At 40.1% G+C, this 576,716-nt stretch overlaps 2 protein-coding genes across 3 annotated transcripts; one reads left to right on the top strand and one right to left on the bottom strand.

Moving 5' to 3' along the window:
• Positions 1–310,064: 310,064 nt before the first annotated feature.
• On the top strand, positions 310,065–575,443 carry TRPC5 (transient receptor potential cation channel subfamily C member 5). The gene is made up of 12 exons (XM_015083806.3): positions 310,065–311,276; positions 424,101–424,240; positions 441,515–441,913; positions 474,237–474,758; positions 521,496–521,832; positions 523,477–523,616; positions 528,432–528,754; positions 542,062–542,257; positions 569,810–570,013; positions 570,265–570,306; positions 571,198–571,287; positions 573,301–575,443. Exons 3-12 carry the CDS (start codon positions 441,536–441,538, stop codon positions 573,991–573,993), a joined length of 2,925 nt encoding a protein of 974 aa, XP_014939292.2. The 5' UTR covers positions 310,065–311,276; positions 424,101–424,240; positions 441,515–441,535; the 3' UTR covers positions 573,994–575,443.
• On the bottom strand, positions 478,867–552,218 carry TRPC5OS (TRPC5 opposite strand). Of its 2 annotated transcripts, none has more exons than XM_053201576.1 (4): positions 552,079–552,218; positions 495,682–495,728; positions 485,955–486,043; positions 478,867–480,949 (listed from the first exon to the last, which is right to left on the bottom strand). In XM_053201576.1, exon 4 carries the CDS (start codon positions 480,839–480,841, stop codon positions 480,506–480,508), a length of 336 nt encoding a protein of 111 aa, XP_053057551.1. In that variant the 5' UTR covers positions 480,842–480,949; positions 485,955–486,043; positions 495,682–495,728; positions 552,079–552,218; the 3' UTR covers positions 478,867–480,505. The 2 variants fall into 2 exon arrangements, with proteins under 2 accessions (XP_053057551.1, XP_014939291.1); XM_015083805.3 differs by lacking the exon at positions 552,079–552,218 and adding an exon at positions 504,933–505,256.
• Positions 575,444–576,716: the final 1,273 nt, after the last annotated feature.

The following is a 576,716-nucleotide window of genomic DNA, read 5'->3' as shown; positions in this document are numbered from 1 at the left end:
GTAAATACCATCGTCCTCCAATATATGATGAAAATAAAGCATAGGAAAATTTAGTATTGTTTAAAGGAAATTCCATTTGGAGTGGAAGTAAAATTAGAATGCAGGTCTCCTTACTCTCAGCATTGCGGAGACTTGACTACATCACCTTGCTTGAATAGGCGTGGAAAGTTTGACTCCACTTCCCTAGACGCTTCAGTATTTGTATGCTATTTTTCTTTATCGCTTAAACGTCTATGAGGCTCCTAGAGTTCTGGATGAGAATCTGTAGCCACCTAGAACCAACTAGGCATTTGGAGAGGCTCCAGGAAGAGCGGTTCCAGGGGTTAGCATACACTTTCAGCGCTGTTGGGTTAAGTGTTGGTAAGGCTCTTCTGTGCCATACCGGCCAAGAACCCCTGGTACTTATTTATTGTTGACCATGTACCAGGCACAGTCATATAAGCTTTGAAGGGATTGCCTCTGTTTCTTCTCCTAACAACCCCATGTGCTATTTTGAATCTTTATTTTTCATGCTTTTAGCCACTCAAGTCTTAGGGACCTTCGAAGAGTCTGACAACGAACAGTACAACTGAGAAGTTAATTCATCGTGGGTTTTTCTCCCTAACTCTTGTCTGGTTTATATTTTGAACGGCTTTATTGATCCATACGTCATACCATATAATTCAGCCACTTAATGTGTACGAGTCAGTGTTTTTTAAAGTAAATCCAAAGATCTAGAGCAACGGTCACAAACTCAAAGGTTATAGGGAGCAAGAAGATAATATCAAAGGGTGACCCAGGAGGAGCCTGCCTTCCAAATGGGAGCAGCTGCAACGGAGTCATTTTGAAACGTGGACTCAAAAATAAGCCCGAAATATGGCATTTTGTGTAAAATTTTCTGACTTGTTTTTGCTTGACAGCAACAGAGATGAAAATTTAAAAAATCCTATGTGGGCAAAACAAAGAATATCTGTGGGTTGTATTCAAATCCTAAGTTACTGGTTTGCGATCTCTGCAATCTACCAAACTAGAATTAGAGTTCTCTGGTCTTAGGGCTTTGGTTTGGGTATGGTACTTGATAGCTGCTTGGGATGCCACAATAATAACCCTTCCTTCATACTGATCTATCTTAGATCTATGCTCATATCTCTCAAAAGAGACCTGAATGGTATATCCCTTGTGATATTAAAGAGATACTAACAAATTTACCTGACTGGGGATTCAGCCTTGGTGCCCAGACTCAAGATGTCCCCAGGAGTCATTCTGAAGCAAAGTGCTTCTAGCTCTTTCCTCTTCTGATTGTATCCCTAACATCAGGACAATTTGGTTTGCTACAGAGCGTCCAGCACTGACAGATGTCCTCCTCCTTTGGACCACACTGTCAAACAGGTGCTTTTGCCTCCTTTCACCATCAGAGCTAATTCTAAGGGCTGCACTTGTATGAATGTCTACTTAAAGGTTGTGTTAAGAATTACAAGTAATGTGCACAATATCCCTGGGACAGCGTGTGGCCCTTAGCAGGTGCTCATTAAAAAACACAAGTACTGATTACGATTCTGCTGGGGTTTGAGAGAAAACAGGGATTTCTGGAGAGAGGGAAAAAATAGCAGCTCTTGGCCAGCCTACCTTGCCAACAATAGAAATGCAAGCTTTCTTAGATGTTGGAGCCCAACTGCAGAAATAAATAAGTAGGCATAGCCTTTCCTCAGTGTGGGCCTCACCTTGACCCTACATCCCCTTTTCCTAGGGCAAACAAGAATACATGGCTCCAGTTATAATACTAGCTAGCGCTACAGATATTTGTTTGGGTTACTAAGTCCACCAGGTAAAAGGAACATTTGCCTGACACTGAACACAGCCCAGCCACAGCATCTATCCTCTTGGCAAGTCACATAGAAGTGCTGTTCCTGCAGGCGCACACCTCACAGGCATCAGCTTTACAGTAATAAACACTATAACTTTAAAAAACTACATCGCACCTTCTTACCCCCTATGTGCAATGCTGAATGGCTTGAAATAAAAGGTAAGAAGGTGTGGAGGGTTAAATTGTGTCCCCCCCCCAAAAAAAAAGATTGAAGTCTTAACCCCTGGTATCTGGGAATGCAACCTTATTTTGAAATAGGGTCTTGGCAGATGTAATCATAATTAATGTAAAATGAGGTCATACCCGAGTAGGGTGGGCCCGTAATCCAGTATGACTGGTACCCTTGTAAGAAAAGGAGAAAACACAGGGATGCCTGAGTGGTTTAGCCAGTTAAGTGTCCAGCGTCGGCTTAGGTCATGATCTCATGACTCCTGAGTTTGAGTCCCGTGTCGGACTCTGTGCTGACAGCTCGGAGCCTGGAGCCTGCTTCGGATCCTGTATCTCCCTCTCTCTCTGTCCCTCCCCCACTCACACTCTGTCTCACTCTCTCTTAAAAATCAATAAACATTAAAAAAAAAGATAGAAGGAGAAAAGACATAGAGACAGACAGACACAGAGAAGACACTGGCATTATGCAACTGCAAGCTAAGGAATGCCAAGGACTGCCAGTAACAGGTGGAAGCTGGGAGACAGAGCCTGGCCCTGCCAGCACCTTGATTTTGGACTTCTAACCTCTAGAACTGCAAGAGAATAAATTTCTATTGTTTAAGCCATGCAGTTTGTGATGCCTTGTAGGAAACTAACACAGGATGTATGGCAGAAGGAGCATGCCCTTGGAAGCCAGACAAATCTGAGTTGAAATCCCGGCTCTACCATTTTCTAAATGTGGCCTTGCACAGATTATTTAACATCTCTGTAAATAGTTCTGTTTACTTGTCAATAGAAAAGAATAACACTAACTACCCCATAGGGTTATTATGAGCAGTAAATAAAATATTTGAAGTCAGAAGTGACTATCACGTAAGAGTGGTGATTGTGGGGCATGTGGGTGGCTCATTTGGTTGGTTGAGCGTCCGATTTTGGCTCAGGTCATGATCTCACGGTTCGTGGGATCGAGCCCCACATCGGGCCCTGTGTTGGGCATGGAGCCTGCGTGAGATTGTTTCTCCCTCTGCCCCTCTCCCCAACTCATACTAGTTCTCTGTCTCTCAAATAAAAAATAAATTTAAAAAGTAAAGGGGCGCCTGCGTGGCTGAGTTGGCTAAGTGTCTGACTTTGGCTTAGGTCATGATCTTGCAGTTCATGGGTTCGAGTCCTGCATCAGGCTCTGTACTGACAGCTCAGAGCCTGTAGCCTGCTTCGGATTCTGTGTCTCCCTCCCTGTCTCTCTGCCCCTCCCCTGCTCACACTCTGCCTCTTTCTCTCTCTCTGTCTCTCAAAAATAAACATTTTTTTTAAAAAAGAGCGGTGATTGTTGTCCATAATTAGAAATATGTCTCTGCAAAGCAATTTTGTACAAAGATACATAAAAGCTTTACATGTGCATATCCTATGATCCACTAATTATAACAGTAATTTCTAAGGTATACACCTACACCTAAGTATATACCTGACAGAAATGCATACACTACAATGTTCATAGTAGCAGCATTCGTGATAGTAAAAAAGTCACATGCCCATTAAGAATAAAGTGAATAAATAGATTGTGGTATATTCATTCAATGAAATACTATATAGCAATTAAGAAGAATGTCCTATAATGATAAATACTGTAAACATAGTAAACAAGAGATGTCAAAAACAACATAACTATATACTCTATGATTCCAAATATATACAAACTTCAAAAATCTGGCAAAACTAATGTATATGTTAGAAATCCTGATAGTGCTTAGCCGTGGCAATTGTGATTGTATGAGGCAAGAGGGAGACTTCTGAGGTGCTGGTAACATCTTGTTTCCAAATATGTGTCGGTTATATAGGTGTGTTCACTTTGTGAAAATTTTTCAAGCTGTGCACTTACGATATGTGCATTTTTCTCCATGCACGGTATATTTTCAGAAAAAAAAACTTTAAAAAGTTCACACCATTTGACCTAATAATTCCACATTTAAAAAGATGTCTTGAAAGAAAACCAAATAAATGTCTGAGAATAGTCGGCATAGTAATATATGTATGGATAGTACAGAGAAATTTATGCAAATATCCAACAGGAAAGACATGGTTTAATTGTTTATGATATACTCATATAATAGAATATTAGGTGAAAAGGGGTTTTTTTATACCCATTCCTTCAAATAGGGAGTTTTTATTTTAAACAACACTAATCGACTGTTAGTTAAAGGGATCTCAAAGATTGGTGTAACCCCTTCATGCCTCTGTTTTGTTGTTTTCATTTATAAGAAGGGATGTGTCCGCCCAAGTCAACTTGTATTCATATCAAAACCAGAAGAAAATGAAAGGAATAAATTATGATTGGGCCACACACTGTTTCAATTTGAAGAACAATTCAACATCCAGTTATCTGGGAGAGCAAGGGTTTCAACTGACAGAATATTCAATATACAGTGCTGAAACAATGGGCTAGCCATTGGGAAGAGAAATAAAAGTAGACCACCATTTTATGTTTTATATAAGAATAAAGCCCAGATGGACAAAACAGAGTAACTGGAAAAGCAGCAGAAGAGAACATGGGAGAATTTTTAAAGAAAAAAATTTGGAATGTAGAAGGTTGTTCTAAGCAAAACTCAAACCTCTGAAGCCTTAAAGGCAAAAGACCGATAAATAAGACTGTAAAACATTCAAAATTTTTTCATGGGAAATTAATATTATGAGAAAAAATTCATAGAAAAAAATGAAAGCTGAGGATAAGAAAGGTTTCAAAATATGGTAAAGGAAAAATTTCCTTAATAGATAAGAAGCTTTCACAAATCAAAAAAACAAAACACAAAAAAACCAAAAAAACCCAAACCCTATAACTCAACAAAAAAAATGAGGAATGGAAATCAATGAGAAATTCACAGAAAAATACAAATGGCACATGAAAATCACTAAACTTTTTTATTTCTTAAATAGGCCAAGTACTATTCTAAATGATTTATACATTGTTTCTCTCAGCAACCCAAAAAGTAGATACTGACATGATTTTCATAGCCACAGAGAGGTTAAGTGACCTGCCAAAGGTCATAAAATTGATAAACAACAGTTCTGGGGTTTTAACTTGTATTTTATTGTATATATCCTTGTACTATTTGAATATTTTTACCATGTGCGTGCATGTATTATTTTTGAATTAAAAATAATGCCAACTCTTAAATATAGAGAACAAAGTAGGAATTGCCAGAGGGGAGGTGGGTGGTGGGATGGGTGAAATAGGTGAAGGGGATTAAGAGCACACATTATTGGGGCACCTGGGTGGCTCAGTCGTTGAGCGACCAGCTTGGGCTCAGATCATGATCTCACGGTCTGTGAGTTCAGGCCCCTTGTCGGGCTCTGTGCTGACAGCTCAGAGCTTGGAGCCTGCTTCGGATTCTGTGTCCCCCCCTCTCTCTCTGCCCCTCCCCCACTCATGCTCTGTCTCTGTCTCAGAAATAAATAAACGTTAAAGAAAAACTTTTTAAAAAAGAGCACACATTGTGAAGAGCACTGAGTAATGGATAGAAGTCCTGAATCACGATATTGTACACCTGAAACTAACATAACATATTTTTTAATTATACTTGAATGAAAAAAATTAAAAATTAAAAAAAATAGTGCCAACAACAAAAATACTTACGTGGAATACTGAAATATTCAGTATGGGCTAAATGAACGTGTCCAGAATCAGATTCAACTAATATTTATTAGGGCATAATATGAACCAGATGTTATTCTAAGTACTATCACCAACATCTCTTCTATGAACCCACTGGGTGAAGTGGGAAGGCAGAGACACAGTAAAGTGCAGTTTTCTGTCTTTTGCTTGAGAATTATAGGAGAAAGCCCACACTGACTTTCTTATTTGCTACTAGACTGCAGATGAGTGACACAGTTTTTGTTGTTGACACAACCCTCTATATCTTTATTTTCCCCTCAACAATTAGAACAACTACCATTTACTGATTTCCTATTATGTATCAAAGGCTGCTATTTATAATTCCTATTTCATACTAACAACCCTATGAGGTAGACATTATTCTAACCTTCATGCAAAAAGAGAGTTCTAAGCCTCAGAGAAATTAACTAACTTACTCAAGGTTAAGTAACTTAAGTAACTTACAGCCCAGGTCTGTTTGTTTATAAAGCCTTGATCATAACTAGTATATTAGTTTACCTTTCTAATTTTAGTAAAAATAAATAATAACCACCATTTCATGGGAGCTTACTATGTTCTTGGAATGGTACTAAACACTTTACATGAATTATTGCATTTAATGCCCACAACAACCCCATGAGGTAGCATAACAACTGTTGTTATTCCTTTTGAAAGATGAGTGAATGGACATAGAGGGGGTATATAACATGTGTAAGATTATTCAGCTGATAAGTGAAATAGTCAGGGTTTGAATGGGGTTATCTGTATGGCTTCAGAGCCTATGTTCTTTACTCCAAATCACACAGCCTAATAGGCTGGGTGAATAAAAAACTACAAGACCAACCTGTATGCTGCCTAAGGGATATTTCAACTTCAAGGACACACATAGGCTCAAAGTGAAGAGATGGAAAAAGATATTCCACACACATGGAAGGCAAGAGAGCAAAGGTATCTATACTCATTTTAGACAAAGTGGAATTTAAGTCAAAACCTCTAGCAAGAGACAAAGAAGATAATTAAATGATGATAAAATGGTCAATTCATCAAGAAGACGTAACAATTATAAATATATATGCATTCAGCATTGCAGAACCTAAATACATTCAGCATATAATAATAACAGATCTGCCAGGAGTAATAGACAATATAATAGTAGGGGACTTCAATACCCCACTTTCAACAATGGATAGATCATTTAGACAGAAGATTAATAAGAAACTAAAATTAGAACAAAAGGACCTAGCAGAGATAAAGAGAATATTCCATCCAAGAGTAGCAGAATATACATTTTTCTCAAGTGCACGTAGAACATTCTCCAAGATAGATGAAATGTTAGTTACAAAACAAATCTCAGCAACCTTAAGATATTTGAGATTATACCAATTATCTTTTCCAACCACAATGTTATAAAATTAAGAATCAATAAAGGGGGGGGCAATGGGAATATTCATAATTATGTGGGTATTAAATAACACACTCCTGAACAACCAATAGGTCGAAAAATAAACCAAAAGAGAAAATTTTTTAAATGTATTGTAACAAACAAAAATGTAAATGCAACATACCAAAACTCATCAATTGCAGCGAAAGCGGTGCTAAGAAGGAAGTTTATAACAATAAATGTTCTACATTAAAAAAAGAAAAAACAGGGGTGCCTGGTGGGTCAGTTGGTTAAGTGTCTGACTTCAGCTCAGGTCATGATCTCACGGTTCGTGAGTTCAAGCCCCACATCAGGCTCTGTACTGACAGCTCAGAGCCTGGACCCTGCTTCAGGGTCCTCTCTCTCTGGACCCTCTCTCTCTGCTCCTCCCCCACTCGCACTCTGCCTCTCCCTCTCTCTCAAAAATAAACAAACATTAAAAAAAAGAAAAAAAGAAAAATTTCAAATAAGTAACCTAACTTTACACCTCAAAAAACTAGCAAAATAAGAATAAACTTAGCCCACAGTTAGCAGAAGGAAGGAGGTAACCAACATCAGACCAGAAATAAATGAAATAGAAGATAGAAAAACAGTATAAAAGATAAACAAAACTAAGAGTTCGGGTTTTTTGAGAAGATAAACAAAATTGACAAATCTTTAATTAGACTGCCAATAAAAAGAGAGAGAGAGAGAGAGGACCCAAGTAAACTAATAAATTAAAGAAATTACAATTGATATCACAGAAATACAAAGGATCATAAGGGGCTACTATAAGCAACTGTATGTGAACTAACTGGACAACCTAAATGAAATGGGTACATTCCTAGAAACATACAATCTGCCAAGTGTGACTCATGAAGAAATAAGAAAATCTGAACAGACCAATAACAAGGAAGGAGATTGAATCAGTAATCAGAACAAAGAAAAAGATGAAGATCAGATGGCTTCATGGGTCAATTCTAACATTTAAAGAATTAATGTCAAGCCTTCTGAAACTCTTCCGAAACCATTGGAGAGGAGGGAATACTTGCAAATTCATTTTATGAGACTAGTATTACCCTGCTATCAAAGATAAAGATAGCCTAAGAAAATAAAACTACAAGTCAATATCCCTGATGAATATAGATGCGAAAATTCTCCACCAAATATCAGCAAACCACATTCAATGGCACATTAAAAGGGTCATGTACCATGATCAAGTAGAATTTATTCTCGGGATGCAAGGATGTTTCAACATATGTAAAGCAATAAATGTGATACATGACAATAGAATGGAAGACAAAAATCATATGGTTATCTCCATAGGTATGGACAGAGCATGTAAGAAAACTCAACATCCTTTCATGATAAAAATTCAACAAATATAGTATAAAAGTAACATACCTCAACATAATAAAAAAATATATATGACAAACCCATAGCTAACATTATACTCAACAGTAAAAAGTTGAAAGCTTTCCCTCTAAAATCAGGAACAAGAGAAGGGTGCCAATCTCACCAAAACTATTCAACATAGGACTGCAAGTCCTAACCAGAGCAATTACAAAGAAAAAGAAAAAGAAAAAGAAAGAAAGAAAGAAAGAGCCATCCAAATAAAAAAAAGAGGATGTAGAATTTTCTGTTTGCTGATTACATGATCTTATGTTTAAAAACTCCTACAGACTCCAGCAAAAAAAACTGTTAGACCTAATAAATGATTTCAGTAAAGTTTCAGGATACAAAATCAACTTACAAAAATCAGTTGCATTTCTATGCACTAACAATGAACTATCTGAAAAAGAAATAAAGTAATCCCATTTACAATAGCATCAAAAACAATAAAATAATTAGGAATAAATTGAACCAAAGAAGTGGAAGATTTATATACCAAAAATTGTAAGACATTGAAAAAGTAAATTGAAAGTCACACAAATAAATGGAAAGATATCTTGTGTTTATGGACCAGAAGAGTTAATACTGTTAATTAAAATGCTTATATTACCCAAAGTCATCTACAGATTTAATGCAATCCCTATCAAAATTCCAATGGCAGTTTTTACAGAAATAGAAAAAAAATCCTAAAATTTGTATGGAACTACAAAAGACCCTGAATAGCCAAAGCAATCTTAAGGAAGAACAAAGCTGCAATCATCATACTTCCTTATTTCAAACTATATTACAAAGCTATAGTAAGCAAAACAGTATGGTAATGACATAAAGCAGATAGACCAATGGAACAGAATCAATAATCCAGAAATAAATCCATGCATATATAGCCAACTAATATTCAACAAAGAAGCCAATTATACTCAATGGGGAAAGGATAGTGTCTTCAATCAGTGGATACCCAAATAAAAAGAATGACCCCTATTTTACACCACTCGTGAAAATTTACACAAAATGAATTAAGGACTTAAACACAAGACCTGACACCTTTAAACTCCTAGAAGAAAACATCGGGTAGAGAAGCTCTTTTGTATTTGTCTCGGCAATAAATTTTTGGATATGACACCTACATCACAAGCAACGAAAGCAAAAAATCAACAAGGGGACTACATTAAACTAAACAGTTTCTGCACAGCAAAAGCAACTATTAATACAATGAAAAGGCAACCTATGCAATGGAAGAAAATATTTGCAAACCACATATCTAATAAGTGGTTAGTATCTAAAATATATAAAGAACTCATACAACTGAATAGTAAAACAATAAAAAATCCAACTGAAAATGGGCAAAGGAGGTGAATAAACATTTTTCCAAAGAAGATATTCAAGTGGCCAACTGGTTCATGAAAAGGGGCTCCACATCACTAATCATGAGAGAAATGCAAATCAAAATCACAGTGAGTTATCACCTCACATCTGTTAGAATGGCTATTCCCCAAAAGAGAACAGATAACAGGTGTTGGCAAAAATGTGGGGAAAAGGGAACCCTCATGCAGTGTTGGTGGGAATATAAATTAATACAAACACTATGGAAAAAGTATGGAGTATCATCAAAAAATTAAAAATAGAAGTACCATATGCTCCAGCAATCCCACTTATGACTATATAGTCAAAGAATATTCAATCACTCTCTCAGAGTTATCTACACTCGCATGTTCCTTGTAGCATTATTCATAATAGCCAAGACATGGAAACTACCTAAGTGTTCATTGACGGATGAATGGATGAAGAAAATGTGATACACACACAGACATGTGTGTGTGTGTATCTACACATACACACATGCATGCACCCAATGGAATATTACTCAGCCATAAAATAGAAGAAAATCCCTGCCATTTGCAACAGCATGGATGGACCTTGAGGGCATTATGCTAATTGAAGTAAGTCAGACAGAAAAAGGAAAATACTGTATATGATCTCATATGTAAAATCTAAAAACACCCTACTCAGAAACAGAGAACAGAATAGTGTTTGCCAGGGGCTGAGTGGTGGGGGAAATGGGGAGATGTTATTCATAGGGTACAAATGTTCAGTTATAAGATGAATAAATTCCAGGGATCTAATGTACAAAATGTTGAGTATAGTTATCAATACTGTATTGTATACTGGAAAGTTGCTGTGAGAGTAGAACTTTACCATTCTCAACACAAAAGGTAATAAAGTGGTAATTATACACGTAAAGGATGTGTGAACGAACTTCTACTCGTAAGCATTTTGTGATACATACATTTAGCAAATTGTCGCACTGGACCTTAAACTTAGACAATGTCACATGTCACTTATATCTCAATAAAGCTGGAAAAAAATCATACGGGCTACAGTTCAAGAGGAGGACCTTTCAAACCAAACAGTAACTACTTTCCAACATCAAGATCTTTCCCGGCCCTGTGCTTGGACCTTTAGGAAACAAGAAAAGAATAATACCTTGACCAGGTAAGGTGGCAGGATAAACTCTCCAAAACAAGGGAATACTACACAGTGTGAACTGAATGCTTGATAGGACTTCAGGGAAGACAGAGAAGTGAGACCACCTGAAGCCTTATAGAGGAGGCTACGTTCAAGGAGGAATGGGATTTGGTAGGTGGAAGAGGGAAAGGGAAAGCATTATGATTGGCATGAGCAAAGACTGAAAGGTACGATAAGATAAGTGTTTAGGGCTCACATTATCCCTAAACTGGAGGAAATTATGTTCACCAATCCACAAAGATTCTAGAGAGGTAAGCAAGCTAATGCTGGCACTTTGCCTGTAGGCAAAAAGTGATGAGACTTATTCTTATTCTAGAAAAATGGAGCCAGGAAGAATTATTTGGAGGGGATTTTTTGAAAATACTGAGATTGCTAGATCACATTCTATGTCCAAGTCACAGCTTGTCTTGTGGTGAACTCCTGGTGCATCTGGCAAATCTGCCTCCAGTCTAATTGCCACAATCCACTCAAAAGCCATTGTGTATGGAGTTTTGGGTGATCCACTTCTGTAAGCATCTATAAACATATGAACTCTCCCCCCGCCCCCCCCACCCCCACACCTATACTGCTATTAACGTTAATACTTGAGTGAACTGGAGGGTTGCTGTTCAGGTCAAGTGATGCAATAAAGATTAAAGTGTTTTGTAAACCATATAGCCAAATATGAAGTATTGTTAACATAAATGACAAAGCTCCTAAAATGTTTGCATATAAGTCTTCAAGGTCACAGAGATATTTTATTTTATTTTATTTTATTTTATTTTATTTTATTTTTTTAATGTTTATTTTTAAGAGAGAGAGAGAGACAGAGTGCGAGCAGGGGAGGGGCAGAGAGAGAGGGAGACACAGAATCTGAAGCAGGATCCAGGTTCTGAGCTGTCAGCACAGAGCCCGATGCGGGGCTCGAACCCACAAACCGTGAGATCATGACCTGAGCCGAAGTCAGACGCTTAACCGACTGAGCCACTCAGGCACCCCCACAGAGATTTTTTTAGAAGAAGAAATCGTGCTGGCTATATCTTGAAAACATAACAAAACTAAAGTGCTTTTGCTTTTTCAAGAAAGGACTCTCTCACCCATTCTCTCACTTGATCCACAAAAGAACCCTGTAGGCTAAGTAGGTATTAACCTTTGGAAGTATCACTTCCAAAGTGTGTGTATTACTAATCACAAGGATTAGTAACTTGTCTGAGGGAACACATTGTATTGGAATCAGCCACAGATCTAAAACCCAGGACTCTAGACCCCTAAATCCAGCCACACTGAATTAGAATCTCTAGGCGTTTTGTACTACTTTCCTATTACCTCAATAACAAATTACCACAAACCCAGTAACTTAAACCAACACAAATTTGTTATCTTATATTTCTGAAGGTCAGAGTGTGAAATAGGTCTCAGTGGGCTAAAATCAAGGTGTCAGGAAGGGCTGTGTTCCTTTTGGAAGCACTAGGGGAGAATCCTTTTTCTTGCCTATTGCAGCTTAGAGAGACTACCTACATTTCTTGGCTCATGGCCCCTTCCTGCAACTTCAAAGCCAGAAATTGCATTACTCTGATCTCTGATTCCCTCATCACATATTCTGTGCTTTTAAGTCTCCTGCCTCCTTTTTTTACTTTAAAAGGACCCCTGTGATTACATTGGGCTCACTCGGATAATCCTTTTCTCAAATCTTTAATCATATATGCAAAGTCCCTTTTACCACATAAGGTAACATAGTCACAGGTTCTGGGGTTAGGATGTAGACATCTTTGAGTGGGGGGTACATCATTCTGCCTACCACAGATAGGTCCCAATCATCTGCAGTTTTAAAAATTTTTTCAGTGTCTATTTATTTTTGAGACAGAGAGAGAGGGAGAGAGGAGGACAGGCAGAGAGAGGGAGACACAGAATCTGAAGTAGGATCCAGGCTCTGAGCTGTCAGCATAGAGCCTGACACAAGGCTTGAACTTACAGACCACAAGATCATGACCTGAGCCGAAATCGGACGCTTAACCAACTGGAGCCACCCAGGCAGCCCTCAAGAATCTGCATTTTCACATTCTTCAGATGATTCTGGTGTAGGACCACAACTGTAGACCAGTAGTTGCTGAACTTCATGCATGATGTACGCATATCTATAAACCAATTTAGTACTTTTAACACTAAAATACATTTTACACACTAAAGACAAAAAGAGAAGTAACAAAAGGATGAAATGAAAGAAAATTAACAAGAGAAGTTCTAAACGTTCTTTCTCTATCCCAAATCATTGTCTTGTGTACTTCTTGGTTTGCCCACTGCTTTGGAAAATAGCGCTGTAGGTGAGGGTCAGCAAACTTTTCCTATAAAAAGCCATACCGTAAATATCTTGGACTTTGTATGCTGTACTGTCATATTGCAGATATGTAAGCCTGCCCTTTTAGTGCAAAAGCAGCCATGGATAATATGTAAACAAATGGGCATGGCTGCTATAATAAAGCTATTTATAAAACCAAGCAGCAGGCTGGTTTTGGCCTGGACCATAGTTTGCCACAGGCTATCAGCTGTGTTATTCTTTTGTGTCTTTCCTTTTGTGTACTGAGAATTCATTTCTGCTATGATACTTTACTATGGGGGTGCATGTTTTCCCAAGGCCATCTCCCCAGTCATGACTATGAGTCTGAAAAGGTGTCAATGGAGACTGGCAATTGTAGTCCAACTGCTGTCCTCACCCACTGCCCATCCTGTCCTAGATATTTGGATGCAAAGCCAGATAGACCTGAAAGCTGGTGTAGCCCCAGGAATTATTCTTTGAGTTTGAACTAAAGAGAAATAACCATTATTTTATCCTACCGAAAACAGTGCTTGCCCCCCCCCCGCCCCCACTTTTCAAAAGCTGCCTATTTTACTGTAGGTACAGATGTAACCACAGGATAAGAGTCAACAAACAAGAAAAATGAAAAGAATGATGGAGTGTGTAATCACCATTTGAGAGCTTAGGAACACGTATTATATAGAATATCAGTGAGATGCTATCCTCTTGTTTTCTGCTGAAGACTGTGTCTGCAATGGTTTCACACTTAAAGAAGAGAAATCTAACAGCAAGAAAGTACAACGGTAGGCTCTTTGTAAAAAATGGGATTATTTATGGTACATTGGTCTGGTAGGATCAAGAGACTCTTGCCTCAAAGTGGACTATCTTCTCAGAGTCAAAGAGATCTCAGACAGCTTCTTCCCCGTTGGAGAAATCTTTATGTCATCAGCCTTGACAGAGGTCTTTTACTATCTCCTGTGATGAGGGACTCAATACTTCATTGGGTATCCCATACTACTCTTCTTGCAAGATTTTTCTTGTTTACATTGAGCCAAAATATGCCTCCTGTAACCTCTTTACCCTCTGACAATTGACCCTCGTTGTTTCTTATGGAACCACACCGAATAAGCACAATTCCTCTTCTTCAAGGAAAAAATGTCTCCAAAAAATCGTACCATATCTTTCCTGTTTTCTCTCCTCTGGACTAAAGATTATGTTTCTGCAATCACTCTTCACATGAAATGGTTTCTAGTTCCTTTCCAATCCTGGTTGTGTTCACATTTGTTAGTGTCCCTCTTATGATTTGGTATGTAGAATTAGTTATTGTATTCCAGGTGGCATGAAATTACCAATAGCTGATATTGTTTTTAGTGTTACTATGTGTCTGATGCAGTGTTAAGCCCCATAAATGCATTATTTGACTTAATCTTCCAGCATTTCTATGTGATAGGTGCTGTTAGTACCTGACTTTACACATGAAGAAACTGAGGCACAGCAGAAAAGTGTTGGGGCACCTGGGTGGCTCAGTCAGTTAAGTGTCGAACTTCAGCTCAGGTCAATTCTCACAGTTCAGAGATTGAGCCCGGAATTCAGCTCTCTGCTGTCAGCACAGAGCCCACTTTGGATTCTCTGTCTCCCTTTCTCTCCACCCTTCCCCACTTGCGCTACCTCTGTCTCTCTCAAAATAAATAAACAAACAAAAAAAAGTGTCTGTGTAGGGTAGACTATGACATTGTCATGCATCTCTGGGCTGTTGTAAACACAACAGTCCATGGAATCATAAGCACTATAAAAAGATGTGCCGACAATGGGCCAAGGAGGACTCAAGAGAGTACAACCTGTGGCTATTTCAAATCACTCTGTCACTTACTTAGCTCTGAGAGCATAAACAAATCACTTAACTCTCCTGAACATTAGTATTTTCATCTTTAAAATGGAGATAAGAATACCCAGGGATCATTCTGTGTAATTTTTTAAAGTATTCTAAGATCCTTGCATCGTCTGCTAAAAATTAGAAGAGCTAATTAATATTAGACTTTGATAAGTCAAGGAAAAAATCTAACTTCTAGGTGAACCATTAAAAAATATAACAATAGAGCTAGAGGGGAAAAAGAAAGGAACACAACAGCTACAAAAAAAAAAAACACCTTGAAACAGATTAGACATAAGGACGAAAAATTGAAATAATAGATTTATACCCAAATAATTCACATTATTGTGCCAAATACAAATGGACTAAGTGATCCAACTAAAATAGAATGGTCAAATTGGATTTGAAGGAATACAAAACAAGTATAACTTTCTGACAAGAATCCCATCTAAATAATAATGATACAGAAATGTTCAAAGTTAAATGAGAGAACAAGCGATAGCTTGAAAACATTAGCCAAACAAAATTTGGTTAGCTAGAGTAATGTTACAGAAGTAAACTTCAAGGAAATGAAAATTGTTAGAGATACAGCTGCATTTCAAAATTATAAAAGGTTAATAAAAACCAATTGCACAATTAGAGTGACTTTTCACACACCTCTCATAAAAATGAGAGAACAAGCAGAAAATCAACAAAGATATAGAATATATATTAAAAATCAGCAAGAATGTGGAATATTTTAACAATACCATTAACCAAATAAATCTGACATCTATAGATGACTGCCGAACAACCGCAGAATACACATTCTTTTTCTTTTGACTTTTAAATATAATTTTGATGATCAATAGACACTCTATATTAGCCATGATTTGTGCATGTGGGTGTATAATTTTGAAATACATTTGAGATTAAATAAATACTGAATATTTTACATTGATTTTGAGATAATTACTAAGTTTTCATTCCAAAACTCTTAAAATACTTGAAAAGGATAACACATATAAAACTAAGTTAGAGATTTATCTTTATACATTTACATATACATATATATAAACATATAGTTTCATGCATTATACCTATACATAAAACTCTAAATAAAATCTTATGAAATTAATTTAACAGATAATTAACATATGTTCTACTCCTAATTCAGAGGCTCTATCTCAGAAAAAAATATTATTTCGGAACAAAGATAATATTAAATATAGCAGTTTATTTTATTTTTTAATGTAATTTTTATTTATTATTATCCACATAGACCATCTTTCAAAATCAACCATGTTTTGACCCCAAAATCAAGTCTCAAATGTTTCACTGTAAGAAATCATACACAATAGGTTCTAACCACACTAGAAATAAGTAATGAATAACAACAACAAAAAATAACTAGAATGTCCCCATATGGTTGAAAACTTAAAAATACACTTCTAAATAACCTGTGGGTCAAAGAAAACATAGCAATGAAAATTAGAAAATACTTTGAATTAAATGATATTGAAAATTCTACATATCATAACTTATGGATATCAGGAAATTCATTCTAATAGGAAAAATGTATAGTCTTAGTTGAGAATCAGTGACCTAATTATTCTTGTCAAGAAGGTATAAATGGAATAGTTAATTAGGCCAAAGAAAAAAGAATGAAATAATAAAAATAAGAGCAGAGATTAAGTGAATTTAAAATGTATAATTAGAAAGATTAACAAAGCCGAAAATTGATGATACATGTTGGTGATATTGATCAAGAAAAAAGAGAGAATCCACAAGTTACTATGGTGACCATTTATATCCTGGTTTAGCATGCCCTCTCATTTTAAAAATTATTTGGGTCTCTTTGATAAATTATGGCCATCCTGAAAATACTCAAAATCAGAAATCAAAAAGGTACATCACTATAGATCATCCTCTACAATGCCTTTCCCTCTCTCCCCACCTTTCACCAAGAGCTGTTTATTCTCATTATCCCCTTATCTGTCATCTATATTAGTGCAATCCAGCCTCCTAAAAGGTCTCTGTGTTCTCTAGTTGTAACCAAAGTGATCTTTTTAAATGACAAAACCAATTAGGTTGGTCCCAGGATAGGGTTGTTAAATTTAGTAAATAAAACTACAGAATTCCCAGTTAAATTTGGATTTCAGATGAACACTGAATAATGCTGTAGTATGTGGAGGCCCATGAAATATTTGGGACATGTTTGTATTAAAAATGTGTCATTTTCTTAAATTCAAATACAACTGGATGTGTTTTAATCTGGCAACCCTATCTTTTAACAGAAATTTATGTGCACAATAGTACATTTTTGACTTTAGGTATAATGTTGCACAGTAGATCTCTAAGGTTTATTCATCTAGCTTAACTTAAACTTTAGGGCCATTGATTAGTAATTCTCCACCTCCCCTCCCCCAATCCCCGACAACCACTCTTTGATTCCATGAATTTGATTGTTTAGATACCTAATATAAGTGGGATCATTTATTATTTGTCTTTCTGACAGGATAATTTCATTTAGCATAAAGTCTTCAAGGTCCATCCAAGTTGTTGCATATTATACAATTTCCTTCTTTTTTTAAAGCTAAAGAGTAGTCCATTTTATGTATATACCACATTTTCTTTATTCATTTATCTGTTTGATGGACATTCAGGTTGTTTCCAACATCTGTTTCAAGTTTTTATGTAAATTCCAGTTAGTTAATAGTGTAATATTAGTTTCAGGAGTAGAATTTAGTGATTTATCACTTACATACAACATCTGGTGCTCATCACAACAAGTGCCCTCCTTAATACCCATCACCCATTTAACCCATCCCCTCGCCTATTTCTCTTCTAGCAACCCTCAGTTTGTTCTCTGTAGTTAAGAGTCTGTTTTATGGTTTGCCTCTCTCTTTTTTCCTCCTAATTTCATCTGTTTTGTTTCTTAAATTCCACATATGGGTGAAGCCACATGGTATTTTTCATTCTCTGACTGAATTATTTCACCTAGCATAATACTCTCTAGCTCCACCCACGTCGTTGCAAATGGCAAGATTTCATTCTTTTTTATGGCTGAGTAATATTCCCTTGTGTCTATATAGCACGACTTTTTTATTCATTTATCAATCAATGAACATTTGGGCTCTTTCCATAATTTGGCTATTGTTGATAATGTTGCTATAAACATCAGGGTGCATGTATCCCTTTGAATCAGCATTTTTATATCCTTTGTGTAAATACTGAGTAGTGCAATTGCTGAATCATAGGATAGTTCTTTTTTTAAGTTTATTTTATTTATTGCGTGTGTGTGTGATATAGAGAGAGCATGGGAGGGGTAGAGAGAAGGAGCGAGAGAGAATCTCAGGCAGGCTCTGCACTATCAGCATAGAGCCCGATGTCGGGCTCGAACTCACAAACTATGAGATCATGACCTGAGCTGAAATCAAAGGTTGGATGCTTAACTGACTGAGCCACCCAGGTACCCCTGAATCATAGGGAAGTGCTATTTTTAACTTTTTGAGGAACCTCCATAATGTTTTCCAGAGGGTTGCACCAGTTTGCACTCCCACCAACAGTGTGCAAGCGTTCCAATTTCTCTACAGCCTTGTCAACACTTGTTGTCTTTCTTTTTATTTCTTTTTTCTTTCTTTTTCTTTTCTTTTCTTTCTTTTTTTTTTTTTTTTGTTTTGATCATGGCCATCCTGATAAGCGTAGGGTGATATCTCACTGTGGTTTTGAGTAACTCCTTTCCGCATTTTAAAATCAGACTACTGGTTTTGTTGCTATTGAGTTATATGAGTTCCTTAAACATCTTGGAGATTAATCTCTCATTAGATATATGGTTTGCAAATATTCTTCCCATTTTGTAGGGTACTTTTTTACTCTGCTGATTATTTTCTTTGCTGCACTGATTAGTTTCCTTTCCGTTTATTTGATTTGCTTTCTTTTTGCACAAGCTGCAAAATGCTTTTATTTTTATTTTTGTTACCTGTGTTTTTGATGTCACATGTATAAAATCATTACCAAGACCAATGTCATGAATATCTTTCCCTATGTTTTCTTCTAGGAGCTTTGCAGTTCTAGGTCTTACATTTAAGTCATCCTTTTGAGTTGATTTTTGTGTATGATGTAAGATAGTGGTCTACTTTCATTTTTTTTTTTGTATATGGATATTCAGTTTTCCTAACACCATTAGTTGAAGAAACTATCTTTTCTTCATTGTGTATTCTTGGAACTCTTGTCAAAGGCCAGTTGACAATATATGCATGTATTTATTTCTGGTCTCTGTATCTCAATTGGCCTATATATCTGTTTTTATGTCAGTACCATACTGTTCTTATTACTATAGCTTTGTAATACAGTTTGATATAAGGAAGTATGATGCCTCTAGCTTTGTTCTCTTTTCTTGGGATTGATTTGGCTATCCATGGTCTTGTGGCAGATTTAGGTGACTTCAAACAAACATTCTGCCTTCAAAGAATATCAGTATAGTACTTGCCTATTTTATTATGGAAGTTCAAAAAACTTCTACCTTGCTTTTTCTGTTGCAGATGCCCAACAAACTCCACCAACTCCTCTATGCAGAACATAGGGGCTTAAGAAGAAGGCACAAAGAGGAAAAGTAGAGGCTTCTGAGGTGAACACCCTTTGTGAATGAGGAATATATTGACAATATATTCAACTTCGAACAGGCCTTACAAACACAAAGACCAACAGAGGTCAGGAAGGTCAGTAAACCGGATGGGACAAATAAAACATTTGGCTCTTTTGGTTTGATATATTTTCTTACTTTTGATAGAGACACGGGTATAAACATTTACTATTTAATTCTGGTATAAGAACAAAAGCAGTGCAAATATGATGATAAAAGTAACTGACATTCACCTTCAGTGCTAAAGGACGTGGTGAGGTCTATAATAAACTGGGAGTCGATGCAGCACATAAAGAATGAACCAGCAACACAGGCATGATAACAAATGGCAACTACTCTTGACCTCAGTGCCAGGGAGACAGTGGGAAGAGGGAATGAGGCGGTGATAAAATGGAGAGCCCAGGCTAAAAGGGGGTGTCACTTTTTCATGCCAGCTATTGATCCCTTGTGGAAATGAGGATCTCTTGTTTCCCATTATTATGATATTTTTTAGAGAAGCTGGAAATCTGTATATTTATGTGAGATCTTGTGATTTTAAATATTGATAATTAATTTAATTTTTCAAAAACCAAGTTCAGAAAAAGAAAAGATAAATTAACCACTGTGCTGGTCAGACAGACATAATTAAAAGCAGGCTTGGGATGGGTATTGAGGAGGGCACCTGTTGGGATGAGCACTGGGTGTTGCATGGAAACCAATGTGACAATAAATTTCATAATAAAAAAAAAAGCAGGCTTGGGCCTTGAACTATTGGAGGCCTCCAAATCTAGTTACATTTAACATACTTCTAACTTTCACCCATCAAAAGTGATGGAACAAACAAACAAAAGATTCAGGAAAGAAAACCAAGGATTGGTCCAGGAGGTGAGCGAAGATATTTCTTGGAATTCAAGAATGGACAGAGAATCAGGGAAAAGACATATATCAGAAGCACTTATGCAACAGAGTAGTCACAAATATGTCAAACATCATCCCTGAATTGTATCTCAGAGTGTGTATAGTTTAACACTTTAATTTAACAGATGAGACACCTAAAACATAGAGGTTAAGTGGGTTGCTCAAAATCAAATGGCCAGTTTTTGCCTTGGTCTCATGATTCTACTACCAGCCCATGCTTTCTGTAGGGGCTTTCAGTGAACCTGTTAATAAAGCAGCCTTGGGAAATGATAAATGTTTCCCAGCAATTCACTTGGCAGGCTTTTGTTTGTTTTCCTCCTTGTATAGAGATGTGAAACACCTGATTGTGATGGAAATTTTGTGGTTCCTGTGCACAACAGACAGCTATATGGATTGTAGTCTATTTACTATAGCCAACTTGGTGGGGCAAGTAAACAACAAAGAAAGTCAGTAAGCGCTAAACTCTGTACATTTAATTCTGGCAGGGAAAAAGGTAGGGATTGCAAAGGGGTGGTATGCGTTTATTCCAACCACATATACATGAAACCAAGAAGCCAAGTTGCTCCCACTTCAGTACTTCAGAAGCTTAGGAATGAGCTCTGAGTTGAACAGGGCAAAGTGTGATTTCAGAAGCCTTAAAATACTGTTCATGCCGCATACTAAGTTACTCAAAACAAATTCAAGATGTTTGCTTCTGTGAAATTATTTCACAGCTCCCTGCTTCCTCTCCCTTATTTAGCACACTTTCATTTCCAAGAAAGTCTGCTTAGAAACTCTTTTTTTCCCCCACCCTTCCTTAAAGCTGTCTGATTCTTCAGGTCCTGGCCATTTTCTGATTGCTTATCCTAAAGGTACCATGACATAATCGTGTCATCTCCTTCCCCCCCTCCCAATATCAGATGTTTTTTTCTTGAGCCATCAAGGTCTAGAGCTTTGAGCTTTTCTCACCCTCTTTGTCACAATGATTCACTCACAGATTTCCCAAGAAAGAGCTGCCAAATTCACTAAGGAAGAGATGATATGATGCAAACACAGCTTCTGCCGTCCAGACAGATTTGCATTCCAAAGTCCCAGCTCAGAGTCACTAATCAAGGACTTGCTTCTGAAAACTTAAAGATGGACAGCGGTCAGAAAATACATGTAAATGTGAGTATAACATGGTTACACATGAGCTCAAACTGTCTTAGGAAACAGAACTTTTATACACACACACACACACACACACACACACACAAATGGTAACTCAGGAAGGAGATGAGCTAAACCTGAGTTGAATAGCTTTTAATCAATCAATGAAGATTTCTTGATAAATACCATATGCTTGGAAGATACCAAGAAAAGGAAAAATCTGGTTTGTCTCCAAGGACCTTAAGTTCTGTATGAGGAGAAAAAAATTACCAGGCATGAACTAATCAGATATTTGGCAGACTTTGAGGTGTGCTGAAGAAGTACAATAAGAAACATACAAAGTAAAGAGATCAATATGTTCTGAAGCAATAGTCAAAGGCTTTATGGAGTAAGAAGGGCTTGAGCTCGGTCTTGAGGGATAGTTAGGACTTGGATTGATGGAAAAGAGGGTACACCAAGCTAGAACAACTTTAGGCATGTGAGCAAGAACAGGAAGATGGAGAGTAGAGAAGAGATCACCCAGAATGAGGCTGAGAATTAATACTGGTGAATAGTGGGACATAAGAGCGTATAGAAGAGAAAGGATAAGTATTTTATAAGTCAAGCAGAAGAGTTGGTATTTAATGTGTTAGGAAACAGAGAGCTATTGCAAGTTCTTACACAAGGATATGAGTTGATCTAGCCATGATGTCCACCAGGGTTAGATGGAAGAAAGAAAGATTGTTTGGAGATTATGGCATTAATGCAGATATGAGGTGAAGGCAGCTAGCTTTCAGGAAAAGGGCAGGCATGATAATGGAAGTTTAATCGTTTTAACAGAGTTACCTAGAATAAAAAAATATTAAAACTAGAAAAGATGTTAGAAGTCATCTAATCAAGTTTCTTCACTTTATATAGGAGGAAATTGAACCTAAGAAAGTAGAAGTGATTTTTCTAAGGTTACCTAGTCAAGTAGTTAGTGACAAAGCAGGGACCTAATGCAGGTCTTTCAACACCTTAACAAGTGCATTTTATAAACACTAAGCTGTTGAATTTAAAATGAGAGCAAGATATCTAAGTCGGATTCCCTGGAGGGAGCAGTTGATATGGTACAGACAGTCAAGTGAATGAATACTTAAGATGTTATGGGAAGGGATAGTATCTGGACCCACAATCATGGATGAGCTCTGAGAGGCAGAATATAGAGACAAGAACAAAGATACCCACATTAAAAGGTGAGTGAAAGAAGAGTATTTACAAAAAAACTGGGGGATAATCAAGTGGAAGTCATATCACAGGAACCAAGAGAAAGGAGACTTTCAAAAATAAAGGATGGAAAACTCACTTGTGGCCAAGACGGACTAGCAAGGACTGGATTTACTCTCCTGACTGAAACAAGCAAAACAATGGACAAAGCATATGAAACAACAGTTCTCAAAATATCAGACATTAGGTAAGGAAACGTAGCAATCCCTGAGAGTCGGATCACAAACAAGGGGAACTCTATGATTGCCCCAGATTACTGCCTTTAGAGTGTTTCCAACCCACAGTACAAAGTGCAGGAACCCAGGAAAACTTGGTAGTCTTTCCTTGATTTGAAGAGACAGAGCTGTGGATCTGGGGACACCAAGGCAGCTTGGGTTTCCAGGGCAGAATACCAAAAAGGAGATCTGCGTGAAAAGAGAACCATGCTGGTCTGTAGAGGGTCTCCTTAAGTATTCAGCTGAGTACTGATCAATATATGTGTGTGCTGTACCATCTGAAGTGAATAGACATAAGAGTACTCAATGTTCACATAGTCTGGGAATCGTGCTTGTTCCCACTAGTCAGACTGCAAGAACTCAGTGTTCACAGATCACTGGGTAGAGTACCCAGAACAGTCTTACCTCAAAAAGAAAAATAATTAGTCCAGACTAATTATGGCTACAGTCCCACCTATCAAATCTTCTAAGCAAACCCAAAGGGATCATGATGTTTTAAAGTAGATGTCCCAGAAAAAAAAGCTCAAGGATATTTATAGGAATACGAATATATCTAGCACCCAGCAAAGTGAAATTCATAATGTCTGTCTTTCAAACAAAAATTACCAGGCATGCAAAGAAGTAGTTAAATATAACCCTTAATGAGGAGGGGGAAAATCAATTAATCAAAATTACCACAGAAAGAATACAGATAACAAAATTAGCAGACAAGGACATTTAAAGTTAACATAATTTTATTCCATATGTTCAAGAAACTTGAAGAAAAGTGGAACATGTTAAGAAGAGACATAAAAAATAAGAAAGAAAAAAATGAAGTTCTAGATACAAAAACTACAATGTCTAACAAAAAAATACTGGATAGGATTAATGGCAGAGTAGACATTACAAAGGAAAAGATTAGTGGACTTGAATACATAACAATAGAAAAAATAAAAGATGAAACATAAATAGAAAAAACTACTGGAAAATATAGACTATCAGAAACAGCTGTGGGACCAACTGCAAATAATCTGATATAAGTATAATTGGAGTCCTTGAAGGAGAAGAGAATGGGGATGAACAGAAATTATATTTGAAGAAATATTGGCCAAAATTCTTCTAAATTTGATGAAAACTATAAATTCGTAGCCCTAAGAAGCTCAAAATCCCCAAAAACAATAAGCGCAAAGACAACTATAGCAAGGCATATCAGAATTAACCTGCTTAAAGCAAATGATAAAGGTATAATTTTGCGAGCGGAAAAATCAGGAACACATCACCTACAGAAGAACAAAGATAAGAATGACAGCAGATATCTTCTCAAAACAAAAAAACAAAAACAAAAACAAAAAAGAACACAGTGGACTGAAATATCTTTAGTAATAGAAAAAAAAAAAAAACCCTGTCAAACTAAATTACCCAAAGAAAATGTCCTTTAAAAACAAAATAGAAATTGAGACTTTCTCAAATATGCAAAAGCTGAGATAATTAATATTTCAACAGACGCATACCACAAGAAACTTAAGTTAGTCTTTTGTGTAGCAGAAAATGATACTAAATGGACATGTAAATTTACACAAATCAATGAGGAACTCCAGGAATAGTAACAACATGAATAAATATAAAGACTTTTTTCTTACAATTTCAATCACTTTTAAGCATAGGCAACTGTTTGAAGCAAAAATAAAAACATGTGTTTTGTGGTTTATAACATATGTAGAAGTAAGACGCATGACAAAAATAGCACAAATATTGAGAAGGAAAAAATAAAAGGAAACGGTTTCTATACTATGTGTGAAGTGGTATAAAAGCATTTGAAGACAGACTAATAAGTTAAAATGTGTATTATAAACTCTAAACAACACAACAAAGGGCTATAGCTAGTAAGAAAAGAAAGATATGAAATGGAATCATCAAAAGTTATCCAATTCAAAAGAAAGCAGAAAAAGTGAAAAATAGATGGAGGAAATAGAAAATAAATAGATAATAGATTAAAGCTCAAATATATCAATAATCATATTAGATGTTGGTAGCCTGAAAACTCAAAGTAAGAGGCACATAAGGTGCACCTGGGTGGCTCAGTCGGGTAAGCGTCCAGCTTTGGCTCAGGTCATGATCTCGCGGTCCGTGGGTTCGAGCCCCGCGTCGGGCTCTGTGCTGACAGCTCCGAGCCTGGAGCCTGCTTCGGATTCTGTGTCTCCCTCTCTCTCTGCCCCTCCCCCGCTCATGCTCTGTCTCTCTCCCTCTCTCAAAAATGAATAAGCATTTTTTAAAAAGTTTTTAAAGGCATATATTATCAAATTTGATTTTAAAAGGCAAAATCCAACTGTATGTTGCCTCTGATAAACCAACATTAAGTATTATGACACAAAAATATGGAAATAGATGCAATATACAAGACTAATATAAAGAAAGCTGGAGTGTCTATATCAGGCAAAGCATATTTCAGTGCAAAGGATATAATCTGGGACAAAGAGTGTAATTTAACCATGATAAAGGGGTCAGTGCACCAACAGGACATAAGAATCTTAAATGTTTATGCCTCCAGTAACAGAGCTTCAGAATGCATAAATAAAAAAGTGATAGACCTGCGGTAGAGGAAAACAAATCCACAGTTATAGCCAGAGGTCTCAACACCTTTCATCAATAATTGATAGAACAAGTAGACAGAAAATCAGTAACTATATAGAACACTTGAATAATACTATTAACCAACTTGATGAAATTAGCATTTATAAAATACTTCACCCAACAACAGAATACACATCGTTCCTGAGTGCTCATGGAATATTTACCAGATAGACTATATTCTGGGCTATAAAACAGGCTTCAAACATTTTAAAGGACTGAAGCCATACAAAGTCACCATTCAACCATAATGGAATTAAACTGAAAACCAATGACAGAAAGATCTCTGGGAATCCGCAAATATCCGGAAACTAAATTTTAAAAATTCTAAAAAAAGTTATGGGTCAAATAGAAAGTCAAAATGTAAAGTATTCCGAGCTGAATGAAAATGAAGACACACTACATTATAATTTAGAGATGCAGCTAAAGTCATACCCAGAAAAAATTACAGTATTAAAATGCTTATATTAAAAAAGAAGGGATCATATAAATCACCTCAGCTTATACTATGTGATTTCACTTATATGTGGAATCTAGAAAACAAAGCAAGTGAATAAACAAACAAAAAGCAGAATCAGACCTATAAATACAGAGAACAAACTAATGGTTGCCAGAGGGGAAAGAGGTGGGGGAAGAGCAAAATGGGTAAAGGGGAATGGGAGATACAGGCTTCCAGTTATGGAATAAGCAAGTCAGAGAAATAGAAATAGAAAATAGAAAAGGCAATAATTTGTAAAGCCAGAAGCTGATTCATTGTAAATATAAATAAAATTGATAAACCATCAGTCAGACTCTTCAGAATTTTAGATAGAGAGAGAGAGGGAGGGGGAGAAGGAAGAAGTGAGGAAAGAAGGGAGGGAGGGAGGGACAGAGAGAAAGAGAGACAGAAAGAGAAAGAGAGAACATATGATCAATATCAAGAATGAGAGGTGACATCACTAAAGATTCTATAGATGTTAAAAAAATAATAAGGGAATAGAATTTACAATTAAAGCCAAGAAATTCAACAACTTAGGTAAAATGGGCAAATTCCTTGAAAGGCACAGACTGCTAAGGCTCAACCAAGAAGACAGAAACTCTGAATAGCCCTACATCATTTGAAGAAATTATAAAACCTTCTGTCAAAGAAATCGCCATGTCCGAATGACTTCAGTTGGGAATTCTGCCAGATATCTAAAGGAGAAATAATACCTATTTTACAAAAACTTCTGTAGAGATTTTAAGAAGAATCATTCTCTAATTAAAATAAAGCCATTGTTGGGGCGCCTGGGTGGCTCAGTCTGTTATCTTGGTTTGGGCTCAGGTCATGATCTCATAGTTCGTGAGTCTGAGCTCTGCATCAGGCTCTACGCTGACAGTGCAGAGGCCTGTTTGGGATTCTCTCTCTCTCCCTCTCTCTCTCCCCCTCCCCGTTCATGCTCTCTCTCTATCAAAATAAATAAATAAACTTAATTTAAAAAAAAAAACAAAAAAGTATTGTGAGAAAAAAAATACAGACAATACTCTCATGAACATAGATGTAAAAGATTATTAAAATTTTACCAAATCTGATACCACAATATATAAAAGGGATATACAATGTGACTAAAGAGGTTTGTCTCAGGAACAGAATATGTGTAAATATTCCAAAAGCACACAATGTAACTGATCATCTTATCAAATTAAAAAAAGCAAAACCACATGACCATCTGAATAGATATAGAAAAAGCATTTGAGGGGCGCCTGGGTGGCGCAGTCAGTTAAGAGTCCGACTTCAGCCAGGTCACGATCTCGCGGTCCATGAGTTCGAGCCCCGTGTCGGGCTCTGGGCTGATGGCTCAGAGCCTGGAGCCTGTTTCCGATTCTGTGTCTCCCTCTCTCTCTGCCCCTCCCCCGTGCATGCTCTGTCTCTCTCTGTCCCAAAAATAAATAAAAACGTTGAAAAAAAATTTAAAAAAAAGAAAAAAAAAAAGAAAAAGCATTTGATAAACTCCAACGTTGGCTTCTAATGAAAAGTTCTAAGCTAACTGGGAATTGAAGGAAATTTCCTCAACTTAAGAGAGCGTTTACAATAAAACTACAGCTCACATCATACTTTGGCAAAGAGTAAATGATTTCCCCCTAAGATTACCCTAACAAGGTAAGGATGTGGACTCTCACCACTCTTATTCAGCACCATATGGAAAGACCTAGCAATGCAACAGGGTAAAAAGAGAATACAAGGTACCTGGATTAGAAAGGAAGAAGTAAATCTGTTCTTATTAATAGACAATATGAGTTCCCATGTAAAAAATCCTAAAGAATCTTTTAAAACCTACTATACATAAATGAATTTAGCAAATTCATATAAAATATGGTCAGTATGACAAAATTCATGAAAGACTTAAGTGTAAACTTCCCCCAGTGCATGCAAGATCTGTGTGCTGAAAACTATAAAACACTGACAAAAGAATTCAATGAAGATTTAAATAAATGGAGACATACACTAGTGTTTTCATGGACTGGAAGACTGAGTACCTTTGAAGATGTCAACTATTCCCTAACTGATCCATAAATTCAACTTGGTCTGGATCAAATTTTGTTTTTATTCCCCTCCCACCCCCATCTCTCCGCCATGACTACCATATGTGGTCGCTTGTGTGAAAGGTCAAATCGGAATTAGACGAAATTTAAAAAAAAATACTCCATTACAAAATATTATGCTATATGGAAAGGCACAGGAACTACAATAGCCAAAACAATTTTGAAAAAGACTAAAGTGGAAGGAATCAGTCTATCCACTGCAAGACTTGTAATCTAGCTACAATAATCAAGACTGTGGTGGTATTGGTAGAATGGACACATAGATCAAATGGACACAATAGAGCCTGTAGGAATAGATCTACACACGTATAACCAATCAATTTTGACAAAAATCCAAAGACAAGTTAATGTAGAATGGATGGTCTTTTCAACAATTGTTACTGAAACTATTGAATTCAAGTCATACAAAATATGATTGCAAAACAAACAACTTTTTACCATAACTTGAACCTTATAGAATGATTCATTTCAATGGATCATACACCTAAATGTAAGATCTAAAACTATAAAAAGCTTCTGCAAGAACGCATACGATAAAATCCTGATGATCACGTATTAGACAAAGATTTCTTAGATACATACCAAGTACATGATTCTTAAAAAAAAAAAGATAAATTATACTTCATCAAAGTTGAAAATGTCTGCTCTGTGAAAGGCACTTTTAAAAATGAAAAGTTACAAACTGGGAGAAAATATTTGCAAAACACATGCCTGCATATCTGACAAAGGACCTGTTTCTGGAATAAATAAAAACTTTCAAAACTCAATAATAAGAGAACAAACAAACCAGTAAAAAAAAAAGTGGGGACAAAAGAATTGAATGAATACTTTACCAAAGGAGATATATGAATGTGAAATAATCACGTGAAAAGATAATCACATTGTTAGTCATTAGGGAAATGCAAATTAAGCCTATAATGAGATATTCCTACATATATTAGAATAACTAAAATTAAAAATACTGATAATACCAAGTGCTTACAAAGATATAGAGAAACTAGAACTCTCATACACTGATGGTAGGGATGTAAACTGTTTAAGCCATATTGAAATAGTTTGGATATTTCATATAAAGTTTATCACATCCTATCATATGATCCAGCAATCTCACTTCCAAGTATTCATGCCAGTGACATAAAAACTTATTATCTATATCCACACTTTGGCTATTGTTGATAGAGCCCAAATGTCCATCAATGGATGAATGGATAAAGAAGATGTGGTATATATATACAATGGAGTATTACTCGGCAATCAAAAAGAATGAAATCTTGCCATTTGCAACTATGTGGGTGGAACTGGAGGGTATTATGCTTAATGAAATTAGTCAGTCATAGAAAGACAAATATCATATGACTTCACTCATACGAGGACCTTAAGTCACAAAACAGAAGAACACAAGGGAAGGGAAGCAAAAATAATATAAAAACAGGGAGGGGACAAAACATAAGAGACTCTTAAACATGGAGACCAAGCAGAGGGTTAATGGAGGGGTTGTGGGAAGGGGGATGGGCTAAATGGATAAGGGGCATTAAGGAATCGAATCCTGAAATCATTGTTGCACTATATGCTAACTAACTTATGGGTGAATTTAAAAAAATAATAATAAATTAAAATTTAAAAAGGTCCATGCACCCCCAATGCTTATAGCAGCATTACCTATAATAGCAAAATATGGAGTGAGCCCAAATGTCCATAGACTGAATAATGGATAAAGAAGATGTGATATATATATTAAAACGAATAAAATATTGTCCTTTTCAATGATGTAAATGGAGGAATACAATATGATTTCACTCATATGTGTAATTAAGACCTAAAACAGATGGACATATGAGAAGGAGGGAGAGAGAGAGATAAACAAACCACAAAAGACTCTTTTTTAATATAATTTATTGTCAAATTGGCTAACATACACTGTGTACAGTGTGCTCTTGGTTTTGGGGTAGATTCCCATGGTTCATCGGTTCCATACAACACCCTGTGCTCATCCCAACAAGTGCCATCCTCAACGCCCATCACCCACTCTCTCTCTCAAATTAAAAAAAAAAAATCTTGGGAATGCAAGCTGGTGCAGCCACTCTGGAAAACAGTATGGAGGTTCCTCAAAAAACTAAAAATAGAACTACCCTATGACCCAGCAATTGCACCACTAGGCATTTATCCAAGGGATACAGGTGTGCTGTTTCAAAGGGACACATGCACCCCCATGTTTATAGCAGCAGTATCGACAGTAGCCAAAGTATGGAAAAAGCCCAAATGTCCATCGATGGATGAATGGATAAAGAAGATGTGGCATACATATACAATGGAGTATTACTCGGCAATCAAAAAGAATGAAATCTTGCCATTTGCAACTACGTGGATGGAACTGGAGGGTATTATGCTAAGCGAAATTTGTCAGTCAGAGAAAGACAAATATATGACTTCACTTATATGAGGAATTTAAGATACAAAATAGACGAACATAAGGGAAGCAAAAATAATATAAAAACAGGGAGAGGGACAAAACAGAAGAGACTCTTAAATATGGAACAAACAGAGGGTTACTGAAGGGGTTGTGGGAGAGGGGATGGGCTACATGGGTAAGGGGCATTAAGGAACCTACTCCTGAAATCATTGTTGCACTATATGCTAACTAATTTGGATGTAAATTTTAAAAAATAAAATTAAAAAAAATTTTAAATGAAAAGTTTGTATAGTTTAACTTAAAAAAAACTTATATCTACATCAAAACCCCATATAAAAATAATTATAGCAGTTGTATTAATAATCACCCCAAGCTGGAAATAATCCAAACTTCTTTCAGTGACTACCTGGATAAAAAAACTGTGGTTCATCCTTACAATGGAATACTACTCTGTAATAAAAAGCAAAAACTATCCACACAACATGGATGAATCTCAAATCCATTGTGCTTTGTGAAAGGAGTTATGTCCAAATGACTACATACTATATGATTCCATTTATATGACGTTCTAAAAAAGGCAAACATACAGAGACCAAGAACAGATCAATAATTGCCAGAGGTTGAGATTCAGTGAGGAGTTTAGTACAAAGACAAGCATGAGGAAATTTTTCCAGGTGATAGAATTGTTCTATATCTTGATTGATGATGATTACTGGACTGCATGCATTTGTCAAAAATTATAGAACTGTATTCCAAAAGAGTGAAATTTGCTGTATGTACATTAAAAACTAGAATAAAAATAAACATCTCTACTAAAAAATCAGTCGCATTAACAATGTGTATAAAGGGAAAAAATGTTATGATCATATCAACAGATGCATTAAAAGTGATAAAAGTCAACGTCTCAGAAACAAAAAGAATTGTTAGAAAACTGTAAGTAAAATGAAATATTCTTATTTTGATTAAAATACATGCAAATGTGATTGAAATATATGCAAAACATGTACAGCAAGTAACATACTGAATGGTTACATGTTATAGTTTTCCTTCTGAGAGTCAAAATAAGACAAAGATGTTTGCTATTATTACTTCTATTAAACATTATATTTGGATGTCCTATCCAGTGCAATTATGCAAGAAAAATATATAAGAAGCAGAAGAATTGAAAAGGAGAACATAAAAATGTCATTATTCATGAATGATATGATGGTATACATAGAAAGTCTGAAAAACCACAGCTCTGGAGAAACTGCTAAAATTAATAAGTGGATTTGGCAAGGCTGATAGATACAAAGTCGATACACAAAAGTGAAATGTGCTTATTTAAACCAGCAACAAATGTCTGTAAAATAAAAGAATTTATTTTTACATAATATCTTAGATTAGTTTCCCTGATCAGCTTTGATGAGTGGGACTTCATTCTATTTGGCTCCTGTCTCCATCTCCGCTACCTTGGATGTTTTACTTATGTTCTCATGTGCTAGCACTGGGGTTGTCCATGACAGAGGTTAGGCAATGTAAACTGGGCAAATAATTCCGTCTACTTTGTTGCAGTGCCTCTTCCATGGCAGATGATTCTGATAGGCTTTAACATGTGATTTAAAGACCTTCCTACCTGGTATCCCATCCTATAGGTCTATCCACATTCCCTAAGTCTATCATATGTCTCTTTCCCAGCCCTTCTGGTCCCTGATCTTTTGATCTTTCGATCTTCCACTGTCATAAGTTCTTAACTATTCATAATTTAGACCACTTATTTTTCCATAAAATTAAGTGACCAGGTATACCACCTGAAGATCTGCCTATTGGGAGAATTTCCCCTCAAGTCTCTCTTTCAGCGTGGATGACTCTGTGTTTAGGCTCAATGTCTTTCTGAGTGGGGCTGTAGTGCACCAGAAGTCCACTTTTGGCTTTGCACCTACATAGTGAATTGACATGATTGTGAACCACGTTTGGTCTTTTTCCTCATCCATAAACCAGTCAGAAGAGATACCCCTGCACCACCACCATCACCAGTATGGCCATAAGTGCAAGCTGAGGGAGAGGTACAAATACAACATTGATGGATGACATGAAAATCTGGTCCATCTACCCATACAACTTTCTTGTTTCCTCTGGCCTTGCTCATGACCAATCCCAAATTATACCCTTTCCATCATACAGCGAATTGCTGCTAGGTCCACTAAACCTTTTAACTCAGTCCACGATCTCTTACAGTCCAATTCTAGCCATATAGCCACTTGATGTTCCATGGTGAGGCACTCTACTATGCTTTAATAGCATGCCAGGGACTGGTTTTGAAATGGTATGTAACTTTCCATTGAAATTGGCATGGCTTTGCTCTAGAACACACTGGTCTACACTGTGATTCTCCTATTGAAACTTGTGATAAATTCCACATGGCATCTTTTTTTTTTTTTTTTTTTATCCCCAATACCTTCAATACCATAGGTTTGCTGGGTCATATGGCCCAAGCAACAGGGCTACTTACATGGCAGCCTGGACCTGCTGTAGAGCTTTTTCCCACTCTGGGCCCTACTCAAAGCTGGAAGCCTTTCATGTCATCAGGTAACAAAATGAAATAGTATTTCAAAATATGGAATATGCTACCTCCAGTGCCCCTACCAAGTGGTGTTCTCTCTTTTTAGTGATGAGAGGTATTATTAAATTAGTTATACTTTGCTTTGAGATGCCTGGGTGGTTCAGTTGGTTGAGCATCCAACTCTTGATTTTGGTTCAGATCATGATCCCAGGGTCATGGGATCAAGCCTTGCACTGGGCTCTTCGCTGAACATGGAGCCTGCTTAAGATTCTCTCTCTCTCCCTCTCCCCTGCATGCATGTTCTCTCTCTCTAAAATAAAAAAATAAAATGAAAACATACATTAGTTATCCTTTGCTTTGAAAGGATTATTATAGAACACCCCAGATCATCCTAATTTTTTGATAATGTCATGAACTTCTGAACCTTATAGGATGTATCTTCTACTTTTTGATGTTCGTATTTCTTACTAATGCCTTCAATTGCTTATTTTTCATCTTGTCTAATTCACATGACATCATTGATATAATGCACCAATGTGATGCTATGTAGAATGTTTAGAAAATTAAGAATTCTTGGAACTATTTACAGAGAATAGCTGAATTAACAGTGCTGACGGCAAAAATATACATGTAGTCTGTTATCTGTTCCAAGTAAATGCAAACTGCTTCTGATCCTCTTTCTTGATAGGGATAGAACAGAATTCATTTACTAGATCAATGACCATATACCAAGTATCTGGGGCCTTGTTAATCACCTCTAGCAAAGACAGAAATTCTGCTGCTGCAGCTGCTATGAAGGCTTATTTGCTTGAATCTATGGTTATCCTGGAGTAAATGTGTGGTTTTTTGAAGAACCAGACTGGTGAATTAAATGGAGATATGATGGGGACCACTACCCTTAAGATTTTTAAGGAGGGCACTAATCACTGCTATTTTACTTAAGTTGTAATACTACTTTTTATTTACAATCTGGGCCTTCTCTTATTATAATAGCTCTTATGCTATAGGCCAAATAACTAGAGCAGGGTCCTGTCAACTGCTAAATATTTACATTCCAATTAGATATTTGAGGAGTTGGGAAATAACTATGGATTTGGACGGTGGATTCCCTGTAAATTGGGAAATGGTTGGGACTCCATTTATCCCATACTTCCCCATTCAGAAGAGGTGGTCAGTGATGATGATTCCAGTCCTTGAATATTAACATCAACTCAGACTCAACAGTTCTTAAAATATTTGTGTATTCCCTTTTCACTAGTGTATAGCCATCTGAGTAAATGACCATGGGTAACCTTGGGGCAGGGTTTCTCAACCTTATACTAATTGAGATTTGGGGCTGGATAATTTTTTGTTGTGGGGGCTGTCCTGTACAGCATGAGATGTTTGGCAGCATTCTTGGCTTCTACTCACTAGATGACAGTAGTATCGCTCCAAACATGACAATCAAAAATATCTCCAAGCATCACCAAATATACCCTGAAAGGCAAAAATCATTCCTGGTTGAGTCAATGCTGTAAGAAAAGACAGAGGAAATACATACTGTATATATTTGCTGTGGTATTGCAAGTATTTGAGTCCTAAAAATTGATTCATGTCCAGTCTTGAAATTGAGCAACGGAATGTGATTTTTTTTTATGTTACTGTGCTTAGTCTCCTGATTATCCATCTTTAATTTCTCTTGATTATGTAGGTCTGAGTTTAGCAGATTTTTTATTCAAATAATTTACACTTGCTAGTCATTTGGTCTCTGTCACAACTACCCAGTTCTGTTAGTATAGTGTGAAAGCAACCATAGACAATATGAAAATAAATAGGCATGGCTGTATTCCAATAAAAACTCGATTTATGCAAATTAGACCGTTGGGGCGCCTGGGTGGCTGGTCACTTAAGCGTCCAACTCTTGATTTCAGCTCAGGCCATGACCTCACAGCTGTGGAATCCAGCCCCACATTTAGCTCTGCACAGAGAATGGAGCCTGCTTGGGATTCTCTCCCACCCTCACTCTGTCCCTCCCCTGCTCATGCTGTCTCTCTCTTAAAAATAAGTAAACTTTAAAAAAAAATTTGAAAAAATAGTTCATGGATTATAGTTTACTGACTCATGGCATAGATTGGGAAATACCCTTTTTTTTTTTTTACTACCAATTTGTTTTTCTTTTAGGGATGCTATGTGTTATTAACCGTGACTTGTTTCTGAAGGTAATGCACCATCAGCTGGCCTTCGTTATTTCAGAATTATCTCCTCTCTATGGCTATCAGTGAGCTTAACTTTGTAATAGCATTTTCAACCATCATCCCAAGCCCCCAAACAGCCCCTCCTAAGCTTTTTAACAAGGTAGTCCACCCCCTCAGAGCACATTCCTTACTGCTTTGAGTGCCTCTGAGTCCTCTCACAAAACATAATCAGCCAGTGAGTTTCCAAGCCTTATGAAGTATACCCACTCTAACATGCTCACTTCTCTGAGCCACGGATCTCTTATTTTTACGGTCTCTTATGACAGTTCTGGTATATCTACTTCACTTAGCATAACCCATCCCTTCCTCTAAGTTTGTAAGGGCCATCCTAGCAGCTTCCTAGCACCGCTTCTCAAGGTCCTTTTCAGGACGGTAAAGCCTGGATCAATGGACAAGGCTTCCATATCAATATACTCTCTGTTATCCAATCTTCAATTTCCCCTTCTCCTCCGCCTTGATCCAACACCATGACTCAGTCCTACACATACTTTCTGGCTCCTGTTTGCCAGGTCCTGTACCCGTTTTGTGATATAGTCGCTTTTGCTTCTTAGTAGCTTCAGTTTATGTTTTTACTTGGCACAAATTTCTGGTCTTGGGCCAGGAGGGGAGATAGGAGTAGTCTATGAAGGAATTATATGTTGCTTTTTAAGGCAGAGTCCTCTGCATCATCTTCAAGCAAAGGAGGATTGCTAGTCTTCAACAGGGAGAAGTAGACCACTTCCACAGGCCTAGAGGGTTCAAGGGAAACTGAAGTTCCAAGGATTTTTAGTTATCTGACCCTGTTGTCTCCATTACAAGTGCCAGGATTCCTACATAATTAGGGATCCAAATCTGGCATAGAAGATTTTCTGTGGCTGAGAAACCAACCTTCTTTGGAACCTTGCTATTCATATGATTAAGTCCTGAGTCTGACCCTCAGTTGTTTTTTTTTTTTTTCTTTCCTCTGCAGGAGATATTTTTATAGGCTGCCAAATATACCCTTTGACCTTCACACCTTATCTTCAATTGGTGGTTAATCACCCTCAGCCATTCATCATCTTTCTGCAATGCATTGACGGCATTCAGGAAGAGCCATCTGATTCCATTTTCTTTATAATTAGTATTTCTCTCAAAACTCTCAAAAGCCTGATATTATACCAACCAGTAACCAATGCATTCTCTTCAACTAGTATCCCATCCTGGTCCCCCACAGTTGAAAGTTTTAACAATTTCACCCGTAGAGCATGGCCAGGAGCTCTATCTACTACAAGTGATGGGGTTCTAATTGCCAGATGCCCAGTGGGTGATCCAGATCCAAAGGTCTATTTTTAGTCTGCATCCTCTGACCACTCCTGGTGCCAACTGGCTTTGATAACAGACTCTGAAACAAAGATCTCTATGCTTTAGATTATTGGAGAGTACCGTTAGGGTCAACACTGGTGGAGGAATGTAAGAAGTAGAATTATGCAAAGGAAGGAGTTGAAGTGCAATGCAAGTGCAACACAGGCTCATTCAAACCCAAAGGACTCTCTGAAGGTGGAATGGCACTTCACAGTTGTCTACCCTTGAGTATCATTGACAGAATTAGTTAACAACAAAACAAAACTAAAACAAAATGAAAAATAAGCTGCTGAGCTAAAGAGGGGAAAAATTCTTTAGTATACGTCTGTTTAAACATTAGTACAAGAATTCTTATTTATCTGAAATTCAGATTTAACTGGGTGTCTGTTATTTTATCTGACAATCCTACTACTTTTCTGAATCAATCAGTCAGTGGGAGGGGGGTGAGACTTATGGCTAGGAATTTCTTTTCAGCTGAGGGAAATTCTTGGGAAAAGACTCAGCCAAAAACCCTCAGTCCCCAGGACTCCCAGCAGCTAGGGGAATTATTTCCTTGGCTCTGAAGGAGAAGATATGGGTAGCACACACAGTTTTCACCTCACCTAGGGGTAAATCTAGCAGAAAATACGCAAGGCTTTTACACAGAAAACTTCAGAAAAATTTGGACATAAACTTCTAATGACCTAAAAAATGGAAAGATACTCCATGTTTGTGGATTGGAAGGCTCATTCTGTAAAAATGTCAGTCATTCCCAAATTGATCTACAAATCAATGAAAATTGCAGCAGATATTTTTGGTAGAAAAATGACAATCTAATTCTAAAACGTATATAGAAGTTCAAAGAATCAAGAACAACCAAGAAAATCTTAGAGAAGAACAAAATTGGATGACTTACACACCTGATTTCAAAATTTACTATACAACCATACTAATAAAGGCAGTGTGGTATTGACATAAAGATAGACAAATAGATTAATAGAAGTTTCCAGGTGCTTGTACAGAGATTGGAGGCCAGAGTAAGAGATTGAAAGAACTTCCATACCTTGATGGTACAGTATGTGATTAGCTGCTACTTGACAGATAAGAGTCTCAGTTGCTCCCTAGCATCCTTCCTTCCTACAAAGTAAGGGTTGAGCTGTTGTTTGCGGGGCAACGATTTTTTTTCCTTAAGACCCAGGCAAAAATCCATTGCTTTTGGGGAAGGAGTAGAAGAAATCTTCATTTGCCTCCAGGGGAGGAGTAAGAAATCCTCTTACTATCAAGACCCAAGTGTAGTAGCATTGTTTGTAATAGCTCCAAAGTGGAAACAGCTCTAATGTCCATCAATAGTAGAAATGATGAATAAATAAATGATGAATAAATTAAGAAATAACAGAATACATGATGATATGCTATTTCATACAGTAGAATATTATATAGCAATGGAAATAAATGGATACTGCCACACTAAACAACATGGATGGATCTCTCAAATATAATGTTGAATAAAAAGAAACAAGACACACTAGAATATATGCTGTCTAATTCAAATTAAATAAACAGTTAAGAAATCGATGCTGTTAGAAATCAGGAGAGTGTTTACCTATAGGGAATAAGAGTGACATAGAAAACTCAAGGGGCCTTCTGTAGTGCTGAAAATGTTTTTAACTTTGACTGATAACATGAATCTATTCACCTTGTGATAATTTATAAAGGTGTACATTTATTGTTTGTATACTTTCTGTATGTATTTTACGCATCAAAAAAGCAGTTTGCTTATAAAAATAATAAACATATTAGTTATATATGTAACTCCTTCACTTAGAGGCATGTTTTCTGTGCACCTAAATTTAGACAAAATTGGAGAAGAAAGACATACAATTTAAAAGTGTGCATATTATGTTTTTCTCCATAGGCTGTGGATTAGGATCTAAATATTTAACAATAAATTTCAATTTCTAACATAGATGGCTTCAAAGAGTCTTTAAACGGTGTGTCAGATGAATAGAGAGATGGACATTTGACAATTATTATACATAGATAGGTCAATAGTTTCATTTCATGGTTGAAAACAATTTGACAGAAATAGCCCATATTTGAGAGGGAAAAATTAACCCTAATGAAATGAAGCTGATATTCTAAGTTTCAAGTTATTACATACCAGATTGCACATTTGGGGAACATTTTGTCCTACTTGTATATATAAGTAGATGTTATGCTTTCAAGACTTCAGTTTAATGTACTTAGTGGAAATTAACAGCAAGAACTAGACAAGGTATTGGCTAATAGTAAATGCAGAACTTAAAAAAGGCGTTAATACCATGTTTCTCTCTTTATATTACTCTGACTAGGCCCTTGTGTCCAGAAAATTTCATTCTTTAGCAATAGTCAGAGGAGGGACTACATCATAGTAATTCTGGATGGGTGAGAGGTATGCCTTTCTCTATAGAGCAGGAGAAGGACTTTGAAAGAAGAGGTGCAAAGGAGAACTATCATGACAGTCGAATTACAGATCTATTTTTTTAATACGCATAAAAATTGAGAATTTGGCAATTGAGTTTCTTAAAACTGTGTTTTTCCACAGAAAGTCTTCATGCACCTGCAAGGGTACATACATCCTGTTACAAGACTGTTATTTTAGCATGTGTGCTTCTGTACCAAGAAACTTGCTGTGTGAATTATTGTCATCAGAGCCAAAAAATGTAGAAATCAAGATTGATTTGCTCTGATTATAATGTGAAATATCCATAAACAGTTTCAAGGGAATTAAGACCAATTCTGGATGCAGTCCTATCTGGGAGACAGAATAAGGAACACAGTGACCTTGGAACAATGATTCAGCCCAGTATTTACTGATTCTCTTTTTCCTGTTCTTTCCTTAGAAATCAAGGCTCTCATCACTGAGTTTGCACCCAAAGAGGAGTTAAGGGGAGCAAGGTGCCCTCAAAAGCAAAAGAAGTGTCTTTTAAAATGATGATAAATATGTACAACAGCTTTGGGAGTGGCTCTCCTACTTAAAGTAACACCTACTATATGAGACTTTCAGTCTGCAAACAACAAACTGAAGATATGTGGAGCAGAATTTGGGACAATGGTGGCTTTCCTTCCCTTTCATAAAGCAAACCGACAGGTGGCAGCTTGCATTTCAAACTACTTTTCAAACTATTTGCATATGAATTTATACAGAGAAAAAAATTTCCTCACCCTAGTAAGAATGGATTCTTATTCGGCTAGGATTAATAATCATTATATTAGCCTGCAGGGAAATGATAAATATTTATAACCAAGTAACCTCTTGAAGTTTAAATATCACATGGAAAATTTAGCTATAGTTGCCATGAGAGGAATACACAATGGGACATTGGCTAGAGACTTAAAGTTCTTAACTTTCCAAACCCTTTCTCAAGGCTGCTGGGAGGGGAGGTTGGCCATTGCAGTGCTCACGCCACAAAAAGCAGGCAGGCAGAATTAGTCCCCGGTCAAACTGTACAAGTCTATTAATATTGGATCCAGATCTTGTTTATTTTTTTCTCAATCTTTATTCCCTTCCTTGATAATCTCATCTAGTCTCATCGGTTTTATATCTTCACCCCATACCTCTCTCCAAACTTGATTTGTTATACAACCAGTTGCCTTCTTGACGCCATTACTTGGCTATCTAATATGCATCTCAAATTTACTAAGTCCAAAACTGAGTCTCAACCTATGCACAGTGTTCTTCATCACAGTGCCCCTGTGATGAGGGGGCACGTGCACCCCAATGTTTATAGCAAAACATGACAAAAAGTTATGACTTCAAAACTTTGGAGTCATACTTGAGTCCTCTCTTCTCTTACAGGCATGGCCAATTCATTAGGAAACCATGTTGGCTCTACATTGAAAATATATCCAGAATCCACATATTTCTTACTGCTGCCATGCTGATTTGACCACTGCTATTACTTGCTTCTGATTGCTGCAATAGACTTCTAGGTGGTCTTCCAGCTTCTAGCCAGAGGGATTGTATTACAGCATAAGTCAGTGTCTTAGTCTGTTTGAGCTGCTATGACATAAATAGCACAGACTAGCAACAAACATTTATTTCTCAGTTCTGAAGCCTTACAAGTCCAAGATAAAGGGTCCCACAGATTCAGTGTCTAGTGAAAGCCTACTTCTTGATTCACAGATAGTTGACTTTTTGTTGTGTCCTAACATGGTAGAAGGGGTTAGGGAGCTTTCTGAGGCTTCTTTAATAAGGGCACTAATCTCGCAATCCCTATCAAAATAACACCAGCATTCTTCACAGAGCTAGAACAAACAATCCTAAAATTTGTGTGAAACCAGAAAAGACCCTGAATAGCCAAAGCAATCTCGAAAAAGAAAATCAAAGCAGGAGGCATCACAATCCTGGATGTCAAGCAGTATTACAAAGCTGTAATCATTAAGACAGTATGGTACTGGCACAAAAACAGACTCAGATCAATAGAACCGAATAGAGAACCCAGAAATGGACCCACAAACGTATGGCCAGCTAATCTTTGACAAAGCAGGAAAGAATATCCAATGGAATAAAGACAGTGTCTTCAGCAAATGGTGCCAGGAAAACTGGACAGCAACATGAAGAAAAATGACCCTGGACCATTTTCTTACACCATACACAAAAATAAACTCAAGATGGATGAAAGACCTAAACGTAGAACAGGAAACCATCAAAATCCTAGATGAGAAAGCAGGGAAAAACCTCTTTGACCTCAGCTTCAGCAGCTTCTTACTCAACACATCTCTGGAGGCAAGGGAAGCAAAAGCAAAAGTGAACTATTGAGACCTCATCAAAATAAAAAGCTTCTGCACAGTGAAGGAACAATCAGCAAAACTAAAAGGCAACTGATGGAATGGGAGAAGATATTTGAAAATGACATATTGGATAAAGGGTTAGTATCCAAAATCTATAGAGAACTTATCAAACTCAACACCCAAAAGATAAATAATCCAGTGAAGAAATGGGCAAAAGACATGAATAGACACTTTTCCAAAGAAGACATTCAGATGGCCAACCGACACATGAAAAAATGCTCAGCATCACTCATCATCAGGGAAATACAAATCGAAACCACAATGAGATATCACCTCACACCTGTCAGAATGGCTAACATTAACACCTCAGGGAACAACAGATGTTGGTGAGGATGTGGAGAAAGAGAATCTCTTTTGCATTGTTGGTGGGAATGCAAGCTGGTGCATCCACTCTGGAAAACAGTATGGAGGTTCCTCAAAAGATTAAAAATAGAACTACCCTATGACTTAGCAATTGCACTACTAGGTATTTATCCAAGGGACACAGGTGTACTGTTTCACAGGGGCACATGCACCCCCATGTTTATAGCAGTGCTATCAGCAATAGCCAAAGTATGAAAAGGGCCCAAATGTCCATGGATGGATGAATACACAAAGAAGATATGGTGTATACACACACACACACACACACACACACACACACACACACACACACAATGGAGTATTACTCAGCAATCAAAAAGAATGAAATCTTGCCACTTGCAACTGTGTGGATGGAACTAGACGGTATTATGCTAACCTAAATTAGTTAGTCAGAGAAAAACAAATATCATATGAATTCACTTGTGTGAGGAATTTAAGATACAAAATAGATGAATATAAGGGAAGGGAAGCAAAAATAATATAAAAATGGGGGGGGCAAAACATAACAGACTCATAAATATGGAGAACAAACAGGGTTACTGGATGGGGTGTGGGAGGGGGGGATAGGCTAAATGGGTAAGGGGCACTAAGGAATCTATTCCTGAAATCATTGTTGCACTATATGGTAACTAATTTGGATGTAAATTTAAAAAATATAAAATAAACAGGGAGGGGGACAAAACATAAGAGACTCTTAAATGTAAAGAATAAACAGAGGGTTGCTGGAGGAGTTGTGGGAGGGAGGATGGGCTACATGGGTAAGGGGCATTAAGGAACCTACTCCTGAAATCATCGTTGCACTGTATGCTAACTAACTTGTAAATAAATAGGCACTAATCTCATTCATAAGGGCTCCATTCTCATGACCCAAGCATCTCCCAAAGGCCCCACCTCCTAATACCATCACATTGGGGATTAGGTTTCTACATATGAATTTATGTGTGGGGGTGGGAAGGGACACAAAAGTCAGTCTGTAGTAGTCAGATTCGAAAATCCCTAAGTACTTTAAACAGTGTTGCTACATAGTGGGTACTCAGTAAATATTTACTAATAAAAAGTAGACTTGTCTTTCTCCTTTTTCCCTTCCAAGGCACTTGAGAGGTCCTCTTTGATGCCCAAAATGTAAGGACCTTATTCATTCATTCATTCATTCATTCATTCATTCATTCATTCATACTTTCGATAAGTATTTATTTATTGAATGCCAAAGATGTACTGTGAAGGCCTGATGTAAGGACTCCTCTTCCTAGATGGCTGTGGAAGACTCTTGAGTGGGAGCCCCATAGCCTTACACAGATGGCCAGAGTTTCATTACCTTTCTATGAGAAGCCCCTGAATAGTCCAAGCCTGACAGTGGGAGACCCACCTTCAGGAAGGATGCCTCTTAATACAGAAGGGGGGGGGGTGTGCAGCTCTTGCTATCACAATTTAAGATATACCCTAAAGCCAAAACCTTATAAAATATCTTGGCCTGGGGTAGATACTCTGTGGGGGCTCTACGAGTGGTCCCATACGTGGAACCTAAAGCTTCACAAACAGGTTTTCTGGTGCCAAGGATAATTCTAAGAGACACACAGCTTAGGCAGGAGCTGTCACAACCCCATTATTTCTTTCTTGTTCCTTTAATCTAAAGTTCAAGTGGGCACACTGAATGTTGGACAAAAAGAACATGGACAACAGGCATTCTGGGTCTCTAAAAGATTAGAGTAAGTTTACAGATACACTCTAAATACCATGTGCACATATACTCTGAATACTTGCGGCACACATTTCACCCCCAAACTCTTGAAACTTGGCTTAGGTTATTGAGATCACATACACCAATGTCTGGTTATTAACAGTCCAATCATTCCAGTGATGGTTCATTTATCCAGCTGGTCCACAAAAGAGAGTCTTCCAGGTCATTAAAGCTGATCCCTTAAAGAGTCAAAATGTGCATAACCACTCTAGCTTGTAAACTCATAAGCTTTAAAGAGACCTCTGAGTGTAATCCAAGTCCTTTATATTGTCTAGCCCAGGGTGTCACAACTTTGGCATTATTGACTTTTTGAACCAGGTAAGTCTTTGTTGAGGAGAAAGGGCTCTCTTGTTCATTATAGGATCTTTAGCAGCATCTCTAGTTTCTACTCACTAAGTGCCAGTAATACCCCGTTTCCCTGGATGTGACTATTGAAATAGGTTCAGACACTTCCAAATGTACCCTGGGTAAGGGACAAAATCTCCCCTCTTGAGAACCAATGATCTAGTCCAAATTCCTCATTTTACAAACGAGGAAACTGAATTTGATTTCAAAGCTAGTGTGTGGCCAAGCAGGGACTACTAAAAAAAATGGCATAGCCACCATCTCTCCTGTTGTCCATGCCAGGAAATCGGGCATTATCCTTGATTCCTCTTTCTAGCTCACCAAACATTCACAATGTCCTATCAAGGCCATTTCTAAATCTCTATCAAATCCATCTTTTTTCCATTGATACAGCCACTGTCTTAGTGTAGGCTTTCATTTTCTTCCACCTGGGTCAGTAACACTGCCACCCGACTCTACTCCCTGTCTTCAGTCTTGCTTCCTTTGATCTAATAACCACACTGTAGCTAATGTAAACATTTAAAATTTTTAAAATTGATTCATGTCACTTGGTATCTTAAAACTCTTCAGTGGCTTCCCATTGTCTTCATGAAAAAGGTCAAACATCCGAATCTGTTATCTCGCATTCACACATCTTTCCCTCCCCACTAAACTACTTGTTTTTTTTTAACGTTTATTTATTTTTGAGAGACAGAGAGACAGAGCGTGAGTGGGGGAGGGGCAGAGAGAGAGGGAGACACAGAATCTGAAGCAGGCTCCAGGTTCTGAGCTGTCAGCTCAGAGCCCGACACGGGGCTTGAACTCACAAACTGGGAGATCATGACCTGAGCCGAAGTCAGACGCTTAACCAACTGAGCCACCCAGGCGCCCCTAAACTACTTGTTTCTTAATTACTATTTATTATTATATTATTATTATTATTATTATATAATTTAATGTTAAGTTAGCTAACATGCAGTGTGTATACAGTGTGCTCTTGATTTTGGGGGTAGATTCCCGTGATTCATCACTTGCATGAAACACCCAGTGCTCATCCCAACACATGCCCTCCTCAGTTCCCATCATCCATTTCCCCTCTCCCTTGCCCCCCCCATCAACCCTGAGTTTGTTCTCAGTATTTACGAGTCTCTTACTGTTTGCCTCCCTCTGTTTGAAATTATTTTTTCCCCTTCCCTTCCCCCATGGCCTTCTGTTAAGTTTCTCAAGTTCCACATATGAGTGAAAACATATGATATCTGTCTTTCTCTAACTGACTTATTTCACTTAGCATAATACCCCCCAGTTCCATCCACGTTGTTGCAAATGTCAGGATTTCATTCATTCTCATTATCAAGTACTATTCCATTGTATATATAAACTGCATCTTCTTTATCCATTCATCAGCTGATGGACATTTGGGCTCTTTCCATAATTTGGCTATTATTGAAAGCTCTGCTATAAACATTGAGGTACATGTGCCCCTATGAATCAGCACTCCTGTATCCTTTGCATAAATTCCTAGCAGTGCTATTGCTGGTTTGTTGGGTAGTTCTATTTTTATTCATTTATTTTTTGAGGAGCCTCCACACTGTTTTCCAGAGCAGCTGCACCAGTTTGCATTCCCACCAACAGTGCAAGAGGGTTCCCTTCTCTCCACATCCTCGCCAACATCTGTTGTTTCCTGAGTTGTTAATTTTAGCCACTCTGACCAGTGTGAGGTGGTATCTCATTGTGGTTTTGATTTGTATTTCCCTGATGATGAGTGCTGTTAAGATTCTTTTCATGTGTCCGTTGGCCATCTGGATGTCGTCTTTGGAAAAGTGTCTGTTCATGTCTTCTGCCCATTTCTTTACAGGATTATTTGTTTTTTTGGGTATTGAGTTTGGTAAGTTCTTTATAGATTTTTGATACTAACCCTTTATCCAATATGTCATTTTCAAATATCTTCTCCCATTCTGTTGGTTGCCTTTTAGTTTTGTTGATCGTTTCCTTTGCAGTGCAGAAGCTTTTTATCTTGATGAGGTCCCAATAGTTCATTTTTGCTTTTATTTCCCTTGCCTTTGGAGATATGTTGAGCAAGAAATTGCTGCAGGTGAGGTCAAAGAAGTTGTTGCCTGTTTTCTCCTCTGGGGATTTGATGGTTTCCTGTCTCACATTTAGGTCTTTCATTCATTTTGAGTTTATGCTTGTGTATGGTGTAAGAGAGTGGTCCAGTTTCATTCTTCTGCATGTTGCTGGCAAGTTCTCCCAGCACCATTTGCTAAAGAGACTGTCTTTTTCCATTGGGTACTCTTTCCTGCTTTGTCAAAGATCGGTTGGCTATACATTTGTGGGTCCAATTCTGAGTTCTCTGTTCTATTCCACTGGTCTATGTGTCTGTTCTTGTGCCAGTACCATACTGTCTTCATGATTGCAGCCTCATAGTAGAGGCTAAAGTCTAGGATTGTGATGCCTCCTTCTTCGGTTTTCTTTTTCAACATTACTTTGGCTATTCGGGGTCTTTTGTGGTTCAATACAAATTTTAGGATTGTTTGTTCTCGCTTTGAGAAGAATGTTGGTGCAATTTTTATTGGGATTGCATTGAAAGTATAGATTGATTTGGGTAGTACTGACATTTTAACAATATTTGTTCTTCCAATTCATGAGCATGGAATGTTTTTCCCTTTTTTGTGTCTTCTTCAATTTCCTTCATAAGTTTTCTATAGTTTTCAGCATACAGATCTTTTACATCTTTGGTTAGGTTTATTCCTAGGTATTTTATAGTTCTTGGTGCAATTGTGTATGTGATCAATTTCTTGATTTCTCTTTTTGTTGCTTCATTATTGGTATATAGAAATGCAACTGGTTTCTGTACATTGATATTGTATCCTGTGACTTTGCTGAATTCTTGTATCAGTTCTAGCAGCTTTTTGGTGGAGTCTTTTGGGTTTTCTGTGTAGACTATCATGTCATCTGTGAAAAGTGAAAGTTTCACTTCTTCTTTGCCACTTTGGATGCCTTTTCATTTTGGATGCATTTCATTTTGTTGTCTGATTGCTGAAGCTAGGACTTCCAACACTATGCTAAACAACAGGGATGAGAGTAGACATCCCTGCCATGTTCCTGATCTCAATGGGGAAGCTCTCAGTTTTTCCCCATTGAGATGATATTAGCTGTGGGCTTTTCATATATGGCTCTTATGATGTTAAGGTATGTTCCTTCTATCCTGACTTTCTTGAGGGTTTTTATTAATAAAGGATGCTGTATTTTGTCAAATTTTTTTTCTGCATCTATTGACAGGATCATATAGTTCTTATCCTTTCTTCTATTAATGTGATGGATCATAATGATTGATTTGCAAATATTGAACCAGCCCTGCAGCCCAGGAATGAATCCCACTTGATCACGGTGAATAATTCTTTTAATATACTGTTGAATTTGTTTTGCTAGTATCTTGTTGAGAATTTTTGCATTCATGTTCATCAGGGATATTGGCCTATAATTCTCCTTTTATGTGGGGTCTCTGTCTGGTTTGGGAATCAAGGTAATGTTGGCTTCATAGAATGAGTCTGAAAGCTTCCCTTCCATTTTTGTTTTTTGGAACAGATTGAGAAGGATGGGTATTAACTCTGCTTTATTTTTTTAATATTTTTTAATGTTTTTATTTATTTTTGAGACGCAGAGAGACAGAGCATGAGCAGGGGAGGGGCAGAGAGAGAGAGGGAGACACAGAATCTGAAGCAGGCTCCAGGCTCCGAGCTGTCAGCACAGAGTCCGACACGGGGCTTGAACTCACAGACCGTGAGACCATGACCTGAGCTAAAGTCAGACGCTCAACCGACTGAGCCACCCAGGCGCCCCTAACTCTGCTTTAAATGCCTGATAGAATTTCCCTGAGAAGCCATTTGACTCAGGACTCTTATTTGTTGGGAGATTTTTGATAATTGATTCAATTTTCTTGCTGGTTATGGGTCTGTTCAAATTTTCTATTTCTTCCCATTTGAGTTTTGGTACTGATATTTGGAAAGCCTCCAAATGCATGGAGGTTAAAGACGATCCTACTAAAGAATGAATGGGCACCTGGGTGGCTTAGTTGGTTAAGCATCTAAGCTTAGTTGGTTAAGCTGGTTAAGCAGCTCAGGTCATGATCTCACAGTTCATGGGTTCAAGCCCCATATTGGGCTCTGTGCTGAAAGCTCAGAGCCTGGAGCCTGCTTCAGATTCTGTTTCTCCCTCTCTCTCTCTCTGCCCCTCCCCCAGTCGTGGTCTGTCTCTGTCTCTCAAAAATAAACTTTTTAAAAAATTTAAAAAGAATGAATGGGTCAACCAGGCAGTTAAAGAATAAATTACATCCACGTTGCTACAAAGGGCCATATTTCATTCTTTCTCATTGCCACATAGTACTCCATTGTGTATATAAACCACAATTTCTTTATCCATTCATTAGTTGATGGACATTTAGGCTTTTTCCACAATTTGGCTATTGTTGAGAGTGCTGTTATAAACATTGGGGTACAAGTGCCCCTATGCATCAGTACTCTTGTATCCCTTAGGTAAATTCCTAGCAGTGCTACTGCTGGGTCATAGGGTAGGTCTATTTTTAATTTTTTGAGGAACCTCCACACTGTTTTCCAGAGCGGCTGCACCAGTTTGCATTCCCACTAACAGTGCAAGAGTGTTCCTGTTTTTCCACATCCTCTCCAGCATCTATCCTGGATGAGATAGATGCTATCTCTATCTATCCTGATTTGTTCATTTTGGCCACTCTGACTGGCATGAGGTGATATCTGAGTGTGGTTTTGATTTGTAGTTCTCTGATGAGGAGCAATGTTGAGCATCTTTTCATGTGCCTCTTGGCCATCCGAATGTCTGCTTTAGAGAAGTGTCTATTCATGTTTTCTGCCCATTTCTTCACTGGATTATTTGTTTTTTGGGTGTGGAGTTGATGCTAAGTGAAATAAGCCATACAGAGAAAGACAGATACCATATGTTTTCACTATTATGTGGATCCTGAGAAACTTAACAGAAACCCATGGGGGAGGGGAAGGAAAAAAAAAAGAGGTTAGAGTGGGAGAGAGCCAAAGCATAAGAGACTCTTAAAAACTGAGAACAAACTGAGGGTTGATGGGGGGTGCGAGGATGGGGAGGGTAGGTGATGGGCATTGAAGAGGGCATCTTTTGGGATGAGCACTGGGTGCTGTATGGAAACCAATTTGACAATAAATTTCATATATATATATAAAAGAATAAATTAAAAAAAATAAATGGAAGCAAATTAAAATGAAAACATGACAGTCCAAACCCTTTGGGATGCAGCAAGGGCAGTCCTATGAGGAAAATACATTGCAATCCAGGCCTATCTCTAGAAATAAGAAAAATCCCAAATACAAAATCTAAGAGTACAAAATACAAACTACAAAAATCCCAAATACAGAAGATAATGGCCTCTAAAGGAACTAGAGGCATAACAGCAAAGAAATCCCAAAGCCAGTAGAAGAAGAGAAATAATAAAGATTAGATCAGAAATAACAATATAGAATCCAAAAAAAACCTGTAGAACAGATCAATGAATGTGAGAGCTGGTTTTTGGAAAAAATTAACAAAATTGATAACCTAGCCAGACTTTTCAAAACGAAAAGAGAGAGGAGCCAAATAGATAAAATCACAAATGAAAGAGAACAGATCACAACCAACATCACAGAAATACAAACAATTACCATCAAATACTATGAAAAATTATATGCCAACAAATTGGACAACCTGGAGGAAATGGACAAATTCCTAGACACCCACACACTACCCACTGAACTACTTGTGTTTCCACAAATATGCCATATTCTTTCTCATTTTCGGTCTGTCACATATGATGTTCTTTCTACATAGAAATATTCATCTATACTTATTTTTGTCTGGCTAACTTATTAACTTAGACATCATATCCTCCAGGAAGCCTTCCCTGAATACTCATATTCAGTGTGATCTCTTAGTGCCCTGTTATTCCCCTTGTCACCCTGCATTTTAACCACTTGTTCCCTTGTCAGTTTCTCCCATTAGAACGTGATCTCCAAGGTGGCATGGGCTATGTATCGTTCACCATTCTATCCCCAGTGTCTGGCACATAGCAGAGTGGTCAATTGATATTTCGCAAGTGAAAGAATCAATGGAAGAAATGAGATTTTTGAGTTTCAGTGGGTTTTTTTTATTATGGCATTCTTTAAAATTATACACAGAGGGCTGTGCTTACTTAAAGATACCTAATATAATTTAGGTTTTTCTTCTTCACAATGAGTCATTAAGCATTATATGGTGATTTCATGTAATGATGCTTCTAGGGACTTTGAGGACAGTTATTATTTGTCATGGAATTCAAAGATCCCAAACAGCTAAGGTTTTCCATTCTTGGATCTTTTTAGTCATCAGTTTCCACTCGTGTGCCATTTCTTAAAGCTATCAATATGACCGACACTAATAACCTAGCGATAGGAATGGGGGAGTCCTATGCTTTGTTCCCTTTATATTTTGTTCTTTCTAATCTACTATAGACAGGGAAAGGAAATGGCCGCTTATGCTAGAACTGTACACAGAGTAAAGCTATATTGGTATAAGGTGAGGATGATGGGGTTTTCTTCCCGTGTAAAGGATATGAACTTTAGGACACGTAGTAGTTATTTTGACTATTAGCAGTCCTTTGTACGCTTCCTTGCTTCTCAGCTGTGCTCCAGGCAGAACAATTTGCCTAAAAGGCAACCATCTAATTGTCTCCATTACCCACATTGCTGGGAGCCTATACCCTGTTTCCTGGAGTCAGAATAGGCCTCTCAAGATTCCATTTCAGGGTCGGCCAAAGCTGCCTCAGACCAGCTCTCTAGGCTTGCCATTTGACACTGTGGGTCCTCAACTAAGAAAGAAAGAGTTGTCATCTTTATTCGGTCCCCATCAAGTACACACAGAAAAAAAAGCTTATAGTTATTTTTTGTGAACACTATGAATGCAAACACATTTGAAGTTTGCCCAAGTTTATGGATTGTGAATACAAAAAAGGGGGGAGCTGCCTTCAAAAGAAGAATTTGGCAGGCAGGGAGGGGCGTATGAAGAACGTGAGTCAGACAGCCTGGGAAGGCAGCCTAGCATATTAGTGAAATAAGCCCCTGAATAAACAGATACTTAATTCTGGAGAGCAGAATATCTGGATGGAGAAGCTTAATTACATTAGCACACATCCTGCCATAAACTCCAGACTCACACCTCATCTTTCCCTAGAGGCAGCTGCTGGGCAGGGAGGGGTGTGTGGTGTGTTTAGAGCTTGGGAAAAGTCACCTGTGTGGCATATGTCAGGTCTGCATAGGATGATGATGGTGGTGGTGATGGTGATTATACTAATTATTACCTTGCCTTTTTTGAATAGTCTATGTTTTAGAGCACTGTCACATCCATCATTACTTCTTGTCAAGAGGAAAACAAGTCACAGCAAAAAATAAGTGACGTACTCAAGATCCCACAGCCAGGGCAGAGTAGAACTGAATTAAAACTCAGGTCTGCTGATGCTTATTTACTTTTTATCTAATTACGCAGCCTCAACTGTCAAAATGTATTGGTATTGTCTAAAGGCCAAATGAGAGAAGCCTGTCTCTCTCCTTGAGGAAGTTGAAAATGCCTGTGGGTTACCGCAACCACAGCTCAAGCAGAATCTAAGTTTCCAGGAGGCCATCAGAGGTGAAGGAAAGAAGGAGCGTCTTCAATTCAGTAGGTGTTCTGCACTAGAGGAGATAGCAGCTTCCTGAACAACAAGAGGAGCTTAGCCAGGAGTGCAGGCTGGGCTCACAAGACATCTAGCTTGCAAAATCAGGGAAGGAGGACCTTAACTTCGATTCAGAGATAGCATGATGGAAAGGGCAGAGTAACACCTTTTCCCAAGTTGGATAAAGCTAGGCCTATTGTCTAGGTGGTTGTAGTTTCCTAATATCCTTCTACTTAAGCAGGTAGCATGGGCTTACAGAAAGAGAACAGAAGTGAAAGGCAGATTATCTGGGCCAAAAATCATGGACATTCAAGTCAGAAGGATATTAGAGGTCAAATACTCCTATCAGTGGGTCAGACAGATCTCTAACATCCACATTAAACTCCATGGGTAACTCTTTCTACCTTGAATCAGGAAACCTTCCCAGGGAGTCTATAAACTTCATATGAAGCAAGTTGAACAGGCACCAAAAAGTATTTCACATTGGTGATTTGAGGTCTTAATCTATGAAGACCAAACCCCTACAGAACTGAGTGTCTCCTAGCCAGAGGAATGAAAACCAGCATAAATAAATGGGAAGTATCTAACCTTGGTAGGGTAGCTTAAAAGTATTTTCCTCTGAGAAGCCTTACCTAGCCCTACCTAAAACTGGATTAAGCACCTCTTCCATGCTCATTTAAACACTGACCTGCTCACCATCTTCTATCCTATGCGCAGATTGCAATTACAGGTAATCTCTACCAGACCATAAGCTCCATAAGGGGCTCGATCATTTGTACACACCCATATCCAGCACAGTGTGTGACATACAGGAAGTATGCAGTAAATACTTTTTGAGTTGAATTAATATTAGCAATAGTTTGACCTCAGAAAATGCGTTGTTTCATAAAGCAATCGTGGCAGTATACCAGTCCATGCCAGTAAATCATCCGGAATTTGTTCAACCTACTTCGTTTCTTTTCCCCATCTGCTGCCATTTTATTATTTATATTTCTTCTTGCTCTTACCTCTCTTTATATAACTTTCTGCTCTGTACTGCTTCCCAATCTCTGGTCCGATAGCAGCTCAGAGATGCCCCCTGTTATTCTTCCTACCTTCCCCAGCTTGATCCATGCTCTGGGACCATTATTTACTCCTGTACTCCCACCAGCAACCCCCCCCCCCCATCAAAAAATATCCATCTTTTCTCCGAGATCTCAATGAGATATTATAGTGGGATGAAGTTCTAAGTTATAAAGTCATGCCAAGATGCTGATGCCCAGCCTAACAACTGCTTTAAGTCTTAGGATTTCCACAATTTATTTTTTATTTTTTTAAATTTACATCCAAGTGAGTTAGCATATAGTGCCATAATGATTTCAGGAGTAGAATCCAGTGATTCATCCTCTACGTATAATACCCAGTGCTCATCCCCACAAGTGTCCTCCTTAATGCCCCTTGCCCATTTAGCCCATCCCTCCACCCCAAATTATTACTTATCAACAGCCCCTTTATGAAACCCCAAGTGCTTTAAAACCAGAGAAACAAATCTGTGATATTGGAATTTCAGTTGGGAGACATGTTTGTGAATGGGTGCTGGTAGGGATTGTGTTGGGGAGGCTATGCCCTCCAAACCATACAATAGCCTAAGCCATAGCCTACACGGTCTCACTGTGATTTCAGTCTTGAGTTGAGGAAACCATGGAAGAGAAAATCCAAGTCAACATTTACTTCTTTTTGTTGCTGTTGTTTTGTTTTGAGAGAGAGCGAGAGTGTGAGCTGGGGAGGGGCAGAAGGAGAGGGAGAGAGAGAATTTTTTTAAGTTTTTTATTTTATTTTTGACAGAGACAGAGACAGAGTGCAAGCTGGGGAGGGGCAGAGAGAGAAGGAGACACAGAATCTGAAGCAGGCTCCAGGCTCTAAGCTGTCAGCACAGAGCCCGATGTGAGGCTCGAACCATGAGATCATGACCTGAGCTGAAGTTGGCTGCTTAACCGACTGAGCCACCCAGGGGCCCCAAGAATCCTTTTTTTAATGTTTTTACTTATTTTTGAAAGACACAGAGAGACAGAGTGTGAGCAGGGGAGGGGCAGAGAGAGAGGGAGACACAGAATCCGAAGTAGGCTCCAGACTCTGAGCTGTCAGCACGGAGCCCAAAGTGGGGCTAAAACTCAGGAATCACGAGATCATGACCTGAGCCGAAGTTGGACATTTAACTGACGGAGCCACCCAGGCATCCCAGAAGAGAGAGAATCTTAAGCAGGCTCCACAACCGTAAGATCATGACCTGGGCTGAAATCAAGAGTCAGACGCCCAACCGACTGAGCCACCCAGATGCCCATATGTATTTCTTTGGAAGGAGATTGGAACCTCTGTTAAAATTAACCTTGCAACTATTACATAAAATAGCTTGCTATTACCCAGGTTCTTCCTGTTCCCATTCAATTCAACAAATCCTACTGAATGCTTGCCTGTGATCTACATGGTACTGAGGGAATCAACACTAGTTTTTCCGAATCAAAAATTATTCATGGTTCTATAATGGTTAACTAAAGCAAAGCCCCTTAATCAAAAGAAAGAAATTATTTTGGTCCCCCTCCCTCCTCACCCATTTCCCCCCAGAATATCTTCCATTGGTGCCTCTGGCTTCCCAACTAGCTGTACATCCCACTGTGTTCACCTCCTGCATCTCCTGCTTATGGGCCAGTCCTCCAACTGCTGAACAGTTTGTGTTTAAGATGGAGACTGCGTCATATTTATGTCAATGGTGCTGAAGGCTAATGGTGCTTCAGATAATGAGCTTTTATTTTAAAAAATACAACAGCAAAAATAGGAACATCTGAAATTAAAGGGCATTTCACAAAGTGCAATTGAACAGGAGCAGGTGTCTATTTTTGCTGTGAAACTGTGATTCAAGTTCTAACTCTTATTTATCTACCAAATGGTTACACTTAGGATGCAAATATCAGGACCTTGTTACTGATTGGTCCTACTCTGGCATAAGTGTGCATATAGGGCTCCCTGAATCTGTGGCCAGTTGGCAAACTGCCGTGGACTCCTGGAGTTATACCACAATAAGCAGGTAGTTTATCTCACAGACGACCCCATCATTTCCCAATGCATTTCCTTCTTGCCCTTGATTTAAAAGCAGTTGTCCTCTTGGGTCTAATTTCAATGCAGATAGCACCTTCCCCTGGAGACCCTCCAAGCATTCAATAGGGAGAAATGATGATACATTTTTTGGTTTCCCTGCAGATAGGAAGGGCCACAGAACTTTGCAGAGCTAATCTATTTCCAAGTCATGGGCCTTTGCTGCCAACCTGCAAACCTTTCACTGTTTTCATTGACTTCCAAGTGTTCCCATCACAAAGTCTGTTTCAGAGCTGATCTCTCCTTAAGTCTCAAGCTCACTTCTTTCCCACCTCTACCCTTCCCTGAGCAGATAAGGTGACCCCTTGCTGGAGAAGAGAATAAGGGGAACTGAGGTTTGAGATAAAAGAAGGAAGGTAAAGTAGGTTGCAGAATAAATTCGTGCTTTTGCCATGCAATCTTGGGAGAGATGCACCTCAGGCCTTGGAATGGTATTTGTACATGTTAGAGACAAGGAATCTGAGAGCTTCCCCCATCCATCTCTATGATCTCATTTCTTACCACTCTCGCCTTTGCTCATTCTGATCCAGCTACACTGATCTTTCTGCTTTGAAAACACTCCAAACTGAGTCTATGCTGGATCTGTTCTATGTTCTGAGAACATCTTTTCTCTAGATCTTTCCTTGGCTTTTTCCTTCCCATCTTTTAGGTCTGGACTCAAATTTCACATCATCAAAGATACTCTACCTAACCGTTCACTATACAACAGGCCTCTATTTCTGCCTAGTCTCTTGCATATTATCCTCTTTTATTTTCTTCATTGTGCTTAGCAGTGCCACAAATGATTTTATCAGTATGCTCACTTTATTTATTACGTGTCTCTCAATGAAATGTGTCACTACATGAAAACCCCATCATGGCAAGAAACATGCCCTTTTTGTTCACTGCTCTATCACCAGCACCCAAAAGAGTAGCAAGAGCTCATTCTATCTGTTGAGTGAATAAACAAATCCAGGTGCCCATGCATTGCAAGGTGCACATCACTGATGGGGACGTTACAGAAGTACTCGCAGTACTAGCTAAGAGATTGCTTTAGTTTCAGGGTCATATCTGAGTAACTTCTTTGAGGGATGTTCATACAAAAGGGATCTAAGTGTGTATGTGTCTCACAAATGTTCTCTGGATCTTTGGTATAGACACTGAGGATAAAAAAGGTATCTATAGTTACTTGGGAGTGGCAAACATTATTGGTAGGACGTGGCTGTTAAAGTTGGGAAATAGACAAAGAGAACTTAGCATGCTTGGAGTAAATGACTCAGCAAAAAGACCAGCCAATTGGAATTAATAGTGGCCATGAAAGAGTGTAAATTCATCAAAATTAAGGTAGAGCCTTGGGGCGCCTGTGTGGTTCAGTCAGTTAAGCGTCTGACTTCGGCTCAGGTCATGATCCCACAGTTCAGTTCGTGGGCTCGAGCTGCGCATCGGGCTCTGTACTGACAGCTCAGAGCTTGGAGCTTGCTTCGGATTCTGTGTCTCCCTCTCTCTCTGCTCCTCCCCCACTCATGCTCTGTCTCTCTCTCTCTCAAAAATAAATAAACATTAAAAAAGTTAAGGTAGAGCCTTAACTTAGCTAAAGGAAAAAGAAGGAGGGAGAAGGAGAGGGAAAGCAAGGGAAAGGAAAGGAAGGGAAAGGGAGGGAGGGAAGGGAAGGTGGAAAAAAGAGAAGGGAAGGGAAAGGAAGGGGAAGGGGAAGTGGAGGGGGGAGGGTAGGGGAGAGAGATTAGGAACTTAACAGGAATATTAAATACATTTATGAGGCCAGAACTCTTCTCACAAAAGATATTAAAAGAGACTGCCCAGACTTAGCAGAGGAATCTCTCCCCTGGATGAAGAAGGTAGAGCATAAAGACTGGATTATGGGATAAAGTAAGGAGGAAGCAGAGGGCACTGTGAGGTTGCTTATAGAAAATTTCAGTTTTCTCTGAAGAGGGGAGCTATCTGATCAAAATCTTATATAATGCGGCCCAGAACACTCAGTCTTGAAATAAAAAGAATAAAAAGCAAATTATAAAGTTGTATTTTGAACTTCTTGGAGATCGAAGTCAGTAGGTAAGCTGTAAAAATTATCTATCCCCATGGGGAAATAGAGGGCAGGGGGCAGGGAGGGCCATGAGAGAGAAAGAAGCAGGGAATGGCTAAAACAGAGCCGCTAGGGACTAGAATAGGAGCATGAAGACTGTTAGTTGATCTTCTAAAGCTATACAGTAAAACAGTTGCTAATTTCTGGGTGCACATGTATGTGTATATGTGCGTGAGCACACACGTGTGTATTAGCATGTACATGTCCTATTTTTCCAGTTGGAATAGCAACTTATCTGGGGGAGAATGTTTTCCCTAAAGGAAGAAAACACTGAAAGAGGGAAAATAAGCTCTTGGAGTAATTTTGTGTGTGAGATTATGTGTGTACAGTTGACCCTAGAACAATGTGGGGGTTAGGGGCATTGACCCCTCCCCACTTTGCAGTCAAAATGCATATAACTTTTGACTCCCCCCAAACTTAACTACTAATAGCCTACTGTTGACTGGAAGCCTTACCAATAACATAAACAGTCAATTAACACATATACTCTATGTTATAAATACTATATACTGTATTTTTACAATAAAGTAAGCTAGAGGAAAAAAGAAGTGTTATTAAGAAAATCATAAGGAAGAGAAATACACATTTACAGTATTCTATTGTATTTACCGAAAAAATCCATGTATAAGTGCACCCAGGCAGTTCAAACCCATGTTGTTCAGTGGTCAACTGTATGTATTTAAGTGTCATGAATATTTTTTCCCTTGTTATGTGCTGGCTAATTCAAAGTTAATTTGATTTAGAACATCTAAAGGTTTTTTTTCCTTTATTTTTTTTCTCTGTTTCGTCTCTGGAATACAAAGAGTACTCTGCCTCCCTAGGCCATAAATAACTCCAGGGACATTGGAATAAGTCATACTATTATGAATTGGGTTTCGTAACTATATTAAATGACTCATTGTGCCTATCAGGTTTAATGAAATGCTTCTTCTCCATTTTTTAATAAGCACAGAGTAGGAAAAATGACACAAAATTACCAAGAGGAATGGAATGAGGAAACTCACTTACCATAATATTCTTGTGAACAAAAGGCCAGAGACAAATGTTGAAATGAGTTTAGGAAAGGGAGTGAAAGAACAGAAGGCAGACAAATACAGTAACATAGTATGAGGATGGAGGAAAGAGGACCAAAAGTTCAAAGACCTGACAAATTAATATATAAAAGTGTCAAAGTAAGCATTTAAACTGGGTATTTAATGCTCTGAAAGAGTTCCTCTTATCCCTATTTTGATTGACCTAGGTCTTTTGGTAAACAACTAAACAATGTTTGATTGGAATCTGTGTTGCTTTGAGGTTTCTAAAGTTTGTTCTCTATATACTATTATCTTACTCTTTAAAAACAATCCACAATTCGATTTAAAAAGAACCTGGAAGGGGGGGGGTGGAGTCAATATTAGAAGAGGCCCAAGGATAAAGAGGATCAGTATAAGAACTGTATCTGCCAAAAAATGAGCAGTGAGTGAGTACGGGATAGGAAATATGAAAGAGGACAGAATGAGGTCCAGGCAGTGAGGCTCAGACAGAATAGGCTTCATGTATACAACTCCTGTAAAAAAAAGGGATAAAACATGATGCTTACATAACAAATATGTTTTACTTTCAATTGCTGTCATTATGGTTATTTTCTGTTAACTGTGTAAGAACTTCTTCGGTCTTTCCATGTTCCTACAAGAACTTCACTCTGATTTAGTAAATTGCTGCCCCATTTGAAAAATTGTAGCTTTCAAAATGCGCATTAGTTCTGGTTATGGAGAGCTGATATTGCCTGCATTAGGAAACTATACTGTCGTGGCATCTAGAGAAGCAGCCTCAGAGAACTCAAAAAAACGCCTCATTGAAGAGCCTAGATTTCCATACCAGTCACAATGGCCATCAGTGTTAGCCAAGAGAGAATTGTCAGAAGCAGCAATTAAGTAAAAACAGACTCTTGCTTATTTTTTTTTTTCCTCTGTCCCAGTCAATAGGAGGATGAAAGAACAGGAGTATAAGAGCCATTAGGAATGAAGAAAGGTTACCCCATTTCCTGACTGTAGATCCTTGAACTAGAGAAGGGGGGAACACAGAAGACTGAAGTTTTGCTTTACACTAGCTAGATTTTTCAGTAACTAAAAAAGTCTTACTATTCGAGGTGAAACAATCCTTACAGATGACAATACCTGAAAAGCTACACACTCTTCCTAGGAGTCATTGTAGGGCCAGGAAAGAGGTCTCAATAGCATGATTTAAGATGATATGGGGTGAAAAAATAAAGCTATTTCCTGTTTAGACCTCTTCAAGTTCTGGTTATTATTTATTAAGTAACCGGTTATAGAATTATGGGTTATTACTACCGGTTATCTAATTATCTTCATAGAAAAATAAGGTATTTCTGATATTTAACTAAAGGGTATAGTTCTTTGGTTTGACATATTGTAGACCTATTATTTTCATCTAAACATTGACACTTGTTTGTCTCTCCAGCAGCCATATTCTATTCTTCTAGCAATGACATAGTGATTGTCGAGGAATCCATTCTTCCTTGGCTTTCAGTCATTATGGTTTGGATGTGATTGATTCCATCCCCTAAATCCAGGGATGGACACTGACTGGTGCAAACAAATCAGCAAATCTCATCCTCCTGGCCAAAGTGATTAGTTCAAGGATGAATATTAGACTGAATTTATGTTAATTATGGAGAATGAATAGGACTAGTGCAGAAACTAATGGAAGAAATTCTGTCTTCCCCTATGTGGGATAGGGATAGCGGGAAGTCTGGAATTGCAGCCATTGGTATCAGCCATTTTGTTACTAGGAGGTGGAAAATGTTAGAGCTGCCAAATATCTACCAAGTGGAATATGAGAATGAAGGCAGTACTGCAGAAGTTCAAGGAGAAAGATGTAGAGAGACTGGGTTGTCAGTGACATTGTTCGAGTTGCTGGATCAAGCTTTATTTATTTACCTCTAGAATTTTAAGTTATGTGGGTCTCCTCTACACATTCTTTTCATTATACAAATTACTTTGAGTTGGGTTTTTAGTCACTTAGAACATAAAGAATTCTAATGGATAAATTAGTTTTATCTTGGTTTCTTTCTACAAAATGGGCCAGTTGGCTTTGACCATGTTTTATCTGCCGCTTAAGTGTAAGTGTGATCAGCTGTTTCACAGATGCATCCCAGAATCGGTTGAAAGTGAGTTCGGATGATTCAGTGGAAACGATTTCCTATGACTACAAAGAAAAATTTAAAGCACAAAGCCCATGTTCAGGGCATATGAATAGTATTGATAGTATAACCAAAGGTCAAATTACTCTATTATTTTGGGACTCTTGACATGAGGATCAGTTCATATTTAAATGCTTATCTTGGAGTCTTCCAAGTGGTTACTCTCTGAGCACCTGAAGTTAAATTGTATGTCAGCGTTTGAAACGTCCTTGGCAAGCTTGTCTAGTGCAATCGCTTTAATTTGCACACAGGTAAGCTGAGGTTCAGAAGGAGGATGAACAGACCACAGAGTAGTAGCCAAACATGCCTTGATTATATCGGTGTTGGTTGTATTTGAACATACATCCTCAATATCACTGGTATGGCCACATATAACCTCCCTGCATATACAGATGGTTTACTAAGAAAGTTGCTATCAATGCAGCATGCTTGATGTTTTAATTGACCTACTGCCCTTAAAGCTAGGTGGTTATTGATTTGAGAAGAATACAGATGAGATTAAGGGCATTGTTTTAATCCTCTATGTGCCAGTGATGTGGGCATCAGTTATTTTTACTTGTCCAACATCCTCTTTTCTGGTTAAAGAGCCTACCTCTTCCTTTTGACTTAATCAATCTTTCCAGATCTAAAGATGAGCAAATAACCCTGGACTGGCCAATAAAAGGACAATATTGTCCTGGCTTGGGAGTGAGCAGATATCCAAACCAGTTGAATTAGAGAAAATCCTAAGACACTTATAGAAATTATTAGACATGAGGAGCTTGTGGGGTTTTTTGTTTTGCTTGTTTTTCTGCTGAGGTTATTACTCTAGTAGAATATAAGTTTAGAGATGCTGTCTTCTTCATTACTTCATTGGAGATAGCTTCCAGCACAAAAGAAAGCAGAGGTCAAGAGATTCCTAAAACATATCATTTGAATTCCCCACTTCAGTCAGCCTTATTCCTGAAACTTTCACATATGTGACCTGATATATTCCCTTGTCTTTAATAAACTAGTTTGAACTGTGCTTTCTGTCGCCCAAAGAGCCTTAACTAATGCAGACCTTTATTTCTCTGAAATCCACAAATGGCATATATAGTTGATATGAGTTGTCACCTAGCCAAAGCCTCCTTACTTGGAACTGTCCACATAGTTTCAGTCCCTGATGAAAGAATGGTCATGTTTTGAACTGGGGTGAACACCTGAACACCTTACCAATCTATAAGCTATGCAGAGGCCATTATTTGGGCACAGTAACTGAATGAATTAGCTATAAGGTCATCTCCAATTGGGTCAGAGTTGGTGCCATGGCAAGACAAAGTCACTTATAAGCCATAGTTCTGGGAAAGCAGAGAAACCATGAATAAATAGAGAAAGCTAATCTATAAAGAGAAAACAGTAGAAAAGAGCACATAGAAACAAACTGACCATGTACACAAAGAAAAAAAAAGGAATATATAGCTGCCTAATGATTTTCTATACAAAATATGGTGTTTCCTTCACTCCATTTCTTCCAGAGCCTTGCCCCAATTTCATCCTTCTAATGCAACTTCCCTTTGTAATTTAAACTAGCCTGAGTGGGCTTCTATTCTTTAACTGGCTTCCTTTTTCACCCACCGATCCCAGCACTATGTCAGAGGATGAGGAAAATTTATTACAAACCTACCTGGACTAGAGGAAATAGGGCTAAAAGCAGAAGACTGCGGGATGTCTGTGGCATGAATTTTGCACATAAAGAAGACCACCTGTTAAGCCTCAATTCCTTGACTCAATTTGAAGCCTAAAAATCTGTGGACTGGCTTCCTTGTGCATGGAAGCTAGGGAAGCTCTCCCCCACAAGTGTTTATAACAATGTTTAAATTATCATCTCAATTACTCTCTGTGTACACATCAATGAGCACTGTGCATATCAATAAATGAACTCTGTGTATTCTGAAGGCTACTGTGGTAACATCAACATCTAGATCCAGTTTGCATGTGATGGGCACCTTACCAGCTAGTTTTAAATGGTTAAGGGATTATGTCTGACATTTAAGGGAGAACAGATGATTCTCATTGTCCTACATGAGGTAAATTAAAGCAGTCTGAAAATGAATGCCTTAAAACATGGTATTATTCTGCTCCTGGTCTGTTCTATAGCCATACAGAAAAAAAAAAAAAAAAAAAACACAGGACAAAATGTTCCTGGGGAGAAAAAAGATCCACAGATGCCTGGCAGGATGGGATCACATGGCCAAAGCAAGCCAACACCTTCTATAGAATCCAGGTTCCCCCAACTAACGCAAGGTCATCTTCCAGACTGCCAATCAATCCTTAGGATGATCCCACTCCAGGGCAGAGAAAATGAAACATAATGTAGTCCTGGCTGTATCTTGCTTACTATCCCTCTTAAATTCTTTTCTGAAGTGACTCGTGGAGCCAGTGAGAGATTGTTTGCAAATGACGAAAGTGTTTCATGTGTATAGGACTCCCCAGAAGCTCAATTTCTGGAGAAGTAGCAAGAACCTTAAAATGGTGACTTTGGTTGGCATGAAAGGTCCTAGTCTTTCTCTTTGATTACAGAGCTTAAAGACTTTCTCTTTTACTCTCTCTCTCTTTTTTTCTAACTTAAAATGAGGGGGGCAGGAGAAGGAGAGGGACAGTGGGGAGGAGGGGGGGAAATGAGAGAGAGAAGGGGGGGAGAGAGAGAGAGAGACAGCAGATAGAGACAGAGAGAGAGGAGAGAATACATGTCCTAGATATTGGTGATGTTATTTTCTAGCCTGTGATTCAAATCATTTGGGAACAGAGTTGACTTCCCTTTCTTACCTCTCCTTCCTCCTTCCTTTTCTTTTTTTCCTCTCCCTCCTTTTCTTTAAGGAGGATACTTTTTTTTTTGTATCATTAAAATGAGCTTGTTGTCATTAAAATGCCTACTCTACCGTGGTTACATAAGGGATTAATAACCCAAAGCATTGTTAAAACAACTTAGAAGCAGAGAAGGGGGAAGTGAATATTCTCCCCCCATTGTCAGCAAAATTAAAACCAACTTGATTTCCTCTCTTGTGATGTCTTAGTTTTTTTTTTCCTCCTAGCTGAAGAATAAATAAACCAGTCCTCAGAGACTCAACAGCAGAAGCAGCAGCCCCAAACATCATTTTCATGGAATAATGCATGGGAAGCATTAGCACAGTTCTTGGTACATTGTGAGGACTCAGTAAGGGTTAATTATTCATGTTGTTGTTATTACTATTAGTCTCAAATATTCACATTTGTTGTTCAAGATACCCTTAAAAGCTGGCCATCCCAAAGATTCAATCTTAAAAAAGGCTTTCACACCGGAATTTCAGGGTTTCTTTAGGTTTTAAAGTGCTTTCACATCTCGGACCTCACTTTTGTTCTGATACAAGTTTGGATTTGTAACTGAAAGGTTTTTTTTTTTTTCTTTTAATGGCAGCGTTCTAGCTAGAACAGTTACCGGAGTAAAAAACCTACATCATTACCGTTGCATGAAGAAAATGCTGAGAAAGGGCAGGGGAGGCTTTGTCTTCATAAAGGCATGAAACAACTTCATGTGCAATGTTTGAGAGACACAAAGATTTTTTTCACTTTTATCAGCGCACAAAGACAACTCTTTGCCTATTGAGCAAAAATTGAGTAATAAACTGGTGTGAAAACCAACTTTACGGGGCTCTATGTATATTTTTATAAACACTCTCATGGTGCTAATTATCATGTGACAGTTTTACAAATATTAAGCTATTTATCTTCATAACATGCCAAACAGGTAAGTTAGATACTAGTATGTGGCCATCACCATTTTCTTTTTGAGAAATGCAGGGCTAAAAAGAGCTATGCAAATAGCCCACCATCATGCAGCCAGTATGTCCCAGAGTCTGGACTGGAACCTAAGCAGCCTGGCTCCAGTCTATGCTCCGTACCATAACGCTGTGCTGCCTCCCTCTGCAACTACACCTCCCCGAGAAGCTGATGCTTTCCCAGGTAGCTCCCCTCTCAGTGCCACCTTCTCACCATCTGCAGACTTCTTTGATTGAGGGGGGAATTACTTTCTTTGCTTGAATAAAAAAGATGGAGGGATGGAGCCCTTTCTTTCTAAAGGCTATATAACCTTCATCTTTAACTGGTTAGGCCACTTGAAAACAAACCCTGAAACCGAAAGAGGGCATCCCTGTGGAGTCAGAGCAAGGCAAGGATCATATCAGGTACACAGAACAGATGGAGTCACCCTCCTTCTCTAGAGAGGGAAAACGACAAGTTGATATCAGAACCCATTACGCGTCCTTTATGGTTCACTGTATATAAATATTTAAACTGAATGCAATTCCTTTTCTTGAAAATAGCATAGTATTTATACTCTGGATCCAGACGTCTTGTGCCGAAATCTAATTTCTTCAATTAGTTTCAGTGTTTTGACCTGTGCGCTGCCCAGCTATTGCCTTGGGCGAGTCACTAAACTAACTTGATGCCTCAGTCTCCTGATTTCTAAAATGGGGGTGACAACAGTATTTACTAATAGAATTGTTGTGAAGATTAAACAAGCAAATGCGTTTAAAGGTATTATAAAAGTGTCTGGTAAGCATTATACGTATCAGCCAGTGGTAGTAGTAGGTATGGAAAAATAATACAGGGAGTTCTCATCTCTCTTTGTATCCCCGATTTCTCTCCCATGCTATTTACTCAGGCCACTGACTTTGTTCCAATTCCAATTGTCTTTAACCACTTGTTCCTTGATTTCTGTCCATGATCAAACAGAAAAAAAAGGCAACAGCACACACAGTCAGGTTTTGGCACATGCGCAGACAGGAATTTGCCATATGGGACCTACTTTAAGACACATTCTCTAGGAACAGAGTACTGTACATTCAAATGCTGGGTCTGTCTGAAAAGTAGACAAGTGCCACTTTCTGATGGCAACAGTCCAGACATGTTAGGTTCATGTTACTATCAGGAGAGATACGGCTATGTGGTCTGTTCTTTCTCTGTGCCTTGTGGGTTGTCTGCTTATTTGTTTGTTTTGTGAGTTTTGCTTTTTATCTTGTATAAAGAGAGAGAGAGAGAGAGAGAGAGAGAGAGAGAGAGAGAGACTAAAAGAATAGCAAAGACGACCTAAAAAATCTGGAACAGTAAAAGCATAAACTAAATTTATCACTTTAATTAATTTTAAAAGTCAAAATACAGTGATTATATTACTCATCAAGGAGAGAGGAAAAAAGGCCCTAACTGCTTATAAAGGAATTGATCAAGAGGCAACCTAACAAAATCCTGGCACCTGAACTAATTCTAGGGCCATGTCCAATCAGGAATGGGGCATTTTAATAGAAACATAAGATTGGGTCTTAAAAATACTGCTTAATATCAACTAGTGAGATACATACCAAAGTGTCCCTAGGTGTTGATTATTTACACCTGCTCTGTAAGATTATATTTAGAATGCAGAAAAGTTATACCTTGTTGGAAAAGCAAAGATCTCAAAACATTTCCTGGTTCCTATCTGTATGTTATATAAAATATATGGCTTAGAATTCAGTTTACGAAACCATACAAATCAATGGACATACTGCGAAATTACTCTAACTATAGGCAAATAATTAGGCAAGAAGGAGCCTTGGATGTCAAACCTGTAAACTCAAAAGTGTAGTCATGACAGATAATACAGCCACAGTTTGCACTTGAGGAAATCGTTTGAAGATTGGTTAAGGGGCTGTCCCAAAAGTTCCACAGCTGGTCAGCAGCAAAGCTAGTAGTTAGACCAGCCCTGTCACCTCACCCCTCCATTACATTGGAAACATCTCAATGGAGGTTGGATACGTTGGTTTTTTATTTAGTAGGTAATGAGCCACTCCATCGTATAGCACAGAATTTTACTTTCAGTCCTGCCTAAATAGTCTAATTGGTCCTAGAGATAATTTCCAGTCAAAGGCATAGAAGGTCTCAGAGTTCCTGTTCCCCATCTAACCTCAGCTGCAGATGTGCCCAGGGTTTTTCCTTGACTGTATCTAGGTCTGTTAGGATAAATGGTCTGCTCTTCTCCAGACCTGGACCTTGGAACAATTAGGGAGTAGGTGAAGTTTTACGTCCTCACTGTCTTTGTGTATCTTCTCTTTTCCCTACCTTGCCAAACCTTTCTTACTTTTTCAAGGCCCGGGTCGAGTCGCATCTTCCTGGTGAAGAGTTTTTGACCATTCTGGAAAAAAGAAGTCATCACTCACCTCTTCCAACTCCTATAGCATATAATATATTTGCCACCCCTTCAGCAGTTATAATATGCCTTACTGATGATGGTGATAGTGGCAGTGGTTGTGGTAGCTAAAATTTGTGAAATGCATCTTTATGGTAGAAGTTTTTGATTAATTATGTCACTCTTCACCACCACCCTATGAGGTAGGTTCTCGGCATCTCTGCTTGAAGATGAAGCAACAGGCTCAGAGTGTTTAGGGGACTTGGCCATGGTCACATAGCTAGTAAATGCCAGGACCAGTATTCAAACAGGTTTTTTGTTTTCTGTCTCCATCTTCCAAGCTCTTAACCACTATATCACGGTTTTTCAGAGTGCGGTCCACAAGCATCAAAATCACCCAAACATAGGTTGCTTGGTTTTATCTTAAACTTGCTGAAGGATGATCCCTGAATGTTTTCTAGCCCCTTGGAGGTTTGGCTATCCACGGAAGTTTCTGAGAACCACTGCACTAAAAACTCTACTGGTAGCAACTCCCTTGAGTTTATATAGGTTTTCATGCTCCCAGAACTCCTTGATGTCCATTATTTCTTGCTAGCTCTTTCTCTATCTGACTCCTTATAAACGTTTATGTTTTGTGACTCCTGACTAGAGTATAAAGGACATGGTTTCTCTCTGCAGGGCCTGCTCACTTCATACCTCAGTATTTTCTACACATTCATAGTTGTTAGTGAGCCTACTCTTCGTGATTGCTAAATGGTCTCTGCTGCTTCAGAGAAGATACCATTCTGTGTTTCATACTAAAAAGGGCATTTTTAACTCACAGAAGTCACAAAGAGTGGCTTGAATTTCAAGCATTATTGTGTCATGTTCAGTCCATTAAAAAAGGGGGATAGACACCTAGGTGGCTCAGTTGGTTAAGCGTCTGACTTCACCTCAGGTCTGATCTCACTGTTTGTGAGTTCGAGCCCCGCATCGGGGCTCTGTGCTGACAGCTCAGAGCCTGGAGCCTGCTTCAGATTCTGTATCTCCCTCTCTCTCTGACCCTCCCCCACTCACACTCTGTCTCTCTCTCTCTCTCTCTCAAAAATAAATAAACATTAAAAAAATTAAAAAGGGGGGTAGGGAATCACAATGGTATGACCTTTCTGTCTTCACAGGGAGAATGGCATTTGAGTCCATTGCTGAGATTTCCCTTCCCTTCCTGGATGTCTTTCCCATGTCACTAGCTCCTTGCCATGACCTCCCAGGGAGAAATGTGCTTACAGAAGAAGTTGAAGATAGTGGGGGCCTAATGCATCTTGGGTCACGGAAGGAATACTCTATGATATTACCGATAGGAGGAGTCTGCCTTTGGCCACAGTGATCAAACACTAAGATGATAACCACATTTAAAAAATATTTTTTAATGTTTATTTTTGAGAGAGAGAGAGAGACAGGGGTCGAGCAGAGGAGAGGCAGAGACAGAGGGAGACATAGAAACCGAAGCAGGCTCCAGGCTCTGAACTGTCAGCACAGAGCCTGACGCGGGCTCATACCCACGAACCATGAGATCATGACCTGAGCTGAAGTCCAGGGTTTAACCGACTGAGCCACCCAGGTGTCCCAATAACCACATTTTTAACTCTTTTGTTAGAAAACTTATTTAAAAATAATGTATTTTTTCCAAGTACAAAAATATCAAATGCTCATTATAGATTACTTGAAAATGGAGAAAAAAAGCAAACAAAAAAATTCCTTGGTCACTCAATCATTTAAACAAAGCCACTGTCAACATTTTTATATACAGTCTTTCAGTCTTTTTTTCTATGCAAGTGTGTGTGTGTGTGTGTGTGTGTGTGTGTGTGTGTGTGTGTGTTTGTCACATATTTTTTTAATGGAACAATACTCTACACAAGATTTTGGATCTTGGCTTTTATATCAGTAATAAATGATGAACAGTTTTCCTATTTCACTAAATACCTTTGTACAAAATATGATGTTGGAAAAGTTTATAAAGTAGTTAAATTAAGTTCTTTTATTTTCTTTTAAAAAAAAGTCTATTGAGTACCATGTCTGTATCAATGATTATTGAAAAATAAGACAAGCAAAGAAGGACCAGAAATAGGAGCCAAGTTGGACCAGGGGGCCTATAGCTAATAGTCTAACTAAAGTCCCATTGGGACTTGGCTCAAACACCAAAGTAAGTCATAAGGATGAAGCTGAGAACAGTATCCAGGGAATCAGAAGAGACAGATCATAAGCAAAGCTCCAAATTATAGGATATGGTTTGAGAGTAATACTCAGAGAGGTCCAGATTAGTTGGAGGCCCAGCATGGGAAGAGTCAGAGGTCAGGGATCAATGCCCTGAAGGTTAAATGTAAGCAAGTGGGCAGTGTAGAGTCTGAGTGTACAAACATAAGTTCGGATTAAGTATTCAAGACAAAGATAAGCAAATAGTTAGGAAATATTGGAGAACGAAGCACAGGAACTCAGGATCTGAATCAGAAGCAGATCAGCACAATAATGTGACAAGCAGTCCTTGGAGAGCAACTATCTGGATATCAGCAGTCTTGGTGAAGGCACTTAAGAGTGCAATACGAACTCTACATAGTCCAGGGATTGCACTCAAGGAATTGGAGCCCAGTGTGCCATTATAGTTGTAACAGCGACCACCATAGAAACTCTACTTGTCGATTAAAGGCAAGAGGATTCAACTCATTGTTGGGACCATCAGCAATCACTAGCCAGCAATGAACATAAAAGAAGAGTGGGAGGCTGGGCTGAGGATACAGAATACCTTTGCATGGTAACGCTTTAAGAACCAAATGGAAATGGAAATTTCTATTTTTGTGGTCCAAAATGGTCACATGGTGCTTTTGTACAGTTCAAATCACACAAATCCTTGGTAAAAGAGGTGAGTGTCAGGTTGATAGAAGTAGGGTTAGTGGAGTGCTGGAATATGGATTGGGGAACTTGGCCAGGGCACTACAATGGCATATAGTTTTACTGTACAAAGAAAGCTAACTTTCAAGTCTGGGCTATAGCATGTGTTCAGTAAACATTTACTTAATTAAAAAGTTGTTCAGGCCAGCACTGGGGTAGTCACAGTGGGACATAGGAAAGAAGAATGGACCGCTGTGCCCTAAAAGAGCTTACTCCTTTTTGAAGAAAAACAAAACAATTAGAGAGGAAAAGATACTCATTTTCTCAGTGTGTGGAATTAGAGCACTACAACCAGTGAGCATGCAGGTGTTCAGAGAAGAGAAGCTGGAGATCACCATTGGCAAGAAACGCTGAAGAAGGTTTGCAGGTAGAGGGAAAGATAAAAAATAGGAATAAGCAAAGGGACAAGCTATCTCTTATCACCAAATTCCCTACCAATTCTGACCATGCTTTCCAAACTAGTGCTCCTCAATCTAGATTACAGTGATGACCAGTTCGTCCATCCTTTTTTTTAAATGAAATTTATTGTAAAATTGGTTTCCATACAACACCCAGTGCTCATCCTAACAGGTGCCCTCCTCATTGTCCATCCTAAAGAATGTTCTGCAATACACTAGTCCTGAAGATGCTTCATTTTAAAGATTTCCATAAAGTTGAGGAGTGCTGCAATTTGCTCTTGGAGATTCACAATGCATATTAGCAAAATAAACTCTCTTAAAAGTCCTGTAATAAATAAGTCAGTTCTAATGTGGTTTAATCCAACATTTCTGAAAACAATTTGACTATGGAAATTTCGTTTGAATAGATTTTGTTTGAATAAATGCTGCTAGTGTGCTAGAGAACATACTATTGAAGATACCACTACAGAAAAGTAAACAGTTTAAATTTTCTATCAAAATCTCCAAAAATGAGGGATAATAAGAAGAGAAAACAGGGTAAGGGTCTCTGGAATTAAGTACCAACTGCTGTCATTAAAGAGGGAAAGGGAGAAAGAATGGACACAAAGCATTTTAAAAGCTACAGAGTCATGGTTGGAAAACAGTTCTGAACCAGTACCCATTTCTAATTCCTTTAGCCCATGCTAAGCTGCATATGACATCTGAGTGTGTTAGGTTTGATGAACAAATAACCATTTCAGCTGAAGGGCAACAGTAAACAAACATCAAAGCACCTTTTCTTATTGGACCTCCTGATACTAAAGTGTTCTCTCTCACTTTCTTTTTCTCCTTCTCTCTCTCTCTCTCTCTCTCTCTCTCTCTCTCTCTCTCTCTCTCTCCTTTATGTCTATCTCTATTTATCTGATAACTGTACTCCTTTTTTAGTTTTAAACTTGTTTCAGTCCTGGTTACTGAGAATTGGGGTGGGTCATTGACCTTAGAAAGTAGAGACGTTCTCATAGTTTCTCTTGCTTCCCAGGAGAGTGTGTTGGCTGTAGCTGATGAGGAAATCATGTCCAAAGAAGGAGGGCTCCCTGGAGGCATCCTTTCCCTGGAGATGTGTAAGCAGAAGGTGGTAATCACTTGGCAAGATTGTCAAGAAGTAGAGATTGGTCTTTATGACTTCCAACCCTAAGAGTCTAGAATTCAGTTGATGGTTGTCAAATCTCTCTTCACATTAAAATCTCATGGGGAGCTTTTCAAAATGCAAATGCCTGGCTTTCCCTCCAGATGAATAAATTCAGAACCTGAGAATTGGGGACCTAGGTGGGTCCTAGGCGGGTCCTAGGCATCTTATTGTTTAAAGGCCCAAAAGTGATTCTAATATGCATCCAGAGTTGAAGAACAGCTGGCTTAGATATTTTTAATTCTTCACTAAAAATGCTGATGCTAGTATGGTAGATCCTGTGATTTATATTCCAGATTTATATTCCATCAGAGTAGGTGTCTGCCAACATGGGATGATCATGGAGGGCACTGGGTAGATTTACCCTTCTTAAGACCCTAGATTCTCTTTGGACTAACAACTGTGCTAGAAATTCTCCCTATTAGAGGTGTATTCTAATGTATCATGTTAGGCCTCCAGAGTCCCCTCTTAAAATGCAAATACCCTCTGGAGACAGAGTACATTAAAGCTATTGTTAAGTCACTGGCACCATGTCCTTTAATGGATCAGCCTGTCACCTAACAAGGCCAGAAAGGAGTAGGGAGAGTACATAGAGAGAAACATTACTTACTCAGACTTTATGCCAAGAATTGCATCAAAAGTTTACTGTCTTCCTTCTCTGTACTCCTCCATTGCCCTCTTCAGTTTTAAGATTACTCATCTGACCCCTCTACATTTGCTGCCTGTGAACTAACTGTGAGTCATTTTTATCTATTTTGTCCCTGTTGGTGATAGCATATTTGGTATCCTATAAAGAACTGGGATAAGGGAGCTATTTTTTGATGGTAACAATTTCTTCGAGTCTTCTCTTCTAAACAATAGAGTCAGAATAGCAAGTAATGCAGGCTGTGCCTATATAGGCCACCAAATTACCCAATTATCAAATTGCTTGCCAATTGGTCAGCCAACTTAATGAAATCAACCTAATAAATTTTAGCAAAAAAAAAAAAAAAGGCAAAATAGCAATTTGACCCCCCAGCCCCACTGGGGAACAGTTCTTTGAGAGACCTAACCAAAATGACCAGAAGTTCTGGAACCTTGTTGTCAATTTCATTGACATCTCCTCAATGCATCACTTGACCACTGATTAAACCACTGGATGGGGGTTTGACATTCTAACTTCTTAGTGACAGTTTTAGGTTTTCAATGGATACAGGCTGGGTAGAAATGATAATAAACCTCTTTTATTGCCAGAATCTACTGTATCACTCCTTATTCACCCCTAACTCTCTTAGCCACGCTTGGCTGTCATTGGACATGCATTTTTGTCCACACAGTCCCATTTCAATGATTGTATCTTTTTCTGCACTCTAAATACCTAAATTTGCCCTTATCAAATATTTCAAAAATCAGTGTGTTCTTTAGTTCAAGTCATATAACACAGCATACAATTAGTGCCACTTAAAATGCTCTTATTTTCTCTTTTTCTAATGACTTAAAAATTCCACCTCCCCCTAATGACATAGCATTACTATTCTCTTGGGTCTTTGTTTCAAAGGTGCTCTAGCTTCTCAGATATTTCATCCACCTTCTCTGGCTAAATTTTGATACTTGATATCCTCAACGTACGGGTTCATTTGGTTTGTAGTCATGTCTTCATCATCCTTACTGGATTCATAATTTAAGTTAGCGAAAATTTCAGTTAAACTGATTATATGGCATCTGTTTATGTGACTGAGTTAATTATTTGCTTTTATTCATTTTGATCCCTTTGGTATGTGTATAGGCACATCCTTTCTGAAGGCTAGGACTGTGTTCATGAACAGAAAGCAAAGGAAAGAACCGATCTGGATAATACAGGTAAAAATGCTTTGTCCTCCATTATTTGGATTTTTCAGATTGCTAAAGATGGATTTTGCCCAAATTATCCAGACCACTATAAACAGTTAATATTTTTTGAGATTTTATATAGGTAAATGTATGTATTTTGATCCCTTCTATTACAAACCTAGCTGAGACTAAGAGCCTGAAGTATTACAATTGCCATTTAACCGGTCTTTTCTACCTATGGTTTAAGGGTTGGCAAATTCTGGCTCACAGGCCAAATCCACCCTGCATTCTTTTTGTAAATGAAGTTTTATTGACACACAGTGACACCAATTTGTTTATATATCAACTAATGCTGATTTTAGACTACAATGGTGGGGTTGAATGTTGCAACAGAGACCATATGATCTAAAATATATACTACCTGGCCATTCACAACAACCTTTTGCTGGCCCTTGCTCTTATCTCTTCCTCATTGATCTTGTATGTCAGTGCCATATTCATTTTTCTAAAATACCAATTTCATCATGTCAGTCTCCTGCAGAAAAATTTTAAATGCATAAATGATATGCAGCTGGTAGGCACTGTTACAGCCTTACCCTTTTCATTGTTAGTACCCACACCATGCTGTTAAGTATTTTGAAAATCACCTTTGCTTAAATGGTTTTGATTTGTGTGGAATAAAATCAAGCTCCTTGGCCTAGCATTGAAGGCTCTTTCGAATTCCCTTCTTTTGAAATGCCCTGAACTCTCCTCTCGCCTTTTATAAATATGGAGATCATTTGTCCACATTTACTTCAGACAATCTCAGTTTATACTTGTTACCTTTATGTAACAAATGGTGCCTCCTTTCACTCTCAAACATGTCCTAGACTGGACAAGAAATTATATGGTTACCCTAGCTATAAACCATATTATTCCTTTGAGGATCATTTCCAACTCTATTGCTCCCATGAAATCTTTGATATCTTGAAACTACACAGCTCTTTCCTTCTTTCAAGTTTTCTTAGTATCTAGAACACTCATGTTAAGGTATGTAGTCTTAAACTAGATGTATTTTTACTTTTGTAATATTGACCCTCAGAATATAAGCTCTCTTTAGATAAGAACCATGCCATATTATTTTTCCGTTCGACACATGTGTATTGAGCACTTTCTATGTGCCCAGAAGTGGGAACTGCTTCCACTGAGAAGCAGGAATTGAATCCCATTTATGATAAGACCAGCCCTGCACCTATGAAGCTGGCATAAGGTGAGTACACATCCCCGCAGTTGATGGGGAAGGCAGTGTTAAGCCATGTGGGACAGTAGCAGATCTGTACTGCTTACTTCTAGTAGAGATAAATCAGAGACGGTCTCCTAGGGAAAGGGCCAGCTGGGCATCAATAAAGCCTCCTGGCCCCACCAATATTGTATCCCTTTGTCGCATTGTGGTAGGCTGCCTGGTGTTCATGTCATATATTTCATATCTGCTCAGCTCCTAGATTATCTCCCATATACATTAATTGCTTTAGGTATATGTATTGATTTATTGCTTCATTTATAGATAGATAATTATCTACAATCATGACATAGAAAACATCTTGGAAGAAGAGCTATATTCTTTAAAATCTAAAATGATACGAGCATCGACAATTCTATTAACCCATCTCTGCTATTACCAGGATGATTCTATTGACAAATCTTTAAGTTTTAAGTGATTTTTTTAGGCTCATCCATTCAGTTTGAGTGGCCTGACAGTTTTCATTCTCAGAGGGATGTAATAGAGTATTGCAATAGGAGCCATCGGATTGAGATTTCTATTCTTGGATCCGTCACAATCACTAAACAGTTTAGGTCTCATTTTTCCCATCTGCTAAAGAAATAAAGTTAGATTGGATGACGTCTTAGAGCTAATATTGTGTTCTATTCAAAAGTGAGTTAATCAACAGGTGATTTGCACAACATGGGTCAGGATAAGTAATATATTCCATAGAGCTACCTGAATTTATCCTCAATTAAGTTATCCACCTCAAATTGACTTTCTAATGGCCATGTTTAGTTTAATTATTCCAAACTGTGTTCTTGAGACAGAGAAAAAAATCATTTGGAGTGTGTGTGACTGTGTGTATAATAAACACATATGTTCTGATAAGGAACTGATCTGGTTAATTAAATATTAGGAGAGGAAGATTCTGGGAGCATGGTGAACTGAGTTAGGAACTCAACTCCTAACTACAAGCTCTTTGCTTCTCCTGAGCAAAATGGGGACTAGTCCTCATGGCATCTGGGTACAAATAAGACCTGGGGCTTTGTTAGATCCAAGTAAGAAAACTGAGACAGGGTTTTCTCCCTTCCTGTATACCGTGTAAGTGTACAAAAACCAGCAGCAGGTATCGTCTAAGGTAAAGCTTATAAGTTACTAGATCTTGACTTTTACAGACCTATGAATCTTTATGTAGACAGTTGATATTGGCCTTACATGCAATTTCCAGGTCACACTGCCTCCTAAAAAATCAAAGAAGAAATGTAAGAAGTGATTCAGGTTCTTCTTTCCTGAGTCAGAAAGAGTACGAGGGATATAAGAGAGCAAAGACACTGCTTCCAAGTGCCTTAGTAAGAGACTAGCACCCTACCTACTTCTATACTCTTGGCTTACAGAGATAGAGAGCACTTTGCATTTACCACAGGATTGTTGACACATATGATATGACACCTACCAGACCTGAATCCCAAAGAGATGACAGTAGAAGGTACTCCTCACCTAGAGAAAGATCAAGCAAAACAAACTCAGTACATGCTCAGTAAAAAAGAGCTGATGGAAGAAACAGATGAAAACTCTAATAAAAAATAAGAGCACTGAAGAAGTTTCAAGTGCAGTAAGGAAAACATTTTTCTGGAACAAGAAAGAATAATTTTCATCTATCCAACTCTATAAACAATTGAAACAGAAGACAGTCACAGTAAGATGTGAATTGGTATACACACATTAGGATAGGTGGACTGGGAATCTGTTTAAAATGTTTGGTGAGGACTTAACCAAAGAAGGGACCTACCTTAAGAGAAACTGTGTAACAGTCTAGAGCAAGGTCAGGCAAACTATAGCCCACAAGTCAGATCTGATTAGCCACCTATTTTTGTAAGGCCTGTGAGCTAAGAATGCTTTTTATATTCTTGAATTGTTGAATTTTTTAATTTTTTTAGATGAAATTTATTGTCAAATTGGTTTCCATACAACACCCAGTGCTCATCCCAACAGGTGCCCTCCTCAATGCCCATCACCCACTTTCCCCTCCCTCCCATCCCCCATCAATCCTCAGTTTGTTCTCAGTTTTTAAGAGTCTCTTATGGTTTGCCTCCCTCCCTCTCTAACCTCTTTTTTTGTTCCTTCCCCTCCCCCAGGGTCTTCTGTTAAGTTTCTCAGGACCCACATACAAGTGAAAACATATGGTATCTGTGTTTCTCTGTATGACTTATTTCACTTAGCATAACACTCTCCAGTTCCATCCACGTTGCTATAAAAAGCCAGATTTCATTCTTTCTCATTGCCACATAGTATTCCATTGTGTATATAAACCAAAATTTCTTTATCCATTCATCAGTTGATGGACATTTAGGCTCTTTCCATAATTTGGCTATTGCTGAAAGTGCTGCTATAAACATTGGGGTACAAGTGCCCCTATGCATCAGCACTCCTGTATCCCTTGGGTAAATTCCTAGCATTGCTGTTGCTAGGTCATAGGATAGATCTATTTTTAATTTTTTGAGGACCCTCCACACTGTTTTCCAGAGCGGCTGCACCAGTTTGCATTCCCACCAACAGGGCAAGAGGGTTCCCGTTTCTCCACATCCTCTCCAGCATCTATAGTCTCCTGATTTTTTTCAGAAAAATATTTTTAAAAAGAACATTTCAGGGGCACCTGGATGGCTCAGTCGGTTGAGTGTCCGACTTCAACTCAGGTCATGATCTTGCGGTTTGTGAGTTTGAGTCCCACACCCAGCTCTCACCTGTCAGCACAGAGCCTGCTTCACATCCTCTGTCCCCCTCTCTCTGCCCCTCCCTTGTTTGCAGTCTCCCCCCAAAAAATAAATATTAAAAAAAAGAATATCTCATGACATTTGCAACTTAGAGGAAATTAAAGTTTTAGTATCCATAAATAAAGTTTTATTGGAACACAACTATACTCATTCATTTATGTATTGTTCCTGACTTGTGCAAAACGCAGGAATGTGTAGCTGCAATAAAGACAGTAAAGCTTGCAAGCCTAACATGTAGCTACTAGGCATGTGTGCCTACTGAGCAGTTGATTTGTGACTAGAACAAATGAGTTACTGTAAGTTTATTTTTATTTACTTTTAGTTATGGTAAAGTTAAATAGTCACATGTAGTTTGTGGCTAGTGGCTGTGTCTTGGGCAACACAAGTTTGGAACAAAAAGTGCTAAATAATTTAAGCAAAATCTAGGCATTATGGTGGTAGTGACAGTAGTGAGAAAAGCGAAAAGCAAAACTGGAAATCATAATATCATATAAAGTGAATTTAAGGTTTAATGCATAACCCAGAGTAAGAGGGATATTAAAGTAATGGTAAAAATCACACATGTGTTTATACAAAACTACACAGAATAATAACTATTAGAAATAAAAGAAAAACTTTATAAAATAAAATCATAGTGGGATATCATACATATCATTTTCAGAGCAGGTTGACCTAGTAAACATAAAAAATTATGTAAAGGAATAGAAGGAAACAATCAACAAACTTGATTAAGTAACTACGTATAAGAACTTACATGCCTCAAAGAAAGAACACACATTCTTTGATATGACCATGGAACATTAACAAAATTGATCAGATATGTAGCCACAAGGAAAACCACAAAACAATGAGAAAATAATATGTTACTGGTTGAAGTCCTTGATCATAATCTAACAATATTAAAGATGAAAAGTTGGACATAAAAATATTAATGACTTGGAAACTAAATTAAGAAATATTTGTAGATAACTCTTGGATCAAAGAGGATATAAAAGAAAATTACAAAGTACCTAGATGGCATGGAAAGGAGACACATTATACTAAAATCTATAACATACTGAAAACTGTAGTCAGAGGAAAATATATAGTCCTAAATCTCTTCATCATAGAGGAAGAACAATAATAAAGAAGTTTGCTCATCTTCAAAAAGTAGAAAAATAACAAAATGAAGTTTAAAAAATTAGAGATAAAAGCTAAAAATTAATGAATTTTTTACAAACAACAAAAAAGAAAAGGCAAAGGAGTCCAAAGCTGGGTTTTTTTTTAGGAAAATAAACTTTTAATGTTCCTGTTTCAGAAAGAGAGTCAGACAGAGAGAGAGACAGAGTCAGAGATTGCCAAAAAAGATGTGTAGGAATAAGAAACAAACATGATCATGAAGAGAAATAATGAAACTCTGTGGTAACAACATTGAAAGTCTTTCCAAAATTGACCCCAAAAGAACTTAAAAACTTAAAAATATAATGCCTAGACCAAATATCAGAGAGGAAAATTGAAAAGGTAAATGCGTTACCACTGAAAAAGGCTTCATCTGGGACACAGTAGTTACCACCAAGTTTTATATGACATTTAAAGATTAAATGTCATGATATATAAATAATTCCAGTTCATAGAGAACAATGGAAGGCTCTCCAATCCATTTTATAATGTCAGCAAAACTTCCATTCTAAAATTTGATAAAAATAATGTTTGAAAAAATTTGGCATACAAGGTGACAATCCAAACAAGATTGTTATGAATTACAATATTAAATAGGGACCCTCTAAGAAAATAACTCAAAAACATACTGAAATAAATGACAAGGGAATTAAAATGATGTATTTGAAAATATCTATTGAACACAAAAGAGGGCATTCGTGGAGGAATGTAAGAACAAAAAAGACCTAAGTCATATAGAAAGCAAATAATAAAATGGCAAATGTAAATTCTGCATTATCACTAATTACATCAAATGTTAATGGTTAAACACTACAATTGGAGGCAGAAATTGGGAGAATAAATAACAATATTCTCCAACTGCATGCTATCACAAGAGACACTTTATTTTTTTTTATTATGAATATAATTTATTGCCTATTTGGCTTATATACAGCACCCAGTGATCATCCCAACAAGTGCCCTCCTTAATGCCCATCACTCATTTTCTCCTCTCCCCCACACCCCCATCCACCCTCAGTTGGTTCTCTGTATTTAAGAATCTCCACAAGAGACACTAATTCTAGGACACCAATAGTTTGCAAGTAAAAGGATGGAAAAAAAGATATACCATTGAAACAGTAACCAAAAGAGAGGGAAATAACTATACTAATATCAGAGAAATATACTCTAAGGCAAAATTTGTTACTACAGACAAGAAAGGACATTTAAAAATGATAACAGGATTCATCCATTGAAAATACATAGAAATTATAAATATATATGTGTCTAACCAAGCACCAAAATGAATGAAGCAAAACCTGACACACTTGAATGAAGAAATAAACAACTGAACCATAACAGGATTCTTCAATACCCCACTTTCAATAATAGAACAACTAGATGGAAGATCAACAAGAAAATAGAATATTGAACAGCACAATAAACTAACTAGAACTAACAGACATCTTTACAACACTCTTCCTAACAGCAGAATTTACCATCTTCTCAAGTGCACATGGAACATTCTCCAAGATAGACCAACCGTTAGACCATGAAACAAATCTTAATAATTTAAAAGGATTGAAATTACATAACGTATATTTTTTTACCCCAATAGTAGACGCCACAGAGAAAATTAGAAACTAATATGAGATGAATGAAAATGAAAACACAATATACCAAAACTTTTGGGATGGAACTAAAAGTGTTCAGAGGGAAATTTATAGCTATTAATGCCTATATTATAAAAAATAAGATCACAAATCAGTAACCTAATCCTCTACCTTCGAAAACTAAGAAAATAAGTGCAAATTAAATCCAAAGCAAGCAGAAAGAAGTAAATAAAAAAACAATAAACAAAGCATAAAAAAGAAATAGAAAATAGAAAAACAACAGAGGAAACTAACAAAACCAACAGTTGGCTCCTTAAAAAAAAATGAAAAATTGAAAAACTTTTAGATAAACTGACCACAACAAAATGAGAGAAGAATCAGGAATGAAATAGAAGACATTACTACCAACCTTGCAGAAATAAAAGAATTATAAAGAAATTCTATGAACAACTGTATGACAAAAATTAGATAACCTAGATGAAATTAACAAATACCTAGAAAGACACAAACCACTCAAACTGTCTAAAGAAGCAATGGAATATCCGAATATACCAATAATAATCGAAGAGATAAAATTAGTAATCAATAAATTTCCCACAAAGTAAAGCCCAGTACTGAATGGCTTTACTTTTAACTTTTGCCAAAATTTTAAAGAATTAAAACAAGCTCTTTTTTTTTTATATTCTTTTAATTCTCAAGCTAGTTAACATACAGTGTAGTCTTGGCTTCAGGAGTAGAATTCAGTGATTCATCACTTACATATAACACCCAGTGCTCATCCCAACATGTGCCCTCCTTAATGCCCATCACTTATTTTCCCCACCCCCATCAATCCTCAGTTTGTACTCTGTATTTAAGTCTCTTATGGCTTGCCTCCCTCTCTGTTTTTATCTTATTTTTCCTTCCCTTCCCCTAGGATCATCTGTTAAGTTTCTCAAACTCCACATATGAATGAAATCATGTGACATTTGTCTTTCTCTGACTGGCTTATTTCACTTAGCATAATACCCTCCAGTTCCATCCACGTTGTTGCAAATGTCAGGATTTCATTCTTTCTCATCGCCGAGTAGTATTCTATTGTATATATATGCCACATCTTCTTAATCCATTCATCAGTTGATGGACATTTGGGCTCCTTCCATAATTTGGCTATTGTTGATACCGCTGCTGTAAACATTGGAATGCACATGCCACTTTGAATCAGCATTTGTGTATCCTTTGGATAAATACCTAGTAGTGCAATTGCTAGGTCATAGTGTAGTTCTATTTTTAATTTTTTGAGGAACCTCCACACTGTTTTCCAGAGTGCACATTCTTCACAGAGGTAGAACAAACACTCCTAAAATTTGTATGGAACCACAAAAGACCCTGAATAGCCAAAGTAATGTTGAAAAAGAAAGCCAAAGCTGGAGGCATCACAATCCCAGACTTTAACAAGTATTACAAAGCTGTAATCATCAAGACAGTATGGTATTGACACAAAAACAGACACATAGATCGATGGACTAGAATAAAGAACCCAGAAATGGACGCCCAAATATATGGCCAATTAATCTTTGACAAAGCAGGGAAGAGTATCTAATGGAAAAAAGACAGTCTCTTTAGCAAATGGTGCTGGGAGAACTGGATAGCAACATGCAGAAGAATGAACCTGGACCACTTTTTTATACCATACACAAAAATAAATTCAAAATGGATGAAAGACCTAAATGTGAGACAGGAAACAATCAAAATCCTATAGGATAAAACAGGCAGCAACCTCTTTGACCTCAGCAGCAGCAACTTCTTACTTGACATGTTTCTGAAGGTAAGGGAAACAAAAGCAAAAATGAGCTATTGGGACCTCATCAAGATAAGAAAGAAAAAAACTTCTGCACAGCAAAGGAAACAGTTAAAAAAAGCTAAACGGCAATGAATGGAATGGGAGAAGATATTTGTAAATGACATATTGGATAAAGAGTTAGTATCAAAAATCTGTAAAGAAATTACCAAACGCAACACCCAAAACACAAATAATCCAGTGAAGAAATGGAAGAAGGCATGAATAGATACTTTTCCAAAGAAGACATCCAGATGGCAGACACATGAAAAGATGTTCAACATCACTCATCTTCAGGAAAATACAAATCAAAATCACAATGAGATACAGTCAGAGTGGCTAAAAAAAAGCTCTTTAAAAAAATAGAAGATAAAAAATAACACATTCCAACTTATTCTATGAAGCCAGCATTGCTCTGAAACACCATGATGAAGTAGGAATTATCTCAGGTATGCAAGCTCGATCCAACATATGAAAATCAACCCAATATACCTTATTAATACAATAAAGAAAATCAATGCAATATACCTTATTAATAAAGAAAAAACACAATCCTAGAAAAACATTTGAAAAAATCCAACATCTTTTCATGATAATAACACTCAACAAACTAAGAATAGAGGGGAAGTTCAATCTAAAAAAAAGGCCAACTACAAAAAACCCACAGCTAACATCATACTTAATGGTGAAAGACTGAAAACTTTCCCCCTAAGATCAGGACTAAGACAAGGATGTCCACATCCACCAATTCTATTCTACATTGTACCGGAGGTTCTAGTCAGGGTAATCAGACAAGTAAAAGATATAAAATGTATCCAGGTTGGAAAGAAGTGAAATTACTCCTATTTGCAGATGACATTATCTTATATATAGAAAACCCTCAGGAATCCACAAAAAATATTACAGCAAATAACAAGTTCAGCACAATTGTAAGATACAAGACCAACATACAAAAATCAATTGTCTTTTTGTACACTAGAAATAGATAACCCGGAAATGAAATTAAGAAAAATAATTCCATTTACAATGGTATCAAATGTTATTAAATACTTGGTAATAAATTTAACTAAAGAAGTGCAAGATTTGTACACTGAAAATTACAAAGCGTTGTTGAAAGAAATTTAAAAAGATATAAATAGATGGAAAGATATCCCATGTTGATGGCTTGGAAGACTTACTATTAACAAGATGGCAATACTGTTGTACCAAAATTTATCTACAGATTTAACTCAATCTCTTCCAAAGCCTTTTTGTTTATTCTTGCAGAAGTTGACAACCAATATTAAAATTCATATGGAACCCCAAATAGCCAACATAATCTTGAAAAAGGACAAAGTTGTAGGGCTCACTAGAAAGCTTTTTCTGTATTTTAAAACTTACTACAAAGCTACAGTGAGGGGAGCCTGGGTGGCTCAGTTGGTTACGCCACCGACTCTTGAGTTCGGCTTAGGTGGTGATCTCAAATTTCATGAGATCAAGTGCAGTATCAGGCTCTGTGCTGACAATGTGGAGCCTCCTTGGGATTTTCTGTCTGCCTCTCTCTCTGCCTGCATGTGTGTGCACTCTCTCTCCCTCTCTCTTTCTCAAAATAAATAAACTTTTAAAAAAGCTGCAGTGATTACAACTGCATGGTTTGGCATAGGATAGACATAGAGGTGAATGCAATATATTTGAAAGTCCAGAAATAAATCCTAACATTTATCATCAGTTGACTTTTGGCATGGATGATAACACTACTCAATGGGAGAAAGAGTAGTCTTTTCAACAAATGGTCCTGAGACAACTGGATATCCACATATAACACAATGAAGTTAAACTACTGTGCATCGTTTACTAAAATTAGCTGAAAATTATTTAAAGACTTGAATGCAAATGCTTAAATGATAAAAACTCTTAGAAGAAAACATAGTGCAGGGGCACCTGGGTGGCTCGGTTGAGCGTCCAACTTCGACTCAGGTCATGATCTTGAGGTTTAGTGAGTTCGAGCCCCACGTCAGGCTCTGTGCTGACGGCTTGGAGCCTGGAGCCTGCTTTTGATTCTGTGTCTCCCTCTCTCTGTCCCTCCCCTGCGTGCACTCTGTATTTCTCTCTCAAAAATAAATAAACATTAAAAAAAATTTTAAAGAAGAAAACAAAGTGTAAATCCTTGTGACTTTGGATTTGGCATTGGTTTCTTAGATACAACACTAAAGCAATCAGCAAAAGAAACAATAAATAAATTGGACTTCTTCAAAATAAAAGCTTGCACTCTGTATTTGTCTCTCAAAAATAAATAAACATTAAAAAATTTAAAGAAGAAAACATGGTGTAAATCCTTGTGACTCTGGATTTGGCATTGGTTTCTTAGATACAACACTAAAGCAATCAGCAAAAGAAACAAAAATAAATTGGACTTCATCAAAATAAAAATTTCTGAACTTCAAAGGATGCTGTCAAGAAAGTGAAAAGACAACTTATAGAATGGGAGAAGATATCTGCAAATCATATATCCAATAAGATTCTAGTATCCAGAATATACAAAGAACTCTTAAAACTCAATAACAGTGAGACATAAAAATGGCCAACAGGAATATGAAAAGGTACTCAACATCACTAATCATCAGGGAAATACAAATCAAAACCATGAGATATCACCTCTCACCTGTTAGAATGGCTATTATCAGAAAGAAAAGAGTCAACTAGCGCTGGTGAAGATGTGAAGAAGAGAAAGCCTTTTACACTGTTGGTGGGAGTGTAAATTGGTGCAGCCACTATGGAAAACAATATGGAGGTTTCTCAAGAAATTAAAAATAGAACTACCATATGATTCAGCAATTCCACTTCTGGGTATATTTCTTTAAAAATGAAAACAAGGGGCGCCTGGGTGGCGCAGTCGGTTAAGCGTCCGACTTCAGCCAGGTCACGATCTCGCGGTCCGTGGGTTCGAGCCCCGCGTCGGGCTCTGGGCTGACGGCTCAGAGCCTGGAGCCTGTTTCCGATTCTGTGTCTCCCTCTCTCTCTGCCCCTCCCCCGTTCATGCTCTGTCTCTCTCTGTCCCAAAAATAAATAAACGTTGATAAAAATGAAAACAAGATATCACAGAGATATCTGCGCTCATGTTCATTGCAGCCTTATTCACAATAGCCAAGATATTGGAAACAATGGCCATCAAAGGATGAATGGATAAAGAATATGTGGTATATTTATACGATGGTATATTATTCAGCCATGAGAAAGAAGAAAATTCTGCCATTTGTGACCCCATGAATGGACCTTGAAGACATTATATTAAGTGACATAAGCCAGATAAAGAAAGAAAAATACTGCATGGTTTCAATGATATGTAGAATCTGAAACAAAAAGGTCAAAGGTCAAGTTCACAGACACAGAGTATAAAAGTGGTTGCCAGCGGCTGGGGAGTGTCAGGGAATACAGCCCAAGAATAAAAAAAAAAAAAAAAAAAGAATTTTTAAAACGATCAAAGAATTTCAATAGACATTTATCAAAAAAAAATTAAAATGACTGATAAACACATCAATAGATGCTCAACATCATTTGTCACCAGGGAAATGAAAATGAAAATCACAAGGAGATACCGCTTTACAACCACTAAGTGTGCTTGTCAAAAAGACAAAAATAATAAGGGTTGGCAAGGATGTGGAAAAATTGGAACCCTCATATATTATTGGTAGGTGGTAATGTACAATAGTCCAGCTGCTTTGGAAAAGTTTTGCAGTTCCTCAAACTGTTAGCTATAGAGTTACCATATGACCCAGCAATTTCAGTTTTAGGTATATAATCAAAAGGGTTGAGAACATATGGTCACCGAGAAACTTGTATACATATATTCATAGGAGCATTGCTCATAATAGCCAAAAAGTAGAAATAACACAAATATCCACCAACTGAGGAACGGCTTAACAAATCCATGCTATGGAATATTAATTAAGCCATAAAAAGCGATGAAGTACTGATACATGCCACAACATGGAGGAATTTTGAAAACATTATGTATGTACAGTTTAAAGGAGAGGATTTTATAGTATGTGAATTATATCTCAATATAGTAATAGTAATAATATAATGAAAATCTTCTGAGAAATCTAGGGTACTACATGTTATAATGTAGAGAGTATATGGGAAATCTAGGAAAGCTAGAATCTTTAAATTAAAAGCTAGATATATTTGACCATTTAAAACTAAAAACTTCTATGTGGTAAAATGTCATACATAAAAATGCCATAAACAAAAATTCATAACGCTGATGAAAGATTGAGGATTACTATCTATAAACAAAGAGCTCTTTTAAACTGGAAGGAAAATAACAAACCACTTAATGGAAAAATGGGTAAAGGTAATAATAAATAATAGCTTCATAGAAGAGTAAAACAAAAAGATTGACTAGCAGTCAGGGAAATGCAAAGTAAAGTAAAAACGAGGTAACACTATAAATCCATCATACTGGTAAAGTTTAAAGACCAATACTGCCCATATATTGCTGATGGGAATGTGACATATTACAGCCATTTTGGAAAGCAATCTGGAAACCTCTATTAAAATAAAACATTAATTTGCTTCTTAACTCATCAGTCCCATTCCTTATAGTTTATTTCATTGTAATAAAGTCATATGTGCAAAGATGTTTATTGCAGCATTTCTTGCACTGATAAACCGACAAAAGCAAAAACAAATTAGAGAATACCCTATACTATAGGGAAGACAATCAATTATTATATATCTACTCCACAGAATATTATACAGTTAAAATTAATGCAGTGATGCTACTTCAGATGACTAGGAGAGATTTCCAAAACGTATCCTGGATTTAGAAAAACAATATGCAAAAAAGTATGTATAATATAACCCCACTAAATAATGACAAAATCCCATATATGTGAGTATATGAATGAGCATGAGAAAACATGGAAGGATGTATACTAAGAGTAACATGGGCTACTTAATATAAAGTAAAAATGAGGAAAAGGGAGAGCAAGCAAAAAGAAAGGGGGAAGTAAACTTGCAAATTATGATCACGTTTGTATAAAATTATATATGCATCTATATATTTTAAATGTTTATTTAGAATGAGAGAGAGAGAGAGAGAGAGAAAATCCCATGTAGGCTCCGTGCTGTCAGCATAGAGCCTGATGCAGGGCTTCAACCCATAAACTGTGACATCATGACCTGAGCAGAAATCCAATAGGTCACTTAAACAACTGAGCCACCCAGGCGCCCCTATATATTTTTGTTTTAAATATTTGTTAATGAAAATCTTACTAAAATGTTTAAATACAGCCTCCTGTCTTACTAAGCATTCAATATGCTTGGGTGCTATAATCAGGCGTCCTGGTTCCAAATCCAAGCATTGCCACTTATTTGCTCTGTGATCATAATTAAATTACCCATTCTTTCTGTGCGTTAGTTTGTATGTATAAAATAAGAAAGATGACAGTACCTCCCTTATGGAATTGTTTTGAGGGTTAAACCACATATAAATTACAGAAAAAAGTGCCAAGCATATAGTGAGCTCTCTATACACATTAGCTATCATCATCTGTAGGGTCTTCATTTTCATATATGGTAGCAGAACTATACCAAGAGAATGATAATCAGGAGACCTGACTGTTGTTACCTTGGACAAATCACCTATTTACCATAGCTGGCTTAAGGGTCAAGTAAGAAAGCGAATGCAAATTTACTATGCTTTGCGAACTGAAAAGATCATAAATTTTTTTAAAAAAATTATTATTGGGCTACCTGGATGGCCCAGTTGGTTGGGTGTCCGACTTCAGCTCAGGTCATGAGCTCATGATTCGTGAGTTCAAGCCCCATGTTGGGCTCTGTGCTGACAGCTCAGAGCCTGGAGCGTGCTTCAGATCTGTGTCTCCCTCCCCCTGTCCCTCCGTTGCTCATGCTCTGTCTCTTTCTCTCTCAAAAATAAACATTAAAAATTTTTAAAAATCATTATTATATAAGACTATTAGACTCTAGTAGTACAAAATGAGGAGACATATGTAATCATTCTAAGAAACCTCCTACAACAAAAAAACTGAAAACAGCTTAACTTCAAGCAAGTCATTGGTAAAAATGTCACACACTTATTTTACTTTGATATTATGATATTGGAATTGGTTGGGGGAAAATGATTTTGACTGAAGGGATTGTAGATACAATAAGAAGCTTCATATAGAACTTACCTAGAAAATTTATACTTGTTTAAGTAACTGCAAATGTCCCAAAGCTATTAGGTGGGAATAGCTACAACTTTCAAGATTTTGATTTCAAGTTACTCAGAATCCTGAATATTCTATAAAATTAAGGTTTGGAAGAAGTATTATACTTTAGCCTGGAAGAGAAACCATGGTTCAATTAAATTAGTCATTGATGATATAATGATGCGCTTTCTGATCGTGGCTTGGAGTTTTTATTCATGTAAATAATGTTTTAAATGTTCAATCTATCGAGATGTATTGCTTAACAGGAGAGTGTATAGGAAAGACAATGTGTGGGATTTAGACTCAAAATGCCTGGGTTCGCTTCCAATTCTGATATTACCTAGATGTTTGACTTTGGGCAAGTTACTAATCTCTCTGTCCATGAGTTTCCTCATCCAAGAGTGAATTTAATAGTATCTCGTAAGGTTATTGGAGAATTAACTTAAATGAGATGCCATATATAAAAGCAGCCCAATATCTTTGTCTTTGCAGGCATTCAGTAGGTGTAGTTTCATTTGGTATTTTAATAAAATGGAGGCAAGAGGTTCAGAAGTGTCAGATGAATGGCGAAGCATACTAATCATTTTTTTTTCCAACATGCATAGGGAAGCCTCCCTATTCAGTCTGTGAGTCCATATCCCCAGAAAATACCATCCAGCAAATGGTCACCATGGTATGTAGAGAGAAGCAAATAGCTCCTTGATAGTAGGTCTTACAAACCCAACACACTGGATTTGGACAATGCGGTGGGCATAGTTTTGACAGCAACGTCATTCTTCCTCTGTTATTTAATGACTCCGTAATAACCATTATCTTCCCTGTGTGGCACTCATGCCCCTGCTTCCCACCCTCTTTTGGAAACAAAGCTACACCATTTTCTACACAATTAAATACTTGGAGATGTTTCCGGACAAGCTGAGAAGATTCGACTTTTCGTTGATTCTAGGTTAGGAGGCAGGTCACTGGAGTTTAAAACAATTGTGTAAATGTGAATTTGATGTCATGCACTGAAGCTTACAGTTGATAAGCTTATTAGCTATAGTTAGAGTCACGAAGATATTACTTTGAACTCCAGATACATTCCAACTAACAGCTTTGGGTAGTTTCTGCCACTCTAATCATCTCACTCTTTCTTTTTCTTTACCTCCACCATTCATCACATACATCTACTTTGTCTAAGATATCATTTTGTTACTCACCCAACAAATTACTTAATGGTTTCCCTAAAGTTTTGTTGCCTAACCTTTATCACCATGGAGAATGTTCTATACACAGAGTAAAGGGCATAGTGTACAGGTACTTCAGTATGCCCATCAACCTTTTTCTATGCTGTTGAAAATGTGAATGGTCTTTCAACTGAAGAAGAAGAGAAGTAAACGGAAAAGAAGAAAGGTAGGGAAGGAAGAAGGGAATCTATTATCTGACTAAATAGCAGGTACTTGCACGTTGTATAGGACAGAACTAGACTTTACAAATTCTAAGACTTCATTATTTCTCGCTCTTCATGGGGCCAGAAGAGACATACAAAGATTAGGTATGTTTATCATAAGCTGTTAGTCTGCGAAGACTGGATCTGGCTGCAAAGGTCGATTTTTGGATCCTCGCCTTCACAAAAAAACCCACACAGAGGCCCCATGCACATGCCTAGCTCCATTCAAGCCTGCAGTAACTCTTTATTGAACTCTCATGTAGGAACTCGTGGTGTTGGTATATAGCGCTGACCTTTAGAAGAATGAAGAAGACTTTAAAATGTTCTCTCCCTCTCTCTTTGCTCTCACTTTTTGCTCTTGGGCTGATTATAGGCATATTAAGTTCATTCAGTTCCCTATTTATAGATTGTTATGAAATCTGGCTGTCAGTAATCAATAACTCTGGGCTTGAAACTTTCTGAAAGAAAAGTATCTTTTGTAGATATTAAAAGGTGTGCTTTTTATAAAGAGTAATTAAGGCACAGTGTCTGAATGGGGGGGGGTGATTATGAGATCACATCATCTATAATGAGTACACCATGTAATTCAAGTGTCTTACTTAGAGAAGCTGGTAACACAGAACCCATATAAAGAGTAAGAAGAAGCTGGAGTGTAAGTATTTCAGTAAGGAAAAAATAGCTCTTAACAAAAGCTACCTGACATTATTACTAATATTATATAATAACCCAATCACACATATTTTGTTTCACTCATCAAAATGATGATGGCACATGTAATCTCCTTCAACTGTGAAAACTATTTGCTCATTCATTCCACAAACATTGAACACCTATTATGTGCCAGGGATTGCTTCAGAAAGCTGGAAATACATGTTGAACAAAATAGACATTGTACAAATCTGACGGTGGTAAGTGCAATGGAGAAAAATAAAGAAGGGTAGAAGAGAGGGGGTGACAGAGACTTCTATATCAGATTGGGTGGTTAAGGAAGGCCTCTCTGGTGAGGTAACATTTGGCTTGAAGGGAAGAGTGTTCCGGAGACTGGAAGAGAAAGTTCCAAGTCTCGGATATAGAATTGAGGAAGATTGTGACAGGTCCTGGTATACACAGCAGAAAGCAACCCATGGGGGTGGGTAGGCAGGGCCGAAGTAAAACCCAAGTCAAAAAGGTAACTGTAAGTTAGGGTTGCTCGTACAAGTTTTTGTGGGTGGTGGTTTTTTTGGACACACATAGATGCTTAAGAAATATTCGTAAAATAAATGCTGTGCGTAATTACAATGGGCACCAAAAGTCAGCTCATTCCAGGTATAAGAGATCTCACCAATTAGCAACTTCCTATGTCGTTGTTGAAGCAATAGCCACAAATAAGGTTGTTAGAAATGATTGAAGACTGTGTTCAGAAGTGGAACACAGCATAAGAAAGAGCATAAACTTTAGTCAGACCAGTGAGTTTCAGTCCCAATTCTTTCAGCTACTTACTAGCTGTGCAACCATTAGCAAGTTATTTAATCTCTGCCCCAATGTCCTCATTTATCACATGAATATAAAAGTGACTTTCTCATGCATTTGCAAAGATTATAATAGATGGTGCATGTGAAATGCCAAGCACCACGTCTGACACATACTTAATAAATAGTAGCTCCCCTCGCATTCCTTGCACGTGTCTTGTGCTTTAAAACTGAAAAAACAAATTCACCTGACATCATCACATTTGAGTCACACAACAACCCAGGGTGGGGGGCAGTGCCACGGTGAGCAACATGGGCTGCAAACACTCAAAAATTTGCAAGGGAAGGGACAGCCCATGGCTAAGTGAGCTGGGGGAAGGATGGCTTGCTCTATTTAAGCCCTGCCTACTTGGCAAAGGGTATATGCCAGTCCTATTTGGAAAGGGTTGAGGGTAGCACCGATGAAATCATTGATAATGACTCCTTGGGGATTTTCAAAAGACTTTGATTATGCCACATCTACTAAGTTGAACCATATGAACGTTCTGATATTGCCTGGTTTTTACCTACAAAAATTGTGATTTCACATCGTTCAACCTACTACATCATTACTGATTTTTATGAGACTTCTAAAAGTTTTTTTTTCTTTCCTTAAGGGCTGAATCAGGGGAGGATTAGATTACTTGTTCTTCCCCATTCCCCTGCAAATAAAGGCATAAATAATGTTTATTTGGTGCCAAGAATGATGAGTACCATGTGACTGTCAGATGGTAATGTCATATTATTAGCCCTTTGTGCATTTCATATTTACAGCGGCATGTGGCTGAACTCAAGCTTATCTTTTATCTTCCTCTTGTTCTGACGGGGGGCAGCCAAGTTTGATAGGTCTGTAATTTGAGCAAATGCTGTGAGGGAGACTAAAGAACAGCAGGAACAAATTGGTGCCATTCTGTTCACATGCTAGAGAGAGAGTGTAAAAAGGCAGTTTACTTCCCTGGTTGGGAGAAGTGGGAGGGAAAGATATGGACTGGTAGCGGAGAGTAAATTGCTACTATATAGGAAAATGAACTGAATGGATTTTTTTTTTTTTTTGGCTGATGGACTGTTTAATATACAAGGGGTTAGCACAGTGTTTAATGGTTCAAGATGACATCACTGAGTCACAAAATTTTAGACCTTGGAGGGCTTTATGAGATTATCTAGTCCCATCTTCCATTAGAGAGGAGGAAATGGAGATCAGGAGAAGATAGCAATTTTCATAACATCACACAGCTAGTAACTGTGCTCCCCCAAATAGTATATGCCTAACCCAGGAAGCAGGTTCAGGTGTGTGAGGTGAACCAGGAACAACAAGATCAATTTGACTTTTGTTGACTCTTGGTGCATCAGCTTTACCATGGATTGGTCATTTAGTATAAACATGAATCATTCATAATCAGGACATGCAAGTTAAAATATTCACCGGACTATCACTTCACACCTCTCAAGCTGACAAAAACCAGAAATTTGGATATTGCTAAGGATAGGAAGGGATGAGGGTAAAAAGGAACGGACTCTCCTTCACTGCTGGTGGGGGTCAAAGATGATGAAGTCATTCTGGAGAACAATCTGGCACAACTTAATGTAATGATAAAAACACTTATTTTATAGCCCAGCAATTCTCTCCCTGGTATATACTCCACATGAATTTTCACAGGGGTCCATATGGGGACACGTACAAAGATGTTCCCTGCATCGATGCCCAGGGAGGCAGGGAACTGGCAGCTAAGTGTTCGTTCCTGGGAAAGTGGAGAGGTAACATGTGATGGATGTACATACTGCAGTGTAATGCCCCAGTGAGTAGCATCAGGTTAGATGCTCACAAAGAGCATGGATGGCTCTTACATCCATAATGTTGAGAGGGAAAAAAAAGTATAATAACTAAAAGAAGATACAAAATAAATATCATTTACATAAATTAAAATGCATGCATGTAAAACAATACATTTGGAAGAGTACATTCAAGTAAAAAGATACCCAAAAGCACATGAGCACGGTTACATATGTTGGGGAAAGAAAATGGGAAGGGGGGGAGGAGGCTAAAGGGGGAATAAAATTAAAATGAAATAAACAAGAGATAGAATGCCAGATTCACATACATTTTAAAAGAAAACAGATTTCAAATAAATGTTCTATTTGAGACGCACGTTGGACTTTGTCTCCAATCTTGTGGAGCATAATGGTGGGGTGGCACAGAAGATGTTATTTATTGGTTCTGCCCTTAGGGCCACTTTGGTGGAAGAATTTGAGAGGCCCTGAACCACCTTGGTGTCTTCATTAACAACCTTCTATTTAACACTCCCTGAAGAGATGTTGAAGCCCAAGAAGCCTGTTGGACCTGCTTCCTATCATTCCCACTTTCAGCTCCTTGTTATTTGGTTCCTGAAGGGAGAGTTCTTTGCCCTGATCACTTTTGTCCCCACCCTTGTTCAGACTTCTGGAGCTTTCTCTTCTCAGCAGAATGAAGGCTTCTTCTGCTTCCCGCTGGTTTCTCCCAGGCGAGTATGCTATAAGGACTGCCACTCTGTACTCACTTCCCAGGCAACAGGAAAATATTAATTACAACCAATGACAGTCCACAATTATTTTACAACTTCCCACTTTTACAATAAAAACGAATGTTGTTACAGCTGCAGAGCAAAGAATTTGGGCGCATGGAATTAAGCATCTGAAGTTGCACAAGGAAGACAGAAAAAACAGGGACTCCTCTCTTTTAAGATCACCCAAAGGAGCTTGGTCAGAAATGGAGTGCGCATGGAATAGGAGAACTTGGGCAGGCCTAAAAATTTGTAGACAAGTGTGAGAAAAGCTGGGCCACGGGGACACGTTCTTTAGTAACAATGTCCTATATTTATAAAGAGCACACTGATGAAGAAAACAAAAGAACAATTTGTGAGGCTCCAATGAAAGAGCAGATGTGGGAATAGTGTAAAGTTCCAAGCTAACCGTAGCATTTACGTATTTTCATATTTACAATCTGTCTAGTTGCCAAAGCTTATAAAATTTCCAACAGACATCGCCTACCATTTTCTCAATAACAACAATCTCAAAAATCCTTCATCTGGATCACCTTCCTCATCACTACTGAACCATCTACTTTCTCGCCCTTTTGTTCATTTGATAGGTATCAGCATCTCTGTCACTCTATAGTATCTATCCTAACCTCCAACAAAACAGTAAAGGGAGATGAGCTCCTGTCAACCGGGGCCAAAAAGTTTTCATCACGCGGATCACACATGGTTTTAGGGAGTTGCATGTAACTCCAGGAAAAGTAGCACCAGGAGTTGCTTGAACGGTTTTATCCTATTTTCTCAACTTTTAAACTTCAGTAGGTATTGGAAAGTAGGTTCTAGAACCAGTTAGACGTGGGTTCAAGCCTTGGCTCTGCCATAGAGTAGCATGAAATGTAACTCTTCTGAATCTCAGTTTCCTCACACTAGCCAGTGCTTGGCATAGAGCTGGCATTCGTATGTCTGAAGAACTAAAATCTGTAAAATGATAACGAACCTAGCTTTTTTAATAGGATTTCTGTGAGATAAGCAATATGTGGATAAGCTATTAGTATGGTCTAAGCATTACTTATACATATTATAGTGTTTGGTGTATGGAGGCATTCAAACCTTGACCACTTTCCTTTTGGTATTTCTTTCCCCTCTAAATTCCATGCTGACAATATTCATCTACTCTACCTCTCTGCCCATTCCCTTTGGTATGCTCAAATTTCCCATTGGCATCCGTCTCTCTCTCTCTCTCTCTCTCTCTCTCTCTCTCTCTCTCTCTCTCTTTTTCTTTTGGCAGGGAGGAATGATAAAAAGAAGCCAAATTCAGTACAGTGTTTATTCCTGAGATGGCAGCAGGGTTACACAGGGGCTTCAAATGTGTTGTTGTTTTATTTCTTACACTAGGTAATGTGTACATAAATGGTTGCTATGGAAGCATCCATCTTTATGAGTTTGTCATTTGGACAAATTTTGCTGGTTCTTATGCACCTTAATCACTCTCTTTCTCCTCCATTCTTTCCGGAGCAATGTTATCTGCAAGCTCTATAACCGTTTGGCCTTCATATTACCATACTTGTTTTCAGTCTACTCCTCTCAGATCAGAGATGGATTTTCTAAAGGGGGAGAGAAAGAGAAAGATAGGGAGGGAAGCAAGGGGTGAGGGAGGGGATGGGGGAAAAGAGAAGGGGAAGGAGAAAGGGGGAGGCAGAGAAGAGAAAGGGAGAGGGAAAGGGGGAGAAAGAGGGAGAGGGAGAAAAACTTTATGGACCAACTTTCCTTTATTCCTCTGGTCACTTTGGAGTAATACAGCTTTGGAACCAAGCTCCAACTTCATCCCTTCTAAGCTGATTGACATTAGGCAACAGACTTCATTTCCATACGTCTTAGTTTTCTCACCTGCATAATGGATAAATAATTACACCCACCTTATGGGGCATCATGAGGACTGAATGATATCATATGTAAGGTAGGAAGCACATGAGAGGTTTCCAAAATTTTACCATCTTACTACCTTCTTATAAAGCTCATCTTATTATATTCTCCAACCACTACAACTCTGGAACCTGAGTTTTGAGGGTTTTTTGTACTGAAATATATAAGGTAACTACACTTTTCTAAGAAACAAAATAGCTACCAATCAGAATAATTCCAAAGGTCAGTATTACATCTTTGAATTGCTAAATTTCCAGCCAAAAGAGGAAAAAAAGGTACTTTTTAGTCTGAGGAACCATGTCTTTAGTAAATGTCAAATTTCAATCGATTTAAATTGCTCCAAATCTAGAAGCCATTAAATGATAAGTGTTCACAATCTACCTCTCAAACTATGCTCCCCTCTGTGCTCCCCCACACACACTATGCTCCCCTCTGTGCTCCCCCTCCTCCCTAGCTGAGGTCAGGTCATCAAGAACATCTCATCAGCTCTCCTTTTTGATGTAGAAATGTAGGTAAAATAAAATACAAAATAAAGAACTGATCTAGGGAAGAGGGTTGGGGGAGGACAGAACGACAAGAGTCTCCATGGACTTCATTTGGGAGAAAGGCTTAGGGAGACACAGCTGGGGAGAAATGGGACCTGGGAGCAGCTGTGGTGTGTGGAAAATACTGACAGGGCAGGAAATGGCAAAGGGGATTTTGAAGAATTCTCTCTATTCCTTATGAATATACTCTGTCTTAGGCACTGCAACTTTAGAAAGAGCTTGCTGTGAAGATACCAGCTGCTCTTTGATTAGTTTTGATGGGGGACTTGTTTTCCTTTGATTGGAACACTGCGAGAGATGGGGCCATGATGAAACTGGGCTTTATTCAAACTATGCAGTAATATCTCTTAAACAAAGTCAAATTGTTTTCTAAACCCACTGCCTCATTCCATAAGGTAAAGAACACAGTCTTTAACTGTGTTCTCCCAGGAGTCCTGAGGTATTTTCCTCAAAATGCATAAACTTCTTCTACAGCTGGAAGTCAAATTCTGCTCTTTATTTGGCAGGATCTGTATCATTTACAATCCGAATCTTAGATTTTTAATGACGAGCTGTCATTTATCAAACACTTACTCTGTTAGCACTTTACAGATACCATCTTATTTACTAGTTAGAATAACTTTGTTACATGGGATTTATTGTCCCTGTTTTACAGGTAAAGAAACATCAAGAGTTGAAGTGACTTTTCCAAGGTCACCCAGCAGAGCCATAATTCAAACCCAAATCTATCCAATGCCATGACTTACTTGTGCCTTAAATTATTAAACTTTACTGCCTAGGAAGAAACTAATGGGTTATTTATCTTGAGAATATAAACATTTTAATTATGTACCGAAGGAATGACTCTGTCCCAAGTTAGCAACAGATAGATAGGTTTTTGAGTAGGGGACTATTTCCAGCAGAAACTGTGAGTAAATAAATCTCTTCTCTCTGAGCCTTGATTTCTTCAACATTAAAATGAGAATACTCATACCTGCCACACAAGGTTGTCTGAATGATTAAATGTGAAAAGAAATGTAACACTAAGGGTGCTCAATGAATGGTGGCTGTTGTTGCTATTGTTAATATTATTGCTAAGAGAGTGAATGGATTTTTAGAAAGGAAGCAGTTCATTCAAGTTAACTAAAGGAACGCTGGTTGTGGATAAGGTACTATATGTCTAGTATTAGTTATTTTTAGTGAATGAAATTTACAAAAAACTGGTTTGAGTTGGAAAGATCAGAGAAAAGAGTTGAGCAAGAAGTCTTCCAAAGTGCACAGGGGGTACTAAAGGGGAAGGTGTCTATGAAAGCACAGAAAGGGAATAAAGGGCCAGAATGGAAGTGAATGCAAAAACTTGGACAAATCAAGGAAGTTGGGTGAATTAGGAGACTGGCAAGATCACCTACAAGGAAGATTTTTAAAGCAAAATTCAGGAAATCTTGAATACACTAATGGGTGGAGAATACCTTTTAAGTTGTACTTAGTTGTGGTTAACGTGGTGTAAAGGAAGGAATGTGAGCTCATTAGATATTGCTTTCTAAATATGGAGGGGAGGAAGAAAAAAGTCTCAGTGGTGTTGACCACATGTGCCTTGTAGAAAGTTTAAATACGGTTATTGCATCACAATTCTTGTCCAGTGCTCCCCATTCCTCCTGTCAGAAATGAAACCTGTTCAGATCCCAGGATTCACCCATTTCCCTAGAACTCATCTGAGGACCCTCTTAGAAGTACAGCTAACAGTCTAGGAAATCATCAGGAAATCGTATGGGAAAGAGGTCACAGGAAGGCCAGTCCTCCCCTCAACAAACTGAAACTGAGGAAGAGAATAATCATGGGCCCCAGCTTCTCAGTTTTCACTTCTGGCCCTTCTTCTCCTTCAGTGCTCACTTGTTCTCAGCCTTATAACACCTATTTCCATTCATGGTCACCAGAGTTTCCTCTCAGATCTTTCATTCACATCCACATATAACCTACTCTTAACAGCTTCACAGACCTTAAGGCTTCTTCAGGACACAACTTCAAGTGGCTCCATTCATACTGGAGCAACTTATGCAGCCTTGACAGTCCTTCTTAAAACTCACTTTGAGCATCCCTAGGCAGGGGAGAAGGAAAAATAGCCCCCAGGGCAATGTCAGAGATATAGCCCAAAGTGCTTTGTCGCGTAAGACTGGAATCATTTTGCTATCTTCAGTTTTGTTGTAAAACAAAAGAAAATTTTTATGTGGATCCTGAGAAACTTAACAGAAGACCATGGGGGTGGGGAAGGAAAAAAAAAAAAAAAGGTAGAGAGGGAGGGAGCCAAACCATGAGAGACTCTTAAAAACTGAGAATAAACTGAGCGTTGATGGGGGGTGGGAGGGAGGGGAGGGTGGATGATGGGCATTGAGGAGGCACCTGTTGGGATGAGCACTGGGTGCTGTATGGAAACCAGTTTGACAATAAATTTCATATCAAAAAAAAATAAAGTTATATGAATCTCAATCAACTAGATATTGTTATAGACTGAACTGCAACCCCCATACAATTCATATTGTTGAAACCCTACCCCTCAGTGTGGTGGTATTCAGAGATGGATTGGAAAGGTACTGAAAGCAGGAGGAAGTTTTGTTTGGGGTTTATTAGAATCACCCTAAACCTCCTGCATTTCCATACCATGTGAAGTGTTTACTCAACCTAGGGTTTGAGTAATACTGGCTCCAACGAGTCCATGATAACAGCATAGGCTAGCACATTGAATGATTAATCCAGAACAAGCAATCAACACACAGCTACTGCCCAAATCCACTCATTCACCTAGATAACCATTGTTTACCAAACGTTTAACTACTATGTGCCAAGCAATAGTCCAGATATTGAATATTCAGGGAGAATTTAAACAGAATCTTAAACGGGGAAATCAGATCAGGAAGCTGTGAATGTATCCAGGAGAAAAGGAAAGATGCTCTTTTTCCCCTGTGCTCAACCTGTCCTCAAATTCCCTACTTAACTGGCCCTTTATCCAATCAGAGAACTAGAATTGCTACGTACAGAATATTGTGAAGCTAAGTGCTGAGAAAAAGTGGGGCCTTCTCCACAATAGCTCATTTTTCACAGTGCCAATTTGTGCACACTGTTAGCTATGTGTTTGCCTTCACTATTTGCATTCATTATGGTATCAGGAAGATCCAACCCAGGAATAAAAAGATCATTAAACCAAAGCTACCAAGTCTTATCCTGGCTTTGTCTCAGAGTAGCAGTTGATTTATTTTGCTATATTTGAACGATACTCCAAGTATCAAACTTATCTTCTCCCAGTTGAGTAGCGGTTGAGACCTCTTAGAGATCTCTAAACCAGCTTACTCCATTCTAATCCTGGTGCTTTAGCAAAAACACCCAGAATATGGTGCAATTTTAGTCAAAATTGTGTGTTCAAAGCCTCCACATATCTTAGGAATTCCCCACACCTACTTTTGTTTGTATGTAATAGTACTAGGGAAGACGTTCTAATTGGAGCAGAGACTGTGATTCCTTGCAAGTCAACTAAACTACCCGAGCTTCAGCTTTATCACCTCTCAAAGGTGGCCAATGTAAGTGGTGATGCCTGCGTCACAGGGAAAGTTTGGAGCAAGTGAGTCCACCTATGTGTAAGTGAAGATGAAGAAAAGGAGATGCCGGTAAGAGAATTCTGAGGGCAGATCCCAGGCAGTTCTTATTGAGAAGAACAAAGATGGAAAAGCAACAGAAAGAATATCAGGGCGAGATTAAGAGACTTTAACAGTCCTCAGAGTTCAAATTAACCAAGCTATGGCAAAGTTAAAATTAACTGAGGTATGGCACAGTGATGATCACATGTGAATGTAAACTGAGGAGGCAACAAGAAAAATGTGTGGAATTGGGGTGAGATGAATTGAAGGGAGAAATGGAAGGAAAATGAGAGAGAACTTAAAAAAAAAAAAAAAACCTTAAGGAATCTTCTCATGTGTATCCTCTAAGGCCCGTACAATAGCCCAAAGACATTGAAAAGGGATCATTTGCAGTGGGACGATTTGCCATGGAGTTAATTCCTCAGATGAGAAAGCAACATCCAACTAGGCAGACTGGAGATGTAGGGAATTGACATACTATTTCTGAGGTAGTATTGGACTAGTGGACATGGACATAAACATGGGTTTTGTGTTAGGAAAACCCGGGTGTGAGTTTTTCTCAGCAACTTATTGGCTGGGTGAACTTGAACAAGTTAAACCCTAAACTTCAGCATCCTCGACTACCAAGAGGCTACAGGCTTGTAAGAATTAAACGAGACAACTGCATGTAAGTGCTGAGAACAGAGCCTCACACATAGAAAATAATCAATACATGTCAGCTATTATTGTGGGGTTTTTTCCTATTACCACTTTAGTCAGCGATAGGAACAGGACCAGGAGATTTTAACTGTATGATGAGGATGGATAGGTCTGGAGCACTGGGAACTGTTGAGCAGGGCAGGTTGAGGTTTGGAGTGCCAGCATGAAGGGACCTGGGATCCCACAGGTGGCACATGCACACAAGGTTTCTAATAGGTGCTGGGCAGAGAGGGACAGGGACACTGAAAGAAGCACAGAAAAGTGCCAAGGACAAGCTCCTTATCTTTCAGGACTTAGCTCTTGGCCAGTCAGGTGTGCAGATAGCCCTGGGACAAGATTCCCGACGTGACCACTGCACAAGCTCTTCCTCCCTGCTCCCGCCTGCCAGGGAGTACATTTTCCAACAGAGGTGGCAGGGAGTGCCAGATGTTTTGGGGACACTCTGGTCTCCGCTGCATCCGATGCTTCTACATAAAGCCAGCATAAGACAGAAAACGGTTGCCAAACCCAGAGCTCGCCCAACCGGGGCAAGCGGTTCTGCTTCCCTGCTTCTGTCCCTCCCCTCTTCATAACTAATTGCTTTCCAGGACACTTGTTTCATCCGTGTCAAAGAAAACCATGCTGGTTAAGAGCTCTGAAGTCAGCCTGGCTATGTTTGAAAGCTGCTTCTCCAGTTACTTGTGTGACCTTGGACAAGTCATGGAATCTCTCCAAGGCTTGGATTTCTCACTTGTCAAATAAGAATATTGAGAACTTACCTTCCTTACAGGATTGTTGTGAGACTTGAGTGAGACAATACATGTTATGTTCTTCTCCTGGAGCCCTGCCTCTGTCTAAGTTCTAGATAAGTGATTGCTATGGTTATTCAATTGTCACACATTGTTCTCTTGACTTGCAGCACATCCTGGCTCCCTCCCAGAATGTCAATGAGAGCTGAACAAATGTGCTTCAAAGTCAAATATTCATTGAGCAGAACAATGCTGGAATTTGGGGGAGGGGGGGAAAGGTATCGAGATGGACACAAAAACACCCACCCGTAATCAGCTCTCACAAATCTGTCATTCTTTCTCTTCCTAATGACATTTGGCAAGGAGCTTTTGAAAACCAGCAAGAGGTTTTGAAGGGAAACATCTCCTCTGCGTCTCCCACCTCACCTCACTCCAAGCCACCACCAAGGGGGTAGCCATCTCGTCAGACCAATCATAGAATTTCAGACTGGGAAGGGAAGGACCACTCCAGGTCATCTAATGAAAACTTCTCTGAGGACCAGAGAGGCTAAGTGGCTTGCTCAAGTTCACACAGCAAATCCATGACTAAACTGGCAGTTGAAACCAATGTCCCTAATTCTTGTGCAGCTTTCCAAAGGAGGCAGCATGTGACAAAATCTGAGAATTGCACAATGTCCCTCTGAGAGTACAGCACTGGCTGTGCAATGGCATATATTATACAGGGAATAACAATTGCGTTTCTTCTCTCCCTGCTGAGCGGTATTTGGCAAGTTGTTGGTACCGAAAAAGGTGTAGCTGTAATTCACTATGACTACTCCCCATCCCTTCCATGAACATGCCATGTGTTCAGCCATTTGCTCACATGTAGATTATTTATGTTACCAAGAATCTGCATATCCACCCAGCCCAGATATAGAGCTACTAACAGCTCTTGGGGGCAGGGAGTATTTTTTTTTTCCACCTTTTGACAGCCCTTGGCGTTGTTCCTGATACAAAAGGGATTCTTGACATGCTTTCGGTGAAGGTCAGAGTCAGTGTATGTGGAAGGGAAGTAAGGAGAGATAGGGAAGGAGATGTGGAAGGGCAGGGTGGGAGAAGAGAAGCATGAGGAGAGAGGAGGTAGCCGGGAGTAAGAGGATAATGGGCGGGGAGGGAAGTTTACTAACAGTTATTATGTCTTATTCTAGAACAATCTACGAGAGTGTTTCTTGTAACGTGTGTTGTGGAATAGTGTTCAGTGGGCTACCACACAGGAAATATTTCTGTGGGTCAAAATAATGTGGGAAAACTCTGGTAAGCAAAGTGCAATCAGGTTTCTTTACGGCAGGACCCTTTGGGGTCTTTTATATGTTGACCACATCCCCACGAGATAATGTATACAGTGTTCCCCCACACTTCTTTGATTAGGGAACATGCCCTTGGTCCTTTCATCAGGAATAGGTCCTTTTAAAATATTTTTCATTAGTAGTAAAACTAGAATTCCAGTCTACATCTATCCATTCAGGTGCTTATCAATACCTTCCAAAACAACCACATACATTTGCAATACCCTAGGAGACAACATACTTACACACACACACACACACACACACACACACAGACACACACACCAGGCTGGTTGGTACCTTAGAGAAGGGCATCTTGGCCACCTACCGACGTGAAGCTTCCTTCCCCATTGCTAACACTCTTGGCTCTGGGCATTGCTGTATTCCTAGCATGGCCTCAGAGCCACAAAGAGATAGGACTGGAGTTGTGCCCTTTATCTTCAGGTGGCCTTCCTTGGCTATCAGCCACAACAAGGTCCAGATCCTTCACTTTGAGGACTAGGCTCTATACCCAACCACATGACCGTACTCAAAAAAGAGGAAGAGGGCAGCATTAGCATTTGTAAAGATCGTAAGTGAAATGCTGGTGTTAGTAGTTGGTAGAACTTAGCAGGTAACAGTTATTACTTTGTCAGTGCCACTTAGTGGGTGGAAATATTGCAGTAGTGATTGCAGTAACAGGCATCCCTGCATATCGAAATATAAAATATTATTCAGAACATGTTCTATAGTGAGTTAACTTAAAGTGCAACATTATATTTCATTGTTTTGACTGAGAAAAGAACAGCACATTCCCAATTCATCCCAAAGCCCCAACCAATATTGAATATCATTAAAACACTCCTAAATAGTACTTAAACACTCTTAAATAACTATATATCAATACACTAAGTATTTATCAATAATAAATTTATCGAATATCTAATTATCTAATTATTTAAAATCTATTCAATATCTATTTGACACTTTATAAACTCATCAATAGGTATTTTTTAAGCATATTTTATTTTGAGAGAAAGAGAGAGAGAGCACGAGCAGGGGATGGGCAGAGAAAAAGGGAAAGAGAGAGAGAATCCCAAGCAGGCTCCACACTGTGAACATAGCACTCAATGTGGGGCTTGATCTCATGAACTGTGAGATTGTAACCTGAACCAAATTCCAGAGTCAGCCGCTCAACCAATTGAGCCACCCAGGCTCCCCTCATCAATAGGTATTTTTATGTTTGGTATACAATAATTTACAATCTCAGAAACAAATTATATTTCCTTTTTTTAATGTTTATTTTTGAGAGAGAGAGAGAGAGACAGAACATGAGTGGGGGAGGGGCAGAGAGAAAGGGAGATACAGCATCTGAAGCAGGCTCCAGGCTCTGAGCAGTCAGTACAGAGCCCGATGTGGGACTTGAGCCCACGAACCGTGAGATCATGACCTGAGGTGAAGTCGGACACTTAACTGACTGAGCCACCCAGGGGCCCCTATTTCCTTTTTAAACTTCAGTGAACATATAGTGTAATTCAAATATACAATGAAATGATAGATTAGAGATTCTCAAGATACTGTCCACATGGACCCCGGTTGATAGTATCCCCAGGCACTGTAAATAAGCAAATACTGGAACTCATGGAGGGAGAAACTCCAAGGAAAAATGTGAGGGAGATGATAGTGATGTTTTTATTAAAATGTTTTCAATTGAAACCCAAGATGCCATCTTGTCCAGAGAGGGTTACATTCTATGTCCTTTGGATGGGACTTCCATACCACTCAAATGTGTCATTTGAGTGCTTTTGTTTTGAAAGGTGAATTTTGGGTAAACACTTTTGTAACTTGTTATAATGATTGTCCAGATAGGGAGAGTTCAGATAGCACGGGATATCTATATAGGAGTAGTAGCGGGGGTGGTGGTAGTTCTCATTTACTGAAAACGTTACTTAAGAGCAAGGTTCCTGTTTGTTTCACTCAGCAATGTATTGCCATTGTCTGAGCACAAAGCTCAGCACATTGTAAATGATCGACAAAGGTTTGTTCAATGAATTGAGCACAAGTTGAGTAGCAGACACTAACCAATTTATCTGTGTTATCTCATTGAATCTTAATACTAAAACCCCTATGAGGTAGATGGTGTCATTCTCATTTTTCAGATGAGGAAACTGAGGCCTAGAATTAAACAGGAAATTGGCCAACATTATACAGTACATGTGTCAGGGAAAGGGACTCGAACCTCTGTGTTCCTGAGTCCAAACCCAATGTTTTTAACTTCCATCCTATACATGCTTCTCTTCTTTCATTTAAAAATTCAGATACCTGTTTGGTTCTATAGGCTATAGAACTTTCTGACGCTTCATGTCAGAGACCTTGAAAAAAAGACAACATCTGCTTCTGAGAACTATGAATACCCTGCACATGATATCATTAATACTATTAGGCCAAGGCTTTAAATATTATGACATACTTTGTTTTCTTTATTAGCATCAATAATAATTACAGTTACCAAATGTTGAGCCTTCATTATGTGCCAATCAGGCACTGTGCTACGTAGTATTATATTGTTGAAAAGAAAACCACAGGCCCAAAATGGTGTCACTTAGGCCAAATCATCAAACTGGTGCTTAAAACCTAATTTAATTGCAGTTCCAACCTCCCTTCAGACATAGTCTTAACCAGTCAGTCAGGAATTTTCTGATCAGCGCCAACGAAATAATCTGCCACTTGGGCCCTTTCCATCCTCCAAGGGAAGAGGAAGTAATCTACATGATAAAAGACTTTCTGTTCTTCCTTCCAAGGGAAGTGATCTTGCCTGGAACAATCCTTTTCTTTTGCTAATAACTTTCTTACCCCACCCTCCTTCCTATAAAAAACCTTCCATTTGGTACAACTTGGAGCTCCCCTCTACTTGCGAGACGGGATGCTGCTTGATTCATGAACCAATTCACAAAGCCAATTAGATCTTCAAATTTCCTCAGCGGAATTTTGTTTTTTATCAACATCCATCATTGCAGTTAATCTTCACAGTAACCGAATGAAGTATGTACTGTTATGATTCCCATTTTATAGATAAGGAAACTGAGACCTGGAAAAGTTAACTAACTTTCCTAGGCAAATACCCAGTAAATGATAGAGCTGAAATTTGGACTCAGTGTGTCAGATTACAGAGTAAAGGATCTCAGTCACTTACCACACCACTGATGACTAGCTAATAAGCCAGCCCACATGACAAAATAGCAGATTTTACTACTGCTGCCTTATCAACTATTGTCAGGGCTTGAAGAAATCCCACCCTCCTCCTGTTGGCTTTTGTAAATCCTACCCTTCTTCCATACTCGACCCAATTTCCACTTCCTCCATGAAGCCTGCCCTAACTCTTGTTTTACTCCTTTGATTGCTCCCTGTGATAGGTCCCCTTCAGCACGGCATGTGTGAGCCTCAAAGAGTTGTCAATTTCTACTTCTCCTACACTGGCCTCTGGCTTCTCTGGTGTAGATGCCTTCAGCGCTCTCACTGGTTGGAGTGGGAGCTCACGTAGTGCAAGACCCAGATTCACCGGGAAGGGGGGCAAAATATGCCACCACCAAATATGCCTCTTTGGCATAAGGATTGTATTAAGCTAATTATTTTTAAGAAACAGCAGACGGAGGAAAAGCTCTGAAAACAAAGAAGTTGCTCTTTTCTAAGGGACATTTATAAAAAAAAAATTCATTTGTAAGGGTGCCTCTCTCTCTGTACCAGAAAGAGGAAGACGACCAAATCTCTACAAACTCTCACGATGGAGGAGGCAATGAGTTAAATATGCATAATGACCTTACCCTTGTTTAGTCTGCTTTTCCTGGTCACCTCCCATAACTATATCTCCCACTCCCTCCCTCAACATCTTTGTCTTTAGCTGGAGATGGTATTTAAAAGGTGGTGGCTTGGGTCATATGGGGGAGTTTTTCAGTTTTTCTAGGTCTCTCTCATGTATACAGGAGGTACACATGCTATTAAACTTCTGTTTGTTTTTCTCCTGTTCATCGTTTATTACAACAGAGTCGCAGTCAAGAACCTGGAAGCGTAGACGGAAAATTACCTTTCTTCCCCTACAGCTGGTTCTGATACCTATTTCTTCACCATTAAGTAGAATGCCACAAGTACAGTAAAGACAGGAGAGTGTGGCTGCAATGCCACATGGTGCAGGTGAATCTTTTGTTGTTGTTGTTGTTACTGAAGCAATATATATTTACTGTCAAGAACTTGGAAAATAGGCATAAGCAAAATGGAGAAAAATACTTAAAGCTCTGTCATCTAACTACCTAAAGAAAATTTTTGTTAAGAGTTTAACAGTTTTATGCATACATGCTCATAGATTTTACCCAGATTTTACCCATCAGAGCTCAACTATTCAAACTAACTTGTAACTTGCTGCTCCTATAAAAAGACATAGTGAACACTTTGCTATGGCACTGAATGTGCTTTTATATCATTTTTAAAAGACTACATCATAGAATAGCAGACAAGAGAGGTGATTTAATGTATTTTTAAAATATTGAACCTCTAGATTATTTCAAATTCTTTGCTATTCAGACAAACTGGAAGCAACCTAAATGTGATTGCTAGAGAAGTAATTAAATAAAAATGGTACAACCATTCAATAGAAAGCTATGCAGCTGTTACAAAGCTTCATGTAGAATGCTAAGTGATGATATGGATTGATTACCAAGATATGTCATTAAGTAAAAAGAGAAAGCTGCAAGATCACATGTGTAAAAATGGCCTGTACCTAATTTGAGTAGATGGTTTTACGTGCAGAGATTTTTCTGGAAAGACATATAGATATAAAAAAATACAACACTGTTATCAGTGGTTTCACCTGGAGAGGCATAGGACTAGAAATGGGCAGGAAGAGGCTTTTGTTTTCTTAATTTTATACCTTTCTAAAGGATTGAATATTTTGTCTTATGCAATACATACACATATATATAGTATGGTGATGAAAAACCTTGTCACTAAATATTTATACATATTTATGATAGGACATTTTCAACATGGTGGAGAAAGAAAGGCAGGGACAAGTTATACTGGCACTGAGTGCCCAAGAAGGTTGATAGAGGACACACTGTCAAGAAGAGTAAACATGTCCCCTGGGAAGGCCCAGGAGGCAACTCTGCTCCATGGATGAGTTGATGAAGGCTGGCTTTCCGGATCGACCCACTATTGCAGACCCTAGAGCCCAAGGGGGAGAGTGAGGCTTCCAATTCGTCCTCTAAATCAACGCTTTCTCAGCTGTGTTCCCTGAGGCCCTCAGAGGGTACTGAGAGAGATGCCAAGTTTCCACTGCCTGGCTGCCATTTTGCTCAAAGAAGATTCACTTTTTAAATAATTTTAAATTGTAACATACACGCAACATAAAATTTACCATCTCAAACATTGTTGAGCATGCAGTTCAGTGATATTAGGACAGCAGATTCACTTTTAACTTGACTCATATTTGAGGCTCCGTAGTTAAAAGGCGTGTGATAACTGATATTCGGAACACAATACTTCCTGATTTTCCCAGGCATGGAACAGGTGAAAAACGATAGAGTTTGCATGGCATATCAAAGCAGAATGGTTAAGTTTGCTTATGGCCAGAAGCAAAATCTGCCCAAGGACTCTGGATGCCTTAGTAACTAGCAGACCACCTAGAAGGATGACTAGCTCAGCACACCTGTAACTCACTAAGAAGGGCACATTGGTATGTCTCAATTTACCAGTTGGAAAGGAGTGTTTAAAGGACTAAAGCAACCAACTCTCAAAACTCAAAGTTAAAAAGCCAGTGTTGAGTGCCCTGTCTTGAATGTCCTGTGATTAACAGGTAAAGTCTGCAAAAAAGGAAAGGGCACAAAGGGTACTGAGAACTCAATGACTCAAAGACAGCTGAGCCCACTTACATGACTCAGAACAGAGTGTCATGGGCATCAGTCAGTATGTTTCACAGAGGGTTGGTTGATGCAGTCATTAGTTGGATTAAAGTTTAAAGAGCTTCTTCTGCCATTGGTACCATGAAGTAAAAGTTCACCTTGCTTCTGAGGTCTCGCACAGAAGAGGGTCCCTGAAGAACCCCACTTCTCATCAAGTTGGGGTTTGCACTCAGTCACTGGGGCTGCAACGGCTAGGCTCAACCAAGTCAGGCAAAGTCTGGGATCAAGAACACTAAATCAACCATCAAGTAGGGAAGCAATTAATGAGACCCAGACCATACATCTTTCTGCCCAAACATTGGTTCAAGTTCCTAGGGAATAAGTAATATAGGGAGATCCTATAGAAAGAAAAACCTCAAGAATAGGAACCTAAGACCTCAAAGAATGTTGCCCACATGATAAGGGATCCTAAGAAGAAGAGGCCTAACTTAGAACATTGGAGAGGTAGAGCTAGCCTGAACCTCTAAGGTCATTCAGGCTATGTTTTAGAGGTAGAACATCACAGCTATGCCTAGGTTGTCTTTCTTTCATAATAACTAACAGTTTTGAGGATTTATTATATGCTAGACTATCTACATTCTTTATTCCATTTAATTCTCATGGGGAGAATTATTCCCTTTAATTCTCATGGGGAGGATTAACCCATTTAATCCTCATGGGGAGGATTAATCCATTTAATCCTCATGGGGAAGATTAAATGAGTTAATCCATGTAATGCAGTGAATACAGTGTCTAGTATGTAATAGACACTCAATAAATGCAAGCTAGAACAAACAAAAAATACTCTGAGGTGTATTATATCCATGCTTAATGTTTGGGGCAACTCATGCCGAGAGAGATAAGATAACTTGCCTCAAATCACATTGAAAGTAAATGGCAAAGCTGGGATGCAGGCACTTTGATTCTAAAATACTAAACTATGTTATTTTATCCACCTAACCAGCCAACCAACTAACCAACACGTTTCTAGATGTGTGTATATGTATGTGTGTGCATTATACACACACACACTTCCCATATTCATTTCAAGGTTTCATATATATATATATATATATATATATATATATATATATATATATACAGATACATGTATATATACCTTTAACCTCTACCACAACCCTGTGAAGTAAGTAAGATGGGTACTATTAATCATCCCTATTTACAAGTGTGAAAGTTGAGGCATCTTGTAGCTTACCCAAGGTATAGAGCTAGTAAGTGGGACTTGACTTTTGAACTCAAGTAGCCTCATCCTGATCTTAGGGTCTGTACTCTTAATCACAATGCTATGCTGTGGGTAAGCATGGAACATGCAGACAACATTAAATAGTTAAGACTGTACATGGCATAAGTGGATATGTCACAGAGTAGGCTATGGAACTGGAAGTAGGTCCAGAAATATTGTGGAGTATTGGAGGTACCGCGATTATTAAAGTTATTGCCTTGGAATACAGAGAAGACTAAAAAAATGAAGGCTATTATTAATTGTAATGAGTGACTAGAAAATAACTTGAGAGTATTTATAAACAACTACTGTATTTCCTGAGAGAGATGAGGTTTGTAGGTCTTCAAAAAAGGAAGCTATCAATACAGAGCGACATCATGAGGGAAGTCTTCATGGAAGAGGTAGAACCTGAAGATTCAAACTTTTCAAGTAGAGAAGTGAGCCAGGGCATAGGATGTGAGGAGGTAATGACAGCGACAGATAGTGCTGACTGAAGAGGAAGAGTTGTCTTAAGAAATCATTATACAAACTACTCACACGGTAATAAAATAGGGACAGTGGCATTAATACTTTTTATGAGTGTTGCGCATTCCCGTTTGTACCATTTGGTAACGTGTTAGTAAGAGCGCTGGACGGAGAGTCTGTGCACCTCTGTCCATATGCCTCTGTTGTCACATACTAGCTGGATAACTTTGGGCACATAGCTGACCTATGAAGTAGGCACTGCCAGTTTCATTTTTGAGCCTTTTTTTTTTTGGAGAAAGAAATGAAAGTTTAGAGAAATGAAGTGATTTTCCACCAAATTACATGGCCATTAAGTGGTATAGGATCATTCTGACTTCTAGTCTAAAATGAGTTTCTTTGTCATCACATTTTCAGTAAGATAACTGGGTCACAGCATCATTTTGTGGGAATAGAACCGAAGATGGGGACATTTTACATGAGGAAGAGGGAGGCAGGACCAGCTCTTGAGTCAGTCCTTGCTTGGGACAAGGGTATTGGAAAAGGCCCCTAAATAGTCTAGAGGCAGCATGAGGGGCCTGGAGGTGGGACAGGTACCCAAATAGGTAGTAGGATGTAGAAAGTGTGGAGAGCACCATTGAGCAACATTTCTTTCCTCAGTTTGACCAGAACCAGTTTGACCAAGATGAGGGTTGGCTCAGTTTCTTACAGTGTGCATTTCGCAAAGAAGATTTGAGCCAAATTCATGAATATAGATATGTGTATATGTGCACACACACACACACACACACACATACACACACACACACACACATACACACACACACACACACACACACACACAAACACACAATGGTGGGGTGGTGGGGAGAAAAGGGCAGGAGTGATGTTTGGGATATTGTTTTCAAGAGAAACATTGGCATGTCAAAATGGGGTCCATAGATCATTACAAAACATCATAGAGCAAAAGCCAGAATAAACACCATTCACCAGAAAGGACTTGACCTAATTAGACACCTGCTAGTTTTACCAACCATCTCTCCCTATCTTTCCCTCCTGCCTTTCCCCCCTAGGAGCTGGACCTCCTCCTCCCCCTACTTCTCAAACTACACTCACCAGTTGCAGCAGGGTGATTTCTGGAGAAATTGAATTCATTAGGATTTTTATGGATAATTATAGTTGCAATATGCTTGGAGTCATTTTATTAAAGCAGTTATGAGGTAATTAATCTTGTCAATAACCTCTGGAATGAATGTGCATTTTCTGTATTCTCCACGCTTTTTGCCTCTGTTCAAGTCTCTGAAAATATCCAAATGTGTTTGCCACTTCTGATGCTCCCACCCCCCCCACCCCCCCCAGAGCTGAAAGTCAGCCAGGAGCCCAGACCATAATTATTTTCTTGGCCAAGGAGATATAAGACATAAGACCTTTAGTTGTCCTTTGCTTTTTTTCCTGTTCTTTGCTATTTGAGAATGAAAAACTACCTGTGGTCTTGTATCTCTCTGTGGCCCTTCTCCCCAAATTAGGGAAACTGACAATGCTTCTGGATAATGCCTAGCACAGCAAGGGCCTCTGAAGCCTATTCCCCACATTGAATACCATGTGGTATTTTGCTTATCCAAGAGCACCCAATAAGGCAAAATCTGAATATATGGTATTATGAAATGTGGGTGCTTAGCATCACAATTATCAAAAGATGATTCCCAGCCCAGAGGTTTCCTCTAAATAGACATTTCATATAGGATCTAGTGGACAAAACCAACTATGTGAAAATTCCATAAAATGAAAATTTTAGAAAATGCTAGTTTGTTCAATTCACAATCTAAGTACCTCTCAATATGTATTTTTGTTGGACTGTGAACCAACCTAAAGCTTTTACCCCTTGATGTATGGAGCAAAATAGCTCAATCCAGAATATATATATTCTGTTCAATAAGAAAAAACCTAAATATATGTTATATAATTTATATGTGTGTGTATAATTCATATATATAATTTTTCAAATAGGACCTTAGTAGAAAACAAAACATTCTTTTAACAGCACCAACTATTCGTTGACTCACTGATTTTCAGTCTTCAAGTTACATCTGACTTCCCAAGAACGCATCTACTGCGTAAAGAGGGCACCTTTGCTCTGCCTACTGTGCTTGTGAAAGCTTCTGTCCTAAGAATTGCTAATGGCGACACAGGCAGCCTGCAGAGAATCAAAGGACAAGCCAATCTGGACCTCCGACAGCTCTTTGATTTTCTTCTTATAACTCTTGTTTTCTGTAACTCAAAGGAAATGTCAGGGATGGTCATTATTGCCTATGTGGCTAAGATGGCTAAGGAGATAGATATGACAAGCTGTTCCTTCTGTTGGGAGTACTTTCATCTTCCTTCCGTAGCTGGCTGAGTCACAGAGGATCTCCATTAACGGCCCCCATCTATAGTCACATACCCAATTCTGAAAGCACGCACGCCACTAATAGACATGTTCCTCATCTTCCCCAACTTTTGCTTTATTCTTGTCCATTGGTTACCAGCTCTAAAGAATACGGCACACCTTATCCATTCAGTTTCTTAAAATGAATCGTATACTTCCAGTGAGATTTCAGGGATGATATGGTTACCTGCTAGTATTGCCTGAACATCATCTGCTCATAACTTTTACAATTTTAATCAATAAGAATGAGGTGACAGTCTCCATGTAGTCACCTGAATAGCAGGGCGTCTGGTGAGATTATGCCTTCCTTGGAATGGAACAAAGGGAATTAAAATGGTTCTTGATTAAAATTAATTTCCTTTCTGGAGTGCCTGGGTGGCTCAGTTGCTTAAGCATCTGACTCTTGAATTTGGCTCAGATCGTGATCTCAGGGCTGTGGGATCAAACCCTGCATCCAGCTCCACACTCAACATGGAACCTGCTTGGGATTCTCTCTCTCCTTCTCTCTCTGCCCCTTCCCCGCTTGTGTGTGTGTGTGTGTGTGTGTGTGTGTGCCTGTGCACATGCACGCATGTGCACGCGCTCTAGCCCTCTCTCTAAAAAAAATTAAACAAAAATTTCCTTTCTGGCACTGAAAGAAATCTTATTAACTAAAAGTACACTAGTCTCTACTCTGTATTTCCTGGTCACAAAACTGTCACTAAGGTTATATTGTCTATAAAACAGCCTCCCAGTGTTTGGACATGGAAATAGTACCCATAGGGACTTGGTGGTTGTTCAGAATATTAGGCAACAGGCTAAATTGTGACTTAGCCAAATTCCCTAACTCTATTAGTTTTGAGCAGAAACTCCAAACTCAGTTTCCATATGTGCTGTCCCATTGGCTAAGTGTCTAGAACTGATTGATAGGTATAAAATAGCAATTACTAATAGGAAACCTTCCTAAATAATATAAGTCTAGAAGTGGGTCTTCATTTTGGGGGGAGGAGGTCTTTGACCACTTTGGCAATGACCTAAAAGCTACTGATTCTCTCCAGAGAAATATCTATAGGCACACGTTTTGAAGATAATCATGGGGACTTACACAGATCTTGTAAGTGCCGCTTTAGATAATACGTTAGCCTAAGGAGGCTTGGGCCCACAATATAGGCAGAACCTGGGAAATGGGGGCAGTGGATCAACTGTTTTTAGTGTGTTCTGGGATTTATCGAAAATAGCAACCATTTGTTCCGCAGAACTTTTGTGAATCTGTTACATAGTTTGACATCTCACAATACATTTAACTTTAATACTTTAACTCAGTCTTAGTCTTCTGGGAATATACAGCATGTTCATCGTAGCTTCTCTGGTGTTTTTTTTTTTTACATGTTTAACATCACAGGAAGCTCATTTCATTAGTAATTAGCAAGCTCAATACCCGATTGGACTGCTGAATACTAGATGGGCCTCTTTTAACACTCTCGTGTATATTCTAGTAGATCCATTGCATACCAGCCAATCTCTGAGCAAGAAATGGTTTGTCCACTGTAATTATGTATTGCTACAAATACTTTTTTTACATATATAATTTAACTTTACAACATACTTTCTTTTTGTCTTCAAGGGCTACCCCCTAAAGCTAAGGGCATTTCAATCTCAGTATGCCCATGAGTTTCAGTAGAATATTTTATGGAAGCAACATGAGAGCTATTTGCTCCTCGAAAATGCCTTTATTACTTTTAAGAGCATCCAGAAGCAATCGTCCAAAAATCATCCAAGAATCCATGATTTTGAAGGCTCACAGAAGCCTTGAATTAAACATCTCCAGGCAAGAGCTGATGTTTTTCTTTTTCATCTCACTTCATAGTCTCTTGCCACTGAGAATCTCGGCTCTCCATTTGATATTGCCGCCTTCTTCATCCTCCTAACATCTCCCTGGCCATTATGCTTTTTGGTATTTCCCATGAAGTTTTACTTTCTTCATGCCCACTTGAAGCATAGACACTCAGCTTCTCTTCTCTTCACCTGTTGCTCTCATGTGATTTCAATAAGCCCTAATCCTCAAAGGGCCAAACCAAGAACATCACCGGCCCTTACTGCAGGAGCCTGCCTTCTGGGGGCAGGACACAGGAACATCAGGGGCCACAGGGACAGCCCACACATGCCAGTGACACATACCAGAGCCATACCCGTTTTCCTCCTGTCCCTTCTGCAACTTTGAGCCTCAGAGCCAAATTCACCACCTTGAGCTTCTGGGGCTTTATGGCCAATCATTTTCAGCTGTGGCTGATGGGCAGCATCCCAGAAAAAGTGAGCTTAATGGGTCTATTTCCATTCCTGCCTTCATCGTCTATAATGCCAACATCATCAAGCACTCCGAGTACAGCTCATTACGTTTGCATTCTTTTTTCCATTGGAATCACTGTGCAATTTGTCTAGAGTATTTTATATTAAAGTACATGAAGATTGTACCCAACTGCCCCAATTCCAAAATCAGGTGAGTGACAATAATCAGTTGTATTTTACATTGCTGAAGTATATTACCACAAAATGATGCTGAAATATATTCCTTTATACTGGAATGAACTGTGTGGCTATTTCCTTGCTTGTCCTTTACCACACTACAGAGGGGTGGAAGGACAAAGTGCTTTTTCTTCAGAGAAGCCAAAGCCCTGTGGGGGCAGCTGCCAAGGCCTGCCTTATAGTATATGACCCTTTATCTTACCCTTGGGCCTTCCTCTCTATCCAGTCTTATCTTCCTTCACTTCCCCTATGCACCCTAAAACTGGCCACACCACAGGACCTGAAGTTCACCAACACTATTATTCTCTGAGTTGCCTTACTGCCTTAATTCATGCTATTGGCCCATTTCCCCTTTACCTGGCTAATACCTATGTGTATTTTAAGACTCAGCTTCAACTTTGGTTCCACTCTAGAATTCCTGGGTGTATCTCAGGAGTTAAGGCAGAATCAAGCAAGGCCCTTTTAGCCTTACTCCATTCTATATTTCACTATCCGCACCCCCGACCTCCTCCTACAACACCTCCCCCACCCTAGCTCTTAGTATGACCTCAAAGAATCCTTCCCTCATCTCTTGTTTTATTTTCCTTCTTGGTTTTTCCCTCTTGAGAATCCCTTTTCTTTGCCTTCTCTTCCTCAGTCTTTTTTCTACCGGAGATATTCTTAAGTTGAAAAAATAGGATTTGAAGGAATGATGACTGATTTTGTCCATCTTTGTTCCTTTTCCAGTGGTGACTGCCTTTTCTTGTATTCCAGAAAGCTCTGTCTCACCTGCCATAAGAATCCTAGAAAAGAAGATAATGTCCTTCATGTTACCCATTTTCTACCTTTCCTCAACCCCAAGTGGAATTAATCACTTCCTCTTGTGCATGCCTACAACATGGTACAGAGGCCATGTTGCAGTTACTGGTTTCTGGGTCTGTCTTGCACCAGACAGATGATCTCAAGCTTTTTTATTTTTTTGTTATTGTTGTTTAATGTGATACACATGTTCATTTATCCTGGATTTTTCATGTGTCTACTCCACTTGAACAATATAGAAAAGATGAACTATGAGTTCTGGGACACTTCCATCAGGGCAACTCTAGCTATAACTCTGTCCCTTCTCATAACTGAAACCTGGCTGGGATTTCTTCAGGACCAGGCCTGATACTTTATCACGGCTGTATCTGGAGTATGTGAGATTGAGTAGGTCGGGCCCCACGTCGGGCTCTGTGCTGACAGCTCAGAGCCTGGAGCCTGCTTTGGATTCTGTGTCTCCATCTCTCTCTGCCCATCTCCTGCTCGTGCTCTGTCTCTCTCTGTCTCTCCCTCAAATATAAATAAACATTAAAAAATTTAAAAGACTTACATTACAGTATGTGTGGCTACCTGTTATGTTCTCTCTAGAGCAACGAGCAGCAATGTTTTAACAATGTCTGTTCCATTAGTCTGAGTCCCAGAATAAGGATGGCATAGAGAGGAGCCCCAGTCGACTCACAAGGAGTATAGTATGAAAAGGAAACTTCTACCAATTCAAGCCATTATAATCTTTCAGGTTATTTCTCACTGCAGCATAATCTAGCATATCCTGATTGATAGAGTTAAAAGAGGAAAATAAGAAAACAGTATCCCACTCTCCTTTGCATCCATTGCTATGTATTTACCAATAGCTGTCCAATTAACTAATGGGGTTTGGAAGGCTGAATATGAGCACGCTTGAGGGGAAACAATGCTAAATATCAATCATAGCTATAGCAGTACTCTCAGCAGAGTAGGTAGCATCTTCATTATAGAGTGTCAGTAAAAACAAACACCAGTACAATAAAACTGTATACATATATCTGCATAGACCCAGTGAACATATAAACCAGGAGAGCAAAGCTTGAGTGTTTCTTTCAGTAGCAACCTAGTAATCAATTTTTTATGTTACACTGTTTCTTTCGGCTGCTCTCCATAAAAATGGACTTCTAATGTTCTCCCTGGGAAACTATGCACTGTACATTTTCCAAGTAAATATTCGTGGTCTACATAAGTCATCATAACTCGAGAGTGGGCCGTGGCAGCCATGAGAATGAATCTTACACACTCCTAACTACAATAAGCATAATTGACCAAGGGGCCTAGCTGCTCCCCTCTGAAATATATCAGAGGATTTGCTCCCAAGTCACACTCCCTACAGGCTACTCCTGACTACATGTGGCAGAGAAATTAGGCAGGCTCATCCCTGGGGGACACAGGACTCCTCTGATGGCTAACTCCCTAAGGCCTCATCAACGCTTCTTTAGACTGCTCAAAAGTCTAGGACACTTCACTGGACTTGCCTTCCCTGTCTCCTTTACTCAGGGTCGGACATAAATTGTAGTCTGACAGCAATCCCAGCCTTTGCTGGCCCTCTCCCCCATTTTCTCTCACAGGCATTTCCCCTAATAAAATCCTTGGACATTAAATCTCATCCTGGTACCTTTGTCTCAGAAAACTGTGACAACCACATGGGCCAATTTGTTGTCAGTGCTTAAGATGTCACACTTAAGCCTAGACCTGGAAGAAAGGAATCATGTCCACTTCTACCATGCGTATCTTTCAAGTGAATGTCCCTACTGGTATGCAGGCCCCTTGAGAGTAGGGAATGTGAATCAATGTTGAGTCCACAATGCTTAGTCCAGTGCCTAGTAGAGAGTAGGTACTCATTTTATGTTTTGTCAAACCAATAAGTCAGTGAATGCTCCCTAGATTAGTGGTTTGTCAGTTATACTTCTCAGAATCTTATGCTCCTAGAAGGGAGCATTTAGTCCATGTAGGAACCAACCTATTTTGTACTACTACCTGGAAATCTCTCGTTTGCTGACTACAAGAAATGTGATGCTATTACTCTTAGGCTCATTCCAGGATTTAAGAATATTTTGGTCAAGATATTTTTTTCTTATGTCTAATCTCATTCTTCATCTGTACTCTAAATCACTTGTAGAAGATTATCAGCATTCTCTTTACAATAACCCTTCTATGGTTATAGTCACTCACTCGTGTATTCTTTTATCAGACATTGAGTATATTCTATGAGCCAGGTTCTGTACTAGGCACTAGAGATACAAAGTAAGACTTGGTCCTTGCGTTCACCTAAGCTTTTAGGATAGTCAGATAAACAAACATGAAATAAATAATCCAATGACCAGATATGTACCCACAGTTGGTGATAAGAGTCATGAAGGAAAATGACAAGGAACTGTGGGAGAATGAAATGGGATTAACACAATTTAGGTGGAGGGAGGAGTTACACAAGGTCATTCCATGTGGTGATATTTAATCTCAGATGCTATTTTTCAATTAGTTTCTTGAGAAATAGTCTCTGGTTTCATTGATACTGCTACTAGAAAGAGGAGCATTGCTGACAGCTAGAAAGAGGAGCAGTATCACTGAAACCACAGACTATTTCTCAAGAAACTAATTGAAAAATAGCATCTGAGATTAAATATCACCACATAGAATGACCTTGTGTAACTCCTCCCTCAACCTTCATGGCAGACTGGAAGGATGAAGGCGGTGCCATTCTCTTAGGCAAATCCGTTGGCTCTACCTACAAAATACTGTATCTAACCACTTCTTACTATACCCACTGCTATCGCTTTAGTCCAAGCCACCATCATCTCTCCCTTGGACTTTCACAATAACATCCTGACTGGTCTCCCTGCTTCCACTCTGGCCCCCTACTGTCTATTCTCATTACAACAGCCAGAGATCCTTCCACAATCTCAATCAACTTATGCCTCTCCTCACCTCAAAAGCCTACAATGACTTTTCATCACGCTTGGAAGGAAATCAAACTCTTCTTATCACGGCCTAAAAGCCCATATATGATCTGGCTCCTGGATACCTCTATGACCTCATTTCTCAAAACTTTTCTTTTTACTTATTACTCCAGCCATTATGCTTTTTCTCAAACACATCAAGTATATCCCCATCTCAGGGCATTTGCACATGCTGTTTAATATGAAATATTCTTCCAGATATCTGCACGGCTTATTCCTTCTTTTTGTTCAAGGTTTCCTAAATTAATATCTTCTCAAAAACACCTTCCTTGATCACTCTATCAAGTACAGTATGTTCCCCATTACTCTGTACCTCCTAGTCGACTTTGCTTCCATATACTCAATGTACATTTTATATATAAAAAAGCTGAACTTTTCATTTATTTTTTATTATGAGTCCCTACCAATAAAATATAAACCCCAAAAGTCAGAAACATATTTACTGCTATATCTCTGATACTTAATATTATGTTTTGATACATAGGAACAGGGGTGGGAAAAGAGTAGTTTAGTTTGAGATGTGTTGATTTGGAAATGACTTGGGGACACCCAAGCTGGGATGTCTAGTAGGCAGTTGCATAGTAGAATCTGGAGCTCAGATCAAGTTGGACACAGAAATTTGAGAGCCATAAGCATACACAGAGATGGTATTTAAAGCTATGAGACTTGATAAGGATGAGGTAAACTAGAAAGGACTGTACAGTGAAAAGAGGAGAGGACCCAGGACTGAGTCATGGCAATCAACGGTATTAAAGACCAGTATGATGGATATCATTCTTCCTTAATCTTTTTCCTTCAGCCTCTCCCAATTCTTACTTGGCTTTGAAATGTCTATTTCCAGAAGGTTTGTCCTAATTTGGCAGAATGCTGGGTTAAAAAGAGGCAACTACTCCTACATATACAAAATAAAACCCACCCTCGGAGAGTAACATCTTTCTGGATCTTCTAAGGGATGAGCCATATTTAGGAAGAATCCATCCATTGAAAATATGCCTGAACAATGTTTATTATGGTTCATGATTTGGAGTTACTTAAGAAATCTATGAAGATAACTGTTGTTAGGAATTCCATTAATATTAAAACTCAGGCAAATGCCATTGTAACTACTAGATCTAAATGAAATGCCTTCATTTAGTGTACTCTCTGTGATTGTCCCTCCTTCTTTTTAACTACAGCACATTTGAAACAGTTTAGGAGAACTTGAACCAATTCTCACTCTTCAGTGTCAGGAACCCAACCGGAGGCAGGTCCATAGATATAAGCTACCCAAAATGGATGTGCAACTTTGATAAGCAAATACACTGTGATCCCTGGGCATGCACACTGAGCCACTGTTTTTAGATAAAATGGGAGCATTAATATTTGTCATTTAGCTTGTTTGACTTAGGTTGTAGGAGAAATGAAAAATCAGGAGACTTCAACTCTGTTGGATGCTTTAAGAAAATGTCCTTTAAATTATTCAGGGTCCATTTGTCTCTATCTGAGAGTGCATAAGGAGTCAGATTAATTTTCAGCAGTTAAGAAGGCACTAGAGTGACTCTGTGATCAGAGTGGGCAACTGAAATATGCTAAATTGATGACACCTGGGACAACATTTCTCTTTTGTGTGAGAGGCACAATAAGCTGTCGGGAATTAAGTAGTGTGAACGGAGGAGTCATACAAGAAGCCTGGGTACCAGGTGCTTGTGAGTCATGCCCTAAAGGAAAAACGGAAAGGTGGCACTTTGCCATTAAATAATTATTACAGCCTGACCCAGGCAAAGATTCCTTTGGGCCACACACAACCACCTAAGTGCTTTGGCCCTTCATAGTTTAGAGAACCTTGCATGCTGACCCGTAAATTTGGCATGGGCGGAGGACAGAAGGTTTGTTGAAGGTTACGACCCCCTGAGATGCTAGGGTGAGAAAGTTCAGGGAGAATGCAAAAATAATAACAAATAAGCAATCCCTTTGGATTCTGCTTTTTTATAATGTACATAGTATGTTACAGTTGGTGAAAATGAGGTTCAGAGAGGGCTAAGTAACTTACCCATAATCAAATAGTCACAATCAGTAAGTGAAAAAGCTGGGATTTGAATCCAAGCAATATTTTTTCATATCCTAAGTCAGACAATTAAATTTAATTAAAATTTTTGAAGATGAACCTTTCTTGCCCCAAATGTGGAGCTGATCTGCCTGAAAGAGAAGGAAGCCTGGAGCTCTATGAACCAAACCTCACGTCTGCCTCCCACCTCCCACCCCAGCCACTCTTTGGATCCTAAAGCATCACTATGAACTTCTAGGATTTTCAAAACTATAAAAAAATTTTTAAAAAATACCATGAAATTGTTCCTTTGAGGATCTACTCACCCTTTTGAGGTATGTACTAGATTAGTAGAGAATTGAGACTAGAGATGAAAGCCAAGTTCTGGGAAAGATATGGTCACAGGAGCCGGTTATGAAATGTCTGCAGGGCAGGGGTGATAAAGGAGAAGTCAGAGTGGGGTTGACATGACAAGAAGGTAAGAAAATTGTCCCAGGACAAAAGCACAGTGGGAGAAAGGCATAGGGAAGGCACAGAAAAATTAATTTGATGCAAAGCAAAAGGAGCATTTTATTTACTCAGTTTGGAGCTAAGTTGTGGTCTGGAGAGCTCTGCTGCTCAGTGGATCCTACGTGATCTCAAAGCGCAGTAGGCTTGCTATAGGAACTTTGTGTCTTTATTTTCAACAGCTGTATTCTGATCTATTCAAGAAGCTTCTGATCCTGTTGGGAATACTACATCCCTGGGGGAGGGTTTGTGTTCTCCTCTGCAGGGTTAAGGTTCCATTCCAACTGAAAATGGGCTTGGGGTACACGGGTGGCTCAGTCGGTTAAGCGTCTGTCTTCGGCCCCGGTCATGATCTCACAGTTCGTGAGTTCGAGCCCCGCGTCAGGTTCTATGCTGACAGTCTAGAACCTGCTTCAGATTCTGTGCCTCCCTCTCTCTCTTTCTCTCTCTCTCTGCCCTTCCCCTGCTTACACTCTGTCTCTCCGTCTCTCTCAAAAATAAATAAACATTAAAAAAAATGGGCTAACCACTGGTATTCTTTTTTACCCCATCAGTCTTTCTCTCTGAGAGTTCTACATCTCTCTGGCATTGGGATCAGGGTTCTGGAAGAGAGGACTATTGACCCACCACATGAGAGTAGACATACCTTCTCTTAATATATCCTTTGACAGCTGAGGAAACTAATGTCCAAAAAAGGTGAATGGCTTGTTCAACATAGCACAGTATTCAGTGACAGAACAGATATTCAAAATGAGCACTGGGGGTTGTATGGAAACCAATTTGACAATAAATTATATTTAATAAAAAATAAATAAAAATAAATGAATAAAAATTTTAAAAAACACAAAAAACAACAACAACAACAACAAAAAAACCAAAGTCTTTTCTTCCTAAGTGGACATTATTTAAGAAAACACTACCTCAAAACAATTTTTTTTCACATATGATAAAAATTAATTTAAGATTCCAGGAGCTGAAATAGCTTCTATGAAAGAGAAAAACATTTCTACGTGGTTCTTTTGAATGAAGTCCATGAGCCAGAATCTCTTATCAAAATATAAACATCAAAGCTGAAACCAAGTACATAATTTTCCAAACTGTTTATTGAACGAGACCCCAAACAAAATGATTTTTTAGTTCTTTTATTTTTTTTTTCATTTTTTTAATCAAGGTTACACATGCCCCTATTATAATAAATCCATGAATTCTACAAGCTTTGTTAGGCCGAGCAACCATCCCTGTTCCCCTTCCCTCATTCCATTTTTCCTTCCTATTAGGAAGCCACTTTCGAATACTTTCCATTGATTCTTTTGATGCATATCCCAATATATCTAAATTTACATGCTTGTATTGCTGACTGAAGAATTTTCAGTTTTAGGCTTATCCATTGATTTGCATGTTTCAAAGATGAAAATTTGGTATTCTTTCTTTTCTCTACTTATCACAAACATATACATCTCCCATCTCTCTGAACTCCCAATATAATTAAATTTAGATCAGGGTTTACATGATGCCAATGTAATAATCTTTGACTATTTTCATTTTGCTGCACAAATTTTTATTTTTCCTAGAATGAGTGATATAATTGGGGTTTCTAGTTAGAAATATCTTTTTTCTTCAGAGTTTTAAAAGCATGTCTCCATCATCTCTCTTTTCCTGTTTTGCTGTTTAAAAGTCCAAAATCATTCTTGATGGTTTGTTCGTGACTTTTCTCTACCCCATCCCAAAAGCTTGTGGAATCTTTTCTTTTCCCCTAATAGTCTGAAATTTCATAATAATGTGCCATGCTGTGGGTTCATGTTAATTCATTGTGCTAGGCACTAATTGTGTCCTTTAAATTTAGAAATTCGTTTTCTTCACCATGGGAAATTTTTCTTATATTATTTCACAGATAATTTCTTCTTTTCCATTTTCTCTGTTGTAACATCTGTCTCTTTCTGCATTTCCTATTATTAAGATGTTGGGCCTCCATGATTGGCCCTTTAATTTTCTCACCTTTTGTCTCCTATTTTCCACCTTTTGTTTTTTTGCTCTACTTTCTGTGAGGTTTTTGTACCTTATTGTCATCCACCCTTTCCACTTATTTTTGTTTGTTTTTGCCATTGTGTTAAAATTCCAAAGGGTTTTGAGTGTGTGTGTGTGTGTGTGTGTGTGTGTGTGTGTGTTTCCTTTGCTCTTTTTTTCCCTTTTGACATAACCCTCGTTTCATAAATCTAACACATATTTTAGCTCTCTGATGATATTTATGGTAGTGTTTTCTGGGAGCAAGGGATTTTATCCTCCCCGTATGGTCTCTGCTTCCTCCATGTTGCCTTTAATTATTTGTTTTGATCATTATCTTTCAAAGGTAGAGGCTTTCAGCAAATTGTTGTAATGCTTGGCTCTCTGCTCACATATTGACAGAGGAAAGGGCTGATTGGAAATTCTGAAAGCATGAGTGAGACTGTTCACCAAGAGCTTCACTATATGTAGCATGGACATATGTCCTGGTATTACTAGGACAGTCCTAGGTTATAGCCACTGCCCCAGAACAATTATTAATGCAGCCTCCTTTTACTCTCAAAAAACGTCCTACTTTGTATGATAAAATAATTGGTCATCAGAAACACAGGGTGATCTCTCTGGGCCATTTGTTAGGAAACTGAATGTCAGTATCTTTAGGTTCTTCGTCTTTGGCTGCTCAAATTTCCCAGGGAATACCCATTCATTTTCCTACCTAAAGGTAAATGTCTGACTGCCAATATTTGAGAAACTGCCACAATAAAATGTTCAAAAAAATTAAAAACAAGACTCACATACCAATCACGGGTCAGGCAGATTCAAAGAACATTTTGCATAGGACCAAACAAAACCCAGTAAGATTTCTATGAAGAGGACTTTAAACTTTAAAGTATCACTGAGAGGTATAAAAGAAAACTTGCACAACAAGGCAATAAAGACGATAACCTTTGAAGTTATCTTTTCTGCTGGGCAAAAATTATTTGCGCCTCTACTGGGTAGAATCTGTAAGTTAATTTCTAACTTCTCGGAGTCTGAGTCCTTCAAATAAATATCAAAGTCAAATAAATGTATAATTAAATCATCCTTGGGTGGCAGTGGCACGGAAGCGTAGAGTTGAGGGAGTACCTCTAAGGACAGATTTCTTAACCAGCTTTCCATTAATCCTCCTTTAATACCTTGCTTTTTACGCCCGGTTCCAGAGATACGTGGTGTCCCCAGCTGTAATCCTTTTGATGATTCTGCAGGGTAAACCAACTTGGCTCTCAGCTTTCCCCACTACCAGTCTAGAATTCATGTTTCTTAGATTTGCTAATTCTGTTAACCTTGACCTATTTGCTTTCTGTCTCCCAAAGTATTGTTGTCTTCCCTCATTTCTATTTGGGGGCTTTAGGACCTTCTGTTTTAACAGAATCATTTTATTGTAGTCTACAGGCATTTCAGGAGGTTTGATGAACACTCCAGTGACAGTGTCTTTGTTATCTTTCTTCCAAAACCGGTAAGACTTCCCAGCAAATATGATTCCAATCTACCTATAGGGTAAAGATCTGGCTGCCAACATTCGAAGAATTGAGTAGCGGAAGAAAGCAGGAGGTGTCTGATTTCAGTATGCATAGATTCACTCAATTCCCCTAGTTTAAGTATAGCACTCTTGCCTTTTTCTGGATTACACTAGAAGCTTTCACTAGACCCAAGAAACGAGGAAAACTCATTGAATGAAATTAGATGTATGTGTTAAATCCACCAGCATCTTAACCCCCAAAGTCTGAGTATTTATTTACTTTTTATTAAAATCTCCAGGGATAATTATAAATCAGAAATTTAGCAGGGCACCCGCGTGGCTCAGTCGGTTGAGTGTCTGATGGATTTCGGCTCAGGTCATGATCTCATGGTTTGAGATTGATCGATCCCCACATAGGGCTCCATGCTGTCAGTGCAGAGCCTGCTTAGGATTCTCTCTCTGCCTCTCTCTTTGCCCCTCCCCGTCAAAATAAATAAACAAACAAACAAACTTTTTTTTTTTTTATTTAGCTATTCAAGTCATTGACTTAGGACAAAACTAAATGTGTATTTTGTGAACTGAACATTTTATTCATTTCCCCACCACAAAATATGCACAACTAGAATTGTGTTAACTATACATAAAAAGTGTAGAACAGTGCCTAGCATTCAATATGTAATTCATTGAATTGAATAGTAATTCAAATGAATTCATTTGAATTGAATAGTAATTCAAATGTTAATTACTTGATACTATTATCATAAAACATACAATAAATTTAATAAGTAAATTTTCTTTAATTTTTTTAAAATTTTTTTATTTATTTTTGAAGGAGAGAGAGACAGAGCATGAGCGGGGGAGGAGCAGAGAGAGAGGGAGACATAGAATTTGAAGCAGGCTCTACGCTCTAAGCTGTCAGCACAGAGCCGGATGTGGGGCTCAAACTCACGAACTGGGAGATCATGACCTGAGCTGAAGTCAGACGCTTAACCGACTGAGCCACCCAGTTGCCCCTAATAAGTAAATTTTAATGAACTGATGAACTATATCAGCACCCACACATCCTACGTGTTAATATAACCATCTATTTCCTTTGGTTTTTGCTGTACGTTTTAAATTAACTCAATAAACCATATGGTTCAAGCATCTTAATTTAGTCTGTGAGCCCTTCTGCTCTGTGACCTCGAGGATATTCTGCTAGTACCATACTTTGCGATGACCATTACATGAAGGTAATTTACAACTCTGAGAGGTTCGGAGGTCAAAATAAGTTTTAAGTATTGGATACAACAGAGGAAAACTGAATTTCTGATTGCAAAATTATTTAGAGCTTGTAATAGACTAGTGGGGAGTATGACTTTCTAAGAAGGAGATACAACATGCTCTGGTCCTCAAACTTTTTGACAATGTGAACCTTTTCGTCCCCTGGAGAATCTCATGAGGCTAATGTTCCACAGACCATACTTTCGAAAGGCTTCATTAAGAAAATTGGTACTGCCATCTTGGTGCCTTTTCAACATCAATCTCTTGTTCATGTTTCCTTTCACTTCTGCCCCTGAGCAAAATGGTTGGAATAACTGACACATTTTTGCAAAGAATACGGTTGAAGCTGTCAAAAGGTTGACTGGTTTGAATAAATGTCCACTTTAAATTGAAAGCCAAATGTAGGGGAAAGAAAATCCATAGAGACAAATGAATGAAGACCTTGGAGACCTTCTAAAAGATGACAGGAAAAGGAAAGAATGGCTGGTGAATCAGGCTCACAAATGAACTACTGGGGTTCCCAAAAGTTCCCCAGAGGGAATAACAGCCAAATGAACTGAGTGCTAACTCTGCACTATTTTTTTTTTTCCAAGCATTGATTATTTTATTTTTTCCTCCCAACAATCCTGTGAGATTGGTCCTAGTTTTCTCACAAGTTTACCAGGGCTACTATCGCACAGAAAACTTAAGTAATTTACACAAAGTCATATGGTTAGCAAGTTTCAGAGCCTGCGTTTGAACCCCAGTTCAGAGGCCTCTTAAATATCATGTTAATTCTCTCACTGAAGAAGCTGTTGAGAGTCTATCATGACAATTTCAGTGAAAGGACCAGAGTTAACTCAGAGGCTAGGCCAGGGCTGGTCTAACTGGCACACTCCCATCTTTAACCACACCAACACATCCTCCCCTGGAAGGAGGCCTGGATCTTTATTTAGCTCTGTGGCTGGTCCCCTATTAGGTGACTTCAAGATGTTTTTCTACCCAGCTTCTGGACAGCTGTCATCCTGGAGAAAAAAGAGCAGAAATAACTAGATCTAACTAATGTGTCAATAGCAGATAATGGCCCAATAAAGCCGTATAATGTGATGAGAAGCATGCAGATGCCAATGCCAAACTTACTTGGATCAGAATCCTGGCTCTGCCCTTCATCAGCTATATGATTTTCATAAATTCCTTAATTTTTCTGTGCCTCAGTTTTCTCATCCATAAAATGGGGATGATAATAATATGATAGGAAAAGATAGGATAAAAAAGAAAGGGAAAGATTAGGACCTGACTCCCTGGCTGGGGAAAACCCCATATTTTGGAACAGTGCTGGGAGTGTCTGACCACAGCAAAGCCCCCCAGGCATAAGGTTGCTCTTAAGAATGTAACAACGCTACCCACTTCCCCTCAGGTTCCTCTCAGGAGACCTAACTAAAAACAAGTACTAGACCATAAAACGTATGACCCACAAGGAATGATATGGCCATAGACCACCCTTCATACAATGGAGTCGAGCCAATCAGGAATGGACAACCCAGCACCTAGACTTATCCAGCCAGTAAGGGTAGAACCTGAGAAGGAATGAGAAGGAAGGGAGGAGAGGGCTGCCCAGCACCTTATAAAACAAGGACCTTTGCCTAGAGTTGCAGGCATTCACTTTCGAGTGTTCCCTCTCTGTAAAGAGAGCTTTCCTACTATTCGCCTTTTCTGATCTTATACTCTAATAAATTTCTGCCTGCTGCTTATTTTGTGTCGACCTCTTTATTCTTCAAAGCTGAGAGACAACGAATCTTGGGTATTGAGGTAAAAAAAATCCTGCAACGGTCAGATTTTTTTTTTTATAAGGCTGCTGTGAAGATTAAATGAGTTCATATATGTAAAGCACTAAGAACAGGGTCTGGCTCGCAATACACGCTTTATTACGTCTAGTTATGATTATGATCCCCCTATTAGGATATTACTATTTGATCACAGGAAGCTTCCTAGAGCTAAAGAAATGAATCTCAAAATGTAGAATTTCACACTGCACACATGCTAAAAGAAAACAGAAGCACAGGAATTAATCTGCAAGTTAAGACCATGTGGAAAGGGAGACCCTAACCAACCACTGTGGTTAAGACCCTAGGATCTTTTTTTCCCGCTGGTGCCCTGCCTCCTGAGTCCTACTTTGTAGCTGTGCGTGTGACCTATGAGACTTTTCCAATCCACCTACCTCTGCCCTTTCGTGTTCTTAACCTTGTTTCCTGCTGGATCCTTAATATTGTACTTTTTGGCATGACTGACCGTTCTCAGTCAGGAGGTTTGCTCTTCATTTTACAACTTCTTTTCATTCGCTTTTTGCCCTTTAAAGAAGTTTGTGTTAATACTATTTTAAAATACTGCTGAAGTTTTCTAATTAAGCACTGCAAATCCCCTGAAGTGTTTACAGCACGGACTGGGAACAGGCTGCTGACTTCTAAAGGGAACACATCCTTCCACAGAAAAGAGAAGACATCCTCCTCCGAAAGTCCCCTCCAGCCCCACCGGTTCAATGTATCTCACATCCAATTTGTCTTTCATTCCAGACTGGTACTCCCCCCCACCCCCCCACCCTTCCCATTAGCCTCTGGCATACCACACTCGAATGCTCCTCCTAGAAAAAGCAAGCCGGATTTGGGTTATGTGCCACTGGTGTGACCTTAGACACATTACTAACTAGAATTTCACTGAGCCTGGATTTCCTTTCCTATGAAATGGGGATAAAAATACCTCCTCATGGGGCATCTGAGGAGTTAATGAGAAAAAACAAGTAAAACCTTCAGCCTATTGCCTGGCACATAGTAGTAGCCAACACCTGCTGACGTTTGCCCTGTGCCCGGCAGTGTTCTAGCACTTTTTGTGTGTTTTTTACTCATGTCATCCTCGTAACTCAATATCATAATTACCACTATTATCCTTACTTTGCAGATGAGAAGATTCAGGCATCGAAAGATTAAATTATTTGCTCAAGGTCACATAGGAGAAATGGTGTTCAGGTCAAGGAAAGTTAGCTCCAAAAGTCATGTTCTCATCTTAACCATCCCACTCTCACCTTCCATGCAGTATGCATTCAAAACTCTCACCATTTTCCACAAATGATGGCATTTACTGAATGTCAGGTGCAATGTGCCAGAGACCATGCTGAAAGCTTTGAATGCACGATGTTAATTAATCCTAAACCCTATGAGGTATGAACACTTCTCTCCACTCTATAGATAAAGAAACTGAGGCTCAGAGAGGTGAAGACACTTGTTTTAAATGTCTTCGTGAAACGGAAGAATTCTTTTTTTTTTTTTACATCTTTTTTAACATTTATTTATTTTTTAGAGACAGAGACAGAGCATGAACAGGGGAGGGGCAGAGAGAGAGGGAGACACAGAATCCGAAGCAGGCTCCAGGCTCCGAGGCATCAGCACAGAGCCTGACGCGGGGCTCGAACTCACGGGCCGCGAGATCATGACCCGAGCCGAAGTCGGACACCTAACCGACTAAGCCACCCAGGCGCCCCAAGAATTCTTTTGTCATGAGATTTCACCTGGGCATAGAAATGCTACGGTGACACACGTAGGTCAGGAAGAGTGTCATACTTAATGCCGTCAACTGTGAATATTAATTTTAGGCTCTAAGTGGCCACGTGGGCTCTGGAAGACAAAAGTCTAGAGAACATCCCTTAATACCTTACTCTAATTGTTTCAACTTAAAATGCAGTCTTTTCCAAGACACTGTGGTGTGTGAAATAGGGTATGCTACACTGTTAAGTGACCAATAAAAGTGATCATGCCATTCTTCTACTCAAAAGCCCTATAGAATTAAAATCAATATGTCCAGGTTGACATTCAAGAGTCTCCACATTCACAGCCCAACTTCCCTCCCTGACAGGAAACCTATTGTAAGGGTTAAATTGTAGGGCTCACCTGTAGCCTTGAGAAACAACAGCTTTGTTTTGACACTGTAGGTTAAGAGATAACAGCCTTGTCCTATCAATCAGCGGAACAAAAGTTCAAGGAAAATCAACTGGATTAGTGTTTCATTGGATTGGGGCAAGGGCATGTTGAGAACTTTGAAAAAGTGGCCCAGAGGCAGGGTCAAGCAGGTCAACTGGTTGCGTGTAGCTTAACCGCAGAGTGTCTGAACTGTTTCCACCCCCATCTGGGAACTATTTCTTTGTTCTGTTCCCAGGTGATGATAAGACGATGTGGTCGGCTATAAAAACTGTACCCCGGCTGTTTGAGGCCGCACTCTGATCAAGAGTGTCGGTCCCGATCGGTTGGCCTTGTCTCTCATCACAATAAATTTTGCTGTGACTGTCACTGGTGCCCGTGGCATTCTGTTTCAGGAGTCGTGTGGACGCAACACTATATTCCAGTCAAACCTTTCTATTCACTACTACCGAGTTACCTTTGACGCTTTCCCTTCCCTCCGTGCCCATCCATTCAGTCCCAGTTTAGGATCTACCTCCCAGACGAATCTCAACTCACAATGAGCCCTTTGATTCTAAATTTACAACTCAGTCAATTTCCCTACAGAAAATAATGTTAGACGTGGTCGTTCAGGGACAACATACCAGAATGACTATTTAACTCATGAATTTTTGAATTCCGTGAATTTTTTTCCAGAAAACTTCTGTGTCACCATGATTTTTTTAAGTTGTATAATGATTGCAAATCTTGTCTCCAAAACAATATCGTAAACTCCTGAAGGGCAGGAAACATGTATGTCTTCAACTCTCTTTTTTTTTTAAGTATTCCTAACTTGTACCTCAGTTCTAGGTACAGAAGAGTTGCTACTAAACGCTTAGTAAATGAATGAAACAGAGTAATGCTATAGGCGAACATCTAAAAAGCACGGACAAAAACAATTAATTGTATGAATGAGTATGTCACGGCACAAACAACAAGCAGTTGGCTTTGGGGGAAAATTTGGTCAATACCAATTCCTGCCAAGCCTTCAACATGTTCTAACTGTCAAGGATACACATACATTTTTAAATCTTGCTTCTTTCAAAAGATTGATCTCAAAACAGCTCAGGCTTTGGGCCATTTTTGAGTCATTGCTAATCTCACGCTCTGTCTTATATGTGAATCATTCAAGCCCTGCCTGTTCTCTTTAATCCCATCAGAGAGCATCAACTCAGTTCTCATTGTGCTGTTCTTATCTCTTTCCGGCACAGCCTAACTGACGTGGACTACTGTTGTTCCATTCCTTTTTTTTGTTTGTTTTTTCTCTGACAGCAGTTCGGCAGCTTAGAGTGGGTGCCTCATTGATTCTTGACTGTGCTTTTTACCTCTGAGGGGCTATGATCACTAATAGGCCCAGCTGCCCAATACATCAGTTACCTCTGTGTTACTGAAGGGTCTTAAAACAAAAAAAAGCCCACTAGCCTTCAAATATTCCTTCTTTACGGCCTGTGATACAGTAAAAAAAAAAAAAAAGGCTTCAGAGAGCCTGTTCTCTTCAGGTATACTCTCTTTCCTCCAAGCAGAAGGCACTTCTAAGCACCAAACATCATCATGCCACCTCGTAACTGCCCACCCATTTCCCCTTCAGCGATCGGGACAGGCCTGTCTGCTAATGAGCTAGAAAAGAAAGGCCTAGTCCTAGAAGGACAGAAAAAAGGAATGAAATAATAGGCTAATTCAGTTATAGCACTTGGAACCAGTGCCCAAATTCCATAGTCTCTCTTCTTCCCATCAAAGTTTACCTGTCCTATGTCTCCTTCCCTGGGAATTCTTCTGGGTAATGCTACTGTGATACAAAGTAATCCGAGCAAAGGCATGAATAACTAGTATTGTCTTAAACTATTCTACTCCTGCCAGTCAAAACAGTCATTGGTTATCAACAGAGGTGAAAAACCAGAACTCCACATATGTGACCACATTTTTAAATTAGTTAATGTTTCATGGTTGTGTAGTGTTATAGAATGAGCTTTAAGGGGCACTTGAGCGGCTCACTCAGTTAAGCGTCTGACTTCGGCTCAGGTCATGATCTCACAGTTCGTGGTTCAAGCCCCATGTCGGGCTCTGTACTGACTGCTCAGAGCCTGGAGCCTGCTTCAGATTCTGTGTCTCCCTCACTCTCTGCTCCTCCCCCACTCACCCTCTGTCTCTCTGTTTCTGTGTGCGTGTCTCTCTCTCAAAAATTAATAAACGTTAAAGAAAGAGCTTTAATTCACCACTGGTGATTTTTCTTTAATTTTTTAAATGTTTTACTTATTTTTGAGAGAGAGAGAGACAGAGCATAAGCAGGGGAGGGGCAAAGAGAGGGACACAAAGAATCTGAAGCAGGTTCCAGGCTCTGAGCTGTCATCACAGAGCCCGACGCGGGGCTCAAACTCACAAACCGTGAGATCATGACCTGAGCCCAAGTCGGACGCTTAACCGACTGAGCCACCCAGGCAGTAATTTTTTAAAATATCCACTGGTAATTTTTAAAAATATTATCCAAACAGTCGAAGCACCTTAGGAGATGCAAAGTGCTTAGCAAACAGGTTTATTCTTTCACCTTCCAACTGGTAGATGTGACCCTAGTGGATGTAATTAAATGTTCTCACTTAAAGATGGACTTTCCCGATAGTTCTTCCAGCAAAGAAAAGGCACTTGATTATAGAAAAGGGAAGGGAATGGGTCCTCTCTAAGGATGCTGCCAATAATTTGACTTGAATGATGTTATAAATGGTTTCACCTAGCATTCTAATTATCCTTCTCTATAATTAATCCTGCTCATGCCACAAAGCTATGCACAGTTATGTTTTTCCCTGGAGGAAACACCATGCTTTCGGATTACTGCAATATGTGGCTTGAAGTGAAATGGACAAAAAGAGGAAGAGAAACATGAGCTCCAGTGTTCAAATGATTGTAAATAATGCTTAGAACATTGGTTCAGTGCACTTAGTTTCAAAATAAATCATTTTGTATCTTGGGATTAAAGAACGGCATTTAAGTGAAAAACCACAGGGGCAACTTCTACATCTTGATCCAAGAGGCAGGCTTTCAAGGCACGGAGACCGGGGATCAAGCCCAGTCCTATTCAGTGTGTGACCCTACCTTTTTTTTTAATTTTTTTTTAACGTTTATTTATTTTTGAGACAGAGACAGGACAGAGCATGAACGGGGGAGGGGCAGAGAGAGGGAGACACAGAATCTGAAACAGGCTCCAGGCTCTGAGCTGTCAGCACAGAGCCCGACGCGGGGCTCCAACTCACGGACCAGGAGATCATGACCTGAGCCGAAGTCAGACGCTTAACTGACTGAGCCACCCAGGCGCCCCATGACCCTACCTTTTTATTTAACTTGGTTGAACTTCAGTTTCTTCAGCTGTAAAACAGGCATCTCGTTATTACAGAATTGTCATGAGTATTAAGTTGCATAATGGATATAATGAATTTGGTACATGAAAGGTACTTAATAAATGCTAGTTCCCCTCTCCTGTTGCTTTCTGGTGTGAAGTATGCATTTGAGCAAGAGGCCTGGAAACTTAGGCTATCCGAGCAAGAGGAAGCTGAGAGTTCATCTTCTTGAATTACCTCATTTTTACAGATGAGAAAACAAAAGTTCACAAAAGTTGGGTGTGCCTTACTGGTGTGCTTTGTAAAATTGGAATGGGGCTACCAATTCCTATCTCAATACTCCAGGGAAGTCTATAATTTGCTCTGCATTACCTATTTCTATCCAGATCTGGAATATGGAAAAGAGGTGCTATTCTGCAGTCTTTTCCTGGATTTTCTACTTAAGCCAGCTTTGTAGTTTATTTATTTATTTATTTATTTATTTATTTATTTATTTTTAAACATTTATTTATTTTTGAGACAGAGAGAGCACATGAACAGGGGAGGGTCAGAGAAAGAGGGAGACACAGAATCTGAAACAGGCTCCAGGCTCTGAGCTGTCAGCACAGAGCCCGACGCAGGGCTTGAACTCACGAACCACGAGATCATGACCTGACCCGAAGTTGGACGCTTAACCGCCTGAGCCACCCAGGCGCCCCCAGCTTTGTAGTTTAAATGGACAATTACCCACCTGTGGCCAACAACTTCCACAGCTATTTGCTGAGATAGTTTCCTAAACAGCTCTCAGAATTAGGTAGGATGTGATTATAGTCAAGTAGATTCAATGAGGTCCTAGGATTCCTCAGATAAGAAATGACATGCAGGTCGAACTGACAAAACCTGAAACTCTGCCTAAATGTGGCAGAAGGTAGTGGGAGAAAGATGTCTAAAGTTTGGATGCCTGCTTTGGATTCTGTGTCTCCTTCTCTCTCTCTGCTCCTCCCCTGCTTGCACTCTGTCTCTCTGTCTCTCTCTCTCTCCCTCTCTTTGTCTCTCTCTCTCTCAAAAATAAATAAACGTTAAAAAAAATTTTTAAAAAAGGGGGGCACCTGGGTGGCTCAGTTGGTTAAGTGTCCGACTTCAGCTCAGGTCATGATCTCATGGTTCATGAGTTTGAGCCCCACACTGGGCTCTGTGCTGACAGCTCAGAGCCTGGAGCCTGCTTCGGATTCTGTGTCTCCCTCTCACTCTGCTCCTCCCCCGCTTGCACTCTTTTTCTGTCTCTGTCTCTGTCTCTCTCTCTCTCTCAAAATTAAATAAACGTTAAAAAAATTAAAAAAAATAAAGTTTGGAGCTTGAATGGGAAAATGATGACTTTATTAACAGACATTTGGAAGTAAAGAACAAGAGTCGATTCACAGTGGAGATAAGAGAAGAGGATGAGTTCATTTTTGGACACATCATGTTTGAGGTTGCAATGGAACATTCAAGCAGTAATGCCCAGGGGGCAGAGTTAGAGCTAACCTCCTTGGAGATTTTGTGTTAACAATGGACAAGATGCTTTCTCCAGGTAGACAGCCCTGAGCATAAGACTTGGTCAGTGGACAGACAGCTGGCACATTCCTGGGAAGAAAAGAGTACCACCACTTTATCCAGTCTGCATGGTGCCGCCTGGTGCAAGGCTTGGTGAGCAGAGTACCAGCTAGATTCCAGCTACCACTGTTTCCTCCAGAAGTAGCAACTGGCAATTGCTCTGTCAGTAGCCAGTTGGAGATGTGGATCTGGAGTTCAGAAGAGATATCTGGACTGGAAATAGAGGTTTGGGAGTCATGAGTTTATAGGTAAGAGTTGAAACTTCCCAAAGAGAGTATATAGAAAGACAAAGAAGAACAGCCTTAATGGGCTTAGGTGTCTTGAAGATTTCAAGAGGTTGTTTATCATTCTCTCATTGTTTTGCTTCTTTCATTCGCTGAAAGAAGAAGTTATGTGTGTACATGGGAGAAAAATCCTTCCGGGCAGAGATAACAACAACAAGGAAAAATACCCACAAGCAGGAATATGACTAGCTTGTTCTAGAAGGAGCCAGGAGGCTAGTGTGGCTAGAACAAAGTGAGCAAAAGGGGAAAGCGATGGGAGATGAGGTCAAAGTAGGTAAAAGATGAGGATCAGTGCCCAATTAGATAGGATCTTACAGGCTGCTGTAAGGACTTTGCTTTTCCTCTAAGTCAAATAGGAGCCATTGGAGGGTTTTGAATGGAAGAGTGACATGACTTATGCCTCAAAAGGTTCACTCATGGTTCTGTATGGAAAATATAATGTAGGGGTATAAGGCTGGAAGGGGGAGCCTAGTGGAGAGGCTACTGTAATGAGCTAGATGTGAAATCGTGTTGCCTGGACCAGGGTTTTGGCAATAAAAATGGTGAGAATTGATTAAATTCTGGATACATTTTGAAGGTAATACCAACATGATTTCCTTATAATTGGATGGACAGGGTTGGGGGGGGGGGAATATTAAGAGAGGGGGGGGGAGGAAATTCAAGGATGGAATTGCCATTTCCTGAGATGGGAAAGACTATGGGAGAAGCAGGTTTAGCAGTGAAGATTAAAAATTCCATTTTGGAAGTATGAGGCTACTACTTAGAGAAGAGGTCCAGGCTGGGGATTTCAAATTAGGGGTCATGATTGTACAGTTAGTATTTAAAGCCATGAATCTGGATAAGATCACTGAGGCAATGAGTACAGATGAAAAAGAGAAGCATTCTGAGATGGAACCCTGGGGATCACAGGGATCAGAGGACACAGAGAGGAAGAAGAATTAACAAAGGAGACTGACCAGGAGCAGCCAGCGAGGTAGGAGGAGGACCAGAGGAGGGCCAAATCCTGGAAACCAAGCAAAGAAAGTATTTTAAGGAGCATATTAGCTCTGTTCATTGCTGCTGATAGGTCTAGCAAGATAAGGAATAGGAACTGATCACTTAAGTAACAAAGTGGAGGTCATGGGTGACTTTTACAAAGAACAATTTTGGTACAGGGGTGCCTGGGTGGCTTAGTCAGTTAAGCATCTGACTTCTGCTCAGGTCATGATCTCACGGTTCAAGGGTTTGAGCTCTGTGTCGGACACTGTGCTGACAGCTCAGACCCTGGAGCCTGCATCGGATTCTGTGTCTGCCCCCGCCCTCGTGCTCTGTCTGTCTGTCTCTCTCTCTCTCAAAAATAAATATTTAAATTTTTTTTTTAAAAAGAACAATTTTGTCACAGTGATGGAGCAAAAATCCGGATTAGAGTGAGCACATAAGAGAAGTGGGGACAGCAAGTAAAGACAACTTTTTAAAGGAGTTTTGCTAAGAAAGTGAGCTGAGAACTGAGGCCACAGATACAGGGCAGGTGGAGTTAAGAGGAGGTTTTTTGTTTTGTTTTAAGATATAAACAGTAACACTATGTCTATATAGAGGTAGGAATGGTCCAGTAAAGAGTGAAAATCACTGATGTGGGAGATCAAGGGGAGAATTACTAGCACAATAGCCTTGAGGCTGTTGGCATGCCGTACACACAGAGAGGAGTTGGTCTTAGGAGCTGAGATGGCTCTTTCATAATGACGAGAGAAGAGAAAGAATACGGGTATATTTGCAGTAGGTGGGGAGATGTGGGAGTCTCTGGGAACTCTATTTTGACTGCTTCGGAAGGTCAGCAGGTGTGGAGGGGGTGTTAGGGAGGAGGGGTTAAGGGTTTGAGGAGGAGGGGAAAGTAAAAAGAGTGAGAGAGTGAATGAACGGACCAAGGAAATGGAGTGGCAGTCAGCACCAGGGGTCCAGCTGAGATGAACGGTCATGAAAATAAAGAGAACTTCATTAACTTCATCTGTATTCCATCCAGCTCCCTAGACTTCACCCCTATTCATTTCTGCTCAATCGCACAACAAAGGGGGCCTGGACTGTGTCCTCAAATCCAAACCATTTCCCTTTTTGCCTCTGAGGGGATCTCTTCTGCATAGCTGACGCTCAAGGAGGAGCAGCCGGTTTGAAGTGGGAAGTTAGATTTTGGAGAGGGAAAACCTGGGGCGCCTCTAGGACATCCAAGTGGTTTCAGATCTGGGGCTCGGGTCAGAGCTCTGGGCTGTAGGCACAGATTTGGGAGTCGGTTCTCAAAGCTAAGAGAACGCATGGCATTATGCGGGAAGGAAGGGAGGATAAATGGAAAGAAGAGGGCTCAGGACCGAGCTGGAGATGCAGGAGATAAGCTACCTTCCTTTTGCCTGACCACTGTCAGTCAGGCAACGTTTGAAAAAATACAGATATGGACCCCACCATATTTCGTCTATTTTTCACTATGCCATGAGCTGGTTGCTGCCTCCCTGCTTTACAAATTATCCTGTCCCTGAGGATCTCAAAGGACACGGTGTTCCAATGCAGTACGAGCTTGAATCACGGATGTTGATTAAACAGGAGGAAAGCAAATTAAAACCCCCATATGTGCAAGTTACACAGGGACTCTCCCTTCCTCTCTTCTTCTGAGTCAAGCCCTGGCCCTGGGAGTTTAACATCCCTTTGCATCTGTAAACTTTTTCCTTTGCAAAGAACTTTCATGACTGTCAGCCAAACTGGGTCCACACAGAACCTCGGTGAAGTGGGCAGAGAAAAGATTATACCCTTCACTTCACAGGTGAGGACCCTGAGGCCCAGGAAAGCAGGGATTTGCACAGAGTCACGCGGTTGGTTCTGGGGGCAGAGCTGCATCTGGAATGCAGGTCCTCAGCCTCCAGGCCTGGTACGCTGTCCCCAGCAGGGAGCTGCCTAAAGGGCTGTTACTGGGTGGCTGAACTCCATGCTCATGAGAACCTACCAGTCGTGGTTGCCAAAAACTGCCTCAGCCTAAGAGCTTATTTAGAGCCTGCCACGGGTCCACTACCATGCCAGCGCTCACGGGGACCTCAAACGGGGTATAGCATAGCCCCTCTCCTCAAGGAAATGACAAGTTCTGTATTCACCTCTCTCCTACCCCAGTCCTGGGCAGGGGGGGGGGGGGATGGGTAGTGAGGGCTAAGAATGATGAAGGATGGGAAGATGGGTAAAGAAAGGAAAAGCAAGAGTTACTGGTAAGTGTCGAGCATAGTGTAGAGTACATAGGTTATATGTATATCACCTCTATGTTTATAATACACATATGTACACACACATACACACACACACACACAATCAATCCATTTCCATGGATTAACTCACTTAGCTGACTCTACTGCATGTGAAGAGCTTATAACATTGTCCGGCACTTAGAAAACACTGACTGAATGTTAATGATTCCTCCTTCTCCTCCTCCTCATTATTATCAGCAGATATATTTCAAAGTTTGGGTACCTTCAGTGTGTGTGGAGTTGTTTACAGAAGAAGGCGGGAAGGCTCCAAGCAAGAATTTGATTTCCCTCAATAACCCAGTAGGGACCCGGAGCTAAAGAAACTGCTGTACACACTAGCCTAAAACTACCAAACTGCTGAATTTCCAAATATTTATTATTATTATTATTATTATTATTATTATTATTATATTGCTGTTATTGTTGTTGGTCGTCTTTATTTTCCCGCCACCTCTTCCTTCACTATCTACAGATGTTCAAACCTCTTGCTTCACTGAGAAAATCAAGGTCATCAAGGGAGACTTTCCTCTCCAGCAACCTCCCACTGTTGACTCCTTTTCTCTAGTCCCAAAGAATAAGCTATCATGCCTCCTGTCCAAGACTGACTCACCGCTTGGATCCTGTTGTCCCTCTCCTGCCGACTCTTTTTCCACAGCCTCATGGCATGCTCGAGTCTCTTCCACATGAAGCAATATTGAAAACCCTCCTTAACCTACAACCCCTTCTAGCTGGCATCCTCTTGCTTTCCTTTCTTTCCCAGCTAAACTCTTTGAAATAACAGTCTACACTCACGATTCTAAAATTTTTTTTTCAACGTTTATTTATTTTTGGGACAGAGAGAGACAGAGCATGCACGGGGGAGGGGCAGAGAGAGAGGGAGACACAGAATCGGAAACAGGCTCCAGGCTCCGAGCCATCAGCCCAGAGCCCGACGCGGGGCTCGAACTCACGGACCGCGAGATCGTGACCTGGCTGAAGTCGGACGCTTAACCGACTGCGCCACCCAGGCGCCCCTACACTCACGATTCTAATATTCTGATTTCCCATCGATACCTCAACAAATTGCAAACTGGCTTCATCTCTCACAGTTCCACTAACACTGCTCTCCCTGAGGTCACCAATGATCTTCCTAATTCCAAGTTCAACTGATACTCATCTGTCATTTTCTTAATTGATCTCTCTGTTCCATTTGATATTATTGCTTACTCCACCCTTAAACATCTCTCTCCTCTTTTGATTTCTATGAAATCATTCTCTCCTACTTTTGCTCCTTTTCTGGCCATTCATCCTTAGATTTCTATTCTAGATCCTCTTGCCCTGCTCAAACCTCAACTATTGTTGTGCTCCAAGACTTCCACCTTTGACCTCCCTGGGTGATCATCTCTGAACCCAAGGCCTCAGAACCCTATGCTTCTCTCTATCACTGCATTGAGCCCCCTGTTTCAGAATTGTCTTCCTATCTGTCTATAATGTCCTTGATATCAAAGACCATGACCTGTTCAGTCTTATATTCTCAGTGCCTTGCACAGTGCCTGGTATGTTATGGACATTCCATCAATTTGTTTCATAAATGACTTAAAGCTAAGGTTTGACCTTGGTTAGGCTTTACCAAATCGGGAGTCCCCCAGGAGCTGTTGCCAGGTTTACAATTTATACTTTACATCAAGTAAATACTCAGTATTTGTTCTGAACGAGGCTAGATAAGCCCCTTAGCCTGCCTGTGTGTCAAGGCAAAGTTGCTTAGTTAAAAGTAGATATTCACAGGGTTCTTTATGATCCCGAGATCCCAATCTGTAAGAACTCACTGCGATTGTGTTTAGACTCAGTAAGATGATGTATTATGTATAGCTAGATTGAGGCAACAAAGATGGGGCTTCAGTGGATGGGAAAAGAGAGGCCTTATGTTTATATGCTCATTTCCTTCAGCCTTATAGAGTCATTTGCCTAGATATGTAAAGACAGTAACAACAACGACAGGATATAAAAAAGGATTGTGACTGCGTTAATTTGGCTATGTGTGTATTCAAGTTTGATGTTAAAGAAATTTGCCTTTACAGGACCAAACTGTCCCTTTCAGAAATATTATCAATACTCTGTTGTAACAGTTCCCCAATATAATACCCCCACCTCTAGACATTCAAGACCTTCCTCTTTTAAAATGTAGGCAGCTAATACAAATCTTTCCTTCTGAATTAACTGCACATTTCTGCAATCCTTTTCCTGTGTACTTATTTCTCAATTGCAGGCTAAAAGGCCTCCATGAGCTGACAGAGAAGAACTGAAAAGGACAGTGGGGTCTCCTTGGAATTCCAAATATCATAAAAGATGGACCAGTCTTAAAAGCTGTACTTGCTTCCAAGACCCAGATCCATTTCCTTCAAGGGCTCCTGTGAGCAGGTGCTGATATGCATGGATGAGTTAGATACTATAGCCAACAGCCCTTGATAAATTGTTCTTTCCAGCCAGCTAAGATTTTGTACCCTACCAGAAAAAAAGCTCAGATCTTTCCACCCAGGGGAGTCAGAAGACAGGATTCTTTCTACCTCAAACTTCAAAAATTGGTCTTATCAGGATTAAAAGCTCAGATCATGAGGAAAAATCAAACAGGTGCTCCAAAGCAGAAAGCATCTGTCTAGCCCACCAAAATTCATTTCATAATAATCCAATACTAGTCACCTTAGAAAATGTTTCCCAATCATAGCGAGAGATTCCATGTTACTATATTCTCCATAATCAAGAAAGTCCTGCGTGGGTATGGAGAAAATATACCATGATCTGTTTAAGTACTCCAGATAGAAAGACAGAAACAGAGGAAAGAGCCCCTGAGAATTGCTTTAATTGCCAATGGTAAAAAAAAAAAAAAATGAGTCATTCTCATTGTTACTACCACTTGTTTCTTGAAATGGCGATTGGAATTGCTTGTCCTATGTTCCAATAGGGATTCTAAGGCATACAGAGTCTAGATGTTACGGCGAAGAGTCAGATATCTGAGTGACAATGTATTGTATACCCCTGGTACGTTCATGACATAATGTCTAAGAATAAGTTCTCCAATGAATATGAAATGGCTATTCGGTGTCAGGCACTGTGCCAAGAGCTTTAATACATTATTTTCTTCAATCCTTGAAATATCTCTAGGAAGTAGCGGTTATTATTATCATTATCAGTTTACAAATGAGGAAACCATTGACTTTCATCTTATTAGAAACTCTAATGGAAGTAAAGATTCTATTTAGAACAGGACCAAACAAAACCCAGTAAGATTCCTATGAAGAGGACTTTAAGCTTTAAAGTATCACTGAGAGGTATAAAAGAAAACTTGCACATCTAGAAAGATACACTGCTCTTGAATATGAAAACTGAATGTTGTAGGATAACAGCTCACAGATTAGTCTAAAATTTAGTCTATTCATTTGTGATCCAAATGAAAATACCAACAGGACTTTGGGGATTTAGATATGCAGATATTAAGTTCATGGAGAAAAAATAAACATGTAAGAATAGCCAGAAAAGTGCTCAAAAATATATTATAAAGTTATGGTAATTATACACTGGCTAATAAGAAAACAAACTGATCAATGAAACAGAACAAAGTGTCCAGAAAGGGCAGCTATACAGATAGGTGTTTTGTGCTATATAGATGGTATTTAAAATCTGTCAGGAAATTAACTATTCAATACCTGATGTTACTGAATTGATGACTGATTAATAACTGATGTTATCAATTGTTATGAAACTGGATGACTCCCTACCCAAAAATATATACCAGATAGATAGTAAATTATTTAAATATAAAAGATAAAATGACAAAAATACTAAGTGAAAATATGACAGGATATTTATAAATTAATCTAACGTTTGAGGAAGGCCTTTCCAAGCAACACATAAAATGGAAAGTCATGCAGGAAAAGACTGATAAATTTCAATACTGAGAAAATTTTAATTTCTGACTGCAAAAATTATTCTAAACATTTGAAGAAAAATGAATCGATATTTACAGCATAGCATAAAGACCTAATATCATTTATATATAAAGAGTTCTTTAAAAACTATAATAAAAAGTAACAGCTCAAATAAAAATGAACCAACAACATGGACATGCGGTTCACAGAATAATTTTTAAATGGCTTTTAAATTTATAAGTAGTTAACTTCACCCATAATAAAATGTAGATTTTTAAGTAATGGATTCCATTTTCGAGAGCAGTTTTAGGATCCAAACAAAATTGAGCGGAAGATACAGAAAGTTCCTACATATCCCCTGTCCCTATACATGCACAGTCTCCCCCACTATTGACATCCTGCACCACAGTGGTACGTTTGTTACAGTCAATGAGACTACATGGGTACATCATAATCACTCAACATTCAAAGTTTACATTAGGTTTCACTCTTCGTTTGTACAACCTATGGGTTCGGACAAATGCATAATGACATGTATCCATCATTATGGTGCCATAGAGAGTATTTTCACTGCCCTAAAAATCCTCTGTGCTTCACCTGTTCATCCTTTCTCCCCACCCCCCAACTCCTAGCAAACATTGATCTGTTTACTGTCTCTATAGTTTTGCCTTTTCATTATACAATATGCCTTTGCGTTATACAGATGTATAATGACAGATACCCACCACTGTAATTAAATGAATTTTTTAGGGATGATATTTTTAACCATCAAAAGAGGAGACTACAAAGAGCTTTATGCTAATTAATCTTAGGGAAAATTGTCTCCAAACCAACCCAGAGAGAAACAGAAAACCTGAAAAGCTCTACGATTATTGTTTAAAAATTTAATAAATAGTTAAAAATCTCCCTCCACTAAATTTCAAAAAGTAAACTTTCAAAGAACATATAATATCTAATTTACATAAATGTTCCAGAAAAAAGGCATTCAGTGCTTTAATGAGCCTAGTTTAGTTTTGACATCAAAAGCAGAAAAGGACAAAGCAAAAAGGAACAATTACAGGCCAAGCTCAATTATGAACATAAACACAAAAACACTAAATAAAATATTACAAAACCAATCCATCTATACACCACATCATGACCAAGTTTGGTATCTCTGCAGACTACAGTGATGGTTTTGCATTCAAGAAAGAAACATATTCTATGTCTTTTAACATTACAAGATCAAACAGAAAAATAATTTGATGAAATGCAGGAAAAGTTTTTGATAAATACCAACACATTTTCAGGATAAAAACTGTCAGAAAACTGAAAATAAAAGTTAATTTCCTAAAAGGCAGAACTATGCTCTGTGCTGACAGCTCAGAGCCTGGAGCCTGTTTCGGATTCTGTGTCTCCCTCTCTCTCTGCCCCTCCCCCGTTCATGCTCTGTCTCTCTCTGTCTCAAAAATAAATAAACGTTTAAAAAAAAATTAAAAAAAAAAGGCAGAACTATGGAGACAGTAAAAACAAAAAACAAAAAACAAAAAAACAACTTGTTGCCAGTGTGTATGTGTGTGGGGGTTACTGGGAGGAAATGAATAGGCAGAGCACAGAGAATTGGGGAGGGGCAATGATATCATATTACTCTATGATATCATAATGATGGATGGGTGTCACTATACATTTATCCACACCCATAAAATGTACAACACCAAGAGTGAATCCCTCAGGTAAACTATGGACTTTGAGTGATTATGATGTGCCAGTGGAGGTCCATCCTTTGTAAAAATTGCACCATTCTGGTGAGGAATGTTGACAATGGGGGATGTGATGCAAGTGTGGGTGTGGGGGTATATCAGAAATCTCTGTATCTCCCTCTCAATTTTGTTGTACATTAAAACTACTCGAAAAAAGTAAAGTCTTCTTAAAAAGTTGATTTCCTTAACTTAATAAAGGCTAGCTACTGGAAAATATATAACAACTATAATTGGTGATACCTTTGAAATATTTGCTTTAACATCAAGAACAAGTGAAGAATGCTTACTGCCACTGTTTTTAGTCAATATTATACTGGGAAATCTGGCCAACACAATTAAGCCAGAAAAAAAAATCAACTATTTCAATATGGGAAAGAAAAAAATAAAACTGACATTATTTGGACATAATGTTTGTCTACACAGAAAACCCAAGAAAAACTATAATGTTGTCGCATATAGAGTTAATGTATAAAGACTATGTTCTTAAACACCAGCAACAATTAATTTAAAAATAAAATAACTATAGATATTATTTACAATAGAAAAATACTACAAGGATTAAAGAATAAATCTAACAATAGAAATATAAGGCTTTTATGGAGAAAATTATAAAATATTAAAAGCATAAAATGAGGTAAATATATAAAGAAATGTCAATGTCCATGTGACATATTCATGGATAGGAAAATCAGTATCACAAAGATTATAATTTTTTCCAAGTTATTTCATAAATCCAATACAATTCCAACAAAATTTTTCCTTCAAAAGCTAATCGTAAAATTTATACTAAAGAATAAAAGGCCAAGAGGAGCCAGGATAATGCTGCATCATCATCATCATCGTAAATGGAGGATTTATCCTCCACAAAATCAACTTATTAAGCTATAATTATTTTTAATTTTTATTGAATAGATTTGACATGATGTTGTATAAACTTATTTTTATTTTATTTCATTTCATTTTAAATTCCAGTATAGTTAACATACAGGGTTATATTGGTTTCAGGTGTACAATATAGTGATTCAGCAATTCTATACATCATCAGTGCTCATCATGACAAGTGCCCTCCTTAATCCCCATCGCCTATTTCATCCATCCCTCACCCACCTCCCCTCTGAAAACATCAGTTTGCTCTCTATAGTGAAGAGTCTGTTTCTTAACTTGTCCCTCTCTTTTTTTCTTTGCTTATCTTTTAAATTTCTTAAATTCCCCATATGAGTGAAATCATATGGTATTTATCTTTCTCTGATTGACTTATTTCACTTGCCATTTTACTCTCTAGCTCTATCCATGCTATCCATGTTATTACAAAAGTCAAGATTTTGTTCTTTTTATGGCTGAATAATATTCCATTATAAATATATATACCACTTTTTACTTATCCATTCATCTATCGATTGATGGACATTTGGGTTGCTTCCATAATTTGGTTATTGTAAATAATCCTGCAATAAACATAGGGGTGCATGTATCCCATCGAATTAGTGTTGTTGTTGTTGTTGTTGTTGTTGTTTGGTAAATATCCAATAGTGTGATTACTGGATCATAGGCTAGTTCTATTTCTAAATTTTTGAGCAACCTCAATACTGTTTTCCACAATGGCTACATAAGTTGGCATACCCACCAACAGTGCAAAAGGGTTTCTTTTTCCCTACATCTTCACCAACACTTGTTTACTGTGTTGTTCATTTTAGCCATTCTGACAGGTGTGAGATGATATTTCATTTGCATTTCCCTGATGATGAGTGATGTTGAACATCTTTTCATGTGTCTGTTGGCCGTATGGATGTCTTCTCTGGAGAAATGTCTGCTCATTTCTTCTGCTCATTGTTTTAAATTGGATTATTTGTTTTTTGGGTGTTGAGTTTTATAAGTTCTTCATATATTTTGTATACCAACCCTTTTTGGACATGTCGTTTGTAAATATCTTCTCCCATTCAGTTGGTTGACTTTTAGTTTTGCGTACTGTTTCCATCAATGTGTAAATTTAAAGTGTACAACATGTTACTTTGTTATATTTATACATTGTAACATGATTGCTGTTGTAGCAATATTTATCACATTACATAATTAGAGTAAAGTATGGTTGTCTGTATTCAGTGTACTGTGCATTAGATCTCTTTGGCTCATTTACTGCTCTTTGCAAGTCTGTACCCTTAAACAGTATCAATCTCATTTTCCCACCTCATCTCCTGGTAATTGTTATTTTACTCTCTTTTTCTATAGGCATTTTTCTAAAGAGGACATCAAAATGGCCAACAGGCACGTCAAAAGATGATCAACATGACTAATCATCAGGGAAATGCAAACCAAAATCACAATGAGATATCTCCTCACATCTATTAGAATGGTTGTGTTCAAGAAGATAAGAGACAGCAGGTGCTGGTGAGGATGTGGTGATAAGGGAATGCTTATACACTGTGGGTGGGAATACAAATTGGTCCAACCACACACACACACACACACAAAAACCCAAAACATGGAGTTTCCTCAAAAAATTAAAAATAGATCTATCATATGATCCAACAATTCCACTTCTGGATATATACCCAAAGAAAATAAAAACAGAATTTTGAAGAGATATCTGCATCCCCATGATTATTGCGACACTATTCGCAAAAGATATATGTACAGAAACAACCTAAATGCCCATCAACACATAAATGGCTAAAAAATATGTGCTGTATATACACAATGGGATATTATTCAGCCATGAGAAAAAAAATCAGTATTTTTTGTGTATTGGTACAAGAATAGACATATAGAACAATACAATGTAACAGAAAACTCAGAAACAGACCAACTTTACATATCTGAGCTTTGCATATGACATAGATTCCATTATAATTTAATTAAGGAAAGATGGGATAAATGAGTCAATAAATTTTGTCAGGCAACAAGCTATCTATATGAAAAAAGATAAAATTAAATTTCTACTTCATCTTGCTGAATTAGAGTTGAATATGAAAGGCAAAACCTTAAAACTTCCCAAAGGAAAGAAGGAAGAGTTTTGAGATTTGGGGTAGAGAAAATATCTTAAAAACTCATGAAAAATGCAGGTCATAAATGAAAAGACTGATAAATTTGACTATAATGAAATTAAATTTTTCTTTTTTTTTGCTTTTCAAATTTTTATTTAAATTCTAGTTAGTTAACATATAGTGCAATATAGGTTTCAGAAGTAGAATTTATTTAGTGATTCATCACTTACATACAACACCCAATGCTCATCATAAGTGCCCTCCTTAATACCCATCACTCCCCTACTACATCTCCTACCAACCTCCCTCCATCAACCCTGTTTGTTCTCTAAAGTTAGGTTATGTTCTCTAAAGTCTCTCAAGTTAAGAGTCTTTTATGGTTTAAAACAAATAGAGGGAAATTTTCTACATAACAAAAGACACCATAAACAAAATTAAGAGGCCGGACACAAACTGGGAGAAAATATTTCTAATGAATATAGCCAATGAAGGTTTTTTTTTTTTAATGCAGAGTATATAAATAAGTTTAATAAATTAATACAGAGAGGGCAAACCGCCCCAAAGGAAATAGTTAAAGAATATGTACACGTATTTCACAGAAGAAACCCAGATGGTTAGTAAGTGTGGTAAAACATACTTGATCTCAGTAACAATCAGAAAATGCAAGTTAGGATAACGAAGGACCATTTTATTCTCCTTAGAATGACAAAAAGGAATAAATTTAATTAATATCTAGCAGGGGTGGGACTAGGGTGAGGCAAGTGAGGCACTCTCCTCAGGCACAAAATATAAGAGAACACACAAAAAAACTCACTAGTCAAGGTAAGATTTTAGAAACTCAAAATTAATGAGAAAAAAATTCCAATGATGAACAAAGTATCAAACTTTCAAATGAAGACAGGATCTGACCATGAACTTGCATGACTCATTTCATTTGCCTTAACCCTAATGCTGGTCTGGTGGATCAAGGACTGCTAAGGATTTGGGAAAATTGGACATCTTACGTATTTCTGACAGGAACACGAATTTGTGCAACTATTCTGGAGAGTGATTTGATAATCCTGAAGATGCCACACCTTCTATCACAGTAATTCCAGTTCTAAGATTCTATCTTAAAGAAACTGTGACACCAGGGCACATGTGTACAAAGTTGTGCTCTGTGGCACTGTTAACAGGGAAAAAAAAATGTGACAATCCTCGACAAAGATCCTCTCCTTGGCCAAACTCTAGCCAGGCTCCTCTGAGCCCCTTCTCGACTAGGGCTCAACCTTGGCCTATAAAGGCTTGCTTGAACAAAAACATTAACATAGTTTCTAAGAGCTCAAAGCCACATGCCTAAGATGATGTTCCCTTAAAGTTCCTTCTTGGCAAAAATCAAGTCTGTCTAAAGAAATGACTATTCCAGCCAACATCAGAAGATAGGGTCCCTGTCTCCCAGTCTCTGTGGGAGGATAGAAACCTAAGTTCAGTAAGTGCCAGGTAGCAAATCTAGATGGATTTTACAGGGACAAACATCCCTCCCACTTTTTAAAAAATGTTTATTTATTTATTGAGAGAGAGAGAGAGCACGGGCGTGCACAGGGAGAGGCACAGGGGGGTGGCGAAAGAATCCCAAGCAGGCTCCACGCTCAGTGCACAGCCTGATGCAGGCTCCATCCCATGACCCTGGAATCATGACCTGAGACAAAATCAAGAGTTGGAGGCTTAACCGATTGAGCCACCCAGGTGTCCCTCTCCCACTTTTTAATCTTTCACCTCCCTGACTCTCTTGAGCCCTTATACTCTTCCCTACTCCCTCAGTACAAATCGAAGTTGTGTTCACTTCACATTGGACTCTTTTTCCTATTGCAATAGTATATTATTGATTAAAGTCCATACCTACCACTTTAATTAGTTTTCAGCTTTGTTAATCCTTTACAGCACCTAACTGTCCCACAGGACGAAAATGGATAAATAAACTATGGTTTCCTCGTACAATGGAATACCACAGAGTAGCTAAAATGAATGAACTTGATGTGCATATATCCACATAAACCTCAAACATAATTTTGAATAAATAAAAGCAAGTTTCATAAACCTCAAAAATAATTTTGAACTAAAAAAACAAGTTGCAGACAATATGATACCACTATATAAAGCTTAAAAACACACAGAGATACTACATATTAATGTGGGTGTATACATCATATATATGCATATACACACATATAGAATGATATACATGATATATTTGTTATATATTATTATATATCATTCCCTTATATGTATTTGTAATGCATATTATATATTATTATACAATATACATTATAATATATATGGGTAGTGATATACGTCAATTTTGAGGTAGTGACATATATCTTTATCTCTGAAGATGAACGGTTCCTCTCCCTTTATATATATGCATCCTAGATATAACTAGGAAGAGTTATTCTAGTTATATCTGTAACATTTTATTTCCTCTTTGAAAAGAAAGAAGGAGAAGGGGGCCTGGGTGGCTCAGGAAGTGTCCAACTTCGGTTCAGGTCATGATCTCAGGTTTCTTGAGTTCGAGCCCTGCGTGGGTCTTGTGCTGATAGCTGGGAGCCTGGACCCTGCTTTGGATTCTGTGTCTCCCTCTCTCTCTGCTCCTTCCCTTCCTGCACTCTGTCTCTCTCTTTTTCAAAAATAAATAAACATTAAAAAAATTTTAATTAAAAAAATAGAAAGGAGAGATGTGCAGCAAATAAGGTAAAATATTAGCATCTATTTAATTGTTACTGTACCTATAATACTATTTTCTGTGTTTTCTGTGTGCTTGAATTTTTCAAAAGTAAAAATGAAAATGAACGATCACCTAGTTTCCACCCTCTACACTAGCAGAAATGAAAATTTAATAATGCACAGCACTGAGAGGGTGTGAAGAAACAGGCAATGTCACACATTGGAGGTGGGAGCACAGATTAATGCAACTTCTTGAAACAGCAGTTTTGCAGTATCTGTTTAATTACGAGTGCCTGCTCTCTTTCACCTGGCCATTACATTTTAGGGGATATTTTTCAGACAGGTGCACAAAGAAAAAGGTTGCTCATTGAAACACTGCTGCAGCATTGATTATAACAGCAAAAGATTGCTAACCTAGATGAGCATAAAACGGGGATCTGATTAAAAAATTTAAAACAGGGGTCTGAAAAAGAATTTATATTTCTTTCACTCATGTGATAGAATAGTCTGCAACTATTTAAAAATGCCAGATTGACTTGTATATAGCAGGGGTCAGCAAAGTACAGCCCATAGGACATACCTGGCCTCACGCAGTTTTCATAAATAAAAATTTATTGGAACACAGTCATGCCTGTTTGTTTTTTATTGTCTGTCTATGGCTGATTTCATGCTACAACAGCAGAACTGAATAGTTGTGACACAGACCATATGGCCTGCAACTTAAAACATTTACTATTTGGTCCTTTACAGAAAGGTTGCTGATCCCTGGAACATACCGATATGGAAAATCTTCAAATATGTTGATCAGCATTCACAAATATGCATAGAGTCTCCAGCATGTGTCATTTTTTAGGTGCTAAAAAACAAGTAAAACTGCCTTCCTTCCTAGAGCTTACATCCCATTGGCATTATTACATGTGAAGGACAAAGTATAGACAAGTGTATATGGTATGCTATCATTTGTATTTTTAGCTGTACATTTACTTATACAGAAATAGAATATTTTTCAAGGGATTTACAAGAAAGTGGCAACAGTGATTGCTTCAGCGTAAGGGTGATAAAAGACATAATATATCCATGGAGGGAAATTTATTGGTCATTGTTAAAAATTTTGTGATGTTTAGATGAGTATATACTAAACACACACACACACACACACACACACACACACACACACACTCAAAAGCTAGCCTGATACAAGCAAAATGAAATCCTGTCTATAAGTTAACAATGCCATTGCATGTGTTCTGAATGAAGGGAAATTCCCTTAAGCAGCAATTCATGTGAAAAATACTCGGGCACGTTCATTAACTATAGGCTAAAATGAACCAATCATATGGCATGGTTGCTAAAAAGGCTAATGCAGTGTAGGCCACAAAATAGTTTTATTATCCAGATCAAGAGAACTGATGGTTCTACTTTACTATATACTATTTCAACCATACCTGGAGTACTATGCTCATTTCATCTCTGTAAGTGAAGAGAGATTCTCACTTCATCTAGGGGAGAGTATCCAGGAGAGAGAGAAGGAACCATAAAATAGCTGAGAAGGATTAGTTTCAGAAAGGAAGACTTAAGGGAAATAAGAGATCTATCTACAAATATGAGAAGGCAAGAGGGGTTAGACTAGGAAGGCATTATTATCCATTTTCCAGAAGAGAAAATGGAGTCTCAGAAAGGTTGAGTAACCTCACCTAAGACCGTACGGCTAGTAGCAGCAGGGCAAGGATTTGAGTCCAGCGTTACAACACGCTCCTAACTTGGTGCATATATCTCATCCTGTCCTTCCAATATCAACGAAGCCAGAATGCTCTCTTTAAGACATAAACCGGATTCTGTTACTTCCCTGCTTAATTTTCTTGGCTTCACTTAAAAGGCCCTTCGTGATCTGGTCCTTGCTTACCACACTCTAACCACTTACTACTTGGAACTGCAATGTAGCCACACAGAATATCTTTGAATTACTTAAGTACACATAGGGGAAAAAAAAATGTGTTGGGGCGCCTGGGTGGCTCAGCGGGTTAAGCGTCCCACTTCGGCTCAGGTCATGATCTCGCGGTACGTGAGTTCGAGCCCCGCATCGGGCTCTGTGCGGACAGCTCAGAGCCTGGAGTCGGCTTGGGATTCTGTGTCCCCCTCTCTCTCCGCCCCACCCCTGCTTGTGCTCTGTCTCTCTCTGTCTTTCAAAAGTGAGTAAACATAGAAAGTTTTTTTTTAAAATGTGTTTTAGTGGAAAAGTATGCATCCTCTACATTATAGTTTTCTGGGTTATCAGATTCTATCCCCATTTGTTGTCTTTGAGCCATTTTGCAATTCATTGCTAGTTGTAGATAATGGAGACACATGTAAGTTATGTCCTACCCAGCAGTGATTTAGCTGACTCCTCTCTACCCCTGTGAAATCCCCAGTTTTCTCTATTTGCAGTTCATCTCAATATTCCTTTACTCCATATATATCTGTGCTGTTTAGATACCAGTTACAACATCTGCCTGATTTGCTCGTATCATATGTAAAATAAATTCTTTAACACATATCCATTTTTATACCTGCACAAGCATCATGATTTTACCTTTTTCTGAAAATTATTTTTTAACATATGCCATGCTCTCTCCTTCCTTGCCTATTTCTTGCCTGGTGGCCTTCACACAGTCTGTTCCCTCTATCTAGAATAGACTCCTTATCCCATTTTCCTCTGTTGCTGGTGAAGGGTTCATGAGATATCTGTTGAATGAAAGCCACAGGAGGGTTAGAAGGAAGAAAGCAGCCAACCAACCCAGGCCTGCCTGACACCAAAGCTGTTGTTTTTTCCAATAGGTTGCTGTCTTTTGCCTCTTGCACATCATGTAAATGGTCTACCTTAAAGTAATGAACTCCCTGTCACTGGAAGTATTCAAGTTGAGCCTGGGTTGTCACCTCATTAGGGATATAGTACGGTGGAATTCTGGCATTGAGATTGTTAAGTAAAAAAAAAAATTCTGACATTTGTTAAAACAGCAACGAAGACTTTATTCAAAGAGTATTGCGATCGAGTTACTGCAATAGGGGAGAAAGATTGGGCTAAACTCTGGCCACAGCAAAGACAGCTGGGTGTTTGTAGCCAATGGGCAGGGTGAAGGGATCAATGGATGGAAAAATACTAAGAAGGAATATCAAGGGTAGGGGGTTCTTACTAAATTGGCCTTACAAGATTCTTGATTAAGGCAGGCCAAGGGCTTACACGTCAAGAATGAGGGATGATCAGATCTCAACGGTAATTAGGCATCAAGAGTGGGAGGATTACTTACTTAGCAGGATTCTTTCCTAAGACTAAGCTGAGTAGGCTAAAGACAGGGCAGGGGTCAAAACCAAGGCCTAGTCAAGAAGAGGAGAGCCAAAACCTGTATCTTATGTTTGTGAACACTTAAAGAGAAAGCAAGCCTAGGACGAAAGGAGCTCCACCCCTGTGAGTTTCCCACAGGACCCTGATACCAGCCCATTTGTCCTTTTTGGTTCTAGCCTATTAAGTTCCGAGCAAAATCTAGCAAGGAAAGCAGAAAGATGACTGTGATTTCTTAAGTGTTCCTGGATGGCTTCCCATTGTGAAATTCTTAGGGAACAGCCCCAGGCATTTTTAAGCAGCGCTGCTTCTTTCTATTTATGTGGGCAAGTCATATCAGTAATTTGCAAAAGAGAGAGAATGGAAATAAGCTCAATGAAATGGTGAAAACTATTTGCGATAGGCTCACCTCTTGCCCAGAAGCCACTTTCCTGACACTGTCAGAGAAGGTACCAGAGGTAGTTTCTCTGGCAAACAGCACAGGTGCAACCAGCTAGATGATATGCTCACCTAGCACAGGGACCGATGCTTTGCACCTCAAGAGACAGAAGCCAAATCGATAGCAGAGAAGAAGGAACAACTTCCCATTGAAAACCTCAAAATGGCTCAAAACCCTTTCATATCTATTTTTCCACATCAAGCATGGAGTTAATTCCACCATTAGAGTCACTCCTTTGGGCTGAAGGGTACATAAAACAGGACATGGGAAGGATAACCTGTTAGCCCTCAATAACCAGCTGTTTGACTTTGGTTGCAGTAATTTCTGTCTCTGGGGTCCGGGATCCCCAAGGTCAAAAATGAGAGCTTTAGGCCACATCTCATCCAGCTCTGATTTTCTATGTTCCTATGTTTCTTTAACCCCCTAAGGCACTTACTATCAGCTAGGAAGAGCTACCTAATTAACGGGGTCAGAATAGTAAATTGTGATAATGGACAGGGACAGAGAAATGTACGAGAAGGAGACACTGCATGGAGCCAGCCAAGTCTGGCAGGGGCACTATAGCCAAAGGACTCGGGCAGCTACAGGACAGAACCAGCAGGAAAAACTGGGCACCCGCAACTGTTGGAGTTTAGAGTATGCTAATTATAAACTTTACTTACTACATAATTTTGCAATGCACAGGCTCCACCCTCCATGTTCACACACCGATAGATGCATACACACAGCCTCTCTTTCACCGTCTCTGTCTCTCCAAATAGAATAGTTCACAATAGACACTACCTGTTATTTCAATAATCAACCTGACATTGGAGGTTATAGAGCAAACACTCCCCAAGCTCATGTTAGCATAGCAGGTACTTGTTATGAGATTGAGCTTAGAGAATAATGAGCTCATAGCTTAGGAGAAAGCTTCTTCTTCTTCTTTTTTAATTGCTCTCTTTTATTTAATGACGTGACCCTTTGTAGGACGCCTGGAAAAGCTTGGGCCATGTAAGATAGTATGAATCAGTTTATTTTAAACTCGGTTCATTTTAGGTGGATTTCATTGCACCTAGCGATGTTGTTTATCTTTATGACAAAGAGGGAAGCAGCTGATACCATGGAAAAAGTTCCACTTAAATTATCTCCCAGAGCTCAAATGGCAGAGAGCTTAGAGATTGATCTGTCTCTCCGGGCGGCCTCAGGTTGATACTCACCTTCCATGCTTCAGTGTAGCTCATTTTCATAAGGTTCAAAGCCACATTTTTTATTAGAATGCTTTACAACTTCACCAAGTAAATCCTTTGAAATCGAAGTGTACCTGTTTTTCTCTTAGGCATTGGGGCACTTTTTAAAATAAAGCTGTATATCTGCTTTAAAATGAAAAGCTATTTCATCCCAGCTTATTACCACCGGGTATCTGAGGGATAGAGACCGGGGGTTATGGCTATCAATCTTTTAGAAGCTACTGCCAGCCTGCAAGGTCAATATGGAGTGATTTCTAATCTTTTATCCTTGATGCTAACACATACACCCCCCACACGTTATATATTATCTATGTAGGTGTGAAGAATAGTCAACAATAGTCAAAACTAAACTTACATAAAACTTGGTTGGATCAAGACTTAATTAATTTACTTCAAACATTGTGAATGTTGGAAAATTCCCTTAGTAAGTTTTCAAGTGGCCTGATGTGCAGTAATGTTTTCGAAGGATATCAACAGGGCCCACGCCACAAACAAAGAATGTCTTTAATCTTTCTACACGTGGCCACCGAAGGAAGGAGGAAGAAGAGGAGGGTGAAAGAAAAGGTAAGAATGAGCAGAAAGGCGGAAGCAAGGTCAGAAAAGACAGAGCTTGATGTGGGTCAAAGCACCAAGAAATAAAGATCTAACACATTGACTTTTTTAAAGAAAATAATGCAATCAGTTCTAGTTTACCAGGAGGTAAAAACAGAAGTTAATTTCTGTTTAAAGTTCAGCAGTGCGGGACACTTCTAAAATATGCCCTACGTCATCGTAGTCTACACCGCAGCTGTCATCATCATCCTTACATTTTGCCAAGATAAAGAACTTCAACGGGAAACCACTCCTCTCTTCTTGTTTTTTAAATAAATCCACAAAATACTTGAAATGTCACGTGTGTGCTCCCAACTACACACATAAATAGGATGATCTTCTAAAGTCTGACCTGCGGGCTAAATGTAAAATAAGTTGCATAGGTGACCTTTCCCCTCTGGGGGCTAAATGCTCCTCACTACTGATAACAATCAAACACATGATGACCAGCTGCATTTTTCTTTTGCAACTTTAAGTATGTTTGCCAGGTAGACATAACCATGCTTTTTGGTTAGTCTTCTTTCTCCCGAGAGATCTGCATACAGCGGGCAAATTGCCAATTACTGTCTTATCACTGAACTCCACCGAAGCCCCCACATGTGGCGTTATCCTAGCCACTGTACCTGCGATACAACTATGCAATCTCTGCCTTGAGAACATTTAAAGCAGTGACACCCACAAATATAAGTGATGCACAGGCTGGCTCTACACAACACTCCCACTGATCCATTGGCCAGTCAATTCAGCCAGAAGAGCATCAGAAGAGCTGATTCTAGTCCCTTACAGTTATAGCTACAGACAAGCAGTTGTGGAAGTAAGTAGGCGATAATTATTTCTTCCTCTTACAGGACAAGTGCAAGGTTATTCTAGCCGCTCTCCCAAGAAGGTCACCTACGGGAGAATTGGACTGATCAAGGGGCAAGCAATAGGAATTTTGTTACTATATTAGGGCTTCCCAGAGAAATAAAAAGACAGAGAAAGAGAGGGAGAGAGAGAGAGAGAGAATGAGCTAGAGCATGCACATGTGTGTACATGTGTAGGAGAGAGATAGATTACAAGAAATTGGCTCACATGATATGAATGCAGACACAGGGAGTCTGAAGGCAGGAAAAGACAAATGTCCAGCTTAAAAACAATCAGGCAGAGAGAGTGTATTCTTTCTTACTCAGCCTACCCACATTGGTAGGGGCACTTTGCTTTACTTGGTCTACCAAGTCAAATGTTAATATCATCTAAAACACTCTAATAGACACAACCAGAAATAACGTTTAACCAAGTATCTAGGTACCCATGGACCAGTCAAGTTGACACATAAAATTAACCATCACAGGATCCAAAGGTTGATCAAGATGAATGGTCAGATCAAAGAGTGAGCTCTTCACACACTCACACACTGACCTTCATTCCTCATCCCCCCAAATCTTCATTTATTGGCATCAGTATAACCCAAGGGTTGTCACCCATCAGCACTTTCTGTTTCTCTCAGCAAAAGCCCATAAGTGGATTATTCGAGTTTTGGAGGGTGAGAAGATAAGACTGTTTCCTTAACCCCCTCACTAACCTTACTCTGGCCACAATGAAAACTATTGAATATACCACCTTCATTTCTCTCCCCAGCCACTTTATAGTGCTGGGCTCTGATTGGTGCATTAAAGACAAACAACAGTTCAGCCTAGAAGGGATGTTCCCAGGACTTTAAAAGTAAGCCCGTGCCAGCAATAGTCTGTCACTCAGGATAAAGTTGACCTGCCTTTATCTCATTCTTCAGGACTATTCTACTGCTATCTTGTTGCTAACCTAGGTTTTTATTCATGATTCTACCTCCAATATTAACTCTGCATACCGAAAAACACCCTCCTGACCCCCAAAGGATTGTTTTGAAGGGAAAATAATAACCCAGTGAGCACTCATTGGTTTTTGACCCTTAAACTCCCTACCTGAATTGGATCTGGCTTTGACTACACCTTAACCCACTTTTCTTGTATATATATATATATATATATATATATATATACACACACACACATATATATATATAATTTATTGTCAAATTGGTTTCCATACAACATCCAGTGCTCATCCCAACAGGTGCCCTCCTCCATACCCATCACCCACTTTCCCCTTTCCCCCACCCCCCATCAACCCTCAGTTGGTTCTCAGTATTTAAGAGTCTCTTATGGTTTGCCTCCTTCCTGCTCTGTAACTTTTTTTTCCCCTTCCCCTCCCCCATGGTCTTCCGTTAAGTTTCTCAGGATCTACGTATGAGTAAAAACATAGGGTATCTGTCTTTCTCTGCCTGACTTATTTTACTTAGCATAACACTCTCCAGTTCTATCCACGTTGCTACAAATGGCCAGATTTCATTCTTTCTCATTGCCAAGTAGTATTCCATTGTGTATATAAATCACATCTTCTTTATCCATTTGTCAGTTGATGGATATTTAGGCTCTTTCCATATTTTGGCTATTGTTGAGAGTGCTGCTATAAACATTGGGGTACAAGTGCCCCTATGCATCAGCACTCCTGTATCCCTAGGGTAAATTCCTAGCAGTGCTATTGCTGGGTCCTAGGGTAGGTGTACTTTTAATTTTTTGAGGAACCTCCACACTGTTTTCCAGAGCAGCTGCACCAGTTTGCATTCCCACCAACAGTGCAAGAGGGTTCCCGTTTCTCCACATCCTCTCCAGCATCTATTGTCTCCTGATTTGTTCATTTTAGCCACTCTGACGGGCGTGAGGTGATATCTGAGTGTGGTTGTGATTTGTATTTCCCTGATGGGGAGTGACGTTGAGCATCTTTTCATGTGCCTGTTGGCCATCTGGATGTCTTCTTTAGAGAAGTGTCTATTCATGTCTGCTGCCCATTTCTTCGCTGGATTATTTGTTTTTTGGGTGTAGAGTTTGGTTATTTCTTTATAGATTTTGGATACTAGCCCTTTATCCAATATGTCATTTGCAAATATCTTTTCCCATTCCCTTGGTTGCCTTTTAGTTTTGTTGATTGTTTCCTTTGCTGTGCAGAAGCTTTTTATCTTGATGAGGTCCCAATAGTTCATTTTTGCTTTTAATTCCCTTGCCTTTGGGGATGTGTCAAGTAAGAAATTGCTGCGGCTGAGGTCAGAGAGGTTTTTTCCTGCTTTCTCCTCTAGGGTTTTGATGGTTTCCTGTCTCACATTCAGGTCCTTTATCCATTGTGAGTTTGTTTTTGTGAATGGTGTAAGAAAGGGGTCTCGTTTCATCCTTCTGCATGTTGCTGTCCAGTTCTCCCAGCACCATTTGTTAAAGAGACTGTCTTTTTTCCATTGGATATTCTTTCCTGCTTTGTCAAAGATTAGTTGGCCATACATTTGTGGGTCCAATTCTGGAGTCTCTATACCTTAACCCATTTTTAATGTGGTATCACTCCCCACATTCAAAGGGTGGACCCCCATGGGATAGTTATCCTGCTATAGAAGAGAAACTTCCTAGAAATATATTGAGGACTCTAGTTCTACCTTTTCTTTCTCTACCCTTTCCCAATGCCACGATTCCTTCTCCAAACAGCTTGGCTCCTCCAGGAGCTATAAGAATGATAGGGTGCATGAGACGCTGTGTTCAAAATAGGCAATCTCCTAACAGATGGTGCAGAATGGTGAGTTGAAGAGAGAAAGCCATTGTTAGGCAACATTTCAAAAAACAAAACTAAGTTGTGGGGGCTTAGGGAGGCAATTGTGTTTTGGTTCAAAGCAGCAAATTACCTGGATGCCTTACAGTATGTGCCAATCTAAGAATATCGAATTATCCACTGAAAATCTGGCTACCTAAGCTGCTTTTCCCAACTGCACATTATTTGCTCAACAAATCTTCTGCTTGCAAGTCTCTGAGAGGAAATTTCAAAATGCTCTTTTCACCGGTAAAGAAAAATAGATATTTTTTAAAGAGACTATAGAAAGAACTTTCAGAATGAAAACACCAAATTTCCCTGAAATTTTCAAGTTTCTCCTGGAAATAATTATAGCTATCTGTAGCAAATGATGTCTTCCACTTACATTAATTAAGCATGATAGCTTAGATAAATTGCCAACAGCTATGGTATAAAGTAAATACATATCCCTTTTATCTAAAACTTCAAAGTTCTAAAGAGGTTTAACCCCGTTGTCATAGATGGGAAAGGATATTGGTCATATCGGTTGACATACAAGCAGAATTGGTCACAAATGAAAGATGTGGGAGGCCCAGTTCTGCAAGACCAGATTTCATGGTTGGAGAAAACCAGTCCTTCCTGTTCTCAATGGAACCAACTCAAGTGAAGGCCAATAGAATCCTCAAATGTTACAGCTATAGCCAAACAATAATCGTCACTAGGAATCAAGCAGATTCCAAGTTATCTCCTGGAACAAGTCCACCTTGTCCTGAACAGTGAAGCAGCATGGCCTAGTGGAATAAACATGAGCTCTGTCATAAGAACTGGGCTTACTTTCTGGCTCAGCCACTTACTAGCTGTTCTGAGTTTCATTTTCCTCGTCTACAATCAAGATGATCTTATTTACTAACTTCAAAGGATTGTTTGAAGAGCAAACAAAATAAAGCACTTCAATGACCCATCATAGTTCCTGGCACCATGTCTTGTGCCCAATAAGTGAGGAATTAAAAAAATGAGGGGGCATGCTACAACACGGATGAAACTTGAAAACATAATGCTAAGTAAAAGAAGCCAGTCACAAAAGACCATATGTTATATGATTCCATTTATGTGAAATATCCAGAACAGGCAAATCTACAGAGATAGAAAGTCAGTTAGTGGTTGCCTAGGGCTGGGAATGGGGAATAGGGGATGGGGAATGACTTTTAATGGGTACAGGTTTCTTTTGGAGGTGATGACAATCTCAGTCATTTAATGATACATTTAGACCAATTAAAGTAATGATTCATATGTAGGGTTTAAGTCTGCTATTTTATTATTTGTTTTCCATTTGTTTGTTCTATTTCTTATTCCTCTGTTTCCCTTTACAGGCCTTCTTTTGGGTCACTTGAGCATTTAATAGAATTCCATTTGGATTTATGTTTCATAAATTTGAATTTTATGATATATAATGTATTTGTATATGGTTTTGGTGGTTGCTCTAGGTATATATACATATATATATATATATATATATGTATATATATATATATATATATGTATATATATATATATGCTGAACACATTACAGTCTACTTGGACCAATATTTTACCACTACAAGTGGCAAACCTTACATCCATTTAAGTATCTTTACTATCCCCACTTTTTAAAATATATTTTAAATTTTTATTTATTTTTGAGAGAGAGAGAGAGAGAGAGACCATAAGCGGGAGAGGGGCAGAGAGAGAGAGGGAGACAGAGAATCTGAAGCAGGCTCCAGGCTCTGAGCTGTCAGCACAGAGCCCAACGTGGGGCTTGAACTCACAAACTGCAAGATCATGACCCGAGCTGAAGTCGGACGCTTAACCGACTGAGCCACCCAAGCACCCCTAAAATATAAATATCTGAAGTATTTTCTCTACATAAATTGGACACCACAATCAGATAATGTTATAATTTGCTTCAACCAACACACAGTTAAAAACCTGACAAGAAGGCCCGTCTGTTATATTTACCTATTGCATTGTTGTTGTTTTTTTCCTTCTTGAAGTCCCAGCCTTCTTTCTGTTATTTTATTTCTCCTTAGGGAGTTTCTGTAGCCATTCTCTCTTTTTTTTTTAATGTTTATTAATTTTTTTTTGAGAGAGAGAGAGAAAGCACAAGCAGAGGAGGGGCAGAGACAGAGAGGGAGAGAGAGAATCTCAAGCAGGTTGCATGCTCCCAACATGGAGCCTGATGCAGGGCTCAAACTCAGGAACCATAAGATTATGACCTAAGCTGAAATCAAGTGTCAGGCACTAAACCAACTGAGTCACCAGGACACCCCCTCCTTTAGCTATTCTTTAAGGGTAGTTTTGGTCGTAACAAATTCTCTTTTTTTTTTTTTTCATTTGAGACTGTTTTCCTTTCCCTTTTATCCCAGAAGGGTATTTTTGCTGCATATAGAATTAGGTGTTGACAGTTTCTTCAGTGCCGCTTCCTTCTGGCTTCAATGGCTTCAGATGATAAATTCACTGACATTTCTTTTTTTTTTTCTTTTGGCTCAAACAACATTTAATTCACTCAGTTCTAGAGGCTGGGGAGTATAAGATCAAGGCACCAGCACATTTGGTGTCTGATAAGAGTCCACTTTCCTGTTAATGGCAGAAGGGGTGAGATTATTGCTCCTGGAGATCTTTTTCTTTTAATGAAATTTATTGTCAAATTGGTTTCAACACCCAGTGCTCATCCCAACAGGTGCCCTCCTCAATACCCATCACCCACCCTCCCCTCCCTCCCATCCCCCATCAACCCTCAGTTGGTTCTCAGTATTTAAGAGTCTCTTATGGTTTGCCTCCCTCCCTCTCTAAATTTTTTCCCCTTTCCCCTCCCCCATGGTCTTCCATTAAGTTTCTCAGGATCCACATAAGAGTGAAAACATATGGTATCTGTCTTTCTCTGTATGACTTATTTCACTTAGCATAACACTCTCCAGTTCCATCCACGTTGCTACAAATGGCCAGATTTCATTCTTTCTCATTGCCACATAGTATTCCATTGTGTATACAAACCACAATTTCTTTATCCATTCATCAGCCGATGGACATTTAGTCTCTTTCCATAATTTGGCTATTGTTGAAAGTGCTGCTATAGACATTGGGGTACACATGCCCCCATGCATCAGCACTCCTGTATCCCTTGGGTCAATTCCTAGCAGTGCTATTGCTGGGTCCTAGGGTAGGTCTATTTTTAATTTTTTGAGGAACCTCCATATTGTTTTCCAGAGTGGCTGCACCAGTTTGCATTCCCACCAACAGTGCAAGAGGGTTCCCATTTCTCCACATCCTCTCCAGCATCTATTGTCTCCTGATTTGTTCATTTTAGCCACTCTGACTGGCGTGAGGTGATATCTGAAAATTCACTGATATTTGAAATCACTGGTCCCCTATAGGTAATTTGTTTCTCCTTAGCCTCTTTCAAGATATTTATCTTTAGTTTTCAGAATTTTGATTATTATGACATCTTGAATTTGGTTTCTTTGGATTTATCCTTTCTGTGATTTATTTAGCTTCTTAAATTGGTAGGTTTGTGTTCTTTTGCCAAATTTGTAAAGCTTTTAGCCACTATTTCTTGAAATACTTTTTTTCAGTCCACACTATTTCTTCTCTCCTTCCAGGGCTCTGATAACACAAATGTTAGATCTTTTTTATAGTGCTCATTGTCACTGAAGCTCTGCTCATTATATTTTCAGCCTACTTTTTCTCTGTTGTTCAGATTGAGTAACTTCCATTGATCTTTCTTCAAGTTCACTGATTCTTTTCTCTGTCATCTCCAATCTACCACTGAGCCTGTCTTGGAAGTTGTTTTTTTGTTTGTTTGTTTGTTTGTTTTTAATTTCAGTTATTATGTTTTTCAGTTGTGTAATATTTCTTTGGTTCTTTATATTTTTTCTTTACTGTGATATTTAATTTTTTACTTATTGTGAGAGTGTTTATTATTGCCCAATGAAGCATTTTTATGATTGCTACTTATAATCCTTGTCAAATACTTCCAAAATCTGTGTCATATCATTGTTGATTATTTTTTCTTATTCAAGTTATGGTTTTCCTGATTCTTGGTATAACAAGTGATTTTCAGTTATATTCTGGAAAATGTAGGCATTATGTTGTGAGACTCTGGACCTATTTAACCTTCTTTATAGTGGGCAGCCTTCGTAGTTAAGCACAATATATAGGTATGGGTGCGAGTGGGTGTTCACCTTCTGTCTGGGCCTGCTAATACCACCTTAGCAAAAGTAGAGGCTAAAACAAACCATCCCATTGCAAACGGTGGTGCAATGAAAGTTCAGCTCCCCTCTTCGCCCCACTAACACTCTTTCAGTGAACATGGGGCACAAACTCACACCAAGTGGGTGTGTAAGCTTAGCAGCCCTCCAGGCCCTGCTAACACCAAGGATAGAGGAGGAAACAGAGGACCAACTCTCCACTTTGCACAGCCATGTTCTGCTTTGTTGTTGCCACGTGTGAGTGGAGGATCAGCTCCCCTGTGGGCCAACACCAAGAAAGGGAAAAACAGAATGCCCATTTTTCCCAGCCCTATCCACAATCATTCAGTATTATTGTTTTGTGAGCAGCAATACAACTCCCCAGTGGTCTCTCTACTTGGCCCTGCTGACATAACCTTGCTCCTCCTCATCCTACCTTGCTGATGTCGGGCAGGGGTGGAATCTAAATCTCCCCACCAGGCTCCACTGCTTCTGCCAGGTGCGGCGATGGGAAATCAGCTCCTTCCTGCTCAGCCCTACCAACACCACTGCAGGGAGGGAATCAGAATATCAGCTACTTCCACAGAATGGGAGGTAATGGGGTAAAGGGATGAGAGAGTAGATCAGCTCCCTACTCTGCCCACTGACACCACCTGGGTGGGGGACTGAGTTTTTTCATCTGTTTTCCAGGTGAGGATATGGTGGAAGATCTGCTTCCCAGTGGGAGAATTGGCACATAGTCACCTGTTTCTGCAAGACAGGAGGGTGGGGTGTAAAGCTGGCTTCTGTTTGGCCCACTGGAATGATGGGAGAACTTGGGTATAGTTTTTTTTCACTGGCGTTTAGTTGGAATAGACTAGGTATTCTCAAAAATGTGTCTTGTTGTTAGGTCACTCTTTCACCAGTGATTTGGCTAAGAGTCATAGGTTTTTCTTGGAGATTTTTTGGCTGTGTATGTTGGTTCCAAGTTAGAGGCTACTTCAGTATGCTGTTTGGGATATATAGGAGGTAAAAAGAGAGCCCGGCAAAATCACTGCTTTGTTGTTCCTTAAATCCTGAGGTCCCTAAGACAGTCTGCCTTCTTCTATTCTCCTTTCAGAGATTTCTTCTTTGTTTGATGTTTTAAATCTGTGGTTTATTTGTAAGAGAGAGAATATGAAAGGAATGAGGCTTCTCCATCTTGTCTGCAAAAGGACATTCCAGTGCCCTTTGTAATACCAGTAAGAGTGAAAACATCCCACTTGTCCATCAAGAGGGGAATAGGATAACTACATTTGGTGTAGTTTTATGGCTAACTACTACTGCAATTATAAGGTGTGGACTAGATCTGTATATATCACCATGGGCAGATCTTAGAAAACAATGGTGAATGAAAAAAGTAACATATGGAATAATAAGTAAAAATATGATGCCAATTATATAAATATGAAAATCATATACACAAAAATAATATCCACTGTTTATGGTGATATACATAAGAGTATACAATTTATTATACTGCTTATCTCTAATGTGGAGAGGAATGAGACTAGGGTGGTGGTTAAAGGGGACTTTGGCTTACTTTTAATGTTATAGTGCCTAAAACAGACTAGAAGGAAATAGGACAAAATGCTAATAGTTCATTATAGTGGGGGGGGGGCGGGGTGGATATCAGTGTTATTGTTCTTTGCGCTTTTCTGTACGTTTAATATGTCTCAATGGAAGTCAAAGGACACATTTGCTTTGTAGTAGGAGCCATGTTAGTGAAATCTCTGAAGACATGGTCATTGTGCAGTCTCTAGTGAGCCACCTTTTTAACTCCAGAAAAGCATGACATGTGTCTTCAGTAGATCATGGCTTTGAGCCTTCCTCATGTACCAACCTCAGTGAGACTCACTCAGCATCCTTTGACTCTCAGTGGAAACTCCTCCTCATTCATCCACAAAGAATGTAGTAAGTGCCCCCTTTTCATGCAAAGTGCTTAGCATATACTGTTGAGTAAGATACAGAGAAAGCTAGTAATAAAATGTATAAAAACTGTAATAGAAATGTATACAAACTATATACCTCCATTATAGCAAGATTCAGACTAATTTCCCCTTAGAGTTTGATAGGATATAATAATTGAGCTATAAATGCTTGAAAGGAGGAAAAATATGTTTCTCTCCCTTAGGTTGTACTTAAACTAGAGTAATATAGGAAAGAATTTGCCAATTAGCAAATAGTAGCCCTCTGACTCATGGGTAGCTGCAATTCTTCCCTTGCTGGCCTCTTTTAGAGGCCACTCAGCTTCAAGGTAGATCAAGCTGGAGTTCCCTACCCTGATCCTTAGGGAATTCTCAGGACAAAACTCTAGCTCCTGTGTACCCTGTGAATTGTATGAGTGAAATAGCTATGTGGCAAACCACTCTACTCCCATAGGCCCATATCTAATTGTTCCACTTCCTCAACAAATCATACCAGTCTTCCCTCCATGGTTCTAATGGGAATTCTTATGAGCAAGGCAGCCCTTTGTGATGCCCCTAAAATAAGACCATCTTGGCAGGACACCTGGGTGGCTCAGTCAGTTAAGCAACCAACTCTTGATTTTGGCTCAGGTCATGATCTCAGTCATGAGACCAAGCCCTGCGTCAGACTCCAATAGCACAGAGCCCTTCCCATGCTTGCTCTCTCTCTCTCTCTCTCTCTCTCTCTCTCTCTCTCAAATAAATAAACTTAAAAAAGAATCTTGGAAGTTGACCTACCACTACATAATGATAAATTCTGATCAAGAAAAAGACAACTTGCCTGAAATCTAGGATTATTTACTAAAGACTACTTAATTCTAGAGCTCTATGGTTCTTTTCTGAAAGCTTTAGGGGAGATTCATTTTCTTTGCTTTTTCCAGCTTTTAGGAGCTTCTCACTTCTCTTGAATTATCATTCCCTTCCATCTTCAAAGCCAGCAATGGCATCACTCCAACTTCTGCTTCTGTTGTGACACTGTCTTCTGCCTTTGCCCCTCTGGCTCTCTCTTATTAAGACCTTTGCAATTATATTGGCCCCACCTAGATAATCCAGGATAATCTCCCCATATCAAAATCCTTAATCACATGTACCAAAGCCCTTTTGCCACATAAGGTAACGTATTTACAGGTTCCAGGATTACAATGTGGACATCTTTGGCCAGGTAAGGCATTATTCTACTTTGTTTTTCTATCCACCTCATAGTCTGGACTACTGATCTAAAACTTGTCTCTGGTGTGTCTACTAATTCTAGATATTGGCCCCGATTCGAGTCTGAACACTGTATTTCTCTACCTTTTGGTTACTCTGACAGAATAATATATTTAAGGGTGTACCTAGGAAAGTCAAGAGCAGGCATGTGTACCATGGAGAGGGAAAGGGAAGGGTATTTAATCTTCATATAAATTTAGGAGGTATATACCATTATCCCCACTTTGTAATGAGGAAATTGAGGCTCATAGAGGTTACATCACTTATTTATATCACGCAGATAGGAAGCGGCAAAGCATAGTTGAAAGAATGCTGTTGTGACAATGGGTTCCCCTAACCAATTCACCAAAAGTAGCCAAATATAACCAGATAGGCGAACGGCTAGGTTCATTCAAACCATTCATTTTCCCTCCCTGGCACTTGGGCCAATGTTACAGTAAATTATTTCACATTTTCTCTTTCCTTTCATATTTTCCCCACCCCACCTCCAAAGCAATAACTTTGTTCATTGCCAAAAACATTTGGTACAGCCTGGGATGCATGGCTCTATATGGGTACTTGTAAGAAGCTATTTCCACAAACATTTACAGCTCTAAAATGGATCATTTCCTCAGCCTTACTTGTGAGTAGACTCTTGGAAGCTGAGATTTCCCTATATGCTTGTTGTAATATCTCCCAGATTTAAATAGCAAAGGACATAGTGGGAGCAAGTGAGACCTTGGCTAGCCCTTATAGAATTCTAAACTGGCTTGGCAATTTTACTGGATACAACTAATATTTATACTTTTGCTTATGTCACAATAACTAAAAAGATATTGCCCAATAACTTAGAAAGAAATGTTTGAGAGTTCTGGGACTTTATTTCATGGTAGGCCATATGGTCAAACCCTGCCTTCACAGAAGACACAGTCAGGTACACAGTCTGCTTCTGAGACAAACAGCCCTGGCAATGAAGCCAATTATGGGGGTTGCTTTGGGTCCAAACCAAAGGAACATAGCTGTTATGAAGCACTAAGGCATCCTGGGAACTTAGCAGGGGCATTCTAGAACTTCAGACCACTCTCCTTGTTGAGTAGGTTTCAGGCTCAGGTTTGACTCACATTTGGAATGCACTCATGTCAATTGCTGCGAAGGAGACTGTATTCTAGTCTAGGGTAGCTATTTGCGTTTGTCCTTGACTGAGGCCACTAATACAAGTTGGCTGCTAAGGGTAAGTCGTAGGTTGCAAAGAAGCCAAAACTGAAATGTCTGTTCATTTGAGTTTGATACCATCTGTGGCAAAGAATTCTATGAGTAGGCCTTGATAATATTTCTCAGTTTTGCTGCCAGAAACAATTTGAACATTAAAAAAAGAAGGAAAGGTAACTGAATCCTGAAAACAAGCAAGTCTGAATCATAAGCTCCAGGAGCAGAATCCCTGAACACATCTAAAAAGCCAAGCCAACCCTCCCACTTGATATATGCTAGCCAAACCTCAAAGCCAGGGTGAATATAAGCAGTCACCAGACCAGAATCATAAAACTCTAGTGCACACTCCTCCTCTTTTTTGCTCCATTAAACATAATATGATCATAATGACATTGTTTGAGAGTGATAAATTAAGCCATCCAGGCTTGCATTTTACTGAGGGGGGGGGGGTGGGGAGTGATGTTGATCCCACTTGCCTGAAGTAGAGATTTAAAATCAGGTTTTCTGGAGTACAAAAAGGAGCCCATCAACCTGGCTTCTCCCCAGCCACTCAATGTCCCTGGCAAAGGCAGAAGAAAAGGAGGAGGGAGGACAGGTGGGTAGGTGGGACTCAAAGATGACTCATGGCTCACAGCCCTTGCCCCCAGTGCAGCCTGTGGAAATCACAAACCTTTGCAATTTGACCACTAGTTCTGGAGCTGACTGTAACTATGCAGACAGCACTCTTATACTTAGACTAAAAACCCAGGGGGTTCCAAGTCCCCAGAATATGTGGTGTTAATGAAGGTGCCACTGCAGTGGAGGGCCCCAGGAAATTCAACTATTTTACATGAATGCAGGTTAGATTTTGTACCTACTGGTTCCTCTTTTCCATGATTATTTCCTGCTTGTTAGGGCTGATGACCCAACACAAAGAACAAAGGGATAAGAGGATATAAGATGACACCCTGGCCCTTAAGTTCCTGAAGATTGTGTACTGGTTAACAAGTCAACCATTTACTATTTGTGGCAGAAGGTTTTTGTTTTTGTCTTTAAGGTAGATCAATATCCATGCCATCTTGCCACATAATGCCAGAACAATAAGGGCCAGGGAACTGGTACTTGTTGCATGTGTAATCTTGTCAGGACACTATGCTGGCTGCTTTACCTATGGTGTCTCACTTAACCCTCACTGCATACCTGTGAGGAGTACATTATTAACCCTCTTGGACAGGGGAAAAACAACAGTACAGTTCAGAAAGATTAGGTGAATTGCCCAAAGTTACATAGCCAGTAAGGGTTTTATCTGACTTCAAAATCACAATCAATAGATCACTGACTGTTGAGAAAGATCTTCTTCCAACAAGTAAAATCAAAGTTGTAGAGTAACAATGGAATGATTCAGAAACTCCAACAACATTCTGTTTGCTGCTACGTTTTCAGTAACAAATGCTTGACTCTCATCTAGATCTTTCTAAAGGCAACTGGTAGGCAGGTCCATTTGGGCCCACTAATAACCAAGAATTAGATAAACTCAGGTGGTGCCTATGCCATACAAAAACACATGGAAAATGGATCTAATTCCTCCAAAAACGAATTTAATAGAAATGAAAACATTTCAACAGCACTTTTAGATCTATTATTTTCTTTTATCCTCACCATCCCTCTGTCAGATAGACAGAACAGAGACTGCAATTTGGATCAGACTAATGGAAAACCTGAGGCTCAAAGAGACCTAAGTTGCCTACTGTTAACCAGAGAGGTAATGGTAAGGCTCAGAGTAGGACCCAGCTCTTCTGACTGACCATGAAGATACCAGATAGGACCCCTTTGCTAAGTGCACCTATGACACTTACTACCTGCCTTTGCTGACATTTATGGGCTTTAACTCCTGTACTTGAATCGAAGTTACCTGTTTTCTGTTGTTATCTTTCTGTCATCCCATCAGTCCACCTGAATTACAATACCTGCCTATTCCAAGTTCATCTACCTGGGCTTCTAGTTCTAGTCTACCATGTTTTATTGCCATGATATGCCTTTCTGACCTCTTTGCCCCCAGGTAATAATCAAAGATTGATTTCACAGAAGCAATGGAACATAGAAGTTAAGCACATGTGCTCTGGAATCTACCAGGGCTTAAATCCTGGCCCTACCACGTATTCCTCATGCGACCTCAGGCAAGTCATATAACTTCTCTCAGTCTCGGTCTCCTCATCTGTAAGATGGAAATCATAACAATAGTTACCACATAGGGTTTTTGTATCACGTGACAGAAGGCAAAGTCCTTATCACAGTAATATACATAATAGAACAAAAGCGTTGACTCTTGAACCAGACAAAACTAGTTCTACCACTTGTGGCCATTAGTAAGTTGCTGACCTTCTCTGTGCATCAGTGTTTTCATCTGTAAAATGGGGAAGATATAGCACTTATCTATAGAACTGTTGGGAGGATTTAAGAGAAACTACATCTAAAGTATCTGGTACATATTTAATAATCAATACATAGTAACTATAATAATTATATTTTTAGCCTCAATGCCTGGCATTATGCATGACACATAATAAATGCTCGGTAAATATTTGTGGAGTGGACCTGAACAGCCTAACATCTGTAACAGGAGGGACAAAATAAGTAAAACATCATCCTTCAGGAGAGTGAATAGGAGTAGACACGATAATTCGTGGGCTGAATGAGGATTAATAACGTTCAATCCTTGGGGCACCTGGGTGGCTCAGTTGATTAAGTCTCCAGCTCTCGATTTCGGCTCACGTCATGATTGCATGGCTCGTGAGTTCGAGCCCATGTTGGGCTCTGTGCTGATGGCCAGGAGCCTGCTTGGGATTCTCTCTGTCTTGTCTCCTCGCTCTCTGCCCATCCCCCACTCGTGCATGCTCTCCCTCAAAATAAATAAATAAACATTTTAAAAAGTAATGTTGAATCCTTGTGGAGGTACTTTTTTTTCCCCCCCTAGAGGGAACACCTGTTTTGGCATAAATGTCAAGCTTCCCACATCTCACAGAGGGTTTGAGTATCTGGCGTTTTGTCTTTATCAGGAAACCATTGAGGGAATACTCTGGGTGCAGTGGCTTGGTTTTTGTCAATTGATTTGAAATTTTATTCTGAGATAATTCCCAGCTAGTCAGATCTTGTTGAGACAAAATTAGACTCATATGGAGGGAAAAAAGAAAAAACATCTCTCACAGATTTTACTGTGTTACATTAAAAGAACAGTTTCCTTGAACTCGCAGGTCTGGCAGGGGAGAAGCCAAAGCCAAGTTTATCATGATTCTGGGCCCCTGCCCTCACCATCTCCCACTCTCCTCAGCTAAGGCACTTCCAAGAAATGTGGTCAGTACTGATTTCCTTCAATGTTATTCAATCCTTACTTCTGACTCAGTGATATCCTCCAAGATCCCTGCATCCACAAGTGGCAGAGCGAGCACTGAAAAAGCCTGTTGAAATAAACTGTGCAACCTTCCAGTCCCCGGGCTGTCACAAGTGCATGCAAGTATGTCCAAATCTCGTCACACCATTACCTACTGCTTCTCAGTGCAGGCCAACAGCAAGTGATGTCACTTGCCGCTTGGCAATTCAGGGACCTGCTCTGAACCTGGGACCCAGAATCAGCCTGAGGCAAAATGGTGAAGTCTGGAAAGTTTGTCTCCTGAGCCACAAAATTCCCATTTCCGAATGGCCAAGTGTATTTTAAAAATCCTCCAATATTCTCCCCCTTCTCATGTTCTACCATTTGAATGCTCTATTAACCCCTGCCCAGTTCTGATACAAATATTACACATTCAAAGCAGCCTTCAAAAACGCCTAAGCTTAAAGAAGAGCATTCCAGAAAGACTTTAGGTACCACAGAGTTATGTAGAGTTGGATAATCTCCAGCATACCAGCCCGACAGCAATCATCCGGGAGGATCCAGGGGTAGGCTTGCGAACTCCAGACACATCTGGCTCTCTCCTGCCTCTAGGCCAAAGGCCAAGTTGATGGATTGGTACTGGCTGTTTCTTTGACAACCTCTTCATCACTTCATCAGCCCACTGAGCCTGGCTGACACTCAAGCAGACCGCAGTGCATGGAAAGTGAGTTTTGATACACTGGAACTTTAGCATGTGGGCATGTAGTACACCTCAATCCCAGCTTTCTCTCTCCTGACTCACTCATTGCCCTGAAAGCCATAAACGATATGAGGCAGGAGAGGCAAGTAGATATCAGGCAAGTCAGCCATTTGCAGCTTAGCAAGGTGAAGGGAAGCAAAGGATATGGCTCCTGTGTGGGTTGGCAGCCCTGACCAAGGCTCAAGGAGAGGCTAAGGGTCACCAAAGCCGAGCTTAAATGCTGTTCTTTTTGTTGGGTCAGTGGGTGAATGGCATTCAAAGTTGATAAAGGAAAACTGTACTCATAGACTATGCCTTTGGTATCAAATTATTGAAGATGCAAAGCCATGAGTGACATTTGTCAGTATAGGGCAAATAGATGAATAATAACAAGTATAATTTGTAAGTGCCTGGCACTTCCCATAAATTATTTATCTTTACATGATCACGCAGGGTCGCTCTTACACCATTTTACATCTATGGAAATTGAGGCTTAGAAAGGTGACTACTTCTCAATACAGCTGATCAATATTGCACCTGGGGTTTGAGTTGATATATGTCTAGCTCCAAAACCCATGCTCTTACCACTGTGCACCATTGCTTTCCTGCACCATGCTCCTCTGTTTTAAGCAGAATGGATCTGCTTGAAGAGCAAGTCCTCCAAAAATGATGTCTCTACATAACCCATCCCATAGCAATAGGAGAAGACACATCTACTGGGAATGGGGAAATTGGAAGGCTTCAAGGAGGAGTCTGCAGCTGAGGTGAGCCTTGAAGGATGGGCAGAATTTTCACATACAGAACTGGAGGGAAAGAATATTCCTGAAACTGGTTAAACAGTATGCACAGAGGCATGGACAACGCAGGGATTAAAGGCATGGGCTTGGGGCTCCTGGGTGGCTCAGTCGGTTCAGCCTCCAACTCTTGGTTTCAGCTTCATCTCGTGGTTGGGGATTTCTAGCCCCACATCAGGCTCTGCGCTGATAGTGCAGAACCTGCTTGGGATTCTCTCTCTCTCCCCCTCGCTCTGCCTCTCCCCTGATCATGCTAGCTCGCTCTCTCTCTCTCTCTCTCTCTCTCTCTCTCTCTCAAAATAAATAAATAAACTTTAAAGGCATGGGCTTGGGAGTGAGAAAGTGCTGGGTTTAAATCCCAGCTCTGTCACCTACTAGCTGCATTCAGTGCCCTTCCCCTTCCTATGTTACTGCCAACTTCCTATCCACACCCTCTGACATTCACCCGTTCAATGTGCAGGTGCCAGCTTGCACTGGCTTACAAGAATCAACTGTGCATGTGTCTTCTACAACTCTGAGTTCAATGACCTCACATATGTAGCTGGAAATAAACCATGGCAGAAATATTTACACCACGAAAATTGGCAAATGCTAAGAATCAGATGTTGTTGTGGTTTTTTTTTTTCTTTTAGAGACATGATTATTTTACCATCATACCACTGCACACTCTCCAGAGGTGGATCCAGGGCATTTGTGTTCTTTTAAAGCCTCCACATTAATTCTTCAGACCCGGCCATTCACAAGGCTTCTTGGGGGCTGTGGATCTCAAACTCAGTTATGCATAAGAATCACTAGAGAGGAGCCTGCTAATATGCGTGCTAATATGTGCTATTCATGGATCCCTTTCCTAATATTCAAATTCAGTGGGTCAGCAGTGGAGCCCAGGAATCTGTATTTTTATAAGATCCACCCTCCCCCCGACCACCATGATTCTGTTGGAGGTGACCGAGGGCATTTGGTCTCATCTCAAATATGCAGGCACTTAAGGTGGAGTGCCAATCACAGACATCTGAGAAATAAACAAAATCACCCAAGTTTCTCACCAGGTTTTCTGTTTTTACCATTGGGAAAGCAATTGATTAAGCAGCTGGAAAGAAATCTTTCCTCATCCTGAAGGTGGCAAAAAAAAAAAAAAAAGTACATGAACAAAATGCACATAGTAAAAGAAAGCTTACCATTTAGGCAAGATGATCCCTCCCAGCCATCTCTCTGCCCAAATCATGTAATGTATGGGGACGTTTAATTCATCCCCCCAGGAGGAACTCCATTGAGACTATTCCAACAGACCGTGTTGTGAGTTAAAAACTCCGCTTGAATGAGGAACCTTCAGTGTCTCTCTGCCCTATCCAATAATCCACAGCATAATGCATAATGCAAAATGCACTAGAGAAAATCAATGGAAAACATGAGTTTAGGAGATACCAAGGTCCAGTCTTGGAAAAGAGATGGGCTTGGAAGGTGGGATGGAGAAGAAAGTCAAAAAGGCAGAGTAGTAGGTAAACAGGCAGCTTTTGAAATCAAACTGCCTAGCTTTAAATCTCTGCCCTGCCACTTATTAGTGGTACGATCTCAGACAAGTCATTAACTCTGGGCTACATATTCCTTATCTGTAAAATAAGGCCATTATTAGTAACTACCTCCTCTGTCATGTAGATTATATGAATTAATATTTGTGAAGTACTTAGAAGAGTGCCTGGCACATAAGAAGCCCTCTATGTGTTTGCCACATAAACAAATAAATGGCCAGTTAGAAAGGAGAACATTATTGAGGGCTATGGGCCAGACATTGTTTTCAAGGCCGAATTAGAGTTTGACCACTTGCTTAATGAAAATCAAATTGAAGGGGAATGCAACATTGATCCCCTCCAGTAAACCCTCACCTGCCTGGGAATGGAAACCACTATGATTATTCTATTTGACCAGCGTGAGAGCCTGCCTGCCATTAAGGTGACATATGAGTGGGAAGCACAAACATAGCTGCTGTGGGTGGCTGAACTATTTTTCTGAAGGATCTGGAAGGTTTGTAATTATTTTCATTATTCATAATATAAATAATGCAATTCTCCAAGCTCATCTGGTGTCACCCATAATACAGAGTAGCACTGTTTCATTCTGTGGGCCATGTCTCTTCTGGCATGATTCTTAGACTGTCTATCCCTGAGTGCCCAAGCAGTCCCAGCCTGTACCTATTCTGGCCATAACAGGAGGGAGCGAGTGTGGGCTCCACAAATTCGGAACATGTGGAGAACCAGGTGGGGGCCAGGGAGAGCAGATAGCTAATTAACAGATATTCCAAACTGAGGCTGAGAAGGGAAAAACGCAGGAAATCGAGCATCACTACATGAAGAGTAAGATAGCATTATAAATCTCCATTAAGGAAAAATGAGTGCTGAGATACTCTGTCAGTAATTTAGGTCAGATATTAAGAAGAACTTCCTGAGAGAAAAGGGTGATAGACACTGCTGTGGATTATTGGATAGGGCAGAGAGACGCCGAAGGTTCCTCATTCGAGCAGAGTTTTTAACTCCCAACAAGGTCTGCTGGAAGAGTCTCAATGGAGTTCCTCCTGGGGGGGATGAATTAAATGTACTCAAGATCTCTTCCTATGAGTATAATAACTGGAAACATTCATGGAAGTAGCCTGACGGTACCACAGATGTCCCTAGGGATAGGAGGGTGCAGAACCGGGGACTGTGGCCTCTTTATTGACCCAGAATACACAGATGATGCTGTCTCACAAGGAAGGCAAAGGTAGCAAGCACCTTACCCCATCCCCAGCTTATCCTTTGTCTTTAAAGTATCTGTCTCATTTAAGATAGTCAGGTCCAAGTTAGATTAGATTACAGCAAGGAAATAGGATTCTTTTAAGGAGATAATATAAAACATGTCTAAGGAAACTCAATGATAATTGCATTATCTCTGGCATGCTGTCAGGGAATTATCTGTATTGTATTAGGTGGTGGAAAGATGCCAAAAAGCTGTTTAAAATGCAAGCCCAGTTGTGCTAGTCAATCAGTCATTGGTTACAAATGAATTAAAAAGCTGGAAGTTTTCATCTTCGTAATTCCAGTCACCCTCCTTTACCAACAGCTATGAGAGCTGAATACAATTAACAAGTGACAGCTTGAACAGGCAGAAAAAAATATCCTTGTGATGATAATCTCGTCTCCTGACCCTTCTTCCTCTTTCCCTCACCCAGTTAAGGCTGTTAGCAAAAGGTCGGCCAAAGGAGTAGCGTTCGGCATCCTGTGCATGCTTCAGTCACTGCTGAGAATTGTCAATAGTTCAGTTTTCGTGATACATTAACACCGGTATTGTAATATGTTCAATCTGGACTAAATGAGGGTGAAAACGCCGGCAATGATTTTCCTCTCCCAACCCCCACTTCCTTCCCTGGCGACTGGAAGAAAAGTACAAGACGGTTGTCAGCAGTACACCAGGGCCTAGGGAACTTCTTGTCAATTACATGGCATCAGCCCCATTCAGCATTTCCTTGACTGGATCCTAATGAATGACAGAAAAAGTCTCGACTGTTACAAACAATACAAAAAGATTGCTTCACTGTCTGTGGCTATTAAAGCCGGGCTTATTTCTGATGCTAGAAGTCTGCAGTCCTAGTGGATCTTCCAGACTGTAGAATGTATTTCCTGTCCCTAGTTGTAAGAGAACCCACTGTCACGGGTGGGGTAGGAGGAGAGAGTGGAACTTCTGGAGACATGGTAAAAATCTCATTTTTTGGTCTCCAAGACAACATAGGGAGAGTATTGTCTTCCCATCAATTTTTTTTTTTTTCTGGTCATGATTACAGATCTTGTGTGTCTGGTGAGCCTCCTCATATGCAAGGAAACAATTTAAGATCTCGATTCCTTAGGATGCCATACAGTTCTCATAGTGCTATCTTAGAACTCACTGTCCATTCTGAGAAATGAGCTCTTGTTTTAAGTATTTACTTTGTAAAGAGTGAAAGAATGAGGAGCACAGAATGAATACCAGATGAACTCCAGATCTTTTATTGTTCCACATTCATTGTTTCTGTTGTCTAGGCCACAACAACAATAACAACAACAAAACAAGAAAAGCAAGGCCCTATTTTTCAATAAATGCTCAGAATCTCACAGGAAACAGGACCCTTTTGATGCCACAATAAGGAAGTTAAATCTTTGTTTTTGATGGTCCATTGCTCTTTCCTTTGGTTTCCTTTGGAAAGCAACTCCTCATGTGGTTTGGGTGAGGCTGACCCCGTTGCCATGACTTCACAGAAAAGCAGGTGACCCCGGTCTGGCCAGCAAGAGTAAGCCTCAAGATATTCACTAAAATTATCGGCAAAGAGGGTTTTCCTGCTAGGGTTGCTAAGCTGGCAGGATGTAGGTCGAGAGCTGTTAGCGCCCATCTTTCTCAGCATTTGAGAAAAACTTGGCTGAGACCAACAACATGCACAAAAGCAGCACTAAAAGAAATAGTCTCCTTAAGACCTGGCTGAAATACTTTGATTGAGCAGCACCTGATGCCAAATACTTAAGCTGGATTGCTTAGTTACATGAGTCCATTTTTCATTCAGAACCGCTTTGAGGTTTTTTTTTTTCTTTCACACAACTGAAAAAGTACTGATTCATGTACAACCAAATAATTATGTCTCCTATTTAGAGAGCATCTTGCAGTTCTTTTTAATCCAATTGATTGAATGATTACTGGTTTTACTGCTAATAGTGTCATTATTGCCTCATTGTACCATTGCTTTGACTTGACTTGGGTCCTTATAAAGAATCTAATGAGCCCACAAAAAATATTTTTCAATTCGGCAAATACAATCCAGATTAGTAAAACAACTTGACCTTATTCTTAGTTCAAGAGGTCACTATTTCACCATAACTAAATCTCTTTTAGGTTTAAGGACTGTATTTATTTTTTCATGATGACCTTATTCATATACAGGCAACATATAAATGTTTTGCCTTACTGCCATCACAGTGAAATGCTATTTATTTATTTCATTTATCAAAAATGTTCCATGGGGTGCCTGGGTGCTCAGTCAGTTCAGCATCCAACTCTTGATTTTGGCTTAGGTCACGATCCCTGGATCGTGGGATCGAGCCCTATGTCAGGCTCCATACTGAGTGTGGAGCCTGCTTAAGATTCTCTCTCTTTCTGCCTGCCCCTCTCCCCTGCTCATGCTCTTTCTCTCTCCGTCTAAAATTAAAAAAAAAAAAGTTCCATGTTTCTACTTGTTAAAAAAAAGAAGTCATTATTTCATAGGTTTACTTAAAAATACAAATATGTTCTAGGAAAAGGGGACAGAGTCCCTTTGAAGAAAAATATTAGTGTCGGGAGCCAGACTATAAAACTGCTATGAGAAGTTTTTAATGAGTACACATAACTGATTATAGAGAGAAAGAACTACTAATTTGACAGTGCAGGTGGAGGCAGGGATAAAAATATCGGAATGATTTGAATCTAACGGACTGGGGAAACAGAGAAGGGGAAGGACAGTAAAGACTGAGAAACGCAGGGAGAAGACGTAGAGGAAGAAGGATTTTTCTATCCTAAGCAGTCCTCAGAATTAAGTTACCAGTAGTCTAACCAGAGGTATGCAGAGCATAAGGGAAGGGTTCATGCACCACCTTGCAAAATATTTTGGAAAATATGTCCAAATATATGTAAAATTCATTACCTATAAATTATGTACATAATCCTTGGTGATTCACTATCTCAAGGCAAAATATATACTGAGGATGAGATGTGATCATTAACAATAATGAATATAAATAGGGTTGTTTTCCTTTTTCAGACAGTCTCCTCAATAATGTTGTTTTGCTCAGGGTTGGGAAAACGGCTTTTCCAAACTCATTAGATCACCACCATTTTTACCTGATAAATCGCTAGCTGATGAAAAGCTCACGCTACAAATAGGAGAGGTGCCAGCTCTGCCATTTTATTGTTGCTCATTTGTGCTTACATCATGAGTACGATCTTCAATCCACAGTTGCTTTGAAAAAGCCTTTATTAAACCACATATCCATTTTATGTTAGTTTAATTAAAATCAGATATAATTCATAAGTTCACTGACCTAGACATACGTAAAGTGCAACGTAGTGCAATATTCTGAAGGCAAATTAATGAGTTTCTAGCTGTAGAACTCATACCCTTCCTTCCGAATATCTTGTGAATCTTAGTTGGCGTGAGTCCCTCTAACATAGACACTGAATAAGGGTACCAGTGTCGATTCAAGTATTAAATGTAAGTATATCCTTTAATACAATGAACGTTAATATATCACTAGAATTTCTAATATTTTCTTCAAGCACACCATTTCAGAGATTACTGCTCTAGAACCCTCCTTAGCACAACATGTAGACACGCATCCTTATTTATTATCTGCCGGATCAATCTAATGTGGTATCAGGAGCTACTCTGCCTCCTTTATTTTTATTGAAGTATACTTGACATGCAATATCATATTAGTTTCAGGTATACAACATAGTGATTTGACACATATATTATAAAATGATCACAGTAAGTCTAGTCACCATCTGTCATCATACAAAGTTATAATAATATTACTGACTGTATTCCTTAGGCTGTACTATACATCCCTGTGACTTATTTATTTTATAACTGGGAGTTTGTGCTTCTTAATCCCTTTCACCTATCTTTACCATCTTTTACACCCCCCCGACAATGACCAGTTTGTTTTTGGTATTTATGAGTCTGTTTCTGTTTTGTCTTATTTGTTCATTTGTTTCTTAAATTCCACATGTAAGTGAAGTCATATGGTATTTATCTTTCTCTGACTTGTTTCACTGAGTATAACACCCTCTATGTCCATTCATGCTGTTGAAAATGGCAAGGCTGCATCCTTTTTATTGCTGAATAATATTCCATTATATTCTTCATCCATTCATCTATTGGGTTGCTTCCACATTTTGGCCATTAGAAAATAAAGCTGCAATTAACACAGGGGTGCTTACATCTTTTAAAAGTAGTTTTATCATGTTCTTTGGATAAATAACCAGAAGTGGAATTGTTGGATCATATGGAAGTTTCATTTTCAATTTTCTGAAGAACTTCCATACTGCTTTCCGTAGTGACAACACCAACTCAGACTCTCACCAACAGTGCACGGGGGTTCCCTTTCCTTCACATCCTCACCAACACTTATTTCTGGTCTTTTTTGACAATAGCCATTCTGACAAGTATGAGGTGATAGCTCATTGTGGTTTTGATTTGCATTTCCCTGATGATTATTGATTCTGCCTAATTCTTAAAGCCAAAATTATTTTGTCGTCTTTGTGACTCCTAAAATCAATTTTAAAAGGCAAACTGGTTTTCTTTGCTTATTTGTGGATAAAGGAATTAAAATGCAAATGCTGGTATAAGCAACATAAATTTCAGACACTGTCAACCATAGTCTACCATGACTGTGGTAGCTTCCAGGCACTCAGGTCGTTATAACATACACAGGTGATAACCAAGCAGTACTAATGTCTACACAGTGATAGCTACTTAAATTGCACATAGAATATCTAATCAGAATTGTCAAGAATGAATCATTAACTCTTCATACAGCTAGTGAAAAACTACTGGATTAAATTTCTCATTAAGTGCACAGAGACCAAAGACTTTGGAATAAGCAGCAAGACGCCCTCAAATTATGGATAGACCTTAATGGGCTGCTCCACTGCCATTGGGGGAAATGAGCCAGTTTCTCATTCTATAGATGCTGAAGAGGATTTCTTACCCTTCTCTACTAAAATAAATATACTCAAGGAGACAATTCTATCCCAAGGTTCTCTAAGCCAATGGTACTTTCCAGCTTTACAAGTGCATTAAAAGGAGGAGCCATCCATCATTGTAGGAAAGCTCTTCATGGGGAGGCAAAGAAAGTAGGAGAACATAGAACCCCAATTTAACCCCGAATTTTCACACAGGTTTCATATAATTCCTACAACCAGAATTTAAAGACAAAATGAGTAGTGGGCTAGAGCAGACAAAATATCCCTCCAGTGCCCAAATACTAATCCCTAAAAATTCTTCCTTCAGGGATAAATTCATTATTGGGGATTTAGGCCGAGGTAACTATCAAAATACAAATATCTTAGAGTGAGATATATGGTGATTATGAAGTCACGAGGTTCTAAAACACTCATTGAAACCACTTGTTTTGCTTAATTTCAGGGCTAGCGCTTAATATGGTAGAATATTTATTTGGATAAAGTTCAAAGAGGTCTTCTATTTCAAACTTTCACTTGCTTCACCAATCTTCTCTGCAATGCGCCTGACAGATAGGGCTCTAAGAACTGACTGGGAACTCTTTTTGTCCTCCAAAGCAGCCCACCTATTGTAAGCATTTCAAATTGAGTCCAGATTGACCTCCCAAGAACTTCTACTTGGATTTGGTGCTGCTCCCTAGACCTTCAATCTGGAATCTAAGCAAATAACACTGCCTCTCCTCAGCCCTTGACATAAAGGAAAATAATGTCGACAGATGTGAAACGTCCTGATTCTTATGTGTCGGAAACGAATCTGAAAGCCTTTAAATATACTCAGTAACCTTTATGCATTGCTGGTAGGAGTGAAAAGTGACACAGCCACTGTGGACAACAGTATGATAGTTTAGCAGAGAATTATCAAACTAATTATCAAACTAGACTCGAAAGTTTAGCAGAGAATTATCATATGAACCGGCAATTTCACCTCTGGGTGTATATCCAAAATAATTTAAAGTAGGGATTCAGAGAGATATTTGCTCACCTGTGTGCATGGCAGCATTATTCACAATAGCCAAAAAGTAAAAAAATGACCCAGGTGTTCATGAACAGATGCATGAATAAACAGAATGGGGTACACCCATACAAGGAATATTAATCAGCCTTAAAAAGGAAGGAAATTCGAACACATGCTACAGCATGAATGAACTTCCAAAACATTAAGCAAAGGGAAATAAGCTAGATACAAAAACACAATTATTTTATTATTCCACTTACATGGCATAACTAGCCATAAGATTCACAGATACAAAAAGCAGAATGGTGGTTGCCAGGGGCTGTGAGGAGGGTAATGGAAAGATATGTTTTGGAATGTATATTTCACCACACTTCTTCAGACCACTGATTAAATCTGAATGAAGCCCGGAGGTCAATTAATAGTGAAAGAGCAATACTCAATGATACAAATAAAACATGTCTACATGGCACCAAGAACGGGACCCAAGTCCCTACCTGTGATGTGGCACCAAGTACGACAGACTTTGTCACCTTCCTTGATCTGGAGAAGAGATTTTCATAAACACAGGGTTATTCCCATACTAGAACCACGGCACTTTCTGAATGCTTACAACATGAAAGGCACTGCTCGAAGCACCACTTCTTTAATAACTCATTTCGTCCTCTCCACGGTCCTGTAAAGCGAATAACGTGACGAGCCTTATTTTACTGAGAAAAAAACTGAAGCACGCCAACAACGTTGCATGGCTTGTAAAACTACACACTCCCAGGTATGTTTGCCTTTCCGCAAGCTGTTGCCTCGTCAGTGCTCCCCCATTATCGTGATTGTTCTGTTTTCTCTTTTACTGGCTATTCCTCCCAACTTAAGAGTAAAGACATAAGAAGTGAGCCTATCAGGTTTTCCCATAGGACAAACATAGTGAAGAAGACCAACACTGCCGCTCACAAACATATATCCTCTCCGGGGTCATTTGGCACTTAAGGCGAACCTTGTGGGGAAGGGCGGGAGGTCAGCCAGCACAAGCCCACGTTGCAAGCCAACTTAGTCATTTATACATCACTGTAATTAAATGTAGCAGCTCCCGTGTAAATAGGTTTTGGTAGGGAGAGATAATATTGTTTGAACGTGGGAAGGAAAACATCCACTGACCAAGTGAAGGACACTGCAAGGTGACTAGGCAAATACCGAACACACTATCTTCACTGGCTATTCTGCCTCAGGCCTACGCTCCAAAACGTTTGCACTTCAACTTGAGACCAGCAACCTTTTCTCAGAACCTCAGCTGGGTCCTCTCCCAGCTTATGAGATTATGGACATAGTACTCAAAACCCCAGCCTCAGTGCCTGGGAAGAAGAAAACCCAAACAGCAAGAGATCAGGAAGGCATTTTAGAAGAATGGCCAAAGGACCCAGGATGTTTAGTTTGGAAAAGAGAAGGTTTGGTGTCACCAGGCCTTGTTCGTAATAGAACAGCAGTGGCGATGGTTGTACTCAGTGCTAAGAACTGACCTAAGTACTGCCTGCCTAGGCATCACGCCCTTTCCTTTCCACAAAAACCCTATAAAGTACCGCTGTTACCCCTAGTTTGCAGGTGAGATAATTTTAGACTCAGAGAGGGTAAGTTTGCACAGTAAGTAGGCAGCAAACCTTACTATACTACCTGATTATACATTCACCATTCACCCCATCACTAAACTCTGTGTGTTCCTTCCATAGAAATTCCTATGGTTTGTATTTCTTTTACTTTTTGTTCATTCCCTAGACTATTATAAACGCTAAAGGAGCAAGATCTATACCTAGTATTGTTCCACATTTTATTGCCACTACCTAGCTCAGTGCAGGTATATTACTCAGAATTCAACAATACTTATGGGATGGAGGGAAGCAAAGAAGAAGGAAGGAACTAAAACCCAGGGAGATCTAACGTCAGGGCCTATGCTCTTAACCACTAAATTACACTGCTGAATTGTTATAGGCTGCCAGCACAATATTTTGGCCAAAACTCTGATTCAGTCATCTGCAAAGTTCACAACAAACCCAGATTCATGTGCTGTGTCAAAGCAGCCAAATCAACAGCAGGCAGGACTCATAAGACAGTCTATTAAATGCTGTCTTACTCTGTGTGCCACCCCCATGGTCCAATTCTAGGCAGCACTGTTCTAACTGGAATACACATTCTAATAAAGCATCCTACCACGCAGGGCTGGCCTGGGGTGTGGCTCACACAAGCAGATCCACACTTTTCTTGGGAAGCAAACATGCCAGTGCCCTTTTCCTATATCCCAGTGGCCTTGGTACGAGAATCATCTATTTCACTTTCTGTCCCTTTGTTTTAATTAGTGCTTTTTCTAAGCTCCTCAGTGGCTTTCCTATATAAGAAAAAAAGTTAAAATTAAAAGAACATTTTCCTGATTAAATCCCCTCCCTGCACTTGCAAACCTTCAGTTGTCTATTTATGACTGTGAGCTTCATTTTACTAAGTTCTATTTCTAGGCCACTAATATCATCTCATGCAGAGAAAGATGTATTCAGCATTCCATGTGGTGTCATTTTCTGAAGGGGGTGAAGTCTCATCTCCAATGCCTTATTATTCTTTTTTTTACAGAGAGTTTCAGAACACATAAAGCACCCGTTTTGAAGGAATAGCTCCCTTATGCCTTTGCCATTCCTAGTACTGGATCTTAATGGTGAGGAATTAATGCATATCCCATGACATAGCAGAGACAGTTTTCAAGGAAAAATAGCTCTCCTTCAGGGAAAACTTGATGGTCCCTAGGACTTGGCGATATCCAGGCTAAAAGACGAACTTTTATTCTCAAGTTCACAAAGAAGCTGAAAAATCTAAGACCTGCTTCCAAGAGCCTTATCCTCCTAGGATGTGATGCCCTGAAGCCCATCTGAAAATTTCAGTTGAAACGTATTAATGAATGCAAATCAACTGACTATGTCAATGGTTTGCGTTGCTCTCTTTGTGGAGTCCCCACTGGCTCAGGAGAGCTCAGCTTGAATCTGGGATGAAAAGATACAGGGATTTCTGATCTTCAGGAAAGTAATAAACATGCATTCAGGATAAGATATAATAAAAATGAAGTAAACTAAAGGATTAGCTCTGTATGTCAATAGCTGAAATGCTCCTGCTATTGCTTGAACTAAGTCACGCAAAACTGAACATGTCATGACTGCATGTTATCCCACCATTCAAGTTACATCATATTCTGTAGCTTGGACATAAGGAAAGCTATCATCAAATAAGCACTTAATATTTGGCAGCCACTGTGCCATATGCCTTCATTTATTCAGTTATTCAACTTTCACAACATAACTCTGTGACATAGGTACTATTACCATTCTCATTTACACGTGGGGAAGCAGAAGTACAGAGAAGTAAATAACTTGCCCCATGATCACAGAGCTCATAAGTGAAAATGCCGAGATTATGGCACAGGTCTGTCTGACTCAGAACATCACATTCTTAGCTACGGTCTTATAATGACCCTCAGGTAAGACAAAGAGTAAAGGTTTAAGAGGGCTAGGTGAAAAAATGTTTATGAAGCATGAAATGATCATGGTTGGGCTGTTTTCACAGTAAAGCAAAATCTAAGAATCTAAATATTCCAAGCCAGCTTTGAAATAAAACTGCAAACACCCTTGGAAAAAAGAATGCAGTTAACAAGAGGAGAATTTCCAGAATAGGCGATCTATAAAGACAGAAGTTGCTGGGGGCAGGGAGGAGTAACTGCTAACAAGTATGGCATAATGAAAATGTTTTGGAATTAGTGGTGATGGTTACACAACTCTGTGAATATACCAAAAATGACTGACTTGCATGCATTAAGAGGGCAAACTTCATGGTATATCTCAATAATGTTGTTACCAAAAAAACAAAAAAGCTGTAAAAATGAAATCAGAAGGCTCAAGCATATGATGGCAGAAACTTGCTTCAGAAATAACCAAAAGGGCTGGAAGTTCAAGGTCATTTGTGATCTACTTCTCTTGAGACACCAGGAGCCCTATTCACAAGCTTTCCAGGACCCCCAGAAGACAGCAGCACTGCCTGACCACACTACAGTGCCTCCTTCTGGGCATTTGTACATGGTGGTAGGACGGGGTAGGGAAAGGATACATAGAACCTTCTTTCTTGCGTGCGTTTTGGTAAATATGTTGATATGGTTTCTAACCCAGTCCTGTTTATAGAGAGCTGATTGGTGCATCAATCTGAAGGGCTATGTTGTCATCACTAGGAACTTGGGTGTACTGTGACTGGTAAAAAGAGTTAAGGTCTAGAAGGACTATAGTACAGTCCTTCAGCCTATGATATCATATTGGGGCTTGGCTACATATCATACCTGGAAGATTCTTAAGAGGCTCAAAAATAGCCCTTTCTTCCAAAGACTGTCAAAGGCAGTTGAACTATGCTCCTCAGGTCAATTTCTGGCATAAAAACAGGTTAAATTATCTATGGTTGAGTCTTTATATACACATCCAGCCTTTCTGGTAATTTAACCTGTTTTTAAGCAGCTTAAAAGACTTCCTTATCTAACAAAACAGATAATGAAACTGACTTTCTCCCTTGATTAGAATGGCAGTTTAATTGAGGCCATAGGTACACGATAGCTATATTGACTTTCTCAGTCTCTCCAAATGGTCCTTACTATTATTGGATATCATCCTAGTTCCTGGAAATAATCTTGGTGAAGAACTCAAGGATCTTATTTTTTTAATCGATTGCTGAAAGAATACAGATAAACTGTTGCCAAGTCACCTCTTGGCCTCAGAACTACTCACTATTATAAGGACATGATCCTTCAGAGAGAACAATATCTGGGTTTGATTAATGATGGTGAGAACTCTCAGATCAAGTATGTCTGCTGAACTGGCCACTCCCACTATTTCCCAACACTGCAGAGGTCCTATTTCCCAACACAACACTTCCAAAGTCATAATTTGTATCAGCACCAATGATTTATAAAGAAACAAGAGGAACATGAACATCTTCTCTACATAAACAATTATTCAGTGACCTTTTCAGTTGAACTCCTCTTCAACTAACAGTAGTTTGGAATCATAGCACCATCCATTAATCTCAAGGGTAATTTCCCCTGCCATGGCAATAGGTGCTCTGATTTAATCTTTGACTTTAGTGCCATAAGTCCCTGTTCTTACCAAACTGAACAGTGCCCTGGCCTAGTATCTGTCTAAATGGGACAGGTTTTCAGGCCATGGCATTCAATGGGGTCAATTTGTATAAGGTCTCTGATTTCCATTACTATTGCTAAACATATGTTTATAATGAGCATAAGCTACAGGAGTAGGGCCCAGTGTCATAACCCTGCATTCAATCTATTAATTATCTAATTCAATGGTGCAAGCCATGTTTCAGAGCCCCAGGATTCTATGGTAAGTCTTAGGTAAGTCTATGGTAAGTCTTAGCTCCAGAGAAGCTTCAAGGGGCAAGACTAACTGGGAAGGCACAGTATCCCAACCTATCTTCTGCTTCACCAGAGGAATTCCATTATGTCTGTTTGATTTATTGGGGTTCCACAGATGTCATCTGAAAACAGTGATGCCCCTTTTTAAAAATATTAATTTTATAAGCCACTAATGCAATTAATCCAGACATGATTGACCATTAATATGGATGGGGTCTCTAAGTAATGAAATTGGAGTTTCAAGAATAGCCCTTGTTCAAAAATACATGGTTAAGTTTGCCATCCATTAATTTATCACATCTACTTTTGAAGCAGTTTTTTTAGCCTAAATCACAGTCAAGTACTTTCAGATAGTCATAAGTACAGAGAAGAAAATAAAACAGGGTGGTGGGATAGTATGACCAGAGTGGTAGACAAAGGAACTATGTTAGATAGGAAAGGGTCAGGGAAGACCCTCAGGAGGGGACATTTGGGATGAGATGATATGGAGAGAAAAACAAAACATTCAGCTGGTACTCAGTGAACTAGTGTAATATATGCAGAGTGACTCAAGCTGAGATCAGAGAGATAGCTCATGCAGCCACCAAAAGAGTTTAAGCATAGATTGATTAACATTTGCAAAACATTAGTTCTGGCTCTGGTTGTGGAGGAGGACAAGATAGGAATTGGGAAAGCGTTAAGGAGACTAGTATAATAGTTCCGTTGAACAAAGATGGTGACTAACTACAATGGTAACAGCGGAGATTGAGAGAAGAAGATATGTGTGGGATATGCTTTTATAGGTAAAGTTGAGAGCACTTGTTGATGAACTGAATGTGAGTTGTGAGAGAATAAGAGAGATCAAAGATGATTCCTAGTTTTTTTTTTTTAATGTTTACTTATTTTTGAGAGAGAGAGAGTGTGTGTGAGCGGGGTAGGGGCATAGAAAGAGGGAAATACAGAATCCAAAGCAGGCTGCAGGCTCTGAGCTGTCAGCACAGAGCCCGAGTCAGGGCTCGGAACTCAAGGACTGTGAGATCATGACCTGAGCCAAAGTCAGATGCTTAACAAACTGAGCCATCCAGGAGTCCCCACCAATTTTTTTTTAATGTTTATTTATTTTTGACAGAGAGAGAGAGAGAGAGAGAGAGAGAGAGAGAGAGCGAGCATGAGCGGGGGAGCGGCAGAGAGAGAGGGAGACACAAAATCTGAAGCAGGCTCCACACTCTGAGCTGTTAGCACATAGCCCGACATGGGGCTCAAACCCACACTGTGAGATCATGACCTGAGCCGAAGTCGGACGCTCAACTGACTTAGCCACCCAGGAGCCCCCAGATGCCCCTTGTTTTTTAAAAGGGTTAAGCATTTGGATGAATGATAGTACCACTAAGTGAGATTAAAAAAAAAAAACTACTGTGTAATGAACAGATAACCAGGACAGAGGAGGGAAGTAGGGAATAGAACAGAATCAAATGAATTATGTTTTGAGCATATTATGTTTGCAACATCTATTACACATCCAAGAGATGTCAAGAAGCCAATTGTATATAGGTATTTGAAGTACTAGGAAGATATAAATTTGTGATTAATCAGCATAGAGATGATATAAAAGTCATAAAACTAAATGGGATCACCTACATAATGAGTATAGACAGAGAAAACAAGATACAATTAAATACTGAGGAGCCCCAATATTAGAAGCCAGAGAAAGGGGTTTCCAACAAAGTAGCAGAGAAAAAGCATTCTGCCAGGTAGGAAGAAAACCAGGAGAGTGTGGTGTCATGAAAGCTCAGAGAAAAGAGTGTTTCAGAGAGGAGGGTATGGTCACCTGTGTCAAAAGTTTCTGAGAGGTAGAATAAGGTAAAGACTGAGTGATGGTGGTATTTCAGGATTTGGCAATGAGTGGGAAGATTGGGGGTAAAGGGGCAAATCATTAGTCTTCCCACCTTTTCTGAAATCCTATCACTTGGCTGGCCATCGACTTTAGAGGCAGTAGCGACCTTTATGAAAGAACTAGAGAGGAAGTTACAAAGAGAAAGCCCTGCAAACAAACATATTCTTGTCAATTGTTGCTTAAAATTATTGCTAGAAGTGAGACCTGGACCAGTAAATTTTAACAGATCAAATCTTTGATTTACAGGGGGCTAAAGGCAATAACATGACCACAGATGTTCCTAGAGAAGAATACTTCCACCACCCCAGGAGAAAAGTAATATTGAATAAAGAGAGATTCCAAATGCATACAGGGAACTTCCAATATTAACACTGTGCAAACAACATATACATAATCTCAGGAAAAAGATGTGTAGGTAATTTAAAACCATTATCTATATCTAAATTTTTTTAATGTTTTTAGTTTATTTTTTAAAGAGAGAGAGAACACACAAGCAGGGGAGGGACAGAGAGAGACACACGCACACAGAATCCGAAGCAGGCTCCAGGCTCTGAGCTGTCAGCACAGAGCCCGATGCAGGGCTCGAACTCGTGAACTGCGAGATCATGACCTGAGCCAAAGTCAGACGCTTAACCCACTGAGCCAGCCAGGCACCCCACACAATCTATATCTAAAGAAAATATGCTAAAAGCCCCAGTCCCTTATGAGTGTTGCAACATAAAATCATCACACCCTCTTCTGATACACTGCCTACTTTGCTGGCCCAATGCTCTTTCCCCATTGACTTGTTATTTTCCCCAGTATATATATATTAAAACATGGTACAGATGAGGCTTCTGATCCAAACTGGCAAAACAGTTAGAATCATAATTACCACTGGGCACTCAATACTGACTATTTCAAAATTAAAACACTTGGGTGGCTCAGTTGGTTAAGCAGCCAACTCTTGATTTAGGCTCAGGTCATGACCTGGGTTCGTTGGATCAAGCCCCATGTCAGGCTTTGTACTGACAGTGCAGAGCCTGCTTGGGATTCTCTCTCTCCTCTCTCTCTCTGCCCCTCCCCCAACTCACACATGTGTGCCCATGTGTGCTCTAAATAAATAAATAAATAAATAAATAAATAAATAAAACCTCTATAACAGTTGATCAAAGTCCCTCATGTTAAAATTACTGCCGATCAATCAACTGTTTGCAGTGTGGAACCGTTTGTGCACATGTGTGTGTGTGTCTGTGTATGCACATGTGTATCTATGAATCTAGGCACATTGTACATTTGAGAAATGAGGTATTCAGGATGATCAATTCGGTTGCATTTACCTCCACGGAAGGTCCAAGAATTTGCTCCAAACCTTATTTTGTATAGATATAATTCATAAATAATTTGTACGTGCTCTTTTTTTAAAGGTAAAATGTCTTCATATAATTTCAATATTTTTTCCTTGATCTAGTCTGTTAAGAACCTCATTTTATGATCTCTTAAGTCATAAATGACCTCTTAATGACCTCTTCGGTTGTCAAGAATCTCAATTATACAAGGATGTATAAGAGGAGTATAATTTGTATGTTTCTTTGCCAAAGGGCCCCAGAGCTCTGTGTATTTGGGGTTTATATGCCCACCTAATTAAATCCCTCCACTCCTCATGTCAACTTTCAATATTGTACTGCTGTAAGTGCATCTGCCTGAGGCAATCACTCTCTCTCCTAATTAGCAGCCATCTTGGAAACCAGGTTCAGAAAACTGTTAAAACTATGAGTAGAATAAAAGTAAATATCAGCAAGGTTGCAGCATTCAAGATCAACACAGAAAAATCCATCACATCTTTACATACTAACAATGAACACATGGAAACTAAAATTAAAAACACAATACCATTTACAATTTCCCCAGTAAAATTATACACTTAAGAAAGTATGTACAGAATCCGCACACTAAAAATAATAAAACACTGACAAAAGAAATGCAAGACTTAAAATAAATGGAGAGACTTACCATGTTCATAGATTGGAAGACTCAACATAATAAAGAATTTACCCAAATTGATTTAGTTTAAGTTTAAGCAATTTGTATCAAAATCCTAGCAAGATTATTTTAGAAATTAGAAAAGCATTTTCTAAAATTTATATGGAAAGGCACAAGCCCTAGAATAGTAAGAACAACCTTTATGAAGAAGAATAAAGTGGGAGAAATCATCCTACCTGATGTTAATTAAGGCTTACTATATAGCTAAATTAATGAAGACAGTATTGTATTGATGGGGACATAGAAACATAGATCAATGGAGCATAGATATGTTCATAGAACACAAAAGCTAGAAATAGGCCCATGCAAATATGCCCAACTGATTTTTGACAAAGACACAAAAACAATTCACTGAAGAAAGGGTAGCCTTTTCAACCAATGGTGCCGCAGCACTTGGACAGTCATAGGCATAAAAAACTGAACCTTGGTGTAAACCTCATATTTTATATAGGAAATGTCTCAAAATGGATCATGGACTTAAATGTAAAATTAAAGCTGCAATTTTTTTAAGAAAAAAAGAGAAACTCTTTAGGCTATAGGGAGGAAAATTTGATAAACTGGACTTTATCAAAATTTAAAACCTTTGCTCCATGAAAGACTCTGCTAAGAGAATGAAAAGACAAGTTACAGATGAAGAGGAAATATGTGAAACACATAAATCTGACAAAGTGTTAGTATCTAGAAGGTATAAAGAACTCTCAAAAGTCATCAGTAAAAAACCAAACAATCCAAGTGTAAAATAAGCAAAAGACATGAAGAGAAATTTCCATGAAGAGAATATACAGATAGCAAGTAAGCATGTGAAAAGATGTTCAACATCACAAACTATCAGAGAGATGCAAATTAAAACCACAATGACATAGTAATCTGATAAATTACTATACATCTATCAGAATGGTTAAAACCAAAAAATAGTGACCACACCAAATGCTGGGGAGCATGTGAAAGGAATTGGATCACTCATACATTGCCATTTGGAATTCAAATGGTATGGCCACTTTGGAAAACAGGTTGGCAGTTTCTTACAGAACTAAACATGCAACCATCATATGACTGAGAAATTGTACTCTTGTATATTTATCTCAGAGAACTAAAATTTCATGTGTGCACAAATACATGTACACAGATATCAACAGCAGGTTTAATCGCAGTAGCCAATAATTCAATACAACTTAGATTTTCTTTGACAGTAATGATTAAATGGTTAAACAAACTGTGACACATCTATACCATGGAATACTACTCAGCAGGACAAAGGAACAATCTATTGATGGAAATAATGACTTGGATGAATCTCTAGAAAATTATGTAGGGTAAGAAAAAAAAGCACAGTCATAACATACTACACGATTCCATTTACATAACCAGTTTTTTAGACGTACGAGGGGAATTTTTCTTCCAAAATTGTATATTTTTGTTGAAATATAATTAACATACAGTGTTCTATTAGTTTCAGGTGTACAATATAATGATTCAACATACTATACATTTCTCAGTGCTCATCAAGATAAGTGTAGTCTTCATCCTCTTCAGCTATTTCACCCATTCTCCCACCCATCTCACCTCTGGCAACTACCAGTCTGTTCCTGATATTTAAGTCTGTCTTTTTGTTTATCTCTGTTTTTTTGTTTTATTTCTTAAATCCCATATATGAGTGAAATCTATGGTATTTGTCTTTCTCTTAGTGACTTATTTTACTTAGTATTATACTCTCTACATCCATCCTTCTGAATGGAAGAAGATATTTGCAAATGATATATTTGATAAGGGGTTAATATCCAAAAAGATATTATTTTGGATAATAATACTACCCAACACCAAAAACCAAACAACCCAACACCAAAAACCAAAAAAATAAAATACAGCAACAGAAACAAATAATCTGACTTTGAAAAATGGGCAGAAGACATGATGAGGTATTTTTTCCGAAGAAGACATACAGATGGCCAATAGACACATAAAAAGATACTCAACATCACTAATCATCAGGGAATTGCATTCAAAAGCACAATGAGATATCATCTTATACCTGTCAGAATGGCTAAAATGAAAAAAACAACAACAGAACAAATAACAAGTGTTGTTGAGGATATGGAGAAAAAGAAACCCTTTTGCCCTGTGGATGGGAATGCAAATTGGTGCAGCCACTGTGGAAAACAGTATGGAGGTTCTTCAAACAATTAAAAATAGAATTACCATATTAATCAATAATTCCACTACTGAGTATTTACCCAAAGAAAACAAAAGCACTAATTCAAAAGATATATACACCCCTATGTTTATTGTCACATTAATAAAGATATGAAAGCAGCCCAAGTGTCCATGGATTGATGAATGGATAAAGGAAATGTGTGTGCGTGTGTAACAGAATATTACTCGGCCATCAAAATGAATAAAATCTTGCCATTTGCAACAACATGGATGGACCTAGAGGGTATATTGCTAAATGAAGTAAGTCAGAGACAGACAAATAGCATTTATATAACTTTTTTAAATGACAAAATTACAGAAATAAAGAATAGATTTGTGATTGCCAGGGGTTAAGGATAGGGTTGGGGGTGCAACAGAAAGGTGAATTTGGTTATACAAGGGCAGAATTTAACTGTGGTGGTGGTCACACAGATATGCACATGTGATAAAACTGCATAGAAATACACACACACACAAACACAAACACACAACAAATAAACTTTGGGAAATTTATATATGATAGTTGAGTTATATCAATATTAATTTTCTGGTGTGATATGTTCTATAGTTATACATGATGTCATCATTGGGGGAAATGAGGTAAAGTGTGCTCTGGGATACCTCTGTATTATTGCTTATAACTGTATGTAGCAAAATTGCCTCAAAATAAAACATTTTAAAAATCAATCCACATTTAAAGGAAATAGGTAATGCAAAATCCATGCCTTAAAACAAATGCCTCACACAGAAGGAGGCTCTCCTACAGGCTCTTGATTGAATCTAATTTGATTTTTCACAGGCTCTTTTTTCCCTTATTACCTGGTTCTCAACTGTGTTCCCAGTGGGTCAGGTGCTTTTTAGTCTTCTCTCTTTCTTTCTGTTTGTTACTTCTATTTCTCTGGTCCTTGACATGTTTCAAGTACAGTATAACCACAGATGAAAGGCACTTACTCTCTTAAAGATGCCTTTGGGATGCAGGTGAGTGAAGAAGAATTGTCCTCAGGGAATCTGGGACTGAGGTAAGCGTTTGATACAACAAGGTAGAAATAGTAGAATGATAGAACAAAGAGGGGATAAGACTCACATAATGGTAATAAAAGGGACCTTTCTTCCTTGTTCCTTTCCCTTCTCCTGCTTTGTATATTCTATGACACCACTCTCAAATTTTTTACAGATCTTGACGAATTCAGAAGCCTACCTTTAATTGGGGGGTTTGTTGGGGAAAGAGATACCAGGTTTTCAAAGGGAGTATGTGTTCAAACCATCAGAGCCAACCAGAATGACTGCAGACTCATGAATGATATCCCCTCCTCAACTCCTGGTTTATACCTGTTGGATTTTGACTCATAATAACACCACCAACTTTGGTGCTCAAATTCGTCCTGCTCGGATTTGGATGTCCTGGGTAACTGATTCCAATATCTGAGCTTGTGCTCCTCTCCAAGTCTTAATTCACTAGCTGGACTCTGGTATCTGTTGCCTTTTGCCATTTTTGACCCTTTTGTATTTTGGCACTGGCAACTCAGGGCGGCTTAGCTCACGATAGAGCCAAAGGGTTGAGTAGCTGATCCCTGGAACTGGACATCCCAAATTTGAATTTTTAACTCCCCACGTACAATCTGGGAGAACTTGAACGAAACCTTACTCCTCTATGTTTCAATGTCATCTGTAAAATGGGTATAATAATGGTTCCAAGTTCTTGGTTGTGGTGGAGATTCAATGAGTTATGTGAAGCACTTAGAAGAGTGCCTGGCACATAACAACATAATACATGGAAAGCCATTATTAATATGCCTGCCACATATAAATGCTCCATAAATTTTAACTATGATGACTACTACTGCTATACTACTCTTCTTATAACTAAACCAGAAAATTGTTTAAAATCTGAAAAAAAGATGATCTGAAGGAGAATTCTGCTGTGCAATGTGATTAACAGCCACTTCTGGGAAGTATCCGGTGTTTCTTATAAAATAAGCATTTTTTGGTAGAGTTGGATGAGCTCAAGGGCCCTTCTGAGGAGTTAGATTCATCCAAACGGTCTTATGAGGAGTGATCTACACAAAGTCAGTCTTGTGACAAACCTAATAACTTTTAACCAGACATTCCTTTCTTGACTCTAATCTAACAATGTTATCTACTACTATTTCATCCTATGAAAAGTCTCCAAGAAAGAAATACAAAAGCAGACGGGGAACTAGGAGGTTAATGGAGCCTCCCACACCTATCATTTCACCCATTCTTCCACAGGTAGCTTAAAGGAAAGATAAAATGTGCACATAGCTGGTCTGTTTGCACTCTTTTAAGAACTTCAGTGTACCTGTCTCCCTCTTGAATCTTATCTCATATCCCTCTGCCCTTAGCTCACTAAACTCTTCTATGAATTGGCCTTTCTTTACCTTACACAAGTAAAACTCCTTTATGCCTCGGGGCCTTTGTATCTGGTGTTCCCTCTGCTGGTAATTGCTTACCCACTTTTGCAACCTCACTGGCCTTACCTAATTTCAGCACAAAGAGTATTACCTAGTCCATTAGCTTAGAAGTTATACATAATTATACACTCCATGGTACTCCATAGTTCTCCACAGTAACACTCTGCACAACTTTAATCACTTCCTTTACTTCTGACAGAAAATTTTTTATATCTTGAAGTCCTTGTCACACAGTCAGTATTCAAGAAATGTTGGAATCACAAGTAAATTATATCAAATATCTAAGGAAGAGTTAATATCTATTTCTCTCAAACTCTTCCAAAAAGTAGAAAAGAAAAGAAAGATTTCAAATTCATTCTATGAGGCTAGCACTGACCTGATACTGAAACCAGATAAAGACACAGAAAGAAAGAAAGAAAGAAAGAAAGAAAGAAAGAAAGAAAGAAAGAAAGAAAGAAAAGAAAGAAAAAAGAAAAAGAGGGGCGCCTGGGTGGCTCAGTCGGTTAAGCGGCCAACTTCGGCTCAGGTCGTGATCTCGCGATCCGTGAGTTCGAGCCCCGCGTCGGCTCTGTGCTGACAGATCGGACCCTGGAGCCTGCTTCTGTTTCTGTGTCTCCCTCTCTCTCTGCCCCTCCCCCGTCCACGCTCTGTCTCTCTCTGCCTTTCAAAAATGAATAAATGTTAAAAAAAATTTTTTTTAAAAAGAAAAAGAAAGAAAGAAGGAAAGTACAGGCTAATAGCTCTGACAAACATAGACACAAAAATCCTTGATAAAATATTAGCATATCAAATCCTATAATATTTTTTTAAAAAAATCATTCACCATGATCAAGTAAGATTTATTCCAGGGATACGGAAACGGTTCTATATTTAACAATCAACATGGTACATCACATTAACAAGAGAAAGGATAAAAACCATATGATCATCTTGATAGATGCAGAAAAATCATTTGACAAAATACAACATCTATTCATGATACCACTTCTCAACAATGTAGGCTTAGAGGGAATACAGCTCCACATAATAAAGGCCATATATAAAAATCGCACAGCTAACATCATAGTCAATGATGACAAATTTAGAGCTTTTCCTGTAAGATCAGGAATAAGACAAGGATGTACACTCTCACCACTTTTATTTAACATAGTATTGGAAGTCCTAGCCATGGCAATTAGACAACAAAAGAAATAAAAGGCATCCAAATACATAAGGAAGAAATAAAATGTTCACTATTTGCATATAACATGATACTACATACAGAAAACCCTAAAGACTGCTAAAAAATGCTACTAGAACTGGTAAATGAATTAAGTCAAGTAACAAGATACAAAATTAATATACACAAACTGTTGTATTTCTATACACTAGTAATGAAGTATCAGAAAGAGAAATTAAGAAAACAATCTCATTTACAACTGTACCAAAACAATAAAATACTTAAGAATAAACTTATCCAAGGGGGTGAAAAACTTCTACTCTGAAAACTGTAAAAAATGATTAAAGAAATTGAATATGACACAAACAAATGGAAAGACATTTCATGCTCATAAATTGGAAGAACCAATACTGGGAAAATTTCCACACTACCCAAATAACCTACAGATTTAATCCAATCCCTATCAAAATATCAATAATTTTCACAGAACTAGACCAAATAAAAATAAAACTTGTCTGGAACCACAAAAGACCTCAAATGGCCAAAACAATCCTGAGAAAGAAGAATAAACCTTAAAGATATCACAATCTCAGTCTTCAAGATATACTACAAAGCTGTAGTAATCAAAACAGTATGGTACTGGCTCAAAAATAGACACATAGATCAAAGGCACAGAAAAGAGAGCCCTAGAAATAAGCCCATGTTTATATGGTCAATTAATCTATGACAAAGGAGGCAAGAATATGCAATGGGAGAAAAGACAGTCTCTTCAACAAACTGGACAGCTACATGCAAAAGAAGAAAACTGGACCATTTTCTTACACCATGCATAAAAATAAAATCAAAATGAATTAAAGACCTAAATGTGAGACCTGTAACCATACAACTCCTAGAAGAAATCATAGGCAGTAATTTCGTTGACAGCCATAAAAACATTTTTTCTAGATATGTTTCCTCAGGCAAAGAAAACAAAAGCAAAACTAAACTATTGGGACTAAACGAAAATAAAAAGCTCTACACAGCAAAGGAAACAATCAACAAAACTAAAAGACAACCTACTCAATGGGAGAAGATATGTGCAAATGATACATCTGATAAGGGGTTAATAACCAAAATATATAAAGAACTGACACAACTCAACACCAAAAAACCCACAAGTAATCCAATTAAAAAATGAGCAGAGGACCTGAATAGACATTTTTCCAAAGAAGATATACACATGGCCAGCAGACACAGGAAAAGATGTTCAATATCACTAATCATCAGGGAAATGCAAAGCAAAACCTCAGTGAGATATCACCTCACACCTGTCAGAATGGCTAAAATAAAAAAAAAAAAAACCACAATAAGTTATCACTTCACACCTGTCAAATAGCTAAAATTAACAACACAAGAAAGAAAAGGTGTTAGCAAGGATACAGAGAAAGAGGAACCCTCTTGCACTGCTGGTGGGAATGCAAACTGGTGCAGCCACTCTGGAAAATAGTATGGAGGTTCCTCAAAAAACCAAAAATAAAACTACCCTATGATCCAGCAATTGTACCATTAGGTATTTACCCAAAGATACAAAAATACAGATTCAAAGGGGTACATGCACCCCAATGTTTATAGCAGCATTATCAACAATATCAAACTATGGAAAGAGCTCAAATTTCCATCAATGGATAAATAGATAAGACAGATGTGGTATGTATATACATACAATGGAATATTACCCAGCCATCAAAAAGAATGAAATTTTGCCATTTTCAATGATGTGGATGGAGTTAGAATATATTATGTTAATCAAAATAAGTCAGTCAGAGGAAGACAAATACCACATGATTTCACTCATATGTGGAATTTAAGAAACAAACCAGATGGACATATGGGAAGCAGGGGAAAAAGACAAGGGAGGGAAACAAACCATAAGAGACTCTTAATGATAGAGAACATGCTGAGGGTTGATGGAGGGAGGTGGGTGGGAGATGGGCTAGATGGGTGATGGGTATTAAAGAGGGCATTTGTGATGAACACTGGGTGTTGTATGTGAGTGATGAATCACTGAGTTCTGCTCCTCAAGCCAATAATGTGCTATATGTTAACTAACTAAAATAAAATAAAAATAAAATAAAATAAAATAACCCTCCCAAAAAACACAAGAAATAACGATTTTTTGTTGAGGATGTGGAGAAAAAGGAACCCTTGTGCACTGTTGGTGGGAATGCAAACTGGCGTAGCCACTGTGGAAAACATTACGGAGGTTCTTCAAAATATTAAAAAGATTAAAATATTAAAAATATTAATAGTCCAACCATTTCATTACTGGGTATTTATCTGAAGAAAACAAAAACACTAATTGAAAAAGATATATGTACCCCTATGTTTACTGCAACATTATGTACAATAATGAAGATAATAGAAGCAACCCATTGATAGATGTGATCGTGTCCATTGATCGATGATGAATGGATATAATACATAATATATAGACTGATGGAATATTACTCAGCCATAAAAAGAATGAAAAGAATGAGCCCTTGCCATTTGCCACAACATGGATGGATCTATGAAGGAATCTAGAGGGTATAATGCTAAATGAAATAAGTCAGTCAGAGGAAGACAAACACCAAACAGTTGCAATCTTATGTGGAATTTAAGAAACATAACAAACGGACAAAGGAAAAAAAGGAGACAAAAAGCCAGACTCTTAAATTCAGAAAACAAACTGGTGGTTTTCAGAGGGGAGGTGGGTGGGAGAAAGGTTAAAAGAGATAAAGGGGGATCAAGAAAAAAAGAGAAAGCAGCCAAGAAATGCTGGATGGGTGGATAGTTGGATGGATAGATAAATGGAAGGATGGATAGAGGAATAAATGAGTGGATGGGTGAGTAAGTGGATGAATGGATGTCATAAATAGGTTATAGGAAAAGTATAAATATTCACAGAACTATTGAATAAGAGAGGACAAAAGGACCTAAACGATGTTTTAGTGCAATCCTCATCTTTTATAACTTCAGAAACTTGGCCCAGGGAAAGGAATATGGCCTGGTTAAGATCTCTAGTTAGTGGCAAAGTCAGGACCAGAATCTAGGTGTCCCAATCCAAGCCATTCATTCACTTATACATTTATTCAACCAATATTTATTGGGAGCCTACTACATGCCAGACACCATTCTAGGCTCTGAGGATACATTAGTAAACAATTCAGATGAAAATCCCTGCCTTCGTGGAGCTTATATACTAGTGGGAAGACAAAGACAGGTTAGAAAGGTAAACAGGTTAGAAAGTGAATTATGTGTTAGAAAGTGGCATATCCATCTCTGTTCCTTGAACATATGCCAAACTCATTTGCAATTCATTTCCTCTCCTTTGAGAATACAAAAAAATAGCATACACAAGTTTTTTTCCTTCTGCCTCATTTATCCACACATACACGTATCTCTTCAGAGCATGCTGCCCTCCCTATGGACCATCACAACCCCAGATCTCTTTAGTATTCCATTTTCTGCCCAGTTGCTTTTTTTTTTTTTTTTTTTTTTTTTTTTGCTGAGTCCTAATCCCTCACCATGTGCTCAATATCAGCTGCTCAGATGAGGCCTTCTGTTCTGAACTTCTCTTCTTTTGTTTCTCTGTACCATGGAAAAGAAGTCAGGGATTAGCTATTTATGAGGCTGTGAAGAGAAGCCAGTCATAAAACTGACATCTACAGAAACTAATTTAGGACTTCGGCTTCCAGAAATATTTGGTCGACATACTTTTCCCTATTTCTCCCACTAAGTACAACTAAAATCCTGAAAATTACATAAAAGGCAAACATAAGAAGATTCTTAAGGGTGAAGAGAAGAAAGCACAGCAACGAGAGACCTCAGGAACAGGAAACAACATGGAGATACGGTCCTTCAGTTTTCGTTCTGCCTCCTATACCTCAGACTTGTAGTGGAAGAAGCCAATAACATGGTAATACCAATGGATGCAGTACAAAAAAATGCCAACAAAAGCCTGCTGTTTCTAGCCAGAGAATCAAGAATGAAGAAGCCTAACAAAAGAAAACTTTTAAACAATACTGCAGTGTAATACTACTATATTCCAGCCATATACCACAGAAAAACTCATGACCTCACCCTAACCATTGAAGGCAGAATAGACAGCTTCGACTCCCACACTCCCAAGGTTACAACGAGGCAGCCTAACTTCCATGCCGGGGTGGGGCCGGATAAGGACAAGCAAGAAGCTGACACTTTCATCACTGTATGACCAGAATGAGCTTCTCCCTCCCCGTTGTCAGTGGAAGCCAGGTGGGGAACCTAGACTTCCACCCATCCCTAGCATTAAGAGGGCCACATTCCTCTCCTTGCTGCACCTAACAGCTGAAGAATGCACATTCTTTTCAAGTACCCTTGTACATATTGAAAGATAGACCATATCCTGAGCCATAAAACCTCACCAAATTTAAAGGATTTAAAACCACACATAATGCATTTGCCGATCACAATGGAGTCAAACTAGAAACCAATAGTAGAAAGATAAAAGGAAAATATCTAAAAATCTTGGTAACTATATCTAAATCTAAATCTAAATCTAAATAATACATGACTGAAAGAACTCTCGAGGGAAATTTTAGTAATACATGGGAATGGATGAAAAGGAAAATACGAAATCAAAATTTGTAAGACACAGCTAAAGCTGTGCTAAGGCAGAAATTTATACCAATAAAGGCACACCTTAGAAAAGAGGGAAGTCACTTTTTTTAATTTAAAAATTAAAAAAGAAGAAAAAGAGCATTAATTATAATGCAAAAAAAGAGGAAATCCTCAAAACAATAGTCTAAGCACTTGCCTCAAGAACCCAAAAAAGAGCAAAATAAATCCAAATTAAACAAAAGGAAGGAAATAAAAAAAAAATCAGTGAGGGGCACCTGAGTGGCTCAGTCAGTCGGCTCAGGTCATGATCTCATGGTTCGTGAGTTCGATCCCCCTGTCAGGCTCTGTGCTGACATCTCAGAGCCTGGAGCCTGCTTCCGATTCTGTTTCTCTCTCTTTCTCTGACCCTCCTCTGCTCGCGCGTTATGTCTCTCCCTCTCAAAAATAAATAAACGTTAAAAAAAATTTTTTAAAAATCAATGAAATTGAAAATCAAGAGAAAAAAATCAATGAAACAAAGAGCTATTTTTTTGAAGAGATCAATAAAATTGACCGCCCTCTAGAAAGACTGAGGAAGAGAAAGAGAGAGAAGTCACAAGTTACCACAAGAACTAAAACAGGGTTTATCACGACAAATCCTGCATATATCACAAAGATGATAAAGGAATACTATTTAAAAAGCTCTATACACAAAAATTTCAGAACTTAGGTGAAGTGAACCAGTTCATCAAAAAAAAAAAAATCTACCACAATTTACCCAATATGAAATAGATAATATGAAATGGTCTATAACTATTAAGGAAAATAAAGTTGCAATTTTAAAACTGTCCAAACATTATCTCTAAGCCCACATGGTTTCAGTAGAGAATTCTACTCAAATACTTAAAGAATTAATACCAACTCTGCACAATCTCTTCCAGAAAATAGAAGAGGGAGGAACACTCCTCAATTCATTTTATGAAGCTAGTAATATCCTCATACCAAAACTAGACAAAGAAAGTACAAAGAAGAAAATTCCAGACCAATATTCCTCATGAACACAGGCACAATAATCCTTCACAACATATTAGCAATTAGAATTCAGCAATATATGAAATGAATTATAAATGATGACCTAGTAAGCTCTATTCCAAGGATTCAACACTGGTTCAACATTCAACAGCATTCAGTATAATCCACTACACTAGCAGGTTAAAGAAGAGAAATCAGGTAAACTATATCAATTGATGCAGAAAAAGCATTTGACAAAATTCAACACCTCTTCATGATAAAAGTGCTCATAAACATAGGAATAGAAGGAAATTTTCTGAACTTAATTAAGAGAATCTACAAAACACCTACAACTAACATTGTAAGTAATGCAAAAGATTGAATGTTTTAGTCCCAAGATCGGGAATAACCCAAGGATGTATGTATGCTCTCACCAATATCATTCAACACAGTGATGGAAGTTCTAGCCAGTAAAATAAGGCAAGAAGTGTAAATAAAGGGCACACACATCACCAAGGAAGAAATACAACTGTCCCTACTTACTGATGGCATGATTGTCAATGTACAAAATCCCAAGGAATTTACAAAATCTATAAAGTTTCGCCTAGGACCGATAAATGAATTCAGCAAGCTTGCTGGATATAAAGATAAACATAGAAAAAACAATTGTACTTTTATATACTAATGATAAAAATGTACACACTAACATTAAAAATACAATTTGTTCAAAATATGAACTACTTAGATTTAACAAAACATGTGGAAGGTCCGTGTGCCGAAAACTACATAACCGATGAAAGAAATCAAAGAACATCTAAATAAATCTTTCCAAATGATGATAATCATTTATAAAGATGATAAGTCTTCCCAACTTGATACATGGGTTTAATCCTATTAAATTCCTATCAAAATGTCAGCAAGATGTTTTGTAGATACGGACAGGATTAATTTAAAATTTCACAGAATAGCGAAGGAACTAGAATAACCAAAGCAACTTTGAAAAAGAAGAGCAAAGTGGTCACAATCAGAGACAAGTGATACAAATCAGTTTGCTTGATTTCAAGAATTGCTACGTAGCTATAATAATTAAGACAGCACGGTTATTAATAGAGAGATACACATAGATCAAGAGAACAAAATAGAGAATCCAGAAATAGACCAACACACATATGCCCAAATTATTTTTTACAAAGGTGCAAAAGCAATTCAGTGGAGGAAAGACAGCTTTTTCAACAAATGGTGGTGAGCACTTTGACATTTATGAGGGGGGAAAAAAAAACAAAAAAAACAAAAACCTTGACCTAAACCTCACACACGTAAATTATACCAAAAAATTTTCCAAGTGGATCACTGAGTTAAATATAAAATCTAAAATGATGAGCAAAAAAAGATAAAAATTTCAGGGTCTAGGACTAGGCAAAAATTCTTAGACTTGACACCAAAGATATAATCCGTAAAAGGAAATATCAATATATTTGAACTCAGGGTAGCTTGGGAAGATGGCAGAGCAGGAGGACTTTAAGCTCATTCTGCCCCATGTTTACAACTAGATATCACCCATACCCTTGTGAATAAATTAGAGAACAATCTGAAGACTGGCAGAACAAACTGACAACTAAATGCAGAGAAGAAGCCACATCTGAGCGGTTAGGAAAGGCAGAAACAGTGGTTGGGAGCTGCCCACAGAAGGGAGGGAGCTGCAGGCGTAGAGAGGGAAAAGAACCAGGGAGCCCACATAGGTAAGACAAATACCCATAAAGTCTGGCTTTGAAAACCTGAGGGGCTGAATAGTTTGTAGAACTACCGGGACTTGAAGCCGGAGCTTTCAGAGTCGACTGACTCAGCACTAGATGAACGTGGAGGGTGGTAGCTGGGTCGCCACCCTTAAGGAGACAGCAGCCCACAGAGAGGCAACATAGAAGCAACAGCTTGCACAAAAGGAGGGAGATCTGTTTCTACTGATTTCAGAGCCTTTGGGGGGTACTTCTCTGGGAACAAAGGTGCTGGCAGGCGCCAATTTCCCTCCCACTCACACTGGCATGAACAAAGCCACCTGTGGGAGGCACCACTGCACAGACACTTGCCACCTAACGTGCTAGCGGTGTGCCCTGGGCTCAGGGCGTATTTGGTTAACACTACCTGTGTGTACAGCCTGCATAGCCACCATACGCCCAGGCTGCACGCCCCCTCCACCACCCCCTCCTCTGCACACTGTACCCCTGGCTGCTGCTGCCACCACCTCCATGCACCAGGCCCCAGCAGCCGCCATGCTTTGGGGGATCTGGCCTAGGACTAGTGGCTCAACCCAAATTTTGCTTCCACCGCTGCCCCACACCAGAGCCTTCCTGTGGTCACATGAGAGCTGGCCGGCCTGGGTCTCACTAAAACACAGAGAGAAAGCATAGGCCACCACAGGCAGAGTCAGCGCAGACATCTGGATTGAAAGAAAAATGACTCAGACACAACAGCAGGGCATAGGGAACACACATAGGAGACCCCCCCTGAAGTGCTAGGTTCTGGTGAACAGGTGACATTGCACTGCACTGACCTCTTCTTGATAGAGCCACTTCTGTTGGAAACAGAAGATGCAGCTGACTTTCCTAACACGCAGAAACAGACACAGAGAGGTAGACAAAATGAGGCAGAGGAATATGTCCCAGATGAAAGAACAAAACAAAATCACAGCAGAAGATCTAAGCAAACAGGGATGAGTAATATTCATGACAGAGATTTTAAAATAATTATCATAAAGATACTCACGAGACTTCAGGAAAAGGTAGAGGATATCAGTGAGACCCTTGACGAAGAGATAAAAAAGTAACATATCAGAGATGAAGAATTCAATAAATGAATTAAGGAATCCAATCAATGGAAAAAATAATAGACTACCAGTAGAGGAATATATCCGTGAGCTGGAGGATAGAATAATGGAAGTATGCATAGAATAATGGAAAGCAATCAACCTGAACATATAAGAGACGAATAGTTCATAATGAGAATAGACTTAGAGAATTCAGTGACACCACCAAGTGAAATAACATTTTCATTAAAGGGATCCCAGAAGAATAGAGAGAAAGGGGCAGAAAATGTATTTGAAGAAATAATAGTTGAACACTTCCCGAATCTGGAGAAGGAAACAAAGATCCAGATTCAGGAGGCACAGAAGTACCACAACAAACCCAACCCAGGGACACAGAAATTAAAATGGCAAAAATATAGTCATTGAGAATGAATGGTAAAGGTTGCAAGAGAAAAGATGACAGTTACATACAGAGGACACCTTATAAGGCTATCACTGATTTTTCAGCAAAAACTTCGCATGCCAGAAGGGAGTGGCACAACATATTCAAATGCTGAAAGGGAAAAATCTGCAGCCAAGAATACTCTATCCAGGAATCCTATCATTCAGAATAGAAGGAGATATAAAGAGTTTCCAGACAAACAAAACTCAAAAGAATTCATGATGACTAAACCAGCTCTACAAGAAATGTTAAGGGGACTCTGTGAGTAGAAAACAAAACTCATAAGAGTAAGAAAAATAGGAAGGACCAAAGCAAAAAAATTAAGCATACCACTAAAAATCAGTCAAGAGAAGCACAAAATAAAAGGATGTAAAATATGATACCAAATTTCTGAACCATGGAGAGGAGAAGAGTAAAGAATGGGTTAAAAATTAAGTGACCATCAGCTTCTGCTGTACGCAGAAAATGTTACATATAACTCAATTCGTAACCATAAATCAAAAAAACAGTAATAGATATGTAAAAATAAAGAGAAAGGAATCCAAGTATATCACTAAGAAAACAAAACAAAACAAAACAAAAACATCAAAGAGACAAAGAGAAGAAAGGATCAAAGAACAACTACAAAAACAACTAAAAAAACAAGTAACAAAATGTCAGTAAGTACATATCTATCAAAAATTGCTTTGGATGTAATGGACTAAACACTCCAATCAAAAGACATAGGGTGACACAGTGGATAAAAAAACAAGATCCATGTATATGCCACCTACAAGAGACTCATTTTAGACCTAAAGGATAGAGAAATATTTATCACGCAAAAGGATTTCAAAAGAAAGCCCAAGGAGCAATACTAATATCAGGTAAACTAGACTTTAAAACAATAACAAGAGGGGTGCCTGGGTGGCTCAGCCGGTTAAGCGTCCGACTTCAGCTCAGGTCATGGTCTCACAGTTCATGCGTTCAAGCCCTGCATCAGGCTCTGTGCTGACAGCTCAGAGCCTGGAGCCTACTTCAGATTTGGTGTCTCCCTCTCTCTCTCTGCCCCTCTCCCCCCTCCCTCCCAAAAATCAATAAACATTTTAAAAAAATAAAAAAATAAAAATAAAACAATAAAACAATAAAAAGAGACAAAGAAGGATACTATATGATCATAAAGGGGACAAACCAACAAGAAGATATAAAAATTATAAGTATTTATGCATCCAACATAGGAGCACCCAAATACATGAAACAGTTAATAACAAACATAAAGGAACTGATAATAACACAGTATTAGTAGGGAACTTTAACATCCCCCTCATATCAATGGACAGATCATCCAAACAGAAAATCAACAAGGGAACAGTGGCTTTGAATGATACACTGGACCAGATGGATCTAACAGATATATTCAGAACATCCCATCCTAAAACAGCAGAATACACATTCTTTTCAAGTGAACATGGAACATTCTCCAGAATAGATCACATATTAGGCCACAAAACAAGCCTCAACAAGTTCAAGAAGATTGAATGAATGCATGTTTTCTGACCACATGCTATGAAACTAGGAGTCAACAATAACAACAAAAAAAATCTGGAAAGACCATAAATATATGGACATTGAATAACATGCTACTAAACAGTGAATGAGTCAATTAGGGATAAATAAAAAAGTACATGGAAACAAAAAAAAATGAAAATACAACTGTTCAAAACCTCTGGGATGCAGCACAAATTGTTCTAAGAGGATAGTTAGGCCTAACTTAAAAGCAAGAAAAGTCTCAAATCAACAACCTAACTTTATACCTAAAGGATCTAGAAAAAGAACAACAAAAACAACCTAAAGCCAGAAGAAGGAAAGAAATAAGAAAGACATTAAGAATCACAAAAGACCCCAAATTGCCAAAGCAATCTTGAAAAAAGAAAAGCAAAGCTGCAGGTATTTCAATTCTGGACTCCAATTTTTATTACAGCAACATGTAAAAGAATGAAACTAGACCACTTTCTTATACCATACACAAAAATAAACGCAAAATGGATTAAATACCTAGATATGAGACCTGCAACCATAAACATTCTAGAAGATAACACAGGCAGTAAGTTCTTTGACATCACCCATAGCAATGTTTTTCTAGGTATGTCTCCTGAGGCAAAAGAAATAAAAGCAAAAATCAATTATGAGGACAGAATCAAAATAAAAAGCTTCTGTACAGTGAAGGAATCAATCAGCAAAACTAAAGGACAACCGATGGAATGGGAGAAGATATCTGCAAATGACACATCCAATAAAAGGTTAATATCCAAAACATGTAAAGAATTGATACAACTCAACACCCAAAAAACAAACAATCCAGTTAAAAAATGGGCAGAAGAAATGAGCAGACATTTCTCTAAAGAAGACATCCAGATGGCCAACAGACACATGAAAATATGCTCAACATCACTTATCATCAGGGAAATGCAAATCAAAACTATAATGTCAGGGAAATGCAAATCAAAACTATAATGAGATAATACCTCACACCTGTCAGAATGGCTAAAATCAAGAACACAAGAAGGAACAAGTGTTGGAGAGGATGTGGAGAGAGGAGAACCCTCCTGCACTCTTGGTGGGAATGCAAATCAGTACAGCTACTGGAAAACAGTATGGAGTCCTCAGAAAGTTAAAAATAAAACTACCCTACAATTCGGTAATTGCAGTACTGGGTATTTATCCCCCAAATACAAAAATACTAATTCAAAGGGATACATGCTCCCCTATGTTTACTGCAGCATTACTTACAGAAGCCAAACTATGCAAGCAGCCCAAGTATCTACCAATAGGTGAATGGATAAAGAATATATGGTATGTATGAACAATACATTATTTAGCCATAAGAAAGAATGAAATCGTGCCATTTGCAACAACATGGATGGAGTTAGGGAGTATAATGCTAAGCGAAATAAGTCAGAGAAAGACAAATACCATATGATTTCACTTATAGGGGAAATTTAAGAAACAAAACAAGTGGGCAAAGGAAAAGAAATCAAGAAACAGTCTTAACTATAGAGAAGAAACTGGTGGTTATCAGAGGGGGTGCGCAGGGGCAATGGGTGAAATAGGCAATGGGGACTGAGGAGTACACAGTGTGGTGATGAGCACTGAGTGACGTATGAATTTTTAAAATTACTATATTTTACACCTGAAACTAATATAAAACTGTATATAACTATACCGGAATTAAAATAAAATTATATTGGAACTCCAATAAATAAATAAACACACAAACAAATTTGAACTCATAACAACTAAAAACTTCTACTCTGCTAAAGATGCTGATAAGAGGATAAAAAGGCAAACTACAAATGGGGAGAAAGAATTTGAAGTTCACATATCTGACAAAGAACTAGTGTCTAGAATGTATAAAAGAATCCCCACACTCAATCGTAAAAAAATAAATAAACAAGCCAATTAGAACATGGACAAAAGTTATGAAGAATCATTTCACTGACGATGAAGAGCAAACTGTTTAAAGATGTAATTTGTGACAATAACAGCATTAATGGAGTGGGGAACATAGCTATAGGGAAACAAAATTTTTGTATGCTATTAAAATTAACCTGGTATTAATTTGAAAAAAATTGTTACAATTAATATTGGCAATTCCCAGTTCAACGACTAAAACAAATGCAAAACGTAACACAAAAGTATGCAGCAATATAAACGACAAAGGAATGAAACTGTTACATCAGAAAATATCTATAGCACAAAAGAAGGCAATACTGGGGTAACTGAGATACAAGAAAAAAAACATAAAACTTATAGCAAACAAATAGAAAAATACCAGGCATAAATCTACCTTATCAGTAGTTATGTTCAATGTAAATGATGCTAAAATAATTTGGGAATGAATGGGTAGTCTTTTTGACAAATGTCGCTGGGACAACTGGATATCTACATGCAAAGGAAACATTCAGTTTGACTCCTACTTCACACTATTTACAAAAATTAACTTAAAGTGGATCAACAGCCTAAAAAGCTAAAACCATAAGCATGTAGAAGGAAGCACAGGTATAAATTTTCATGACCTTGCATTAGCAATGGTGTCTTAGATCTGACACCAAAAGCACAAAGAAAAAAATAAATTGTACTTTATAAAAATTTTAAACTTTTGTGCTTCAAAGAACACTATAAAGAATATAAAATAAGCAATCCAGGGGTGCCTGGGTGGCTCAGGCAGTTCAGTGTCAACTTCAGCTCAAGTCATGATCTCACGGTCTGTGAGTTCGAGCCTCGAATCGGGCTCTGTGCTAACAGTTCAGAGCCTGGAACCTGCTTTGGATTCTGTGTCTCCGTATTTCTCTGCCCCCCCCCCCCCCCCGCCTTGGTCTCTCTGTCTCTCAAAAATAAAAAAAAAAAAACATTAAATTGTTTTTTTTAAATAAAATAAGCAATCCCAAGAATGGGAGCAGATACCTACCAGTCACATATCTGATAAAGGTCTAGTCTCCAGGATATACAAAGTGCATGTGCACCTCAATATTAAAAAGACAACTCAATTTAAAAAATGGACAAAGGCTTTGGATAGACACTTCTATCAAGATATGCATATGGCCAAGACATACGTGACAAGATGCTTAACACCATTAGTCATTAAGGAAATGCAAATCAAACCACAATGAGATTCTACTTCAATACCCACCAAGTACACTATAATCAAAAAGACAAAAAATAACAAGTCTTGGTGAGGGTATGGAAAAATTGGAACCCTCAGACATTGCTGTTGGGAATGTAAAATGCTGTAGTTCTTCAAAAAAAAGAAACAGAATTATCATAAGACTTAACAACTCCTCTTCTAAACATATACTGAAAATAATTAAATATAGATATTCAACAAATACATTCACACAAATGTACACAGCAGGACTGATCACTATGGCCAAAATATAAAAACAACCTAAATGTCCATCAAATGATGAATAAATAAAATGTGGTATATTAACACAATGGAAAATTATTTGGCCATAAAATAAATTAAGCATAGATACTTGCCACAAAATGGATGAACTTCGAAAACATAATTCTAAGTGAAAGAAGCCAGACACAAAAAAGCCACATACTGTATAATTCCATGTATATGAAACATTCAGAAGAGATAAATCCATTGAGATAGAAACCAGGAGCACCTGGGTGGCTCAGTCGGTTAAGCATCCGACTTCAGCTCAAGTCATGATCTCACGGTTCATGGGTTCAAAGCTCTGTATCTGGCTCTGTGCTGACAGCTCAGACCCCAGAGCCTGCTTTGAACTCTCTCTCTCTCTCTCTCTCAAAAATAATTAACATTAAAAAATAAAAAGAAAGAAAGCAAACTATGAGTCATTAGGGGCTGGAGGCAGAGGAGAATGGGGAAGGACTGCTTACTAGGTACAGAATTTCTCTTGCAGATGACAAATACATTCTGGAGTTAGAGAGTAATGATGGTTGCACAACATTGTAAATGTACTGAAAGGCACTGAATACACTTTAAAATGACGAATTTTATTATGTGGGAATTCTAGGTGAATTTAAAGAGAAAGAGAAAAATCTAAGTTATCCCACTTAGTGGCTTTATAATCTTTGCCAATTTAAACTTCTGTGTATAGGTTGTTTCTGAGAATAAATGAGAATACCATATAATACCCCTAGCATAGTGCCAATAAGACTTCTCCAACTTTTAGCTCTCAGAGAAAGAAATGGAATCAGGCTTTGTTAGGAAGTTTGTTTCCTGAGTTTTTCTAAGAATTAGGATTAGACAATATCCTTTAGGGAGTCGGGCTTCTTTGATAGGTCTTTTGCTAAATGAATAGATTCAACTGGCTTTTCCATTGGACCAATGGAAAAATGAAATTAAAATGGGGAAGATGGTTCCAAACTGAGCCATGGTCCAAAACCTGAAAGAGATCTCTTCTGCTTCAACTATGGTCAACTGGGGGAAAAAAACAGTTTAATCAACAAACATTCACAGAGAACCCATTGTATGCCAAGCACTTTTAAGAATTTTACAGTCACTCAAAAATATACATAACAGGTCACTATCTTTAAGAGCTTACACACTAGTTGTGAAAAATAAACCATGAGTAGATAATAAAAAAGAAACAGGAAAGGGCAACTGACCAGGAGGCCAGAAAATCTGGGCTCTAGTCCTTGCTCTAACATTCACTTACTATGAGACCACCTATTGGTCCTTTCTACTCTATGAAACTCAGTTTTCCAATGTGTAAGCTGAAGAGGTTGGACTAGATTCTTAAGGGTCTTTTTAACTCAGACATTTACTTAAAAATAGTGTATAAAAGTGGAAGGAAGACCATTGAACATCTAATGCTAATGAGAGTTTAGTTTTTTTGAAGATGAATTTCTTTTCTATTCCAAGGGCACGAGGTATCTTCCCAAAGCTTTGGGGTCACTGGAAGCTGAGGGCCATAGGAGTACAATGCCAGTGATGGATAACATTTCCTCTCCAAGGATCGGTAAATGCAGTCTGGAAAGTTGGTGACTCATTCTAAGACCTCCTTGGGGCAACTATAGAGGGCAACTCCAAAGTCAGCTCCAAAGTTTCCAGACTCTCCTTTCTCATCATCTGCTGTCCAAATGCAGGAGGATTGAAAGAAGATACATATCAGGGCCGTCACTTTGGCAAAGAGCCCAGTATCTGCCTGACAATAAAGGCAGTGTTTGGCGCTCATAAATAAGGCTGGTAAATTGGTATCCTTTGTAATATTACTGAGGGAAATATGCCAACTTTAAGACAAAAAGCCCATAGGTAGACTGGAGGTGAGAAGACAATGAATGGGGATGGTCTATTATAGAGATTATATTCACAGGGTTTGAAGCCATCCAATTTTAGGCTCCACTCTAGCTCTAGCACTTTGAGCAAAATGTTAAACCATTGTTTTGAGCCTCAGTTACTTCAATTGTAATATGAGGATAACAATAATACTGACAATGTATATCATTGCAAAGATTAAATAATATATTATGTATAAGTGGGGCATGCACCTGACATCTAGTAGGTGTTCAATAAATGGTAACTGCTAACATCATCATCATTGTCACCCATTTCTCTCAGTTCCGGCAGTAAAGACATTTCTAAATCATTCACATAACAAATGACTTATCAAAGGTCATTGATATTAAATGTTAAAAAGTCATCAATGGCTCCTTATTTCCTATAGCTTCAAATCCAAACCCCTTTTCTTTGGTACTTAATTCCTTCCACAATCTGGCCTCATGCAGCCTTTCCCACTTCATTAGTCTTCAAAGCCATTTACTTGCCATCCTAGGCCTGCTCAATTGCCCTACAAATCCCAGCCATGACTGGCAGTGTATTGGGAGCTTTATTTCTCCAGTTGGTAGGTTTGGTCTTGATTGTTCTTCCCCATGCATGGTGTCCAGTGAGACCGGAGTGACCCCTGGACTCATGTCCCTGTGGCATTTCTGTCCCTTAACCCATGGTCATTCAGTCTAGATGACTGAGCTTCTGCCTCAGTTTTTTGGTGCTAATGAGGACTATCTTGTCTGTCTGCCTAGACCTAACAAGTTCCTTCTCAGGAAGCTGGGTTCTGTGTTATGGAACCTTCAGATATGGTCAGGATTCTTATTACAATAGACTGATAATTGAGAACCAGGATTCAACCCCTCATCAGACTTTGAGTGTTGTCTGTCACCTAGACCCTTTTGCTCTCATGCCTTAGAAACCCCAGTACATTCCTTTGAGTACTAGATTGGACTTACGATGTTTTAGTCAGGGTCACAGGAGGAAACAGATGTCACACTTAAAGGGGATAATTGAGGAGAGTTTAACGAAGAGGCTATTTAAATAGTATAGGAAAGGTTAAGAGAATCCAACGAAGGTTGATAAAGCACCCTAAAGCAAGCAATAACAGAGGAGACTTTACCACCCCTAGGCCTAAAGGGACAAGGAGGAGAGCAGTTACCAGAACCCAGAGAGAGACTTATAAATGAGTCTATATAGGAGACTGAACTTTATTCCCCAACAAACTGTGGTCTTTGAGGGAGGAATTCAGCCACTGACAACTAACATCAGCCTGAGGGAATAATTATCTTGACCTCCATCTCCTCCCATCTTCTGGTGCTATCTTCCATTGGCTGCACTCAACTGAAAAGTCAAAAGGCAAAATAACCTAGTCAGTATATCCATAAAGGTCAGCCTCTTGGGGCACAGAGAAGAAAGCAGAAGGGTAAGGAGTGAATTTAGAAAAGCAAATGGAAAATACTCAGCACAGGTGAATACTTCTGATGGAGACTACACTAACAAATGGACCAGTTCTGCAATCACAAGTCCTTGCTCCCCCAAACTTCCTTGTGTTACTCAGGTCTCTGCCATCCCAATGTCCAATTCCCACCCCTCAACTGCAAGTTATGCCAGAGCCCAGACCTTATGCATCTGTCTTTATCCTCCCCATACCATTATACTTGGTGAAAGATTGTTTTGCAAGAGTTACAATTTCTCCAAATTGTCTTGTTTCTATATTGTCTTTCTACCCACTCAACAAGTGTTTCATGAGTTTCCACCATATATCAGCCACTGTGCTAGGTGGAGGGATACAATGGGGTACATAAAAATATACATATTCTCTCCTCTTATGGCACTTGCAATCTAGTAGAAAAAAAAAGTACTAATCAAAGAACCACACTGGCAAGTAGAAGAACTAATGTCTAGTAAATGCTTAGAATACACCAGGCACAGTGTGGTGGCTTTGTATTATGCCAAATTAGTTATAATCCAGAGCTATGCTTCTCAGAATTACTTTCTCTGTATGGTCCCAAGTTACGGTTGGCCACAAGAGAAATTTGCAAAAGATTTGAATGGTGAAAGTGAAGGAGCAACCATTTGTAACACTCCAAAGGTCCTTGTGGGGCCAGGTTTAAGTTCATGAGCATGATTGCTAATACCCTGATACAGCTCATTGGCATGAAGCAGAGGCCACACCTATAGCTCCTCCAGCTCCCTCAAGATATCCTCCGTTAGCTTCTCTAAATTCTGGGCTAGGTACATGTTTAACTCCATAGTAAAGGACACCAGCTTTTCCTGGAAGTTACCCACATCATCAAGGCTAAAGGTGGTAAAAGATAGTCACAGGTTCTCAATTGTCCTCATGGGGTCCAGTTTGTCCTCTTAGGTTCCAATTTATCTTTGTTCTCCTCGACTTCTCCTGATGATTTTGGCTCAACACCAAATACTGCAATGAGCCTTGCTAAAACTATTTAACTAGCTCCCACAATTATATAATGTCTAATCCTTATAATAAAGTATCTTTTTCTCTATCACATATAATGCTTCTGCTTCTCTGATGGAACTTTAATTGAGACTGAAATGGGTGCTATTAGTATCCTCATTTTAAAGATAAGAATACCACAAAAAGAATGAAATCTTGCCATTTGCAACAATGTGGATGGAACTAGAGTGTATTATGCTAAGCGAAATAGAGAAAGAAAGATCATATGATTTCACCCATATGTGGAATCTAAGAAACAAAACAGATGAATATAGGGGAAGGGAAGCAAAAATAAGATAAAAACAGAGAGGGAGCCACACCATAGGAGACTCTTTTTTTAATTTTTATTTAGTGTTTATCCATTTGTGAGAGACAGAGACAGAGTGCAAGTGGGGGAGGGGCAGAGAGAGACAGGAAGACACAGAATTCGAAGCAGGCTCCAGGCTCTGAGCTGTCAGCACAGAGCGTGACTTGGGGCCTGAACTCACGAATCATGAGATCATGAACTGAGCCGAAATCAGATGCTTAACCAACTGAGCCACCCTGAGGTCAGGTGCCCTGACCATGAGAGACTCTTAAATATAGAGAACAAACTGAGGGTTGCTGGAGGGGATGGGCTAAATGGCAATAGGCATTAAGGAGGGCACTTGTTGGGATGAGCACTGGATGTGACATGTACGTGATGAATCACTAAATTCTATTCCTGAAATCATTATTACACTATATGTTAACTAATTTGGATTTAAATTTAAAAAAAAGATGAGGATACTAAGGCATAGAGAGATTAAGCAACTTGTCCAAGGTCAAGCAGATAATAAATGGGGGCAGCCATGTTTTGAACCCAAGTAGTTTGTATTAAGAGTGTGTGTGTGATTAACCACCATGCTGCCTGCCTCTCAAACCTCAGTTTGAAATTATGCACACAGAGGTAAATAAGTACAATGAGAAAAAGCACACAATTCTATAACAGCATAGCATATAAGAAGAAGCCTGAATGAGATTATATATCTCTCTGTTTACTTACCAATCCTATCTATATGCTTAGAAATACACACACACACACACACACACACACACACACACACACACACACATATATCTGGGTTTTTTTACTTACAAATCCCATCTATATGTTTATTTTATGAGTCATGAGTTCAAGCCCCATATTGGGCTCCATGTCCAGCATGGAGCCTACTAAAAAAAAAGAAAAGAAAAAAAATATATATATAGATAGAGAGAGAGCGTGCATGAGAGTGAGTGCTATAGGTGTGGCTCCTGCTCCATATATTATATGTATATATTTTATATATTTTATATATATTTTATATATATTTTATATATATATTTTACATATATATTATATATATAATATAAGTACATATATTTAACAAAATAGCTGAGGCAAGAGGAAATGCCTAACCTTATTAAAATGGGGCAAAGATGAAGAAAAATCTAGAGTATTTCTCCACTGTTGGGATATAGTGGCTGTCTATTCCACGACAAAGAAACCAGCATACCAAGCACATAATCACGCAGAAGTTGTTTGCAATGCTGAAAACCAATGAGAAGATAGTATAAAGTGCATGAGATTGAGAATCAAGAAAATTGCCTTATAATCCTAGCTCTACCATTAATTAGTTGTGCAACTCTGTGAAAGTGACTTTCCTTCTCTGAGCCTCAGTTTCCCCTTTCTAAGACTATATGGTTAGACTCTATGATCTCTAAGACTCATTCTAGTTCTAGGATTCTATAATTAGTGGCCTATGAAATTAGAGCATGTCCAGGCTTTCAGCTCAGTTAAGAAAACACTTGGGTAATGAGCTGGGGACTCCTTGGTGGTTATTTACTGACTCTTAATAGAAAACCAGATTGCTAACATTTAGATAATTTTGCTGGAGCTCCTGAAGAGAAAGAAGAGATGGCTGGGCCAGTTTACCTGGTCATAAACCGGTCTTGCAGTTACTGGCTATCACCCATAATTCATTTCTCTGGCCAAGATTTCAAATGAATTCTTGTGTTATAACAAAAAAAGATGAACACATTCACTTTGGAGAGGTGATCTCTTCATTCAAAAAGTCTCCAGGGGGACTTTTATCAAATAGCAGAATGTGAAAGCAAAGCATGATCCAAGGAAACCACATGACCTTCTGCCCAGAGAATGATGAATACTTTCTGCCTTGGTCAGGAAGGAAAACATGAACTAGAATTGATGTGCTCTCTTCTCTTGGGAGAAAGTAGGAATGAGGGCATTAGAAATTCCACTTCTGGACTCAAAGATTCATCCCAAGTCTGGATTCAAATTTTTTGTATTTATTGATAAGTGGGAGCTAAGAGAAACAAAACACTTGTCCTGTTCAATTATGTTTGTTGTTCGGCAGTTTGAACCGAATACATTTCTCTAAGTAAATTTTAAGATAACAAGTTTTAAGTAAGTGATCAATTCAGGTATCATGGCTAAAGTTATAATTCAAGCAGCCATTTCTTAAATGAAGAAAGAAAGAGAACAGCTACAGATTTAGCATCTTATCCTGAAGCATCTGAAGCATCTCCACCTGGTGTGTGGAGGGGAGTCTTCCTCTTATCTTGAAAGAGCATGAGATGATTTAAAGAGATTGTTCTTAGGTCCATGAAGACCAAAGTCCTGTATGTATACGGATGTGATGAGATCACATTGCCTTGACCTACAGGTCCATAAGGTACACTAATCAGTTCTCTAGGTAAGGGAAATGAACTGACCTCATTTGATTAGCATGGAATGGTTTCTAAGGGAAAAAAAAAGTTTTATTAACTGCATGTAAATGGTCCTATTTCAAAAGATGCAAAATCCACAGTGAGAATTTATGTTTGGAAAAATAAAAACTCTTATATCACAGGAAGTCATGTTTATCTCCTTTTTGGCTTTTAGTTGCTCCTCTCGTTTTGGCACTTGTTCATTCATTCACTCAAATATCTATTAAGCATGGATTTCATGTCAAGTACAGTGCTAGATATTATCATATCGCTTTGAATTTTAAGATATATGTTTAGACACTAAGCCTCCAGATATGGAAGTTCAATGCCCATTTTAAGATTTTTCCACTTTGCTTTTGAATTTCCTCCCTTTTCAGTTTTCCTCCAACCCACCCCTTTAATCCAGTTTGTAGGCTATCAGGAAAGTGGGAAGGGGGATGAAGCATGCAAGATAGAATTAATGCAAGCCACGGTGGGCATATAAAGGAATGTTTACAAACGTCAAGACATTTTAGTGACCATATATAGCAAAATTGCCTCTGTTCTTTGGACCCCTTCAGGATCCTGATCAATGCCCGTGGACAGAAGTCTGTCACATCCAGCAACTGATAAACTAAAGTAGAGAGCAAGTGCTTCTGCCCTAGCATTACCATTTGTCATTAGTATCCCTTGCTCACAAGTGCTGCCTTGCTGGTACATTGGAGTTTTCAGCTTCTAAATCATGCTCACCTAGTTCTGGGACAGACCTCCGATTCTCATCATCACTATCCTTTCCCTTACCCTGCTTTTTTATTGCATGGCATATACAACCTCCTAACTTATTATACGTTTTCCCATTTACAATCCATATGAACCCCATGAAGACAATTTTGTTTGTTTTGTTCACTCAGTGCCTAGAAGAGTGTCTGATGTATAGTTAAGCATGCAAAGAAAATATGGTAAGTAAACTAACGAATGAATGATACCTACCTGTCCCTTTTTGCCTTCGCTGACTCTTTGGGCCTCAATTTCCATGTCTCACCTCTGTAGCATCAACCTCATGTTCCTGTTCCTACGACATAAATCCTTTGCTTGACATAACCAGATTTGGATTAATGAACTAGACCCATACATAACCCAGGAAAGAAAATAGCTAAATCAAAACATTTTTTGCATATAAAATGGCAACCCACAAACGATTCATTTATTCATTTTTCTTTAATTTTTTTAACGTTTATCTTTATTTTGAGACAGAGAGAGAGTATGAGCAGGGGAGAGGCAGAGAGAGAGGGAGACCCAGAATCCGAAGCAGACTCCAGGCTCCCAGCTGTCAGCCAGAGCCCGACGCGGGGCTCGAACTCGTGAAGTGCGAGATCATGACCTGAGCCGAAGTCGGACGCTCAACCGACTGAGCCACCCAGGCGCCCCTATTCATTTTTCTTTAAGGTGATGTTCTACATTACTGTATATGTGAGTACATGAAATGATTTTGACCTCAACAGATGGGGCAACAGCCTCACTAACCACCACAGCCCCCCCTCCAGGTCATCATACTTTATTCAGGTTCTGTTCAGTTTCACTTGACTTATTTCCCCTCCTAGGCAACGTTTGCATTTTGATGGGGAACACTTTGATGCCCGAGGCCTGGCTGACAAGAGTGAAGAACTATGGGTCTCATGAACTAGAGGGTAACAGGAACTGGGGATGCTTAAAAAGGAGCTTAGAAAATATTGAATACTAGGAATCTGTTCCTCAAGGAGGGATCAGTCTAACCAATCATCTGTTTTTCTTTACTAACTCTTTTCATTTATGTCCACTGGGCCAAGAACCCAAGAGGACTCTCTTTCTGGTGACAATTCAAGAGGCTCTTCACACACTCTTTGCTTCCAGTGGGTGTTAAGAACCTATTTTCTTGTTTTAAAAAAAAATGTTTATTTATTTATTTAGAGAGAGAGTGCATGTGCATGAGTGGGGGTAGGGGCAGAGAGAGAGGGAGAGAGAGAGTCCCAGGTAGGCTCCATGCTGTCAGTGCAGAGCCCAAGGCAGGGCTCAAACCCATGAACCGCGAGATCATGACCTGAGCTGAAATCAGGAGTCAGATGCTTAACCGACTGAGCCACTCTGGTGCCCCAAGGACCTATTTTCTAAGTGTGTAAGCAGAGGAATACAATGAGAATTGTATTCCTATCTACTTCAGAAGTATCCTTGGTATATGTTCGTTTATTCCAAGGAATGAATGCAGGAACTGGGGTTGGGGTAGGGAAAGTTACACTTTGCACATGTTATCATAAATGAGATTACCATGATACCGAACAATGAAGTGCGAGGGGTGAGGTTGGGAGATGAGTTAAGCAGGAAGTTTTGTTTAAAATAAACTATATATTTTGGAATACTTCTAGATTCACAGAAAAGTTACACAGGTAGTACAGAGTATATACCCTTCACTCAGTTTCCTCTAACATTAACATCTTATATAACCACGGTGCATTTGTCAACAGGAATTAACATCAGTGCATTCCTATTAAGTAAATGACTTGATTTCAATAGTTTTTCCACTAACGTCCTTTTACTGTTTCAGGGTTCGATCTAGGATCTCACATCGCATTTAACAGACAGCTTTTTGGTAGAATGTGAGATCTAATCAGGAGGCCAAGCCAAGGCCAGGCTCATTAGGGGAAAGCTGCTCACTCGGGACTCTTTTTTTCTGATTGCAAATCCCGGTTAGTCTGCACTGCACGGTGCAGCCAAGAGGAGTTTGGCTAAACACCAAAATCAAAAAGGACGTTGCAAGGGGAATGACATCTTTCAGATCATGGAAAAACATGAGGGAAAAGAAAGACAACAGTATCAGGTGCCAAGTAGAGATTAGGTGGACAAAAGAAGAATTTGATGGCCATTTTCCCAGAAACTCCAAAGTCACTCATCAGAGTTTCTAAAAATGCATCAAGGAAAAGAAACCACCAAGAATTCAGTAGGACTCCATAATAAACACAGTGGCAGGGGCGTGCTCAGGCATTCAAGCTGACACATTGAACGAATTCCCTGCCTCTGACTCTATTAAGAATGACAAGCTTGTATTGTCGAGTAGCTACGTTAGAGTTACTAAATCAGAGTATGTCAAGCACATGGAATGTTCTAGACCAGGGGTTTGCAAACTACCGCCCCACAGGCCAAGTCTTGTCTGTTGCCTGTTCTTGTAAATAAAGTTTTATTGGAACACTTGGCCATTTCCATTTGTTTATGTAAGGTCTACAGCTACTTTTGCACTATCAAGACAGTCGAGGTCTGGTGCGTAGCCAGTGGCATACCCAGTAATAAGAGAGGCTTCCCTAGAGACTCTAGGAACAGCAGACTGCTGAGCCTGGCTTCTACCCCAGGCCCCGGCTGCTGGAAAATCTAATTAAGAGGAGATCACTGAACCACAGAAAGCCTGGAAAGGCATGCTTGTTGGAAGGGAGAAGTCACTCCTGACCTGTGCTCTGAGAGATCTCTGCAGGAGTACGGTAATATTGAAAAACAGAAATAAAGGAAACCCATGGTATAACCTATTTAAATATTTCGATGCTTTCCTTTGACAAAGTTGGATCTTCGGGATGACCTTGAAACATTAGTTACCATCAGATAAGATTTTTATCAGTCAAATCTTCATTGAATACTTAGTGCATGGCCCTATGGGATTCCAAAGAGGCATTAAAGCATCATGATTTTAGTGAGCAGGAAAAGACAGGCACCCAGCCACCTATAAGAAAAGCACCATAGAGAAAATATCAAAATGTCTAATGTCTCCCAGTTAGTCCCAATTTTCCCTCACTCCTAGGACTGCTCTGTCCTTCCTTTCCATGTATCAACCTTTTCCTTTGGCCTTTCTGGAACCACCATTCCAGAGTAAGCAAAATCTCTGACATGCTCAGCTTCACACAACACTTCTTTGCTTAGCTGAAATCTGGCCCTGCCACAAGCCTCCTCCTTCTTCTCAAGCTCTCTCAAGAGCAGGATGCTCACTTCCCTACACCTCAGATATCATCCAACCGTAACTGCTTTTATTGTCTTCATTTTAGAGACAAGGCTTAGAGAGGCCAAGTAACTTGCCCAAGGTCACACAGCCAGTAAGTGGCAGATCCAGCATTGGAACCCAGTTAGGAACGATTGGAGCCTCACACTCTTTGCCATCACACCAGACACCCTTTTAAATGTTCTATGATCCTCCATCCTCATTTGTTGCTAAAAGTGCAACATCAGAAAAACAAAAGACTTCAAAAAATTATTTTAGGGTCAGGTACTTTCTTAGAGTACCTGATGCAACTGCCTGATGTTTCTGTAGAGGCAGCAGGGATTACACAGGCTCGCTTTATGTTCTAGCAGCACCTGTTACTCACCCGATCTTTTTTCTTGGAGCCAGATATTGTCACCAGCAATCTAATTATGGTCTGGAGGCCAATTCTTGTCTGACAGAATATCTGCCAGAAGCCATGTGGAAGTTGGAACCAGGACAGGTCAAAAGAGATATAACTGGGAGAGCTATATGAGGAGAGTTGGGGACAAGGCTGTCAAAGCAGCAATGCTCCCTAATTAGTCTGCCCCAGCACTCCGGTGTCCTGCAAATGAGCTACAGGCTTGCCAATATATTCATGATATATGGAGTCCTCAGCCTCAAAGTCCCAACGCTGAATGCCCCTGGGTGCTACAACTCTCATCATTTTTACACCAGAATTCCACAGAAATATTTTCTACTTATGCCACAGTTGCAGTGCAGGTGTTTGGAAAGCGCTGACCTTGAAGATGGCTACACTGACATTCTGGCCGCTGAAGATTTTGTGCCGTGTATCCAGTGTGTAACCCCTTCTTTTCTCCCGGTTTGCTACGATGTCAGAGGCTCAGGGTGCCTTTTGGAGAGTTCGGGAGAGTGAGGTGCAGCGATGGCTCTCCAGGTGAACTGGCGTCCAGCTTTTCAGAACAATTTCAGCTCCCTTGACAAATCTTTTGCTCAGCGTGCAAGAGAGATGCAGAAGCAAAAATGGGCTTATTGACAAATAGGTGAGCCTTTCCACAATACTTGTGTCAGTCAGATCAGCCCTGATTAGGATGGACTGAGATCTTGGAGATCACCCAAATACAAATGAAGTGACAGAGAAACAGACATATATATAAAGGGAAACAGTCGGGGCGCCTGGGAGGCTCAGTCAGTTAAGCATCCGACTTCGGCACAGGTCATGATCTCATGGTCCGTGAGTTCGAGCCCCGTGTCGGGCTCTGTGCTGACACCTGGGAGCCTGGAGCCTGCTTCAGATTCTGTGTCTCCCGCTCACTCTGCCCCTCCCCTGTTCGCACTCTGCCTCTCTCTCTCTCTCTCTCTCTCAAAAAATAAATAAATAAATAAACATGAATTTTTTTTTACATAAAGGAAAAACAGTCTTGGAAGGCTATATACCAAAATGCTAACAGTGCTGTCATCATTTTTTTTTTTAATTTGTTCAGGTCCTTCTGTATCTTCCCATTTATTTTACCATTACGTATGCATTTTCCTATAATAAGCAATAGCAATAAAGCTTTTTCTAGCTTGGAGGATGCCCACACAACAAATAAAGTAGTACATGACCTTGTATACATCCAAACCTCATTGAAACTCAGTTTTCCTATAAAACAAGGATAATGCCAGTGCCTTACAGGTTATAAAGATCAAAAGAAATAGTAGTGGACACATAGCAGGAACTCAAACAAGACAAAACAAAACATTTCTTTAAGCAAACAAGTCCTCTGAAAGAAGAATGCCATGGTATAAATACGAGATTCTTTCTGCAAAAAAATAAAAGCAGTAGAAGTCCTTGAATTCAGGGTCAGACTGCTTGGCGTTGGTGCCTCTGGAGGTCAAGAAAAACCAATAGGTGAAGCAACTTCGGTAGAATGAGGAACCTTCTTCCGAAGGAAGAAGCTTACCTGAATCCCATTAAAACAGTTTGCTCTGCCACTGTTCACTCCTGTTGTTGCTTTAACTCCTCTGCTTTTCCTTTTCCTGGCAATACGGATCACTTAATAAACCTAACAGAGTCCCCAAGTATGTCACTGGAAGATCCACCTTGCGAGATGTAACTCTGACACACAGGTGGGCATCTGCTCTTGTTGTTACCATAATCAGAGACTCTCTAAGTAGACACAGGTTCGGCTCAAACCTATCTGACCTATTGCACCTCCCAACTCGTGGTCTTGCGGTATATTTTTGGCTCTGAGGAGGTTTGTCTTATGCCATTAGATCTTGTCAGGTACACAAAGATAGAGGCTTTAAGTGTGTTTTAAACCTTTAAACAGAAGAAGTCAGAAAGTCATCATAAAACAAAAGACACAATAACCAGCATTCCTTGGGTAGCAATTACTGTGTATCAGTTCGTAATACTTCACATACGTCAACTCATTTAATCTTCACACAACTTCACGGGGTAGGTACTTTTATTGTCCCATTTTACAGATAAAGAAACTGAGGCACAGACTCACTCCGGTAATCCAGCTAATAAGTGGTAGAGCCAGAGAGCCTGACTGTCGGGTCTCTGCCAGTAAACACAGCGCTAGATCGCCTCCCTAGGAGACAAAGCACTTTCAAGCACAGGCTTCCGGCAACCTGAATAAAAGAGGCGTTGGGATAAAAGGCACAGCATAGGGAATAGCGTCAACGGTACCGCAACAGCTACTGATGGTAGCTGGACATGTGGGAGCCCAGCAATTATTATGTTGCGCCCCTGAAATTGATGTAACGTGGTGTCTCAACCTTCCTCAAATAAAAAATAAAAATAAATACAAACAAGAGAACCCCCCCCCCCAACGTGTTCCTTCTGAGTTTCTCCAGGGAGTTTCTCTTCCCCAACGTCCATCTTTACCCCTACTTTCTCACCCCTTCCACCCTGCAGTCATCCTCACCCACACTTGATGACACTTGGGAGCTCGGAAGAAAACACAAAAACAAAAACAAAACACTTCAGCAGGACACGGTCTCCCGCAGGTCCCGAAAACTAACCCCTGACTTCTTCCCGGCCTCCTCATTCATCGGTGCTCACTGGATCTTGTCCCCTTGGTACTTGCCAATCCACACACACACAAAATGCTGTCTCCTGCACACGTACTATCCCTCCTCCTGCCAATTCGGGCTATTCAAGAATATGGTAAAGTTTTTTTAAGTTTATTTATTTATTTTTAGAGAGAGAGAGAGCGCACACACACACAGGTTGGGGAGGGGCAGAGAGGAGAAACAGAATCCCAAGAAGGATCCACGCCATCAGCGCAGAGCCTGATGCGGGGCTCAAACTTACATACCACGAGATCACGACCTGAGCTGAGATCAAGAGTCAGATGCTTAATGGACCGCGCGCCACCCCGGGACCTCAAGAATATGGTATCGTATATGAGAAAGGGAACTGAAAGAATTCAGTACCCAGAGAGGGTACTGTACCCTATCTTTGCAAATTCCCACTTAGTGGACTCTGAGGCTCCCCTGGCACTTGGAGTGTTTTCACTGAATAGAGCCTCTGAAAGACATTGAATAATATGGACTTGTAAGCCATTACTAATCAGCGCTTTTGTCAAAAACGTCACATTAATTACTCTTTAGAGCTTTTAAGTAAGGGTTGATCCTTTGGATGCAGGAGGTTTCAACAAGTCAATTATTCCTCAGGTTGCAAATCTCCTTAATCTCCTTCCTCCTGAAGAGTGCTGCAGTTTTCTATATGAATCGACTTTAATGAACATATGTTCCATTTCTAATGAATCTGTTCTCCATTAACGGCACCAGAGTGGAAGTGACAGCCCAGTCAGTATTTTCTGTAAGACCTTTCTTGGTTGTTACCTGACTGTGCAGAAAGAATAGAAAGCCAAAGTAATAGGAATGTGGTAGGAATACAAAGCCAAAGTAGTGAAAACTACAGCAAATAAACGAGAGTCAACAATATTAAGAAAAAACAAAAAGAATAGATTGAAGCCAGCAGATTCTGTCTGTAGGGAATGAGATTGCATACTGGTGTTGGCCCGGCAGGAGACAGATGATTCAGGTTGAGTGGATGCATCAACCCAATTCCCCAAGGACTCGCTGGGGCCCACCTATGTGCCTCGCTTTGTGCTCAGAGCCAAGGAGGAGGGAGAAGTGGAGGCAGGGTCTGAAGAGAGGATTAGAAAAGAAGAAGAAAACAAGAGAAAAAATATGAGAAGTCCTTTCCTTCAATGAATGGGACACTTAGTTGGGGGGACCAGACTTATGGATAGTATACAAAGGATAGTATATGCCAACCTATAAACAACCGTTGGATAAAATGGTACAAGCTATTATATTTTCTCAAGACTAAGACCTGTGTATTTCTTTTGGCACTTTAATGCTCCTGAAATTAAAGGCTGTCTTACAGTTGCTATGTACATTTCATGTAGTGTTCCATTTTTTTTTCCAGAAAGCTGTTTTTAAAAGCAATGGCGCATCTTAGAATGACAGAAATATGGTATACAGGCTCTGATTCTCCGAAACGGGAACCATCTCAGTGATCCCAGTATGAAGGAGAGTCACCATACATGAGGCGGTATCTGGTCAAGTACCTGAAAAATGAGTGTAGTGGAATCAGGCAGAGAGAAGAAGGCGTTTCTGCTGTGGATAATGGGAAGGGACAGACACACAGCATGAACAAGTCCAGAGACAGGTATAAATGTGGCAATGGGCATGGGAGCCTGGGCAGAACTGAAGCTGTTTACAAGGCCGGTAGGAAATCAGGCAGGAGAAACAGGTGAGCTCTGCTCTTTTTAGGAAACCTATCCTACGATGTATCCTATAGCCAAACTGTCATGGTCAGGAAATGAGCTAATTGAGGAAGGCACCCTGGGGTGAGTCAGGAGGGTGAGACGTTGAGAGGCAGTTGTAAGGAAACAGATAGAAAGCCAGAAAACAGGCCAGAGTCAGATTGGAGGGGTACTCTTCCAACAGGAAAGGGCAGGCTGGAAGCAGATTATAGACAGATTTTTGAATTTCAATAAAGATAGTGAGACCCGGACCCCTCTGGGCAACAGGCATAGCCAACAGCACTACCAGAGTGACATGTCCTCTCCATGCCCTGCTGGACCATCTGTGAGCGGTCACAGGCGGGCAAAGGGAGAAGACAGGAAGCCAGAGAGAAACAGGACTTACCTATCCCATGATTCTACGGTCTTAGCAACTAACTGGAGTGGAGACTTCCCTAGGAGGGAAGAGCAGCTCAGGTGAAACTACCATCTTCAGGAAGTACCCTAAGTGGAGGGCAGACCTGGAGATCAGGGGCTGGGATGCCTGCAGGGAGGGTCTACCATGCACCCCTCTTCCCATCAGCTGCCATGAGAAGTATCATGAAACTATCTGCACGAGGCTGCACAGAATCTGTGGAAAGCACACAGCCTTTGAGTCAGACTGCCTGGGTTTCGTTCCAGCTCCGCCGCTTACTAATTGGCTTCCCATGGACAAATCACTCTCTCACCCCAGACCTGAGTTTCCTTAATTATAAAACTTAGCCTGATTTTACCAACGAGATGACGAAGGTTTCAAAAGGATGCATGTCAGTTTTATATCCTCCACCAAAACTATCTCCGGTGACTGCAGAGGGAGAAAACTAGTTGCCCCATTCCCAAAGGCTCATGCAATTCCTGCCAGCCTTGCAATAATGGACTAAACTTAAAAGTTGATGAGCGTTGGAGATATCCACTTTACTCCCTTGTCTTCAAAAGGAACTACCGTTTAGTGAAAACCTACTCTCCACTAGATCTTTTCATACTTCATCGGATTTAAACCTCCCAATAACCCTATAAAAGTAGGTACTATTATTCATCCTCAATCTACAGTTGAGGAAATTGAGGCTCAGAGAGGTTACGTGTCTTTGCCACGATCACACAGTTAGGCCTTGAATCGGTCTGATTCCAAAGTTCAGACACACTTTCCCCTGCAAATGTGACCATCACTTGAAGCAGTTTCTGGTTGTGCAATTATAGGCTTTATCCTCAAGTAAAAGAAATGGAGGCCTCAAAGGTTCCACAGTAGAATGCTGGGAAAAAACATGTTTGCAAAACTCTGACCCTAGGAATACCACATTGGAACCCCACATCAACCCTCTAAGGTACACAGGGCTGCAATTATGACTCCCATTTTACGGAGTTAAAGATGGTGAATCTCAGGAAAGTTAAGTAATTTGCCCAAGGTTACAAAGCTAGGAACTTGACGGAGCCAACATTCAAATGCAGGATTTCTGGCTGGATTCTATACACCTGTGTTTTTTTTTTCCTTTGGTTTCATGCTATGCTTTGTACAGATCCCCATGTGCTATTGATGCTCAACAAATAATCAATGACATCTACTGCCTGGCTCCCTACCAAGAGTAGGACACAGTGAAAATGTGCTCCATGAATCTTAAAGCACTGCAATATAAAGAGCAGATAAATGAAGAGAAGTGTAAAGTGTGTGCCAGGTGCTTAGTATTCATCATTTAGCATCAGCAGCAGGCGTCAACGTTGAGGCAATTCTATTTTCAGACGCCGCTAAATAAATTCATCTCCTTTCCCTGGTATGACAATAATAGTAATAAATTCTTCTGACTTTTCAAGATGAAACTGTCTCCTTAGGATCCTCTGAAACAGAAAATACCGAGCAAAACTGGAGCAAAATCGGCTGCAGAAATTCTTGAATAAACTACATTCAGGGGAGTCTTGTCTACTTTAGGTGGCAAAGGACATGAAGTAAATCCACGAACTTCCCAGATGGCACCGATGAGAACCATTATAAAGGTCTCCTAGTAGCTTAGTGTTGAGGTCCCTTTTTGTCTTGAGGTTTATCCTCTCCCATATAATTTTATCTAAAGAACTACTTCAGTTTAATGAGGGCAGTCAGGCTTGCTAGGAAATAGTGTAGTAGAAAGTACTGTGGGAAGGAGGTTCTAAACCAAATTCTATCACTAATGATGTCAGGCAAATCATTTCTCTTCTCCCTAATGGGAAAATGTTGCCAGGCTAATGTTTTCTCAACTGGAAAATTATTGTCTCACAGTTTTTTATCAGTTTTAGAACCAATCATGTGAACACTGCCCCTATGATATCCATCCCCAAAACCAATCTACTAATAGGAAGAGTGAGAAAAATGGAAAGGAGAGTTTTTCTAGATGTTACAAGCAGAAAACATGGCTCCTTAGAGGTAAGTTTGTTGCCCCAGAAAGGGGCAATCAGGATTGATTCAAAGTCAGTTGTTTCATACAACTTTAATTGTTTTTAAGTTTCTATTTAAATTCCAGTTAGTTAACATGTAATATTATTATTTTTGTTGTTATTATTATTAAACCAGATTGATTTGGTTACCTGTGGGTCATTGAACAATACTCCCTGTGATATCATTGTCTAAAATTTCTTTCCAAAACCTTCTTTTCTAAACAACAGAGGTAAGTAAATTTAATTAGAAGAAATACAAGGTATTGCTAAAAATCTATCCTGCTGAAGCTGCTTATAAGGGCATGACTCTAGCAAGTCATGATTTGCATATGGAAGAAAAGGTGTTAATCAGAAAGGCGAGGCACCATTCAAATGGATTTTCCCTCAAAATAAAAAAAAGAGAGAGAGAGAGAAAGAAAGAAAGAAAGAAGAGCAATCTGGCAGAATAATTCTGGCAAGCACAAGGCCTCATGGTGCTCTGAGCCACATCAACCAGGCTGTCCCTCACTCTGCCTTCTTTGGCCCACAGAAAGGAGGGAAATGAAAGGTGAAATGTGCAGTAAATGCATTTGACAACAAGCTGTGTAATGATTCCTTAGGTTGAACTACTCTAGTTGACAACTGTGAAACTCTAAAATGGTTTTTGAAATTCAACTCTTAGAAGATTCCAGCACTCAAGTTCCAACAATCTTTCATGTGAATTAACTTGAAGATAGAATTCAGAATAGATTTGAAATCTCATCTGTTATTAGATGTCTGGGGCAAATTTCAGGGTAGATTAAGCCATAACTAATAATGATTAAGGATTCATGAGAAAGGAACCATATTGTATCTATACGTTTAGTACTTTCAAAGCTTACTCTGAAGAGCAACTCATTTGTGTTATGTTTAGTTATTTTAAGATCTATAACTATAGAGAAGACATACACACAGGGGCACCTGGGTGGCTCAGTTTGTTGAGTGCCTGACTCTTGATTTCGGCTCAGGTCATGATCCCAGAGTTGTGGGATCCATACTCAGCAAGGAGCCTACTTAAGATTTTCTCTCTCTCCCTCTGTCCCTCCCCCTGCTCTCTCTCTCTCTCTCAAAAAAAAAAAAAAAAGACATAGACACAGATATTTTAAAGGAAAGCTATAGCAAATAATAGCTGTAACTGGACCTCAAAGAACACATGCCTGTTGTTCAAATATCCTCGACCAATGAATCAAGGTATATACTAACTACCTAATGTCAGAGTATCAGAATTGCAGGGTCAGATTTACGGAGATGGATAACCTTTTTAATACTCGTATTTTCAAGCTTTAGGTGACAATAGAAATGTCACACTCATAATTTGTATTTGTTCTTAAATCTGAAATTTAAAGATCAATTAAACTGATTGAAAAATTGCACTATAATCCACTAACAGCATTTAAAATGATTGCAAGTGAGGAGCTTGTCTTTGCGTAATTTTGTTTCCCCCAACAGTGACTAGCATGATGTTGGGCTCATGGTAGGCATGAATTACATAACTAATAAGTGGTTGGGTGTAGTAGAGGAGAGTCAGATTTGCTGCTTGGCTGCTTGGTTTCTCTTTAGAACCTGTTCTCTCCCAATGCAAATTATCAAATTAACATTAAGAGGAGACCGTAGGGGCGCTGGGCTCTGTGCTGACAGCTTGGGGCCTGGAGCCTGCTACCGATTCTGTCTCTCTCTCTCTCTCTCTCTCTCTCTCTCTCTCTCTCTCTCTCTGCCCCTCCCCTGCTTACTCTCTGTCTCTGTCTCAAAAATAATAAACATTAAAAAAATTAAAAAGAAAAAAGAGGAGACCATAAATTTGCAATTAAGGGTGAAGAGACCGGGCAAGAATAGGCTTGGCAAGTGAAGCAAGAATGTTGATTTTAGTTTCTGTTGGGGCTTACATAAAGAGAGTCAGAGACTAGAGGGTAATCTTGTCTTTTGGATCCAGTCCAGTGGGTGTATCTCACTGTTACCTGCAACCCAGCATATTAAGTCATCATCACATTCCCCCCCACACACACAAAAATCACCTTCCCTTGGGTAAATATCTTTGTCACTGGTACTCCATTCCCCTAGGAGTCCTCTAGGCATCAAAACATGGTGGACGTACAATTTATCATCCAAATCAGGACACTTGAGAGTGAAACGGGGGAGCCATTAAAAATGATGCCAAGAGAACTGGTTTAAACCAGAGCCTAGGGTCACTCTTTTCACGCTCATGACTCTTCCTTATCCTTAGCCAGTTAGTAAATCATGTCACTTTTTCCTTCCACATTTATTAGACCTATGCTCTCTGACTCTAGATTAAGTCAACCTTATTTCATTGGACCCAGCTGATATTCCTTAAAGCACTTTTTCAGCATGTTATTTCTCTGTTGAAGTCATCAAGGTCTAACACATTTACTGCCAGGAATATCAAGTCTAAATGTCTCTGCATAGTTTTATTCCCCCCCCTTTTTTTAATTGAGGCATACTTGAGATATACTATTATATTAGTTTCAGGAATACAACATAATGATTCAATTCATGTACATATTGCAAAATGATCAACACAGTAAGTCTAGTTAATATCCATCACCATTTATAATTATAAAATCTTTTTCTAAAGATTTACTCTCTTAGCAGCCTTCAAATATGCAATATATTAACTATAGTCTCTATGCTGTACATTACACCCCTATGACATCTATTTTATAACTATTTGTACTTTTTGCCCTCTTCACCCATTTTACCCACTCCCGTCCCCCACCTGTGACAACCACCAATCCATTTTCTGTGTCTATGAGCTTGTTTGCTGTTGTCATTGTTTTTGCTTTTTAGATTCCACATACAAGTGAGATCATTTAATATTTGTCTTTCTCTGATTTATTTCACTTAGCATGATGCCCTCAAGTTCCATCCATGTCATTGCAAATGACAAGATTTCATTCTTTTTATGGCTGAATAATACTCTGTTACACACACACACACACACACACACACACACACACACACACTATATCCATTCATCCATCGATGAACACTTAGGTTGTTTCCATATCTTGGCTATTGTAAATAATGCTTCAGTGAACTTTTGAATTAATGTTTTCATTTTCTTTAGACAAATGGTCAGTAGTAGGATTGCTAGAGCATATGAGAGTTATGTTTTTCTTTTTTTTGAGAAACCTCTATACTGTTTTCCATAATGGCTGCACCAATGTACCCTCCCACCAACAGTGCATGAAGGTTCGCTTTTCTTCACATCCTTCCCAGCACTTGTTATTTCTTGTCTTTTTGATAATAGCCATTCTAACAGGTGTGATGTGATATATCCTTATTGTTTTGATTTACATTTCCCTGATGTTTAGCGATGTTGAGCACCTTTTCAGGTGACTATTAGACATCTGGATGTCTTCTTAAAATATGTGTATTCAGATCCTCTGCCTATTTTTTAATCAGATTATTTGTGTGTGTGTGTGTGTTCCTTTTTTGCTATTAATTTGTACGGGTTCTTTATATATTGTGGATACTAGCCCCTTATCAGATATATGATTTGCAAATATTTTCTCCCATTCAGTAGATTGCCTTCTCATTTTGTTAATAGTTGCATATTCTTCAACAGCCTTCATAATAGGGCTTTCCTCTATTTTTGCAACAATGTTTCCCGCCACTCTACACATGAGCACCTACCATTCTAATTTGTGAGTAGCTCCACAGTGCTTGAATACACCTGACTCTCTCATTCCTGTGCTTTCATTCACAATAGTCTCCACAACTACACCCTCTTCTTTCCCAATCTAAATCTACACACCATGCCAGTCCCCCATGAACTCTTTTTTCTCTGTCCTCCTAGAAAAGGAGAGGAACATAGGTTTCATCTTGCACACCAATTCTAATTCACTGTGATTGACTGAAGATATATGTTGAGAAGGATTCTTAATCTGAGTCCAGGCCAAATGGGAATGAATAAAGTGATAGTCCATCCACGTCGAGTGATGGGCATGAGAGAGTGGAGTAGAAACAAACAAACCACATGTAAAACATCCCTGCCCTAGATTCTTTCTACTATTTTATGTGGATTGGTCTTATCTCTCCCATTAGACCAGAAGCTTCTATAGTGCCAATTCTGCATGGGGACATAGTAAAAGCTCAGTAAGCACTTGCCGATAAAAGGTCTTCACAATAAATGAGTACAATTTCAATTTGACATCCCCTTCAGGGAAAATTCTTTGGGGAATGTAACGTTGCTGTTGTTATTAAAAACACAGGCTTCAGAATCAGGGAGTTCTGGATTCTAATCCTGGATTGACCCCTTTTAGCCATGTGCCCTGAGCAAGTGACTCAACCTTTCTACATGCCTGAGTTTCTTCATCTGTTAAATGAGAATGGTGTTCAGACCCACTTTGCAGTGTGTGTGTGTGTGTGTGTGTGTAGTTTTTCAAATACAAGAGCAACTATATATGCTTAGCAGAGTTCCTGGCACGTAGTAAGGACTTCGGCAAATTAACTGCGGTTGTCTCAGTTTGTGTGTTTGAGCTACTGCCTGTCCATATTTACTCCTATGGCAGGGAAAGCTCTCTCCCCTCATGTTGTTCTTTGCCACCCCCCAAGCAAAAGTAGAACTAAAACTTTCGAAGGGTGAGGGGCTTAATGTGTTTGCTAACCCAGGCGTATTCCTATTTGAAGGGAGGATGATGGAGAGAGAGGAGTGCTTTCCTCGAAGGAATGAATCCCTGTGGTTAACATGTTAAGAACGGACCTACTGAAAAACTGGGGAGAAATTTTCGAGCTAGGGATAGGGACCACGTGTTGTTCACTTAAGCAACAGCAAGGACAGTACAACTGCAAGATTTTACAGTTTACCACGCTCCTTTACATATACACAGCACAGAGGCACATATAAGAGGCAGTTCCCCTGGTATTTAAATCTCTTAAAGATAACATGCTTTTTTTTTATTCACTCCTATTTATCATTTCCTTTCTCATTCTGCGCAGTTAACATCGCAAAACTTCATCTCTTGGCTCAAATTCCTCAGCATAGCATTCAAAGCCCTTTGTAATCCATTTCTAACCTAATTCTCAGGGCTACCCTATTCTCTCACCTCCTCGCAAAATATACACACAAAACACATAGAGACACCTCCTTCCCAGTTCCTGTAGCATACTCTGAACCGTCATGCTTTCTCTCTCCCTCTACCTGCTACGCCTATAACCAACATATCTAATTCAATTGTCCACCTTGGTCAAAACTCTCTCTTAAACTCCCTGTCTCTGGGTCCCACCTCTATCCAGGCTGAAACATTTTCATAGATAGTGTTTGCTGCCTGGTAAGTCCTGAGGTGTGACTTTTCCTTCTATTCCCATAGCACTTTGTGAATATTTTTATTATCGCACTTATCATATTGTGTTATAAGGAGCTGTGCACATATATGCTTTTGGAGGCCAGAGCCTAATATCATGCATCTCTGTATCCCCCATGCCAAGCTCGCTGGCTGACACATAAAGGTTTGCGGAATGAATGAAATTCCCAAGGTTAACTATTAAGTTTTTGGCAGAGACGGGTTTAGAACCCAGGTCTACCTCCCACAGGGGGTTGTGATTTCCTTACAGGCACACACTTTTAGCACGTGGCAAGGTAGAGGCACACAATAAGTGCTTAATATATATTTCACTGAAATGGTAGACTCCACAAATACCCACGATCACCTACCAATTTACAAGCCTCTGCTCAAGGTTATCCCATACCAACAGACAAGATGTACTCAGGCTCTGTCCCAACCCTTAAGACAAAACCACATGCAACCCTAAGAGACAAGACAGTACAGGAAAGACTATAGGAAAGCAACAGAGGAGTATATAAAGATAAGTGAGAAGGAAAGGATCTGTAAAAGCTGAGATGGGGAAGCTCTATGGAAGTGGCTCTCAATCTGAATGCTGGAGGACAAGATGTGTTTATATAGACACAAGAAATTGGAGGAGGAAGAGTATTGTAGATGTGGAGAACAGTAGTGTCACAGGGATTGCTACAGAGAGGGACACACTTGGCATCACTGAGGAGTCTGGGTGGAGCATATTTGGGACAATGGTGAGAAAATGACACGTAGCTACGTGGAAGCAGATTACTAAGGGTCTTGAATTACAAACTGGGGGTCTGAACTTGCCTGGAGACAATGGAGAGCCACCAGAGGTGCGTGTGACAAGGAAGAAAGTGATAAAATGAATAAAGTGACCAAATGGTTGCCTTACCTTGCCCAGTCAATTATTAAATAGCCCATGTAAAACTGAACTTCTGCATTTATTTAAATCTAAACACATTGGCATGAAGAGAGGTATCTTCACCATTTCCCTTGTGGGTCGCTTTGGAATCGGAAATTAGTAATTTAACATGACAATATTTGGGAAGATGGGTGTCATATCTCAGATCAGCCATGGAAGTCCACGGTGGTACTGAGCAAGCCACTGAACCTCTCTGGGACTTACTTTCGTGCTCTCAAATATGTCTATCCTGCCTCTGGCTCCAGTCCAGGCTTACAATGATACTGAAATAATAAATGAGCAAAAGACTCTACTCCTGCTTATAACTAAAATTGGCCATGATAGTTGCAGTGAAGCCACTTCAGATCTCTGCTTTAAAAAAAATCTCATGGGGCGCCTGGGGGGCTCAGTCGGTTAAGCGTCCGACTTCAGCTCAGGTCACGATCTCATGGTCCGTGAGTTCGAGCCCCGCGTCGGGCTCTGTGCTGACACCTCAGAGCCTGGAGCCTGCTTCGGATTCTGTGTCTCCCTCTCTCTCTGGCCCTCCCCTGTTCATGCTCTTTCTCTGTCTCAAAAATAAATAAAAACATTAAAAAAAAACTTAAAAAAATCTCATTAGAAGATGTTAACAATCAATGTGACAAAGACAACCATGCTAACAGAAAAATAGGCAGAGGACACAAAGAGGCAACACACGAAAAGAAATACAAGTGGCCAGTGAGCACAGAGTAAAATAAAAATCTCGATGGTAATCAAAGAATGTAAATTAAAGCAAGCATGAAATCACATTTTTTTTCTAGCAGATTGTTAAAGATTTGTACGACAGATAATACCCAGGGTGACCAGAGTTCCCAGAAACAGTCTTTCTCTTGTATGCTGGTGAGTGTGTGTATTTATGCAAATATTTTGAAAGTCAGTCTGGCTCTCCATTTCAAAGGTCTTCAAAATATGCATACACTTTGACTCAGTGTTTTCATTTCTAGGAACTGACCCTCAGGAAATTATCGGAGAATGGCACAAAGATTTAGCCAAAGAGAGATTAGTTACATAATGATTTCTAATAGTAAAATTAAATGCCAACAATATATATGTCCAACTGAAGAATGGTTAAATTATATTTCAGTATGTCTATCATAGATACTGTTCAGCCATTAAAAATGTCATAGAGGAAATACATAATGACATGGAAAGATGGTCATCATATATCATTAAATGGGAAAACATCGTATACAATCATATTTGGTAAAAAAAATATATTATTGTGTGTGGATGTATGTATATATGTGTGTGTGTGTCCAAATATGTGCATGTATACATAATGGTTTTCATGTATATGTGAAGAGACAGAGAATACCAAAAAGGACACATACATACAGGGGCGGGATTGCACGAACTTATTTTTCTTTGTATTCTATATTTTACATACCAAATATTACTTTTATTTTTTAGAGACTATTTAAAATCACATTAGGTGTGTAATAATTTCTTTTAAAATGGCTTGTTTTGGGGGCACCGGGTGGCTCACTCAGTTAAGTGTCAGAATCTTGATATCGGTTCAGGCCATGATCTCGAGGTTCCTGAGATCGAGCCCCATGTTGGGCTCTGTGCCGACAGCACGGAGCCTGCTTGGGATACTCGCCCCCTCCCTCTCTCTCTCCTCCTACCCCAGTCTCTCTCTCTCTCTCTCTCTCTCAAATAAATAAACTTTTAAAACATGGCTTGTGTTTCAAAAGACATCAGCTCATTCAGAAGAATTTCTGGTCTAGGCTGAGATTATGATGACATCTTGTTTTATCAAAGGCAAGCAGTTTCTTTGCAGCTTTGGATGCTGGGGTCAAATAATAGTCGAGTTGCCTTTCAAGGCAGCCGGAGGAAGCAGTGCATCAGGGCAGGTAGGGCCAGGCCAGTGTGGTAAAATCAAAAGAAGTCGCAAGAGCCGTAGGGCCGCGGGGAAGCAGGAGTAGGGCTCAGGGCAGTCCAAAGGGTACCATGGGTCCAGAGGGAACAGATTAAAGGGAAGACCTCAGCAGGGGAGCCTGGCAAAGATCAGTTTTTACAGCACCGGCCTGTGCTGAAGTGCAAGGGTGGGAGCAGAGTCTGCATTTAAGGGGAAGGCCAGGGCAGAGGCTTCAAGCCAGGTAAAAAGGAATAACTGAAGAAGAGAGACTAATCAAAATGAGCCAGGGATGACCGCTCAGGAAACAGGACAGGAGGGCATGAGTGTGATTGTCTCCATAGCGCATATACATAGAAACAGAGTGACAGGGGCGCCTGGGTGGCTCAGTCAGCTAAGCGTCTGACTTCGGCTCAGATCATGATCTCACGATTTGTGGGTTCCAGCCCCGTGTTGGGCTCTGTGCTGACAGCATAGAACCTGGAGCTTGCTTTGGATTCTGTGTCCCCCTTTCTCTCTGCTCCTCCCTGTTCTCACTCTGTCTCTCTCTCTCAAAACTAAGCATTAAAAGATTATTTTAAATAAAAAATTAAAAAAATAAATATAAAAAAAAAGTAGAATGACATGTGTTGGATATTGAGGAGTTTCCAATCAATACCATCGACTTGACTCACTAAGGTTATCAATCGACAGGCTTTTGTAAAAACAAAACAAAACAATCACAAAAAAGAGAAAGTATTAATAAATAAAGCTGACACTAGAGAATGTGTTTATACTTGCAGCCAGGTATCTTTTCTCTTTCTAAAACCAGATTTACCCCCACTCAAGTCACAAGCAACGTTGGACAGTAAAACTTAAAACATCGACGAGGGGCATCTGGGTGGCTCAGTCTCTTAAGCGTCCAACTTCGGCCCAGGTCATGATCTCACAGTTTTGAGTTCAAGCCCCATATCAGGCACTGTGCTGACAGCTCGGAGCTTGGAGCCTGCTTCAGATTCTGTGTCTCCCTCTCTGTCTCTCTGCCCCTCCCCTGCTCACACTCTGTCTCTCTCTCTCTCTCAAAAATAAATAAACATTAAAACTTTTATGTGGGACGCCTGGGTGGCTCAGTCAGCTGAGCGTCCGACTTCGGCTCAGGTCATGATCTCGCGGTCTGTGAGTTCGAGCCCCGCGTCGGGCTCTGGGCTGACGGCTCAGAGCCTGGAGCCTGCTTCGGATTCTGTGTGTGTGTGTCTCTCTCTCTGCCCCTCCGCTGTTCATGCTCTGTCTCTCCCTGTCTCTCACAAATAAATAAACATAAAAAAATTTTTTAAAAAACAACTTTTTTTTTAAACATAGAGGAGTACAGGAAGACAGGTGCTCAATCTCACTCTGGCTTCCCAAGAGGAAGGAAAGATGGAAGGACTGGACTTCACTAACTCAGTCCTGCCTCCACACCCACCAATAAAAATCAATCACTTCTCTCCCCTGGAGAAGAGTCAGCGAAGGGGAAGAGAGAGAGGCCAAAACTGCTACACTAATGGGACTTCCTCAGTGTGAAAGGAAATATCCAGAGCGCGAAAAAAGCATGCCCTCACTAACAGCAGGATCATATAATCTTAACATCTTCAGTTTGACTAGACCCTGGCAAATCGTCCATTAAAAATGTCTGTGCCAGGGCACCTGGGTGGCTCAGTCAGTTAACCATCCAATTTCGGCTGGGGTCATGATCTCATGACTCATGGGTTCAAGCCCCATGTCAGGCTCTGTGCTGACAGCTCAGAGCCTGGAGCCTGCTTCGGATTCTGTGTCTCCCTCTCTCTGCCCCTCCCCCCCGCTCTCTCAAAACTAAACATTTTTTTAAATGTCTGTGACATTTTGCACTCCCTTAGTACCATTTTCTTCACACTCACAATGTTTGGAATCGTCAGACTTAAAAATTTGCCAATGTGATAGGTAAAAAGTGCTGTGTGATTGCTCTCCTTTGCATTTCCCTCCTAAATAGTGAAGATAGGCATGGTTCTTTGTTTTAAAGATTTTATTTATTTTTGAGAGAGACAGAGAGAGAGAGCAAGCACACAGAGGAAAGGCAAAGGGAGAGGAAGAGAGAATCTCAAGCAAGCTCCCCACTCAGCACAGAGCCCAGTGTGGGGCTCAACCTCATGACACTGGGATTGTGACCTGAACCAAAATCAAGAGTCAGAGACTTAACCGACTCAGCCACCCGGTGCCCCCAAGATAAACATGATTCGTAGTCATTCAGATTTTCTCTTCTGTGAATTGCCTGCTTATACATTTTCAATTTTTCCAATCGGGTTATTAGCCTTTTTCTTACAGATGTGTATATGTTCCAAAAATATTCCGGATCATTTGCCAGCTAAATGCTCTGCACATCTTACATTCTTTGAACTGTCTTTTGATGCACAGAAGAATTAATTATAATGCATTCCTCAACAGTTTCTGTGGGGAAATAGGTTCTACTTACATAAATGGGTTAGAAAAAAGCTTAGGGCAGAAAGCTGCCACCAAGGGGCGAAAGCGCCCGAGGTTAGGTAGCGAGATATTGTAATGGGATCACGAGTAACTTGTTATATCACCTGCAGGAAATTACTTTCCGTCTGACACCAATATACTAATGTACCTCAATCACAAACACCACTTGCCCCCCCAGACGCTTTGCTTCTTACACACACAAGTTAATGATTACTGTCTGATTGTTTTCTCCATGTTCATGTGTCTAAGATCTTGTTTACTTCACATTTACCACGTGTGTATGATCTTAAGTGCAAAATAAATATGGAGACAAAACCCTTGTTCGGGGCTCTTGTCTCCTCCCAGACATTAGCCTCTAGTATTCAATTCTGCATCCTCTCTCTTGCTGGACAAGAGAGAACTCCAGACTCATAGTCTGCGACAAGTTTCCTTTATGGTTTGTCCTTCTTATGTCATGTTTATGAAACCCTTTCTAGCTCTGAGGTTATATCTTTGCCTACACAAAAATTGCAAAGTTTTGCTTTTTCTGTTTAAGTATAATGTCAAGTCTCCTGGTTACTAAAACGGAGTATCCATGTCTTTTCCTTCAGAACTACTTTTATTTCCTTCATTAAATGTTTTATAATCTTAGAGTCTCTTTTATGAATATTTCTTTTATGAATATTTCTTTCCATCACATTTTTCTACATTTAATTACTGGTATATAAGTATTCCCTTGGTTTTATCATATTTATCTTGTATCTAGATAACTTATTGAATCTTCTCATTCGTAGTAATAGTTTACCTGTAAAACATATTGTTCTTTTTATTACTAGGCAGTGTCCCGGTAATAAAAATATTAATTAACAACATTAAGTAACCGTCATGTTCTTTGGCTTAAATTCTACATTTGTCTGACATTAATTTTGTCATACTAGCTTTTTTTAAGTTTATTTATTTATTTTGAAGGTGGGGAAGAGAGTGTGGGAGGGGCAGAGAGAAGGAGAGAGAGAATCCCATGCAGGCTCTGCCCTATCAGCGTGGAGCCCTATGTGGGGCTCAACCTCAGGAGCTGTACCATGAGATCATGACCTAAGGTGAAGTCAAGAGTTGGATGCTTAACTGACCTAGCCACCGAGGCATCCCCATACTAGCTTTTCTTTTGCCTAGTATTTGCCTCATTTGTTTTTCTCCATTTCTTTATTTTCATTGTTTTCCTTTTAGACTTGTCTCTTATAATGTGCTGCTTATCATATCGCTTATAATGCTTAGCTGCATTTTATTAGTTTTATTTATTTTGAGAGAGACAGAGACAGTGTGAGCAGAGGAGGGGAAGAGAGAGAAGGAGAATCCCAAGCAGGCTCTGCAGAGCCCCACGTGGGGCTTGAACTCACAAAACCATGAGATCATGACCTGAGCCAAAATCGAGTCAGACACTTAACTAACTGAGCCACGCGGGCGCCCCTGCATTTTGTTATTTTGTTAAAGTTATTATTATTTTTTTTTTCCTGAGGAAGAGAGAGAGAAAGCACCCACAGGGAGGGGCATAGAGAGAGGAGTGAGAGAATCTCAAGCGGGCTCCACACCATCACCACAGAGCCAGAAGGGGGGCTCAAACTCATGAACTGTGAGATCATGACCTGAGTCAAAACCAAGAGTCAGATGCTTAGCTGATTGAGCCACGCAGGCATCCCTGCGTTTTGTTGTTTTTAATCCAATCTGGTGGGTCCTATCTTTTAAAAGTTTTATTTAATTTATATTGGCTGGGATTATTTTTTTTACCTGCTTTTGATGTGGGTTTTTTTTTTTTTTGGCATTTTACCAAACTTTTTAATGTGGCTTTTGTGTTTTTCCACTCCTACTTTTTGTTTACTTGACAGTTTTATTTCATTTTCCCTGTGCTGGTTGGAAATTATAATGTATATATTTTTATTGAGTGTCTTTACATTTTTAACAAACATTAACTACAGACTTCTGTATCCAGTATCTCTACCCTCCTCTCAAACAAGGCAAAGGCCTTAAATATGTTAAGTAACACTGACCATCCACATATTTGCTGTGATTGCTGTCTAAAATTGTAGTTATACTTTCTGTTACAAATGCATGAATGTCATTGTTCTATACAGTTGATAGTTCATTCAATAATCTTCATGTTTTATTGTTTCTGTCCTCCCCATTATGTCTTGTACCCCACTCCTTCTTTGTGGGTTCACTTCCTGTTTTTTTAAAATACAATCTTAAGTAATATTGCATGCCAACTACACTTTAATTAAAATTTCTTTGAAATGCAAACTCAAGTAGTTCTTTTTTTTTTTTTTTGTATTTTAAGACTTTATTTTTTTAGAACAGTTTTTGGTTCACAGAAAAAATTGAGAGGAAGGTGCAGAGATTCCCCATATAGCCCCTGACCCCACACATGCTACCTCCTCCAGAGTGAGACATTTGTTACAACTGATGAACCTTCACTGACACCTCCTTATGACTCAAACTCCAAAGCTTACATTAGGGTTCACTTATGGTGTTGTTCATTCGATGGGTTGGGACAAATGTATAATGATATGTATCTGTGATTATAGTTTCACACAGAGTATTTTCACTGCTCTAAAAGTCTTCTGTGTTTTTCTTCTTCATACCTCTCTCCCCACTAACTCCTAGCAACCAAGGATCTTTTTACTGTCTTTTATAGTTTTGCCTTTTCCAGAATGGCACATACTTGGAATCATATAGAATGTAACTTTTTCAGATTGGCTTCTTTTACTTAGTAACGTGCATTAGGTTTTCTCCATGTCTTTCACATCTTGATAACTCATTAATTTTTAGTGCTAAATAATATTCTATTGTCTGCATGAACAATAGATTATTTATCCACTCCCCTACTAAAGGACATCTTGGCTGCTTCCAAGTTTGGGCAATTATGAATAAAGCTGCTATAAACATTTGTGTTCAGATTTATGTGTGCATGTAGGTTTTCTTTTTTTTTAATTTTTTTAAATGTTTATTTATTTTTGAGAGAGAAACAGAGCGTGAGTGGGGAGGGGCAGAGAGAGAGGGAGACACAGAATCTAAAACAGGTTCTAGGCTCTGAGCTGTCAGCACAGAGCCCGAAGCGGGGCTTGCACTCAGGAGCAGAGAGATTATGACCTAAGCTGAAGTCAGACACTTAACTGACTGAGCCACCAGGCGCCCCATACGTTTTCAACTTACTTGGAGAAATACCAAGGAGTGTGATGGCTGGATCATATAAGAACGTGTTTAGTTTTGCAAGAAACCACCAAGACGTCTTCTAAAGTGGCTGTACCATTTTGCATTCCCACAAGTAATGAATGAAAGTTCCTGTCACTTCACATCCTCAACAGCATTTGGTGGTGTCAGTATTTTTTGATTTTCACCATTGTAATAATTGGTTAGTGATATCTCATTGTTTTAATTTGCATTTCCCTGGTGACATATGATGTGGCACATCTTTTCATATGTTCATTTACCATCTATATATCTTTTTTGATGAGGTCTTTGTTAAGGTCATGGGCCCATTTTTTACTCAGGTTATTTCTTTTTTTATTATTGAGTGTTAAGAGTTCCATATATATTTTGGATAACAGTCCTTTATCGGACATGTATTTTGCAAATATTTTCTTCCAGTCTGTTACTTGTCTTTTTATTCTCTTGACAGTGTCTTTTGCAGAGCATAAATTTTTAACTTTAATGAGGTTCAGCTAGACAAACTTAATTGTCTCATTGTTGGATTCATTTTGCTTTGGTGTTGTATATAAAAAGCCATCACTAAACCCAAAGTCATCTAGGTTTTTGCCTATATTATCTTCAGGAATTTTATAGTTTTGAATTATACATTTAGGTCTTGATCAATTTTGTATTATTTTTAAAATAAACAGTATATTTCTCAGCTATAATGACAGGTTATCAATATGATTAAAATGAAAGTATTTTAAAATATAAACATACTAATTTTCTATTGCATAACATGTAGTTTCCTAGTGCTGCTATAATAAAGTATCACAAACTTTGTAGCTTGAAACAATACAAATTAATTATCTTATGTTTTGTTAGATTATAAACCCAACACAGGTTTTACTAAGCTAAAATCAAGGTGTTGGTGTGGCTACATTCCTTCTGCAAGCTCTATGGCAGGATCCATTTCCTTGCCTTTTCTTTCTTTTTCTTATTTTATTTTATTTTATTTTATTTTATTTTATTTTATTTTATTTTTAGTTCAGTTTATTTTTTGTTTAAATTCTAGTTAGTTAACATATAGTGTAATATTGGCTTCAGGAGTAGAATTTAGTGATTTATCACTTCATATGACATGTGTATATATACCTGTGTGTATAGTCTGTGTCCAGATTCATTTTTTTACATGTCAATGTTCAGTTGTTCTGGTACCATTTTTGGAAAAGACTACCTTTGCTTCATTGCATTGCTGCTAATCCTTTGTGAAAGATCAGTTGACTGTATTTATGTGGGTCTATTTCTTGGTTGTCCATTTTGTTCTATTGATCTATTTGTTTGTTCTTTTGCAATAACGCATTGCTTTGATGAATGTAGCTCTATAATAAGTCTTGAAGTGAGGTAGTGTCAGTTCTCCAACTGTGCTCTCCTTCAATATTGGGTTGGCTGTTCTGGGTCTTTTATCTCTCATTATGAACTTTAGAATCAGTTTGTCGGGGTGACTGGGTGGCCCAGTTAGTTAAGCATCCAACTTTGGCTCAGGTCATGATCTCACGGTTCATGAGTTTGAGCCCCACATTGGACTCTGTGCTGACAGCTCAGAGCCTGGAGCCTGCTTCGGATTCTGTGTCTCCCTCTCTCTCTGCTCCTCCCCGACTTGTTCTCTCTCTCTCTGTCTCAAAAATAAATAAAAAAAATTTTAAAGCATCAGTTTATCAATATCTATAAAATAATTTGCTAGGATTTTGATTGGAATTGCATTGAAGGTATAGATCAAGTTGTAAAAACTGAATTCTTAACAATATTGAATCTTCCTATCCATGAACATGGAATATCTCTCTATTTATTTAGTTCTTCTTTGATTTCATTCATCAAAGTTTTGTAGTTTTTCTCATATAAATATTGTACATGTTTTGTTAGATTTATACTTAAGTATTTAATTTCTGGAGGGTGCTAATACAGATTATATTATGTTTTTAATTTCAAAGTCCATTTGTTCATTGCTGATACATAGGAAAGCAATTGACTTTTGTATATTAATCTTGTATATTGCAACCTTGTTATAATCACTTATTAGTTCCAGCAGTTGGTTTTGTTTTTTTTTGTGATTCTTTCAGATTTTCTACATTGGTGATTCTTTCAGATTTTCTACATAGATAATCATATCATCTGTGAACAAAAAGAGTTTTATTTCTTTATTTCCAATATGTATAACTTTAATTTCCTTTTCTTGTTTTATTGCAGTAGCTAGAACTCCAGTAAAATGTTGAAAAGCAGTAGTAAGAGGGAATATACTTTCATTGCCCCTGATCTTAGTGAGAAAACTTCAATTTTCTCACCATTATGTATGAATAGAGCTGCCCACTTATCATAGATATTCTTTAACAAATTGAGGTAATTCTCCTCGATTACTAGTTTACTGAGAGTTTTTATCATGAATATGTTGGATTTAGACAAAGGCTTTTTCTGCATCTATTGATATGATCATATAATTTTTCTTCTTTAGCCTATTGATGTGATAGACTACATTGATTTTTGAATGTTGAATCAAGTTGTGTACCTGGGATAAACCCCACTTGGTCATGGCATATAATTCTTTTTATACATTGTTCGATTGAATTTGCTAACATCTTGTTGAGGATATCTGTATGTGTGTTCATGAGATGTATTGATCTGTAGTTTTCTTGTAATGTATTTGTCTGGTGGCCTTACAGAATGAGTTAGGAAAATTCCCTCTGCTTCTATCTCCTGAAAAATGTAGAAAATTGGTATAATTTCTTCCTTAAATGTTTGGTAGAATTCACCAGTGAACCCATTTGGACCTGATGCTTTCTGTTTCAGAAGATGATAATTATTGATTCAATTCCTTTAATAGATATAGAGTTATGAAGATTGCTATCTCTTCTTGTGTGAGTTTTGGCATACTGTTTTTCAAGGAATTGGTTCATTTTTGGTCATCAAAAGTTATGGTTATAGACTTATTCATAGCATTCATTTATTATCCTCAATGTCCATGGGATCTCAAGTGATATCCCCTCTTTCACTTCTGATATTAGTAACGTTTGTTATCTCTCTTTTTTTCTTAGCTTGCCTAGAGGATTTTTTATTATATTAATATTTTCAAAGAATCAGTTTTAGGTTCTGTCGATTTTCTCTATTTTTTAAATCTTATTTATTTCTGTGCAGATTATTATTATTTCTTTTCTTCTGCTTACTTTGGATTTAATTTTCTTTCTTTTTCCAATTTCCTAAGGTGGAAGCTTAGTTGCTGATTTTAGCTCTTTCTTCTTTTCTTATGTTTAATTAATTAATTTATTTATTTTGAGAGAGAAAGAGTGAGGTGCAGAGAGAGGGAGAGAGAGAATCCCAAGCAGGCTCTGTGCTGTCAGTGCAGAGCCTGAGGTGGGGCTCAATCTCAGAAACTGTGAGATCATTATCTGAGCCAAAATCAAGAGTCAGATGCTTCACTAACTGAACCACCCAGGGGCCCCATCTCTTTCTTCTTTTCTAATATATGCATTCAATGCTATAAATTTCCCTCTCAGCATTGCTTTCATTGCATCCCACAAATTTTGATAAGTTGTGTATTCAATTTCATTTATTTAAAATTATTTCTGGGGCGCCTGGGTGGCTCAGTCGGTTGAGCCTCCGACTTCAGCTCAGGTCATGATCTCACAGCTCATGAGTTCAAGCCCTGCTTTGGGCTCTGTGCTGACAGCTTGGATCCTGGAGCCTGCTTTGGATACTGTGTCTCCCTTTCTCTGCCCCTAACCCACTCACATTCTATCCCCATCTCTCTCAAAAATAAATAAACATAAAAAAATTTTTTTTTAATTATTTCTTATTTTTTTTGAGATTTCTTCTTTGATTCAGGTGTTATTTACAAGTGTGTTGCTTAATCTCCACATATTTGGGGGATTTCCAATTGGCTTTCTATTATTAATTTCTTGTTTAATTCCATTGTGGTCTGAGAGCAGACACTGAATAATTTCGATTCTTCCACACTTGTTAAGGTGTTTTTTATGGCCCAGAACATGGTCTATCTCAGTGGATGTTCCAATGTGAGCTTGAGAAGGTGTATTCTGCTGTTGCTGGATAAAGTATTCTATACATGTCCATTATAGCCAATTAATTGATAGTGTGGCTGAGTTCAACTATGTCCTTAATGATTTTCTGCCTGCTGGCTCTGTCCATTTCCGGTAGAGGAATATTGAAGTGTACAACTATAATAATGGATTAATCTATTTCTTCTTGCAATTCTATTAATTTCTGCCTCTGATATTTTGACATTCTGTTACTAGATATATACAGATTAAGGATCATTATGTATTTTTGGAGAATTGACTCCTTTATCCTTATGTAATGTCCTTCTTTATCCCTCGTAGTTTCTCTTGCTTTGAAGTCCATGCTGAAATTAATATAGCTACTTCTGTTTCTTTTTGTAGTTGTAGCATAGTGTATCTTTCTCCATCAATTTACTTTTAATCTATGTGTCCTTCTATTTAAAGTGGGTTTTTTTTGTAGACAACATATAGTTGGGTGGTGTTTTTTAATCCACTCTGACAATCTCTGTCTTTTAATTGGTGCATTTAGACTACTGACATTCAAAATGATTATTGATATAGTTCAATTTATATCTGTCAAATTTATGCTACTGTTTTCAATTTGTTGCCTTTGTTCTTATTTTTGTCTTTTGCTCTTTTTTCTGTGTTTTGTGTTTTTTATTGAACATCTCATATGATTCCTCTATATCTCCTTTCTTAATATATCTATTATATTTCTTTATTTTTTGGGTGTTTTTGTGTGTATTTACCTAGTGTTTTGTGATATACATTTATAGCTAATCCAACCCACTTTCAAATAACACTGTACTGTTCTACTGGTAGTGTGAACACATTGTAATAATAAAATACTCCTAATTTCTTCCTCTCTTCCCTTGTGTCATTGCCTTCAATAATTTCATTTACATATATTCATAAATTAGCATATATACATACATATGCATCAAATATATTCATAAGCATATATAAACACATAGGTGATATTATTTTTTGAAAAAAATTTTGTCAGATCAACTAAAAATAAAAATAATTTTTGCTTTACCTTCATATATTCCTTCTTTAATATTATTCCTTTTTAATGTAAATCTGAGTTTCTAGCTTATATTATTTTCTTCTCTCTAACAAACTTGTTTTAACATTTCTTACAAGGCAGGTCTACTGGCTACAGAACCCCTCAATTTATGTCAGAGAAAATATTTCGTTTTCACTTTTAAGGATAATTTCACAGAATACAGAATCATAGGTTGTTAGGTATGTTTTTTTCCTCTCAACAATTTAAATATTTCACTCCACTCTCATGCTTGCATGCTTTCTGATTAAGTCGTTCTTTTCAAAAGGTCTTATAAGTGTAAATTCTTTTAGTCTCTTTATATCTCAAAATGTCTTTATTTACCCTTTACTTATGAGTGGTAGTTTACCTGGTTATAGTACTCTAGATTGATACTTTCTTCAGCACTTTGAGTGAAAATCTGCCTTCTACTACCATATGCAGTCTAGAATTTATTTAGCTTTTTTTAAATTTAAATTTCTGTATTTTTATATTTCTAAGATTTCTAATTGTGTGTATTTTTTGTTTAATTTATGCCTGGTTTAGTTTTGTTTAATGGATGTCTTTATGTATATTTGAGTATTTTAAACAAGTATATTTTAACATCATCTTTTGATTATGTTGTTATTTTCATATGCAATCAATTCATTTCCTGATTGTTGATTTTATTGGTTACCTTTCTTAGACTTACTCTTTCTTAATTTTGGAATGTTAACTTGCAGACTCAACTTGAGTAAGATCAACTAATCTTTCTCATTCATCAACATTCTGTCTAGTCCATTTTTAGTTGCCTCTACTCACAAAACTCCCATCTCCCTCTGTAGTTCAGAACCAGATGGCTTAGGCTCCCTATTTCGATATGATATTGATGATATTGTAGTTATAATTGTTGAGCTAGCCAGAGATTTAGCTTAAGTTCTAGATGCTAGGATGTGTCTGCCTCCTCCTACTTCCTTGGTATATAGCTTTACATAAGTCACCGAAGCAACAGTGAAGCTGTTTTCAACCTCTTTCAATGCAGAAAAGTCTAATCCTCTGCTCCAACGCAGAAAAGACTAATACCAGTCCCTACTTCTGAGTAGTAAGCCTAGCCCTAATTCTTAATCCTCCTATGAAGCACTTTTAGTTCTGCTATTCCAAAATAGTTGAGCATCCATCCACCTTTGCTTATATCTAGACCAGAAGTGCAATGGACCTATGATATTAACCTTACATTCAGGTTTTTTTCGTATTTATGTTTAGTTTCCCATCTATGTATATGTTTACCTTATTTTGAGTACAATTGTGTTTTCTACATTTACTCTGTCTATATCTTATCCATCATTTCTATGTGTTAGGAAAGGAAGAATTCTCCAAGTATCAACTAACCATGCCATTTTGATCAAATGTCTCTTGAAGTGTCTTTCATTTAATTTTATTTATGTTACTTGGTTTTTAAATAATCTAGCTCTATGACTTGTAAGTCACAGGTGACATAGGAAATAACTCAAAGAAAAAATCCTCCTGGAGTTTTTATCAGAGAGGAGGACATTGCTGTCACTCTCTTCAGGAAAGGTTAAACAGATTGAAAAGAAAGTCTCAAACAAGGCAGCTGAAACCACTGAGAAAATATTTCAGAATCGGCTGTAAAGGAGGACAATGACTGGAATGATTTTTTGGACTGAAACCTAGTGAGCAACCCAATGGCCACTTAACTTTGTAAGCACAATGTGAGGCTGTACTGCTGAAAACTTGGCCTAAAACTCCCAGATCCATCCAGAATAAGTCAAAAGATGCATTTTGGTAAAGTCTTAGCTTTAAACTATAGTGATATTCACCAAATATTAATAACAGGATTAGTAATTATGGTCCCTAGGGAAATTATATCAGTGAGAATACTGAGTGAGGCCCTTTTAAAAGCTACTACTCTATAGAAGCTCCACAGTAACTTTGAAAACTAATATATGCACAATCACAGTGAAACCCAACAGCCTAGTAGCCACTGGAGAGGGAAAAATGGTTTCAGAGCTTCACCAAACCACTATTATCAGAACTGTCATTATTTGACCTGTCTTGCAGTTCCGTTAAACCTCATGTCACTGGGCCTGTCTTTATTTGACCTAACTCAGACATTGCTCAGTGTGCACAGCCTTATTCTTTAGAGTTTTGAAAACAACCTGTGGCAAATGTTTAATATTGTATCTACCTAAGCCACCAATGAAACTTGGGGAAATCAAAAAGTGGCCTAAACACTTAAAATAAAAAGCAAGGGAGGGGCACCTGAGTAGTTTAACCAGTTGAGCGTCTGACTCTTGATTTTGGCTCAGGTCATGATTTCACAGTGTGTGGGGTCGAGCCCCATGCTGGGCTCTAAGCTGATAGCACAGAGCCTGCTTGGGAGTCTCTCTCTCCCCCTCTCTCGCTCTGCCCCTCCCTCACTCACATTTATTTCTCAAAATAAACAAACTTTTTTTAAAAAGCAAGGGAATGAGATGCACATATGGGAGTTTAAAAAGTTCCAATATATTCCTAAGTGTATAAAAGGCCATGCAAATGGGTAGGACTGTGTGTTTCCCCAGGAAAAACTTAAGACAGCCTTTTACTTCAGAACTTACGTTTACTGAAGAATTTAAGAAATCTCTCACCTTTGGCTCACTTTGCAGCTCTGCAGATTAAGGCAGAGTTATAAAGTGCTGGAGGGCTAACAGCATGCCCCAGTCACACAGAAACCCTCTGTGATGATTAAAACACCTTTTGGTTCAAATCGTTTAAGTAAATCTCTGTCCAATCATTAGCTGACCACTAAGATAACTGATCAGAGACTTCGGTGACCATGCATGAAAAAGAATGCAGACTTTTCAGAATCAGTACAAGAGAGTGACTAAATAAACAAAACCAGCATGCCAACAATAATAACAAATGGCAACAACAAATCCTGGAGCAGTGGGAATCCAATTTCCAGATATGACACACTATATTATTGAAAACATCCAGGTTTCAACAAAAATTTATAATACATACAAATAAATAAGAAATTTTGGCCTACAGAAAGAAAAAAAAAGCACTCCATAGAAATTATCCCTGAGAAAGCTCACGTGTTGGATTTATTAGGTGAAGATTTAAATCAGCTATTTTAAATATCTTTAAAAAAACTAACGAAAAAAAACTATGTCTAGAAAACTATAGGAAAGTATGAGCATGTTGCCTTATTAAATAGAGAGTAATAAATAAATAACAATTATAAACAAAGCAAGTAAAAAACCTGGAATTTCAAAGTACAATAACTGAAATAAGATATTAAGGGGAGCTCAACATCAATCTGAGAAGGCAGAAAGAGTCAGCAAACTTACAGATAGATCAAATGAGGTTATACAGTATGAGAATAGAAATAGAAAAGAATAGCAAAATGAAAAGAGTCTACGAGACATGTAGATGCCATTAAGAATACTAAAATATACCTAATGGGGGTTCTAGAAGGAGAGGAGAAAGAAAGGAGGGGAGAATGAATTTTTTGAAAAAATAGTGGCTAATTTGCAGCAACGTGGATAGAACTGGAAGGTATTATGCTGAGTGAAAAAGTCAGTCAGAGAAGGACAGATATCATATGTTTTCATTCATATGTGGATCTTGAGAAACTTAACAGGAGACCATGGGGGAAGGGAAGGAGAAAAAACAGTTACAGAGAGGGAGGGAAGCAAGCCATAAGAGACTCTTAAATACTAAGAACAAACTGAGGGTGGATGGGGGGTGGGGGAGAGGGGAAAATGGGTGATGGGTTGAGGGCACTTGTTGGGATGAGCACTGGGTGTTGTATGTAAGCAATGAACCACAGGAATCTACCCCCAAAACCAAGAGCACACATTACATACTGTATGTTAGCCAATTTGACAATAAATTATATTTAAAAAAAGAAATAATGGCTAAAACTTTGCTAATTTGATGAGAAACCTTAATCTACAAATATAAGAAACTCAACAAATTCCAGATAGGATAAACTCAAAAAAAGTCACACCTAGATACTGTAAAATCACAAAATGGAGACCAGACTTGAAAATTCCCTGAGTAAACAAAACCATTGAAGTCATATAAGTGAAACTTAATTTAGTTTGTTCTGCTAAACAAGCAAAACCTAACTTGAGCTGCTTCTTGTAAATGCCTCTGAAAATCATAAAAGAAACTTAAGTCATCTTCCTAAAAACGGTATAAGATAATCACTTTTAATCAATCTCCTACCATCTGGAAACCCCATGGTAGTAATCAATCATAATAAAGATTAAGCAACTTCCTCATTTTTCCCTTTATAAGTCATTCCGTAACACTATGTTCCTGAGATCCATATCAGTCTTTGAATTTGAAAGCTCTCGGTTCATGAACAGTTCTTATATGCACAATGAACTCTTACTAAATATGCTATTCCTTTGGTGATTTTCATTTTGCTTTGTCTGGAATTTTGACAACACATTATAATCAAATTGCTTGAAAGTCAAAGAAAAAAATCTTGAAAGTATTGTACCTAGCTGTTTCTATATTTTTCATTTTAAAATGTACGCTTTAGGGTGACAGATGGTATTGACACTTGAGGTGAGCATAACATAACATATAGAGAAGTCAAATCACTATATTGTACACCTGAAACTAATGTAACATTATATGACAACTATACTCAAAAAAATATTTTAAAGTAATAATTACATAAAATGAAATAAAATGTGTGCTTTAGGACTATTTACGTCATCTCATATTCAAACAGCCAAACACAAGCCTTACAGTTTCATATTTATGGAAATGAATACTTGTATGGAAAATTTTCCTTATTTCTCTGTTATATTAGCTTACAGAAAGCCTGGCTGTTTGGATCTTGGATCCATAATCAAAATGCTTACAGGCAAATTATTTCAGAGGAAAAAAGCTTGATTATTAAATAAATCAAAATATAAAAACCATTACAGAAATTTCTCAACAATCAACTTTCATTTAGTCAGTTTGATGCGGAAATGGCATATTTCTTAATTGATCACTCTGGGCAACTAAAAGTTATCAGCTCGTTCTACTTTACATAAACGACCATTTTTCAAATAATCAAGATAATAACATGAAAACAGAAAATCTACCCTACTGAGAATGACCATTTTTCTTCAGTGACTGAACCTTGTTTACAGCTTTAATGTTCCCATGGAGAATATGATTTCTCATTATCCAGTACTAGAGATATAACTGGTTTTAGAAACTTGAGTTGAATATGTACCAAGTCCTAACCAGTCCTTGGATGGTGCTTCTTAAAAAATCAATTCCTTATGTCGGTTTCCTTATTCGTTCTCATCAAAGCAGTGGGTAGAAAATGCCAAAGAAATCTGCTTGTTTGACCTTTCTATGATCTGGACTTCAGATACATAAACAATTGTTTTACCTGGCTGTAAATCAAGTACTTTGGAAGCTATTGAACACTTTTAGATGAGTGGGGCAATGTTTAGTGGGCTTTTTCATAGGATCTTTAAGGGCCTCGAGGGACATGAATAAGTTCATCCAACTTTCAGAGGTTTCTTCCTTAAAGCCAGTAAGACTTTGCTATAACAGAAGAACCTGTTTCAACGATTTGAAAGGACTGTGAACTGTATTGAAGAAAAGGTCAGTAAAGACCAAAAGTCTTAATTTTCTTGTGTCTAACTCTCTAGGAGAGATAAGAGTAGTATAAATTTGCTGGGAAAAAACTTCACAAAGTTTATTGGACATGGAAGGGGGCAGAGACAACTGACTTTCTTTCCTAAAAGACTGTGTGGTTGGGCAGGATAGGAGACAAGGTCAAGTTGCTACCAGAGTGGTAAGTCATTAATTCATTCAACAAATATGTAATAGAAAGCTACCATGAACCAGGCACTATACCAGGCCCTAGAGATACTACAGTGAGCACTAACAGACACAGATCCCATTCTTACGGAGGTTACAGTCCCGTGAAGAATAATTATTCTCCAAGTTTACAATTATAAAAACTTCCATTAAAGGTTTTCTAAATGGCTTTCCTTTTTTTTTTAATTTTATTTATTTATTCTGAGAGAGACAGAGACAGCACAAGTTGGGGGGGGGGCAGACAGAGAGGGAGAGAGGGAATCCCAAGCAGGCTCTATGCTGCCAGCACAGAGCCCGATGTGGGGCTTGAACTCACAAAACCTGAGATCATGACCTGAGCCGAAACCAAGAGTCAGGTGCTTAATCAACTGAACCACCCAGGTGTCCCTAAATGCGTTTCTAAGTCCACTCAAAATTTATGTTAGCCATCAACCACTGAAACTTGGAGCCAAAAATGAAGTGGTTTTTTTTTTTCCAGCATATTCCAAATTGCAGAACACTGGGCAAAAATTAGAAACCTTTACCCCTACCCCAGCCCCATTTAAAGTCCTCAAGACCATGTGACCATATCCTGCAAAGCTGTTAGGGGCAACTATGGCCTTTTAAAGTTTGCATTTGTTCCTCTTAGGCCCAGTCTAAAAATTGCACTCTCATTTCAGCTAAAGAAGAAAGTACCCTAAGCAAGATACCATAACCTTACCTCCTTGTTTCTGATTGGTCCTTAAAAGCCTGGAAATCTGACAGGAAGAACCCCCTCCTCCCAGATGGTGTTTTGTTTTATGGATTTAGTCAAACACTGAATAAGCACATTAAAACTTGTGTTGACCCTACACTTGCTATTTCCTTCTCCTCTGTTTCCCTCTAGCATTCCATTTGTGAGCCTGCATGAATGTTAACATGGAGATTTTGTGATCAGAGGAGTTATGGGGTCAAGGCTTGGAACAGAATTGCTGTAAACTAGTTTGATTAGTCATTGCTTTGAATGGATTAAAGCAGCATGAACACCTGCCTTGCTGAGGGGGACAAAAGGCGAGACTGTAAAAATAAATTAAACTCATTTTGCTTCCAAGGGAACATACAGGGCATACCGAACACCATCAAATCTGTTTCTTTCTTTCCCAGTGGCTAATGAAAAGAAACAGTGAAAAGACATTCAGCATTGACATGAAATCATCATACTTAAAAGTAACTTCAGTGCTGGAGAAGTAGTATCAATGGCTTCATTAGTGATATTTCTCTACGTAATGTAGAAGTGATAAAGGCCAACTTTGGTCATGAGCCAAGATGAACTGGTCAGTCCACACCAGGTTGTGGGGCAGGGTTGGAGAGAGTGGTAAAGAGGCAAGGAAAACAAGTATCTCCAAATTATTATCACTTGTCAGTCTCCAACTCTATAAGTGCTTCATAATTGCCTTTGGCTCAACCCTGACCTTTTTTCCATTGAATATTTGCGGAGAGGCTTAAACATAATTCACAAAAAGGAGAAGCTTCCAAACAAAGAAAAACATCCCCAGGGGGGCAAATCTCTGTGAGAGCATACACTAACATCAGCATTCACTGCCAGCCAGGGGGCTGTCTTGCATACTGGAACCTAGTTGAAAATAACATCCTTCCTTTTGGAAGAATTAAAAATTATTTAGACTCCTTGATGTATCCTGACTGCTCCTCTTTTTCTTGACTCTGTTTCAGACCAGGTGGCCAGACCCCTTTCCCATGGGAGGGTGAGAAAGCAGAGGAGTCCTCAGAAGTCCCTGCCTGACGTCCCTCTGAATCCCTTGTGTAAACCAGATAGTCAGCACTGAGAAGAATGGAAACAAAGATTGCTTTTCAGAGTCCAGAGAAAATGGTTAGGTGGGAAAATAACCTCAGTTAATGCTTTCAGAGTAATGGTTTCCAATTGTTTCCCCTCATGGTCTTCTATGTCCCACATTTGCCTTTATTAAAGCAAAAGCCCAGTTGATTTCTTAGTACAGTTATTTAACCTGAATTCCAGGTTCTTCTAGAGTATCCATGGATGGGCATAAGGGGTCCACGAACTTATGGAAATACACAAAAATTCACAGTCATGTGTCTATACAACTTAAAAAAATATTCCATAGCTTTCACCAGCCTGTCAATGGGATCTTTTATTCTAAAATGGTTAAACATCACGGTTGTAGGTGCTGCCACTACTGAACGTTTGTATGTTCTCCTTCTTGAATTTCAGGATACTAAAGCAGGGATAGAGAGGTAGAAGAAAAGTGGCTGTTTCGGCAGGTGGTGGGGGGCAATTTGTTTCAGTCGGAGCAATCTGTTGCAATCAAAAAAGGGACTCCACTGCCTAGGTTTCTGTCACATCCTTTAACCTCTTCAAGATTACCTTCCTTCTCTGTTTTATCTGCTCCTTCCAGAAGTGAAGAAATGTCAAACTCCCAGTTGAAAAACACTACCTGACTAATAAATCTATTTTAAGAATCTCATCTATTCTAAGAACCTGGCCCCAAGTTTCCTTTACGTATACACCGAGATACTGTCCACACTTGGGAATCTTCCCATCTCATGGTCTTTATATTCTTTTTCATGTACCAAATTGAAATGTCTGTTTCTAAGAAAAGCAACCAAGCTATATCCTGACAACTTCTAAAACATGGATAACTTAATTAGTGTTGGCCTAGCATCATTCTAACTTCCTGGGCAGTGCACATATCCTTTGCTTCATAGGGACAGTAGAATTGTCCTGCCAAGTTTTAGAGATTGTATTTTCTTAAGAGATCACCAGCATTTCTTTCAGATGAATAAAAAACAAACCCCTTGCAACGGACTACAAGGTTTAATATCTCCCGGCCCCAGTCATTCTCAGTACTTTTCTGATCTTGTGTTTTGTCATTCTCTTCCTCTCTCATGCTGCTCCAGCCATATTGCCCTCTTCACTGTTCCTTGAACACACAAGCATACTTTAGCCTCATATCCTTTGTATTGGCTGTTCCATCTATCTAGAAAGGATTTCCTACCAGAAATCCCCATAGCTGGTTTCCTTGCTTGCTTCAGATCTCTACCCAAATATCACCTTACCAGAAAGATTTTTCCTAACTACTTTACTGAAAATAGTGAATAACTCCCACCCCAGGTTTCTCTTTTCACCTTTTATTTTTATTTTTAGCATGTCTCACCATCTGACATATATTTATTCCCACCCCCCAGACTATAAGCTCCATATAGGTAGGAACTCTATCTACCTTGTTTCCCACACTTTATCCCAGCACCTAATACAATGCCTAGCACATGGTAAATACTCAAATATTTGTTGAATCAACAACAAACAGAGAGCTCAGTATCAAAGCTCTCAAATTGAGTTTCTCATTGGCAATTTAAGGAAAAAGAAAAAAAAAATCTATACTAATCACACACTTCATTTCTATTCCAAAGTCAGATGGGACCTTGAAGTATAAGTTTCACTACCACACACTCTAGTCTAAGTTAAAACCCTCGTTATTCTTTGCCAAAACTCTCTTGTCCTTTTATTTCATAGCACCGTTCATCATGTGTAATCATCATGTGTTTATATTTAAAAGATGTTTAATATCTGCTTCTTCTCATTAGAATGCAAAGTGATGAGGGGTCAGGGATCTAGTCTGCCTTGTTCACTACTTGTATCACTAGTGCCCAAGTAACTGATGGGGACCTGGTGGACTGTCAATAAATATGAGTTGAATGAGGAAATTAACAAATAAAAAGGCCTTTATAGAAGTTAAATCCCCCTTTTTCTTAGCTACGCTGTCCCAGTACCAATGAAGGGGAAGCAGTTTTAAAAATGGGTAACTCCTCAAAACCACTATTTAAGAGACAAAGTAGGGACATCTGGAAAGTAAACCCCCAATTGACATGAATATCTTATTTTCCATTTTTGACCTCGTATTATTGCAATTTCTGGAGAGTCTGACTACAAATTTTGAAAGAAATTGGTCAATAGGAGGAAGTGGGAGAAGGATGCTTTCTCATGTTTGGTTTGGTAAAGAAAATATAATTGCCACCTATAATTGCTAATGTTTTATTCTCCAGATCTATTAAAGAAGATGGCCATGTAATACAGTCTCAACCTTGTTCTAAATTTGACACTTTTGCTGACTATCTTGACTCTTCAAATCACTCAAAGCTCATTGGAACTTTATTTTCATAGATAGAGCAGATGCATGAGAACAAGCATAATACTGCTCTCACTGTTTTCTTGGGTTTTCTTTGGAGCCACCATCAAATAAAACCCTCCATTTGCCTAGCTATCGACAGCTGAGCATTTTTACCTATATGAATTATTTCATTTAATGCTCTCAACTCTGGATGATGGGTACTATGGATATCACCATTTCTCACATGAGTAAGCTATGACCTAGGGAGGAGCAAGGACATTACCCAGGTTACACAGGACAGATGAAGAGTCAGGATTTTCACCTAGGTTTTTAACACTAAGTTCAGTTTTCCTTCTATGATACCCTTCTGTTTCCATATTTTGCCCTTAGGGAAGATTTGTTGTCTGGGGCGACAGACTCATCCTGGTTTGCCTATGTCTTTCCTGGTTTTAGTACCGAAAGTCCTATGTCCCAGGAACCCTCTCAGTCCCAGGTAAACAGGGAAGTTTATCACCCCAGTTGTCACTCAGACTGATATGTCAGTCATATCTACAAGTTCACAACTTTTTCTATCTTATAGTACCCATAACTACAACCCAAATTTGATGTCACCAAATGTGATATTTGCTTTATCCCTGTGTGCTTATTTGTCATATGTATATCTTTTGTATACAAAAACAAAGATTTGGAGAAAACAAGTCTATGTACTTTTTGTTTTGTGCCTAGTATAAACAGGCACTTAATGAAGCCTGTTTAATAATTCTGTGATAGGCACTGTGATTCATGTTTAGGAAGAAGCAATGAAGACTGGAGTCAAGATATGGGTCTACTCTTCGTTTATGGACAAGACCCTTCCCCTCTTCTGGATCTCACTGTCCTCATCGGAAAATAGGTATAATAATCCCTGCCCTGCCCATCCCACAATTATGGAATAAGATATGTGTGAAAATAAGCTATAAAGGACTAATTGTATTAGCAATGCTGTACTCGAAAAACAGGAGGCAGATGATGAACCTAGCATCATGGAGGTGTGTGTAGGGAACAGCCTGGTTCATGTCAGCCATTTTTGTACTCAGCACTGCCCAGGGAGGCAAGCAGTGGATCATTAAGGCAGTGGAAGTCAACAGATTAGCTCTGCCACAATCATATTATTCTGCCTACATAGACATAACATTAGCTTTGCCCTCATTATGGACACCTGATGGCTGAGAACATAGCACTCTTTCATCCTTCTTGGAGCCTGTTTACCTATTTACTAAATTTGCCAAATGTGTTCCCTGCCTCTGGGTGCAATTAGCAATAGGCAGGATGTCACATCCTGCCATTAGTACCTAGACCACTTCTCAGATGACAGGAAACTTAGAAATAGCCCCATGTTTATATTTCTGGATATTCAAAGTAAATGTAATTTAAGACAACTGACAATATCAAATGCTTGAACCTTGGAGAGCTCGTAACCCACAATTTTCTCATCCAAAGAACAAATGACATATGTAACAAACTTCCCAGATCTCTCAAACACCCAGTTGTTTTTACTAAAGAAGTTGGTGATGAGTGAATGGCAAAAGCCTGAGATTAAATCCGAGAGGGGAAAAAAAATGATGCAAAAGAGACACAGCAGGGAAGAGGCATGTCACCATAAGTTTGGGCCTTTTTCCAGAGCCAGAGTGAGACCCAAGATGAGGCTGTTGTCACAGTGATCATGACAGCTGAGCTGAGGCAACGTCTTGAGATTGGTGAGACCCTCCCCCCCCCCCCACCTACTGCCAGGAAAAAACAGGTAACAGCAAAATTGATAAATCACTTGGTGCTTTGATACATCACTACCCTCCTTTTTTTATACTCCCCAGCTACATCCTTAAGTGGTAATGGTTTCAGACTGACTGACAGGCCAGCGTCCTCTTCTCAAGATAACCTTTTTCCTTCTACTGCCTTCTTTGCTGATGACAGTGGGTAAAATGGGCAATAACCTTCCAAATGGATGTTCTTCCCCTATTTCTTGCTCCTACCAAAATCTAATCTTCGCACAGTAACCAGAGAGATCCTTCTAAATTCTCCATAGTTCCCGGGGCACCTGGATGGCTCAGTCAGGTAGACATCCAACTTCGGCTCAGGTCATGATCTCGCGGTCCGTGAGTTCGAGCCCCACATCCGGCTCTGTGCTGACAGCTTGGAGCCTGGAGCCTGCTTCGGATTCTGTGTCTCCCTCTCTCTCTGACCCTCCCCATTCATGCTCTGTCTCTCTCTGTCTCAAAAATAAATAAACGTTAAAAAAAATTAAATTCTCCATAGTTCCCTCATACTGTGTAATAGGCAAAGTACTTACTATTACCTGTAAAGTTCTCACCATCTACCTTCTGACTCCCCAGTTACCTCTCCGGCCATACTTTTTAGTGCTGCTTTGTTCATTCAACTCCTGCCACACTGGCCCCTTTGCTACCCCATATATGCATTAGCCATACCCCCTGCTTCAGAATCTTTGAACTTGTCTTGGACCCTTTGCCTAGAAGCCTCCTCTCCAGATTATTTGCATTTCTTCAACCCTTTACTCAAATGTCACCTTCTCTATGATCCCTTTCCTGGTCTCTCCATCCCAAACTGAAACTCTCACTCAGGATACTTTCGATACTTCCTATCACCTTTTCCTGCTTTATTTTTCTCCCTGGTACTTAGCACTATCTAACTTGCAATGATATCTTTTACTTACCTTTTTATTGTCTGTCTCCCACAAACATATTGTAAGCTTTATGAAAGTGAGAATTTTTGTCTGTCTGGTATCCCTACTGCCTCTAAAAGGGACTCACTCATAGGAAGCACTTATTAAATAGCTGTTAAAGGAATTAATAAGTGAGTGAATGAATGAAAGAGCTTAATCCTATGGGGTAAACCCCTAAAGTAATCATCAGCTGCGGCTTTTTTTCTTTCCAGGAGGCAAGAAGGACCGAATGAGTTAACCAATGAAAATACATATGCCTTGGGGCGCCTGGGTGGCTCAGTCGGTTAAGCGGCAGACTTCGGCTCAGGTCATGATCTCGCGGTCCGTGAGTTCAAGCCCCGCGTCGGGCTCTGTGCTGACAGCTCAGAGCCTGGAGCCTGTTTCAGATTCTATGTCTCCCTCTCTCTGACCCTCCCCTGTTCATGCTCTGTCTCTCCCTGTCTCAAAAATAAATAAAACGTTAAAAAAAAAAAAAGAAAATACATATGCCTCCATTTGCAGACAGATGAAGGATATATTGAGACACTTAAGGGCAGGGAGACTGCCTTCCCTATCTGCCCTCAGAAGTGCCATCATCACCCACTCCTTACCTGGGATGCTTAGCAGATAAGACACATTAAAAGGATAAGACGCAGGACTATTTCTGGCACAGGCAAAACGAATTTGATTTTTTTTTAAGCTACTCTAAATTGGGAATTTACTGTGTGCTCGACCCTTTACATAACCGCCTGAACTCACACAAACTTACCAAGGTATACATCATTATCCTTATTTTACAGAAGAGAAACTAAGAGAAACTGAGTAACTTGCCACAAGTTACATGACTAGAAATACACAGAACTGGGTTTCAAACCCAGGTCAGTAGCACACAGAGACCCTATTCTTTCTGCTCTAGTGAGTTGAAGGAAGGACATGTGCTCTTATCTGAGGTTTTCACTCTGAACAATAGGTCAAGGTTTTCAGACTTGGCATTACTCAGCAATTGCAGTTGAGTATTTTCCATTCTCAGTGACAGAAGGCCTCTGCGGGGACAAGAATGATTTGCTGCCCTGCCCCGCCCCCTGCAGCACATCACAACCAATGTCAATCTTGCAGGCTCTTGATTGCATTTGCCTATATGTCCCTGACTGTATTTTATTTCCACCAGCAGAGCTGGAGCTGGAAGACCAAAACCAGAATTTCGCACCCTAAGTGTCACATAGCAGTCCGATCACGTTGGGAGAAGTGGACACATGTACTCCTTCTTGTTTATAATACGCTAATAGGCACTAAAGAATTCTAAGCCTCTATGGCTGTACAGCATGAGTTCCCAGAGACAAAACGTTCCAATGAACACCAAATGAGTGGAAGGCACCAGGCTCCCTTGAGGTCTGCCAAACAATTTTCCTCCCCATCCTAGAGCCACCCCTCCCCAAAAGAAAAGTCTGTTATTCATTCAATGTTGGATGAGTACAGTGGCCCTGTGCTATGTGCCAAGGTGAATGTGATTCCATCTAGTAGAGGGGACACAGACATAATCAGATGATAAATGACTTCCCGATGTGGCAGTAGAAAGAGGATCCAAGGAGTACAGAGGGAGAAGTCTGAATTTTACTACAGGATGTAGAGAAAATTTTCCTAAAGAAATGTCAAAGAACCACTCCTTTTTAATTTAACCATTTATTGAACACCCAGTTTTTTCAAGGTATCACATTGGGTCATATTCATCGACATGTTCCCCTCAAATGGGGGCAGTGAGGAGCTTCCATTATGGCCACATCACTGAGGTGCAAGTGGTCCTGACTTCACCCCACATGTACTGATGACTCTGTGGTATGCGACCCAGAGCCACAGAAGAATTTCCTAACACTGACCAATAACCCTGTATGTGACACCAACCCTTGGTCACATGGAGGGCATATGAGAATCTAAATTCTAGAGTTTTAAAAGCCGAAGGACACAGAATCCATCCAGTTGAGTGGTTTGGGAAGCACAGGGCAGAGAGTGGTGGTGGGGGGCGGGGGTAGAAACCCAGAATATGGGATTACTGACCCTATTATAGAAGTTGGAAATAGTGCCACTCTGTTATACTTCATGTTGACTTTCTGCATCTGCTTTTGTTTTGGATGAGGGTCCTGTGGCCAAAAAAAAATTAGTAAAATAACTAGAATTTAAATAGAAATTTGGAGAAGAAAAACCCATACGAATCTACTCACCCGTTCTATAGATAACAGAACCTGAGGCTCAAAGGAGGGAAATAATTTGCCCCAGATGACACTGTGATATTGAGCAAATGATTTTACCTCTATGAGCTTTAGTTCCCCCACCTGTGAAATGGGAACCATAATAGTGTATACTTCCTACAGTTTTCTTGGGATTCATTGAGCTAATTGCATTCATATGCTTAGGCGATGCATATGACATAATAGATCTGGAAAAAAAATTGATGACTACCAGTATGATGATGATGATGATGATGATGATGATGATGATGATGCAGTTAGTTCCAGCTAATTATTAAAACTCCTGTTTCCTGCTTTGCAAACTGGCATTCTTATTCTCTACATCACATGGGTTCAGGAGAGGCCATTTAGCAGCTTTGGTCACCATGACTTGACACAGTTGACCACTCCCTTCTCCTGGATTTTTACTTTGAGGTAGTCTTATATTTTTTGCTTTTGTTGCCTATTCCTTTGGTGTCATATCCAAAAAGTCATTGCCAAGACCAGTGTTAAGGGCTGTTCCTTCTGACTCTGCTCTGCATCCTCCTCATTTCCTTGACCATTAACCTCAGGGCTCAGGCTTCACATCTCTCCCTTCACCTACACTCCTTCCCTGGGGCATCTCATTCAGGCCCTTGGCTTTAAATTCCCTCTATATGTTGATGACTCACAAATGTGTATCTCCAGCTCAGATCTCTCTCTCCTGAGCTCCAGAGTCATGATACCAATCAAGAGCCCCCATTTCAGGGGCATCTGGGTGGCTCAGTCAGTTAAATGTCCAACATTTGATCTTGGCTCAGGTCATGATCTCACGGTTTGTGGGACCGAGCCCCACGTCGGGCTCTGTGCTGACATCACAGAACCTGCTTGGGATTCTCTCTCTCTCTCCCTCTCAGCCCCTCCCCAGCTCGCTCGCTCTCAAAATAAATAAACGCTAAAAATGTTTTAAAAAAGAATCTCCATGTCAATATGGACATCTCAAAGTAAATATGACCAAAACATATTTCTTGAGTTTTCTCCCAAATTTGCTCTGCCTTCCACTGTTCCTCATTTTGGTAAATACACCCAACATCATCCCAGTTTTTGAAACCAAAAACCCAGGCACCTTTTCTATCTTCCTCCCATTCCATATCCAATTTATCGGTAAGTCCTGCTGGCTATGCCTGTAAAATTCATGATATTCATGGTATTCACAAATTCACCCATTTCTCATCCCCACATTGTTAAAATCTTAGGCTAAGCCACCTCCAGTCTAATCACCCGTATTCACTCCTGCCATCTTATAGACCATTCTCTATGTAGCAGCCAGAGAGATCATTTTAAAATCATTATCCAGATAATGTGCTTTCTCTACTTAAAATTTCCTGCAATGACTTCTCATTGGACATCCTTAGGTAAAGCAGCATATCCCTGCCCTCACTCCCAATGCACTCTTTCTCACTATCCTGCTTCTTTCCTTCATAGCACTTATCACTATTTAAAATTTTATGTGCATATACTTAATATTTTTACTTGTTGACATTTTTAAATGTCTTTCACACATATGCTAGCCAATAGAATGTCATTGCCGTGAGGCAGGAACTTTACCTTCTCCATTGCTCTATCCCCAGCACTTAGAACAGTGCCTGGCACAGTAGACCTTCAGCAAATATTTTTGAGCACATGAATGAAAATGGAAACCTGACAAGAGACTTGAGTTGAGTGGGTCCTGATGTCCTCTGTCTGTCTCTGTGAAGCCCCCTTCCCAAATGAAGTCCACATTCTAGGTAAAACCATAGGGAGTTTGAGAAGAAACTGTTTTCCACCTCATCTTGACCCTGGCAGGTGAATTAAGCATCAATATAGCTCTGAAGGTATTATTTTTGTGGCAAAACTGTGATTTCTCCAGTCTACAAAGGATTTTAATGTTTATTTATTTTTGAGAGAGAGAAAGAGAGAGAGAGAGAGAGACAGAGACAGAGACAGAGCATGAGTGGGTGAGGGGCAGAGAAAGGGAGACACAGAATCCGAAGCAAGCTCCAGGCTCCAACCTGTCAGCACAGAGCCCGATGTGGGGCTCGAACCCACGAACTGTGAGATTGTGACCTGAGTGCAGTCGGGCGCTTAACCGACTGAGTCACCCAGGTGCCCCAGTCTACACAGGATTTTAATGAAAAAGGATCCATCATGATCAAACCTACTGCTCTTAACTATGTTTATGATGAATATACAATAATTAAGATATTCCAACAAGCGTCACTTTCTTGGCATACTCCAGTTATGGAAGATGCTATAAGTAAAGAGATTAAAAACATCACCTGTTGCAACATTGTATAGAAGAGCTACTGCACAGAACCCTTCTGGATAATAGTTCTGATGATGAATGGCTTATTGCTATAGAAAGAAACTGACTTGTAAAACAATAGACACTGGGAAGGAGGGGAAGTTCGTGCTGATGTGCAAGGTCACTCCAAGCCAGCATCAGGAGCCTTAAAAACAGGTCAAAGTTGGGATTAAAAAGCAGAATTGTCTGTTGGCAAAAATGTACAATATACGATTAGGGAAGATGTCCAATGGAGGAAGTAATAAGTGCAAGGGTTTTTCAACATCTCCAGTCATTATTCAGCTACGTGGGAAAGAAGGGATAGAGAAACAGAAGGGAATTTGGCCTGAAGTTTATAGCACAGTGTGTTGCAACATTGAATTCACATTAGAATCACCTTTGAATATTAAAAGACCCCCTAGGATTCAGTCCCAGTGACTCTGATTTAATTAATCTGAAGCAAGTCCCAGGCACTAGTATGCTGTTTAAGATTCTCAGGTGAGACTGAGAATATATACCAATGGGCAATATATAATTGGTGGGACATTGCCCACCAATTGCCAATGGGCAGTCAGGTTTGAGAACCATTTTTAGCTGATCCAAATCTTCAGCAGGCAGCCTGTTTCTTTCACTCTGGTTCTCAAAGTAATGTCCCCAGACTTGCAGCAACAGTATCACTAAGGAATCTGTCTGTTAGAAATGCAAATCATGGGGCCCCATCTCAGATCTACTTAATCAGAAACTCTGGGGACAGGGCCCAGTGATCTATAGCTTAACAAACCCTCTAGGTAATAATGCACCCTTAAGTGGGAGAAGCACTGCTTTAACCAGCAGTGACAGATTATGTGAAGTGAATATACCCCGTTTAACTGTAATAGAGTTGAACGGCTGGAGCTGCAAGGAGCAACCACAGGTACTTTGACTATAAACCGAACTAAAGCACTACAGCAGGTGCTGTTTTGTTGCAGGGCTCTCACTCCAAGGGAAGATGTTAGTGAGTTAAGAGAGAGCACTGAACCAAAATGTAAATATAAGATTAAATCCAAGTTTAGAAGATATCTGGAAACATTTAAGAACTAACAACAAAAGTACCAATTCATACTAGAAGACTTTTTCCTTAAAAAAAAAAATTAGTTCTGGGGCGCCTGAGTGGCTCAGTCGGTTTAGCCTCTGACTTCGGCTCAGGTCATGATCTCATGGTTCATGGGTTCGAGCCCCACATCGGGCTCTGTGCTGACACATCAGAGCGTGGAGCTTGCCTGCTTCAGATTCTGTTTCTCCATCTCTCTCTGCCCCTCTCTTGTTCGTGTTCCATCTCTCTCTCTCTCTCTCTCTCTCTCTCTCTCTCTCTCTCTCAAAAATAAATAAACATCAAAACATTTTTTTTAAATATTAGTCCTATAAAGTGCTTTTAAAAAATTAGTGTGCTACAGAAACCTGTGGGAAGCTTATTAAAAATATATAGTCCTGGGCCCCACACCCAGAGATTCTGATTTAGTATGTCTGGAGTGAGGGCTATAAATTTACATTTTTCAATAAGCTTTTTAGGTGATTCTGTAGTAGGTGGTCTTCTTAACCAAACTTTAGAAATGCTGTTCTATAGAAACTTTATTTTATCAATGGGCTGATGAAAAGAATTCCAATTCAATCCTAATGTCAGGGGTCTAGATCGCAGATGAAATGCGTACCTTGTAGAATTAATCATGCGACCTTGCAAATAAAGATATCTACTGACATCATTCCACTAGCTACATGCTAACTGGGAACAAAATAAATGACAGGATTCAATAGCCTCTTGAGTGCTGGATCCATATGCCCAGAGTTATAGAACAATAACAATAATGCCAAATACAAGACCCATAAAGTGGACATGTGGAAGCTGACTGCAGCTTATTTTATATTTTCAATATAATTCTTGTCTAGAAACTACTTATTTTAACTCTGATCAAATTTCATAAGTTCATCTTAGAGTAATTTATGGTGTCTTAGAATACCTATCTTGGCATGCAAAGTAATGGAGAGGTCACAGCTTTCTGACTGATTTATCCTACACCGGCCCATCACCATGCATCTCCAGTCATAATCCATAAATATTCAATGATGGCAATGGCATCTATAACATTCCTCTATTTCCAGAATATGCCTGGATGTATGCTAGTGTAAGCCATAAATGAAAGATGGAGTAGTCTACTATTCAGCTTAAAACAACATATACTGTGTATGCACCAATTATATACATACACATACAGAAACACATTCATATCACAGGACTTTCAAATTCCACCTAGCTTTCTAGCCTCCCATCCCATGGTCTGGTTGAACTTATTAAAACAAGGACAACTCATTCACTGTCATAGACCAGAGCCATTGTTTAGTCTCTGCCAAAGCCTGTCTTGGGTATGGCCAACCAAGGCAACTGTCCAGGCCCGGATCTTTGACAGAGAGAAGGGCCTATTTTCAATAATGGGAAATAATTAGTCCTAGACTAAACATAACTCTAGATCTGCTTAACAAATCCCAAAGGGAAGAATTGAACATGTCATTCTAAGTGGTGTTGCTACGTCCCAGAACAAAACTCAAGAACATTTATAGGAATACAAAAAAATAACCAACCCCAACAAGTAAGACTCACAATATCTGGTATCAGATAAAAAAATTACCAGGCACGCAAGTGGCAGGAAAAAATGACCCATAATGTGAAAATAAATCAACCCACCAAAACTGGTCCACTACTAACACAGACATTACTATAAGCAGAAAAGGACACTTGCAATTTAGTGTAACTGTATTCTATTATATTAAAAGTTAAATAAAGATACAGAAGATATGTAAAAGATCCAAATCAAATTTGTAGAAATGAAAACCACAGTGTGTGAGATGGAAAGTGCTACAAGACACAATTAATAGCAGACTAGATACTGAATTTAAAAAGATCAGTGCACCTAAATACACAAAAATAGATACTATTCAAAACAAAACACAAAGAGTAAAGAGGAGAAGGAAGAGACGAGGAGAAAAGAAAAGGTATTTGAAGACAATGGACAAAAATTTTCTACATTTGATGAAAATATAAAAATGTAGATCCAAGAAGATCAAGAAAACCCAAGCCAAAAAAGAGAAAAAACAAAGAAAATGACACCATTTTACATGATAATCCAATTTCAGGAAAGCCAGTGACAAATAGAATATCTTAAAAGTAGTCAGAGAAAAAAGTGCCTTCTGTAGAGAAACAAAGAAAAGAATGACAGATTTTTTAATTGGAAATGATGCAAGTGAGAGGACAGTGAAGTATCATCTTTAAAATAACAAAAGAAAAACAGTCAAGAGAAAATACCTTCTAAAAATAAAGGGGACACAGCCATATACTTCTGGGTACATACCCAAAAGAAGTAAAAGTAAGGACATGAAGAAGTATTTGTACACTCACATTCAAAGCAACATTATTTACCATAGTTAAAAAATGGGAACACAAATGTCCATCAACAGATGAATGGATAAACAAAATGTGATAGTCACATAAAATAGAATATTATTCAGCCTTAAAAAAGAAGCTAATTCTGACACATACTGCAACATAGCTAAGCATTGAGGACTTTACGCTTAGTGAAATAAATCACTCATCAAAAGATAAGTATCGTGTGATTTAAGTTATATGCGGTAACTGAAGTAGTCAAATTCATAGAGATGGAAAGGAGAATGATGGTTGGCAGGAGCGGATAGCAGGGGAAGGTAAAGTTAGTGTTTTATGGGGATAGAGTCTCAGTTGAGAAAGATGAAAAAATTCTGGGTATGGATGGTGGTGATGGTTGTACAACAATGTGAATGTACCCAATGCCACTGAAATGAATAATTTAAAATGGTTAAAATGGTAAATTTTATGTTATGTATATTCTACCACAATAAAAAAATCTTTAAAAATGAAGGGGAATTAAAGGTGTTTTCAGACACACAAAAGCTGACACAACACATCACCAGCAGGCCTATGCTTCAAGCAATGTTAAAGAAAGTCTGTCGGAAGAAAAAGTATACTAGATTGATACCTAGATCTACAAAAAGAAATAAAGAGCACCAAAAATGGTACACACATGAGTAAATATGAAAGAATTTTCTTATTATTCTAATACTTTAAAAGATAACTGATTGTTTAAACAAAAATAATAACAATTTATTGTGACATTTGTTGCGTGAGTGAAAGTAAAATGCATGACAACTGTAGCACAAAGGCTGGGAGGAGAGAACTGGAAGTGTACTGTTGTAAGGCTCCTATACTATATGGTCGGTAGTATAATATCACTTGAAAATAGACTGTGATTAGTTAAAGAGGTATCTTATAATCACCCCCAAATACTAAGAGTCAAATTTAATAAGACAATAAAGGAGATTAAATGGACTAAAAATTTTCAATTGACCCAAAATAAAACAAAAAATACAGGAAAAAAGCAAAGAATATATGTGACAAGTTAAAAACAAATGGCAGGAGGAAAGGTTTAAACCTAGCCATATCAACAATCACATTAAATGTAGATGGTCTAAACATCCCATTTAAAAGGCAAAGATTATCAAATTAAATCAGCAACAAGATCCAAATGTATGCTATCTTTAAAAAACACTCTTCAAATGAAAAGACACAAGTGGAGTAAAAGTAAAATGATGGGAAATGATATATTTTGCTAATAATAATCAAACAAAAATTGGGATGATTTCATTATACCAGACAAACCCAAAAAGGTGAAACCATATAATCATCTTAACCACTGCAGAAATATTGTGAAACTCCAAAATCTATTACTGATAAAGACAAAGTCTCAACAAAATTAGAATGAAAGGAAACTTCCTCAACTCCTCAGCCTGTGAAGAATATTAACGTAAAACCTATAGCTAACATCATACTTAATGGTAAAAGATGGATTCTTTTTCCTGAAATCAGGAATAAGAAAAGAATATTCACTCTCTCTAATTCTTTTAAACATTGAACTGGAGGTTTTAGTAACTACAATCAGGCAAGAAAATGTAGTAACAGTTATCAAGGTTGGAAAGAAAGATAAAACAACTATTTTTTTATTTGTGAATGACATGATAATGTAGAAATTTCAATTAAATTACAAAAAAGCAACTAGAAGCAATGAGTGGGCTTAGCAAAACTGCAAAAAATCAATATAAAAATTAATTGCCTTTATATAGACTAGAAATAATTACTCAGAAATTGAAATAAAAATAGAAATACCACTTGCAATAGCATTAAAACATATTAAATACTTAGGGATAAATCTGACAATATATATGCAAAAGCTGTAAAGTGAAAACTGTAAAATGTTGCTGAGAAAAAGCAAATAAGACCTAAATAGATAGAAACATATACTGTGTTTATGGGTTAGAAGATTCAATACTAAGGTGTCCATTTCTCCCTATATTGATCTATAGAATTAATGCAATCACAGTCACAACCCCACCATGAGATTGAAGGTGTAGAAAAGGAATTTACCACAAAGGAATAACACTGTGCTATGACTGTTCTATATCATACATGAGTATGCATCAACCAAACGTCATAGAATTGTACATCACAAGGAGTAAGTTTTAGTATATGTAAATTTTTAAAAATGGGTTAGTAAAAAGACAATTTCTAGCTCAGCTCTGTTTGCTGAGAACTAGAAGCATTGATACCCAAGAAGCAAAGAGCACACCTAACATTTACATATTTATCTCAGAGTTCAATTTTTTAAGATTTTATTTTTAAGTAATTTCTCCACCCAACATGGGACTTGAACTTACAATCCTGAGATCAAGACTCACATGCTCTATCCACTGAGATGGCCAGGCACCCAGGCACACATATTTATTTCAAATGTCATTCTTCAACCAAGGATCTGGGGCTCCTTCGAGAAATGTCTGATTTTAGGATTATAACAGGGAAAACAGAAAATGGGACTGGAGCATCTTGTAGTGCCATAAAAATAAAAAAATACTCAGAAAAAAACAAGATAGGGGCATGTCAAAGGGACACAGGAGCTAACATGAAAGAGCTTCCAATGACAAAAACTTGAACAATCCAAGCAACAAGCTAAGTAGTGATAGTGTTGGATTATAACCCAAAGAATGAAATAAATAAATGACTGAATAAATAAATAAATGAATGAATAAATAAATAAATAAATAAATGGAAGAGAAGCAATAGCTCTTCCTTACTGATTAATTCAAGCTAATGAATGTAGAAGAAATGAGGGAAATACAAAATAACTATTATAACACCACAGCAACAATTGCTATAGGCAAAATTCTACTCATAAATGTGAAAATTAGTGAGTAAAACTTTAAGGAGAAATATGATATTTGTATAGCCTCCAAGTACATTTTCCAAACTATTCATTAATAACCATGTTGGTTTTAACATAAGCCAACAATTTTGGATATATCTCCCTCCTGGAGATAAAGGGAGTTTAATTCCTCTCACCTTGAGTATTGCCTGGACTTGGTAACTTTCCTATAATGAACAGTATAGAAACAGAAAAACAGTATGTTATAATGGGGGAAATCTAGCAGACCCACCTTAACCAAGTGATCAAGGTTAACATGACAAATGATAAGTCATTTTGATCTCATAAAACCCCTCAAATTATGTGATGAGAGGAGCACTTAACCTCTGTGGGATTATTTCCCCAAATCCATAACCTCACTCTAATAATGAGAAAATATCATACAAACCCAAATTGCAGAGCATCCAACAAAATACTTGACCAGTATTCTTCAGAAGTGTCAAGGTCATGAGAAACAAGAAAGACTGAGGAACTGTCATAGATTGGAATGACAACGAAACACAGTGTGATATCCTGCTTTCGATCCTAAACAATAAATGGACATTAGTAGAAAACAGGAGAAATCTGAATAAAGTCAACAGTTAATAGCATTGTAGCAATGTTAATTTCTTAATTTTGATCATTATGACACAGTTATGTTAGATATTAACATTTGGGGGACCTGCACAAAGTGTGGATGGGTATATTACTAGCTATTTTTGCAACTATTCAATAGGTCTAAAATTATTTTTTAAAATAGTTGAAAAACACTTGCAGTCTTTGTTGTAAATAGAGCTGATTCTAAAATTTGACAAGATAATTCTAAATTTAACTTGAAAATTAGAATGATCTAGAATAGCAAAGCAACTTTGGGGGGGGGAAGCAAAGTTGGAGGATGAACACTATGTAATTTTAAGACTTTCTATAAAGTTAAAATAACCAAGACAGTGTGGTATTCATGTATGAATGCATAAATGGGTCAATAGAACAAAATAAGGAACCAATAAATAGATCCACAAATATATTCAATTGATTTTTGACAATAGCTAAAAAGGAATTCAATGGAGAAATGATAGTGCTTTCAGTAAGCGGTACTCAAAAAATTGAATGTCCATATGCACGCTAAGTAACTTTAATCCTTTCTCATACTAAATTAAACCAAAATGGATCATAGACTTAAACATAAAAGTTAAAACTTTAAAACTTCTAGAAGAAAATATAGGAAAATATTTTTTTGACCATTGGTTAGGAAAAGATCTCTTAAATACAATACCAAAAAGACAATTCATACAAAACAATTGCTAAGTTGGACTTCACCAAAATGATAACCCCTTGTCTTTAAAAGACACTCATAGGGGCGCCTGGGTGGCTCAGTCGGTTAAGCGTCCGACTTCAGCTCAGGTCATGATCTCGCGGTCTGTGAGTTCGAGCCCCGCGTCGGGCTCTGTGCTGACAGCTCAGAGCCTGGAGCCTGTTTCAGATTCTGTGTCTCCCTGTCTCTCTGACCCTCCCCCCATTCATACTCTGTCTCTGTCTCAAAAATAAGAAAACATAAAAAAAATTAATAAAAGACACTGACAAAATAATAAAAATACAAACTACAGACTGGCAGAAAACCATTGCAAACATATTTGATAAATGACCCTCAAAATTCAATAATAAGAAAAACGATGACCCAATTTTTTTAATGGACAAAAAATTTGAACAAGCACTTCAAGGAAGAAAACGTAATTACCAGCAAGCACATGAAAGGATGTTCAACATCAATCATTAGGTAAATGCAGGTTAAAACCATAATAAGATACCACTATAAACCTATTAGAATGCTTAAAATTTTTAAATTGGACTAAGTGTTGAAGAGGATATAGAACAAATGAAAGTCTCATACAACGTTGTTGGGAATCTTAAATGGCAAACCACTTTTGAAGATAGTTTGGCGTTTTCTCAAAATGCTAAAATTTAAACACACAACTACGATATGATTCAGCCATTCTATTCCCAGGTACTTATCCAAGAGAAATGAGAGCATCTGTCCATATAAAAACTTGTATATGAATCCTCATAACAATTTTATTTGTAATAGCTAAACACTGGGAATGAATCAACTGTCCATCCATATGTGAATGGATAAACAAACTATGGTATATCTATACAATGGAATACTGCTCATAAATAAAAAGGAATAAATTGTTGATATACAACATTTAGATGTAGCTCAAAATAACTACATTGTGTTAAAGAAGCCAGACAAAAAAAAGGACAATATGCTGTATGATTCTATTTATATGAAAATCTAAGAAATGTAAACTATTATACTGTGACCAAAAGCAGTTTTCTGGGGCTGAAAGGAGATTCCAAAGAGGCCTGTTAAAACTTTAGGGGATAATAGATATGTTCACTATCTTTATGCTAATAATGGTTTCATGGATGTAGACATATGTGACAACATTAAATTGTACACTTTAAATATGTACAGTTTATGTATGCCACTTATACCTCCATAAAGCTGTTTTGGTTTTTTTTTTTTTTAACCTACTATGGGAGTTCTGAGCAAATAGACTCAAAATGTATCACTGTAGTGGGACACGGAGGCTAAGTTTCTCATTCAATGGGTATAAAAATGATCTCTAAAGGTAAGATATCCTTTTGTAGGATATGTATTTTCCTTGAAATGATGGGAGAATGGAAAATCTCAAATTGTATGCCCAAGTGAAATGAATTAGTTCCACAGAACCTAAGATATATAAGGGTCTCAGTGGTCCAATGGTTTCAAACATTGCTTCATGGAGCACTGGGGTACTTCTGAGTTTTCCAGAGTGTAGGAGGAAGGTGGTGTTGTAGGGATTGAGAAGACATAGGAGGTAATGCTTCCTCTTCCATCCTGCCTCAATTAGAGTAGTGCTTCCCTTATCTGCTTTACATACTGAGTTTCAGAGTCATGTTTTATTTTAAAAAATAAAAGCACCCCATGACTAAAAAGAAAAAAATGGAAAATCACAGGTATAGCTCAAAAAGCCTCCTATGGGACTAGTTATTTACTACATTCATTTACTGTACTTATTACAGTGTAGCTAAAATGTTAGAGAGATTAGGAGGTCCTGTTTACCATGCTGGTTACTCTAGCTGTAGCATAGAATAGGAAGGAAAGAGTTATTGAGCAAGAAAGCACAATGGGCAAACTGGATGACCTAATTTTCATGAGCCAAGTCTTTGTTTAAAATGATATAGATCAGTGTTAATAACAGCAAACATCTGTTGAGCACTTACCATGTACCAGGCACTGGATAATCACTTTACATGCGTTTAGTCACTAAATCTTCACACCCGCCTTAAAGAATAAGAGCTATTTATCATCCTCACTTGTCAGACGTGGAAACTGAGATACAGAGGGAGTAAGTAGTTGCTGAAAAGTATAGAGCTATTAAGTGGTGAAGCCAGGAATAGAACCCATATGTACTTGCCTCCAAAGCACATGCTCTTGGCCATTACATGCTGTTGCTCTCCAGATCAACTATTTTCAACCTATAAGGAATTGGTTCATGGCTATGTTGGCGGTATGGAGAAAGAATGAGAAGCGGGGAGGGAATCAGACTTTGCCATCACCATCATCACCTTTTGATCCACAGCAGCTCTACTTCTATTTTTTTATGTAAGATTTCCACTGAACACAAGGTTTCCCTACTAAAAAAATTTGAAGAGGTTTGAAAAGCGCTGATAATAGTACAATCCCTTAAGTTACAAATGAAAATACTGAGGACACAAAGGGAACGTGTTCTACCTTCGGGAACCATAACATAGCAAGTTGGTGGCAGGTCCTGACTCTGTCCAGCATTCTGTCTAATATGCCATTATTTCACCATGAACCCCAACAAGATCTCATCAAAATTTTAGTGGAATACATGAGTTTGGAAAAATCAAAATTGAAAGTAAGCGATGTCTAAAGAGAAGACCCTATTCTGAAATTCAGAGTGAGCTGTCTCTCCTCCAGGAGGTGATGGTCATCTCTAACCTCCAATACTCAAGGCAAAATATTTTTCCTTGACCACTAGTGGGCACTGGGATGCACAAATAATTTAATGTTACAATGGAACTTTCTTAGTGCATATCAGGTAGGAGTCTAGGTAGGAATTTAAGCTTAAGCTTCTCGCATCAAAATTTTCATAAGAATATGTTTTAAAATTGAAGAGAAGATAACCACATCCAACCTTGCATTTGAAAAATGACTCATCCGAGTTCGGGCAGAGCCAAGGTGCTAGGTTTGGTGCTCATTCTGTGTCACAGATTTCAAGGTCAGTTTCTTTGCAGTTTCAGACCTTAAGACTTTTATCTCTGATGTAAACCCCAGACCTTGAGAGGGCCTATAAAACTCTTGAATTGTTATGAAAATTTTTTCATGTATTTGCATATTTCTAGAGAGTGAATAGTTTTCCTTAGAATCTCAAAGGAGTTCATAACCCCTAAAAAGTTAGGAAATGCTACTTTGGACTCAGTTTCTATAAGTGAACTGGGCATTAAGCCCTTTGTGAGATCAGAGGGAAGTAAGCTGCCTGATTGACCCGAAAGCTGCAGTAATAGTAAAAACAGAAGCTGGAGTTTTATTTTTTCTCCCTGCCTGCCTGTTTAATCTCCTCTGTGGGGAGCATGAGGAGTAGTAATGAAGAGAAACCAAAGCTAGATTATTTCTATGTGTTCTGTTTATATGATGCCAAGTAACCTATTTAGCACAAACTCTTGCCTTTTAACCTGTTGTGTCAGTGTCATGCAGAGGCAGTCTGATACACTGGGGAAAGTATTGGCCTTCGAGACAAAGAGTCCTGGATTCAAATCCAGACTCCACCCCTTTGGGACAATTTAGTTAACCTCTTTAGGCCTCTGTTTTCTAATTTATAAAATAGGAATAATAGGAACTCCGTCTTAATGTTGTACAGGTTGAATGGTATAAGGTAAAAAGCCTGGTAAATAGAAAGGGCATAAAAAAGAGGAGAAAATTTTGTATTAGAATTCATTATTATCACCATAGAAACACTCTTTCTACTCCTGTTTCATAATTCCATCTACTTATTTCTCTGTTTTGCTAAATCTATTTATCTTCCTAGTTGGCCCATTTGTTCCATCTCCCTTGCTCCCCCTCTTTCTTTTCCAATTTCTTTCTACCTTCCTCTCTTTAATCTCTCTCTTTCTCTCACTATATATCTGTCTTCCCTGCTATTCACCTGTCAGGAAGAGGGAAACGGAGCAACTTCAAAGATTCAAGACATGAATAAAAATATAAATCAAATTTCAAGGATATCAAGTCTCATTATTGAAGTTCTGCATCATCACCTGAAATCTCCCGTGTAAATATGTAATTACTTCTAAGCTTACCCTGTCCCCTTGAAGGGTGTGATCTCAGCCAAAATCAATGTCAGACTTCCCATTGTATTCGGAGTGAAAATAAGTCGCTGGGTGCCATGGAGATTTGAAGTTCTCCCTAAGCTGTTGAGTTTTACTTAAATAAAAAGCTAAACATCCAAGCAATATTTACTCAAGAACTTGTTTGCTACATTAATTAATTACAGTATGATGCAAGCCCACTTACCAATGCAATAGAGACAGAGGGTTGACTAATTTAAAAATCTCCTTTAAAGCAGAAAACAATAAGAAAGCCTACATGTACACCTTAGATATTTTAACTTGAATAAATGTACATTCCTTTCCCAGTATTTTGATGTACGACCAAGGTCTACATTATAATTTTTCTTGTATAAAACTCACCCATAAGTGTCATCAATTATTCCTAGTTTCAGTTCTTTCAACATGGAGTAAGAACCTATAGGCACTTGTAAAGCATACTGAGTGAAGAATCCTTCCAGATTTTGTGATCTTATTCCCAATTATTCATAGATGTGATAACCTCACTTGGCTTGACAGCAACATTTTTAGTGACATGGATTCACTAAGTTTTTTCAATTCATTTTAGTATTCTTTTATTTTTATCATTAAATGTATTATATAAATTCTAATGTGTATGTAAAATATAAAGAATAAACATTAGGGGCGCCCGGGTGGCGCAGTCGGTTAAGCGTCCGGCTTCAGCCAGGTCACGATCTCGTGGACCGTGAGTTCGAGCCCCGCGTCAGGCTCTGGGCTGATGCCTCAGAGCCTGGAGCCTGTTTCCGATTCTGTGTCTCCCTCTCTCTCTGCCCCTCCCCCGTGCATGCTCTGTCTCTCTCTGTCCCAAAAAAAAAAAAAAAAAAAAAAAAAAAAAAAAAAGAATAAACATTAAATGGAGAACCATGTACTCACAACCCAGTTTAAGAAATATATCGTCACAAGGACGCCTGGGTGGCTCAGTCAGTTACGCGTCCGACTTTGGCTCAGGTCATGATCTCGTGGCTCGTGAGTTTGAGCCCCATGTTGGGTTCTGTGCTGAGAGCTCAGAGCCTGGAGCCCGCTTTGGATTCTTGTCTCCCTCTCTTTCTGCCCCTCCCCCACTCACACTCTGTCTCTCCCTCTCTCTCTCCTTCAAAAATAAATAAACATTTAAAAATTAAAAAAAAAAAGAAACATATTATCACAAATAATTGAAGGCTCTTGTGTCAAGAACTGTGAAGGGTCTGAGATTTTACTCTACTTGCAAGCTGACAGGACGGCCTGCCAGTTTCATGGATGCTGGCAAAAATCAATCTAGTTGTTTATCTTTATGCCAATACCACACTGTCATGATTACTGTAGCGTGACATTAAGACTTGAAAATCAGCTAGTGCAAGTCCTCCAAATTTGTTCTTTTTTTGAATTTGTTTTGGCTAATTTCGGTTCTTTATATTTCCATGTAAATTTGAGAACCATCTTGTCAATTTCCAACAAAAAAAAAAAGCATACCAGCATTTTCACTGCGATTGAGTTAAGTCTGTAGATAAAAAATTGTGAATAATTCACATTTTAGTCATATCAAGTCTGCCTTCTGATTCATGAAAACAACATATCTTTCTACTTACTTAGGTCTCCTCTGATCTCAGTCTTACACATCTTTTCTCAGATTAATCCCTAAGTATTTAACATATTTTGATGCTACATTTAATGGCATTGTTTTTTCCATTGCAATTTTTGACTGCTGCTAATATATAAAAATACAACAATTTTTTTTTATTGATGTGTAGTTGACGCACAATGTCACATTAGTTTCAGGTGTACAACATAGTGACTCAACAACTTCATACTTTATGCTACGCTCACCACAAGTCATGCAACACTATTACAATACCATTGACTACATTCCCTTATTCCCAATCATTTCATAATTGGAATCCTGTATCTCCCACTGTCCTTCACCAATTTTGTCCATCCACCACCACCCTCCCTTCTGGCAATTGCCAGTTAGTTTTCTGTATTTATGGATCTGCTTCCATTTATTTGTTTTGTTTCTTGGGTTCTAGATATAAGTGAAATCGTAAGGTATTTGTCGTTCTTTGTCAGATTTATTTCACTTAGCATAGTACCCTTTAGGTACGTTCATGTTGCAAATCCAAGATATCATTCTTTTTTATAGCTGATTAATATTCCACTTTATAGAGTATATATATATATATATATATATATATATATATATATCTTCGTCCATTTATCTATCCATGGACATTTAGGTTATTTCCATAACTTGGATGCTGTAAATAATGCTGCAATAAACATACATCTTTTTGAATTAGTGTTTTCATTTTCTTTGGGTAAATACCCAGTAGTGGAATTATTAGGTCATTTGGTATTCCTATTTTTAACCTTTTGAGGCACTTCCATACTGTTTTCTATACTTGTTGAACCAATTTACATTTCCCCCAACAGCATGTGAGGATTCCTTTTTGTCCACACCAACACTTGCTATTTCTTGTCTTTTTGATTCTAGCCATTCTGACAGGTGTAAGGTAATATCTCATTGTGGTTTTGATTTGCATTTCCCTGATGATTAGCGATGTTGAGCATATTTCCAGGTGTCTATTGGCCATCTGTAAGTCTTCTTGAAAAAAAATGCCTATTTAGGTCCAATCAAGTAGGATTTATTCCAGAGATATAAGGGTGTTTCAACATCCACAAATCAATGTAAACAAAATGGAGGATAAAAACCATATGATTATTGCAATAGAGGCAGAAAAAAACATTGGACAAAACGTAACATCTGTTCATGATAAAAACGTTCAACCAAGTGGGTTTAGGTGGAACATACCTCAACATAATGAAGGCCATATGAGACAAACTCACAGCTAACATCATAGTTAATGATGAACAGCTGCAAAACCTTCTTCTACAATCAGAAATAAGACAAGGATGTCCATTCTGACCACTTTTATTCAACATAGTACGGGAAGTCCTAGCCACAGCAATCAGAAAAGAAAAAGAAATAAAAGGCATTTGAATTGGTAAGGAAGAAGTAAAGCTGCCACTCTTTGCAGATGACATGATACTATACACAGAAAACCCTGAAGACTCCATCAATAAACTACTGGACTACATAAATTCAGTAAAGTGCAGGATACAAAATTAATATGCCAAAATCTGTTGTTTCTATACACTAATAATGAAATTGACAAAAGTGAAATTAAGAAAATAATCTCATTTACAATTTCACCAAAAACAATAGAATACCTAGGATAAATTTAACCAAGGAGGTGAAAGAATTGTGCTCTGAAAACTATAAAACATTGATGAAAGAAATTGAAGATGACATAAACAAATGGAAAGATATACCAGACTCATGGACTGAAACTACAATATTGATAAAATGTTCATATTATCCAAAGTAATCTACAGATTCAATATCATTCCCATAAAAAACCAATAGTATTTCTCACAGAACTAGGGAGAATAATTCTAAAATTTGCGTAGAACCACAAAAGACCCCTACTAGCCAAAGCACTCTTGAGAAAGCAGAACAAAGCTGGAGGCTTCATAATCCCAGATTTAAAGATACGCTACAAAGATATAGTAATGAAAACAATATGGTACTGGCACAAAAATAGATACATAGATCAATGGAACAGGATAGAGAGCCCAGAAATAAATCCATGTTTGTATAGTCAATGAATCTATGACAAAAGAGGCAAGAATATACAATGGGGAAGACAGTTTCTTCAATAAATGGTGCTGGGAAAACTGGACAGCTACATGCAAAAGAATGAAAATGAACCACTTTCTTGCACCATACACTCAAAATAGATTATAGACTTAAATGTGAGACCCAAAACCACAAAACTCCTTAAAGAAAACATAGGCAGCAATCTCTTGGACATAAGCCTCAGCAACATTTTTCTAGATATGTTTCCTCAGGCAAGGGAAACCAAAGGGAAACAAAAATAATTGAGACTACATAAAATAAAAAGGTTTTATACAGGGAAGAAAAATATCAACAAATGAAAAGACAATGTACTGAATGAGAGAAGATACTTGCAAACAATATGTTTGATGAGTGGCTAATATCCAAAATACATAAAGAATTTATAGAGGCACCTAGGTGGCTCGGTTAGTTAGGCGTCTAACTTCGGCTCAGGTCATGATCTCATGGTCCGTGAGTTTGAGCCCTGTGGCGGGCTCTGTGCTGACAGCTCAGAGCTTGGAGCCTGCTTCAGATTGTGTCTCCATCTCTCTGTGCCCCTCCCCCACTCATGCTCGCTCTCTCTCTCTCTCTCTCTCAAAAATAAACATTAAAAAAATTTTTAAGAATTTATACAACTCAACACTAACATAAACCAAATAATCTGATTTTTGTATGTTGATCTTCTATTCTGAATCTTTGCTAAATACACTTATTTTTAGTTGCCTATTTTTTTTTATAGATTCCATCAGATTTTCTACATAGAAGAGCATATAATCTTAAAATCATGACAATTTTAGTTTCATTCTTCCTTTCTTATCTGGACTTCTCGTTCTCACCTTATAGCAATGGACAGAACTGCCACTCTACTGTTGAATATAAGTGGCAAAAGATAACATCCTTGCATTGTTTCATAATCTCAGGGCAAAAACATAGTCTTTCACCTTTACTTATAATGTTAGCTGTAATTTTCTTGCTGGCACACTTTATCAGTTGAAAATTTCCTTCTATTCCTAGTTTGCTCTGAATTTTTAACAAAAATGGATGGTGGATTTTGTCAAATGCTTTATCTGTGTCTATTATGATGATCATATGGTTTTTCTGTTTTCATCTGTTAATTACACTCATTTTGAGAATCAGCTTGTCAATCCCCCCCCCAAAAAAGGGTACCATACTCTGCCTTGTGAATTCTAAGTACCCTTGCCTCCCCTGACTCATAGCTTCATCTCCTCAAATTACAACGTTTAGTGATCTCTGCCTGGGTTTCCCTCCCTTTGCCATGGGCTGAACACTCTCTCTAGACAGTAATCTAGGGCTCACCTTATTTTTTCCCATCTCTAAGGTATTTCCACCCTTCCTTCAATGATAACCAATGTCTTGAAAATTATTGTTTTATATGATTTGTCCAGATTGTTTTAGTTGTTTTAGGTAGAAGAGTAAATCAAGTTCCTATTACTCCATCTTGGTTATAAGCAGAAGTCTCTGCGTATTGAATTTGTCAAATGCTTTTGCAGAATCTATTTGAGAGGAATCTATGATTTCCCTCCTCAGGTCTGTTAATTTTGGGAATTACATTGCTTGACTTTTGAAGAGGAAATCAACTTTTCAATACAGAGATGAAAATAAACCATGAGATAGTATCCTTTTTGTATATTGCTAGATTCTATTTGCTAATATTTTGTTATGGATTTTTGTTTCTATGTTCATAAAGTACATTGTCCTATAGTTTCCTTGTTTTTAATTTATTTTTCTGATCTTCATATCAGGGAAACTCTTGCCTTATAAAATATGCCATGAAATGTCCCCTCGCCCTCTATTTTCTACATGAGTTTGTGTACAGTTGATATTATTTCTTAAATATTTGGTAGAATTTACCAGTCAAGCCATTTGGGATTGGTGTTTCCTTTGTACAAGGGTTTTTAGGTATAAATACAATTTTAAAAATTGATATAAAAGTATTTAGATTTTCTGTGTCTTCTATAGTCAGTTTTCATCCCCTGAATTTTAAACTTTAGTTACAGCATTTTTATTTCTAGAAATTCTATTACAATTGAAATCTGATTTATTTTATACTTTCGTATTCTCTAGAGGTATTTTAACCTTATCTCTTATTTGTTTAAACATACAAGACATATTTTTATAAACATAACCCAAATAATCTGTCTCAGAAGTCCAACATCTGAAGCATTTGGGGGATACTACTGGTTTTTTTTGTTTGTTTGTTTCTGCTTGTGCTCATTCATGGTGCCTTAATACATTTTGTGTATAGTAATTTTGATGGCGGGTTACTAATTATTTTTGGAAAATTATTTTGAGACATTCTTTTTGCTTTTTTATTAAGGTGAAATTCCCATAAGAATAATCATCTTGCAGTGAACAATTCAGTGATATTTAGTACAGTCATAAAGCTATACAATCACCATATCTACCGAATTCTTAAATATTTTTATCAACCCTAAATTAAACCCCATACCCATAAAGCAGTGAATCCCCTGGCCAGAACTAACCTGCTTTCAGTATTAATGGATCTATCTATCCTGGATATTTAACATTAATGGAAATATACAATATGTGATCTTTTGTGTCTGGATTCTTTCACTAAGCATATTTTTACAGTTCATCATGTTGCAACATGTATCAGTATTTCATTAATTTTTATGGCTAAATAAAACTCCATTCTGTGGATGTACTACAATTTGCTCACCTACACGTTCATTAATGGGTATTTGGATCATTTCTGTCTTTTGGCTATTGTAAATAGTGGTGCTATGAACATTCAGGTACAAGTATTTGAATACCAGTTTTTAATCATTTTGGGTATACAACTAAGGAGTGGAATTTCTGGGTCATTTGGTAACTATGGCTAACTGAGTCACCTTTGATAGTTTATATTTTTCTAGAAGTTTATTTATTTCATCTAATTTTTCAACAGTAGTAGCATGAAGTGCTTTGTAATATTTTTATTAATCTCTGCTATATCTCTACTTAAATCCCTTATTTTATTCCTAATATTGTCCATTCAACTTGGTTTTCATAGAAACAACAATTTTACTTTTGTAGTCATATTCCATTGATTGTCATAATATTAAAATCAAATTATGCAATTACAATAGCAAGTTCAATTGGCCTAAATAAATTTGGGAAAAAATGCAACGCTATCTTGTCTCTTATACCTCTCAATTGGTGGCAGCAAGAGTATTCTGACTGAATAGAGAGGAGATAGAGCACCTGGGTGGCTCAGTCGGTTGAGCGTCCGACTTCGGCTCAGGTCATGATTTCACAGTTCGTGAGTTTGGGCCCCGCGTTGGGTTCTGTGCTCACAGCTTGGAGCCTGGAGCCTGCTTCGGATTCTGTGTCTCCCTCTCTCTCTCTGCTCCTCCCCAGCTTGCACTCTGTCTCTCCCTCTCTCAAAAATAAATAAACACTAAAAAAAAAAAAAAGAGAGAGAGAGGAGCTTATCAGCTGCAAGCATTTAGTAAGCCCCAGGCATTAGTCAATAGGTTTTACAGAGGGACTGTAATGTAGATATACAATTTTTTTAATATTTATTTTGGAGAGAGAGAGAGTGAGGGGGGGACAGAGAGAGGGAGACACAGAATCAGAAGCAGGCACTAGGCTCCAAGCTGTTAGCACAGAGCCCAATGCGGGCCTCAAAGTCACAAACTGTGAGATCATGACCTGAGCCAAAGTTGGATGCTTAACCGACTGAGCCACCCAGGCGCCCCAAGATATACAATTTTTAATGTATATCAAATTCTCTGTATGCAGAATAAAAAGAGGTATGTTTCAATTTGTTGAAAATCATTTTTAAAATATGGGTCTAGTTGACAATGTTACATTAGTTTCAGGTGTACATACAGTGATCAACAAGTTTGTAAATTAGGGTATGTTCACAACTATAGCTACCAAATATGCTTTTCAACCCTATGATCAGGTATGTAGTGTTTTTCATGTTCTCCAATAATATAGTGTTTTTGGCATTTATCAGAAAAAGAGAAACTACTATGTTTGAGGGCTTGTCTTACATATTAATGAGTTTCCAAGTTCCAAAAAACGCTAAGCTTTATATACCTATGCGCATATTCTTGACCTATGTAATGAAGACTCTTCTAATTAAAAATAATTCATGTCAGCTACATAAAATATCCTTGCAAAAATTCTATTTTCATGGCCATATCCATTTCTTAAAAATTGTTATTTATGTATCTTTTTAATTCCAGTATAATTAACATATAATGTTATATTAGTTTCGTGTGTACAATATAGTGATTCAACAATTCTATACATTAGTCGGTGCTCATCACAATAAGTGTACTCTTAATCCCCTTCAACTATTTCACCCATCCCCCTACCCACCTCCCCTCTGGCACCCACCAGTTTGTCCTCTGCATTTAAAAGTCTATTTTGGGGCGGGGGCGCCTGGGTGGCTCAGTTGGTTGGGTGGCCGACTACAGCTCAGGTCATGATCTCGTGGTCTGTGAGTTCGAGACCTGCATCAGGCTCTGTGCTGACAGCTCAGAGCCTGGAGCCTGCTTCTGATTCTGTGTCTCCCTCTCTCTCTGCCTCTTCCCTGCTTGCTTTCTGTCTGTCTTTCTCTCAAAAATAATAAACATTAAAAAAATTTTTTTAAGTCTATTTTTGGTTTGTCTTTTTTCATTTGTTTTCTTTCTTAAAGTCCACATATAAGTGAAACCATACGGTATTTGTCTTTCTCAGATTTACTTCACTTAGCATTATAGCTCTAGATCCATCCATGTTGTTGCAAATGGCAAGATTTCATTTATTATGGCTGAGTAATATTCCAGTGTGTGTGTGTGTGTGTGTGTGTGTGTGTGTGTGTGTGTATACCACATTTCCTTTGTCCATTTATCTACAGATGGACATGTGGGTTGCCTCCGTATCTTGGCTATAGTAAATAATGCTCAATAAACATAGAGGTGCATATATCTTTTCGAATTAGTGTTTTTGTTTCTTTGTCAGGAAAACCACAGCAAAATTAAATTTTTTAAGTTTATTTATTTATTTTGAGAAGGAGAGCACAAATGGAGAAGGGGCAGAGAAAGAAGAAGAGAGAGAGAATCCCAAGCAGGCTCTGCACTGTCAGTGCAGAGCCCAATGTGGGGCTTGAACTCATGAACTGTGAGAACATGAAGTCAGCTGGTTAACTGACTGAGCCACCCAGGCGCTCCTAAACTATTTATTATACCAAAATAAAAGATTTTGCACAGTAAAGGAAACCATCAATAAAACAAAAAGACAATCCACTGAGCGGGAGAAGATACTTGCAAATGATATATCCAATAAGGTGTTACTATCCAAAATATATAAAGAACTTACAAGGCTCAACACCAAAAAAATAATAATCCAATTAAAAATGTGCCATGACCATTTTGAAAAGACCAAAATTTTGCTTTTGGTTTGTCCCCAGATGGGGACTAATAGCTGTCATCCTAAAACTGAAGTTAACTACATAATTCAAGAAAGATGACTTAGGGGGCACCTGGGTGGCTCAGTCACTTAAGCGTCTGATTCTTGGTTTTGGCTCAGGTCATGATCTCAAGGTTTGTGAATTCAGGCCTGCATCAGGTTCCACATTGTTAGCATGGAGCCTGCTTGGGATTCTCTCTCTGCCCCTCCCCCTACCAATAAATAAATAAATAAATAAATAAATAAATAAATTAATTAATTAATTAAAAAAAGCTGACTTAGTAACCAGTAAGGAGAAATGCTGTGCAAACATCTTTCATTAATTCATCATTATTTTTAAAGAGATTTAAGTCACATCAGAGGCTGGCCAATAACAGGTGCAACATAATAAGAAATATATATTTGGTCTCTGCCCTCTATTTCTGACACAGAGCTCCTAAAATTCTTGTAATTTCCTGCATAACAGGTATTCTAGGAGCACTGTTAGGTCTAATATTTGGTCTTTCATGATGGCTCCTGACACAGAGGTCCTAACTCTTATAATTTCCTGAATGATGTAGGTGATAGAAGCAACTTAACACAGAGTTCCTAAATCCCTTGGAATTTTAAGGATGATAGGAGCATCTTTTGTTCTAATGAGGAGACTCTTGGTGGACTCTTAGATAGCTTCAGAAGGGGGACCAATCACCAGAAAGACCAAGCCATGATTAGAAGCTTGGAATTTTCAGCTCCATCACCATCCTATGTGGAGGGAAGAGTGATTAGAGATGACCCTAATATTTGATCATGCCTACATGATGAAGCCTTTATGAAAATCCCTAAACTATGAGGCTTAGAGAGCTTCTGGGTTGGTGAAAACATCCACATGCCAGGAGTGTGGTGCAGCTCAACTCCATGGAGACAGAAGCTCCAACACTCAGGACCTTTCCAGAATTCACACTATGTACCTCTTCATTGGGCTATTCATTGTATCCTTTATAATGTTGTTTATAATAAACCAGTAAATGTGAATAAATGTTCCTCTAAGTTTTGTGAGCTGTTCCAGCAAATTATCAAACCTGAAGAGGTTTGTGTGGGAACCCCTAACTTTGTAGCCAAGGCAAAGAGAAGTGTGGATACCCTGGGGACCCAATATTTGCCAATGGCATCTGAAGTGAGGGCAGTCTTGGGGAACTGAGCCATTAAACATGTGTAGTCTAACTCTGAGTAATTAATGTCAGAATTGAGTTAAATTATAGGACACCCACTTAGTATTCAGAGAATTGGAAAATTGGTTCCTGTGAGAGAAAAAAGCCATTAGAGTAAAACCTTGGTTTGTGAGCATCATTCATCCTGGAAACATGCTTGTAATCCAAAGCACTTGTATATCAAAGCGGATGTCAAGAACCATTGGCTCAGCCGTTATCATGTGACATTCGGCATCACATATTGCTTGTATTGCACGACATCACTCGTTTACCAAGTTAAAATTTATTAGAAATGTTTGCTTGTCTTGTGGAACACTCACATTTATTAGAAATGTTTGCTTCTCTTGTGGAACACTCACATTTATTAGAAATGCTTGCTTGTCTTGTGGAACACTCACAGGACAAGTTACTGGCAATCCAAGGTTATGCTGTATTTGGTATCAAAAGTGTTGTGAGTAGAGAAACAGTGTTCCTTTAACATGAAAGGCAGCAAGTATTGTAAATAATCCACAGATGAACATTATTACACATTAGAGCTAGTAACACTGTTCCTTGACATAAGACATAAGAGACCACAGATACTATCATCTGGGCTCTCACGATTTCTATACAATCCTTTCTCTGGTTGGCACACTTTTCCATTTCAAACAACTGATGTTTCAAGCTTGCACAAACTTCTCCAGGCCTTTTACCCCATCCTAGTCAGGCTTACTAAAATATCTTGCTGCCTTTATCAGAGGGAAAAAAAGCACCATTATGTGTGAAATCCATCAAATTTCCTACCTTAATGCCCTAATATTTCTAATAATAGCAACTATATTTTCCTCCTCTCATATTTCAGAGGTCAACATTTCTCCACTACAATTCAAGGCTAACTGTCTTGGCCAAAACCTAATATGTCTGTTCCAATACTTACAAATTTTCACATCCAATGCCAACCCTTTCACAAATCTACACTTTCATTATCACTCACTGTGATTAGGACAATGTCCTCCACCTGTACACTGGAGTGCACTCCCTTCCATATCCACCAGAACTCCATCAATGGTTCCTTCTCTCTCCTATGCCTCCATGACTCCCACTCATTTCTTTAATAAAATGGATTCATTGGTTGCTGATTTCATCAAACATCAGTAATCGTGTACACTATAAAAATTGGAAAACAGAAAAAAAAGAAAACATATATTTTTAAAATACCCACAATCTCACCACCCAGACATAAATATTCTTGATACCTTGATGTCCTTTTCCTCTCCATCTCCATGCAAATATATGCATATTTGTTGTGGTAGCCAGCCTCCAAGATGATCCACAATGACTCCCACCTTCTGGTATTCACACTCTTGTGTAGTTCCCTCCCACATTGTAACAGGGTTTGTCTGTATGACAAATATCAGATGACAGAAGTGATGGTATGACATTTCTGAGATTAAGCTAAAGAAGACTGTGTTTTTTTTCTTTTTCTCTGTCTCTACTCTCTTTTGGATCACTCACCCTAGGAGAAGCCAGCTTCCCTACCATGAAAACACTCAGGCAGATATTGGTTTGCCCACATAGTAAGGAAAAGAAGCCTCTGGCAAATAACCAGGGAGGAGCTGAGAGATTCCAACAACCATGTAAGTGAATTTGGAAGTGGATTATTCCAACACAGTCAAGCCTTGATATGACCACAGCCCTAGCCAATACCTTGTCAGCAAATGTGTGAGGGACTCTGAGCCAGAACCACTCAAGTAAACCACTCCCAGATTCCTGACCCTCAAAAACTATATGCTATAATAAATGTTTGTTGTTTGAAGCTATTAAGTTTTGGTATAGTTTGCTATGCAACAATAGATAATTATTACCATAGTGTTCAGGAACAAGCTTCTTTCAAGAATATATTTCCATGTACAGAAATCTGTTGCATTTCTATACACTAATAATGAAGCAATAGAAAGAGAAATTAAATAAACAATCCCATTTAAAATTACACCAAAAGTAATAAAATACCTAGGAATAAACTTAACCAAGGAAGTGAAAGACCTATACTATGAAAACTGTAAAACGCTGATGAAAGAAATTGAAGACAACACAAATAGGAAAATATTCTATGCTGATGGACTAGAAGAAAAAAAATATAGTTAAAATATCCATACTACCCAAAGCAATCTACAGATTTAATGAAATCCTTATCAAAATACAAACAGTATTTTCCACAAAACTAGAGTAAATGACCCTTAAATTTGTATGGGACCACCAATGACCCTGAATAGCCAAAACAATCTTGGAAAAAAAAAAACACAACAAAGCTAGAGGTATCACAATCCAGATTTCAAGTTATACTACCCATTTCTGGTAATCAAAGCAGTATGGTACTGGCACACACACAAAAAACACATAAATCAATGGAACAGGATAGAAAGCCCAGAAACAGGGGCACATGGGTGGCTCAGTCAGTAGAGTGTCTGACTCTTGATTTCATCTCGGGTCATGATTTCACGGTTCTTGGGATCAAACCCCTCATCGGGCTCTGCACTGACAGCACAGAGGCTGCTTGGGATTCTCTCCCTCTCTATCTGTTCCTGCCCCTCACTTGGTCCCTTTCTCTCTCTTTCTCTGACTCTAAATAAATAAATAAATAAATAAATAAATAAATAAATAAACAAACAAACAAACAAACCTGTATTAAAAAAGAAAGCCTGGAAACAAACTCATGATTATATGGTCAATTAATCTTTCACAAAAGAAGCAAGAATATACAGTGGGGAAAAAGATAGTCTCTTCAATAAATGGTGTTGGGAAACTGGTCAGCTACATGCAAATGAATGAATGTGTACCATTTTCTTACACCATACACAAAAATAAACTCAAAATGGATTAAAGACCTAAATGTGAGACCTAATACCATAAAAATTCTAGAAGTAAGCATAGGCAATAATGTCTCTACATTGGCTGTAGCAACATTTTTCTAGATTTGTCTCCTGAGGCAAAGGAAATAAAAGCAAAAATAAACTCTTGGGACTACATCAAAATTAAAAGCTTTTGCACAGCAAAGCAATCAGTCAACAAAACTAAAAGATAACCTACCAAATAGGAGAAGATATTTGCATAAAAGATAACCTACCAAATAGGAGAAGATATTTGCAAGTGACATATCTGATAAAGGGTTAGTATCCAAAGTATACAAAGAACTGCTACAACTCAACACCCCTAAAAAACAAACAACCCGATTTAAAAAATGGACAGAAGAGATGAAAAGACAGTTTGCCAAAGAGGACATCTGGATGGCCAACAGACACATGAAAATATGTTTAATATCACTCATCATTAGGGAGATGCAAATCAAAACGAAATGAGATATCACCTCACTCCTGGCAAAAACACAAGAAAGAACAAGTGTTGGTGAAGATGTGGAGAAAAAGGAACCCCTCTTGCACTGTTTCTGGGAATGCAAACTGGTGCAGACACTCTGGAAAACAGTATGGAGGTTCCTCAAAAAATTCAAAATAGAACTACCCTATGATCCACTAATCACACTGCTGGGTATTTACTCAAAGAATACAAAAACATTAATTCTAAAAGATATATGCACTCCTATGTTTCTAGCGGCATTATTTATAATAGCCAGATTATGGAAGCAGCCAAGTGTCCATCAAGAGATTAATGGATAAAGAAGATGTGGTATATATATGTATATATACATATATATACATACACACACATACAGTGGCATATTACTCAGCCATAAAAAAAGAATGAAATCTTGCCATTTGCAACAACATGGATGGAGCTAGAGGGCATAATGCTAAGTGAAACAAGTCAGAGAAAGACAAATATCCTATAATCTCACTCATGTGTGGAATTTAAGAACTAAAACAAATGAGCAAAAGAAAAAGAGAAAGAGAAAGACAAACCAAGAAACAGACTCTTAACTATAGAGAACAAACTGATGGCTACCAGAGGGGAGCTGGGTGAGGGGATGGGTGAAATAGGTGATGGCGATTAAAGTATACACTTTAACATGATGAGCATTGAGTAATGTATAGAATTGTTGAATCACTATATTATACATCGGCAACTAATATAACACTCTATGTTAACTACACTGGAATTAAAATTAAAAACTTAATAAAATGAAAAAACAAAACAAACCAACAAAAAAGAATATATTTCCATATATGACAAGCCCACAGCTAACATCATATTTAATGGTGAAAAGCTAAAAGCTTTTCCTCTAAGATCAGGAACAAAACAAGGATGCTCAGTCTCAGCACTCCTATTCAACACAGTACTAGAAGTCCTAGCTAGAGCAAGTAGACAAGAAAAAGAAATAAAAGGCATCAAAATTGGAAAGAAAACAGTTACCTTGTCTTTATTTGCAAATGACATAATCTTATACATAGAAAAACCTAAAGACTCCATAAAAAAACTATTAGAACCAATAAACAAGCTCAGTAATATGACAAGATACAAAAGCAGTATATAAAAATTAGTTATGTTTCTATAAAAAATAAATAAAAAATAAAAAAATAAAAATTAGTTATGTTCCTATATACTAATAATGAGATATCCAAAAAAATTAATTAGGAAAATAATCCCATCCACAATAGCATCAAAAAATAAAATACTTCGGAATAAATTTAACCAAGGAAGTGAAAAATATGTACGCTGAAAACTGTAAGACATTGATGACAAAAAAATTGAAGAAGACAAATAAAAGGAAAGATATCCTGTATTCCTGGATTGGAAGAATTAATATCGTGAAAACGTCCATACCACCCAAAGTTATGTACAGATTCAATTTTATCCCCATCAAAATTCCATCAGCATTTTTTGCAGAAAAAAAAAAAAAAAACCTCTAAAACTTGTATGGAATCACACAAGATCCTGCATAGCCAATGCAAAGTTAAGAGAAACAAAGCTGGAAGCATCATCACACTTCCTGGTTTCAAGTTATATTACAAAGCTATAGTAATAAAAACAGTATGGTATTAACATAAAAATAGATATAGACCAATGGGACAGAATAGAGGGCCCAGAAATAAATCCACACATATAATCAATTAATCTTTGACAAGGGCAGCAAGAATATACAATGGAGAAAGGACAGTCTCTTTAATAAATGGTGCTGGGAAAACTGGATATCCACATAGAAAAGAATAAAATTCTACTCTTATCTTAAACTATACACAAAGATTAACTTGACATGGATTAAAGACATAACTGTAAGACTTGAAACCATAAAACTCCTAGAAGAAAACACAGGGGAAAAGCTCCTTAACATTGCTCTTGGCAATGACTTTTTGGATATGACACCAAAAGAATAGGCAACAAAAGCAAAAAATACAAGTAAGACTACCTCAAACTAAAAAGCTTCTGTACAGCAAAATAAACTATTAATACAATGAAAAGGTAACCTACAAAATAGGAGAAAATATTTACAAATCATATATCTGATAAGGAGTTAATATTCAAAATATATAAGGAATTCATACAACTCAATATCAAAAAAGGAAATAACCCTGATTTAAAAATGGGAAAATAAGTTGAATAGAAAATTTCCCCCAAGAAACAACACATAAATGGCCAACAGGTATATATGGTGCTCAACATCTCTAATCATCAGGGAAATGCAAATCAAAACTGCAATGAAATAGCACGTCACACCTGCTAAGATGCCTATCATCAAAAAAAAAAAAGCAACAAATGGTGGTGAGGGTATGAAGAAAAGAGAACTCTTGTACACTGATGGTGGGAATATAAATTGGTACAGTTGTGGAAAACAGTATGGATGTTCCTTTAAAATTTTAAAATATAACTACCATATGATCCAGCAATCTCACTTCCAGATATGTATCCAAAGGATATGATCAGTACCTCAAAGAAATAGGTACCCTCCCATGTTCATTATAGCATTATTCACAATAGTCAAGATATGGAAACCACCTAAGTGTCAATGGATGAATGGATAAAGAAAATGTTATACACACACACACACACACACACACACACACACACACACCCAATGCATAAAAAAGAAGCCATAAAAAAGAAGGAAGTCCTGCCATTTGCAAAAACATGGATGAACCTGGAGGGTATTATGCTACGTAAAATAAGCCAGAAACAAAAAGACAAATACTGTATGATCTCAATTATATGTAGAATCTAAAAAGGTAAATCTCATAAAACCATAGAGTAGAACACTGGTTGCCAGGGGCTGCAGAAGGTGGTGGAGGAGGGAGAGACATTGGTCAAAGCATACGAACCTTCAGTTATAAGATGAATAAGTTCTAGGCATCTAACGTACATCATGGTGATTATTATTAATAATATTTTATTGTATACTTGAAATATGTTGACAGTATATTTTAAGTGTTCTCCTCCCACACAAAAATGGTAACTATATGAAGTGATGGATGTGTTAGTTCACTAAATCCTAATCAAATAAAACATCACATTGTATACCTTAAAAATCATGTTGTACAACCTAAATATATATAATTTTTATTTGTCATTCACACCTCAATAAAGCTGGGAAAAATTAAAAAGAACATATTTCCATGTCTATAACTATGAATTCTACATTATTATATTTAATGCCTGTGTCATATATTGTATTTTAAAGATAAACCAAGGGTGCCTGGGTAGCTCATTCAGTTAAGGGTTCGACTCTTGATTTTGGCTCAGGTCATGATCTCACAGTTGTGAGATGGAACCCCACATCAGGCTCCACACTGGGCAGGGAGCCTGCTTGAGATTATCTCTCTCCCTCTCCCTCTGCTCCTGCCCTGTTTGTGCTCTCTCTCTCTCTTTCCCTCTCTCTCTCCATCTCTGAACCTACTATGTCTACAATGTGTCTGAGAGGATGTTAACTGTATGATTTAGACCACAGGCTCTGACATCAATCTAGGTCTGAATCCTTTAACCTGGGCAAATTACTTACACTCTCAATATTTTCATTTGTAAAATAGCACCGACTTCAGCACCTTCACCAGACGTTGTATAGATGAAATTAATTAATGTATGCAAAAGTGTAAAACACTTAGAACAGTCCCTATTATATAGTTAGCCCTCAATTTTTAAGCTGAGACGTAGTTTCCTAGGGCTGCCATTACAAAGTACCCCGAACTGGATGGCTTAAAACAATTGAAATTTATTCTCTCACAGTTTTGGAAGCCAGAGTCTAAAACCAATTTTCTATAGGGCCCTAGTCTCTTCAAAGTTTCTAGGGAGAGAAACTTTGCTTCTTCCTTGCTTCTTCCAGCCCCTGCAATCTCTGCCTCTGTGTTCACATGGCCTTTTCCCCTGGGTCTGTGTTTTTCTGTGTGTCCACCAGTTACTCTGTGTGTCATTCTGTCTGTCCCCTCATCTGTGTGCTTACCAGTCATTGGATTTAGGGCTCATGCTCATCCAGTATGACTTCGCTTTAATTGCATCTGCAAAGACCCTATTTTCAGTAAGGTCACACTCTGACATTCTGAATGAATGTGAATTTTGAGGGCACACTATTCAACCACTACATAACATTTCTCATGTTGTGCTTTTTCTTTATTCTTTATTTCCTCTTATATTCTTGATTACTCTGACCAGAGATTTTTCAATTTATGTGTCATTTCAAACTCTGACTCTGACATTTACTTATCAGTTTTTCTGGGTTTCTATTTTCTGTCCCATTTCCTCTTTCATCTATAATAATTACTCATGCTTTCCTAATTTTCTTTTTTCCTTTCTAGCTTTGTGATTTTTTTTGGTCCTGTTTGACAAAAGGATTATGTGGGCTTTCCTTTGAATAAAGCATTGCAGGCGTTCTCTAATTTGTTAATGTGTTGTATTCATCATTATTATATAAATAATATATAATTGAAGCTTTGACTTTACCTTTGATCCAAAAATATGTATTAGAGTAAGTTTCTTAAATGTTCTTCCTGCTTTGATTTTGCTTATTTATTTACTTTTGGTTTTTAGTATCTAGGCACATTAACTTGTGATCAGAGAGTATGAGATTATGAGCTATAAACCACCTCTGCTTTTTGTAACATATTAAAGTTTCTTTTGTGGTCATTTGAATACAGAAAAATTATTATAAAAGTGTCTTGAGCGTTTAGTAAGAATATGTGTTCTGCATAGGACACAAAGTTGTAGACATAGATATATGTACAAAGTCAAACTTATTAATTATATTATTTAATTTGTTCTCTTTCTTTTTTGTCCATTTGATCTGTCAAAGATGAAGACATTTACACGGCAGAGGCTGCTACTTGTCAACCCAACATCCATTCATTTCTTTCTTGTTGATTGCAGAGGCCTGACTTTCAGCTGAGCATACTGTCACCCAAATAAAAGCCCACATTTTCCAGCCTCCCTTGCAGCTGCCATCTGAGTTCTGGCTATTGTGTTGTAAGCTTGTGTGGCAGGGGCAGCTCCTTTTCTCCCTTTCTCCTACATGGAATATAGCTATGAAAGCTGGAGTTCAAGCAACCATTTTGGACTATAAGGCAATACACTAATGATGGCAGAACAGCAACCCATAAGGCCCTGGAAAATCTACATCCAGAATTCTTTCTATAAGGGAGAAATAAGCCCTCATCCAGTTTAAGCCCCTGCTATTTTAGGTTTCTCCTTACGTGCAGCCAAAAGTAATTCTAACTAATGCAAGTAGGTTAGTGTCTCCCGCTAGGATCAGAAGTTTGTCAATTTCTCCCTGTAATAATCTTTGTTTTTTAAACCGTCATGTTACATTAGTTGGTGCCTGAAAGTTCATGACTCATGTTTACTGTAGACATTAGTTTTTGTCAATATAAAAAAAATAATGTTTTCTCCCAATTAAAACTTTATGCCTTGCTTTTTTTGAAATTTTTTTTAATGTTCATTTATTTTGGAGAGAGAGACAGAGCATGAGCAGGGGAGGAGCAGAGAGAGAGGGAGACACAGAATCCGAAGCAGGCTCCAGGCTCTGAGCTGTCAGCACAGAGCCAGATGTGGGGCTCAAACTCACAAACCATGAGATCACGACCTGAACTGAAGTTGGACACCCAACTAACTGAGCCACTCAGGCACCCCTAAGCCTTGCTTTTTAAATTCATTTGATAATAATTTTATTTTTTATTCTTTGACAATCTCTTTGTTTCTAACTGTTCTCATTTAAAATCTCAAGCCAATGCAATCTTCTTTTTTTATTTTAGAGAGAGAGAGAGAGAGCAAGTGGGAGAGAGGGATAAAGGCGGGGAGAGAGAGAGAGAGAGAGAGAGAGAGAGAGAGAGAGAGAGAGAATCTCAAGCAGCCTCCACGCTCAGTGAGGAGCACAATGCAGGGCTCAAGCCCACGACCTTAGGGTCATGACTTAAGCTGAAATCAACTGACTGAGCCACCCAGGCGCCCAAAGTAATGCAATCTTATTTCTGCTCCCTAAAACCACTGCAATAAAATCACTCTTGTTAATGTCCTTTTATTGCTGAATTTCCTCAGTCTGTTTTCAATCGTCACTATATTTTATCTTTCCAGAACATTTCACACTCTTGTTTTTTAAGATATTGTGTTCTGATTACCTAGCTGAATATACCACAGCCATTTCAAAACTGGATTCATGTTATTCCATTTAAACCTGCTTCCTTCAGTATATCTCATTTTGGTTAATATCTACATAGCCAACCTTCACATGATCCTTCACTCTTCTTTGGAACTTGCTGTGTATTTCCAATTAGTTATCAAATCTTGTCAGTCTTACCTCAAAAATTTCTCTTCAATCCTTTCTGTCATAGTTATTACTTTAGTTTAGACATTCAACGTCTCCTGCTTGGACTATTGCAACAGCTTCGTGGCCCCTTTCACCTCTAGTCTCTGCTTCATCCTCCATAAAGCTACCAATCCCATTCTCTGAAAAATAAAACCAAAAATATTTGATTACATATCCACCTTCCTTTGAAAATATCTCTGTTGATTCTCCACTGCCAAATTCCTTAGTATGATATACAAATTCCTTGACAATCTGACACATTCCCTCTTCTACTTCATCTCCTACCATATCTTCCCCACAAACTTCTTATGCTCTAGCTATAGTAGGGTTCTCACATCACTACAAAATATGCTTTTAGTAAAGCCTTTCCTGGCTTCATACTTTTGTACATGTTGTTCTCTCTGCATAGAATATATTCTCTACATTTTTTCTTCAGCATACTCATGAATCCTTCAATCCCCAGTTAAAATATCACATTTTCCATGAAACCTTACCAGACTCCCACAGATGGAGTTAGTAACTAATCATTCTTTCTCCTCTATACTCCCATTACTTTGCCCACACCACTGATGTGGCACGAATCATGTTGTGATTATCTTTTGCAGTGTCTGTTTCCCTCTGACAGTTCTTAAGCTTATTGAAGCCAGAAACTATCTTATTCAAATCTAGGATCTAGCACATTGTGTGGCTTTAAAAAGGGACCCATAGCCAGGGCCAGAATGAAGAAGATTCCTGGTCCTCAAAACACCTACCCCCTCCCAGCTCACTAATAACTAAAATGCTACCTTCCCACCTTGGGCTTAAGGCACTCACTAATGTTAAAATGTGTCTCTGGGATGGTCCAGGAGTGCTTATAGTCATTTTCCAGATATTTTCCAAAGAACACATTTAGAGGGGTACAAAAAGTGAATTTGCAGCTCTAGGCACCTATTGGGAGAAAACAGATAACATCCTTTGTTGGCAGAAACTTTGTTTTTCTTTCACTATAGCCTTATATCATCTTGGTAGATAAAAATGAAGTAACCCATCCCTTTTAAAATAAATAACCATGATTCTTTTAGTTGAATCTACTGCTATGTATTCCCTTCTAATTTTCCCTTCCTGTAAATTCCATGAGGACAGGAATTTTTGTTTTGTTCACTGATGTATCCCAATCAATAATCATTTGTTAAATGAGTGAATCAATGTATATGAGAGTAGGGGTAAGGATGGTTTATTACTTAGATTCAGAGTCCCCACCCTCCTCCAACTATGAAAGAAATCATAACCCATTGAGTCTGCTATAGAACCTTTACCATTAAGGCACACCTCGATTCTACGGCCTCTTCCACATCCGAGTTTGTGATTCTATTAGAATCCCCTGATATTGGCATATCTGGGTAGTGTGGAGGGAACTAGAGAACAAATGCTTACTTGGGACATGCCTTAAAATGTCAAATCATGATTGCATCCTCCAATTGTACCCTCTAAGACTACTGTGGATTTATAGGGATATGCACCTGCCTCTAACAGAGGATCTTCCTGGGAATGGCTTTGCCCTGTTATCTCCCCATTCTACATCCTTGCTTTTCTATGCAGTGTGAGACTCATACTGTTGGGTCTGGCTGGTTGGTTTGTAGTCTCCAAAGAGGAAAATGGTTATTGGTAACTGTTACACCACATTGTTTAATGTGGCTTTTAAGGCACCGATGAAGCTCCTATCAGGTCACTCTGCTTATGAGTCTAATGTCACTCATTACTAATACAACTTTCGAGGATACAGCTGATATATTTCCCATCAGCCTCTTGGGAAACAAAGTGGGCTTCAGAAAACATGGCCTCCCTGCTGATGACCTGGCTGAGTCTGAGGATTTCACTGCTGATGTACTCAGCATAGCCTTGGTAAGAATGGGTCACAGATGACGGAAATAAAACCACTCAAGCTGACAACTGGGATGTCTATACTTGGTTGAGATTTTATATCTGAAAATAATCAGAGATCGGTACCCAGCTTTATGGAGAGAAGAACAATACCTAAAAATATAACTATAAGCCCGGTGCTGTTCTAAATATTTTTCAGCTATTAACTGATTTGATCTTCTTAACAAACCTAGGAGGCAGGAAATAGTATCATACCCACTTTACAGATGAAAAAAAAACTGAGGCACAGAGATTAAGTAACGTCACATCCATCACTTTGTGGTGGGGGTCACAAATTAAGTTCAGTTAGTCTGGCTCTAGACTCCATATAATCCTTGCCACTTTAAAGTTCATAACTTTCAGCTAAATAGCCTTCTAACCATTCTTGTTATGCACCAATTTCACACTTGATCACCACCATCCCCACCCTCTACACACCAATTCCCGCCATCACCTTTAGTGACATCCATGACTGTATGGATGATCTAACCAACACCCTAACACTTCAGTTCTATTTCCAGTTACCTTAGTCTCCATTGTACCTCAGCCATTCACTCTCACAGTCACACCCTGGACTTTGTCAGACCGGAAACTGCCTCCTCTCTAAAATTAATTTCTGACCCCACGGTCTTACCACAAGCGTCTATCCTTTTTTTTTTTTTTTAGTGTTTATTTTTGATAGAGACAGAGACAGAGCATGAGTGGGGGAGGGGCAGAGAGAGAGGGAGACACAGAATCTTGAAACAGGCTCCAGGCTCCGAGCTGCCAGCACAGAGCCCAACATGGGGCTCGAACTCCTGAACCATGAGATCATGACCTGAGCCAAAGTTGAATGCTTAACTGACTGAGCTACCCAGGAGCCCCAAGTGGCTAACCTTATGCTATGTGCACTCTATTGTTCTCAAGATAATGAAGTTCCTCAACCTCATTGAGACCATCTGTTCATTGAGCCCTCTATTTTTACCTTATCCATGGTCTCCACCTGCCTTTACTTGTCTGTATATTGAGCTTGGATTCAACGATCCATCACATCCCAGCTCTCTGGATCCACTGTACTTTTACCACACCCACCTAGCAAAACCTTGGATAGGTTAACCTTTTCTGCACTTGCATTCAGTCTGCTGAGCAGTGTTAGAAGAACCACCAACCTGCTCTCAACACTGCCTGGTGATTCTAGAGTACTCACTTAGCTGGAGCTCCCATCCTCAAAATTACTTTCTACACTATCTTTAAACCTCCAAATCCTTACACCTTGAGCCCTTCCTCTCAGTAAATGGTCTCATTTCCCAGTACTCCACAGTAAATACAAATAGGTCAGAAGGAAACTGCCCCACCTTTGGGCTATGAAATCTACAAATTTATCTTATTCCACATTGATGCTTTTCCTCCTTCATTTATGTTATAGCAAGAAAGATGCCCCCCTCTTCTCTAAAGCGAATTATGCCCCCTGTTTGGGGATTCCACTATAGGGATTATCTCTTTTCTCCTTCCCTCCTTTTCTATTGGTCCCTTTCTGTCATCATTTAAACCTCTCAAAGGCTCTTGCATCTTAAAAACAAACAAACCCAACTTCACTTGACTCCATATGCCCCACCAACTAGTCCCTCCTTTCATTTCCTCTTTTCTGACAAATCTCTTGAATTTCCTCTTGATATATTTATCCCTTGGCCACCATCCTTAACTGCTGTTGGAATATTACACTATTCTGATTTTTCTCCTCTCTCTCTAGTATTTTCAGTCTCTTTTGTGGCCTTTATTTCACTGCTTGATCTATAAATGTTGGAGGACTACACACAGCGTAGCCCTCTGCCCTTTTCTATTTATATTCTTTCCCTAGATGATATTGAATCACATGGCTTTAGATACTATCCACAGGCTGACAACTTCCAAATCTTGTCGCTGACCTTGATATCTCTTTGGATCCCCAGATTCATATGACCAACTCTCTAACATTTCCCCTTGGATGTCTCACAGGCAACTTAAACTCTTCCTATCCTACCTGAACCCATATGCTTCCTCTCAAATATGCATGTCAGTTTCCCCCATTTCAGTAAAATGGTATCACTATTCACCTACTTGCTCAAGCCAGAAACTTGGAAATTTTCTTTGACACATTCCTCTTCCTCACCCACCATAGTCAATTCATCACTAACTTTTATTGATTATATTTCTTAACTCTCTCATTATTCTGTCCTCTTCTCTACAACCTGTGACTGCCTTACTCTAGGCCACCATTACTTCTTTGTATATTATTTCAGCACCCTCTTAGTTAATCCTCCTGTCTCTAGTGTTCTTCTCCTCTAACCCATTCTCTCTAAACAGAGTGATCCTTTTAACATGGATTGCTGGTCACATAACTCTCCTTCTTCAATGGCTTTTCATTTTTCTTAGAATAAACTTCAAAGTCTCTAGCATGGTAAATTCTCACATGATTTTACATAATCGCATAATCTAGCCCCTGACTATGCTGGCTACTCTTTTCTCCTTGTAATCTATATTATACTTATTTCACTTCCTAGAATATATCATGCTTTTGCCCAGGAGTCCACACATACTATTACCTTTATATGGAATTTTCCCCTCAAATCTTCTCAAATCCAAATGACAAGGCGGAATTGCCAATAGATTTTTTTTAATGTTTATGTATTTATTTTGAGAGAGAGAGTGAGCAAGTAGTTGGGGGGAGGGATGAGGGCAGAGAAAGAGGAGAGAGAAAATCCTAACTAGGCTCTACACTGTCAGCACTGTCAGCATGGAGCCCGATGTGGGGCTTGATCTCACAGTTTGTGAGCTCGTCACCTGACCTGAAATCAAGAGTCAGATGCTCAACTACCGAGCCACCAGGTTCCCCTTGATGTTAATGATTTCATGGAAGTGGAGGACTGAGAGGGAGGAACCCAAGATAAACTTAAGTCTGGGAGACTGAAATAATAAAATTCCTGATTATATTTTACTTACTAAAATAAAATGGGTTTTCTGGGGAAAAGTAGTCAATTTCAGAACAACTGTCTTTGAACATTAAACATTTAAGTGGATAGGTATGGCTGTGGGAAGTAGAGACTAGAGAGGTTGATTTGCATGCCTATGACAGAAGCTGAGGAAGTAGGTATAGAGGGAAGTGAGGATTTTCTATTTCATAGTTATTGCATAAATATATGAAGAATAGATTATTAGCTTTCCCATACTGGTCTTTAACATACAGAATCCCAAAGCAGAAGGGGAAAGCAAACACAAAAGAAGGTATAAATGAAAGAATTAGGAAACAAAACAGATATATAGAAAAAGAATAGCAACATGGTAGTAGTAAGTTCTTCCTTATCAGTAATTACTTTGAATGTGAATGGATTAAAATATCCAATTAAAAGACAGAGATTGACAGAATAGATTTAACAAAAAAACATAATTCCAGTATATTCTGTTTTTAGGAGATTCACTTTAGAGCCAAAAACACAAATAGGTTGAAAGTGAAGGAATGAAAAGATATTCTATGCATATAACTACCAAAAAAAGCTGGGGTGACTATACTCATAACAGAGAAAATACACTTTAAGTAAAAAAATGTTACAAGGGACAAAGAAAAATACTATACACTGATAAAAGGGTCAACTCATCAAGAAGATCTAACTGTATAAAAATATATACACCAAACAACAGAGACCCAAAATAAATGATTCAAGAATTGAAGGGAAGGGGGCACCTGGGTGGCTCAGTCGGTTAAGCCTCGGAATCTTGATTTCTGCTCAGGTCATGCATGATCTCACGATTCATGAGTTCAAGCCCCACATCAGGCTCTCCACTGACAGCACAGAACCTGCTTGGGATTCTGTGTGTCCTTCTCTCTGCCCCTTCCCTGCTTGCATTTTCTCTCTCTCAAAATAAATAAATATACTTCAAAATAAAAAGTTACTGAATGCTTTAAAAATAATTGAAGGGAGGAATAGTTCTAAAATAATAGCTGGTGACTTCAATACCCCACTTTTAATAATGGATAGAACAATGAGACAAAAATTGAATAAGGAAAGAGAAGACTTGACTAATAGTATAAGCCAACTAGATGTAAAAGATATATGCAGAATACTCCACTCAACAACAGCAGAATACACATTCTTCTCAAGTGCATATGGAACATTCTCCACAATATACCATAGGTTAGACCATACAAATCTCAATAAATTTTAAAATATTGAAATCATATAAAGTATCTTCACCAACTACAATGGAATGAGGCTAGCAATAGAAATCAAAGACACAAGGAAAACAGGAAATCTCAGAAACACATAAATTCAACAGCAAACTCTCAAACAACAAAAATATCAAAGAAAAAATCACAAGAGAAAATTTAAAAATACTTTGAGAATAAAAATGAAAATACAGTATACCAAATCTTATGTGATATAATGAAAGCAGTGCTCCAAGGGACATTTATATCACAAACATTTATGTTAAAAAAGAACTCAAATCAATAATCTAACTTTACACTTTAAAGAACTAAAAAAAAGAACAAATTAAACCCAGAGGTAGCAGAAGGAAGGAAATAATAAAGATTAGAGAAGCGATAAAGCAGAGAATAGGAAGAAAAATAGAGGAAGTCAACCAAAGCAAAGGCTATTTCTTTAAAAAGATCAACAAAATTAACAATATTTATAGTTAGATTGACTAAAAAAGGGGGGAAGACTCAAATTACTAAAATCAGAAATTAAAATGGGGACATTTTACTACTAATCCTACAGAAATAAAATGGATTATAAGAAAAAATGAATAGCTTAAATAACAAAATAAAATGGAAACATTGCTGGAAACACAAACTATCAAAACTAACTATAGAAGAAACATAAATTCTGAACATATCTGTAAAAAGTAAAGGTATTGATCAGTAATCAAAAACATCCCCTAATCAAAAACGTCTTAAAGAAAAGCTCAGCACCAGATGGATTCAGTGGTGAATTCTATCAATATTTAAAGTATAATTAAAACTAATTGTTGTTAAACTGTTCCAAAAGGTAGAGAATACTTCCTAACTCATGCTACAAGGCCAGCCTTACCCTGATACCAAAGCCAGACCAAGAGATTATGAGAAGACAAAGCTACAGACCAAGATCCTTTATGAACACAGATGCAAAAATCCTCAACAATATATTATAAACTGAATCCAGAAACATATTAAAAGGATTATATACCATAACTAAGTAGGAATTAGCTCAATAATGTAAGGTTGGTTCAAGAAAATCAATCAGGGGCACCTGGGTGGCTCAGTCGGTTGAGCGTCTGGCTTCAGTTCAGGTCATGATCTCACAGCTTGTGGGTTCAAGCCCTGCATCAGGCTTTGTGCTGACAGTTTAGAGCCTGGAGCCTGTTTCGAATTCTGTGTCTCCCTGTCTCTCTCTCCTCCTCCCCCACTCATTCTCTCTCTCTCTCCTTCAAAAATAAATTTAAAAAATATTTAAAAAATTTTTAAGAAAATCAATCAATGTAATATACCACATTGACAGAATGAAGGAAATCTACATGATGATCTCTGCTAATGAAAAAAGATCATGTGACAAAACTCAACACCCTTTCATAATAAAGAAAACACTTAAAAATTAGGAGTAGAAAGTAATTTTGTCAACCTGATAAAAGAGCATTTGTGAAATACCCATATATAACATTATACTCGATTACAAATAATTGAAAGCTTTTCCTCTAAGATCAAAAATAAGACAAGGATGCCCACTTTTTCACTTCTATTCCACATTGGACCAAAATTTCCAGCCAGGACAATGTGGCAAGAAAAAGAAACATAAGGCATTCAAATTGGAAAGGAAGAAATAAAACTATCTCTACTTACAGATGGTATGATCTCATATAAAGAAAACATCCTAAAGAATGAACAAAACAACCATTAGAGCTGATGGACAAACTAGACAAAGTTGTAAGATCAACATGCACAAATCACTTATATTTCTATACATTAGGAATAAAACACCCATAAAGGAAATTAAGGAAACAATTTAACTTTTCAATAGCATTTAAAAGAGTAAAATATACTTAGGAATAAACTTAACCAAGGACATACAAGACTTGCACACTGAAAACTATAAGACACTCCTAAAAGAAATTAAAGAAAACCTAAATAAGTGGAAAGACATTGTGTCTCAGATTAGAAGACAATATGGTTAAGATGGAAATACTCCTCAAAGTGATCTACAGATTCAGTGTAATCACAACTGAAATCCCAATGGCCTTTTTTGATGAAATGGAAATGTTGATCCTCAAATTTACATGGAGTTGGGAGACCCTGGTGGGCCAGCTCAATCTTGAAAAGAAGAACAATGTTGGAAGCCTCACACTTCCTTATTTCAAAACTTCATACAAAGCTATCGTAATTAAAAGAGTGTGGTACTGGAACATGGATAGACAAATTAGACCAATTGGGATAGAAATGAGGGTCCAGAAATAAACCCAAACATCGATGGGCAAAATGATTTTTGATAAGGTGCCAAGACCATACAATGGGGAAGGAATAATTTTTTTCAAGAAGCAATGCTAGGACTAGATATCCACATGCAAAAAACAAACAAAAAAAAAAAAAAGAAAGAAAGCAGACTCTAATCTCACATCATAAACAAAAATTAACTCAAGATAAATCAAGACCTAAACATAAGAAATAAAAGCATAAAATGTTTGTAAGAAAACATCAAACTTTATCACAGTTATAAATTTTTCCACATCAGAGGATACGACCGAGAAAGTAAAAAGACAACCTACAGAATGAGATAAAATATTTGCAAATCATATTTTGGATTAGGGTCTAGTGTCCAGGATTTGTATATAAATAAATCCTACAACTAAACAACTAACAGACAACTCAATTTAAAAATGGTCAAAAGACTTAGATATTTTTCCACAAAATATAACATTGGCCAACAAGTACATGAAAAGATGTTCATGTAATTATTAGGAAATTCAAATCAAAACCCAAATAAGAAACCACTTAACACCCACTGGGATGGCTGTAATGTAAAAAAAAAAAAAAAAGGAAAATAACAATGTTAGCAAGGATGTGGGGAAATTGAAACATTATTGGTGGGACTATAAATGGTACAGCCACAGTGGAAAACAGTTTGGTGTTTCCTCAAACAGTTAAACATAGAATTACCATATGACCCAGCAATTCCACTCCTAGGTATATACAGATATGCAAATACTTGTGCAAAAATGTTCAGAACAGCATAATTCATTACAACTAATCCAAATGCTCATCATCTGATGAACTGATGTAAACAAATTTTTCTATGAGCTGAATGTGTCTCCTCCCCCCAAATTCAGGTGTTGAGGCCATAATCCCCTATGTGGTGGCTTTTGGGAGTAGGGCCTTTGAGAAATAATTAGGTTTGGATGAGGTCATGAGAATAGAGACCCCATAATGGGATTAGTGCCCTTATAAGAAGAGACCAAAAAGTGCGCTCTCTCTTTCTCTCTTTCTCCCTCTCTCTCTCTCTCTCTCTCTCTCTCTCTGTCTCTCTCTCTCTCTCATTCTCTTACACATAGTCCAGCTGCCATGTTAGGACACAGCAAGAAGGCAGCCATCTGCAAATCAGGAAAAGTGTGCTCAGCAGACATAGAATCTGCTGGCATCTTGATCTTGGAATTCCAACCTCAAGACTGTGACAAATAAATATTTATTGTTTAAACCAGTCAATCTATGGTATTCTGTTACAACAGCCCAAACTGAGACAGTAATATCTCCATACAATGAAATGTCATTCAGTCATAAAAAGGAGTGAAGTGCCAACACATGCTAGAACACAAATAAACCTTGAAAACTTGCTAAGTGAACAAGGCAGATGAAACAGGTCACATTGTATGAGTCCCCTTATATGAAATATCTAGAAGAGCTGGATCCCTAGAGACAGAAAACAAATTAATTCTTGTCAGTGGCTAGGGAAGGGAGGAATGGGGAATTACCGATTAAGGGTACAGGATCCCCTTTTGGGGTGAAGATGTTTTAGAACTAGCTTTAGATGAAGTTTGCACAACATATAAAGTTACTAGATGCCACTGAACTGTACATGTTTAAGATGGTTACTTTTATGTTATGTCTGTCCCCTGAATACAAAAAAAAAAGGCAGAAATGGAAAAGACAGGAAATGAGCAATTATTGAGTTACTGCTACATACTAGACTCCATGCTAAGCTTACGTATTATCCACTTAAGTCCACTAAACAACTCTGAGCTATTATCCCCATTTGAGAGATGAGCAAACCAAGGTTCACATGACTTTGTTTTTACAACTAATAAGACACGGAGCTGGAATTAAGACCAAGGTCTGTTGACTCCAAAGCTTATACTCTCCAGCACAACCCACCCTCCAAAAACCTTCCATAGGTAGCCCCTCACTACTCTCTCCATGAGGGTCCATGTTATTGATCAAGAATACAACACAGCTCACCAGATACTCCTTCAAACCAGCCAACCCTCCAGAGAAAAATACTCAAATTAAACATTTCATTTTTGTACCAAGCCCTCCCTGAAAAAAAAAAAATTGCCTATTCTTGAAAAGGCAGGAGAAACCAACTTTCTCTGTGCTACCCTGGCCTCCACAGATTTACAAGTCCTGACCTGCACCTGGGGTGATTTCAGGGGCCTCAGGAAGTCTTTACATGAAAGAAATATTTGTCCCGTCATGCTTTCATTTTCCTAAGTATAGATAGAGGCTTTTGTTTTTGTTTTTGTTTTTGTTTTTGTTTTTGCTTTTGTTTTGACAATTGGGACAAAAAGTCTGAAGACAAAGGTACTCCTAAGAGAGAAAGCACTGGTATTTTGACTAGGGCAGATCATATAATTCCACGAGGGCAGATTTTAATAAGTGAAGAGGGTGGGGGCAGACAGGATAAAAACTAAACCTGCCCTTCCTGAGGCCACACAGGGAGTCAGTCACAAAGCAGCAAGACTTGATCGGGGTCTTGTTTCTGTCACTAACTATCAGGGAACTTCAGGCAAGGCCCAATGTTCTCTAAATGTTCTGTGATGGTGTAAATCCCGCTTTATAAACTAGCCCAGGGCCAGCTGCATTCGCATTCCTATTAATGGTAGGCACAGCAAAGTCCTTAGCCAATCCATAAAGTGTGGTTGTGTTTACACTTACAGGGATCCTGTTGTGGGAGAAGAATTGGAACACACTTTGGAAATGTGAAACCTGTTTTCAATTACTTACAGCCATTCATGGTCCCAATTCAGGCAAAACTTTTATTTAAATAAATAATTGGCCTGGGCCCGAGAACCATAATTCATGGACCTACAAAGTTTAAATGTGCCGATCGGTAGTCCCTGTGTTAGGTTTTCACAAGTGACATGTTGCTATCTACATATGCATGGTATTGGGCTAAGACTTATTCAAAGCAGGTGACACTGATGTAGGTGTGGCTCACCAGACACTCATTTTCAAGGCAGGAGCTTACTCAGCTGATTTTGGACAGATATTCCACACTTCCTCCTGCATTTTCCTTTGCTGAAATCCTGATCAGGATCCTACCACTCACATTAGTGTCGTTTGACTTCCTGGGGCAGAGATACTGCTGAATGTTAAAACCCACAATCAACACTCCAGAATATTTGAAGAAGCCTCTCTTCTTCCATTCCATTCCTTTCCTTTGTCTTTGCCACTGTGGAGGATTTCTCTAACTTGCCAGTGGACTAGAAGCCCTTTCCTTTGTAAATAAAAAACTGTCCTTCAAGCTGTTCAATCTGTCAAAGCCTTTGTGATGCTGTGGTCACTTTAATGCTGGATACATTCAATGTTGGATAAGGGTCATATAGAGAAAAGTCACAAACAATTCAATGGTAAAGGTATGGTGATTAGCAACACACAGAACAAACTCCCTAAGGCAGAACCTTAAAGAATAAGTCACTGTTTGAGGACAAAGGGGAAATAATAGGGAGAAAGCCAGGTTGGATTCAGTCCAGAAACTGGTTATCCAAGAAAATCTGTACCCCTTTTCCTTTGGGGACATAAAGGTCAATAGTTCCTTAGTATATTGAAGGCTGGAATTGTGCCTCACAGATCTTTGCTCTAGTCAGCTCCCTAATATAGTGAGTGCTCGCTCACCAAAAGTTAGATGGTGATGGGGAGGTGGCAATGATTATAACAATGAGTTCAATCATTTGACAAAATGTATCAATCCATACGAACTTCTTTTCACGCTGTTTCCTCACAAAATCTCCCATATTTTCTGAGAGTCTGTTCCATATAAGATCTGGACACGCCATGTGGGTAGAATTAAGGTAAAATATGGTCTGTGAAATACGGACACCACCGTCAATGGCCGTGGTACTTGATGGGGGGGGGGGGGGAGGAGGATTCTGCCCCCTAGGGGACATTTGACAATGTCTGGAGACATCTGGGGTTGTCACAAGGTGGGGGTGTTACTGTCATCTAGTGGACAGAGGCTAGAGATGCTGCTAAATATCCTGCAATCCCAGGACAGCCCCTCACCATTAGGAATCGTGTGGCCCATGATGTCAGTACTGCCCAGGTTGAGAAACCCTGCCTAAAGGGGAAAAGAAAATGCCTTTACTCTCTGGGTTTCTCATATCAATCTCACTTTGCCTCCAATATCACAACAAACTCTGGTCTGTATGTCCCGCTTACCACTCTAGTCAAGGCTGTAGGCATAAAGAGAGTGCCTCAGAATGTTTAAGTCCCAATGGCGTTTTGAAGTCATATCGGGATGGTGTTTCAACAGGCCAGGCCATGTGAGTAAACCTCGCCTAGCAGCCAGGTAAATCTACCTTAAATTACTCGAAACCACTTCCATTTGGGACTTTGAACCACTTCTGCAGCTGTAGCCTCTGGTTGCAAATTGCCTGAGGAGAATTCAAAGAAACATTCTCAGCCACCAACTAGAAAACTTGAGTGTTTCCATATTCACAGAGAGGATGAACCTCCCAGCCCCAAGGCTTGCAAACAACCTAGCCCAGCTCAGGCTCCCGCCCAAGTCTGCTTCTCAATTGCATTAGGAGATCCCCCAGTAGGTTTGTCCTGGTATTGGTATAGTGATGCCTGACATTTGCATGGTGTGCTTTCAACTTTGGAGAGGATTTTCTTTTGTATGTCTTTGGTCTCCTGAAGAGGTTAGCAGGGTAGGGTGGGCACCAGAAGAAAATCTGGGTCTTATGCACAAATCCACCGGGAAAACACCACAACTCAAAAACACCCATAATCTCCATATGTTAAAGGCAACTGCACTATAGACAAGGCCTTTGAAGGAGAAGGCTCACAAGAAAAGGACTTTTCTTCTCTCCCTGTGCGTTGCTCCTGGTTATATCCTAGGCTTGGCTTAGAAGCCTCAGCTAAACTACCTTTTGGTCAGAGAAAGGGAGATGCCCCAAGGTCTTGTCCAGAGCCACATAACCTACTCACCCCTCTAGCCAAAAGAGGGACCCGCTCAATCGCAACATTGACCTCTTTTGTCTGAAAGGCTGTATGTACATTTGAGGTTGTTGGCCACAGTAAAACTCCCTTTGAAAGGGAGAAAGGCAGAAAGGTTTAAACACTTCAGGAAGTACATTAGGCCATGATGTAGATGAAAAAAAATCACTCGATTCTGGAACCGTTCTGCCTCACCCTTGTCCCTCCTCGCTCACACAAACACACACCCTTCATCCCCCAGGCAATACTTTTCTCTGATGCCTTGCTCCCACACAAAGCTTCAGACTCTCCAGAATATTGGGCCACATCAGGGTGAAGGAGACTGAGGACAACAGAAAAACTTGTCTTGCTCAGTGCCCCGAGGGACTTTCCCAGGGTAGCCTAGGAGAGTTGCTAGGGTTCACACTAGACATAACTACGCCAGCTTCAATGACAAGGCAATGCAACACTTGGCCATTTAGACCGGGCAGAAGGTTCTGGCTCTTTCTGGAGGTCGACTCGGGCTCAGAGCGTGCGTGCAGGCGACAGCTGAAAGAACAGTGGAGCATTCTCTGAGCTCCGGATTACTGTGGGAATGGGTAGGGAAAAGGGTTTCAGGTACCAGCCCAGCGCTCAGAAAGGCAGAGCCTCGCACCCTCCTTTCCGAAGAAAGGTAGTGAAGGAAATAAAAGACAAAGCCTAGCTTTGGGGCTGTGGGGTCGGGCCACGACATGCTGCCAGCTAGTGGACCTGAGTGCCCACAGGTTGCAGGTAGTAGTCGCAGGCTTGTGGTGGGGGTGGAGCATTTAGGCTGGTCCCGGGAAGGTTCAAGACGGTCTGCGTTCTGGGCGCTAGAGTATAAGGTCAGAGATGGGGGGGGGGGGGGGCTGCCTCACCTGACACAAAGGCGCAAAGATCAAAGAGTCGCCCAAGTGTCCGGTGACGCTGCCCCCCCCCCCAACACACACACATAGAAGCCACTGCCACCACTAAGCAACTTACTCCCTCATCCTACAATAGCACTATCCGTCCCCACTCACCACCCCGCTTCAATCTAGGCTGGTCTTGGCAGGACCGACCCTAAGGGTGAGAGGGACACCAATGGGGAAATTGGGCTAGCTCCCGGGCTGCCCGCACTGGGTTACACTAGACCCGTCAAGGACCGAAGCCAGCCCAGACGATCCCAGGTCAGCCCCTGGCGACTCAGGGTCCCACTGTCCGGCTGTCCACGGCCGCTAGCACACGCTCTCACTGGCTCAACTACCCTTCCCCCGGGACGACCCGTGGCTGCCAACGCAGCCCCACCAGCACCAGCACCGGGCCTGCGCTGGGAGGGGTGGGGGTGGGGGGGGGGGTCACTGTCCAAAGCAAGGGGTACTCAAGCCAAGGGGGCAAAAAAGAGACTCTGCAAGCCAACCGCCCCGAGGCGCTCCGGTCGCCTCTACCCGCGCCCGCGCTCGCCCCCCCGCCCCAGTCTCTGCCACCACCCAGGGGAGGGGGAGGCCCGGGGAGAGCAAACGAACGAAACAGAAAATTCCGTACCGAGGGGGGAGAGATGAGGCGGTGGGACGGGGCAGCGGGGGCTGACTTGGGGCTGCGGCTGCGGCTTCCTTCCACCCCTGGCCACCGAGCTGCAGAGAAGGCAGTAGCTGCTGCCCCTGCAGGCTGCCCCGTCCTCCCTCTTTCCCTCCCCCTTCCCCGCCTCCCCCGCCCCGCCCCGCCCGCCCCTGCCGAGAGCTGGGGGTGTGTAAGGCCTTGGCCGGCCGGGGCTGGGGGAGGTGAGAGGTGCTTTAGCCATCCGCCGCTTTCTCCCCCTCCATAACACACACACACACACACACACGCACACCCCTCAACCGCGACGGGTTCTCCGCAGCTCGCAGACACCCTAAGGGAGGGAGAAAGAGAGAACGGGAGCAGAGGGAAGCCGGGAGCAGATAGAAGGGAGAAGGAAGAGCTCAGGGTTGGACATTTTTGGAGCTAGGGGTGGGGAGGAGAAAGGGAGCGTACCTCCTCGATTTTCCCCTCCCCACCCCTCTCTGCTTTTCTCTCCCCTTCGTTGTATAGCATTTTCCAGAAGCGGCAGCGGAAGGGGACAGAACCCTTTAGTCTAGAAAGATTTGGAGGGGTGGCCGGGTCTCCCGCCAGCCGCTACCTGGCAGCCGGAGCTGGGGTGTGCGTCTGTGCATGTCAGAGTGTAAATGCGGTTCTCTCTGTGTGCCTCGCTCTCCCTGTCTCGCTCTCCCTGTCTCTTCTCTCTTTCTCTCTCTCTCGCTCACACTCCCGTGCCGGCTCCCCTTGTCCGTTTCCCCGTGTCAGTTTCTTCCCCTGCTCCTGCTGTGCGGCTGGCGCCGTGAAGGGCGTGCGTGCCCTCGGAGCCGCCCAGGTGGGGTCAGACAGCGGGGAGAAGCGAGAGAGCACACGGCAGGGGGCGGGTGGCGCCAAGAGTTTGGGGGCGCTGACGGAGGCGGAAGGTGAGGAGGGCCGGCCGGCCACAGGGAAGTTTGGGGATAACTGAGGAGCGAAGGGAGAAAAACCAAGGTAGGACCAGCACTTGCGCCTCTCGCCGCACCCCGCCCCTTTCCCGGTGCTGCTCTGCCCACTGCTGGGCAGCCTCCAGGCCCGGGGCTGTCCCGGGCGGCTGCTGTTTGCGCGCCGCCGCCGGTCGGAGACCGAGTCCGGTAAGGCGGCCGCACCGCGCGCCTTGGCTCGCGGACACCAGACGACGCAGATCCGAACAGACCGCTCGGTCCGGGGTAAGTCGACAGGCGGCCCTGTGCCCTGTGCTTCGCTGCAAGAGAGCACTGCCATAAGGGGTGGCGAGGTGCGGGTTAAGTGAGGGTGCTGGGATGCTGAGGGCTGGGAGGCGCTGGCTGGCTGGCTGTGGGCTGGGGTAGTGGGGAGCAGAGCAAAGCCAGCAACAGATTGTTTTGGGACACAGGAAGAGAGATGCGATGGGGTTACAGCTCTCAGGGGTGTTAGGACAAGGTGGCTCTTGGCAATGACCAAAACATCGTTTTCGTTCCGGATGCTCTCCTAAACCAGAGCTCTGCCCTACCCCCTGGACAGTGATCTGCTCCATCCCTGAGGAAGTATCCAGCTCCCTGGGGAGCCTGCTCCCAGGCTTCCTCAAAATCCTCCTGGGAGATGGGCATGGGAATAAAGACCCTAGCCCTTTTGCCAAAAGCCACTTTAAGATACAGAGAGCTGGGGTGAACTCATGAGAGTCCTTTTACCTTCTTTCTGTTTTATATCTTTCAAACTTAAGAAATGACCAGATTCATTTTTCTGGCTTCCTTAAAGGCACTAGGAAAGGCAAATGGGGGGGGGGGGACATCAGTCAGATCTCTGCTCTAAAGGGAACACCCCCCTCCCTCCAAACACATATACTGACTTTATCATTCCCCCCCCCCCCCCAACACACACGGGTACTGAGCTGTATTTACAAATCCTGGTATTTCTCCATGGTCTCTAAGAATGTGGCTAGGAGAAGGGCTTTTTCCCCACTGCCAACCTGTGTTTCTGTCCATGGTCAGATATGTGCTGATGGCTTAGTGGCTAGCAAGGTTATCACTCCCTCATGAAAAGCCTGAAGCCTAGAGACCAGTGTAGAAGATAGGATCTCTGAACTTTACCCGAGTTTATTATATGAATACGAGAGACACAGACAAATCAATAATGTTCCCTTTAGAGATTGTGCTTGTCAGTCCTCACTTCAAACAAGAAATAATTACTACATTGGTATGGCCCCCAGACCTTGTCTATTACCATGTATTTATCTTCATGGCATTTAACAAATATGGCAAGTTTGTATATCAGCATTCATGATTGCCTTTTGTTGGTCTAAGACTTTTTTGTTTGTATTTTGGTACAGATGATTTATATCATGTCTCCTTTCCCACAGATTCTTAACGAACCGACATATAAATGATGTCAAATGGTACCTTTCACTCACACTTTAACATCTACTTATTCTAACTCAAAAGGCATGAAAATACATTCACATAGTAGCATATTGGTTTCAGAGCCAATATCTAGCCTGGAATAAAGGAAATCCACAGGGTCAAGAGGAGCTGCTTTTGCTCTGTTCGCAAGGTTGAAGGAAAAACTGAGTGCCACTTGAAATCTATGTTTTGGTCTCTTGGAGATGCTGCTTTCATGGAGTTTTACTATATATATAAATGCACACGGTGTGTGTGTGTGTGTGTGTGTGTGTGTGTGTGTGTGATGCTTTCCTAAAGTGGTATCATACACACACACACACACACACACACACACACACACACACTCTGTGTGTGTGTGTGTGTGTGTGTGTGTGTGTGTGTATTTTTTCAAGGACCCGGATCAACCCCATGCAATCGGGCTCTGTGCTGCTGTAGCAAAGAGGGGAATGTTTGAATTTGTGCTTCCAAAGCACCCAGGCTCTTCTGTTAAACTTTCTATTTATTACTATATTACCAGAATACAATGAATTACCTCCTTCCAATTCAGCAAATGAGAAAAACAGATTCTGCATTAAGTGAAACTGTTTACATTGCATTGGGCAATTTATCCTAATGCTCCCTGCCTAGAGCCTAGAGACAGAACAGAATGAGGAGTACTCAAGTAGGATCTGAAAAGGTGCCCATGCTGTTACTTGTTTTAGGCAATCATAAGCAAATATCTTCTTAGATAGGTTAAAATTATACTTCCCCATAAATAGCAAAGACCAGGTTGCAGACAGGTAGGAAAGAACTGGCAGCTTCATACTTGGGGAAGAACTGAAAGTGTCTACAGGGATGCAGCCTAAGGAAGGTACAGGTCTCTGCTCTGTTCTTGGTGATGTGTATATCTGACTGCCACAGTGGGTCCTGATCCACAGTTACTCAAAGGACATGGAGGTGGGTAGTGCAGGGATACAGAACCGATGCAGTCCCTGGCTGTGTTGACACAGGTTCCCTGCCTTTGGTGCATGCTCCAACATAGAAACCTGCACCAAATATCTGCCAACTATAAGAGCAACAGTCCTATGATTCCATGCTTTCTAGAATTAACTACCCGAATGACACGCAGGACCATACGTGCTTAGAGAAGGGTGGGCCAAAAAATTAAAGATATGGTAGGGAAGAAGAGAAGAGGGTTAGGAGAGAACCCAAAGATGTTTTGAAACACATGGAAAGAAAACCATCCAGGTGTTTGCTTTCTTTTGCTCAGCTGAGGATGGAATTAGTCCAGAAAATTGATTCCGATGTGAAGCACGGTAAAACTGCCTATGACTTGCTTTGTAAACACTGAGTGAACAATGATAGAATTCCTTAGAACCAGAGAATTGGGAGCACTGGAGTACATTTTCACTTTTACCATCCCATTTCACCCCTTCGCATATTAAATCCCAATCTACAAGCCGTTCAGGTGCTTAATTATCGAATGGATATTTCAAATGTGTCATGCTATTTCCTTCCAGCCTGCTTCCAAATATTCCAATTTGCTTCTTGCCGTGGCTCCATCACTGAAAGAGAGGGACCAAAACATTTCTGCCTGCTTTATGCTTGTTTTTAGCTAAGTACACTAAGCTGTTCAGAAGCCTCTAGTTAGCTGGTGCGGAATGAGAGGGGCAGGAACTTTCTCCCCAAAGCGCCCTGTAGTCTAAACCAGCCCAACCTGGTCTGGTCATTTTCCAGGTTTTCAAGGAGGGGTATCACAAAGTTTGCATCCTTCTGGCAGAAATGATGCCTCATTCTAGGGAGAAATTGCAGTCTTCTGTTGTAGATCAGGGCTAAGCTGAGGCTAGCCACTGAATCCAGAGCTTCGTAGCTGAGATTTGTCATTCTTTCCAAAACTCACGGGAGCTTTCCTGTTGATGGCTCTCTCAACTCCTTTGAGCACTGAGACCAACAGACCCATACTGACTGCAAAGAATGAGGCCTGAATGATCTGGCTGTGGTATCCTAAACAAATGTGTGCGGCGTGCACCACTGAGCGATAGCAGATGATTTCAATAAATAAATAAAAGCTGGTGGGGCCAAGCAAAAAATTCACAGTTCACTGGGTCCGGGGAACTTTGCAAATTCCCAAGGTTTGGTTCGCCATCACTCATTGTGGAGTTACTACTCAAATGCTGGTAGCCAATGCAATTGTCCCAGCTTTTTCAAAAGCCCATAGTGGGAAATGAACAGGGATGGGAGCAGGAGCCAATGCTGTCATTTCACCTATGGAGAAATTGAGGCCCAGAGGGTGATAATGACTTGTCAAAATCACACAGGTGGCTAGCGACAGAGCCCCAACCAGAACCCAAGACTTCCTGCTAGGACTGAATAAATTCCCCAAAGCTCTCCGAAGATCTTTCCAGGAAGTCAAAGAGGAAACTAAAACCAAGTTTACCAAGATCACAACCCTCCACTTTTGTGCCACGATTATGTTTACCATGTTTATTGCCATATCCTTGTGACTTGCCTTCTCACCCACCACGTGCCCCCAAGACACACACATGCACATGCACATGCACAGGCACAGACACACAGACACACACACACACACACACACACACACACACACACACATTCACACACTTCCTGAGAAATTAAAACAAAAGAAGCAGAAAAGACAAGGCAGATGGTTTTTATAGTAGAGTATGAGAAGAAGGAAGGTTTTCGGGGGGGGGGGTAGGGTGTTTTTCCTACCTCCATTCTTTAGCTTTGATACCTGGTTTCAATTAATCCCACCCCAGTTTTTTGCGTTTTTCCCCCCACGATCTGTAAAATAGGCCAATGCAAACACGTCTGTTATAATCCAGAAGGATGATATGAAGAACTTCTACACTGTCATGAGGCTATCACAAGGTTAGTAAGAAGAGGCTGGGATGGAGCAGGTTAGGGCCTTGCTACTCCAAGTGTGATCCCCACACCAGTAGCACCACCATCCCCCGGGAGCTATTTTTTTTAATGTTTATTTATTTTTGAGAGGGAGAGACAGACAGAGCACGAGCAGGGGAGGGGCAGAGAGAGAGGGAGACACGGAATCTGAAGCAGGCCTCAGACTCCGAGCTGTCCGCACAGAGCCCGATGCGGGGCTCGAACTCATGAACTGTGAGATCATGACCTGAGCCCGAAGTCCAACACTTAACTGACTGAGTCACCCTGGTGCCCGGGAGGTATTTATAAGTACAGAATCTTAAACTCTTCCTCGGACCTAATAAATTGGAATCTGATTTTTAAGAAGTTTCCCCAGTGATTTGTTCAAATGTTAAGATTTGAGAGGCACTGGACTAGAGTTTATCCCAAAAAGCATCTGAAAGTCATTGGAAAATAAACCATTATCTACGGGGCACACAGGGACAATTCAAGTGACTTATCACTTTTTTAAAAAACTCTAAAATATAAACTTTCCCTAGGTCCACTTCTCCCATTATCCAGTGTAAAAGCCTTAAGTGTGGGCAAGAGAGTTGATTTAAGGGGAGTCAGACCATAAGACTGTTCTCCTTACCAGGAGGACTTGGACTTGGGGACTCACACAGACCTGAGTTCAATTCCTGATCCTGCCCACAAATAACTAGCTATGTAAACTCGTACGAGGTACTTTGTCTCCCCGCCCCAGATTCCTCATCAGTATAAAGGGATTAATAATAGTACCTGCTGACCCTGAGTTGTTATGGAGATTAAATGAGACACTATGTGACATTGGCATATTGTGAACAATCAATACATGGAAAATATCATTATAATTAATATGACTTGGTCAATAATTTTAGTTTGCTAGTCAACTAATCACTAGATGTGATGTCTTGGGTGCCTAGCCTCTATTCCTAATTGGCGTGAATCGCACTGGGCTTTCCACAGACACCCAAAAGTAAAATAAATTTCAAAAGAATGAGAGCCCCCAAACAAATATTATTCAGAAAGAATTAAAGGTGTTCCTGACAAAATCACTCCATAAAATAAGACGGAAGTCAGAAGTAGCCCTATTCTATATGGCATGTCTCAAAATTATGAAGGTAGAAAGTTACTAGTGAGGCTCTTTCTGCATATTTGCAAATACATACAGTAGGCAAACACATGCACACACACACACACACACACACACACACACACACACCCTTCAGTGAAGCAACTGTGAAAAAATCAAGCCTGAAATAGCATTCCAGGGGCAGAACTAAATATTGCCGGATTTTTTGCCCGATACCAATCTGTAAAATGGGTGAATAGTAACCCTTACTTCACAGGGTAGGTGTCAAATGGTTTGGGTTAAAAAAAAATGATGTAGGGGCGCCTGGTTGGCTCAGTCGGTTGAGCGTCCGACTTCGCCTCAGGTCATGATCTCACGGTCCGTGAGTTCGAGCCCCGCGTGGGGCCCTGTGCTGACAGCTCAGAGCCTAGAGCCTGCTTCTGATTCTGTGTCTCCCTCTCTCTCTGCCCCTCCCCCGCTCATGCTCTGTCTCTCTCCCTCTCAAAAATGAATAAATGTTAAAAAAAATTTTTTTAATTAAATAAACGATGTAGGTCAAGGCATAGCAGAGAAACTCAAAAGAGAAACTTTTTACATCTGAGTCCACCAAAGGAACAAAAATATTATATATAAATCTCCACCTGAGCTACACTGATTTTTCCCTCAGAAAGTAATGACGTATTATTACATAATACCTTTCCTTATCAACACATCTTACAAAGGTCAGCCCAACAGCAACAGTTAACACTTAGAAGGTGCTATGTTATGTGGCGAGCATTTTACGTGCAGTATCTCATTTAAACCCACAGGACAACTGCATAAAACAGGTACATTATCATCTTTATTTTATGGACAATACCGAAGCTCAAAGGAAGCAAGTAACTTATTCATTTTAGACATAATGACTTAAGTAAACACTATCCCTATCACTATTTTACAGGTGAGAAGAATGAGAAATGCCCTACCTCCTCCCAGCCCACAATGTTCTCTACCGGCTCTATATTCTCACCTGTAAAATACGATAGATATAGCACCTATGAATTCCAAAAATTCTATACATTTTAATAAATTGCATACATTCCAATAAAACCACTAAGCACTTGATTCTCCAGAAACTTAATTCACTGGCATATGCTACCTTTGGGTCCCAGACCTTTGGTGTGTTTGAGACCCACAGCTTCGATTCGAACTGGGGTTGCCCAACATCCATTGATTTTCAAGAGGATCCCATTAGTGCATCATCAATAATCTTATAATAGACAATGTAAATCACTAATTTCTGGGACTTCTATGATCACCCTAAATTAACAATAGCAATTGCTGTTGATAATTGAACATCTTTGTATAAGTTCTCTATCATGGCCATAACAACCCCAAGTTTAGCAGTTTCAGACAATACAAATATATTATTGTTATAATTCTGCATGTCAGAGATTGGACATGGGGACCACTGGGCTAAAAATCAGCTGTCAGCAGGGCTGCATTTCCTTCTGGAGGCCCTAGGGGAGAATCCATTTTTTTGCTCATTCAGGTTGTTGGTATAATTCACTTCCCTGTGGTTGTAGGAGTGAAGTCCCAATTTCTTTGCTGTTTGTCAGTTGAAGGCCCCCCCCCCCACATTCCTTGATCCACTGCCCAGTTCCTCCAACTTCAAAGCCAGTCAGGGCAGGTTGAGTGCCCCTCACACTTTGAATCTGTCCTACCTCTTCTTCCTTTGCATCTCTCTCTGACTATTCCGCCTTCTCCTGCTGCTCTTAAGAGCCCACGTGAGGGCACTGGGCCCACCTGGATAATCCAGGATAGTGTCCCTATTTGAAGGTCATCTAATTATCAACCTTAATTCCATCTGAAAAAAAAAATCCCTTTGACCATGTAACCTAACACATTCACAGGTTCTGGGGCTGTGGTGACATATTTAGAGGGCCATTATCCTGTCTACCACAATCTTCTATGTGCTGAGTGCTACAAATATGTTATCTTAAATAATCTTCACTACAGGGTCCATATAGCTATGCTCCCATTTAACAGATGAGGAGACAGGATCAGGCATGTTAAGTGGTATTCCCCAGTATTGCACAGCTAGTAAATGGTGGAGGCAGGTTTGGAACACCCAGTTTCTTCCTACAAATCTTGCATTTCTCCCTTGGCCTACATTGTACTGTCTCATTGTCAGAAAGCTCTTTTGGTTGTCATTTTTGTTTTCCTTGGTATTTTGGTCCGTTAAGCATTCAACTCTTGATCTCTGCTCAGGTCATGAACTCACGGTTCATGGGCTTGAGGCCCGCATTGGGGTGGCTCAGTCAGTTACACTTCCGACTTCAGCTCAGGTCACGATCTGACGGTTCATGGGTTCGAGCCTGCATCGGGCTCTGTGCCGACAGCTCAGAGCCTGGAGCCTGCTTCGGATTCTGTGTCTCCCTCTCTCTCTGCCCCTCCTCCACTCCTGCTCTGTCTCTCTGTCTCTCAAAAATGAATAAACATTAAAAAATGTTTAATGAAAATATATCAAAGGGTATTCAGTGAAAAAGCTTGCTTGCACTGTGTACCATCTACTTGGTTGCCACCCGTTCCTTATTTTTTTCCCCCTCAAGAACTTCTGAATGCAAATGCAAGAAACTATGAATTGATGTTCAGAAAGATCTTTACAGCATCACAAAATCTCTCAAACTACAGCTCAAATCTGTCTTGTCTTTTTGTTGCATTCTCACTACAATGCAACTTTGGAAGAACTAACATCTGTTTAAGGGAGAGATCTTTGAGCCAATCAGTTATCCGAGCAACTGGTGACTATACCCAGTTTCTAAAATACTGTACAGTCCCCTTGGCCCCATGATGCTCCCCTTAATACTCTGTACGTTATATAACCCTAATGCTTCAATAATGTCGTATAGCCCTCACTGGGGAAAAAAACCATAGCAAATTCATGAAAGGTAGCTAGTATTATTCCATGTAGTAATAAAGGCATCATAGGTTCAAATAAATAATCTCAATATCTTATTTATGAATAATCTTTGAAAAAGCGCCACAGCTTTCTATCTAATTTGCAGAAGAATGTGGAACTCTTCCATCCTTGTAAACATCGAAATAGACTACCATATAGTTGGGTAGCATGTTATGCAGCAAAAGGCACAACACACACACACACACACACACACACACACACACACACACACATGCAAAAATTACAAGTTTAATTTTAAACAAAGAATTGTGTAAAGCTGCTAACAAAATCAATACACCACAGTTAATTATTTTTGTTATCCCTGCTATGGACTTTGGTCTTTAGCTGCGGCTTAAGAACTGTTCCTTGCCAGTTTGTCAATTGCATGCAATGTATACTTCCTTCTAGTAGCACAAAACAGAACATCTTATCATCTCTTTTTGTTTCCATCCTTTAAACCAGTGTTTTTCAAATGTTGGCAATGATTCATTAATGTACTTTGAAATCAGATTAGCAGTTCACCACAACTGTTTTTAAATTAAATTGATAAAAAGAGAAAAATGTGAATCACATATAGTAAGAGTGGACATTGTTTAATGACACTTTTGTTCAGTAACGTACGTGTGTGTGTATGTGTGTACATGTGCACAGGTTTGCGTGTATATTGGGTACAATGTAAAATGTTTTTCTTGTGTGGGTTACTGTCAAAAAGTTTGATAAATATTACTTTGGATGACTGGAACCACTGAGAAGATGTTACAAACAATCCTTATAAATAAATGAAATCTCTGCCTAAACATAAAACACCATGATCTTCCTGAACTATAAAGGCATTCCATCCTGTCCCTCGCCATTGTGGTCCCTAATCTGTGGCAATGCCCAGAAAGCAACAAGGATCTAAAACACAAACAAATAAGCTAAACTAAAAAAGATTCAGTAAAAAATGAGAATGCTTTCTCTCTTGGATGTAAGAACATCTGGAGATTTATAATATCTGCATTTGGAACTAAGCCTCCTAGTTGTCACTTCCCTTGCCATCTCTTAGATACAGTCACTCGGGGGCCCTGACCAGTGCTGAACATGGCCTAAAAGTCTGCAGCTTACATAAAATATTTCACCTCAAGATCCACCAGAGGACTTTATGCTATAGGCTGTGCTATCATCTTCACACAGCGGTCATCTCCAGAAACCTTTCCTAGATTAGTACAATTTAGTCTAATGATAACTTGCAAGCAATGAAGAAAGATTGACGGGAAGGTATGTTTCGGGATAAACAGAGGAAAAAGCTGATGACATGGTTTTCCTAAGATGTTGGTACTGCAGAGAAGAGGATTTTTACATTTTTGTAGGGTAATTATGCTAAGGAATAGAAAATGAGAACACTATTGGTAAAGAAAGAAAGAGGAGAGTGTGAAGGAGTAATTAAACAATCTCCAAGTGGTAACTGAGTCCCTACTGTCAAACATTTGACATATATTCATTACGTGTAGACTAGGTGGAAGGCACTGTGGGGTACGAACATGCACACCCATCCTTTTCCCTCTAGGAACTCACAACAGGGTCAGGAGTGAGTAGATGATAGGAGCAGACATGACATCATGATATGGCTGAGTAGAACACTGTGGTTGGATCCTTTCGCGGAGGTATATGCTTCCAGGAGACAGAGCTAGAAAGTTAGGTTGTGGTAAGAGTGTGGAGGGCCTGATATGTTGGGCTATGACTACATTTAATTCAGTGAATAAAAGGGAGATAGCAAATGATTTTGAGATGAGAAATGAAATAATGGTAGCAATGTTTGGAGATGATTATTCTGGAAACGGTCTACAGGAACGATTGGTGGAGGAGCAAGAAATAGAAGGCATGGCAGTTAGGAAGCAATTATAGAAATCTAGGAACGAGGAGTAAGTAGCACTGTGGTTAAGTAAGGAAGCTAAGTCCAAACCCATTTTGGTGTGATTCTCACTCTGCCACTCTGAGCCTTAGTTTTCTCATCTATGAAAAGAAGATACTAAGAATACCTACTTCATAATGCTATGCAGATGAAAATATAAAATATAAATATAAAACACTTAGCCCAGTGCCCAGCCATAGCAAACATTCATTACATGTTAACTGCTAGAGTTGTTATTATGGTTGTTGTTATAATGGACCTGAAAAGGATGGGGTGTAAAAGATACCATAAGGGGACGGTAGATATACTATAGTGAATGACTGTATATGTGTGATGAAAGTAGTCAAAGATGACTGCAAGTTTTATCCAGGTGACAGAAGATGATGATGCCATAAGGACATGTGAAGGTGGGGTGAGATGGGAAGATGATGAGTTAAGATTTCAATATAGTATTAAGTTTGACGTCAGGCAAGACATCCTCATGAAAACATCCATCAAAAACTTTGAGACGTGGGACTGCAGCTCAAGAGATAGGTTAGTAAATGAAATGAAAATTTGGGAAGTCATAGATATAGGTCTACAAAAATTATCTCTAAAAACGGATTTAAAAACCTCCAAGAGAGACAGTCAAAAGAAGGATAAAAGTGAATAGTTAAAGTAGAACTTTGTGGCCTATGTTTATTGGAGGGAGAGGAGCCAGAGAAAGAGTGATTGAAGGCAAAAGGGGACCTGTGTGAGACACTATGGAGAATTCACAAAAGAGAACATCCTATGCTCTGTGAACCTAAGATGTTTATAATCCAGTTGAAACAGTATGACTTATAGACTTGTGACAAAAGGTTTTGTAAAGTATGACATATGTAATAGTGAAATTCATTTTAAAAATATAAGCTCTCAATTCCAAAATATACCTTATCTTGTTGATGAGAGAAGTCAAGATGACTTCATGGTTGTTCTAGCTCTTGAGTGATGAATGGCATTTGGAGATATATGGGGGGGTGCCTTTCAGATGAAAGGAATTGTGTGGTCAAAGGTAAGGAGTTAGAAATGGACACATCACGTTTAAAGGAGAGAGAGAAGATCATTCTAGCAGGAATAAAGGGGAGGAGATTAGGAAAGGGGAGAGAGGAAATTTTTCAAATCAATTGCATAGCTAATCTCAAATCCCCACTGAGGGGGATTTAAAATGTTCATTCTCCTCTTGGCTTTAAAGCTGGATGTCTCATGTCACTTTTTTTCTGACATTAAACTAGATTCCCAGCTTTCTCGGTTAAGTAACTGAGTGGACAGTGATGCTGCTAACAAGAATAAGGAAGTATGGAAGAAAATAGCAGGTTAGCATTGGGGGGGTTGGGAGTGGGAGAGAGATGATGTATTAAGTTTGGAACATGTTGAAGTGAAGGTGCCAGCAGGACATCTAAGTTACAGATGTTAAACAGGCAATTAGATGTATAGGTGTAGGACTCGAAGGAGAAGTCTGAGCTGGAGATATAGATTAGGATGCCTATATCTAATCAATAATAACATGATGATAATGAATATTTTATTAAACATGTATTATGTTAACAACATGGTTCTGAGAATTTTCCAAATCATAAATCATTTAACCTTCACAACAACCCCATGAGGTCACACAGGTAGTATCTATTAGAGCCAGGATTTAAACCCAGGAAAGTAAACTCAGATGCCCATGCTCTGAGTTATTACATTAACAGCCAGTGTTAGTCATGGAAGTAGGATCAATTACTCTACCAGAGCAACAAAAAAAAAAAAAAGAAAGAAAGAAAGAAAGAAAGAAAGAAAGAAAGAAAGAAAGAAAGAAGTCAATGATTGATCCTGGGAAATACCAACATTTGAAAGGTAGACGGGAGAAAAGAGACTCTCAGAAGAGACTAATGGATTTATAAAGGTAGAAGGAAAACTGGAAGTGAGTATTGCCTTCAAAATCATGGGAGGAAAAAAAGTGGGTTGTATCAACAGCATTAAGAGCTAATCCATTGGATTTGATATTCCGACAAGCCCTGAATAATGGCATGGTTAGAGAAGGAGTCAGCAAACCACAACCCATCACCTGTTTTTGTACAGACTGCAGGCTAAAAATGGTCTTCATGGTTTTAAATGCCTGAAAAAAACTCCGAAGAAGAAGTAGGATAGTTTATAGCATGTGAAGATTACAGGAACTGCAACTTCATTGTCCATAAATAAAGTTTTATTGAAACACAGTCACTCTCATTCATTTACATATTGTCTATAGCTGCTTTCACACCACAAGAATGGAGCTGTGCAGTAGCACCAGGGACCATGTGGGATGCAAAGCCTAAAAGCTTCACTGCCTAGGCCTTTACAGAACAAGTCTGTGAGTAACTGAGTTAAAGTATGGGCTCTTATGTCAGATTACCTCTGTTCAAATCCCAGCTCTATCACTCACTGGACCATGTAACCTTGAATAAGTCATTCAAAAGCTCTAACCACCCTTGTGGGTAAAATGGAGCTTACGATAGTAGGTCAGAGGGTTGTTGTGAGAATCGAAGAAGACTGTTCATATAATGTGCCCAACACAGTGCCTGATTCATAGTAAGAACTTAATAGATATTAGCTACTGTTAATGTTCTGATGTGGTAGAAATGAGTCATGGAGACAGAAACTCAACTGTGATGGGTGGCAAAAGGAACGGGAGACAAAAACGATACAAATGGAGACTGAATGAGAATTTTTATTATGGGTGATGACACTCGAACACATTCAAGGGTTGATAAGGGGAGCATTGAGTGAAGAAGATTAAGCATCTGAGAAACAAATGGAGGTAGGAGGTAGAGGATCAAGAGCAGAGGTGCAGAGATCAGTCTTAGAAAGGAATAGAAACACCTCCAAAAGTAAAATGAAATTGGATACAAATATATGATTTGGCACGGAGTGGAGGAAGTTAACATCTCAAAGACTTTTCTCTGTGAGGTACGGGACAAGCTTTTCTGTTGTGAGGCGGGGGGGGGGGCAGGAGGGCAACAAGATGGATCCCCATCTATGGGACTTTCAAAAGGAAGACGACCCAAGAAATTAAAAAAAAAAACACACAGAAGCGGGTAGGGGCGCCTGGGTGGCCCAGTCAGTGAAGCATCCAACTCTTGATCTCAGCTCAGGTCATGATCTCACAGTTTGTGAGTTGAAGCCCCACGTCAGGTTCTGCATTCATGGCGTGTGGAGCCTTCTTGGGATTGTGTCTCTCCTTCACTCTGCCCCTCACCCACTTGTGCTCTCTCTCTCTCCAAATACATAAAGAAACTTTAAAAAATTAAAAAAAAAAAAAGAAGCGTGCATAGAATAGCACCATGGGCTTGGCAGAACTTAGAAGATGAGAACTTGATGGCACCAATCTGCACAGCCAATGTGACTTTCTCTACAGGTACTCAAAAGCCTGAGAGGAGCAACCTAAATGAAGGCTTGAGGTATTTCAGGACTTGAAAATGTGTTGAAAGTCTTGGAAAATGCAAGGTTAACCCCGGCAACCGCTTGATTCCACACCTTCCTGTCCTCGAAACCACCACCTTGTCATCAGACTCTGAAACGTGCTCATCTTTATCCTGTCTGGTGTGGTATCTGGTTTGCATGATGGCACAGCCTCCCTGACATTTCTGGATACCTTTCCCTGAAATCTCGTCGCAACATGATAACAGACAGACAATACACTGGAAAGGTCTGGAGAGGAACACAAACTCTTTTTTATGGACAGAGAATGACTTTTATGGACAGAGAATGATACTGCTGAAGGATGGGGGCTAGTGCTAGAGGTGGATTGAGTGCCTAGCAAAACTCCACGAGCCCAGCAATAAAATCTCTTAATTTATGAGGTACAGGGCACAAGCTTTATGGTGTCCCGGCACAGATCCAAATACAATGCTCTTACAGCTGGTGTGTTAGATTTGGTTCCCTTGAGACTCCAGAGGTAAAGTGACAAGGCTAACAGGTCAACTCCTGTCTGGGCAAACCAAAGGCAGAACAGGGACTGGGGAAAGGGATGTGTCTCCCTAGTTGCTTGAAGAGGCTGGAGACGGAAGAAATAAATGCTTTGGCTAACAGTCAAGGTGGCAAGGAAGAAATGGAACAACAGGTGCTCCCGAACAGGTGCCCGCTGAGCTCGCTGGCCGTGTGCAGCTCAGCTCACGCAACAACAGGTTAGGGCTGAGGATGCTGCACACCCCACCTTCCTGCTGGTGAAGGAGGGTCTCCTGTAGGCATTTCCCCATCCTGGCCTGACCTTCTGACCTGGGACCCAGACAAGTGTGCATTCCCCTTGGAGGCTACCAGGCTCATCTGGTGAGCCTATTAAAATGGTGCAGAGGACTGGTTTGCAATCAGACAGCACTGAGGAAAGCACATCCCAAAGCACTTTCTCATTCAGCATTTTACGCACTGCATTTCTAAACTGAGGATAAGAAGAGTACTGTCCTTATTGATATGTTGTGATGATTAAGTAACACTCCTTAGCACAGAGTCCGGCTTCTGATAAGCACTCATTGGCTTCCATCATTGTCATCATCATTATCTTCACCTAACATATAAAGACGCTGAAGCATGACCTTCCAACACAATTGGGCTTAGATCCTGGCTCTGCCACATAATCCTCCTGAGCCGGTTTCCTCATCCTAAGTTTAAACCAGACTTTCTGATCAAACAAAGTACTTTGTGTGAAAAAGTACACAGTGCAATCCAAATGCTTATTTTATATTTGAGAGAGCTTCACTGCATTTTATAGACAGGAGCAGGGAACTGAGTAGTAAAGGGATTTACTCAACGAAGCAATGACAAACGTGGAAGGAGAAGCCAAGGTCCTCTACTCCCAACCCATAGCTCTCCCCACGTGTATTCTCTGGGAGCAGTTGGTCCTCTACCCAGAACAGAGGGTCTCCACTTGTCCCAGGAGTGGGGGCTCTGCTCATATGTGTACTTCCCTACTGCTCACCAGCCAGAAAGGCAGCAGCACTGACTGAGCCCCCTTCAGGCAGACATCAGGAGCAAGAACCTTACACACTTCTTTGCCCCTGAAATAGCTGAATACTATTTGAAAATAGACAGCTCTAGCTAAAATACGTTCCTTTCTCCGTAAGGAGACAGTGAAACGGGTCCGTTCACCTGACCTTGGTGTCTGAATCTCCATTAGGTGAGCATTGTTCCTTTAAGCCTGAGCCCTGGCTGAAAAGAGGAACTCTGTAGAACCTGCATACAATGCCCATTACCCAAGGATCAGTCATCAGTTCAATAGTAGGAATCAGATCTTCAGCTTTCTTTCTCTCTGGGAGGGGGAAAGGGAGATCTAAGGCATAGGCCACTGCTCAGGCCTCATGTACAGCTAAAGAGCACTAGAGATCGCAAAGAAAATATCGTAAATGGAGAGAGAGGTACAGGAGGGGTAGGCTGTTGTAGCAGCTTATCTGTACCCTTTCTGGGAATGGAGGGACAGGAAAGACAAAGAGACATGCCTAGATTGTCGAAAAGAGCATGAGCTTGGAATAGAAAGTTCAGGGTTCCCACATTATAAGCAAATTTCTTAATCTCTCTAACCTTGGTTTTTTCATCTGTAAAATGGGATGATAATAGTATCTACTTCACCAGGTTTTTAAGTAAGAAAAAAAAATGTGTGTGAACATACTTACAAATCCTTTCCCGGATATAAGGAATTATTAGGACTCTGGCAACTAAAGGGTCTGGGAAACTTTTCAAAGGAGGCTCAAGGTTTCAGTGACCTTGACAGTTAATAGGCAGGGGAGATGCACAGCGTTCCTCCCGGCCCTTCTACCGTTCAATGGAGCGTTTCATGTACCTGCCATGCTTCTTCTCTGAGTGCATCTCCCTCCCTATCTCTGGCAAAGGGGAAGAGTTTACCAGCTTTTCCTGGGGTCGGCAGTAGGTCTCAAGAGCTTTGATCTGAGAGAAGCGGAGGTGGACAGTGGGCAGAGGGAAGGTGCTTGAGACTGCATGCCTTTCCCACCGGCCAGCCGCAACCTCCAGACAGACAAAACCCCTGGCACCGAGCTGAGGAGGCAGGAACAATTAGGACGACCTCTCAGGGACATGGCTCCGGAGTCATTAAAGCAGTGACATAGTTGGCCTGCCAAATCTGAGACGGCAGACACACGTTCTAGCAATATGGCAAAACAGTTGTCTCGGCAAATAAATAAAGCAATATAAAAATAATTACAGGGGCTATTAGCGATTTTTTCTTCTCTCCTTTCCCCCCTCCCTGACGCTACTGGGCTCAGAAGCCCCACAAGGGTGGGAGTCAGTGGAAGAGAGGCAACAAGGGAAGGAATGGCTAGGGTAAGGACCCTTTTTGGCCAGAGGTTGTCAAAAGCCCTGCAAAATGTCTGCCTGCGAGTCCCAGGCCCCCCCCCCACCACCACCACAGTCTTTTCTGTGAGGAGAGCAGGCAGGGATGGGCTAAAAGCCATTCCCAAAGAGGGATGGAAAAGAGATGAGACTGGTAATAACACAGGGAAACACCTAAGGCTCACTAGTCAGGGCCCCAGGACTTAGCCCTTGCCACACAGGTGACTGGGCCTGAGCAAGGTTGAGGGTCCAAGTGTGTGAGGTAGGTAAGCCTCCCTCTTTTTTTTTTTTCCTAAATAAGCTCTGAACCTAAAGTGACAGGAAGGGGGAAGGTCATTAAGAGAGGTAAAATCAGAAGTGGTAAGGAAGAAACAAGGTTAACCCCATTATCCCTTAAGCCAAGCAATTTAGTTTTCATTGTGCTCTCCACCAGATTTCATTTAATTTATTAAACACTTGGTATATGTCAGACACTGAGTGTTTTATAAATATTAACTCATAGGGGCACCTGGGTGGCTCAGTTGGTTAAGCGTCTTTGGCTCAGGTCATGGTCTCACAGTTCATGAGTTTGAGGCCCATGTCGGGCCCTGTGCTGACAGCTCATAGCCTGGAGCCTGGTTCAGATTTTGTGTCTCCCTCTCCGCTCATACTCTCTCTCTCAAAAATAAATAAAACATTAAAAAATTAATTCCTATAATCCTCAAAGCACCTCTATAAGATAAAGACTATAACAATTCCTATTTTACAGATAAGGAAAGAAAAACACAGGGACATTAGGTAAGTTGCCTAAAGCAACACAACTAGGAAATGGTGAAACCAATCTCCAAATCCAGGCTAGCCCAGTTCTAGAGAAGAGATTATGCTCTTTGCCTCTGTTGTATGCAGTCTGACAATGTAAATTCAAACTGTACACTTACCATATTCCATTAGAATTCTTCATCTATTTATAGGTGTCTCCCACCATTCTAAGCATTGATGGTAGGCCCCATGAGGGCCAGGGCCAGGCCTTGCAGGTTCATCACCAAAAACCTTGGGCCAAATATAGGGGCTGAACAATTAAATGAATTTCTTAATGAATTACAGATTCATTGAGTATTCACTGAAAACCAACTAAGTGCTAAATACTATGCAAAGTGTGTAGGATGGTGGGAGAGTGGATAAGATCTTCTCCCTATCCCCAAGCCTGTTTTATTTCTGAAAAACCAATAATTACAATATCTTATGACGGAAGCTGTTTTCAGTGTATTTACAGAACTATAGACAACTCTGGGACCATGGGAGCAGAGAAACAGGAAGTTTTGGTTCTACCTATAGACATTAGGGAGAACTATAGAGAGGGGAGGTAACATTTGAGCTGCAACTGAAAGAAGTAGGTATTCACAAGCAGGGAACAGGTATCAAGTGAAGCCATCTGAAGCCAAGACAGAGGTATAAGGAAAGTCAGAAATGTGCTGGGGAGAGGTAATATGGCATAGCTGGGGTCCAGGGTACGTGAGTGGAAGTAGGAAAAGAAACCTTTGGAGAGCCAGGTAGATGCCTACTGATCAATTCAAACATGATCCGGTAGACATAATAAAACCATCGGCAAGCTTTTAAGCAGGGGCAAGATTTGGTTGGATTTGTGTTATGGAAATCTCACAATCACCAAGTGAAAGATGGAGGAGAACATGAAGTCAGGCAGATCATAAAACAAGAGGGTGCAATAATCCAGTAGACTGACAAATCCAGTAGAGTGGCAAAGTCCTGAACCCAGACAGCAGCAGTAGGACTAGAGAGAAGGAAATGGAGAGTAGAGGTGTCAGAGGCTGTACTGATACTTCTTGGCGATGGGGTATGGGAGAATAATAGAAAAGGGGGATTCAAGATGGTATCACCAAAAGCAGATATGAATTATGTGAGGTACATTAAGATGAGAGCGATGATGAATTTGGTATTAGATCTGTTGAATTTGACGTATGTGAGGAAGGATTACATACCACTGGCAATGCTCAGCAGGCAATTGATTGAGCCTACTTAAATCTTAAGTTCAGGATAGAGAGGTACAAGGAGACTAGATTTGATATTCATTGCTTTATAAATCAGTCATTGAAACTATGTGCATGAATGAGATTGGTCTTTGTTTAAATCACCTAGACCATGACTTGATCCATCCTATATTGTAAGGGAACTCATTATCTAAACTTTTCAGGAGGGAGATTACTCCCCATACAACATTCTAGATGCTTAGGAAAATTGATCCATTGCAATGGACAAAGCAGAGGGTTGGCTTTCATTCTGAGGGATTGGGCCAAAGACCCTGGCTGCTTCCTTCCTATTTCTGAAGCTAGCTGCCAGAGATGTGTGGGGCTGCCATAGTGAACAGCAACTGCATTATCTCTACATTGTAGGAGGGACTTAATCTCTCTTCCAGTTGTCCCTTGCCCCTGATGACTGATTGACTATTGAGGCCCAGAGAAAAGCATGGCTATAGCCTTTTCTCTTCAGAGGAAAATAAAGAAGAAGGAGAAGGAAAAGGAAAAGGGAGGGGCAAGTGGAGGAAAGAAAAAGAAAGGGCATTGATGCTAAATTGCTTAGTGACTTTGAGTGAGTAATTTCTCGCCTGTGTAACTTGGGAAAGAATGATATCTTCCTGACCTACCTCACAAGAGAGCTGTGAGAATCAAATGAACTAAGGAGTATGAAAATGTTTTTTTTTTAAATACACTATAAATAAGGGGTGCCTGGCTGGCTTAATCAGAAGAGCATGCATCTCTTGATCTTGGGGTCATGAGTTCCAGCCCCATGTTGGGTGTAGAAATTACTTAAGTAAATAAATAAATAAAAACTTTAAAAAATTACATGGTAAATGAAATATAGTATGATTCTAAGCACAAGATCCATGGACTCTACTTTCAAATTTATCATTATTCCAATCAAAAATGGTACTCTGATGGGAATGCAAGCTGGTGCAGCCACTCTGGAAAACAGTGTGGAGGTTCCTCAAAAAACTAAAAATAGAACTACCTTACGACCCAGCAATTGCACCACTAGGCATTTATCCAAGGGATACAGGTGTGCTGTTTCGAAGGGAAACATGCACCCCCATGTTTATAGCAGCACTATCAACAATAGCCAAAGTATGGAAAGAGCCCAAATGTCCATCGATGGATGAATGGATAAAGAAGATGTGGCATATATATACAATGGAGTATTACTCGGCAATCAAAAGGAATGAAATCTTGCCATTTGCAACTACATGGATGGAACTGGAGGGTATTATGCTAAGTGAAATTAGTCAGTCAGAGAAAGACAAAAATCATATGACTTCACTCATCTGAAGACTTTAAGAGACAAAACAGATGAACATAGGGGAAGGGAAACAAAAATAATATAAAAACAGGGAGGGGGACAAAACAGAAGGGACTCATAAATATGGAGAACAAACAGAGGGTTGCTGGAAGGGTTGTGGGAGGGGGGATGGGCTAAATGGGTAAGGGGCACTAAGGAATCTACTCCTGAAATCATTGTTGCACTATATGCTAACTAATTTGGATGTAAATTTAAAAAAAATAAAAAATAAAACAAGTTAATAAAAAAAAGAAAACTTCATCTAAAAAAATGGTACTCTAAGTCCATTTATTTTCCTATATATGACAGAAGTGACCATAGAACTTTGTTATTTTGGAGTGCACATGTGTTTGGGGGTGGGGTGGGGAATATGCTGGCTTGTAGACAAACTATTATAAATGGTTTTGAAATAAGTAAACACTTACAACACTAAGTAAGTTTTTATATACTACCTGACATTATTCTTTTAATCTTTCATATAGATTCCTTTAGTGTCTCTTTTGCTTCAAGGAATTCATTCAAGCATACACTACTGAACCCAATCCCCTGTGAGGAAAGGAAAAAAATCTTCCTGAGCCTCTTAGCCTGCTCTGCAGGCAAAGGGCCCCTTTATTTAAATTGATAAATAAACTTAAAGGCATCATTAGTTTTCTAGGGCTGGTGCCTTCAGGTGCACAAAAAAGCAGCAAGCATCAATCCCCGAGATATCTGTAGTTCTCAGAGTCCAAAAATGAGCATGAAGATATGTGTTAATATCAAGCAGAGAGACAGTGCTGCCCAAGGGAGTTAGGAGGAAGACACACCAATGAATAAAAGCTATTCAGTCCTTATTGATTGCCAAAAAAAAAGGTGAGTCTGAGTAGAACCAACAGACTTGCAATCTGAATGAAATAGCAAGAGAGATGAATCAGGACACAATGGAAATGATCTGTCATAATTTTGGTTGGTCCTGCCTGTAGTCCAGATTTCAAACATGCCAGTCTAGAATCTCTAGAACTCTTCCAGAGTCCCAAGAAACAACAAAGCAAAAGGGACTTAAACAGACAACACAAATAGCTCCTTGAGTCTCGTCCTTTTGCAAACTAGCCTAAGGCAGCATTAAACAACGTCTAGGCAGAGAAAACATTACTGGTAATGCCACTGTTCTTCAGTCTCATGGACTAGAAGCCTGAGTCATCTTACTTTCTACCTTTCCTTTGCCCCATGTATGAAATCAAGTCATTAAGTCCCATTCATTCATCTTCTACATGTTGTTACTCTATATCTTATAACATTTCCCACTGCTACCACTGTAGCTCCAGCCCTTATTACTTCCTGTCCAGACCACTCCAGTAGCCTCCCAGCTAGGCCACCTGCTTCCAGTTTCTCCCTGTCAGTCCATCCTGCACACTGTCACCAGGTGCATCCTCCCTTGACATTATCCTTTTCTCAAAACCTTCAGTGGTTTTGCACTACCTAGAGGAGAAAGCCCACACTCTTTTCCCATGTATCCTAGGCCTTCCATCATCTGGCACCAACCACATTTTTGATATGATCTCCTTTCATAAACCCTTTATTTTAGAAAAACTACTACTTCGGTATCCCCCAACACAATCTATGCTTTCCCCGCATTTGCCTATATTATATATTCTATCAAGAATATAGTTCCTGCTCTAAACTACCTTTCTAAATATTACCCATCCTTCAAGATCTAGCTCAAATTCCACTTCACCCAACAAATGTATGCATTGCATGTTTGGTATGTAGCAGGCATTTTAAAGCCTTTGCTAGCCTTCCTACTCTTTGGTGATTGTTCCCTCCTCTGACTTCATAGGATAGTATCTGAATTTCACAACTGACCTTTTAAATTATTCCTTTTGTATTATTCTTAGCCATAGTTTTCTGTCTAAACGCTTTCTCTTCCCAAGTAGACTCAGCTCCTGAAAGCAGGGACTCCATTCTGTATTTTTATTCTATCCAGTCCTCACAACACACCCTGAAAACAACACATTGCCTTGCATATGATAGGAAGTCAATAAATATCTTTTCAATTATTTTTATAACAGCGTATTTACAATCAGAAATCTTATTGCTTGGGAGAGAGTTAGCAGGCAGCATTGAAACAGTCTAAATGAAACAGGGCAAAAGTAAAGTAAGTTGGCTATCTCTGCCATAATACAATTGAATTCCAAGTCTAGAAGGAAAAGGTATCTTACTGATTAAATGGAATGGCCTGGAGATACAAATAATGCCTATATCATACAGGAGAAATAGAAAGATGACTATAACTCATAAAGGAAAATCAAACCATTATATCATTGGAATAAACTGTTCCTGGTTTTAGGCAAGAGAACTAATTAAAAACTCTCAATAACTCCCAGTTAGGAATTTGCTTTAGGCTTCCTTACAGATTGTGGATTCATGTAAAAAAAAAATAGCAAAGGGGCTCCTGGGTAGCTCAGTAGGTTAAGTGTTTGAGCCCCACCTCAGGGTCTATGCTGACAGTTCAGAGTCTGGAGCCTGCTTCGGATTCTGTGTCTCCCTCTCTCTCTGCCCCTCCCCTGCTCTCTCTCTCTCTCTCTCTCTCTCTCTCTCTCACACACACACACACACACACACACACACACACACACTAAACCTTTAAAAAAATAGCAAAGAGGTGAACCAGCACCAGAAGAACCTACTACTGGACTTTTTCCTTTACTCTCTTTCCCTCCCTCTCTATTTCCTCCCTGCTGTGTCCCCAACTACTCCTATGGCCCCTACATACACATATACACACACTCACATGTTGAACGCATGTGTGTGTGAGAGAGAGGAGGAGGGAAGGGAGAGGGAGAGAGAGACAGAGAAGAAGGAAGAGGAGGAGTAGGGGTGGGGGAAGAGAAAGCCAGCTACCTTGGTAAATGTTGTACTTCTCTGCCTCCTTGCAGGGCTCAAATTCAGTTGGTGAGTGTGAGACTACAGTCCTAACCCAAAACCAAATGCCACAGACTCTCAGGGAGCTTGCTTCCTGGCCTACTCTGCCTTCACCCAGCTCCTCCTGGTTTGCTTTAGCTCTGATTTCAAGCCTCAAACTCATCTCAGATCTGAACACTAATATGGTCTTCAGTTTTCCCCTGCAGCACTCCTCTGCAGACATGGCTTTGCATTCCCTCTTAGCCTCAACTTATGCCTGGCCTCCCAATGAAACAAGCTTGTTCTCACATCCAGGAACTAGCCCCAAGTATACCCTCAAGTCTTGTACCCCACAGGGAATATAACAGGATTGAGTGCTGGTGTACAGTAGGAGATGAAGGACACCTTCTGTCAATTTTCCTTTTCCTGTTTTGCCACCTGCCCTGTAGACCTCAGCACAGATTTGATCAAAATTGAGCTTAGCCATAGAGTAGACAGAGCTTGGTTCAGTCCAAGAAATCCTGTGGGAATTTAATTAATAAACAGTTGCTGAGAAGTTTCAATTGCCTACAAACTGAATCAGGCACAAATGAGGATGTAGCCAACCCAGGAATTGTTTTCCTTACCACTGGAAGAAAGTTTCCAAGGACAAAACACAACATTTAAGTCAGGGAAATGGCCAATTGTTGGAGACTCTAAGGGAAAGCCAAAATTAAGCCATCAGGCATTTTCATCTAGGGGTCCACAAAATAAGAAAACCAAGAAGATAGGTTTTATCTTCCCCATTTCATGGGGGATCTAATAGAGGCATGAGTTCAAAGAGAAAGCAAATTGCACCTAATAAACCAAACTTTTCTTGGCAATTCTTTCAATATAGACTCTGTCAGTAGCTTTCAACCATTTTTTGTTTTTGCTTTCACAGCATTCATACAAACAATATACTGCAATTAGCCACAAACCCATGTACAGAATGATTTACTGTGATAACCTCCCTTGGGAAGTTCTGATCTATTTATGTGCTCTCCCAGCTGAGAACTACTGAGATAAATTAGGGTGATCAATTCACCCAAACACTGGAGTCAGAAAGCACCAATGTCCTTGACACAGCGCCTCAGATAAGGCTCTTTGTTTCAAGTTTGTTAATATCCAGGTAATTTGTTATGCTAATATATTACACTGATAAGAACACCCTTAATGTGCATCAACAATGGAAAATGTTAGCTCTTAAATCCTTCAGAAGACATATTACTAGTATTATTTATAATCTCACTTGAATTTATAAGAGTAATCGTTTTATTCGCTCTTTTTCAAGTTCTGAACAGTGGTATGTGGCCCTGGGTGGACACCCCTCCCTTCACAGCATATAATTTCATCATTCACAGGTAGTTTGGCAGGAGTTGCCAATTTAAATGTCTTCAGGGCCCAGACCAGATAACATAAATGTGTGAAGCAGTTGGATACAAGACAATTAGGAGTGGAAAGAACTGAGGTAATCAGAAGAGGACATGCCCAACCAAAAGACAAATTCAAAACTTTTTTAAACCACATGCTGATCAAGCACATATTTCTAAGCTTTGGACTCAACTTCTGGGCACTTCCTTTTTTTGCCCCTGGTTAGAACTACAAGGGAAGTAGGATGGGCTTGATGGGTCCTCAGCATCTTCCAGATAGATTTGGTCATTTTGTACTTGCCGTCACAAATCAATCAAGATTCCTTAAGGATCAGGTCCTAAATGAGTGTTTGTAAAAATCCATTTTCTTACATTTAATATCACTCCCTTTATTCTGTCCTCCAGAACAAAGTTTTGTATGAGTCTCCTTTGACTTAAACGTCTCCACAAAGTTTCTTACATTTACCATCAATATTGTCCCTAATTATTTTCTGTGAGAGCTACTTGGCATTTTGGGGAGTATGGATCTGATGCCCTACCTTGGTGCCGTTCTGATGTTGACACAGATGAAGACTCTGATAAACAGATACTTTAGGTGAAATTTGTGATGGTAAGATGAGCACGGAGCAAACAACCACCGGCTTGGTTGTTGGGCTCTGTTTTCTACCTCTTCCTAACCTCCCATCCCTAAACTCTAGTGTAACTCAGAAGCTCCAGAAAGCTACCTTTTCCCCTGAGTGCCTACCATGAACCATGCCTTTGAATGGGTTTTACATAAAGAATCTGAACAGTTTTAGAAATGGAACTGCATCATGTGACAGAGACTTTAGCAACCAAAATAGCAGTATGCAATGAGAACTTCTGCTGACTAAGACAGTTTCAGAAATGCTTTCAAGGTAAAGTTTCTTAGAGGGCAGAGATCATTCCATGTGTTGTGAATGGACTAACACCAAATACGTTTTAGTAATGCTGAATAGCCACTCAGAAAGGCAGAATGGGCTTGGCGAGATGGTAGTCTATGAATAGTCATGCAAGGTATGGTTGGTGAGTCGGGGTTCTCATTTCACAACTGTTGGCATTCCTCAAACATCAGTGAAGCTAATCAAGATTGAGTATTTTTGTAATCAGAACCCAATGTGGGTTTTTGAACAGGGAACTGATGGGATGGCTAGAGTTTGATTAGAGAAGATTATTTTGGTGATCCTGTCCCTTGTGTTCGAGCCACAAGATGAATAGTGGTTAAGCTCATAGTCTCTGGATCCAGACCCTCTGGGTTCTAATCACAACTCTAAGGCTATCTGTGAGGTTGTAGGCAGTTTGCTAAACTTTTTGGTGCCTAGTTCCTTCATCTGTAAAACGATGATGATAATAATGATATTTACCCTACAGAGTTGCTGTGGGGATTAAATAGGAAGCACCTGGAACAGTGCCTGACATATAATAAAATACTCAAATAGAGTAGCTATTACTATATACTTTCCTCTTAAAGGCTATTAAGAGTAAGGGTTGAAATCAATGCTCAATATTTAAAGGTTTGAAGAGACCTTATCAAGTCACATCCCCTCTCTGGGTCATAGTTTACTCATCTGTAAAATGAGATGATGGGATGATATCATAGTTTTTCAAACAGTTTTTGGTAGCACAACATTTTATTCAAGATCTGTTGATGTTTCTTTTTAAATCTATATTTTAGTGTAAGGGAATGATATCCTGCATATGATTTAGGTCCTCTTAGTCCCTGAGACTAAGAGTGGTCCTTTCTACTCTGCCTTAACCCTGACATCAGAATTGTGGAATTAGAGGCTCCTGCCCTCAGCTCATATGCTCACACCAGCTAGTACGGGACAGTGGAGATTATCCTTTAGCAATGAAAGCTACAGCAAGCATTTGATAGCAATATTTTGTTCTTTTGTTCCTTATCAAACCTAACACCAGTCACTGGAATTACATAGACCAGCTGGTAGATAAAAAGACTAAGGGCTTTCTTCTCATCTATTGTCATCCTGAATGGCAGAGTAAGACTGCTCTAAAAAGTCCAGTCCATGAGGTCAGCATCTAGCTAGGAGAAGAAATTCCAATATTGTTCTTTCTTCATTGGGCGGGGACTCTGGAGAAGTCACTTTACCTCTCTGAACCTGGAGAAAGCAAGAGTTTGCAATCGCTGTCCCCTCTCTCACAAAGATACTACATGGAGAGCATACACAAGATCAAAGGGGGGTCAAAAGGTACAAGCTTTCAGTTATAAAATAAATAAGTCATGGGGATATAATATACAACATGGTGACTATAGTTAATAATACTGTATTGCATATTGGAAAGTTACTGAGAATAAACTTAAAAGTCCTCATTGCACACACACACACACACACACACACAAATCTGTAATTATGTAAAGTGACAGAAGTTAACTGAACTTACTGGGATGATCATTTCACAATACACACAAATATCGAATCATTATGTTTTACACCTGAAACTTAATATAATGTCATATGCCAATTATACCTCAATGAAAAAGAAAACACTGCCAACAAGCTGGTGCAAACCATCCCCAAACTCCTCAGATCAATGGTTACAAAACAAAGATTAATCAGTCTGTTTCACACATTGACTAGGAGTCAGTGCCCTATACATACACTTTCTTAATTAATCAGGGCTGCTCAGGCTGATTCCAAGCCTGCTGAAGTTACCCCTCAGAGCTACTTCCAGGGCTATGGTAACACATAAAGTGGGCAGAGCCTTTGCACTCATGATACTAACCCACTGTATGACTTTAGGCTCATCAGTTTTTCTAAGTTTGTGTTCTAATCTAGAAAAGAGTAACTCACACTGGAAACAAAAGGACAGACCAGAGGCTAGAGAAATATCAAGTAGTGATTGACATTAGCAGTCTCTCTCCATTACCATCTTTCAAGCAAATCGTTCCTCTAATGGTGGACCACTGGCTACCTACAGCAAAATCTTCTGGAGTGCTTGTTACAATATCACATTCTGGGGATCTGTTTAGACCCACTGGCTCTGAATCTGTGGTAGTACAGCCCAGGAATTTGAGTTTTAATAAGCTCCCCAAGTGATTCATTTGTTCATTAAGAAACTTGCCTAAAACCCAATCACTGACATGGTCTAACCAATCACTGGTCTAACCAATCATCAGCTTCCTGAATCCAACTGTAGCTAGAGAGAATTGTATTGCATAAAAGATTTTCTGGCAAGGTAGCCAGGCACATAAGAATGTGGAACCAATAACAGCTGTGGAAACTCTTAGCACATATTTCTGTCTTTAATAGGAAGTGACTAGGTTTGTTCATTGAGTAAAAAGCCTAAACTATATGAAGCCTAAACTACCTGAAGGGAGGTTTATATTTCAGTCTCCAGAAATAATAATAAAAGAATAATGGAAAAAATGCCTTTGGCTGTGCTCTATACACAGGTGCTCTATACATTTCTTGAGCTCTACGAACCCGAATGAACTTATTTTATAACCGAAGAAACTGAGGCTTAGAGAGGGAAAGTCATTTGTCCAAGGTCCCATAGCTAGTTAATTGGTTATACATCCTTATTAAATCAGTCATTGATGGGAAGACCAAACTTACTTGCTTCACGTTTCCCTTTCCTTCCCCAATTTTGAGAAGAAAATGCCATTTCTCCCACCATATTTTTGCCTCCCAGTTAGTATTTATTGCTTGTCAGCTAAAGCAGAAACTCTTCTGAGATTTTGGGCAGGAGCATCTAAAGGAGATCTAATGAGGTTTCGTGACTGAAAGTGAGGAGATTCAAAACACACTGTTCGCGGATCTTCAACCCCTCCAATCAAGGCTTCCAATTGTTGAAGCTAGACCTTTGGTTTCCCAGCTATCGACTGGAGCCACCAGGAAAGAAAACTGCTTTTGAATAATTTCCAAGGCCTATGAGTAAACATGGTATTCAACTAAGCAGACAGCCACATGAAGGATAATCAAACAACTGTAGTTGCCACTCTGTGGTTGGCTGTAAATGCTGCCTATGCTGCAAGAGGAAGACAGTGCAATTAATGGTAAAAATGGCCCCTCTCTAAAAACAGAGTTAGAGTGAACATATGCCTTCAACCCTCTCAGGAAAACGAGCCAAAACCAGCCAATAAAATGTAGCTGCACATGCTGCCTGGCAGAGAATTTTCATACATCGCTAAGCAGTAAAATGCATTAAACATACGGCACTGTGTCTGGAAAGGACCTTCCAGATCATCTACTTCAACTCCTTTCATTTTATAACTGAAGAAAATGAAGTTCAGAGAGAGGAAGTAATTGACCCAGGGTCCCCTAGCTAGATCACTGGTTACAGACATTGCTTACATCAAACTCATTGATGGGAAGGCAAGTTTAGTGAGATGTCAGAATTATAGACCAGTTTCTAAAGTGCATTTCTCTTAAGAATTCTACGGAGTTTATGGAATAAATAAGTAAACACGGTATTATATAGACCAATAGTTTATAACTCTGGCTGGTCGTCAGAGTCATTTGGGGAGGCTTTTTAAGTGGATATGCCATTTATTAAGTATTCTCATGCAGGGCCACTGTATATAGTTGTTGGGGTTACACACTGCACAAGAGTGATGGGAATAAATGGGGGTTCAGCTTGAGCCAGTTCACAGACTTACCAAGCTATGGACCCTGGTGTGAGGCTGAATCTACTTTAAGGAAGTTGTACCTTTTTCTAACTTATACAGAGGCACAAAATGGGTTAGCAGCAGCCTTATATCCATGGCTCCCACCTCTTGCAGGTATCAGTGCTACTCCCTGCCCTACCCTCCTGCATAATATTCTTTTAACCCCCAATCTTAAAATATTAAAATCCCAATCTTAAAATAGGCTTAATTTGTTGGCTGTTCCTTCTTGTCTTAGAATAGAAAAAGCACTTTCAGTGCGTAGTACCCTTTCCCCTTCCTCCTCATTGCAAATATGCAGTTTTCTTGATTTCTAACTCTGCTACTAAGAAAAGAAACTATATATAATTTTATAATGTAATATATATACTAACATTGTGTACATCATAAAACAAACACAAAAAAGAAATTTAAAAGGATGCAATTTAACCATATTTTGATTTCATGTAAGATGAAATTAACTACATTTTAAAATACTTTATAGACATATTAACAGCTCCAAAATCCTTTTTGTTTTCACTGAAATAGTTAATATTAAAATAATATCTTTAGAGAGAGTCATGTGATTTAATGAACTTCATTTTATGTTATTTTTTTAATGTTTTTATTTATTTTTGAAGGAGAGAGAGGGAGACAGAGCATGAGCAGGAGAGGAGCAGAGAGAGAGGGAGACACAGAATTTGAAGCAGGCTCCAGGCTCTAAGCTGTCAGCACAGAGCCCGATGAACTTCGTTTTTTAATGTTAGTTTAAGCCTTTATTATTTAGCAACCTGAAGTTCCAGTCCTAAATTCAGTAATTCCAATTTTTGGTTTTAATGGCTGTAAACCCACCACCACCACCACCACCCCCCAAAAAGATACCTCACAGAGACTTTTGGAAAATTTTTGGAGCCCACTTTATAATAGTTTATTAATTAGATTATTCCTGTTTTTATTTGGTAATGTGGCTGACAATGAGCTCATTCCAGGATTAGAACCTTCTAGGACAGGATGGCATTAGCCCCGCCATTTTCTTATTGTTCTCTTGTGCTTATACTATGTGTCTCCACAATCCCTGGTTGATTTGCAGGAAGAATTTTAAACTGCTTTCTCATTGTGTGAGGATTGGGTTACTTAAAACTAGCCAGTATAATCTGTAATTCCAAATAAGCAGGCACACACAAACTGCAATGGATTTCAATAATGTGGAGAGTAAGTGAAAGAGTGAGGATGACATCATAAACCTTTCCTTGTTCTGTACCTTCCATCTTGCCCTTCAAACGCTTCCCTTACTATTCATGATCTGCAACGATGGTTTTCTTGTATGCTCTCCCAAAGTAATCACAGGAGAGATCATAGCAGTTGGAAAAGAGTCATGGACCTCATAGGGCTTCTCAGGGAAGGCTACATCTGAGCTGGACCTTGAATAATAGGCAGATTGAGAGAAGAAGATTGAGAGAAAAGGCATCCCAGGAAGAGGAAACAATATGAGAACTTTCAAAAAAGAGCAGGTGGTCGTGTTCATAGACTTTGAGGAGAGTTAGGTTTCAGGGTTCTGATCCCTAGTTCTGGCCATGGTCCTCACCTCTGTCACATGCCACCATTAATTCCCTATGTCCACCTCTCTCATTACCCACCCCCCGAATCAGAATCTTTGGGGATGCCACCTGTATTGGCATCTGTATTTTTTAAGCCAGGTTTGGGAACCACCAAAGTACACCATAGCCATAATCATGGTTAAAGAGTACTTTACTCATATCCTGTCACTGCCTATTGTACTATGGCATAGTGGCTCCCTATTGCCTACCCAGCTAAGTCCAAGCATCTTAGCCCAGCCTCCAGTACCCTCACCTTAACCACTTTGTCTTGGTGTGCCAAGTTTCTTGAGCCCTTCAACCACAACAAATCTTGTCCCTCTATTATTATTTAACATACGACGTTCCTCTCCCTTGACAGCTCACCTCTCTTCATCACTCCCTTCAAGGCTCAGCTCAGAACACATTGCCTCCAGAAGGAATTTCCCATATTCTTCTACCCTACCTTAATTACTTCATAGTCCTACAGCACTTCAAGCTGTTGGTAGTTTTGTACCACAGTTAAACCTCACCCAGTTTAGATCAGTTGAACATTCCAATAAATGAAGAAAAAGACCAAATTTGAAGAATGTGGAACCTATCATCCTTTTTAAGTGCAAGTATCCACCTAAACTGGTGACTCTCAAAGTATTACCACATAGCAGCCTGACCAGGGCTGCTTTTTTTTTTTTTTTTAGTTTATTTATTTATTTTGAGAGAGAGTGTGTGAGCATGAGCGGGAGAGGGGCAGAGAGAGACCAAGAGAGAGAATCTCAACCAGCCTTGCCCTGTCAGCACAGAGCCCGATGCAGGGCTCAATCTCACAATAGTGAAATCATGACCTGAGCTGAAATCCAGAGTCAGACGCTTAACTGACTGAGCCCCCTAGGTGCCCCGCCAGGTCTGCTTTATTAAGATTTGTGTAAAACTATAATGACTACAACTATTATACATGTAAGTTAGATATATGTGAGCTCATTTGACACATCTAAGCTAATGAGTTACTTAAAAACAGTTTTAAGTACATTAAGTACTCTCATATATGGGAAAACCAATACCTGGTGCCATATCCTTTCTCCAACATCAAGGAAGATATGCCCTTGCAACGCTCCCCATTTTCCTCCACTTAGTTAATCACACCAGGAAATCGTTTCATGTACACACACACTTTCTTCCACCCTCTTCCTATATCTCCTGTCCAGGCCAGCTCTTGATCTGTCATACCAGAAAAAAACTCACTGCCATTCCCCCGTATAGCTCCAGCTACTCATTCTTCTATTAACTTTAAATACCAGATTGTAGGTTTGATGCTATTGATATACCAGCATCAGAACTAGTGTCATTAGCCTCTAAAGCCCTTTAAATGTAAGTGAACAGCATTTGCTAAGCACTTCCTATAGTAGGTGCTGTGACACGTGCTAAGCATACAGAATTTCATTAATCCTCACTACAATCTTGAAAATATAAGTACTGCGATCACCATTTTATAGATGAGGAAACTGCAGCTCAAAGAATCTAAGTCATACAATCAGAAAGTAGCAGACTTAGATTATCTGACCTCAAAATCCTTCCCCTACTACTCTGCTCCACAGTTTGGGAAAGTCCCTTCAGACTCTCCAGGTCTTCACCATTCTCCTCTTTGATTCTCAAACTCAGTTTGTTTTTACTTCAGGGCTAGCTTCTAAAATACGTCAAACAAATTACAACCTCCACTCATTGTCTTTCAAAGAATAAGTTGGTATTCCAGCCTACGATATTTTTTATTACCAATAGCCACTATTCCAAACATATTCTGGGCTAAATAGTCTTTTATGATTTGGCTTTAGAAAGAAGGCACCATATATACCTTCTTCCTACAGGAAAATGCAAACCAAGTTCCCAAAGCTGTTTTAAATGTCAGCTTCTGGAATTGAACACTGCAGGATTTGTACTCATGAGTGAGCTCATTTGTAAAGTGTTTCCATTTCTCCAGTTAGACTGCTTCCTACTTGGGTACACTAATGTTAATGTTACCATTTGCCAACAGGTTTTCTTAACATTGCCTGATATTTCCGTCCGATTCCTCCCCTGACTGTGTTACTACTACCCTACCTCACAGCACCATACTTCAGTGGGTGAGGGGAGCCACTACTATACAAAATAAAATTATTCAGAGCTCTCCATAAATGTTCCCTGGCACGTAAAGACAGACACAAACCAACTGAATAGACTAAGAGCCCAGAAAGAAACCATATATATGCTCAAATGATTTTTCACAAGGCTGTCAAGACCACTTGATGGGGAAAGGACAGTCTTTTTAACAAGTGATACTGGGAAAACTGGTTATCAACATGTAACAAACTTAAGTCCGAACCTTACTTCATGCTACATACAAAAATTAACTCAAAATGAATCAAAGACATAAATGTAAGCACTAAAACTATAGAGCCCTAGAAGGAAACGCGAAAAACTTCATGACATGGATTTGGCACCAAAAGCACAGGCAACAAAAGTAAAATAAATAATTAAATAAAATACATTGGACGCCAAAATTTCAAACTTGTGTCCATCAAATGCACAATGAACACAGTAAAAAGGCAACCTGTAGAATGGAAGAAAATATTTATAAATCATCTCTCTGATAAGGGATTAATATACAGAATAAGGAACTATAACTCAATAACAAAAAATAAACAGTTCAATTAAAAAATGTGCTAAGAACTTGAATAGACAATTTTCTAAAAATATACAAATTGTCAACAAACACATGAAAAGATGCTCAATGTGACTAATTATTGGATAAATGCTAATTAAAGCCACAGGATGGCTCCTATCAAAAAAATAAATGAATAACAAATGTTAGAGAGAATGTGGAGAAATTGGTATCCTTGTGCACCGTTGGTAGGATTGGAAAATGGTGCAACCACTATGGAAAAAAATATTAGGTTCTTCTAAAAATTAAAAATAAAATTACCATGTGACCTGGCAATTCCACTTTTAGGTATATACCCAATGGGATTGAAAGCAGGGTATCAAAGAGAAATTTGTTCATCCATGTTCATAACGGCATTATTCATAAGAGCCAAAAGGTGGAAACAACCCAAATGTTCATCAACAGAGGAATGGGGAGACAAAATGTGATATACATATCCAATGGAATATTATTTACCTTAAAAAAGGAAGGAAATTCTGACACATACAACATAGGAGAACCTTGAGTACATTATGCTAAATGATATGAGCCAGACGACAAGGACATATACGGTATGATTTCACTTCTATGAGGTACCTAGTGTAGGTATCTCAAATTCATGGAGAGAGAAAGTAGAATGATGGTTTCCGGGGGCTGGGTGGGTAGAATGGGAGTTGTTTAATGGGTACAGAGTTTCAGCATTGAAAAGGGCTCTGGAGATTGGTTGCACAACATTGTGAATGCACTTAACATTACTGAACTGTATACCTAAAAATGGTTAAGATGGTAAATTTTATGTCATATGTATTTTACCGCAATTTAAAAAAAGGTTTCCTGGCAAAACTGGTTCTAAGATCGGATGAAGCAGTTCAACAGCATTTTTTCTTATGCGTATTCAGTTTCTGTGTCCATTTCTATCAACTTTAGAGAAGACGAACATTGCTTTGGAAAACAATTGTAATCCCTGCTCCAACATTTCTGAGGCAGAAGGTGGTTGGGAAAAGCAGTAGATGTTGAGTTGACAAGGCATACTGTATCAGTCAAGGTCTCAGCAGGAAACAGAATTGACCCCAGATGTTCCAAGAGATTCTAATAAAAGGAATAAACAAAGGGTTGGTGAAGCACCCAGAGACTTAGCAACACCAGGACCCCATTGCCACTCCTAAAGGTGAAGGAATAAGAAGAGGAAATAGTGAAAAGTAGCTACCTGGCAGAAGCTAGGGTTATGGCACTAAGGAAATGGCCCCAAAGCTGAGAAAAAGCAGAGAAGTAATGTAGTGAGCTTTATCTCTTCCTATCATTCAGTATTCTGCAGGAAACTCCCATTGGCTGATCTCAACTGGAAAACAGCTAGCAAAAGATGTAGGTTATATGTTCTGCTAGAGTTAAACCCTCAAGGCACAGAGCAGGACAGAGAATAAACAAAGGATATATGTGTTGGAGGTGACAAACAAAATTAGAAGCACATTTGGGTTCTAGTCCTAGGCCTGTTACTAACCGTGGACCTTAAGCAAGACAATTGACCTATTTTGAATTTTTACTCACATGGGAATTCGACTGTACTAACCCTTGTCCTGCCTCCTGACACGGGTTCTATGAGACTCAAATAAAATAACAAATGACAGACTTTTCTTTACCCTATAAGTGCTGTTACACATGGAAAAACAATATTTCCTCCACTCTTTCTTTAACATGTTTCTCCTCTACCTCAGAAGGTCAGAAAACAACATGACATAATTCCTATATTTTCTTCCAGGAATTTCATGGTTTCAGGTCTTACATTTAAGTCATTAATCTATTTTGAGTTGATTTTTGTGAGTGGTATAAGATACCGGACAAGTTTCATTTTTTTACATGTGAATATCCAATTATCTCAGCACTATTTAATAAAGACACTCTTCTCCATTGAGTATTCTTGGGTCTTTTGTCAAATATTAGTTAACTGTATATGCTTAAGTTTATTTCTAGGCTTCCAATTCTGTTCTATTGGTCTATTTGTCTATTTTTATGCCAGTACCATACTATTTAATGACCATATCTATATTGTATAGCTTGATATCAGGGAGTGTGATGCCTCCTGCTTTGTTGTTTCTCAGGATTTCTTTGGCTATTCGGAGTCTTTTGTGGTTCTAAATAATTCTTAGGAGTGTTTTTTCAAACTTCTGTAAAAAAAATGCCATTGGAATCTTGATATGGATTGTATTGAATATACAGATGGCTTAGTATTGACATTTTTAAAATATTAATTCTTCCAATCCATAAACACAGGATGCCTTTCCATATATTGTGTCTTCTTCAATTTATTTCATCAGTGTCTTGTTTTCAGCAAAAGGTCTTTCATATCCTTAGATAAATCTTTTCTAAGTATTTTGATTGTTTATTTTTTATTGAAGTATAGTTGACATACAATGTTACATTAGTCTCAGGCATACAACATAGCTATTTGACACATCTGTTCACTATGCTATACTCACCACAAATGTAACTACCATCTGTCACCATTCAACACTATTACAATACCATTGACTATATTCTCTATGCTGTGCCTTGTATTCCCCTGACTTATTCATTCCATAACTAAAAACCTGTTTCTTCCACTCCCCTTCACCCATTTTCCCATGCCCAGCCCTCTCCTCTCTAGCCACCATAAGTTTGTTCTTTATGTTTGTGGGTTTGTTTCTGCTTTTTGATTGTTTATTCATGTTTTTTAGACTCGACATATAAGTGAAATGATTTGGTATTTGTCTTTCTCTGTCTGACTTATTTCACTTACCATAACACTCTCTATGACCATCCATGTTGTTGCAAATGGCAAGATATGATTTTTTTAATTCTGTACATCTCTCCTTTATTTTTTGTCACGATATGTGTACTCTTTAAATCACCTTTTTCACCTATCCCACCACTCACCACCCCTCTGATAACCATTATTTTGTTTTCTATAGTTATGAGTCTGTTTCTTGGTTTGTCTCCTCTTATTTTCCTTTGTTAGTTTGTTTTATTTCTTAAGTTCCACATATGAGTTAAATCATAAGGTATTTGTCGTTCTCTGAGTGGGCTTATTTCACTTAGCATAATACTTTCTAGCTTCATCATTGTTGTTGTAAATGGCAAGATTTCCTTCTTCTTATGGATAAATAATATTCCATATTATTATCAATTATATCAATGTGAAACATCACATTAATAAAACAAAGTATAAGAACCACATGATCCTCTCAATAGATGCAGAAAAAGCATTGGACAAAAGACAGCATCTTTCTTAATTAAAACCCTCAAGAAAGTAGAGATAGAAGGAACATACCTCAAGATCATAAAGGCCATATACAGAAGACCCACAGCTAATAGCATTTCAATGGAGAAAACCTGAGAGCTTTCCCTCTAAGGTCAGGAACACGACAAGGATGTCCACTCTCACCACTGTTATTCAATATAGTGTTGGAAGTCCTAGCCTCAGCAATCAGACAACAAAAGTAAAAGGCATCCAAATAGGCAAGAGGAAGTCAAACTTTCACTCTTCGCAGATGACATGATACTCTATGTGGAAAACCAAAAAAACTCCACCAAAAACCTGCTAGAACTGACACATTAATTCAGCAAAGTCTCAGGATATAAAACCAATGTACAGAAATCGGTTGCATTTCTATACACCAATAATGAAGCAGCAGAAAGAGAAATCAAGGAATCAATCACATTTACAATTGCACTGAAAACCATAAAATGCCTAGGAATAAACCTAACCAAAGAGGTAAAAGATATGTACACGGAAAACTTTAGAAAGCTTATGAAAGAAATTGAAGAAGACACAAAGACATGGAAAAACATTCCACACTCAAGAAATGGAAGAACAAATATTGTTAAAATGTCACTACGATCCAAAGCAATCTACACATTCAGTGCAATCCCTATCAAAATAACACCAGTATTCTTCACAGAGCTAGAACAAACAATTCTAAAATTTGTATGGAGCCATAAAAGATTCCAAATAGCCAAAGAATCTTGAAAAAGAAAACCAAAGCTGGAAGCATCACAATTCCGGACTTAAGCTGTATTACAAAACTGTAATCATCAAGACAGTATGGTACTGGCACAAAAACAGACACACAGATCAATGGAACAGATAGAAAACCTAGAAATGGGCCCACAAATGTATAGCCAACTAATCTTTGACAAAGCAGGAAAGAATATCCATGGAAAAAGACAGTCTCTTCAGCAAATGATGTTGGGAAAACTGGACAGTGACATGCAGAAGAACAAACCTGGACCACTTTCTTACACCATACACAAAAATAAAATCAAAATGGATGAAAGACCTAAATGTAAGACAGGAAGCCAACAAAATCCTAGAGAAGAAAATATGTAACAACCTTTTTGACCTTGGCCACAGCAACTTCTTAGTTGACATGTCTCTGTAGGCAAGGAAAACAAAAGTAAAAATGAACTATTGGGACCTTATTGAGTTGTATCAGTTCTTTATATATTTCGGATACTAACCCTTTAATGGATATGTCATTTCCAAATATCTTCTCCCATTCAGTAGGTTGACTTTTAGTTCTGTTGATTTTTGTTTATTAGTTTTATTTGCTTCACTGTGCAGGAGCTTTTTACTTTGATGTAGTCCCTATGTGTTTATTTTTGTTTTTATTTCCCTTGCTTCATAAGACATAGCTAGAAAAATATTGCTATGGCCAATGTCAGCTAAATTACGGCCTGTGTTCTCTTATACAATTTTTATGGTTCCAGGTCTCAAATTTAGGTCTTGAATCCATTTTTAGTTTATTTTTGTGTATGGTGTAAGAAAGTGGTCCAGTTTCATTCTTTTGCACTTAGCTTTCCAGTTTTCCCAACACCATTTGATAAAGAGACTTTTTCCCATTGCATATGTCTGCCTCCTTTGTTGAAGTTTAATTGAACATGTAATGATGGGTTTATTTCTAGGCTTTCTATCCTGTTCCATTGTTCTGTGTCCACTTTTATGCCAGTACCTTCCTGTTTTGATTACTATAGCTTTGTAGTATAACTTGAAATCTGGGTTTGTGATACCTCTAGTTTTGTTTCTGATGGGATTTTCGGGTGATGGTGGGGTGGTCTGTAGCTGACAACCAAGAAAGAATTCTTGAAGACATCCTTGGTGCAAAAGGTGATTTTATTAAAGCATGGGGACAGGACCCATGTGCAGAAAGAACTGCACTGGGGTTGTGATGGGTAACTGATTATATACCTTCAGGTTGGGAGGGAGTTAGGGATAGAGTAAGTCTCAAGGTATTTTGGAAGCAAGGTTCCCAGGACCTTGAGGGGATAGGTGTTGTTAGGAAAATGCCATTTATTACCATTTAGCAAAACTTCAATCATGAAACCCTTCAGATGTATATCAGGGGGCCACAATCTTGGAGTAGGATCACCAGCATGTATCTTGGAGGAGTTGAGATAAGGTAAGTTTCCACAGGAATTTTTATATGTTAAAGTAGACTTAACAGGATCCTGGGGTGGAGGGGTCAGGATAATGTTAAGCCAAGATTCCCTTTTGCCCCTAGCAAAGTGTTATCATTGAGGTAGCTGAGCTTCTAGAGGGAGGTCATTCTACCTGTTTCAAGGACTTGTCAATGGGCTGTAGGCAGTAAGGGAATTAATTTTTCATTTGCCTTAGTTTCCCACATCACCATGGCAAGCACTTAAACCCTTTCCTTTGTTCTTGGGTAGCCAGGAGTGTCTGAGGAATATCACACATATTCCACCTAGGGGAGGTGCTAGCTTGTACTTTGTCCTCAGGTTGCCTTATGCTCCCTCATCCTTTCTCTTTTTCAAGATTGTTTTGGCTATTTCAGTACAAATTTCAGGATCATTTGTTCTAGCTCTGTGAAAAATGCTGTTGGCACTCAGATTGGGATTGCATTAAATCTGTAGATTTGTGGGGGTAGGATAGAAATTTTAACAATATTTGTTCTTCCAATTAATGAGCATGGGATATGTTTCCATTTGTTTGTGTTGTCTTCAATTTCTTTCACCAATGTTTTGTGGTTTTCAGAGTACAGGATTTTCACCTCCTTGGTTAAGTTTATTCCTAGGTATTTTATTATTTTTGCTGCAATTGTAAATCAGATTATTCTCTTAAATACTCTTTCTGTTTCTTCATTATTAATATATAAGAATGCAATAGATTTCTGTACATTGATTTTTGTATCCTGTGACCTTGCCCAATTCATTCATCAGTTCTAGCAGTTTTTTTTGGTGGAGTCCTTAGGGTTTTCTATATATAGTATCATGTCATCTACAAGTAATGAAAGTTTTACTTCTTCCTTGCCAATTTGGATGCCTTTTACTCCTTTTACTTGCATGATTGTTGTATCAGGACTTCCAGTGGTATGCTGAATAACATTGGTGAGAGTGGACATCATTGTCTTGCTCCTGATCTAAGGGGAAAGCTTTCAGTTTTTCACCATTGAGTATGATGTTAGCTATGGGTTTTTTATATATGGTCTTTATATGTTTCATACGTGACCTCTCTTATACCTATTTTGTTGAGGGTTTTTATCATGAATGGATGCTGTACTTTGTCAAATGCTTTTTCTGCATCTATTGAGATGATCATATGGTTTTTACCCTTTCTCTTGTTGATGTGATGTATTACATTGATTGATTTGCAAATATTGAACCAACTTCGCATCCTGGGAATAAATCCCACTTGATCATGGTGAATGATTTTTTTAATGCATTATTGGATTTGGTTTGCTAGCATTTTGCTGAGGATTTTTGCATCTATGTTTATTAGAGATATTAGCCTGTAGTTCCCTTTTTTTTGTAGTATCTTTATCTGATTTTAGTATTGGGGTAAATGTAGGCCTCATAGAATGAATTCGGAAGTTTTCCATCCTTTTCTATTTTTTCTAATAATTTGGGAAAAATAGGTATTAACTCTTCCTAAAATGTTTGGTAGAATTTTCTTGTAAAGCCATCTGGTCCTGGACTTTCATTTGTTGGGAGTGTTTTGATTACTGACTTAATTTCATAGCTGGTAATTGTTCTGTTCAAGTTTTCTATTTCTTTCTGCTTCGATTTTAGGAGGTTATATGTTTCTAGAAATTTATCCATTTTTTCTAGGTTGTCCAATTTGTTGGCATATAATTTTCCATAATATGCTCTTATAATCCTTTGTATTTCTGTGATTTGGGTTGTTATGTCTCCTCTTTCATTTCCAATTTTGTTTATTTGTGTCTACTCTCTCTTTTTTTGGTAAGTCTGGCTAAGGTTTATCAATTTTGTTTATCTGTTCAAAGACCCAGGTCCTGGTTTTGTTGATCTGTTATATGGTTTTTAGTTTCTATTTTGTTTCTGCTCTAATGTTTATTATTTTCTTCCTTCTACTGGTTTTGGGTTTTGTTTGTTGTACTCTTTCAAGATCCTTTACATATAAGGTTAGGTTGTTTATTTGATATTTTTCTTGTTTTTTGAAGTAGGCCTGTATTGCTATAAACTTCCCTTTTAGAACCATTTGCTGCATCCCAAAGATGTTTTCCTTTGTCTCCATATATTTTTTTATTTCCTTTTTTATTTCTTTGTTGACCCATTCATTGTTTAGCAGCACATTATTTAACTTCTATGTATTTGTGCTCTTTCCAGATTTTTTCTGGTGGTTGATTTCTAGTTTCATAGTGTTGTGTCAGAAAAGATGCCTGAAATGACTTTGATCTTTTTTAATTTGTTGAGACTTATTTTGTGGCCTAATATGTGATCTGCTCCAGAAAATGTTCCATATGCACTTGAAGAGAATGTGTAGTCTACTGTTTTAGAATGGAATGTTCTGAATATATCTGTCAAATCCATCTGGTTCAATGTGTCATTCAAAGCCACTGTTTCTCTGTTCATTTTCTGCTTGGATGATCTGTTGATGTAAGTGGGATGTTAAAAGTCTCCCACTATAATTGTATTACTGCCAATTACTTCCTTTATGTTTGTTAATAACTGCTTTAAGTATTTGGGTACTTCTATGCTGGGCGCGTAAATATTTACCATTGTTATATTTTCTTGTTGGGTTGTCCCCTTAATGATTATACAGTGTCCTTCTTTGTCTCTTGTTATAGTCTTTGTTTTAAAGTCTATTTTGTCTGATATAAATATTGCTACCCTGGCTTTCTTTGCACATCTATTTGCATGATGAATGCTTCTCCATCCCTTTACTTTCACAAGATCTAATTTTTTACAGCTAAGTAATATTCTTGTTTTTATATATACCACATCTTCTTTTTTAATGTTTATTTATTATTTTGAGAGAGAGAGAGAGAGAGCAGGAGCACAGGAGGGACAGAGAGAGTCCCAAGCAAGCTCCATACTATCAGCCCAGAGCCCAATGTGAGGATCTATCTCACAAACTATGAGATCACGACCTGAGCTGAAATTAAGGCAGATGCTTAACTGACTGAGCCACTATACCACATCTGCTTTATCCATTCATCTATCAATGGACACTTGGGCTGCTTTCATATTTTGGCCTTTGTAAATAAGGCTGTAATAAACATAGAGGTTCATATATCTTTTTGAATTAAGGGTTTTGTTTTCTCTAGGTAAATACCCTAGATCTAAGATATAAAACCATAAAACTCCTAGAGGAAAACAGGAAGTAATTTCCTTGATATCAGCCTTAGCAACATTTTTCTAGATATGTCTCCTCAGAAACAAAAGCAAAATAAACTAATGGGACTACACCAAAACAAAAATCTTTTGCACAGCAAAGGAAACTATCAAAAAAAACATAAAGGCAACCTACTGAACAGGAGAAGATATTTGCAAATGATATATCTGGTAAGGCGTTAATATTCAAAAACATATAAAGAACTTACACAACTCAACACCAAAAACACACAAATAATCTAAATGAAAACTGGGCAGAGGACCTGAATAGACACTTTCCTAAAGAAGACATATAGATGGCCAACAGACATATCGAAAGATGATCAGCCTCACTCATCATCAGAGAAATGCAAATAAAAACCAAATGAGGTATCACTTTACACTTGTAGGAATGGTTAGAATCAAAAAAACAAGAAATAATAAGTGTTGGCAAGGATGTGGAGAAAAAAGTAACCCTCATGCACTGCTGGTGGAAATGTAAATTGGTATAGACACTGTGGAAAACAGAACAGAGGTTCCTCAGAAAATTTAAAATAGAAATTCCATATGATTCAGTAATTCTACTACTCAATATTTACCCATATTATTTTCATTTTTTGATGCTATTGTAAATTGGATCGATTTTTGTATATTAATTTTCTATCATGCAACTTTACTGAATTCATTGATTAGATCTCACAGTATTTTTAGTTTGAGTCTTTCAAATTTTCAATATGTAAATCCATGTTGTCTGCAAATGGGGACAGTTTTATTTCTTATTTTCCAATTCTAATACCTTTTATTTTCTTTCTTGTCTGATCTATCTACGACTTCCAGTAGTATGTTACATAGGATTGAGAGTAGGCACCTTGTCTTATTCCTGAGCTTAGAGGAAAGGCTTTCATCCTTTCACCATGGAGTGTAACATTAGCTGTGGGCTTGCCATATATGGTCTCTATAATGTTAAGATATGTTCCTTCTATGCCTAATTTGTTAGGAGTTTATATAATGAATGGATGTTGAATTTTGTCTAATGTTTTTTCTGCATCTATTGAGATGATCATATAATTCTTTTCTTTCATTCTATTAATGTGATGTATCACAATGAGTGGTTTTTGTACATTGAAACATCCTTGTATTCCATGGATAAATCCCACGTGACCATGGTGAGTGATCCTTTTAATATAATGTTGAAATCATTTTGCTAGCATTTTATTGAGAATTTTTACATCTATATTCATCAGGTATATTGGCCTGTAGTTTTCATTTCTAGTAGAGTTGTTTTCTTGTTTTGGTATCCGAATAATGCTGGTTTTGTAAAATGAGTTTTTCTGTGTTTCCTCCTCTTCAATTTTTCGGAAGAATTTTAGAAGTATTGGTGTTAATTCTTCTTTAAATGTTTGGTAAAATTCACCAATGAAGCCTGAGTTTCTCTTCACTGGGACACTTTTGAGTACTAATTCAATGCCCTTACTAGTTATTGATCTATTCAGATTCTCTATTTCTTCCTGATAAGTCTTGGTAAGTTGTACATTTTTAAGATTTTTTCCATTTCTTCTAGATTGTCCAGTTTGTTGGCATATAGTTGTTTATAGTAGCTTCTTATGATCATTTGAATTTCTGTGGTATCAGTTGTTATGTCTCCTTTTTGATTTATAGTTTTACTGATTTGGGTCCTTTCTCTTTTCCTTGTTTAGTCTAGCTAAGGGGTTGTCAGTTTTGTTTATCTTTTCAAAGAACCAACTCTTAGCTTGGTTAATCTTTTTTATTGTTTTTCTGTTCTCAATTTCATTTATTTCTGTTCTAAAAAAATTACACAAAAGTAAAAAATATAGTAACAAAAATTAAAGAAAATATTTTTAATAAAAATTGAAAATAAAAATGATTTTTTTCTCTTTCTGCTGAATTCTGTGGCTCAGGTTGTGCAGATTGTTGTGTTAATCCTCCAATCAGTTTTCTAGGTGTCTAGGATGGTTTAGTGTTGGTCTGGCTCTATTTCATGGATGCGAGACACACATAAAACTTCCATGCCGTTCTACCATCATGGCTCCTTCATTTATTTCTGTACTAATCTTTATTTTTTTTCTTCTAACTCTGAGCACAGTTTGTTCTTTTTTGAGTTCCTTAAGGCATAGTGTTAGGTTGTTTATTTTGGGTCTTTCTTGCTCTTAATGTAGGCATTTATTGCTATAAACTTCCCTCTTAGGACTGCTTTTACTACATCTCATAAGTTCTGGTATGTTGTATTTCCATTTTTGTTTAAAGAATTTTTTTTTATTTCCCCTTTAATTTCTTCTTTGATCCATTTGTTGTTTAAGAGATTGTTGTTCAATTTCCATGTGCTCATGAATTTTCCAGTTTTCCTCTTGTTATTGATCTCTAGTTTCATGCCATTGTGGCCAGAGAAGATACTTGATATTATTCCAATCTTCTTGGATTTGCCAAGACTTGTTTTGTGGCCTAGCATAAGGTCTACCCTAGGAAATGTTCCATGTTCACTGGAGAAGAATGTGTATTGTGCTGTTGTTGGATAGAACGTTCATTTGGTCTATATTGTGCTGTTCAACTTTGCTATTCTCTTATGATTCTCTGAATGATGCATCCATTATTAAGAGTGGGGTGTGAAAGTCTCCTACTATTATTGTATTACTTTTTATTTCTCCTTTTAGCTGTGTATTTGCTTTATATATTTAGGTGCTTGGATGTTGGTTGCATAAATATTTATAATTGTTATATCTTCTTGATGTATTGACCCCTTTATCGTATAATGACTTTCTTTATCTCTTTCTACTATTTTAAAGTCTATTTTGTCTGATTTAAATATGGCTATTCCTGCTTTTTGTTGTTGTTGTTGCCATTTGTTTGAAATGTCTTTTCCATCCCTTTGCTCTTATCTATGTGTATCTGTAAGACTAAAGTGAGTCTCTTGTAGGCAGCATATTCTTGGATCTTGGGGTTTTTTAATCCATGCAGCCATTCTATTTCTTTTGGAGAATTTAAACCATTTACATTTAAATTGATTTTGATAGATAAGGACTTACCTATTGCCGTCTTGTTAATTCTTTAATGGGTTTTTTTGTAGCTCCATTGTTCTTTTGTTATCCTGATGCCTTTTTTGTGTTTTGATGTCTTTTGGAATCAGTAGGCTTTGACTTCTTTGACATGTTCTTTTGTGTAATTACTACAAGATTTTTCCTTGTGGTTACCATAAAGTTTACATAAAATATCTCAAACTTATAACACCCTATGTTAAACTGATAACACTTTAACTTCAATATAATGCATATATGTTATACTTTTACTTCTCCCCTCACATTTTAGGTTATTTCTTCTGTAATTTGCATGTTTTTTATACTGTGTAACTAACAGATTATTGTATTTATGACCATTTTTGTTAGAGTTTTTAGCTTTTTTAAATGTTTTATTTATTTTTGAGAGACAGAGCATGAGCAGGGGAAGGGCAAAGAGAGAGGGAGACACAGAATCTGAAGCAGGCTCCAAGCTCTGAGCTGTCAACACAGAGCCTAATGTGGGACTCAAACTCATGAGCTGTGAGATCATGACCTAAGTCAAAGTCGGACACTTAACTGACTGAGCCACCTAGGTGCCCCTACAGTTTTTAACTTTTAAATTAGAGTTGTAAGTTATTCATCACTATTACCATATTGCAAAATCTAGTTATGACTACATATTTACTATTACAATGAGATTTATACTATGTTTTCATGATGTTAACTAGGGTTCTTTTACTTCCCTTCTCCAAATTCCCTTTAGAATTTCTTAGAAGACAGGTATAGTAGTAATAAACTTCCTCAGCTTTTGTTTGTTTTGGAAAGTCTCTATCCTTCCTTTGTTTATGAAGGACAGACTTTCTTGGTATAGAATTCTTGGTTGACGGGTATTTTCTTTTCAATATTTTGAATATGTCATCCATCCTGTCATTCTGTCCTGATCTGAAAAGTTTCTGTTGAGAAATCTTTTGATTGTCTTATGGGGGTTCCCTTAGGTGTAATTTCTCTCCTTTCTCTTGATGATATCAAAATTGTTTATTTTTGACTTTTGATAATTTAATTATAATGTGTCTCAGTGTAGCCCTATTCAGGTTCAATCTATATGGGATTCTTTAGGATTCATGAATCTGCATGTCCATTTCTCTCCCCAGGCTCAGAAAGTTTTCAGCCATTATTTCTTTAAATATACTTTTTGTATCTTTCTTTCTCTTCTTTTTCTGGAATTCCAATAATGCTAATATTGTTTCTTTTCATTGTGTGCCATAATCCCAATAAGATTTATTCACTCTTTTTCATTCTTTTTTCTTTTTGTTCCTTTCACTGGGTAATTTCCAATGTCTTCATCTTGCCAGTTGTTAATTTTTTCTTTTTCATGATCAAGTCTACTTTTGAAACTCTCTATTTAATTCTTCAGTTCAGTTATTGTATTGTATTTTTCAACTCTGGGATTGCTGTTCTTTTTTTGCTATTTCCTTGTCAAAATTCTCATTTTATTCATGCATTGTTTTCCTAATTTCATTTCATTGTCTGTCTGTGTTTTCTTTTAGGTTACTAAACTTCCTTAAGAATATTATTCCGAATTTTTTGACAGTTCACAGATCTACATTTCTTTAGGGTCAGTTTTTGGAGCTTTTTTAGTTTTCTTTGGTGGTGTCATATTGGTGTGGTTTTTTTTTTATTATCCTTGATTCTTTAGGTTGGTATCTGTGTATTTGAGTAATGGGGCTCCACTTCTAGACTTTATAGATTCACTTTGGCAGAGACAGTTCTTCACCAGTCAGCTCAGTTTGGTTTTCTGGGTGTGTCTGCTGGTAATGTCTTTGGGTAGGTAGGGCCTGCCGTTATGGTGTATTTTGGGGTGAGGCAACTATTTGAGCTCTGAGAATACGGATGGGGGTGTACTACTGGCTGAGGACAGGTGGATAAGACTGCTGACTTTGTCCCCTACCCAAGGATGGGTTTCACAGCTGCCTGAATTCTCTGATTAGGTTTAGGAGATAGATAGGACTGGGTACTATATTCAGTAGGGTACTATAGTCAGTAGTAGATGAAGTCATGATTTAACTTTCCTGCACTGGAAAGGCAGCAGGCCAGGGCCCAAGGCCTGTACAGCTCATTTGGAGGCCCAAATCAGGCCTGAATGTGTACTAAATTTTCTGATCAGGTAGGTCCACCAGTTTTGCTCTCAGAGAGGGGAAGCCATGAACTGTGCTCTCTGTTCAAGTGCCATGGTACCTAGGGCTGCTGAATGGGTTTTACAGCTTCCCGTGTGTTCTGGCTACGTTCTCTGGTTGGACAGACTGAAGGCTGTTTCAGTGATGAGTGGGGCTAGGAATTAGATTCCCTGCCCAGGCACAGCAGGAGAAGCAACTCTAAAACTGGTAAAGCTATTTGTTGTCTTAACCTGAGCTGACCTATACCCCAAGTTCCCTGACCAAACAGGGCCACTGCAAACTATTGGCTCTGTATGTCCTTCTCTCAGCTCAAGTGCCACTGGGACACACAGCTTCCAGGAGTTGTCACCAACCCTTCTGTTCAGATGGGGCAGGAAGATACTTTTCACAGTGGATGGGGCTATGACTCAGCACCTTGCCTGGGTATGGACAAACCAGGCTCTAGGGCTGGCAAAACTTTGTGTCTGGGGATCTGAATCACCCAGATATGCACCCTGCTGCATGCACCCCTAACCTGATTCTGTAGATGAGCAAAAGCCATTGGTTAAGATTACTACTTGGACACTCCAGGTATGAACTCAGTATCCCAAGATTTTTGTGCTGCTTGTTGCAAACCATGCCTCCTTTTCCACTGCAGTCAGATTCCTAGTGGCTGCACCCTGCAGATTACCCTGCAGTCCTCCTGGTGCAAGGTCAGAGTAAGGGCTCCCACAAAGTGACCCACATTGCTAGGGTAGGCTGGTTCTCCTCCCTGAATTCTCTTTCTCACTGGATGAACAGGCAGCTCAGTACTGCACTGTCCTGGGGGAGTGGCAATGTGGTCAACATGAAGCCATTTCTCTTACCCTTATAATACACTCTATCTCGGTCTTTGAGTTGCAGACGGTTGCTTCAACCTTGCCCCTGTGTTCTAGGATTCTCTCAATGGTGTCTTGTTCTTAAATAGATTTATTTGTTTTTCAGGTGAGGGGAGCAAAGTCAGGAATGACCTAAGCTGCCATCTTGAGGATATTACTCTCCCCAACCACAGTTATTATTTTTGCTTTTGTCAAACCAGTATTGCCACACATGAGAATAGAAACCAGGGCATTAATTATTACTTTGTCTTTTACATTATTCTATGTAAATGACCAACCATCCCTGAGATAATTATCTAAGGCAATATTGCCCAGCATGTACTCATCCAGAATTTTCACAAATGTTTTTATGGGGGGGGGGGGAGCAAATCTATCTGGAAAACACTGGGATAAACAAAGGTAAATAGGCATCTTTACTGCAGGACTTCCCATAGCCTTTAATGCTCTAATGTATAATGTGCATCTCTGACAGCACTTTAATAGCAAAGCGTGTTGTGGTTTTTATTTGTTTATGTGTTTGTTTTATTAAGTTTTTGCTAAATTTATTTGACTATAGAACTTTCTCACCACTGTACCCACAGAATCTCAAGTTCTTTGGAATGATCTGAATTATTAAACCAAGTCCTATATCCAGACAGCCTCTCCGTACATTTGTATTTCAGTCCCAAATTGCTATATTTACAATTAAAGTATATTTTAGCCCATAATAAGTGCTTTCTTTCTCAGTTCCTGCCGTGGTGACCCTTGCAGTAAGTAGTGTTTCCAGATGGATTTGGGTGAGGGGGCATAAAAAGGCATAATTTCCTACCCAAATCAGAAAAAAAAAATGACATGGGGCATCTGCTGCTCTTCAAATGTGAATTGTTATTTTTAGTGCACATCGAGCAGCCACATTTCATCTTGCCTAAATGATGCCAAGTACTAGGGACTACCTTGTCTTCATGGCATTCTGAAGTATTTTTTTTCCTAGTAGGCTCCATGCCAAATGTGGGGCTCAAACTCACGACCTGGAGATCAAGAGTTGCATGCTCTATCAACTGAGCCAGCCAGCTGCCCCCCAGTGCTTCTTTTAATTCCTTGTGATGATCCAAACTCAGTGGGTAATTGGTGCTAAGCATTCCACGATTGGGACATGAGGCAGGGTTGAGGACATGTTCTTGCCCTTGATTAACCTCCAAAAAGAGAGGAATAAGCAATCTTTAAAGAGGTTTCCTTTTATTGCGGAAGTTAACCATACTTATTACTAAAGGCATCGTTGAGGATATGTTCTTGCCCTTGATTTACCTCCAAGAAGAGAAGAATAAGCAGAGTATCTTTAAAAAGGTTTCCTTTTAGAAACAACCAACAAAACTAAAAGGCAACCAACGGAATGGGAAAAGATATTTGCAAATGACATATCGGACAAAGGGCTAGTATCCAAAATCTATAAAGAGCTCACCAAACTCCACACCCGAAAAACAAATAACCCAGTGAAGAAATGGGCAGAAAACATGAATAGACACTTCTCTAAAGAAGACATCCGGAGGGCCAACAGGCACGTGAAAAGATGCTCAACGTCGCTCCTCATCAGGGAAATACAAATCAAAACCACATTCAGATATCACCTCACGCCAGTGAGAGTGGCCAAAATGAACAAATCAGGAGACTATAGATGCTGGAGCAGATGTGGAGAAACGGGAACCCTCTTGCACTGTTGGTGGGAATGCAAATTGGTGCAGCCACTCTGGAAAACAGTGTGGAGGTTCCTCAAAAAATTAAAAATAGACCTACCCTATGACCCAGCAATAGCACTGCTAGGAATTGACCCAAGGGATACAGGAGTACTGATGCATAGGGGCACTTGTACCCCAGTGTTTATAGCAGCACTCTCAACAATAGCCAAATTATGGAAAGAGCCTAAATGTCCATCAACTGATGAATGGATAGAAAAAATTGTGGTTTATATACACAATGGAGTACTATGTGGCAATGAGAAATAATGAAATATGGCCCTTTGTAGCAACGTGGATGGAACTGGAGAGTGTTATGCTAAGTGAAATAAGCCATACAGAGAAAGACAGATACCATATGGTTTCACTCTTATGTGGATCCTGAGAAACTTAACAGAAACCCATGGGGGAGGGGAAGGAAAAAAAAAGAGGTTAGAGTGGAAGAGAGCCAAAGCATAAGAGACTGTTAAAAACTGAGAACAAACTGAGGGTTGATGGGGGGAGGGAGGGAGGGGAGGGTGGGTGATGGGTATTGAGGAGGGCACCTTTTGGGGATGAGCACTGGGTGTTGTATGGAAACCAATTTGACAATAAACTTCATATATTGAAAAAAAATTTTTTTAATAAAAAGGTTTCCTTTTATTGCAAAAGTTAACCATACTCATTAAAGACAGGTCAGCAACTGCAAATAAGGAAAAAGAAGAAAAAATCAAAATACCAATAAACACCTATAACTACCTATCCAGAAAAAACTACTGTTGACACCTAGGTGTATAATGTTCCAGACCCTTTTCTATGTGTATTAGATTCCTTTAAGCATTTTCTTTCATATGCTAGTGTTTTGGAATTGGGCCGCATCTTCCAAAGGATATTCACAGTTGACGTGGTAGTGATTCCCACACAAATATGGTTAGAGTTATCATATAGATGATGTGTCTTAAAATCATGGCATCTTAGAGTCAATTAGAAATCTTTTTTTCCCAAAAATTATGTCAGATTGCTGTTTTCGAACATGCTTTTATCATCCCCCATATTTCTTGGCATCATTGCATGTCAATAGATATATTTCTACAAAAATATATTTAGTGGATGCAAAACAGTCCACTGACTGTATGCACCATATATTTAATCAAACACCTGTTGTCCACCATTTAAGTTGTTTACAACTATAAACAGCACTGAGAAACAGTGGATTAGGCAAGAATGGAAGGTTTCTCTAAGGGAGGGACAATTAAGCTGAGATCTGAATGATGAGAAATAGACAATGAAGGCAATGCTGCACCAAAGTTGACTCGCACAAGTAAAGTGTGAAATTCCTACTCTCTTACCAATACAGAATAGTCGCCTTTGGCTTTTAGTGCTCTGCTGGGCAGGGGGACTCATTTTTACTGATGAGCATTTTAAGAAATATTTGTGAAGTGGAACATTTATTTTTACTTCATGCTGTTTCCTCTCCACCAGAAGAGCTCATCAACAGCACTGTGTTCTCAGGTGTGACAAGATCATGTCTACTACACAAAAGCATAGCATAAACCTAGGACAGTAGCTCCCAAAGTATACTCCCTCTGGGCACTTTATAGTACACTGGAATCACCTGAGAACTTGTCAGAAATGTGAATTCTCAAGCCCCACCAAGACCGTGGGTAGGGCCCAGCAATCTGTGTTTCAACAAGTACTCTCCAGGATTCTGATGTACGATTAAGTTCGAAAACCACTTTTAAGGGGATACTCAATGGATATTTGTGGATGGACGTAGGTAGTCTGACCAACAGATCCACCAAAGACAAATAAGGTATGGGCCTCAGTTGCAACAATAACAACAAAAAAAAAGGCTTGAGGAGCACCTGAGTGGCTCGGTCGGTTAAGCATCTGACTTCGGCTCAGGTCATGATCTCATGGTTCATGAGTTCGAGCCCCGCGTCGGGCTCTGTGCTGACAGCTCGGAGCCTGGAGCCTGCTTCGGATTCTGTGTCTCCCTCTCTCTCTCTCTGCCCCTCCCCAGATCTCTCTCTCTCTCTCAAAAATAAATAAACATTAAAAAAATGTTAAAGGCTTGAGAAGAGAGTTCATTCATTTACCCAACAAATATTTTTTGAGCACCTACTGTGCAGCAGACACTGGGCTAGATACTGAAGATTCAATAAAGAAGTAAGACAAGGGACCCTGCCCTCACAAAGTTGGATGGCCAAGAAGTTCTAGTTGGCACATTTTTTTTAACTCTAGGAAAGCAGCAGGAAAAATGGAGCAAAAATAATGTAAGCAAATTGTGGTCAGGATAGGGTAGGCAAAAGTGGAAGGAGAGAAGTGGACACAGTTGGTCACTCCAACTTGGTCCTGCTGAATCTTCTTCACAGACTGCTCCGCAACTGAGGTAGATTCCAGATGGGAGAGATGCCAAGGTTCTTCACAGTTCTCATTATCTATGTTATTTCTCTAAATTGCATGCATTTTTTTCCCTTTTCTAAGTAGTGTAGCCATGACTTCCCTCAATTCCTGAAATGTGCCCCAAGGATTTACAATGCTGTGTTAATGTGATACATAAAATAGAGTCACCTTGACTTTGCATTTATCTGGCTTATGTAAACTCTAACCTTTTACTGCAGTGCAACAGAAATTCCAGATCCATTTTGTCTAGGCACGTAAACAAACATTCTGATTCTAAATAATATACTGGGGGCCCTGGTGACTATGAGAGCATGACAACCTGCAGGGGGTCGAGAATTAAACTACTGATCCAAGAACTGGTATAGAGGAAAACACCAGGCTCTGGCTCAGCTCATCCTCACAGCAGAACTGCTCATTGCAGTGAGGACTTTGGAAAGAGCTCCAGAACTTTTCCTTCCACTGGCTGTAAGCGAACAAAACCATCCAGAGAAGGGTTCTGATGAGCTCACTCTCCCACCGAGTTCCCTAGCCTTGAACAAACTTTAAAAAAAAAAATACTCTTTTCCAATCGAGAAGAAATAAATGTTAAAAGCAGATGGAAAGAGTTAGTCTGCTACTAGTTTTCTCCACCCCTCCCCCCAGGCAGGATGTATCAACTTCAGCACCCTTGAGGTTTTAAGCCAGATGCTTATTTGTTGTGATGCCATCCTGTGCACTGTAAGATGTATAGCAGCATCCCTGGCCTCCACCCACCACATATTAGTAGTAGTTCCCCTCCTCCCAAATTGTGACAACAAAAAATGTATTGAATTATCACTGGTGTTCCTTGGGGAAGGGGGACAAAATTGCTTCCAATTGAGAACCACTGTCCTAGAAATAAGGGCAGTTAGAGATCCTGGACATTATCGCTTGGGAAGCACACAGACTATATTTGCCAAGCCTGATGGATCAAATCAGTCTACACACTGCAGGGTTCACCTAAAAATATGGATATTTGACTCCCTCCCACATATAATATTTTTTCAACTACCTCCCTTTGACTTTCAACAGCCCAGCATTATTGGAGCACTATTTTCACTTACTAAAGATGAATTCTTGACGGCCAACATTTAGGGGTCCCAAATCAAGCTTTGATGACTGCTCATTACAAATGTGTGGCACTTTATATTTTTCACATCTGTAACTTATGTGAGTTAAGTTTAACATTCATTGGTTATTTTCTATGCACCAGGAGCCTTTAATCCTCATACACCTGTATTAGTTTCCCATGGTAGCTGTAACAAATTACCACATATGTGGGAGCTTAAAACAACAGAGACTTATTCTCTCACAATTCAGGAGACCAGAAGCATGAAATCAGCATTACTGGGCTAAAATCAAAGCTGGCAGGGCCACCCTCCCTCCAGAGGGTCTAGGGGAGAATCTTCTGTTCCTTAACTCTTCCGGCTTCTGGTGGCAGCCAGAATCCTTTGATGTGTGACCACACCACTCCAGGCCCTGTCTTTGTAGTCCCGTTACCTCTTCCTTTTTTCCCTGTGTTATCAAATTTCCCTCTGCCTCCCTCTTATAAAGATGCATATGATTGAATTTGGGGCCTGCCAAATAATTCAGGGAAATTTCCCAATCTTAAAATCCTTAATTTAATCACACCTGCCATATGATGTAACATTCACAAGTTCCAGAAATTAGGACATGGATATTTGGGGGGAGAGCTATTATCAGTCTACCATGGCACCTCTGTGAAACAGGTAAAATGCAAAGATTATTATTTCTCTTTTATAGATGAGGGAATATTGGCATAAAGAAGTTAAGTGATTTGTAAGAGGTTGCATAATAAGAGCTGGCAGATGTGGGGAAAGAATCCAGGGCTCCTAATTCAGCTTTTTAATTAATTATGGCCCAGAAGGATAGAGTCTCCTTTTCCTATCCTTCAGAAAACATAGTTAAAAGCACTGTGGAGTTTGTATAATCAAGAGGGATTAGGCAGTGGAGTTTCTAGGCTAGGGAAAATTCTGGCAAACCTCATATCATGCTGAGGGGCTTAGGGATGGGCAACCATATAGATTCTGCCGAGATATTGGAACAGCACAGGGGAACCAAAGTAGATTTAACCTCGTATTAGAAGAAGGCAAACTGTAGTATTTTAATATTCATTGAGCCCATGACAGCATTTTGTTTCATTTGCTATTCAACATTTATGTTGGCAACACCAAGTAAGCATATGTTACGTACAATTAGACAAAGCTTTTTCACACAGTTGTCTCCAGTTGGATTCTCACAACACCTCTGTATGGAAGGGCAATTATTACCATCATCTCATTTTACAGATGAGGAAGCTGAGGTTTGGGAAGTTAAGTGACTTGCTCAAGCTGGAATAAAATCCAAGCTTTCTTCCTCATCGCAATTTTCTCTTCTAAATATTATCTCTCACTTAAGAATGAAATATTCAGAAGTCTCATAAAATTATTGAGATGTCAGTATAGATGGCAAATGTCACTTTACGTGTATGGCTGTGTAGTTCAACCCTCAAGAGACTCAAATACCCTTCAGGCCCTTTTCACATAATTCAGATACATGAATAACAGGTGGCAGTAAGTGCCTTGAGTAAGTGGTTTGAATGATCAAATTGAAACTTAACATGTGTTTACCTTAGACTACAACAAAAGTTGTGTATTTCTAGGACTTTACATTTTATAAAAAATATTACACTTTAGTGGTCTTTCTTACTTTAAGTAATATGTTCAGATATGCTTAAAGATCAGGCACATTGGTGCGCCCAGCTGGCTCAGTCAGTAGAGCATGAGACTCTTGATCTCAGGGTTGTGAGTTCGAGCCCCACATTCGGTGTGGAGCCTACTTAAAAAATAATAATAATAATAAAAAGATCAAGCACATACAATCACTTAAAGAAAAAAGAACAGGGGCACCTGGGTGGCTCAATTGGTTAAGCGTCCAACTCTTGATATTGGCTTAGATCATAATCTCTATCAATGGGATCAAGCCCTGCGTGGGGCTCTGCACTGTCAGAGCCCCATGGGATTCTCTCTCTCTCTTTCTCTCTCTCTCTCTCTCTCTTAAAATAAATAAACTTTCAAAAAATAAAGAAAATGTTATATATTTGTTGTCTCAAAGTAATTGCAATATCAACTACGGTTTAACTAAAGCATGGCATTATCCTCAGACTATAATTAGGATGCTCCATTCTACTTCACTTTGAATCTTTATTTTTAAATCAAATTCCTTCCTGACTAGTTCATGGCTTTAAGATTTCTATCTGCCTTACCAACAAAAGAGCCACGGGCTCTTTTTCTTAGGCAGAAAAGTTTTTATTCTTCCCCAGTTTCTAGCTAAGATTTCATGAAAAAGGCTTCTAAAATGAGGAAAGACTAGGCAAGACAGTCTCCCCTTTTGAGTTTCCTATCTCTATCTTTTCTGTCGCTTCTCAAAAGAGAAACTATCAAATGGCAATATGCTAATTACTGAAGGCACAGACCCCTATAGCTTTGCTTGCTATAAGAATGAGGCAAATTTGTATTCTAGCCCTAAAAAAATAGTACCTTAGTTTATTAGGACTGCTATAATAAATTACCATAGGTGGATGGTTTATTAAACAACAAACATTTATTTCTCACAGTTCTGGATGCTGGGAAGTCCAAGATCAAGGTGCCAGCAAATTTAGTGTCTGGTGAAGGCCCACTTCTTGGTTCATAGACATCCATCTTTTCACTATGTCCTCACATGGCAGAAGGGGCTAGGGAGCTCTATGGGGTCTTGTTTTAGGCCTTCACTGTCATGACCTAATTACCTCTCAAATGTTCCACCTCCTAATATTGTCACATTGGGCATTAGGTTCCAACATATAAATTTTTGTAGGGACACAAATATTCACTGTATAGCATATCATAACACCGCTCCTCCTAACAGTTATTTCCAAAGGTAACGGCTGGCTTAGTCCAGCTTGAAATTCAATGGGATGAGTTTCCTTAGCAAATCACTACCTACAACATCCCTGTTGCACCTTTTGCCACAGGTAGGTTCTTTTTTCTTTCCAGGCTGTGATATAAACCCAAGCTCACACTGAAACTGCAAATTGAAGAACCTACACATGTAAGCACTTTTTATATGGGTATGTTCAATGGTTGCATCAAAGATACACTCGTACATGGGGTGCCTGGGTGGCATAGTTGGCTAAGTGTCCAACTCTTGATTTCAGCCCAGGTCATGATCTCACGGTTTGTGAGTTCAAACCCCTCATCAGGCTCTGTGCTGACAGGGTGGAGCCTGCTTGGGATTCTCTCTCCCCACTCTCTCGGCCCCTACCCCACTTGCTCTCTCTCAAAATAAATAAATAAACTTAAAAAAAAAGATACATTGGTACAGTGTAGTAAACAACTTTCAGTTTGTCACCAACCTTAAAAGTGAGACTGTCCAGACTTGGCACTCTGGAAAGAACTGTGAGAACTCAGAAAAAAATATATACCCCACAGTTCTTGTCTCAAGAACTTTACAATCCAGTTAAGCAACGAGACTCTTTTTTTTGTAAGTTTATTTATTTATTTTGAGAGAGAGAGAGAGAGAGAGCACACAAGCAAGGGAGAGGCAGAGAGAGAGGGAGAGGGAGAGAGAGAGAAAGAGAGAAAGAGAGAGAGAGAGAGAGAGAGAGAGAGAGAGAGAGAGAGAGAGAGAGAGAATTCCAAGCAGGCCCCACACTGGCAGCACAGAGCCCAACGCAGGGCTCAGACTCAGTGAGATCACGACCTGAGCCAAAACCAAGAATGGGATGCTTAACCCACTGAGCCACCCAGGTGCCCCAAGGAGATAAGATTCTTAAATGAAGTATTTCTATAATATAAATAGAAAGTGTACATAAGTACCTATCAAAAAGAATGATTGCATATAGCATGAAGTATAGTGGATTATAGAGACAGGAAGGTTTCATGGAGGAGAACTTCAGTGATAGATAGACTTTACGTGAGCATATTCAAGAAGCAGGAATAGTTCAAGTGGAGGGAATAAGGCTCATAAAATCAGAGAGGTGACAACAAATCTGATAGAACTGCAGGCCAGAATGGGGATTTGCCTGGATGAAGAAATCAGGGTGGAGAAATATGGCCAACATGTATCACATATGGTTTTAAAGGCAAACCATTTTTTGGAAAAGATGAGCAGCTTATAATACTTTTTGTCTGCCCCAGTATGGATACTGGGCTTTAGCAGTAACAATGACGGTTCAGATCAGAGAAAGTCTGTAGTTAGTGTTAGTGATAAAGCAGAAGCCAGGTGTGGGAGACTGAAGAGGGCCAATCCATGAGGAGTAAAGGGAGGGACCATTACCTTGAGGAGGTAAGCTAAGGAAAAGGAGCAGAAGGCCATCAGCACTAATTGAAGCCCAAAAAGAGTTGGAGAAGGGTGTTAAGTTGTGTTCAGTATGGTTAGTCTCAGAGGGCAATAGGTATATGCACAGAAGAGCCAATTGAAGATGTTATCTCAGATGAAGGAAGAGAATTAAAGGAAAAACATTCTTGCCTCTTGGAGCGACAGAGCACAGCCCATCAATAACATCAGAGTCCTCGGGTCCAATGTGGCACCTTCTATTTTGCCTCCAAATGTTCAGCACCATTTATCTTCCCTTCCCACGGAGCGTACATTTAATGGTTGTCACATTGCTCGGGAAACTTGATTCCAACACTGTCATTGCATGGGCATCAGTTAGAAGGTTTATACCAAAGTCCTTGTAGAAGACAGTTTTCAGATAAGATATGCACTTGTCATATCTGCAGTGAGCATCTGTCAGCCTCATCATAGGCTGCAAATAGAGAATTAGTTTTTAATCCTTAACACTCTAGCTTCCCCATGCTGCTTTTCCTGAGTGGATTGAGACATGCAAATTAAGCTTAGTTTATTTGATTCGCATTTGAGTGATCACCCCACTGTCCATAAAGTGACAGGTAAAACAAAACATATTTTCCAAATTGACCAGCCTGCCTAAAACCATTGAGAACAAGAGAAATAGTCAAGCTATAAAATATCTTTCCCCAATAAGGGGAGCCACGTTCATAAGAGGTGTTGATTTCTTTCCCACTACAGAGCTATGTGCAATATAACCTGTAAAAAATAGATGAGAGATTCCTGTGATTTTCAAGGCACTGGTCCAGAAACCAACAAGCAAAACCTCAGCAAGATATCTTAAATCCTCTTTACCAGCTGAGGTGAGGCAGTTGGCTATAAAGGAAAAATTGAAGAGACAGGATCTTCAAGGTCACTGAAGAGGCAGCTCCACCCCTTACTCCCAGGGTTGTCAATAGAATATAGTGGTCTTAAGAGTATGGACTGGATTATTTAACTGCCAGGGTTTAAATCCCAGGCCTGCCATTTATTAGCTCTGTTGACCTTGAGCAAGTTATGTCAGCTGTCAGAACTTCAGTCTTACAAGATGGAGATAATAATCACAATACTTAGCTCATAGAGAGGACTAAATGGGTCAATGTCTTTAAGATATAAGACATTGTATCTCTGACACATAGCAAGTGTTTAATAGCTGGTATGCTTATAATTATTTCAATTTCTTTCCAACCATGTGGAAAGTCATCAGTTTCATGGGTCGTAGCAGGCAACTCTAATTCTAATGCTTATAATTATTAAGAACTTCTATGTGTACCCAAACCCATTCATTTATACCTTTGTACTAAATGTAGCAGATGCTATCATGCCCATACGTCTTCACTCTTACCACTTCAGACCATGCTACCCCAACTTCCTACTGCCAGCATTTGCATTTCTTTTCTTGAGGACTTTCTCTGGATGCCAAAGCTTGTTTGGCCAAACTGTGTGGCCGATTGGACATGCCAAGGTCTTTCATGGCCCTAAACCAGACTAACAGGAGTTAGTGTCACCTCACCCCTCAGATGGGATAATCCTGACGCAAATAACTTACACTGCTTCTCAGACTTTCTCCTGAAGGCTTAGGCACCAGTCACTCTCCATGGTAGCTAGTCTAATAATGTTGCCTTTAATGCATGCTTTCTTCCCTCCCTTATTTTACTACCCCATTCTACCAGGCGTTTCCTTCAACTTTCAGACAAACTACTTATACTTGAATCCTTGTCTTAGTTTGGGAAGCCCAAACAAAGATCTTCTCACAAACCTGTGAGATAGGTAAAGGTACACATTACAATTTTATAGTAATTAGAGTTATGGGTCATGTGAGTATTTAATGAAAGAGCTAGGCCCATAACCCAAGTCTCTTGACCACCTATATTCTTTTTCTGTTACCAAAGTATATATCATAGCTTTTTCCAGCTGTACACAAACCGATCAATAACATCAGTGATCCCCCATTATCCCCCTTCTCACTGTATCTCCCGGGCGTATGTCTGAACAAGGCAGGAAAGAGTCAACACTCCAATTGACTCATATCATTGAACTTTTCCATGTGTGACATGCATATTTATTATGCATATTGTTCTTTAAGTGTATAAACTTAACTAGTCATCTACCTAATGAAAACTAAATTATCTGTCAGAGTCTAGAAATGGGTTGTTCTAGTTCCTCAAAGAGTCTAGCTAATAGAGAAGTTCTGAATTAGCTAAAACAATTTTTAAGTGACATTTAGAATGGTGATTACACTGAATACAAATTAAGGTTCTGTTAGTAATTTGGAAGGAAATTGGGGACCCAGAGGGCCTCAGGGTCAATGTGTACATTATCAATTCTCATTACCTTGGGAGACATAAAAGAAAAAGCTGGGTGCTGATGGTTACCCACTAATGCACTACTGGGTAATAAGGATTTATTTATGCGATGCACCATCTTTTCTGGGATGTCTCTATATTCCGTATCTCCTTCCAAAAGGAAACTGCCCCATAACCCTGAGTACTATAACTAAAGCTAGTTAGACTGAGCATCTGTTAGATGTAGAGTACAAGAAGGTTCTGTACATTGGGGTCTCTTATTTGAAGAGCCTCCTTAATTAATGGCCATCTGGTCCCCCATGAAGGACTGTAATTAGGGAATCAGTGTATGAACAGATACATCAGTGAAAAACTTGCCTGTGTACAAACAGATAATATCAGTGAAAAACTCGCCTGTGCTTGCCTTCCCTCTAAGACGTTCAGTACTCAGGTGAACGCCAAGGTCACATTGCGCTATTTTTATTTTTCATAAAAAATGATTTGGGCCTAGAGGTTGGGATAAAATAAATCATTGATTGAATTAAGTGACAAACACAGGACTTACTAACATCTGAATGCTCCTCACTGCACCTGATTCAGCACAGATCTGCTGTTTTCATTGTCTCCTTCTTTTCCAGTTGATTTTAGGCTCTGCATGACAGTAATAGAGGCTCTCTGCAGCTTCAGGATACATAAAAGAACCAAACAAGACACTTAGCTTTGTCAAAAGGATCTGCAAATGTCTTTTTCAGTACAAACATGAGTGAAAAACTCCTATCATGGTTATTCCTTAAGAGAATAATCAAAGAAGCCTTCTTCATTTAAGCCTCCAAAGAACATTTGCCCAGTTGTAAATTATCTCTGCTGTCATATGCAAACCGAGGAATGTGATCAAACCAGTAGCTTCTATTTTCATGCAGAAATAAAAAGGGGCTTCACCCTGACCCTTGCTATCTACCTTATCTCCTCCATCTATAGGACCTATAGGCGAAACCCTTCAGAGCCTGAGCATTAGGTATAAGATGCTCATGGGGTCAGAAACTAAGGTTTCAGGAAAGAGGTGCAACCTACTGGTATACTTAAATGATGGCCCTCAGCTATGGCTTAATATATTTCTCTGAAAGGTAAAGCAATAAAGGTGTCATTTTAGAACAGTGGAGTGCAACATGAAGCACATTGCCAACTACCTTCTGGATTTACAGTAACTTGAATGTTACTGTAAAAAAGTGACCCTCGGGGTGTCTGGGTGGCTCAGTCGGTTGGGCTTCCGACTTCAGCTCAGGTCATGATCTCACGGTCTGAGTTCAAGCCCCACATCGGGCTCTGTGCTGACAGCTCAGAGCCTGGAACCTGCTTCAGATTCTATGTCTCCCTCTCTCCCTCTGCCCCTCCCCTGCTCGTGCTCTGTCTCTCTGGCTCTCAAAATGGATAAATGTTAAAAAAACTTTTTTTTACAGTGACCCTCCATCTTTCCCACTGTCACTTTTTAAGCCCAGCATTATCACTTAACTATAATGTAGCTAAGAACCAAGAACAAAGCAAAGAGTGTACCTGAGCACCACACCCATGCATTTTAACACTGGTGCTTCCCTCAAGGTGAGCCCTGGTAGGACTTGATTCAGGATACCTACACTTATATTTTATGCACAATTATAACCAAGTTTAGCTACTTTATTTTCAACCCTACCAAAGATTAGGAAGGAACATCATGACAGCGGATGTTAAAACAAAGATAAGAGAACACTTACAGCAAGGGGAGAGAGGGAAAAAAAACTAGGAAAAAGCTGACAAAATAACTCTCTGCAGTCTGGGAACATTTAGTGTTGGAACAAACATTCTTATAGCCTGTAATAGGCCCTGAGGGTATCACTGGATACAGCACACTGAAAAGCTAAAAATCACAGCATGGACCCTGAGTCATCGAGAAAAGATGAAATATGTTCAATATATTCTACTTAAGGAGGCAAGAAAGTGTGCAATACATGCTAGAAAATGTTCTAGCCAAAATGATTAAATTAAAAATCGCTGAAATGCAAAGAGGTAAATTTGAACTCCAGAAAACTCTGCTATCCAGAAAGATTCCTTTTTCTAGAGCTCCATGTGTTGTGGTTTCATTCTACATCATTCTGACTTCATATTGTACAGCCTTGGTCACCTCTTAGTGAAAGAAGATGATGATTTTGCATTTGACACTCTTTTTTTTGCAGTGGAAAAATACATGTACCTGGTTTTGCCAGGTTTTTCAACTCTTGGAAGAAGGGGGGATCTTTATTTCTCATTGCGTATTTTGAATGCCTCTAAGGGGTCACAAAATGTCCTGAATCTTATATTAGCAGTGAATTTCCAGTTAAAATCTAGTGCAAATATAGACAGCCCCCCAAAGTAGAAGAAAATTACCCACAATGCATCTTTGCAGTAGAATGTTGGTCCAATTAGGTTACAAGGCAATTAGTGTGATTTCTCATCTGTACACTCAGCATTTAGTTTCCATTTCACCTATAGCAACTGCAGCTTTGACAATTTCTCTGACAGGATCATAACCTACATTTTCTGAAAATGCCAAAGAAATGGAAGTATCTATGTTTGTAAGGTACAATTCAGAGATTTTGGAAAAGGGTAAGGATAAATGGACCTGGAGCAGAGAGAGTTCTAAGAGCTACTACAAAAGCTTAAAAAGTACCTATCATGGAGGGCAATGCTGCAGAAAAGATTTAGGGGGAAAAAAGATAAGGTCAAGATGGCAAAAGAAAATTGGAATGAATTTCCCAATAAGTAAAATTGTTACATTCCAGAGGAAGCAGTGTAATCCAGATAGGGCAAATCTGACTATGGTTGGTTGTTTTTTGGTGTTTTGTTGTTTTTTTTTTTTATGCCTGCCCTTTGGTGGTAGTTAGTGGTAGGAGGGGAATGAAAGAGAAATCAGGAGTAGCCTTTGAGTGGGTCTGAGCCTTCAATGTTAAGGATTCCAGGCCAGGAATGGTAGGTGAAACTGTAAAAAGTGGTAAATATGGGCTGAGAGAAGAGGACTAATCAGGTAGGTAAACCTGGATGCCAGAGAAATTACCTAGCATGGTGGGATGTAATAATATTTCAGAGCTGTGTTTAGCAAGAAAATATGTCTTCACTGAACAAAGGATATTTACAATTGATGGAGAAAGGAGAAGTAACAAAGAACAACCCAAGGGGCAACTAAATGCATCAGTGAAAGCCATTTGTAGGGACGTATTTTGAGGGAAGACTGGAATCTGGTCACCTGACTGAAATGTTATTTGACTTCTCTTCCCATTGCCTTAATAGTTAACAGAATCTTTTCCCATCATTCACCAACATTCATATGTCTGTGGGTATACTCTAGGCCTATGTGGGGAAGGCATGTGGAGAGCAGGGTTCCTTTTAAGGGCCACTGGAGAGAACTGTCTGTGGTGGGCAAAAGTAATAGCTTTCTCAAGCCCAGCCTTCCAGGACAAGCCTTGGACTCAATCAATGGCCCAGCTAAAACTTTGTTGGTGTGAGTGCTATCAGGAAAATGTCAGGGTAGGCAGATCCAAACTCCCATCCCTCCCTAGAAACATGGAAAAACAGTGGAAACTGGCAGAATCAATTTTGTCAGAACTCTGGAAAACAGTCAAAGATTTATAGAAACCAAGAAAATGTTGTATCAAGAAGAAAAACAACTTCCACACGGTAGGAAAGCTTTATAGCATTTTGGCCTTCCCCTTTACCTATCCTATCCCCAGCTCAGCAGCAGTCTTGAAGACAACAAATTCTATTGTTGAACCCTGGTTCCCAGTTCTAGAGGGAGCAGAGCAGATCTTATCTGATAATTAATTATGTTTATCTCTTCTAAACTGTTTGGGAACTCCCTGAAGAGCTCTGTTTCACTTAACTCAGAAATCACTCAGGGCAGAAAAATAGTGGACTTTGCTCAAAAACACTGTTACACAAATTAAAAACCTGCAGCCGCCTGGGGCAAAAGATGATGGTTGAGACAGATAATAGACTGCTTAAAGCCTGAAAGGATAGCTGGGAAGAGAGTTTTGGGGGAAAGTTGGGCATTCAAAAGCACCCATGTAGACTGGGGAATTTTAGAAAGCCACGCACATTCCCAGGGCAGGAGACATGTGCAGAAAAGACCTAAGAAGATCCTAAGGTTTCACCTCTGGCTGATCTCTGGGCTCTGGAAATAGGCAGTGGAGGCTATGCTAGAGTTGTAAACAGTCTAGCTAAGTGTTGAAAGAGTGTGCCAGCACAGAACCAATCTGCAAAGACTGGGAGAAATAGGCTTTTTGGTTTTGTATTTTGATGTTGAAGGGTGTGTGTGTGTGTGTGTGTGTGTGTGTGTGTATTCCGGAGTTCACAGAAATCTCTGTCAAAATACTAGTTAAATCAGTCAGTCAGAGAAAGACAAATACCATATGATTTCACTCATATGTGGGATTTAAGAAACAAAACAAACAAGCATAGGGAAAAAGAGACAAACTAAGAAACAGACTCTTAACTCTAGAGAACAAACTGATGGTTACCAGAGGGGAGGTGAGGGGCGGGGTGAAATAGGTGATGGGGATTAAGGAGTGCACTTGTCATGATGAGCACTGGGTGTTGTATCTAAGTGTTGAATCACTAAATTGTACAACTGAAACTAGTATGACACTGTATGTTAACTAACTAGAATTTAAATAAAAACTTAAAAAATAATAAAACCATAAAAGCAATAACAACAAAGAAACTACACTGGATTAAAAAAAAATACTAGTTAAATACAGCTAAAGAAAAAGAGACTCCACTGAGTATACATGACAAAGAGTTCAGTCTGTAGAAAAATAGTTTGAATTTTATAGACTTTTACAATCAAAAATAGCAAATTCTGTACTGCAATTAAAATAAAATTTCAGAAAAGGAAAAAAAATAGCAAACTCTGGAGAACTTTGATTTCTAGAGCTACATAACATTATATTATTCAGTGCCCAGTTTTCAACAAAAGATCATAAGGCATACAAAGAAACAGGAAAGCATGGCCCATTCACAGGAAAAAAGAAAAGAAACAGACAGCAATTACCCCTGAGCAAGTCCATTGTTAAGAAGGAGGTTTATAGTTGTAAACTCCTACATTAAAAAAAGAAAAATATCAAATCAATAACATAACTTCACACCTTAAAAAACTAGAAATGAAGGAGCAAAGTAAATACAAAACTAGACGAGAAAAGGAAATAATGATCAGCGTAGAGATGAACAAAATAGAGAATAGAAAACTAATACAGAGAATAAAAGAAACCAAAGGTTGGTTCTTTGAAAAGATCAACAATATTGGCAAACCTTTAGGTAGACTGACAAACAAAAAATGAGAGAAGATGCAAATAACTAAAATCAGAAATGAAAATGGGGACATGATTACCAACCTCATAGAAATAACAAGAATCATAAGAGAATACTATAAATAATTCTGTGACAGCAAATTAGATGACCTAGATAAAATGGGCAAATTCCTAAACACTTACAGATTACCAAAACTGACTGAAGAAGAAATAGAAATTCTAAGAGATTAAGTTAATAAAAAACAAACAAAACAAAACATAAAACCTTCTCAACAATGAAAAGTTCACTGGTGAATTCTACCATACATTTGAAGAATAATTAACACCAATCCTTCTCAAATTCTTTAAAAACATAGGAGAGAAAACTTCCTATCTCATTGTATGAGACCAGCATAACCAGATAAAGACATCACAAGCAAATTACAGAAAGATATACCTTATGAATACAGAAGCCAAAATCCTCAACAAAATACTAGCACATTGAATGCAATACCATGTTAAAAAGATTATATACCATGACCAGATGGGATTTATCCCAGAAGTGCAAGGTGGTTCAACATAAGAAAATCCATCAATGTAAAATGTTACATTAAAAGAAATAAGTAGAAAAGCCACATCGTCATCTTAATTGATGCAGAAAAAAGCTAGTAAACAAATGCAGCAAAATTTAAGGATACAAAATCAACATACAAAAATCAGTTGTGTTTCTATACACCAGCAATGAATAAATCCAAAAGGGAAATTATAAAAATAGTTCCATTTACCATGGTAGTCAAAAGAATCAAATATCTAGGAATAAACTTACCCAAAGAGGTTAAAGATGCACACTGAAAACTAAAAAAAAAAAAAAAAATGCTGAAAGCAATTAAAGAAAACCGCAATAAGTAGAAAGACATTTTATGTTCATAGACTGCAAGACCTATTAAGATGTCAGTACTGCCTAAAGGGCCATACAGATTCAATACAATCCCTATCAAAATTCTAACAGCCATTTTTCAGAAACGGAAAAGCCAATCCCCGAATTCATATGGATTTTCAAGAGACCCCAAGTACCTAAACAATTCTGAAAAAGAACAAAGCTAGAGGACTCCTACTTCCTGATTTGAAAACTTACTACAAAGCTACAGTAATCAAAACGAGATGGTACTGGCATAAGGATCAACATACAAATCAATGGAAGAGAATTGAGAGTCCAAAATAAATCCATATGTCTATGGTCAATTGATTTTTGACAAGATGCCAGTACCATTCAATGGGGAAATGGTCTCTTCAACAAATGTTGCTGGGACAATAAGATATCCACATGCAAAAGAATGAAGCTGGACCCTGATTTCATACCATATATAAAAATTAATTCAACACAGATAATGAAATAAGAGCTTAAACCATAACAACTGCAACAAAAAATAATAAGGGTAACCTTCATGACCCTGGCTTTCACAGTGGATTTTTATATATGACACCAAAAGTATAAGCAACAAAAGAAAAATAGATAAATTGGACTTTATCAGAATTAAAGACATATACATCAAAGGACATTATCAAGAAATTGAAAAGATAAACTACAGAATCATAGGAAGTTTTTATATATCAGATGTATAATAAGGGCCTGGTATCCAGTATATAAAAAGAACTTTTGCAGCTCAACCACAAAAAAGTAAAAGCTCAATTAAAAATGAGCAAAAGACTTAAATGTACACTTCTCCAAAGAAGATATACAAGTGGTCAACAAGCACATAAAAAGATCCCTAATATCATTAGTCATCAGGGAAATAAAAATCAAAACCACAATGAAGGACCTCACAGCCACTAGGATGGTTTATAATTAAAAGAAAAAGGACCACATCAAGCACTGACCAAGATGTGGAGAAATTGGAACTTTTGTATCTTGCTGATGAGAATATAAAATGGTTCAGCCATTTTGAAAAGCAGTTTGGAGACTCCTCAAAAAGTTAAAGGCTGGACTTGTAGCATGCATGCACATTCCACTCTTTGGTATATACCCCAAATGATTAAAAACAGGTCCTCAAGCAAGTATATGTACACACATGTTCATAACAGCACTATTCACCAGAGCCAAAAGTGGAAAGGGTCCAAATGTCCTTCAGTGGATTTATGGATAAAGAAACTGTGGTATATACATAGAATGGAATATTACTCAGCCATAAAAGCAATGAAGTCCCAATAAATGCTACAATGTGCATGAACTTTGAAAACATTACACTAAATGCAAGAAGCCAGACGAAATGTCATATATTATATGATTACATTTATATGAAATAACCAGAATAGGTAAATGCAGAGAGACAGAATGCAGATTGGTGGTTGCCAAGGGCTGGGATAGAGTTGGCAATGGAGGTGCAAATGAGGAGAAACTGCTTCATGGGTTAGAGATTTTAGTCATGATGGAAATGTTTTGGAACTAGATAGAGGTCATAGTTGCCCAACATTGTGAATCCATTGATTGCCACTGAATTGTTCACTTTCAAATGGTCAGTTTTATGTTATGTGAATTTTGCCTAAATAAATTACTGTTTTTAAGAAACTTTGTTGGTGCTCGGTACATGTTTTAAATGTTAATATTTTAACTAGTTTGCCCCTATTAACATAATTAAGAATACATAAGCTTCAGCAAAGTGAAAACAAAATTAGCCAATTAGCAGGTGCAGGAATTGGAAACAGGAGGTTGGAAGAAATTTGCAGTTAAAATGACAATAAAAACACTATCTGACTTTCATAGCCAAGAAGCCATTCCCAGATGCCTGTCTTTGGTTTGACTAGAGGCAGGAGAGGTACACTGAGACCCTTCATCCAGGCCGAGACAGGAGAAAACAGGAAATAAACTTTTAATTCCATGTCTCAAGGGGCTGTGCTTTCTGCCCTTTTTATTTCTGGGGAAGATGGTAGAATGTGTTCATTCTACTCTAATGGAACCTCCAGAGAGGGGGGGGGCAGAATTTAAGGACAGTTAAGCAAGATTGAGATTTCTCGGCTTATCTAGACTTTTATAGAAAGCAGTAACCATGTTTTAAATGAAGGCTTAGTGGTACAGTGGAATAGACCTTGCATTTAAAGTTTTTTTTATTTTAATGTTTATTTATTTTTGAGACAGAGACACAGCATGAGCAGGGGAGGGGCAGAGAGAGAGGGAGATACAGAATCTGAAACAGGCTCCAGGCTCTGAGCTGTCAGTGCAGAGCCCGACGCGGGGCTCGAACCCACGGACCACGAGATCATGACCTGAGCCGGAGGCAGACGCTTAACCGACTGAGCCACCCAGGCGCCCCAAATAGACCTTGCACTGTAGAGTAAAAATGACCTAGGTTAGAATCCTAACTCTGCCTTTTGAACTCACACTATTTACCTAGCCTTCTCAGACCTCAGTTTTTTCTTCTCTTAAATGTAGATATATATATAACTCTAAAAGATTGTTGTGAGGATTGAGATAGATACAATATGCCCATCACAACACCTGTCACATAGTAAATACTAGGTGCTAGTTATTTTTCTTCCATCAAATTACAAATGCCTTCTCCCTCCCACTTCACCTCCCCTGCAGAAAAAGTTAGGATTCTAACCTAGGTCATTTTTACTCTAAAATGCAAGATCTATTCCACTATACTACTAAGCCTTCATTTAAAACATGGTTACTGCTTTCTATAAGAGTCTAGATAAGCAGATTCCTCCAGGAGAGAAAGATGAGGCTGATGGGCAATTTAATCCCAGAATCCTCATCTTTTCTCATGACCCTATAAGAAACCAAGGTATCCACATCCCATAAACCAAGAGAAATTCAGCTAATTAATGAATCACAATGAAATCATTCCCTCCCTCACATAAATTTCTACCCTATTTTATAGAAAGGGACTTTTTAAAGACCAGGCTGTCACGAAAATGAATCTTCTACACCTTTCTTTTCGTTCAAATGGTCACTTAAGGGTCCTGAAATTAGGCTATATACATCCCTACTTGCTCAATTTAGTTGAGAGACAAGGGGCGCCTGGGTGGCTCAGTCAGTTAAGCGTCCGATGTCGGCTCAGGTCATGATCTCGCGGTTCGTGAGTTCGAGCCCCGCGTCGGGCTCTATGCTGACGGCTCAGAGCCTGGAGCCTGTTTCAGATTCTGTGTCTCCCGCTCTCTCTCTGACCCTCCCCCGTTCATGCTCTGTCTCTCTCTGTCTCAAAAAGTAAATAAACATTAAAAAAAAATTTAAAAGTTGAGAGACAAGAAGCTTTTGTCAGTAGGAAATACAACACACTACTGAGTGTAGTCCTAGCCTTTCTACTAACTAGGACACCATGTTTCTGGGCCTATGTTTATGTACAGTGAATGAGGAGCTTGGTCTCAAGTATCCCTTTTAGTTTTAAACTTACTTGAAACTGATCACTAAAGCTGACAGTGAAGTTTAAGTCACAACCTGCTAGCAAGAAGAAAAGAGTAATGGACCTATGGATATTTGAGAGTTCTCAGGATGTCAACTAGTTTATTCAATTTAAGCCCAGCACCTAGGATGGAGATGACAAATACTTCCTTGTTGGTTTTTTCTAAGTTTTATTCTCTCTGAAAGTAAGCCTCTGTAATTTATATGCATAGAATAAAGAATATGCAAATAACATGGGTATATCATAGTCACTATGTTAATATAGTGTATCAACCTATTTTCAGAGACATGATGATGAGTTCTTTGGTTTGAAATGGCTTTGTGAAAATCATAAAAGGGGACTTAGAGAAGAGAATTTTGTTATTTGGTCTAAAATATCAACATAGCCTACTTTCAGATCTGAGGGCATTTTCTCCTATTATCAAACTCACTTAGTTAAGCTTTGACGTCTGTACTTTGAAAGAAAAAACATAATAGTACTTACAAAACTTCACAAATGTGCACACACATGAGCATGCGCATGCACACACACACATGTTCCTCTCCTCCGAAGAGATCAGGTCTGTCTCTCAAATTATGCTAATTAGATGGAAGTCCAACGAGACTTAAATAATCTTCACCCAGCAAGTCAAGCAATCTCCCAATGCTACCAACAGTCGAGCTCCTAAGAAGCCAAAACTAAGGAAAGGTTACTAAAGGGCAAATTCAAAGTCTCAAGGTCAAGGTCAGAATGTGGTAACTGTTGCCTCCATCTCCTTAATCCAGGAAAGAAGCAAAAACTTCTTCAGACTATTGAACAGAAGACTAAATTTTATTCCAAGGGCGCTCACCCCTTTCCTTGTCCCACATACCTTAAGGTAACACCTTCTCTCCACAGGCAATACAATCATCTAGTAATCCAATGTCATATACAATCACTGCCCTTCAGAAGCATGCAATCCAGCGAAAACTCCAAATGTGCACACAAAAGTATAGATTATAGAGACTAGAAAGGGTCTTTAGAGATCACCTAGCTTGGTGGCTTTCACACTCTCTCATAGAGCTCTTAGGATTCCACAGAAGGATCTCAAACCAACGTTAAGAAGGTTTTTTTTTTTATTGGTTTGGTTTTGTACCCAGAAGACTCTCAGTCCATAGCCTTGTTTTTTAAAAGAAACCCCCTTACTTGTCTCTGTATTGTATATTGGAGTTCTACAGATTCTGTTGCAGGAAGGGTTCCATGACCAAACAAAAATTGAAAACCATAGCCCTGATCCAAATTCTTCATTTCAAAGATGAAGAAATGGAGGTCCAGAAAAGTCCAGCAATCTGTCCAAGATTTTGCTGCAGGTGTTTGGCCAAGCCATGAAGTGTTGGAGAGGAGAATACATATTGCCTTGTGGTATCTGTCCTACTGCTAAGTGCCAAATAAGTGTTGGACAGAAATCATGTCGATAGACAGAATGACAGGGGGGCTTTGGTGGACAGAGACTGCTTCCTAGGGGAGACTGGACTTAAACTGGGCTATAGCCTGTGAGAAGGGTTTCAAGAATTGGAAGGAGAGGGTATCCTGGCAGAGGTATAGTCTGAGTAGAGGTACAGGGGAACTGATGCATCCAGAATGGCCGTCTAGCCATTCTTTGTGGAAATGGTGCCAGTTACCTATGTCTCCTGTTCACAAAACTCCTTTATTCCTATTTAGACAAAATATGTTTCTACTGATCCTTTTAGAATCGTGTCAGTAATCGAGGATTCTGTAAAATCAGCTTTAGTAGGAAACCTAATAAGTTGTAGTTTTGACAGTTGGCATGTTCACCCACTTCTTGTTTTTACCTCAAACAACAAGCTTGGAAATAAAATATAAAATATTATCCCATATACTGAAATACCATAATTTACAGGGCTTTTTAACAATATGTGACTAGGCTTTTTTCATAATATCTGGGTGCTGATTTCCTACAAATAATTTTGTTGAATTGTCACAACCACACACATGCAAAATTCTTGCTGGAAGACATTATATCTCTATTTCTATTTAAAAACACAAAAGAAAGCAAGGGATTCATGTTGCCCTTAGTATCAACAGCATCTGGGAAAATTATAAGAAATTGTTCTTGGTTGAAAGGGAAAGAAACATTGGTAATTGATACTATTGCTCATTAACAATGATTGGGTTGCTTGAGTTTTTATAGCATACTTACAGCATAGATATACGATGTACATTCATTAAAGTAGCTTCTCTCACTATAAAATGGAAGTAGTACAGGGGAGATGACTTACCAAATATCATGCCAAACACAAATAAATCGGGTCAGGATTACAATTTTGGTCTTTTGATTCTTTAAAAGCATCCTTCCTCCAAATTCACCCTAATTTGAAATATTTCCTCAAGTATAATAAGACTGCTTGAAACGTTCCTCTATTTTTTCTCTTGCTCTTCATGGAGTAGCCAATGTGGAAGGGCAGGTGTATTAGTAAGGGTTCTTCAGAGAAACAAAAGCGATAGCATAAGAGAGAGAGAGAGACACAGAGAGAGAAAGATTATAAGAAATTGGTTCATATGCCGTGGAGGCTGTCAAGTCCCAAGATCTGCAGGATAAGTCAGTGAGTTGGGAACCCAGGAGAGCCAATGATATAGTTCCAGCCCAAGTCCAAAGGCCTGAGAACCAGGAAGGCCAATAATATAAGTTCCGAGCCCAAACCTGGCAGGCTTGATACACAAGAAGAACTAATGTTTCAGTTTAAGTATGAAAACAAGAAAAGACAAATGTCTCCAGGCCAAGCACTTGGGCAGGAGGAGTTCCTTCTTACTCAGGGATCAGCCTTTTTATTCTATTAGGCCTTCAACTGGTTGAATGAGGGCCGCTGACACTAGGGAGGAAAATCTGCTTTACTTAGTCTACTAATTCAAATGTTAATCTCATCAAAAATACCCTTACAGACACGCTCAGAATAATGTTTAACCAGATATCTGGGCACAAATGGCCCAGTCAAGTTGACACATAAAATTAACCATCACAGCAGGGATGGAGAAAACTTTTATCTCCTTGTCAGAGGAAATAGGGCTTGGGTAATCATTAGTCCTCTCCCTTTCTGTGCAGAGATGGACCAGCATCTCTAAGAAGGTAGAGTTCATTTTTCAGATGACCTAGATTGAATGAAGCTTCCAAGGCCAGAATTCCTATGGAAAAGATTTCTAGCGATTGAGGACACAATGTCCCTACCTATATAAATAGGAGACGGGTGTAAAATCACTAGTTGAAACTGCCCTCACTCCTTTTGCAAATTTTCTTTGATTTGGACTGACCCCACCTTGCATTTCCCCTCTGTTGGGACTTAGGCAATGTTTGGAGCATCAGGAATATGAGGATAGCAGGCAAAGGCACCATGAGCTACAGAAAAACATCAAGTTATAGCTGTAGATAAACGTAGATTGTAGAACCAGAATGTAGAAACACGTCAAGAAAATAGTCCACTTCCAGGGATTTCATCAAAATTGCAGGTCAGAATAAAATGACAGGTCAGAGCCAGACAAGTAATCAATAGAAGACTCCAGAATCTAGATGGCTAGGCAAATCGAAGGAAATCGTCACAATGGTAGAGGGTGACACAAGGATCCAGAGACAAGAAGACTTGGAAACCAGATAACTCTGTCTCTGACAGGAAGCCTTTTAGATGTTTTCACAGGAGCCTAGGACCTGCTTGCCAGGTTCTAGCCAATCTAGGACCAACATGCCCACAAGTCACAGAATCAGGGTCTTTGTCAAAAGGATCTTCCAAGGACTTCGAGAAACTCGCCAGAGGTTGGAAGTTGGGAACAGATTTCAGTGGCAGGTGGGAAAATTGCCAAGAGAAAGCCAAGAAGGAAGAAGACAATAAAGAATTTTTAAGTAACTAAGTCCTATTTGTAACAAATTTTCCCCAATCCCTAAGGATGGGTTTAATAGAGGGCTTCACTGTGTTGGAATTGGACTACATAAATGCTAAACAATAAGAAGGTAGAAAATGCTAGTCCTGCTGTCAGTAACTTCATAGCAGTTAATCTTGCTCCAGTAAAAAAATATTTCCAGTAAATCCCATGACAATTAACATAATTTTTTTTCTCTTTCCCTAGACTTAAGCCAAGGTGGAAGGCCTTAACAACCCAATATTCTTTTTGTGATTGTAATTTTGGAACTACCATAAAATTCTTTCTCTCACAGCCAGGCCTTTTCTACATTCCATACTCTCATTCCATGACAGTTATACTAAAAAGGAATATGTAGATATTGGTGACAAGGTTCTACCTGGAATGACGAATGAGCACTCATTCATCCATTCAACACATGTATTGTACCAGGCATTTTTCTAGTCACTAGAGATACAGCAGTAAAACACACACACACACACACACACACACACACACACACACCCCCTCTCTCATAAAGTTTGTGTTCTTGTGAATTCCTAATATGCTGTTGTGGGGAGGGCTAGTAACTAGGAATTTTGACCTATCCTGAGACACACATGAAGAGTCCGTTTTTCACTGTAACCAGAGGCTCTTTCCTCCCTGCCTGTACTTTAAATGGTTTAAAGTCCTAGAAAAGAACTGAGTTCTAGAAAAGCATTCCTATTTCCTATCAAATATGATGGAGGATTGGGATAAATGGAAATCTGAGAGTGGCTTAAAATATCCAATTCTTACAGTATAAAGACAGTAGTATCTCCCCCCACTAATTCCTTATTTACTTACCTACTCCAAAATGTACACCCAAGCTCTACTTATTGAGCTCCTTGGCCTCTTGAAGTCAGACCCCTTAGAGTCATCATTCAGAATCTACAAATATTTACTAAATGCCCATTAAGTGCCAGGTGTTTTGCTAGACATGCTCACATAATTATTCCATTTATTCCTCACAACAACCTCGTGGGAGATGCAGAATAGGTATTCTTAAGCTTCCTAAACTTTGTGTTTCCCAGCAAGATGTATCAATAACTTACCCAAGATCAATAAGCTAGTAAGTAGTCCATTTAGAATATGAAAATCTTTCTTTTGACTCCACGGCCCTTGCTTCCTGGTGTCCTTAAGGGGAGACTCTATCGCTCCCCCTATGTGCATGAAACGTGGCCACAAACACAGACACACAATAGCCTTAGTCCTTGGAGCAAGTATATTCGATCATCTTGACTGTTTAGTAGCTATTGTTCTTTTTAGATTCTACATTTGCATGGGGACACCAAGAAGGGACAGGGAGATAGTGGTGGTAATGAAAGACTCATTCACTAGCATGTGACTGAGAGTCTGTACTTCTATTTCTATTCAGTTTGGGATTGGAAAATCAGAGGTTGGGGCAGTTTCACAATAGAGATTAGTACAAAAACAGAAGAGAAGCCTCAGATATCTGTATAAATGGTGAAATTTATGGATATCCTCCTTCACCATTGGTGGGTGGAGAAAAACCTTCAGTTTGCTTTGACTTGGCTACAAGGAATTAATTAGATAGCTGCATCTATACTGATCACCTAGAGGCTTTTCTGTGTTGTTTTTGCTTGTTTGTTTGTGTTCTTCTTGGGTTTTTTTTTTTTTACCTGTCTATCACATTTACTGTGTGGGTTGGCAAAGTGGACATCACTTAATATTGCAAACCCAGGGGGTTTCCTGAACCACTAAGTCCATCCTCAAATATATGTAAGGATGGGGCAGACCGGAAAAGAAGAGAAAGGGATAGGTGACAGATAACTCCCCACAGCCCAGTAGAATCAATAGTGTGTTTCTATCCCAACTCCTTCCAGACCTTTCCTGAAAGCTTCAAACAAGAAAGTGAACTGATTTTTTCCAGTTCCTTCTATCCTCTTGTGACCCTGTGGTAGAGGTGGTAATAAGGAGAGTAAAAACCCCAAAGGCCAGAAGCAAATTGAAGTCATCAAGCAGGTTAGCCTGAAGCATCAGGCAACTAGATAAACATCCCCAGAAGAGTTAAGAATTGACTGCCGTTGTGAGTGGGAAAAGTCAGCTGCAGTCAGGCTATTGATTATTTTGCAGTAGAAAAATTATTCTCAGTGCCTGAACCCCGGGAAACGTGAACAATGAGAAGAAAACATTTTCAATGAATGATCTAAGTTGATCTGACAGGGATCTGAAAGAGGCCCCAGCCCAAATCCAAAGGTAAGGAACACAGGAGGCAGCTGTCATTAAATTCAGTCATGCCAGGCAGGCCCCCGAGATGCCATTTTTTTTTCTGCCTCTGCAAAAATAATACTTGCTCATCTTGTCACATGGATAACATACTGTCAGCACTGCAGGAACAAACTCCATGTGTACATTTTTAAAATTTGGGCCTCAGAATGTCACTCTGGTTAATGTTCTTTTGAGACCCCAAAGTGTTACATTCCCTTCTGAGTTCCTCATCAGATCCCTTCTGAGGAGTCAGGATAAGAGGACTTTGAGATGCAAAGGTTACTTCCATCCCAAAGTATCAAGACCCCTGACCCACACTTGCCAGGTCTTCTAAGTCCCTGCCCGTAAAAGCCTGTTCTCAATTCCATCACTGCACTTTGTCCTGACTGAGAAATGGAGCTGCTTCTTTCTCCAAGTTCCCCATCTCTTGAAAAATTGGTTGAAAAACAAATATGCTTCTGAAAAATGGTAAATTCAGCACAACTCATGATTTAACCTTCAGTACATTCAGGGTTAGACCTGAAGGATAGAATGTATTCAATGTTATGTGCCAAGTACATTTGTTTTCTGCAACTCAAAGAATAAACAGGTCTTTAGGCTGTAAGTTGTTCAAAATACAGGAGGTCATGGAAAGCGAGAAAGTTAGTTTGGATGAGAGATTTTAATCTCACCAGATTTCAAATGCTCCATCTGCCAATTCTTCCCAAAGGTCATTAGATTCTATAGAAGGAACATGAGGGGACTACAAGGAGCACTCCCAGAAGGCTTCCACTCCCTGGGCCTCCATTTCCACATATGTAAAATGTGCATTAACATGCCTTCCAATGTTCACATTACCTTATTTCAGAGTTCCCTCCATGGGTCCTTTGGCCACTTCCAAAATAGGCTTTCTTGGGCTTGGAAAAAATTGGCTCCCCATGTAGACTCAAAGTTTCCACTCATAATTTCATTCTCACTGAAACAACTGAAGACTTTGTCCGAGGTCCTGTGGTAGGCAGAATTCTAAGATGTGCCCCCAAGATTCCCAGTCCCTGGTGTATACACAGATTCTCCCAGTTATTCAATAAAACATTAATCCAGGTACTGCTGTGAAGGTATGCAGATGTAATGAAGGTCCCAAATCAGGTGACTTTAGGTGATTATCTGGGCGGAACTGACCTAATGGCATGAGCCCTTTAAAAATCAGGGAGATTTCAAAAACAAAACAATAACAAAAACAAAATAACTAAGGGGCGCCTGGGTGACTCAGTCGGTTAAGCAGCTGACTTCAGCTCAGGTCATGATCTCGAGGTCCGTGAGTTTGAGCCCCAACTTGGGCTCTGTGTTGACAGCTCAGAGCCTGGAGCCTGGTTAGGATTCTGTGTCTCCCTCTCTCTCTGCCCCTACCCTGCTCATTCTCTCTCTCTCTCTCTCTCTCTCTCTCTCTCTCTCTCTCTCTCTCTCTCAAAAAAAAAAAAAAAGTAAATAAATATTTTTTAAAAAGCAGGGAGATTTTGGGGTGCCTGGGTGTATTCAGTCAGTTGAGCCTCCAACTTCAGCTCAGGTCTTGATCTCACAGCTTGTGAGTTTGAGCCCCACGTCGGGCTCTGTGCTGACAGCTGAGAGCCTGGAGCCTGCGTCGAATTCTGTGGCTCCCTCTCTCTCAGCCCCTCCCCTCCTCGTGCTCTGTTTTTCTCTCAACAATAAATAAAACATTAAAAAAAAAAAAAAGCCGGGAGATTTCTCTGGCTGATGAGGAAGAGGAAATCAGAGAGACAGACTCTAGCTGGCTTGAAAGAAAGTGAACATCCATCTTTGTGAGCTGCCTTTGCGGGCCACATGGCAAGGAACTGTGGGCAGCCTCCAGGAGCTGAGAGGAGTCTCCAGCCAACAACAACTAGAAGAGAATCAAATTCTTCCAACAACCTTAGTAAAATTAGAAGACGCCCTAAGCCCCCGTGAGAAATGTAGCCCTGGCCAACCGCCTTGATTTCTGTTCAGTGAGACCCCGAGCTGAGAATTCAGGAATGCTGTGCCCAGACTTCTGACCCACAGAGACTGTGAAAGAATACATTTATGTTCTTTTAAGCCATTATGTTTGTAGTAATTTTTTACATAGCAATAGAAAATTTTTACAGTTCCTTTTAGCCACAGCGTCCTGGCTCCTGTTGCCATCTCCCCTTTTTTCAGATTTTTAAAATTTTTTTTTTTAATTTTAAGTCCAGTATAGTTAACATACAGTGTTATATTAGTTTCAGGTGTACAATATAGTGCTTCAACAGTTCTATATATTCCTCAATGCTCATCCTGGTAAGTTTTTTTACATTAAATTTCCCTCATTTGGGGAATTCTTTCCTCTTCTTTACATCAATTCTCTGAACACATATGAGAAGGATTTACAGATTCTAAATCTGTAAGTGGAGCAGTGTAACATCACTTAGCCACAGCTACAACTTCCTGTAATTAGTGAAATTAAAGACATGAAATCCACTCATATGAATTAAGTACATTGTCACCTAGAGGACGGAAAAATAAATCTAGGATGATCCCATGTACCTTCTACGCAAAGTTCCAGGATTCGATGCAAGCCCGGATGTAAGATTAATTCCTTCATTTGGTTATTCAGAAATATTTAGGGAGTGGTACTCTCCCGCAGGCAGCGGGGACACCATGGTAAACAAAACAGGCAAGGTATCTGCCTCACGGAGGCATTATTTCACCATGTAATCAATATGAAGAATCATTAATAAGGTATTTCACATTCTTTCTTTTTTTCATGCTCAGTTTTCCAATTCTGGCATGTATTTTACGTTCACAGCGTATCGTATTTCAGACAGCAAGGTGTACGTGATATTACAATGCACTGTGATAACTTGTTATGCCATGAGAGTTACTGGGGCCTGTGGGGACATTAAAGCAAGGCATGAAACTCGGTCCTGAGGAAAGGGGTGGGAGGAAGGAAGGCTTAATAAGTGCCAACCAGGTAAACGGTGAGTAAAAAAGTGTTCCAGGGTGAGCAAAGAACTGGCAATGTGAAAAAGGTGAGTCTACTCAAAAGCCATAGGAAGGAAAGCAGAGTATCCCCAGAGAGACTCAGGTATTTCAGACACAGCTGGAGTGTGGATGGAAAGGAAGAAGAAAGTTCCGAGACCCATCCCCCTCCCCTACCCACCGTGAATTTAGCCTCACTGACTGCTGATCCACTCTGTCAGCTCTGCCCCTTCCTACTTAGGGTCCTTTGTAAGTAAATCCTGCCCAGTCCTTTCTCTGCTTGGAAACATTACTCCCTAAACCCCTCATACTGAGAGTCTGTTAAATAGCTTAATTTGGCCATGATGTTAATGGCAATCACCCAAGGAAAAGGGTATCCCAAGGGCCCCAAATAGTGGTTTTACGATGCCCCCCAATATTTAGGTTAATGTTGCCACTACTATAGGCTTCTCTGCCTTCTTCAGAAACCTCTCTCTTCCACCATGAAAGTAATGATAACAACAGCTTACATGTGTTAAGTCTTTATAATGTGCTAAGCTGAGTGCTTTACATGGATTATCTCTTTAACTCTGACAACCACTCTCTATATTAGGCTCTTTGGTTATCTCTTGTTTATTTCTTTTAATTTTTTTAATGTTTTTATTTATTTTAGAGAGAGAGACAGAGACAGAGTGCAAGCAGGGGAGGGGAAGAGAGAGAGGGAGACACAGAATCTGAAGCAGCCTCCAGACTCTGAGCTGTCAGCACAGAGCCCGACACGGGGCTCGAACTCACGAACCGTGAGATCACAACCTCAGCCAAAATCAGACGTTTAGCCAACTGATCCACCCAGGTGCCCCAATTTTTTTTTATTTTTTTATGTTTATTTATTTTGAGAGAGAGAAAGAGACAGTGAGAGAATGGGGGAGAAGCAGAGAGAGAGGGAGAAAAAGAGAGCATTCCAAGCCGGCTCTGCACTGTCAGCATGAAGCCTGACATGGGCTCGAAATCACGAACCATGAGATCATGACCTGAGCAGAAAACAGGAGTTGGACACTAAAACGACTGAGCCACCCGGGCGACTCTGGTGATCCCTTGTTGAAAGACAATAAGGGAGGCTTAGAATGGTGAAGTAATTCATTCAAGGTAATGCAGCTAATAGGTGGTACTGTTGGGATTAGACCCAAGGAGTCTGATTTTGCATAGTTAACATTGAGCTATAGTACATCTTCACCTCCTTCCACTCACATATGTACACACATGCACACATACGTGCATGCACTTGAACACAGAGCAAAAGCTTAGTCCTGAGAAATACGTGGTTAGGTTGGACCACACTCTCAAGACGGTGAGCTGGTGGTCATTCTGAGGGAAGGGACCCAAGAGGATGGAGAGCATCCCATTCTTCACGGTCTTAAGGTACTAGGATGTGAGGCCAGGAAGAAAAAAGGTATCAAGACTGACCTACCAATTCTGCTTTCTGAGTACCTCTAGCTAGGCCAGCATTTATGCCAGCTCATCCATACAAAATTTAGTCAGAAAGACTCAATGTCTAATAAAATAGGTGTTATTCACACGCACACACACACACACACACACACACACACACACATATTCATTCACTGTTATCTCCCAGAGGTGCTTCTTTTTATGGTGTAATGTAATTCGTGCCTTGGGGCTGCTGGACACACTTACCATCTCTGTTCTTGTCTCTGATCAAGTAGAGCAGGGGGAATGGACAGCAAATGCACGAGCTACATTGTTAGTCATTCTGAGCCAATGGAAGGACTAACCAATCCCTTCCCAAACTCATCATCCCTGCCTAGCCACCCTTCCCACCACCACCATCTTTGGGGAGAATAATTAACCTTGCAAGCACTGGGCACCGTTGGCTAAAGCATTCTTCCTTCTGCTCTGCTGCTCTGGATTAGGAATGGCTTTGATTTGTTTTGTCCTTTCTTGGTGCCTGCGATGTCTAATTTGCCCTTGCATTTCAACAATAAACCCGCTCCTTTTTAAATGGTAGGAGAAAGCTCTAGCCATGGCAGGTGGAGACGGAGCCCAAGCCCTACAGAGACTGAATCAAGATAAACAACCTAATGATTTAACTCTTTCCTCAGTCTCTGGCTGCCTTCCATTACCCAGGAGAACGTTTGCTTCGTGCCCCTAATGCAGTCCATTTGTTTTTCACTTGTCTTTGCAAATGGAGAGTTGGTAATTTTGAGACTGCCCTCCCCAACACAGCTGTGTAAATGTACACACTCTTAGAGTGCTCAAAAATCGTCTTGGATTTTGAGAGCAAAAAAAAAGTCATTCATCACAACTGTCTCTTAAAGGGGTGCTAGATGAAGAGAATTGTGTCCCTTTCCTTAACAGTGGTGGTTTGCAAAGGGTGGTCCCTGAACCAGCAGCATCCACATACCACGTGGGAACTTGGTAGAAATCCAGATTCTTGGGCCCCACCCCAGTGCTACTAAATCAGAAACTCGGAGGGTGAAGTGAGACTTTCTGATGCGGGTGACTCTGATGCAGGCTAACATTTCAGAGCCACTGCTATACCGAATCCCTTCTAAAGTAACGCCCACAGTTAGAGAAACTCTGCTTAAAAAGGCAAGAAGACAGAGCAAAGGAAAAAGTAGCTTTGGTTTTGACAGTAGTTCTCAACCTTGGATGAGCATTAGAAACATCTGAAGAGCTCTGAAAACACTGATGCCTGGGCCCCCAGAGGTTCGGACTCAGATGATCTAATATGGGGCCTAGGCATTAGAATTTTTTATTTTTTTAATGTTTATTCATTTTTGAGAGACAGAGAGAGACAGAGCATGAGTGGGACAGGGGCAGAGAGCCAGAGAGGGAGACCCCCCCCATAAGAGAGCCTGACGCAGGACTCAAACCCATGAACCGTGAGAACATGACCTGAGCAGAAGTCAGTCCCTTAACCGTCTGAGCCACCCAGGTGCCCCGTAGGCATTAGAACTTTCTAAAAGCTAACCCGGTGGCTCTAATGTGCAACCAAGTTTGAGAACCACCATTTTTAGAAATATAGGGTAGGGTGTCATCTGGAGGGCTTTCCCCTTCCAGTTATCATGTGGTAAATGAAGCAAGGGAATGCCAGTGGCTTATGTGTGATAGGGAGCTATTACCAGTTCGAGAAGGGGAAGGCAAGGGAGCTAATGCACATTGAGTGGGTGGGCAACTAGATTCTCTGGGAGCAATCACTGTGGAACATCCAAGGGGAAGTATTACGATAAAAGGATGATTAGTTCACAGGACTGAACAGGGAAGGTGCTCATCATAATCATTCAAGGCATAAATAAACAAAAAAAGTGGAAGGAGCAACACATATATTTGGAATGGGTTAGGTACATCCCAGCTTAGATGCAGAAAGCCAGATGAAATGACCTAATAATTCTTCCAAATTTCTTCTAGAATGCTATGGAAAAGCATAAGGACAGATATGATTTGGAAGCTGTTTCAGCACATTGAAAATGGAGAAAAGTGAGGTACTATGTCCAAAACCATTCTCATCTAAAAGTTTGAGATGACTCAGGCAACCTTGGGGGGCGGGGGAATGAGGCCAAATATCATGATACCTGTTTTGTAAACCAGAACAGCAGTTCTCAGTGTGTGGTCCCTGGAACTTGGTAGAAACGTACATTTTCAGGCCCCACCCCAGTGCTACTCAATAGGAAATTCTGGGGACGGGCCCCTGCCATCCGAGTTTTAAGGAGTCCTCCAGGTAACCCTAATGCGTGCTGAATTTTAAGAACCACACCTCTAGTGAGTTCATTCAACAGATTCTCTAAGGAGTCTTTGATTTTTCCTTTTTCACATTAGTGAGTATTCACCAAGGAGCCTGCCAGTGTAGCCCCCTGATCATAACTTCCTCAGAAGCGCTGGAAAACGCAGACAGAGGGACCATGTGAACCAAGGATAATAGTGCCGAGGGAGGCAGGGTATAGTGAAGGGAGCAGGAGTGATATTTATCTCAGTGTGGGCACTGGCTCTGCCTTTAAACCCTTTGTTTTTGACCTGGAGCCAGGCACCTCCTACATCAGCCTCAGTTTTCACAGCTATCAAATGGAAGAGAGATATCCTGATTATAAGACCTCCAAGCGTTCTGTTGACTTCTAAATTGCTCTGTTTCAAGATCTGTGCCGTGATATGGACAGAGTTTAGTGACCCAGACAGTTTTTCTAGAAATAGGGCCACGTAAACACAAAATCTTCTTACAGCCTCAGAATATGTTCTACATACATGATCAATTTCCAGCACCTGGCAAATGACTATTCCTACTACTATAGGTGATGGTTTAATCATTAATGGGCGGCAAGCAACCACTTGCAACTACCTGATTAAACACTGCCCCAACCCATTTGATAATTAGAGTTTTCCATTGTCTGAGTAGCACACAGGAGTCCCTCTTCTTGGTAGGAAGCTGTTTGGAATAAGCGCGAAACATTTTGTACAAATGACGGCAAGCTGATATGCTTGTTAGGATTGTAGGACTGAGTGAACTCCTCAATTGCCCTTAAACATTAGAACCTGCCCCACAGTGGCCGTGTGTGAACTTAGACTTGTCATATAACGGTCATAGGTATTTTCAGCTAAACACCTTTGTTGTAGGCATCTTTGCTGCAAGTATTTCACTGCAAATATTTGTGCCACATAACTAATCAGCCATAAGGCAATTTTGCCGTAAAAGATAAAGTAAACCGGTTGTTCAGTTTGGTTTCATCTCTCCGTTGACAAAGTTCCAATCTTTATATTATATAAATCTTAGCTAGCCCTCATAATGGTCTATATAAATCTTAGCTAATCCTATGCAGGAATGAGTAGACATGTTAGTCTTAATTTTTTAAGTTTATTTATTTATTTTGAGAGAGAGTGCGCGTGCACACACGAGCGGGGGAGGGGCAGAGAGAGAGGGACAGAGAGAATCCCAAGCAGGCTCCGCACTGTTGGCACAGAGCCCAACGCGGGGCTGGAACTCATGGACTGGCAGGTCATAACCTGAGCCGAAATCAAGAGTCAGATGCTTAACCAGCTGAGCCACCCAGGAGCCCCCATGTTAGTCTTAAAACAGTGGATAACAACTATGTACACTGACTTGATAAAAAATACGGTGATAAAACTTACTGGAAGTGTGAAATACGAGTGTAAAGTCAGATTACATACTGTACTATCCTAGAAAATGGTAACATACCAGTGACAATGATAAAGTTCAGTCACAAACGTATTACAGAACTAGCATTTCCTCTGCATTTTCCATAGAACCTTGGAATGGCTATCAGTGGACACGTGACAATCTGCCACGAGCAAACAGTGCAGAAGGCTTTCACAATACAGTACAAAGCTCAGGTACAAATATGCAGCCTACTATTTGGAAACCGATACCTCTCTTAATGAAGGAAGAGACTTGAGCAAAAAAATTCCAAGTGTGATGCCAAAACAAGGAAATGATGAATCAGCAAGGAAAAGTATTGTACTATGAACAAAAGACTTTGAAGACAAGTGCTTCGGTACAATCCACAAAATAAAATCAGTTGTTTGCACAGTATTGGCATAAATGTACACACATTTTTAAAGTATTCAAATATTTGGTATTTTTCAATGATGTCTTTTAAATGTTGTTCCTTTTAGTGTTTCATTATATCCTTTATAATGAATGTCCCTCTTCAAGTTTTCGTGATTTTATCTTTTTACAGCAAAATTGCCTTATGGCCAATTAGTTATGCAGTGAAAATGTTCGCAACAAAATGCTTGCAGCAAAAATGTCTACAGCAAAGATCCATATGGCAAAAATACCGGGCACAGCATTTACCATCTCTGAGCCACAGACTTATCTGTGGAAAGGAGATAATTACACCTGCTTCATAAGGTTTTTCTCAGGATTAAATAGGACAATGGACTCTGTAAAGGGCCCAGTATAGAACCCAGCAAAATCTTGAGTGCTCAATCAGTGAGAGAGGATGTTATTATCCTGAATTACCTTTGCATTTGAAAGCAAAGGAATTGTGAGATCCTGGTTGCCTGCAATTTAATCAAACAAAAATAGGTTCGACAAGTACCTGCTACATACTGAGCTCTGCTGTAAGGGGCTGAGAGGCAGAGCCAAGAAATTGGCAGGCATTATCACACAAAATTGCGACATTTGGCCGTTTTCCTGACAAACTCACCAGTGTTACGTGGTTCAACCTAATATATGAGCCTGTGCCTCATTTCACATAAAGTCTGATACAATGGAGAAATGATTGATGTGCAGGAAAACAAGATTGATCTTCAAATGTTTCACCAAGGGCTGAATTGGATACAGTGCAAAAATGTGCAGTGCATGTAAGCAGACTTAGTGGGTCTGGAGGCAGCCAATGAGCTCTCTTTTTGGGCTGAGTAACCTACTGAGATCCCCACACTTGCTGATTTTTTTTTTTTCAAAATACCTTCCTTCCGGCCAGCCATCTAGCCCCACTCCCTTTCTTCCCATTGGCTCACTCAGCCTCCTCTGGCATGCCGTAGGCTGGTTCCAGGAGCTTCCCCCACCTGTTCCAGGCAAAGGAGCTCAGCACACCCAAAGTGAGTCTGAGATGGGAAACAGGCTCTGCTCCTTGAGAGTCTGCAAGCTTCTGGCCTCTACTAAGAAGAGGCAGCAGCAGCAATGACTCTTTCTAAGTCACCGTCATGATGATGCCTGTAACTTTTTCATTATAAAAATATATGCGTATCCCGCAGAGCCCTGCCATTTCCACTTTCCTTGAGTGGCCGCTGGGTTTCACACCCACCAGATTAGGTACATTCTGACTTGTTCAGGCACTGCCAGTTTAGATCCCTTGGTCCTAGAAGCAATAAAAGCGGCCAAGGGGGTGGAGGCCCGCTAAATCTAAGGAGAGGTTTCTCAAAGGCAGCTGCGTCTCTCAGCTGATGATGGAATCAGACTCCTCCTTTTCCCCACACTGCTTCATTAGGCTTAGCCTGTCTTACTTTTGTCAAACTGGGGAGAGCCGCGCTTGCCTTGTGTAGAGGTCTAAGACCTCTCTGTTTCCAGCCTGGACATTCCTCATGCCCTCTGCTGGGGGAGGGAGGGGCTGTGTGGATGGTTCTCCCCCGGGCAGGAAGTTTGGCCTGCTCCACATGTATTCCACATCTCTGGCTCCACATCTCTGGCTCCACATGTATTTCACATTTATGTAACCCTTACCATGTGCCAGGCGCTGTTCTAGGCGCTCTACGCATGGTAACTCATCGATTATTCCCATGCCAACCCTGTGCAGTATGTACAGTTATGAAGCCCATTTCACAGATGAGGAGCCTGAGGCACAGAAAGATGAAGTCATCTGGCCAAGGTCACAGAGCTGATAAGTGGGAGAGCTGGGATTTGACCAGGCAGTGTGGCTCCAGAGCCTACTCTCTGAACGACGAGAATGTCCCACTTCTTGAAGTAAAGCCTTTCTAAGGGATGAATGGGCCAGAGGAAAGGCCAGAGGTCTTACTCAGAGGTACATCCACTTGTACCACGGTTTGAACTGGAGGGCACTAAAGACATCTGCTCTAACGTGTCTCCTCCTTGCCGTGCTGAGTCAGAGTTCATACTCTGCTCCCTCTTCTGAGGCATCCAAGGCCCCCCCCCAATTGTGAATAAAACTCGGCAGGGGTGATACAGTCATCACGGTCATTAACACTCAGGTGCAAAGCACGTTATCATATTCAAAGCCAAGCAGAATCCTGAGAGTTGGGGCCCCCAAACAGGCAAATTGTAGACACAAGGAAGGGAGTTTAGGGAAGGTGTGTGACTGGAAGAGTTGCCTGGGAGAGAGAGGCCTGACAATGACCACAATGACCATTCCTGAGTAGTCAGGGATTTCATGTGAAAATACCGGGTACCTGGGGCACAAGGCCCCATCAGGAGAAGTAAGACTACGCTGAAGACAGTTGTCACCTCCTTCCTGGTTTGGCCCCCTGGTCTGGCTTCTCAAACTAGCCCCAAGTCAAACCTACAGGAGGAGAAGCTCCCAGATTAAAGAATGAGGCCCCTGGTGGTAGGTGGATGTCCGAACTCAAAGTTGCCCTCATCATGGCTGTGACACTCCCCAGTGAAGTCTGCTCCCAGCTCATCCACGCTGTGGCAGCATTTGAGAGAACAAGGTGACAGCAAAGCATCCAGATCAGAAGGCACAAGGAAGCCCTGTAGTGGTCTGAAAAAGCCAGGGTTATTGACTGTGGCAGTGACACGCAGATCCCCTAGGACATCTTGCAACCTAGACTTCCAGCTTGTGGTGGCTGCACAGCCCACATGTCCAAACGACTCAGCTCCTATCATTATGATGAATCTTCCCTTTATCAAACATCTGATACTTGCCAGACACTGTCGTGTTTTACATGCATTAACTCATTTAATTTCACAGTAACTTTATTAAGTAGTTGCTGTTATGAAGAAGAAAACTGAGGCTCGCAGAAGTAATTGATAAAAGGTCACACAGCTAGTAAGTAGCAAATTGGGACTTTCTGTTCGTCCCCAAATCCAGCTTCTCTGTTTCTAAAATACAGTAGAGTCCATGCAAAAGAAGGTGACTTCTGCATGAGAGTCTATCAATCTTCTATTTCTCACATGGAAATATGAAGGATTCCGTGGCAGGCCAAGGACCCAGTAGGCTGGGGATCAGGGAAGAGGTGGGCTAATGCCACTCAAATCATCCACCAAGGCACCCATATCCTCACTTGTATTCAAGCCAGGCCCTCCTCACCGGGATAACTAACATATGGGCATGTGTTTGGTGGTTTTCAACTTGGATGGAGGGCCTGCTTTCTTTGTAGGGTACCTTTGGAGTACAGCTGGATGCTTTATGAGACAGGAGATTAGCAGGGAATAAATCAGACACAGAGCTGCTCTTCGATGAAATTCCTCTCCCCATTTGTACCCCTACCACCCAAATGGTTAGGCCATGTTAAGGGGACTCCTTCACTTTGGTTCTTTGCTATGGCCTGCCCAAGCACTGGTTGACAAGCAGACCTTCCCTGCTGCACTTGGACTGAAACCACGCTGATTCCTGTAGCTCCAGACTATTCATTTGTCAGAGTGACCCAGTTGGAGAACCGTAGAGCCATTCAAAGGCTTTCATCTCCGACCAGGATCACCCAGAGTGCCTCTGTGTCCTAATAAGCAGCTTAGGAGGAACAGGGCCAAGGACATGCTGAGAATATAGGGGAGGCTGTAAGTCAAGATAATGAATCTGTTACATACTTGACCAATTTGCACTTAGAAAGACCTTCAGGATCTGAAGATTCTTGGGCATGGAAGGAGGGAGGCGATTGCTGTGTACTCTCTAGCTCCAACTTGTGTAGGTACTCCATTTCTAGTCTAAAGAAAGTAGATTGGAGGAGAGTTTACTTTGCCCACCTCTATGCCCGGAAACAAACTTTAAATAATCTCTCTCAGGAAGGAAACAAAACATAGCTTCATGGCTAAGCCAGAGACCAAATCACATACGAGACAGCATCTAATATGAATTAATAGCATTCACACTCATTTAAACACCAAGCACGCAGGTGAAACCGTGTAGGTTTCCAAGGCAAATTTGTCAATTTCTCTCTCAAATTAGCTCCACTTCCTGAGCCTTCCATTCTGTCATCTAGACTTGATCTCAGAGTTGTCACTGAATACGGGAGGTGAAAGAGACAGGAATGTTCATGAAATCTTGTGGAGTCTAATTTCCCACTGAGGCTGTCATCCATCCTTTTCTTTCTAGCCCTGGACACCAACACCACCCCAGTCCTTAACTTTGTCCACACCCTGCCCCCTTCTGCCACTTAATGACTTCCAGGTTGTCTTCCTGTCTCCAGAGCTGGCTTCATGGGCATGCCCTCTCATGGGACTCACACTTAGTTTAAGACTCTGCTCTCACTGTCTTGAAAGTTTTAATATTTTTTTTAAATTTTTTTTTAACGTTTATTTATTTTTGAGACAGAGAGAGACAGAGCATGAACGGGGGAGGGTCAGAGAGAGGGAGACACAGAATCCGAAACAGGCTCCAGGCTCCGAGCTGTCAGCACAGAGCCCGACGCGGGGCTTGAACTCACGGACCGTGAGATCATGACCTGAGCTGAAGTCGGCCGCTCAACCGACTGAGCCACCCAGGTGCCCCAAGTTTTAATATTTTTTTAACAAAGTATCCTTCATTTTCATTTTGCAATGCGCCTCGCAAATTATGTAACCAGTCCTGCCTGTCTCACCCCATCTGGATCCATCTTACACATATTTCTTGCAAGAGTATTTTGCTAATGCCAATAATGATTCCAGTAATGTCTCTAATAGTTCTCCAGTGCCCCTAGAATCAAACCCAAATTCTTCAGCCTGGCCTCTGTCTAATCTTCCATACATCCCCTATAAATTCCAGCTAGGCCAGAATGTGGGATGGTTCTATCATGAACTAACTGCAGCAGAAATGGTTAACAGCTCACATTTTGGAGTCAAGCCTGGCTTAGGGGCCTGTTAGTATACTTACTGCCTGTGTGACTTTGGGCCAATGCCTTAACGTCTCTGAATCTCAATTTCCTCATCTATAAGAAAGGGCTACCACCAGTGCCTATCTAATAAGGTCAGTATAGGAATTAAATGAGATTATAGAAATAAATCTCTAAGCCCAGTGTCTGGCTCCTAGTAACTCTCAGTGAATACTAGCTACTAACACTGTTGTTTGTTCATATAAGTGTTACAGAGCTGAGTGGTTCTACCGGTCACCATGCCTTTGCTCCCGTCTAATCGGCCACATTCCTGGCTGGATTTCAGGTATCTCATGGTGACCTGCCATGTCCCTCTACTTCCCTCTCCTGTACACCCCCACTACCCACCTCTGGTTTTAGATCATCATAATTTGCATGCTGTTGAGCACTCTTCCTCCTTCTGCTAGTGTGAAATCAACCTGATGGGTCAGCATTTGCCAGTGAGGGCTTGTGAGGGAAGCAGCTTTGGGAACCAACGTTCAGGCTTCGAGCACCACTTCTCCCGGCCAAGGCCTATCCACTTCCCTGGCCAATCCCATGGTGGACCCTTGGGGGATACATAGAGATTCTGGGTGAGCTTTGTCCAGGCATCTGTATGAAATGGCTCTGGGAAAGTCCCCTCAATCAGATCAACTCCGGTTTTGCAGCACAGATTTATCCGGAGCTCCTGAAGTCATTCGCAAAGTAGTCAGGGAAGTGGCTTGGCCCATATGAAGAGTTAGAGCCCGGCTTGGGCCTTATGCAAGGGTCCTTATGCATATGATGGCCCAGCTGTGGTGAGCACGGTCTCCAGCAATGTTACCCCCTGTTCCTTCCCATCCACTTACAGATGTGCTTTATCCTTCTCTTGGAACAGGGGTCCTCAACCCTGGCAGACTTGGGAATGATCTGCGGAACTTCTAAAACATACCAACGTTCAGCCACCCTCAAGACCAATTAAATCTGAAGGTCTGGGAGAGGGGCCGTGCTGTTGGTGATGTTGACACGCTTTCCATGTGAGTCTAATGTGTCACCAAGGCAAAGAACCACTGGACTAGACAAGATTAGCAGCGTCATTTTTTTTTAAGTAAACTCCACCCCCAACGTGGGGCTCCAACTCACAACCCTGAGATCAAGAGTCACATAATTTACTGATGGAGCCAGCCAGGCCCTGCTCCACCTCCCCCCTACCCCCACCCCGTCCCTAGATTAACAGCCTGTCCATCAATCTCCTGGTTTCCATGTTTTTCTCCTTGAACACCTCTATGTCACCTACTGCTTAAAATATAAAGTCTAAGATCCCCCCAATATGACCCTGCTTGCTTTCCTGTGACCTCTACCCATGGACTCTACCCTGTAGCTACGTCTGGTTCTTTACACTTCACAGAGACACCCCCTGGATTAATCCCATTAAAATTTGTTCACATTGTTACCTTGACTTAGAATGCCTCTCCTTCTTTGCTTAAAACAGTGGTTCTCAAAAATGAGGATTTGTTACAACACAGATTGCTGGGCTCCACCCAGGAATTTCTGATTCTGTTAGGTCCAAGGGGGACCTGAGATTTGAATCGCTAACAAATTCCCAAGTGACACTGATGCTACTGGTCAAAAGACTACATTCTGAGAACCACTGATCTAAAAAAAAAAAAATTACCCTTTACAGGCCGGCTCAAATGCTGCCTTCACTACAAAAACTTCTTTTACCACCCCCATCCCCACTTCCCAGGTGAAAGTGAGCATTTCTGCTCCGTCCTCCCATGGGATTTCATCTGTGCCTCTGTTGATTATATGTGGTTATATTTGTCTCTTCCGTTAGACCATGATGCCATTGAAGGTGGGTTTATGCGGTAGGCACGCTTGCTTCCCCTATAATGCTTAATGATGCATTCATTCTGAAAGAGCCCTGGAAATATGTCTTGAATGAAACCATACACTTTAACCTGTAGAGGAAGCCTGGGTGTATGGGCAGCCCCTGCAAACTGAACTCAAGTCACATAGGATAACACCATTCTTCTCTGAATGTATGGTGTAAGCCCAAAAGGCTTCAGCTTTCCCTTATAACTCAGTCAAAACTTCTCTCCCCTTCCATAATTTCCAGAAGGCCCCTTTCAAATTGACATTTCAGTACCAGGGAAGACATGACTCTAGCAGGACTTGCCCTTGGCAAATGTTAGAGGAACAAATTTGTGTTCAGCATCTTTCCAACTCTCTGTAGTGTCTTCTTGTCCCCACCCTTGTATCCCAAGCACCCAGGGTATTCATGCTGGTCACCAGCTCTTCGAAATGCTCCATAGCAAAAGTTCTTGTGCTCCACGCAGACTTCAGCCCGGTTCACATGCCCTTTGGTCTCTGTACTCTGCTATGACACTCTGTTGATAATACAACATCTAGATGGGCTAGATAATACAACATCTAGCATGGGCTCTGGGGTCAAACAGTCCTTATGGACGCCTGGATCTACCACTTACAAGCTAACACTGGGAAAGTCACTAAAGTCCAATGCTACATTTTCTCATCTGTAACATAGGGATATCATTAATACTTTGCACTGTTATCATAAGAACAAAATAAAATAATGTGTGTAGAGCACATACCACATACATGGCATATATTAAGTACTCAATAGGCAGTTGCTATTACAAATGCAGTAAAATGCTACCATTTATGTCTGGTGAGAGTTCATCCAGTTATCCCCTCCACCACCCCTCTGATCCTCAGGCAGCCTTTGCATGCTAGCAACAACCTAATCAGAGAGGGTCTTTGGGGAAACCCTCCAGTTTTTGCACTACAGGCAGAGTAATCTTTCTTTTAAAGGACTTTCTCCTCTTTAATTCCAGGAGGATATCTGAATCAGATCTTCATCCCCTACCTTCAGTATTTCCACAGTGATCCTGCTGGCATTCCTTTGCTTTTTATAAGACATTGACTTTGTTTTTTAGAGTGGTTTTAGGTTCACAGCAAAATTGAGTGGAAGGCACAGAGATTTCCCATTTATCCCCACTCATGCACAGCCTCCCCCATTATCAACATCCCTCACCAAAGCGGTACATTTGTTATCATTGACAAACCTGCACGGACGCATCATAGCAACCCAAAGTCCATAGTTTACATTAGGGTTCACTCTCAGTATTGTACGTTGTATAGGTTTGGACAAATATATAATGACACCTATCCACTATTACATTATCATACAGAGTAGTTTCACTGCCCCCCCCCCCCAAATCCCCTGTGCTCCATCAGTTCATTCCTCCCTCCCTGCTAACGTCTGGCAACCACTGATCTACTTATTGTCTCCATAGCTTTGCCTTTCCCAGAGTGTCATATAGTTGGAATTAAACAGTATGTAGCCTTTTCAGACTGGCTTCTTTCACTTAGTAATATACATTGACAAAATGATCTTTCCAGAATACAAATCAGGTCACGGTCTTCTTCTGCTTAAACTGTTCCTATTGTTTCCCCCTTGCTTGTAGGACAAGGCTTTACATCCAGTAGTTCTTTACCGGGGGCTGTTTAGAAATTTAGGGACTTCTTGGTTGTCATAAATGCCAGGGGGATAATTTGACAGTTAGTGGGCAGAGACCAGAGAGGCTAAACTTCCTGGAACTTCGCAAATACGAACTAGCACTCCTCGCCCCCATGTACAATTGTGTTCCAAAGCTAGTGGTACACCCATCGAAAAACATCCCCACTGAATTCTCCAGCTTCGTCTCCCACAGCTCCCCTGCTGGGTGGACTTGCCGCCCTGACCTTGTTTCTAGTCCTCCATAGCACCTTGGACCTCCATTATTCCTAATTGGAATACATTTTTTTTTTGATCAGTCACTTAACTCCTGCTAACCCTTCAAATCTCAGTTTAAGCACTATTTCCTTGTGGAAGCTTCATTAATTCCCTGCTATAGTGTACACTTCCTTAGAACTGTTTCTTTATTTCAGAATATTCATCTCAGTTTATAATTATATACTCATTTGTGTAATTATGTGGCTAATGTCTATCTCACCCATGAGATCAGAAGCTCCAAGAAAGCAGACATCATATCTGTTTTTGCTCACCGTTGTATACCCAACACCTAGCCCAATGCTTGGCTGGTAGAAGGCACTCACTCTCTCTGAAATGAATGCCCACATAATTACGCCAGTCTACTCAAGCCCTAAGAGAGAGGGGTGGCTACCTACATGCTGTGCTTTCAAGGGTCTTAGACCAGCTCGCTCGCACTGAACTCTTTGAGTGGGAGGAGGAACTGGAAAGAGTAGAAAGAGTCTTCTCTTTAGTTATTCTGCTTGCATTCAAGCTTATTAGAATGGAGTCACGATGGTTATGTTTCCAATTTCTTCCTGATTCCAAAATGCTACACATAGACATTCTGATTGATTGCCTACTCCTAAACCTAATTATATTAAAACAAATGAAGGAGTGTTTAAAGCATGTTTGTTTATTCGCTCGTTTGATACTTTCAAGATGTGCAGGGTATCCCTCTCCAATTTTTGGAAAGTTTGGAAAACACTCCGCCAAGGGTCTAACAGCCTTGGAACACAGTACTATAAGTGGTGGAAACATTTAACACCTCAATTTTCCCGTGAGCTCTGCATTGAAAATCAAGACAAGAGATTGCTTCAGCTCTACGTGGTTTGGAGTTGGAGGTGGTTTGTCTTTTCAGTGTGATAGTCTAGGTAATCAGAAAGAAAAAGGGCAAGAGATATGTACAAGTGTGTGATGGGAGAGGGGCTGCTGAGAAGAGCAAAAACATACTCATAGGCACTGGAGCCAAGGAATGGTGGTGCTGGTCAGAGGAGAATGTGGTGTCATAGAGCACAGAAGGTCTCACCTTGACAGTCTTACTGGATGCAGGGGAGGCTTCGTCTGCATTATGATGTCCTTACTGGGTTGTCTGCTACTTGAGGACCTCTCCTGGACCTCTAAGAAGTAGTATGCAGCTGAGGTCAGGGTTAGAAAAGTCAGCTCCCACGTGCTGTCCCCATGCTTACCCCTAAGCCTGAGTTTTGGATGACGGCTTTGTCCCTCCTTCCTAGTTCTTAGGTTACAATTTGGGCTAGAACCAAAGAAGCTGGAGGCTCTGTCCTGAATCATTCACTTGGACACCTTAGGGCTGCTTCCTGACTGTCAGCCAGTGTGTGGAAAACATAAAAAGTGGCTCAGAGAGTTCTGGTGGACATGTGCTTTGTAAAAGCAGAGAGCTTCCCCCCACCCACCCCCGCCCCAAGCTCATTGTGACTCATCTGATTATATGGATTTAACACAGATGGGAAAACCAGAGACTTCCTAATTTTTAAATCCCCTCCACTTCAGAGCATAAATTCACAGCCCCAAGCAAAGATCTGTGAATTAAACATCTTATACGGGGCTGCAAGTTCATAAACTTAAATACTCCAAAGCTTCGATAACATTGTCTAGAGCTTTTACATTTTTTTTAAATTTTCCTATACTTGCCTACTATAAAGGTTTTTTTTTAAGTTACAATGTTATCAATTTTTTAAAATAGGAAGAAGTGCCATTGATTGATATTTTCCAAGGTTTTTCTCCCAAAAGAAAAAAAAATCAGAATAGAGAAGATATTTTTATTTTAAAAAGATTATTCTTGCTCCATGTTAAAAACTTAATAATACAGAAGTACATAAAAATAAAAGTCTACTTTTCCCTTCCCTTGTTCCCCCAGAAAAAAATAATAATAATAACACATTTCCCAGAAGACACTGTGAGTAGTTTGAGTCTTTGGAAAGATGTTATTTTATGGAAATAAAAGAACAGACTTTTCAGGATGATTTTTAAATGCAGCCAGACGGAGACTGGTAACACTTTGACCAGACCCATAGAATGGAGGAGTGATATTACAATGTAATATCCAAATTTCCATCCCCAATGGCTTTTGTAAATATTTTCCCCCATGAGCCCAATGTTTTCCTATATGTTGCTTACCAAACTGATTTTGTGAAGGAAAAACTCATTTTCCTCACTCCAACGATCAAAGCTAAATGGAGCTGGCCCTCGAAGGAGGTTATCGTAGACTATAAGCTGCTCCTTAGAGTAAGAAGATGATAACAAGGGACATTATTTTTTAAAGACCATCTATTCATTCATTCATCAAATACTTACTGAGGAATCAAAATATTCCAGGTACTATTCTAGGCACTCGGGATACAACAGGGAACAATGAGGATACAGCAGCAAACAAAATCACCAAAGTCCCCTCCCTGGTGGAGATGACATTTTGGAGAGATGAGACAGACCATAAGTAACAAACAAATAAAGGATATGTCAGGTGGTGAAAAATGCTATGGAGAAAACTAAAGTGGAGGGAAGTGTTGAGGGAACAGTAGAGGTGGGGATGGTGTTTTACACAGGATGATTGGAACAGTCTCTCTAATGGCCATATTTAGGTAGAGATCTGAAGAAAGCGAGAAAGTAAATTAAAAGTGCTCCTGGGAGGGGTGCTTGTGTGGCTCAGTCGGTTAGGCATCCAAATTCGGCTCAGGTCATGATCTCATGGTTCGTGGGTTCGAGCCCTGCGTCGGGCTCTGTGCTGACAGCTCAGAGCCTGGAGCCTGCTTCAGATTCTGTGTCTCCCTCTCTCTTTGCCCTTCCCCGGTTCATACTCTGTTTCTTGCTGTCTCTCAAAAATAAATAAAGGAGCACTGAGTGTTGTATGGAAGCCAATTTGACAATAAATCATATTAAATGAATATAAATAAACATTAATTTTTTTAAATGAGTGCTCCTGGGAGAAGGTACAGGAAGTGCAAGGATCCTGAGGCAGGAGTGTGTGCATGGTATATTAAAGAAATACTGTTCTATTCCAGTGTGACTGACATACAACAAGCAAAGGGGAAAGTAATACAAGATGAGATCAAAGAGGTAACTAAAAGCAGATCAGATAAAAATTTCGCCCTTTCCTGTGAATGAGCAGGGGGTCACGGGAGGATTTGAGCAGAGGAGCAGTATGATATAAGGCTTAAAAAGGATCAATCATTTGTATGGAAGTGTTAAATCACTATATTATACACGTGATACACATATTACACTGTATGTGAACTAACGGGAACTTAAATAAAAACCTTTTTTAAAAAAGGATCAAGAAAAAAAAGGATCAATCACTTTGAGTGTGGTTTGAAGAAATGATTCTGGGCAAGGAGAGGGAGGCAGGTTTGGAGCTGAGGAGGGATAGGGGCGGGGAGGGCAGTGGTAGTAAAGGAATGAAAGACCAAGGTTAGTTAGGATGAAGTTGTAATCATTTCGCTGAAAGGAGATAGAGGCTATTGGCCACATGGTAGCAGAGAAAATAGGCAAAAGTGGTCAATTCTAGATATATTTTGAAAGTAGAACTGATGGATTGAATATGATGTGTGAAAGAGAGGAACTAAGAATTCATTCATTTCTTCAACAAATATTTACTGAGCATCTTCTATATGTACCAGGTACTGTTCTGGCCGCTTGAGACACGGCAAACAAAAATCCCTACCCTCATGGAGCTTGTTTTTTTAATGGATAATAATAGCTAACATTTATTAAGCACCTCCTATGTTCTAAACTCTTTGCTTTCTTAACTCATTTAAACCTTACCACAACCCAGTTAGGGTATGTCTGTATATATGCATGGAATCTTCTCCACGAGGTAGACGATTGGCCTCACAGAGAGAGTGATTAAGGTTTTTGCAGTCTCACAGCTGGTAAGGAGCAAAGCTTTGTTTTGAAATCAGGAAGTTCTGCTCAAGAGTCTGAGGTCAAACTACTACATCCTACTGCCTCTTTACCAGGCTTGTACACCCACACCAAGAGTCAAAGCTGGACCATCTGGGTGCAAACCAGGACCCAGACTGCTAGATGACTCCAAGTTTTGGGGGCCCAAAAAATGCAAGAGTGCACTTGCCATTTACTTAATTATGAACAGAAATTAGTAGCCTATGGAGTGAATTTTGTGCCCCCCCAAATTCATATATTGGAACTCTAACCCCCAATGTGATGGTATTTGAAGATGGGGCCTTTGGGAGGTAATTAGGGTTGGATGAGCTTGTGAGAGTGGAGGCTTCATGATGGGAATAGTGCCCTTATAAGAATAGACATCAGAGCACACTCTTTTTCCCTCCCTCTCACCTCTCACTCACTCCTCCTCCCCTTCTCCCTTTCCCTCCCCGCCTCTCTCTATCTCACTCGTACTCTCACTCTTCCACTCTGTGTGTGTGTGTGTGTGTGTGTGTGTGTGTGTGTGTGTGTGTCTTTCTGTGTCTTTCTGTGTCTCTGTGTCTCTCTCCCCCCCCCCCACCATGTGAAGACACAGTAAGAAGGAGGATGTGGGCAAACCAGGAATGGAATCAGCAAGCAACTAGACTTCTAGTCTCCCTTAATATGAGAGATAAATCCCTGTTGTCTGTGGTATTTTTTATGGCAGTCTAAGCTGACGAATAATATACCTAGGCACAGAAAGATTTGGGGCCGTGTGTCCTCTTCCCAAAATGTCCCATATTGTTTGACACAAAATGTTGTGTCATAGGACCATGTAAGTGTTAGCTCTAATTATCCGCTGGAATGGCTAAGTGGAATTCAGAAGGGCAGCCGTCATCAGGCCTGCCAAGAACCTTACCTACTGCCAGGCAGATAGGAGGTTTTGGTCAGTGAAACTGCCCTGGGATTCCTCTGTGGAAATCTCCCATCAAAATAGTAGAAGGAAAGATGTGGGAACAAAAAAGTGGAAAAGAACCCTCAAGTTTGGAGATACAATTCTAGAAATTGCTCTCGTTTTTGTTGAATGCTTGCTGTGCTGTAGGCTCAGTGCTGGTGCTCAAACATGCCTCATCTAATCTTCACGAAAACCTTAGAAGGAAGATATGAGTATCTCTATGTACGAAACTAAGGTTCAGAAAGTCTCTGGGACTTACCCAGGCTCTCCCAGCTAATAAATGGTGGAGGGGGGACTCAAACCGTCATCTGTTTAACTATCAACCACCACTGTTCCCCAGTGAGCCCTGCCAGATCGTCCACTCACTATTGCTTGTATTGCTTCCCCTACTTAAATCAGGACTTCTCTGTATATTTCCATACATGCTTTGGTACAGTCTCCCTCATACGTGTGTCCCATCTCTCCCATTCATTCAATCAGCTCACTGGGGTCAGGGGCTCTGATTTGCATATCTTTTTACTTTCCAGCAGTTTCCGTCATGGGGATCTAGCCACAGGTGAGTATCTAATAAAGGTAGCTGATTGACTGCAATCAATAAACTGCTTTAGGAATCTGCTGGGGATTCTGCATGCATTCAGCCAAGACAAGGTTAATATCACATTTACAGGTACAATAATAGCTTCCATTTCTTTAAGGCTTAATTAGTGCTCTATACTGTGCTACGAACTTTCCATACCTTCTCTCATTTAACCCTGAACGTGTGAACTAGTTGCTCTCATTACAATCTCTATTTTTCAGATGGGAAACTGAGACTCAGAGAGGTTAAAAAAAAAAAAAAAAAAAAAACCTCCCAAATTCACTAAGCTAGTAAATGACAGCGCCAACTCCAAAACACATTTTCTTAACCACTGGGGCTAAGGTGAAAATTATGAGCTTCAAGAATTTGTCTCAGGGAAGGAGTGTAAAACTTGAAAATGGATATCTTTAAATTATTTTTAAAAGCCTTATTGAGGTATAATTGAAATACAATAAGGTCCGCATATTTAAAGTGCACAACTTGATTAGTTTTGACATATGTGTACACATATGAAACCATCCCCACAATCAAGATAACGAACATACCCATCAACCCAAAAGTTTTCATGCTTTTTTGTAAACCCTCATTCCACCCCTCATTTCCCCCTCACGCTGTCTCCAAGCACAAATTATTTTTTGAATATGCAAGGCAGGAACTTGGCAGAGATTCTGCTTGCCAATGATCATATCAGCTTTGTCCCTAATAACTGGGCTCATTTGATTAGTGTCATAGTTTACTTAGAATTGTCAATGCTGAACTTCAGCTTTAGGCTGACATCCAAACTAACTACAGGAAGAAGAATGATGATAAATTCTCTCTGAGTTAGAAAGCTAATGTAAGAAGTTAGCTGAGCGGATTGATTTCTTCTTTTTAGAAACAAAAGATGCATATTATTTATCAGATACACCGAAACCCTAGGGATCATTTTGGGCTTCTGTATATTAGGAAAAATGAGTTTGGCTTTTGAAAAATCCCGAGTTTACCCAGTAGACAGTTTCTCAGGCTATGACAAAGGTAGCAGAGCCAGTCAGCAGCAAAATTCATTTTTTAATAAAACCTACTCAACCTATTTATTTGATGAATGGACCTAGAGGTGATAGATTGCTGCCTAGTTATTAGAAAATAATGCATAGGAGCCCTAAAGGCCTTTTCTTTATCAAATTGATATATCTATCAACATCACTCATTTGCTCAGGTGTATTCTCCACCCTCACATTAACCTACCATTTTCACTCTAAATGGGGAAAAATAAAAACCTGGGAATGAGAAAAAGGATCAAATGAACATTGGGGCCCTAAGAGACCACTGCCCTTGGCCACTGTCATCCTTCCATCCAATGCCCAGGCTTTATGAAATGGGATGACAGGGAAAGAAGACATCGTTTAAATGGTGAGAGAATTCAAAGCAGTATATTATACGGATTCATCTATATGGTACGGCTGATATGCCATAGGAGTACAGAGAAGAGAGGTCACTGTGCAATGAGGTGGTCAGGGAAGGCTTTGTGAATGGGAGCTGGACATAGGTCCAGAGGAGAAGGGGGAAGTATTCCAAATGCATCTAACCACTGTGATGACTACTGCATTAGAGGCAGGAATAAGTATAGCAAATGCAGTGAGTATAGAGGGAAAGAAAGAATCCTCAAGTGTTCAGGGCTGAAGGTATCTAACAGGCCTGTATTACTGTCCTAGAAGGGATAGAAACACAAGAAAGGAAAGCGGAAAGAGACAGACAACTGGTGGGGGTGAGAGAGTTGCCAATTAGTTCTTCCGTCTTTTTACCACAATAAGTAGCAATCAGATGTCTGGGTTTTTTAATTTCAGACAAGCCCTTGTCTACTCATCAAAGATAAAGCAATTTCTGCTTTGAGCAGCTTCTATTAGCAGCAGCAGTTAACGTAAAAGAAAAAGCAAGCAAGGGAAGGAAATTCTGTAGGGAAAACATTTTCCCTTGACATTCCGGACAAAGGATAGAAGTATTCCATGGTGGCAACTGTCCAAGACAATTCTACCTCTCTTTAGTAAGCCTTGTGGTAGCCAAGTCCTTCTGACCCTCAACTCCTACGCTGAAGTCAGGACATAGTTCATGCAAGAGCCCAGAAAGGAATGAATCATATAAGAGAGCTGAGTCCATCTTCAGTTGTTTTCATAGACACTCAGTGCTGGAACAGGTCTTAAAGGTAGTCTGCTCTGATCTCCCAGGGGAGAATTTAGCCAAAGTGAGCTAAGTGAGACTGTTGCAACCTTCCACTACTGAAGTCTTCCTTTCCTTTTAGAGCTCTAGAATATTACAGCTCAAAGGGACCTGAGGGACTACCTAATCTAACACTTTCCATTTTTTTAAATGGAATATTTAGAAATTTATTTTAAACATATTTTAGAAATTTTATTTTAGAATATTTTAGAAATTTATTTTAAAATAGAGAAAGTTAGAAAAAGTTTTTAGTTTAGGACAGAACATTGAAGATAAAGCTGATGGCCTCCTCCCAATCTAGGACACCTCCTTGTGCCCTTCCATTCCCCTCAGGTGCAAGAACTATTATTAGTTTCCTGCTTTTCTTTTCAGACCATATTTGATACTTCTACATACATATAAAAGTGTAGTATTGTTTTTGTGTTTTGTTTAAAAGTTATCATACAATATGTATCTGGTTTACTTCGCTCAGCATTGCTTTGAGATCTAGACCATTCCTTTTAACTGCAGTTCAATATTCCATTGTATGAAAGCACCACATTTTCTTTATCCTCTTCTGCCTTGATGGAACTTTACAAATCTTCTTTGTGGAGAGAGAATTGAGTCTCAGAGAAGTTACAGGATTGGCCCAAGGTACGTTTTAGCATAGCTGGAACTAGAATCCACATCTTAGATAAGAGGTAGATGAGTCTCTCAAAAGTTGGCTGTCTAGGCTCATTTATAGAAGTCTTCGTTGGTCTAATATGGGGTTGGAGTATTGAATTGAAGAGTATGAAAAGTCTGAGCATTCATACTTCCCAGAGCTGGTAAGCTCAAGACCCCCTAACCCATAGCCTTGCATGCTAAAGAGCTTCAGAGCTCTACTTTTGCTCATAGTGGTCTGAAACACCTTCCTTTCAGACTTTACAGCTTTAGATCTTGAAGGGTTTTCCATCCATAAAAGTTCCCTGAACCCATCCTGAGAGTTAAATTAAGGTAATGTTGGCCAACAACAGACAGTTGGTAATTTGGTTTTTCAGTTCACGTATTAGAACAAGGTCATTAAGGAAAATGGATTCAGGACAAGCATCCAGGTAGGTGGTCAGGATGAAGCAAAGAAAAGGAGAAAGGGCAAAACATGGACATTTATTGATTGTCTGCTATGTGCCAAGCAATGTGCTAGGTACTTTACATATATATTATCACAATAATATTATTAGTGCTACTTTCCATATTAGGAACCAAGACCTCAGAAAGATTAATAACCTTCCCAAAGCCCATTTGTATATTCATTCATTCATCCACTCAACAAAATTTTGCCAAGCTACTATTGCTATGCCACAGATGCTATGCTAGGTGATAGAATATGGAGTAAGAGAGGGGGAAACAGGTAAAAAATGACAGAATATCAACTACCACCACCATGAAACTGCAGTGCTATGTAAAATGCTTCAATCAACAAAACTAGGGACAACAAACCAGTTTTTGTCACCAACTAACTGACAGGGTTAGGGTTAGGGTACAGGTTAGGGTTAGGTTTAGGGGTTAGGGTTAGGGTACGGGTTAGGGTACGGGTTAGGGTTAGGGTTTATTTACACAAAGATTATCAAGTTCTTATTCTCTGGCTAGAAGCAAAATGGCAAAGGAGTTTCCACTGTGTCTGGGTGTGGTCTGGTTTTGTTTTTCTAAGATCCACAGCAGAGAATATCTGTCTTAGAGGTATAAATTCCGCCATATAAAAAAGTTACATAGTATACCCCCATTGTTTCCAATCCCAGCATTTCTGCTATTGCTGCCAAAGGCTTGACTTTTATTTTTTATAAGCTCCACAATACATTGCTTAAAATTATTGCTAAAATAGTCTGTTATAATCAAGAAGACTTAAGTAAGAAAAAGTAGCTTGTATATTTACCCATGAAGCTTCCAATTTTGGTGCTTACCATTCCTTTGTATAGATCTATATTTCTATGTTACATTATTTTCTTTTTGTCTGAATATGCCTTTTATATGTCTCATGGTGTGGGTCTGCTGGTAGTGAATTATTTCCAGGTTTTTGGTCGGAAAAAACTGTTTATTTCATTTTTCTCGTCTTAAGATTTTTTCTGGGTGTAGGATTTGGCTTTTTTTTTTTCTTCACCATTTTGAATTCCTTTTCCCTCTTTCCTCTAGCTTGTGATGTTTTGGAGGAGACATCACTGTTATTCTTTTCTTTGTTCCTCCGAACTTAAAGTGTTTGTATCCACTGAGAACTTTTAAGATTTTTCTTTTATCAATAATTTTGAGCAATTTGATTAAGATGATTCTTGGAATAGTTCCCTTCATGTTTCTTGTACTTGACATTCTTGGATCTATAGGTATATATATTTCATCAAATTTGAAAAATACTTTACACTGAGATACTACCTCACGACAGTCAGAGTGGCTAAAATGAACAAGTCAGGAGACTATAGATACTGGCAAGGATATGGAGAAATGGGAACCCTCTTGCATTGTTGGTGGGAATGCAAACTGGTGCAGCCACTCTGGAAAACAGTGTGGAGGTTCCTCACAAAATTAAAAATAGATCTACCCTATGACCCAGCAATAGCATGCTAGGAATTTACCCAAGGAATCCCAGAGTGCTGATGTATAGGGACCCTTGTACCACAATGTTTATAGCAGCACTGTCAGCAATAGCCAAATTATGGAAAGAGCCTAAATGTCCATCAAATGATGAATGAATAAAGAAGATGTGGTCTATATATACAATGGAGTACTACTTGGCAATGAGAAAGAATGAAATTTGGGCATTTGCAGCAACATGGATGGAACTGGCGGGTATGATGCTAAATGAAATAAGTCAGTCAGAGAAAGACAGATACTATGTTTTCACTCATATGTGGATTTTGAGAAACTTAACAGAAGACCATGGGGGAGGGAAAGGGGGAAAAAGTTACAGAGAGGGAGGGTGGCAAACCATAAGAGACTCTTAAATACTGAGGACAAACTGAGGGTTGATGGGGGCTGGAGGAGAGAGGAAAGTGGATGATGGGCATGGAGGACGGCACTTGTGAGGATGAGAACTGGCTGTTGTATGGGAACCAATTTGACAATAAGTTATATTTTAATAACGTAGAGGCTAGAAGAAGAATGAAATCTTACCATTTGCAACGATGTGGATGGAGCTAGAGAGTATTATGCTAAATGAGATAAGTCAATCAGGAAAGACAAATACCATTGGATTTCACTCATATGTGGATTTAAGAAAGAAAATTGGTGAACTTAAGGGAAGGGGAAAAAAGAGAGGGAAGCAAACCATAAGAGACTCAATGGTAGGGAACAAACTGAGGGTTGTTGGAGGGGAGGTGGGTGGGGGGATGGGCTAAATGGGTGATGGATATTAAGGAGGGCACTTATCGTATTGAGCACTGGGTGTCATATGTGAGTGATGAATCACTAAATTCTACTCCTAAAATGAATATTACACTGTATGTTAACTAGCTAGAATTTAAATAAAAATTTGGGGGAAAAAAAGTGGTTTGTCCTAATGGAGTATTCCTCATTGTAGTCTGGAAATCTACTGGTTTCCCGGTTATAGTCACATTTCAAATGTCAAAATACCCAGATTTTTTACTCTGGCATCAAATTATAAGTAGTATGATATTAAATTTTAAAAATATGTTCTCTAAAATTTTTTTGAAAAATATTTTGGTTATTATTTTTCAAATACTTTCTTTGCCAACTCCTTTCTCTTCTCTTGTGGAACTCCAATTACACATATGATGAAGTTGTCCTGTTTTGTTTTGTTTTATTTTATGTCTCTGTGCCTCACTTTACGTGGTTTTATTGCCATGTATTAAAGTTAGCTAATGCTTTCTTCCTCATCATCTAATCTCTTTTTCTTTACCATCAATCCCATGCAGTGTTCTACTTACCTCGGATATTGTACTTCTCAAATCTAGAAGTTCAAATATTGTACTTTTCAAATCTACAAGTTCAATTTGTTTTTATATCTTCAATGTCTCTGTTTAATTTATATCTTAAAACAGCTTTATTGTTTGATAATTCATATATGGTGTGCATATAAATAACCCACTTAACGTATACAATTCAAAAAAAGCATCATCATTGTTTTTTAGTATATTCACGCATATGTGCAACCATCACTATAGTAAATTTTAGAACATTTTCTTCACCTTAAAAAGCATTCACAAACCCTTTTGCCAAGTTCCCCATCTCTCAGCAACCACTAATTTACTTTCTGGCTCTATAGATTTGCCTATTCTCCACATTTCATAAAAATGGAATCATATATTATGAGGCCTTTTTTGACTGAGTTCTTTCAATTAGCATGATGTTTTCAAGGTTCATCAATGTTGCTGCATGTATCAGACTTCATTCATTTTATGGCCGAATATTTTATAGTATGGATATAACCATATTTTGTTTATCCACCCATCAGTTGATGGACATGTAGGTGGTTTCCACCTTTTATCTATGACGAATAATGTTGCTATAAACATTTATGCATAAGTTTTGTGAGAACATATGTTTTCATTTCTCTTGGATATATACCTAGAAGTGGAATTGCTGGATCATATGGTAACTCTATTTTTAACCATTTGACAAACTGTCAAAGTGTTCCACAGTGGCTGCTCCATTTTGTATTCCCAGCAGCAGTGCATGAAGGTTCTGATTTTTCCACATCCTCATCAACACTTGTTATTATCTGACTTTTTTTATTATAGTCATCATAGTGAATGCGAAGTGATATCTCATTGTTTGGATTTACATTTTCCTGACAACTAATAATGAGCATCTATTCATGTGCTTATTGGCCATTTGTATATTTTCTTCGTAGAAATACCTATTTCAGTCCTTCACATATCTTTAATTGGGTTATTTGTCTCTTTATTATTGAGTTACAAGAGTTCTACATCTGCTAGATATAAACCCCTTATCAGATATGATTTGCAAAAATTTTCTCCCATTCTGTAGGTTATCTTTTCCTTTTCCTAGTAGCATCTTTTGAAGCATAGAAAAATTTTCAACTTTGACAAGGTCTAATTTATCTATTTCTCCCGCTGTTGCCTGCACAACAATCTTTTGCCAAATCCAAGACTTGTGAGACTGTATGAATCATCTACAGCACACTACTGCCTCTGTCTCTGGAGATTAGAATCACTGTAGAAGCATCACTATAATCTGTATGCAAGGAGCAGAATTCTTCTACCTAGGGACATGTGTGTGTCCTCCCTGCTCACTAAGGGTGTTAGGCCACCCGAACAAATACATAATGTAAGCATTTGACCACCTTTTTCTCCCCAGAACAAAAATAGCTATTTTCAAAATTACACCATTAAAAATTCATTACTATGGATCTTGAAGTCTTTTTCATTTCTAAGAATTTTAAATGGCAAGGTATTTCCTGTAAGCAGTAATACTTTAAATCTTTTAATCACCTAACACCTATGTGGATATTAGACAGCTAAGTGAGAAAAAGGCCCCGTGTCATTGCCCCGTAGGCTCTGTGCTTGTGTAGGCAGTAGAAATAGATGTTGAAAGGAAATGAAAAGGAAAAATAGAAATATGCCCAGGAAATTGCCTTTTCTATAGTCTTTCAGAAGGTCAGCTCTATTGTACTCACATATGGGACTGAGTTTTTAAATTTTAAGAGAATAGCTGGTGTCCTTCTTCTATCTTGACCTTGCTATCCACTAACAGGGAAAGCTGCTGGCTGTTCTGTTCTGTCTTACCCATCCCCTCAAGAACATTCTTACACTGGGGAAATGGACAGAAGACAGGAATAGATACTTTTCCAAAGAAGATATCCAGATAGCCAATAGTCACGTGACAAGATGCTCAACATCGCTCATCATCAGAGAAATACAAATCAAAACAACATTGAAATACCACCTCACAGCGGTCATAGTGGCAAAAATTAACAACTCAGGAAACAACAGATGTTGGCAAGCACGTGGAGAAATGGGAACCCTCTTGTACTGTTGGTGGGAATGCAAACTGGTGCAGCCACTCTGGAAAACAGTGTGGAAGTTCCTCAAAAACTTAAAATAGAACTACCCTATGACCCAGCAATAGCACTACTAGGAATTTACCCAAAGGATACAAGAGTGCTGACTCATAGGAGCACATGTGCCCCAATGTTTATAGCAGTGCTATCAACAATAGCCAAATTATGGAAAGAGCCTAAATGTCTATCAACAGATGAATGGATAAAAAAGATGTAAAGATGTGGTGTGTGTGTGTGTGTATATATATATATATATATATATATATATATATATAATACTGTATACACACATACACACACACACACACACACAATGGAATACTACTCAGCAATGAGAAAGAATGAAATCTTGCCATTTACAACAACATGAATGGAACTGGAGGGTATTATGCCAAGTGAAATAAGTCAGAGAAAGACAGATATCGTATGTTTTCACTCATATGTGGGATTTGAGAAACTTAACAGAAAACCATGGGGGAAGGGAAGTGTAAAAACCACAAGAGACTCTTAAATACAGAGAACAAACTGAGGGTTGATGGGGGCACAGGGGAGAGGGGGAAAATGGGTGATGGGCATTGAGGAGGGCACTTGTTGGGATGAGCTCTGGGTGTTGTACGTAAGTGATGAATCATGGGAATCTACTCCCGAAACCAAGAGCACACTGTATACACTGTATGTTAGCTAACTTGACAATAAATTATATTAAAAATATATAAATAAATATTAAAAAAAGAAAAAGGGCAAAAAATATAAAGAAACATTTCCCAGAAGAGGATCTATGGATAGCAAATGAGCACATGAAAAAATGTTCTACATCACTAGCCATCAGGGAAATGCAATATGAGATATGACTACAATGGTAGATACAACCCATCAAAACAACTAAAATAAAAAATAGTGACAATACCAAATGCTGGCAAGGATTCTGAGAAACTGAGTTTCCCCTATATGGCTTTTGGGGATGTAAAATGGAAAATAGGAAGTTTCTTTAAAACAAAAACAAAAACAAAAATGAAACATGCACATATAACACAGCAATCTTACCCCGGAAATTTATCCCAGACAAATGAAAGCATAAAACCCATCTATGATTGTTCATACCAACTTTACTTGCAATAGCCAAAAACCAGAATATCCAAAATGTCCTTCAACGGGTGAATGGTTAAAACAAACAGGGACACAGCCGTACCATGGGATAGAAAGAGGAACCAAGTACATGCACTGAATTTAAACCGTGAACCTCAAAAGGTCACTTCTTGTACGATTCTATTTGAATAGCATTCTTAAAATGATAAAATTATGCCATGGAGAACAAATTAGTGGGTGTAGATGTTAGGGATGGTTAGGGGAAGGTGGAGAGGTGCGGAAGGAGGATGAGCATAATGGGGCAAAACACAGAAGACCTTTGTGGTGTGAGAATAGTTCTCTGTCTTGATTGCAGTGGTGGTTACACCCATCTGCACATCTGATAAAATGGCTTGGAATGAAAGACACGGAATTTACGAATGTCAGTTTCCTGGTTTTGATACTGTACTCTGGTTATGTAAGAAGTAGCCATTGGAGGTAATTGAGTAAAGGGTGCAGAGGACCCCTCTGTACTATCTGTGCAAATTCTTTGGAATCTGTAATTATTTCAAAATAAAAATTTTTGTGAAAATAAAAAAAAAAAGAACATTCTTACACTGGGGAAAAAAAAGAAAGAAGAAAAAAAACCAAGACGATCCATATACTTCAAAGGTTTAAAACACCCTTACGAAATAAAATAAAATACATTTACAACAATAGCCAGGCCAAAATAGAAAACATCTAGGAATTTTCAGCAGTTCATGTAAGTAGAGAAAAGGAATACAGTAATGAGCAACCAGAGAAAAATGAGGAAAGAGAAGTTGCTATGTAAAACAACGTTTGTGATGAAATTGTTATTTTTGACTTAAGTTCAAAATAATACTTTTGCTCAGGATTAAAACCCAAAATTACAGGGCGCCTGGGTGGCTCAGTCGGTTAAGTTGCCGACTTCAGCTCAGGTCGTGATCTCGTGGTTTGTGGATTCAAGCCCCACATTGGGCTCTGTGCTGACAGCTCAGAGCCTGGAGCCTGCTTCGGATTCTGTGTCTCCCTCTCTCTCTGTCCCTCCCCCATCCTCTCTCTCTCTCTCTCTCTCAAAAATAAAAGGTTTTAATCAAAAAAAATTTTTTTAAAAAACTAAAATTACAGGGGCGTCTGGGTGGCTCAGTCAGTTGAGTGTCTGACTTCAGCTCAGGTCATGATCTCATGGTTCATGGGTTGGAGCCTGGAGCCTGCTTGGGATTGTGTCTCCTTCTGTCTCTGCCCCTCCCCCACTCGTGCATTGTCTCACTCTGTCTCTCAAAAATAAATAAATGTAAAAAAACATCAAAATTACAAATGGGTGATGTATAATAATATATAATAAATACATAGAATGTATATAACATCTTTAACACCTTTGAATAAAAAGCGTATTAAGAGCCAGATCAAGATGCTTGGGTAGCCCAGTGAGTTAGGCGTCTGATTCTTGGTGTCGGCTCAGGTCAGGATCTCATGGTCCATGGGATAAAGCCCTGTGTCAGGCTCTGCACTGACAGTGTGGAGCCTGCTTGGGACTCTCTCCCCGTGTCTCTGCCCCTCCCCCACTCCCATGCGCGTGCACGCTCTCTCTCTCAAAAATAAATAAATAAACATTAAAAATTTTGCAATTTGTATACAAAGCTGTAGGCCAATCCACCAAGCAGTCAGTGCAAATTACTGGTCCCCCTAAACTGAGTTTCAAGCATTTAAGTAGAACGCTACTGACTCCCTCCCCTAGTAAAAAAAAAGGAAAAAGAAAAGAAAAGAAAAAAAGTTACTACCCCACACCAAGTCATTTAATAAAGCCACTCAGTTCCTTCTCACTCCAAATCCAGGGCAACCTCTCAATGCCTACTACGAGTGGATTCTATTAATTTAAATGTATCACCTCAGAAAGAAATAATTATAATCGACCTGTCCCATGTATGCAACTGTTGGACTGTCAAATCCAAAAAGTCCAAAAGACTTTTTAATTTTTTCCAAGGTAAGAAGAAACCTAAATTGGATGTCTTAGTCTGTGCCCGCTGCCATAACATCTACAGACTCAGTGGCTTTAAACAACAGAAATGTATGTCTCAAAGATTCGGAGGCTGGGAAGTCCAAGATCAAGGTTCTGGCTGATTTGGTTTCTTCTTGGTTGTAGGCAGTATGTCTTGACATGGTGCAGAGAATGACTGAGCTCCTTGATGTCTCTTCTTATATGGGCACTAATCCTATCAGGGCCCCACCCTCCTGACCTCATTTAACCTGAATTACTTTCCTACTCTAAATACAATCCTAACTGGAAGTTAGGGCTTCAGTGTGTGAATTTGGGGGAATATAATTTAGTCCATATCAGTGAGGAAGGTTGCTGACACTTAAAAGGATTATAAGCATAGTTCAACTTGGTAAAGTGTCCAAGGGCAGAAGTCTCTCCGGAGCTCAGCTGAAACGTGGTGACTCTGTCTTCCAATACAATGTGCAGTGCAGCCCTGGGATCACTTTAATCACTGTATTTCACAGAGTATTCCTCAATTTTCCATTTTACACTGAATGGACCAGGTGGAAAAAGCCCAGAACATGGAATTAGAAGACTTGGGTTATAATTCTGACTCTGCCACTTACTAGTCCCTGGATGGTATAGAAAACTCTTCAGTTCTGTGATGCTGAAAATATTCATCTATAGTTGACTCTTGAACAACGTGGGCTTCAACTGCACGGGTCCATTTATATGTGGCTTTTTTTTCCAATATTGTACCGTACTGTAAATATATTTTCTCTTCCTTAGGATTTTCATAGCATTTTCTTTTTCCTTTTTTATTAAAAAGTGAGTTATTATAATAAAGATTAATTTTTGATTTACAAAATATGTCATGTGATAGCGAATCAAATCCTAGAAAGATAACCTGATAAGGAGAACTGTCCACGTTTGTAAACAATCTCAATCATATTAAAACAATTTTAGAACAAAACAATTTTTTTAATTTACTCTTACTTTTTAATTTTTATTTTGTTTCAAATTTTTATTTAAATTCAAGTTAGTTAACATATAGTGTAATATTGGTGTCAGGAGTAGAATTTAGTGATTCATCACTTACATACAACACCCAGGGCTCATCCCAGCAAGTGCCCTCCTTTTCTTTTTAATAATAATTTTTTAATGTTTATTTATTTGTGTGAGAGAGAGTGACAGAGAGAGACAGAGTGCGGGGCGGGGGGTGCAGAGAGAGAGAGGGAGACACAGAATCCGAAGCAGGTTCCAGTTTCCGAGCTGTCAGCATAGAGCTCGATGCGGGGCTCGAACTCAAGAACTGTGAGATCATGACCTGAGCGGAAGTTGGACGCTTAACCGACTGAGCCACTCAGGCGCCCCACCAACAAGTGCCCTCCTTAATACCCATCACCCATTTAGCCCATCCCCCCACCTCCTCTCCATCAACCTTCAGTTTGTTCTCTATAGTTAAGAGTCTCTTCTGGTTTACTTCCCTCTCTTCTCTTTTCTCTTCCCCTATGTTCATCTGTTTTGTTTCTTTGAGTGAAATCACATGGTAGTTGTCTTTCTCTAACTTATTTCACTTAGCATAATTACATTCTAGCTGCGTCCACGTCATTGCAAATGGCAAGATTTCATTCTTTTTGATGGCTGAGTAATATTCCATTTACACACACACACACACACACACACACACACACACACACACCAACTCTCTTTATCCATTCGTTAGTCGGGGGACATTTGGGCTCTTTCCATAATTTGGCTATTGTTGAAAATGCTGCCGTAAACATCAGGGTGCATGTGCCCCTTGAATCAGTATTTTGTATCCTTTGGGTAAATACCTAGTAGTGCAATTGCTGAATCATAGGGCAGTTCTACTTTTCACTTTTTGAGAAACCTCCATACTGTTTTCCAGTGTGGCCTGATAGTGTTTTCCTAAGCTGACTTTATTGTGAGAACACAGTATATAATACATATAACATACAAAATATGTGTTAATTGACTGTTTATGTTATTGGTAAGGTTTCTGGTCAACAGTAGGCTAATAGTAGTTAAGTTCTGGGAGAGCCAAAAATTATACATGGATTTTTGAATGCACAGGGGGTCAGCACCCCTAACCCTTGCATTCTTCCAGGGTTAACTATATTTTAAGAAGTAAATGATAGCAACTCAGTGAGGTAGGCAAGGATAAGTAAAATAATTTAATGAGATGATGTATCTAAAAAAAACTTTGTAATCAAATAAATATTAGGGACCACTAAACCATAGAGAGAGCCTAAAAGCCTCCTGACTCAAGACATATTTCATCTGGGAGAGACAATGGCCAAGAGGAACATTTTTAATAAGCTACTAGTATCCTAAGATGCTAGTACTTGAGGAAATTTGAGGATAAACAAAAGTCCCACATTGTACAGTAAGTTAACATAACCTACAGAACTGCTTACTGTAAGTAGTAGTACAGGATGACTAATTATATTAAATAACACTTAAGATGTTCTGTTCAATGGTATTCATCAAATTACAGTTCCACACATCACTGGTGTTCTTCAGGTTGAATCAAGGGATTCTGCCACCAAAATCAATCCGTGGCAGGCATTTCTTAATTTGCAAACACAATTTTGGTTCATGGGGAAAATTTTCTCCATTTCAGGTTTTCACTCCCAGATTCCTCTTAAATCATTTAGTGACTGTAGCAGACAGCAAAACAAATGAACCTGTGGCCAAAGAACACCTAGGACAAGCACATCAGGTGTCACCAATGGCTGGCTTTTCTTCATTTGTGGTCACATACTTGTGTCTGTATTTTAAACTGCTAGTAAAAATACCCTGTAGTCATACGATGGTCTGAAACATACTGTCTCAATCCCGCTTGTAAGAATCAGTTGCCCACAAAAGAAAGTAGTGGGGATGCAAGACAAGGCAATTGCAACTTAAGGCAGTCTTGGAGGCAGGAAAATATGAACAAGAAGCCAAAGTTTGAAGCCAAGAAGAACACAGTTCACATCAGCATTTAATCCAGAGAGCAAGGTGTGGATAGGATAGGTAGCAGGGAGAATAGACCACATGAGAGAACAGGGTTGGATTGAGTTGAGAGATGAAAAATTGGCTGAACAGAGCTTTTGTATGTGTTAGTATGCCCCTCTATTTACATGGTGCCCAGTGCATATTGAGGTAATAGATGCAAAAGCTTAAAGAAGTCGGAATATACTTATAGCAATATTTTATAGGATCCACAGAGAGCATTCTGACTTCCAGGTGATCTGCTATCCAGATTTCAGAAGCACCAATGTTAACTGGTGAATAACAGATTCATAGGGGATCATTAGCAGGCAATAGAGATACTCTGGGAATAGTCTTAACTCTTAGACGGGGCACGATGAAGTAAGAGCCTCTTTTCTAACAACCTACTCCTTGGAATCTCTATTAGAGGAAAGATCTTGGGCTGGTCTCCTCCCTTATGATAAAATTACTAGGATTCTTTAAGATGGCTCTGTGCAGTATGACTGCTATTTCTGGGAATCAGCACTCCAGAGGCTGTAGATAGGCCTCAGAAAATCAGAGCAATCCCCTCTTTGTGTCCTGTTCTATTCTACCTTAGGAGAACAGGCATATAATGTTGGACTGATTCCAATGTGAAAGGGAATGGTGATCCAGTCTGAATGATATAGTTTATTTTATGCATAAAAACGATCCAAACCAGTAACTGAGTCTCAAACTTCATTTCTCTCAACCTGAATCATCCTGTTTTGCTTGTCTTTAGACAGTAAACACATTGGCTAACCAATAAATGTGGCCCTCACTTGGTGCTCTATCTAACCCCATGGTCTCTGAGCATCATGAATGTTACTAATACTGTGCAAACTTTGTTTTAATAAATAGCCGGTTTTAGGGCTGGCGTTGATCTTACAATCATCATTTCTATCTTTCTCATTTCACAGAAAAGGAAACAGACATAGAGAAGAGGTAAATGTGACTAGTTCAAGTTCATACTTCAATTAGCAGAAGAGCTGACACTAGAATCCAAGTCTCCTAATTCCCAGGACACTATTCTTCAAACTGCACCATTTTACACATACAGGTATGTACCATTGTTTCCAGGTAAGTCCCCAGACAAATTTTTAACTTTTGTTCTGGAAGTGTACAATTGTAACATTGCAAGTCCTAATCTTGTGTGTTATTGAGTAAGGAAGGGAGGTGAACTAACCAACTTTGCAGGAAATATATCCTTGTTACAAAAGTACCAATAGTACCAACAAAGGTGACCTGGTTTTGAGGATCCCAATTTGCAAAATGAGAAAGTTACAAAACAGTCATATTGAAGGAGATTGCATTATAAGGGAATACTCAGCAGAACTTCTTGAGTTCATTTAAGCATTTACAATTATTACTTGGCAGAATCCTCTGGGACAGAGAAAGAAAGTTAAAATGTTAAGAGCCACTGCCAGATGAAGACCAAGAAGAAGGCAAAATAAGCATCTTTGAAGTAAAACTGAAGTGATGAAGAAATAGAATCTGTTGGACAGAAACTCAGTTTCCCCTGAAAGTATCAGGGCCCCAATAGCCAGCCTAGTGAAGAGTCTTTCTCAATTACATGGATAGCACCATTACCTGTGTTTTAGTCACTCAGGCTTAAAGTTGAATATCATCTTGAGGTTCTTTCTCTACCTCATCCCCTATAATGTATAGATTACTAAGCCTTGTCTTTCTCTTTCTTTGAAATAACTCTAACATTCTTCCCTTCTCCCATCTGGTGGCATTCCAGATGGGACTCCAATATCTGATGGGAAAAGTCCTATTCTCTTCTACTCTAATTCACCACTGGCATAGCCATAGAAGTCATCTTATAATATACAGCTTTCTTGATCACATCCTGTTTAAGAACCTAGAGTGATTCCCCAGTGCCTCCAAGATCAAGATGTAGCTAGTTTCTCAACCAAATGTTCTATATCCTCCAATAAATGGGCCCAGCTTAGCTACATCTACATACTTCCCTCTCTTCCCAAATACTGCCATACCCAGGGCATTGCCAAGTCCCACCTTTAGCTTCCATCTCCACCCCACATATAACAGAGGTGCTTTCACAACTCTCCCCTCTGCCTATCTAAATCCCACCCAGTTTTTCAGATCCAGCTCGGGTTTACCCCTCTACATTCCTTTCCTAACCACCTCCCTAAAACTCCAGCTAATCTTGATCTTTACTATTTTAATTAGTGCCAGCTATGCTCAAGGCACTGATCTTCTTCCTCCTTTAGAAATGAGAAAAACTAACAGGTAAAATTTGGGGCCCATTTTTATAAAGTCCTGTTCTGAAGCAGAGGATTGGAACAATGTGCATGTTAGCCCTTAGTGTCTGTTACTATAGAGAGTTCCAGGGCATCAGTTGAAGGATTCCCCAATCTTTCTCCCTCCCAAGATGAAGGTAAGATCTGTTGGAACATCCAAAATGTACTTCATTCATGACACATTACCCATTTGTTGCAGAATCACAGAATCTTAGAATACATAAGAGAAAGGGGGCTTTGGATCATTAACTATACATTATACATGAGAAAACTGGGGTCCATTTCTGTTCTGTCCATTTCTGGGAATTTTGATGTTTTCTTTTACTTTAAAAAGCTACTACTGGGAAATAGCACCATTTTAAAAGAAATTCAGCAGTACATATCTTTAAAAATGCTCCTGGTTTTTGACCCAGTAATTTGACTCCTAGAAACTACACTGAGAAAATTATCTTGAATATTTTTTAAAAATTATGTACAAAAATATCACAGCTTCATTTTTAACAATGGAGATAAATTGAAGACACCCTAAACATCCCCAAATTGGAGACCAGTTAAGTACATTGATATACCTGATCTGATCTAATAAAACATTACATAGCCATTTAACATGATATTTTAACATAAGATGGCAGAAACCATACACCCTCAATCTCACCTAGCAGAGTCATTTCTACATAAGGGAAATTGGTGGCAGAAAAGGCAGAAGATTTAAAGAGTGTGTGGGATAATAATAACGTGTGGGAAATTCTTTTAAAAAAATATTAAGTGAAGAAAACTGGATAGAAAATGTATATGTAGGATGAACTCATTTAAAATGCATGGGGGGGAAGACTGGAAAATTTTATTTTAAGCCAATTGTTTGATTTTTTTAATGAAAATTTATGATTTGCTGGTTTAAGTAATTTTTTTTTATTTTAAAATAATTTCAGACACATAAAAAGGTACAAGAACAGTACAAAGAACTTCTGTGTACCCCTCACTCATATTCCCTAAATATTAGCATAAATAAACTTTCATTTATTTATTTCCTTATTACAGTTTTGAGGTCTTTTGTTTATTTTTTTTTAACATTTATTTATTTTTGAGAGAGAGAGAGACAGATCACGAGCAGGGGAGGGACAGAGAGAGAGGGAGACACAGAATCCAAAGCAGGCTCCAGGCTCTGAACTGTCAGCACAGAGGCCGACGGGGGGCTCGAACTCACAAACCACGAGATCATGACCTGAGCTGAAGTCGGACGCCTTACCAACTGAGCCACCCAGGCGCCCTAGTCTTTTATTTTTTTACACTTATCATGCCATGAATTCATAGGGAATGGGTTCCAGCAGCTCAGGCCATTTCCATTGGTTCTCACAAAATGTGCTTCTCTGGGTGGGGCAGGCTGGCACTTCAGTTGAATCCAAGTACCTTTCCCTTTGGCTTTCTTTTTTCCTGATCCCTTCACATGCTTCAGAAAACTCTCTCGGCTCTTTGAGTCCTTAATATGCTCAATACGTACATTAATTCTCGAGCAAGAATCTTGCCCTTAACTTGTTTGTTTACAAAATGCCAATGGTATGCTGGGTAACGTTGTAGACTCTCCAGTTTGGTCATGGTAACATTTGTGGGGCATTCCGTTTTGAAAAGCACCCTTTCCTCTGATGTCAACAACATCACCTTTCTTGTAGATTTGCATGTATGGGGCCAAAGGAACAACTCTATGTTTTCTAAAAGGCATAGAGAACAAATAGTGGGTACCTCTCCTCTTTCCCTTTGTGGTAGTCATTTTGGTGAATTACTGGGAGATGGCAGTTCTGGCCAAAAGGGATAAATAAACTTAAAGAAATCCTTCTGCCCCATTTAAGGATTGTTTGGCCAGTAAGCTCCTATGTGAACAATGTCATGTTAGATTCCAAAGTGAACAGGTAACAGTAAGGAGACAGACACTCATTTCTGATGGCCTGTGGGATCTAGGATGAAAGCCAGTCCCAAGACTAATAATCAGATGCAACACTTTTAACCAATTACACTGCCTATTATTTGCTGTAAGCAGTGCCATCCATTCTGCCTTTCCCTTGACTACTTCAAGGAATATCATGCAGACAAAGTGATAATGAGTGTTGAGCAACAGAGTTAAACTTCCCAATTCAGCTGAGTGACTTGAGGGAGACAAATATATATTTTTTGTTCATGTCTTCACTTTAGTGAAAGTGAAAAGCATCGATTTAATTCAGCTGCCAGCAGTTCCACATAACTCTGCTGGACATCAAAGAGAAGTTTAATAAAGATTTGGAGACCTTACAAAAATAAAAACACCGCATGGCCATAGCCATGAAAATGATTATGCAAACTAGAGTACCTACATTTTAGCATAGATACTTTGTTGTTCTACCCTGAATTTGAAAAAGTCCTCTGTATTGTAGACATTGTGGAGGTAGAAGAGGCATTTGGGTGATCCAGCACTGTCCAAGAGAACTTTCGGTAATGATGAAAGTGTTCTGTATCTGTGCTGTTCAGCATGATAGTCATGAGTCACCTGGGACTAGTGTAACTGCAGCACTGAATTTTTTTTTATTTCATTTCATTTTAATTCATTTAAATTTACATAACTGCATGTGGCTAGTGGCTACTACACTGGACAGTGGATATCTAAACCTTTCTCCACACTAAGTAGAAATTTCCTCTCCAGTCCCCCTGATCTCTGCACTCTCACTGAAAATCATATCCATTCCCAACAGTTGCAGTTACCTTATAATGATGGTACTCAATCTTGGCCGCATATTACATTCACCCAAGGAGTTGTCCCTAAGTGTCAGTGTTGGGGATGGGGGTACTATGACCCAAGCATGGATATTTTCTAAAAGCTTATCAGCTCATTCTAAGGTACAGCGAGATTTGAGAACCTTTGATCAATATTCTGATGACTCCCAATTCTACATCACCAGATTTCAATGCCGTGCTCCACATGCTGACTGGATCTTTCCTTCCTGATTCCCCTCCACCTCAGCCCCCCCAAAACCCTCAAACAAATGGAACAAGCCAAATGGAACATCATTATCTTGCATTGCTTCCACCTAAACCCTTCAAACTATAATTACTGGACTTACTTCTGCCATTTTGCTATTTGTTTCTTTATGTCTTATATAGTTTTATTTATCAATTCCTTCATTTCAGCCTTGTGTTCTATTTACTTCTCATTTCCTATTCTATATATATATATATATATTTTAAGTAAACTCTACCACCCAACGTGGGGCTCGAATTCATGACTCCAAGATCAAAGCCTCATGCTCTACTGACTGAGCCAACGAGGCACCCCAAGAGGGGTCTATTCTATATATGTTTTTAATTATTTCCTTGGTGGTTACCCTGGGGATTAAAATCAACATCTTCAATGTATAGGAAGCTAGTTGCAGTTAATAGTAACTTAGCTTCAGGGTGCCTGGATAGCTCAGTCGGTTAAGTGTCTGACTTCGGCTCAGGTCATGGTCTCGCTGTTCATGAGTTCGAGTCCCACGTCAGGCTCTGTGCTGATTTCTCAGACCCTGGAGCCTACTTCAGATCCTCTCTCTCTCTCTCTCTCTCTCTCTCTCTCTCTCTCTCTCTCTCTCTTTGTGTGCCCGTCCCCCACTCATTTCCTCTCTCACAAAACTAAATAAAAACACTTTAAAAAATAATAACTTAGCTTCAATAGTATAAACACTCTCTTCCTATGCAGCTCCATTCCTCCCCTTCTATGTTGTTTTTGTCACAACTTACATCTTTATTTACTATGTCAGTTAACATAGATTTCTAATTTTTGTTCTATGCATTTGTCTTTTAAGTCATGTATACAAAAAAGAAGACTTATAAACCAAAAGTAGGATACTGGCTTTTATATTTAGCTATGTACTTCTCTTCACCAGTATTTCTTTATTTCTTCATATGGTTTTGAATTGTTGTCTAGCCTGAAGGACTCCCTTTAGCATTTCTTATAGGGCAGGTTTACTGGCAATCAACTCCTTCAGCTTTTGTTTTTCTGGGAATGTCTTGATTTCAACTTTATTTTTGAAAGATAGTTTTGCAGGATATAGAATTTAGGTTGAGAAGGTCTTTTTTCTTTCAACATTTTAAACATATTACCCACTGCCTTCTGGCTTCTATGGTTTCTGAAGAGAAATTGGCTATTAATTTTATTGAAGATTGTTTGTCTACGACAAGTCATTTCTCTTGCTACTTTCAAGATTCCTTCTTTGTCTTTGTCTTTTGATAGTTTGATTTTAATGTGTCCCAGTGTGGAATTCCTTGGAGTTTAGCCTTCTTAGAGTTTATTAACCTTCTTGGATATATAGATTCATGTGCATCATCAAATTTTGGATCTTTTTGGCCATTATTTACTCAAATATACTTTCTGCCACTTTTTCTCTCTCTTCTCCTTCTAGAGCTCCCGTTATGCATCTGTTGGTACACTTGGTAGTGTCTCACATACATCCAAGGTGCTCTTCATTTCTTTTTACTTTCTGTCCCTCAGACTGGATAATGTTAATTGAGATGTTTTCAGTTTCACTGATTCTTCTACTTGCTCAAATCTGCTGTTCAGCATTTGGCAAATACTATTGGGGAGGGTGCTCTAACTCAGAAAATTCCAAGGGGGGAGGGCGTGTAAAAACAGGCAATCTTCTCAGCTGATTCCTTTTTTTCATGCAGCAATTCAGTACACATGTATTAACCAGTCAAAATATAAGACCACAATTCTTTGAGAACAAAATCCATATTGCCCTGCCTGACACCAGCAAGCCACAACTAGGAATGGGAGCCACTGTCTCCATAGCTTTATCCAAGCTGAGGAGCAGGAGATGGTAGGCAGTTCATTAGAAATGCTACAAAATTCTCTCGCCAAAATTTAGTAGCTTCTTTCTTCATTAAGCACTACTTTTATTGTTTTAAGTTTTTTATTAGATACCAGAGTTCAGAAAAGTTGATTCTGATGGTCTTTGTTATGATGGTTAATTACTGCATTAGTGGAGACATGGGTTTTTAGAGTTCCCTACTTTGCCATTTTATACAATGTCCTTTTTCCTTAATCAAAAATTTTGTGGAAACATTACACATTTATCCCTTTATTTAAACTTTATTTTTTTTTGTCCAGCTCCATATAAAACCTGAACGACATACATTTTGTAATTTATGCCTTAATTTAATTAAGAAATTATATTTTTCTTAGTCTGAGTCTTACTGTTCAGCAACATAATGTGCTTCCCTATTCTCTTTGGTCCTGTTTTATCCCCTTTAATAACTTCTTTTACATAGACCCTGTTCCTTGCTAAATAAATTAATTCCTGGATATCTTAAGATGTCACTATTGTGCCCTGGGTTTCTTCCATTTTAATTTCTGAGTGATGGTGATGATTATGGCTACATTTTTTTAAGCTATTGATATTTGTACATTTTTCTTACATTCTGTCACCTTACCAAATCCCTTGTTAACTCTAACAGATTTTTGTAAAGTTTCTTGGGTATTTTATTACAAAATTACATTATGTAAATGTAAAGGTAATGATTATGGTTAAATTTTTTAAGGCTATTGATATTTATATATTTTTCTTATATTCTCTCACCTTACCAAAGTACTCTGTTAGTTCTAACAGATTTTTGTAAAGTTTCTTGGGCACTTTATTATATAATTACATTATGTAAATATAAAGGTAATTTTGTCTCCTCTGTTAAATATTTATCATATTTTCACATCTTCTTACTACAAAAGTCAGAACCTTAAAATTGAATAATAGTGCTAATAGTGGCAAACCTACCTTGTTCTTTGTTTTTTTTTTTGATTTATTGTGAAATTGGTTTCCATACAACACCCAGTGCTCATCCCAAAAGGTGCCCTCCTCAATACCCATCACCCACCCTCCCCTCCCTCCCACCCCCCATCAGCCCCCAGTTTGTTCTCAGTTTTTAAGAGTCTCTTATGCTTTGGCTCTCTTCTACTCTAACCTCCTTTTTTTTTTCTTCCCCTCCCCCATGGGTTTCTGTTAAGTTTCTCAGGATCCACTTAAGAGTGAAAATATATGGTATCTGTCTTTCTCTGTATGGCTTATTTCACTTAGCATCACACTCTCCAGTTCCATCCACGTTGCTACAAAGGGCCATATTTCATTCTTTCTCATTGCCAGATAGTACTCCATTGTGTATATAAGCCACAATTTCTTTATCCGTTCATCAGTTGATGGACATTTAGGCTCTTTCCATAATTTGGCTATTGTTGAGAGTGCTGCTATAAACATTGGGGTACAAGTGCCCCTATGTGTCAGCACTCCTGTATCCCTTGGGTAACTTCCTAGCAGTGCTACTGCTGGGTCATAGGGTAAAACCTACCTTGTTCTTGATTTTAATGACAATGGTTCCAGTATTTCACAATTTATTATATTTACTCTTGTTGTAAGGTAAATAGTCTCTTTTTTGGATAAGTAGTTTATTTCTGTTCCACTGTTACTTTAGTTTCTTTTAAAAATAGGTGCTGAGTTAAAGCAAATTCTTTTTTTCATGTATTGATATAATCATGTTTTCTTTCCTTTAAGTTATTGACTTATTTACCAAATTGTATTGACAATTTCCTCCTATTGAACCATGCTTGCATTCTTAGGATAAATTCTTTTTGGTCATAAGGTATTATTCTCCAAATTCGCTACTGTGTTATAATTTGCTAATATTTTATTTAGAATTTTCGGTATTATTTTCATGATTAAAATAGTCTATAGTTTTCATCTTAGGTTATCTTGATTAAATTTTGACCTTAACATTATGCTAGCTCTGTATAATTAATTCTTTTTCCATAATCCAAACTATTTTTAATAACAAGATGATCATCTGTATTTTTTTTTTTTTAACGTTTATTTATTTTTGAGACAGAGAGAGACAGAGCATGAACGGGGGAGGGTTAGAGAGAGGGAGACACAGAATCTGAAAGAGGCTCCAGGCTCTGAGCTGTCAGCACAGAGCCCGACGCGGGGCTCGAACTCACGGACCGTGAGATCATGACCTGAGCCGAAGTCGGCCGCTTAACCGACTGAGCCACCCAGGCGCCCCTCATCTGTATGTTTTTAAAGCTCTATATATGCAGCTGTGAAACCACTTGAGTAGAAAGACTTTTAATTGGTAGATATCTCAAACTATTTTAATTTCTTCTATAATTATTAATCTGTTCAGTTTTTCCATTTATTTATGGTTTAATTTTGGTAATTTTTCAGAAAATGCAGTCACTTAGGATGTCTTCAGCTTCTTATAACAGAAAAGCATGCTTAAAAGTGGGTTAATAAACAGGGAGTTTTTATCTCATACAACTAAAAGACTAGAGATTGAGCAACTCCCAGATTGGTTAATTAAATGGCTCAAAGACCTCATAAAGGAATCAATTTATGCCATCCTCAGCATGTAGGCTGAATCTTTTAGGTTGACTGTCATTATAGTTCCAAGGTGGCTACCAAAGTCCTTGGTGTCACAAGCAAATGACAACATTCAGAGGCAAAAAGGGAAATATTTCTCTTTTTACATCTCTTTTGCAGAACAAAGAAACCTTTCTCAGAAGTCCCCTAGGACATCGCATTGGCCAGAGTTGCAACAAATACTCAAACCTAGATCAATCACTTGCCAAAGAAATATTGGAATTACCAATATTGACTTAGTCTTAGACCAGTTAAGACTCTTTCCTTGAGGTGAAGGAGGGGCTTCTTGCCTGAGCACATGGCTGTATGGAGGAGAGGAAGTTAAACATACAAACAAAAGCAGAGCTCTAGTGACAGAACATTACCCCATCTCTATCCTCATCATTATTTCATGTCATAACTCAATACAAATTTACTGAGAGCCTACTATGTGCCAGGCTCTGTGTATAGAGTAGTAAATATTATAGGGAAGGCTCTTGCTATTATGAAGTTTATATTTTGGTTGGGAGAGCTAGTTGTTAAAATAATAAATATAAATATGATCATTTCAAATAGTGATAAGTTCTTGAAGAAAAACAAGTCAGGGTAATGAGATGGAGAGGAACATGTGAGAGGTTCCATTAGAAAAAGTGGTCTAGGAAGGCTTATTGAGGAGATGACATTTGATCTGAAACCTACATGTTAAGAAAGAAATTATGGGATTATGGGGTTGCCTGGGTGACTCAGTCAGTTAAGCGTCCAGCTCTTGATTTCAGCTCAGGTCATGATCTCACAGTTCATGGGATGGAGACCCATGTCAGGCTGCATGCTGACAGCATGGAGCCTGCTTGGGATTCACTCTCTCCCTCTCTCTCTGCCCCTCCCCTGTGCTCTCTCTCTTTCCCTCTCTCTCTCAAAATAATTAAGTAAACTTTAAAAAGAAAGAAAGAAAGAAAGAAAGAAAGAAAGAAAGAAAGAAAGAAAGAAAGAAAGAAATTGTGGAAAGAAAGAAAGAAATTGTGGAAAGAAAGAAAGAAAGATGTAGTGGAAGAGGGTTATAGGCAGTGAACCACATGTGCAAAGGTCCCCAGGTGGCACATGCTTGAGAGGTATGAAGAATAGAAAGTTAACATTCTCTTAAAATACCATTGTGCTTTATACATCTATATCTGAGCATGTGCTGTGTCTATTGCCTCGGATGACCATCCCGGCATTGCTATGTAGTGAACTCCTATCCACTTTACAAGACATGGCTCAAATATTACTTTCTCTTCAGTTACCTCCCCAGGTAGAGTTGAACGCTTCATCCTTTGTGCCCCTACTATATGTTAGAATCCTTATCATACCATAGTACATTTGACTTATTTTCATTTGTTTCTCCCTCTGGATTTGGCGGTTGCTTAAAAACAAGGTCTATATCATTTATATGCATAGAACATTATATATATATATATATATATATATATATATATATACACACACATATATATATACAAACATTATATATGTGTATATATATAGAACATTATATATATATATATATATATATATATATACACACATTATATATATATATACACACACACATATTTGTATTCCCCACTACCAAGTACTCTGGGCCTGACAAATAGAAGGTGCATAACAAGTATTTGTTGAACTGAAACAATGAGTATCTACTGTTCCTGGTACTATTATAGGGATTATGGAGCATATAAAAGAGTTTACCTTCATTGAAGTAGTTAAAAATGTAGACTCTGGAGTCAGAAGCTTAGCTCTAATCCCAAACCACCACTTACTAGCTGTGTGAACTAAAACAATTTACTTAACCTCTCTGTGTCTCAGGTTCCCTATCTGTGAGATGGGAGATTATAATAGGAACTGTCTAAAAGTGAGGAATGATGAAATAATGTAAGTGAAGCATTTAGGGCCATAGTATCTGGTATCTGATAAGTGTTTAATGTTAATTTATTATTATGTATAAATTAATAAAATTCTTGAATTGATAAATTTTATACACATGAGAACAATACTGCAATACACCACTATGCAGGCTGGTTTAAAAAAAAAATTAACGTTTATTTATTTTTGAGACAGAGAGAGACAGAGCATGAACGGGGGAGGGGCAGAGAGAGGGGGAGACACAGAATCCGAAGCAGGCTCCAGGCTCTGAGCCGTCAGCACAGAGCCCGACGTGGGGCTCGAACTCACGGAGGGCGAGATCACAACCTGAGCCGAAGTCGGCCGCTTAACCGACTGAGCCACCCAGGCGCCCCTGCAGGCTGGTTTAAAGTGCCTCCTGAAACAAGATGCTATGGTACCTTGACCTCAACTAAGCACTGCTGAATGTATGAATGAAGAAAAAAATAGGTGCACTGTAATCTGTGCCAGCCTGACCATTCTAGAGCACTCCGTGCATTTCTGAGCATGATATTTCAAGAGAAACAAAATATAGTGTAACTAGAAGCAGACCACTAAAATGATCATAACTCCTGAGAAGGGGAGACTCAGTGCAGAGAGAGGCACGAGAGCTGAAATTAAACATTTGAAGGGTTTTGCTGCTCTAGACAAAACAACTAGGGCAATGAGATAGGAGTCACAGGCAGAGGATTTCAGGTGAACATAGAAAAGCATTTCCTGAAAGTCCGCATCCACCACACAGGTAAGAAAGTGCTGAGTTTCCCATCAGTGGAAGGGCTCATTAACTGAATAGTCACTTAACAAGGATATCGTCAAGGGGACCTTTTCATTGGGCAGGAGAGTATTCTAGATGACCTTTGAGGTCCCCTGCAGGAGGTTCACGATCTGGTTCACCTTTCTGGGAAAGATTAGAATTACTACATTAAAATTAGGACGTTCTCAAAGTGGTACTCTGAAAGGAGCCAAAATGCTCTCAAAATCAACACTCCACCAAACACACGGGTGCGCGCACACACACACACACACACACACACACACACACAGAGTCTTCCTCTCACCAGCCCACTCCTGTGCCTTTCTACGTAAAATTTCCATTTTAGTCACTTTTTGGATTGGGCATTAAAGATTCCTTTTTAAATGTAATTTTTTCCTGGAAGACGTATGGCCTTAAGCCCCTCGGCCATCACCATCATCTTCTACCACAGTGCCTGGTACATATTCACTAAATGTGCTTATTATCCACCATTTATACTTGAGATTGTACAAGTTTATCAGATTAAATCTACCTGTCTTAAAGGGCTCTGAGGAGATGCAGAAGTGGATAGATAGGCTTGGATAAGGGTGAGAGGTCACAAGGATTTCGCTATTCAAGCTCAATCTTCACGGCACAGAGTGAAAACCACACACAGATACCATGTCCCTCTAAAGGCACAATTTTTTTTTAGTTGGGTGGGAAGCCAAGCTCTCCTCCTCACAGACAAAGTCCTGAGTTGGGCAGCGATCTGGGCTGGGATTTGCGCCCTGGCCTTCTGCCCAGCCCATTGATTGAGCTCCTTAAATCACATCATTTAAGCCTACAAATGTCACAGATCCCATTAGACAATCTCCTCTGGCTAGCAGCACAGAAAAGAGAGAACATGAGAAGCCCCCAGGGGCAGCCTGTTAGACCATTCCTAATGTTCCATACTTGGGGGACTACACTGGGAGTGAGGTTCACTTGTAGAATGGCATAAAGTGCTGGCTGGTTTTGTTTCGTTCAGTTCAGCTTATACCTCAAGGCCAGTGCAGAATGATGGGAAAGCCAACCTCATCTCTTGGCTTAGGTTAATGGCAAATGAGTACAATCTGCCAAGTATAAAGGTGACGGGAAGGAACCTTCCCAATAATATATCCCCAAGAGATGCCAGAAACTCTATCATTAGCTATTTGTTCCCAGAATAATGGCAGAGTAGGACTAACAGCAAGCATATGAAGAAAGGATAGGTCCCAGAGCCTGGAGCAAAGCTGAAGCTAGAGCTATAAGCAAGGGTAAAATGGCACCGGCCGAGGGGTTGGAAGAGAGCAGGGCACTAGGCAAGTCATTAGATGTTTACGTAAGCCTACGTATAGTCAGACAATGTAGGGAACCCATTTTATAGCATTGTCAATGTGTAGTATAGAAGTGGGCATGAAAGAGATTTCCAAGGGTGGATACCAGGCCTCTCTTTTCCCCTTCATCACACCTTTCCTGCCCTAGACACATGTCTCTGTACTTCGAAGGCCACAGCAACTTCCCTAATCAAAGAATACACATTAAGGTGTTAATAGCTGTTGGGACGCCTGGGTGGCTCAGTCGGCTAAGCGTCCGACTTTGGCTCAGGTCATGATCTCACGGTCCGTGAGTTCCAGCCCCGCGTCGGGTTCTGTGCTGACAGCTCAGAGCCTGGAGCCTGCTTCGGATCCTGTCTCCTTCTCTCTCTGCCCCTCCCCACTCGTGCTCTGTCTCTCAAAAATAAATAAATGTAAAAGTAAGTTTTAAAGGTGTTAATAGCTGTTAGCCACGTGATCTTTTATTCCTTCTGGGAGTCGTTTTAGAGATGCAGTGCCTTAACGCAAAAGAGTGACTCTCTAATAGTATATTCTCAGGCAAACCTCTGGAGGAGAGATTTTTCTCTAAGGGGAATACTGTGAGGCTTCTCATAGCATAGCCCACTGGAAATGCAATAGACCAGATCCGTTTCAAATGCAAGAGATGAAAAGTAAATCTAGACGCTGAATTGACTATATATAATCCAATTATCCTTACTTCAAGTCTCAAATTACCATGATTTTACTGCCCCCCCCATTCACTACTATAACCCACACATCTGGCACACAGTGAAAGTTCAATGAATGGTCCTGCGTGGTGCCTCCATTATTATTACTATTAGCACCGGAAGCAGTAGTAGCAATAGTTCTGCCCTGGCACAGTGCCTGGGGCATATTAAGTATTCAAAGCTATACTAATTATTTTGTTGCACCAGCTCCTGGCATAGTGCCTGGCACATAATAGGGCACCGATTTAGTTAGCTCCCTTCCTTCTCATCTTGCCGTAGGATACGTTTGTCTTCAGTTTACCCCACAGCTTTGCCTTACTCAAGTGGGCACAGATCTTCCTTCGGCAACAGTGCTTAGCACAGCATCACTCGTGACCCCATCTGAAAATACATCTAGCCTTTTCTCCCAAGGTAACTTCTTAAGTGGCAAATGGGCAGCGAGCATTTAAGATTGTTTTGCAGATGGGACAACTGAGGTCGTGAGTGCTTGCCTTTTAGCTCACCTCTCATCTTTGTATCTTATCATAGCCTGAAAACTGTGCTCCTATCAATTTCTGCCAACTAGGCCATGATCCATCTCACTACTATTGTTCTTATGTTCTGTAGGGCCTGGACCACCCTCACATTTTCACATTGCCTTTTTTTTTTTTATTTTTTAAGGTCTTATTTTTAAGCAATCTCTATACCCAACATGGCACTCAAACTCAACCCCAAGATCAAGAGTCACAGGCTCTACCCACTGAGCCAGCTAGGTGCCCCCACATTTGTACTTTTAATTCATCCTTCAAGAACTCACTAAAGAGCTACCTCCTCCATGAAACATTCTCTGAGCTATCCAGCCTTCACTGAGCCCTTCCTGAAATCCCAAAGTATCAAATCACTACCACATAATTTAGCCCTCCATTCCATGACCATGCCAACCTTTCTCAGCTAGATTGTATTTGTTCATTAAACATTCATCTGTTGAGCACCCGTCATGTTCTAGACCCCATTGCAAGTGCTGGGAAGACAGGAATCAAGGTACTCAAACCCTAGTGGCATAAAGACAAACATGCTATTAGGTGACATTGGAGAAATGTCATCCAGGTACCAGTGGAGAACTCAGAGGGAGATTGGCTAACCTTCTGAAGGTGTTGGGGGTGGGGTGGGGGGACTTCACAGAGGAGGAGAACTGTGAGCAAGGTGCCGAAGCTGAGAAGGAGTTTGTTAAGTGGAGAGAGTAGGATGAAGCTATGTGCAAAGACATGGTCATTAAAGGGCCACTCAGAGAGCATGGCTCAGTATGTCTAGAACTTAGGTTGGGATGGAGAAAGATGAGAGAATATCATGGAAGGTTTACTCATTCATTCATCAAATATATATCAAGTATCCAGGGTGTGCCAGGAACTTGGCTAGGTGCAGGTGCTATAAAAACAGGACCGATGCAGTCCCTGAACTTGAGATTTAAAGCAAATTGGACAGAAGAGATGATTATCCAGTAAGACAAAGAAATATGTCACTACAGGGGCACCTGGGTGGCGTCCGACTTTGGCTTGGGTCATGATTTCATGGTTTGTGGGTTCAAGTTCCGCATCGGGCTCTGTGCTGACAGCTCAGAGCCTGGAGACTGCTTCCAATTCTGTGTCTCATTCTCTCTCTGCCCCTCCTCCACTTGTGCTCTCTCAAAAATAAACAAATGTAAAAATGTAAAAACAATTCAAAAAAGAAATATGTCACTACAAATTGTGATAAGCATTGAGAAGGAAAAGAATACAAAGGAGAGAAGACTATGAAGGCACCACTTTAGAAAGAGTGGTTGGTGAGGGCTGCTCTGAGGAGGTGACATTTGGTTGAGACCTGAAAGATTAAAAGAGCTGGAGAAGAGTGTTCCAGGAGGTAATCAAAGGTCTTGAGGTGGCCAAAAGCTTGGCATGTGGGGGGACTCAAAGGCAGCTCCACAAGGCTAAAGAATAGTGGATGAGGGTGAGAAGTTGGAGAGGTAAACACATGAACCAAAACCAAGCAGACCTCAGAAAGGAATGTTGAGTTCATCACAACTAATCAAGGAAGAGCGAAATGGAACCAGATTTGTGTTTTACGGGATAACTTGGGGATGGTGCGGGAGACTCCGTGGAGGGGGAAAGAATGGAGTCAGGATGATCAATTGTAAGGTTGTGGAATGGTTTAGGCGAGACACGAAGGCATGCACCTATTCTTTCATACCCTCCCCAAGTGACTAGCACAGCACTAGGCCTACTGATGGCTTCCGGCGTGTTCATATAATATAAATAAATACATAAATATATATAAATAAATAAATACAGATAAATAAAATAAATATAAACTGAATCCAGTTGTTGGGTCTCTCTTCAGGAGATCACACTGTCTCTTCTTCCTCCCCTCTTTTTGTTTATAATGGAGATGGGGAGGCGGGGAGGCAGTCTACAATTAGGATTATTAAAGTCATTAGCTGTTTAGTGACAAATGCTTACTCTAAGTGCCACTTTCCTCAGCCACTGCTGAGTTACTTGAAAGTAACACAGAATATCAGTGCGTATCAAGACAGCCAAACAGAGATGTGGATGCAGAGAGAAATTTGTCCTTTGGGCCTGTTCAGGGTATGAGGTGACACTCACCTTCAAATACTAACTTCCCAGAAGACCACAGGCACATGAATTGCAAATGCCACTTGGTATAATATATGCTTCTCCCTTTGCCAAAGCAGGGATGTAATTACCTGGAAGACTGAGGCATATGTCATGTCTTCATCTTCTCTTCCACCCAGCAGATGACACAAGTGGCCCTTTATCACATTTCCATTTCCTTTTGCTGGCAAAATACTTTGGTAATGAGACACTTCAGTGGGTCCAGCCAAACTCAGCCTCCAGAGGGTCCTGGAGGTCCCCGGGGTGGGAGGGAAAGGGGAGCCAATCACCTTATGGATCTGAGCCTCATCTTCTCCCCTGGGGAGAATAAGCATTCCTATCTCACAGGGCTAGTAGGAGGAGGTCAGTGAGGAATGGGCATGAATTTGATCTGAAACAGTATAGAGGCAAGAACTCTATACTGCCGTTCATTCTATGCAACTGAAGGCCAAGACTGTCTTTTTTTCTTGGTTTCCCGGAGAAAGTTAAACACATTGTAGGAATTCAGTAATAGGTTTTACTTTAAAATCACTTCCATTGAAATCGGGCTTTAGATGTGGTGCATGTAAAACAGACCATTCTCTTCTCAGAACTGAAGCGAACAGATTATCGGATCCATAAGCTCCTTGGTTTCGAGCGGTAGAGGAAAAATCATGAATCGGCAGAGGGGGTATGTGACTTTGGCCTATCAGAGCCAATACCCATTCCCCACTGAGAAGCAGCAAAAAGCAGGGCTTCAGGTAGCATGAAAACTGGATTTTAATACAGGGTCTACATCTGGGGAAGCTGCAATGTGGCACTGAAAATTAGCACCGGCCCATAGGCCCAGGGTCTAAAGAAAATTGGCCAGTGGTCACTCTGACAATCAGCAGTATTATCATGAGTATCTTCAGACAGCAGAAGGGAAGGGAGGAATTAATTTGCGCCATGTCTTGGGAGGTTTACACACTGCCAGTTGCTCTGATAGTATATTATCTCATTTGACTCTCACAATAGCTTTATGAGGAAGGAATCCTTTAGCACAGAGCCTGGTTCACAGTGAGCTGTAACTAAATGATAACTGCCACTAATGCTATTAATATATTGATAACATTAATAATAATAGACCGAAGCACAATGGGCTTGAGCAACTTATCCAAGGTCACAGAGCTGGAAAAGGCAGGATTTGAACCCAGGATTTGAACCCAAATGTCTGGGCTTCTTTTGCTATACCACTTTGCAAGAAGAGAAAGATCGTGGGGGGAAAACAGTTGAGGATTTTCCAACCGCTTAGCCATGCTGCCTCCATAAACTGACCAGTTGAAACCTTCAGGCACCTAAGCATCTCTTTGGTCTCCCTCTCTCTCACTCAGGTTGCTAAGTTGCTATGAACCATGGCCCAACTGTACTACAAAAAAGTCAACTACTCACCTTACAGAGACCGAATCCCCCTGCAAATTGTGAGGGCTGAGACAGAGCTCTCTGCAGAAGAGAAGGCGTTCCTCAATGCTGTGGAGAAGGGGGACTATGCCACCGTGAAGCAGGCCCTACAGGAGGCTGAGATCTACTACAATGTCAACATCAACTGCATGGATCCTCTGGGCCGGAGCGCCCTGCTCATTGCCATTGAGAATGAGAATTTGGAGATCATGGAGCTACTGCTGAACCACAGCGTGTATGTAGGCGATGCATTGCTCTACGCCATCCGCAAGGAGGTGGTGGGCGCTGTGGAGCTTCTGCTCAGCTACAGGCGGCCCAGTGGAGAGAAGCAGGTAAGAGAAATCCCTACAGGCTGGGAAATAGCCGGGAACAATAAGGCCCCGGGATCAGAAGCCTTGAAAATAGGGAAGGTTAGGTAGGCTGGCATTAAGTAGCCCTAGCATGGCAACCCTCTGCTCTCAGAAATCGCATCAGTGATCTCAGGTGGCATCCTAGAGCGACCCTGCGTGGCCCACACTAGGTCTTCCTCATTTGCCTTTTCTTTGTGAGCATTTGCCCATATACATTCAATACGTGGCAACCCAGAAGTGTGCTCTCCATTTCCAGAACATCCAAGCTCCTTCTACCCTCCCTGGCCTCTGCTCTCTAGCCTCATTTTCTTCCTCTACTCAAAGGTTACAATCTAGAAAAGAAGAGGCCAACCACAGACCTGGGAGTTTTCCTTCTCACCGGTCTCTCTCCCCGACAATGACAGAAGACCTTTAAATGTGAATACCGTGGTGCACGTGCAAATGGATATAGGGTTTCATGTATTTTCCCAGTACCTGTGATATGACTACATTCCACCCCTAAATGTTTGGGGGGTTGCCTCTGTGACTCTCCTATCCTCCAAAGCACTTAGGTTTAATACTCTGGAGCCATCTTTGAGTTCTTCCCCTTCCTTGCCTCTATGTCCAATCCCCAAGCCCTGTGGTTTCTTTCGCTCCAATCTCTTACATACTTTCTTTCCTCCCGCCACTCTCCCTGTGTTCCTCATCATCTCCCTCCTAGCTGAGGGATTCTCAAAGTGTGGTTCTTGGACCAGCAGCATTAGCATCACCAGGGGAACTTGTTAGAAATGCAAATGCAAATTCTGAATCAGAATCTCTGGGGGTGAGGCCTACCAAGCTGTGTTGACCACCCCTCCAGGGGATCCTGATGCACACTCAGCTTTCAGAATCACTGCCCCAGACTGACATGAAAATCTTCTAACTGGATTCTCTGCCGATAGCCCCTTTCTTTCTCACAAGCCTTCCTGGACAATGATGCCGGCTTATTCTTCACAGCACAGCATAACAATCCTGCCATTGTTACCCACCCTTTCAGTGACTACAAGCTCTCATTAGAAGAGAAACCAGTGCATGAAGCCTAGTGCTCAATACCCTTCAGTAATGGTCTTTTCATGTCCTGTCTCCTGCAGGTTTCTCCTAAACCCCTCAAGTCAGACAGGTCTCTCCACTCTCTTCCTTTGGAGCATAGTAGGGACAAAGTAGGGAGAAAGATATAGTAGGGACAAAAAAAATACAGTATCATCAAACATGGAATACGACAATGCATTAAAAAGCAAAAACAAAAAACAAAAAACAAAACAAATAGTGGCGCCTGGGTGGCTCAGTTGGCCGAGCGTCCGATTTCGGCTCAGGTCATGATCTCACGGCTCGTGAGTTCGAGCCCCACGTCAGGCTCTGTGCTGACAGCTCAGAGCCTGGAGCCTGCTTCGGATTCTGGGTCTTCCTCTCTCTCTGTGCCCCTCCCCCGTTCAGGCTATCTCTCTCTGTCTCTCAAAAATTAATAAACATTTTTTTTAATTTTAATAATTAAAAAAGCAATAAAATAGTAAAAATCAAGCCCCAAACTGCAAAGTGCTCAGATAATGAGAACACTTCAGATCAAACCTTATGGGTCATGGCCAAAGCTCGGCTTAAAGGGAAGTGCAGCTTTACTGTTTGCCTGCCTGGTTAAACAAAAAGAATGAAAGTACTTAAGTGATAACTCTCAGACTAAGAATTGGAATGGATAGAACAGGAAGAAAGACAGATGAAAAGTTCCTTGAATAAAGGGCCTGAATGCCTCCGTTCTCCACCAGCATTTCATACAGCGCAGCTGTAACCCCACACTACGAAAGTGCCTGCAATATCACGGGCACTCAATAAACACTTATTTCATGAACAAATAGTATGCAGCCAGCACCATGCTAAGTAACTTACACCACTTGGCTCATTTAATCCCCCCAGCACCTCGGTTAGGTAGACACTATTATTACTGCCCCCATTCTACCCATGAGAAGAATTGAGTCACAGTTAAATCAGTTGTCCAAGATCACAGTTCAGTGTCAGAGCCAGGATTCAAACCCAGGCCACCTAACCCCTAAACCTACCCTCTTAACCACTTGGCTATACTGCTTCTGTGGCAATCTAAGTCTTGGGATTCGCAGAACAGAGTTCTGAGACAGGGTAGACCCGTGAAGGATCAAGAGCTCTCTGGAAAGGACAGGCCAGAATTTGGATGAAGAGCAAAGCAGAGAGGTATGAATATGTTCCCTACTGAGTCCACATCACCATTCCTATCAAAACTGATTTGTTCTCTGCCCCATTTCACCACAGCCCTGCTAAGGGTCGGAGTGATTTAACTGTGTTACTCTGGGGGTGCCTGGGGGGCTCAGTCGGTTAAGCATCCAGTTTCGGCTCATGTCATGACCTCACAGTTTGTGGGTTCGAACCCCGCATCGGGCTCTGTGCTCACAGCTCGGAGCCTGGCGCCTGCTTCCGATTCTGTCTCCATCTCTCCCTGCCCCTCCCCCGCTCGTGCACTGTCATTCTCTCTCTCTCTCTCTCTCTCTCTCTCTCTCTCTCTCAAATATAAACATTAAAAAAATGTTTTAAAAACTGCATTACTCTGAACTAAGGCTTACCCAGACACCCTACCCTGTGATGATCTTGCCCACCCCTGAGATTATGCAGTCATTAGCTCTATCCTTCCATTGACACTACTCACACACAACTGTGTACTATTGGTCAGCCTCACTTGTGTAAATGTCTGGTCTCTGTAACTAGATTGTTTCTTAAATGTCAGGCATAATCTAATGCCCAACTATTTCCATGTTTCCCCCAGTAGTACCTAACCCAATGCCTAGTATATAATGGGTGATAGATAAATATTTGCTGATGAATAAGGAAGAGCTATGTGTATCTCTCAGACATCCTGCACGTTCAGCTTCATAACTGTTGCAAAAGAGAGCAGAGCACAGGGGGGTTTCCAAAGAGGGGACTAGCAGTACTTTCGGAGTTTTGAAAACAGGCCATGTCTTTATTTGATGATCCCCATTTCCCCCATCTTTCCCCAGTGCCCTGGCAAACTCTGGGGAAGAAAGGCACCAGGAAAACTCACTCCAGGGTACAATCTAAGGCGTGACCTCCCCTGGAGAAAGGCAGAGCTTAACTCACAGGAATGAACCACTAATGGTGAAATGTCAGGCGTATGGAACAGGGGTGAAGCTGTTTGGGACAGGCTGTCTTTTCCCAAGATCCTTTCAGACACCGCCAGTGTAAGACCTCCTTTGTCCATACTTGAATATCATACCATATGTACAAAGGCACACAGCCATCAGCCCCAGCTCCAAGTCTTTTCGGCAGATTTCCCTTCCTCCTCTCTCTCTCCCAACCCCCACCACCAGCCTCTGCTAAATTTTATTTTCTCCCATTGCTCTGACAATCACTGTGGCAAGTCATATGTCAGTAACTATAACAACAGGCCGCCACCGTGCTGAAGTTCTGCCTTTCTGGGAAATAGAATCAGGATTTGTTTACCTGGGAGCAAATCAGGGATGTGAGCGAACACAGGCCTCCTGAAGGACCGCAGGTTCGGCTGGGTAGGCCACTCCCAGGAAGGTGCCCCTCCCACACCCAGAAGCCAAACACCTGGCCTTTTTCACTGGCCCTCCCCCATGTCGCCAAGAGATTGGGCACAGCTGACCTCCATCAATCTTGGATGGATAAACTGGGGCCCTCTTTGGCTTTACTTGGCCAAGGGCTTGGCCTCAGGCTGGCAACGAGACCCCCTCTGCTCAGCCCATCCTGCTCTTCTCCCTCTTCTAGCCTATCAAAAGTGCTCTCAGGTAAAGATCAAAGGCCAGGCATAAATGTCTGACACTGGCTTCAAGTATCAGCACTCATATGGAAAACTGCATTTTTAATAGGGACCAAATCTTAAAGTCAAAATGGTGATGCTTTATCAGAATTCTCTGCACCAGACAAGTATAAGACTGCATGTGTGCGTGTGTGCGTGCGTGTGTGTGTGTGTGTGTGTGTGTGTGTGTGTGTGTTGTTCTGGGGTCTTCTGGCTGCTCCAAAAATGTGACTCTCTTGGCAGATTTTGTGACTCCTTAGGGTAAACACTCTTAAATAATTCTCAGAATTCAAAATTTTTGCACTACAGAAGGCTTAATACCAGCCAATTTCTTGTACATCAAGCCTTTTTCCTTTGGCGCACTGACGCTGGGAGCAGAGTCTTGTACCTGTGTATGGTCAAAACCAGCTCAAAGATTAATCATTGTGCATATGGCGAACTTGTCAAAATACAGACTCTTGAGCCCCTGCAGGTCCAGAGGCTTGGGGTTGGAGCCCGGAACCAGCATTTTAATAAGCCCGCCCTCACCCATTTCTAGGTAAAAGGTCTATGGACTTCTCTGTATCTGTTTCCTAGGCTGCCATAACAAATTCCCACTAACTGGGAAGCTTAAAATAAAAGAAATGCATTCTCTCATGGTTCAGGAAGCCAGAAGTCTCAAATAAAGGTATTGACGGGGCTGGTTCCTCCTGGAGACCCTAAAAGAGAATCTGTTCCATGCCTTCGCTTGTAACCGCATCACTCCAATCTCTGCCTCCATCGTCGCACAGAGTTCTCCTCCGTGTCTCTTCCTTGTGTCTCTGGGTCCTGATCCCCCTCTCCTTTCTAAGACACCAGTCATTGATTTAGGGTCCACCCTAATGCACGATGACCTCATTTTACTTGACATCTGCAAAGACCCTTTTTCTAAATAAGGTCACATTCATAGGTACTGGGGGTTAAGAGGTGAGTATATCTTTTGAGGGGACTCCATTCAACCCACTAAACTCTCCATGAGAAATACTACTAGGGAAGTGGTTTTCAGACATTTTCAGAAGCAGAGCCTTTCATTAAATGAAATCCTTCCCAGAAGTAAAATAGGCAAACAGACCCAAGCAGAGCTGGCCTAGTTTAGGTGCAGATCAGGGCCCAAAGCCCCACTTGTTCACACACACACACACACACACACACACACACACACACTCCTATCCCTCCGTGGTCCCTGAGGAGCAAGCATAGCTGGACAGCCACTCATCTAGAAGACAGGATGACAGAGTCTAATTCAGAGTTTGAGGTACTAACCAGCTTGCAGCTAACAGGATGACCTTGGGCAAGACCCAAGGTGTTTTACACCTGTCCAGTTACAGAATCACCCTACGACTAAATTTCCTCATGTATAAAATGAAGGGAACAATACCTAATCTAGGGGCTTTTCATTAGGATGAAATAAGGTACATTAAAGTCTTTTGAAAATAAATTTAAATGCTAGACAGAGGTCAATGACTACTATTTTCAGCCTCACTCTATCGATTTGACTTAGCCGGTCATATTGTGTGGAGAGACCAGCTGGCAAGTGGCACTCATCACAAGGAACGACTAATACAATGAGAGAGAGGCTGGTGAGCGGGCTGGCTCAGTTCGCAGATTACCTCCTTCTGCCCGGCCTTAATGACAATGGTCTCCCTTCTGCTGTTAGGCAAGCTGTATGACCTCAAAGTCATCCCTCCTTGTTCAGTGGTGTCTAAGGATTTAAGCAACAGGGAAGTAGAACTGCTGGCCTTTGCATCCACAGCCCACCCAAAGAATTTTCTTTCTTGGTCACTTGCGTCAGTGCAGGCAGGCGGAAAGAGGCTAAGCCAACCTTCTCCCCAAGGCCCACCCCTCTGGGCTCTGCCATAATTACTCATTTGTCTGTGGCAGATGGCTCCAAATTAAAATTGGTCTCACAGATGAGCTAGTGAGATTAAGTTTCAACAACACTGATAAGTGTTTGTGTTAAGATTATAGAAAATCAGCAATGAGACACTACATTTACTCCCTTCTCCTGCCTGCCTCTTGGTCCCAGGGAGAGATTGCACAGTGTGGAGGGGCACCCTGAGGGCCTGGGCAAAGGTTACTGAGGCACAGAGAGAGGACCTAAAGAGTCTAACCTCTAAATCTCAAACACTCAATATGAGAGCAGAAAGTAAAGGAGAGAATTGCCGTTTATTGGATAGGTTTCCTTAATCTCTCCAGACCTCAGTTTTTTCGTCTGTAAAGGAGAACAATAATGGAGTCCACTTTGTAGAGTGATAGCTGGAATTAAGTGGACTAATGCACATATATTACTTAGAACAGTGCCTGACACAGAGTAAACACTCGATGAGTAAGTAGCTAATACTGCTCCTACTTCTACTAGCTGAAGCCATGCTGATATCACATGCTGGCTAATCTTATTTACTCATTGTTTTTTAAATGTATTAAGCACCCACTAGCACATCATAGCTGAGAGTTCAGACTGAGTGACCTTGAAAAAGTTGTCCACTGTGACTCAGCATCAGTTTTCTTACCTGTATAACGGGGATAATGATATTGCCTGTGTCACAGATTGTTGCAAGATTTACGTGAGAACTATTTTTGAACATTTGGCATAATTTGTGATCCATAGCATTTGCTATATAATACCCATATCATTAGCATTAATACAGACTAGTAGTAGCATTATTAACTCTTTGTTACCTGACTTGCCCAACAGTAGGTATCTACCTTTATAGTAATCTGAGTAACAGCTTTCATTCTCTGATTTTCATTCCAAAGTCAATGTTCTAGATCAAAAACATGGGGTGTGTCAATCAACTCAAGAAAATAAATCAGCCAAGGCATCTGGGTGGCTCAGTTGGTTGAATGTCCAACTCCTGATTTCAGCTCGGGTCGTGATCTCACAGTTCATGAGTTCGAGCCTCACTTCGGGCTCTGCGCTGACAGCTTGGAGCCTGCTTGGGACTCTCTCTCTCCCTCTTTCTCTCTCTCTAAATATATGAATAAACTTTAAAAAAAAAGAAATCAACGACTTCTTTGGAAGAAAATTTCAAAATGACTGCATCACATCATAGTGGCCAAGCTGACAAACTGAGTTACTTCCTCTCGTGTATCTTTGTTGATTTTCAGTAGACAAGGCCTACTGCACTCACAGAGCAGAACTATAGAGAGTTTGAAAATCATGTGGTCTGAAATTAACATGTCCAAGGTCACTTAGCTGAGTCCAAACTGGCACAAATGCTTCCTGTCTCCCAAGCCACTCTTTCTACTACTCCGCTCTGCCTCTGAGGGATCATCAGAAGTGGTGACAATTACAACAAAGCTGAAAATAAACAAAACAGCTCTAAGTCGTGTCTCTCTGGAACAACTCATTGATGACAGAGTTTCAGCAAATGATTAACTCTCTTCAGTTCAATTCAATTGTCTAAGTATTTTTGACTGCTAATTATATGCCTCACAGTAAAACTGAAAGATACAGTTAGTGCCCTCAAGAAATTTATAGATTCGTGTGGAGAACAGACGTGCACATGGTGTCCAACCAGCCCCTGCCCCTCTTAGTGAGCATGGCCTTCTGTGTTCCAAGGGACACAAAAGATATGATAGTGATATTCACCTCTCAGAAAGAAAAAAAAACATAATTACTTAAACCTGGTTTCAAGAAGCCCAAGGGAGCTGGCTGCATAACACCTCACAAAGAAGAATCCCTAAAGTAGTGTAAAAAGTAAATCACTAAATAAAAACACATGCGACTTTTTAGCCACGCTCCCTCCCCCCCTCCCTTCAGGGTTACCACCAACTCAGGGCTTCCTTTCTACAGCTTTACGCTCATGGTCGACATACATATGTCCAGTTAGGAAGTTTCTTATTCTGCTCTGTCCTAGGGCAGGTATATCTCATCTGCGTGTGATATTCTCCCCGCCCCCCCCTTCACCTAATATGTTCAGTTGTCTAAAAGGCAGCCAATGTTTGTCTCCTTTTCACCCCAGGCTCCTCTCCTCACTGCTATTGGTTTTTCCAGCTTATACCTCTTGTTGCAAATTAGTTCAAGTGTGAAATATCGGTGCAAAACTCAGAGCTCTCCTTCCATCTCCCTTCCCAGCTGGCCTATCCCAGTGCACCAAACACTACCTTGTTACTGTGCCTTTCCATATGCCAACAAAAGCCACGGGACAGAAATAGAACAGTGCAAGCAAATGTATGCTCCATCATCTAAAATGTGTGATGTGGACAATACAGGAAGACACTCCAGACACAAGTAGACACAGGGGTTTTAAGGGAGGAACATTTTTAAGAAATAGGCTTTGAGCTGGAAAGGAAGAAAGGGATGGCACGCTGGTCAGGGGGAAGTGAATGAGTTGGGGGAGTTGGAATGACGGTGGCCTGTTCACAGTGGCTGCTGGAGTGAAGGGTTGGTGATGAAAGCAGTGCTTGGGACGCCATTACCCTCATGATGGAAGGTGCCAAATACCTCACTCAGAGTCAGGGCATTGGGCCAGGTATGCCCTGAGTCTTATCATAAACAGCAGTTGTTGGGTTCCTGTGCTCATGTATCTGCCCTCCTTTTTTTCTCTGATCCTAGTTGGAGTAGAGGGGAATTAGTCTGTGGTCACTGGTTGAACCACTCCTTAGTTGGGACCTTGGTGAATAGTCACCATCATCCCAGCTCATTGTCACTGGTCCTCTGACTGGAAGCTGGGGCAGAGGGGACTGAAACGGGATGAAGCCAGAGGGGTGCCTGGGTGGCTCAGTCAGTTAGGTGTCCAACTCTTGATTTTGGCTTAGGTCATGATCTCACAGTTCATGAGATGGAGTCCCCCGTCAGGCTCTGCACTGAGTGTGGAGCCTGCTTGGATTCTCTCTCCTTCTCTCTCTGCCCCTCCCCACTCATACTCTGTCTCTCCAAATAAATAAGTAAGTAAACAAACAAACAACAAAAGAAGCTGGACCCACCGATAACCCAGGGGACTGGTTGAACAGTGCTACCCCTCAGCAAGTATTTGTGAGGATCTGGCCATACGGATCTTTGATTCTTTCCCCTTTCATCTATCTACTTCCCCAAATGACATTCTCTCCCTCCTCTCTTCCAGTCCCTCTCCATACGCACAGTTCCAATGTTGGTGTCCCACTTTAATCTCATTGGCTGACGACTTTCGTAGCTTCCATGATATCATGCCTACATGGTTCCTCCTCCTTCTCTGCCCACTGCCTTTTAGTCTCTTTTTCAGAATCCCTATTTTTTTCTTCCTTCAATACTGGTGCTGCCTGGAGTTCTATCACTTCTCCCTTTGTAGCTCAATATCTATCATGTGATCTATAATTTATTTCCCAAGTTTCAGCTAGACATGCCCGCCTAGATGTACCCCAAACATTTAAAATTCACTATGTCTAGGGGCACCTGGGTGGCTCAGTCGGTTAAGCATCCGACTCTTGGTTTCAGCTCAGGTCATGGTCTTATGGTTTGGGGGTTCGAGCCCCACATCGGGCTCCACGCTGATGGTGTGGATCCAGCTTGGGTTCTCTCTCTCCCTCTCTCTTGCCCCCACTCACTCTCTCTGTCTCTCAAAAATAATCTTTTTAAAAAATTTTTTTAAAAATATAAAATAAAATTCACTACGTCTAATAATAAAAATAGTAAGCACCAATTTGCACTTACTGTGTGCCGGGCACCATTCTACGTACATAAGCTACATTCACTTGTCTGATACTCACAGCCATCCTGCGAGATAATTCTATTACTCATTTTTACAAATGGGTGCATTAAGGCACAAAGAGGCTAAATAGCTTTCCCAAGCTTATGCAACTAGTAAGTAGACCAACTGGGATTCAAACTGAGGCAGCATGGCTGCAGATTCTGTGTTCTTAATGCCAGCGCTAGCCTCACTTTGCCCTCTAGGTCCTCCTCGGCATCCAGTGTATCCTCTCTCAGGTGATGGCATATCCCTCCCGTCATCCTTCCAGTGTTCTAGATTCGAAACCGTGCCATTGTCTTCATCTTAACCCTCTTTCAGCCACCACACCAAGTCGAGTACTAAGTCCCTTTCAATAACTTAATTGAAGAGAGGAGGCAAACCTATCAACAATTAGTCAAAATATAAGTGCTGTTAGAGGTAAGAAAGTACTGTATGTACCCAGGCATTAGTATCCGATCATGTCACTCAAATGGTCAACGTTCCTCCTTATTTCCTATAGAATAAATTTCAAAATGTGGGTGCAGGGTTGAAGGTTGGAGGAGAGAGGGTTGGCAATTCATGCTGAGTTGTCACTGATAAATCCAGCCCTAAGCTTGGAGGCAGAGTGAGTCCAACAGACAAGGCATGTTAATGAAAGTGGTTTCTTCTACCAGAAGAAACTCTCCAGAGTCAGAAGGACAGCCACTTTAGTGAGGGCCTGGATTTCAGGCACCTGCTGGTGAACATACGCTTGGTTGCCATTGGCAGGATTAAATGACCCTAACCTGGCAGCTATTGTCTATTCTAAAAAAGTATGTCAGCCCTCTGAAGTCCTCCCTACAGGGAAGGTAATCAGGATCATGAATAAAGGAAAGCTTGTTTCACCATACTATCAGTGGATTATTATTGCCAGTCCATTCGTTTAAAAAAAAAAAAAAGGTGGGGGCGGGAGGGGGGGGGCTGTGAGCCAGGTAAGAAAAAGGCACTGAAAGAACTGTCCAAAGAAATACAAGTCAGAGAAGGGAGAGGAACATGGTACCATTGACAAATCTGTGAGTCTACCTCCTTTAACTCTCCTCCAGAAAAGGGGGGTGATAACCCAGAGCAAACACTTCTGCAGCTGGAGAGTGGAATTTGTGAATCCTCCTCTGCTCTTCTGCTCTTCAAGAGCAACCGGGAGTGATTTGATGTTGGGCAACATCAGCTCCATTATCTATATGAGAATTGTGGATGGAACTGTGGAGCTAAAAATGGCCTCGAGATCCTCCAATCCATCCCCTTGTCATCGAACAGCCTGATAGTCTCTTCTCACCTGCCAATGGGCCTAAATGGGGAAGGCGTCAAGCCCTACTAGGCAGCCAGAATGTAGAGCAGTTTGGGCTCCGTCTACCCAAGCAAAATGAATATGTGCCCTATTTACTCAAGCAGTTTTCTCCCTTTCCCCCTCCATTATTTCTCAACTCTCAAAGTGAGGTGATTCAAGCATCCGGGCCCCAGACCACCACCACCCTTCTCCATAGCCATGTTCATTTTAAAATTTTTGTTGTAAAAATAATACATGTTGTTACTCTCAAAACTCACTCCCTAGAAGTCATCATTATGAACAATATAGGTGTGTCCTCCTAGGTAGTCTCTATGCATATTCAAACAAACATATACACAAACACACACACACAGACTTCTTTGCATGAATGCTCTGCAACTTGCTTCTTTTTCTTTAACGACACACGGTGGACATCTTACCCTCTGAAGGTATTTATCTTTACCATAATCTTTTTAATGGCAATATTGCATTATATCATACAAATGTGCCATATTTCTTTAACCGGTCCTCTATTAATGAACTCTTAAATTGTTCAAGGATATTTAGGTTTTTGATTTTTGATTTAGGTTTTTGAATTTTGCTTTTTTCTAAACACTACTGTGATGAATACCCGTGTGTGTGTATGTGTGTGCATGCATGTGTGTCTTTGAACACTTGTGTGATTATATCTGTAAGGGAAATTCTTAGTCATGAAGATTATGGAATCATAGAGTATGCGCATTATTTAATTTTTATTTCTATTGCCAAATTGCTCTCCTACCAACAGTGTGTGAGAATGCCTGTTTCTCACATCCTTGGAATCAGAGACTGCAAAAAAGTCAATGATTTGGGGAAATCTTTGTCAATCGGACACTTAAATATGCTACCTCATTATTGTTTTACGTTTGAATTTTTATTATAAGTGGGATTTCACATGCTCTCATATTGTAAGCAATGTGTTCTATTCTGTGAATCAGCTGTTCATTTTTGAACCCATTTTCCTGCTAGTGTCTTCATCTTTTTCTTACTGATTTGTCTAAACTCTGCATATTAAGGTCATTAGCACTTTATTCATCCTTAAAATTAACACCGATGTATTAGAGAATAGTGGTTTACTCAGTTTTACAGCAAGTCTGAAGCAAAGAGCAAAGCTAATTGTATTCGAGATCTTTTAACTTTTTTGCATAAAAGTATACAATTGTTTAAGTGATGCTTAAAATGTCTTAATGTTTCTCTGGTATAAGAAAGCCTGAATGAAAGAGTATTTATGCTTAATCATTCCTTTATTTTTAAGTGTCCAGTTTAGTGCTTAAGTACCTTTGTTCAAAGGGAAGAAACTCTTTATGGCTCTTATAGCTAGGATTCACCAAGTTGGAGGCATAAAAGGGACCAGACAGGCTTATACCTCAAGCACAAAGGAAGTAGAAATGAAACAGAAACAGGAAGAAGGGTTGGTCTTTAGCAGAGGAATGAGTTCTTATACCCAAGCAATGACAAAAATCCATTTAATCCATTCTTTGCCCTGACTCATTGGCAGCATAATAGCTACTTCAGAAAAAAAGGGAAGTATCAAATTATACGGGAAAACATTTTCCCGAATTTCCTTAGTAAGGAGGAAACATATGAGAGAGGAAATGTAACATGACAAGCCTATACTATTTCTGGTCTAAACTCTTCAAATTGTCTGCATTGATTAGACAAATAGGATAGTTTCCAAATTCTTTACTCGATGCCATGCTGACACAATCATCTAGATTAAGAATGTTTTGCGGACACTGAGAGAGTACACAGTACCTGTGTCAAAATAAGATGGTCAGACAACCCTGACGGATAATGCCAGCAGAGATTCTTGATAATGTAGAAGCTTTTAGTGTCATCTTGCCCTGCAGTCAATATAATGGCATTTAGCCCTAGAATAGAACAACCTTACCAAGTTCAAAGAGGAGAAGCCCTCACTAGACTGATGGTACCAACGACCTCCATTGTTACTCAGAATATTTTTTTTTCCACTTTGATTTCAGAAAAGCTAGGAATTTGGGGAATTCGCAAAGGGGATAAACAAAAATTTCTTGTGATTGAAGTACGTAAACTGCAATTACAGACTCATAATATCTGGAAGGGGCTCAAAGAAAGAATAGAGGAAATCATGAGATTTCCACGACAAGAGCTTTTAAACCTTGAATCACTCCAGACCACCCTAGAATCTGACCATTTCTCATGACCCCTACCTCCTCACCCTAGTCCAAGCAACCATTACCTCTTACTTGGATGATTATCATAGCTTCCTAACTGGTCTCCCTGCTTTCCCTCTCAGCCCCACACAATCTAGTCTTTTCCCAGTGGCAGTCACCTTTTGAAAATCTAAGTCAGACCATGTCATTCTGGTCAAACCCTCCAAAGCCCTTTCCAGTGCCTCCAAGGCCCTGCATTATCTGACCCCTGCTCTTTTCTCTCATCTCCTACCACTGTCCCTCACTCGATCTGCTTCAGCGATAGTCGCCTCTTATAGGAATGGTCTAGCATTAGTGCCTTTGCCTGAAATGTTCCTTACCCAAGTAGCTACATGGCTGGCTCCCTTCTTTCCTTTAGATATTTGCTGCAATGCTACCTTATCAGGCAGACCTTCCTTGATCTCTCTACGTAAAAATAACACCTTCCCCATTGCTCCCTACCCCCTTTCCCTGCTTCAAGATTATTAATAGCACTTATCACCAGCTAACAGATATGTTTGTTGCCTGTATCAGCCTGTCTAGAGAAGTGGCTTTTTGTATTTTGTTCATTTTTGAATCCCCAGGGCCTAGAATAGCTTTTGGAACATGTCATGTACTCCATAAATGTTTTTTATTGAGATATAATTGACATAAAACAGCACATTAGTTTCAGGTATACAACATAATGATTTTATGTTTGTATATGTTGCAAAACGATCATCAACAAAAATAAGTCTAGTTAACATCCATCACCACACATAGTTTGCACTTTTTTCCTGTGATAAAAACTTCTAAGCTCTACTCTCTTAGCAACTTTTAAATATACAATCCAGTATTAAATTATATTAATCCAATATGATTAACTATAATCACCACGCTGTGCATTATATCCCTAGGACTGATTTATTTTATAACTGGAAGTTTGTACCTTTTGGCCAACCTCATCCATTTCCCCTACCTCCTACCCTCTGCCTCTGGCAACCATCAATGTGTTCTCTGTGTTGATGAGTTTGGTGGGGTTTTTTTTTTAAGTTTACACACATAAGTGAGATTATACAGTATTTGTCTTTCTCTGAGGTATTTCACTTGGTATAATGCTTCAAGTCAATTCATATTGTCACAATAAGTGGTTTTATGAATGAGCAAGATGAACAGAATGTCCGACCTGGAAAGATTGTCTAGTCCACCTCCTCCCCATTTTATAGATGGGGACAGTGAGACTCACAGAGGGAAGTGATTTATCCAGGCTCAACAGACTGACTTATATAGCAGAACCAAGATGCATAACTTCGACTTTCACTCGAGTGTTGTTTTCACTACATTAAAATTACTCTGTCTTTAGGGGCACTTGGGTGGCTCAGTCAGTTGAGTGTCTGACTCTTGATTTTGGCTCAGGTCATGATCCCAGGGTCGTGGGATCAAGCCCTGCATCAGGCTCTGTGCTGAGCATGAGTCTGCTTGGGATTATGTCTCTCTCTCACTGCCTGCCTCTCTGTCTCTCTGTCTCTCTCTCTCTCTCTCTCTCTCTCTCTCTCTCTCTTTCTCTCTCTCAAATAAAATTTAAAAAATCATTCTGTCTTTAAAGCCACCCAGAGTAAATTTTATGGCATTCTATAGTCACACATTCTGGAGTCTGTCTTCCTTGCATCTAACCTAAATCCTTCATCTTATAGGCTAAACAAATTTCAGCTCTTGGTGAAGAGGAAAGACATTCCAAAGATATACAAACCTTCTTGAAATCAAATATTTGTTATTTTAAGGAGCTGGTATTTGCTGTAAACAAAATTCAAGGCAAAGTTTCCAATCTCCATGGTGCCCCCAAAAGACTTATACCAATCCCATGAAGCAAACCTCTCTTGTTAGATGACAGGATCTACAGACCCAAGGAAATAAGGCCACAAAAATGTCACAGTGACAATATCTTTGACTCCAGGTTAGTACATTTAGTGCAGGAGAGCATTAAAATATATTCTCTAAAACTTAAATATATTTGTGTCTAAAAACCAAACCTAACAACCCCTAATACCGAATCTGAAATATTCATCCATTATATAGATGTAGTCATAATTCAGAGCTTTTACCAACCAAATAGCCTTCCCTTGGACTACTAAGGGGGTACACAGTGGTGAGCCCTGGCTTGTCTTTTGTGCAGTTATTTTTCTGCCTTCCCTCCTGAGAGCTTGATTTCTTTCTGCCAGTGTTAGAATCTCCATCATTTTAATCAGAGACTGCCATGGTTTCTAAATTAGCTGGTTCCCATTTGTAAACTGGAAACAGAACAAGATGAACTCATATATTCTGCCGTCAGTGATAAGCTTCTATGGGCAATAGCTTGTCTGATCAGAATGGAAACTGTTCTCTGGATCCTAGGACTGACTTCGGAGAAAATGCTATAGATCTCATTTAGGGGAAGTAGCTCAAATAAGCAAGGCTGTCTTTACCTGAAAATCATTCTTTGGCGGTTCCCACTACTTTGGTTCATTTAAAGCACCGAGGAAGAATCCTGAATTCATAATTTCAACTAAATGATTCAACTGGTAGCATCAATTCCATCCTTCTTGGTCTTCAGGACTGGAGAACACAACCCAGTAGGCAGACAGAACAGTGTGGCCTAATAAAAATACCAAGTTGGCATTCTCAATCCTGAGCTCCTTCTTTGGGAACTGGGCTGAAATATTTCCTTGGGCCAGCATCCATAAATTGATCCGATGAGCGAGAAGCCACCTTGTACCAAGAGGGAATGAAATATAAGATAGGAAAGGATGCTTTTTTTTTTTTTTTTTGAGCAAGGCAGACTGAACCAAATGGCTTCATTCACAAAAATCAGTATCACAAAGCACTTCAGAGTTAATACTGGTGAGGGCGCCTGGGTGGCTCAGTTGGTTGAGCGTCCGACTTTGGCTCAGGTCATGACCTCATGGTTTGTGGATTCGAGCTTCACATCGGGGCTCTGTGCTGACAGCACGTAGTCTGCTTGTGATTCTCTCTCTCTCCCTCTCTCTCTTTCCCTCCCTGACTTGTGCTTTCTTTCTCTCAAAGTAAATTTAAAAACTTACAAAACAAGAGTTAACATTGGTGAACTTCTTCCCAATGGTGGGTATAACATGGATGAAGCAACACTGCTACATCCATTGCTGATACAGCCCATTATCATCTCCTCCTCTCCTTACTTTTCCTTTTCCTCCTTTTTGGTTACTCTGGGAGTCTGGCTTCTCATTTTCTCAGCACAGGCCAGAGTACCATGGACTTCACCTCCACGCATGTGGTCAGCCACTTCTGGAGGTCCTGGCCTCCACCCCACACTGACCAAGGGTAGCCTCCTCCTCCAGAGGTATGCCTGCAAGAAGTACCACTTGATCTTCCAGAGTGATGCCCTCCAGTGGGGCTCCATAAGCCTTGATCTGGGCAACTGTCTCCTAGCCAGTCATCTTGAGGATGGTAGCTCTTCAGTATTGACAAAGAACTACAGGTCAGCTACTGAACCAACCACAGCCATAGCTGCCACTCCCTTGAAGATGAAGTCAGGAAATAGGAAGGAGTACATCCTCACCGCCTGCTGCATGTTGTGTCGCTACTCAAGAAAACATTCTTAATAAAGGGTTCCATACTAGAATGGGCAGCCCATGGGTGCTGAGTCGTGTTTGATGGGGAGGAAGGAAATGTTGCCACCCAATTTCAAAACGATAATATCAGTAGTGAAGAGAAATGAAATGGCATATCACCCCAGGACATATGTGAGCAGAGGCAGAATGGCCATTGGGCAGGAGTGTTAGCAAAAGGATTAAACATCTATTACGAGGCTGGGCTATGTCATCTCCAGCATGTCTTCCAACCCTGCAGTTCTGCAATATGTATACAGGCTGTGGCACATGATATGTTGAACAAAATCTTAGAGTGGAGTTCACATGATGATTCCATTCCTCAACTGTTTATGTAGCCTTAGGCAAATTACTTAACCTTTTTATACTTTAACCTCTTACCACTGTAAAGCAAAGGGATAATACTAAATAACATCACAGGGATGCTGTGAGGAAATGAACAATAGTTTGAAACTACTCTAAAATTACTTTATAAAGCCACATTAAATAGGTACTGTACCTGACATACAATTGGTATAGTACATAGGCAATAATACAAAGTCCCAATATATATGTAAACCATAGGGGAGTTCACTAATAACTCTACAGGCAGTGATGTCATTGATACATTTCTAGAATAAAACTTTTTAAGTTCTGGTGGATATCTGTTTGGGTGGAGTGCACTTACTTAATCATAGAATTATCAGGATTAAATGAAACATAGTAGCAATCTAGACCATTTCTCTGTCACTGCAATCTATCCAAGGTGCAGTAACCTCTAGCCTCAGAAAGAGTTAAGCACCCCAATGTTAATTTGATGGAGCAGAACCTTTGGCAGGGTATGAAAGAAATACCAAGGCAATTCCGTGCAAGTGTCAATTGCCCCAGACTCTTCAAATGTATGTCGGGGGCCCCCAGGGAGTCTGAAATTTATGAATGAATGATATTTATGAGATCACAGATGAAGAAGGGTTTCCTGGGGGCTAAGCCTCCTCCTATCATACCTGATCACCTTTGCTGCTTTTATCTGACAATACACAAATCCCCCACATCTATGGAGCTGAGAGCTGGGTCTTATATCCTCTCCAATTACAACACTGGGGAGTAGAACAATCAAACATCTGGGACCCTCAATCACTGCCTCTTGCAACATTTCAGCACTCTTTGGGATTCTTGTCCCCTATTAACTGAATATGAAGGAGAAATTTAAGCAGTAGTGAATTTAATCGAGAGCCCCAGTGCCTTCTAAGTTCCTTTCATTAGTCCTGGCCTGCATTCCTGAAAAGGTGCCGCAGAATGAAAGACTTCATTGAAGCTCTAAGATATCTGGTTACACGGATCTTTCAGAGAGAGGGGAATGCTTTGCAAGAGACTGAAAGGTCATCCTTACATTTGAAATGTCTGTGCCTTTCCACATTTCAGATTTCAGGCATGTTTGACTTCAGGGAAACAAGGACAAGGCAGTTGATGTCCTCCTAATTCAGTAGTGATCAGCACCAACTTAGCTGTCTCTAGAAAGAGCACAACCTACACCTTTAGCCCAGGAGTGTACTGGGAGAAAGACAGACAAGAGACAGAAGAGACAGTAGCCATGTGGTAAAAGCCCAGAGTAGCTCTCCCTTCTCCCATCTCCAACCAGAGGCAGCCAAGCCCCTGCCCCTTTCCTTTAACATTTGGTCTGTTCTGACAAGAATAAAAGGCATTCTGCCTGAGAATGCACTATTGGAAATGCAGCTGCAAGCTCAAAGCAATAAAATTAAAAGTAATGTCAGAGAGAGGAAGAAATTATGGCGGGGGGGTGACATTTTTCTTGAGTTTTTCCTCTCAAAATTCAACAAAGGGAAAATATATGAGTAAATGCAGTACATTACATGGATATTAGTAAACCTCCGCTTGTCAAAGACTGGTAAGAACTTGCTTGCGATTGATGGTGTCAGCATGATGGGCATAGGTTCAATCATACAATGATTTAAAGCTGCTTTTCCTATCAACCAAAAGTTACATCTTTTTTTAAACATGACCCATTTCTTATTATGACCCCGTAATTTAATCTTGGCCATTGCATACTGCGTAATCACCCATTCCTCGTGATGCATGCTGCCACAGCCACCCCAGACTTTTGAATCCTGTGTTTCTGCTAAAGAAAAAAAAGAAATATTCTTGAAATGAGTTTTGCCGAGATGCCTGTCATAGGTGGACCCAAGCTTCTTGCCATTATGCGGGCTCAAGCTTCTTTTCTCAAAGGCTTCCCAACCTTAGCTAAGTCCTGCTACAGAGGGAGGGGCTCCTTGTTGCATGGGTGTTTCTGAGAGAAGCCACTCGGAAATCCCAGGTGGGGAGTTCAAGAAACAGGGGCCTAAATACAAAATTCCCCAGGGTGCCTCAATACAAAATTCCCCAGGGTGCCTCCAGCAACACCAACCATAAAACATGTTTCCTGCCATGAACGGCAGTCATTGTAGGTTTGTCTCATGTTTGCCTGGCACATCCATAACTCATGGACTTTCCATTTGGATGATAACCAAAGGCCCTGACGGTGCTGATGCCATGAGATGCGTGTGCTAAAGATAATAGAATAATAGTGTCGTGCCGTGGGAAGGTGATCTCCATAATGAGCTTCCTAGTTCCCTGCCACCGTAGCCCTTCAGTACCACCACCCCTAAAGATACTTCATTCCCATGGGGGGACTCTTCTAGTACAGGCTCTGGGACTCATCCTGTTCCTATTCATGGAGACTCTTAGACCTGGGGTCCAACAGCTCTGCAGCTCATTGTCCGGTCAGCCAAGCTGCTGGTCCCCTCTGAATCGTGTATTTTGATAGCTATACCGAAGCCCTTGCCTTACGGTCGTGTAACCAAGACTATGCTTTTACACTCTACTTTTCTAAACTATAGGCAATTTTGTGCCTCGGTGGATATTTGGCAAGGTCTAGAGATGTTTTTGGCTGTCGCACTTGGGGAGGAGTTGCTACTGGCATCAAAGGGGTAGAGGCCAGGAATGCAACTAAACATCCTACAATGAACAGGATAACCCCCACAACAACAACAACAAAAATCATCTGAGCCAAAATGTCAAGAGTGCCAAGATTGAGATATGTTGGACGAATTCCAGGAAGTGAGTCCCAGTACCCTCTTATATATATACATATCCTAGGGGCGCCTGGGTGGCGCAGTCGGTTGGGCGTCCGACTTCAGCCAGGTCATGATCTCGCGGTCCATGAGTTCGAGCCCCGCGTCGGGCTCTGGGCTGATGGCTTGGAGCCTGGAGCCTGTTTCCGATTCTGTGTCTCCCTCTCTCTCTGCCCCTCCCCCGTTCATGCTCTGTCTCTCTCCCAAAAATAAATAAACGTTGAAAAAAAAATTTATATACATATCCTATATATCTTATATCCTTCCCACTACCACCATTCATGTTTCCAAACCTGTACAATACCAGCCACCTGCCTCCTAGGCCTCTGTGTCGATCCACACCCTCCAGATACACTGTTCTGCCCACATATTAAGAAAACTCTCTTGTCCACAACTAGCATGTCTTGGCTGCTTCTGATGCCAGACAGAGGTCATTCTACCACCTTGAATCCATATCGCGCGCTTGTTAGCAACCCAAGCTCTGGATCGAAACCACTTGGATTAAGGTCCTGGCTCCTCCATTTGATAGCTGTATAGCCTTAGACAAATCGCTTCACCTTTCTGAGCCTCAGTTTTCTTCTCGATAAAATACAAATAACGGCATAATAAGCGAGATAATACACGTCAAGGGCTTAGCAAAGTTTCTAGCACGTTTTTAAGAATTTAAGTATTTTTAAGAATCGGGTGATTATCAACCTCCTAGAGCAGTGCTGTCCAATAGAACTTTCTACCATGATAGAAATGGTTGTTTGTTTGTTTTTGTATCTACTCTGTACAAAAGGGTGGCCAACATATGGCTATCGAGTAGTTGAAATGTAGATAGTGTGACTGAGGAACTAAATTTTTAAAATATTACTTGAAAAATAAAATATTATTTAATTTTAATTAATTTAAGTAGCCAAATGTGGCTAGTGTTCATCATAATGCACAACACGCCTCTAGAGTTTTTCAAACTTAATATTCTCCTGAAAATAAAATTCTAGTAACCTCTCCTGGGGAAAGGAGTGGCATTCTCACTCCCTGTCCTTCCAGGCATTGAGGATTCTTGCCCCCGTGAGCTAGTGTACCGATGGGAGTGTGTTGCAATCCTCAGGTGGATTGGGATAAAAGAGCCTAAGACTGGTGTGGTGAATTCTAGCTATTTCTGCCTCTCCCTGTTCCAGTCAGCCCACTGCCAAAGAAGCCTCGTAGCCTAGAGCAGTGATTCTTAACCAGGGTGATTTTGCCTCCCAGAGGACACTTGGCAATGCCCAGAGATATTTCTGGTTGTGAAATCTAGGGGAAGGGAGAGCTGATATTGGTATCTAAGGGGTAGAGACCAGGGATGCTGCTAAATATCCTACAATGCACAGGACAGCCCCTGCAACAAAGAATTGTCTGGCCCCAAATATTGAGAAACTCTGCTCTGGGGGCATTCTGAAACAATCTCAGACAGGGAAGCATCTATTCTGCTCTTAAGGGTCTTCTGCAATGTTTACACTAACTCTACTGCCTTCGAATTACCTGGAAGGAAATTGTTCCTTTCCATGGTAGGGACAGAATTTCAAAAACAATTTTTTTAATTTTAATTTTTTTAATGTTTATTTATATTTGAGAGAGAGAGAGAGAGCGCCTGTGTGCAAGCGGGGGAGGGGCAGAGAGAGAGGGAGGCACAGAATCCATAGCAGGCTCCAGGCTCTGAGCTGTCAGCACAGAGCCCGACATGGGGCTCGAACTCGCAAACTGTGAGAGCATGACCTGAGCCGAAGTCAGACGCTTAACCAACTGAGACACCCAGGCGCCCCCATGCAGTAAGTCTTAAGCATCCGACTTCGGCTCAGGTCATGCTCGCACGGTTTGTGAGTTCGAGCCCAGCATCGGGCTCTGTGCTGACAGCTCAGAGCCTGGAGCCTGCTTTGGATTTTGTACCTCCCTCTCTCTCTGCCCCTCCCCCACTTGTGCTCTCTCTCTCTCAAAAACAAATAAATGTAAAACAAATTTTAAAACAACAATTTTTCCATCTGAATTGCAAAGAATAGAAATCTCTAAGTGATTGAGGCTATGGAGAAAGAAAACTGGGAACTAGGTCCAGTTCACTAATTAATAGGATATTGGAAGGAAGAGAGACTTTGAACCTGCCAAAGTTTTCAGATGAATGACAGATTGTGATTTCAACAGTGTGTAATAAAATGACTGACCACATTAACCCAAAAGACGATACAGTATAAAAGGGTAAAGACATTCTCAAAAGGCCTTGGATTGAGCTATGTTTACAGCTTCTAAAATCATAAGGGACTATTTAGAGGAGATCAGGGCCACACTTCTTTGAAATTGAGAGCATGGAAGGAATTCATGCTCTCCTCCAACACCTCTTGTGCCTCCAAGACCGAAATCTTGGCTATAAGGCCCATGGGCCTGAGACAGTCATTGGACTAGATCTTATATGTCAGGACTTCTGAATTTCTCCATGCTGCAGTTTACGTACATTTTCTCATATGATGTCTTCAGGGAAAAGTTGAAAAGCTTCTATGTTCATTCTAGAAAATGAAACTAGATAATTCAGATTTTAAACCCATTTTTCTTCTGCTAACTCTGAATTTGGGGAAACTCTAAACTATACTACATAATGGCGGCCCCTCACTCTTCACTGCACTTTGTCTAACTATACAGCAAAATGCAAAATTCAACCCTGCAGATGTTTTACCACTAGACAAAAGGGAATTGATGACCTTATAATGTTTGCTTTGCTGAAAAGATCGAAGATAGTCATGTAAAAGAAAACCTCCCCACCTCCTCAGGGACTATGCCGGCATTTAAAGTAGCTGTTGTGGGGTACCTGGGTGGCTCAGGCAGTTAAGCATCCCGCTCTTGGTTTTGGCTCAGGTCATGATCTCACAGTTTGTGGGTTCGAGCCCCATGTTGGGCTCCGCGCTGACAGTGCAGCGCCTGCTTAGGATTCTTTCTTCCTCTCTCTCTGCCCTTCCTCTGCTCCTTCTCTCTCTCTCTCTCTCTCTCTCTCTCTCTCTCTCTCAAATAATAAATAAATAAATAAATAAATAAATAAATAATTAAATAAACTTAAAATAAAGTAGCTGTTGAGCAGTAGTATTCTACCTCTGGAGGCTAGGGCTAGCTACCTGGCTTGCCTCAGGTGTGGATAACTAAGAGAAACAGGAAAGTGGGGTCAATAATTGCTTCATGAATGTGACAACATCTCTCTCAAGCCTTGTCCTTCAAATATATAACCCTTCAGTCCAATGCCTGAGCAGGAACTGAGCAACCTTAAAATAAAACATCATTGGGGCCCCTGAGTGACTCGGTCGGTTGAGCATCTGACTTCGGCTCAGGTCACGATCTCACGGTTTGTGGGTTAGAACCCCACGTCGGGCTCTGTGCTGACAACTCAGAGCCTGGAGCCTGCTTCGGATTCTGTGTCTCCCTCTCTCTCTGCCCCTCCCCCGCTTGCACTCTCTCAAAAATAAATAAACGTTAAAAAAACTAAAACAAATTACATTCAAAAAAATGAACCAAGAACAATGGCCCATGTTCCTAAAGAGATATTTGCATCAAGCTCCAACATAGGGCTCTCTGAAAAGCTAACTACACTCACATTGGCAGATCCAGGCTCCATTTCTCTGTGCCATCATAGAGACACAATGACCACCCTTCACTTCTGACATGTTTTCCATCTCCATAATAACGGACATCTTCTGATTTACTTATTTTTGACTCGCTGCATCATTTTCACTATTTTCCTGAGAAATGTCATATCTCAACGGTACATAGAATGCCTTCACAGAGGGCTGGCTTCTCAAAAGCCACCCACAGTGTATGCACTTAGCATCTTGGCTTCTTTTACCTCCTCCTTCATTTGCAATATCTATCCAAAGGTGCGCCGTTTGGAGTCAATGGCTCCCATCATTCATTACAGCTCAAATTTTGCAAAGAAAAGTGTATGGAGTGATTCATTTACACTTTGCGACAATCTAGATTTGAGAGAAACCTTTCTAGGTTTCCTCTAACTAGAAAACTAAAATCACAAACACTCACAACCTATGGAATTAGCTATATATATTTTCTCACAGACTTAGCTCTTATCTTTTCGAAAAATTAAGAGCCCCCATCTGATGAGAAATCAAGAATGATTTTGTAGGCTTCCAAACATTGAGTGGTGCTACATAGTGTTTATCTATCTGGGTTTAGAGTAGAATACTAGTCGATTAAGTTAATTAATGCCCAATAAAACCTATAATATATACTTACGATATATCTGAATATTCAGCGTTAGGATTGTAGATTTGTTTATTGATGTAATAAAATCAAACAGTTGGCATTTTGTTTGTTGGGGGTGAAGTGGCATATTGGTTAATGGTACAGACTTCGGAGCCAAACTGCCTGGGTTCAAGTTCTGGCCACTCTACTTCCTAGCTTTATGACCTTGGACGAGGCACTTATCTTCTCTAAGACTGAGTTTCCTCAGGTGTGAATGGGGATAATTACTATGCGTATAGCATAGAACCATGGTGAGGACCAAATGAGATATTCCAGCATGGTGCCTGGTATATGGGAAGTGTTTGATAACCGGTAACCATTAGTATCATATTTACCCCTGCTAATCAGGCTAATGCTGGCCATGGTTATATATATTATTGATTTTTACATATCAATATTAACTTTTTAAAAATATCACCTGAGGTCTGTAACATTGTCCCCAAATAAGGTTTTTTTTTTTCATTTTAGCCTTCCAATCTAGATTATATATAGTTTAGCCTTGAAATTAGCTGAGACGCTCCAGCAAATCTTAATTCTTACAGTTCTGCTTTTATCAGCCCCTGGGAAACAGATTATTTCCCATCCGATGCCAATGGCTGCTGCAAAGTAGCTGGCATATCACCACTACTAGCTAACTGACCTCACAGGTAAGGCAGAGTCATGTTGGGGGCAGGGAAGAGGGGATCCAGCAGGTGGAAAAAGAAGTATTGCAGTTTCACCAAATCCAGGCATAAGATGGGAGGTTCATTTCCAACATGATGCTATCAGGCCAGCTGCATGAGGAAGTGCCAATTATGGAGAGGTTTGGCCTATGACCAGACGGCATTGTGGGTATGAATGAGGTGGCTCCTGATAAGGGGTCTGCCCATTAATTACAAATGAGGGATTTAATTTCAGAAGCTTGTGATAAACTCCAGCAAAGGCACCTGCCTAAGGCTGGTAACAATAGGGTTCAGAAAAATTCCAATTAGCAGATTGTGTCCAGTGATGAGGTTAATGGAAATGAATGTATCATTTGGGCCCCTTGAGTATAATAACCTTGTAGAAGCTCTGGCCAGTCCTGAGAGTGGGCTAGGTGGAGCATTTTCTATCCCTCTGTATCCTCTGGCAATGGAATTTAGGTGAAAATAAGAAAGAAGCTGACTTTAGCTCACTGTACTGCATTTTATGTGATGAGGGTTGAGCTTAGCACAGCTCTGTTCTGAGCTCATTAATCCAAAAGGATCCTCGAATACAATGCTAGCTTTTCGACAGGGAGACCTCGGGCAGATCCAGGAGCAAACTCATTAAGGCCTGAATGCAAAGCCCCAGGGAAAGGCAGGCAAGGTAGCTTCTTTAGGGGCCATGGCCTGAGCCCACATCATTGCAAATTTTAAAACTCAAGTCGGTTCATGTACCAGGTTTCTTTAGAAATACAGTTGTAGGTAATATGAACAAAATCTAATTTCTTCGTGTGTTGATTTCCTTCCCCTCCTTCCTTTTTCCTTTTAAAAATAATACTTTTTAATGGGAAGCCCAAGACCCATCAGTATAATTTTGGAGTTGAAAGAGAAGGCAAAACTTGATAAGAAAAGAATAAAATTGAATTTGCTACCTGACCTCAATCTGAACACAAAATGGCTGTTAAAGGATTACTTAAAAAAAAAAAAAGTTAAATCATGATCCTTATACAAATTTAAACACGTGTCAAAGATTTTATTTAATTCATTAATTAATGAGGGATCCAGGAGGCCAGGGATCTGCATTCTCTGGCCTGCAAGCCAAATTCAGCCTGTCACCTGTCTTTGTAAAGAAAATGTTATGGAGTACAGCCACACCCATTCATTTCACATCGCCTATGGCTGTTTTCCTGCTCCAAAGGCAGAGTTGCATGGCCCATAAAGTCTAACCTATTTACCGGCTGGCCTTTTACGGAAAATGTTTGCTGACCCCTGATATAGGCTATCAGAAATGTTGAAAAAAATTACAAATAGATGCAGAGAAATTTACAAATAGATGCTGCATAAGGCACTGATCAATTCCATTTCATTAAACAAGAAATATTTGTATTACAATTTACAGACTTGTATAGCTCAAAGACGAAGCATGGATAATCCAGAAAATACACTAGATCTGGACTATTAGGCCAGTTACATGAACAGAAACTCAGATTATGATCCAGGTAGAAATCTTGTTGAACAATGGAGGGCACACGTGGGGAAGAGGCTGGGATTTAGAAACTAACAGAGCAAAGAGCGTCCTAATGCAGGGCCCCAGTGATTGCAATTTGGAATGGAGGAGACAGAGACTGGCCACTTGAGCACATCCTACCTCAAGCTTCACTTGCTCTGGAAACGGGCTGGGCCCAGTCTTTGGAGTAGATCAGCAGACAGAGCTGTGCAGGAGCTGGGGCAAGCTGAGGCTGATCCTACTTATTCCCTTGGTTTCAACTACTTTTTTTTTTCATTTTATTTGTTTTTGGTAGACAGAGAGAGACAGAGCACAAGTCGGGGAGGGGCAGAGAGAGAAGAAGACACAGAATCTGAAGCAGGTGCCGGGCTCCGGGCTGTCAGCACAGAGCCCGACACAGGGCTCGAACTCACAAACCGCGAGATCATGACCTGGGCCAAAGTCGGACGGTCAACCGACTGAGCCACTCAGGTGCCACAATGACATCTTTTAACTAGTCTCATCTCTCTGATACTCATCCAGTGATATGCTGGAGCTGGCTTACACAGGCTGGTAAGAGCTGGTTGTACGCATCTCATACCAACTCTGTGCTCTCTGGTTGTATTGGTAGCGTGAAATTGGCTGCAATGGGAGTACTCACTCACACCACAGAAACAGGCAAACACTACAAATCAAGATTTTTTCATGGAAAGCTGCTTATTAAACATTTACCAGCACATTTAATACTGCTCATTCCCCCTACTTGTAACACTGCTTATTCCCCATACTTGGGCCATACTGACCTTTGTAAGACACTTGTTCAACTATGCCACTCTCCGTGATTAAAACTCTTCAGTAGCTCCCCATCGCCAACAGACAACATTAAGTTCCTTAACATAACATATGAGGCCTTTCATCATCTGGCCCCTGACTAAATGTCCAGCTTCCTCTCCTACCCCTCCATCTCACAATTTCTATGTTAGCTCGAAGGTCACAAACTGATTCACTCCAGCCTAGATCGCCTCATATATGTATTTTGTTTGGACTGCACACTATCTGTAGCTTTTTTGAGCCAACATTTACAACTTTAAGAAATTCTACCCTGAAGGGGATTGAGAGGTATAGACTTCCAGTTAGAAAATAAGGCATAGTGGGGCGCCTGGGTGGCTCAGTCAGTTAAACATCCAACTTTGGCTCAAGTCATGTTCTCGCCGTTTGTGAGTTCGAGCCCTACGTCGCGCTCTGTGCTGACAGCTCAGAGCCTGGAGCCTGCTTCGGATTCTGTGTCTCCCCCTCTCTCTGCCCCTCCCCTGCTCATGCTCTGTCTCTATCTCTCAATAATGAATAAACATTAAAAAAATTTTTTTAAAGAATGTATAAAAAAAAGAAAAGAAAGCATAGGAATGTAATGTATAGCATCAGGAATATAGTCAACAATATTGTAAGTTTTTTAAAATGTTTATTTATGTTGAGAGAGAGCCCCGCGCAGGAGGGGCAGAGAGAGAGGGGCAGGGAGACAAAGAATCCCAAGCAGGCTCGGCACTGTGAGCACAGAGTTCAACGCAGGGCTCAATATCATGAAACATGAGATCATGACCTGGACCAAAATCAAGAGTTGGACACTTCACCAACTGACTGAGCCACACCCAGGTGCCCCCGTAATAACTTTCATTGGTGACAGATGGTAACTAGACTTATTGTGGGGGTCATTTTTTAACACTTCAAAATATCAAATCACTATGATGTACACCAGAAACTAATAGGATTTGTATGCCAATTATACTTCAATTTTTTAAAAAAAGAAGTGAGCCAACAACAAAATAAGAAATTCTACTACAAAATCCATACTTCTGACTTCTCTTGAGAACCCACAACATCGGGCCTTTATGCGTGCTTATAACAACAATTTTATGACAACAAGGAATGGAGCAGCAGATACTCCCTTTGAGAGGATATGTGTTCTACAGTTCACTAGTTTCTATCATTCATTCATCCAAATTATGCATATGGACCCACACATAGCCATCATTTCTATTACCTATTACCTGTTTGGCCCCTGTTGTAGACCATATCACAAAGTCTTGAGTATTATCAGAAATCTCTGACCTTCATTATTGAATCTCTCTTTCCTTACCATGGCTATCCTGATGCTTAGCCCATAGTCCCTACAGCTGGGGAAGGGAAAAGCAGCAGGATGAGAAAAGAAGAAGCAGAGAGGGGAAGAGTAGTATAGATCTGTGGTCTTTGGGTCAGAGTCTCCACTTTGAAACAATAGAATTGTGAAAATGGCAGGTACAGACTGTCCTATGATGGGGGGAATTCAAATATTCCCTATAAAGCCCATTTGCTATCCCTCCTTAGTCTTGGAATGTCTACCTTCTCAGCTGGACATTAGAAGGAAAGACCCAAGGAAATTGGCTCACATTGACTCAGATTATGGGAGTTAGGTCTGTAAATGAGTCAATTTCTTAAGCTGAGACTAGAAAAAAAATTTTTTTGGCTGGTGCCTGTTGTGGTGTCTCCCACTGTGCTATAGATGCTATAGGGAAAACAAAAGCAGTCTAAGACAGCTCTGTGTTAGACTCACACAACCTCATCGATGAGGCAAGAAATGCGTATGTGAAATAGAGAACAACATAAGACAGCATCAGAAAAGTGAGATCTTTGATGTAACCTAGTGTCCACAACATCTGGGTGGTCACTAAGGGGTAGGATCAAGTTAAGAGGAGGAGTTATTGAAGAAGCCAGGGCTCACAGTGGCCCTTCACTTGCAGAGAAATGAGGAGAGGCCATTACACACAGAAGATCCCACAAGGACATACAGACAGAGAGCAATGAATGAGATGAGTGTGGCCACCTGTGAATAATATTGACGGGAGAGTAGGAAGACACGGTTGGTCACTGTAGACCAGTTTTCCTTTAAAATTATTTCCTCTCTTGTGTCATTTCCTCAGAAAGCCAAAGAGAGAATCAGAGGCTCCTTGTGGAGCACCACGTCAAAGACAATGGAATCAGATGGCTCCAGAAAGCATTTCACATTTTAAGCATAGACAACAACCTTTCAGTTCCATGACACAAGTGGGGCTAAGCAATATTCACATGTACCATCGTCTGTCTTGGACAGGCCTGTCAGCATTGGAATAGAGGGAAAAAAAGAAAAAGGGTAAGAAAAGGAGAAAGAGCAAGGAAGTGAGGAGAGAGAGAGAGAGGACAGGAAGAGCAGCATGGTAGGGAGGACACATTCCTCCAACACGACCCAGGGAATCCTGTGCTATAGGCTATCTTCCCTCCACTCACCACATATCCTGCCTCTAGATCATAGCAGAGACTGAGAAATGCTTCTGCCCAGTAGGAAGGGGCAGATTTCCAGAACTGAATTGCTTTCTTTCTGGGCAGAACATTACTCATCTACCATCTCCCCCAACTCGAGGCTTTGTGTTGGTTGTTGTGTTTATGTTTGTTCCTGGGCCCACTCAGAACTACTTCTTCCTTAGCCAGGAGGCTTATGTTAATTTCTGAGATGATTCTTTCCTGTGTCCAATTTACTTTATGAGCCAGTTGCTCACTTCCTGCTGTCTTGTTTGTAGCTGCTTCCTCTAAATGTTTAACAATGCTTTCTCACTGCTCTATCCAAGTAATTGATGATCAATGTGCAGCCAGTTCTCAACTAGAGACCGATGCAACCACTCCATGAAAGAACTAGATTTCTTGCACACTCTTCCCCTCCTTCTCCTCTACCTCTCTCGCACTTCCTGTTTTCTGGTCGCTTTCCTGTTTGTGAATCTTTCATCCAAAGCGAGAAGGAGGCGAAGATGATGAAAAACTGCTACACATCGTTTTGTCAGTTCATCAGCAACTGCAATTTTCTAAAAAAAACTTTTAAGAATAAAAACAACTTCTGAGGGGTACCTGGGTGGCTGGGTCAGTTAAACATCGGCTCTTGGTCTCAGCTCAGGTCATGACCTCAGAGTTTATGAGATCGAGCCCTGCACCAGGCTCTGTGCGGACAGCGCAGAGCCTGCTTGGGATTTTCTCTCTCCCTCTCTCTCTCTCTCTGCCCCTCCCCTGCTTGATTGCTCTTTCTCTCTCTCTCTCTCTCTCTCAAAATAAATAAACATTTTTTTTAAAAAAGAAACTTTTGAGTAAAACAATATTTGTCTATTCCATGAGAATCTCAGTCATCCATGTTTTGTTCTCCCCAATCCAAATGAGTATTTGGAACTATTCTTTTCTAAGTGTATGAAGATCAGCATTTCACAGTTTCCTGGAATCCTATCCATGCTTTGAATGCTCAGCTCCACCCCTCCATGAAGCCTCCTCTGACTATTTCAGTCCTCCTCATTCCTTAGCTCTAGATCCTACCACACTGAGACTCTTCTGTGAGTATAGAGCTGTCTCCATTTCCCTATTACACTGAGAACAGACTGGGTCCCAAAACACACATTTTATTTTTTTTTTCTTTCTTTTAAAGATTTTTTATTTAAATTCAAGTTAGTTAATGTACAGTGTATTATTGGTTTCAGGAGTAGAACCCAGTGAATCATCACTTACATAGAACACCCAGTGCTCATCCCCAAAAATGCCCTCCTTAATACCCAACACCCATTTAGCCCATCCCCCACCCACCTCCTTCCATCAACCCTCAGTTTGTTCTCTTATTCAAGAGCCTCTTATGGTTTGCCTCCCTCTCTGTTTTTCTTATTTTTCCTTCCCTTCTCATATGTTCATCTGTTGTGTTCCTTAAATTCCACATGAGTGAAGTATGATATTTGTCTCTCTCTGATTTATTTTGCTTAGCACAATACACTCTAGTTCCATCCATGTCATTGCAAATGGCAAGATTTCATTCTTTTTCATTGCCGAGTAGTATTCCTGTGTGTGTATGTGTGTGTGTGTGTGTGTGTGTGTGTATCACATCTTTATCCATTTATCAGTTGATGGAAATTTGGGCTCTTTCCATAATTTGGCTCTTTTTTTTTTACTATTTATTTAATAATTTGTTGTCAAGTTAGGTAATATACAGTGTAGTCTTGGCTTCCGGAGTAGATTCCTGTGATTCATCACTTACATACAACACCCAGTGCTCATCCCAACAAGTCCCCTCCTCAATGTCCATCACGCATTTTCCCTGCCCATCCAACCCCTCACCCCCTTCAACCTTCAGTTTGTTCTCTGTACTTAAGAGTCTCTTAGAGTTTGCCTCCCTCTGTGTTTGTAACTCAGTTTTCCTTCCCTTCCCCTTTGGTTTTCTGTTACATTTTTCAAATTTCACATATGACCAAAACACACATTTTAAAGCCAAAATATTTTTTTTATTCATTGAGCAATGATCATTGATCATTGCACTTTCTGCAAACTCACCCCAAAATGCTCGTGAATACCCAAAGAACCCCATGCCTTCCACCAATAACTGCTATTTACAGCAAGCATTGCATCATGGACATAACAGTGTTATCAAAGGTCCCTTTAGCTATTGGTAACCCCTCACCCAAGCCAAGAGGTCTTCATTTACACAGTACTTCTTTCTGACAATAAGAGATTCTCTCTACCTTGCTGAGACCTACAGGAAGTTGGAAGAACTCTATCTGGCCTTGGTCTTTGGTCTCCGGAAGTCCTGTATACATACAAAGTCAATGTAACCACTTGAGATTATCTTTTCTTTAGCCTCCAGGGCTTGATTTGGTGGCATGGTCTTTACGATTCATTTGGAACCGAACACATGCTACTGTGTACTCCTACTTACCAATTTTATATAAGTCTGACCCACTCAACTAAACTCCAGAAGGTTAGGAAAAAATTTCCCTCTCTTCTCTATATCCCCCATTGTGCCTCAGATGGAATTGGGCATATTGTGGTTGCATAAATGTAAGAACCAAGCTTTAGAGTCCTATTGCTTGGGTTTGGATCTTGGCTCAGTTACTAAAAGCTATGTAAGCTTGGGCATGTTATTTAACTTCTGTGTGCCTCAGCTTCTTCATTTGGGGAGAATATTTGCCTCACAAGGTTGTGGGGATTAAATGCGTAAATACATGTAAAGTGCTGTATGCCTGGCATATAGTTAGTATTCCACAAATAGCTATGATGATGAAGATCATTGGCAAAATAAAAGTGACTCCAATTCCTGAATCACTAACATTTAATGCCCTGTGCTCCCTCTCTCTCCTAGCCTTAATCCTGGCCTTTATGCCTTTATTTTATTGCACCTAGGTTCCCACTCTGATGATGGATACCCAGTTCTCTGAGTTCACACCGGACATCACTCCCATCATGCTGGCCGCCCACACCAACAACTATGAAATCATCAAATTGCTTGTTCAAAAACGGGTCACTATCCCACGGCCCCACCAGATCCGCTGCAACTGTGTCGAGTGTGTGTCCAGTTCAGAGGTAGACAGTCTGCGCCACTCCCGCTCCCGTCTGAACATCTATAAAGCACTAGCAAGCCCCTCACTCATTGCCTTATCAAGCGAGGACCCCATCCTAACTGCCTTCCGTCTGGGCTGGGAGCTCAAAGAGCTCAGCAAGGTGGAGAATGAGTTCAAGGCCGAGTATGAGGAACTCTCCCAGCAGTGCAAGCTCTTTGCCAAAGACCTGCTGGACCAAGCTCGGAGCTCCCGGGAACTGGAGATCATCCTCAACCATCGAGATGACCACAGTGAAGAACTTGACCCTCAGAAGTACCATGACCTGGCCAAGCTGAAGGTGGCAATCAAATACCACCAGAAAGAGGTAAGCTGAGCTCTTCTCTGCTTTAAGGAAACCTTACACCCTCCAGAGTCCAGCACAGCAGAGTGAGAGTTGGCATTTTTCTACTACTCACCCCTCCACAAACAAATGGTTCAACAGGCCTCAAAAACAAAACAAAACAAAACAAAAACAGGTTCATTTATCCAAGGTACACACAGCCTCTGCATATTTTCTTTATGGACAGATAAGTAGGGGAAAAGACTGGCCATCTGATTTGTTGATGAAATAGTACTCATTCTTTCACAAAATGCTTATTAAGCACTGTTCTAGGTGTTTGGGATACAGAAAATGGGCACTGACCCCACCTTCATGAAACTTGCAAGCCAGTTGTGGACATTAAGTAAATGATCACATCAGTGAATATATAATTACATGCAACGTAAGTGATCTGAAGGAGAACTTCTATGAGAACACATAACAAATGACTCCACCCTTCATCCTGGGGCCATGGTGGTCAATAATCATGGAGGGCTCATGGTCTGGATACTTTTTGAAATGAATTATTTTCATTAATAGCATCTTTGATTAAAGGCATCTGAAACACTAAAGTTGTGTTTCATAACTGCAGCTCCCTAGTCCACTTTACATGAATACTTATGTCAAACTAAAAAATACTTCTTGAAACGTTTTCAATATTTTACTAAGGTCTTTAGGATGAAATTGTGACAAGGGGTAGAGAGTTCAGTTGTTTTCCTTACCTTGCTAAAATGCATTAACATCCTTCAGAGGTATAATGGAGATCACCTTCAAAGATTCTTTATGACCCTGAAGACATTTGAGACTGATAGGTAGCTGTGTCTGTCAATACAAATAACTGTCAAAGAACTAAAGGAACTAAGGGTTATTTTTTTCTTCTTTTTTATGTTTCTTTTTTTTTTTTTTTTTTTTTTTTTTGGTTGGTTGGTTGATTGGCTTCTGAGCTAAGGGTTATATAGACAGAAGAAAAACAAGCTTTAAATATGGACTGGGGAAATAGGGTCTTTGAAAAGATAAGTATACCCAAGAGGAAGAGGAAATGGCTAAATACCTCTAATCTATTAAGATAAGGCTATTGATATAAGAACACAATAGTCAACTTTGATTTAAAAAATCATTATAAAAATCTAGTTGGGTAATAATGGGGTAATAAATGTTCAGAGTTACATAACCCCATCAGCAACAAAATCTTAGCCATGAATGAAATATAATTTACTGTTTCCTAGAAGGCTTTTTCATTGTTGGTTTTTCCTCATTGTTATTCTTACTAGAACTTAAGTGGACCCCCAGAAAGAATTTAATTTTATGGTTTAAAAAAAAAGAGCTCAGAAGAATGAAACATAAACCAATTCCAAACTATAACTTTGACATGGAGCAAAATAAGAAAGCTCTAATCTCTTAGAAAACAGGTGTAAAACTATTGGATAATCTTTACATGTCACATAGACTCTCGGGTATTGTCCTTTAGACATTTTTCAGATACTCCTAAAAAGTGCTGATTTCATGTATTGTCCCATTGTCAGATATTCATACAAAAGTCTTTGAAAACTTTATCACTTTAGTTATTCCTTATTACCATTGAAGGTAGGCAGAAAAGTAATTATAACTCATTTTACAGACAAGAACGGACCATATTTCAGAGATTTGTTCAGGATAATCTGACAAAGCCAGGACTAGAATTTCAGGGACACCTGGGTGGCTCAGTTGGTTAAGTGCTGGACTCTTGATTTTGCCTCAGGTCATGATCTCGTGGTTCATGAGATCAAACTCCACAATGGGCTCTGTGCTGACAGCATGGAGCCTGCTTGGGATTCTCTGTCCCTCTCTCTCTTCCCCTTTCCCCCACTCACTCTCTGTAAATAAATAAATAAACAAACTTAAAAAAAAAAGGAACTAGAACTTCAGACTCCCGGTACAATATTTTCTCTGTGTATACTCCATCTTCTGTTGAGTGGGGTTCCTTTATGCTGGTTTGGTAGCCTCCAAATCCACCACCAGGTAATTTAAGAGGAACACATTATTTGACTTATGAATGAAATTTTATTAGTTAAAATCTGTTAAAACACATAGCAATAAAATGATGTGCATCAATAGCAAATAAGGATTATACAAACTGTAATAACTGGCGTTAATCATCACATAAAGATGTAACTATGTAATCACAACTGCTCATTGCACATTAGCCAAAACACACAAGGATAGACTTGTGCTTTCTAATTGCCATCTATCAACCTAACTCCCTTGGTTTATACAGCTTTAAGTTTGTCTCAAATGATGAGCCTGTCTCTCTATCCGTCCATGCCATACAAGACTTGCCTTTGGTGTTAGTCTCAAGAAGATCCAGAGAAGGGCTACTTTAAATAAAGGGCCAGCCACTCTCTCCAGTCTCCTGGAGGAGAAATCCAAGATTCCAATCAGAAGCCCAATCAGGGGCACCTGGGTGGCTCACCAACTTCGGCTCAGGTCATGATCTCACGGTCTGTGAGTTCGAGCCCCGCGTTGGGCTCTGTGCTGACAGCTCAGAGCCTGAAGCCTGATTTGGATCCTGTGTCTCCCTCTCTCTCTGCCCTTCCCCTGCTCACGCTCTCTCTCTCTCTCTCTCTCTCTAAAATAAAATAAACATCAAAAAAAAATTTAAAAAAAAAGAAGTATCCAATCAGTGGACTGCCGAGTTAATGTATTTCCCTCTAATTGTCTTTTAAGTGCATGACCTGTGTCAGCTGCCAAGCAGCTATTTCTATCAATATCACCAACTTAGGGTTGGCTAATTTGCATATGACAAAAACAGGGACTTGTTCATAAACCTTCTTAGGAACTAACTATACCATGGCTTTCCACCCTAAACAGTTGCATGACTATTCACAACTCTATTGCTTTTCTTCTCTCTCCTTGAAAATACTTCCTTACTGGCTCTTATTCCTAAGTATTTTATTATTTCCTACACTTATTTCTTATCACTATCAACTCTATTTCTAATCCTAATGTCTAATTCTGTTCTGTAGAGCAAACATACTTAATACAACTACTCATTGTTTGGAACAGGGTTGCATCTTAACAATTTCTAAACACATATAATCACGCAATCAGAGCAAACAATGGGATATATTTTATCTAATCCTAAGGTGCCATTATAGTACAGTCTTTCCACATCTAGTCAGGAGGCGAGCCAGCTTCACATGTTATGAGGTTGTAGCATCTTCCAGCTTTGACATGTAAGGACCATGTTGACCATTAGTTGTTTTATAGGCTGGTTCAAGCTTCATCTTGTTTCAAGGCCTGGAGTAGTCCCACAGATTTCTCATGATGTATTTGAATAACCTGCTTGAGTTGGTATGGTTGCTGGTGTTTTCTCATTAATATTCACGTTTTTAAGAAGCTCGCACTAATCCGTCGTGGTGTTGTTCTGAAGTCTATATTCCAGAGTTCTCCTTGGGGGACTAGCTACCCTTCAGCATCTATCATATTTGAGGAGCACCGGATCTGTCCATTTACAGTTAAATCACTCACTAAATAGAATTTGTAGCAGAATGGTGGTCTTTCCTTGGATGTTTCCGGATCTTGTTGAAGTACTCATGCTTTGCGTTTTATTTTGACACAAAATTATAGCCCAATTTCCTAAAGTCCAAATTCCTAGTGGGAGAGTATATAGCTTCCCTGGCTGTTTCTAAACCTTTAATTAAAGCATAGATTCTATCTTTTCACTTTTATCCAATTTCTCTGTTATTCTTCTTGGTTGCTACATGTATAGATTTCCTTGTTTAACTGTTACCACTAATCTTCCTTTAGAAAAGTGCTCCTAATGGAATGATGGGATAAACCATTTCTTCTTGTTTTCCCAGCGCTATATTTTAGTTAATTTGGCACAGTCCCTTTGCACTGCATCTCTTATTTTCCATTTTGGACATACTACAGAGTCCCCTACCCAAGGAAAGTAATGCTCAATTTGTCCAATTAGTACAGCAGCAAAGTCCCTCAATCTGTTGTCTGGTATGGCTTGTCATTATCCACAGTAGTTGCTTGATGATAAAACTTGGATTTCTCCTCTTTGTCTTTGTTCATCCATCCAAGTGTCCTGGATCCTCCTCTACTCTTTCAGTCTTTCAACATAGCAGTCTTCTGTGGAACTTTCTCATGCTAACATGTTTGAGTAGCTCCGTAAGTTCTTCTGATTTTCAAAAGGGTCTTTGGTAGCTTTTTTTTTTTTTTTTTTGATACAGCAGTCTTTTTCTTCAATTTGTTACATGTACTTATCCTGAAATTCTGTGGCAAACTGATTTATGTCCCTCCTGCTTACTGCTCATCCAAACAAGACCTGGCTGTGTAGTCTATAATTTCCACCCTCCATTTGCCTTTAAAAGCAGCTAATTGTCTATGTATGTAGACCTCGCTTAGGATTAGATGCAGCATCTGTATTTTAATCTTTTTGACAATAATATGCTTTACTACTCTATATGAATTGGTATAGTGTGGTTTCCATCCACATGGATGAGCTTCTACATGTCATTTCTTCACAATTTGCATATGTCAATTTGTCCTAGTGACACTTTTATGTCTTTGCCGAGTTGTTGGCCGTGTTAAGAGATGCAAAGGCCATTCCCTAGGAAGGAGGACCACAGTGTCCATGCGCTTTTATGAAGGGTAGCTGTTTTTCCAAATGGAAATGAGACTACTGAATGGCATGGGAATTAGTATGACCAATGAATTCCCCATAAATTTATTGGGTCTCTTTCTGTTTTGATATGGGGGGGGGCAGTCCTCCAACTACTCCATTTTACCCTTCTGGTATTTCTAGAATTATTGTGGCTAAATACCAGTCCATATTTTATTTAAGTTAATTATTGCTCCCATATCGTAATAGTTAAGATTTCTGTGTCAAGGTTGCAGCAGGTTAACTATAATAAGCCTATCAACTATTCTTTATAAATCTAACTATACTAAAGAAGATATACTTTATCCCCTTCCATTTGTGGACCATTATCTCTGAGCCTATGCCATAAAGCATTTGACTCTCCATTGGTGAATAGCCCTTGTAGGGCTTTGTTTAGGCCTTCCAATGATAGTACTACTCTCTTTGTTATCTGGTATAATTTGTCCTTTCCATTTGGGAAACCATATGGAAGACTCATTGTAGTGTGCATTTGAGGGAACAATCGTGCATCGGAACCTCTTGGCCTCAGCTTTTTCAAAGGTTTCTCCCTGACAAAAGTTATCCAAAAACTTTTCTACAGTTTATCAGCTTTTTCAAAATTGCACCCTTTAGTTGACACATCCTCTCCTCAAGGCCTAGCAAGTAGTTATATCTTTTCCAGTAAAAGTGTCCCAATGTTGTTCTGTCAATGTGATGTATTCACTATAATACCATCGTGGGGGATATTCCTTTTTTGGTTTCCATTCATAGAACAGTGAAATTGGGTTCCAAAATGTGATCTATCCATGAGGTCTTCACTCCACTGTTAGGTGAGAAATTTCTTGTTATGCTATTGTTTGCTTCTGTTCTTAGGAATTCTAACAGGTGAACAAGTGCAAGCAGGGAAGGAATCATAAGGCTCAAGTCAGAGCTTTTAAAAGGAATATAAAGAGGAAAAGAGACCAGCTTCTACTGGCAGTAAATCTAATATTACTTGTTCTATAAGGTATTAATAATGAAAATGTACGGAACTAGGAGAAAACTCATTGCTAACACTCACAAAAATCAGAATATCTTTAAAACAGAAAAACTATCTGTTCTCACGTGCCAGTGGGGGCATGTGGTCTTATCCACTTCTTAAGTCATCGTTTAGGCCAGAGAGAACATCTTCATATAAGTCTTCTATGTCTAACATTGCTTGATCTATGTCAAGGATTAGGTCTTCATCCTCTCTTGGTGTAAGTATTGATTCTAAATCTGAGAGCTCAGCGAGCTCTGGCAGCGTATCTTCTTCTTGAGGAGAAGACGCAGCTTCTCCCATCACTTGTGCTGCACCATTTTGCCCTGCACAAGGCAGTTGCTCTCGTGCAATCAGCTGTAAAAGCTCTTCAGCGATCCTTATTAGCTGGGCAATACAATCAACAAGCCCATCAATCAGCACAGGGATTGACACGGACTCCATACCTCAATGACCTCCTCAGTAGATAAATATTATTAAAAGCTGTAGCTCTTGGTGACAATGGATCCTGTGGGACTGGCAATGGTACTATGGTTGGAAAACAAAGCAGATCTAATAATAGAAAAGAGAAACATAAAGATTAGTATCCTTGAACCTTTATCTATCCCACAGTTTCTGGCTATAGGATGAAGTTAAAAGAGCATCCCTAGTTACTGATCCTCCTTTTTGTTGGCCTTATGAGGATCTACTACTTCACTCTCTTTCCTTTATACTTCTCGTTCTCTCTTCATAGAGGAATTGAGGGCAAAGGGAGTATAGGTTACTTGTCCGTCTTTCACGAACATCTCTATAGAGGAAGTTATATTCACTCAGAGTCTTTCAATTAATTCTGTCTTTATTAGCACTTTACCCCATTGCCACTTATATCTGGTGCTGCTAATTCTTTCTGTGTTTTTAGCATCCCATTCATTAAGGTTTCCAGCTGCCCCTCCAGCCTGGGGAATTTGTGAAATGAAAGTCCCACAGCCGTTGTCTTTTGTCAAATTTTGGACAACTTCTGTTATAACGCTAGTTCCTTGGTCATTTCCTATTACTGCCAATATTTCACATCTTAGCAGCTAGTTCCTTCAATTTTGTCTAAAGCCGTGGACATACGATTCTCATCTGCATGTCTGGCGTGTTCTGCAAAACCTCTTCCTCAGTTTATACTTGCATGAGGCAATATTCGTTGTTTCAAAAAAATCTAAAGATTGGCCCAGTATAATCTACTTCGCATATGTGTCTGGTTTAACATGACCTCTTAAAAATGAGTTTGTTGCAGATGCAAGTTTTTCATAATTTGACATGTCTCGTCGTATTGCTAATTCGTTTGTTTGATTCATACTTTTCTCCCCACTCTTCCTCATCTAGGACATTCATGCCCATAAGTCCTGAGGCTTCACGTGCTCATTTTGCAACCTTAAATTGAACTGACAAGGGAGCTGAGTTGGGACTTGGAGTCCCCAAGACTGTAGAGTCTACATTAGTTTGGGGGGTCAGACTATCTCCTCTTTTAATATTCTGTCTTTCCATTCTGATGAGTTGGTATATATCCTACATAGATTGCTAAATTTCTTTCGTTGATTTATTTTCATATCTCCCTTCACCAGATTGTTTTTCCTGCAATAGTCCAGTCTGTAATTTTCCATTTATTATGGCATACATCTCCAGTCCATGGATGACCAGTTTAGCTATATACCTTTGACCAATTATTTTTGCTGGTATATATGCACATTGAATTTCTAGCCACCAGTCCTACAAATTCGGCTGGTTTTTATTTTTCCAGCCTCAGTCAAGTGTTTCCTAGTAGAAAGTATTAGGGAGCAGCTATCTGTCTCACTCCTTTAGGATATTGCCAAATCTATCAATACCCTTTTCTAACAATTCTGACCAGAGCGGGGCCCAAAAACCACAGGCATTACCTCGAGCTAACTGTACTCCTTAGACCTTTATCAGAGTACAGTAAACCACTGGCCAGAGGATCTGTGATTTTCACATGGAGCTTGCTGGTCTCCACAGGACCTGCTTTGACCCACTCACTTATATACTATCTCCATTTAGCATAAGTTTTTTCAGAACCACACATTTTTCTTTGTCCAAAAATCCTGACAGTACACATAAAGTTTGCCCCGGTAAGGATCACAGCCATGATGACCAGAAGGCACAATTATGGTTGGAGGTAACTTCCCCTCTGAAATATGGGAGAATGGATATTAGAGGTTATTTTATTAACTTAAAGAATCTCTGCTTTTCGATTAGAGAAAAAGCAGTTTGGTGGAAGGAAATAATGGAAAGAAATCATGCAAGGAATTTGGCATTACTGTAGAGCATATATCAGCTCTTTGGAAGGGAAACACAAAAGAAAGATGTGTGTTAAATACTACTAGAGAGTACCATCACATTTTTCAAAGGAAGCAATAACCTATTATGACACCTTTAGCCCAAGGGCACAAGACAAATATACTCGCACAAAACTTATTTGACTTCTGGCGTCTCTTTTACCCATTTTGTTTCTCAGCTTCTCTACCTCCCACTAGAACTCTTTTTATTTCTCCTCTTGCTCAATATACCTCCATTTATTCACCTCTGTGTTTCATTCTACTTGACTCTATCTGTATCTCCATCTTCCACTATCCCTTCCCATCATCTTTTCTTCCATCTCTCCCGAAACTGGTCAAAACTGCCAAAATAGATTGTATCTCACTTAAATGAATTGATATTGATTTGACAAACTTTTACGTTCTACAATCTAAATGTAAAATGCAGAGAGGTAGCACATTTCATATTTTGCTGTTTTATAAAGATAAATGTAGCTACTTATTACATACACAAACCTTGATTTATTTCTTCTATCACTTGGTCACCTTTAAGGGGGAAAAAATTCCTGACCTAGCCTTAACCCTGTTGACCATCGTGTTAACTAATCCACAATTCCTATCTTCAAAGCATCTTGAAACCTAGGACCTGGGGGTTTAGGGAAGGCAAGGAGGATGTTGAGAAACTACTAAGTACTGTAGTACTAAGAAAGAGGAAGAGTATAGCATCAGGGTATTCCAGTTATGGTAATTTTTAAAGCAACAAACTTCTGACACCTTAGTTTGCTTAAAGGGGTATTTTGGATAGTTTGTGCCTAGCCTCAACTTACATTAAGGGCCCTTTTTTTTATATAACTCTTACGTATTTCATTTTTTATTTTTATTTGTGTTTTATTGAGGTCAAATTGGTATATAACATGAAATTCGTTTCAGGTGTACAACATAATAATTCGATATTTGCATATATTACAAAGCGATCCCCACAATGAATCTAGTTACCACCCATCAGCATACAATTAACGCCCTTCACCCTTTTCACCCAACCCCCAACCCCCTTCTGCTCTGATAACCACTGATCTGTTCTCTGTATTTATGACTTTTGCTTTGTTTTGTTTATTCATTTGTTTTGTTTTTTAGATTTCACATATATAAGTGAAATCATATAGGATTTGTCTTTCTCTGCCTGACTTATTTCACTGAGCATAATACCCTCAAGGTCCTTCCCTGTTGTTGCAAATGGCAAGGTCTCTTTCTTTTTATGGCTGAGTAGTATTCTATCGTGTATATATACCACATCTTCTTTATCCTTTCATCCATTGATTGACATGTATGTTGCTTCCAGGTCTTAGCTATTATATAATGCTGCAGTGAACATGAGGTGTGTATATCTCTTCCGATTCTGTTTTTATTTTCTTCAGATAAACACCCAGAAGAGGAATCACTGTTATCATAGGGTAGTTCTATTTTTAATTTTTTGAAGAACCTCCGTATGTTTTCCACAGTGGTTGCACCAATTTATATTTCCACCAACAGTGTTATGAAGGTTCCTTAAAGGCCTTTTTATTATCTATTCCCTCTACCTGGGATCCCTTTTCCCCAGGAAAAAAAAATGGATGGCTTCCTGTCATTCTGGTCTCAGTTTAAAGATAATCTCCTCAGATTTCTGACCCTCAAGCCTAAAAAACTACCCTGACCATCCCTTTCCCAAGCATACGGTGCATTTTTGCATTATTGTACCGATAGGTTGGAGGGAGGGACAACTACTACTAGCTCTTTCATTCAGTAAATATTTATTAAGTTGCAGCCGGGGTAGCAAGGGGTAACAAAGATAAACCGATTCATCAAAACACACCAGAAACAAAATGAGCAGCAGTCCACAGGCTGAGAAAATATTCACAAAGCAGATATCTGACAAAGAACTTATAACCAGAATATACAAAGAGCCCCTACTGGGGGATGGGCTGTGGGGAAATGGGTGAATGGAGCCAAAAGGTACCAACTTTCAGTTGTAAAATAAATAAGTTATGGGGATGTAATGTATAACATGAGGACTAAAGTGAATAATATTGGATTGCATATTTGAAAGTTAGTAAGAGAGTAGATCTCAAAAATTATCATAACAAAAAAAAGTGTTTTGTAACTATGTACGGTAACCAGATGTTAATGACATTTATTGTGGTGAATATTTTACAATATATACAAAGATCAAATCATTCTCTTGTGCAGCTGAAATTAATCTAATGTTGTATGTCAGTTATACCTCAATAAAAAAAAAACAGTGCCCCTACAACTCAATAATAAAAAGATATAAACCAATTAAAAACTGGGCAGAAGATATGGACAAACATTTCACAAAGGAAGAAAAATAAATAGCTAATAAGCACATGAAGGCATATTCAACATCATTAGTCATCAAAGATATACGAGTTAACTTCACAATAATACTCTAAACTGGCTAAAATTAATGACTGACAACACCAGATGTTGACCAAAGATGTAAAGTAACCAGAATTCTCACACATTGCCGGCGGGAGTATAAAAGGGTACAACCTCTTTGAAAATGTCTTCCAGTTTCTTATAAAACTAAGCAAGCACACACTTGATCCCAGCAATTCCACTCCAAGGTATTTACCCCAGTGAAATGAAATTCACAAAAAGACTTTCAGAAAAATGGTTATAGCAGCTTTATGCATAATAGTGCATAATAGCACAAAAAAACAGCTGTCAATCAAAAGGAGAACGGATGAACAAAATGTGGTATATTCGTACAATGTAATACCAATCAGCAAGAAAAAGAAAGCCAATACTGATAGGGACCACAGCATGAATGCATATCAAAAACATTATACTTAATGAAAGAAGTCAGACATGAAAGAATGCATGCTGTATGATTCCATTCATATGCAATCCTAGAGAATGCAAAATGATCTATGATGAAAAAAAAAAACAGAATAGAGGTTGCATCTAGGGGAGCAGGAGCAACATTTGCCTCACTCGGGCCAGACCTGACATCTCATTCTAAGCAGGGATAGAATTGAGAATTCTAAACAGGGATAGTATTGAGAATGTTAATCTCATTTGCCATCCCTGGAAACTGGCTGAAATCCAAGTTGACTGTGAGTCCTAAGGCAGAGGGATGGAGACATCCTGAGCAGTGCCCTCAGGGATCCTCACTCATCATCTGTGAAAAAAAGGTTGTGTCCCATTTAATCTGCCCTTCCACTGACCTACTGAACTGACCCAAACACTCATGAACTACTCACCTGTGATAGAGCCGAGATGGATGAGAAAGTCAAGGTTCTATGGAATGTTCTCTGGATGTTCATGTGGGATGCAAATGGTCCCGTCCGAACTAAGAAAGAAAACAAAACAAAAAGAAACTGCAAAATCAACAAGTAAAGATATCCCTGATCTGTGGAAACAAGAACAAGATGAACTAAAATTTCAAAGAGCACAGAACCCTTCCTAAATGACCTGGTATTCGAGAGTTTTCTGCCTCACTGAGACGTCTGCTAATTCTGGGCACAAGTTGAAGATGAGTTTTGTCCACAAGGCAGAGGGACTCGAGAGTGGAAAAGGAAAATTCTGCATAACATTTGAGGTTAGTGTAATGGATTGGAAATTAGAGAAGCCTGAAATGCAGGGCTAGTTTTCTTCACCTGGAAGTCAGCTGAATTAGGCTCCTTTCTGAGCAGGGAAAAGCTGGGTGGAATTTCCCACAGTCTCATGGTACTTCAGAGACAAATTCTCACTCGAGGGAAGGGGACTGCCACAAAGCACACTACCAGTGCCTCCTTCAAAATGTTGCCTAGATTTTGAAACTGTGAGGGCGTGGGGTGGCTAATGAGTCAAGAAGCTCAAAACTGTCCCCAAAGAGCACTCTGGATAAAGAGATTCTAAAATATTCAAGGAGGGGCGCCTGGGTGGCTCAGTCGGTTGAGCATCTGACTCTTGATTTCAGCTCAGGTCATGATCCCAGGATCGTGGGATTGAGCCCTGCATCAGGTTCCACCCTGAGCATGGAGCCTGCTTACTATTCTCTCTCTCTCTCTCTCTCTCTCTCTCTGCCCCCCTTCCCTGCCCGCTCTCTCCCTCTCTAAAATAAAATAAAATTAGAATAGAAAAATAAAATAAAAAATAAAAAAATAAAATAAAATAATAAAATAAAATAAATAAAATAAAATAAAATAAAATAAAATAAAATAAAATAAACAAGGGTATACTTAGGGCTTAGTAGAGCCAAAACATCTTGAAGATGAACAAAGTTGGAAGACATATACTATCAGATATCAAGGCTAGCTTTACAGCTATATAATCTTACAGCATGGTACTAGCACAGGGACAAAGAAATCAATAGAAGCATGACCCTTACCTCACATCACATACCAAAATTGAAAATAATTGTAAATGGATCCTAGACCTAAATATGAACGATAAAACAAGAAATCTTCAAGATCAAACTGTAAGCAAATATCCTCATGACCGTGGTAAGCAAAGATTTCTTACCTGACACAAGAAAACATGAACCAGGAAAGAAGACTGATAAATTGGATTTCATAAAAATGAAGCATTTCCATTTATTACAAGACACCTTAAGAGGGTGAAAAGGCCAATCACAGACCGGGAAAAAATATTCACAATAAGTACACATAATGAAAGGCTCGTATCCAGTATATACCTATATTTTTATACTCTTTCAAATCAGGAAGAAAAAAAGAGAATCCGTGTTTTAATGTTATAAGAATTAAATGGCACCTGAGAGAAGAGAACATCTGAATGACCTACAAGCATGAGTAGGTTTTCATTACTGCTCATCAGAAAAATGCAAATTAAAACCACAATAGGACACACAGAAGCCTACCAGAATATTTAGGTTTGAAAAAAAAACTTAACAATACCAAGCATTGAGAAGAACATGCGTTGGAACCCTCATACATTGTTGGGAAAAGTGTTAACTGGTACAACTACTTTAGAAAACGACTAAAACCGGGGCACCTGGGTGGCTCAGTCGGTTTAGCGTCTGACTTCCGCTCAGAGGTCATGATCTTGCGGCTCGTGGGTTCGAGCCCCTCTTCAGGCTCTGTGCTGACAGCTCGGAGCCTGGAGGCTGCTTCAGATTCTGTGTCTCCCCCTCTCTCTGTCCTTCCCCTGCTCACACTCTGCCTTTCAAAAATAAACATGAAAAAAATGAAAAAAAAAACTACTAAAACCAAACATACCTCTATTGCATGACCTTGCAATTCTATTCCTAAGTATATAGCCAAAAGAAAAGTGTACAAATGCCCACAAAAATGCACGGACAAGAATGTGGAAAGACACCAGATGTATAAAAGTGCATATTGTATAAGTCCATTTACATGAAATTTTAAAACACGCAAACAAATCTATGGAATGGAAGTAAACGAAGTAGTTACCTTTGGGTGGGAGGATACTGACTAGCAAGGGATATGAAAACGCTTTCTAAGGTTCTGGAAAGGTTCTGTGTCATGAAGTGATTATATATGTTTAATTTTTTTTAGTGTTTATTTTTGAGAGAGAGAGAGAGCATGAGGAGGGGCAGAGAGAGGGAGACACAGAATCCGAAGCAGACTCCAGGCTCTGAGCTGTCAGCACAGAGCCCAATGCGGGGCTTGAACTCACAAACCCGTGAGATCATGACCTGAGCTGAAGTCGGATGTTTAACCAACTGAACCACCCAAGCGCCCCTGATTATAAAAAACATTCAGCTGGGGACGCCTGGCTGGCTCAGTCAGAGGAGCATGAGACTCTTGATCTCAGGGTCATAAGTTCAAGCCCCGTGTTGGGTGGAGAGATTACTTAAATAAGTATTTTTAAAAAACACAAAAAAAATCAGCTGCACCCTTAAAATTTGTGTACTTCACCATATGTATGTTATATCTCAAAAAATTGTTTTACTTTTAATTTCAGGTCTCTTTCCTATAACACCAGTAAGGACAGCAAGACAGTGATGAGGGTCTCGCCAGGGTTTAGCAAGCCAGTCATCACAGCCAATGAAAATGGAGTGAAGTCCGAAGGTACAGAGAAGGGTCCTCATGTCAGTGCTTAGTAAACCAAGAGAGCTTTATAGTGAGATGGAGTTATAAATTGACACAAGATGACATAACCCACATCTTACAGAAAGACAGCTAAGGGCAGAGGCCATGCTAGCCATCTGATAGCTAGGGTCTTTAACCCCACAGGTTTTTATTCATCTCACTCTTATGACATTTTTGTCAGCCTAACGAATCAACAGCCATCATTTTTCTTTTAGCTGATAGTCCTACCCTGCTATTTTGTGATGCTCATAACTAGCAAACCGGCAATAAGTGTCTAACAGCAGGATGGAAAAGGAGCAAAGGAATCCAAGTCCTCTGGGTCTATGTTTATAGTTGATAAGCTTCTCTGCATCAGGCAAGGTAAATTAGTTCATAGCCAAGGGGAACAGAGGCAGCTATGTGGGAGAGATTAAAATGTGCCTTTGGTGAGTGTAGGTGCCAGGTTCCTATCTACGAACAGTAAACTTTTATTATTTTAAATTTTTTTAATGTTTATTTATTTTTGAGAGAGAAAGAGAGCACGGGCGGGGGAGGGGCAGAGAGTGGGGAGACACAGAATCCGAAGCAGGCTCCAGGCTCCAAGCTGTCAGCACAGAGCCTGATGCGGGGCTCAAACCCACAAACTGTGAGATCATGACCTGAGGCGAAGTCTGATGCTTAACTGACTGAGCCACCCAGGGGCCCCTGAACAGTAAATTTTTTCATAATGTTTTCTTCTCTGGTGCTGCAGCACCATTTGGATACATGCATTGGATATAGATTTAAAAAAAAAAGCACCCCCTCAGACATTACTTCTCATTGCTTTCCTCCCCACTCCTGAGGAAACATCAAGAGGTCCTTGTCCCCAAAAGTCAAATTTTATAATTTTGACATAGCTGGTGCTCTCTGGGGGCGACAATGAACAGTGCGACAGTATTTACCCTTTAAACTCCTTTTTTAAAAAGCAACAAACCTTTGCCTTTAAAAAAAAAAAACTGTGTGCAATAAGGCATTTGCCTGTTATAGGATCTGACATTTAAAATCCCCATGAACCATCTTTAATTTATCAAGAGAGAAAGGAAAGGATTGTGCAGCTGAGGAGCTAAACATGGTCCCTTCTTGAAAATATATGAAAAATTCAAAACAGAAACTGGAAAAAGGAGGGAGTAGGAAATGTCCTTATGGTCAATTTAAACTGAAGTCTACTGAATTTCTTTCCTCCTCCTCCAAATTTGCTCACTGCTGCAGAGAGAATCACAAATTCTTGCTTACCCTTCAGAAAGACGACTTAGTCACCGGAGAAAAACAACCACTTTTGAAACTTATCTCTTCGTTATTTTCCTAGACAGACAAATAGCTTCCTCAAAACACTATTCAAACGTGAAAACAGGCCCCCCCAGCTTGACTTGGTGGGACCCTGCAGAGGCTTGTCCCTGAATCTTGACTGTTGTGAGAAGCCCCCAGGCCCCCCAGAGAGCCTGAAAGGAGCTGTAATACTTCTAAAAAGATTCTTGGCTTTCAAATATTATCAGTGCAGAGGACAGGGTCTAAAGTAAGGAAAATTAAAACAAAACTTGGGAGTAACAGGAAAAGGGATTCTATTTCCACATCTTTCCCCAGATTTGTGAGAAGGAAAAAGGCAAATTGTTTTTGTTTGTTTACTTGTGTATTTTCTTTGGGAGAGACAGTAAAATGATGCCAGTGGTTGTAAGGGTAGGATCTGTGTCAAACAGGTCTATGTTTGAATCTCAACTTTTCTACTTACTAACTGGAAGGTTGCTCAACTCCTCTGCCTTAGTTTCCTCAAAATGAAGGTAATAACAGTTGTGAAAATGAGAGGAGTTCATACATGCAATGAGTTTAGAATGGTGCCTGGTATATAGTAAGCTCTTAATAAATGCTAGCTAATGTAATTGTTCTGGAGAAATTCCAGGATCCAGGAAACAGTGTGTGGTGCATCCTGAGTACTGTCTAGTGACCCCTGGAAGGTAGGAGGGGAGATAGCTGCAGGTATTACAAAAACTAGAAGGAGGGCACCCGGGTGGCTCAGTCAGTTGAGCATCTGACTCTTGATTTCCGCTCAGGTCACGATGCCAGGGTCGTGGGATCGAGACTCATGTCCGGCTCTATGCCGACTGTGAAACCTGCTCGGGATTCTCTCTCACCCACTCTCTCTGCCCCTCTCCTCCACTTATGCACTCTCTCTTTTTCTTTCTAAAATACAAAAATAATAATAAAAATAAAAACTGGAAGGAAGTACCAGATTTATCTCATAGATAGAACTGACATGACTTTGAACTTGGGTAAAGATATGAGAAAGCAGGACTGTCTTGTAACTCTTGCTCCCACCTAACCCTTTCAGGAGACCTGAGACCAATCAGGTAGGGAATCCTTGAGGATTAGTGGATCTTCCTAGCCTAACTCCTTCTTGCCTTTGAAGCACGTGCTTACTCTGGCTTCTAGCTCTGGCTGGTAAAAGCTGGCTACACATCAGACTGCTCACTGGCTATTATTCCTCCAGTGTATTTGTCAGCTGTGTGGAGAAGTCCCTCCACTTGACCTTATGGCAATGAATCTTTCAAAACATTAACTAGCGATTCCTTGGAAACACTTGGAAAGTGATTGGCAAAGTCTAAGGCAGGATAATGACGGCCATTACCCCGTGTCTGGCATGACTTCACCTGAACCAGCCCAGACTTCCAGATCTTCTCATGTGAATCATTTGGGTGAGAAAGGGGGCATGATATATATATAAATATATTTGTATACTTTTTATCCTCTACCGTCCTAGCTTGGATTTAGCCCTGAGTTCCAAGAATACTTCTCAGAAATTTGACACAAGCAAAACTAAGCACCAGTCAGGGCCTCCTCTGTTTCTGTGGCAAATGCCAGCTTGCCAGAAGAGACCCGATTCATTTCTTTTTCCACCTGGAAAAAAGATCAGAGGTCATATAGTTCTTCCTGCTGCCTGCAAACGTGCTTACTGCTTATCCATCAAAGGAAGAGTGTTTCTGTTTTTAAGGATCTCAAGATAAGAATCCATAACCTCCCTTGGCAGTTCATTCCAGTGTTTCATGGTTTCCTTCTACTGCTAATTGCATCCCCAGCACTTTCACATACATTAATTTATTTAATCCTGATAACATCCTGTGCAATAAGGATTATTCCTTTTCTTACGACTGAGGAAGTGAAAGACCCAAAGATGATAAGTGAGTTGCCGGGATTACCCAGCTGGTTAGTAGCAGAGCAAGAGTATGAATCTGATTCTTTGCTCTCTCGACCCTCTGTGCTGTCCCTTACACTGGGGTCTACCTAGTAATGCTCTGGGAGGAGCTCCCAATCACCAGCAGAATAAGCAGCAGTGTTAAGAAGGCAACAAGAACACAAGATGGCCGTGGTGGGTGGCTGACCAAGTGGCTCAGAGGACACAAGTCCCCTTGAGGAGAACCATTTCATTGTCCTCATCCTTACATACAATTGTTCCCAGGGTGCACCTACAGTTAGAACACTCTAGTGAAAAGGAAAGATGCCAAAAACCTAAAGGAACAGTAAAATCACCCAAAGACCATATACTGATCCATGGAAATAAAAAAATAACACTTCTCCATTTTTGACCTCTGAGACAGAATAAATTGGAGGAAGGGAGGCAGAGAAGATGCTTCTTAATACCCTATAAAGAAAAATGCTTTGCCCTCGGGCATGAATTTCTTATTTCCTTTGCCTCTGAAGATTTCAAACCTCCACCACTCGAGGTTCCCGAAGGGGCCAAAGGTTAGCATTTTAAACATGGGTGAATAGTTCATCCCATTATCTATATGCTTGGCACTCAGGAAAGCACATCAGGGCCACAGCTCTTTGGTCTGGCAAGAGCCCTCCCAATATGAGACCAGCCTGCTGCTCAAGTGAAAGCGAAAGGCTGGATGAAGTTGTCCTTTCAGGATCACTCACGGAATTCCCTATTTAATATTAGCTAGAGACAGGGGAATCTCAAGGCACGCTTGCTCGATATTACCAGGTTAAATATTTCTGTTCTAAAACACACACTTTTCATTAAATATAATGGCTACTCCACTTAAGTACCCTTGTCCAGGTCCCCAGTGGCTTCCACACTTGACATGGCTGATCACTCCCCAAGTCGTCCTCTTCTCCACTGATAGCTACTTCCTTGATGATCTCCTACAGGCTGTAAATAACGCCTATATGCAGATGGCTCCCAAGTTTATTTAGCTACTTCAGACTCTTCTCCAGAATTTCATCCTTGTATATCTAATTGCCTTCACATGTGGTATCTAAAACTCAGTATCCCCAAAACTGGATCCTTGGTCTTCCCTCCAAAACCTACTCTACCTATAGCCTTCTCCAGGTCAGTAGATGGCAAGTCTATCCTTCTAACTACTCAGGCTAAAAAATCTTGAGTTTATCTTTAACTCCATTCTTTCCCCCACAGTCCACAGCCAACATCCTTTTGGTCCTACCTTCAAAAGATTTTATTTTAAATAATTTTATTTTAAATAAAATCTAGGGGCGCCTGGGTGGCTCAGTCGGTTAAGGGTCTGACTTCGGCTCAGGTCCTGATCTCACGCTTCGTGGGTTGGAGCCCCGCGTCGGATTCTGTGATGACAGCTGGGAGCCTGGAGCCTGCTTCGGATTCTGTGGCTCCTTCCCTCTGCCCCTCCCATCCTTGTGCTCTCTCAAAAATACACATTAAAAAAATTAAATATATATATTCAAAATCTAATAACCCGTCATTGTCAACCACCACCATATACCTCTCACCTTGCTTATTTCGACAGCCTCCTGAGAGGATGTCCTGCGCCTCTCTCCAGTCTCTTCTCAACACGACAGCCAGAGTGATCTCTTTAAAATACAAGTCACACCATATCTCTCCTCCTCTAATGGCTCTGCGTTTCCTTCAGGCTAAAGAGAGCCCAGATCCTTATAATGGCCTGCGTGGCCCTCCCAGATGTAACCTGCAACTTCATTTCTACTTCTCTCCCCCTCCCTCTGTTCCAGCCCCTCTGGCCACTTTACCATTCCCCAAACTCTCCCAGCCCACTTCCTCCGTAGGCACTTTGCACTGGCTGTTCCTTCTGCCTGGAATGTTCTCAGGTCAGGTATCTGAATGACCAAATTCCTCACTCCCTTCAAACCCTTTGCTTACGTCTCACCTCCTCAGTGAGCACTACACATGCCACCCTTTTAAAAATTTAACTTCCCCTCCCCCACCTGGCATGCCTGGGTCTTCCTTATTCCTTATTCTGTTCTCTTTTTTCACGGTTCTTATAACGTATCACTTTCTATACATACCGTACAGCTTACTTATTTATCATGATTATTATTTTTTTAATGGCTCCCCTCTCTAGAAGGTAAACCCCAACAGGACAGTGATCTCTGTTTTGTTTAAGGGTGCCTAGTGGGTACTTAATAAATAGTTGTTGAGTGAATAACAGGACTAATAATCCTTTAACATTTTTATAGGACTTTATACTTTTTCTATGTTTTCACATTATTATTTCGTCATCTGATCTTCACGGTTACCATATAGCATAGACAAGGGCAACACAGAGTTTATTGCCTCCATTTTACATTTAGGAAAATTGACATCCAGAGAGTGAAGATGATGTCACATAGCTAGAATGTGATAGAATCAGAAACCTAGTTCTCTGCTCTTTTTCCATAGCCTCCAACGTTACATTGCAGAGTCCCCAGTCCTCAAGGAAAGGCCTTCCAGATCTTTTGTTAGGAGAGAGATATGCCCTGCCTATGCCACAATGCCTTGAAGCTAAATGTGTTTCACCAGCTCATGGAGATACAAACACATGAAGTCATCTAAAGACCTGAGTTCATGTGGGGAAGCACCATGTGAATGTCAGAGAAAATAATGCCATTCCCAAATGGCGCTCTCTTCGAGAAAGAAAGCAACGTTTGAATCTACCAGCTGCTCAGCAGAATAAATCATTTGTTTCTTGCTAACCAGCTCTGTCTTCCTCTCGCATGAGACAGTAAACCAAATCGTTCTCCAAAGCAACTTAACAGCAGAAAGCAGGAAATCCCAGTCCAAGAAATCATCTGCTACCAAAAGTGCATCTGAGTGGCCTCGTCCACAGTGCCACCATCCAAGCCACCGATCACCCACATTGAAAGCTCTCACCCTCTATCACTGCCACACAAGAAGAATGGAGGCTGTTTCTTTAAATGTACCACTGAAGAGGAAGCTGGTGTTGCCTTGGCAGAGGTGGGGGGGAACAGGATACTTCATGCTTGGCACATTGCTACCATTGGCATCCAATCCAGAAGCTGCTACATTCTGCGAGGGTGGCAACTATTTTGTCCTCAGGATAACATAGTGGAAGATACAGCTATATTTACATACAGGCTTTTTCACAGAGACACCTGTCACCCCTGGTAGGCTTACAGGAGGCAACAGAAATGGTACAGCCGGGAAAAGGCAAGCCAAGTTCTCAGTGCCTTCTGGCAGCTGAATCCACAGTAACGGAGAGGGAGGCCTGATCTCTTTCCCTAGTCCCCAAAATGTCATTACGACATGGATGCATCAAGTCGCCCTCCCAAGAATTACTGAGCAGACCAAGTTTACCTTCAGTGTCTCCATCCTTTGATCACAGCAGGTCAAGTACTTGAGGCTTGACTCTACTACCAAAGTCAGCTCTGCTGCCAGACTCCACAAACACCCCCCTGATGAGACGACAAGCATCAGTTCAATAAATAAACCTCAGGCTGGAACCGGAAGTGTCACTGCGAGTACAGCCACCAAATGCCTGAGGGACTTCAGATAATAGACGTAGGTAAGCACCTCTGACACCTGACAGACACGTACTGAAGTGTTTGACACTGAGGAAGGAGGGAGGATGGAGGAAAAAGAGGTTATTTTTAAAGGGGAAAGAAAAAGAGATTCGGAGGCAGAAGAAACTGAGTTCAAGTTTAAAAGGTTTCTTACCTTGGGCAGGCCACTTCAGCTCACAATAGATAACTCACTTTCCTGATCTGAAAAATAAGGATGATGATAACACATTGAGCAAGTATTACTTTTGTAACTTAGACAACTGTTAATTATGGGGAGATGCCCCTTTGCCGTAGCTTAAAAAAAAGAACAACCTGACTTTTGAATTCAAACATTTTGAATTTTGATTTTAACTCTGCCTTTGACACTGACGGGACAGCATCAAGGAAGGCACTTCCCTGTAAACTGGAATTTATTCATCTGTGTATTAGGGATGATGATAACAACCATCTCAAACAGATGCGCTAATAATCAAATGAAATAATGTTGAAAATCTGTTTTGTAAACTATAAACTAAAACTATACACTACAACTATGTTTTGTAAATTCCAAGGCAAGGAAAAGTTGTTTTTAAAGACCCTGACTAGAGCGACCAATCAGTCTGGTTTACCAGAGGCTAAGGGATTTTCTAGGACCCAGAACTTTGCTAAATATGGAAAGTCTTGGGCAAACTGGTATAAATTGGTTACGCTAGTCTTGACTAGCCTTGAACAAAGTGAAGGCCTAAATAGGCCTTAACTGGGATGACTAGGCCTTAACTAGATGTAGGCCCTGGCTTCCCCATAATTAAACTCTAACTAGGCATTAACTAGGCCTAGGCCCCGGCTTAGACTTAACTACACTCTGACTAGGACAAAGCTAAGTTTAGCCCCTTCTGGGCTTTAACTGGGTTAAATAGACCTTAAACAGACTCAGGCCCTTGTTATGCCTTAAATGAGACTCTGGCTATCTATGTCTTCTCTAGACTTAGGTCCTGGCTGCGCCCTAACTACACTCTGACTATATGTTAATGAGGCTTAGTCCGTGGCTAGGCTAAATGGGCTCTGACTAGGCTGATTAAGTCTTAGCTGGGCTTAGGAACTTGATATCCCTTAACCAGACTCTGACTATGGCTTCCCTAGGCCTTAATTAGACTCCAACTACACCTTGACTATACTTTGACCCTGGCTAGGATTTAAATAGGTTCTAGTTAGGCCTAAACTATGTTTATGTGGGCTGGCTAATCTTTAACCAGTCTTAGGCTCTGATTGGGCCTGAACTGAATGAACCCTAAGCCTCAGATGAGCCCTGACTAGGCCTTAACTGAGCTGATGAAGCCTCAACTGGGCTTTGGCCCTAGCTGGGCCTTAAATAAACTCACTAGGCCTTAACTTGACAAACTTGACAAACTATCCCTTAACTAGTCTCAGGCTCTTGCTATACATTTACTAGACTCTTCAGTTCTGAATAAACCTTCACTGGGCTCTGACTAGGCCTGAACTAGGCTTTACCCCTAGTTAGGCCTCAACTGGGCTGGCTAGCTTTTAACTAGGTTTGGGTTCTCTGAATACCTTAACAAGACTGACTAGGTTTGAATAACCTTAGGCCCTGGATCTGTCTCAAGTAGTTTCTGACTGAAACTTAAATAGAATTTGGACCTAACTGGTTTCTGACTAAACACAAACTAGGCTTAATCCACAGCTAGTCCTTTTCATACTCTGAGGAGATCTTACACCATGTTGGTTAGCTTTTAACTAGGCTTAGGCCCTGCCTATATCTTAACAGACCTCTGGGTAGGCCTTGACTAAGCTTAGGCCCTGGCTATACCTTAACTTGTTTCTGACTAATATTTAACTAAGGTTAGGCTTTATCTGGGCTCTGGACAGACCTTAAATAGGCTTAAACACTGACAAGGCTTTAACTAGAGTTTAACAAAATCTAAACTAGGCATACATCCTGGCTGGGCATTCACTGGGCTCTAACACTCAACTAGGCTGAAGCCCTGACTAGAACTTAACTAGCTCTGATTATAGTTTAACTAGGTTTCGACCCTAGCTAAGTCTTAACTAAGCTCTGACTAGAACTAAACTTTTTTTTATCCCCTTACTAGGACCTAAATAGACTAGGACTAGGACTTAACTAGGCTTGGGTCCTAGCTAGGCCTTACCTGGTGTTTGCCTGGACCTAAACTAGGCTAGGGCACTGATTGTGCTTTGACAACACTCTGATGAGGCCTTAACCAAGCTAGCTAGCTTTTAACTAGGCTTAGGACTTGGCTAAACTTTAATAAGACCCTAATAGGCCTTAACCATGCTCTGACTAAACCTAACTATACTCTGACTAGTAATTAACTACATTTAGGCTCTGGCTGTGCCTTAACTAGACTCTGACTAGACCTTAACTATGTTTAGGCCCTGGCAGGGCCTTAACTGTGTTATCTAGACTTTAACTGGGCAACTAGGCCATAAGTAGGCTTAGGCTCTAGTTTTATCTTATCTGGGCTGACTAGCCCTCAGGCTGACTAGGCCTTAACTAGGCTTTGAACCTGGCTGCGCCCTGGTTAGGCCTAACTATGCCAAGGCCATGGCTTAATTAGGTTTGAGCCCCAACTAGGCCTTATCTAGACTGTGCTCCTGAATAAGCCCTGACTTTACCTTAATTAACCATTGGTTAGACCTTGACTAAATTGCAGTTAATTGGACTGGACATGCCTAAGGCCTCTTTACTAAAAGTAACTTCAATTAAAAACTCCCTTCAGCTCGAGGCACCTGGGTGACTCAGTTGGCTAAGCGTCCAACTTCAGCTCAGGTCACGATCTCACAGTTTGTGGGTTTGAGCCCCACGTCAGGATCTGTGCAAACAGCTTAGAGCCTGCAGCCTGCTTCGGATTCTGTGTCTCCCTCTCTCTCTGCCCCTCCCCCGCTCACGCTATGTCTCTCAGAAATAAATGAAAATGTTGAAAAAAGTTTTTTAAAAAACCTCCCTTCAGCTCTCAACCCCACCCCCACTAGTTTGCCTCTGCCGTTACCTCAATTATCCTGCAGTTTCAGGCTGCACTCTTGGACATAAAAAAGAACGGACATAATCCTACCTTATCCAACTGCAACAGGAAATAAACTCGTTCTAGCCTCACTGCAGCCAGATGTATTTATACTGTAACACAGGAAGCAACCCCTGAATTGATAACCCCCCAAGAAACCAGGGGACCCTCTTTTAGGTAACACACGACCCGGAACCTTTTTGCTTAGTCAAGGTGGTCTTGCGACTCCTTCTAGGACACTTACATTTTGTAACAAGTTTGTAACAGATATAGAAGAAAGGGTTCTCCAGTACAGGAGGTACTAGGCATTCCCACAGCTTTTGCACGCAACCAAGTCCAGGAGGTACATCAACAACTTTGCATGTACCTCAAGTCCGGGATGTACATACATCAACAGCTTTTGCTGCAAGTGCAAGAGACACCTGCAGCTTTTGCATGTAACTCAAGTGCAGGAGATACCCCTACAGTTTTTGCAGTAACTCAAGTGCAGGAGATACCCCTACAGCTTTTGCCCTTATGTGCAATTGGCAGTTAAGAAGAAAGATGTCAAACACACCACAACTGCACTAAAGGGAGTATAAATAAGCTTCACAAGGCTGAACTCAGAGCATTTGTTCACTTTGGCTCAGCTAATCATTTTTGCCATCCTTCTCAACTTAAAGAGGCCTGTACAGTCCTATTAACCCTGCAAGTACAGGATGACTCACTATCAGCCCTGAATGAGCTAACTGAGATCTGTGGGTACTATCCATGGCAAGATTCACAGACTAGTGCCTGAACAGGGCCTGATCTTGTAGAATATAACCACTCCTTATATCAGGCTGCGTACCACAGTAGGTCAAAGGGACTGATCTGGGCCCTGGGATCTGGAAATTCATTCATTCATTCATTTATTCATTCATTAATCCCATAAAAGTGGATTGGTCACCTGCTATGTGCCTGATATGGTCCTGGGTTCTGGGAATATGACGGTAAGCACAAATAACCACAGCCCTAGCCCTCGTGGGGTTTTCATTCTAGAAACAAAACCAAGGGCAGGTCTGCACAGCAATGAGTTGAAGTGTAGATAAGAACAATCTGTAGCCTACAAAATCACAGGGCAGAGTCAAAAGTGATGGGAAAAGCTCAAAATGAAAGAATAGCTGAAGGAATTGGGGGGAAAGAGCTAGGCAAATGGCCAGGTGGTCAGAAAAACAGACAGCAGCAACAAATGAACACCATCCTCACTTTACAAAGATGGAAACAGATTGTTGCTGAAGATCACATGGCTGTAACTGGCCGAGATAGGATTCCAGCCCAGAACTGATGGACTCCAGAGCCCAAGTGCTTTCCAGGGTCACCACACTACAGGACTGATGTCTGGCCTTAGAAGCCTCAGAGAATGAAGGAAAGAGCTTTAAGGATCTTCAGATTCCTTTACTAAAGCCACTCATCACCAGCTCAGTCTTTATTATTCAGTTCTGCCCACTTCATGAAGATAGGAAAGAGATGATTTTGATGGGAAAGAAAGTGTGAAAATTTGGTGACAGACCTCCAGGCGTGTGGCATGGACAATGGCTGAAAAGGAAAAGATGGTTACAATTGTATAAAACCTCTGAGCTATGACCACTTTGGTGGGAAAAGAAGCAAAAAAGGACACTTCATGAAGATTCTTTCCTGGTAAATTACTGAGAAAGGGTAAGAATAACCAGGTTTATGACTGTTGAATGTAACAAAATTCTCTGAGGATTTACAGTAATCCCTGGGGTTGTGAGAAATGATAATGCTTAATAATCCATTCTGCAACAGAACAGTGAATTCTTGCATGTAAATATGCTATCTATATCAAACAAAAATAAAACTAAGTCTCCGGGAAACAAAAGCCTAGCCCTATCCCTTTAATTTATTCACCTTGACCCAATGATGGGAGGGAGTTCATTGCATAAGGGCGAAGAGGGGAATTCCAAGGTTATTCCAGGTACCCAGCCATCACTCAGTTAAGTCTTGGGAGATGCCAGTTGGTTCTGCATTTCTCCTCCCTCTCTCTCCTCAAAGTGAGCAACTTTGTAATGTTATAGAGAACCTCTTCTTTGGTGGCAGCTAAATTCTCTAGCCCTGCTCTCTGGTCAAAGTGTATAGTATATTCTTTCAATATTCTCCCTTCTTATTTATATTCTATATATTCAGTATAGTCTTCAATCCTCCTGGAAGATCCTGAAGGGACGCAATGTACTCTCCCCTCAAAGCCTGCTGGTAGGCTAACTCCAATATCCATTATCCGATGGGAAAGAAATACCTCCAATATCCATTGGGAAAGAAAATGGCTCCATCACCTGATTTGTCAGTGCCACAGAATTCAGAAATTCAATATCACACAATCAATGGTAGGCTTCCCGTTCTAGTTCTTTGATTGTTTCCTAGAATGAGAGGTATCTTGTCTTCTAAACCAGAAATAATGTGATAAGGAGAAAAAGCACACGCAGTATAAGAAACAAATGTGTTTTTCTAGCTTCTTCCACTCCTACCCCCACCATCACCACCACCACCACCACGTCATCCCGGGCAAGACATTTATACCTTCTGGTCCACAGTTCTTCCTTCTATAAAATGGAATCGCTTACCCATTTGAAAAACAAAATGGAGAGAAAGTGGACCAGATAAATGAATCACATTAGCATAGTGTATAGGAGCACAGACTTTGGAGTTAGAATGGGTTTGGACCGCAGCTCTGTAACTTTGTAGCTATATGCCCTTGGCATGTGATTTAACGTCACTGAGCCTCATATTTTCTGTCCTGTAAAAAAGAGGCCAGATACTGATAATATCTATTCCATAAGGCTTTCATGGAGCCAAAATCCAAGAATATATGGAAAATTCTTAGTTCAATAAATTAACATGCTCCAGTAAGAACCAGGAAGAATGAGCTATTCCTTGCTCAACCTTACTCCTTTTATTCATAACACTTTTTGGTGTCTTAAGAGTATTTATCATGTACTCGATAAAAATGTACTGACTGGTTTATTGCACTTTCCCAGAGAGCAGCAGTAGGAAGATTCATAGGACACTATCAAGGAACCTTCTGAAGTTCTGGAAAATGGTGATAGGACAGGACAAGATATCAGTTTTTTTCCTTATCCTCACCCCCAGTCAAGCTCAACCCACATGAAATGTCTTTGGGGAACCATGGGCCCACTGGGATGATACATAAAAATGTCAGGAAGACACTTCAGGTTTAACCTAAAGAATGAGAGCCCAGGACTCCTGGGTTCTCCACTCTACTCAGGCACTGAAAACTCCTGTACCTTTATTTTATACATCTTCTCTTTCTCCGAGTTCCCCAACCTCTGACCATTCTCTGAGGAGGCTACAGACAGAGTTATAATATAAATATTTGAAAAACACTTTGAAAAGAATGAGTATTATTAACTACTAGTTACACGTTGTGAACAAATTAATAAATGCTTCGCTTACAGTTGTAGAAACATTACAAACCACTACTGTAATTAGATGTCTCTGGCTTTGCTTTGATATTCAGGATCATAAGGGAAGTGTGTTGACATCATTTCAGTACTTTGTGTTTAAGTGCAAGCACTGAGCCATTAACTCACTTTTGCATATTGGGCAGGATAAGTATCCCAGAACAAAGACTTATCCTGCCCAATATGCAAATACCGTGGAGGTCGAGAAGATGTGAACTAGAGAATCTTTCCACCCTTCCCAACTTAACAACTAGCAAATATTCTTGAAGGCCTTTCTTGTGGGCACTATGGGTGATCTAAGCCATGGTCTCTGCCCTAGGCAAGCTCAGAGTTTAGGAGGGAGACTAAACATGCACACTGAAGCTACTAGAAAATAAAGAAGTATATCACACATAGTTATATTTTTTCCTACATAGTGTGGTATAGCCCCTGGTGCTGTGGGGACTTTGAGAAGGAGGAGAACAGCAGGCATGGCAATAATTCCAAAAAACTTAAGAAGAGTTGGATCTTGGGGTGCCTGGGTGGTTCAGTCGGTTAAACGTCCAACTCTTGGTTTTGGCTCAGGTCATGATCTCATGGCTCGTGAGTTCCAGCCCCGCGTCAGGCTCTGTGCTGACAGAGTGGAGTCTGCTTGCTATTCTCTCCCACTCTCTCTCTCTCTGCCCCTCCCCAGCTTGTGCTCTCTCTGTCTCTCTCTCTCTCAGAAAATATACATAAAAAAAGAGTTGGATCTTGAGCTGGTATTTAAAGGAGAAAACTATTCTTTCCCTTCCCCTCATTGGTGGGAGAAAGACGAATCTATGCTACTCATACTTCCTTTCTTCTCTTTCTCTGATCAGCATCTTCTAATCTGATTTCAGAACGCCACAGACTCTAGGACTCCACAGAAACTGTTGTCTTATAGGTGATCAGTGATACATGAATTACCAGAACCAATCTCCTGTCCTCAATATTAATCTTCCTAACCTCCACCCTTTTGAAATTCCCTTCCTCCCTGACATTTTTTCACATCATCATCCCTTCTGGTTCTCTTTTGCCCTCTTGTGGCTCAGCCTCAGATTTCTTTCCACAACCAACCTGTACAGGTACAGGTGCCTCAAAGGGCAGCCTGCTGTCTTATTCTTACTCACTCACCTCTTACTCTTAGTCAATGATGTTATTCATTCATTTATGTTCACAAGGATCTAGAATTGTACAGGTGATTTGAGAGAGGTATAATCTCATGCTGTGTATTCTCCCTTAGTTATTATCCCCAGTCCTGTAGTGTCACCCATCTTTTGTCATAGGCAACCCCCCAAACTATGCCTCTTGACTCTGATGTCATTTGTACACACCGCTTCTACATGCCCAAACACCTCCCGGACACTGTCTGCATACACCTCCAATCCAACATATCTTTTTTTTAATCTTTTTTTTTTTGAAAGAGAAAGCAAGCAGGGGAAGAACAAAGGGAGAGGTAGAGAGAAACTTAAGCAGGCTCCGTGCCTAGCGCAGAGGCTCGATCTCACAGGGCTCGATCTCACAACCCTGAGATCATGACCTGAACCAAAATCAAGAGTTAGATGCTTAACCGACTGAGCTACCAGGACCCTGCCCCCAACCCCCCACAACAGATCCTAAACTTAGTGTGACCAACTCATCTCAGTTTGCCCAGGACTTTCCAGGTTTGAGCACTGGAAATCCCATGTCCTGGGAATTCCTTCGATATCAGACAAACCTGGACCATAAGTCAACCATACCTAAAACGAACTTATCAGTATCTGTCCCAAACCCAGTCCTCCACCAGTTCCCTTATATGACATAATGGCAGAGATACCCTCAACTCTCCTTTACCTTACACCCCTTCGTGCAGCTGAGTGCCAAATATTGTCATATCCACCTCCAAAATATCTCCATAATCATCGTCTCCTTTCAACTCCCACCACTCTAATTCAGACCCTGTTACCTCTCACTTGGAAAGTTACAACAGACTCCTAATCAGCCCCCCACCATCTCCAACCACTCTGCCACCACATCGCCATCCCTTTTGCCAGTTAATCTTCCATATGGCCAAGATTGGGAGAGCATTCTGCAACACAAATCTGAGCACACATAGGTAATCGTCTCAGCAATATGAGGTCTTGCAAACTGAATCCTAAGAATAGTGTTAAACCAAAGCTCCCCGGTATTTGGGCATGGTGACTACACAGTGTGATACCTAAGAAATGTGGCTGTGAGTGACTAAAATGCCCCCAGTAATATTAAGAACTGTAAGAAAAAGGGAAAAGCAAAGCAAAGCAAAACCAACCACCATATTCTTCAGAAGCCCAGCATTTCTGAGTCTGTTGGTTACAATTTTGTACCTCATTTCTTCAGAGAAGCATATGACAACCACAGTTAAGGCAAGTAAGCATTGCTAAGGAAGCCTGGGTAGTGTAGATCAGTTATGACCTTGATCCTCATTGGAAACAGAATCATCTGGAAGTTACATTACACAGAAACTAAGATAGCTTGAGAGAGAATCCACTTGCTCCCTTAGGCTATTAGGTCTTAACTTGTCTGTGGTCCTCCTCCAAATTGTGGTTGCAAGAGCCATAGGCTTTCCACCCCCGGCTGGCAAGAAACAAAGAGAATTGGCTTGAATGGTATTTCTGTCAGTGACAGGAAATATGTATCCCATTTGAATAATGGACACAGGGCTCCAAATATAGATTATAAGAAGTGAAAACTGACATCTGAAAGAGAAGGGCAAGTGCTTTCCCCAAAGGGGAAAGAGAGCTCATCCCTTCCTCCCTTAGCAAAACATATCTATGCTCAGTGTCCTCTCCAACACTTGCAAGTGGTGAATTGTTTATGAAGGAACTCATCTTGGGAGTGAAGGGTTGCCCTTCACAGAGTCATTAGAAAAAGATGGCCCTCAGAAATAGAAATGCCATATCCCAATGGCTTACCTGTCTACTGTAGGAGCTTCTATCACATTGCAAGTAACTTCCTCTTTCGTCTGGGTAATTAAGAGATGGTGGCCACCGAGCAGAAGGTCCCCTGGCTAAATCCCTGCCTTTCTCTTCCCAAGTTCTCTTCTACAGTCCTTCTGTTGTTTAGGAGGAGATTGAAACATTGAAGCATTTCATTTATCTCCCAAAGACCTTGCTTCTGATATTCATTATCCCTTCACACACACACACACACACACACACACACACACACACACACACACATCCCTTCTTTGTTTAATAGTAGCAAGACCTTCTTTCTCCCTAAACCTGGGAGATGCAGGTCATGGTCTCTGCCCTACAGGAGTTGAGAGTCTAATCAGGGAGACCAACCAAGCACAACTGAGAACAAAATGTATCCCAAGTCTTCTTTTTGTTTTTTCTATACCTGCTACAGGAACTTGGAGAGTGGGGAGGTTAGCACACACTGAAATCTTGAAGAAAATTTCAAAATTTTCAAAAAATTGGAATCTGAGTCCATTTGAGGGTAACACTGGGAGAGAACTTTGAGGATTAAAGAAAAAAAACCCACAGAATGGGGGTGCACATTCTCTCTTGCTCTCTCTTTCACATACACACACACACACACACACACACACACACACACACACCTCACTTTGGTCACATATTATGGTTCAGGCTTATTCAGGATTAAAGCATTAAACAGCTTATCCCAGAGTAAATCCTCTGCTGACAACCATCCTCTAGGCCAAAACCACTATCTATGTTCACTGCCCTGCCCTACTGATGCCCCACCTCTCCCTCCAGCCTCAAACTTCAGTCTTTTATTCAGCAAACCCAAGGCCCTAGAAAAGTCAGCAAGAAATAGGAACAAAACAAATTCAAGTGTTTGGTATTTAAGTGACACTCACTATGTGCCAGGCACAGAGTTCTGTCTGTCTACCCACTGTCATTACTACTCCAAATAATTCAACTATCATTTTTTAAGAGTTTACCATGTGCCAGGCATCCAGTCACTGTGCTAAATACCTTCCACACATCGTATCTCATTTAGCACTCTCAGCAATCCTAGGAGATACTGTTCCCATTTTACAGATGAGGAAACTGAGGCACACAGACGTAAAAGGACTTGTCAAAGGGCATGCTGTTAATAAATGGCCAAGCCAAAGTTTGACCATAGCTCCAACTCCAAAGTCTACATACCAGAGACCGTGTAGTATGGTGGGTAGAATGAGGGGTCAGCAAGTTTTTCTGTAGTAAAGGGCCAGAGAGCAAATATTTTAGGCATTGTAGTCCATATGGTCTCTGTTGTAATTACTCAACTCTGTCACTGTAGCACAGAAAGAGCCATACATAATATGTAAACAAATGAGTAGGCTGTATTCCAATAAAACTTTATTTACACAAATAGGTAACACCCTGGATTTGGTCCCCAGGTTGTAGTTCGATGACCCCTGGGTCAGAGCACCTGCGGTATACTCCGATAGGCCTGGGCTCAAGACCTGGTTCTCACCACTTACTAGACAAGTTCTTTAGTCTCTCTGTGTCTCCATTTCTTCATCTGTAAAATGGAGCTCATACCTCCCTCAATGAGTCATTCTGAGAATTCAGGATGAAAAGAATGAATAAATACAAAGCTCTTGGCATATAGGAAAGCACTCAATAAGTCATTAATAAAAGCCCACCATAAGGCTGGTCCCTAGAGGGAAGGAAGAAGGACAGGGGTTAGGATACATGCTGCTGTCTTTAAAATCAAGCCACCAAGGCTCCAATGGTCTTGGTACTCAGCAGTAATAAGGAACCCCCTTAGGATACCAGCTAATTCTGCTCCCCTCCAGCTACATTCACCTTGTTCCTTTATGAGTTTTTACATTCCTGTTTTAGTCATTAGTGAGAAAGTCTCCTGGTTTCATTATAGCTCTTGTCAGGCCCTGGGAACCACGTCATGGTGGGCGGGGGAGGGAGGCAGGAATATAGTTTTGTCTTTATTTGTTAGGGGTTTTCCTTCAGGGATGAGGTTCTGGCTGCTTATGTCCCAAGTACCCAGCACAGGGCCTGGCACGGAGTAAGGTGGTAAGGAAATGCTGCTGGTTTCATTGAACTGGCTTTGGAGCAATCCTGCCTGGAAGCAGAAGGGAAGTGACTTGGTAAAAGCCCTCACTGCACTGAGGATCCCTGTTTTCTCCACAAAAGGGAGAGAGAACATGTGCATGTGGCGGGGGAGGGCATGGGAGCGTGAGGGTTGGTTGAGAGAACAGAGAAGTGCAGAGCATCCTGTCCCTGGGTTACATCAAGTACACAGGAGCCATGTTGCAGTCGTCTCTCCAGGCCATCCTCCTCAATAATCACCCGGGGCAAGCCACCTGGAACAAGTTTTTTGTTTTTTTTAATTTTTAATGTTTATTTATTTTTGAGATAGAGATAGACAGAGGACAAGCAGGGAAGGGGAAGAGAAAGAGGGAGACACAGAATCTGAAGCAGGCTCCAAGCTGTGAGGTGTCAGCACAGAGCCCGAGGTGGGGCTCGAACCCACAAACCGTGAGATCACGACCTGAGCTGAAGTCGGACGCCTAACCGACTGAACCACCCAGGTGCCCCTGCCTGGAGCAAGTTTTGTGCTTTGACCCCAAACCATACTGAGAGAATCTTCCATCTCAGCTTTAGAGAGTCCCCTGAGATACCTCAGCTTGGCAGTCAGCCCCCCCAAAATCCACCCTTCCTGCAATCCTGACTTGCCAATCTTTCTCAATCAGTAATTCTCTCCTTCAGGGCGCCCGGGCGGCTCAGTTGGTTAAGCATCTGACTTCAGCTCAGGTCATGATCTCGCGGTTCGTGGGTTCGAGTCCCACGTCGGGCTGTGTGCTGACGGCTCCGAGCCTGGAGCCTGATTCCAATGCCGTGTCTCCCGCTCTCTCTGCCCCTCCCCTGCTAGCACTCTGTCTCTCGCTCTCAAAAATGAATTAAAAAAAAAAAAAAAAGAAATTCCCTCCATCTACCGAGTTGTCCGGCTTCCTCTAAAATATGGCTTGCATAATAATCCAGTTTTTCACCCTGGAATTTGTTAGAGTTATTTATGGGCTCTGACTATATGGCGAGGTCTGTACTGACTCCAGTTGGATGCACTGTCTAGGGAGGCCTCTGTGAAGTCACACAGACAGTCACTTCAAGACTATCCAAGAAGCAATGATTCTCCATCTCATAATAATGAGAGCCATAATGATGAAAATAGCTAACACTGAATGCCTCTTTGTCTAATTCTCAGAATAATCCATGATGAAAATGCTATAATAATGTTTCTTTCCTCGTTGCCAGGCACTGAGTTAGCTCTCTTCATCTTTAGAACAACCCTATGACATGGGTTACTAGCATAATCCTCATTTTTCAGATGGGGAAACTGGAGGCCAGAAAGATTAAGCAACTTGCCCAAGGTCATCCAGCCAGGAAGTTGTGGAACTGGAATTTGCACCTCGGGTCTGTCTGTCTGACTACAGAGGCCATGCTGTCATTTCACCTTATTAGAAATATCTTTATGTATGAGGCCTATATTGCACCGACAAGCTACCAAAGATGTATGAGGAATGCTATCTTCCTTTTGTTTAGTGTTGAGAATGTTCCCAAGCACTTTCCCACCCATGAGCCATTCGATTGTCAGGCGAGCCCTGTGAGGAAGGCAGGGTGGGTGGCGACCACCTATTGCATAGATAAAAGCCCAAACACAAAGACTTGCCCCAAGACCCATCACGAGTCACACGCCAAACCAGAGGCAGAGTTCAAGATATATGTTTCCAGGGGCTCCTGGGTGGCTCAGTCCCTTGAGTATCTGACTCTTGATTTTGGCTCAGGTCACGATCCCAGGGTCGTGGGATCAAGCCCCACATCGGACGGCACACTCAGCATGGAGCCTGCTTGGGATTCTCTCTCTCTCTCTCTCTCTCTCTCTCTCTCTCTCTCTCTCTCTCTTTCTCTCCCTCTACCCCTCCCCTGCTCTCTCTTTCTCAAATAAAAAAAAAAAGATAGATGTTTCTGAAATGTGTTCTTTCTTATAGCTAGGGGTTAAGTTTCCTCCACCTTTCGTGCTGAAAATTTCCAAGTGGGCAGCTCACAGCAGGTCATGAAACTTCTAGCCAAGCCTTCTTATAAATGTGAAAACGACTTGGGTGTTACCTGACTTAGTCTCCTTTTTTGCCCCAGTTCTTCAGGATCTGCAATGCCTGAACATATTTGTGACCTGATGAAAAAGGAGGGACCTCGGCCCTTAAGAATGAGATACACTGAAGGCATGAACACATCTCACCATAGATCTCTCCACTGTTTTATGTAGTGAACAATTACAAGTCCACAATTCCGATATTGACCAAGTCCTGAATCAAAAAACAATTTTTTAATAAATTTCCTATCAAAATGCATGTGGTGGCAAAACATGAGACGAACTGATGCAAGGCGATTTATTGTCTTTGTTTATCCCGATGCGTCTAAACATTCACAGGTTTCACTGCTGACATTTTTTTAGATGTTTTCTAGGAAGAGAGAGTGCCTGCACACACGTGTGGGTGAGGGGCAGAGTGAGAGGCAGAGAGAGAATCTTAGGCAGGTTCCATGCTCAGCAAGGAAGTTGATGGAGGGCTCGATCTCACGACCCTGAGATCATGACCTGAGCTGAAATCAAGAGTCAGACACTTAACCGACTGAGCCACGCAAGCGTCCCCCACTGCTGCAATATTAATGTGTCTGACTACAGTAGGATTTCCAGATAAAATACAGGCCACCTGGTTACATTTGAATTGCTGATAAACGGTGAATCATATTTTAGTACAAGTTTGTCCCCTTACAATATTTGGGACCTACTTACACTGAAACATGTTTCACTGTTTATCAGCAATTCAAATATAACTAGATATCTTGTATTTTTATTTGCTAAATTTGGCAACCCTAATTATGAGTGCTGCCTTAAATCCCACTGGGGGTGTTACCTAATATATGGTACAAACAGCATATTATGGTTCTAAAATCTGGCAAATTTAGAATTGCAAAACACATCTGTCCTCAAGGATTTTGGAATAAGTACTGTGGATCTGTGGGCCTGTAGCATCCTCCCAGCACTGGGCTTGGAACTGCCAGGGCACCCAACTCTCAAAGACTCATGCCATCAGAATTGGTTGCCTCTTTGGCTCTCATTATATTTTGCCCCCATCTTGGCTTTAGTGAGTTTCCAGGCTCTCCTCTTCAATTGCCCTGCCATGCAGGTGCACTTGCTCCCTCCCAGGTGAGAAGTTTGCCAATACAGCCTCCTCTTTCCTTCTAAAATAAAAAAAATTAATGTTTATCTATTTTTGAAACACACACACACACACACACACACACACACACACACACAGTGTGAGCGGGGCAGGGGCAGAGAAAGGGAGAAACAGAATCTGAAGCAGGTTCCAGGCTCCAGGCTGTCAGCACAGAGCCCGACAGGGGGCTTGAACTCACAAACCTCGAGATCATGACCTGAGCCCAAGTCCGACGCAACCGACTGAAGCACCCAGACACCCCTTCTCTTTCCTTCTAGAACTCCCCCCGCCCCCCCCCCACCACCCTTGGAAGTGGAAGTGAGCTCCCACCGCTCTCTGCTGCCATCTCATGGCTAGAATAAGCCATTGTGATCGGACTTAATTCCGCACACTACATGCTTTCAAGAGCCTAGCACCTCTAACACAGGAGAATTATGACACCTGCCAGGAAACCCCATTTAGCAAATTCCAGCTGCTGTGTATATGTGCAAATGGAAAACTATATTTTTTAAATATGTATTCTAAAACCAAGTTTTCAGCATCTAGCTTCACCTTCCTCCAGTTAGTTCAAATTAGTGAGCCTTAGCTCAAACTTGAAATTAGAGGAATGACTGCCAGTTGACTTATTTTGTGAGACTGAACTTGTGTTGCCTTTGATATCAGTATCCTTGTTCAAGAACCATGTCCACTAGGTAATTGCAGCAACAGCCAACCGAGTACAAAATGTCTCAGTAATCCCTGGGGCAGTACCACATCTCCCTCTCAAAAAAAAAAAAAAAAATCACCACGGATTAGTGATCTGAGTGAGTAAATATCAAATTGTTAGAGACTACATGCAAAATGTGGGGGCCACTTTTGAATTGTAACCTGGGCCTAATCTACTTGCCAAAACCTATTTCTTCGCCTCTGGTAAAAAGCTGAACCACTTGGTAACAGTACGGCTCAGCGAGCTCACTGCAATGGTAGGTGTTTTGAACATTTTTCCCTCTTTGGAAAATTTTGTATCGCCATCGATTTCCTTTTTGGGCGTTTTTGTCATCAAAGCCCAGCTTGATTGGCAACTATAAAACAAACCAACAAAACCTGTTCTATCTCAGATCATTTTTGCCGGCTGGCTTTTTAAATACACCCTTATACACAATCGGACTCTTTTTTGAAGAACTGACATCTGATGCAGTGAAAGTTGGGCCTATTCCAATGTGCAGCCCCTCCCTCACTGAGGGAGAAGAAGGTTCTTGAAACATCGGTAGACTTCTTCAAACCACCAAGAAAGGCCCTTCACTCCGATCCTGCCATAGTTGGGACCTCAATTTTTCTTGCAGATCCTTCTACTCTGGAAAGGGATGAAGGGGTGGGGGGAGATTCACTCTCACATTTCAGATTTTCTCATCCTTTGAATGTACTAAAGGAAGAAGTGTTTACAGCGGTAAATCCCCCAACTTGAAGTCAGCTGATCTCTTTTAGGAAGCAAAGACAACTCATTGCCAATCACTTCAAGGAACAACAGGCCTGTACTGTTTAACAAACCTCTAAATGCTAAACATATGTCAAGGTGACCTTTCTTCCAGTCTCATCTACTGCACTTTTATACACACCCAGCAGTTGACAATCATGTGAAAATCACCAGTGAGGTGACTCAGTGTGGGACTGGCTTGGTCTATCCTGATCTAATGTTTCCCTTGCTGACAGCCTCCATGGCATGGAACAGAGTGGTTTGTGGGAATTAAGAAAGATTTTTCTCCTTTGATCATTGCCTGTTCCTAGTAGAGCCACTGGAAACTCACTGCTACTGTCTTGTTTTTTCTCTGCCTCATGGTCTGGCTTACTTGTCAAGAGCCCACACCCCCCACCCCTAGATCCTCTGTTCCTACCAAGGGACTTCTTTTCACATTCCATTGTATCTTCAGAGACTAGGGACTCAATCAATAACCAGGGAAGTGTATCCCTAGTTCACTACTCTTTTTTTTTTTTAAGACATATTGACTTTATTTTTTTAAGTTTATTTACTTATTTTGAGAGAAAGAAAAAGAGCGTGGATGCAAGCAGGGGAGGGGCAGAAAGAGGGAGAGAATACCAAGCAGGTTCTGCGCTGTCAGCACAGAGCCTGATGCAGGGTTCAATCCCATGAACCATGAGCTCATGACCTGAGCCAAAACCAAGAGTTGGACGCTTCAATGACTGAGCCACCCAGGCGCCCCCCTCACTCATTACTCTTAAATGAGCACTTACTACAGTGCTTGACACATAGTAAGTACTCAAATGGCAATTTTTGTCTCATTAGTGTCTAACCTCTCTGAGCCTCAGTTTTTCTCATCTGTAAAGTGGGTGTAAAGGTAGTAGCAACTTCTTGGGTTTGTTAATACATATATAGTGCTTTTAAATGTATCCAAAACATAGGAAGTTCTGTGTACATTTAATCTGTGACTATTATGCCCAGTATTAGAGAAATACCTTGAGGGCACACAGAATATGAGGTGAAAAGAGAAGTGTGTGTGTGTGTGTGTGTGTGTGTGTGTGTTTTGGGAGATTTGGGGGACAGAAAGTTCCATTTGGGTTATGAATCTGAAATGCCCACTGGGGATTGAACATTCAGGTCTGAAGTTTAGCAGGAAAGCAAAGAGGAGAACTTTCTCACTTTAACAAGCACAGTAAATATCTGCAAAGCCTTTTGAGCTATGAAATGTCACACAACAGACAAAATTGCCCCCCGCCCCCGCTGCTTCAGAAGCTTACCATGGGAGAGGGGCACCTAGGTAGCTCAATGGGTTAAGCATCTGACTCTTAATCTTGGCTCAGGTAACAATCTCATGGTTCATGAGATTGAGCCCCATGTCGGTGTGGAGCCTGCTTGGGATTGTCTCTCTCCCTCTCTTTGCCCCTCTCCCACATGCGCTCTCTCTCTTTCTCAAAATAAATAAATAAACATTTTTTTTTTAAAAAAGAAGCTTACCATGTAAGAAAGCCAAATCACGTGTTCTACATAAAAGTAAGTGTAACACAGGTCAGGCTCTAAGAGGTACCATAAGGAAGAAGCAAAGTAGCCTGTGCTTAAGGAGGAGGGATCGCCTTTGGCTGGGGCAATCAGGGAAGGCTTCCAGAAGGAAGTGAGATTCTCTGATTTGAATGCTTCTCTACAGCCTTTCCTTCTGACTCTAGTGCCTGCTGATTTGTCCTTTCTCTGATTTCCCTGAGTTCCTAAGTTGCTGTGCCTCACAACAATGTAGTCAGCTTTTCCTAATGCTAAATGGATCCAGTTTGAATGACTATACTTTATTCCGGCCTTTCTTTTTTTAATGTTTATTTATTTATTTTGAGAGAGTGAGTATAAACGGGGTGGGGGCAGAGAGAGAGGGAGACAGAGGATCAGCAGCGGGCTCTGCGCTGACAGCAGAGAGCCCGACGCGGGGCTCGAACCCATGAACCGTGAGGTCATGACCTGAGCTGAAGTTGGAGACTTAACCAACCGAGCCACCCAGACGTCCCTCTGACCCTTTTTTTTTATGAAGCAGTGTTAACAGAAAACCAAAGGGGGCATAGCTTTTATAATCATGTCTTTACTTGACAAAATCTCCCGGTTTGGAAGGGAGTGGCTTTCACCGGTCTGTGGCCCCCGGCCATCTGAGAACATGACACTCTTACCACCTGCCCTGCTCTTGCAGGCATCTGAACACAAACATTGCTGTCGTGTTACTTGTTTCATGTGAGTTTGGCTGGTCAGTCAATGAGATCCTGCAGGCCAGAATCACCATGGGTCCCTCTTGTTGTGACCCTCTTCCCACGCACCACACAGAGCTGGACACAGAGCAGGTGTACAGAAATACCTGTTGAAACGCCTAAGTTGAATCGTGTTGATCTCGTGTTCCCTTAGCAATGAGCAAGTCAGAATGTCTTCTGCTTTGAGTTCAGCATGCGAATCAAACGTGAAAGTTACATGATTATTTAGACTGCTGTAGGAACAGGGGCAGCTGGGTGGTTCAGTGGGTTAAGTGTCCGACTCTTGGTTTCAGCTCAGGTCACAATCTCACGGTTTGTGAAATCGAGCCCCATGTCAGGCTCTGCACTGACGGGCCAGAGCCTGCTTGGGATTCTCTCTCTCCCTCTCTGTCTGCCCCTCCTCTGCTTGAGCTCGCCCTCTCTCTCTCTCTCTCTCTCTCAAAAAAATAAACATGTTTTTCAAAAAATAAACAGATGTAGGAACAAAAGTCGCATACAATAGACTGGTGAGGAGCTAGGGGAACAATTCTCCTCACTGAATGAATGAAGTCAGAGGTCTGTGGAGGTGAAATCAAAACGGGTTTGCTAGTTGCCTGGGGGAGGGTCAGGCTCCTTCCAGTAGAAGCTGACATTATTCCTATCAAGAATCACTCATTTGGGGCGCCTGGGTGGCTCAGTCGGTTAAACATCCGACTTCGGCTCAGGTCGTGATCTCACGGTTTGTGAGTTCAAGCCCCATGTCAGGCTCTGTGCTGACAGCTCAGAGCCTGGAGCCTGCTTCAGATTCTGTATCTGCCTCTCTCTCTCTGCCCCTCCCCCACTCACACACTGCCCCTCTCTCTCTCTCTCTCAAAAAAAATAAACATTTAAAAATTTTTTAAAAAAAGAATTACTCATTTGAGGGGCAAAGAGCTATTGAGCCCCTCCATTTAAAATGCAGCTTTATGTCAAAGGAAATAAGACAAGGCTTTTCCAAAAGTCCCATACAGTAAGGAAAAAATTAATTTTCAGCCCTTTCCCAAGAGCATTGGAGACACAAAGCATTGCAGAACTGTGGTGAGAACCTTAGCAGGTTGGTGAAGACAGGATTTGGACAGGTTGAAAAGGTGGGTCCCATACAGACCTGGCCTCGGGCTAAACCAGGAAGGTAAGATCTTCAGAGCCTCCCCCATGTCCTTCGCTATGCCCCGCCCACCCTGCCTTTCCCAGCTGCCACTCAAGAGCCCAGACCTGGGCTTCTGACCATTTGCTGGCATGCAGGTCCCTTGGAGCTCGTTAACCGGCTAATATGATACACACACTTAAAACCATTAAGGTTAGTTAATAGTTTCATATGTTACCCCTTCCTAAAAACACAAATACAATTTCAATAATTTCAATACCTTGACCCGAAGCAATAAGTGGTGTGAGCATTTCAATCCCTGTGACAAGGCCAGTGGGGAAGATAATGGGGAATTCAGCTTTCTGCAGGCCTCAGCTCACACCGTCCATGGATTGCCAGAATGCAGTGTTTAAGGGCTTGGTCTATGGAGTCAACCAAGCCAGGGCTCCCATCCTGGCCCTACCGCATACCATGAATGTGATCTTGGGCTTAGTTTCATCACCTGTGAAAGGAGTATAATGCCAGTATCTGCCTTTAGGGTTGCTATGAGGTGATGCGTGTGAAAATCTGATATAATGTTTGGTACATTGTAAGAGCTCAATATATGGTAGTTAATCTATGCTAAGAGTAGTTCCTAATTTCAACTCCCAGGAGACTTGTCTTAGCTACCATACTTCACCCCCTCTATACATTAAGGAAAGAAAGCTTTAGAAAGAGAGCATTCCACCAAGGTTCTTCCATCGCAGACCTATTTATTCAATCACTCATTTAACAGACATTTATTCAGTGTTTACCTTGTGCCAGCCGGGCATTTAGCAAAATATTGGGAATGTAATGGAAACTAAGACATGCTCCCAGTCCTTGACCAACACCCAGTCTTCTGGCTTTTAAGAAGCTCCCATACTGCTCAAACTTTGTTTTCTTGAAGCCCCCCGAGGAGGAAATTGGGAAAGGACTCTATCCTTTGGACTAACCCACAACCCAACAACCCAAATACAACATCATGAAAAATTAAAAAGTTACAAAGGGAAACACTTCCAGAATGGTGGAATAAGGACTTCGGGAAATCCACTCCTTCAAAAAACGAACAAGGCATAGGAAAAATATTCCAAATAAACATTTTCACAACTCTGAAAATTAACCAAAGTCTCGCAACAACCAGAGGAGCATGTATTCAAGAAAAACAGCTGAATCTTGGTAAGAACAGCAATTTTTGTGATATTTTAACCTGCCTATTCTGATACCCCTTTACCCAGGCCCGCTGTAGTCTTGAAAACCAACAGCCTTGGAACCACAGCAACTGTGAAAAGATTGGGTTTGCATCTCCCCCAAAAGACCCATCCCCAGAAAATTGTCATTATATGACCTGACAACTTCCTAGAAAAGCTCCATTTACAGAGCTGGTGTTTGTTTATGTGATATGACTCAGCACCAACAGCCCTTTTTGTTGAAAACTTGAGCAGCAATTGTTTAACACCATGGCTGCCTGAAACAGTGGATAGCAGTTGAGGCAAACAATAGGCTTAACGAAAAGCAATCCGAATCCAGAAATACATAAAAAGGATTATACACCATGACCCAGTGGAATTCATCTCAGTAGTGTAAGAGTGATTCACATAACAAAATCAATCGATGTATTACAGTATATTCGTAGAAGGAAGGGAGAAAAACACACATAATCATTTCAATTGGCATAGGAAACGTATTTGACAAAATCATTTTATGATAAAAAAAACACACAGAAAACAGATGAGAACTTCCTTAACCTGATGAAAACCATCTATGATAAAACCATAGCTAATATTACACTTCATGGAGACCAACTGAAAGGCTGTCCCCTAAAATCAGGAAAAAGACAAGGACAGACTCATTGATACAAGGAATAGATTTAAGAGTCCAAAATAACCCCTTACATTTATGGTTAGTTGATTTTCAAAAAGGATGCCAAAACAACTTAATAAGGAAAGAGTAGCCTTTTCAAAAAATAGTGCTGGGACAAATGAAGTTGGGCCCTTTTCTCATACAATATGCAAAAGTTAATTCAAAATGGATCAAAGACCTGACTATAAGAGCTAATGCTATCAAACTTGGAGAAGAAAACGGTACAAATCTTTGTGACCTTGGAGAGGGTGACGGTTTCTTAGATAGGGCAGCAGCAGCACAAGCAACAAAATAAAACACAAATTGGACTTCATCAAAATTAAAAACTACCACTCTAGGCTCTGTACAGCTTGGCTCTTCGTGCAATGAAAGCAGACAACACTTACACACTCCACTGTTTTTCCTGCAATCTCTCCTTCTGAGGCATTCTTGAAATCAAGTAGAGATTGATTAAATAACCTGTCAAATTTGAACTTCAGTATGCAAACAGGAATCAGGATTGTGCAGTCAAAGTTCACAGATGTTTTGGGCTTCAATACTACGTCGTGGCTTAATAAAAACTTCCTTTACAAATATTCTAATTGCAGTTTGTTCTACTCCTGTAAGATGTAAAAACAGAAAATAAAACCCTGTCCAAACGTTAAAATTACCAACTTCAGCCTAATCAAAAATCAGAGCAGCGGCACTGAAGATAAAGGTTGGGCGATAATATCCATTATTAAAAGAAGCTTCACCTCTGCACTTTTTGCGTAAGGGAAAGTGATTTCTGGGGTCAGAGTTCTTAGGGATACACGAGGGCAAGTCCCAAGAGGTCATAAAGACCATTGCAGAAGTGGTCCAAATATTTGTTTGGTTCTGGCAGCAGCAGGGAGCAATATCATGGTACAGGGATTGGCAAACTACAACCAAAGTTTAATTGGCGCACACACAGCCACACCCATTCATTTACGTATTTACCCATTGTCTATGGCTGAGTTTGCACTAAAACAGTTGAGTGGTTTCTACAGGGACTATATGGGTTGCAAAGCCCCAGATATTTACTTTCTGGCCTTTTACAGAAAAAGTTTGTCAATCCCTGCAATAGCACATCAGTACATCAATCCAAATATCTCCATTCAGTGTCGCACAGACAAATCTAACTCAACAGATCTACAAGTGCACGCATCTCCATAAACCTGTTCCAGCTTCAGTGTTCCCACTCTCAGCTGACGACACTGATGTCTACCAATTCTCCGCAAAGAGAAGCCCCCCCTCCCTTTACACTCAATCTCCATCTATTACTTCACTCCCCATTTATCGCCATATCCTGCCACTTCCCACCTCCTCCCTGTATTTTGCATCTGAGGACATCTCTCCATTTCCACAGTCATTACCTTAGTCTAAGTCACAATCATAGTATACCAGATTCCTAACCGGTCGTCTTCCTGCCTCGAGTTTTGCCCACTTTCTGCCCCCAGTTCATCTTCCATTCAATACCCAGAAGGATCTTTCTCACATCTAAGTCTGATCCTATGACATGCATAATAATATATGCAGCTAAGATTGAAATGAGCCCTTACTATGTGTTAGGCCTAGTTCTAAGTGCTTCAGAGGTAATAAGTGATCTTACTTCTCACACCAACCGTAGCTGGTAGATGCTGTTATTATCTCTATTTAGATGAAAACGTTGAAGAACAAAGAGAACCAATGCAATCTAGCTCCAGAGTCTACTGTGGAGAGTCTTTTTAGTCTACTATACTGTTTATAAACACACACACACACACACACACACACACACACACACTCACACCCACTCATACACATAAACATATTGCTTATGGCTCCCCATCGCTCTTAAAATGAGTCATACTATTTACAATAGCCAAAGGTTATCATTGTAATCTTCTGTAACACCCTGTCTACCTCTCTAATCCCATCTTTTGCCATTCATGGTTTTGCATTTCAAGCCACAGCCACCCCAGACTGCTCTAGTTCCTCATACAAGTCATGTTCTTTTTTAACCTCTATGCCTTTAGTCATGTTATCCCTTCTTGGCTGTCCACTTCTTTCCCCTCTCCTCCCCTATGCTTAACCACCCTCTACACATCATTTAATGCTCCACTCAGGTATCACCTCCCCCAGGGATCCTTGCCTGTCCAGATTTGCTCTCCTTTGTGTTCCCATTATGCTTTGTTTGTATCCATTTAAAAAGTTTTTTTTAAGATTTTTTAATGTTTATTTATCTTTGAAAGAGAGAGCACGAGCAGAAGAAGGGCAGAGAGACAGAGAATCCAAAGCGGGCTCCACACTGTCAGTGCAAAGCCCGACATGGGGCTCAAACTCACAAACCATGAGGTCATGACCTGGGCCTAAGTCAGACACTCAACTGACTGAGCCACCCATGTGCCCCTAAATTTTTTTTTAATGTTTATTTATTTTTGAGAGAGAGAGAGAGACAGATTGGGAGCAGGGGAAGGGCAGAGAGAGAGGGAGACACAGAGTCCAAAGAAGGCTCCAGGCTCCATGCTGTTAGCACAGAGGCCAACACCAGGCTCGAACCCACGGACAGTGAGATCATGACCTAAGCCAAAGTCAGACGCTTAACAGACTGAGCCACCCAGGTGCCCCTGTTCGTATCCATTTTAAATTTAAGCCCTTACTATACTGTCTTATAACCATCTTTTTTTACATCTATCCCCCTCACTAGACTGTGTACTCCCAGTACTTTTCCCATGCATCCAAACATCTCGCTTTACCCTTCTACTTTTCTGTACTTTATTTGTTAGGACTTTTTCACCCCAGCCTCAGGCATGGGCGATAAGGCCAGGAAGAGTAGAAAGGGACTATAAGATTGTGTCTTTCTGTGTGACACAGGACGTGTTGGGGACCAGTCTTTGAAGAAAATGAGGTCACAGGATAAAAAGATCTTAGAGCTTATTTTTGGTAGTTTCATAATAGTTAACTGCTTGAGGGTAGTCTAGACCCCCAAATATATAATGGCTCAAACATGCTGGAATCCTCTCAGTCAGGTAACAGTCCAAGACAGGTATCAGCCTGATAGTTCTCCTCTATATGGTCATTGAGGGGCACGAGCTGACAGAAACTCCTAGGTCATCCTGGGTTACCTACCACATTCCAGTCAGCCGGAAGCGGGAGAGAACAGGGAGGATAGCACAGAGGAGACCTCTATAGGCCAGGCCTGGGAGTACCACTCATCATTTCTCTGCACCTCCCATTATTAAGAATTTAGTCACTCGGCCACAGCTCACTGCAAAGGGAGACCGGAAGTAATGTAGCCCAGCTGTGTGCTCAAGGAAGAGCAGGACGGTTTTGGTGGGAAGCTAGTGATCTTCCCAGATACACTAACAGTAAGGTTGGGCTACTTTACCTGGGGTGTTAGGTAAAAGATGGAAGAATTTTATTTCCTTTGCGTTAGTAAGCTATACGGTACAGCTCTAGTTAACCATTTTTTCCCATGGGAAGCTGGAACAGTCAGATACAGGCAGTATTTAAAATCATGGCTGACAGTTGAGCTCCCTACTGAGTTGGGTACCAGGAAGTAGCAGCTTAAGGATTACTTGCAATGATGACTCCTTAACTATTACTCACTGACACTTGGTAGATTGCCTTTAAGTAAAATCCCAGCTGGGTTACTACACAATGCTGTGATTTGGGCCCCCAAATATTCTTTCTTCCTCTGCATGTCTAGACTTGAGAGGGTGTTAATAGATGGCAAAGCAGCAAGCTGATGCACTGCAGGCCAGCCAGAATGTGCTCAAAATCAAAGGGGAAGAAAGAGAAAATCAAAAAGGGGACTCATTTCCATTCCAAGCCATAGCCACAGGCATGAGCTTACTCCCGGCCAGTTTGTGTTTGCCCAAGCACAGTGCACATTTGTTGACGACCTCACGTAAGCTAGAGGAATGAGTAAAAGTGAACCAATTTGAAATAAAATATCCCCACGATTCTCTGCTAACAGACATGTAAACTCTGCCAAAGAACCTTGTAAAACAGCTGCCCAGGCTATCCTCCTCGGAGATGCTCATTGAGCCAGTCCTTGGTGTGACCTGGGAATCTGAATGTTTTTAATACTTATTTATTTTTGAGAAAGAGAGCACAAGTGGGGGAGGGGCAGAGAGACAGGGAGATGCAGAATCCGAAGCAGGCTCCAGGCTCTGAGCTGTCAGCACAGAGTCCCACACGGGGCTCGAATTCACAAACAGTGAGAGAGATCATGACCTAAGCTGACGTTGGACGCTTAACTGACTGAGCCACCCAGGCACCCCTGGCATCTGAATTTTGTAATGTTCGCTGGATGATTCTGATCCAGAGGCAAGGTTTGGGAACCATTTCTCTAAGATGATGGGAGGAAGAATAGGGAAGCATGTGAAAACACAAACAAAAATGTATTTAATATATGAAATAAATAGCCCTAAGGAAAATCTGTCTCATAGCTTGACATGTAGAGCTGTCTCCAGGGTTAGATCCATTCATGGAAACCTGGAAAACAGGCCTCTTCTGGGGATTGGTCACGTAGCTGTATTATGAATGTAGACTTCCCCCTGGACACCCAAGATGCCTAACTTGTTCTCCTTTTTTTTCCCCCAGTTTGTTGCTCAGCCTAATTGCCAACAGTTACTTGCCACTCTGTGGTATGACGGCTTCCCTGGATGGCGACGGAAACACTGGGTAGTCAAGCTTCTTACCTGCATGACCATTGGATTCCTCTTTCCCATGCTGTCTATAGCTTATCTGATCTCACCCAGGAGCAACCTTGGGCTGTTCATCAAGAAACCCTTTATCAAGTTTATCTGCCACACAGCATCATATCTGACCTTCCTCTTCATGCTTCTCCTGGCTTCTCAGCACATTGTCAGGACAGACCTTCATGTACAGGGGCCTCCCCCAACAGTCGTGGAATGGATGATATTGCCTTGGGTTCTCGGTGAGTCAAAGAAACCAAGAGCTATGGGCAGAGTGCCTGTTTCTCCTGTTTAAATAAAGTACTGGAATAGGCAGTTGGGCTGGCCCTGAATTAGGACATCTTTTTGTGCAGTGGGGAAGCCCTTTGTGGGGAGTTTCAGAAATCTGGTGCCTTCCTCCCCAGGCTCTGATCACTTAGTATTGCATGGTCCACAGTGAGATTGGCAGTGACCCCACGGCTTAATTCTGTTAACGTAACATCTTCAAATACAAGAAACTGCCTGTCGGTTGGTTTAGAAGGAAAGCCAAGTATCAATCAGAATGGGTTTCAGGTAAGCTAGTCAGGCAAGTGCTGATCAGTCTATTCAAAGCCCTTCCTAAAACTCAAGGGCACTTGTATCTGCTGCTTTCTGTGGCTACACCACACAACCCCAGTATTAATCAGGGTCTACATCCTATATAGATACAGATTCCACAGTCAGGAGGGGAACCTAGGAAATTCACACCATCCATGGTAAAAGTAACTTTACCCGTAGTCTCTAAGCATAGTTAGATTGCACTGGACCCTCCAGTGCATCACTATCCCCCCGGTTGTTACTACTCAAACTCTAATATGCAAATCAGCAATGTCAGCATCATCACCTGGGAACTTGTTAGACATACAGAATCTCAAGTCCCACCCTGTATCTATGGAATGAGAATCTGCATTTCAACATGATCCCTGGCTGATTGACATGCACCTTAAAGTCTGAGAAGCACAGCCACAGCCACACCTTTTACTGGTTTCCCAGTTCTAAGGTTCAGGAGACATTTATGTCACCAGACAGAATTCCACAAACCCCCCCCCCCCCCCCCACACACACACGCAGTGAAAGGAGAAAGGAGAAAGGAGAAAAAAGGATTCTAAATTATTTTGGGTCCCTGCCCGGGTGGCTCAGTCGGTTGAGCAGCTGACTCTTGATTTCAGCTCAGGTCATGATCCCAGGGTCATGAGATTGAGCCCCGTGTCAGGCTTGGGATCCTGCTTGGAATTCTCTCTCTCCCTCCCTCTGTCCCTCACCCCCATCATTTGCTATCTCTCTCTCTCTCTCTCTCTCTCTTGCACTCTAAAATAAATAAATAAATAAATAAATAAATAAATAAATAAATAAACAAACAAACAAATAAATAAATTTATTTGGGCCCCATTGCCTAGCTTCAGTCTCAAAATCCAGTAATTTGGCTGACGGTCAGCTAGCTCACCTCAAAACTTACCACGTTTTCCCTCTAGCACATGGTAGAAACTAAGGACTACAGGGTAATCTTGACCTAATTGATCTGTTAATGAAATTAATAAATTTCCTACCTCAAAATGGGAAGAGGGTAGAATCAGGCACCCCAAAATTGCGACAACATCCCAGTAACTATAACAGCAGCACTAAAAGTGAATAGCATCCAGAAAAGTATAATGTACAGGCTCAGGTAAAGCCTATTAGGTCTGGCAAGTTCACAACTGAGAGATGAAGTAGGAAAGAAAAAGAGCTATGTTATCATTACCATCTCTGTGGGCTTCACTCCAGTGATCCCAATTCATTCATTGTTTCCATCTGCCTTTACTTGGGAGAATTGTACTGTGATGTCTATTCTGACCCTGTCTAGAAATAAACCTCTTGCCTCCACTCTTCAGGTTTCATTTGGGGGGAGATTAAGGAAATGTGGGATGGTGGATTTACTGAATACATCCATGACTGGTGGAACCTGATGGATTTTGCAATGAACTCACTGTACCTGGCAACCATTTCCTTGAAGATTGTGGCCTATGTAAAGGTAACTTGGAATGTCTGCCAATTTTCTCAAGCAATGATTTGGGTTACGTTCAGCTTCAGCACTGGGAGCATACAGAGCTTAGGGGAAAAGTGCTGATGACAGTCCGATCCATGCGGGAAGGTACCATAGAAACAGACATTCTTTCAAAAGTTTGTAAGCAGTGTCCACCTAAGCAAAGAAAGTGGAGAGTAGAGCAATTTACAAATGAATCTTTAGCTTCTTAAACTCTGACAGTAGAAGGGTCTTCAACCACCCACCCATCCAGTCAGTGTTTAAATCCTCTCTACGGTATCCTTACCAACAAGATGGTGCACCAACCCTTCCATAGGTCAGAGACAGGAAACTCACTGAATTCCCAATCTCCAAAAGCCTCTCTCCACCTTTGTCACTTCATTAAAAAGTGCTACTTTATGTTTTTCTAATATTATTCTCCCTGTGACACATCCATTAATAATCCTTCTTCCCTGGGGGGTCAAACAGAACAAAACTGCTCTTTTTCTGTAATAGTGCTTCCGATGTGAAGTCATCTCTCCCTAACCTGCTGAGTTGTCTCTTCTCAAAGCTAAGTATTCACACTTCCCTCAAGTGTTCTTTATATGACAGGTAGCAGAACCCTAGAAACTTCACTGCAGGAGACAGAGATCTTTAATCATCTCTGCCTCCCTCATACTTTCAACACCAGGATGATCATTCAAGCTGTTATAAATCCAGCTTTTTGAGTACCACACTCAACCTATGCCTCTCTACCAATTCAGATAATGTACACACACACACACACACACACACACACAAACCTTTATGCTTTTCCCACACAATGTACAGCCTACATTATCCTGAAAAATAGCTTCATGTCCAACATCTCACACTGGGTAGTCACAGGCTCTGAGTTCAGATTTGGTGCTCATTAGATAATAGAATGGCTGTGCTCCTACCCTGAGTTGAACTTCTCCAGCATGGGGAAAAGCTGACAATTCAGTCTCCGAGATTGTCTAGTCAGTCATGCTTTTTGGCACTAAATCCCACATTAAGGAGTTTTAGAATGGGAATATGGCTGTCCCCCAAATCTCCAACAACTTATTTTTATATCCCTAATATGCATATTGCATAAATTCTAAGACCTTGGGAGTTAGTTACGTGGAGCATGAATATTGAATGCAGTCATGAAACATTTTTGAAAGAATCCTAAGAGTATGCCTTATACTTGTGGTGATCGCTTAACACAGACTTACAACTTCCTTACAAGAAAAAGCTGGTGAGGAAAATGTTTGAATCTCTGGTTAATGTGCCTGGATGAAATCCATGTCATTCTGGCACTCTGCTGACTAAGTAACACTGTTTGCTTCAAAAAAAGTCTCTTCCTTTGGAAGTGGTATTTATACACTGGAGGGACAATAGATTATCAATCTAGAAATTGGTTGGTTTTGTTTGAACAGGAAAGTTTAGAATAAACGATCAAGAAAAGGATTTCTCTTAGGGATGTAAAAATGTGTCTGTAGATGCCCGACATTAGATCATTTTATAACCTGTCCAGTTTCACTGGCAAAGATTCCCAGGAGTGAGAACCTCCCCACCACAGGGTGTAAAGATAAATCAGCTATACTCGGCTGACTAAATGCCCCTCAACTGACAAACACTTAACCCAAGGGAGACGTTTACCAAGAAGTTGGATGTCTTCCCAAGAAAAAAGAGAATTGACAAAGCATGACATGCCACATGCAGATTTGGATCTGCAATGAGAAACTGCAAATTCTCAGTCTGGTCCACTCACCCACAGAGGCACACTAGTCTGAAATGAACTTCTCCAAGTAGGCTGAGACAACCTCTGTGAGGTAAAGCCTCAAAAGCTGGTCGCAAGGCTACTTGAAACACTTCAGATCACTATGGTACTAAGGCAGTACAGAAGTGCCATGGGATAAGCTGACCTCAGAGAAGATCCTTCATTAGAGCAAAAACAATTGTCAATGATACATGTACTCCACCACACGTGGTCTGCAACAACAGAAATGAAAAGACACATATGAAAGCACTCAAAAGGAATAAATACACATAAGAGTGGCCCTCATTGCCCCCAGATAACCCTACAAACGGAAAATAGTTGTCCTTTTGCCTTCGAAGATGGTTCCACCTGCATTTCTCCCACCACTACCTTACTTCCATATGTTCAAACTAAATCCAAACTTTGACAGCCATTGAGTTGTGGTCCTTTGTTCAACCAGTACTTGGCTGAAGACAATCCCTGACTCCATCCTTATTATTGTTAAATCCCCACATTAGGCTGGCTTCCTTCATACTTTGCTTTTGAATTCACAGAGTGTGATGTACACCGATCTGAAAGACGTGGAGGTCAATTTTCAATCTGCACTCTATCTCAAAGAATATAAGAAAAATCACTTGCCTCCTAGTCACTAACCCAAGAAGCGGGAAACCCGAATGCAATCCCTGCTCTGACACAAGCTGGGTTACCATAGGCCATCCTTACACCTCTCTGAACCTGAGATTCTGCCTCTGAAAAATAAGTAGATTGGACTAGATCAGTGGCTATCAGCCTTTTAATTTTTCCCATGAAATTACATCTTGAAGCTAAAACTTATTCAGAACTTCAATGTACTGAAGAGCTCAAAGACTGAATTCCGATTGAGGACGCAATCTTCCAGGCTCCCTCTATGGCTCCCACAGTGGCTACCAGTTGCCTCTACTGAACCTTCAGGCTTCAAGGAACACAATTTGAAAACCATTTGTGTTAGTCCAGGGGCCACCAAACTATGGTCTGCAGGCCAGACTTGGCCTGCTGCCATATCCACTTATTCACTTACTCCCTGTGAGTTCTACAGGGAAGAGTTGAGTACTTGTGACAGGGACCATATAGCCCACCAAGCCAAAAATGGCTAGTATCTCACCCTTGACAGAAAAAGTTTGCTGACCTTTATGCTAAATGAGCTCAACCTTTATGCTAAATGAGCTCCAAGTTTGGTCCCTGCTATCATATTCTATAATATCTTCCTCCAAAGATGTATATGCAAAACATAGATTTGCCATCAGGATCACTTTTCACATTTCTGAATGTGCTGCAAATCCAGACACACTGTCCCATGGGCAGCAGACTTCCCTGTGCTTACAGTTGTGATTGTGGAGGGAGAAAGTCCTGAATTATGAGCTGTGCGTGCTCCAGTTGATAATTTCCAGTTTTACAACATAGGTCTGTTTCGTTATCAGCAGTCTCCATCTCTCATGTATAGCTCAAAACTTTTAAAGGCCTATCTAGCATATGTGCTGTGATATCAACCAACATTTGAGGGAACATTTAGTAGAGACAACGTCCCTCTGCCTATCTGGACCTCAGCTCCTCCACTTGTAAAACAGACATGGCAATGCCCACCCCTCACGATGACGCAGCCAGTGGGGGTGTTTTTGTTTGTTTGTCTTTGGAAGGGAAAATGCAGAGATACAAGATTTGGCCAAGAGTGTATGAAGCGGATTAGCCACCTAAAGTTCATCTGAAACAGAAGCACAAGTGTGGCAGGGTTTCTCCAAACTCCTCTGACAGTGAAGAATATTGGAAGCACGCAAACGATGCTAACAACACCGGTTTTGTCAGTTGTTGGAACTGAAGCACATTTTAGAAATGCTAACAATATAATTTGGCCCCCAAATGCAACATTTTCTCAGAGAAGTTGTTTACATCTAGTCCTAAGAAATTGTGATATTTAGATGAGAGCTCAAGGCAATATGCTTCAGATTGAATTCCAGGCAAAATCTACTTCTGTCTTGGGGAAGTTAATAAGCAAATTCTTATATTTCCATAACATCTCTCCTTATGGAATACACACACTCTTACATATGGATACATAACCACAAACGTGTGCGGTGATTAAGAGTAGATATTATCCTCATTCTATGGTGAAGTTGAGAGATACAGGCAGTTTTAAGTTGACAAAGCCCCATTTGGACCTCGGGTCTCACAACCAAGCCATCTTTCTATAAAACTATTTCCAATGTTCCAGGAGCTAGAAGTCCAGGACAGGGCTGAAAAATGGGCAACCAATGCCAGAAACACTGGCTTTTTCCCCTCCTTCAGCCCCCGGGTTCTTCATTTGCACTAGAACTTGAACAAGCTTGTAGGGCTGTCAAAGGAACAAATACATGCATACATCACCGTGTGGAGCGGTACTAAATTCACTACCTGGAAGGTTAACATGCTATTGGTGATAGTATGAAATACATTACAGACTGCTGAAATTCCACAGGAAACTGAATAATGACCCTCTAAGATTGCTCTAGCAGTCCCAGACTACAAGTCGGCAAAAACTCAGGAAGAACATTGCACACTGAGGAGGCTGAACCTGTCCCTTGCCCTTCAGTGACTATCTTGTCCGTGGTGCTCAGAAGAAAATGGGGGATTGGGGAGGCAAATCTGATTTGAAATCTCATTACGAAGAAGAGTAATTTGTCCCCACTACCTTGGGCATGCCAATCAATGGCTCTGTTCCAGTGACACTCCTCAACAATCTGGTAAACTTTTAGTTAGAAAATGTCTGTTGATAAACCACAGGTGGTTACTCCAGATGATGGCTCCAAACTTCATTTTTCTCTGTGTATATTCAGGGAATATATTTGGATGAGAGTGGGAGGAAAAGAGTTATTAGCATCATATATTGATTGGGGGGAGGAGACAAATAGTGCCATGCATGGGGTCTGTTGTGTAAATGAATGTTTGATGCTTACCTTGGTGGCTTTATTTAGGTGCAAACAGGAGAAAAGAGGGAAAAGTTGAAAATGCTCACTGTACCTCTCATCTTGTGCACTTGTTTCTTTCAGTATAATGGTTCTCGTCCAAGGGAAGAATGGGAAATGTGGCACCCGACTCTGATTGCGGAAGCACTGTTTGCAATATCCAACATTTTAAGTTCGTTGCGTCTCATATCCCTGTTCACAGCCAACTCCCACTTGGGGCCTCTGCAGATCTCTTTGGGGCGCATGCTGCTTGATATCCTCAAATTCCTCTTTATCTACTGCCTGGTACTGCTGGCTTTTGCCAACGGACTGAACCAGCTTTACTTTTACTATGAGACCAGAGCGATCGATGAACCAAACAACTGCAAGGGAATCAGATGTGAGAAACAGAATAATGCCTTCTCCACGTAAGACCCCCCCCTCTCTTTTTCCTTTTTCTGCTTTCTCCTTCTTTGCTCCATTTTCTGTCCACGGCTTTGTCACTACCTTTTGACAGTGCACACAAAGCTCACTCAGGGATCAACCCAAAGGGTCTGAGGTAGAGAGAGGGCCTTCTCTGGATATAGAGGCCTCGGAGAGGAAGCAGTTAGGTAAGGGAGGAAAGCGACACACACACACACACGGGCTCCCAGGAACTCATCTAAAGAGTTAGTTTTGAATTATTTTGGTAGTATCTCATATTTTTAAAGGAATTGATGGGAAGGGGATAAATAATTCCTCATTCAAAAAAGCATCGCTAACCAAGGAAATGAAAGAGCAAGGCTATTCCTCTGAACATGTGATTACCAAAGCTAACTTAATTATTCTGACTCAAGAACAAAGAAAAAGGAAAGATCAGAAATGTCTTAATGCATCCTGGGATATGGTGATTCATAATAAGAAATAAGAAATATTGGGGATTGTATATGAATAAGAAATATTCATAATAAGAAATCAGAAATACATATTTCTGGCACAGAGCTCCCAAAAGCCTTGCAATTTCCTAAGGGCTGAGAGCGAGAACAAGGGTGTCTTTTCTTATGTTAAAGAAGTGACTTTTGACCTCCACCTAAGGATGGAAGCTAGTTGCCAGGGGGATCAACCTTGCAACTAGAGGGTTCAAACATTGGGTCCGACCCCTCAACCACCGGGGAAAGGAGAAGAGCTGAAGATTGAGTTCAGTCACCAGTGGCCAATGAATTTAATCTATCATGGCTGGGTAATGAAGCCTCCTCCCAAAACCCAAAAGGGCAGGTTTTGGAGAGCTGCCAGGTTGGTGACCACATGGAGATTCGGGGACAATGGTGCACCTGGAGAGGACATGGGAGCTCTGCACCCTGTCCCCCTACTTTGTTCTATATGCATCTCTTCCATCCGCCTGCTCCTGGGTTGTATCCTTTTATAATAAGCCAATAATCTAGTAATTGAAATGTTTGAGTTCTGTAGCCACTCTAGCAAATTAATTGAACCCAAAAAAGAAGGTTGTGGGAGTACCTAGTCTATAACTGGTCAGTCAGAATCACAGGTAACAACCCGAACTTGCGACTGACATTTAACGTGGGGGATAAAGGGGCAGTCTTGTGGGACTGAGATCTTAATCCGTAGAATTTAAGATTATCTCCCAGTAGTGTCAGAATTGGGTTGGATTATAGGACACCCAGCTGTTGATTGGAGAATTTGTGATGTGCGGGGAAATTCTCCCCACACCCATACATTGGGTTCAGAAGCTCTTAGTTGGCATAAGAGAAATGGAATTTGCTAAAAGAGCCCTGAATCATGGAAACACGTTATTAGGGAAAAGAAAAGATAAAAGTCACGGGTCATGAAATTGGTTTGTTTGATGTGATGTCAGCTAGGGAGAGAGCATGTAGAGGAAAAGACAAAGAGACATCTAAAAACGTGACTGTGGGATCACAGGGGATTTCTGCATACTTAGTTTTGCTTAACTATTTTCTAAATGTCTCCATATTGTGGAATTTTTAACAATGAATCATGATGAAAGCTTTTGTTTTAAGAGAAAAGTGTCAAAAGCCCATTGCTTGCTTCCATTTGCAGAAGACCCTATATAGAAGACCCTATAAATCTAGGGGTGCTGGGTGGCTCAGTCTGTTAGGCGTCTGACTCTTGATTTCAGTTCAGGTCATGATCTCATGGTTCATGGGATCGAGCCCCGTGTCAAGCTCTGCACTGACAGTGTGGAGCTTGCTTGGGATTCTCTCTCTCCCTCTCTCTCTCTGCCCCTCCCCCATTCACTCTGTCTCTCAAAATAAATAAATAAACTTAAAAAAAGAAAAGAAAAGATAAAAGGGCAGGAGATGATGAGCCTTTGATCCCTGGATAGCTACCTAGTCACCCACAGTGTGAAACTTCAGCTGTGCTGCGGTCAGTTACTCAAGGTAAAAGTCAGCAATGGAATTTAGAAATGATAGTGTTCGAGATGAAGTTTTTCTTTCTACCCTCCAAACGTTCTTCTGGCTGGTCTAAAATTAAATTGACATGAGATGGATTAATAGGAGAAAATCAAATTTAATTTCGTATGTACAGAAACCCCACATACATGAGAAGTTCAAAGACAGAAAGGAAAAAGGAAGTATATATGGCATCCCGAGCTAAGGAATGGGATAGAGGCCTGGGGTTTCAAAGGGTGATTCACAGGACAGTAAGAAGAGTAGATGTTTGGCAGTTGTTTGCCCTCCCATACAAAAGGATCACTCAGATAAAATTTATCTCTGGTAAAATTCCAATTTAAATTCTTCTAGGTAGTTAAAAGAGGGGCAAAAGTTTCTCTTGAGCCTTCCGGGTCTTGATTGCCTTCCGCTCAAAATAGCTCAGATGCCAAAATGGCATACTTTGGGGAGACTTGTTCTAAACCGCTTCAGTAATAAACCCAACTCTTAAGAAGGAGTTAGCTCATTGGATATATAAGGGAATGCAAAATAAGAAGAACTATGCTAAACATACAATCCCTCGGTTATTATCCATAATAGCTACAATGAAAGTAAAAGAAAAGTGCTGGGTTGGGCCTTGATGCTAAACCAAGCTCAGATTTAGGTCAATCCGAGTTTGGGTCACTAGCCTCAAAGCCAGCCCTGAAGGTAAAAATTGTACAGGGACAACAGAAGGCCCCTATAAGACCTCTGGTCACCAAAAAGGTAGTCAGTGTGGGGGAGGGCAAAATCAAGAAACTATTGAAACCAGAGACCATAAAGAATTTTTTTCATTTCGTAGATCAGTATCATCAATTTCCTGAAGAACCTTTGCTAAAATACATTATGAGAGTAACTAATTTAGGGGCTGCGTCTTTGGTTTTCAATACTGTGGAGTGAGTGGAAGGGCATGTTTGGGTTGATATAGGACCCACAGTTCACGACTGAACAATCACAGATGGCTATATGTGATCCAGATACACAGGAGGTTATTCCTAAAGGGAACGACCAGCCTGGTTAACTGGATAAAAGTCACTGTAGGGTCTGTTTACCCTGAGAAGGGGGACTTCTCAACTCCCCCTATGAATGTCAAGTGGAATACCCCAGATGAAGCCACTAACATGCTTCATACACAAGCTATGTGGAACTGAGCTTAAGATGACTGTGATATTTGCCTACTGAATATATATGCCCATTACCTGGGTCATGGTAAATGCTGTGGTTAAGGGGTCTCTTTCACATGGGCCCCACATATAACCTTACTGCTGCAAAACCAAAACACAGTCTGGGAAGCCTTTGCCAATTTACGGTCTCAGCTTTCCCTCATGGGTCTTAACAAAAACATTAGGTTAATTAACAAGAGAATAGGGAGAGGCCACAAAGGTGGAAGCTTTTAAACAGGTTTTAAGGAATGAGGTGAATAAAGCAAATATTGGTAGGAACAAAAGAAAGAGGAAACAGAGGAGTCCCAGGGCTCATCCCACAGGATGGAAACCCTTAGATGGTTATTAAGAAATGAGATGAATAAGACAGACATTGATAGGGTTAAAGATTTTAATACAGCACTATCAAAGGCTGGGAGGGCCAAAGGAACTCTGTGATGGTCCCCCCAAATTAAAGGGCCCCAAATAAGTCTACTCTATTTATCCCAGTTTGGAGAATTTTAAAAAGCCGGAGGGCAAAAATTACAATGAGAAACCTGACCACCAACCATTTGGGGCAGGGTTTGGGCGGATTAGTCAAGCTAAAGATTGACAAAAGGCCCAGGGTCCCTTGGCTCAAGAGTGGGTAAAATGGTCAGAGGGTGGAGAAGAGAAGTTTCCAGGCCCCATTAATACAGAAATCCTCCTAATGCTGGTACCAAAACCCATTGGTGAAGCCTTGACTCAGGCTACAATGGATTGAGACAATATAAATATGTAAGGGTAGGGCAGCTGGCTGGCTCAGTCAGTGGAGCTCATAACTCTCAATCACAGAGTCATGAGTTCAAGCCCTATGTCAGGCATAGAGCTTACTTAAAAAGAAGTAAAAAAAAAAAAATGTAAGGGTTGATAGGATCATGAAAGATGGAATGTTTGAGCAGGCTTTATGTAAAAAACATTGTGTCTCCTTTACCGAGATGTTTTTATGGGAATGGACCTTATGTCTGGCTGGGGAAAACTTCCACTACCTAGTATTATGAAACCAAAGCCTGTCAATGAAATCCTAATAGAGACTAGAGGTAGGAACACAAGAGTGGATGGAATTAAGGTAAAAGTTTGTAGAATGGGTATGTTTGAACAGGCTCTATGCAAAGTGGTTGCATCCCTTTTATCTGATTGTACTCTGGGAATGGACATTATATCTGGGGAGTGTTTCTCCTACCTAGTATTGTAAGACAGAAGGCAAGTAAACCCACCCTTCAAGCAATATTAATTGGGAATGCTTCATAAGAACCAACAAGATTGCCTGAGTCCACACAGTGTGGAATAAAAGCTGAAATGCTGGCAGGGACAAGTTCTCTGTGCTGTAGCCCAAGAAAAGCATAGACTGGGCTTATGGTAAAAGCCTGTGTGCACCTCCCAGTGACAACTGCACCCCTTTCACAGGACCAAGCTAGAAAGGCAACAGGCTGAGGGCAAGATTCGAATCAATTCGCCTTCTGAGATTAATTTAAGGTTTCGGGTGGGCCAAAGGGCACTGAGCACTGATCAGAAATGTCTCCCTTTCCCACTTGGGATGCAAGAGACAGCTCAGGATCCTGTCCATGTCCATTGCCTCCAGACGCATGGAATTCCTATACCTTTTCTTTATAAACTCAACATCTATTTCTTTAGGACCTTCAAGCCTCCAGAATAGCTTTTATTTTTCTGACAGATCATTGTTAGGAGAAACAGACGAGAAGAAAATAGGCACGTGACAGGAAATTTGTTAGGTTCCAGGAGAGGTCTTGGGCTTACCCAAGACTCAGTGTCCTCTAACTTGTCCACCTCAAACCCCAGTTCTGGAAAGTGCCACTCATTACCACTGGTGTTCACAGTGATGACTCCAAGGTCATGAGAGGTTTTTAGTCATTAAAGTATGATACATTTTTCTCTTTAACCCTATAAACTAAGGCAGTTCAGTGAACTCAGACATTCTAGAAATGTGCTCAATAACAAAAGCCAGGGGGAAAAAAAGAGTTTCTTTGCACCCAAGTTTGCACCAGTAGAGAGGGGAAAAAACAATGCTATGTAGATTACCCCTATTATTTGTTTCTAGCAGCATTTCCTAAAATCGGTTACAAAACACCATAGTTCACAGGGATGTTAACAGACCAGACATAATAAAAAAGGATATATGATCCAATGAGCTTGGAAATGCTAGGACAAACTTTCAAAGGTTTCTTCACTGCAGGTCTTCGCAGAGACGTTTCATTTTGGATACACGATGTAGGGAAAGATTTCCCCAAATGCATTGGCCAGGATGATGTACCAATGAACAGAGTTTGAAAAATGTTGGCTCACTCCAATGCCCCTTTTGCAGCACCCACCAATCCCCCTCCATTAGGCTACACCTCCTGCCTCTCTCCTCAGAAGGGGAAAAATCTCGGCTAGGGAAATCAGACTCATGTGAAAGGGAAAAGAGGCCAAAATGGGTTGACAAGAAGATGGTGCTGTTTTGGTTAAGCCAACCAGGAGTGTATAATGACAACTGGTCACCTTGCTAGTGCCTCTTGACTAGGACCTGCTTCCTCTGCTGCATTACTCTAGAGGCAGAACTCGCATCAACCTGTTTTCAATATAAAGAGCAATTCTGTAGTAGCTTGAGCACCAGGAGACTGCATGTGTTCACATCAAAGGGTTTAACAGGATTGAACATCTGAATGCAAGGTGCCTTCCAGGAGGCCAGGTCCCCTGCCAATTACCCTTTCAATGTGAACTCTGCTGAAGAAGTTTATGAAATGCCTTCTTGCAAGTTTGTAGTCATTATTAACACCCCGGTTGCCAACTGACATTTTGTTCCCATCGCTTGCCCAGCAGGGACAATTGACAAGAATGGGCACCTGGTATACACAAAAACTATACCTTGGGGCATTGGGTATGAAGAAGCATTGTCATACTAGGGCCAAATCAGCAGTAATGTTACCTCAACTTTTCCTGTAGGTATCAATTTGTTTCCTCCATAGAGGTCTGACTCAGCGTTGTTTTCTTTTAAATACCTCAACTCAGGCATTTATAATACCTGTTAAAATACATACTACTTGGTCAGTGTAGGGAAAAACTCAACTTTTAGAGAAAGAGAAAGCGAACTCATTTATATACCTGACATAAATTATGCCATAAGCTTACTGTCATCCTTTTCCTTCTGATTCTCCAGAGATGCCTTTGCTATTCTTTGGCTTAAAAAGAAAAAGAACAGATATTTTCCCCAGGGAACACGGTTCAAGAGGACCTCATTGTTCTTGCTGATAAATACATGACAAGACTATTGGCAGTTAAAGCCTAGTATTCCATCCTGGGAACCCCTGGCCTTCATTTACTGTTGAGAGTAGTGATTGGGAAGGCATCATCATTCTGAGGGCATGGGACTTGTGAGAGAAAAAGGGTAGAAGTGGCAGGAGCTAACTCGCAGGTCCTATGTCTCCTTCTGAGGTTCCAGCCCTCAATTCCAGATGCCTTCTGCACACACATGGCTGTGTTACGGGCCTCGCAAAACACAAAATGTCCCAAACTGAATTCCATTATCTCCATATCCTCACCCCAAACCTATTTCCCCTTCAATCCCTCATCTTATTAAATGACACCAGTCCGAATCCTAGGAATCATCTATGACTTAACATCTTCCTCACACAACACATCCAGGCTCTCACTCAGCCCTATCTGTTGTACTTCCTAAGTATCTCTTGAATTCATCCTTTATATATATATAAATATATACACAGAGATACACACACAGCACTGGTCTCCTTGCCTCCAGTCTTCTTTTTCCTCCAAACAATTTCACACCTGTCTCACAGAAGTTTTTTTTCTAAATACCAGTCTCATCTTGTCACCACCCAGCTTCGTGCCTGCCCCGTAGTGGAATCTTCTCAAGTGTAAAACCCACCTCTTTACCACATCTCGCAGGGCCTTGGTACTCTGGACCCCAACTCTCCAGCCTCTCACTCGTCTTCCCCAGAGTCAACATCCTGTTCTCCCCAACTATAGGAGGACGTCTTGGCCCTATGGGTCTTTGCACATCCCACACCATTCCACCTGCCTGGAATGCCCATCCCTACCTGGCCAGCCTGGAAAACTCTTACCCATCTTTCAAGCCTCTGCTGAAAAATTACCTGGTCTTTTATGTCTCTTCTTACCCATTCCAACCCCACTCTCAGTTACAGGCTCCTTCTGTGTTTGTTCCCCATGGCATTCTAAGCACATTTCCATGACAATATAAGCTGTTGTGTGTGAGTCGTTTGTTGTCTCTTTCACCCACCAGACCCCCCACTTTAGTAAACCTTGCACCTACCACAGAGGCCTAAGACATAACGATGTTCAACATGCCTACCCTATCCTCGATTCTAGAAGATTGACTTTGGCACTTCCCCCCTCATATGGCTGAAGTATCTGGCCATACTGAAGTATCTGAGAATCAAGTATTACAATACATGCAAAGCACTTAGCACAGTGTCACTCTGCTGATCCATTTTTAGCTTGCTGTCAGAAAGAAAATCCTTGGCATTTCTCCTACATCCCTCATCCTGAATTTGGGCACTTGGCCTAAGAGCAAAGCTCTATATTGATCCCTATCAAATTTCATCTTGTTAGTTCCAGCCCATTGCTCCACGCTGTTGAAACTTTTCTGAATCTTGATCCTGTCATCCCATCTATTAGCTATCCTTCCCAGTCTTGTGTCATCTGAGGATCTTAGAAACTTGCCATCTCTTCTTATCCAAAGCATGGATTAAAATGTCAGACAGGCTTGATATTCACTGGGTGGAATATGGGCAGCTATTAAAACGATACACCCAAAGACTCTGGATATACACCAAAAGTGCCGTACCCCAAATGTGTAGTTTTTAAAAACACAAAAATTGTACACACTATGACTACATCCATGTACAACCACGTATGGAAATGAATGGCAATCTATAAAGACAAGAATGAAGTGTAAAGGTTAACAATAGTCATAAAAATTTGTAATATATACTGAGCGCTAGGTCGACGCACTAGTACAAAATGAGCTTTACATGGATTAACTCATTTAATTCTCACAGCCATGCTATGAGGTAGGCACTATCATTATTGCCCGTTCTACAGACAGAGAAATGAGGGTACAAAGCAGTTAGACAGGCTGCCTGCAGTCATATAGACGGTAAGTGGCAGAGTCAGGATTTCAATCCAGGCATACAAGCTGTAGTCTGTGCTTGTATCCAGGGGCACAGTAGAAGACTGGTTTTGTAAGGTTACATAAAATTTGTTGTGTCAAGTTGCAATAATCATGAATACAAGCAAAGCGATAAGACAGAGCCCCGACCCGGAAGGTCACTTGGGACCTCCTTGCAGACCCACTCCATTTATTTGTGGTTATTACTACTTAATCAGTGATGATTTCTCTACCTACCATTCAGCCCTTCTTATCCCATCTTATTTGCATGGATATGAACTCAGCCCCCATCAAAGGCTCTTCGTTATGTTCTGGCCAGATTTTAAAGGTTGTTATTGACTGTGTCCTCTTTTCCCCCCTATTTTAAGTTCATAGCCTTCCTGCTACTCTTATCACAGGATGATACCAATTATCTGTACTTTCCTTAGTTGTGTGCTTCTCCTGTCATCTCTATCAGATTTATTCAACAAACGTGTTTTCAGCAACTGCTACGCGCCAGCCAATGAGGAAACTAAGAAGGCACCTCTATCCTTAAGAAGCTCATGGTCTAATGGAGAAGATGAGCAAATAATTCGAATAGCTGCCATTTTTTTAAATTTTTTTTAACGTTTATTTATTTTTGAGACAGAGAGAGACAGAGCATGAACGGGGGAAGGTCAGAGAGAGGGAGACACAGAATCTGAAACAGGCTCCAGGCTCTGAGCGGTCAGCACAGAGCCCGACGCGGGGCTCGAACTCGCGGACCATGAGATCATGACCTGAGCCATAGTAGGAAGCTTAACCGACTGAGCCACCCAGGCGCCCCGAATAGCTGCCATTTTTAATGCTTCTGCCAAACACTGTGCAGGGTGCATTACATGCAGCATCTTATGTAATAGAGAATGGTGGTTACGCATGTGGGCTCCAGAGTCAGAAGAGCCTGGTCAAAATCCTACCTTTGCCACTTCCTACCAGTGTGACCACTCTGTGCCTTAGTTTCCCATCTGAAAAAGATAAAAGAATAGTGCCTACTTCTCAGAGTTATTTTGAGAATCAAACAATACAAGACCCACAAAGCACTTAGCACATTGCCTGGCACGTAATGAGAGCACAGTAAATGTTAGCAATTAGTATTTATCCTGCCAATAAACTGTTCTAGAGGTGAGGAAACTCGAAGTTTAAAGAGGTGATTTAAGGGGTACCTGGGTGGCTCAGTTGTTTGAGTGCCCGACTTCGGCTCAGGTCATGATTTCGAGGGTTCCTGAGTCTCCCTCTCTCTCTGCCCTCCGCCCCGCCCCCGCACTCTGTCTCTCTCTGTCTCAGAAATAAATAAACATTAAAATTTAAAAAAAAAAAAGAGGTTATTTAACTTTGACAAAGTCAAATAGTTAACAAGGGGAGGAGTCTAAAGTTTGCTCTTAACCACTCCCCTCTACTGGGTCTATAATGTGATATATGTCTTTGTAGAATCAGGCTAAGGTGCTATGGAAGAACAAAAGAGGGGCATCTAACCCAACCTTGTGGGGAAGGAGTCAGGGCAGGACAAACAAGACTTGGGTAGAGAAGAAGACAGGATGAAAGTGGAGGCTAGAAGTGGGGAGCATGGTAGGAACGTGCCATCCAGAGTTAGAAGCGTGTTAAATCCATGATAGACTAAGAAGTTGCAAGTCTAGGAAACTGCAGAAGAAACTCCAGTCCTTCACTGGTATGAATTAAGTCCAGAGGGGTAAACCCTCTCCGTGGTCCTTCTACCTTTTGAAAGATGAACTCCCCGTCTCAAAAATGAGACTTTCAGAAAGTGCCCGGAAGACTGCAGTTCCCATCTCTATTCTACTGTGCCCCTCTTAGCTTTGTGATCTATTTGTGGATGGTCTCAACATGCTCAAGTTCCCCCTTAACCAGCTGGGATGGATTTGTCTTCCATACATTTAATATCAACTCTCCTTGAATCTTTGTAGCCTCAATTTGTGCCCCTCTTTGAACTAACAAGTTCCATATGTCTGTTTACTCTTTGCTTTATTTAGAATTTTTATTTAAATGGATTATCTTCTTTAAAATCATATGCTTTAAAATCAAAAAGATGTTCCTTTGGTATTAGGATTCTAGGGTTTAGTCAACAAGTCTTCCCATCCCTGTGATGATTTTATTATGGGCCTGGGCACCAAATAATGCCCACCCCCCTAGGTAGTGGCTCTTTCCCTGTGGATTCAATTGTGTCTAGAAGCCACAGGGCTTTCTACAAATGTATCACTAGAATGCTCTCATCTACCCCATACATCAGTCATCCATTTTACCTGGGCATGCCCTTCAACAAGCCAGCTTCTCCTAGTGGCCAGGCCATAATGTGACATTTTGTGCCCCGTGTGGAAGGCATTCTCAATATAAAGTACCAAAACTGAGGAATGACCTTTTTGCCTTTTTTTTCCTCTCTTGTACAATTGAACATATAGGCTCTCCCTGACTAGAATATCACCATAGTTGCGGGAAGATTTTAAATGCTTGAACTTCCACTTTTAAGGAACCTTGATATCAGTCATTGGAACAGCTAGTAGTAAGCTCTACACTCAAACGTTAACCATTGCAATTTTAATTGTTAATGGCGGTACAGGAGTACAATGCCATCTATTCTGGGGAAACAACCAATGACCTAAGACCCTGCCAACATATCAATGATAGACTTGCCTCAGCCTCTGTTATTGGCTACCTGCTTGGGCCATTGCTGGCCTCCCATCTGCCCTGATTTCAAATGGACCCCGCCACGTCTGGGTTGTGCCCTCTTGGTACAACCAGACTCCTGAGCCCCGTATCTTTCCTTTCTTTGACCGTCTGCCTGGCTCTATAATGAACTGCGTTGCCTGGCCCTGACTTTTAGTAGGAAATTCATATCCTGCGAGAAGTCTGGCTTGCCATATTCTGGTTCTTGTGCCCTGGCCCCTGAACTCCAAGCTCTCGGCTTACTTTTGATTCTCAAATGCTTCACCAACTGGCCCTTTGTTTTTTCAAACAAAAAGCAAATTTCTTCCTTCTAGGCTAGCTCACAAGCAGCCGTGGAAGAATCATGGAAGTGACCTGTGATGATAAGAGAAGAGCCATTTAACAGGTTGAAAAGAACCATGTGCATGTTTCCCAGGCATGGGCTCCATGAAGGAGGCTCCGTGAGAGTCAGGCCAGTGCAGACAGAGCACAGCCTTCATCAGAATGACTAACCCCATTGTGCAGCCTACTGACCGTGCAATTGTCAATGGGCCTGGAGACTCCTAGACTCTAATCCCTCGATAAGAGTAATAGTATTAGTTAATAAGTGTTCATTCATTTATCCACCAAGTATTAGTGAGTGCCTGTCCTGTGCCAGGTACATTGTAGCTGTACGTCTCTGCCCTCACAGAGCTGACATTCTAGTGGGGATGGACAGAAAGTAAACATTTTAACAAAAAAAAATATTTCATATAATTTTAGGGAGTTTGAAATGCTACAGAGAAAATAAAACGATAGATTTTATTAGATTTCTTTTATTAGATTTCTATTATGATAGAAAAAAAAAACAAACTCGTGGAGCTACTTTTGGTAGAGTGACCAATGAAACCTCCTCTGAAGAAGTGGCATTTGAGCTGAGACTCCAATGATGATGAGACAGTCCTGCAAAGATCTGGGGGAAGATCAGTCCCAGATAGAAGGAATCCTTAAAACATTTCCCACATTCCCCCCCCCACCGATGAACCCAAGAACGAATCCCTAAGTCTTTCAAAATACATTGCACTCTAAAAACAACATATCTTGAGCGATTGAAACAGGACATCTAATCTTAAAGTAGCATTTCTTATGTTCTGCACCTCAACCATGTGCTTCAGAAATGGCTGATTTGTGCCACCCAGAGCTGGCTGCCTTTTATTGCTACATTCACAGATTTCTGAATATGAGGCCAGAGAAACCCTAGACACCAAAAACATATCATTGCAGAGTTAGATATTTGGAGGTGGATACTACAAGAGGAAACGATAATTTGTGAAGCCATCTAAAATAATGCTGCAGTGGTTTGGGGAGGTGAGATGGAATTGGATTTGAATTCTGGCTCAGCACTTGAGTGACCTCTGAATCTCGGTTTCCTCAGCAGGAACAATAAAGATTTTACAAGGATTATAATGATCAGTTATGGAAAAGTGATTAACATGTTTATATATAGTAAATTCTCAGTAATTGTCAGGTAACATATCATTTAAAACAATCTACACAGGGGCACCTGGGTGGCTCCGTCGGTTAAGCATCTGACTTCGGCTCAGGTCATGATTTCTCACGGTTGGTGGGTTCGAGCCCCGTGTTGGGCTCTGTGCTCACAGCTCAGAGCTTGGAGCCTGCTTCCGATTCTGTGTCTACCTTCGTTCTCTGCCCTCCCTGGCTCACACTCTGTCTCTCTCTCCAAAAAATAAACAAACATTAAAAAAATTAAAACAATCTACGTGAAGCCTTAATCCAAGGGTCTTTGAGCTCCTCCACTGAGCTTAGCACCATGTGGCGCCCTGTCGGAACCACAAAAGAAGTATCAGAAATGGTAACTGGTTCACATCCACTCAGCTAGCAAATGACAGAGCTGAGATTTTTAACCTAGAACAATTTAACCCAAGCACTATATTCTCAACTACTCATCTACCGTCTTTGTGTAATTAGAAAGGTGATAAGTCATGTGGTCTCAAGATGAAAGAGAAAGTTTGGCAAAGGAAGCAGCCCTTGCAATAAGTCTTAGGAAAGTATAGGCTCTGTGTAGACTGAGAAAAGAGAAATGGTATTCTAGGTGCAAGAGGAAAGCGTAAGACATAGAAGTGGTAACAAACAAATACACCCACCTGATTGGTTTGTGTGGGGAAAGAGACCAAAAGGAGTGAGATCATCAGTCTTCCTGATGGGACATAAGTCTGGCAAGTCCCTTATTAAGCATATCCCGTTTTCTGTCTCTTTTTCTTGCTCTTCCTAGAGAATTAACTAACCTGCTCTTTGACCTCTTTTAGGCTGTTTGAAACCCTTCAGTCGCTCTTCTGGTCTGTATTTGGCCTTCTAAATCTCTATGTTACCAACGTGAAAGCCAGACATGAGTTCACAGAGTTTGTGGGAGCTACCATGTTTGGGACATACAACGTCATCTCCCTGGTGGTGCTGCTGAACATGCTGATTGCCATGATGAACAACTCTTACCAGCTTATTGCCGTGAGTAGTTTGCTTTACAAGGGTGATTGCTTGATTTCAAGGAGTGATCACGTTGGCATGGAGCCCATTGGAAGCTCAATGAAGCAGTCTGTCTGCATCAAGTATTTTACATTAGCCTTCTCAGTTGTTAAAGTATTTCTTTCTAAAGCAACTCAGTTTGGACTCTTAGTCCATTGACTCTCAGTAATTTAGAAGAGGATATTCTAGTTAATAAGACTTTCTGGTAGCCTGTTAAAAAATGTGTTTACAATTCTGAATCGATTTTCTTGCCTTACAAAGGAGAGCTCGGGAGCTATGAGCACACTTTGGCTATCATTTGTCGCCCCACGAATTTTTAGGGTTGATTGAGCTAATTGGTTCTCTAGGCAAGAGGGTCCTATCTCCCTCTTCACTGCAAGCATGTCCTTCACAAAACTGAACATTTCATTGCCAAAGGCAACATTCTCAGAGAGTGACTAATTTTCGATCAAGGATATATGAGTAATTGCTCTCCATCGTGAGACATGGCCTAGGTACAGTCAATCACTGAATCCTTTTTGACCATCATGTTACCATTTGGATCAGCAATATTACTCTAATCTAGAAATGGTGAAGGTATAGGATATGGGATCAGTCCAGGCCCTGACCTGATTTTTGATGTCATAGAAAATATCTAAACTTAGCTTATTTTCTTATAATCTGCCTATCATATTTAGAAATATGGTATTATCAGAGGAGTTCTGGCTATCTGAGGTGTAGTTGGGTATCAGTGGATTTGGATATTTAGGTCATATTAAGATGCTAGATCTAAAGCCCATGGGTCTATCTGTTGCTGAAAGTTTTTGCTGTAGCACAGAAGACAAATGGAAAGGCCCGACTCTTATCTTCCTTCATACATGCTATTTCTCAGATTTGGTCTGCTACTGAGGAATCTTTTAGCTTACAGAAAAGAAGCTTAAATTATCGGTTATATAAATATAAGTATACATATAAATATATGTATGTATATACACACATTTTGCACACATATATACACACACATATTGTCCATATTCCATAAATATTACTGGTAATAGTGACCATCCTGATCCATTTTGATTAGGGATAGACCAAAGAGGAATGAGTTTATGAGTCAAAAGCAGGAGGCTTTTGAGTTATCTATTTGGAAAACTTTCCTAACCATAAATAACAGTGAGATACAACCTCCTCGGTGGGTTTTTAGAATTTTTTTCACTGGAAAGAACTTCTTTCACTGGGTGGTTTAAAAAACCAGAACATACATGTATCCACCAGGATGGCTTAGATCTTAAGTGCTTAGGTGGGGGCGTATGGTGGAAACATATTTTAAAAGTTAGAAGACCAGGGACTCTAATCCTAGTCCTGTTGTTTATAAGTATGACCTTGTGTAATTTATTTCCCTTTTTGGGCGTCAGTTTCTTCATCCAAAAAGTGAAAGGGTTGAAGCGGATGGCCTTTATTAAGATATAATTGGCATATAGTATTGTGTAAGTTTAAGGTGTACAACGTGATGATTTGATACACATACATATTGCAAAATGTTTATCATCATAAGGTTAGTTAACACATCCATCACCTCACATAAATTATCTTTTTCTTTTGGTGAGAACATTTAAGATAGCAAGCAACTTTCAAGTATATAATATTGTTAACTATAGCCACCATGCTGTGCATTACATCCCCAGAACTTATGCAACTTCTACCTACAAATTTGTACCCTTTGAAAAACATTCCTCATTTCCCCCAACCCTCAACCCCTGGCAACCACAATTCTACTGTCTCTATGAGTTTGACTTCTTCTAGATTCCACATATAACTGAGATCAGACAATATTGGTCTTTTTCTGTCTGACTTACTGTCTTAGCATAACTCCCTCCAGTTTCATCCATTCCTTCTTTCTCATGGCTGAACAATAATATTATTTTACATATATAATATTCATAATTATGTATACACCATATTTTCTTTATCCATTTGTCTGTCAATGCACAGACAGGTTGTTTCCATGTCTTGTCTATTGTGAACAATGTCACAGTGAACACGGGAGTACAGATCTCTCTTTGAGAGAGTGGTTGCATCTTCTTTGGATATATACCCAGAAGTGGGATTGCTGGAGCATATGGTACTTCTATTTTTAACTATTTCGAGAGCCCTCCCATGCTGTTTCCCGTTGTGGCTGCACCACAATGCACCAGGGTTCCCTTTTCTGCACATTTGCACCACACTTGTTACCTTATTATCTTTTTAATAATAGCCATTCTAACAGGTGTGATGTGATGGTTGCTTGTGGTTTTGACTTACATTTGCCTGATGATTAGTGATGCGGAGGACCTTTCATGCACCTGTTGGCCATCCATATGTCTGTTCCAGTGGTCTTTAATATTCCTGCCAGCTCTGACATCCCGTGAGCCTGCATGTCTAGATGAACAGGCTAAGCTTGCAAGGTCCCTTAGCTCTGAAATTCTGCCCATCTGCTACTTTTGACATGAAATATACTTCAATTTGACACTTTTCTCTCTCCATGATTCAAACCCAGCCAGATCAAGAACTCTGGAACGATCTATACTCACTCCAAATCTGTCTATATAAGGGGGACAGGCATAAAATCTCAGGGGGGTATCTTTCTGCTCCTATGCCTAGCATCCCCTTACCCCTGCCAACGATGGCAATATTCATGCTGAGGCATTTGTAATTTTCTCCCTGGTTATCTTGTAGCTGATTGCTCCTAATGGCAGTGGAAAACGAAGACATTTTCTCGTCACTTAATGCAGGGCTTTGGTATCTCCCACTGAGCTCAGTGACATTTTGCTAGGAAGGGTGGAAATAATCAACTCTGGCTTTCTTGTCACCACCTGCCGGTAGCAAGTTGCGTTTTAATGCCACCTACTGTTGTACCTGAAGAAAATATCTTAGCTTGGGAGAGGGCTGGGGGCAGAGGGGTGAGGGTTTGCTGGAAGGTGACCTGCATGGAGTCTATACCATCTCACACATATGGAGTCAGGCCAACCATTCTGAATCCTACTTGCTACTTCGGGATCCTCTGGTAATGTGTCTTTATCATTTGGATCTAGTGGGATCCTGACGTTGGGTAACCTGATTCCCAAAACTATCTGGATCTGGTTGAATGGTAAAGACCAGGAGGAAATGTTACAGGAAGGGAAGCCACTGAAGACAAGTCTCTCCTACTACGAAAGTTTCAACAGGCTGACTCGGTCTAAGGAGAGACTCAGTTGTTGACATGCCTTACTGGGAATATGTTTAGTGTACATTCTAGGACAGGGCTCAGGGATGTCAGCTAACAGCAATCCCTTGAAGGGTCGAGCTCTTTCTCGATGGTCTGTGTAGGATGCAGAACTGCTGGTGGAGTAGATATATGGCTCTTGAGAAATTCATATTTCTATGCCAGAGGAGGCTACACTGTAGTAATAGTCAGCTTCAAGATATGGGGAAGCCAGGATCACTCCAGGTCTGTGCTCTGTGGTCCCAGCCAGCATCATCATTATGTGAGGCTGGCCATATTTCACATTATGGTTGTTTATGATGCACAGTGATTTACTCTCCTCGCTTTATCCTTTTATCTCTCTCAAGTTGCTTATTTCTCTCTGTGACACTTCTTTCAACACACCCACCTGGTCACTGCCGTTCCTTGTGCGTGTATGTTCCAAGTTCCACCATGCGAAGCTGCCCTTGATATCATTTAAATGAAATTCACCCTTATGAAAATATTAGGTGGGAGGGACAGGGCAGTCCCACAAAATTCATCCACCCTAAGCCCCATTTCTACCTCCAACTCACCCATAAGGGGCATCTCTTTTGCCAGAGACTGGTCCTCACAAAACATGAGGCTGCTAATGATCTGTTGTGGTATGGTCTCATTCGGCAAGTTAATAAGCACCCTCGGTTTCACTGGCTACTGAGGAGTGTTCACTCCAAAGCTGAGAGTAAGTAAATAGGACTTGCCTCACTGAGCCACATCTGCTCCAAGGCTTGGGGAGAGCCCAAATACATAGAATCGATTGTCTCCCTTGGGGAGGCAGCATCTGGAGGCGCAGAAAATGGATGAACTCTCCCACTGCCAAAGACAGCTTTGCGCATGGAAACATTCATCAGAAACAATGCCAGTGCTGCAAAGACAGTCAGCAAGGCTGGAGGGGGCCCACTGCACACCCGGAAGTGCCAAGTGTGTGGGGGGGGCAGGTGGTCTTCCCACCCACCCGCAGTCACCTGGGACCAACCTCAGACTTTCAAAGCACAGAGAAGATGACAACAATTTGCACACTACGCCGTGATTTGTAACCCACTAACCAGGCAGGTAACCGACTCCTATGCGCTGATACAGCACCCAGTTGTTAAAACATTAAAATATTTCCATACCAGTTGGTAAAAGCTGCCACTCCAGCTGTTCCCTCTGGGATGCCCCCCCCCCCAGCTCACCTCACAATCCAGTAAGTAAAAGGTGATGCCTGAAACATCAAGTATTTTCCATGCCTCTGTTCCAGTGCTAGTGCTGGCATACATTCTGATTGGTCAGTTTCTTAAACAGTATGAATATCCTCATGGCAGGCTCAATCCTAAGATGCTCCCCTAAGATTTCCCGCCCTAATCGTCAGGACAGCGAATATGATGAGATAGCACATGTGTGATTATGTTGCACCACGTGGCAAGGGAAATTTTTATGGATGTAATTAAGGTTACTAATCAGGGAGATTATCCAGATGGGCCTAATCTAATCATGTAAGTCCTTCAAAAGCAGAGTTTTCACCAGCTGGTAGCAAAAGAAGATGTCAGAGATTCGAAGCATAGGGAGGATTTCATGTGCCGTGGCTGGCTTGACAATGGAAGGACACGTGGTAAGAAATGCAGGTGGCCTCTAGGAAATGAGTGTAGCCCCCGGCTGACTGCCTGCAAGGACGTGGGGACCTCAGTCCTGCAACCACAAGGAAATGAATTCCGACAACATAAACGAACGTGGAAGCAGATTCTTCTCCAGAGTCTCTAGATAAGAGCTCAGCCACACTGACACTCGGATTGCAGCCTTGGGAAGGCCTCTGTGACTGGAGTGGAGGACACACATCAGAGAGAAGTAGGAGATGATGTCAGAGAGGTAATGAGGATAAACAACAGGTCACATAGCGCCCAAAAGACCTTTGTAAAGACTTTGGCTTCTACTCTGCGCCTCCTCTGCTCTCGCTCTCTCTCTCTCTCTCATTCAAAATTATCTTAAATAATTTTTTTAAAAAAAGAATATGCTGATTAAGAAAAGACAGAAGTGGGGCAGCAGCAAAGACAGAGGGACTAATTGTGAGATCATTGCATTAACCATAAGAAAAGCTGACGGTGGTTTTGAATAGGGTGGTCATGATGGATATGAGGAGCAGCGGTCAGATTCTAGGTATATTTCAAAGCTAGACCCAATTCTGATGGATCAGAGGTGGGGTATGAGCAAAAGGGAGGAGTCCAGCATGACACCAAGATTTGGGGCCTGAGTACCTGGAAGGGTGGCATTTTCCCTTACTGAGATGGGGAAGAGTAGTAAAGGAACAGGCATAAGAGCAAGGCAGAGATCCAGAATTCGGTTTTAGATATGTGGACTTGGAAATGCCCGTTGGACATTTGAGTGGAGATGTCTGGCAGGCAGCGGTCTACGGGTCTAGCAGAGAGGTCCAGGCTGGAGAGAGAGATGTGGGAGTCACTAGCATGTGCACAGTATTTAAAGCCATGGGACTCGGTGAGGTGAGTGTGGATACAAAAGAGAAGAGGTCCAAAAGTGAGGCACTCCAATGGGTAGAGGTTGGAAAGAGAGGACAGATTGCCCAAGGAGACTGACAAAGAACAACCAGGGAGGGTAGGAGAAAAACGAGGATAATTCACTATATTATAATACTATACCATCCCCAGGATACTGATACCATCACATGCTAAAGAGCGGTGAGAGCCTGGATTTGAACTGAGGGAGTCTGACCCCAACACTCATGCACAGAACTGCTACCCTATCCCATCGACCTCAAGGCCAGGAAGCACAACTCCGAACCACCAGTCTCCTTGTCCTACCACTTCCAGTGGCTACAGATTTCATTGGGATAGGAATCACACACACTTCATCTAACATACCTGTATCCCTCCCTTAGCTCTCAAGAACTGCTTCATAAGAAAACAGAACAAACCATAAACCCTGGCAGCTTTCAGTCCCGTAGAACATTCCAAACTACAGAAACTGTAGTAAGTCTAAGGGATAGGACAGCCTCTTTCCTGGTGAAGGAGCTGCTCAATTCAACCTGTAGAAATTTCCTGACGTCGGAGCGGAGCCATTTCAAATTTTAATAACTGTCTCTTTCCTTTGGGAGACCCTCAGGCAATCTAGATATTGATTTTTCTCATTGCAGCTTGTGTTTTTCCCTGTTGCCAGACCATTCTCTGGAATCTGATCTGGGATTTCTGCATCTCACTAACAAGAAAGCAAATATTTAGAACCACAGAGGACATTTTAATAGTGCCCCCAGTTTGGGTAATGTGGAACCCAGGAAAACCTGCTAATAATCCCATATCAATGAACAATCTACATTTTCTGGGCTTGGTGCTATAAATGATATCAAGGTAAAGACATAGTTGATGCCTTTGGGGAACTTAAAGTCTAGTTCAGAGGGAGAAGTCTGACATGAGTAAAATAACAATAGCATTATTACTATGAGTATATAATAGCAATGATGACAAGAGCGCCTGGGTGGCTCAGTTGGTTAAACATCCAACTTTGGCTCAGGTCATGATCTCGCGGTTGGTGGGTTCAAGCCCCGCATCGGGCTCTGCGCTGGCAGCCCGGAGCCTGGAGCCTGCTTCGGATTCTGTGTCTCCCCCTCTCTTCCCCTCCCCGGCTCGTGCTCTGTCTCCATCTCTCAAAAATGAATAAACGTTAAAAAAAATTTTTTTTTAAATAGCAGTGATTACAGAGAGCATGGGCACAGGAGTAGTCGGATGCCTGGATTTGAAACCTGGACTGCCATTTACTGTGGTTTGGGGCAATCTGAACTGTTTCTGCCTCAGAGGACCTCTTCTGCAAAATAAGGATGATGATTAGGCTTTTTATCTGCTTCTGACTCTCAGATCCATTCTCTGTCCATTTCCTGCTCTGCTCTGTATCAAGGGTACTACATTCTCCATGGTCCATTGCCCTTTGGCTTCTGGGTAGGTTTGGCCAACCCAAAGGTAAGAAGAAGGGACTAGTGAGGATATTTCACTTTGGGGGTACCTGTAGCAGCAGCAGCTGTATTTCCTATGGGGCTCACCTTCCACCACCACCAGGCATCCCCTCCCTCGTTGACCCCAGCTTCTGCGAGGCATCCCCACCTTGGCTCTAGCTCCTACCAGATAGCCCCAGTCCTCGAACTCTGGTAACACCACTCACCACCTCTCCCAGTTGTCCCTGTAAGTCTAGGGATAAGAGGGGCTTCCTGTGGCTGCTAACCTCTGAGTTGCCTCACTGTCCCCTGTCTGGCTTCTCATCTCGTCCATCATCGGCATACTAATCCCTGTGTTAAATTTTCTATGTCTGAAAGACCTAGCAGGATTTCAGTTTCTCTGGCTGTACCCCAATCTATCAGTACCTATCTGATTCGGTGGTTCTGAGGTTGATTTAGGAAGGACAAATGGGGCTGAGATTTGAAGGTCAAATTTGGAAAGACAGAAAAGTGGGGATAGCTTTCAGATCTCATTTCTGGTGGGGAAATGGTTTGTACACCAGCAAGGATCAGCCTGGAGTTTACTGAAGGCAATAAGGGTGTAGGAGCTGGCCTTGTTCTTTTCTGCCTCCTATTCTTTGATTTCCTATGAAAATATCTTCAAGTGAAAATGATGTTCTCCCGGTGCCAATAGGGAAAATGCCCCAGCAATGAAAAGAAACATATAGAGGAATCATACCTCTAGGAGCTAGATGAAAAAGTTCAGAGTCTGCCTTTAGAAAAATAATTTTAAAAGATGAGGTCTGCTCTTGTGGCTTCTCACATCCCCATTCTGAGCCTTCATACTGCTGTCTACCTGGCTTGGCACAGCACCCTGGGCTAACTGCCTTGCCTTATGTGGACCTTACCTTTGACAAGCCCTTTCCCTCTATCTCTGGGCCCGAGCTGAGCTCTTTCTCAGTCCCCTAAGGCTTAGAGAAGTCGGTAATAAGAATGCAATGAGTATCTAGCATATAAACAGCCTTTATTAAATCTTACAGGCGCTCAACTGTTTCCAATCTATTATCATTATAACTACCATCAATAATAACTACCAGGACACTTGGGTGCCTGGGTCAGTTAAGCGTCCGACTTTGGCTCAGGTCATGATCTTGTGGTTTTTGAGTTCGAGCCCCGAATCGGGCTCTCTGCTGTCAGTGCAGAGCCTGCTTTGTATCCTCTGTCCCCCTTTCTCTCTGCCCATCCCTTGCTTGCACTCTCTCTCTCTCTCAAAAATAAACAAACATTAAAAAAAAAAATTTTTTAAAAATAAAAAAAATAAAAAATAAAATAAAATAAAATAAAATTATATATATATTATATATATAAATATAGATAAATTTATATATCATATATATAAATATATTAAAATTTGTATATTATATATAAATATATATAAATTTATATATTATATATATAAATATATATAAATTTATATATTATATATATAAATTTATATATTATATATAAATATATAAAAATTTATATATATTTATATATAAATATATTAAAATTTGTATATTATATATATAAATTTATATATTATATATAAATTTATATATAAATATATATGTAAATATATATAATAAAATTATATAGAAATATATATTATTAAATATATTTATTATATTATATTATAAATTATATTTATATTTAATATAAAAAATAAAAAATATTAACTCCCATTTAGTGAGCACTTACTATGTGCAAGACACCACACGAAGCACTTTTCATACATATTTCCTCGTTAAATTTTTACAACAACCATATGAAGCAGCGACTATTATTAATTCCATTTTATAGGTGAGGAAACTGAGGCACAGAGATCAAAGTGACTTACCCCAGAGCACACTCTCAGTAAGGGCACTGGCAGGTGTGTCTAACCCCAAACAATCACAGTACTGTACCTACTTCTTTCCTACCTGCGTTCCAATCTCCCAGACCCTGACACATGGCCCCCACCCCACCCCACCCCCAACCTCCGTCTCCCTCAGCTTTTTATTTTTTTTAATTTTTTTTAACGTTTTTTATTTATTTTTGGGACAGAGAGAGACAGAGCATGAACGGGGGAGGGGCAGAGAGAGAGGGAGACACAGAATCGGAAACAGGCTCCAGGCTCTGAGCCATCAGCCCAGAGCCTGACGCGGGGCTCGAACTCACGGACTGCGAGATCTTGACCTGGCTGAAGTTGGACGCTTAACCGACTGCGCCACCCAGGCGCCCCTCCCTCAGCTTTATCCTCCCACTCGGTTCACTGACTCCGTCTTTTGAGTTCTAACCAGACTGTAAGGAGTCTTTCCCTTAGTTCTAGAGACTAAGTGCCCTCCATTTCCCTGAGCGGAGATTCCTTGCCCCCACCCCCAACACACACACACACACACACACACACACACACACACACACGCCCAGTAGCTCTCTTTTCCTTCTTCTTCTGCTTTAGTGTGCCCGTGAGCACTTCAAACTTCCAGTTTCTTCTTAGCTCTGCCTTTTAATACTCCCAACCTCCTCACTGAACAAGCACACAGCCCACCTGAGGTATCACACCCACAGAAGGTAAAAAAGTTGGGCTCTACCCAGCTCATTTGCACGACAAGAATTCCTCATTCAACTTACACATCCAGCCTTGGGACTTTTCAGGGGTCTTCCTTCCCAGTCAGCTTTTGCATGCGGAGAGCCTCCCTTGAAAAGTGTATCCACACAAGCAAGCAGACTATCCACCCTCCAGCTTCACGGGAGGAGAGAGGAGCCTTGACTCCACTAGCGCTGCAGGGGGCACCAGAGGATGACGTTTCATATCCTCCGCATCTAGCCTGGGCTGGCGCCCCCTACCCTCCGTGGTCTAACCCGGAAATGCATTCCTCGGTCATTCTGCATCAAGGCCCGCTCATGGTTTGGTCCGCAAGCTGTCCGAGAGCCCGCACCTGCTGAGGACGAGAGCTCTTCACCTCAAATGCTGAGGGTATGCTTTGGCAGGTCCCCGCTGAGCTGCAGCTCTGCTTCCAACAGCCCCCGGCAGCCTTTGATGCGTGCTGCTACCTGGTGATGATTTCCCTCACCCACAAAGATGCCAGGGGGAATAGGAAGAAGTCAGTGAAGGGAAGTGGGTTTCACTCCCCTGTGCGAAAAGGCCACCAAACAGGGCAGATGTCTGCATCCCAGATTCTCCTGTCCTGGGTGTTCATCAGGAACATCAGTAACTGTCATGGATACTTCATCTCGGGTGACTCAAATGGAAACAAGACCAAGGATGCAAGTGACAAGAAGGGCTTCACGCCCAAAGAATACCTCTATCCACCTGCTGGCTGGTGTCCTCTACTCTTTGACCCATTCACCTAGCAATAAATACCTCTTTTTAAAAAAATGTAATGTTTACTTCTTTTGAGAGAGAGAAAGAGTGAGCCTGAGTGGGGAGGGGCAGAGAGAGAGGGAGACACAGAATCCAAAGCAGGCTCCAGGCTCTGAGCTGTCAGCACAGAGCCCAAAGGGGGGCTCCAACTCACGAACTGCGAGATCACGACCTGAGCTAAAGTCGGACGCTTAACCAACTGAGCCACTCAGGCGCCCCAACAGTAAATATCTCATAGATGGATAAATAAGTAAATTTAACAAATATTTATTGAGACACTACAACAGACTACACTACATTCTTGTCATCGGGGATACAACAGGGTGACAGGTGAAGACAGATACAGTCCCTGTTCTTACGGGGTCTACAGTCATTGACCCACGGTTTCAAATTTCACTATTTGAAATTCATGTCTTTACCTTGAGACTGCCCTTAACCTTTTTTGGGGTCATGGATTGCTTTGATAATCTGTCAAACATGGACAAGAAAAATGTTCATGTGAGCAGACATGGTAAATTTTAGCATAAAATCTCAGAGGATTCACAGACATCCTCCCAGGGGCACCCAGAAACCCGTCACCTTAAGACCTGTCCCCAGTTATCATGCAAATATGTTTTAAGCTGTTAGCACATCACTTGTGACTCGGTGTAAATGAGTCCAATCCCTTACTGAGATCAGGTTTTCATATGGGGCCAAGCAAGTAAGAGAGACCATGAGGGACATGTAACTGATGAAGACTGGGGAAGGGACACCAACAAAAACAAAAAAGAGAGAGAGAGGAAGATTGGAGGCACAGAAGGAAAATGTCACCATCATCACAGCTTGGCAAAGGATCGGCTCTGGGCAACAGTCCCCAAGCCCAAGGTGCCTTCAGTTGCTCTGTGAAATAATAGCTATCAGTGGACGATCTGTGTCCATAAAAATGACTGTGTTTGCATTTCAAAAGATTTCTGAGCTGAGACTCAGGAGGAATTGTTCCTTGTGGAAGACCTGGCCTTCCTATGGACTGGTCTCTGAATGTTCTCTGCACAGGCTACAGATAATCTTTGTGGACAAGTCAAATGCCCTTGGCCCAAAGTTCCTCACTGGGGAGTGGGATTCTTCTTGGATTCTGCCTATTCCCATTATTAGTGTTCTGGACACCAGGAATCCGTTGACTGGAAAACTAAATGATACAAATGTTCTATAATTTCTGAGCAGCTTGAGGTCCAGAAACGAAATGTGAGCTCTGAGTTATTAAGATTAATAAGGCCTTGCTCTTCCTGTGGTCACCAGAGCCCTGTGTTGTAGCCTGGCTCCATGTGAGACGGCATAGGCAAGGACGTGTCCTTTGGATACAACACAGAAGTCAAAATTCCCAGAAGGAGCATCAGAGGTAACGACCCACCGCATTACTCTGCCTTTCACTTGAGGCCTGACAGCAAAATGACATTACATCAGCTGTCAAAGCAAATCTGTGTTTGTTTGAAAGAGAAAAATAGAGTAAAAAAGAGGAGAAAGGGTAATTGTATTTCCTTCTTAACCTCCTTTCTTCTGTCACAGGATTTTGCTTTTTCCTCTGTTCTCTTTCCCAATGTTCCCTGGGCGTTTGGACTTATATACAAGTACCTGCGCCTATAAATTTGTGAGATAATCACAAAAGGTTTATGACAAATATATTCGTCTCAAAGCTGCTCCTTTTTTTTTTTTTTGAGGGGGGTGCGCAGAGGTAGAAGGAGAGAGAGAATCTCAAGCAGGTTCAGCACAGAGCCTGACAGGGGCTCAATCTCAAATCAAGAGTCTGACACTTGGGGGGCACCTGGGTGGCTCAGTTAGTTAGGCATGCAATTCTTGGTTTTGGCTCAGGTCATGTTTTCAGTTTGTGGGATCAAGTCCCGCATCTGACAGTGCAGAGCCTGCTCGGGACTTTCTCTCTCTCCCTCTCTCTCTGCCCCTCCTTCATTCGTGTGCTCTCTCTTCATGTGTCAAAATAAGTAAACTTCAAAAATTAAAAGAAAGAGTCTGACGCTTAACTGAGCCATTCAGGCGCCCCTCAAAGCTGCTCTTAAGGGGCACCTGGGTGGCTTAGTCAGTTGAGTGTCTGACTTCAGCTCCGGTCATGATCTCGGAGTCCATGAGTTCAAGCCCCACATAGGGCTCTGTGCTGACAGCTCAGAGCCTGGAGCCTGCTTTGGATTCTGTGTCTCCCTCATACAGGAAAACTAATGCAAAATACTTTCTGCTAGAGTCCTTCTGTCCTTAACCAGGATACGGTGTCTGACACATAGTAGGCTCTCACTTCATATCTACTGACACAATGAGCAAATTCAGGAATTCCTAACGCATATGACAAAATATTTCAAAGTGTGAAGACGGGCAACTGACAAAGCTGACGAAAGCTAAGTTTCTTGTCCTCTAGTACAGAGGTTGGCCAATTTTTTTTCTATAAAGGGGCAAATAGTGAATATTTTAGGTTTTGTAGAAACCTAAGATCTAAGATCTTTGTCACAACTATCCCATTCTACTATTATAACACAAAAGAAGGGGTTCCTTGGCGGCTCAGTTGGTTAAGTGTCCGACTCTGGATTTTGGCTCAGATCATGATCCCAGGGTCAATGGGATCGAGCCCACAGCCCTGCGTTGGGCCCTGTGCAGAGTATAGAGCCTGCTTCCGATTGTCTCTCTCCTTCTGCCCCTCTCTCTGGTTCCTGTGCTCTCCCTAAAATTTAAAAAAAAAAAAAACTTTAACACAAAAGAAGCCATAGAAATACATAAACAAATGGGCATGACTGTGCGCCAATAAAACTTTATTTATGGGCGCTGAAATTTGAAATTCATGTAATTTTTGTGTAAAAAATATTATTCTACTTTTGATGGGTTTTTTTTTCAATCACTTAGAAATGTAACAACCATTCTTAGATCTCAGGCTGTTCAAAATCAAGTGGCAAGTCAGATTAAGGCTGCAGGACGTTTTTTGCCCACTCTTCTAATTGTATCAATATATATCTCTTTCCTACCTTTGTGGACTGAGGCTCTGTGAAGACAGGGGCTCTGCTCTAGGTTTTCTTTATATTCCCCTGGTGCTTAGTCACATGTGGGACACATAGTAGGTACTCAATACATACTTTTTCACTGATTGATAGGGAGAAGCTTGAGGAAGTCTCTGATCTATAGTGTGTCAACCATGCTTTTAAAAATGTATAATGTGGATTTATATCCATTGCAAGTGCTTGGCGTTTGGAGATGAATAAATTTCTATGGCAATGGGTAGGAGCATTATCTAACTGAAAAGAAATCTGCCTACATGATGGATTTCATAATTATAGTCACACAGTGCTCTATAATTCCCAAAGCACATTTGCATATATTGTCTTATTTGATCCTCACAAGGATTCTGTGAGCATCGGCAATATTATCCGCATGTTACAGGTGAGGAAACAGGCTTCCAAAGGTCAAGATTTGACCGAGGATACGTGGCAAGTTTGCTCGTGCATTAATTCATTCCTTCTACGAGGACTCGAGAGGCCGCCCTATGCAAGCAATTTGGTCAGGGTGAACCCAAGCCCAGTGACTCCTCGAGTGATGTTAAGAAGCAATCCAGAAAATAGAAACGTGGCCTGGAAAGTTAAAAGTGGACTCCTGACAAGGGAGGCAGATGGGGACAGACAAGTAGATTTTCCCACGCCCACGACGCAAGAAGACACCCTTCTCTCTTCCACCATCCAACTTCGGCTCAGGTCGCAATCTCGCAGTTCATGAGTTCGAGCCCTGCATCGGGCTCTGCCCTGACAGCTAAGAGCCTGGAGCCTGCTTCGGATTCTGTGTCTCCCTCTCTCTCTCTCTCTCTCTCTGCCTCTCCCCCACTTTCTCTCTCCCGCTCTCTCTCTCTCTCAAAAATAAATGAAGGAAAATTTAACAAAAAAGATGATATACTTGAAAAATATATATTACTGATGGTGGGAGCCTAAGAACAAATAAATAGGGACAAGCCCATGAAAGTGGTTTGTGAGGATCGGTGTGAGAGGACACAGCAGGGTGCTGTGAGGTGGAGGACCAGAGAAGCTCACTCTACGTTGGTTGTTGAGGGCACGTCTCTTTTTAAATTTTTTTTAATGTTTTAATTTTATTTTTGAGAGAGAAAGAGAGAGCACAAGCAGGGGAGGGGCAGGGCGGCAGAGAGAGACAGAAGCCGAAGCAGGCTTCAGGCTCCACGCTGTCAGCACAGAGCTGGATGAGGGACTCAAACTCACAAACTGAGATCGTGACCTTGAGCCGAAGCCAGATGCTCAACCGACTGAGCCACCCAGGCGCCCCTAGGGCACATCTCTTTGAGGAGGTAATAGTTGAGCTGAGAACTGACAGGTGAGAATAAGCCAGCTCTATTTCCTGACTAGGAAAAAAAAAAAAAAACCCACACAAACAGAAAAAAAAAAAAATTTCCCAAACCCCTTTCCATTTACCCCGGTCGTTACATCTTCAGTCATTCTACGGAGACTCTTGGAGAAGTGAAGCCTTGAGCTGCAACTTAATTTGGGGGTGTGAGAGAGGGCCCAAGGAATGTTTGCTCATTGGGTATTGGTGAGCCCACATCCACGGCCCAGAAGAGCCAACAGGAGACTGAGAAGCAGGAAATGAGGACACAGTAGGGTCAGGCTACCCGGAGCTTCTGATGCTGATGGGGTACAGCAGGATTCTAAAGGTGGTTCCAGGGGCACCTGGGCGGCTCAGTTGGCTAAGCGTCCAACTCTTGGTTTCGGCTCAGGTCATGATCTCACGGTTCATGGAATCGAGCCCCGCGTCAGGCTCTGCAATAAAAGCCTGCTTGGGGTTCTCTCTCTCTCTCTCTCTCTCTGTATCTCTGCCTCTCCCCTGCTCACGCTCTCTTCCAGTAAATAAATAAATATTTTTAAAATAGTAAAAAAAAAAAAAAAAGATGTTTCCAGACATCATCCCACTGAATCCTTGTCTAAGCGTTATCCCCACAGAGAGTAAGCGAACCAAGTAAGTGGCACGTGTGGGTGGAAGCAAGGGGCAGAAGACTGAGACTCTAGATCTGCTTTACCACCAACTAGATGTGTGACCCTCTGGAAGTTTCTCTCTGCAGACCTCACTGGCCCTCTCTGCATTTCTCTCTGCAGACCTCACTGGCCACGTACAAAATGACAAGCAGCATACTGCCAATGGCAGGGGGGGTGTGTGTGGGGGGGGGGGGTGAGGCTCCAGTGAGAAAATGGGAAAGTGCTTGGAAAAGCATTAAGCCCTAGACAAATGTGAGGTTCTGTCTGTCGGAAGTCCCTTTCCCAGGGGCGAACTAAAGGTGAAACACTGGGCATTTTATTTTCTGGCCCATTGTGTTTGACACTAGCCAGAAAGCACTTATGTAGAGAAGACAGGAGCTCCAGAAAGCACGAAGGGAGTCCCCCTCCCATGACGGCCAGGAGCCCTTGTTAGGCTGTAGGGAGGACAATTCTCCCATCACTTGAGCTCAGTAGGACCTGAGAGGCCAGTTCGAGCTGATTTTGTTTGAGGACGACCTGAGATACCACAAGAATAATTTTTTTGCAGTGATAAACTGGAGGCCTAGAGAGAGTAACATGGCTTCTTTCCAAGTCTCAACTATGATATACGTATGCTACACATATGACATACATATGTGACATACATATCCATGTGATATACATGCCCAGAGGCTTGTATGTTGCTGTCCCTCAATCAGAACTTTCCTATGCTGTGTGCTACTCCACTGAGGCCCCACTTCCTCACCTAACAACGGATAGTGGTAGGTGTCTACTGGGAAAGAACCACATTTTTAAATTTCCAGCACCCAGTCACCCTGAGCCCCCCTTTCGTTTCTTTTCCCCACACCCCCACCCCACCTTGTGGTAGGACAAGGAGGACAAGAACGAAAATAATCAGGGCGTTTGGGTGGCTCAGTCGGTTGAGCTTCCAACTTTGGCTCCGGTCAAGATCTCGCAGTTCATGACTTCGAGCCCCGAGCCGGGCTCTGCACTGGCATCCTGTCAGCACAGAGCTTGCTTCAGATCCTCCGTCCCTTTCTCACTGCCCTTCCCCCTGCTTGCACTGTCCCGAAAATAAATAAATAGATAAACAAACAAACAAAAAGAGAGAAGAGGAAAATAATCGAAACTGGCAAGATGACAACAGAAAAGGTAGTAAAGGACTGCAATCCCACTGGTTGGTTTCTGCAAGAACTTAAATGGCTTAAAACCGCCCAAATGTCATTCTGAACCTCAGAAAGTAGACGGTTTCTTTGAAGGCAGCAGAGTGGGTCAGAGGTGGACCACAGAGGAGGGATTTCTCCTCCAATTTGTTGGCCACTTTTCCTGCCATGATCCTTGGAATCAGAGAGAGAACCATAACGACACTTCGTTGTGACCTGCATTGTTTTTATGACTGCACTTGTGTTCCACATACTAAATGGTCTCTAAATAAAACCCAGCGATGTTTGTGAAGACCTTGCAGGAAGGACCCTTTTAGAAGATGGAAAGTAGACCCTTCTGGAGTCTCAGGGACCTAATGCACCAGGTCAGTTTGCGATTGTCTGTTTTTCTGCCACTTTTATTTATTTATTCATTTTTATTTTTTTAAGTGTTTTTTTTAAAGTTTATTTATTTTTGGGAGACAGAGAGAGACAGAGCATGAATGGGGGAGGGACAGAGAAAGAGGGAGACACAGAATCGGAAGCAGGTTCCAGGCTCTGAGATGTCAGCACAGAGCCCGACATGGGGCTCGAAGTCATGAACCATGAGAGCATGACCTGAGCCAAAATCAAGAGTCAGACGCTTAACTGACTGAGCCACGCAGGCGCCCCTCTCCATCTATTATCGTCCTCAGTACAGGCAGCCTGCTGCCTTCTCATTAGATAGGCAACATGCATGGACCTTGAAAGCATTACTCAAAGTGAAATAAGTCAGGAAGAGAAAGACAAATATCATATGATCTCATTTCTATATGGAACCTTAAAAATTAAACTAAAAAAAGGACTCATAGAAAAAGAGATCAGATTTGTGGTCACGGGAAAGGAAATTGGAAGAAGGTGGTCAAAAGGCACAAACTTCCAGTTCTAAGATAATAAGTACTGGGGATGTAACGTAACAACACGAGGACTATAGTTAACACTACTGGATGGTTTATACTGAAAATTGCTAAGACAGTAGACCCTACAGGTTCTTATCACAAGGAAAAAAGCATTTTTTTTCTTTTTTTGTATCTTTATAAGGATATCAATTAAAGGTATTGTGATAAGTATATGTAAGTCAAGTCATTCTGTTGTACACCTTAATCTTGTAGGGTGCTAGGGGCGCCTGGGTGGCTCAGTCGATTGAGTGTCTGACTCTTGATTTTGGCTCAGGTCATGATCTCACAGAAGTGAGATCGAGCCCCACTGGTGGGGTGCTGGGCTGTGGAGCATGCTTGAAAGTGTCTCTGCTCTTCTCCCCACCCCCGTGCATGCTCTCTCTCTCAAAAAGAAAAGAAAAAAGATCTTATACAGTGCTACATGCCAATTATATCTCAATAAAACCAAAAGAAAAATAAGAAGTTTTGCAATGTTTAAATAGGGGCGCCTGGGTGGCTCAGTCAGTTAAGCATCTGACTTCAGCTCAGGTCATGATCTCACGGTTTGTGAGTTCGAGCTCCATGTCAGGCTCTGTGCTGACAGTGAGGGGCCTGCTTGGGATTCTTCTTCTCTCTCCCTCCCTCTCAAAATAAATAAATAAGCTTAAAATTTTTTTAATAAAGATAATAAAAAATTTAAACAATAAATAACAATTTCTTCAGTGTTAAATAAACACTATCAGCTTCCCCCACCCCGCCTCCCCAAAAAAGAAAAACCAGAGAGTACCAAGCCTCAGTGACCACCAAATATCTTCCCCGCCACTATTTATCTCTTTGGCTGTGTTGTGCACACATTAAGAAAGGTGGAGACTGTCAGTTATTAATTCTGCCTCTGTCCCACCTTCCCCCACCCTGTGATTCTCTCCATAGTAGCCTGATAAGCCAGCTTTGTGCATAATGCTGGGTGACCTAATGACATTTTCTTTGGGGGTGTACAAACTATACCTACTTCCTACCATCCCGTCAACACAGGGATGGAAGGGAGGGGTGGCCATGGGAAGATAAGGACAGATAGGGACGAGGCAGAGATGCTGGTCTGCTACTTTGGACTGCTGAATACATCTGAGCTAGCAGGTTGAATCCAAGAATTAGTGTTTCCAAAAGTGTGGTTGACAACCACCCGCATCAAGATCATCCACAGAAACTTATTAAACAACGTAGATTCTCGAGTCTCCCATCCCCGCAGCATCGGTTTTTTGTAGGTCTGAAGTGGGGCCCAGGAATCGGCATGTTGGCAATTTTGGCAATTCCCTACTAGACAACTACATATGTTCACGAGGGAGAAGGACCTGCTTGCAACACCCCGTCCTGCAGTTCGAGAAGGTTAATTGGGCTATTGAGGGGGCATCACTGCTAAGGTGTGAGGGATGTTGGGGACAATGGATGGGCAGTGAGTTGGCACTGGACGAAGGGCTCTCTTTTTATGCCCTGGTGTTCTGCAGCTGAGTTTGTGCACTTGACCTGAGGTTTCTACAAGGGCTCTAGAGTAGATAAACCAATATCAAAGTCAGTCCCAGCAGGCCCCAGAATGATTCGAACAGGATATTCTAACCATCTAGCAACCTTGCGGAAGAGAGGAGGAACACTGTCTTTAGTGACGGGGACCTGACTCCCCTCTAGACCACTACACATGTGTAATAAGCTGGAGGTGAGGGCATGGGAAGGAATGGTGATACTCACTGAGGGGACTATCTCTACTTCAGGGCTTCCAAGAGACCCGAACTTCCTCCACATTCTGAAGATTCCAGTATATATTTTTTAAATGTTTATTTATTTATTTTTGAGAAGAGGTGCAGAGAGAGAGAGGGAGACAGAGAACCCCAAGCAAGCTCTGTGCTATCAGTGTGGAGCTCAACACGGGGCTTGAGCCCACGAACCGTGAGATCATGACCTGAGCCGAAGTCGGACTTTCAACCGACTGAGCCACCCAGGTGCCCCTATTTTTTAAATGAATCAAAACAAAAATGGAGTTGCAAAAACTACGATATATTTTAAATGCTTACATCTTTTTTAAAATTGCATTTTTATCCCCGAGGCAAAACCACAATACAATGTATAACATTGGGTGAGGTCCAGAAATCTGCATTTTTAACAAATGCCCCATATGCACACCAACATTTGAGAAGCATGCCCTGAATTTTACCAGGAGGAGAAAGTGCTCCAAGTGAGGTAGACTTCCCTTGAAATGCCAGGAAAGTGAATTCTCTTGCCTCGATTTGGGGTGTGTATGCCACAGCAATTTGTGTTGCTTTCCCATCATAGGGAATCAGAGCTGGTCTTATGCCCAAATGAAGTAAGCAGCTACGAGTTAATGTGAAAAATGCCAAAATATCCCCTTACCCAAAATAACCCTCCGACAAGCCTGCCATTGGGCCCAAGATTCCCGGGAGTAGCTTTTCTCCTTAAAGGTTATTATTAGCTCCGCTCTGCTGTGTCGATGCCTGCCACTCTCCCTTTGCATTATGTTATAAAGCTTTCCAATTTGCTAAGGCAAGATGGTTGCTGGCAGGAGATCTACGGGAGTGCATAAGAATTTGTCAAAAGCTGGTAAGAAATTGGCCTTGTAGCTTGATTGCAAGGAAAAGAACCTTGAGCTTGGATTTGTTGAGAAACATGAAATTGAACAGATATGTTCGTTTGACCTAGCTGTGGCTGTGTGTTCAGAATCTGAGCTAGTCAACAACATTTGAGGGTATACTCTTCAGTCCCAGTACCTTACACGGGGACAGTGAAAGGAGATAAAATATACAGAAGCCTTGGTCTGCTCCACAGGACCTGACAATCTCAAAGGCAATGCAGGGCACACACATGATCTAGAACACATATGTAAATCTATGTGTCATTAAGAGCACATTGAAAGCACATCGTGGTAGCACAAAAGTCCTGAAAATTTTGGAAAGTATGGAAGAGGAAGGACCGCTGCCTATGGTTGTGTAGGTATATCTTACACAAGGAACCCCGCCAGGGGCGGATCTTGGAAAATGTTTAATAGTAACAGTTGAGTGCAAAGGATAGGGCAGAGTAGGAGAACGCATCACCACCAAACACTGAAAATAGGCAAAGAAAAAGCCAATGTGTGATATGTCCATCACATAAGGTGAAAGGCTAGCCCCATGCAGATGTATAAAAATCTTTGAGGCATTGGGGCCCCCGGGGGGCTCAGTCGGTTAAGCATCCGACTTCAGCTCAGGTCATGATCTTGCAGTTCGTGGGTTCGAGCCCCGCATCAGGCTCTGGGCTGACAGCTCAGAGCCTGCTTTGGATTCTGTGTCTCCCTCTCTTTCTGCCCCTCCCCTGCTCCTGTTCTGTCTCTGTTTCTCAAAAATAAGTAAATGTTAAAAATTTTTTGTAAAAACCTTTGAGGCATTTAGGGATGTTTAGACAAATACAACCACAAGAACCAATCTATAATCTTGCAATTCACATTAGATCAAGGATTGAAAATAAAACAGATTTCTACATGCCAAATCATCTTTTTGTCCATATTGTTCACTGCTGCAATCGTAACACCTAGCATCTATATATATTTGATGAATGAAGGAATGAATGAATGAATACTTACTAATCACTTTGCAACTCATGCTGTTTAATCCTTCCAGGTGGTCTGTTATTTCCAGAGCTTCAGGATCCGGGTGTTAATTCTGTACACTAATTACATTCTGTGTGATGTTCCCACCACCACTACTGGACAGTCATCACTCTATACCCAGAGCCTAGCAGAGTGCCTGGGATATAGTAGTTAGTTGCTCAACATAGGAATCAAAGAATGGAGGTTAGGTGGGCCATGAATTGATACATGATAAGCGAATGGAAAAGGACCATTGAGACAATAATTTGCAGTAACTTCTGTGCTAAGTTACATGGTAATTCCCAACCTAAGCCCACCTGAGCACTAGGGGAATGGAATGGTAGCAATTGGGGTCCTAAATGGAGTAGGGACGATGAGGGACACCAGAAAGCCTCTGAAGCTCAAAAAGATGCCTATGGTGTATAAGTTCACCCACCATATGACTCTATTACTTTGTTGAGATTGAATGCCTTTTTTCCCTTAGAATTTTAGACAACTATTTTCTTTTAAAAAGGACATTACTTCTTAGTGTTTAAAACACAAACAAAAAGCTTACCTCACCCAGGGGTTTACAAAAAAAAAGAGCATTTCCAGATAGCAGGATCTCTAGGCAAGTTTGAAAATGTGACTCAGTTCATCTTAAGAAATACTTATTGAATAGCTACTTCATTTCCAGAACTATGGAAACATTCCATGAATGAGAGACTGGCTATTTTGGGCCATCAAAGGGTAAAATGAAAATTCAAGGTTTGTTTCTGGTGTTGTTGGCTCAGAAATGTAGTGGAAAGAATCAACAATTATATAGGTCTTACTACATAGCAGGCCTTGGCATTTTACATTGATTTCTCTTTTTGTTGTTTATGTATTTTTGAGAGGAGACAGAGTGTGAGCGGGGGAGGGGCAGAGAGAGAGAAGGCGACACAGAATCTGAAGTAGGCTCCAGGCTCTGAGCTGTCAGCACAGAGCCCACTGTGGGGCTCGAATTCACAAGCCATGAGGTCATGACCTGAGCCAAAGTCGGACACTTAACCGACTGAGCCACCCAGGCACCCCTTTATTTCTGAAATTCCACAGCAATTCAGGTTGGTAGATATTTTCCTTGACTTTAACATTTGAGAAAACCATCAGAGATTGGGATTGACGGGTCTGAAGTCACACAACTAATAGCAGAACAGTATTTTAAACCCTGGTCTGCCGAACTCCAAAACCTCTGCTCTTTCCACAATGGCAGGCTACCCCTCACGATTTCATGCTGCCCTTACCCCCGTCTTCCTCTGCATGCCAGCTTGCCTACAGCACCATTATCTCGCAATGCAGGATTCCAGGGCAATGATAGTTACTATAGCGATAATTGTGTGTGTGTGTGTGTGTGTGTGTGCGCGCGCGCGCACGCGCGTGCATGTGTGTGTGCAATTTACATATTGAAGCTCTCATCAAGGGCCTTCAAGGGCTTGCCCAGCATACTTTCTAATGAGTTTGAAGGGAAAAAAATCTATGTATCCTTTTATATTTTGGGGGTTGACATCTAGAAATGTCATCATAAGTTTAAACAATTGCAAATGATATAATTTCAGGAATATGATAAATATAGATATTTAAAATAAAATTATCCTGGGGGAACTGGGTGGTTCAGTCAGTTGGTTAGGTGTGCAAATCTTGATCTCAGATCAGGTTTTGATCTCAGGGGCTTGATCTTAGGGTTGTGAGTTTGGACCCCGAGTTGGGCTCCACACTGCGCATAAAGCCTACTCAAATAAAACAAAACAAAATAAAATAATAAAATAAAATAAAATAAAACTATCTAGTCACTCATTTAAATTTATCCAATGGAATCTGAATGCCACAACGATTTGCTACTCATAGGCATGTATTTAAAAATTAAATGGCTATAATCTTTAAGGGCAGAAAGTTTACATCATTCCCTTTCTCTTTGAATTCTTCTTTCCATTCACATCCCCACAGGATTTTATCCTAATGTCATAAAATTTTTGTTTTAAGTATTTTATGACTATTGATCATGACAATATTTCTTCAGAACAAAAATATAAATTAAATTTTAATGTTTTATTTCCTTCAGCCAGAAGGTAATAAATGTTAAAACATTTCTTTTTTTTTAAGTTTTTTTTTTTTTTTGAAAGAGATAGCAAGCGGGAGAGGGGCAGAGAGAGAGAGAGGGAGACAGAGAATCCCAAGTGGGCTCTGTGTTATCAACGCAGAGCCCAATGCGGGGCTCAAACTCACAAACTGTGAGATCATGACCTGAGCTGAAACCAAGAGTTGGATGCTTAACTGACTGAGCCACCCAGGCACCCCTAAAACATTTCTTTTGAGTTTAGTTATGATTCAATGATTAGCAGTCCAAAACAGCTCAAGGAACACAAATACAATACAAATTTTGGTAAATAACTTTAAGACATAAACATACATTTTTATTGGAAATGCATTTCTTCAATATGTGGTTAGGGTTTTTCATCCAACTAGTTATTATATCCATAGAATATTACATAATATTTAGGAACAAAATTCAGCTTCAACTATGTTTTTATATTTTTATGACAGTAAGTGCTAAGAAACCTTTTCATATCAATAAGTATATGTGAATGGACAGTTTTATTATGCCATTGTTATTCAATTTTCTTGAACTCTCAGTTACATGCCAAAAGATCATATAATCCTTTTTTGAAAAATAATATTTTAACAATCATCTGACAACTTGATTAGGTTCCCCTTATATTTTACATAAAGCAAAGATCTGTAAACTGTATTACTTAGAAAAGGATTTGTTACTCAAGATTACCGCCATTCAGTTTCTCCATTTCTGGGAAGTAATACTGTGGTAAGAAGCCTCTACAATGGCCCTCCACTGATCCCCACTTCCTGGAATTTGACCCCTTATACAATCTGTTCTCCTTGAGCATGGGCTAGACGTAGGGACTCAAGTCTAACAAACAGAATATGACAAAAGTGATGTCACTTCAGAGGTTAGGTTACATGAAGATCTTGGCTTTTCTCATTGACTCCCTCTGAGTGAAGCCTGCTGCCATGTTATGAGCTCTCTTTTGTTTTTTTAATTGTTTTAATGTTTATTTATTCTTGAGACAGAGAGAGAGAAAGAGAGAGTGTGCGCGCGCACGCGCCTGAGCGGGGAGGGGCAGAGAGGGAGACACAGAATCCAAAGGAGGCTCCAGGCTCCCAGCTGTCAGCACAGAGCCCAACGCGGGGCTTGAACTCACAAGCCGTGAGATCATGACCTGAGCCGAAGTCGGATGCTTAACCGACTGAGCCACCCAGGCGCCCCAATGTTATGAGCTGTCTTTTTTTTTTTAACACTTTTTAAATGTTTTTATTTATTTTTGAGACAGAGAGAGACTGAATGTGAGAAGGGAGGAACAGAGAGAGAGGGAGACAGAATCTGAAGCAGGCTCCAGGCTCTGGGCTGACGAGCTGTCAGCCCAGAGCCTGGTGCGGGGCTCGAACTCACAGACTGTGAGATCATGACCTGAGCTGAAGTCGACTGCTTAACCGACTAAGCCACCCAGGCGCCCCACCCAATGTTATGAGCTGTCTTAAAGAGAAGCCCGTATGGCAAGGAGCTGAGAAAGGTCTTCAGCCAATAGCTAGCAAGGGACTAAGATCCTCAGTCCAACAGTGATAAATTTCATTTCATTGAAATTAATACAGTTTGCTCTACGAAAACACCAATAAGAAAGCACTATGAAAAGATGCAGACTGGGAGAAAATATTTGCAAGTCACATTCCTGACAAAGAGCTTGTATCCAAGAATACAGGCATACCTCATTTTATTGTGCTTCGAAGATATTGCTTTTTACAAATGTAAGGTTTATGGCAACCCTGCATCGAGCAAGTCCATCGACGCCACTTTTCCAACAGCATTTGCTCACTTTTTGTCTCTGTCTCACATTTTGGTAATTCTCGCAATATTTCAAACACAGTCATTGTTATTATATTTGTTATGGTGATCTGTGATCAGTGATCTCATTTTTTTTGAGAGAGAGAGAGAACACACATAAGCGGGGGAGGGGCAGATAGAGAGAGAGAGAGGGAGAGAGAGAGAATCCCAAGCAGTCTCCATGATAACAGGGTGAAGATCAGAACTGTGAGATCAGACCTCAGCCAAAACCAAGAGTCGGAGGCTCAACTGACGGAGCCACCCAGGTACCCCAATGGTTACCATTTTTTAGCAATAAAGTACTTTCTAACTAAATTATGTACATTGTTTTTTGAACATAATACTATTGCACACTTAAAAGATGACAGTATAGGGGTGCCTGGGTGGCTCAGTCGATTAAGCATACAACTTCAGTTCAGGTCGTGATCTCGTGGTTTGTGGGTTCAACCCCCGCACCGGCCTCTGTGCTGACAGCTTAGAGCCTGGAGCCTGCTTCGGATTCTGTGTCTCCCTCTCTCTCTGCCTCTCCCCTGCCCATGCTTTGTCTCTCTCTCAAAAATAAATAAACACTAAAAAAAATTTTTTAAGGTGACAGTATAGTGTAAACATAACTTTTATATGCACTACCAATCCAAAAAATTCATTTGACTGACTTTAGTGCAGTGTTAGCTTTATTGTGATGGTCTGGGACCAAAACCACAACGTCTCCAAGGGATGCCTATGTATAAAAAAAAATATCAAAATTCACCTGTAAGAAAAAAATGCAATACAAATGGACAAAGGGTCTGCACAGACGTTTCACCACAGACAGTATATAAATATCAAATAAGCATATGAAAAGATGCTCGACATCATTCGCTATTTGGGAAGTGAGTCTTAAAACCATAATGGGATCCAACTACTTATCTGTTAGAATGGAGCAACTTTCAAAACCTGACACGTGGTTTGTCAGGATGAGCACAGGGTGACATTTGGAAGTGTTGAATCACTATATTGTACACCTGAAACTAATATAACACTGTATGTTCACGAGCTGGAGTTAAAACAGAAACTTGATGAAGAGAATAAACACCTGACAAGTGCTAAGGAAGTCACGGAGCAAGTGGTGGGAGTGAAAAGTGGCACAGCCACTCAGGAAGACAGTTTGGCAGTTGATTATAAAGTTAAATGCACACTTGGGGCGCCTGGGTGGCTCAGTCGGTTGAGCGTCCGACTTCGGCTCAAGTCATGATCTCACGGTTCATGATTTTGAGCCCCACATTGGGCTCTGTGCTGACAGCTCAGACAGAGCCTGGAGCCTGCTTCGGATTCTGTGTCTCTCTCTCTGCCTCTCCCCTGCTCATGCGCTGTCTCTCTCTGTCTCAAAAATAAATAAAAACATTTAAAAAACTAAAAGAAAATAAATTTAAATGCACGCTTACCACGTGACTCGGCAATACCACCCTAGCTTGTCAAGCTAGAGAGGTTAAACTTATGTTCAGCAATAACCTGTGCGTGAATGTTCCAAGCAGCTTTATTCATAATTGCTAACACTGAAAACAACCAAGTGTTCTTCAAGAAGCGAATGAAGAAACCGTGGTACATCTATATAATGGAAAACCACTCAGCACTAAAATGGAACACAGATGAAGCTCAAAGCCAGTCTCAAAAGATTATCTACCGTATGATTGCATCTATCTGGTATTTTGGGGGTTTTTTTAAGTTTTTTTTTTAAGAGAGAGAGAGAGCAGGGGAGGGGCAGAGAGAGAGGGAGAGAAAGAATCCCAAGCAGGCTCCATGGTGTCAGCACACAGCCTGATGCAGGGCTTGATCCCACGAACCGAACTGTGAGATCATGACCTGAGCTGAAATCAAGAGTTGGATGCTCAAGACTTAGCCACACAGGTGCTCCTAAAGTTTATTTATTTTGAGAGAGAGAGAGAGGGAGGGAGGAAGGGAGGGAGAGAGAGAGACAGAGAGACAGAGAGAGAGAGAGAATGAGCAGGGCAGGGACAGATAAGGAGAGAAAGAATCCCAAGCAGGCTCTGCACTGTCAGCATGGAGCCCAATGCAGGGCACAAACTCACGAACTGTGAGATCATGACCTGAGCTGAAACCAAGAGTCGGTCGCTCAACCAACTGAGCCACAGGCGCCCTCCCGCTGTTGGATATTTAGCCTGTTGCCAGTTAGTTTGCTAAGATAAGCTACAGCGCTACAGGGAACGACCCGGCGCATACATCTTTTTGCAAGTATAATAAGTTAAATCTCTAAAAGTAGGATTACCAGGTCCTAGGGTATGTGTAATTTGAGTTTTTATACCTACTGACAGATTGCCCTCTATCGAAGCAAGCAGAACTTTTAGAATGAGTCATGTGTGCATTCTGCAGTGCCCCATCCCAAACTCTTGAATTCTCTCTTTCATAGGATCATGCCGATATTGAGTGGAAATTTGCAAGGACAAAGCTCTGGATGAGTTACTTTGATGAAGGCGGCACCTTGCCACCTCCTTTCAATATCATCCCCAGTCCCAAGTCATTTCTCTACCTTGGTAACTGGTTCAACAACACCTTCTGCCCCAAAAGAGACCCTGATGGGAGACGGAGGAGGCACAACTTGAGAAGCTTCACAGTAAGGCTTTTAAAAATTATGTTTTGGTTTTTTTTAAACAGAACTGTTTTCTATCTCCCCCCACCCCCAACACCCTTGGTGACAGTCCGTATATTAAACATCAAAAAATCACTTCAACCCCCCGATGTTTGGGGGCTTGTCAGGTAGGAGCTCCTCCGTTATTCTCTAGCCCTAATATTTAGAAATATATTCGAGTGGATGGGTTGCTGGGAGACCACTGATCTAAGCTCTCTGTCCATTTTCAATTACAGGAACGCCATGCTGACAGCCTGATACAGAATCAACATTACCAGGTAAAGCTCGTCCCAGGGACTAAGCACAATAGTTCTTGGTCAGTTGTGTGACCTTGGACAAGTCACTTAACCTCAGCAAGCCTCAGTTTCTGCATCTGTGAAATGGGGGGGGGGAACATTTAAGTCACAGTATTGTCGCGAGAATTGAGTGGTGAGCATGTATGTATGATGAAGTGTGCATGTGCACGCGTGCCTGTGTGTACGTGTGGCCTGCCTGGCACAATGCCTGCCACGTCTCATCACCACTACTAATACAAAGCGGAGCACATCCCCAGGAGGCTAAGTGAAAAGAAGCCATCCCTGTGAAGGACAGGTGACATTTAAGAAAAATATCTGGACTGGGGCGGCTGGCCGGCTCAGTCTGTAGAGCACATGACTCTTAATCTCAGGGTGGTGAGTTCGAGCCCCACGTTGGGCGTGGAGCCTACTAAATAACTAAATGAATATCTGGATTATGTAATTAGTGGACATTGAGATCAGTAGACTTTGTGACACCGAAGAATGACTTTCTCAATTTTCTAAAAGGAAGAACTCTCATCTTACTGGGAGGGTTAAAGTTTCATCCAGATTGAAGGAGGAAGGGTATTGACCATGTCCCTTCAAGGATTATTCCATTCTCATCATTGTATAGATGGGAATCTGTGTTTGCTTTGTGTGTGGGCAGAAATTTTTCCCTTTGGGTAAAGCTGCTCTTATGAGCCCACTCTGCCACCAAATTTGGACACTTGCAGAAAATGACTGGATCCTGGGAGAATGTGCTATTGCAAAGACAGTCTAAGCATATTTTATTTCTTGGATGTGTTTCTTATTTTACTGAGAGCCTGAGAAGAAAACTGAATGCTTCTTTATGTGTGTTTTTTTGTTGTTGTTGTTGTTGTTGTTAATTTCCAGGAAGTTATCAGGAATTTAGTCAAAAGATACGTGGCCGCTATGATAAGAAATTCCAAAACGAACGAGGGACTGACAGAAGAAAATTTTAAGGTGATTTAATCACAAAGTGGTTGAATTTCTCATTTCACATTTCTTAAGCATCTTTTGATCTTCACCAAGTTTGAGGTTTCTGGTGATAATTTCAACCTCCTATAACCCACCAACACCAGCTAGAATTTTTACTTTCTCTCCGAGTGGTCTGTCCCCCAGAAAGTGGAGAGATTTTGCCAATGTCTCTTGCCACAATCAGCTTTATGAACGAAAGACATTTGCCTTATTCTTTTAATATTCTGGGTGTCTCACGGTGTGGGAATTGAAATTGAATGATATGGCAAGGACGTATCGTGAGGGGCAAGATAGCAAAAGGACATATAAAGGCCTTCTTTAAAGATACAAGATGAAGACCAACCAATCCATTATTAAATCTTCCTTTTCATTTTTCTAATGCTTATGTATCTTAGAGAGAGAGAGAGCGCAAGCAGTGGAGGAGCAGAGAGAGACAGACTCTGAAGCCGGCTCCAGGCTCCGAGCTGTCAGCACAGAGCCTGACACAGGACTCGAACCCGCGAACCGCGAGATCATGACCTGAGCCGAAGTCGGACGCTTAACCATCTGAGCCACCCAGGCACCCCTTCCATCTAAGATTTAACAAACCCTATCATTACACATTAAAACTCTCCTAATACTGGCATGAGCCCAAAGCAGTGGTTCTCAGTCAGAGGCAATTTTGTTCTTTAGGGCACATTTGGCGATGTCTGGAGGCAATTTTGGTGGTCACACCAGACGTGTGTGCCAGTGGCATCTAGTGGGTGGAGACCGAGATTGCTACTAAACATCCTACAACGCCCAGGACAGCCCCCCACGACCCAGACTCTCAACATGGCAAGTGACTGAAGACCCCTACCTTAGAACACAGGTATATTTTCTAAGGAACATAAAAAGGCCGTTATCCTAACCCACAGATGGAAGTCATCTCGTGAGGGCCTGCTACGTGCCAAGCACTCCCCTGGGTGCTGGGGTACAGTGATGAGCAAGACCTAACCAGCCCCCACTCTTGTGGTGTGTCACGCACTAATGATCGAAGGTGACACATGACTGGATCTTCTGACAGGATCGACACAGGGCGCTGTGGAGACAGGAGAGACACTCAAGTGGGATTTGGGATGTCAGAGCAGCTTTTCAGAAGAAGCCGTGTTTAAGCTGAGGAGCCAGATAAAGGGGAGTCGCGGAGGAGAGTGTCCTAGGCAGACAGACCAGCACAGGCAAAGGCCCAGGGGCAAGAGACGGTATGTCTACGCAGGTGGACAGCAGGAGAGCGAAATGTTCCCACTTAAGCTTTGAGAAGGTGGTCTTTAAAGGAAAACTCTAGGGGCGCCTGCGTGGCTCAGTTGGTTAAGCGTCCGATTTCGGCTCAGGTCATGATCTCACGGTTCTGGGTTCGAGACCCGCATCAGGCTGCTCATTGTCAGCACGGAGCCCGGTGCCCACTTGGGACCCTCTATCCCCCCGTCCACGCTGCCCCTCCTGCGCTTGCGTGCGCTCTCTCAAAAATAAACAAACACTAAAGGAGCAATCTAGTATCTGGGCAGTCAGAGATAGAAGAATTTCCTGGGGACCTGTGTAGACAGGGACCCCTGTCCTCAAACAGCAGTCTCTAACCTGACATGTTCTACTTCCCTAGTTTTATTCCATGGGGTCCTAAAAGCTTTTTCCTCTGCCGCAGTCTTTGTATATGCAGATACGCCTATGAGAGCTAGTGCCCTAATCGAATACCTTAATCACTAGTTAACGTTGTAATAGGGACAGGTCTGCTGCTGTCCTCTTGATAAGGACCATCTGAAATCAGCGTTACTAATTGCACGATGTTGCCAATGGCCACCCCTGCCCACAGAATTATTAATATATTTTTCTTGTACTGGAATAATGTGAGATTTTGCCGGTAGTTTGTGTACTTTGTGATTTGCCATTAGGCAAAGCCTGGAACGTTCCGAAGGACACCCAGTGAGCCTATCTTGAACAAAAGGCCATGCTTCTTAACATAACGTATCTTCTCTCTTGCCCCAGGAATTAAAGCAGGACATCTCCAGCTTTCGATATGAAGTACTCGACCTCTTAGGAAATAGGAAACACTCAAGGAGAAGCTTTTCCGCGAGCAGCACCGAACTGTCCCAGAGGGATGATACCAATGATGGCAGTGGTGGGGCTCGGGCCAAATCCAAGAGTGTCTCTTTCAATTTAGGCTGCAAGAAAAAGGCCTGCCACGGGCCACCTCTCATCAGAACCATGCCAAGAGCCGGCGGTGCCCAAGGGAAGTCAAAAGCCGAGTCATCAAGCAAACGCTCCTTCATGGGTCCTTCTCTCAAGAAACTCGGTCTCCTATTCTCCAAGTTTAACGGTCATATGTCTGAACCCAGTTCAGAGCCAATGTGCACCATTTCGGATGGCATCGCTCAGCAGCACTATATGTGGCAGGACATCAGGTATTCTCAGATGGAGACCGGGAAAGCAGAGGCCTGCTCTCAAAGTGAAATTAACCTCAGTGAGGTAGAATTAGGGGAAGCCCGGGGCGCTGCTCAGAGCCGTGAATGCCCTCTAGCCTGTTCCAGCTCTCTCCACTGTGCATCCAGCATCTGTTCCTCGAATTCTAAACTTTTAGACTCCTCAGAGGACGTCTTTGAAACTTGGGGAGAGGCTTGCGACCTGCTCATGCACAAATGGGGTGACGGACAGGAAGAACAAGTTACAACTCGGCTCTAAGACCCCTACCACCTGTTCTGGAACTCAAGAGAAACTTTGTAATTTCCTTGCTCTCAAAGGTGACACGGCGGACGACTCCCTCATTGCCCTGAGCCACCCCAGCCCCACCCCTCCCCCACCGCCCCCCCAGAAAGGGGAGTGAAACTCCTATTATTTTCACTGTCTTTTATAGCCACATTTTCCATGTTCCGTTCTTGTGATTATGATTCTCGTTACTGCTATTATTTGCCTTTTTATACCTATTAACACTAAGTCCATTTCACAAGCAACTGAAGGGGTGTTTGCCCCTGGTCAGCAGAGGTGCAGTGGGTGCTTAACCCCTTGGCTTTGCTTTTCTTACCCTTGCTTCCTTGAAGCTCCAGGTGCCACTTTGCTACTGTTGCTGCCGCTCAGATTCCTGACCTTCCTCAGGGTCTCACCGCATTTCCCCACGAGACTGAGGGAGGTGCTCAGCAGTCCCCACCAGCTATCAAATAAGGCAAAGCAACCTGCCTGTCTCCGTCGCCCTTCAGTGCTCCACGCTGCCATTCTGGTCCAATGAACAGCATCAAAGGGAGACAGAACAGACTCCAAAGAATTGTCAGCTTGTGGTTTCTAGGTAGAACTGGCCTTCTTGTTGTTTTTGTTTTTAAACACGACAACTTCTGTGCTCGCTTCGGCTGCACACACACTTAAACACGACAACTTCTCCTGATCATGGGGGCGGTTGGCTTCTTTGGTTTCTTAAAGATGTGCTAGTTGCCCTAATATTTACCACGTAGTATGTGTCGTATCTAATAAGTTAGTGAATTCCTTTCTTGTGTTTGTGTGTTTCCGTTCCTTACGGCATTTTAAAATGCGACAGTATTGAGATTAGTATTTAGGATGTGTCCTGTTTTTAAAAAACTTCTGCACTCTAACCAGTAGTCACTACATCTCAGAGGTTGGCAAGAAAAATAATTAGCTGGTACATTCATAGGGTCCTATCTACTGTGGATAGTTTTAATCATCATTGCTATCGAAAGCATTTCTAAGGTAAAAGTCTGGGTTTGAAAATGTTTTTTAATCAGAAAGATAACCTCTTGTTAAGGTGTTGAAATCTGAAAAGAGCATCTTCGTGAAAAAACAATGTTGGGTCTAGATAACCTGATTCAGGTTGCAGTTGGAATATTCATGGGGGACAGTGAAATTGCACGTGTAAACTTATGTTAGACATATAACGTGACCTTAGTGAATTCATGGAACTATAAACGTGATCCGACTTCTACTGTCTTCACAGAAAGCAGCATTTATACATACAAATTATTTGCCACAGCTTGAGAGTACCTCATCAGATTCCAAAGGTTAAAAATGAAGGTTAAAAAATGAAGTCCATAATACATATGGTTATCATGTTGATCCAATAACCCCTGAGAGATAATCTGCTGACCAACGGTGGGTTTGGGGGGGGGGGGGTGTATTTTTTTTTTTTTTACCAACATTAGCACAAAGTTATCCCCAACTTACACTCTAACATATGATCCAAACAGCCCTAGGTCTGGGTACTAGAGAGTAAATTAACAGTGCGTAGCTCAGAAAACTCAGAAGGTTAGGATGTTCTGTTCCTGTAAATTGCAACAGTAACAGAAATCCATCTAAAACCATGTGTGTACTTTCTGGTAAAAGTAAGTATGATGAAGCATTTTCAAATAATGCCTATATGCCTCCAAGAGAGCTTGTGACAGTGTAGTTTCTGTTATTTGAACAGATTCCCATTTCCAGCCCTAGCTTTGGTGACTGATGGTCAAAATATTTCACATGAACATGAGGTTCACATGAACAGGAAGTGAGGAGGGGGAGAACAGGAGGAAGTGTTGAAGAATAAAGCTCAGATCCAAGGAAAAACCATCAAGAGAACGAGATGCATCAAGACCCATATGGCAACAGACTGTCCCCAAGTAATTCTCTGATCATATCTCAAGTGATTGTTTACTCAAATTCAGCTTCTCTCCTGCTTCACCAAGTGGGACTATCATAAATGGCCTTAACGTCAATAACAGGCTATTTTCCAGAAGGAAAGTTCCTAAATTTACAGATTCGACTTTTGCAATTGTCAGATTCACTTTCAATAATAAATAGAACCTGGGCTACATCCCTAATTCATATTAATGGCACCCAAACCCAATACATGGCCCTACTTCATCAAAAGAAAAAGGTATCTCTTTCTCACAAATGCATGTACTTAGATAACCTAGGTATAATCGTTCTGGCAGTTACTCTATTGATTTGTCAGAAAACGAGGGTAGCCACACAGCCATGCTCCAAAACAGTCTTTTCTCGGTTAGGTTCTAAAGAGAGAATACGTATAAATTATAGCAGCCAATCTGTACTACTAAGAGAAACCAGTGTCATATTTCATGGGCAGTACATTTCTTTCCAGATCTCCTCAGGGTTATCGTCTTTATGACTTGGCTTACAACTTCACTAGCTACCTTGAGCCCTGGTTATGATGGGGATTGAGGACAGCTGTTAAAGCTGAAGGGCAATTGCCCTAACATCCATACTGGTGACATCAACATTTTTATTAACTCTAACTCAGAAAAATAGGAACTCTTAACACAAAAAAGAAGGAAAAGAGATTTGTGTTCACCTCTGGACCTCTGTAGACGCTCTGGACCGGCTACTATCAACAAAGGCATTTCAAATACAGTGCTTAAATATGCCCTCTGACCCTAGAGAAGGTCTAAGCTGATGTGAGAGTAAAT

This window comes from Acinonyx jubatus, chromosome X (assembly GCF_027475565.1).
Source record: "Acinonyx jubatus isolate Ajub_Pintada_27869175 chromosome X, VMU_Ajub_asm_v1.0, whole genome shotgun sequence".
NCBI lineage: Eukaryota > Metazoa > Chordata > Mammalia > Carnivora > Felidae > Acinonyx > Acinonyx jubatus.
This window is presented reverse-complemented; position numbering and strand designations above follow the sequence as displayed.

Excerpts from the sequence above, each read along its gene's own strand:
- TRPC5OS (XM_053201576.1), bottom strand. The coding sequence starts at position 480,841 with ATGGAGTCCGTGTCAATCCCTGTGCTGATTGATGGGCTTGTTGATTGT.
- TRPC5 (XM_015083806.3), top strand. The coding sequence starts at position 441,536 with ATGGCCCAACTGTACTACAAAAAAGTCAACTACTCACCTTACAGAGAC. Across the intron at positions 542,258-569,809 it reads ACTCTTACCAGCTTATTGCC|GATCATGCCGATATTGAGTG; the intron begins GTGAGTAGTTTG and ends TCTCTTTCATAG. Across the intron at positions 571,288-573,300 it reads TGACAGAAGAAAATTTTAAG|GAATTAAAGCAGGACATCTC; the intron begins GTGATTTAATCA and ends CTCTTGCCCCAG.